General features: G+C 40.2%; 2 protein-coding genes across 2 annotated transcripts in view; one reads left to right on the plus strand and one right to left on the minus strand.

Annotated features, from left to right (window-relative positions):
• Nucleotides 1-79849: 79849 nt before the first annotated feature.
• LOC122792270 (prolyl endopeptidase-like) lies at nt 79850-395374 on the plus strand. Its single transcript, XM_044060028.1, has 8 exons — nt 79850-80040; nt 81093-81299; nt 120208-120386; nt 258232-258448; nt 277183-277332; nt 364488-364614; nt 364830-364915; nt 395133-395374. Exons 1-8 carry the CDS (start codon nt 79855-79857, stop codon nt 395226-395228), a joined length of 1248 nt encoding a protein of 415 aa, XP_043915963.1. The 5' UTR covers nt 79850-79854; the 3' UTR covers nt 395229-395374.
• A 75216-nt stretch (nt 395375-470590) lies between these two features.
• The window catches only part of SLC3A1 (solute carrier family 3 member 1), a 253009-nt gene continuing 236099 nt past the window's right edge, over nt 470591-487500 (minus strand). Inside the window, exons 10-11 of the mRNA XM_044060042.1 lie at nt 479023-479142; nt 470591-471666 (exon numbers count right to left, since the gene is read on the minus strand). Coding sequence (XP_043915977.1) covers nt 471226-471666; nt 479023-479142 — 561 coding nt within the window. The 3' untranslated portion in view covers nt 470591-471225. The remainder of the gene's footprint in view (nt 471667-479022; nt 479143-487500) is intronic.

The following is a 487500-nucleotide window of genomic DNA, read 5'->3' on the forward strand; positions in this document are numbered from 1 at the left end:
AGGAAGGAGTAATGTTAAAATTTTGTATTTGAAAGAGGGGTTGAATTTTTGTTACCTTAATTATTCAAGTTGCTGAAGGGTTGGGGGACGTTTTTTCCCTGTTGAAAGGGGGGGCTTTTAACGAGGGAAAAAATTTAGGTTGAAGCTTTTGTTATCTTCTATATATATATATATATATATATATATATATATATATATATATATATATATATATGTATGTGTGTGTGTATGTATATATATATGTGTGTGTGTGTGTATATATATATATATATATATATATGTGTATGTATATATATATATATATATATATATATATATATATATATATATGTGTGTGTATGTGTGTATGTATATATATGTATATATGTGTGTATATATATATATATATATATATATATATGTGTAGTGTATGTGTATATATATATATATATATATATATGTATAGTGTTTATGTGTATATATATATATATATATATATATATTTATATGTTTTGTGTGTGTATCTGTGTGTGTGTGTGTATATATATATATATATATATATATATATGTATATATTTATATATATGTATGTGTATATATATATATATATATATATATATATAAATAAATATATAAATAAATAAATATATGTGCATACACGTACATACATGCACATATATGTATTCATGTAAACACACATGCAGATAACATAATGGTGTAGTTAGTGAGAGCTATGGAACTTGTACATTTAAGCACTAAGCACAAGATAAGCAAGCATGAAGAGCCGAAAGAAAGCAAGACAGAGCAGGGTAGACGCAGTAAACAAAAGGTTTAGTGCTGTTAAACATTGTGGATTCCTAATGGAGAGAAATAGAGTAAGTCTCCAGGTCTGGTATAAGACTGTGTTGTTTTCTTAACATTTCTTCTGGTTTAATTTCTCTAAGTATTTTGGGTTTCTAGTACCATGACAGGATTTGACCCCAGTCCTATGTCAAAGTATGATTAAAGTTCATGAAATTAGTATTTTTTCACTCTTTGATGTCAGCCGAAAGTGATGTAACATCAAAGAGTTTCTTCCTTTTTAATTTCTCCAAATCTTTTGGGGTTCTTATACCATGATGGGGAATGGACCCCATTCCTAAGTCAAAGTATGATTAAAGTTCATGAAATTAGTATTGTTTCAGTCTTTGATGTCAGCCAGAAATGCTGCTCTTAGCACACACAATGTGCCCAGTAGTGACACCTTCTGCAATTCGTATGGAGTTATATATATTGGTACTATATCTAAATATGATTGTAGATTCTTTTTTATAAGACCCCTTGCTCCTACTGCTATTGGAACTGTCTGGGTATCTTTCTTCTACATTTCTCTCGTTTCTGCCTGCAAATCCTGATATCTTATGACTTTGTGTCTCTCTTGTACGCAAGACACTATAGTCCCTGGGTGTAGATATTTCAATGATCAATGCTACTTTTCTCTTCTTTTCATGGCCACTATATCTGGTTTTCTCTTATCTATCTTTTGAAGTGTTGGTAATGGTTGATCCCATGTGATATAAACATCATCCTTTTTTAAAATGCTTTATGGGTCATGTAAAAAGTGTTTTTCAGCTGCTTCAGTATTATTCAATATTATAATGTTTGAACAATCCCCAATGCAAGAGTCTTGCCACATTATTATACCTTTCACTATACAGTCCTTCTCCAATTAGTATGTCATAAGCAGCAACAAGGTGTGCAACTGTTTCCAATTCTGTTTTACAAAACCTACATTTGTCTGTTTCTCCCACATGTTTAATGGACTTTGTAAACCAGTGTGTATGTAGTCCACTGTCCTGGGCCGCCAGTCTTAACCTTTCATGTTTTGGTTTGAATTTGCCTCTTCATAACCATTCCTGCATCAGATCCTGATCAACATGAGGTTGTTCCAGGAGTTTTCTATACTTGCAACTATATTTATGCATTTTCCACATTTCTTGCCTTCTTATCTGATACCTCACCTTATAGGTTCATAGGTGTTTACTAGGCTAACGACCAGAAGGGCCTTTTTAAGCTTAGCTGTGCATCCCAAAATATTCTTTTTTTTTTTGTTTTTTGGCACGTTCAGTTGTTGCCTGATTTTTATCTACTTCTGTTTTGATTTCCATTCCCGTTTGACGTCTATATGCTTCTGCTAGACTAAGAAGGGAAGTCATCTTAGATTTATTCTCCTCATGTTTCAAAACTTCCACAATGTTTGGGTCTTGTGAGGTCAGCAGATATGTATGCAATCCCAGGATTGCAGATCTATACATGTAATCCATTTCAGGGAGGCCCATGCCTCCTTCAGAACGGGGAATATGTAATCTTGATATGCACTGATTTTTATAGATCATTTAATGAGCATGAAGTATCCTACTTGTTTTCCTGTCTAATCTGTCCAATACCTTATGTCAACACTGTTTTCAGGATTAATTTAAGTCTTCTAAAATATTTCTTACTGAGTTTTTTACACATTTGTTCATGTTTTTTGTTGATCCTTCATTAATTCCAAAGTATTTGTACACTCCCTCTCACTCAAGTTCTTTTGTATCACATTCTTGTCCCAAACTGATGTTTTCTTGGTGCTGCAGCTTTCCTGCTTTAAAGGTTGCTTTTGCACATTTGTAAAGACCAAATGACATTCTTATATCATCTGAACAAGTTTTGATTACTTGCAGTTGTGCTTTCAGTTCTCCATTTGTTGAGCTATACAGTTTTAAATCATCGACGAAGAGAAGATAAGTCTTTACATTTTGCTGCTTTCTGGGAGCCAAATTATAGCCATGGCCTAATCTGTTAAGCAGACTGCTTAATGGGATAAGGGCAAGGCAAAAGAGCAGTGGTGACAGAGAGTCACCCTGGAATATCCCCCTTTGGATTTTTATCATTGGAATAATAATTTGTCCTTTATCATGGCTTAACTGCAAAGTAGTTTGCCACTGTTTCATGGTCATTGTGATGTAGTTTATCAGTGTAGATTGCATCTTATACATTTTTAAGCACTCTCTTATCCATGAATGTGGGATACTATCAATTTTATTTGTAATCTATCCATGTCATACTTAGATTCTTCCCCTTTTTTATAGTTCTCCACTATGACTTTATTTAACAACAAATAATCCTTTGTTCCATACGACTTTCTTGTATTACCTTTTTGTTTTATTGCCATAATTGAGTTTTCTTCTAAATGACTATAAACTCTTTTGGCAATAATTCCAGTGTATAATCTATATGTCAGAAGGCAAGTTATTGGTCTTTAATTTTGAGGGTAGCTTGCAGGTTTACTCTTAAATAGGAGCAACATTTTGTCTGTTGTTAGCCAGTCTGGTGTCTGTTCGGGGTGTGTATATAAATAGCTCTTACTCATGGCTAAATCTTCATGCAACGCTGTTAATACTTTTAGCCAGAAATTAGGTACTTTATCTGGGGCTGGGGGGTTCCAATTAGAGGCTTTTCGTAAGTTTATTTCAATCTCTCTGGCCTTTTCTTCATCCCATTTCATATCCTGTACCTTTAAACTTCTTATTCATTCTTTTACTTCTTCTATCCATTTAACATCTTTGTTATGTTCCACAGAATCTTCGTAAATACTTCAAATTGTATGTATTATTCTTCTTTGTTTGGTAGTCTTTCATTTCCTTTTACATCGTTTCCCAGTTCTCTATAAAACTTTTTTGGGTCATCAGTTGTTGTATCTTTCGGCTTTTCCCAGTTAGGAGTCACCACAGCAGAACTCCGGTCCGCTAATGATTGGCAGTAGATTTTTATGTACCGACTTGCCAGGCCTGACGCACAACCTTCAACAAAGGTACGCCCATTCACGCATGTCTCCACACAGAAGACGCTTTAGCTGAGAATGTAAATTGCTTATTTTGTACTTTTCCTTTATATTTATTTGTGTATCTTCTAAATCTTTCTGCCTGTGCTGATATTTTTAGTTTATTCCACAGTTTTCTGGGCAAGAACCATGACTAGACCTCTTAACAATACCGAATTCCTTGGTATTTACCATTTTTGAGGGCAACATATTGGGGTGCCACGAATTCCCGAGTGGCCCCCTTAATTTCCAAATTTCCCAGTCTTTTTGTATTGTTGGTTACCACCACTTAAATTTTTAGCTGATGTTACTGTGCATCACCAGCCTATAGGGACGTGTGTGATGACATCAGCTACTGCCTGTTGTACGTGGAAGGAATAGAGAATAACAGTGATGGCAGCAGGCGGCATAATCAAAGAGTCCCCAGGTAAGAACAAGATACTGTGTACAAGTTCATTCGTTGTTGTATGCATTGTAAACTCCACTAGCCAGACACTCTATAAAAGTTTGTTTTTTCAGTTTGGAGGGAATAGAGAATAACAGTGATGGCAGGCTGCGGGCAGCATAATTTAAGTTTTTGCAGAGTCCCCACTCCCCAGGTAATAACAAGATACTGTGTACAAGTTCATTAGTTGTATGCAGTATAAACTCCACCAGCCAGCCACTCTTTACAAGTTTGTTCTTTCACTGCCTTTAGATTTAGTGTGTGTGTGCATTCAACCATTGCTCTTTACTGTGTGCAGAAATGTGTATTCAACCCAGTCAGCCACTCTAATTCAACTGCAAATTTGTAGTTTTCCTGCATTTAGATATAGGTGGTGTGTGCTTGCTTTCAACCATTACTTTACTGTTAGAACCATTGCTGCATTTAAATCATTCTTTCAGTTTATTGCTGCTGCTTTCTTTCTTGTGCATTTTGTAATTTAATTCATACCAGCATTGCGTATGTGTTATACTGTGTATTGGGGGGGGGGGGGAGCCTTCAACCATTGCCTCTATCCTGTGTGCAGAACTGTTGATCATTCTTTCAGTGTATCATTGCTGCTTTCTTGTGCATAAGTCCACTGAGATACCAGCGTTGATTAAGCTGCATTTAGGGTTGCTTGCTTTACAACTAAATGAGAACACAGATCCCTGTAGTACTACCTGCAGGGGCTGAAAACATTAATTTTACAGTGAGGCATCTCCCCCCATAAATCCCCAGGCCTCCTATAGCCACTTTACTTATTTATGTGTGTACTAAATCCATCTTCACGTTTCACACAAAAATGGAGAAAGGGCAAAGTGCCCCAAAACAGAGCACAGCAGTCTGGCAGACACAATAGTGCTGTGTTGTATGGATAACAATAGAACAAAATAAGCTTCAAGGAACAACAACATCAAGAAAATTCTACTGGGAAATTAAAAAAAATAAATAAACAAATGTTTCTCAAAGACTCCCTGAACAGTCACAATAAACAATACATATAAAAGTAGATCAACAAAATCAAATATCAATACATATGAACTGTCCACAAAAATGGGTGCGAGCCAGTAATAATATTGAATATAAGGAGTCATTTTATATACATGAACTTTTAATGAAGCAACTGAAATTCAGTATTAATAGAGACTATGCATGTCATTAGTTAATATCACAAAAAGTAGTCATGCGAACTGTGAAGGTCAAGACGTGTGATGTATAGGTGACATGGGTGAGTGCAAGTTGCTGTTCCTTTAAGAAGGAGTAAAAGTGCAGTCCCAAACTCTAGTTTTGTATCAACTTTGCTGGTCTTATTGTAGTAAAAGTTCTCCATTTGAATAACATCTGAGTGACCAGGTTACCTGTGGGTATATCTTTAATGAAGGCTGGGGTAAGCCATCACATTTTGGTATTTTCTATACTCATATAAGGAAAAGATCAGATTGTCTCTTCATGTGGAGTCATTTAGTTTGAGAGAGTGGCATGCCTGAATTTGTGAGAGACAGAAAGAGAGAGAGAGTGAGAGAAGAGAGACAGAAGAATCATCACATTATGTCTGAAAGGAAGTTTGATGTCATGTAGAAATGTCTTGGTGGCATTAACAGTGAGGTGAAGCTCTTATTTTCTGCTCTTGCTTCTGGACTGAGAATATGGATAGATTATGCCACCTCAAAAAGCTTCAGCTAATGTTGATGTTTAGGTGATATATGTTAGATAAGGTTTTGGGTGAGGAAGAGACCCACATATTTCAAGGTGGAAGTAAGTTCAATGGCTTTGTCTGGCAGAAGGACAAGGCATGGAGGAGGATACAAATGTCAGTCTGGTCCAGCTGCCAAAAAACATCTTTTTGCTTTTTTTTTTTTTTTTTTTTTTTTTTTTGAGAATAAAATACTTATTACCAAATCAAGAAATGATTTTGTGGGGCACTGATAAAGTTCTTTAATAGTAAGGTAGGAAGAAAAGTTGATCTGATGGGGTGAAGCTCATCAGTGTGCAGACTGAAGTTGGAGAGAGAAAGATCAGATGGGTGGCAGTTGATAAACTTCAACTTGTTCGGCTCATTTTGCTGATGCTAAATTCCGAATTCTTGTGCATTTTGTAATTCATATCCACTGAGAGGTGTGTGTGTATAATGCCCCTGGTAGGTATACCTGGTGGTTAGGGTAACCCAAGCTCGAACCCTATACCTTGGCTACAAGAAGCAAGAGCCTGAGTTCTCTTCCCATTACACCACTCTTCTGATTGAAGGAGTTCTAGCTCTCAACTGTACAAAATTTCACAGAATGTTTGGCTCAATTGTACAAATTTAATGTTTGGCTCATACTTTTTGGTCTGTTCCACTTAATTTGGACAGTGCCATGGTAGTCTTGTTGCCTCACAGCAAGAGGTTCTCTTGTTCAATTCTCAGCTGAAATGCCTTCTGTGTAGAGTCTGCATGTCCCTGTGTTTGTGTGGGTTTCCTCTGGGTGCTCTGGTTTCCTCCCGCAATACAAAGGTATGCATTTGGAGCATTTCTCCTCAGGCCTCTGCTGAAAATTGGTTTCGTTCCAAGTCGGACTTTTCCCAATAAACAAATGTTAAATTAAAATAAAATGTATGGTTTTCTGGCAGATCAGTGAGAACTGAATTCTCTAAACAATGATAGCCATTTAAGTTTGTCTTCCTATCCTTCAGGAAACACATGGTAACACAGAATTTTACTCTAGCAACTTTCTAAGATTATAAAAGCAATGTTTAAAATGTGTCCCCGGTTTTGGGCCTTTGCCCCCCCCCCCAATAAACTTTGGCCTTTTCCTGATTTCTTGTGCTGCACAGTTCTTCAGGGAAAGAGAAGTTTAGTGCTGCTTATGCAAAGTCTACTAAATTGTTAGTAGCACAACAGGTAGTATTCTTGCATTTGCTGCAGAAAGTGTGGGTTCTCTTCCCACAGTATGCAGATGGATTGCTGATACTGTACTGTGTTGTACTTTTAAAGGGGGTGGATGCTGCGGTCCTGAGAATGTCCTCTTTTGGCAGTGATACCTAGTAACTATGAACCTGTTATCGGTTTGCAATCCGTTCCTTATTGAAATATTACTAGCTTATCATTTTTTTAATGTGACATGGGCAATTTATTCTTCAAGGGCAACAGGCACTTTACTTGTAGATGAAACAATGAAATATAAAGTTGTTTGCTAGCAGCAACCTCTTCATTAATTACAGATCTCTTTAATGTGGAATTATTTAGATGACTTTTACTTCTGAAAAGATTGTGCATATTTACTGATATTGGTAGATTGTAGACATTTGAGTAACTTTTATGATGGAAATGTTCTGAATTGGGCAGTTTTGTCATTATTGATTCATGCATTTTGTTTCATTGCTTACTGGAAAAATGTTCAAAATAATAAATTTAAAACATGCTCTAACAAGTGTGCTGTATTATACAAGGAATATAATTTAATACAGTCAGGAAGGTGCATCAAAGAACACGTGTGTTTTGTGTGCAGGGGGCCTATGATTTGAAAACAGCCTTAAGGTAATCCTTATCCCCTACTGGCCAGATGCATTTTCTTTGGATGTGGGTTTCAATGCTGTTTCAATGAATGTGAGTTTCAAGGGCAGAGACGTTTTAATGCAAAGTTTATTTTCATTGTGAGACTGTATTGCTTTTTTTAGTACATGTCATTTAGTGTTTGTTCTATAAAATGTATAATAAAATCCAAATAATCATTGTAGAAGTAAAGCAGTATGCACATTACAGTGTTTATAGTAAATGGAGCAGCATAGACAAGTAATGGGACATTGAAATGGCTGCAGGGGACCTCTGGAGCCCTATTTTGGTTCTGTTCTTCAGCTTGTGTTTGAAAGTTGGTATCCCACTATTCCATTGGAGTAGGCAGGGTTACATAAATATGTAAGCAAATATTATATTAATCAATGTGCAGATTTGTACTTATTTTCATGAGCCTTTGTCCAGATTTTTGATGTTTCCAGGTTGAGAGGTATGGCCATGACCTCTGAGTTGGAGGTGCTGATTTTCATGTCATGCTGAGCAGCAAATCACTTAAGGCTAAGAGGTCAACATTACCTGCAAACAACTAATATAAAGTTCTCAAAATGGATACAGTCCAACCCTTTGCTGTGCCTTGCTATCCTGTCCGTTAAAGTCACAAACAGTAAGAGAGCTGTAACCTTAGCAGTGTCCAATGTCAGCCCTGAATGTGTTTGACTTAACACCCAGAATAAAGACACAACTCACCCCACAAGCTTTGGGACTGAATGATGTGCAGCAGTGGCCCTTTCACACTGCACTGTTGCAGTACTTCCCACACAGTGTTCCAAGACACATGATCACATGCCTTCTCCAAGTCTAGAAGAACTTCACATTGTTGTAGTACTTGCTACAAGGCATTTCAGGGCACGTCTTCTCCAAGTCCACAAGGAACCCCATATTGTTCTTGCACATTATCAGGTTATGTGGTCATATGCCTTGTACAAGCCCACAAACAGTTACAAACAGGAGTGGCAAATGGACAAGACTTCTCCAATATCTGTAAACGGATGAAGAGTTAAACCATTGTTCTGTGAGCAGGATAGAATCATCATTGCAACTTTTGTTTAAGAAGAGACTTTTGGAAGAATTCTCCTTTCCAGCTCTCTCGCATTTTCATTCCCTGGGAAAAAAAGGAGCGTGATCCCTCTATAACTGGAACACAGCATCCTGTCCCCTTTTTTGAAAATGGGCACTGCTACCTCCTTTGTTATTTCAGAGACATTGTCCCAACCTTCCATGCAGTGCTGCAAAGACATGTTAACAGCAATACTTAAGTAGTGCTTTCATCACTAATGGCTGGACCCCATCCATTTCTACAATCTTACCAGAACAAAACTGTAAAATTATTACAATGGCCTCTTTTACCCAACTGGATACATTTCCACCATCTGCTTCTGGCAGTTCTTCCTCAGAATGGAGGACATGTTCATCATATTCAGGTGTTTCTTGCAATCTTCCTTTTACTTCTCAACAGTGACCCTATTAAAGTCAGCATATCTCTGCTCATGCTGAGAACAGCTGAGCAACAAGCACCTTCCCATCCTGAGTCAAATAGTGGTTTGTCAGAGTCTCTTTGAGTCTATCAAGATGCCATTTTTTTATGATCTCACCAGACTCCTCTCGCACTTGGACTTTGGCTTCATCAGATGCAGCAGCTGTTGCCTTTCTGGCATGTCAGCACCTGTCAGAAATTACCCTGCTAACATTGCATGGAAGTTCTCTTTCTGTAATGTGACACGGGAGCTTCCCTCAGCATTGGAATTTATCAATTGGTCCTTGAGTTACCAGCATTACAAATGTCGGATAGTTCTTGGCCACATTTTTTTGCTGCTGCCTCAGCTATAGAGATATGTATGATGCACTTCCATGCCCTAAGTATCATCTTCTGAATTTCACTGCTATTGTTTTTAATTTCACTAGTAATCATAGTTAAATCCAAACCCCAGTCATGAACCAAAGTAAGACAAACTAGCGAAAAACAAAAAGACAGCTTGGAAACACCAAAGCAAATTCTCTCTCAGTTTAATTCTCTTTCAGTTTAATGAAGCGCTTTTCATCTTGCACATGTGGCAAGACTTCATCAAAAAACTTTGAAGTCTTGCCACATGTGCAAACCCCAGTCATGCCTGAGGTTGAAATGTTCAAGGTGAACTAGACAGAATCCTACATACAGAGCAGTCAAATATCTTGAATTAATGTCTTGTGTTGTCATTACGTAGGTTCGTATGTGATTACTAGGCTAATGGCACAAGAGCCCTTACAAATTTAGCCAATAACACCCAGGATATGAAAATATAATATCTTAATACCCCAGACATGGGATGGGATAGTATCAGGGTAGTGGATTTCTGTGTTTTGTAGCCCTGAGTCATTTTACAGGCTGCCTCTGTCCATAAAGGACATGTGCAATACCCCAGGAGTGAATTTACTGTTTCCCATACATTTATCCAAATTTTTTTTGAAGAGAGTGAGGGACAGACTTTGTTTTACGAAGATGAGAAGTTTATTTTTGTCTAAGTAAACAAAGATTTCAGCACGTGACAAACTTTTCTTTTCAGCAGTGCTTCTTTATGCCTTCGGACTACAGAAGTCCAAGTAACTTGCAAGACATGAGGCCTGTTGCAGTTATTAGACTGATTTTGCTGCTAATAATTAAAATCAGTGTTCTGAATAATACTTTTGGAGGCTTAAACACCAGTCCAAGGTTATAATCACATGATTCAAAGTTAGACAAAATCCCCAGAAGCTGGAAAACTTTTTGCCTTACTGTTTTTTTTTTTTCATAGGGTCACTGTAGTTTAAACACTTGGGAGTTTCAATGAGAATTGTATTTATTATACTGTATTAACTTGGCAGATTCCTGTGAGATGGCAGCATTTTTACAGGAAGATCCCCAGACCAAAGTTAACAAATGATTGTATCATTGTTGGAAAATAATAACAAGTAAGACTGACAAATGTTAAAATATGTACGGAGAGGAAATTAAAGCACATACCTCTCAACTGTACAGATTTTCTCAGAATGTCCAGATTTTTGCCTCATATTTTTGGTGTGTTCCTCCCAAAATCTGTACTTTTCTGGCCAATAGCTGAGGATTGAAGTCATTAAATAATGACAAACATTTGAATTTGAGTCCACATACTTCAGAAAATTCATGGTAATGCAAAATCTATTATTCTATCAACCTTCTAGGTTTGTAAGAGCAGTATTTAAAATCTGTCCCCTCCCCCCCATCATTGTATGCTTTGTCCAAATTTTCTGCTCTAAGCGGTTGAGCGGTATGAAGCAGTAGCACACAAAAAATCTGAGCATGGAAACAGTAAATGTGACTTTACACAGTTGAATGCATTAATCATCTTCCTTAAGTATGAATGTATCACCTGTTTGTGGGTGTAGATATAGACAGTTTGATAACGCAGTAAGAAAAGTGGCTGGCATTGTACTCTGTCAGTAGTCACAGCCATGCCTCTCAACTGCCCAGATTTGTCCGAATGTCCAGATGTTTTGTCTGCTTCTCATAAAATTTGTGGTTTTATGGCAAACTATCGAGGATTGAAGTCACTGAATAATAAAATATATTTGAGTTCCAGTCTTCATTTCCTTTAGAAAATGCATAGCGATGCAAAATCTGTTGTTCTGGCAATTTTCTAAGTTTATAAGAGAAATAACTAAAATCTGTCCCTGATTTTAGAACTTTGTCCCCCCCATTAATTTTGGCTTTGACCAGATTTCTCATGCTAAGAACCTGAGAGGTATCCTGATATCAAGGAGCTGTAAATGAATTAGCGATGAGCTAATAACTACATGGTAAATATAAATCTGTGGTAGTGTAGAGGTAAGACTATAGAGAATAACATGAATGTTCAAATATGAGAATGTAGGAGAAAATATTGCAGTATTATGTTGCTTCATATTTAGCTAGCTATGTTAGTGAAAATCCTGTGTTCTAGGACACAATGAGCTTGTCTTTACTTTCATTGAGCCAGCTCTTTGGTGTAGAGGGACAATGCCCCGACTTTGTCACAGGTGATGTGACTGTGAATAGTAGCTTGGGTGCCTATAGGATCTGCCAGGAGAGGATGGGAGTGAACTGCCATTATCACCTCTCCCATTCTAGGGAGAGCGAGGCAGCCCTGGCTTGCCACATGCGTGACACCTAGAAGGAGCATTAGGTGTTCACCCCATGAGTCTCCAGCCAAGTGAGTCTGCACTGCCAAGTACAAGTCGTGCAGAAAGTCAAGGAGAATTCAGACTACAGAGTCACAGCTGCCCTTGGAGGGCACTTATAGTGAAGCTCAGGAGAGGGGAGTGCTGTGCATGAGAAGAGGATAGGCCAACCCTGAAGGACCAGCATGTTAGCCCCTTTCCTGCCACTGGACTCTTGCCACAGAGTGGATGAGCTAATAGTGTATTCCCAGGCAGGAATGAATGGGCAATAGGGCTCTTGCCTCACCCAGGAACTCATGGCTCCCACTACTGTAGAATGAATGGGCTGATTGGGTGTAAGTAGAGGAGCCATCGGGGTTAGTTCTGCAAGGTAGTGGAATAAAGCTTATTTCACATGCTGAGCAGTTATTTATAATGTGCACATGAAGGAAGTATAGCAATGATGAAGAGCAGCAGTTACACTTCGCACACTGCTACCTTAAACTTCAGACTAGGTGAGCATTGTCATTTGTTGAAGTTAAGGCTGTCATGTTCTAACTTACAGAAAGTGAGCTTGAAGTTATAACTTGAAAGAACCAGAGTTTTCTACTTGTTAGCAAGTATAACAACAGCTGAGCCACTTTGGGGTTTGGGATAATGTAGAAACAGCAAATGGTGTTACTGCTATAATTCAACTAAACCACGATACCACACCAAGAACTATATAAAAAATATCTATTAAAAGGAAGAAGAAATCCTACTTTACATAAAACTCTTCCATTTAGAATAAAAAATATAGAAATTTTAATAGATATTTTTTATATAGACTTCCATGAGCTATATATTACTTTTAGGCTTGATTTTTAATTAGGATGTGGGATGGGCTGAAGCATGTGATTTTATATTCTCCTATTTAAATGCTGATTTATTGTAATGATTCATACTGATGAAGGGTGTAGACCTGAAAGCTTTATCTAATAATGTTCTTGGTGTGGTATCGTGGTTTGGGATAATGTGACAGGTGGGCAAGAGATGCAGTCTGTCAGGTGAAAAGTTACAACTGTGCCCCATCTGCCTGAGTTGGTGGTAGATGAGGTGGAAGTAAAAGAACGTTTTGAAAAGAGTAGGGGGAGTTTCCCCTAGTTAATATGAGTACAACCTTGGGTCTTCTCTGAAAGACCACATTGTCCTTTTGGGACTAACCCAGTCAAAGTATAAATAAAAAATAAAAATAAAATATCCAGTTCTATCTTTCTGCTTATGTTCTTCGTGTTTCACTGTTGCAGTCATTACATTTGGGTTATCTGCTTGCAGTAGCTCTCAGTCGGCCTTGTTAACAAAGTCTTGGGTCTTGCGTCGGTTGCTGTCCCTTCTTCCATGACGCCAGGTCGTCAAGGGTATAAAACATGCAGCCAACACCATTACATCAGTCTTTCTTGCCGTGCGGTTCCCGAAGCAGAAGCAGTTCACAAGTGCCTGTCGGCCAGCTCCTGAAATTTTCGTTTTCGAGTTTCAGAACCGAAGACTTCAAATAAAGCTAAGTACCCCGTTGGGGAAACTTTTTCTTGCTCCTTACCGATGTTAGTAAAAGTTAATAATTGCATTACTTGTGGAAAGCAAATACCTCACAAAGATTTTCATTCATACTGTATTCCTTGCCTAGGCCCTGACCACGATGTACCTTGCTGTCGGTTTTGTGCTTTATTTAATCAGTGCACTATCTGTCGTCGGTATATTTTCGCTTCTAAATATTTCAGTTCTCGGTTTAATTATCCAGAAATATCGTCTGTTAGCCATCCGACTATCGGGATTCCGAAAAAATGCAAGGATAAAGACAGAGACAGGCCGCCGAGGTCCAAAGCTGCCGACGACGCTTCTCCTAAGCCAGTCGCCAGTTCGCCGGTACTCAGTGAGGCGCTTTCGCAGCCCCTGATACCCGCTACTTCTGACTCGCAGCCCTCTACTGAGATCCATTCGGAGTCCGGTATGCCGCAAGATGCTTCAACTGTGGAACCTGCAGATGTCTCTACCTTGGATGGGTCCGGAGCCGCTGTGCAGGCACCAGCTTCTGAGGGTGCATTCAGGCCTATGGACTTGCATATTAAATCGACGCCTCCTTTATTTAGGCCAAAACCTCGAACCATGCCTAAGAAACCGACGCCCAGGCCGCATGATCAGGCTTCTATTGCCTAAAAAACAAATTATAAGAATGACTGAAGATCTTATAACTCTAATCAGGGGAAGCCAACCTCCCCCTTCTAAGAGACCTAGGACTGAAGTTGTTTATGAATCTTCTGAACAGGATTCTGATTCTTCTGATGATCTGGATTTGCCCTTATCTACTTATGAGGATTCTGATGCAGAGGACTCTATTCCCTCTGCTTCCCCTCCATAGAATTTTTCTTTTGGTGAGACCTTACATACTCTAAGGGAGCATTTCCACTGGGAAAGCCAGGATTTTTCTGATTCAAAAAAGAGGCTTAGGGATTTCTTACTCCTGCCTCAGCATAGGCCTTTAGCTATTCCTCCTGTACTAGACATTGTTGAGGATGCCTTTTCAGAATCTAGTTTGGCCCCTGATTCTTGCCTTCTGCTCCCAGAAAACCTGACCGATATTACAGGGTTCCTGATTCTCACAAGTTCTTTTTTAAAAATCCTGTTGCTGATCCAGAAACTATTTCACAAGGACCCAAGGACATTAAGGCTTCTACTGCTAAAAATCCTACCCCCGCTGATAGAGACTCCAGGGCGCTGGATAGATGGGGTAAGAAAGTTTACACTACTGCAACCTTGGCCATTAGGGCTTTAAACTGCAAGTTTCATATGTTAAAGTATCAACAACATGTTATTGGATTGCTTAAACAGAAAATTATGCTCATTCCTGACTGTGCTGAAAATAAAGAATTACAGGATTTCATGCATTCTGCTGAACAGGTTGGAAAACATACTTTGCAATGTGGATTTGATTCATCAGAGGCCTTCTGCAGGGCTGCTGTTACGGGGTCTGTGCTCAGAAGGCATGCTTGGCTTAAGGAGCAAGGTTTGCCTGATCATGTTAAAGCTAAATTATTGGATGCTCCCTTAAATCAGGACCACCTGTTTGGCAACAAGGCTGAGGAAGTTCTTAAAAAGATGGAAGATAAAGCTAAATCTATGCAAACTGATAAAGATTTCTTACAAGTTCAGCCTCCTAGATTTAGTAGGCACTGGCCCTCTAAAAATTGGTCCTTTCCAGCCCCTTCCAGGTCTTCTCAATCCAAACCCAGATACAGCAGAAACCCCAGGTTTCAGTCCCAAGTGACACACAAGACTAGGCAGTGGGGTATTTCCACACCCAAACCTGGGAGCAGTAAGACCCCCCCCCCTATGGAAAACTGTCTCAATGACTTGCTTTTAAAACTTCCAAGCACTTTCCAACTGAATGCTCCTTTAGACGGAAAGATTGGCCTGCAGGCCAAAAACTGGAAACTCTTTACCCAGGACAAATGGGTTTTAAATATAGTGTCCCAAGGATACAGATTTCATTTCCACATGTTACCAACACCAAGCGGGTGGCTAGATCTACCCCCAAATCAGTGTGCAGAGGCCCAAAATCAAGTACTCTCTCTCTTAAACATGGGAGCTATTCAGTCGGTACCAGAAGAGGAAAAGGAACAAGGTTTCTGTTCGAGACTTTTCCTGGTACCCAGAAAAGGCAATACATGGCGTCCTATCCTGGACCTTTCTATTCTAAACACCTTTCTGGTGATTTCAAAATTCAAAATGCTGACTCTTCACCAGCTGCTTCCTATGCAAGGCAAGGATGCATGGTTGGCAACACCAGACTTAAAAGAAGCATACCTGCACATCCCTATCAGGGAGTCTTGCAGAAGATACCTATGCTTCAAAGCAGGCTACATGCACTATCAGTTCTCTGCACTGCCCTTTGTCTTATCTACTGCACCCAGGGTATTCACAAAGTGCCTATCTCCAGTCATTGCATTTTGCAGGCAAAGAAATATTCAAACATACCCATACCTGGACGATTGTCTAATTCAGGCAGAAAGCAAGGACATTCTTTTGAATCATCTAACCTTTGTTCAAAGGGGTACTGACTTGTCTGGGGTTCACCAAAAATGAAAAGAAATCCCACCTGGTACCCTGCCAACAAATTATATTCCTGGGTGCAAGCTTGAATACAACTTCCCAGATGGCTTTCCTCATGCCAGAGAAACGGATTCATTTGACAACTTACTTCAAACAAGTGGCCACAAAAACCCAGCTATCTGCAAGGCAAATACTGCAAGCCTTGGAGTTCATGGCCCCCTGCATTCTTCTAATTCCATATGCAAGGATGCATATGAGGAAACTACAATGGTATCTCAAAAGCCTATGCTGTCAACATTCACAGGATCTAGAAGCAAGGATTCCTATCATACCTTGCCTACGCCTAGAGTTCTGTGGTGGGCAGAGGCCTGCCACCAAAACAGGGGACTATCATTCACATTACCCCCTGCCGCCCAAATCCTAACAACAGATGCATCAGACTATGCATGGGGGGTTCACCTGGCAGGGAAGTGCATTCAGGGCAAATGGAACCCAAGTCAAATGCACCTGCACATAAATCAAAAGGAAATGTTAGCTGTACAGAATGCTCTGACAGCCTTCAAGGACCACATTCTTCCAGGACAACTAATGGTAAAGACGGACAACACCACTGTCATGTGGTACATAAACAAGCAAGGGGGTACACATTCTTACCCCCTCTGCAGACTAGCCATGGCATTGTGGAACACAGCCTTGAGCTACCAAGTGACTCTACAAGCACAGTTCCTGCCAGGAAAACTAAATACACTGGCAGATGGACTAAGCAGAAACCTCATGGACCCACACGAGTGGAAACTGGAACCAAGGATTTTCAACATGTTGACAAGCAAATGGGGGAGCCTAGATATAGAACTGTTTGCCTCCCCCCAGAACCATCTACTGAACAAATGCACAAGGATTCCCCACAAGCTAGCTTGGAAAGTGGATGCTCTATCCTTCAGCTGGAAAAACCTATCGGTTTATGCCTTTCCTCCTCTGCCTCTGCTCTCCAAGGTACTACTAAAGATCAAACGGGCCAAGCCAAGGACGATTTTAATTGCACCAGACTGGCCTCGCCAACACTGGTACCCACTCTTGCGCAGTATGTCATGCTTTGCTCCATGGCACCTGCCTCAAATTCCTTCCCTGTTGTCTCAGCAGGAGAACCAGATTCTGCACCCTCAGCTGCAAACCCTGAACCTAGTAGCCTGGCTAATTACCTAATCTCTCCTTCACCATCCCTTAGTAAATCAGTGATGGATATCATTTTAGAGGCAAGGGGGGCTAGTACTAGAGAATCCTATGCTGCAATATGGAAAAGATTCTGTGCCTGGAACCAATCTCAAGGAATGAATGCAACAGTGCCCAATTTACCTCAGATTCTACAATACTTGACTGAGATGCTTCATAAGGGCTTGTCTTTTTCTTCCATCAAAATTCATGCCTCAGCCATTTCAGTTCATTATAGCACAGAGCCTCCCCTCTTCTCTCACCCACTGCTCAAGCAGTTCCTCAGAGAGGCCAAAAATTTAAGGCCACCCAGGAGAGCTACAGCTCCAGCCTGGGATCTTAACTTTGTCTTGGAGAAACTCAGTCTTCCTCCTTTCGAGCCAGCTGCTACTGCAGATTTAAAATTTCTTTCCTGGAAAACAGCTTTCCTTTTAGCAATCACTTCTGCAAGAAGGATATCTGAATTACAGGCCCTTATGGCAGTGGAACCTTTCATCATCTTTTATGCGGACAGGGTGTCCCTCAGAACCAATCCCTCCTTCATGCCCAAAGTGGTATCCAGTGTGGCTCTTAATCAGTCCATTCATTTGCCTACCTTCTTTCCTAACCCACAGAACAAAGGGGAACAGATACTGCACTCTTTAGATGTGCACAGACAGCTTAGACTCTACTTGGACTGGACTAAACCTCAAAGGAAATCTGAACAACTGCTAGTGGCATTTGCTGCAGGGACAGAGGGGAAAGCTATTTCAAAGGATAGGCCACTGCATTCATTTCTGCTATAAGCACCATGGAAAACCTATACCACAGGACATCAGACCTCATTCAACCAGGGCTGCATCTACCTCTACAGCCTTTCTCAGGGGCGTCCCTACTAGGGACATCCTAGAAGCTGCTACCTGGAGTTCTGTACATACTTTCACCAAGCATTATCATTTGCCAATTTTCTCTAAATCCAGAGCTGGTTTTGCCACTGCAGTTTTGCTGGTCCTAATTCTATTTAAAGTCTTCCTCCCAACCTTCGCTTTGGTAATCTACCCAAATGTAATGACTGCAATAGTGAAACACGAAGAACATAGTACAGTTGTGTACACTTACCATAAATGTAGATGTTCAAGTGTATTCACTGTTGCAGTCCTGGTTACCCTCCCTCCAGCCCCCTTACTTCTTTTGGCTATGCCTCTACTCTCACTTACTGTGCTCTAAAAGCTTTTTGATGTATTTGCTTTTTTGTTGGCGGTATATCCTTGTATTTATAGATTTAATTGCTTCCCATTAGGGATGCACCTGACATCTGGGGCAAGAAAAACTGATGTAATGGCGTCGGCTGCATGTTTTATACCCCTAACGACCTGACGCCATGGAAGAAGGGACAGCAACCGACGCAGGACCCAAGACTTTGTTAATCAGGCTAACTGAGGGCTACTGCAAGCAGATAACCCAAATGTAATGACTGCAACAGTGAATACACTCGAACATCTACATTTATGGTAAGCGTACACAACTGTACTTTCTTGCACTATCCTGGTAAAGATGGATTTCTCCAAGCTTGCACTAACAATGCAGACCAAGGAGACTGTTGGGAATCTCCAAAGAGGAGACCCATAAAGGCATGGTACAGGAATCAGCAAAGGAGAAGATAATTAATTTTTAGGAGGAGACAGGTAGGTTAGTTGCCACCCTGGTACAGAGTCTTTAAAGACAAAAAAGAATGCTTAGCAACAAACAGGGAAAATAACTGGATGTTATTGCCTTTGCGTTGATTAGTGACTGGGCTGGGGAGGTACCAAAGTTTACAAAACTGGGACTGTAGAGGTACCAAAGTTTACAAAACTGGGGAAGTGCCTTGTAAACTCATAGTAAAAGTCTCTGTAGTCCTATCTCTCCATGGCGTGGATGAGACAAGGGTGCTTTGCATCGTGGATTTAATTTGTGGTTAAGTAGCTGGTTACGTTAGAGCCCTGGATTGTCTGTGGATTGAGATTCACCAGAAAGGGTACAGGTTTACACTTGTATTTGTTTGTGGCAGATTTGTGTGTTTCATGAGCAAGAAGTTAAGCTAGCAGAGAGGAGGAGCTTGCAAAAGCAATAGTATAATCCTGGCCTTGTCTGTAATAAGAATACTAAAGATGTGGGTGGCATATACCCTGCTGTTGAGTTTGACTTAAGGAAATAAGTGGTACACAGGGGAAAAAAGCATACTCTGTAACAGCATGAATAAGGGCTGGACAGCAATGTAGAAGAAAAGTGGAAGGTAAGAATTACAAGCACCAGCATTGTAGGTGAAGAGCTGTTTGATACAGGAATAATGCTAGAATATTGTGGCAGTGTCAGACATGGTACACAGAAGACAGTAATGGAGAATCAATTATAACAGAATAGAAAATATATGAGAGAGACAGGAGAAAGAGGAGGAAGTGTGACCATCTACATAAGTGAAGCAAAGCAAAATAACAAACAAGGAGCAGAAGAGTTATTGTGGGTCACTATAAAAACTGGAATGGGCAGCATAACCACAATGGAGTTGTATACTAAAATCCTCCACTTTAAGTGAAAAAATAAAAAAGTATAGAGTATAAAAATAAACCGGCACAGGGTGTGGGTAAATTATATTTTAACTGTGGTGGAACATGTTAGTTGACCATGGGGATACAGCCCAAATAATCAGAGCCTACTCACAGCTCTGCCACTATGTAGTGGTATTGTACAGTGGTGTTATTTAAAATAGGAACTTGCCACATTTTTTAATGTTGTTGTGGACTAGAAAATGTTTGCTTATTATTTCTGTTGGCTAAGCAGTGTCTGTTTTCATTGAACGTTATTATGTATTTTCAGCTGTCTGTATGTCTCTTTTCATTACATAACACTGCATTTGCATATAAATATTCAATACTCTAATGAGTTGAAGTCTGTCTATGATGAAAACACTTGTAAAGAAATAAACTGGATGATTTAAACCTACATAAGGTTCTCTATGAACGTTTATTTTTGTTACTTTTTTTACTGTACTAATACTGGTCAAGAATACCTTTGTATTTAAGTTGAAGCTAGAAGCATAGTTTACAGATCACTAAGATTACAATTGCATAACACTATTGGTATCACCAAACATCACAGAACCTTAAAGGCTGACCTTTCTCTGCTTTTTGTTAGTCCTGACAAGGACACGCTCCTTGTACAGGTTTTGATAGCCTAACAAGAACACCACTCCACTACAGGTGACCTATTTGCATTTTTTATTTCCTGAAAGAGACTAGGGAAACCATGTCCCATGCTTCAGAATTGGGTGTGGGGTTTGAAGGATGATCATTGTAGTTAGCCCATTGCACATCTATGTTTCTCTGGTAGGTGGATGTGAGTGGGAGGAAGGTCTGTAAAATTCAAATCAACTCTAATGGCTGTTTACATGATGGCCCCTCCTGATCAGTCGTTGTCTTGGTAATGGAGAACAAATGGGCTGATTGGTTGGAAGGGTGATAATGATCAACAGAAAAATGACAAACAAAAATGAACTTCTACAGTAAAGAAAATCATGCGAAACAAGTGATTGAAAGGATGCAATTTTATTCATTTCACAAGTCCAATAATTCAGTTGCATCATACTAAAATATGCAAGTATATTTTTTCTTTCTTTGTGTCTCCTGCATTTGCTTATCTGTAGTCCCTGGTTCCTCTCTTCATTTGTTGGGTCTGCCTATCCCTTCTGGCCTCCCCAGATGTACTCAGATAAAAGTCAGGGCCAGCGAGGCACTCAAGGTGTCCCAAGTCTGCATCATACTGCTGGCAGAAGTGTTTTCCTGTTTTCTCCCCACACTGTGTGTGCCCTGGTAATGCCCTTTCAGTGGAGAGTAAAAGGGACTGACTGAGACAATCCACTTCTCATTTTTCCAAGGAGCTGATGTTGGCAAGCTTCTTTGTCCACCCTCAAGGTGCACTATGGAATTGCTTCCCCAGCCTCCATCAAGGAAATCTAACCAGATTGTGTGCCCGTGCATGTGCCCCTCTCTACTCCCATCCCAAGATGGGCACACCTGCCCTCTTTCAGACTGTCAGATAATCAAGCCGCTAATCAAACCTAGGTTGACTACATCATAATTAGGGCTTTATCCTAGTAAACCATAGAACTGACATAAAATAAGCAGTTCTATAGTTAGTCATCCTTTCCTGTGGAAATTGAAGGTACAGATCACTGTATCCTGTTTACAAAGGCTGCCAGCAGTTAGTATCAAAGAGAAGGTCCATCATTTTTTTTTTCATTTTAGTAGCAAAATATTTTCTGGTAGTACTATGCTTTTATTCCATCTCCTATGTAGCAACAATCTACAGAACATTTGTCTCTCCTACTCAAATCATTCACAGCTCTTTAAATTTAAGTGCTGTTGAATTGCTTACAGAAAATATACATTTTTGCAGAAGGTCCCAACCACTTTTTTTTTACTCATTTATTAATTTATTCATATTTCTCACTATTTCCAACCAAATATACTCATCTTGCTCTCATTCAAGTTGCTGCCAGTCTCTACTTGCAAATGTACTTATCACATTCATGTATATGCATGACTTTTTGGCTTCCTTTTTCATTTCAGTTGTATGTACTACTGTTTGTATATGAAGGGAAGCCAGGTTAACACTGCTCAAGCAACATTCACTTTGGTTATGGCATTTTAAGTGCAGAAAATGCCTCAGGTAAAAAGTGTTTGCGCGTGTGTGTGTGTGTGTTTGTGTCTGTCTGTCTGTGTGTTTTAAAATGTTAAAAATGTACCTGAAGTGGGTCTACTTTGTTTCTCTCATTTCACTAAATTTTATTTCACCCCAACCACATCGCTAATCACAAATTACTGAAAACTCATTTCACTGAATCTTATTTCACTGGACTGAACTTAGTACATGTGGCACTGTGTAGAATACTGTAAGGCAAGTAAAAGGTATATGCCCTTTTCCCCACTGTAGTGCGATCCTGGAGTTAGTATATATAGTTAGAGGTGGTATAGGCTGTGGCTGGCATAGCCCTCGCAGCTTGTTTGTTTTATATTCTATTTTACCAAAAACTTCAAAACAATACATTTTACACAATAGACATGCATAGTTACAACACCAATGGCGAACTCTCTCCAGCAGACAATATCTACTTAAACTAAGTGGGGGGCTGTGCCCCCCACCCCCCAACTATATATACTAACTCCAGGAGGGCATATATATACCTTTTACTTGCCTTACAGTACTCTACACAGTGCCATAAATACTAACTGCAGTTCAGTGAAATGAGTTTTCAGCGAAGTGGTCGGGGTGAAATGAAATTCAGTGAAATAAAATTCAACGAAACAAAGTAGACCCACCTGAAGCATATGTCTTAACCTAATACCGTCATCATCAACCCCCTTTTTCTACATGGGGTTGGGGTGTAATGCCATCTGTTTCTGTTCAGTGCCACTCCTTCTTTGACAGTCATTCCTTGTCTCAGGTCTTCTCTCACACAATCTGTCCACCTCTGCAGGATGTCCTCATTTCCTCTTGCCCTCTTCCTGTCTATCCCAAGTTGTCTTCACCAGGTTGTCTTCTGCTTTTCTGCACATGTGGCCAAACCATCTTAATCTGTTCTTTTTGACCTCTTCTGCAGTAGGAACTACTCTGGCCTCTGCTCTGATGTCCTTATTTCTTCATCTGTCCCACAGTGTGAATCCTACCACCCTTCTTCGGCACTTCATCTCCATCACCTCTAGCTTCCTCAGCTGCTCTACCTTTACTGTCCAGGTTTCAGTACCATGCAGTAGTACTGGTCACACCACTATTAACTTAATAACAGACAGACTACAAATTTATGCAAATCATTGCATACAGGGAGAGTGTGATGAAATATAGAAACACATTTTGAGTTATTTAAACATTGAATTGCATTGTTGTATAGTCAATATCACCATAACTCCTCAGAAAAATCACTAGTACCTACTGGTAATGCAGAGTTATGAGGCTTAGTCATTTGTGTTACTGATCCATATATAGGTGCAATCACTGGTCAAACATACATGGCAAAAGCTCCTTTATGCAAGCAAAATAGTACAGACCTTCACTCAGAAGAGGCCAGCCAACAGTGACCTGGCAAAGATGATTTGTTATCCTGGCCATACTTTGTTCCATCTAAGGGCCAAAGTCAACAGTAGTAGCCGAGAGCACTGATGTGATGATACTTTCCAGAAGCGATGGGAAGTTTAGCTTTTTAATGACAGAAATGCTGTACTGTTCAAACCAGAGTCCTATTTTAATGTAACTTATGGGATATTTCTCTCCTTGCCCAAAAGTTTCTACTCCATCCTTAGCAAGATGGAAGTAGCTGCAGTCAGTATCTATTTCACATTGTACTTGCAACAAGCCACACCCCCTTGTTATCTGCAGAAAACGGTCATTTGAAAATTGTGGCTGCTCTTTCATTGAAAGTCATGTAGCCCTTTATGGGCAGATGTGGAAGTAAAAGGATGAGTGAGTGACGTATCAAAACTGATGTATGTGATCCTCCCATTTCTTCATACAAGTCATACCGCATGAAATAACATTTAAAGGAATAATACTTAACTTCCTGTAACAGTCTCTGCATACTCACATTTATAAATACCTACCCCCTTAAATGAGAGTAACTGCCAAATGAAACAATTAACGTTCAGTCTGCTTCTGGGAACATTACTGTTAACTTTAAATCATAACATATACTTTATATGCCTAAAATGAAACTAGTACTGCGCACACCCAACTTTCTCTCTCTCTCCTCCCAAAAAACTATCTTTAATGTACTGTCTTCCAATGTGACCAGTATAGAACTGATATCCCTCGTCTATATTACAAGATCGAAGCTTTAGTTAATCGAATAACTAAAGTTCGATCTTGTAATATTGACAGCTGAAATTGTCGAACAGCCGATTAAACCAAGGGAAACACTTCCCTTGGCCGAATAAAAAAAAAAAAAACTGCATGCATCCATGAGGGACTAGTATATAGCCATTGCTGCTAGAAACCTTCTTTTCCTCTTACCAGTTTCTGTGATTTGCATCTTGCATCAACATTTCAGCTGCATAGTGGTTCATACTTATTTAACTTTTATTGTTTCTCTTCGGAGATCTTCAGTCAGGCTTAAAATAAGTACTTTTTTGTGACTGCACTAGGCTGTTGTGTTTGCAAACGTTTATAGGTTCATAGGTGCTTACTAGGCTAAGGGACACAAGGACTTTTTTAAGCCTAGCCATGCATCTCAAATCTCTGACAAGTTCTGGTACCCTTGAAAAGTATAAACAAGGGCTTGGGAAGTGAAGCATTTACAAGCAGGCACATGGGAGATGAACCATTTACAGGCTGCCTGTGTCCATTAGAGACAGCTACCAAACCAGGGATGAAGTCCATGTTCCCCATCCAGTTGTCCAAGTTACACTTGAATTGAGTTAGGGAGTAACTCTGCTTCACATGAATAAGGAGCCTGTTACAGAGAAGGGGTAATCTCTGAGATACATAACTGTCTCTCCAGAAGGTCCTATTTATATCACAGGCAAGGTTTAAGTCTTTAGAGTGGATAATTCTGGTGTTTGTTTTGCAGATATGCAGGAGGTCCTTCAGAGTGGGGTCTGGCGATGCCTTGCACTTCAGACATAGATCTCCCCTTAACAGCTTGTAGGAGATACTCCAGGTATTGCTCTATTCTCTTTAAAGATACAAAACAGGGAGTCAGAAGAATGAAAAATAATGGTTAAGTTGCTGATCCCAGCAGAAGTGAATCATCAGAATAGGCTGATAAAGAGCTCAGTAAACAAAAATGCTGCACTGAGGATGATACCATTAATCAAATGAATTCTACATGCAGTCATTTTTTGAAGTACTAAAAGATCTCCACATCAACCTCCATGCTGTCAGAGACCAATATCATAATTGCACCTTTGTGAGTACCTATGTTAAAATCGCCCAAGACCGTGTTGGGTCCTGAGGTTTGACTGATTGAGTTTCACTAGTTCTTAATCACTCCAGGCCCTCCATACCCTCACCTGATTCAGCATCTGTATTGATAAACCCACATCCTTTGACAACATAATCCTTGTCAGAGAGTCTTAAATAGAATTATCATTAAAACAGCAGGACCTAAGTCAATGCTTTTGCAAGACCAATGTTAGTTTATGGATAGAACATAGAGATGTAGATATTTACATCCATATGTGAGATTCAAGAGGGGAAAAAAAACTCCTCTTGACTCATCAGTTGATGACTGAGACTTTATCTTGAGATAGTAGGTCCATTCTCCTCCTTTTGAGAATTCTGATAGGGAATATTCTTCCTTTCAATCCTTCAGGTTTCCATGAGAAGACATTCTTTTCATGCATAAGTTGATGTATTTGGTCAGACTTTCGAACTGGCCTATTGGGAATTTGAATTCTTCATCGGGGAATAGATTGTGAGAGTTGATTAGGCTCCCTGATGCAAAGTGGACAGTGCTTCCGCTTTATTATACTTTTAAAGGAATTGGAAAATATAATAGTCACTTGAGGCACAATCTTTACTTCTGGGAAGAGCTGGATCATGGTCAAATGGGGCCCTAGGCAGGGTAATGAACCAGCCCCCCCACACAGTCATTCCAGTGCCCCATTTCTTGCCACCCCCACCCCATTCCAGTTACCATAAACACAGTTCAAAACAGTCAGTGTGCATACTGTTTTCTTCTGTACTTTTGAAATTAGATTTAATGTAAAAATTTTAATTTATTTATCCTTTGTTGACCAGCTTAGTCTCGCTGCACTAGTAACCCCCTTTCAGGGGAGACCTGGGATGATAACTATGCTACTTGAGGAAATTTGGCCATGGCATTGGAGAACTTCACCTTCTCTTTTCAGTAGATGCCATGGGAGCTTCTATATCTACCTGAGCAACCACCAACTCAGGCAGATGAGGCCTTGGTTTAATGTATTATCCAAAGGATGACACATTCAGTAGTGTAGCACGCCCCTTATGCCGCACTGCCAATAATACTTGTACCTGCCATGAGGATAGAACCCTCGACATTCTGCACCAAAGGCAAGCATGCTACCAGTTGCATCGCTGACACTGCTTTCAAATTTTAAAGTGAAAAACCGATGGCCATTTGCTAAACACAACAAAACAAAACAGTTGCACATCAAAAACAAGCTTAGCATGAAGAGCAATAAACTTCTCTTCCCTTGAAGCTCATGTTCATTGAAAGCACATTGAAAATGCACCTGTCCAGTGGCAGATTAAGTGCACCATAGTCCCTGGGCTGTTTTCAAATCACTGTCCCCCCTGCATATATTCTTAGGACCATGCGTAATGCATGCATTCTATGATTCACCTTCCTTGTTTAATACAGCAACATTTTGCTAGAGTTGTTTTAAATTTGTAGTTTTGAACATTTTTCCAGTAGGCAGTGAAACAAAGTATATATCAGTAATGACAAAAGTACCCTATTCAGAACATTTCAACAATTATGGCCACTAAGTTGACTGAAGTACACATCACATGTCTGACTGTAGAAAAAAAAATGACCAGAGTAAAGTATTCCAATTTGCTTTACATAAACACATAGTAGCCCTGCAAAGATAGACAAATGGCTATTTAACTTATCAGCTTAGCAGGATCAGTCATTTTTATCTACATTCATCCCACATATTTCAAAGATGTCTTTGTCAAAAAAATTAATACTAACAATGATCAAAGGCACATATTTAAAATGTGTTTCACAGTAGCCAAAGTATTCCTGCTTAATTCACATAAACACATACACACACACACACACACACACACACACACACACACACACACACACACACACACACACACACACACACACACACACACACACACACACACTCCTGCCAAGCCAGATCAAAGACTGCTTAAATGTGACTTGATAATAGCTTAAGGTACTTCATTTTCAGAGAGTCTACCCCCCACCCCCAACAGCAGTTATATCCACTTTATTGATAGTGTGCACCCCCTTATTGTTATTAAGTAATGCATTGGATTTATTGCATGCATTTTGTTTGTAGCTTTGGATGCACCACATTAAACTTTCTAAAGATCACTAGCATCATAACATATGATCCAGACAGGTGTAGCATTAGAGTATTTATGGGAGCATAAGAAGTATTAACCACCTGATATCATATGCTAAGTCAATATGCACAATCTGTACAAAAGTAAATGTCATTTAAATAGTTCTACATTAAAGAAAATTATTACTAATGCAGAAGCTGCTGCTGGCAAACAACTTTGCACGTCAGTGCTTCACCTACAAAAACAGTGCCTGCTGCCCTTGAGGAATAAATTACCTATGTTGTATTAAAAATGGTGTACTGGTTATGATATTTCCATAATATTTCCTGAACTTGATGTCGGGTAAACAGCAACAACAGGTTCACAGTTACTAGGCTTGCAGTGCAGGAGACCATTAAGAAGCTTATCCTAAATTACAAAGCACTGCCTGGTTAAGTGACTTGCTCGATGTCACACAGAAGGTAAATGAAGGTGGAAAGATTCAAACCCTGTACCCTTGCCAGAGAAAGCAGCTCAATAACAAGTCGCATCTTTAGTCCTCTGTGATAACTACCAGAGTAACTGTTTTTAACTAAATGCAAAAATCTTTCACAGTCTGATCTTGTAGAGAAGACTATATCACAGTATTATGGAACAATGACCACATAATGGATGTTGAAGATCAAACAGTCCAAATAATGCAGACTATATAACCTGATAAATCAATCCCTTTTGTATTTGATGGAAGCTGGCAGATTCCCTACAAAGACCTTCCATGCTCAACTGTCTTTTCTACCTAGACACAGAGCATGACCACAAAACTTGTTCCATTTGCCAGTCCTTTGGTATCCAAGACATTGTGTTCATTGTATGCTTTCCTGGACACCCAAAGAATTAAGCATTTGGCCCACTCAGATGAAGGACCACTCCACACTGGATGTACATCCAGCTCATAAGATAAAAACTCGAGAAACCTAGGCCTGATATTCAGACTACCCAGTTTGATTCCAACATAACCCACAGAAGTTATAGAAACAATGGTATGTCAAACACTTCCTCATACGCCCTCTATTGTGACCCTGCTGGCAGCTGGTATGGCACCAGAGGACTGCACATTTGAAGAGACTGTTACTGCAGCTGAAAAGGAGTATCTCAGAGGAATCAAAAGGCATCCTGCAGATGTCAGTAAGGGAAGAGATTCCCACCAAACTGATTGAGTTATGTCAGGGGTTGGAGCCTCTGCACTTGGTTCAGATGGACATCACCCCAAAGAAAAAGCAACAGAAAACAAAGCATATTTACTCACCTCCTCCTCCTAGGGAGAAGTGAATGGGCTTCTCTCAGGGATTGTCAAGATCATTATGGCTCTAAAACCACCTTCATATATAGCTCCTCCACCAAATTCATTGAAGGTTACTGTGGAATCTCCTTCCTCTGATATTCTCTCAGATTCTGATGACCATTCATTATTTTACTCCTTTCAAATTCACTCCCATGGTCGGGTTCCCTTTTTCTTGACACCCCTTTGGAGGAGGTATCCTTTGAGGAGACCATTTTAAATATGATGAAAATGTTTGAGTGGGAGTCTAGGCAAATCTCTGATGTCTAAAAGAGATAGTATAACCATTTAACGATGGACACTTCAGTCCCCTCCCCTGTCCTTCCAGTTCTGGACACCTTTTTGGATGCTTTCCCATCTGCATCTTCAGTTCCTGACCCACAGTCTCCTCCTCCCAAAAGGCCATAGCAATACTACATGGTCCCAATATACCTTAAGTTTCTTTTTTAGAATCTTGCAGCTGACCCCTCAGTTGTTTCTCCATCCTCTGACATACCTTCACACCTACTACATAATGCTAATGCCCTACCATTAGAGGATAACTTGGCTATGGATAGGTGTGAAAAAAGGTTTATACTACTACAAAATCAGCCTTTAGAAGAACAGTTTATCAGACCCAGATGACTAAATACCTTTTATGTATCCTTGACAATTTAAATAAGGCAATGGTGGACATGCCAGGTAGAGAATCTAAACAAATTTTGTCCATGGTAAATCAAGCCACTCAAGTGGCTAGACATAGTGTAAAATACAGCTATGATGCTATTGAGACCTCTACCAGAGCAGCTGCTACTGGTACAGCCATTTGCAGATGCTCCTGGCTACGAAACTAACCTGTGCCGAAATCTATCAAAATTAAGCTCCTTGACTTCCCCCTTGACAAAGTCTTTTGTGTGGACTACAAACAGCTAGCTTATTCAAAACCTTGCAGGAACAAGATAAAGCTATGAAAAACTGCAGACAAATCCTACTTGTGCCCAAATACCAGAGGAATTATCTTGCCAAGGCTGATTCTTATGTTAGAAGGGAACATAAGCCTTCTCAAAACACAAGAACACACCCAGGAAAAGATTTCCAGAAAAACTTGAAAGGGACCCCAGATCGGGAATGCCTCCATTCCCCGATAAGTCACTGTGACTAGCTTTCCAACCCTCCCCCTCCTCCTGGGTTCTACTGTATCCTTCTCAAAAAGACTAATGCAGTCTATCTCAAACTGAGATAAGATCACCCACAGACAAGTGGATACCATCCAACATGAATAAAGGTTATACTGTGTCCCTGAAAGAACTCCCTCTCTTCAAAGTCATCCAACCTCCACCCTACAATCAGTTAAACCTTCTTCTTCCCATCCTGTGGAAACTACAGTCCCAAGGCATGATAGAACCAGTTTCACTTTGTGGGATGAAGATTCTACTGTAGGTTGTTTCTGGTTCCAAGAAAAGAAGGGCAGTAGAGCCTCATACTGGATCTCTCTCTACTCAACACTTTCCTTCAAGTTCTCACTTTCACAGTGCTTTCCCTTCAGACTGTGCTTCCCTTTATTATCCCACAGGCATTTCTAGTCTCCTTGGAACTGAAAGATGCCTACCTGTATATCCTCATGTACCCTTCCTACAGGAAATTCCTCAGGTTCTGTACTGGCTCATCTCACTTTCAGTTTACTTATTTGCCTTCTCAGCTATCCACAGCCCCAGGAGTCCTCAGAAAGTGCCTAGCACCAGTGATAACTTTATGCAGGACTCGGGAAGTACAAATATTTCCCTCCCTAGATGATCTGCTTATCCTGGCCTCTTCACCTCAGATCTTACAGCAACATCGGTACATCACTATCAACCTTCACCTGCAACTGGGATTCACTTTCAAACTTCAAAAAGAAAAATCTTCCCTCCAGCTTGCTCGAGGCCAAGATTTTTGGGTTGCAGACTACATGCAAAAAATGCAGGTCTTCATGCCTCAGGAAAAGGTGCAGAATCTCACAATTTGTTTCCAGACTCTAACCTCCCTCAAGGCTTGTTGAGCCAGGGAGATTCTAAGAACAGTATGATTCATGGCAGCAACCGTACCAAGGCTTCCTTTAGGCAGGTTGCATATGAGGAAAATTTAGTAGCATTTAAAAAAATGTATAGTCCCAGCAGTCTCACCCGTCAGACATGCTGATCTCTCTCGTGCCTTGTCTAAAAAAGGAGATCCTATGGTGGGTGACAAAGATAAACATCAATCCAGGATTTCCTTTCAAGGCGCAGAACCCAAGTTTAGAAATGTTCACTGGATGACGAGTGCACTGACGTAATGTGCACTCTGGATCGAGCTTTTACATTATGTCAGTGCACTCCTTGTCTAGATGTAATTTGGGTTTTCATTCACATATTCAGAATGTTTACATCATGCAAGTCTGCAGCAAATATTTTCATTGTGCACTTCAAAAATATGCATGCAGTGCAGAGTGAGGTTATCAATCCATTCATCAGCCACAGTAAGTCTTAACACATTATCATTTTGAAATCACTTCACAGCTGCATGCATTTTTACAGCAGTAATGTGGCCTTGCAAACATTCTATTCTTAAGCGATGACATTGGCTTTAAGGCTACAGCTGGCAGAGTGTTGTACACAGTTACTCTTGTCAAGTAAAGCTGCCATGCTGGTTGATACCAGCACAGTTGTGGGCACAATGTGTACTCAATCCTTCTGTTATCTGATGGAAGGATCACAGTGATGTTGAAGAAAGTTGCCATTCTGAATACATGTCTCTGACCAGCAGCTCATTTCTGAGGATTTTGATTGTTACACGTTGGTCAGCATGGTTGGGGAACAGACAAGAACTAGTGCTGGACAGATGTTTTTGAGTAGGATACTGAGGAACTCTACACCTGACTTCTTGGTAAATCACTGTTTTTGTCTTGCACATGAGCAGCAAGCCAACATATAAATTAGTAAGTACTTTTGGCACTGCAAGGATATTAGTGTTGCATGAAATAGTAAGGTAAGATTTAAATACATACACACAAAGTTTGTGACTAGAGTGGTCCATTAAATAATCTAACTTCATAGTTTTGTAAATGAAAACATGCTGACAGGAGACCTTTAGTTTGTCGGATTTCCCCAGGTGTTGCAGCCAGCACTGCACAGCTGTTACCCTGACATTCTGTTTTATTTCTGCTCTGTGCACTTGTGGCCCATCTTTAACTCCACCCCACAGTCATCATCATTGACACTTCTGTGCAAGCGTCTGATTCTTCTCTCTCAGGTGTTTTGGAATTTTTTCTAACTTTCAGTACAATCTTGCTTAAAAATGTTGTTAACTAAATAAACGTGGATTACTTTAGCTACATGTCCTAGGCTAGACAGTTTCATCCTGTAACAATTCCTGTTATTTAAGCAATACTGGATCAGGTTTAATGCAGCATTTCCTGATTATCAGAGTTTCATTGCAAACAGTAACACAATCAATTCCTGCTTCCTTATTTGACTTGGATGTAGCATACAGCTTTTGGGTCACAGGTGTGCCACACTGCTAAAACAGCAGGGGTGTTTTCAGCTATATCATCTAACAGACAAAATTAGCCATGGCATCAGCTGTTTTACAATGTGCAGACGAGAGAGGAGTGCTTTTGAACATGGGACTAAATGTTCTGTGTTGTGATTTATATACTTTACAAGAGAATCATGTACTGCTAATCTGTTGGGGATGCATTCCATATTGCTGTAGTCATAAGACTTTCTGATGTTAACAATTCTCTTAAAGCTACATTGCAGCTAAACACAGAATGAATGCATGTCAATACTTCTGTAAGGTACTTTAATGGACGCATATATTTTTTGGGGTAAGGATATATAAATCTCTCTCTTGGCACAGAAATTCTTTAACATTCTGGCAAAACTTGCACCTTTGTGTAATTGACTAGTCCTTTCTGTTTAAGTTCATCTCTAAACACGTCAACTAGAATAACAGTTTGTGTGAACTAATTTGGGGAGTATATTGGATTTTAGTGCCTCTCAAATGAAAAATAAAAAGGCTGTTAGTGTCTGATGTTATTTCCTTGTTTATGTGTTTACTTGTCTGTTATAAGGGGCAATCCAGGGGGATTGCCTGGTAAAGTGACCTGCTCATGCTGACCATTTCCAAATGGATAACCCTGAACTCTGTGAGCTAAAACTAGCACTCAGAACACATTACATTTGAGAATATTTCCTTGTATTTCTGTAATTTCTTAACCCTGCTTCAGATCCTACTCTTTATTTTTGTCTGTAGTTGGACATTGTTTACACTTTTGTGTGTAGTTTGGACAGTAAGCAGCTAAAATACAAACGGTTAACTATGTCTGACCTCACTAAGTATCTTGTATTATACTGTCAGATTGTAAACATGCCCAAACCGCCATCCACCACTGTTTCATTTCTGAGGCACAAAGCTGAGGTGTTCTGTTCTCTTCAAATTCATTTTTTATGCTTAGAATTCTGGTAGATTCAAGACAATCTACATCAGTCCTGTGGTAGCCTTTAAGTACCAGCCAAGAAGATGATTCTGAGATATAGATAGCTTTGATTAGGGTGACGGTGAGTAACTCTTGGCAGTAATAATTTCTTGGACTTCCTTCCATAAATAAAACATTTATGTACTCTGTATAAAATGCATATTCCACTTTTGTTTCCTATTTTGTATTTTTAACATCTTTATGATAAATGAATTTTTAAAAATGAATGTATTACGGGCAGGTTTTATTTAATTGTAAAGTAGTATTTGTTTTTATTTATCCTCCAACAGCCAATCCCTGGAAATGTAATTCACATCCATCTTCTACATGCATGCGTCCACCACACTTCCCTTTTATAGTTTATATCTGAGAGCACAGAGGACTAAAATTCTGACTTTCTAATCAGTCCAACCATGCAGGGTTTGAATCTTTCCAACTTCATTTGCCTGCTGTGTGATCTTGAATAATTCACTTAACCAGGCAGTGCTTTGGAGCAATTAGGAAGTTGGGATAGGTTCCTTAATGGTCTCCTGGACTGCGCATCTAGTAACTACCTATGAAACTATATCTCATGATATTTGTATCACAACAGCTTTCATCACTGGCCTCAGTCTCCTGTTATCAGCAAACAGCAACAAAAGTGTAACACATCCTTGCAAGTTTAAATGTATACCTATACTGTACTTTACTTTTCTAAAAAGCAATGTAAAATCTAATCTTGGTCCACCACTCCCACCTTCTTGGCCTTCCCAGCAAGAATGACATTACTGCAATAGGTTCGTAGGTTCATAGGTGTTTACTAGGCTAATGACCACAAGGGCCTTTTTAACCCTAGCCATGCATCTCAAATCTGTAGTGAGTTCTGGTACCCTTGGCAAATGTAAACAGTGGCCTGGGAGATGAACTGTTTACAGGTTGCCAGTGCCCATTAGAGACATAGATGCCAAGCCAGGGATGAGTTTCCTGTTCCCCATCCAGTTGTCCAAGTTATACATGAATTGGGCTAGGGAGGAACTCTACTTCAATGGAAGTGACAACACCAGCTCTCCAGTCACTCAGGAATGCCCTACTAAATGTAAGCAACATAAAAAAGAAACTGGTGCCATTGGGGGATAAAGACTTGACTGCATTCAGCTCAGATGTTTCCTGGCTCAGGCAGAAAGGATGGGTTTGTTTATGCTGGAGTAAGGGGCACTAGTTCTAACACAGCGTGTGCCTCCACTGTAATGTGAGGGCATAATCTGGAGAGTGGAGATCTGTCATGATGTGATTAGCTGGAACCAGGGCAGGTGTGAAAGCCTAAGCTGGTGATGGTAGCACTTGTTAGCTAAATTACAGGAACATGCATTAGTGGACATAGTGACATTAGGTGATCCTTGCAATGATGCAAGTTCTGATGTCACCAGTGGCATAGGAATAGACTATAAAAAATTGGTGGGATGCTGGTGATAGCACCAAACACCCTTATGTTTGCCTAGATGATAGCCTCCCTCAGATGCCATAACGCGTGATTGAAGGGATGTTTGATGGTCAGCAGGCACAGGGGCAAAAATCTTACACAAAACACTAAGCTAGAACACTACCTCCTATTTGATACTTACGTACTTAACACCCAGACATTCAAGGTATCACCAAATCATGGATAAACAATGGTACTACTGATTGTAGACAACATTTCCCTCATTACAAATATATATTCAGTGTGCAATGTGCTAGGAGAACTGGAGAATGGCACCTGACTTACTCACAAAATCTTTTTACAACTATGCATCGTAGTTCAAGCAACTTTTGCCAATAATCAGTACCCAAATATGCTTTGCCATTTATAGTTCATCAACCATCATGCAACCTGCTTATTTGGCCATTGTATACGTTTCTGCAGCAGCCATCTCTGACAGATATAAGATATTAATTCTGCATTTACTACAGTATTTCCATCCATATAAAAATATTTTTATTGTAGGAGATTTTAATGTAAAACTCTTAGGTACCCACAGAGATGAAATCAGTGACTTTCTTGCTGACTAAAATCCAAATATGTTACCTAGCGATCCCAAACTTCAGAACAACTAACCCTTGACTGCTTGATCTCAGAACTACAAACTTTCCGAACCACTTTTTAGGCATTAATATTATTCCTACCTACCCTAGTCATCAATCCTCTATAACTTTCTGATACTATAGGCTAAAGAAAAAAAAAACTCCTAACAGTTTTGACCAGAATATAGCTGCAGTGACAGCAGAGCTAAGCTCAGCTGACTAGTCCCTTTCCCTTAGCATCAAGAGCCAAGCTGTATCTGCAGAAATGCTGACTGCATAGCTGATGTACCAGCAGAAGTAGTACTTTTCTGTCATCTCTAGACTACATATCCAAGCATAAACTTTGGATTGCTAAAGAATTAAAAGCCCTGATTAAACCCAGGAATATTGCCTGGCGGAAATGGAAAATTTCCTCAAGCAGCAGCAGTTGTAGAGAGAAATGTATTAACCCAGGAAACATGAAAAGCAAGGCTTCTAGAAGAAATAAAGGTTTCCATCGCCATTTTAATGAAACTCCCCAAAAGGTCATCCTAGGCTCTTATGGAAAATAATAAACTAAATAGCCAGATAGACCTCAGGCAAAGAACACTTAGAGAAAGGCAGCACTAAATGTTCCAAAGACACTTTTTCACCAATGGACTTTCATAAATGAATTCTCTAACTGTCCAGCACAATTTCTCTCATGTATGTTCACCCTCCAGTTCTATTTTTCAGCCATAATTGAAAAGTCTTAGACCAAATGTCTGGTGAGTCATCACCTGGCTGAGCTGGGTTCCACCCCTGTTACACTACGATAGTCTATTCTACCCCTGGTGTTAAAATAATCTGTGCCTATGCAATAATATTGTGCCTCTTATGTAAAAGCAAGCCATAGCCTGTCTCACAGTTTTGAAACCCTTCTCCACCATTGATTTCAGACCTTTTCCATTCTCCCAAGTTTTGTAAAACTTCTGTAAAAATTAGTTTACACCCAGCTGTCTGTCTTTATTCAGAAATGTGGCATACTACCTCCCCCCACTACCATCTTGGTTTTGGTTGAGCAGATGTACAGTAACAGTGCTGTATACCTTAACTTGATATTCCTCTGAATGCTGACAGAGGCAGTCTAACTGCTTTAGTCTTTATTGACCTTATAAAAGCTTTCAGTCTGGTTGTTCATAATGTATTATGTCAGTGCTTTAGGGATAAGCTCAAAAGCCCATGACTGATTCAAGGATTTTCTGTCTAACAGAACCTTCTCTGTGAAGTTCGGTACATGTCTGTCTCCTAGTGCTCCTGCCTAAAAAGCTGTACCCCATGGATTCATCTTATCTCCATTTCTCTTCTGGTCTCTGCCTTTGTTACTAAACTTCCCACCCATTCCTCCTGTATGCAGATGATATACCCATTATGCAGATCCAGCTATTCCTATGCTACAGTTAAAAAGTAATACAAAAATACCCCTCCCTACTTTCTAAATGGGTACATAAAATACACCTGCTCTTAAACACATCACATGCACACACACAAAAGTTCTGATGTTCATAACATATCAAAAGTTCACATCAGCACCCATCAGCTAACATATTCTATGTAAAAACCACAATGAACTAGGGACTAAGAGTCATTTCAGACATCTAGGTATGTGGCTTGTGCAGTGTTTAGACTTTCAGTATAACAATGGAAAAAAAATAACAGACTACTTGTCACATCCAGATATTATCCCACCAAACTGCCAACATTAATGTGACATCCCTTACTATCCTGGGTCAATAACTAAGGAGCTCCAGTCCTCCCTAGTGACTCAAGTAGGAGACAGACACTTAACAGGAGTGATATTTCACAATTTTCCCCTATGAGTGAGGGGAAACTGTCATAACCAGTGTGTACAGGAATTTACTGCAACACAGTTTGAATTTGACATTGTCTTTGTTCTTCTTAATCTTAACAGATTTGGCATCTTTCCTCCGGGAAGTTTTTGATCTCTTCACAGACACACACACACACACACACACACACACACACAAAATAACCTGGGACTGGACTGTATCCTTCTGTCCATCCATAATGTAACTCTTTATTATATACTTTAGAGTAATGTGTCTGATTTTAAGACCTCTAATACACTCACACTTAAATAAATTAAATATCACACATCCAAACACTTCTGGGAAAGCGTGACACAGAATTCCAGCTGTGCCCCTTCCCCAAAATAATACGGTAACACTCTGCCACCAATCAAGACAGCTTACATGCCCTTTTAAAGGGGTGTCCAATTATGAAAATTAGATATTAAAACAAATGATAGCAAATGATCTAAAGCAACCAAGCTTTCAGAGTGGCCTGGTAAGTTATCAAAACAGGTATAAGCACTCTCAGATCACAAAAGAAAACACTAATTGACCAGTCAGAATGTAAGTTAATAAACATATTTAGTAATGAGCAAAATGATTAAAGATATAAAACAGTAATTTCCAATAAACAAACAGAACTTAGTCACCAGTAAAATACACTCCATACAGAGGGGATAGAAATCCAACATTTAGAAAAACTCTGATTAGTTAAAATTGTCTTGTCTGACTAAAGAACACTGTCCCTGATCTACACTGAAGTATTACAACAGAGCAAAGGCAGGCTTACAGTTCTTGGTGAGTCATTTTGGGTATCCACTGCACAATATAACTGTGAACAATTGACAACTGCAACTGGCTGTTAACTGGCTAACTGACTTCACCTGTCTTCAGCAGGCTTTTTGATAAACTAGCTTAACTGTCACAACTGTTCCAGTTCTAATTTACATTTCATATTTTAAAAATCAACCAACAGCTGTTTACTAAAGTTCCTTCCTTTCTTTCAGCCTTTGACAGTAACACATAACAACTGTCAGCATTCTGATGACATCATCTGCAGAACAGCTGATTCTGAAACCATCTGCATTTAGAATCTTCTTCACAAATATGCACAGCTAGAAATGTAAAGGAATACTGTTCTAGTCTTTAAAACTTTCTGTACAAACAGATTACAAATCAACATCTAAGAACTTATTTACAATATCATAGCTAGTCATGCTGGCATATAATACACAGGTTAATCTGAAATTATGTACAAAACCTCAGCCAGACATGCTAGCACAAGTGGCAGTGTCTAATTTCTTCACACTACTGTTCTGGTCAACAAAGATTTCTCAGTGGAAATCAGATGTGTAGTTGGAAAAGGGATGCCCGAAACCTTAGTACATGATACAGAAGAATGGAACCCTAACTACAACCCAGGTAACTGGGGTTCAGTTAGCAACTACTACACTAGAGGGGCAGGCAGGATGGGGAAGAGGTGAATGGGTATGGCCAGCTTGCCTCGCCTAATGAAGGTTTGAGTTCCTTGTCCTTGGGGCGCACAATGGTTTCTCTGGAGTAGATTGGGGAGAACACAATAAGGCTGGAGTGGGGCCGCTTGCCAATAGTGTCTCTTGCTGGAATGAGGGCCAACCATTGCATTCAGCCCAGTGTGAATCCCCCTTCAACTGCTTAGCAGGGTGTGCCCAAAGAGTTAAGGCTGTAAAAAAAGTGATAGCTCTTGAACAGCACCTAATGATAGCCTGTCTTGGCTGACTCTTTCTCTCAGTGATAACAGAATGAATGGTTTGATTGGCTGTGAGGAGGCTGATGACCATTGGGCAAGGGAACAAGAAGAGAAGAAAAGATCCTCCAAGTAAAGTTAGAATGTGCCCTATCATTGCTGCAACATCAGAGAAAAACTTTTCATCATTACATACAGTTAGCAACCATATTTACAAGTTTATTACCTTATTGCTCAAAAGAGAAAACAATTTCCTTACTCCAGACAAAGCAACATAACTACCTGTAAACACAGATCCCATCTACTTTTGCCTCTTTTGTTTTCAAAATGTTAAATCAAGAGTTGTATACCTTCCTGATGGGATGCCTAGCATTCTGATCTTATCAGCATAGATCTATCCTTCCACTCGAGGACAATCACTTCAAACTCTGCACATTCTGATCTTGTTATCAGTATAGCTGAGTCCTTCCACCGTAGGGCAATCATTTCAAACTCTGCAGACAAGTCTTCATGTTGCCAATCATAGCTTCTCTTACATTGTCACCAAAACTGTGCCATTCTTTTCCTCCACTCTTAAAATAATTCAGTCATACAAATATTTCAGATCAGAATTTAATATACTTTTATATATGTATGTATATATATATATATATATATATATATATATACACACACGCACACACACACGCATTTAAAAATAAAAATTTATACCTGCTTCTATTCCCCAAATATTACTTGACCATTGCTTTCCCAAAACATGTCCAAATTCTGTAGTTTCTTTAATAAGTATTAAAGTAACAGTCCAACAGCTGATCCATGGTGTTCTTTCCTTCATGTCCACTTTTTTCTAAATCTTTTTCCTCCCTCTTTTTTGTACCTACTGTAAATGATATAATCTGCCCAGAGTTGTGTTTCTACAACTCTTTGATTATATTACACTTGTCAGTGGAACTTCTTTATATAATTGTTAATCCTCTGTTGTTAACATTTAAAAGTTTAATAATGTACATCTTCATAGTATGGATGGAATTCCCATTGTATTTCTTAAGTGTTCAGATGTTTTGTACTCATTGGACTAGCCTGAAAATGGTCCTTTTAGTTCAGTTCTGTACCCCACAAAGAACACATTTAATTAAAGTAGTGCTTAATCTCTATAACATAGGAGCTTTGACATGTTATCAACAGCATTAAGAGAAGCAATATAATCAAATAAACTGAATTTGCCTGATCTGCAAGGCCATGGAACGTATTATCATGGAACTTATAAACAAAGACATTGGCAACTTTAAAACACTGGACCCCACCCAGTTTGGGTTCGTGAAGGGCCGATGTCTCCTGAACCTTATTGACTTCTTTGAATCAGTCTCCAGAGCCATAGACGAGGGTAAGGCAGTCCACACAGCCTATCTAGACCTCGCCAAGGCCTTTGACACCATCCCCCACTCTGGAATCATAGATAAATTAAGCTGGGCATTAATCCCTACGTCACTCGATGGGTTGCCAACTGGCTTACTGACAGAACCCACACTGTAAAAGTAGCTGACTCCAAGTCCAGCTCCAGACAAGTGGAGTACCTCAGGGTTCAGTCCTGGGACCTCTCTTGTTTGGCATCTACTTCTCTGAAGTACAGGCCAACACTAAGGGACTCTGGCTAACAAAGTTCGCAGATGACTGCAAACTAGGTGCCATTATTGAATCCCCAAATGATGTGGATACTCTACAAAAGGGCCTTACAGAAACAGATGTTTGGTGTCAGAGCCATGGGCTGAAGCTCAGCTCCAAGAAATGTATAGTTTTTCCCTTTGGGAAAAAACATGTACCCATGAATTATCACATAGGTGGCAGTACACTAACCACCGAAAGTGTGATAAGAGACTCAGGGACACAGGTGGACAGTGACCTCACCTTCATTAACCACATCATCCCAACAATCAGGAAAACCTTCTATGTGGCACACCTCATCACTATGTGCTTTTCATCCAGAAAAAAGGAGGTCATTGTCCCAATGTACTCATCCCTCATTAGACCCATTATAGAATACAACGCCCCATTTGGTATGTACCTCTCAAGACATCTGCAACAACTGGAAAGGCCGCAGAAATACCTCACTAAAAGAATCACAGGCCTAAAGCAGATGCCCTGTGCTGACCGCCTTAAAAAACTCCAGCTATATTCTGTTGCATATTGTCTACTCCGAGGCGATCTCTGCTTAACATACAAGGCCATGTCAAACCCAGAGCTGTTGGACATGCTATACTTAAAGAAATCCCAAGCCCTCAGAGCCACACGCTCCAGGGATCTAAATCTTGTCATCACAATAAACAAAACATGCTGGAGGGATAGGTTTCTGACCCAGAGACTCCCCAGACTCTGGAATAGACTGCCCATACATGTCAAGCAGAACGCCTCTTTGGCCGTCTTCAAAAGGAACCTTGATGATTGGATGGGAGAAAGGAAATTCACCCCTGGGATCATGTCAGTCTCCCTGCTAGACAGAGATCCAGGGAAGTAAATAGTGTGGGAAGAAATAGCCTGGGAATTATTATGGCTAGGCTTGTATAGGCCCTCGGGCCGATAGCCTAGTGCCAACGTATGAACCTATTCTTACTGCTGCAAGATTATGTGCAGGCTATATATTCTGTTTAGCTCCAAATTCCATGTCTGGAGAAGTAATAAATGGAAGGAGAGTTGTATGTACTCTGAGACCCACAATAATTAAACTGAGTTGTGTTGTCCATTTATTTAAATCTTTACCAGAATTGGTAATTTTTCTGTCTGTAATAGGATCATATCCCTGCATAGGACAATTAAAATCACCAGCCTGGATTAGTCCTCATTTCCTAAAGTTAAACATTAGTTTAGCTACTCAACTCCCATACCTTGATGCAGCATGTCTGCTCATCACTAACATGCTGATTTTTGCTGTACTTCCTTAATACATTGGTAAATCACAAATATCTTGTATAAGAAATATATGTGTAAAAAATAAAATAAATAAGAAAACAAGAACAAATGTATTTGTGACACTAAAGTGTGCAGGTCCTTAAATTATCAGGTAGCATTTGTGCCCTGCAAAACTAATAGTACCTTAGTCACTTTAACAGACTCCATTTAGTTACTTTGGCATATTTACAGATTCCCAGGTGCTTTTGGCATAAGGTCAGATACCCAGGTAGAATCCCCTGTTAGTGCCTTCAAGTTACTTAGTTGTTAGTGGTATCTAATGCTACCACCCATGTCACATGTATCTGGATGCATGTTCATGTCAGTCTGGATGATACTTTTGTACCATTTGAGAAGCAGTCAGTGAATTCTCTGACTCTGCACATTTCTTTATTTATTGTGTGAAAGTATTTATTCTTTTTTTTTTAAAAACAAGTTTATTAGTTTTAACATGCAAAATAAATATTATAACAATCTTATACAAGCAGTTAACATATAAACAATTATAACATTTGATAAAACAACTAAGGTATTTACAAAGACATCCACTGTAAATCAAATCAATTAATTAAACTGTAACATCTTACTAATGAAACTAAGACTGTTTTAACAAGTTTTGTAAGGTATCCCATATATTATAGTAAGATGTTTTCCTAATGGTTCTTGACTTTATTGTCATTAGTTCCATATGACACACTTCAATCATAACATTTTTAAATTCAGTAAATGAAGGAGGAGTATCTGAAATCCAGTTTCTGGTTATTCTCTTTCTAGCCACAGCTAGAATTGACCATAATAAAGGAAGTTTAACTTTTTTAACACATTTAGGAACAGGGGTGTTAAATAATATAAGTGATTTAGAGACTATGAAATTATCTGTAAAAAGAGCCTGCAAAAAATCATTGATTAACATCCAATATTCCTTCAGTTTTATACAATCGTAAAACATATGTGCCCGATCAGCATTTATTTCTACAGTACATCTCTTACATATGTTGTCTTTATTGTTTATTTTATTCATCATTAAGGGTGTATAGAAAGATCTATGTAAAAATTTCCAGGTAAAAAGTCTCCAATTAATAGAAGAAGTAGTTTTATAAGCAGATTCCAATATATATTGTTTATCTTGTTGTTTTGGAGCTTCTCCATTAATGGAAATGAAATAATTCCAGTAATTATTTGAACTATAATAGGTTTCATCTCTAATAATTTTATGTATGTGTGAGAGCTTACCTTTATCAGAAACCCTATGTTGTAAATTTAATATCAAGTAGTCAATCAGAATTGGGACAGATTCTTTAACTGTTAAAGACATTAAATCAAGTTTATTAATAAGATGTTGTCTAAGAGTCTGAATCTCTAACCAACATGTTTCTCTCAAATCAAATTCTTGCTTTAAGAAGTCTAAATTTTTAACTTTATTGTCAGACAGCATTTGATACCAATACTTTAAATTATTCTCTGTGACCAGAAGAGTTCTTTCAGAGGTGGATGATAAAAGAATACCTTGTGTATACATTATAGGAAATAAGGTAAAATTCCATTCCTTATACTTAGGATGTATATATATAAAATTACGATATCTAATAATAATATTTAATGGGTAACTAGCTATATATTTTGGTGTAATAGATGAGGTACAAAACTCTTTTAGTAACCATAACATGGGATTGTTTATAATAGTATTTTTGTGAGTTAACGATATTTTTGTGAAGTGCATGCTAATTAATTCCCAGTATTCCTTCCATTTTGCAACATATGACTGATCTATTAGCAATGTTATAACTTTTATAATAGAAGAGATAGCATATAAATTAAAGTCTGGAAATGATATGCCCCCTTGAGACCAACTATTAGTATGTTTCTTTAATGCAATCCTAGGTCTATTAGGTGCCCATAAGAAATTTAACATTTGTGAATTTAATTTCTTAATTATTATTTTTGTAGGTGGGAGTATTATTGATTGTATTATGTATAATATCTTCAGGAATATTATCATTTTAATAATTGTGAGTCTTTCTTCCATGGTAAAAAACATATTGTTCCAGCTATTGAAATGATTTTGTATATTATGAAGACAATTACTATAATTATTATTTATAATAGATTTAATATCTTTAGTTAACATTATGCCTAAATAAGTTATTTGACCTGAATTGGGTATATATTTGAGAAAATCATTAGTGAGAACATTTTTCCCTGAGTATATTGGTAATATTTTAGTTTTTTCTTCATTAAATATCAAACCAGAAATATTCTTGAAATCTGTCATCTTGTCAAATAATGACCGCATAGAAGAATTTGTTCCTGCTGATGTAATTAGAACATCATCTGCAAAAAGTTGGATTTTAGATATTGTATTTTCATCTGTATCAAATCCTTCTATATCATTGCTGTTTCTAATCAAATTAGCCCAAAGCTCCATTATTAAAGTAAATAATAATGGTGAAAGTGGACACCCTTGTTTTTGTACCTTTTAATATGGGTATTTTTTTTGAGACATATGTTCCTATTTTAATGTAAGCCAATGCTCCTTTATATAGATGTTCAGTTAAATTCACAAATGTATCAGAGAAATTTGTACACTTCAATAAGATAAACAAATAGTCCCAACTTACTGAGTCAAATGCTGAACTTATATCAAGGCTGATGAGTGTCAAATCTTTCTTTTTTCTGTTTGCATAATCAATCAGAGTTAAAGTTCTCCTTATATTATCAAAAGTATTTCTATTTATAATAAAGCCAGTCAATCTATATCTATTATACTTGGTATGATTGTCTTTAATCTGTCAGCAAATATATTCATGAGCATTTTATAGTCAACATTAAGTAATGAAATAGGTCTATATGAAGTGCATCTAGTTGGATCTTTATTGGGTTTCAAAATTGGCGAAATAAATGTGTATTGCCAGGATGGGGGAATTGATAACTCATTTTGAGCTGAAATGAAAACCTTATGTATTAATGAGTAGGTGCTCTTAGGAAGGATTTTATAAATCTCAGGAATAATACCATCATTACCTGGTGCTTTGTTTGATTTAAGTTTATTTATTTGTGTGATAACCTCTGTATATGAAATCTTTTTATCTATTAATTTAGTCTGTTGTTTATTAAGTTTTTTGTTCATGTTTGTAATTATAAAGTTCTTTATTTTATCTTTAGAATCCATATTAATGTTATTATGGTTAATGTTATGAAAGTGATTTCTAAATTCATCTAATATTTCTGGTAAACTAGAGACATTCTTCTTTTTCTTTGGAGAGAAAATTTCTTTGATGTGATTTTGTTTATTCAGCCTTTTTGTTTTATTTTTAAGTCTATGTAGGTATTTGGGACTTATTGAGTAAGACAAAAATTTATATTTCTCTAATGTTATTTTGACTTTGTGACTTAAAATGTCTTTGTATTTCTCATTTAATTTATTTATTTCCTCAATTACTTTTTTGTCCATAATATTTTCCTTATTATTATGTTTATATGAGTCTAATTTGTTTTGAATGTCTAATAATTCCTTGTCCCAAGAGTTCCTTTTATTATTATACCATCTGATACTTTGTCCATATAAATAAGATTTTAGAGCATCCCAAATGTAAATAATGGAGACATCAGGTGTAGTGTTTAAGTCTAAGAAATGTTGCACCTCTGTAAGCAAATAATCTTTATAATCTTTTAGTTGAGTTAGGTATGCTGGTATTCTTTTGATCTGAACATTATAAGTAATATTTACCATGAATTCAAAGACAATTGAATTATGATCTGATATAGGGCATGAAATGATCTTAGAATTAATTAGGTCTGTTACCAGTTGGTTAGAAATAAAGACTCTATCTATTCTTGAATAAGTTTTATGTCTATTAGAAAAAAAAGTATATGGTAATGATTTAGAATCTGTCTGATTATTAATATCATTCAAGTGATATAAATTAATGAAATCCTTTAAATGTTTTGCATTGGAGGAGATTTTCCTTTTCCCTATAGTAGTAGTATCTTTTTCATGCAGGATACAGTTAAAATCTCCTGCTAAAATAATATCTCCTTTAGAAAATGATATAATCTTATTGAGATGATATTTCACTGTATTAGTGCCAATTCCTGGTATCCAGTATACATTAATCAATGTATATATTTTCCCATTAATCTGTATTGTAACCAGGCAGAACATTCCTTTATCATCTTTATATGACTTAATAGTTTTAGGTATGGGCATATTTTTGTTCCATAAGATAGCCACTCCTCTTTTTTTCTGTGTGTGTTCTGAGCTAACCAAGACTGTATATTTATTAGTGGCTAATTTGTCTATATCTTTTTTCAGGAGATGTGTTTCCTGAAGGAATATTAAGTTAGCTTTATGCAGATTAATATATTTTATTAAACTTGCCCTTTTACATGGGTTATTCAAACCATTAATGTTTAAAGAAATTCCTTTTAAAGTTACCATTTAACTTTTATAGACATATAGAACTTATAATTAGAATAACATTTACTAAAGTAAGTATTATTATGTCTCCTCCTTTAGGTGTTCTATTAATTATAGCTGTATTTAATGAAAATCTTATAGAATTTTGTGAAATTTGTACTTTTATTTGTAGTGACAATGAGTTTATAAAATGTGATGTGGATGTCAAAACTATATACACATAACAATAATCAGGTGAAAATATTGTTTGGATTAAACAATGCATCCAGCCTGGAGTTAAAAACTCCAACTTCGAGTAGCAAATACCACTCAAGTTATCCCCCTATCCTAAGCAGCAGTACTCCAGCCGCCACCAAATTAATTAAATACTAACTATTATTAACTAAAGTTAACCTCATTTAATTTAATTATCTATTATAACAAGGCTTAAGCAATTTATATAACAGCTTCGTATAATCATATAAAACTTTTATAATCAACTTAATAATGCTATGTACATCTATTCTATATAATGAATTCATTATCATAATAGCATTCTAACAATCTTGAAAGTGGGAGCAGAGAAGAGAGGGAAAGAGAGAAAAAAAAAGGGATACCCATTTGACAGTTTAATAAAATTTGTAATGATAGGTTCTTATTATATGTTTATGCTCATTTGAATTCAATAACATTTGTTATCTCAGGCTATTATGACTCAAACATTACTTACATTAGAGTATTCCCTTTTTCTGCCATAACAGTACTGTTAGTAGCTTTAAAACTTTAGACTACATACACTAGAGGCTTCCTTCTCTTACTTATTCTCACCATTTAAATAAAAATGAATATTCTCAGTATATAAGTTAAAAGAACATACTACAAAGCAATAATGATCCCTAGTTATGCATAAATCATTGTGATGAAAGCCAGCTATATCTTGTATATCTGCACTGCAGCTTTAAAATATATCATATGACATTTTCTTCTGTAATAGAATCATAGTAATGCACATACTTGTTTATGTTTGTTATAATAAATGCATTATAATATTGTATATGATTAAATTATAAGCATCCATATACATTAAAGTGCAGCAACTATACAAGCTTTCAGAGTCATATATGCTTGAGTTTTAGCTTCTATGCATTCTAAATTATCTCATTTGTTTACTGTGGCATATTAAGCCATTTAAAATCATTATAACTTTTACATTTTATAAGTTACATCTTAAATAAGTGAATTATTATAAAAAAAACTCACATTTTGTTGTCATAAAGTTCGTTTTTCATCACAATACCGCATTTACAGCAGTTCTACTTCCTGAAACAGTTTACTTCTTGAATTTGCGATGAGTCTGTGTGAAATCAGGGGTCAAAGTTCAAAATGGCTGCTTTCAGCTTCTCTGCGTGTTTTCTGGATATTGAAGCTTTTAAAACGGCTCGAGGACACTATTCACGAGGATACCTATAACTTAAATTGTCTCTTATAACATTCTGGTGGGAATTTTAATAAAAGTAAGTGACAAAAATTCATTTTGAGTGTAAATGGATATTATACAGTGTAAAACCTTCTCGAAGCACTTCACAAGTCATTGCAGTCTCTATGGCAGTGAAACCAAGCCTTCAATTATTTAACATAAACATTACTTATATTTATATATCCCATTTCATTTTCTCATTCAGAGTATGTTACAAACACATATCAGTATTATCAGAAACTTGTTATCTTGTAAGAGAGAGAAAAAAAAAAAAAGTACATACATAGATATTTACTTGCTGTTTGTTTAAATAAAGTAAAACCTGAGACATATTACTTACAACTGCTATAGTTCTAGTCAACTGCAGTTATATCATGACATCTTATTTAATATCATGTATTTAAGTAATATAGTCATAGTATAATATATAGCAGTAATACTTAAACAGCATAAATAATTTTAAAGAGATAATAGATTATTTTTCCCCTTTTTTCCCTTCTTTTCATCTTTCCCCCCTCCCCGCCCTCCCTCTCCCTCCTCTATATGTTTAGTTTAAAGAGAATGCAATTATTTGAAATAAGAAAATAAAGGAAATATATCATATTACTAACCTTAGGTCTCTTTGTCGCAAAAGAGAAACAAGTTGATTTATATCAGGTTATTTGTTCCTCATGAAAGTTTGATTATTCATAAAATACACTTCAGTTCTTGCACATTAAAATAACTTTGTACAAATCATTAAGATATTTGTGGTTTTCTTGTAAATGCAGAAACTGTAATTAAAGAGTTCAAAGAAATATAAAACATGTCATTTATTTTTTAGTCTTTTTTGTTTCTCTGATGTCTTCCAAGAAGTTCCTGTTGCCATTCTCTTTAACGAAGGACTTGCCCATTCCATATCCTCTATTTTATCTAATATTTATTTTTTTTTAATATACAACAAAGCAGAGTCCAAGTCTTCAAAAATTTTAGGGCCATCAGGTAAAAAGATTTTTAGTTTGGAAGGAAATAAAAGATGAGTTTTGAACTGTGCTTTCTTAAGCTCTCTTATTAATGGTAAAAAAACCTTTCTTTTTGATATTACCAAAGAAGAATAGTCATTGTCAAAGCGCATAGTTGCGTCATTAATTTTTATAGGTGATTTAGCCCATGCAGATTTTAGTACCATTTCCTTGTCATAAGATGATAACAATCTTACAATAACTGATCTAGGATACTTTTTATTTGTATTAGAAATGGATAAAGACCTATGGGCTCTTTCAATGCCAAAAGAAAATGCCTCTGACAGATCTAAAGTTTTGGGAAGCCTAATATTTAAAAAAGATGTAATGTTATTACCTTCTATATTTTCTGGCAGTCCAAAAATCCTTATATTGTTGCGTCTGGATCTGTTTTCCAAGTCATCTAGTTTGGATTGAAGGTGCGTGTTTTGTTTCAATAAGAATTCAGTGTTTATTTCTTCTTCCTTAATTCTGTTGTCCATATCATTAAGTGTCTCTTCTATACCTGTTATCTGAGCTTTCTGATGTTGTAGATCTTGGTGTAGCACATCCATTTGTTTTGTGGTTTTCTCTATAAAGTTATCAATTTTAACATCCAGTCTGTCCATTTTAGTTGTTAGTTGCTGTATAGTTGATAATAATGCCTGAAGCTCTTTCTTAATGCTGGAATCCTGACTGTTAGCCTTGCTGGAACTCATTCTGAACAGAAGTGATGAGAGAGAAATTTCCAAAAAGATTTCTGACAGGAAAATTAGTTAAATTTCCTTTCTTTTTTAGATATTATTCAAGGTACTGATATTCCAAACGTTTTTAGAAAGAAAATTATTCCATTAGTTGAATTTTGAAGTAATAATTTCCTCTTAATGTAGTTATGTTGGTGGAGCTGAAGAAATCTGCTGCTATCCTGTGTTCATCCTTGGCCACGCCCCCGAAAGTATTTATTCTGAATGCCAGTGATGAGACTGGTTCATCTGTGCAAGAATTTTTTTAGAGTTGCAAGGTGCAAATTTCCTAACATGAGAAGTTGAATAAAAAATGCTGTAGTGGGTGACATGAAAGTGTCATATGTACTTCAATTTAGAATGTGGTGGTGTGAATTTATAATAGAGGAATTTTCCTTTTGTGGGCATATGTAGTAAGCAGGGATGGACTATGCAAGTCAACAAACAAGATAAAACACAACATGGTGGGATTAGGCGCCTCCTGGTATGTTAATATTCATTGCTCTTATCCAGCAGGAGCAGCAGAGATGATTTCCTGTGAAATTAATATGATTATATGTCAATTACAGGTTGTCACAAATATAGAATATAGTGCAGTGATATCATAAAATGTAGGAAGCACAAGTTGTTTTGATGTTTCTGTTTGTATCTGGTCACCTATAGCGAAGGAGTTGAAGTTTTTTAAGTTAATATAATTGATTATGTAAAGAAGGGCTTATTTCTGCTTAGTATGAGGATCTTCAAAACATGTAGACTGTTAAGCACTTTATCAGTATCTAGTAATCCTCAGTCAAAACCATTCAAGGACATTGTAGTGACACTGGAAAACTATTTGACCTCAAGATCAGTAGTGATTGCTGACTGATTTAGATTCTATGAGGTAAATCAACTATGAAATGAAAATGTAGAACAGTATGTTGCTGAACTGCAAAGGATAACAAAACACAGAGAATGGCAAGTATTCTGAACGCAGAGAAAAAGATGGTTACCTGAAAAAAAAAAGTAATGTTAGACCAGATCCATAACACTGCAATATGAAAGGAAATTGCTACCAGGAATACAGCTGAATTCTAACAAAAAGCGTCTGAGGGAGGGCACAATTGATAATCTATATTTCAGACATATTAAAAATATAGCCATTTTTTTTCTTGTGGCAGGTATCACATGATTCTTGTAAATGGTGGTATAAAGAAAAGCAGTAGTCGGTACTGTCATAGCCAGCCATACTGAATGTGTTTGCAAATAGAGGGATGGCAGAAGGGTGCCACTGGTAGGCACAGGCTGCATGAAAACAAACACCAAGCCTCAGATATACATAAAGTGGCTAGTATCAGATCATATTACTTACTTGGGTGCAAAGTAATGTGGCAGAGATGACTTAATACTTCTGAAATGATACAGAGTGACTGAAGAGGATTGCAAGGTCACATAGGTCAGCCAGGAGTTAGCATTTATAATGTTAAGAATGAAACTAGATATGTGGGCACCATTGTTCATACTTTGTGTTACTGATTAGAACATAGAAAGTGACCAGTAAAAAACAGCAATTAAAGACGTATATAGTAAACAAAGTGATGCGGGAATGCAAAATCATTGTGTCAGTTATTTTTAATGGTAAAATACAAATGTGAGACTTTTATATGCTAAACAGAGGAAGACCAGTAATATGTAGTAGACGGTTGTCTACACATTTAATTAAATGAGTATTTGTTTAAGATATTACACTTACCACAAAATGACAATGCCATCAGTGCTGAAAAGCTGTCACAGCTGATGGGTAACACTGCAATTTTTTTTGGCAAAGAAATAGAAATTAATATTAAAGAATGCAAAAAGCCAGACTGAGGAACAGCAAAAGGCCATCCCAAAGTTTTACTCTAGTCGTACAGTGCCGTAAAGAGAATAGGATTCACTGTACACTGCAGAATGGTTAGAAATTATTAGCTGTCTCTGTGCTAGGGTGGACCCTGAATGCTTATCCCAAACAAACTATGTGAGAGAATGTTATGCTTTGTCCCTGAAGAGCATTTGAGGACCGTACAAATGAAGCCCTGTGCTTTTGCTTTGTAGCTGAAGTTTAGGCAATAATTTGTATCAGATGATAGTTCAGAATGTGCCACCATAAGCATCATTGTGCTGTTGTGATAGTCATGTGCACTATAGCAGTGCATTTACATAGATTTCAGAGAGCTGTTCATGAGAGTGGTGGTTCTAGTTTTATTTGATATGTATGAAAATGGCCGGTTTATTTGGACTACATCCACTAACACTGCGAATACCATTGCACTGTTACAGATAGTGTCTGGATGAAATGACATGCCCGCACAGCTAATATTATAGTAATGATGGTCTGTTGTTCACATCTGAATGTTTCAAAATGCACTTAAATAGTTGCCATGTGCTTAGCATAATCTGGTTAAAAATGTTAAGCAGAAAGGTTTTTGGATGCATTGAAAAAAGGCATTAAAACCATTAACCTTTTACATACGTCATTTCAGCACAGTAGATGCTTTTCTTTTTGTTTATCTAGATGCAGTGCATGCAGCAACTTACACATTGTCAATAGACCTGTCCCCGAGTCATAACCTGAAGTTCCTCCTAAACATAAAACTGGATGTGTGGAGGCCAGTACAAAACAGGCAGCTTCAGAACATGAATGACAAAACAAATATTTTACTATCGCCAGCATGTGCTAAGCACGTAACTGCAGAATTAACACATATGACAAATGATTTTAAGATCGGGCTCTGTGATGGGGGAGATGGTATAAAGCTGTCAGATGCCCTGTGTAATGCCCCCCTTTTGGCACCACCTCTCAAGAACCACAGTTTAGGAGCAAAAAAAAATAAAAAGCTCACGTCAGCTCCAGTGGAAGAGAAAAAATTCCTAGAAGAAACACTTCAGCTGAGTACCCCAATCTCACACAACTTGTTCAGACTGTTATTTCAGCAGTTACCTTGAAATTACAGCTCCATACTGAACTTATGAAGTATCTTCTCCTCTACAATTTTCAGCATGCCTAGCAATGGCACACTGTCCTTCTGTGTGTATTATAACCATGATGTTTACATAATCACTGTTTGCTACAACTTTACTCTGAACTGTCTCTAACACCAGCAATAGCACTTTCCTGCAGTTTTTTTCACCAACTGTCATTTATTCAGCCACTATTGAAATGATTGCTGGTCTGACTTTCAGGAAACAATTGCTGTGTTGTCTGCAGTGATATTCATACCCATAGCAGAATGCGCCTGTTGCAACCCCTCTCCTTTGTCCTACACTAACTATGTGTCTGAAATGACACGTAACAGGTACACAGATTAGATTAAGAATACCTGGCTGAATAAATATTCAGTGCCAGTTGTAAGGCGTTTGAGTTTGGAAAGAACTCCAGGTGACCAGTGCTGTACCAGAAGTATAATGGATGGCCTTTAGCATACCCTGTGTAAAATGGATGACAGAGACCACATCGAAACCGTGTGGATGACCAAAGGCATTCCAAGAAGTGTAGTTAACTAATGATGCACCTGAAGAAGGATTCATGCCCTGAACCATATCCCAAAAAGGATCACTGACCAAGGTTATGACCCATGAAGGATGGATGACCCAGGCTTATAGATGATTCACCATGCACCTTAAGATAGACAGTAGGCTCATGTGACACACCATGAGGGAGATATGACCAGTTTCATTCCCTACAGTCAGATGCAAAGATACCCTAGAACCTGAAATGAAAGAAGATAATTTGTAAGCAATGTGATCTGATGCACTGTTATAAGCCTTTGTCTAAAGATAAAATGAGTCCCTGAGACAGTATCCAGAGCACTTAAGGAAATACCATAAAAACTTAGCTTGTGAAGGGGAGAATTATATTGTGAACCAAAAAGAAAAGCTTTTACTGTATTAACAAGTTAACACAGAACAAAAGTGGTGCTTCCTGTGCTCTAAGAAGTTCAGTTTGCCAAGAAAGTGGAGAAATTTGTCTTTAGTTTGAAAGCTGCTGTTTCTGGAGATACATTAACTGAGCATTGATGTTTCTTAGTGCTATAACTGTCATATTACTGACTTCCAGTGTGATTCACCTAGTTGCAACTTGGCAATAACCAAACTCTTTAAATGCAACTGACTGGGAAATCAACCCTAACATAAAAGTAAATGCACTTTGCAGTGAGTGCAAGTTCCCTTGGACCTTCAGTATAGGAAGTTAAGCCCCCATACCACTGAACTTGTATGTGCCAACTCTGTAGTTGCACAAACATGAAGGAAGAAACCTCCCTAAAGAAAGGAATGACTGCTGGCACACATTTGGACTCCATGACCAAAGTGATTGCTATGGAAGGCCAAGCTCTGGGAGTTCAGGTTTGCACAGTTGTGCTTGGTGAGTTATTTCCCCCCATACATTTTGTACTCAGTGAACAGTAGAGCAACCAAATTACTTAGCATTCATAAAATAATCATAATGCACTATCTATATCATCATATTATTGTTCAAAATTTATTTTTTCTCAGATTGCATGCTTTTTGCAGTTCAGGGTCACAGGGAAGTTGGAGCCTATTCCTGTACTCATTGGGTACAAAGCAAAGAACATACTCCTTAACACAATACCAGCACTTTGTTGCAGGTTATACATACACACGCACCTATAAACAAGTTGTGTGACCAACAGTACACCTGTGGCATGTCTTGTGGCTGTTATTGCATTGTTAACTGATAATAACATCTTACCTGTATATACAACTGTATTACATGTTTAGTGTAAATATAACCAACTGGTAATACTTAAACTTGTTATATAATTTGCCTTTTGTAACTGAAATAGGAGGCAGTGTATGTTTTTAATGCTACCATGTATGCGTTTGTGTGTACAAGTATCCCCAGCCTGTTGCTCCTTTTGTAATGTTAGAGCAACATGTAAATGGCAAAAGTAACTTGCTTTTCTGGCTCTATATATGTCTTTATTAGTGTGTGAGTGTAGTCAGATCAGATGCAACAATATGAAATGAAGTTGGACATTTTTAAGAGCCACTGTGTATAAAGTTAGTGTATTCTATGCTTAAAAGGGACCCTGACTTGGAAGTTTAACTGTATGCTTTAAAGTAAAACTGATTTGCTAATGGTGCTCCTGGTTGCTCAAGGAGTACAAGGAAGTGATTATTACTTTTTGTATTTTGAAAGACAGGGAGCTGTCTGCTGTCCATAAATTAATTAATCAGGAGTAATAAGTAAAAAGTACTGGAAACTAAAAATAGATGTATTAGGTTACACACCGATGTAGTACTATTACTCACCTAATGCAGTGTCAGCGATTCCACCACTTCAAACGTTGTCATGGTAACTGGATAGCGTAATCATAGCATATAGCCAGGTATAAATCAGCCTTATCTAACTTCTACCACACATTACAAGTGCCTTCCTAGTCAATTTAAATCTTTTATCAGGCATGTTCCTTTAAGGACCTCTCGCAACATTTTTGTAGATGTCTGAAAACAGTTTTAATTTGCATCTGTGGGAGGTCTGTCACAGATGCAGAAGACCTGGTGGGGGGGGGGCAAATAATACAGGGAGTGTCAACCTATGCTAGGATAGCAGGCATGAATTATTCATTGCTAGGTATGTCCAGCTAGGCAGACAAAAATCCAAAGGCTGAAGACAGTCGTCTTTCAAAGCACAGCACAGAGGGACAATAATAAAGACTAGTTATTCCATGTGTTCAAGCAAAGCCTTGAAAAGGGGTGCAAAATACTTGAGTGCTTGACTGGTAAACACCATAACTTAATCATGTCTACATATGTTTTTCCTGGGCAGCTCTTATATCTACACCAAATCATAAATACTGACCAGTGTCACCATCTGTGTTTTAGGTTTCACAACCAGATCCTTTATACCATTTCTAATGTTACTTCATCTAGTGAACTGCATAAGAAGTTTGCATCACTCAGTTATGTTAACACTGTACAAAATGACATGATGTGCACTTTTCCCTGTCCAGCATGTGTGCAAATGATCTAATTAACATTTGTTCCTCATTCCTGATAACTTTTCTAGGCAGACCCTCAAGTCCTCTGGATCCCATACAGAAATACTTCAGCCTCGAAGACAGAGGAGCTCAGCCAATCTCAACACCAAACTGTATCCAAAATCCTGTCTGTCCCTTTCATGAGCTCAGCCTCAGTCTCCCATAGCCACACGTCTCTTAGGGGGGCATAAACTGTGGGAGGTAGACAGTTGTGCCATCTAATGAGTTAATGAAAGGATGGAAGCAGCCATAGCTATGCCCTTGCTTATCCTGTCATTTAACTACTACCATGTATGGGCTATTTGTTTAGAAGGCCATAGGATATACACAGACCACCTTACCCATTGGCAAAACTGATGAGCTCATCTTAAGAAGTAACATGGCAAAATGTTGGCTGCATGCCAAATAACAATCCCAGTTCTTCTGTGCAGGCAGTTTTTTACTAAAATCGGACAAGCAGGAATGGCGAAGTGCCTTCGGCTTATTCAGCTACACTTTGCTTCCTTAGGATACTGATAGGGAGGTCATGCAATAGTACAGTTTTGTACCTACCATAAATGTAGATGTTCGAGGATCTCCATTGCTGCAGTCCTGACATAAGGGTATTCCGCTGCCCACCATCGGCCCGAATACCAAAGGGCTATAACCGGCGTCGGTCATCGGCGCTCGAGACTGACATCAGTACGTGCCAGTACAAATGCGCATGACCGACGCCATAACCTCAGTCTTTCTTGCCTCAGACGTCAGAATGCAAAAAACACCACCCAAACCTCAACCTAAAAAGAAAAAGGGGGAAGGAGGGAGGGAAAATTGGACTGCAGCAATGGAGATCCTCGAACATCTACATTTATGGTAGGTACAAAACTGTACTATGTTCTTCGTCTCCCATTGCTGCAGTCCTGACATAAGGGTAGAATCCCAGAGCAACGGAAAAAAAGGGAGGCTGGTCAACTAAATAGCAGTAGGAGCTGCTGACATGCCCTGTAAGATTGCAGTGGCAAACCCAGCCCTAGACCTAGAATAAAGAGGTAAATGATAATGCTTTGTAAAGGTATGTACAGAACTCCAAGTAGCTGCTTCTAGAATGTCTTTAGTAGCTACCCCTCTCAAAAAAGCAGTAGAAGTGGCCGTAGCCCTAGTAGAATGAGGCCTGATCCCAGCTGGAACATCCTCACCATGATGAGAGTAACAAAAAGCAATACAATGGCTAATCCACTTGGAAATAGTTTGTTTCGAGACAGCTTTCCCTCATGAAGTCAAAGCAAAAGAAACAAATAATTGTTGAGAACTCCTGAACTCTTTGGTTCTGCTCAAATAATACCTCAACTGCCTATGTACATCCAAAGAAAGCAAAACTTTTTCCCCGTCATTTTGGGGGTTAGCATAAAAAGTAGGCAAATGTATAGACTGGTTCAATGCCACATTAGAAATCACTTTAGGCAGAAAAGTAGGATTAGTACGTAAGGAAACCCTGTCATTGTGAAAAATCAGAAAAGGTTCCACTGCCATGAGGGCCTGTAATTCAGATACCCTTCTAGCAGAAGTAATAGCCAACAAAAAAGCAGTCTTCCAAGACAAGAACTGCAATTCAGCTGTAGCTGCAGGTTCAAAAGGAGGCAGAGTCAGCTTTTCCAAAACAAAATTAAGATCCCAGGTAGGAGTAGGAGCTCTCCGTGGGGGTCTGATATTCTTTGCCCCTCTAAGAAACTGTTTAACCAATGGATGTGAAAATAAAGGAGGGTCACAATCATAGTGAGCAGAAATAGCTGCAGCATGCACTTTTACAGAAGAGAAGGACAAACCCTTGTCCAATAAAACAGTCAAATATTGCAATGTACAACTCAAATTAGGCAATTCGACATCAAAGCCTTTAGCTGAACTCCAAAGAAAAATCTCTTCCATTTACCAGCATAAACTTTTCGAGTACTAGGACGCCTGGCTTCCAAAATAACATCCAAAACTTGTTGAGGGAGCTGAAGGTCCCCCTTCTCTAAAACAGAATGCGCCAGGCTGTCAGGCGCAGGGAGTGCACCCTGACATTGAGAAAATTATTGTTCTCCTGAGACAATAAATGAGGAATCTGTGGCAATGGCCAAGGTGGTACATGAATCAAGCTCCTCAACAGAGGGTACCAATGCTGGCGAGGCCAATCCGGTGCTATAAGGATCATGCAAGGCTTGTCCCTCCTGACTTTCAACAGCACCTGTGGAAGAAGAGGCAAAGGAGGAAAAGCATACACGTGAAGGTTGCTCCAACTGAAGGATAGTGCATCTATTTTCCAGGCTTTCGGATGAAATAGCCTTGTGCAAAACAGTGGCAGTTGGAAATTCAGAGGAGAAGCAGACAGATCTATGTCCGGAGTTCCCCAAGCCATTGTCAATTGAAGAAATACCTGAGGGTCCAATTTCCATTCGTGAGGATCCACAATCTGTCTGCTCAGAACATCTGCTAAAGAATTTTGTGCTCCTGGCAGAAACTGTGCTCGAAGAGTGATGTGCAGACTCAAAGCAGTTTCCCACAACAGCATTGCTTGTCTGCAAAGAGGGTAAGAATGAGTTCCCCCTTGCTTGTTGATGTACCACATGACCGTCGTGTTGTCTTTTCGAATCAACACCAGTCCTGGTTGAAGTAGGCTTTTGAATCCCTCCAAAGCAAATTGAACTGCCAGCATCTCTTTCATGTTGATATGCAAGTGAAGTAGCTCTGGGGCCCAAAGGTCTTGAATCCATTTTCCTCTGAAATGAGCTCCCCAGGCTGACTCGGCGTCTGTCGTTAATATCTGACTTGCCTCTGGTTGGGTCACAGAGAGCCCCTTGTTTAGGTGACATTCCTGAGCCCACCACAGAAATTCTCTCTGAATGCAAGGTAGGATCCGAATGACAGTGTCCAAATCGTGGCAGTGTTGAGTCCAAACATTCTTAAGATACCATTGTAGCTTCCTCATATGCAGTTTGGCATTGGGAAGTACTAGAATGCAAGATGCCATGAACCCCAAGGCTTGAAGGACTGTCCTTGCAGTCAGCCTGGACATTACTGATAGCTGTTGGAAGTATAGGTGAAGATTCCTTTGTTTGTCCGGGGTAAGAAATGCCATCTGAGCAGCTGTATTCAGTTTCACACCCAGAAAACACATCTCTTGTGAGGGTACTAGAATACCCTAGGCATCTGAAAACTGTCATTACATACTGCAGATGTTGAAGAAGTTCGTGCTTGCCTTGAGCCAGAATCAAACAGTCGTCCAGATAAGGATAAATTTGAATTCCTGCTAGCCTGAGAAAAGCTATTACTGGAGCCAGGACTTTCGTGAATACCCTGGGAGCAGTAGACCAGCCAAAGGGCAATGCAGAGAACTGATAATGCAAATTCCCATTCCGAAACCTCAGGAATTTCCTGCAACTGGGCCTGATAGGAATGTGAAGATAGGCCTCTTTGAGATCCAGAGTCACCATCCAGTGATCTTTGCCCAGCATAGGTAACAGCTGTTGCAGCGTTAACATCTTGAATTTTGGAATTTCCAGAAAGGTATTTAGAATGGACAAGTTCAGAATTGGTCTCCAAGTATTTCCTTTCTTTGGCACTAAGAAATGACGGGAATAAAACCCCGTGCCTCTTTCTGCAGAAGGTACTTCCTGTATTGCTTCCAACTGAAGCAGAGAAGAAATTTGAGTCTGCGCTTCCAGATGTTCTTCATCCCACATTGCTGCAGTCCTAACACTTGGGTAGTCCGCTGTCCCAGTCGGCCCAAATACCAAAGTATATGGCTGACGTCGGTCAAGGCACATTAATCTGACGTCAGGGTACAAATGCGCATGACCGACGTCATATCCTCAGTCTTTTTTGCCGCGTGGTCCGATGCAGAAGCAGTTTTGCGAGTGCAGGTTGGCGTTCTGAAATTTTCTGAAGTCGGAGTTTCAGACCGAATCAAAGTTGGCTAAGTACCCCGTTGGGGAATATTTTGGTTTTTTTCTTGCCTCAGTATTTAACCGGATGTCAGAAAAAGTGAATAACTGTATTTCTTGTGGGAAACAGATACCTCATAGGGATTACCATACCTTGTGTATACCTTGCTTAGGGCCTGAGCACGACGTTGTTGGATGTCGCTCTTGTGCTAGATTTAACAAACGCACTATAAAGAGAATATTAGACTGTGCCAGGTTAGTTTTTGGGAAGCGTTGTAATTATAAAATGCCGTCGGATGCTCCGGCGCCCGCTTCGTCCAAAAAGCGCAAGGACAAAGCAGCAAAGCCTAGGTTGGAAGAACCGTCAGTCCCGGACGTCGGTTCTTTAGAAGGCTCGGTGGAGCCGGAGGTTCTGCAAGAAGTTTCTTTGGAGTCTCAGGGGGAGACTTTACTGTTACAGGATGTGTCCTCTCAGGAGGTAGGCCAGGCTGAAGGGGCTTCTCAGGTGGCTGTTCTCCCCTCCCTTCCTAAGGTGGTTAGGCCCTCCCCTTCTGTTTCCAAGGCTTCTTTGAGAGGCAGGCCAGGTTTAGCTTCAGTGGGTGTCTCTCCTAGTTCTTCAGGATCTTTGCCTAAGAAACATGCTTAAAATGGCAGAAGATTTGATTACTATGATTAGGGGTTCTATGCCCCCTCCGGATAAGAGGCCTAGGGTGGAACCTGAGCTTGAGAGTTTTGAGCAGTGTTCGGAGGCTTCTGAGTCTTCGGCTGAAGACTTACAGGAGTATCCCCCTTATTCTGATTCTGATGTGGATGATTCTACTCCTTCGGCTTCTCCTCCTGAGGATTTTTCTTTTTCAGAGACTCTTCATTCCATGAGGGAACATTTTAAATGGGAAGGACAAGATTTCTCTGATTCCAGGAAGAGGCTTAGGGAATTTTGTTTTACCCCAGCATAGGCCTTTAGCTATACCTCCTGTTCTGGATGTGGTGGAAGATGTTTTTGCAGAGGCTTCCCTGAACCCTGATTCTTTGCCTCCTGCCCCAGTTAAACCGGACAGGTATTATAGGGTGCCTGAAGCTCATAAGTATCTTTTAAGAGTCCTAGGGCAGACCCAGAAACTGTTTCTCAGGGGCCTAAAGGTGTTAAGGCTTCTGTTGTTAAAAATCCTGTTCCTCCTGATAAAGAGGCAAGGGCTTTGGATAGATGGGGAAAGAAAGTGTATACTTCTTCCACTTTAGCCATGAGGGCTTTGAATTGCCAGTTCCACATGTTAAAATATTAAAATTATCTCCTTTCACAATTGCAGTCTAAGGTGGATGCTCTGGCGGAAGGTATTGAGTGTAAAGAGTTGCAGGATTTAGTTCATGTGTCTGAACAGGTGGGTAAGCATTCCTTGCAATGTGGTTTTGATGCTGTGCAGGCCTCTTCGAGGGTGGCTGCCACTGGTTCTGTTCTTCGCAGGCACACCTGGCTGAGGGATCAGAATTTAGCTGAGCATGTTAAGACAAGGATTTTGGATGCTCTGTTACAGTCTGATGTGTTGTTTGGTTCGCCTGTGGAAGCAGTTTTAAAGAAAATGGAGGACAAGGCTAAGTCTATGCAGACTGTTAAAGATTTTTTGCAGGTTCAGCCCCCGAAGTTTAGTAGAAATTGGCCTACTAAGGGATGGACATATCCTTCTTATGATTCCCAGTCTAGGGGTAGGTCTAGACGTGGTAGGGGCAGAGCTCAAGGTTCTTTTAGGCCTAGAACAGGGAGTTCACCTGCTCAATCTTCTGGTGAGGGCAGGGGTCAGTCCTTTCGTAAACAGACCCAATGACCTGCCTTTTCAGCTGCCAGTGCTTTCTCGTCTGGCAGCACCTTTGGGAGGAAGGCTGGCACTTTTCAAAGAAAATTGGAGTTTAATTACCCAGGACAGATGGGTATTGGATATCATTCACCACGGTTACAGGTTTTATTTCCATACCTTGCCTCCTTTCAAAGGCATGCCAGACATTCCTCCTCTACAAAGAAAAGAGGCTCACAAGCAAATTTCTCTGTTACTCCAAATAGGGGCCATTCAGCGGTTCCTGTGCCAGAAAGGGGCCTAGGATTTTATTCTCGCCTGTTCCTAGTACCAAAGAAGGGGAACACGTGGAGACCAATTTTGGATTTATCTATCCTCAACACTTATCTGGACATTCCCAAGTTCAAAATGTTGACGTTACAACAGCTTTTACCTCTACTGGGCAAAGATCACTGGATGGTAACTTTAGATCTCAAGGAGGCTTACCTTCATGTGCCTATCAGACTAAGTGGCAGGAAGTATCTGCGTTTTCGAGCTGGGAATTCCCATTATCAGTTCTCTGCATTGCCCTTTGGCTTATCTACTGCGCCCAGAGTATTCACAAAAGTTCTGGCTCCAGTGATAGCTTACTTCAGGCTAAAAGGAATACAAATCTATCCTTACTTGGACGACTGCCTGATTCTGGCTCAAGAAAAGGAAGACCTTTTACAGCATTTGGAATATGTGATAGCAGTGCTAAGATGCCTGGGGTATTCTGTGAACGAAATAAAGTCCAGTCTAGTACCCTCTCAAGACATGTGCTTTCTGGGTGTGAGACTGAATACAGCAACCCAGATGGCCTTTTAACCCCGGACAAACAAAAGAATCTTTCCCTGTACTTCCATCAACTATCTCTTCAGTCCGGGCTGACTGCAAGGACAGTCCTTCAAGCCTTAGGGTTCATGGCATCTTGTATTCTGGTGCTTCCCAATGCCAAACTGCATATGAGGAAGCTGCAATGGTACCTCAAAAATGTATGGACACAGCACTGCCAGGATTTGGACACTGTCATTCAAATAATACCTTGCATTCAAAAGGAATTTTTGTGGTGGGCTCAGGAATGTCACCTAAACAAGGGACTCTCTGTGACCCGGCCAGAGGCGAGTCAGATTCTAACGACAGATGCCTCAGACATAGCTTGGGGAGCTCATCTGAATGGAAAGTGGATACAAGACAAGTGGCCTGCCAGACTACAGCATCTACATATCAACATGAAGGAGATGTTAGCAGTCCAGTTTGCATTAATGGCTTTCAAGGAGTTACTTCTTCCAGGGCAGGTGTTGATTCTAACAGACAACACAACTGTCATGTGGTACATCAACAAACAAGGGGAACACTTTCTTATCCTCTATGCAGGCAAGCAATGATTTTATGGGAGACTGCGCTCAGCTTGCAACTAACTCTTCAGGCAAGGTTTCTGCTGGGAGCACAGAACTCCTTAGCAGATGTGTTAAGCAGGCAAATCATGGATCCCCACAGTGGAAACTGGATCTTCATGTATTTGAAATTGACAGTGTCATGGGGAACTCCAGACATAGATCTGTTCGCTTCTCCACTAAACCACCAGCTGCCAAAGTTTTGCACAAAAGGTTTCATCACACAGCTTGGAAAGTGGATGCTCTTTCTTTCAGTTGGAAAAATCTTCATGTGTATGCCTTTCCACCTCTGCCTCTTCTCCCAAAGGTACTCCTAAAGGTCAGACAAGACAAGCCAAGGATGATTTTAATAGCTCCAGATTGGCCTCGGCAACACTGGTACCCATTACTAAGGAGTCTGGTAAGGAAGCCTCCATGGCCTTTACCTTTGATTCCACACCTATTGTCTCAGAGGGACGGTCATCTACTCAATGTCAAGCTTCACACTCTTCATCTGACAGCCTGGCATATTCTGTTTTGAAACACAGCAGGTCTCAACTTCCTCAACAAGTTTTGAATGTGATTATGGAAGCCAGAAGACCTAGTACAAGGAAAGTGTACTCAGAAAAATGGAAGAGATTTTTGTTTTGGAGTGCAGCAAAGGATTTGGAGATTTCTGAGCCTAATTTGAGTGTGGTTCTTCAATATCTTACTGAGTTATTGGACAAAGGGTTGTCTTTCTCTTCCATTAAGATTCATGCTGCAGCAATTTCAGCTCACTATGATTGTGACCCACCATTGTTTTCTCATCCTTTGTTCAAGCAATTTCTTAGAGGGGCAAAGAATATAAGACCCCCACGTAGAGCTCCTACTCCTGCTTGGGATCTCAATTTTGTGTTGGAGAAACTTACTCTACAACCTTTTGAGCCTCTGGCTACTGCTGAATTGAAATACTTGTCATGGAAGACTGCTTTTTGTTGGCCATTACTTCTGCAAGAAGGGTTTCTGAATTGCAGGCCCTTATGGCGGTTGAGCCTTTTTTGATTTTCCATAAGGACAGGGTATCATTACGTACTAATCCTTCCTTTATGCCTAAGGTGGTTTCTAGTGTGGCTTTAAACCAAACTATTCATTTGCCTACTTTTTATGCAGATCCCCAAAATAAGGGGGAAAAGATTTTGCACACTTTAGATGTACACAGGCAGTTGCGTTATTATTTAAGCAGGACTAAGACTTTTAGGCAGTCTCAGCAGTTGTTTGTTTCTTTTGCTTTGAGTTCTCAGGGCAAGCCTGTGTCAAAACAAACTATTTCTAAGTGGATTGGGTTTTGCATTACATTTTGTTATTCCCATCATGGCAAGGAGATTCCAGCTGGGATTAGGCCTCATTCCACTAGGGCTACTGCCACTTCAACAGCATTTCTAAGGGGGGTGGCAACTAAGGATATTTTGGAGGCAGCTACTTGGAGTTCAGTGCATACTTTCTCTAAGCACTACCACCTTCCTCTCTACTCTAAATCCAGGGCTGGTTTTGCCACGGCTATTTTGCAGGGCATGTTGACAGCCCCTGCTTCCTTATGATTTGCCTGCCTCCCTTACCTCTGCTTTGGGATTCTACCCAAGTGTTAGGACTGCAGCAATGTGGGATGAAGAACATAGTACAGTTTTGTACCTACCACAAATGTAGATGTTCGAAGATCCACATTGCTGCAGTCCAATTTACCCTCCCTCCTTCCCCTCTGTGTTTAGGGGTGGTTGTGTGGGTGGGGTTGTACCTTTGTAAATTTGTATATATTGTATATATATTGGGTACAAGAGTGTTTGGTGTTTTTTGGTTTTGGCCTTATCTTTTTAGGGTCTTCTGACATCTGGGGCAAGAAAAGACTGAGGATATGACATCGGTCATGCGCATTTGTACCCTGACGTCCTGACGTCAGATTAATGTGCCTTGACCGACGTCAGCCATATACTTTGGTATTCGGGCCGACTGGGACAGCGGACTACCCAAGTGTTAGGACTGCAGCAATGTGGATCTTCGAACATCTACATTTATGGTAGGTACAAAACTGTACTTTTTTGCTGACGAGGCACATCCGGCATACCTTTGAAAGGAGGGAATGTGTGAAAATAAAATTTGTAGCCTCGATTTATTATGTCCAATACCCATTTGTCTTGGGTAACCAAATGCCAATTCCTTTTGAAAAATCTCAGTCTTCCTCCCAGAGGGGCTGCCAGCAAGGCAGAGTCCGGCAGCTGAAGACACGGGTCATTGGGTCTGTTTCCGAAAGGACTGACCCCTGCCCTCCCCAGCAGAAGGGGTAGAAGAACTCAAAGACCTAGAAGTAACAGGGCCCTGAGAGGAAGCCCTACCCCTACCTCGCCTCGACCTGCCCCTAGATTGATAATCCGAAGAGGGGAAAGACCAACCCTTAGCAGGCCAATTCCTACTGAACTTAGGGGGCTGAACCTGTAAAAACTCCTTAACTGTCTGCATAGACTTAGCTTTTTCCTCCATTTTTTCAAAACTGACTCTACTGGAGGACCAAAAGAACATCAGATTGTAGAGGAGCATCCATAATTCGAGCCTTAACATGCTCTGACAAGGTCTGATCTTTAAGCCAAGCATGCCTACGAATGACTGAACTAGTAGCAGCCACCCTGGAAGAAGCCTGTAAAGCATCAAAACCACACTGCAAAGAATGCTTACCAACTTGGTCTGAAGCATGCACTAAATCCTGAAGCTCCTTACATTCAATACCTTCAGCTAAAGCATCTACTTTACATTTCAATTGGCCCAGCAAATAATTTTGATACCGAAGCATATGAAACTGAAAATTTAAAGCTCTCATAGCCAAAGTAGAAGAGGTATACAGTTTTTTACCCCACCTATCCAGGGCCCTAGCATCCTTGTCCAGAGGAACTGGATTCTTAACCACAGAAGCCCTAACCCCTTTGGGGCCTTGAGTAATAGTTTCTGGATCAGCCCTAGGACTCTTATATAAGTACTTGTGAGCTTCCGGAACCCTGTAGTATCTGTCTGGTTTAACCGGGGCAGGAGGCAGAGAATCTGGGTTAAGGGCAGCCTCAGAAAACACATCCTGAACAACATCCAGTACAGGGGGAATAGCCAAGGGCCTATGCTGAGGCAAAAACAAGAATTCTCTCAGTCTTTTAGGGGAATCAGAATAATCCTGGCCCTCCGATTTGAAATGTTCCCTCATAGAATGCAAAGTCTCAGAGAAAGAAAAATCTTCTGGAGGGGACACAGAGGGAGTAGAGTCCTCAGCCTCCGAATCAGAATAGGGAGGGAAATCCTGAAGTTCTTCTACAGAGGAATCTGACTCATTGGAAGACTGAACCAAACCCTCCAACTCTGGCTCTACCCTGGGCCTCTTCGCAGGGGGGGGGCATAGAACCCCTAATTAAAGTAATCAAATCTTCAGCCATCTTTAACATGTGCTTCCTAGGAGCTGGACCCTGGGGACACGCACCAACAGGGGCAGACTTAGACTTAGAATGGGCTTTGCTAAGAGAAGGAGGAGGCCTAACTACCCTATGAGGGGAGGGAACCACTGACATCAGAGAAGCACCCTCAGCCTGGCCTAACACAGGAGAAGCCACTTCCTGCAGTAACAAAGGCTCCCCTTGAGACTCAGGTAAACTTTCAGAAGGAGCCGCTGAAGTAGCCAGTGGCACTACAGAACCGGCATCCGGAGTGGCCGCCTCATCCTGCTTGGACCGCAAAGACTTTTCTTTGCGTTTCTTAGAAGAACCAGTCGTCGGAGAATCCGACGGCATGTTATAATTACAACGTTTACCAAACACTAGCCTAGCACAGTCTAACCGACGTTTAATAGTACGCTTGTTAAAAGTAGCACAAAAGTGACACCCAACAACGTCGTGCTCAGGCCCTAAACAAGGAATGCAGAGTGAATGGTAATCCCTATGAGGAATCTGTTTCCCACAAGAAATACAGTTATTAACTTTTTCTGACATCCGTCAATACTGAGGCAAGAAAAAGACAAAAATGTCCCCAAAGGGGTACTTAGCCCAACTTGGTCTCCGGTCTGAAACTCGAAAACCGACAATTCCAGAACGCCGAACGGCACTTGCAAATGCTGCTTCTGCTTAGGGACCATGCGGCAAGAAAGACAGAGGTTATGGCGTCGGTCATGCGCATTTGTACTGGCATGTACTGATGTCAGTCTCGAGCGCCGATGACCGACGCCGGTTATAGCCCTTTGGTATTCGGGCCGATGGTGGGCAGCGGAATACCCTTATGTCAGGACTGCAGCAATGGGAGACGAAGAACATCCTATGTTTAACAGTTAGAGCTCAAACCTGTTATTGTTAACAGTATTTTGTGTCTGCACTATTTAACAGGTCAGCAAAGTGCTTAAGGGTTCTTTCTATCTTCACCATTTTGGGAAAGTTTTTTTCAGAGAACTTGTAGTAGAGTAGGAAATAATGGGGTTAAAGGGGAAAGAATAAGAGAAGTAATACAATCCTGTCGTTAACTTCTGGTTTCTTATTTTGCTATTTTGACAAACCTGTTTACCGCCATTTTGTTATACACTAACACAACTCAATCAGTGATTTAAATATGTATCAGTCCACTGGTTCTGTGTCTGTAATTATGTTTCTGTTTTTTTTCCTAGATGTTGAACTCCGGAGTCAGATGTGTTATGATCTGCTTTACTTCAGGGACACAAATATTTAATGTTTACTGGATATAGTATCTGTGCTTAAATTTCAACTCTGAGAGCTTATATCAAAGACCAACATTTTTTGTTAATAAGTACGGAATATTTATTGTCACATCTGAGGGCATTAGTCTGCACATTTCTCAGCACAAATTTCTTATCTTAGAAAAACAGAAAAGTAATGGTTTTAGATCTTCAGTTGAGTGATAATTATGGTTTAAGTATTAAGGTTCAGTGTCTTCTTTTAGAAGTCTTTATTTTTTTTTCCTGATCTTCATTTCTGTCTTGTAGGCTTTGATTTTTGATGAAGAAGTTTAACTTCTTTTAACTAGAATCTTCATACATAACAGTGGTCTTAGTGTCTGAGATTTTTGTTTGATTTTTCTTTTGCCACAATAGCCATTAATACTTCACCCTGACTGGTAGTAAACTGAGTGTCCGTAAGAACTTAATTCCTGTATAGCTTTGTAAATCTGCTGTACTTACTTTTTTTAAGAAACCAAGCCAAGGAATTCTATTGCAGCAGATTCTATCACTAACAAGTGTTAAGTAACTCAAAGGTTTTCTTTGTAAGCATGAATAATCATTTTTCCTTTTAGAAGATGAAATTTAAAAGGAACGGCAAATTCTGTTTTTAGTTGAAGAGTAGATACAGTGCTCTAGCACTAAGATTTGCTGTTTTGAATAGTTCCATTGATGAGTTTAAATTTTAAATGGTGCTGGTTCCCAAAGTACAGGTCTTTTTGCTGAATTACCTGTGTAGATCCCCAGAGTTTCTGTGCCCTTTCTCATCAGAGTTGATCTCTGTACCACAGCAAGATACCCTCCCTGATTAGCTTAAGTGCCTTACTAGTCTCATTTCTTGGCAGCAGCATCCCCATATCCCCTGCCTTTTTGGAGGCATGTTTCTCTAAGTTCCCTTCCAAGGAGGTCTACATTAAGGTCTCCTTTCTAGTTTTCTTTCTATCTAAGAAAAGATTCCACCGTGAGAAACAGTGTCGTTGTCCTCTTTGTTAAAGGTTGCACATGACCAAGGCTCCGTAGGTGGGAGAAGGGAACAAACTCTGAGATTTCCACTGCTCCTTAAATAAGAGTAGCTTTGTTGAAATCCTCAGGGACGTACAGTAGAGTGATGGTTCAGCCAGATTCAGTTCACATTTTATAAAAATCCAAATGGTTATTAGCTTGTTTGATGGACCTTTTTCAGCCACAGCCTTCATGAGACAGTAAAAAGCACTGTGGTGCCACATTTATTACAACAAAATTGGAATATGCAGAAATATCATACTGTAAGGGCAGTATATCTGTGATGTAAAATGGTGAAACACCTGTATTTCACAAGGCTAATATAAGCCACAAAAGACCAAGATTCAGTGTAGCAAATCTGACAACATGTAAAGCAACATCATCATCATCATAATCGCTTCCTTTTTTCCCATTTCCTACATGGGGTCAGGGTGTCATGTCAGCAGTTGCCATCTCTCTCAATTCAGTGTCAGTCTTCTACCCTCATCAGCAGTCATTCAAAACTGTTGCTGGGCTTCTTTCACACAGTCCATTTGCTGGAAGTCTTAATTTCCTTTTACCTTCTTCCTGTCTCCCAAATTTTCACCAGACTGTCTTCTGCTTCCTTGTACATGGCCTCAGAGTTAAACCCTGATGCATACCCACTCCTACTGGGAACCTGTGTGCTCAAACGTATGTCATTGGGTCCTTGAACATAGATTGCAGTAATTCTATCAACATTGCTGTGACTGAACCATCACAGGACTGCCCAAATCAACTTTCTTGGGGCCTTGTCATATGCTTTCTCCAAGTCTAGGGATGTCTAGTTAGACTCTTTCCTCCTCTCTAAGCTTCTTCTCTACTGTCTGTCTCATTGTAAACAGTGAATCATTTGCTCTGCATCCTGCTGTGAATCTAAACTGCTAATGCCCCATCTTACGTTCTGCTACTCTACATATTTGTTTACCAGTTCTCCTCTGCAGCACTTTAATGCAGTGTGACAGGAGTTTTGATATCATTGTACTGCCTGTTCTTGTACTCTGGCAGTAGAATGCTTATTCCTCACTTATCTGGGATGCACCTTTCTTTCCACACTGCTATTAGCACCGTCTGGAACCATTTCTCCCCTAACTCGCAGAATGTCTTGATCATGTCTGCCATGACCTTATCTGATCATACTGCTTTCCCTGACTTCATTGTCCTTGTAGTGTGGGCTTTTCCTCTTCTTTCATTGTAGGCTGTGTCTGGGGCACTACAGTGTCTGTAGGGTTTTCTTCATTTAGAAGCTGCTGGAAGTAATCCTTCCATCTTTCTTTGATGACTGGTGATCATATGGTTGCTGGCATCCCTTATGAAGGTTGTCTGTTTTCTTTATCCTTTTGTCTTTGCCTTGTATCCCAGTTAAGTTTCTTTGTATAATAGATTGCTAGGTGTGTACTAAGCTAATGACATTTGGGACCTTTTTAAGCATTACCTTGCATCCCAAATCTATACAAGTTCTGCTGTCATTGGTAGTGTAAGCAAGGGCTTGGGAGATGAAACGTTTACGGGCTGTCTAATTTCATGAGAGACACAGGTGCCAGACCAGGGGTGAATTTCTTGTTCTCCATCCAGTTGTACAAATTACATTTTAATTCAGTTAGGGAAGAACTCTGCTTCACATAGATTGGAAGTCTGTTCCAGGGAAGGGGTAGTCTCAGAGATAGATACCTGTCTCTCTAGCATGTCCTGTTTATATTACAGTCAAGGTTTAAGTCTTTTGAATGGGTAATTCTAGTTATGTTTGTTTTGCAGATATGCAAGAGGTCCATCACAGTGGTGTCTAAAGATGCCTTGCATGCCAGGCATAGATCTCCACTCAACAGCCTGTAGAAGACAGAATACAGGGATAGAGGTTTGAGGTAGGCTGTATAGCACATTATTTACACAATTTATTCTTTTAATGAAGAACTACCGTGGAAGTTCCAATTGTTGGATGTGCCTGATTAGGTATGTTTGAAAATGGGCATTATACTCAATGATAGGTCAGATGAGTGTTGAATTTGGTGGAACAATGGCCTTCTTTATCTAGATGCCATACCTTTGTTTATAAGTTGAGTGACATATAATGATTTCCTCACTACTGTAGTCACATAATAGTCAAAGGCTGAATTACTGTCCAGGTGTACCCCCAAATCCCTGACTACTGGGTTGATTCATAGGGGTGTGTGTTCAATATGATAATTTCGTGAAGAATATTATGTATTTCTTGGCATTTAGTTTTCATCTATGGCTCTGACACCACTTATTTGTCTGTATCAGCCCTTCTTGGAGAACATTAGTGGGATTTTGTGACTGCTGCTAATTTGCAGTTGTCAGCCAGATGCCCTTGATGTTGGGCTTGATTTCAGCAAAATTGATGCCAAAAAGGATCAGTCCTAGGACTGATGTCTGAGGGACTCCGCTGGTGACTGCAATCTTTGTAGAAGTGGATTCCCTGTTCTAATTTCTTAGGTTCTGTCTGTGACTTAGCTGGCTATCCAGTGGGCGACATAAGGGTTTATACCTAACCTCCTGAGTTTGTCAACAATGCCTAAGTGGGAAATTGTGTCAAATGCCAAATGCCTTGGCCAGATCAAGGTAGGCAGTTTGAATCATTTTCTTTTCATCCATTGCTTTGGTAACCTTCTCGAAGAAATCCACCAGGTTGAGTAGGCATGACCTACCTTTAACTAAACAAAACTTGGCTGGGACCAGCATCTGAATGTTTCATCTGTCATTAATGATCATTCCCATGCTGATTCTTTCCATGGCTTTGCATATAAAACTAGTGAGACCTATGAGTTCTATAGTTTCCAGGGTTCATAGATGGCCCACCATTATGTAGAGGGCTGATAGTTGTCATTCTCTATTTTTGATGCATAAAGCCTGTTTGGAGGCTATAGTCAAATAGTAATTCCAGAGAACCTTATAGGTCATGTTTCATGCTATTTAGAAGTCAGTCTGGGATATTGTTGAGGCCTATCAGTGCAATTTTCTTGGCTTTAGAGAAACCATTGAGGATCTGTTCCCTAGTGATAGTTGGAGGAGATACATTTTATTCTTTTATATCTTGTCCAAGGGTTTGTGTTTACAAAGCACAGGAATCCCTGTGCCTGCATGTTTGGTGTCATATATGATTCACAGTTAACAGAGGGGTAATTAGAGTACCCATGAATATGGTATTGGGTTGGATGCTGAGTGTCTGCAGTAAGCATAAATATGTGCCATGGGTTTCCTGGGTAGTGTAGGGGGACCTATAGTGTTGTAACTATTATTTATCTTATTATCATGTATTATGGATGTCTGATTCTAATTATATTCTTTATCAAATTACATTTCATCTTAGAAGCATCAGCTAAACAGTGTTCCTCTCTGTAAAATATATAAATTAAAATGTCACTAGATATATTTAAATTACCTGTAGTGTATACCTTCATTACATTTTAGTTACAATTATTTTTGTATGTCAAATTTTTGTTTGTTTACATATTATCACCTCTAATACTCACTAGCTGGACATCTTTATTATTTTTTACATTGAAAATAATTTTTATACACATTATTTTATCTTTGCTAAGGGAAGCTCACACATTATGCAAACTTGCTTCATATATTCTCTATGCATTTAAGAAGTTGCGATGACCCAAACCGGGGAGAATTAATTATTAATCTTACATCTCTCATCAGTTCCTAACATAGCACAGTAAACTGAAAGTGTATGTCTTTACTCTTCAATGCTAATAGCAAGGGTTCATTTTTAGTAAGTTAGTCCCTTTCTCTGACATAGGAATGCAGTGACAGCTGACCTGCTTGAATATATCACTCATGTAGATAGTCCTCCTCTCTGGCCAGTACATAGTTCCTAATAAATATACATTCTTCCTTTCTAAAGTGCTGTTTTTTCCCACTCATCTCGAACTTTCACAGAGTTAGAGGAAGCCATTGATTTAGAAGAGTTAAGCTGCCCAATTTGTTTTACCTCATTATCAAGTACTTACTACAGTTCATTCAGCTTAGTCAACACTGACTTTTTCCTGGTAGACATCTGCATGCCTTCTAGGAAAAACACAATCGGTATCACTGCAAAAGTTTTCTGTATTTAATTTTACTTAGCCATTCTCCTACTGTCTCATTGCCATCTCTGTTTAAAATGATCTTAGAAGAATTATGATCTATAGTCTAATTTTCTCCCCAGACCTCCACTGAAAAAGGATTCCTGACCCATTTGGACTTTCCCAGTTAACTAATGTCAGGTAAATAAAAATAAATAAATAACAAGTGTCCATCTTTCCAAAGTACATTGTCATAAAATGCGGTCCTTTTCTTAGAGTCCCAAACTGAACCAGTATGTATAATTTTGTTCATTTGACGGTAATGGCACCTGGTAAGGTTTTGCAATTGCAAGAGTATTTTTTTTTAATAAAAAAAATGGTACTTACGTATAATCGCAACCACATTACAAATCAGTTATACTCATTGAAATTATGGAAAACTCAGTCATTTTCTGTAATGTCATGAGTTTTGACCGATTGGTAACCTGGATGCGATATTTGACTGTTCTGTTATTCATTGCTGAAACAAGCTGAGCGCCATGTGAACAAAATGCACTGGCTTGTTGGGATAGTTGGCTGCGAAGAAACAGAAATGCTGTTTTTGAGCTTTCTGTTTGCATCCTTCACTTTACACGACCTTCGTTAATTCTGAAGCTGTATATTGTAAATTATGACATGTGCACTACTATGAGCAGCTTTAAATGAGGTCGTTAACAGTAAAAAGAGGGAAGCTTCTTGTTTGGATATGTGAATCTGTTATAGTAGTGTAGTATAATGCAAACTTCACTGACTCCAGAGTACAATGAAACGTACATGTTTCCAAGTACGCCTAAATATTACGGTACATAAAAGTTTGTGGACATGCATAAAATAAGTAATAGACATATATATTCATACCTAATACAACTGTGTTGTACAATGTAAAAGTAAAATGACAGCTTTAACTATAGGAAAGCACACGTTAAACACCAGCCAATTTTCCAGCACTGCGGATGTAATAGAGATGATTCACATATAATCTAGCAATACAGAAACATATGGGTCACAAATCTTCAATATTTACTTAACTTAGGTTTCAGGGTTCATCACTGCACTGTATAGAAAATGCTGATTCTGCTTCAAGACTGTGTTGAGAATGTGGTTGCGATAGTACGCAAGTACCAAAAAAAATCAGGAGTATATTTTATGTGTAACAAAATCCCTGCATCACCTTCCAGTACCCAGGGCAACCTCAATATTATTCTTGTTACTTTGTCTTCCAGTATAACCAGCTGTTGAAGAATATTTTATTTATTTATCTTTGTTTACTGGGAAAGCCCAACTGAGATTGATCCTGTTTTCAGTGGAGGACTGAGGAGAAAAGCTACATAGTTATTATAGACAGAAGTACAGGGAAAACTAAAAAAATATATAGATAAAGTAAAATAATATAATATTTTCATTGTACAAGGAGAAAAAAAAAGCTGGACAGTTTTTACGATTACAAAATGCAGAAGACAATCACTTTACATCATATATTAAAACACTGTGGCATTTTTTGTTGTGAACCACATATGCAACATTGTATGTACACTTTAGGATCTGTAGTTGAAATGTCAAACATAGTAAACATCGTATGTATTGAAATTGAATATATATAAATAATAGAGATATATATGTTTAGAGGGGTCCACTTTGTAATTTCAAAATCCTGAAATCCTGAATTTCAGTATTTTGAACTTACAAAGTCGAACACTCACATTTCCGAAACCGGCAGAAGCACGAAATTCAAAATACCGAAGTACAGATATTTCGAATTTCGGCTTCTGGTGGTACGGAATGTGGATGTTTAGGTTTTATTTTGCTAAGTTTGTGCGTGTTAGTATGTTGGTTAGGAGTTTAGTGTGTGTAAGTGTGTATTGCGACTGTTGTGTGTGTTTGAGGGACTGTAAGATGTGTGTGTGGGTTTCGTTTGTGTTACTGTTTGTGTGATCTCGGAGTTAGAATATATAAGTAGTGGGGTGTGGAGGGTGAAGCCCCCCACATGGAGGGTGCAGGGGGGGCTTGCCCCCTGTTTATATGTAGTTTAGATTAGTTTGTTTGATTGTGGGGGAGAGTTTTGTGTATGTTTATGTGTGTGCTGTATGTGTGCGGATTTTGAATTTCACGGTTGTGTGTTTTCGAGTTTGTGAGTTTTGGTTGGGTTTTCGGCTTTGTGGTTTCAGAATACTGAAATTCGGGATTTCAGTATTCCGAAATTACAAAGTGGACCCTTTAGAGATATGTTAGACATGTTTTAGGATGTTATGTCATTTAACTATTGTAAAAATTGAGTTTTCATGAGTAAAGTAAGTAGGTTAGTGTTTTAGAGGAATTTACAGTTTTGGATGTTAGTATGTTTGTTTTATAAAAAATATTAGTATTCGGTGAAACATGAGACAGAGATAGAGATGATAGGTAAGGTAGGGACGGGCGAAAGGATGGACATATCTAGGTTAGAAAAAGGTTATCTCTATATGAGAGGGGGAAGAGTATTTATAAGTAATATTTTTATACTGTCCTGGAGCTGTGCAGGAGCATAGCCAGTTGTCTAATAATTGTTTTTTCAGTGAATGTTTAAATACATTTAGTTTGTCTAGTTGTCTTAGTTCTAAAGGGATGGAGTTGTAGCTTTCTGTAACATGATAAGACTAAAGTGAGTAACCATCAGAATTATTTCATTTGTGACAGCTAGTAGTGTTTTTTTTTTGCTGGATCTGAGGGTTCTGGGTGTACTTGTAAGGCTGAATTGTATGTTGTAGAGATGGACATTTTTCAGGGCAGTGTATTAGTTTATGGACTGCAGTGAGTTGGGAGTAGTTAAATAGGAAGTTCAAGCCATTAAGATATTTTAGGAAAATGCGGTGGTAAGTATTTTGTGGGATGTTTACATTAAGTTGGCAGTTCTGTTTAGGACATTTCTTGTTTGCTTCTTAGTGTAGAGTTGAGATTAATAAAGGTAGGTGATGTATAAGGTAGGGATGTGAGTAGGTATGTTTTTGCCATTGGTTTTCTTTTGCTTTGCTGAAAACATGACATATTGCTGCTGCAAAAACTTGTCTGTACTTTCACATAGCTGTATATTTAAAATGTCCACTTAATGCTGCTGATAAATGTCTTCAGTCATGTAGGATCCCATGTTTTGTGCTGAGCCTTATATCACCTTCTGGTCATTAATGCCATTTTCAGACCATGCCACTGCTTCTCACTCGGTATTGCTCTGCATTTCCCAGGTACCACCACTTCTGTTTTATGTTTTCTGCCATTATGAGATGCAGCACACTTTGGAAAAACATTGTCATCAAATACATTTGTACTTAACTTTAACGGGTAAAAAAAAATACTATTTTAATTATGTTAAACAGAGTGACCAGAGGAGGCATCCAGCCATATGAAGCAGATACTGAACAACCTGCAAAATTGAAAATAAGTACAAAGGCCCTTGAAAAGCAGGTACAGACGGCCAAAAATGTGGACATCTAATTAGCATAAAATGTGAGCACCAGATAGAATATAACTCTTCCAGCTTCCAGTAAGCACGTGAGATACTCTTCAGAAACAAATGTTTAAAAAAAAAAAAACAGTGTGACAAACATAATGGAAAAATATTGTGGATGGATGGATGGATAAGCACATTATGATAAAGACTGTGTAAAATCTGTAGACTTTAATGAACTGCATTGCAAAATTCTTCCGTACAAGGTTATTCATTTTCACTAAGAAAAAGAGATATGTAAGATGAGTGGCCTTGTCTTTAAATTACTGGTGCCACTTGTATGTTGATCATGTAATATGATTTTCTGTGTATTAGACAGCTTCAGAAATCATGTGTGATGAGGAGAGACTGAGAAAAGTTGTGTGAAGATAAATCAACCCTGAACATAGGTACATCGTGTGCAGGGGTAAATCAGGCTTGAAAATATGAATGTTTCTTCGAAATAGGGATAGTTGAGAGGTAAGATGAAACACAATGAGGTCTTCCAGTTTCAAAGCTATACTTTGAGTTTATTTTTTAGAAAACGCGGTGAAAATACCAGTGCAGGACATGCTAGATTTCTAAAAATGAAGTATTATCTTGGTTAATGCTATAAAAAAAACAGTGAAAGATAAGCTGACCCCAGAGTGGCAAAAAGATGGTGTTAGCAGGACCATGCTACAAACAGTGTACAAAACAGAAAAAAAGCTGATATCATCACAATATGAAGCTTGTCTAATAGATGAGACAGTATTTTTTCTTGCCTATCTGCTGAAAAAAGATGGCAACCTATTGAAAGTCTCAGACTCAACAGTGAGAGCCATAAAATTCTAATTAATTAAATAGGATCCTGTAGGTAAAATTGCAAAGCAGAAAACTTGTTACCCATTAAAGGTGTTTTTTTTTTTTTTTTTTGCAGGATGGCAGACCCCCTGCAACCCACAATATGGCATACTATACCCCCATACCCCCTATTAGGTATATTAACTCTGAGGTTGCTGTACTTCAGAGGGGGGGGGGTTCATATATATTTTACCCAGTCACACTTAATTCCTAATAGTTCCAGGACTTGAAGTGTCAGGTTTCTGAAATATGATGGAAACCCCAAAAAAAGGGTACAGTGCTCTGGTGTCTTGTAACCATACTGCCACATAAGAAGTATCGTTTAACACAATCAATGAGTGAAAATGTTTCAAGCTTCCTCATTTATGAGATAGTCAGAAAGAACATACAAATATACACACTGGGTAATAATGATTCATGTCTCAAAATCAGGTATGTAATCTTGTACAATGAACTGTAATGCAGTTAGACATAATGTTGCACAATCTTAAGATTACCAAATTTGCAAGCAAGAAGACAGTGTGATATATTTAACTTCCTTTGGAAGTGTGGTCATGTGACGTAAGTGGTTCAAATGTTAGTTTATTTATATTTTTGCTTGCTTGTTTATCAGTTACAGTGGTCCAAAAAGTCCCATTCTAATCCATGACAGATAAACTTTCACACCTAACAAGTAAAGACTACAGAAATTACTTAAGAGCTTAATATAAACAAAAAGTCAATACTATAAAAGCAGGAGTTGATAAAGGAGGATGCAATAAATGAAACTAGATAATTATCTATTATATTGTGCTGTATGAATTTTTGATGGGTGTTTTCGGCAGATTTCCTCTTTATCTTTTCATAGATTTTTGACTTGATTAAGTTGAGTTTTTTATTTACAAAGAGATGGCCGTACCCTTGAAAAATCCAAAAAGGTTCTTCTGTTTTGAAATCATAAAAATTACTGTCCCTTGGCACAGCATTGCTATCATCACAGTCTTACAGTCCTCGGGAGTGATGCTTTATTATGCAGTTTATATCTCCCAAATCTCATATGCATAGTTTTTAATCCAGACTGCTGAAGGGCAATCTGGAAAAAGCAGGACAAAAAGAGTTGGTGTTGATAATGGGGGACCTAAATGCTCACATCAGGACGGATGGAATATATGAGGACTTTTTGTCTCACGTGGGTGGAGCAACAGGAATAAAGAAGGACAAGCCATTCTAAATTTCTGTCTAGCAACTGACTTGACAGGAGCCAACACATGGTTCAGCAAAAGAGAGAGTTACAAGTTCACATACAAGACTAACCAACATGCAACTCAGGTTGTCTTGCAAAAGGCCCTGTAATCGAATCAGTCAGTGAAAATCAGCCCCAACATAAACCACTGGTGGCCACAATCAGATGCAAGTAGTGGTCACAGAGGGCTGTAAGATGAACAGAGACTAGGCTGAGGATCTTGAAGCTGACTGGAGTGAAAGCTCAAATGTGCAAGGGAATGCTCAGGGCACTAGCACTTCAGGAAGAGAAGGAAATAGGTGGAGTCAAAGACAAATGTCAGTATCTCAAAATAGCATATGTGAGGACTACAGAACATACGTGGAGCTAAGCCAGGTATGGAAATATGGTACATGAGGAAAGCAGGTGGTGGAATGCTGAAATCCAGGAAGTCAACGAAAGAAAGGAGTGCAGGAAAAAGTGGGAGAGAGAAAAGTTGGACCAAGCTAAGAATCGATACTGGTTGGTTAACTAAGAGACTAAAAGAGCAATCACAATAGCAAAGAACAATGCATTAAAGGTACTCTACAAGTTTCAGGAAAGTGACTCAGCAGATGGCTGAGCTATAATTCTGATGTTGGAGAAAGGCAAAAACAGATGAATTACTTGTGCTTTGACATGAGGATAACATGCTGTCATATTGTATCGTACTGAACTGTAACCCTATAAGACAGCGTACAGTGAAGTCAGTGGATCTGTACATTTATTTGACAGAGATTCCAGTATTGAAACTGCATGAATTTCATCGATAATAATTTTTATTTCTGAGACTCACTAGTACATGTCCTAGAATAGTGAGACTGAATGAATTAAAACAAAAATCTATGTATACTGATTCTGAGATTTAGCAGTGTCAGAGTTAGTATATATAAATACAAGGGTGTGGGACGTGCAGTCTCCCACATTGAGGGGGTAGAGATGGGCTTGCTCCTTACAAAAACAACTTTAAATGAGTATAGTGAATCTCAGCATTCACTGTTCTCATTTATTTCAATTTTATTTTTGTAATTCTGAGATTTGCAATTACGAGTCTTGTAACATCATTAGGGAGCCTAATTTTCAATATGTTTCAAACATAATTAAAGTGTGATAATCAGTATTAAGACTATTTCACTACTTGCAGAAGAGTTAATGTGCACATTTAACAGCATATATTTCCCCCATTATCAACACCAACTCCTTTTGTCCTGCTTTTTCGAGAAGGTTCTTTAGCTGCGTGAATTAAAAACTAAGCATATGAGATTTGGGAGTCATAAATTGAAAGGTGAATATGTAATACAGCAGTCAGTGATTTAAACTGTAAATTCATTTAAGAACCTTGGCATATGGGTAGATCCTGCTTTAGGTTTTTCTAATCATATCAACCAGTTGGTTAATGATGGTTATAGAACTATAGGTTGTATAACACAAGATTTATAAAGTCTAGGGAATCAAAATGATGAAATCATTGTCTGTTAAGTTACATTAGACTCAAACTTGAGTATGACATAATAATATAGAAACCTTATAAGAAGACAAGCATGAGTAAACTGGAAAGAGTACAGTGGAAATATACCAAGGGCATCAATGAGTGTGAAAATTTAAGCCCTCACTGAACTGTACTTTCTGCCTAAACACAGGCTGTTTTACTGTTTCTGATGCTACCCTGTTGTTAAGTCCATTGTGGTAGCATTTTGAAGTAAGATACTACTGTTGTGGGAGGCATGCACTTTAACAATGGATCTTTAAGATTTTCCTTTTGCATCAAAATAGCCCCCTCCCCGATTTCCTACACCACGTTTGAAAGAGATCTTTGTATAGTGAACCCCAGTATTTCTCAATTTATCTTTCTCTGGATAGACTATCTGGTCTAGCAAGTGTTTGCCAAATGTTACTGTTTGCAAAGGCCAATAGATTTTCAATCAGACAAGAACTTAAAGAAATAGAGGGACGATATTTTGTATCAATAATAACAATGAATGGTTGAGCTTGCCACGAGGAAAGCTAGAATAAAAAATACTAAGGTATCCTACTGTTTGACATCACAAATCCTTTTAGTAAGCTTCTGTTGCAAGACAATAGTCTTGAAGATCCACTGTTATGGTGAATGCCATGTGTAACTGTAGCTCGTTTAATTTTATAGCTGTATTCTTCAGTTCTGTGTTGTATCCTTTCCTATAGCTAATGAAGACTACAGTCGATTGTTGCAGCATGGAGAACTGGGAGCTCATTTACAGCCTGGATGCAAACAGTAAGCTGATTGACATGGAGCAGTTTCAGAGCCACTGTCTCCTGCTTTGGAAGAACTGGGGCCATCTTTACTTAACTGCCATTCCAGTTGAGTCCCCAGCAGCAGTTAAAGTGGTCAAGGTAAAGCTGGATTTGTTTTACTTTATGGTATTGCACATGTTCTCTGCTGGTGGTTGCTGAACTGTGACCGAGATTTATTGTAATACATTTTTTTTTGTTTATGGACTGTGCTTATAAAAAATATACAGGGATCACTTTAAATATGCTCCCTATTGAAATGTTGGCAAACGTAACTCTGAGTGCCAACACACACCCACACCAAAAAACAAAAAGTCCAAAAATGCAGAAGATTGAACATCGGACATCGCTGTTCTCCTTTAAACCTGTTTTTTACCAAGGAGGCTGTGGGTAAACTCCCCCACACACTCTGGAACTTCTATATTCCAGCTCCAAGATCACTGTATCTTGAAGAAAAGGGAATATTCTGAGAAATGGCCATCTTGGACTTGGTGTATGTAAGTCTGCTTTTTTCAGCCATTCCATATTTCAGAGGTCAGTGAAGCGAGTCTTGACATTTTAAATAGTTACCCTTTAAGTATAACTGCAGTGTGGCACATGTGTGAATGTAATGGGCTAGGGTTCTTTCTTGGGCTTAAGCTCTCTTTTCCGTTGTTCACAGTGGATCTACCCAGAGCTTAGCTCAGTACCAGGAACATCTATTTGTGTAATGTTTCTTTTTGGTTGTTACAGCACCTTGCTAGAAATGAGAAGTTAACATCTTTAGTATGAAGCGACTCAAAATCCATAAAAAATAATAATAATTTGCTTATTCTGTGGATTAGATTATTGCTAGCAGTTGAACTGGTTTTCTCCTGTGTGCTTTGCACCTTTTTTCCTCAGTTGGTCCTTCCATCTTTGTCAATGCTTTTTCCACCATGCCAGGTGCAATAACATTGATTCTATTTTGAAAGAGAGAAACCTTTAATATGTTAGGTGTGAATACTTACAAATAAATTAGCTAGAAAAATCTCATGTTGTAAATTAATGAACTTTATTCTTCTTCAGCTATTTAAGTGATGTGAACAGCCGTAGTATTAATGATTTTGTTCATACTGCTGCTGGAAAATTTTTAAAATTAGTTATGATGAGTGTATTTCCTATTTTTTTTTTAGCTGCCATCATGGGCACGTGCTTTTGAACCACAACCCAATCCTGTCTTTAGTGCCAGCAGTTTCTCATTTCAGCTCTCTTCTCCTGTCCAACCTGCTTCAAGATTTGTATATTCTTTGCAAGAAAATGAGATCTGTGAGCTGAAAGAAGATATGAAAGCTTGTGAATCTTGGGATTATTGTAGTATCTGTTTGCAAGCTACAAGTTTGGTAAGATTTTCTGGAATGGAACAATTTGCTGTTATTTGAACAGTTTGGATGATGATGTTATTACCTAGTTTAAAATAACTTACATTATATGTACTTTTAGAAAAACGTTAATTTAAATCGTCTTATGACAGGATATAATTAGTAACATGCAATATAGAATAATAAAATATAATATTGATATAGTAGTACCAATAATATATGGTAATATAACATTATTATTATTAATAATAATAACAATAATATGACTAACGTGGATCTGTGGGTCGTGCGTAAATGTCTATTTAGTGGCTGTTGCTGCTGACCAGTCTGTTACTAAGTACTGACTGATGCTCTGTATCATCAGAAGATGAACAGATGCAGTTCTGCACAATTAACATTAACATGATTTTCACAACTACTGAAGACTCTTTTACCCTGCATGTTTATTCTGCCATAGACTTGAACCCAACTCCTAGCCTTCCTCATCAGCTGACTGCTTTGGCCACCTTCTTGTTTATTCACGTTCGGAGTGTGTCCCTGTTGACATTAGGTGTTGGGTCATTTGAAGGCCAACTACTGGAAAGTAGCTATTGTTTTGATCTTTGCTCCACTGTAGGACATTGTATTCAGTACCATAAAGAGGAGTCAAGCTATTTAAGCTATTGAATACATGTAATCCAGAGCAGCTGCTGTAACTTGTAGAATGTAGTACCCATGTGCAACCACTTGGCAGCAGCACTGCAAAGACAGAAGGCCACACCTTGCTGTGCAGCCACACCCTCTCTAGACTTCATTTGTAGATAGATTGTCAAGTGTCCTCTCTCCTTTGGCTAACCATTTAGTAACGTAAAGCAGTTAAGAGTTTTTGGGATATGAACAGACCTTAGTCTGGGCCTTGCTGATGATATTCTGCTAAAGAATTAAAAGGAAGGAATAACACTACAGATTTACAGAAACCTAAGGAAGTCAGAGTTAAAGGTTTGCCAGTTTTAATTTTAAAATGTGGATGTAGATTCCTGTTAGTATTTTGATTTGTACATGGAACTGTTTACTGAAATGTGAAGGTATTGTCATTAGAATGTGAGTAAAGACTTCCTGTATTATTGCAGATATACTCATAGAGATTGCTAACATCATCCAGAGAGTGTGAATTTTGAGAAGATAGTAATGAAATTGTCTTCCATAATTTTATTATGGTTATCTTCGCACTTTCCAGGTTCATTCTGTTTTCACTTTTGATATATAGTTAAGGTGCATCCATGTTAGGTTCAAATTTTGCTGCTTTGAATTAGGTGCCCAAACTGGGGAGAGGAAATCTGCTTTCATGCTTGGTACTTACTAGTTTATTTGTGGGCATCTTAATGTTTTCAGGCAATACTGACTTGTTTAACTTGTGATGTGAAGTTGTTCAATCTCGCCGTTCATTCTTTATTGATGGGTTTGGAGCCCGATCCCTCTGCTCCGATACGGCCAATTGCAAAGCTCGAGGTCTTCAAATAGCTCTAGGCCAAGTCCCTATCCCATGATGCACCTGGAATTACCCCAGGTTTAGTTTGCCTCTGCAACAGATCGGAGGTTCTGATTTAGCTCGGGCCAGTTAAGCTGTTTTTTCATTACTTACTTATTGAACATTTTTACTAGTTAAATAGAATAGTTTAGGATAGTTGATAAAGCTCTTATAGCTTTTCAGTGTGTTTTCCCTTCCCATTTAGTGTGCTTTAACAAATTTCTAGTGGCCTCTTTTTTAGGCCTAGTTTAATAGTTTTTTTTTCTCAAATTACAGTGTGCTATTCAGCGACCTTTTGTCACAATTTCTACTGTTTTCTTAGATAGTTATAGTCATTTTCTGTATGGTCTGTCTAGCCTTCTGAATTTTTATAGGTAAGGCTTAGTACTTTATTATTGTTGAAGTTGTCGATAATTTTAGATACTGACTTAGATGAGTCAGAAGGGTCCCCACGGTCTTCCCCTGAGGATATCTCATTTGCTGAGATAGTTGAGATCCTAAGGCAGAGGGGTGACTGCCAGTCCAAAAGCCCTACTGAGGATGAATCAGTTCTCCTGAAGACTTTCAGGTCTCAGCCTTCCACCTCTTGGGTGTCTCAGCCCTTCAATGAGCTGATGCAGCTGGTCTCACGAAGGGCGTGAAAGTCTCCAGATACTATGCAGCCTATCCCTAGAAAACCTAATAAATTCATTTCTGCCCCCTTGTCAAAACATTTTTAACAAAAGGTGTTCTGGTTGATGCCATGGTGGTGGCGGCAGCCACCAAAAAGGAAATGTCTGAGACTTCCTCATCTATCCATCCTCCTAACAGAGACTCCAGGATTATGGATAGATATGGGAAGCACATGTTTGGTTCAGCGACCTTTGCTCTCCGTTCACTAAACTATTTAACCCATTTTACTAGGTTACAAAGAGATCTCCTTAAGGAGTTAGGAGATACTCTCAGGGTACAGTAGCTGCAGGAGCTTCCGTCAAACTTGCTGCCCAGCTTGCTATCTTCAATTCTGTTGTCAACTCATCCATGCGCCTCATCTCTTATGCAGCTGATGGAACGAGTAGGCCAGCTGGTACAGAAATTGGTCTTAGGAGACATTCCTGGATGCGCTTGTGTTCCTTCGCGTAGCCCTTCAAGTCATCCTTCGTGAACACTCCCTTTGCTGGCTCGTCCCTTTTTGGGCCTAAAGTGAAGGAAACCTTAACCAGGTGTGAACAGGACGGAAAGACTCTGTCTGCTTTCAGGTCTGTTTTTCCACCCCTACCCGATCCTACCCTAAAGGCCAAAGGGGAGGAAAAATATAGTTCTGAAAAGCCCAAGGAACCTTTCAGGACAGACGTGGTGAACCCCGCTCCAGGGGCAGAGGAGGGGGCAATAATGGAAGATGCTTCCCTCGCGGCAGAGGGGGTCCGCAACACCAGGGTGACAAAGATCACGTCTCTGGGAAGCCCTACCAACGCCCCTGTGAGGAGGCCCAACTGTCCTGCTCTGGAAGAAGTCAGGGGTCACTTATCTTTGTACCCAGATGCCTGGCTCAAAATAAGAAAAGACAGCTAGGTATAAAGTATCATTTCCAGGCGATACTTCATTCCATTTGCCACACTCCCTCCCAGACGTTCCACCCAGTTACAGGGAACAGGCAACAATAGTGGTCCAAACTTTGCTAAGAAAGAGTCATCCAGCCAGTCCCAGTAGACCAGACAGGATCTGGAATTTACTCAAGATTCTTTTTGATTCCAAAGAAGATGGGGGACTGGAGACCCATATTGGACCTCAGCAGACTGAACCAATGCATAAAGAAAGAGAAGTTTCGGTGGTCACGCTTCTATCTATACTTCCTGTGAAGACTGGTAGAGATGTGTGAAGGGTGCCAGCCTAGCCAGATAGGATTTTATACATAATTCTGTCATTTGTAAATATGAATGTTGAATTACAGGCTTGTTTTCTTAAATGAAACAATATGCTGTGAAATGCTGAACTCAAAATAATGTAGCAACATTGCCCTCTACTGTAAGAAAGCGAAGTCAAGCATTTCATGACTGTCTTTGATGTTTACAATTCGGCTCTGGACGGGCTAGATACATGCTTCCTGCCTATTGTTTTAAGGCTAAAGGTAATGACCAGAATTTGCATGCATACATGACCTTTACTGCTCTGGTTTCTGCCTAGGTATAAAAGAATGTAAATGCAGTTTCTTTCAGCCTGGGAACACCAGGAAAGTGTAAACAAATGATGTAATGGGAATCAGGACTGCAATAGCAATTTAAACAGAGAGAATCAGAAGGCATTAAGCATTTTTGTCTTGATCATCCAACTCACAGCACTGTCTTGCTCATATGTAAGTTATCTTAGACTTGTGTTTTCTTTTAGAAATAGCTAGGAACTAGAAAGATTAGACTGTTTTTCTGTGATGTCAGAACTTTACTACTGTGTTATTTTAAGTATTTCTCTGTGATTTCTAAACTCTTGGCTAGCACTATGTAGTAGAAAGTATGGTCTTGTGTTTTTAATTATTTATTATTAAATATTTTTAAACCCTTTTAACTGTGGCTGTTTTGTGTAGAGATAAATTAAGCTCTAAGAGTACATTCCATGCTTATATTGATCCTGTACCGAGTCGCTCTAAGAAGCCTTGACTGTTTAGTCACAACTACCATTTGGATAATAATATTGCACAGTAATAATTGGGCACCCTTTTAAGGGCCTTTGAGTAGCTGATAAATATTAGTGGGTGGTGGCAGCTGGTACTACTGTATAGTCTGGGAGAAAGGGGTACGGCTGGAGAACCTTTGCCAGCCTTCCCCAGGAGTGTCTGTGTGGTTGTATAAAGTCTTATCTCAAAGTGCATATATATATATATATATATATATATATATATGTGTGTGTGTGTGTGTGTCAGCTACTTGGGCAGGGACACGCACTGGTTGGACAGAGAGGGTGCTAGAGGTTTTGGCTTGCCCACTAGGCTGAGATCTGGACCCTATAGTTGTGCCAGTGGGGAGTCTTATTGGGGACCTGGAGAGCAAGGGAGCAACCAGCCCCAGACTGACTGTGATCTCTGTGTGCTGTTAAGGGAAGTTGCACTTTACTGTGTTTATTTGTTATCCTTTCCTCATATATGAGATGCCCACTCTGGTGTTAGTGGTGAGGATTGAGGCTCCTTTATTGCTGGGCCAGGGCACGGGCGTCACACTTCCCTTCTTAGTTAAAGACAATTGGATGTGCTCGATAGATCTCAAGGATGCATACTACCACATAAAATGGCCAGACCATCCAGGGATCACCTGCGCTTCCAGCTGGGAGCCAATCGCTATCAGTTTCGAGGGCTGCCCTTTGGTCTCACTACAGCCCTCAGAGTGTTCACTAAATGCATGGCAGTGGGCACGGCTCACCTGAGATGTGCAGGATTCCAGGTGCTTCTGTACCTAGACGATTGGCTCTTTACCGCCGCTACCAGGCATCAACTCATTCAGACCAGGGAGTCCACTCCGTCACTCTGCAATCATCTGGGCATTACAATCAACTCAGAAAAATCTGCCTTGTCACCATCGCAGCATATCATTTTTATCAGGGCAGAGTTGGACACCACCACCACACTAAGGCTTCCAATAGAAAGAGTCATTCTTCTTCGTCAGCATGTCAGTATTCTGATATAAAAAGACAGAGCACCAGCATCAGAAGTTCTGAAATTATTAGGCATGATGGCAGCAGCAATTCTAGCCATACCACTAGCTTGTATGCACATGTGGGTACTTCAGTGGCTGTTGTTCACTCAATGGTTTTACCAAGAGCTCCCCATGACTCACACTATAATGATCACAAATTCTTGCAAAAAGGACCTTCAGTGGTGGTTGATCTCACTTCATGTCACAATAGGACGCCCTCTCCAGCAGCCGCAGTGACCACAGACGCTTCCCTGATAGGGTGGGGGGGGAGCATTTTCAGGGAAAGACTGCCCAAGGCACATGGACTGATCAAGAGAAGCATCTGCATATCAGTGTGCTGGAGATGAGAGCAGTACTTTTGGCATTGCAGTATTTTCAGGACTCTCTTTCTCTGGGTACGATTGCGATTCAGACGGACAACATGTTGGTGGTCTGGTATTTGAACAAATAAGGAGGAACCAGGTCTTACCCCCTTTGTCGCAAGGCTCTCAGAATTTGGAAGTGGGCTGTTTCCACCCAGTGCTTTCTGTTGGCAATGCACATCCCGGGTAAATCCAATGTGATAGCAGACAAAGTGAGCAGGGCAGTTTTATTGCCCCATGAGTGGTCCCCCAAGAAAGAAATAGTGGACAGGATATTCCGCAGGTGGGGCCAGCCGTGCTGCAACCTTTTTGTCAGTCACATGAACATGAAATGCAGAAGCTACTTTGCCTTGATTCCTCCTTCGGGAGAAGCCCCAAGGGAAGCACTCATACATGATTGGCCTCCTGGTCTCCTATATGCATTTCCACCAATCCCGTTGATACCCAAGGTTCTAAAGAAACCAAAAACACTGGGTAGGACCATTATTCTAATAGCCCCTCATTGGCCTCGTCAGATTTGGTTCCCCTTCTTCGACTTCATCTTTTGGAGGATCCTTGGATTCTGGACCCAGTTCCAGACCTTCTGACGTACCCGTCGGGGGATCTTCATCCCTCTCTGCAGTCCCTGAAGCTGACAGGTTGGCTGCTCCAGTTCGCATCACAGCCAGGTTCCATAACCTGTCCAATGAGACTAAACAGATCCTTTTGTCTTCTTATAAATCTTCTACTAGGAAGCTATAACTTACCAAATGGAAATAATGTTCTATATGGGCCTCTAAAAATAATATTGATCCTTACCAAGCCCCTGTGGCTTCCATCTTCAAGTTCTTGACTGTGATTTTTAACAAAGGGGCTGCAGCAGCAACAGTTCGGGTTCAGTTGGCTGCTATTTCTGATTTTCATCTTGGATTTGAAGGATTGAATATCATGTCTCACAAGTTATCCAAAGCCTTTCTTAAAGGGACTGTTCATATTAGACCACCTGTGAAATCTCCCTATTCTCCATGGAATCTAAATTTTATGTGTTCCCGCATAATTCTTCTGCCATTTGAACCAGCTTCATCTTGTGATCTCAAATTTTTGTCTTGGAAGACCATCTTTTTGGTAGCTATTACTTCTGCCCACAGAGTGTCAGAGCTTCAGGCTTTATCCATCAAGCCTCCCTATTTAATATTCCATGCTGACAGTCTCTCACTTAGAACAAATCCCTCATTCTTTCCCGAAGTTTGCACTGAAACCAATCTCAACCAAGTTATTGATTTTTCAGTCTTCTTCCCCAACCATTCGACCAATTTAGAGTATATGCTGCACAGACCTGATGTTCACAAACAGCTCAGATTTTATTTGGATATAACAAAAGATTTCAGAAAATCAGACCAGCTTTTTGTTTCATTTTCAGATGCCCGGAAGGGAAGACCAGTGGCTAAAACAACTCTGTCTAAATGGTTATCTGATTGTATTACCTTTATCTGTTCAACTGCCTTTGCAACATAAGATTAAAGCTCACTCAACCAGAGCAGTTTCTACATCATCAGCCTTTTCTGCCAGGCTTCCCATTGATAACATTTGTGCAGCAGCCACTTGGTCAAAACCTTATACCTTTATCACTTATTACAAAGTTGACAAGGCCTCCAGGGACAGGGCTTCCTTTGGCTCCATGGTCCTGAGAAATATACTCCCGTGAGCCACCCGAGATTGATGGTACTTGGGATGCTACCCATCAGTAAAGAATGAACGGTGAGATTGAACAGCTTCACATAAATAATTTATGTACTTACCATAACGTTCCATGTGAGTTGTTCATCTTGCCTTAATTCTTACTTCCCTCCCTCCTACTCCCTCCTGGGCTGATAGGTGACTGAGATGCTGGATCCATCCTGGTTACTCAATCCTTCTATACCTTTCTCTTGGGAGTGAAAGAATGACATATAGTATTGTTATATGCAGCAAACAAGATCTGAGGTAATTCCTGGTGCGTCATGGGATAGGGACGTGGCCTCAAGCTATTTGAAGACCTCGAGCTTTGCACTTGGCCGTATCAGAACCGAGGGATCGGCTCCGAACCCATGAGTAAAGAAAAGTAAAGAATGAAGGCGAGATCAACAACTCACATGGAACGTTATGGTAAGTACATAACTTCTTTTTATGATTGATGGAGAGAGAGCGAGACAGAGGCAGAGAAAGTTTGATCTGATGGCATTATGAAAATTTGTGTTCTCTCTGTAATATGTAGAGTGAAAGTTTTCATTTGGTCCCTATACTGTTGCTTAATTATTTCAGAAACATGCTTAAAAATTAGGGTGAATGATTATGGCTTTGTGATGCAGAGTGATGAAGACTTGATGGCGATCTAAGAGATGATAGTTCAGTTAGTCCTAGCAATGAAGGAACTGGGCAGAGAGGTAAGGGAGTGTTGGTTTTTGGTCTGATCACCTATGTCATAGAGAAGGGGTTGCAGGTGCTCAGTTTCTCCAGTGGAGATCGGAGGAACCACCTTACATGCCTTGGGGTTGGCGGCTGGGTGGTTTGCTTGCCGGAAACATCCTTTGTGGAACTGAGGAAACATCCAACTCTGGCAGCCCATTGCACAATCTCTTTTCTTATTTAACTGAGCATGCACAGGAATGTAGGGTTACAAAACGAAAACACCTGGAACGATCCCTAAATGCTTCCTAAATGCAACTCTCATCCTTTTGATGAGGGAGTAAATGGGCCAGTTGACCAAAAAGGGGCTATGATCGGCAGGAAGTGAGGGCAAAGAGAGCTTTAAAATAGCTGAATAAGAATACCTGAATATTTAATGTGTTTGTTTTGACTCCTGACATTTGACCATCAGCTGCCACTAGCTGTTAGCCTTGTTAACCAGGTCAAACAGACCCACCTTAGCCTCCTTTGAGCTGTACTGGATTCATATCCAAAGCTGGTGAGGAGCTCAAAGATTTTGGTGAACTGCTACACTGCTGCTACTCTGTGTTTTCATTATGCCATAGCCCACCCCAATGGCAGCCTTATGACCACCACTGTAGCTGCCTTTGGGCATTTCCACACTTATACAACAACCCGACCAAGCAGCACACCAGTTGTAGTGTGGGACTTGCTTGGCTCTTCGTGTTGCAGTTGCAGTGAGCCAGGTTGCTTCCCTCTCTCCAGGACAGACAAGCCTGTGTGGGCTGCTTAGTGCTGTCCTCCCTTGCTTGGTCACTCCAGCACCCATGTAACTAAGCAATTGTGAGTCATCAGATGAGGCCAGTGCTTTATCTGTCTGCACCACAGGGACAGGGTATCACCATTATCACACTTAAATGAATATTGTTTGCAGGTTTGTTCCATGTGAGAGAGAATATTAAATGTTAATGACCATCTTTGTATCTTATTGTTGCCATGTGCCAAGGTCTTACCTGAAAGGAGGAGGAGACTAACCAACATGATTACTTGATCCTGAGCTTCAAACAGATACTGCTAAATTTTGTTAAACACTGGACAGTGGTATACAGGATAATGCAGCTGAAAACAGGGAGAACAGCATGAAACAGTCAACAAAACTAACTACCACAAATGACCTTGGAAAAATATGTAGAATCCTGGGACTAGTTGTAGATGCATCATATACTTGAAGGTAACCCTAGATAAATAACAAAACTTCTTAAGCTCTGTCCAGGCTGTAAACAGGGAACATAAACAGAGAATGTTGAAAAAGAGTAGCATTTAGCACAGTGCCTAGAAAAGATGCCCCTGGCAGAGCAGGAATTGTGTAGGAAGAAAGAAGATTTGGATTCCAGGAGAATAGTCAGAGAGCGGGAATATAAGGATCACTGAAATCTGTGAAAAGGTCAGAGACGACAAATTCCTTAATTAAAAAAACATTCTGCAGACCCTAACCCCTCCCCACAAAGCATGTGGACAGAACTTTAGATAGGATTCACAAAAGGGTAAAGATACAGAAATAGAATAGGGACCCGAGGCAAAATATAGAGATATAGTACTGCCCCAATGCATGTCCCTTGCAGGATGCACTTCATAACAAAACAATGTCTGTTGGGCACATTGTAAAGAAAAAAAAGATCAAAAAGACTAGGCTGTAGGCAAGCAAAGCTAATCCAGGATTACTGACTCAGTTGTTAGGGCAGATGAAAGCATATTACCCAGTGTATGGGCAAGTTCAGAAAAAGGGATATGCAGTCACAAAAATAATCTGTTAAGCAAAACTCACAGTTTCTGTGAAAGGCAAGATTATCCAGGTGATGCATGAGTTTCCTGCTTACAGAAGATGAATAAGCGGGTCCCCTTTACATTACCGAAACGACACTTCACCGACACGCAGAAGACCGAGACAAAACGACCGACAAGCAAGTTGATCGAAAAGGTGATTTGCCGACAGCCGAAAGACCGACAAGGGTAACCTGTGAGCGCGACTCGGTAAGTGTGCAATAGTGACGGAGTTAGGAGCGGTCAGGTAAGTGTGCGATATTGTGGGATTTTGGGTTAGGATGTGGGAAAGGTGAGTGTGTGGTAGTGTCGGAGTTAGGTTTCGGGTAAGGTAAGTGTGTGATAGTGACGGACTGTAGTTTAGGGACGGGTTACGTGAGTTAGGTTTAGAGTGCGGGTAGGGTGAGTGTGCGATAGTGACGGGCTTTATGTTTTAGGGTGGGTTAAGTGAGTTAGGGCTAGGGTGCAGGTAGGTTAAGTGTGCGATAGTGACAGTCTTTAGGTGTAGAGGTGGGTTAAGTGAGTTAGGGTTAGGGTGCGGGTAGGGTAACTGTGCGGTAGTGTCGGACCTTAGGGTTAGGGTTTGGGTTAGGGTTAGTGGATATGTCATTGTGTGTCATGTGTAGTTTACGTTGTTTGTGTCGGTGTAATTGTGTTCGGTTTTGTGAGTTGTCGGTGTTGTGTGTTTTCGGTTATTTGGGGTCGGTGTTTTGTGTGTCGGTGAAGTGTCGTTTCGGTAATGTAAAGTACACCCGAATAAGCATATAGGACCAGTAAGCAAAGTAGCTGGGCACAAGAAAAGGAGGTGGAACATGTCTCAATGAAGAAGTAAACTCAATTGGTACCCTGAAAGTAAGGGAACAGGACGAAATAGTAGAGCACTGCTGTATGAAGGTAAGAAAAATACATGCAAGGCACAGTGACCGGCAGTAGTGTGTCACCATGAGAATGAGTGAAACTGTGAAATGTAGTGTCCAAGCACAAGGAGAAAGGTCAAGCACATAAACAGCTCTACAGCAAGAGGCTATGGGGAAAGGAGATCTAATGAACTAATAGCAGATGGGAGCTTCAGAGATAAAATGTAACTTGAGAGAAAAACAGCAAGCAGTAGGAGAATAAGAGGAAACCAAATTAGAATGGAGCAAAGCCACAGCAGAAAAAGGTAACTGAGATAGCCAGAGAAAGAGGAAGAGATCCACAAGAACAGCTGAGGGAACAGAAGCACATATGTTTAAACAGACTGTAGTGGAAAAGTGCAAGGGCAGAAGAATGAACTGGATTCTAGAAAAGTAGGTTTATAAGCCCAGGTAAAGTAGGGCAAGAGATTAGAGCAGTTGTGGTGCAGCAAGGTAAGCAAAGAGCACTAAAGCTCATTAACCACTGTAGGCACGAAACTTGTCCTCTATTGGTAGCACCTCAAAAAAGGAATCCAGAAAGGAGGATCAGAACTGTGACTGTGATCAAAAAGTACAGCACAGCATTTTTATTTTCTTATTAATTCTGTTGCATATGCTTTCTAATCACAAAGACGATACCCAATACTCTGAGTATAGTTGAATTACATGCAGGGCAGTCCTCAGAACACAGCTCTTTGAGAAGAAGTCAGCACAAGTCCAATACCAAGTCTTACTGCAAAGAATGTAGAGTTTAGTAGAGTTGGGGGACTATGGGACCAATGGCATACCATAACACAAGTCCAAAATTAAAGGCAAAACTTTCAGACCCAGGTGAGAAACATCAGCAGTTGTTGGATACAGAAATGGTCTTGGGGAAGCGAGAAACCAAAGGCAAGAAGAATATGCCTGGCTAAAGACACTCAGAACAAGAGAATAAAAAGAAGACATCCTAATGGATGTATATGTGAGGTAGGCATCATCGAAACAAGGATGCAAAGAGGCACCAACAGAGAAAGCAGGCGGACATTAAGTAAGGACAAAGCAGGAGGAAGGCAATGAAGGAAAGTGAGAACTAGGATTTTAATAAGTCAAGACAAGGAAGTGAACAACTGAGAATACGGGGTGGGAGATTATACAAGACAAACATCAAAGGATAGAGGGAGTGTTTGCAGTCTGCAAGCCAAATAAGCAAAGTACTGTGCTAGAAGAGAGCATAGCAAACCGTAGTATGAACATAAGCAGTCTGACACAGCAAAGGAAAAAGAACAGAGAAGGAATTGTGAAGACCCTCCAAAAATAGGAGACAGATGGGAGGAAGCTGAAAGTGGGAGGTGATGAAGATGACAATTACAGTGGATGGAGTATTGGACAAAGGAACATGAAAGAGAAGATGCACAGACAAATGAAATAGCACAGTGAAGTGAGACTATAGGAGAATAAAAGAAAAGGTCAGAGGAAAAAAAGAGAAGGGAACCTGATGAACTAGAAAAGGGGTAAATCAGAGAAGAGAAGCCATAGGGGAAAAGGCAGCTAAATACAGGATCTGAGAGAGCAGATAGCAAACAAGTAGCCAAAACTGACATGCAGGATGTAGGTGTAGTCAACACCCAAGGATGGGAAGAGTCATCACCATCTGGTTAGGGTGAAAAAAAATAGGAAACAAAAAAGGGGGAACAGAGGTTCAAGGATCATGACCTGGAACCTTGGGTGTAGCCAATCTCAATAAAAGGAGCAGAAGTATCAAATGTAGCATTAAGGAGTATAAATATTAGAGTAGTACAGAGAACTAAGCTGAAAATTAGAGGCGCAAAGTAGCTACAAGGAAGGAAATGCCTCACAGTGGTGGTAGACGTAAAATGTGAAGTGTAGGGTGGCATTAATATTCAGAATAGTTCTGTACATGTGATAGTTCAGGATAGAGAGAAGTAACAAAGGACATTGGGTGATGTGGTATGGGGAAATAGAGGCTAGAAAGTGGAAAAATAGGGAATATCTGTGATCTCACTTTTCCGAGAAAGGTTCTTTCAGAAATTCTTAAAGAAATGCAAAACCACTGGATACAACCAAGAAAGAGAAGTAATGAGTAATAGTAGATGGGTGGGGAGTACAGAACACTAGCAGGAGAAAGTGCATTTTCCTCCACCAAATATGAGAAGAATTACAGATGCAGACTGGCTTACTTACTGGTTTGAAGAAAGACTTAAATGAAAGTGGAGAGCATAAGTGTGCATTTTAGTCATCATGAAGTGAGGCCAGCATCATATAGGTAGGGCAAGAGGGGGTTAGAGGGGGACTTCCAACCTGGCTGTGCAATGATCAGCAGTTTAATTTCAGGTCTTCCAGTGTGAAAAAAAGAAATCAAGAAATAAGAGCCTGTGATATTGTTGGCTTGAGTAAAATTCAGTTACTCGCTAGTAAGTACTCTGATCAGATGCTAGCAAAGACGACATTTAGAAAACCTGAAAGAAAGTCAACCATAAAAGGTGAAGAGAGTATACTGGCTGGGAAGAATTCTGAAGCTGTTCAACAAAAGACAGTTCAAGCTTCAGCTTTGGTGCAAGAGATGATTCCAGTAATTTAGAGCAAAGATAAATCAAATGTACTCACAGGAGATTAAAATGAATGAAACACTGAAGAAGTAGATCAACTCAAAACAACAAAATCCTGGAAAAATAGAAGAAGCTTTAATTGGCTATTCAGTCAAATTGATAAAACAGTACAAATCAGAGGATGAAATGAAGACAAGGCTGGATGAGTATGAGGCTTCTCAAGAAGAGCTGTTTCAAAAAAAATGATAATTGGTGGAGGACAGAGTACACACAGAAATCCTGAAATTTTCTGCTGTACCAGAGGGAAATGAAAGGAACAGGATGTATACATTTTATGGAATCACAGATAAGCAACTGGCCTGGTATTCAACATCAGGATTTTTAATTGAAATGCCACATTGAGTGTATGCTGCAAACCTGACTATGAGAAACTAGCCAAGACCTCTATTAGTAAAGTTGCAATCAAACCAGCAGAAAGAGTTGATCTAACAAAATTGTGGCAGAAGGGAAAAGTATTCAAAGTTGACAGCAGCGTACATGTGAAAATGATAATTTACTGTACACCAGACAGAGGAGAAACAAATTTATCTCAACAATCAGGGAATGTCAGGAGCAGGTATGTGACTCAAGCTGTTATATCCAGCTGCCTTCAGAATGTTTTTCCTGGAGGATCAAAGACATTTTAAGGTAGAAATAAAAATGTTTATCCAAAAAAGTGAGACAGTAAAAAGAAAGATATTTGCTTCTCATTCTTCTTACAGTAAAGTGAATAGAGAGACTTTGCCAGTGAAAGCTTTTCTAATTTTCCAAAGGAAAACGGTTGAGAAACAGAAAAAAAATAATTTACTAGAAGAATTAGGAATACCTTATACTTTGATCAAGTGACTGGTGTTGGAAGATAGAGATGAACAGGAAAAAGACCAGGAACACTGAAATTAGTAAATAAATAAGAGATTGTAAAGCATCAGTCATATTTGCAAAATATGGCTTTGCAAGAAAAAGTGGCTGAGAAAGACTGAACTGTATTGACTTTGTTAAACTTGTGGGTGGACTGTAAAGCATATACCCCACTTTATGTCATTAATAATATTTAGAAGGACACTAAAAGGGGGAACTAACTGTAATTAAAACAATTTTTGTTTTTCTTAGTATTTGTATAAAACATGTCATGAAATAAACTGCATGTTAGACATAGTAAAGCAGTTTTGTGTAGTGTGCAGTCAGGGGTATTTTAAATGTGGGGAGAATATTTTCAGTTACTTTTGTATGTGTTAAAGATATTAAAGTAAATGTACTTTTTAGTTGTAAGAAGTATTGATATATAGTATACCAAAATAAGAAAGGCTGGACAAAAGCAGGATTAATGTTAATACACTGTGATCTTGGGTTACAGGGGTGGGGGTGCTGTATAAAAGTGCACTGGTTTTATTTTATCTAAAATTTAGATATTTTTTCTCATTTTACAATGGTGAATGTCTCTATTAATGTCCTAAGCTTAAGCTAGAAACAAGTGTTTTTGTAAACAAGTAGGTTTGAAAAGTAAGCCAGAATTATGAAAGGCATGGCAAATGCTAATTTTCTTAAATCTGCAAAGATAATAGTTTTTTTTCATTAATACATGTTTAGCTTTAACCTAGAAGTCTGCAGCTGAAGGCTTTTATACATTCTGTTCTTAATGAAATTTACAAAGATTCATTGCTGATTACTTTTACATGGAGATGAGCTGTCTGTAGATGCAAGCAATTAATACTGAGATTTCTGTGCATTCTTTGATGATGAAATGCAAAATGTAAAGGTACAATGGCAACCAGTTTAGTGAAAAATAAAGTCTGAAATTACAGGAAGTGATTAAGAGATAGCAGCTTCATTATCAGCCTTAATACTTTAATGCATTTACTATAATACTGTGCAATTTAGATTTCTTTAAAAATAGCCATTGTGTTTTTTCTTATGGCTAAACGTTCTTGTTTTCTGAAAACATGCAAGCTGTTTTTCATATCTCTGACTGGAACAGAGATGAGAAAAAACAGACAGCAGTCATTGTTAGTGGGAACAGCAGCTGTAACATGAGCTTTAGCAAGAGTAATCTTAATTTTAGGTTAAGTAATGCCTATGGGTGCAGTTGTCAAGTTTGGGTAGTTCCTATCTGGAGGATTAAACTTAATTTTTTGAAGCTGTACATAGTTTTCTGTGTTCTCAGTTAATAGGGGATGGTGGTGTTCTGAAAATGCATTTAATTTGTTTTGTATGTAAGGGCTTTCATTAAAACAAAAAGTCTTGAACAATATGATATAGGTTGAAAAATTGTATAAAAAATCAGCCTGCCAGACATTAGTATGTGCATGTAACACAAAATTTGAAAATACGCATTCAAAAAAACTTATGTATAATAGGTGGGAACAACAGCTTTTTATTATAATACATATGCTATACATATTATGGCCTTACAGGTATAGAAAAAATTAGAGTATTGAGTTATATTGTTACCCTGAATGCACATAGCAGTGCTGCCAGAGACAAATTTGGAAAGAAATGAGCATGTGAATTTGACACAGAAGGGATTTCAGGGTGGATATTCAGCAGAATATCAGGGACAAGAAAAAGGGGAGTTATATTAATTGCTACAGGGGCTCCAACAGTGGCATACAGTATTAGTATATTTGTGATAGTAAGAGATTATTGGCTAGGGAGGAGAATTACAGTGTCATGTATTTATATTTCACCAAAAACTGCTATTATGGAGCTTAAGAAACTGCTGGGAGAAAAATCATTTTTCAGCAAGGAATATTACTTATAGAAGGGAAATAGAATTTGATTTGCAATAGTGAAGATATATCAGGGGATATAGGTGGAAAAATATAACAAAAGACGGTAGATTTCTCAAGGGATTTATGAAAATATTTGATACTGAAGATGTGAATTCAGTAGTAGGAACTCGGACAGAATTTACATACTGTTCCCCAAGGTACAATACCCGGACTGGAATAAATAAATATTATATTTCATTGGAACATGTGCATTTAATTGAAAGCATTGGCACACATCTAATAACTGTTTCAGATCATGCACTAATAAAAATTGAGATACAAATGCAGGATAATGAAGTAAAACTGTGGCACTGCTGCTTTCCCACCTACCTGTTAAAAAGAGAGAATGAGTAGTGGAAATTATTTAAGAGTTATTAGGGAAGATAGAAATTTCTGTAGAAATTGTAGTTAATGAGTGGAATACAATGAAAACTGAGCTATTAGGATAGAAATAAAAGAGAAAGACATATGGTTAAGAAGTAATAGGAGTTACTCAGAGGGATTGACAAAGGTTAAAGTATTGCACAATAATGGGAATCTCGCAGAACAAGAAGAGACACAAATACAGCATGCTAAAGAGAAAATAAGGGAGTACCTGGATAATATGCATGAGTTTAGAAAATTGCCGTTAAGCAATTATTTTTGATGATAGCTTCATTGCACAGTAAATTTTAGCACACTGACCTAGGCAACAGAAAGTAAAAAAGTTTGCTGCCAAACATAAGGAGAGAAAAGTAAGTAAGTAAGAGGAAAATAGCAGACATCCTATAGAGGTATTATAGATATTTCAGAAATTTTATGAAAATTTGTGTAAAGCAGACTAATATGGAAATCAAGAAAGAGCACAAATGGAAATATTTATGGAAGACTTAATTATGCCAAGGTTATAGGTAGATGAGGCTCAACAACTAACAATTTAAATAGGAGGAGATGCAATAAAAATAATGATGTATAATCAATCTTCAGGAAAGTCTTCAGGAACAGAAGGTATTCCTTTGGAAGTCTGGAAGTTAGGAGGGAAGAAAGGAGAAGAAATCTGGAAGATTTTATTTAACACTATTTCAAAAGGAGGGGAAGCTCCAGCATTTTGGATGAAAGTTGGGTGGCAGTTTTAAACCATGATTATCAAGTGTTTGTCTATACTAGCTAAAAGAATGGCAAAGATTGATAAATTTGGGTTAGTGTAGTTTTTTGGAGAGGAGGCAAGCATTTGACAATATTAATAGAACAGTGATGATAAAGTGAAATAAATAAAATAAATAAATGAGATAGCGTGCCTTGAAATAAAAAGAAGTGGATGTTTAGGAAGATAGAATTATGATGGGAGGAGTGGGATAAAATAGGGAGGGCCCTGGCATGGAAACTAAAGTTTAAAAAGTAAAAGCTACAAATAACATGTCAAAAAGCTGGACAATGAATTGGGAGATCAAAGAAGGGACAGCAGATTTTTTCATAAAGGTACAAAGCAGAAGGAGGGGGTTGAGAGAGGGAGTCAGGACTGAGGTGGAGTTAGGAGAATGTAGAAGAGAGAAAGATAATTTTTAGTTAAACCAATATGTAGGAAAAAGAAAGATAATTTTTAGTTAAACCAAACGCAGAGCAGGAAGTACAGTAAGAAAACCATAGCATTAAAGGAAGGAAAGCATGTGGCCCAGATTGCTACTTCATTCTTTTGTATAAAGTCTCACAAGAAGCAATTAATGAAGATATACTAAGTATGTGCACAGAGGAGAGGAGAATGTTGTCTAGTGTGAGGAAAGCCAGATTAATACTGTTACCAGAGAGCAACAGCAAACCAGTAGCATTATGGCAAATGCTGTCAACTTACCTTGGCCACTGAAACAGTTAAAGTCCTGATAAGTAGACTTGAGGAAGTGCTTCTGCAGTGCATTCAAAAGGGACAAATTGGATATATCTAAGGAAGAATATTTATAAGAAACTGGTTATAGGTCCTAGGTTAGAGGGAAGGGTGCAAGAAGAAGAAGACCAAAAGGGAGGTATAGTGCCTTTTGATATCAAAAAGGTCTATGACCTCCTGAAATGGAAGTTCCTGCCAACAAGCCTATATTTGATAAAAAAATTGGTCCTAGGCACAGAAACTGGGCATAAACCTTATATTTGGAGCCCATAGTGGACCTCATAGGGAGTGGGAGAATACCAAGAAAAAGGCATTAAAAAAGGAACCAGGCAAGGATGCCCCTCTAGCTGGTCTGATAATGTAAATAGTGGAGTCACTGGCCATAAAGGCAAGGATAAGCAAGAAGGAGGGGCCTTGTACTTTGCTTTTTGCTGTTATCTGAATAATTTTATCACATGACCTAGTAAGCACAGCAGTGTGACACTATAGTGCTTCATAAGTAGTAGGCTTGGAGTAGAATCTGAAGAATACAGTGCAGATACAACTAGGTTGATCCAGCTGAGCCCCAACATAAAGAATGGTTGGGGATCCCATGCAAAATAGTTTAAATTAGAGGTGTTGGAGACTGTGCCGGGATTATGCAAGAAAATTATGAAAAGCTGTGAGCAGTAGTCAGGAAACTACTAAACAAAGAGAAAGAGAAGGCCACCACACTATCAGGATGCATTCCCATAGTTACAGTAATGATCAGCCCCAAGGTTTCTCACCTATAGAAATTCATACTTACCACTTCTCAGGAAAGGAGAAATATTTAAATAGCATTAAAACATGAGACAGATTTCTTTGGGTAGGTAAGGCCTCAAGAATAGAGTTGGTCAAAAATGGGTAGGGATCACCTAATACTGATTGGTACTTAGAAACATGCAACATTAACCAGTGGCTGAGATGGCTGAAACCTTTACCAGTGGCCGAGATGGCTGCAACATTTACCAGTGGCCGAGATGGCTGCAACATTTACCAGTGGCTGAGATGGCTGAAACGTTTACCAGTGGCCAAGATGCCTGCAACATTTACCATTGGCTGAGATATCAGGAGTGGGAGTCCGTGACCAAAGGATCCCAAAGGGGGAAGATGCTAAGTAATTGCAAAACAATGCCAAGCTAGCCTACAGCACACAGTGAGATACAGCATAAATAAGTCAGGAGACTGCAAAGCTAGGGGATGGACAGAGACTAGAAAATGGTGGGAAATCCTGGATCAGTTATTAATAGCATCAAGAAAGGGAAAGATAGAACTAGTCCAGGAGGGATCCTTTGGAAGACCAAGAAGCATGGAGCTGGTGGGGATCAATCAAAATAGAATCCAAGTTAAAAGAAACGCTATCAAGAATATAGTGAGAAGAAACAGCCAAGATCAAGAAATGAACAGGCTGGAAAGGAAAATAAAGAAGGGGACTGATTTATGGTGAAAAAGGAAGAACAGAAAGAAGAGAAATAAATTAGATCCAGTGGTATTGGAGAAGGGGGTGGACAGGCAGTAAGGAGGAGGAGGAGTGTGAATAAGTCTGGAACAAGGTAGGGAAGGCTAGGCTGCTGATTATGGTATGGGACCTCTTCTTGGACAGAATACGTATGTGGTATATCTCACCAACAAGGCAAAAAAGGTAAAAGTGAGTGCATAGTAACAAGTGCTGGAGGTAAGAGAAGAAGAGGCAAGTATTCTACACATATTCTGGCATTGATAGTGGCCAGGAAAACGTGAGACACAGCAGTGAAAGAATGGGAGAAAATCCAGAGGGTCAAGCTAAACAGTACTTGGCAGCTGTGCTTATTGGCATAGAACAAGGGGTTAAAAAGTATACCACTCAGGGTAAAAGAGGAGATCCTAACTGTGGATGAGTGAATTAAAACCACATACTGGTACAATGGAAGAAACAGAACTGAATATGGAGATGAAGATGAAGATGGAGTTAGCATATCCAATGTAGCCAGTATGAGAACGAACAGAGAATATAAACTTGTGGGGGGGGGGGTATAGATACTATTATGTGCTTCAAACAGATTTACTCTGAGGGATTACAGAGCCAGTAGTGCTGGAAGGAGTCAAACCTGGTGGCTGGGCAGAAGATAAGAACATACTCAAAGGAGGGGAGTGGAGGGTAAGAAGTTAGCTCACTTGGCATTGACCAAGCAAGAAGAAAGGAGTACACAAAAGAAGGGTAAAAAGAGTAACAAACTGTAAACCACAAAACACCAGTGGAGACGAGAACAAGCAACAGATAAGAGAAACAAGACTGGAGGAAGACAAGGAGAGGATGCAATAGAGAATAAATACTTTTAAAAGACATGGACAGCTCAAATTTAATAATCTGTAGTGGCATAATCCAGTGTCAGATCTGCTTGGAACTGCATCATGTATTGTATTAGAACACTTTGTTAGCCATCATTAGTGCATCTGTGGGACTGCAAGTATATCTACGTTTAAAATACACAAAGTGATAAAGAAAAATATACTTAAGACTATGACAGTTGTAGTTGTTTTTTCTTCACTTAGTTTTTAATTTTTTATTGTGCCAAGTTCTAGCCAGAGTGGGATCTGGATTTACTAAATAGGTTCAGTATCATCAGTGAGTAATGTGTTTGCTGTGCAGCACCTGAAGGGGGTGCCTCCATTTCTTGACTACCTGTTTACCTTTAATACTTACGTGGTGTGGAATGTCACACCTCAAGAAGTCTGCACACATCCTTACATTCCAGACCATTTTCTAAAAAAATTAGCTTAAAAAGCGTAAGATAAATTAATGAGAATAATTGGTAGGCAATAGGTTTTAAATTTGTACAAACAATGTAGTTAGTAAGAATTATTCTGTACTGTAGTAATAACCAGTACATTCACAGTCTTTCCATAAATATTGTAGTATATTAATAATTCACACAAAACCAGAATTATATTTTTGCTAAACTTTAAAAAAACAAATAATATTTAAAAAAATGTACAGCCTATATGTATATTGTTGGAACACTTTGATTAAGCAGATGTAAACTTTCACGTCACAGCAAGCACTTCACCTCTGAGTCAGTGTATATTGACATATTTAGAGGAATATGAAAACATATGTTTAAGTATATAATTAGCAATATAGATAACACTGAATATCTCTTAAGATGTGCAACTTAAAGTAAAATATCAGACAGTTGTCTTCAACAACATGTAAGGTTTCACCTGGTAATGTGCAGTAGTTTAAGTCATTTATTTTTTAAAGTTTTAAGTACATATGGAAATATTGCTTATTTTCATAAGTACTAACAAACAGACATTACATACATACATACATACAAATATTTCAAGCAAGGGCTTTAATGCCCTTCCAGCCTGCCAATATACCAAAACAGTTGTTCCCATAATAAGTGTCCAGGCTATTCTTAAAAAATATCTAAACTAGTACTTGCTTCAATGTAATTTGGTAGTCTGCTCCATGCATCAACTACTCTGTCAGAGAACCAATTAGTACATTTGTCATTCCTATGGAATTTTCTACATAGGTTATCTGATGATTCTCTAGTACTTTTTGATAACCCCAAACATTCCCTGAGGTAGTTGTCTCTAAATGTGTTATATACCTGAATAAGGCCTGCTCTTAAATATCTATATGAGACACTGTAGAAGTTCAGATATTTTGGTCTTTCATAATAACTTCAGTTTTCACATTCATGGATGCCCTTGGCATATTTCCTCTGTTCTCTTTTCACTTCGGTCATGCTTTTTTTCTTATAAGGTTTCCATATTGGTATTCCATTCTTAAGTTTGGGTCTAATGTAACTAACAAATAAGACTTCATCATTTCTGATTTCCTAGGTTTTATAAATCTTTTTTACAGCCTATAGTTCTATAAATCTTTTTATACAGCATATAGTTCTATAAATATCATTAACCAATTGGTTGATATAATTAGAAAAAAAAAATCAAAGCTGGATCTACCCATATATCCAGGTCCTCAAATGAATCTACAATTTTGATCACTGTGTGCTGTTTTCAGTATTCACTTTCAGTTTCTGTCTCCTTAATCTCATATGCTTAATTTTTTATGTATTTATTAGCGTAGTATTTCCTTGTGCCCAAATTGTCAATTTAGTCAAGTTCTTTTGCAGACGTGCCCTTTCTGTAACACGTGATCAGTTTACCCAATTTCAAGTCATCTGAGTACAGACTGTAGACCACCTCAAATGGAAAAGATACATCTTAAAGATACAATCTAAACAAGTAAGAGCCTAGGACAGAGCCGTGGGGACACCCTGACTGCAACCAAGAATTTTACCTGTCCATTTGTTGTATGATAGTTGCCATTTCCTATTTGCAAGCCATGCAGCTATACATTTTATCAAGAGTATATCAATACCTAGCTGTTCTAATTTATAGATCAGTGTTTTGTGTATGACCCTTTCAAATGTTGAAGTTAAATCTATATAAATTACATCACAGCACAATTTTTTCATTCATAGCTGTTATATTGCAATAGAACATCATGTTACAGGTGGTTGTAGATCTATTTTCAACATATGCATGCTGATATATGGTTTCTAGTCCCCAACCTATCCATTTCTGACAATAACTTATCCAATATTACCTTTGTCATTATTTTTCCACAACATGAAAGTAGACTTAAGGTTCTGTATGACTCTGGGATTCATTGCCAATGAGTTTTACTGTCTCCCACCTTGGTATTTCACACCATACCTCTCAATAGCATGTAGGTTTGTCATACATAAAGATATGAACATGTGAATAATAAGTGAGAGAGATTAATTTCTCCAGTGTAGGATATTGTAGATTAACAATCCTACTGACATTGTGTTAATAAATCCTTGAATTTTCTAATGCTGCCTATTATTAGCTGGTATGTCACTCAAAGAAGCTAGACCCAAAAAAGATCTGGACTCCGTAAGGAACTGTATGTATTAAGTGTAAAGTGCTATATAGCCTTGTGTGACTTAAGCAGGGGGTAAAAGCACAGAACAAATATAAGTGGGAAATATAGCTCTGCTTCTAAATAAATAAAAATAAAACAAAATCTGCTTCACATTTCAAGTTAAGTTCAAAAAACTGATAGCTCACTGATTCTTTGTAGTTATTAAATAATGTTGGAAAAATGTACGACTAACATTCTAAGGTTCTTCAGCATCCAAGCCGTGTGCCATTAAACGTATATCTCTCTTGTGTCATCTAGTGAAAGAGTATCATCTTGGCTGTACCTGAGAAAAATTAATCTACGTTTGTCATGTAAAATTAGTGTTTTTTCAAAAATTTACATTTTATGGGAAGAAAACTAGCATATAGCTTATAATGTATATTTTATATCATTGATTTGAAACTTCTCTTAAATGTAAAACCCAGTAAGGAAGTTCAGCTTTCAGATATCAGTAATTAAATTAAAGTCCGTCTTCAAAGTTTAGCTGCAGCATGTAATTGTGGCTGAGACATTTCATACTTTTTGGGTACTAATGGTCACAAAACAGGTGCAGGAAACAAGTATGCTACCAGCTTTCACATATAGGAGACCATCTGGTGCCCTAACGTTTGCATTAACACTTAGTACAAGTTGACATGAGTCCAGTTTTACCAATTTTTTTCTTTAGATGCACCTTTTTGGCAAAAGGTATTGCAGGGAAATACTAATAGTAACTGCTTTAATCTGGTACCTCTTTGCTGTACAGTCGTTATTGGCATGCACTTTCTTTTAAGGAATGTACAGAGGTAAGAGGGAAATTTAGAGTGTTGCAGAATGTAAATATTTGATGCCTTTTTCACTGTTTATAGTTTCAATCTGTTTGACATCATTTACTGCAGATGCCATATTGGGAGATTTTTAACTTGTCTGTGTGCAACGTGTAATGGGAGGGAAGATGTTATTGTAGCTTTAATGAGCAGTCGCAGAATTTTAATGGCTCCCTTTTCATTGTTTGCCTCAGTGGTTCGGTTTGCTGTGGGTTATTCACTGCAAATGCCATAGAGGAAGTCTTTTGACTGATTAATGCACAGAATGTGAGATATTGTTCTAGCCTTAAAACTATCTGTATGTGATTTGTTTGATTCATGTTTAAGGCACATTTATAGAAAAAACTGGGAACTATAGACTTGTTGTTTTCATTCTAGTTACAATAATTATTTGTAAGCCAACCCTTGATTGGAAGATGTACATGAGAGCTGTTGATTGTAAAATAATCTACAACTTGTAGATAAAGATATTTGGTATTTAGAAATTAAACAAAGCTAATGGTGTTGGGTATGGGACTTTTTCACCTTTATATATGACAGAAGTGTGTGCCTGTTTGCAGGAGATTGGAGACAGTGGACAAGTTTGTGGTTCGTTCACCATTTCCGTAAGCAAAGTTGCATGTTGTTTTGAAAAAAGAAAATTATTTGTGACTACTTTGATTTTAAACCTGTTCCAGCAGTCTTTTTAATTTCTGAGATTAGTTTTACAATACTTCTCTAAAATGTATAAGAAAGCTTGCAGAGAGTAAAGTCTTTCACAAAAGCATTTTGGTCATTGGTGTGATTTAAGGAGCTGTTTAAAGGTGTGTATAAAGCAACTAATCATATGAATTTGTTGTCTGGAGGTTAGTCATGTGTGAAGGGCACTTTAATTCAGGAATAAGTACTGCTCCACATTGCGAATTAGCCCAAAAATGCTGAAGAGTTTATTACCTCCTGTTTTAACTTCAAATATTTTTGTTTTGAAACACTGCAGAGCAAAGTCACTCTTTCATCTTAAATGTAGTTTACTTTATTCTGGGCATATTGTATTAAATGATAGGCTTCCTGCTCATTCTTTGTGTTTGTTTACTAATGACTCCTGACTCACATTTAATGCTTTTTTTAATTTGTCCATACAGTCACTAATGCTGTATTATCTCTCTTAACATATGAGTTTCAGAGCTGAATTTATAAAGGTTATAAAGAGAAGTACACCTCGCGGTAGCCTTTTTAAATTCAAATACAGTCCTACCATGGTGCTTTTGCCCCACATTTGTGCAGCACGACTGTGGGCTGTCTCTGCTACCCATTAATAAGGCAGTTCATGCTAATTTAGACATGTGCTGTCACCCTGGACCTGCCTGCAGTAAGGGATTTATGCTGAATTTCATGGTTGCTTGGATCAGCATGGTAAACATGACCAAAAGACAGTGTTCTTCCATCATGGTAGAGGTAAGTCCTTGTGAGTTTAGTGGTAAGGTAGTGTTATGGTGTGTGTGCATGGGTATATGCAGGGAGATGCATATGTGTTTGAGTCTACCTGGGAGGTAGCGGGAGGGGAGTTATTGAAGGGGAAAGTTAGGTACAGATAATTGCTGGGAAGTTTAGTGGTAAGGTAGTGTTAGGGGGTGTGTGGATGGTGTATGCAAGAGGTTGTATGTATGAGTCTGTGTCTGCCAGAGAGATGGTGGTGGTGGTGAGGTTAGTGAAAAGGGTACGTTAGGAATAGGTAAATGCTAGGAAGTTTAATGGTAAGGTAGTGTTGGGAGGGGTGTGAATGTATGCATGCAAGTGGCTGCAGGTGTGTGTGTGTGTGTGTGTGTGTGTGTGTGTGTGTGTGTGTGTGTGTGTGTGTTGTCTGTGAGAGTGTTCGGGTGGGGAAGGGCCTGTTTTTTTTTTGTTTTTTTTTTTTGTGTGTGTGTTGGGGTAGCTGTCATACTTCCACACACCCTTAGACTAATGAACAGTGCCCACATCATTGGGTGGGGGCAACCACTAGCCACCAAGTATGCCTTTTAAACGTGTGCCTGAATGGTGCTTAAATATAATGGGAATTGGGGTTTGGGTGAACAGTTGATTAGCAGGGATACTTCTTTAAACTCTTGCCTCAGCAGCAATTAAATAGAACAGGGATGAGGGGTGGGGGAACCACTAGCCACTAGGGATAATTCTTAAGCTACATGCATTAATGGTAAGCAGTGTCAGGGTAATACTACTCACAAGAGATTATTCTGCATAATGTTAAATACAATGTGCGTTGGAATGAAGGGACACTAGACACCAGGGACACTGTACGAAAACCCAGGATTTTATTTACTTCTATTGAAGATCACAGGCATTATGCAATGCCTGCAACCAATTAACGACTTGCGAGGGAGAAGGAAAGGGAACATTAAGCATACCTTGTAACCTCATAGTGAAAGATGACATAACACGACCAAAATTAATGATGAGGCAAAAATCCAGTGAGGGATTGTAAGTATTCCTCCTATAAATGTAGAAAGTTGCTAGGATAGCAGCTTTTGTACAAGTGTGCATTTAATAAAGGATAAGTACAAGTGTGAAACTTGAATGTTTGGCAGGACAGACAGTAATAGTACATGTATTACTACGTCAAGGAGAAAGAAGACATCATGGACTTTTTGACAGAAAGGACAGGTATTGGATATGTGGTGGAGTGTGTGCACCTGTGTGTGTTTTACTGTGTGTTTGTGCATGGGAGAGTGACTGGGGTGGGGTGTCTGTGCTAACACGATGTGGCAACCACTGATAACTGCCCCAGGATGGTGTGATCTTCAGTAGCGGTTAAGTAGCGTTAAAGGCAATTCAGAGACATGCAGATTAGCTAATAGTGAGGCCTTTCTACATTGCAGCTAATGTGTCTCAGAATCAGAGATCTATCTCTACATCATGGAAAAAGGGCCTTTTTACCACAGCCCTTTTTGTGAGAGCTAGGGTTCTTTATGAATCCTGAAATCAGTGTAATCCATTATAAGAATGGCTTATCGGCTGCTTTTTGCATTTTTCTGGAGAATGTCTGGTTTTCACATGTTCATAGATCTGAGGCAAATTTTAATCTTTTGTTGATTTGTATAGGGTAATTTTGTGGCATTTTATAAGTACAGTGAAAAGTTAGTAGTATAGTTTAGTTATTTTTTTAATTTTATTAATTTAGTTTAATCTTATTTAGTGGAGATTTTTAGATTCTTGTTTGTTTGGCCAGCAATTCTGTTTTCAGATGCCTGGTTGAAGTTCATAGGTAGGTACTAGGCTATCAGCCCTGGGGCCTATACAAGCCCAGCCAAAAAGGTACCCTGGCTTTTGCCACCCAAGAAAATTATTTTCCTGTGCCACTGTTGAGCAGAGCCACAGAGGTGATCCTCGGGGTGAATTTTCTATTTTCCATCCAATCATCAAGATTTTTCTTGAAGAGTGCTAATGAGGAGCTTTGTTTGATATAGATAGGTAGTTTATTCCAGAGTATGGGAAGTCTCCGGGACAGGAACCTATCCCTCCGGCATGTTCTGTTTGTTGTGGTGACAAGGTTTAGGTCCCTAGAGCGTGTAGCTCAGAGGGATTGGGATTCTTTAAGTGGAGCATATCCAACAGCTATGGGTTTGACATAGCTTTGTATGTTAGGCAGAGATCGCCTCTGAGTAGGCAATACGTGATGGAGTAAAGCTGGAGTTTTTTGAGACGGTCTGCGTAGGGCATCTGTTTGAGGCCAGTAATCCTCTTTGTGAGGTATTTCTGCGGCCTTTCCAGTTGTTGTAGATGTCTTGTGAGGTACATACCAAAAGGGGCGTTGTGCTCTATAATGGGTCTAATATGTATAAGAGTAGTGATAAGCTGTGATTTTCTTTTAATTTTCAATACTTTATTTTTTTAGCTTTCTGATTTTTGTAATTTCATTTCATTACTTTATTTTTTTAGCTTTCTGATTTTTGTAATTTCATTTCTAGGGTTTGAGCTATGCCAATATAATTTGGTCGAGTATGTATTTTGTGTACGTAAGCCGTGTCTGAACTTTCATTTTTTTCTGCTTTGGTGTGAATGTTGATGACTTTTATATTGCTAGACTGTTAAGGAATCTTTGATAATATGTTTAAGAGTAGTGATGCGTACAGAATATATGAGGGAGTTGGATGTAATAAATGAGATATCTGTGATGCTGATTTTGGGAATGATTTTGGTAATGAGCGGTGCAGCCAAAAGTCACATACACAACCTTACACCCCATCCCCCTGTATTCCCATGTTTTCATTATTTATCTATCAGTTTTTGTTTACAGTACTTTTTTTTTTTTTTCCTACCATTAATTTAATTGTTTTAGTTTTGGACTATTTTTTTATGTAGCCATGAAGTTGTAGTGGTGTTTTTTGGTTTTCTGAAAAGGCCTTGGTGCAGTAATACCATGTTACCTTTGTAGTTGCATAAGACTGTGTTTGTTCTGGGTAACATTTCTGAATGCTTGGTGTAGTTTCATATTTAGGTTCATAGGTTTATACTAGGCTATCTGCCCTAAGGCATTTATAAGCCTAGCCCAAATTTTTGTGGCTTACGCCACCCCTTATATGAAAAAATACTGTGCCCATTAGTTTGGTGTGCCTCTGTCCAGCAGTGACACAGAGATGATTCCCGGGGTAAACCTATGATCTCCCATCCACAGGTCAAGATTTCTCTTGAACAGAGTCAGCGAGGTGCTCTGCCTCACATGGACCGGGATTTTATTCCACAGCATAGGGAGTCTCTGAGTGATAAATCTATCCCTCCAGCACGTCCTATTTATATCCATGCTAAGGTTTAAGTCGCTTGCTCTAGTGGTTTTGGTGGATTTGGATTTTTTGAGGCGGAGCATGTCCATTAATTCCGGGTTGGACATGGCCTTGTATGTCAGGCACATGTCACCTCTGAGCAGACGGTATGCGACTGAATAGAGCTGGAGTTTCTTCAATCTGGCAGCATATGACAGATTTTGGAGTCCCTTTATCCTTTTGGTGAGGAACTTTTGGGGTCTCTCCAATTGCTGCAGATGTCGGGTGAGATACATCCCGAATGGGGCATTGTACTCGATCATTGGTCTGATAAGTGAAGAGTACAGGGGAACAATGACCTCACTAGATCTGGATGTGAATCCCTTCATGATCAGGTGGGCAATGTAGAAGGTCTTTCTAACCACTTTAGCAACGTGAGTGTCAAAGGAAAGGCCACTGTCAACCTGGGTCCCCAGGTCCTTGATAACTTCTTCTGTGCTGGTATGTTTATTGTTGCACTGCATTTTTATCTCTCTGTTATGTGGTAAATGTATTTTATTTGACCTTGATGTGTTTTTATCTATGTTCCTGCATTTTGATTCATAGATTTATAAACATTATTTTTTTTATCTTTTCTTAGAGTTTTAGTATTTTTTGTTGACACAGATATGTTTTGAGAGAATTAAACTCCCCACGAGGAATAAACTGTGTCCGGAGTAAACAAAGAAATGAAGAACTACATATTTTTATTTATTTATTTATTTATTTTATTTTACATTTGTTAACCGGGCTGGTCCAAACTCCATATTTACATATAACTCCAGCACAGAAACACAGCAGTGGTAAAATCGCAAAAAACAACGTTTATTGAAAAAGGTAGCACTTTCACACACTAAGTTGCTTCTTCAGACCATAATACAAAGATATTTAAACAACTCTATTAATAAATCAAAATACAAAGCGTCCAATCGGGTGGCACTCTCCATAAAACATGTTAATGTGGAAGGGTCCCTAGACTTCAAGAGAGGCTTTAAAGAAACTCTGCCATTTAAACCATGAGGTCTGTTAGGCTGCAACCTAACTATCCATAATAATTCACTGATTTCAGTGTAGTTCCTAAAATCACCTAGATGCTTACTTCCTTTTACAACTTCAGTGACCATAGTTCTTCATATATGTGTTTTGAGTTTGATTTATGCATGGGAAACTGTGTTGGTTTATCCGTAGTTTATACTTTCGGTTCTTGTATGTTTAGTTTATTTTTCCCAATTTTAATGAATAGAAGAGAGTGTCTGGTTTTTTTTTTTTTTTTTTATATCATACGTTTGTAATTCTATGTTGTGCCTGGATTTAGTTTTCTGGGATGTTGTGTGGTTGAATTATATTTTTGAGGATGTTTTATATGTAGGTATTTTTTTTTTTATTGCATTTTCTCATTACATTGTATGGGGAGGTAAAATCCAACTATGTTTGTTTACTTTTGTTTTGATAGTATTCACACTTCTAAGGTTAGGATAAACCAAAGTATAATATTTTCTACGTCATGAGACTTTTCCTCCCAGTGGTTATCATTGTAATAAGTTAATGTCTGGGTGTGCATCTGTGAGTGACACACTATCATGTGACAAATTCTTCGGGAGCCAATGCATCAAAAAATATACCTGGACTCGTCACCTGATCCATCAAAATAAATGTTTTGCAAGGGACAAACCCTCTGCATCCCACATTCTCACAACTTTAAGTTGACTAACTCTGAGATTACACAGCAGTTTCACACTGAACAGAATGGAACCTGCCACAAAAGTAACCTCCTTGGAACACAACATAAATCCTATTTTCAATAGCCATGAACTCCTCCAGACCCATAACAGAGCAGTTACAGCTCAGCTTCACTGTTATCTTAAAATTAAAAAAGACACTTAGATGAAACAGTACGTCAACACAATGTGATGGTCACCATTTCATTCGGTTAAATTGTCAGTAGACAAAGTACTTCTAAAACACACACATACACACAGATATATATATATATATATATATATATATATATATATATAGAATACATGGGGTGTAGTGATTATGCTCAGAGACTGGCAAAAGATATCCTTGTTGTGCTCTTTCAGGATGTTAGAGAAGAATTAAAAAACTTGTGGTTCAGAGACCACCATGGCTGTACTCCACAACTGGGGAAAATTCAGACATGTTAAGCACGATTCTGACATGAGAAAGTTGCTTAACAAGCTCATGGTAAGCACCATTCACCATTGTTAAGCTCTAGTGTCATGCTAGAGAGTTACCAGTGGACAGAGGCCACCACAGAACAGAGTGGCAGAAAGTACAAAGAGCCTTATAACATGTTTTAATACTTCATTTAGCAAATGAGAAGTTTTTAAATATTTTAAAGCGGTTTGTGCTTCCCCGCTTCTCTTCTTTGGTGGTTGCTGTTTGTGTGGTAGTGGCAAGTATGTTAATGGTTTTCAAAACTGTAAAACACTTAGTGCTTCATCATTTTATTCTTTTGGTCTAACTGGCGTAGTATGTGGGAGCAGGTCAAGTTCCATGCACTGCAAAGAACTACAGTCTGGTCTCTTGCATCATAACCTTACATGTTACGTGTTCTGACATGGGTGTCAGGATTCACCTCAAGGACGGTGAATTTCTTGACTTGCAAGATCAGAGATGCTGTCATAATCCCCCATGTTATGCACTTTTTTAGGTTATTATTGAGGCTTGTTATCTGTGAAAATTGTGACATACTATTCACTGCCCAAAAAGGTGTGTCAGAAGGAAGTCTGTAACAGCTTTTAAAGCTGAGTCACACGTCTTCTGACCATTGTTTGAGCAGTAGCACTAAGTGTGTCACAGCTTTCAAGCGTGTAAAACACTGCAGGCTTATACTTTTTTCTTTGCTGCTGGTAATACATCAGGGCTGCCAAAGTTCCCTGCATTACAAAGAATTATGACCATCTTTTTTGAACATAAATGTGTTCTTGAAATGCTTATCAGTATTAATCTAGAAAGCTGAATTTCTTGACATCAGTTTCTTGAACGATTAATAAAGTAGTTCTGACTGGAGCATGAATCATAGTCCTGAATGCAGTACATTGAACACAATGCTTACTCTCCAAAATATGGAAAAAAATAACCCAGTTATAGTGAAGTTTATTTGTAGGCATTAGAAGATCCATATGTATGTGCCTTGTTATTGATAAGTCATGCACTCACTATCATGAGACGGATAGTATAGCACTGTGCCAGAAAACAACTGACAGATTTAGAAGCTATTAACACATTTTGCACTGCCACACCAACAGTAAATAAGGGTGTAACAGCTTAAAAGCATATAGAATGTCTTAAAGATGTTAGTTGATTACAGATGCACTTTGCTTCTAGTCATTGTTTATGTGCCAGACCTAGGAGTGTTCCAGCTGTTACACAGTTTTTCTGCCACATTTCCTTTTAAACTGTGGTACATTGGGGCACTTATTGTAAAGAATTTTGATTGGGTGTCTGATCATAATCAGTTTGTAAATAGTTCTTGCAATGAAAAAAGTTAGAAAAAGGATGAGAAAGGAAGTGAAACACAGAAAGCCAAGATGGAAGTGAGATCCCAGTCATACATGCATTTTAAAATAATAGTTTCAGAGTATAACATAAAGTAGAAAGTATAGATCAGCTGCATACCTTTCCTGAATAAACGACATAGGTTAAATGGTTCAAACTAACAGAATTTTATAGTTAATTCAACATCTAAAATTTTTCTTAGAAAAAAAACTTACGACAATAAGATATTGGAGGCATTTAAATTAACATTAAAGTCCGTATCCCTTCAGAAATTGGTATTTACGCAGCTGATGATATTTAACAATGCATACTATACTCGTCTCACTTTGCACAAATTTGATGTGAAGAATTCACCCATATGCCCACATTGCTTTGATCAGACAGCAGATTTGCTTCACATGTTCTGGAGTTGTAAGTGCATTTATAAATTGTGGAATTCATTAAAATTGCAGTTACAAAAAATGGGTTACCAAAATTCAACACTCTCTTGGGATTTTATGATTCTTCATATTCCCCCGGAGAATCTAAATAAATCAAAAACGATTGTAATTATGAATATTTGCCTATTAATGAAATTATATATAGCCACAAATTGGTTGAACCCAGCCCAGACATCGTGGGAAAATTTCAGATTGTTGGCAATAAAACACATCTTGGCGCATAAACTGTTAATTAGTGATCACAAGAAAAATATCAACAACATAAAAATCTGGGAGCAAATTTTTAATATTATTTTGGCTTAAGAGGTTACTATCCACTTTTTCTCGGGAACCAGAATATAGTCTAAATCAACCTTAGATTAGATAGAAAATGTACAGAAAAGACAGATTGTTGGCTTGGATTTGTTAATGTTGGATTTTTTTTTTTTTTTTTATTATTTTCCTTTTGATTGTTAGTGCTGTACCTTTGATCAATACATGAGGTTGATATATATGTGAAATTAACCAATGGAAGCATTTTGTATATATTGTATATAAGGTGTGAATTTGTAATATGGTTGTGAAAAATAATAAAAAATGATTATTGAAAAAAAAAAGAAAAAAAACTTGTACATCATTCGTCTGTACAAGCATAAATATATAGGAGATGGCCTATTCCATCAGTTTTTGATGCACTTTTATGTGGCTTTTAACAGAATTCAAAACAGTGCTCTATGTAGAATAATTACCATATCATAAGTTAATTGACATATCAAGCGTGATATCATCAGATTCCAACCTCTTGACAATTCATGTTACTAGAATGCCACCATTTTGAAAAATAAGGAGCCAAAAACATTTTCTGCAATCACAAAACAAAGTGCTTTTTCCCCCCGCAGGTGGCAAGCCTTTTTCATCTCCAGTTTTCATATACCAACTTCAAGATTGCAGAATAGTGAGGAAAATGCATAGTCAAATATTGACAAAAGTTATTTTTGGCCTTATTATTTTATACCAGACAGCATTCAAACAGAAGCCTTTCAGCAGCTTGGTTTTTTTTTTTTTTTTTTTTTACGTATTTGTTGCTCAGGTAATCCCACTGACAAATTGTCCCTTTTCAGAGGCCACGCGGGAACAGTGTCTTGTTAAGTGACTTGCTTAGAGCCAGCCAGTAGCCAAATGAAGGTGGAAGTAAATAAAAGTCTGTACCCTGAAACAGCTCATGTATATCTCAGGACTTTAGTTTTATGTGCTGTGAGATGCTTTGGATACCTTTTCCCCTGTAATCTGCTAGTCTGGAACATTCTGAAATAATATGTTGCCAGTTTTTATCAGAACTATCTATACATTTCTGACCATTATGCCGAGATTCTCAAAGACCCGCGGTGGTGGTGCTGCGGTAGCGTTGTCGCCTAACAATAAGACGTCCGGTTCGATTCTCAGCTAGAGCGTCTTCTGCGTGGAGACATGCGTGAATGGGCGTACCTTCGTTGAAGGTTGTGCGTCAGGGCTGGTAACTCGGCACATAAAAATCAACTACCAATCATTAGCAGACCGGAGTTCCGCTGTGGTGACCCCTAACCGGGAAAAGCTGAAAGACACAAACAAACAATGACAAGGTTCTCAAACAGTCTCTGTCAACCTAGAGAACGTATGTAAGTATTCATGGAAAAATTAAATGGCACACAAATAACCTCCTATATACATGGAAGTAAACTGTTTAGGGGCTCATAACTAAAGCTTGCTATACCTCAGTAGGTCTTCAGCCTGACATTAATAAACTAATTCCCCAAAAGACAAGAGAGAACATGAAATTCATCTCTGATACTTTGCTGATTTTTTTACAGTAAACCTCTTTCATAAACATATTTAAGTAATAATTTATGCCAAATGGTTGCTTATGAGATGCACAATGTATTCCACTTTTTATCACATTAATGCAGCTCACACATGTAGCCCAAAACCATAACTATTACATTTTCAGAGAAAAGAAAAACTGAGCATATGCATTATTAACATGCAAATGCTTAAAAGTGAAAACTGCACACACCCTGTCTTTTCTTAATATTATGGTGTTATACTGAAGTCTAGGTCAAGATTCCAGAAAAAAAGGATCATCTGACTTTGCCACTTACATACTCTGATTGGTAGTCATTTCAGATATCTAGACTCACAATACCAAGTCTCAGATGTGAAGATGACCAGAAATCCAGACTTACATATATTAAGTCCAAGATTGCCATGTTTGGAACACTGCCTTTTCTCCAAGGTATGGCAATCTTACACCATAAGTGGTGGGCTTGCTGGGGTGCAGAGGTGCTTGCCTAGGCCATGCAAAAAAAAAAAAATAATAATAATACTTAAAGGAGAAGGGCAATATTCAATATTCTCTCTTTTTCTGTATTTCTTTTGTCTTTTTTTTTTTCAATGTTTCAAGACACTGCATTGTCAGTCCATGCATTTTAAGATGGAGTCCTTTACACTATGTGGGATGAATCACAGTAATTCAGTAAGGTTAAAGTGCTTGTGGAATTGAAACTAAGTTCTACATTACAATCATGTAGTTATGTATTTGTATCCATGTACATTTATTCCTGAAATGCTTGTACCCTTACACAGGTACACTGTTGTTTTCACTGGATTTTCATGCTTTCTCTGAGTGCTGTTTAACTGAATTTGAAATTTGCTGCCTATGTTCTTGTGATTACTGCCAATGTTCTGGTATCATACTACAGTCATAATTTAGATTAAAAGACAACCTAATTGCCCCCTCCTCCTCTCTTGCACTCACTCTCACTGCAATCTATAACATCAACCTCTAATTCCTGTCTCTCCACTTAACATTGTTGATACGCTACCTTTTGATTATAACTGTTACTTATCCCTTTTCTTTCAGTTTGTCCTGCAGCGTGTAAATAGGGTTGCCACCTTTTCAAATGCTCAAAGTGGGACATTTTTAGTACAAATGTCAGATTTTGCAGGGTGAAACATACCCCCGACCAGTACAAAGGACAGAACTTCACTTTTTTGCCTAAATAAAAACATATTCTTGTAGCATTTTAGTTGCTTATTCTGTTTCTTATAACATTTAGGTGTTTCAGATACAGAATAACTGTTTTATGCAACTATTACATAAAATATAGGAAATAATTTTGTCCTAAAAATCTCAGGACATTTGCCATTTTTTCAGTTTTTTTGCAGGACACAACTGCCCAAAGAAGGACGGTCTCTCACAAAGTGGGACAGGTGGTAACCCTACGTGTAAACCTTCCTAGGTGTCTTCTGCCACCCTATGAGGTACCCTGACTTCCTGTCTGTGAACTGAGCTTCCTAAAGAGAATTTATAGAACTTTCTGTGTCTCTACTGACTTTCCCAAGTACTACCTAAACTAAAAGTGTATGTACCCTCTGGAAGTAACTTGTATTTTTTCTATAGCTGTATTGAATCCTTGCGTGTGAACACTAGCAGCCTATCGTGGACCCCACTCATCCTGCTCCCTTCAGTCCATCCCCCAAGTGCCTGTAGCCCTTCATTGCAGTTACAGATTTGTCCACTAGGTGGCAGCATTTGCTTAACGCTATCCAAGTCTTCCTATTCTAATTGCTCTTTAACACTTTATCTATGCTGTTATAGTCCTACTGTCCCCTCTAAACCTCTGTGCACCTCTCTGCTTTCCTCCTTGTCTCCCTTAGCAATTTAGTGCCTCACTCCAGTACCTTTCTTACCTCTGTGCTTGCTATCCACTTCTCTGAGTGTTCCTTGCTCATCCTCCTCCTCCTTGGCTCTTTCCTAGAAACTGTCAACAAGGCCCATGGCTCCAGTCATATCGTGTCAACCCTCCTCTTAGACCTCTCCAAGGCTTTCAACACCATCTCTCACAACCTTCTCCTCACTAAACTTGCTGAACTACATTTATCCCACTCCTCTTATCAACTGGTTCACCAGCTATCGGTCAAAAAGGCAACAAGCACGTAGAAAAAAGCTATTTCACCTTTCCTGAATACTCCCACAGGTGTGCCCCTAGGTTCATTTCTAGGTCCCCTTCTATTCAATATTTTCATAAACGACTTCCACCATGCCATCTCAAATGCCAACCTTATCCAATACGCCGACAACCATAATCTGCTCTGCCACCTCCATTTCCTCATTAGCAAAACTAACCCAGAATGCTGTCTATTCCACTGAACAATGGATGCTAGATAATCATCTTGCACTCAATGCAACCAAGACTAAACTCATGTTATTTACCCCTTCTAAAACTACTATCCTAGATAAAAAACTCTTTCTGTATCACCAGCCAAAACAATACTCTTCTTGAAATAGTCTCCACTGCAAAACTATTAGGAGTCCTCCTCGATGATCAGCTAAAATTTGATAGGCATCTACTAGTGAATATAAAAAAAAAACACAAGAAACTGGGCATGCTTTATCGCCAAAACCGTTATATCTCTTCTTCCACCAGGCTCATTCTCACTACCACTTACTTTATCCCTTCCCTACTATACAGCGCCTCCATCCTTACTAATCTGCAATCTTCCCTCAAGTCAAAACTCTCCTCCTGTTACTATAAAATTTCTAAATTTGCAACTGGCCACAGATCCACTACCCATCACTGCAGTTCCTTACACCAATTGAACTGGCTTAAGCTACCCTATTACCTTACCTATATTCAACTTATCCAAGCACACAAACTTATTTTCAGCCCCTCTCTCCGCCCCTCCCTTGCCTCTACCTTCCAGATGCATCTACCTGTTAGACATCTATGATCCAGCTTCTAAAACTTAATAGAAGTACATAAACCTGCACGCCCACCAGGTAAACATCTTCTATTCTTCTTCCTAGCACATCATTGGAATTCTCTCCCACTTCTCATCCGGACCACCATTAGTCTCGCTGCTTTAAAAACCTTGCTCCACTCCCACCTAACTTCACAATGGGAATGTTCTTGCTCCCATCCTACGTAACTTCCCTGACTTTAACTACTCTCTACTACTTTAGCTTATCTGTGGACAACCAGCTATAGTCTTATAATGCCTAACAATAAATTATAGGAACTAGCATAGTATATTGAACTTTAATTTGTCTGAAATTAATTCTTTTTTAATGCATTGTACTAATTTGCTCTTGCAAATACCAATTTTTTTTGTAACTTTGTAACTGTGCATTTTATAATTCTCATGTATTTGCAATTTGTGTAACCTTGCATACTTTAATATTTGTACTGTTTGGAGCTTTTCTCCCCAGGACTCCATTGAAAACGGGCTCCTTTGGGGAACAATTAACCATCCTGGCAAACAAACTGCAAATAAATAAATCAGCAGTAAACCACAACTTGGCCCAGTAATCTTAAAAATGTAGGTTCCTCCATACATCTTGCCCCAAAGAAGTTATCCCATCCCATGAAATGCTCACTCCTATATGTATTGTTAATGGACTGTAACAAAGTTTCTACTTCTGTATTGTGATCTGTGGCAGTGTAATAGTTGTTAGGTTTCTGCAGCTGTTACACAGAACATGAGCTTGTTTTTTTATCATATAAATAGTAAGCTTGCTTGTGTAAGATCATTTCCCAGTTCAGTAACATCTGGGCTGTTAGCACTATCAAGAATGACAGTTGTCTGCACAGAAGGTTACAGAGGAAGAGTACCATAGTAAAGCACTGATGAAGATGGGGAAGAAAGGGGAACTGAGTGGAGATCCCTGACAAGCACCAAATCTGTCTGGCCTTCATGTTGATAGACCTTTTGCTGGTATTTTGGACAAAAATAAACAGATAACAATTCATTTAGTAAGCAGTTTAGGTCACTGGCTGCATATACTTTGCAAAGGTCTAAGAGTATGCCAGTAAATATTTCAAAATCTAGATTATGATTCATTCTTTCATTAGAGAAGTATAATACTGTTGTGAGGTGGTACAATTCTTCTAAGACTGTATTATTCCTGGGGAAATAAACCACAAGTGTTCAGGAAATTACTTCTGCACCAATGTTTCATATTTGTTAGCAAGTGAGAGTAGAGTAGAGATGGGGTAGTAACTGATGGGAAGAATGCCATACCCTGTTTTAGGCACCGGTGTAACCCATGCATCCTGGTGACTAGCCATAGCCGGAGAGATAGCTGCTGAACATAAAATTACAAATGGGAGGGAAGTCTATTCTTACCAAAGGAAGCCCCTGCCTCCTAATTTCTCATGCAGTTTAACCACTTGCCCTAGATTTGGTATTGAATGAAAGTTAGGAATGGACACCGTATCAGTGGCAGTTTGATTAGATGTGTCTTAAATAATGGATTTGGATAAAGTATAGAGGAAGATTTAACATATGTACTAACAGTTGTCGAGTAGCTGTGATGTTTGATTTCTTGCCATTTATTTTATCTGTGTAACTGCATTGTTTTTATATCGTGTAATGCTGTTGATATGGTTTCAGAAATCTCTTGATCTAAAGACTTGCTTTGTCAACATGACTGATTCTCACTGCTTTCATTTCCTTTTTACATGTAATACACCACAGAAATGGTAAAATGTAACATAGCCATTCAGCTTGCTAGACTTGAGCAGCTCCTCACTCACGATACATTTGTTAATATTTTAGGATGGAACGTTGGTACCAATTACAGTATTCCATAAAACATTACCAAAAGAAATGCTGACTGAGACACCAGTATTAGTTCACGTGTATGGAGCTTATGGAATGGATCTGAATATGGGCTTTAAGCCAGAAAATATGTTATTACTAGAAGAAAACTGGATTTTAGCCTACTGCCATGTCAGGTAAGAGATTTACATGACATCACTTGCAAAATTAAATGTACCTGTACCTGTCAGCTGTAAAGTAGATCCATCTGGCCCTGTGGTTTATCCTGCAGCATTAATGAACTCAGCTGACTTGTCACCGCTGTAACATAACTATTGTCCAAAACCTTGGTGAAATGTACTTTCCGCATCACTGGCCTGAAGAAATAATATGAACACATATGCACATCAAATGAAGACCTTTGGTTCATCAGGTCTGTTACATCTAGCTCTAGGTAACTGCTTTCCCTTACACTACTTTCCCCCAGTTATTCCATACAACTTTAAAAACGATCCACAGCTTCCAGAATAATCCAACAGTGTATACTAGGGATTCACCATCATCCCAAGGAATAAAGATTTCCTGATGTAAGTCTTAGATATTTTTATTTTTCCATTTGACACCCTGGCACTCATCTTCTACTGCCAATCATTCATATTGTTTATTTGATGTTTATGAGATTGTGATTGGTGTGAAAGTGAACCCTTAGGAACTAAAAATTGATGCACTGCCAGACCTGCTTAAGACCACTCTTGCCTGCGCACCTTGTTTGGCATATAGGTTCATAGGTTCATAGGTTGGTACTAGGCTATCAGCCCTAGGGCCTATACAAGCCTAGCCATAACAATTCCCTGGCTATTTCTTCCCACATTATTTACTTTCCTGGACACCGTATGCAGTCCATGTACCAGTTTCCTCTCACCGGACACATTACACATATCTGTCACATGCTTAATCCTGCATTACAGCATGTAAAACAACACCTGTGTAATTAGTGGGTAGCAGGATGCCCCCTCCCACTTAGGCTTCTAGAAGGAATCACAGGATCTGGATATTGTCTATGAAATAGAAATGGAGAATGATTCTTCCTCTTCCTGCAACTTGCCCTCCCTGGCCGACTGACTTCTGCTTTAGAGAAACATTCAGGCTAATGGGTTCCTCTATGGACTGACCTCTGGCCCCATTCCTGCCATGGAAATGCATAAATCCAGATGTGGGGAAGAAAGATAATGAGGAGTCCTTGGGCTTCCCTGTATGGAGCTAGTTGTTAAGGGGGTTGTTACTACAGCCTGCAGGTGCCCATTCTGTACTCCTTTGCCCTTCCCTCACTTCTCAAGAAATCACAGACACTTTACAATACATTATCAGCTGAATAAATTGAGCACCTCTTCAAGCATCCTTGAGTTGATTTCTTTGTGATCTCTTACGTCCAGCCTAATCTCCGGAGACCACAATGCATATCTGCCCTGCACAGATATGACAAGAAAGTGTACTTCTCTACCACAATGGGACTCAGAGCCTTAGCTTATGTTCTTACCTCTCCAGATTCCAGTCCAGTCCTTCCTGATGTACTGAGTTTTGGAAAAGCTTGCTTAATTCCCTGAGTATGCACTGAAGAAATAAGTTGTCAGGACTCTGTGTTGTGTGGTCTCTGGAGTGAGCTACCATGTGGCCTGCTGTATTTTGATTATGGTAAGGTCCAAGGCACAGGAATATGTCTAGAAATACAATATCACTGAAAAATTGCATGACTGAGCCTGGTCTCCATTATGGAAGAGCACATGAACATTTTGTTCCTTTGAACAGGACTTTCAAGACCTGGCAAATGATTGCTTGATAAGGAAGCAAGCTCTAAGTGGAAGATCGTTATAATCCTTGAGAGCCCTTCTTCCTCTATTAGAACAAGCCATTGTGATAAATCCTCCTCAGGCATAGCAGAAGGCACTTAAGCATCACATGGTCCTCTTTCCACCAGTGCTGTATAAGTCACTCAAGGCAGTGACTCTGTAAGTCTTGCCCAGTATCCTGATAATGGTCTGGCACTCCTCATCGAGATGTGGTTTTGTGCATTCCCCTAACTTGGAGAGCCATCACCAGGATCCATTAGATTCTGGTTGTGTTCACACCTGCCCTGTTCTTACAGGTCTTTTGTTCTTCCCCTGAAAAGGCAACAGTAAGAGACAATCATCCTGAGTTCTTGTAGCAAACCCAGACTCTGCTTCTGAAAAGGGCAACAAAGGCTGTCTCACATTAATATTAGGAATGAGCCTTCTTTGCCAGCCTGTTTGTGGTTGTGAAGAGGATGGACAGCTTCTTTTCAGTGCTGGATCTCCAGAGCTTCCACTAGCACATCAGTTATGTCCTAATGTAGAATTGACTTTTCAGGCAGTCATTTGCATGGTGCCTTGATAGATTCCTGGACATGGTCCACTTTTTCTAACATATTTTCTGTGGTTCACATAGGAAATTTTTCCAGTTTGCTGTGGATGAGCATAGTATAATGTACACAGTGTTGCCATCTGGACATTCTTCAATACCCAGTGTTTATCAGGGTATTGGTCAAGGTAGTCATAGCCTTGCAAAAGAAAGATCTCTTTGTATTCTCCTACCTGGACAACTCTCTCTTGGTTTCTCCATTAAGGGACTTTCTTGTAGCACCCCTTCAGTGGGCATTCCAATGGCTGTAGTCCATGCAGGTGGACAGACACTGGGAGGTGTTCTAGGTAATCCTAGCTCAGATTATTGTGTTCATAGGCACAGAGCTGATACTGTGCAATGCTTGCAATTTCTACCCTGGAGTCCAGGACCAGACATTTCAGCAACTTCTGGACTTGATCACTGCTACAGTCTTCATTCTGCCATTGGCACACCTGATGATTTGGGATTTACATTGGAATGCGATATGTTAGTGGCTGCCAAACCACCAAGCACTTAGAAATCTCCTGGTGCCATAGCCGTGCCACTGTGTCTAGGTGTGATAGACAATTTCTATCAATTTTTCTGGTGGGTCTCCTATTCCTGCTGCCATTCCTGTTGTATGGCCTTGTGATGGACTGCTTTGCTGGTGAATGAGGATCTCTTATTGGTTCCCCCATTGTCTAAGGGATACAAAAGAAGCTGAAAATTAATCCATTTGAAGCTCTGCTTAGTACGTAAGATCCTGAATGCACTAGAAGAGAAGCTACTTCTGGGACCACTCCCCATTTGTTTGTACACCCACTCCATTGTGTTATTTGGACACGCAAGGGGGCTTGTTTTTATACCCCTACAAGGACAGGTATTGTGCATCTAGCAGTTGGTCATAAACAGAAGCGTAGCTGTCTCCTCTAGTGTTCTGATAGAGCTGCAGATAGAGCTTGGTGCTGATCTTCCAGAAATGAGGCTATCTAGAGAATGACCTGTTTGTCGATCGAGACTGTGTTACTCCTCCTCTTCTGCCCAATGTAGCAGGATAGGGTCTGTCATTGGACACACGTTCTCCATCCCATGTGAGATTAGTTTAAGCCTTCCCACTAATCCCATATCACATTGGAGAATTCTGGGTAGAAAGACCAAAGCTAATTCTCATCCCCTTGTGGTGGCTGAGGATGGTGTGGTTTCAGGCTCTGAGGTCCGTGGCTGTGCTGGAAGTTGTACTGGTCCTAGTCAAAAATATCCTTAAAGATGTAATTAATGGGTTGGTCAAAATTTTGTTACATTTTAAGCTCTGACATCTGATATAAACCCTTTGCACTGGATCTCCTTGGCTAGCATCTCAGAAGTGATTTTTTTCCACCAGAAATATATTCAGCAAAGACGACAATACACCCAAGTGAAAGAAGTTCTTTCATCTTAGCAGAGCTGTTCCCTATGTCACCTCAGCTATTCAGCTTATAGGATAGTCCTGATCTGCCACAGGCATTTTTAAGTCTCAGGCCTCAGCTGGTCTGTGGTGAACATGCATGTGTCTTCTGTGTCTGCACATCACAACCTTGTGCAGAGTGTAGTTTGGCCATTGGCCCCACACTGACAAATCAAGTGATTCCTTAAATGAATTATACCTGTTCACATTCTGTTAAAGCACCATCCCTTTTGCAAGAGCTAGTTTAAGTATCATGGTAATGCAGTGCATCCTCCATTGTGTGTGTGTGTGTGTGGGGGGGGGGGGGTGAAGTCCCTCTTTTGGAATTAGAAATTAGATTTCAAACCATCAGGACTTGCAGAATTAGTTCTCACACTTTTCATATAGAGCCAACAGAGTGCCTTAGAACCTTTTATACCATGGATGTGTACTGTCATCTCAGGATTTATTTGAAGCAAGTGCTTGAACTTAGGAGACTGAACAGCTATTCCATATTCTTTGATCCAGGGAGGGAAGGGCTGGCAGTCATCAAGCACACCCCTTCTTTCTTTATTTCTTTTTTTATAACACCTTTATTAAAATACTGCTTAAGATATAACCAAACATATATTAATATAAAAGAAAAAACATATTAACACATTTCCAGTTACATACATATTTATTTATGTATTCTGTGTTGACTGGGTTTGTCCCACCAGGTTAGTGGCCTCTTTTCAGAGGACATCCAAGTTAGCATTTAAGCTACTGGAGGAATTTTGTCCAGGGCATCAGGGAACTTCCCCTATTCATCATTTTGTGAGTGGAACCCATTTTGAAGGAACACTTCCTCGTTCCTTTCCAGGCTCGGAGGTGACCTGGAGAAACAGGGAGGCAGATAGAGAGAGAAGGAGATGATGGAGTAATGAAAGAAATGAAGGAGAAAAGCGAATATCAAGGCTGGAGAATGTGTGTAGGATTCTGAGGAAATGTTTAAAAAAAACTTTGATGGAGATGAGTCAGTAAATGATGGATGTATAGTTACAACCCTCCAATCGTAAGTGTTGCAGGATACTTTACTTAAAGAAATAGTGGTGCAGGGTGAGCCAGAAAATGAAGAAGCTGTTTCCTGGTGGGGACATTATGGAGAAAATAAAAAAGGTGGATGCAGAGACAATCCTGAAGAGTAATGGTGAGACAGAAAAGAAAACATATGTAGAGAAAGTAGAAGGCAAAAGTGGAGTAGCAAAGAATAAGGCAGAAGAAAATGAAAACTGGAAGTACTAGGTAAGGATTCAAAGTAAAGTAGACAAAGAAATGGACAGGGAAGAAGTGTGGAACAATTTAATTTCTCCTTTGGGTGTAAAAGTACATGAGGTAAGAGCATTTATTCTTATTAACAGAGATACATTTTGTGACATTATATTCGAGACTGTTTTTTCAATGGAAATTTTTCTTACAGAATATGAAAAAAGAAAGCCTGAAACCCATGGAACATTATGTGATAATAGCATTTAAAATGTAAACAAAAAATGTGATTCATGTGCAGATGTTCTTCGTGTTTCACTGTTGCAGTTATCACATTTGGGTTATCCCTGCCAGGGTCGCCCTCGGCTGGCTCGAATACCAGAGACTTAGTATTTCTGCATCAGTTGCTGTCACTTGAGGACTGACGTCAGGTCGTCAGTGGTGTAAAGTAAAGCAGCCGACGCCATTACATCAGTCTTTCTTGCTGTGGAGCCCAAAGCAGAAGCAGTTCGCATGAGTGCCAATTGACCGCTACCTGAGTTTTTGTTTCCGAATTGAACTTGAAGTCTTCTAAAGCTAAGTACCCCTTTGGGGATCGTTTTTTCTTGCACTAACTGATTTCAGCAAAAGTTAATAATTGTCTCGCCTGTGGAAAGCAAATACCGCACCGAAACTTCCACTCTTACTACGTCACTTGCCTAGGCCCAAACCATGACGTCCCCCGTTGTTGCTTCTGTGCTTTGTTTAATGTCAGAACTACCTGTCGTCAGGCCCTTATTACAGCCAGATATTTTCATTTACAGTCCTCGAATTCAGATATGGCTTCGGTAAGCCATCCAACAGCAGATCTTCCAAAAAAGTAAAGATAAAGACAGAGACAGACTTTACAGGTCCAAACCTTCCGATGACGCTTCTGTTAAGCTAGTTGTCAGTCCTCCGGTACTCAGTGAGATGCTTTTGCAGCCCCTGATGCCCGCTTCAGTTGATTCGCAGGCCACTATTGAGACCCTTTCGGAGTCCGGTATGCCACAAAACTCTTCTTTGTCTTAGGATCCTACGGTAGTTTCTACCTTGGATGAGTCCGGAGCCGCTGAGCAGGCACTGGCTTTCGAGGAAGTCCTTCACACCTCCGAATCTCGACACAAACCATCTTCTTTTGTGACTACCGTTCTTTCGGAAACAACCAGGTTCCTTAGGCCCAGGGTTCGAACCACACCCAAGAAACCGACTACCCACTCTCAAGCTCCTGCTACCTTGTCTCACTCTCAAATGCTTAAAATGGCAGAAGACCCTATCATGCTGATCAGGTGAAGCCAAGCTACCCCTTCAAAAAGGAAAAGATATCTGTCCCCAGTAGTTTTGTCTGAACTAGAGTCAGATGAGTCTGATGCATCTGACTATGAAGACATGCAGCCCCTCTCCACTTATGAGGATTCTGATGCAGAGGAATCCATTCCTTCAGCCTCTCCCCCAGAGGATTTTTCCTTTGTGGAAATCCTGCATACTTTAAGGGAGCATTTCCAGTGGGAGAGTCAGGACTACCCTCAGTCTAAAAGGAGACTCAGGGGAATTCCTAGATCTTCTGCAACACAGACCCTTGGCCATCCCCCCAGTCCTGGATGTGGTGGATGATGTTTTCTTTGAATCCAGCTTGACTCCTGATGTCCTACCTCCTGCTCCCAGAAAACCAGACAGGTACTATAGAGTTCCTGACTCACACAAATATCTTTTTAAAAATCCAACAGCTGACCCTGAGGTAATTTCTCAAGGGCCAAAAGGGCTTAAAGCAACCTCTGCTAAGAATCCTACCCCCTCAGACAGGGATTCCCGAGCATTGGACAGATGGGGTAAAAAAAGTATACACCTCAGCTACTCTTGCTATCTTGGCACTAAATTGTCAGCTCCATATGCTTAAATATCAGCAACATACCTTGGAACTCCTTAAACAAAGACTGTCCTTTCCTGCTTGGGCAGAATCTAAGACTTAATGCATTCTGCAAGTCAGGTAACTAAACACACCTTGCACTGTGGTTTTTATGCCCTAGAAGCTTCTTGCAGTATGTGAAGAAGTACTGGATATTGCAAAAGCTTATGAGAAAAGAAGTTTATGGACTGGTAGCTGGGATTGTAATATTGTGTTAAAAATGTACAAAAAATATGCATATATTAAGCTTAATAAATGTGGATGGGAATAGGGGTGTTGCAAAACACTAGTGACAACCCAAAACATGTTTTTTTTTTTGGTGGAAAAGAAGGACATTTGAAAAGTAACTGTGATAAAAGATGTTATATTTGTGGGGAAATGGGACCTGATGCAAAACTGTGAATTGAAATGTTATAAATGTAACAAAATTGGACATTTATGGATGGATTGCAAAAATGAAAATAACAGGAAAAAGAATGAGAAGAAAATTAATAAAAGAAAAATAGATGAGAAATAATAATAACGAGGACATAGACGAAGGTTCTGGAATAAATGATGAAGAAGACATTAAGCTGGTAGGTAGTAAAAGGAAAAAAAAGAAGTCTATTGGTAAAAGGATAAAAGACAGAACAAGAAAATTTAAAGGGATAAGTACAAAAAAAAGAGCAGGAATGAATAAAAAATAATATATACAACTAAAGATTGGGACTTGGTGTAATGGTACAGTGTTTGAGTCTCAGCTTTAGGAAGAAAATTAGTTAGGCTTAGAATGGCCTGTTAAGAAAGCTTGCCTAGCAGTTAGCTATGAACTTATGAAACCATGAGTCTAAAGAAAATTTTAGAGTGCTTTGTGTAAATGTGAATATTATGAAGAATAGGAATTTTGGAGTGATATAGATGTAATTATATTAAAAGGCACAAGATGTTTAACAAATGAAAGATTACAGAGAGAGAAACTGTAAAGAAAATTATATAGAATTATAATGTGCTTATACTAACTATAAAGAAATGGAAAGCTTATTTCAACATATTTTAGACTATGTAGTGATAAATGTGTTGTTATTATAACAGGAGACTTTAATTGTGATTTAAGAGGCAAGAGTAAAAAAGAAAGGAAGTGGTATACGAAAAATGTTAGAAGTTATAAGATGTGGTAAGTTAAAACTTTAAGACAAAAAAATCATTGCCTTACAAAATGTGTATGTATAGAACTGAAATTGATTATTTTGTAGTATCAGAAGGTTCAGTTATAGGAGAAAAAGAGGTAGTTGAAACAGGATTTTCTGATCATCTTGCAGTATGGCTAGAGATAAAAGAAAACAAAGCATATATAACAATAGGCAAAGGAATAAACAGAATAAATGAGAAAGCATAGAATGAAGAAGGAAAGAGATTAGTAATACAACATATTTTTGAGAGTATTTTATAAAAATTGGTCTTCATGGTAAATATTTAAGGAAAAATATAAAAAAAGTTTTTACACTGGCAATATGATATGGGGAAAAGTAGAGAGAAAAATATAAAAGAATGTATAACAATGCATTGGAATATGTTCTAGTTTCTAATGATAGAAAGTAAGTTGACAAAGGAAAGAAATATGTGAAGGAAATCAAGAAAAAGTATAATAATTGTTATACAAGCAGATATATTTTTACAAGGAAAAAGAGACGTATTGAGTTACTTAAGCAGATTAATAAAGGAAGATGGTAGTGTAATTAAAGAAATAGAAAGAACTCAGGAAGAGATTATGAATAGTGTAGTACAATATGTACAAACATATTTAAAGAAGATGTAGTGAAAAAACATGGAAAGTAAAAACTTTAACAGAAAAAAGGAGTAAAGAGTTAGAAAAGCAGATTTCTTTAAATGAATTAGATAAAGTATTAGGACAAGTAAATATAGATTTGGCTGCAGGCCTAGATGGAATAGAGTATGAAATGTATAAAAATGTAAGGGATTGATAAAAAAAAAAAAATATATATATATATATATATATATATATATATATATATTTTTTTTTTAACATTTTGAATGCGTGTTTAAATGAAGGTTTTGGGCATCACAGTGGTACAGTGATCAGTGTTGTCACCTCACAGCAAGAGGTTCTCCAGTTTGATTCTGAAGTCTGCATGTCCTCCTCGTGTTTGTGTGGGTTTCCTCCAGGTGCTCTGGATGTTCTTCGTTCCACATTGCTGCAGTCCTTACTATTGGGTAGTCCGCTGTCCAGTCGGCCCGAATACCAGAGTATAAGGCTGATGTCGGTCAGGGCGCATTAGACTGACGTCAGTACGTCAGGGTACTAATGCGCATGACCGACGTCATATCCTCAGTCTTTTTTGCCGCATGGTCCGATGCAGAAGCAGTTTTGCGAGTGCAGGTTGGCGTTCTGAAATATTTCCGAAGCCGGAGTTTCAGACCGAATCAGAGTTGGCTAAGTACCCCGTTGGGGAACATTTTGTTTTTTTCTTGCCTCAGTATTTAACCGGATGTCAGAAAAAGTGAATAACTGTATTTCTTGTGGGAAACAGATACCTCATAGGGATTACCATACCTTGTGTATACCTTGTTTAGGGCCTGAGCACGACGTTGTTGGATGCCGCTCTTGTGCTAGGTTTAACAAGCGCACTATTAAGAGATGGTTAGACTGTGCCAGGTTAGTGTTTGGGAAGCGTTGCAATTATAAAATGCCGTCGGATGCTCCGACGCCCGCTTCGTCCAAGAAGCGCAAGGACAAAACAGTGAAGCCTAGGGTTGATGAACCGGCAGTCCCGGACGTCGGTTCTTTAGAAGGCTCAGTGGAGCCAGAGGTTTTGCCAGGAGTTTCTTTGGAGTCTCAGGCAGAGACTTTACTGTTACAGGATGTGCCTTCTCAGGAGGTAGGCCAGGCTGAGGGGCTTCTCAGGTAACTGTTCTTCCCTCTCTTCCCAAGGTAGTTAGAGCCTCTCCTTCTGTTGCCAAAACTTCTTTGAGAGGTAGGCCAAGTTCAGCTTCTGTGGGGGCTTCTCCTAGCATTTCAGGTTCTGTGCCTAAGAAACATATGCTTAAAATGGCAGAAGATTTGATTACTATGATTAGAGGTTCTATGCCCTCCTGATAAGAGGCCTAGGGTGGAACCGAGTTTGATAGTTTTGAACAGTGTTCAGAGGCTTCTGAGTCTTCTGCGGAAGATTTGCAGGAGTATCCTCCTTATTCTGATTCGGATGTGGATGATTCCACTCCTACAGCTTCTCCTCCTGAGGATTTCTCATTTTCAGAGACTCTGCATTCCATGAGGGAGCACTTTAAATGGGAAGGTCAGGATTACTCTGATTCAGGAAAAGGCTTAGGGAATTCTTGTTTTGCCCCAGCATAGGCCCTTAGCTATACCTCCTGTGTTGAATGTGGTGGAAGATGTTTTGCAGAGGCTTCCCTGAACCCTGATTCTTTGCCTCCTGCTCCTGTTAAACCTGATAGGTACTATAGGGTGCCTGAAGCTCATAAGTATCTTTTAAGAGTCCTAGGGCAGACCCGAAACTGTTTCTCAGGGACCTAAAGGTGTTAAGGCCTCTGTGGTTAAAAACCCTGTTCCCACTGATAAAGAGGCAAGGGCTTTGGATAGATGGGGAAAGAAAGTGTATACTTCTTCCACTTTAGCCATGAGGCGTTGAATTGTCAGTTTCACATGCTTAAATATCAAAATTATCTCCTTTCACAACTGAAATCTAAGGTGGATGCTTTGGCGGAAGGTATTGAGTGTAAAGAGTTGCTGGATTTAGTTCATGTGTCTGAACAAGTGGGTAAGCATTCCTTGCAATGTGGTTTTGATGCTGTACAGGCCTCCTCGAGGGTGGCTGCCACTAGTTCTGTTCTTCGCAGGCATGCCTGGTTGAGGGATCAGAATTTAGCTGAGCATGTTAAGACAAGGATTTTGGATACTCCTTTACAGTCGGATGTGTTGTTTGGTTCGCCTGTGGAAGCAGTTTTAAAGAAAATGGAGGACAAAGCTAAGTCTATGCAAACTGTTAAAGATTTTTGCAGGTGCAGCCACCGAAGTTTAGTAGAAATTGGCCTACTAAGGGATGGACATATCCTGCTTATGATTCCCAGTCTAGGGGTAGGTCTAGACGTGGTAGGGGCAGAGCTCAAGGTTCTTTTAGGCCTAGGACAGGAGGTTCACCTGCTCAGACTTCTGGTGAGGGCAGGGGTCAGTCCTTTCGTAAACAGACCCAATGACCTGCCTTTTCAGCTGCCAGTAGATTCTCGTCTGGCAGCTCCTTTGGGAGGAAGACTGTCTCTTTTCAAGGAAAATTGGGATTTAATTACTCAAGACAGATGGGTGTTGGATATCATTCACCACGGTTACAGGTTTTATTTCCATACATTGCCCCCTTTCAAAGGCATGCCAGACGTTCCTCCTCCACAAAGGAAAGAGGCTCACAAGCAAATTTCTCAGTTACTCCAAATAGGGGCCATTCAGCCAGTCCCTGTATCAGAAAGGGGCCTAGGATTTTATTCTCGCCTGTTCCTAGTACCAAAGAAGGGGAACACGTGGAGACCAATTTTGGATTTGTCTATCCTCAACACTTATCTGGACATTCCCAAGTTCAAGATGTTGACGTTACAACAGCTTTTACCTCTGCTGGGCAAAGATCACTGGATGGTAACTTTAGATCTCAAGGAAGCTTACCTTCATGTGCCTATAAGACTAAGTTGCAGGAAGTATCTGCGTTTCGAGCTGGAAATTCTCATTATCAGTTCTCTGCATTGCCCTTTGGCTTATCTACTGCGCCCAGAGTATTCACAAAGGTTCTGGCTCCAGTGATAGCTTACTTCAGGCTAAAAGGAATTCAAATCTATCCTTACTTGGACGACTGCCTGATTCTGGCTCAAGAAAAGGAAGACCTTCTACAACATCTGGAATATGTTATAGCAGTGCTAAGATGCCTAGGGTATTCTGTGAACGAAATAAAGTCCAGTCTAGTACCCTCTCAAGACATGTGCTTTCTGGGTGTGAGACTGAATACAGCAGCCCAGATGGCCTTTTAACCCCGGACAAACAAAAGAGTCTATCACTTTACTTCCATCAACTATCTCATCAGTCCGTGCTGACTGCAAGGACAGTCCTTCAAGCATTAGGGTTCATGGCATCTTGTATTCTGGTGCTTCCCAATGCCAAACTGCATATGAGGAAGCTACAATGGTATCTCAAAAATGTATGGACACAGCACTGCCAGGATTTGGACACTGTCATTCAAATAATGCCTTGCCTTCAAAAAGAATTTTTGTGGTGGGCTCAGGAATGTCACCTAAACAAGGGACTCTCTGTGACCCGGCCAGAGGCGAGTCAGATTTTGACGACAGATGCCTCGGACATTGCTTGGGGAGCTCATCTGAATGGAAAGTGGATACAAGACAAGTGGCCTGCCAGACTACAGCATCTACATATCAACATGAAGGAGATGTTAGCAGTCCAGTTTGCATTAATGGCTTTCAAGGAGTTACTTCTTCCAGGGCAGGTGTTGATTCTAACAGACAACACAACTGTCATGTGGTACATCAACAAGCAAGGGGGAACACATTCTTATCCTCTATGCAGGCAAGCAATGATTTTATGGGAGACTGCGCTAAGCTTGCAACTAACTCTTCAGGCAAGGTTTCTGCCGGGAGCACAGAACTCCTTAGCAGATGTGTTAAGCAGACAAATCATGGATCCCCACGAGTGGAAACTGGATCTTCATGTATTTCAGAAATTGACAGTGTCATGGGGAACTCCAGACATAGATCTGTTCGCTTCTCCACTAAACCACCAGCTGCCAAAGTATTGCACAAAGGGGTTTCATCACACAGCTTGGAAAGTGGATGCTCTGTCTTTCAGTTGGAAAAACCTTCATGTGTATGCCTTTCCACCTCTGCCTCTTCTTCCAAAGGTACTATTAAAAGTCAGACAAGACAGGCCAAGGATGATTTTGATAGCTCCAGATTGGCCTCGGCAACACTGGTACCCACTACTAAGGAGTCTGGTAAGGAAGCCTCCATGGCCTTTACCTCTGATTCCTCATCTGTTATCTCAGAAGGACGGTCATCTGCTCAATGTCAAGCTTCACTCTCTTCATCTAACAGCCTGGCATATTCTGTGTTGAAACACAGCAGGTCTCAACTTCCTCAACAAGTTTTAAATGTGATTATGGAAGCTAGAAGACCTAGTACAAGGAAAGTGTACGCAGAAAAATGGAAGAGATTTTTATTTTGGAGTACAGCAAAGAATTTGGAGATTTCTGAGCCTAATTTGAGTGTGGCTCTTCAATATCTTACTGAGTTATTGGACAAAGGTTTGTCCTTCTCTTCCATTAAGATTCATGCTGCAGCAATTTCAGCTCACTATGATTGTGACCCACCATTGTTTTCGCATCCTTTGTTCAAGCAGTTTCTTAGAGGGGCAAAGAATATAAGACCCCCACGTAGAGCTCCTACTCCTGCTTGGGATCTCAATTTTGTGTTGGAAAAACTTACTCTACAACCTTTTGAGCCTGCGGCTACTGCTGAATTGAAATACTTGTCATGGAAGACTGCTTTTCTGTTGGCTATTACTTCTGCAAGAAGGGTGTCTGAGTTGCAGGCCCTTATGGCAGTAGAGCCCTTTTGATTTTCCATAAGGATAGGGTATCATTACGTACTAATCCTTCCTTTATGCCTAAAGTGGTTTCTAGTGTGGCTTTAAACCAAACTATTCATTTGCCTACTTTTTATGCAGATCCCCAAAATAAAGGGGAAAAGATTTTGCACACTTTAGATGTACACAGGCAATTGCGTTATTATTTAAGCAGGACTAAGGATTTTAGGCAGTCTCAGCAGTTGTTTGTTTCTTTTGCTTTGAGTTCGCAGGGCAAGCCTGTGTCAAAACAAACTATTTCTAGGTGGATTGGGTTTTGCATTGCATTTTGTTATTCCCATCATGGCAAGGAGATTCCAGCTGGGATTAGGTCTCATTCCACTAGGGCTACTGCCACTTCAACAGCATTTCTAAGGGGGGTGGCAACTAAGGATATTTTGGAGGCAGCTACTTGGAGTTCAGTGCATACTTTCTCTAAGCATTATCACCTTCCTATCTACTCTAAGCCTAGGGCTGGTTTTGCCACAGCTGTTTTGCAAGGCATGTTGTCAGCTCCTACTTCTTTATGATTTGCCAGCCTCCCTTACCTCTGCTTTGGGATTCTACCCAATAGTAAGGACTGCAGCAATGTGGAACGAAGAACATAGTACAGTTTTGTACCTACCATAAATGTAGATGTTCGAGGATCCACATTGCTGCAGTCCAATTTACCCTCCCTCCTTCCCCTCTGTGTTTAGGGGTGGTTGTGTAGGTGAGGTTATATGCTGGTATTTTTGTATATATCTTTTTGTATATATTGTACATATGTTTGGTGCAGGTATTTTGGGCCTTGTCTTTTTAGGGTCTTCTGACATCTGGGGCAAGAAAAGACTGAGGATATGACGTCGGTCATGCGCATTAGTACCCTGACGTACTGACGTCAGTCTAATGCGCCCTGACCGACGTCAGCCTTATACTCTGGTATTCGGGCCGACTGGACAGCGGACTACCCAATAGTAAGGACTGCAGCAATGTGGATCCTCGAACATCTACATTTATGGTAGGTACAAAACTGTACTTTTCTTCCCACATTCCCAAGACATGCTAAAGGTGGACTGGACATTATAAATTGGCCCTACGTGTGAGTGGGATGCATGTGTTTGCCTTCTGAGGAAGGTTGGGTGCTAGGCTGACAACTCAACACCATAAAACTCTACTGCCTCTCATTCTGCAGACCACTGATCTACTGTTGCTACCCCTACAGACAAAATTAAATGAAGGTTTTATGTATAAAGAATTATGGAATGGAATGCATACATTCTTATGGAGGAAAGAAGATAGAAGAGAATAAAAAAAATGGAAACCAATAGTATAGAATAATAATGAACATAAGAACTTAATGAAAATAATATGAAATATAATAATACAAAAGAGATTTGAAACTAAAATGGAAATTACTGTGGAATATAGCATATATAGTATAAAGGGGAAGGGTCACCAAGAATTATTAATGATAGAGAAATTGTGTATGATATTATGAACAGAAAAGAAGAAGCAAAAATCATGATAGGAGACCTTAATAACACAATTGGACACAAAATCTTTTGGGTAATAATGAAAGAATGTAATATAAGTGAGAAAGTTAGGAAATTGTGTATGTCAGTGTGTAGTAATAATGAAGTAAAAATACTTGTAAATAGCTGGTTAAGTTGAGTGGCACATATGAAGAGTAGTGTAACACTTGGATAGCCAGTGAGTTGTATACTCTTTGCATTTGTTATGAATGTTATGCTATGTGAAATAAATTACAAAAATGAAGGAGGCAGGGTATATAACACCTGAAGGGCTAAGAATTCCAGTTCTGTTAAAATATACAGATAACATTATAATGATTGCAAAACAACAAAAGTTTGATAAAACAAATAATAATTTGCACAAATGAGTGTCAAGAGATTATAGAAATGGCTTTAAATAAAGAGAAATTATCAGGCTTAGTTGATGTAGTAAACATTGGGTGTATATATTTTACAATGAATGAAATGTCTGTGTTCGGTTTAAAAATTGGAAGTAAAGGTGTAAGTAGAATTCAATGATAAAAGACAATAGAAAAAATAAAGCAAATGTTTCTTTTCTGGAGAACATATAAATTATTATTCAGAAAAAAAGGCTTATTTGATAAATTCAGACGTGATGGGGAAAAGAACAAACTTGTCAAGTGTATTTGTGTTGCCAACAGTATTTGAAAAGTAATTTCACACACTTTTTTCATGTATATGGGGTTCTACATTAAACCCAGTAAAAATAGGAGTTTTGTATGGAAATAAAGGAGATTTAGTGTTAATTAACCCAGTGGTATACACTGCTTCATTGCATTTTTGCAGAGTGTTGGAGGATAAATGAAAAGGATAAGAGATTAGTAGTAAAACTGTGTAAATGAGTATGATAAATTTTGTGGCATGGTAAAAGAGTAATATTGAAAAAGAGTGTATAAATGAAGAAATCAAATGTTACCAAGAAAACAATTGTGGAAAATAAAAATTGATGATATAGACACAAATAGGAAAGTATGGTTTAATAATGTAATGATAAGACATTACTATGTAAAACCATGGGAAAATCTAAAGGATTGAAAAACTATAGCTATAAAAATTAGAAGCAAATAATGTTATCAGAAAGATTTTTTTGTGGAGACTGGTAGTAGATAAATTTACAGTAAAAGGAAATATGACATATAAAAATAAAAGTGATAAAATATGTTTACATTGTCAAGAAGAAGAAGAAACCATGGAACGTGTTTTTGAAATGTAAAAGAGTAAACAAAAATTTATGGGCAAAACTATGCAAAGAAGATTTTTTGCAGATATAAAAGAAGTGGATAAAATAAACATGGATATGATTAAATATGGATATCATAAGAATAGAAGTAAATAAAATGTTAAAAGATAAAAAGTTATTTTATGTTATATGGAATGAAATAAATGAAATTATGTTTAATGATAAATGGATTTTATCAACAATATTAAGTAAAAATCAGATAGCATTTATGTAAATAGGAGTGGGGGTCTAATAGGGATGAAAATTTAGCATGATTGTAAAGGAAATTACAAATATGTATAAACATAGGAAGGAAATAGTTATTAAAACAGAGCATTTGATCAAGGATTCCTGGGAATTCCTGAGTAAACTTACCTATGAGGTATGGGAGAAAGGGCTTAGTTTTCTGACTATTGATGTTACTGATTTGTTTACCACCATACCTAGAACTGAGGGACAAAAATATTTCAGTGAGAGTGTATATAAATTTTCCACTTTGTCGCAGGACAACATTAAACTTGTCTTAGAACTTATGGAAGTAGTGTTGGATAATAATTATATACACTTTCAAGGAGAATTTTATCAAAAAATAAGTGGTGTGGCAATGGGGGCAAATTGTGCCCCCGTTTACGCAAATTTAGTTATGTTAGAGTGGGAAAACAGATTTGTTTTTCCTAGTAGGTATTCGGGGAACATCCGCCTTTATGTCAGATTTCTGGATGATATTTTTATTTTATGGAAAGGTGAAGAAGATAGTGTTAAAGATTGTGTTGAGTATATTAATCATAGCACCCCCTTCTTTAGATTTACACATACATGGGACAAAAAGGTTATCAACTATTTGGACATAACAATTTTACAAACAGATACTGGTTTTAAGTCTAAAATTTATAGAAAGCCTACTTGGTGTAATAGTTATTTACATTTTTTCAGTAACCATCCCATGTTTATGAAAAAAAGTTTAATTAAAAGGCAAGGAGTCCGTATCGCTCGTATGACATCGGAGTTTGTAGATTTAGAGCAGGAGTTTAGAAAATTAAAATTTATGTTTATAGAGAGGGGATACCCAGAAGATTTTATTGACACAGTATTGGGGGAGGTTTATAGAGGTTGGGGTCACAAATATACACCACTTTTAGGTAGGCCTTTGAATGACAAGTATAATATGATCTATAATAATAACAACATGGTGATGGAAAACACTAATAAATATCATAGGGCCTGTGTAATTGAACACAATGACTTCTCTGAAACGTTTATGAAAATATTGAGGGACAATTGGAGTTTGCTAAAAACACACAGGGGATTGTTTGAATCTGTTGGGCCAACACCTTCATTTTCTTTTAGGACAGGGTGTAGTCTTAAAAAATCTTTTGAGGTAAATATGCCCCGGAATAAATATGATGGTAAGGGCACAGTTCCCTGTGGTGGTTGCAAACAGTGTTCCAATATTTTGAAAGAAGGTAGTATTAAATTAGAAAATGGCATGGGTAGTGTTGTTAGATTCTACAGAGGTAACTGCTGTACAAAGATGTTAGTATATTTGGCTGTATGTAATGAATGCCCTGCATACTATGTGGGTAAAACTGAAAGGGCATTCAAGGACAGAATTTATGAACACTATTTACTGCAGTACTTTCAGTGGATATAAATTTGGAATTATTGATGTTATTAGAAATTACATTGGGGGTGGTGACTACAAAAATATGTTACTAAACAACGAACTGGTATGGCAACTTAGGTTAAGGTCTAATGCACCACCTGGTTTAAATGAATATATTTCTGTTAAACCAGTTTTGGTACAAAAAGCTTCTACAGTATAATTACACTACATGTTCCATAAGTTTGCATAGTTGCAGATTTGATTAAGTATTTGCAACATAATACAAATAAACATACAAAAAATGTTTTTATCAATTTTGATTTGATGTTTTTTAGATCTAATATTCAGAAATATTTAAGAATATTTAGGTAATATTCTTAGTAGGTGGCTATATACATACATATATACAATTTTTGAGGTTTTACATTTCAATATAGTATAAAATATTGTTTTATAATGATATTTTAATATTTTTGGTGATGTTGCTTTAAATAGTTAATTGTGAATGTTAATTAATTGGTGTTTGTATAAAAGACTAGTAAAATAATGATGGAGTATCTGATGAAGTCTTGTGCCTAAGACGAAAGTGCTTATGGTAGTTGCTCCTGCGTTCGTTTTTCAATAAAGTGGATTATTGATGGACTATTGGTCGTTTTACTGGTATTTGGACAGCTTTTTTCTGCATTCTTGGTTGGATCAGAAAGTAGAATGTCGAGATTTTTTGTGGAGACTGGTAGTAGATAAATTTACAGTAAAAGGAAATATGACATATAAAAATAAAAGTGATAAAATATGTTTACATTGTCAAGAAGAAGAAGAAACCATGGAACGTGTTTTTGAAATGTAAAAGAGTAAACAAAAATTTATGGGCAAAACTATGCAAAGAAGATTTTTTGCAGATATAAAAGAAGTGGATAAAATAAACATGGATATGATTAAATATGGATATCATAAGAATAGAAGTAAATAAAATGTTAAAAGATAAAAAGTTATTTTATGTTATATGGAATGAAATAAATGAAATTATGTTTAATGATAAATGGATTTTATCAACAATATTAAGTAAAATCAGATAGCGTTTATGTAAATAGGAGTCGGAGTCTAATAGGGATGAAAATTTAGCATGATTGTAAAGAAAATTACAAATATGTATAAACAGATTTGTATGTTTGTATATTTGTACATACGTAAGCATTTTGTAAACAAGAGTTATTTTTTAAAAATATAAATAAAGGGCTGCTAATGTTTTCGATAGGTACCATCATTTGAGTTACCACAAACACAAGCAGATGGGCCCTCAGTTTAACATCTAATCTGAAGAACAACTCATTCAGGAGTGTAGCACCCCCCCCCTTTACAATGCACTGCAATGTCAGCTTTCAGTCTGCCTGGTGCAGGAATAGAACCCACAGTCTTCTGCACCAAAGGCAAGTGTGCTACCTGTTGTGTCACTGACACTGGTTATATGGTTGCACCAAAGGCAAGTGTGCTACCTGTTGTGTCACTGACACTGGTTATATGGTATATATGTTCTTTTTTATAACTATCATCAGTCCAACATTACATAAATTGCTCAATTCTTGCTGCCCCTTAAACCTTGCTCCTCCTGCAGAACATTATTCTGCATATATTGTACCTGGAATTTCCATTTATTTCTATGTAATCTACTCCTCCCCCTTTAAAAGATCTGTTACAATATTCAACACTTTAGATACAGTTGATTTAAACTTTGATTTCCATTTTCTAGTAATTGTGGGGGTTTTTGGCAGCCACTAGAATTAAACTTAATTTATTAAGGATACCCACACCTCCAGGCTAGTTGCTCAGCATAATGCATCCAAGATTATCCAAGTGCAACTAACTCTGGGCAAGACTGCAATCCAAATTGTAGCTTGCTACAGATCCTCCACCATGCCCCAGAATTCTCACTCCTCATTTCTTGATACACTGGAAAATATTAGGGTACAACCTAACACCCTAATAATGGGCGATTTCAACTACTCCACCATTAAATGGGAAAACTACTCATGTACCAACACTTTAGTCAGCATTTTCTGGAATTCATAAATTCCAATGCCTTGGATTAACTTATCCACACCCCCATTAGGGGCAGGAATATCCTAGACCTGGTCATTACCAACATGGGCAATCGGTGTTCCACATCAGAGGTCAATTCCTCATTAGTCAGATCCGACCACAAGCTAATCACCCTGGACATCCACCCCCCCCCCCCCGTTAGGGAAACCACCGTTAAAAAATTTCTCCAAAGCCCAACTTCACGCTTCTTAAGACAGAAGTGGCAAACTTCACAACACCCATGCAGTTGGACAATAGAGGTGCGACTGCTGAATCCTACACAAATGCACTTTGTAAGCACTTACACGAGTGCATGGATCATGCAATCCCTAACAGAACCAAGATGCTATCCTCCAAAAAAAGGAATCCAATCTGGTGGTCCCCTGCCATAAACAAACTCTACAACAGAAGAAAGAAACTGCTGCAAAAAAAGAGTAAAATCCCATGATTGGAGGAACTCCCTGGTCAGCCTTGGTAAAAAGCTGAGATCCCTCACAAAATCCTTCAAAGCTAGTTACGAAAACAAAATTGCCACTGATTCTAAAGGCAACCACAAAACATTCTATAGCTATGTCAAGAATCTCAATGGCAACACACAGATCTGCTCTGAGTTACAGCACAATGGCACTAAATATACAGAACCAACTGGTATTGCTAATATCCTGGCAGATAGGCTCATTGCTAACTTTACCCCCCTCTCACCCCCTAAAGGGCCCATCTCTATACCAGAAGAATGCAAAGTTCCTGTAATCACGGCTGCACAGGTAAAAACCACACTCTCCAAAGTCAAAAACACAGCATCCATGGGACCTGACAACATCCCAGGCTGCATTCTACACGAACTGCAGAATGAACTGCCCCCCCCCCCCCACCCAAGTACCATGTTCAATCATAGCCTCACCTCAGGCTTTGTGCCCACTGAATGGCGCAAAGCAACGGATATCCCACTCCACACAGGGGGAGCCACCATGGACCCCGGGAACTAATGCTCCATTAGCTTGATGAGCCTGGCCTGCAAGGCTATGGAACGTTTCATCATGGAACTTATAAACAATGACATTGGTAATCTCCAAACTCTGGACCCCACCCACTTCGGGTTTGTAAAAGGCAGATCATGTCTCCTAAACCTGATAGACTTCTTTGAAGCGGTCACGCCATAGATGAGGGTAAGGTGGTTCACACAGCCTATCTAGATCTCGCCAAGGCTTTTGACACCATCCCCCACTCTGGAGTTATAGATAAACTCACTAAACTAGATATAAATCCCTATGTCACAAGATGGGTTGCCAACTGGCTTACTGACAGAACCCACACTGTGAAAGTAGCAGACTCCAAATCTGACTTCAGACCAGTGACAAGTGGAGTATCACAAGGTTCAGTCCTGGGTCCTCTCCTGTTTGGTATCTACTTCTCAGAAGTACAGGCTAACACAGAAGGTATTTGGCTAACAAAGTTTGCAGATGACTGCAAACTGGGAGCCATAATCGAAACTCCTAATGATGTGGACATCCTACAAAATGGCCTCACTGAGACAGATGCTTGGTGCCAAAGCCATGGCCTCGAGCTCAATGCCAAAAAGTGCTTTGTCATCCCTTTTGGTAAAAACACTGTACCCATGAACTACCACATAGGTGGTAGTCTACTTAACACCGAAAGTGTGATAAGAGACCTTGGGACACACGTGGACAGTAGTCTCTCCTTGGATAATCACATTGCCACAGTAGTCAGGAAATACTTCTGCGTGGCACACCTCATCACAAAACGTTTCCCATCCAGGAAAAAAAGAGGTCATTGTTCCCCTCTACTCATCACTAATTAGACCCATTGTAGAGTACAACGTCCCTTTTGGTATGTACCTCACAAGACATCTACAACAACTAGAAAGGCTGCAGAAATACCACACAAAGAGGATTACCAGCCTCAATCAGATGCCCTACGCAGACAGTCTCAAAAAACTCCAGCTTTACTCCATCGCATATCGCCTCCTCAGAGACGATCTCTGCCTAACATACAAAGTTATGTCAAACTCAGGGCTGTTGGACATGCTGCACTTGAAATCCCAATGCCTCCAAGCTACACGCTCTAGGGACCTAAAGCTTGTCACCACAATAAACAGAACATGCTGGAGGGATAGATTCTTGTCCCAGAGACTTCCCATACTCTGGAACAAACTACCCGTTTCTATCAAACAAAGCTCCTCATTAGCACTGTTCAAGAAAAATCTTGATGATTGGATGGGAGATAGGAAAGTCACCCTGGGGATCACTTCTGTGGCTCTGCTCAACAGGGGCACAGGAAAATAATTTTCTTGAGTGGCGAAAGCCAGGGTACCTTTTTGGCTAGGCTTATATAGGCCCTAGGGCCAATAGCCTAGTTACCTGCCTATGAACCTATAAAAAGGCCTTACTATGTCTAGGCAATTCAGATCCTGTATCACAACTCAAAAGAATAATTTTATTAGTTATACCCCTTTGCTCACCCAATATTTCTAACAGAATGCTCTGTAGGGAATTTTTAAAATCTGCCAACTCATTGCACTCCCAAAACTTTCCAGTTACCTCTTTCTTCAGAATCCCACTGCCAACGTCTGCCGTTTACCTGTGGAAAAGTTCATTGGAGTCTGCTTGGGTATAAAATACTAATGCAAACATTTCAAAGCAAAAATCCTAAACCTTCTAGACTTTATGGCATGTTTGGGTGCCATATATATCCTCCCATTGTTCCCTTGTAAATTCCTCATTTTATCTCTATTCCCAATCTTTTATAACTTCCTGTGAGTGTTTCTTATAGTGATAGTACAATGTTTTATATGCCCTACTAATTGTCCTTTTTTAATAACGGCGTCTGTTCTAGATTAAAATAAAAACACTACCAGAGCAGGTCTTTCACTTAAGATTCCCTTATCCTTTTCACTGTGTTTACACTGTAATATCAATCATTGGTAGGGGATGCAGTCTGTAGCCTGCAGTCCAAATATCTCCTTATCCTAATCAAAGTCTATCATCCATCTCTCTGTAGTTATTTGCTCCCAATACCTTGGTTTCTTGCCAGTTTTCTCCAGTAAATGCCAACCCTTCTTCTCTGTTCTCTGTACCCTTACTTGCAGTCATTGCTATCGGCAAAATCTCTTTTCTCCATTCTTGTGTTGGCTTAGTTTTTAGAATACTTTCTGCTACTTCATGAATATAATATTATGTATGACTATTGTTATTCTTTTTAAGGATCTACGTCCAAAATCTCACTCTCTCCTTATTTCTTGAACCCCCCCCCCCCACTTCATCATCCCTTTCCACTTTGAATTATAACTTTTGGTTGTGTTATGTGTTAATCCTAAACCACCTTGTTCTGTTGGAAGAAACAACTTATCCCACTTAACCCTTGTCCTATTCCCCTCCCAGATAGTCTTTCATCTCTTTATTAGTCATTGTCCACAACTTCTCCTCTGGTTGATAAAAATATGCCTGACCTCTATTTAAAATTAAAGGGATCAAAAATATTTTCACTGCTTGTATCTTACTATCTGTACCATAAACAAGAGCTTCCAGTTTCTCACTTTTATCTTTTGTGTAGTGTCTTCCCACAGCTGCCATAACAGAAGCCTTTATAATCCATACTCCTAAGTACTTCATGTCGCAGTACGTACGTGTATTGCTGAGCCAGTTCATGTGTGGGTACATAATTTACAGCTGTAGCCTTTGTTTTATCTTCATTAACTTTATACACCAAAAAGACTTGAAACTGTCTGAAATGTGCCACACCACTGAAATGTCCTTTTCTAAGTGTATATTGTGCAAATAATATTGTCAGCAAGTAAAGACAACTTTTTTGATTGCCATATTAATTATATCCTTGAATTTCTGAACCCTTTATTTTGTTTGCCAGTAGCACTAAATATGAAACAAATAAAAGAGAAAGAGGACATTCCTATCTGGTTCAGGCACAATCTATCAGAGGGGAACCCTACCACTTTAATTCTTTCTCATATATCCACCTAATTAACATTATTGTATCAGGGAATGCAAATGCTTCCATTGACTGTTGCAACAGTTTGGAGAACCAGCTAGATATTCCAAACAAGGAACAACGAAACCACTAGCTGAAAAACAGATCCAAAGATAGGCACTTTGTTGAAGGTTGATACCACAAATTTATTTAAGCTTATGTAATGTACAATACAGCTTTTCGTCTGTATACAACAGACTTCATCAGACTCTAAAATACTCAAGTCATGTGCTGCTTTTAAATAAATCTCCTCCTAATGTAAAAAGCCTGCAATCAGGCAAAAAGCCTCCAATCTTAAAGGTATGAAAAACCTGTAAAATGTTTTAAATCAGCCATAAACATATAAAGTTCAACTTTAAATATCCTTTTGATCTTGCCATTGGACAGGAATCAAACCCATGTCTCCCACATAGTAGGCGAGAATTTTACCACTGAACCACATTTTTTTATGTAAACACAACATATGAATAGATATATATATATATATATATATATATATATATATATATATATATATAGGCATCTCTGCGTTTCCTAAAAAATCTACTGCCAATCATTAGCGGACCAGAGTTCCGCTATGGCGACCCCATATGTGTATGCATCTCTGTGTGTGTGTGTATATATATATATATATATATATATATATATATATATATATATATATGTATGTGTGTGTATAATTTTTTGAAAAACACCAAAGCACAAATAGCAACAAGAACAAATGCTATTATTTATTATTTCTTGTTTTTAACACTGGAAAAAGGGACAAGTTGTCATTAATTCCTGGATAATGTGTGGCATCCAGCTTTACTTGCCACCATGCCTCCTTTGCCTCCAAATGATCTTTCCATGCCCTCCCCTCTTCTTGGTTGTGTTGTCACATTTTCTAATATACAAAACAAAATCCCTTTATAGATACAACATTTAATGGAATGTCTATATATGGCATTGTTAATATTTTTAGCCCCTATTTCTGGCCAATGACCAATAGTGGTTTTGTTGTTACTTAAATGCTTCCATTGCCCTGCTCATAAAATCCCAGCTGACTCTTAATTGTTTCAGTGCCTCAAGACTTCCTAATAACAGCAATATTTTCTTACATTCTGCTTCCTTCTGGATCATCATTGTTCTAGCAATGTTGTCAAATGTTTGCCTCCCCATCCACAAAACCACACTGATTCATATCTATCAAATTGACAACACCTTTGCCATTCTTTTAGCTAGTATAGACATAAATACGTTTTAATCATGGTTAAAAATTGAAATGGGTCTATATGAAGCTGGATCTGAAGGGTCTTTACCATCTTTAGGTATTACAGCCTCAGCAGCTTTCTTCCAAGATGTTGGAACTTCTCCTCCTTTTAAAATACTGTTAAAACATTCTTGATGTTTATCACTTTCTTCTGTCCTAAATTTCATATTTCCACAGGAGTACCATCTGTTCCTGGAGACTTTCCTGCAGATCAATTATACATAACCATTTTTATCTTAACGGTTAATTGTTGAGTTTCATCTGCCTCTACCTTTGGCGCACTTAAGTTTTCCTTAAATGTTTCCATTTGTGCTGTTTCTCAATTTCCAAGTTTCTCTGCTTTAAACAAATTTTTATAAAATTCCTGAAGTAGCTCTAAAACCTCTACAGGATCTCTGGTTATTTTTCTTGTTATAGGCTGCCTAAGTTTGACAGCAACCCTTTCTACTTTCTGTTGCCTAAGTCATTGTGCTAAAACATTTTGTGCTCTGGAGTTATTATCAAAAAACGATTGTGTAACAGTAATCTTTCCAAACTTATTCGTATTATCCAGATGCTCCTTTATTTGTCTCTTTAGCACTCTGCAGTTATGCCTCTTCTGTTTCTGTGAGATTCCCCTTATTCTGCAATAATTTAATCTTTGTCAGTTTCTCTAAATAATTCTTATTCCTTCTTAACCATATCTCCTTTTCTTTTATTTCTACCCTATTTTTAAACTCCATGTGTCTCATTTTTACTTCATTACCCTGCATTTTGTCTTTTTTCATTTGTGCATGATATGAATTAGTTGTTCAGTGTATGTTGAAGCTTTCAGTTAATTGCACGTGTTTCAGTGAATTTCTGTCTAGATTAGCCCAGTTATTTTAAATTCTAAAGTCTATTCTAAAGACATGCTTCTGGAGCATTTCTCCCCGGGCCTCTGCTGAAAACAGGATCTGTGGAACCTAGTCGAACTTTCCCAGTCAACAAATATAAAATAAAATAAATAAAAATAAATAAATAAATTGTACTTTTGGGATTAATATGTAAATTCTGTCCATATTCCTACTACCAAATTCACATTTTCCATACCAAATCCTGCCATAATTTTTTTTCAGAAATCTCTTTTGTTATATTTTCCCTTCTAGGTCCCCCATATACACCCCCACTGTTGCAAATCAAGTTCAGGTCTCCACCAACAAGTAACATTCCATGCTGAAAGTTGATTTCTCCAAAAATTTTCTTAAGCTTCATAAGATCTGATTTTGGTGAAATATAAATAAGCACCAGCGTAATCTTCCTCCCTCACTGTTAGCCCCTTACTACCACAAATCTACCATTATTATATTTCTTTCCTCTTTTTTCACTATTGGGGCTCCTCTAGTAATTTGTATAAGTACTCCTATTTTTCTTTTTCTTTGATATTTTGCTGAATAGCCATGTTCACGTCCTTTGTTTATCAAATTCACATTATTTTTTCCCAAATGTGTCCTTTCCAGCATTGCATTTCTTAATATATTTCAATATTCTTACCTTTTTGTCTATACCTGTAAGACCATTTATATTCTAAAATAATATGGTTAGTTAGCCATTGTGGTAACAAGTTATTGTTCCCACCTGTTATACATGATAGCTTTTTTGAATGTGTGTTTCCAACTTTTGTGTCACATTCACACACTAATGTTTGGCAGGTTGTTCTTTTATGCAGTTGATTCTTGTCATCTCAATTTGAACCTATGCCACATTTTTCAGGACTTTTTGTTTTAATGAAAACCCTCAAACAAAAAAAAAACTAAATACATTTTCAGAACATCCCGATAACATATTAACTTAGAACAGACACAAAAAAATATGTATATCTTCAAAAAATTAAGTTTAACACGTGTAGGAACATTCATCCCCAATCAACAGCTGCATCTACAGGCATTACCTAACCTAAAATTAAGGTTACCCATGCTAAAGCCTGGCTCCTCTTTTGATGATATACTGTTTGGGTTCATCTCAGTCACAGGACCTATCAAGGAGGGTCTTTGATTTTAGATATTAAATTATATTTAGAGATTAAAGATATGCCATTACCACAAAGGTCGATCTGTGAGTGGATTCTGTGTTATTGTTTTGTTCCCTCCTACTTGGATGGTAGTAGTGATGAAATAAGAAGGGCAGGACCATTACATCGTACTACACAAAAAGATCATCTAACCATGTACAGACAGAAAAAAATCCAATAGCATAATAAAAATAAATAAATAAAATTAACATATTTGCAGACAGGCTCACCCTGATAGTTCACAGTTGCACAACCATGGAGAAAGGGCAAACACCACCACACCAAAAATAGTATTCTTTTTCTCTGCCTTCAGCAGAAAACACTAAATTTAACTTCAGTTTAGAACAGTACATGTGAAGTACAAGTAAAGCCAAGTAACCCACTTCCTCTTTCCTGATGCAAACCAGACTCCACAGTAAGAACAGCTGCACATGCTGGTAAAGCTGTTTATTTCTTCTGGCACGGTCCAAACAGGCTCATTTATATGTTTTTGATAAAACGATAGACTTCCACTTAGAAGACATCACCACCCAATCTCAGCTAAATGTAGTTCTTTGTAAGTCAAGGCAAGTATAGACTTGTATATGTGTTGTTAGCTGTCTAAATGACATATTGTTATGTCCTGATTTGCAGGAAGCATGCTTGTTAGCAGTTAGGAAAGAGCTGTCAATCTTAGGCTAGAACCAGTTATACAACTATCACTTGCATATCAACTTTTGTCTCCAGATTGAGGAACACTACCTCTTATCTCATATAACAAATGGACAAAATGTGGAATAGTTATGGCCAGTGGTGGCTCCAGAATCCTTTTCTTGCTGGGACACAGTAGTTAACTGGAGGCGAAAGTAGGACATGTGGGGGTGGGGGGGCACAGAAACACAATGCCAGTAAAGTATAGAATACATGGTAATGTTAACTCACCCATAATCCACAGTTAAAAATGAAAGACCATTTCCCAGTGAAAAAGCAGTGAATGCCATAATCATACCAATCCTGGTAATGTTCGTAGCACAGAAAAACTACTTATTTGTCATGCTCAATGATAATGGCTTGGGTGAAGTGTTATTTTACGTGTGAAGGGTGTAGCTACCCAGACAAAAGAGGTGAGGAAAATGTTATGCACAAGACATTTGTGCTTCATTGAAAGAGAAAAACTCTCATTAACCAAAATTCATGAACAAAAATTCTGACTTATTCGTTTTGTGTCACATTGTGAGGAAAATATTTTTAAACAAATATAACGCCTATGTTCAAGATAAAATACACGCTCCCACTACAGACACTGGTGAATAGCAAAGTAATTTAAATGTCTGTTAATAGGTTCTTTGAATTTGAAGCAATAGTGGTGAGTTATCAGCTCATGGATTACAGTGATAGATCTGGCACATCAGGAAGAATGTGCACTTGGGCTGAAAATAGGAAGCCTATATATAGTTCAGCTAATTAATTTTGTTGAGCATTTACAGCTAGTGTTAAAGAGGTAAGATTTGCTCTGAAAACACAAATTAGAGTAATTCAAGCAGTCTAGTAAAAATGAAAATAAGTTCCTGAAGCTGTGCAACATGCCTGTGACTCACACTACTGCCATTCTGTGTACATGGAAGTTAAAAAGAATGATTTTGTTATGTCTGTCAAGACTCGTATAAAGATTGTTTTAAGTAGATTCTTAGAAATAAACTCCAAGATCACTTTACAGTGGGAGGTCCATTGAGATATTTTAACCATATACACCTAAATATTCTGATGCATTAAAATAGTCAGAGTACGAATGTAATAATACTTTTTTGACTGGGTTAGTGCTAGAGGTGGGCTTGAGCTCAGCTCGGGCCTGAGGATAAGCTTGGCTCTGTCTTAATATCAAGCAAGCTAAAGAGCAGAGAACAAACTGAGCTATAATTTCAGTTTTTTGAGTAACTGCTGAGTTTTGATTTAGTCCAGACCTGCAGGCTGGGAGTATTTTCTGCTACTTTGCAGCCTGTGTATCTAAGCATTGTGGTTGGTTGGAATTCCAGAGAGCATGGTGCTACAGTTGTGAAAAGGAAGAGATTTAAAATATTTTGCATAGAAGAGGACTATTGCTAGAAGTTATAGTTGGGGAATTCTTTTATGAAAAGATTTACAGCTCATTTTAGGATGAGGGATGCATCATTTATTTTACTCCAGATTGCTTGCATGCTTCCATGGAGGAGAGGAGCCTGTTTCGCCAAGAGAGAGACAGATCCGGAGAAGCACCAACAATGCTAAGCAGCATGGACAGAATTATTGTGTTTTTTTTTGTTTGTTTTCTTTTTATTAAGCCCAGCCCAATCTGTCAGTTGTCCCTAACTTTACCCCAGTGCAGTGAGTGAATCTTCGAGAGGTGCTTAGCATATGTTTAGGGGTGAATATATGTGTTTAAGAGCAACATCTTGAAATTACTATGTTATTGTAGTAGTTTATTTTTTCTTTAACTTTCATCACTATTAAGCAACAGAGATGTGCACAGAAATAGGCTGCCTTTTTAGGAATGGGGTGTGGAGACATCTTGTAAATGAAAGCACAAGGTTATCATATGATTACTGCTGGCAGGTAAGTGTGATGACTTGCTGGAGGCAGTATATGTGTTTACCAACAATAATCTAAAACAGAAAAATGTTATTGTATTTATTTCATTTTATTCTTTTTTTCAGTGAGAAATTAGTGTACAGAAAGGGGCTGTTATTTGGGGGGTATACAATGCATGAGAGCAAAGGACAGTTATGATTGACATAGTTTGTTGGAGGGGCAGTATCTATCAAAAAACAAACTTTGCAGTTATTATTATATTTTGCAGCAACTTCACAGTCAGAGGTGATGTACTGCCACTGGGGCAATGTGTATATTTTGTATCCAAGTAGGTTATTAAGAATATTGATTTTTTTTTTACTGTATGCTGCCCTTAAGGGCACTGAAATATTGTTTCTTACATAAACAATCCAGCATTTCACAAGGCTTTTGTTGTTCCATTTAGGCAGTATGTCTAGTTTTTACTGTGGGGCTGTTTCCTACAAAGTGTGGTGGTAAATCATCATTAGACCAGAAGGGGAAATTGAAAATTTTCCACTGAACAGGGCAACATTTCTTTTACTGCAGACAGAGTGATGTAGTTGTATGTTGTGCTTTTTATATTTTTGTCTATTTCAGACCTTCAGCTTGGGCACAATGAAGGGGATGATTGGGTGCAAGCTTTAGGAAGTGTAATGAATGTACTGTCAGCATTCATTCATTATTGGGGGGTTAACATAATGGTTAAGGTATTTACCTTACAGACATAAGGTACAAGGTTTGATCCTCAACTTTGAAGGGAAATTGGTTAAACTTGAAATGGCTTACAAGGGCAGCTAACCTAGTACTTATCTATTAACCTATTTGAGTGAATACTGGCAATATCTATGTATGTTTGGCTATAACTGTATTTTTTCACAAAATTCTATCACAGAAGGTCATTATCTCTTGCTACAGAAAAGGGGACTGGTAAGATGTGTGTCCGTTTTATTTAAATTATTGTTGCCTCTAGTATGTTTATCATGTGTGTTTTTTGTCTACAAGACAGCTTCAAAAATCATATTTCATGAGGGGGATTCAGAACATTTTGGGAAAGGGTAAATCAAGACAGAAAATAAGAATGTTCCTCCAAAATAGGGAAGATTGAAAGGAGTGAGACTGCAAACAAAAATGTTAGTTTTCTAGCCTTCTCCAAAAAACACTGACAGACAAAAACTTTACCAAGCAATTTTTTTTATTTTTATTTTATTTTATTTTACATTTGTTGACCGGGCTAGTCCAACTGGATACATGTCCATTTTCAGTGGAGGCCCGGGGAGAAAAGCTCCACATTCCAGAAAAAAGATAACAGTAACATAAGTACATTACTAAGATTTAACAAATTTAACTAGTAAATACATTTTAGCTAAGAGAATACTAGTAAGTACATTTTAGCTTAAGAGTAAGGAAAAAGTATTCTAAGCTAACAAATCATGTATGGATATACATACAACCAAAAACAGTAGGTAAGTAACATTGAGCACTGTTTGAACTTTCAGATGGTTTTACACACAAAGATGTCAATAGAAAAGGAATAGCTAGTTTTGTGTGCGTGAGAAGAATAGGGTCAAGAGACAGTGAAGGAAGTTAGTCTGGGTTTGCACAGGGGCATAGCCAGTGTGATTTAAGGTATGGTTTGAGCTTGGATTTAAATAGCTTGGATTTAAATGCAACAACATTAACCATGTAGTTCTCTGTTTCTGGTTAGCTGAAATAACACCAATACAAATAATTTAGAACTAAATGTTTTGGAGTGGGATCTTACCTCTCAACTTGTTTGGTCAAGAATTTTGGATAAAGCTAAGGAGCTCAATGCAGCAGAGAAAATGAGCAGCACAGTTTTATTTCTTTATTTATCCATTGTTGACTGAGTAACTCCCACTCTTGTAGTATTTCTACTACAAAGGAAAATTTGCACAGGACGTCAGGGAATTTCCCCTTCCCTTTTCAGTAGGTGCTGTGGGATCTTTTACCTCCAGCCAAGATACCACCAAGTCAAGCAGATGGGACCTTAGATTAATGTCTTACCCAAAGGATGGCACACCCAGGAGTACAGTACCCCCAGGAACAGAACTCATAGTCTTGATGTTCTTCGTTCCACATTGCTGCAGTCCTTACTATTGGGGTAGTCCGCTGTCCAGTCGGCCCGAATACCAGAGTATAAGGCTGACGTCGGTCAGGGCGCATTAGACTGACGTCAGTACGTCAGGGTACTAATGCGCATGACCGACGTCATATCCTCAGTCTTTTTTGCCGCATGGTCCGATGCAGAAGCAGTTTTGCGAGTGCAGGTTGGCGTTCTGAAATATTTCCGAAGCCGGAGTTTCAGACCGAATCAGAGTTGGCTAAGTACCCCGTTGGGGAACATTTTGGTTTTTTCTTGCCTCGGTATTTAACCGGATGTCAGAAAAAGTGAATAACTGTATTTCTTGTGGGAAACAGATACCTCATAGGGATTACCATACCTTGTGTATACCTTGTTTAGGGCCTGAGCACGACGTTGTTGGATGCCGCTCTTGTGCTAGGTTTAACAAGCGCACTATTAAGAGACGGTTAGACTGTGCCAGGTTAGTGTTTGGGAAGCGTTGCAATTATAAAATGCCGTCGGATGCTCCGACGCCCGCTTCGTCCAAGAAGCGCAAGGACAAAACAGCGAAGCCTAGGGTTGATGAACCGGCAGTCCCGGACGTCGGTTCTTTAGATGGCTCAGTGGAGCCAGAGGTTTTGCCAGGAGTTTCTTTGGAGTCTCAGGCAGAGACTTTACTGTTACAGGATGTGCCTTCTCAGGACGTAGGCCAGGCTGAGGGGGCTTCTCAGGTAACTGTTCTTCCCTCTCTTCCCAAGGTAGTTAGAGCCTCTCCTTCTGTTGCCAAAACTTCTTTGAGAGGTAGGCCAAGTTCAGCTTTTGTGGGGGCTTCTCCTAGCATTTCAGGTTCTGTGCCTAAGAAACATATGCTTAAAATGGCAGAAGATTTGATTACTATGATTAGAGGTTCTATGCCCCCTCCTGATAAGAGGCCTAGGGTGGAACCGGAGTTTGATAGTTTTGAACAGTGTTCAGAGGCTTCTGAGTCTTCTGCGGAAGATTTGCAGGAGTATCCTCCTTATTCTGATTCGGATGTGGATGATTCCACTCCTACAGCTTCTCCTCCTGAGGATTTCTCATTTTCAGAGACTCTGCATTCCATGAGGGAGCACTTTAAATGGGAAGGTCAGGATTACTCTGATTCCAGGAAAAGGCTTAGGGAATTCTTGTTTTTGCCCCAGCATAGGCCCTTAGCTATACCTCCTGTGTTGAATGTGGTGGAAGATGTTTTTGCAGAGGCTTCCCTGAACCCTGATTCTTTGCCTCCTGCTCCTGTTAAACCTGATAGGTACTATAGGGTGCCTGAAGCTCATAAGTATCTTTTTAAGAGTCCTAGGGCAGACCCGAAACTGTTTCTCAGGGACCTAAAGGTGTTAAGGCCTCTGTGGTTAAAAACCCTGTTCCCACTGATAAAGAGGCAAGGGCTTTGGATAGATGGGGAAAGAAAGTGTATACTTCTTCCACTTTAGCCATGAGGGCGTTGAATTGTCAGTTTCACATGCTTAAATATCAAAATTATCTCCTTTCACAACTGAAATCTAAGGTGGATGCTTTGGCGGAAGGTATTGAGTGTAAAGAGTTGCTGGATTTAGTTCATGTGTCTGAACAAGTGGGTAAGCATTCCTTGCAATGTGGTTTTGATGCTGTACAGGCCTCCTCGAGGGTGGCTGCCACTAGTTCTGTTCTTCGCAGGCATGCCTGGTTGAGGGATCAGAATTTAGCTGAGCATGTTAAGACAAGGATTTTGGATGCTCCTTTACAGTCGGATGTGTTGTTTGGTTCGCCTGTGGAAGCAGTTTTAAAGAAAATGGAGGACAAAGCTAAGTCTATGCAAACTGTTAAAGATTTTTTGCAGGTGCAGCCACCGAAGTTTAGTAGAAATTGGCCTACTAAGGGATGGACATATCCTGCTTATGATTCCCAGTCTAGGGGTAGGTCTAGACGTGGTAGGGGCAGAGCTCAAGGTTCTTTTAGGCCTAGGACAGGGAGTTCACCTGCTCAGCCTTCTGGTGAGGGCAGGGGTCAGTCCTTTCGTAAACAGACCCAATGACCTGCCTTTTCAGCTGCCAGTAGATTCTCGTCTGGCAGCTCCTTTGGGAGGAAGACTGTCTCTTTTCAAGGAACATTGGGATTTAATTACTCAAGACAGATGGGTGTTGGATATCATTCACCACGGTTACAGGTTTTATTTCCATACATTGCCCCCTGTCAAAGGCATGCCAGACGTTCCTCCTCCACAAAGGGAAGAGGCTCACAAGCAAATTTCTCAGTTACTCCAAATAGGGGCCATTCAGCCAGTCCCTGTATCAGAAAGGGGCCTAGGATTTTATTCTCGCCTGTTCCTAGTACCAAAGAAGGGGAACACGTGGAGACCAATTTTGGATTTGTATATCCTCAACACTTATCTGGACATTCCCAAGTTCAAGATGTTGACGTTACAACAGCTTTTACCTCTGCTGGGCAAAGATCACTGGATGGTAACTTTAGATCTCAAGGAAGCTTACCTTCATGTGCCTATAAGACTAAGTTGCAGGAAGTATCTGCGTTTTCGAGCTGGAAATTCTCATTATCAGTTCTCTGCATTGCCCTTTGGCTTATCTACTGCGCCCAGAGTATTCACAAAGGTTCTGGCTCCAGTGATAGCTTACTTCAGGCTAAAAGGAATTCAAATCTATCCTTACTTGGACGACTGCCTGATTCTGGCTCAAGAAAAGGAAGACCTTCTACAGCATCTGGAATATGTTATAGCAGTGCTAAGATGCCTAGGGTATTCTGTGAACGAAATAAAGTCCAGTCTAGTACCCTCTCAAGACATGTGTTTTCTGGGTGTGAGACTGAATACAGCAGCCCAGATGGCCTTTTTAACCCCGGACAAACAAAAGAGTCTATCACTTTACTTCCATCAACTATCTCATCAGTCCGTGCTGACTGCAAGGACAGTCCTTCAAGCATTAGGGTTCATGGCATCTTGTATTCTGGTGCTTCCCAATGCCAAACTGCATATGAGGAAGCTACAATGGTATCTCAAAAATGTATGGACACAGCACTGCCAGGATTTGGACACTGTCATTCAAATAATACCTTGCCTTCAAAAAGAATTTTTGTGGTGGGCTCAGGAATGTCACCTAAACAAGGGACTCTCTGTGACCCGGCCAGAGGCGAGTCAGATTTTAACGACAGATGCCTCGGACATTGCTTGGGGGAGCTCATCTGAATGGAAAGTGGATACAAGACAAGTGGCCTGCCAGACTACAGCATCTACATATCAACATGAAGGAGATGTTAGCAGTCCAGTTTGCATTAATGGCTTTCAAGGAGTTACTTCTTCCAGGGCAGGTGTTGATTCTAACAGACAACACAACTGTCATGTGGTACATCAACAAGCAAGGGGAACACATTCTTATCCTCTATGCAGGCAAGCAATGATTTTATGGGAGACTGCGCTAAGCTTGCAACTAACTCTTCAGGCAAGGTTTCTGCCGCGAGCACAGAACTCCTTAGCAGATGTGTTAAGCAGACAAATCATGGATCCCCACGAGTGGAAACTGGATCTTCATGTATTTCAGAAATTGACAGTGTCATGGGGAACTCCAGACATAGATCTGTTCGCTTCTCCACTAAACCACCAGCTGCCAAAGTATTGCACAAAGGGGTTTCATCACACAGCTTGGAAAGTGGATGCTCTGTCTTTCAGTTGGAAAAACCTTCATGTGTATGCCTTTCCACCTCTGCCTCTTCTTCCAAAGGTACTATTAAAAGTCAGACAAGACAGGCCAAGGATGATTTTGATAGCTCCAGATTGGCCTCGGCAACACTGGTACCCACTACTAAGGAGTCTGGTAAGGAAGCCTCCATGGCCTTTACCTCTGATTCCTCATCTGTTATCTCAGAAGGACGGTCATCTGCTCAATGTCAAGCTTCACTCTCTTCATCTAACAGCCTGGCATATTCTGTGTTGAAACACAGCAGGTCTCAACTTCCTCAACAAGTTTTAAATGTGATTATGGAAGCTAGAAGACCTAGTACAAGGAAAGTGTACACAGAAAAATGGAAGAGATTTTTATTTTGGAGTACAGCAAAGAATTTGGAGATTTCTGAGCCTAATTTGAGTGTGGCTCTTCAATATCTTACTGAGTTATTGGACAAAGGTTTGTCCTTCTCTTCCATTAAGATTCATGCTGCAGCAATTTCAGCTCACTATGATTGTGACCCACCATTGTTTTCGCATCCTTTGTTCAAGCAGTTTCTTAGAGGGCAAAGAATATAAGACCCCCGTAGAGCTCCTACTCCTGCTTGGGATCTCAATTTTGTGTTGGAAAAACTTACTCTACAACCTTTTGAGCCTGCGGCTACTGCTGAATTGAAATACTTGTCATGGAAGACTGCTTTTCTGTTGGCTATTACTTCTGCAAGAAGGGTGTCTGAGTTGCAGGCCCTTATGGCAGTCGAGCCCTTTTTGATTTTCCATAAGGATAGGGTATCATTACGTACTAATCCTTCCTTTATGCCTAAGGTGGTTTCTAGTGTGGCTTTAAACCAAACTATTCATTTGCCTACTTTTTATGCAGACCCCCAAAATAAAGGGGAAAAGATTTTGCACACTTTAGATGTACACAGGCAATTGCGTTATTATTTAAGCAGGACTAAGGATTTTAGGCAGTCTCAGCAGTTGTTTGTTTCTTTTGCTTTGAGTTAGAGGGCAAGCCTGTGTCAAAACAAACTATTTCTAGGTGGATTGGGTTTTGCATTGCATTTTGTTATTCCCATCATGGCAAGGAGATTCCAGCTGGGATTAGGCCTCATTCCACTAGGGCTACTGCCACTTCAACAGCATTTCTAAGGGGGGTGGCAACTAAGGATATTTTGGAGGCAGCTACTTGGAGTTCAGTGCATACTTTCTCTAAGCATTATCACCTTCCTATCTACTCTAAGTCTAGGGCTGGTTTTGCCACAGCTGTTTTGCAAGGCTTGTTGTCAGCTCCTACTTCTTTATGATTTGCCAGCCTCCCTTACCTCTGCTTTGGGATTCTACCCAATAGTAAGGACTGCAGCAATGTGGAGCGAAGAACATAGTACAGTTTTGTACCTACCATAAATGTAGATGTTCGAGGATCCACATTGCTGCAGTCCAATTTACCCTCCCTCCTTCCCCTCTGTGTTTAGGGGTGGTTGTGTAGGTGAGGTTATATGCTGGTATTTTTGTATATATCTTTTGTATATATTGTACATATGTTTGGTGCAGGTATTTTGGGCCTTGTCTTTTTAGGGTCTTCTGACATCTGGGGCAAGAAAAGACTGAGGATATGACGTCGGTCATGCGCATTAGTACCCTGACGTACTGACGTCAGTCTAATGCGCCCTGACCGACGTCAGCCTTATACTCTGGTATTCGGGCCGACTGGACAGCGGACTACCCCAATAGTAAGGACTGCAGCAATGTGGATCCTCGAACATCTACATTTATGGTAGGTACAAAACTGTACTTTATCTTCCAGAACCATAGGCAGATATGCTACCTGTTGCACCACTGACACTGCTAGCTGTTGCTCGGTGTCCCATTCATTTCACATTATGGCATATTCAACACACACAATGATGGCCACATGACTCTGTTTAGGAGTCTTGCATATGTTGGTGGTGCAGATGCCCTCCATGCTGCAGCTGCTGTAGATTGCAGAGGGCATGTCTGAATCTGCTTTCCCAGCTCTTCCTAATGGCTTGCTACATTTTCTGTTTTACTCATGTATACAATCTTTAGTAGTAATAGTAATAGTAGTAGTGACAGTAGTAGTCCTCCAACACGTTTTCTAAGCACGTCATGGGGCGAAGTAGCACAAGCAAAATATGCACTATTATACAATGACTGTTTCAAGCTGTGGTAGTGCAGTGGTAGCGTTGTCGCCCAACAGCAAGAGGTTGTCCCGTTCGATTCTCGGCTGGAGCGCCTTCTGTGTGGCGTCTGCATGTCCTCCCCACGGTCGAGTGGCCTTCGAAAGACATGGGTGAATGGGCGTGCCTTCGTTGAAGGTTGGGCGTTGAGCTGGCACCTCGGCACCATAAAAAATCTACTGCCAATCATTAGTGGACCGGAGTTCCGCTGTGGCGACCCCTAGCCAGGAAAAGTCAAAAGAAGAACAACAAGCAATGACTGTTTTGCTGCCATGGGCGACCAAAGTCGACCCGCTGGCTCCACTGTAGGTGCATTCAAGCAGTAAATGTAATAATGAATGCCTAATAGTTGCCTTAAAATTCTAATTCTCTAACATCTTCGTTACTATTTTTTTTTTCAGATAACTCTATATGGAACCCTTCCATTTTTAAGAGATCATACCTCTCGACTTTGCTGGTTTCTTAAAGATATTCATGCCTTCTAATATGTCATTAATTTCTTTGTCTTTCCAGAATACATGTCCAAGTAGCCATATTTTTTTAATTATGATTTATGTTAAGCCATTAATAAACCCAAAAATGATGACTGATCAAATGCATGTATGTGACCTGTTGTGCTACTAACACTGCTTTAAAATTCTATATCACAATAGAGATACCATTTGTTAAACAAAACAGCTGCACATTGTAAACAGACTTATCATAAGGAGCAGTAAACTTCTTTTCCTTTGAAGCACACATTTCTTTGAAAATACACTTGAGACTCAGTTCCGTGAAAAATTCAGCTTAGTAGTTGGGGTAGGATTCAACCTCTTGTTTCCTGTATCTAAGGTTCAGGGTTTGATCCTAAGCAAATCTCTCTGTCTCTCACACACACACACACACACACACACACACACACACACACACACACACACACACACACACACACACACACACATCTCAACCCCTTAGTGCAAGAAATCTGGACAAATCCTAATGTAAGTAGGGACAGACATAAACTTAGAAATGCTAGAATAACAGGATTTGTGTTAGTATGCAATTTTCTAATGTAAAGGATGTGAAGTCTAAAACTCAAATGTCTGTCATTATTTAGCAACTTCAATCCTTTTCATGAGGAACTGACAAAAATATGAGGCAAAAATCTGGTCATTATGCAAAAACTTGAATAGTTGAGTATTATGCTATAACTACCTCTTACACACACCACACACACACACACACACACACACGCACATACACACACCCACACACACACACACCACACACACACACACACACACGCACACACACACACACGCACACACACACACACACACCACACACACGCACACGCACACATCCACACATACACACGCACACACCCACACACACACACACACACACACACACACACACACACACACACACGCACACACAAACACATACATAATACCTCTCAACCTTTTAGTGCAAGAAATCTGGACAAAGGATGTCATAATGGGTAGAGAGGGACAAAAGCCCAAAACTAGTGACACATTTTAAATATTGCTGCTATAAACTTAGAAAGTTGCTAGAACGATGGGATGCGTCAAAATGCATTTTTTCTGAAGGATATGAAGTCCGAAACTCAAATGCATATCATTATTTAGTAACTTTAATCCTTACATCATCCCAGTGATTTGTTAAAAACAAAGACAATTTTTATGAGGAACAGGTCAAAAATATAAGGCAAAAATGTGCGCATTCTACAAAAATCTGTACCTCTTTTTATTCAAGCCTTGCTTAAGAAATAAAATACATTCAGGGTCTTTGAACAGTGTCTTCTGTTCTCACTCCTGAATTGCTGGAACAAGATAATCAGGATCAGCTCTGCAGTACTGTTTTTTTTTTTCTGCTAGTAAATGTTTACTATTAATAGTTGGCAAAAGGGAAAGATGCGCTCCCCTGCAACCAGCATAAAGCCACCACTGTAACTGTCTTACTGGGAGGGAACAGAACAGTTCATTTAAATTTCTGTCCAAGTTCCAACTGCCAGGTGGAAAACACAGGGCACGCAAGCAGCTACATAACCTCAGCTGCAATTCCGGACGTTATAGTTATTACTACTTCTTTTTCTTCTAAAAACTCAGGGCAAGTAGCTGCTTCACCGCAAACGTGGAAATTAAGCTGCTAAGCCGCAGCCACGGAAGTCTGTTTGTTTTCTTTTTTTTTTTTAATTGAGGGTGAGCTGCGCAGTAGAAAATTATTTTTTTCTTTTTTTTTTAAAACACAGGCAAGGTCAGTCGCTGCAGAAGTGCGAATTCCAGGCAGATGCAAGCCCTGAACTCACGGACACCTAGAATTTATCAGTTTTGGAATCAGTGCTCAAGTTGAACACTGTGCAATCGGGTCATATCATATATCAATGTTAAAAGGTTGCAATCTTGTGGGGCCACATTACTAGCTGTCCAAGGCCACATGTGGCACGTTGGCCACGGGTTAGACATCCTTGATTTTCAGTGATCTCAACTTTCACCTCATTATGGAACATAGCCTGGAAGTTCCGTTTTATTTATGTATGTATTTATTTGCCTTTGTTTAGTGGGAAAGTCTGACTGGGTAATACCCATTTTCAGTGGAGGCCCGGGGAGAAAAGCTCCATTTGCTTACATTGCATTATACTAAGTTCCAGTCAAACACAAAGTAGTTAATTTCTATTTACATTTATATACAAACAGTAGTAACGTTTATGTATACACATTCTAATTAATTGTTAATTTTTAATTGTTCAGTCTGTTAATTGCAGTTTTATCCAAAACAATCTAAATAGTACTGCTTTTAATTAATAGATCCTGAAGAAGGAAAAGAAAAATTATCTTGGGTTCCAGTGACATTGCATTTCTTTAACTTCACCCATACTGAGTAGTGTGCTATACTTTTTATTTTTCTAACTTTACTTTTAACAGCTTTTTACAACTAGCTGTTTAGTTCAACATTCCATCCCATAGTGTTTCTACTTTTGAACAAACAAAATTTATCTGCAGTGTCACATGGTCTAGTGTTCTCTGGGCCAATTTTGGTAGTGTTCCTGAAATAGTAACTAACAGAAGCCTGTTACTGGCAGCTGCATTTATAAGTGTATATACAGGATAAATTCTTTCCAAAAACTGTCTGGTACTACTACCAGCTGTGTTTCTGTCAGTAAGTCTTAAAGGGGCAAAATATTTTTCTTTGAAACATCAGACTGATTTGGAATTACAAACTTGGTCTGATTCCATTGTTCTGTTGTCCTTACCTAAGCCAGCATTTTTATTTACAGGAACTTGTACCAGCTTTAAAGTGAAAAGAAAATATAATTAGCTGCTAGATGGTCTTTATTCCAAGAAGCTGTAGTTGCTATAAAATTGATATTGCTGGAATGAAGACCATTTAAACACTTTAAAATTTTACTAACTGATGTTGCAGTAGTATGCATTACCATTCCTGATCATTGATTTTGTGTTGTGTACAACTGACAAAAGAATTTCTGTCAGTTTATAAAAGAAGTCTGCCACACGAGTCAGATAGTAAGAACCGCATGTGTGCTCTAAGTGTAACATGTATTGTTGCAGGGTAATTGCTCTAATTTCATGGAGTACTTTTATGGCCATTAATAATTCTGGGCCATGAGCCAGGACAAACTGATTCCTCCCTCAGCTTTCAGCTAGCAGCTATTTATTTATTTGATAAAAGAATTAGAGGACTGGTCCAGAGACCAACTTTTAGCCACAGCACAGATGAATATTTATACATTAAATGATTACTAGCAGTGAGAAAAGTGTGAAGACCAGACTAGTTTAAAATGTTTGCAGCAGTTACAAAATAAATCCAGTGGAGTAACTGCATACAATTCTGTGTTAATAAAATGAAGAAAAGCAGAGAAACTGAGTGGTTTACTCCGACACCCTCCCCAGTTTATACTCAGTAGTATGCAGGTGTGCACAGGACGTGTTAGTTGGACTGGCTGGTGATCCCCTAGTTGTGTTCTGAGCTCATTATTTTGAGGGGTGAAATACTAACGGCAGTACGGAGCAGCCCTGATCCTGTTTATATTCAGTAGCTTAAAACAGGAATGCTTTTACTCCATTTATTGCATATCAGCGTGATCTCTGGCCTTAGCTAATGATCACTCCAATATCTCAGCATAATTGTTCCCATCCCCTTACCACAGTGCTTGTACATCATCAGTGACACTGAAGTGTGCCTAGGCTGCCAGAATCAAGACCAAGCAAAAAACATTAAAAAAAATCCCTCATGCAAGTGTGATTAATATTGGCTAGAAAGTGTGACTCCCTGTGGATTCTCCTGTTTCATTTTCCTGCACCCACTAGCTAACAGCAATGCTGGAGTCTGAATACAGTTATTGAAACATCTGCGTTGCCTGGACCGTGGCAGATTTATGGTACTGTGTGATGTCTGAAATACATAATGTTATCTTTGCAAATTTTAAGTGCAGTTTCATGAAATGTATTTAGTTTATTTTTCTGTCTACCTACTGCTTATCCCCACAAAATATCCATGATTTATCTTGTATTAATTAGTACTGGGGGAGCTGAAGAGAAGTCATCCTCGCTGTTATAATCTCAGTTTTATTTTAGTACGTATTTAGTGAATATGTCTCCCCATCTATTAGTCCTTTGTTTTCAGCTAACACCAATACCCTTTAGTCATGACCCTCTTCACCTGAAAACACTGGAGACTGGTCAGTCCACAAGATCTGTGTAATAAACAAAGGGTTCCTTCCCATTGTTGTCCTCTGCACACACACACACACTCAACCCTCGTGGTTAGTCTTGTAGACTTGTCATGTCCTTCCACCTGAAGCTGCGGAATTTCTTTTCCCCTAAACCAGAGACACTGAGCATACTACAATAGTAAGTACCAGGGGGCTTAATTTAAATTTTTTATTTCTTTTTTGGCTATGGACTTAGTTTGGGCATTTCATGATATTTTAGCCCAATTTTTTTCCATGTAACATTTCTGGTGAAACTATGTAAAATCACATTCTTCTAAAAACTTCAACTTAAGTGCTACTGTGACGACATAATAGTAATGTATCGAAAATCTGAGCCAGAAATAAAAAAAAAAAAAAAAAAAAAAGCATGAAGTCATGAAACCACATGTGTAGCAGCAACTGAAAGGAGCTCTGCAGTTGGTTAGATTTTCCCAGCTTCACTGCCCAGGTGTACAGCCGGCCTGATCATAGTAAAATGTTTGTTGTTTTGACTCAGGACTGATTTCATGTTGGGATTTGCTTCACGGGGATTTAATTTGGAGGTTGTTGCAGACCTGGAACCTGGAATGGTCATGTCTGAGATCTGAGATCTTAGATAGGAAACTTGAAAAACTGGAACCAAATCCAAAATAAAAAGAAACGGGGGACTTGAAAACGAAATGAGAAAGTCATGAATCGTGAGAGATAGAAGAATCTGCTTTCTTCTCCGGTGACCCAGTCAATCAGCTTGACAGTTCTTTGTTTTCAGTGTTATCAGTTCACCTTTTGTGTGTCTGTCTTTAACAGTGTTGGGTCCCAGTTGCAGGTGTTCATTGGAGCTTACATTCGTGTAAAGTTTATCCATTTGAAGAAGATAACACACAATAAAGTAAATTATAATACTCAAGTTTCTACAGATTTACATGAAAAATGCTAAAATTAAGACCCTTTACAGATGCACTCAGGTCAGATCACGCTGCCTATGTGGCCAAACATTCGTTAGTGTTCATGTTCATGCTGTGAAAGTTAATTCTTGCTGTATTTATTTTGGACACTTGGAATCTTGAAGAGGAAACCGGGTTCAGAGCTACATGCAGCATCGAACTCTGTGCCTGGTGGTAGCTTCTGATTTTTGTGGTCTGGATTTCTTTTTTTCGGGGACTGCTTTTCACTTTTGGGGACTTGTAGACATCTGAGTTGATGGGAAATTTTTTTTTTCCGGTGAGGCTTTGTGTGGATTTTTTTTACACTACTTGTGGTGTTTTTTATTTGTTTTACTTGCTTGGACATAAATGTAAACACAAACTGACAGTTGACTAATGGCAGTTGCTTTTTAACATTCGAACAAGCCTGTCAGCCCCATTCTGTGAAGTTACTGCCTTATTAACTAGCATGAATTTTTTTCATGATAGAAAGCCTCTGATCACTGAGGTCCGATTGCCAGCTCTCTAATTTGTGAGGTTGGTGTTAGCCTGGACTTAAAACTTTTAGACAAACAGGAGGTGAAACGTTTCTTTTTACCCTTTATAGTGCCTCCCTCTGCAACATACTGTTCACATCTGCTAAGTGTTCTGTATAAAATAAAAAATAAATAAAACAAATTAAGGATATAAATAGAAGACTCACTGCATTTCCAAGTACAGAATGGCTACAGAAAAGGTACAGTTCATTTTGTAAATGATGACAAAAACAATTTAGAAGTTAAAAGCTCTTGACAAGTCTGACTGAATTTATAATTTTCCTTTTAGTTTTGTTAGACTTTTTATAAGGCTAGCAACCAACTATAATGTATTGTGGATTTTAAGTAAGCTATTGCATCTTTAACTGTACTTACCAGTAGCCATTGTGTGTATATATATATATATATATATATATATGTATATATATATATATATATATATATATGCTGTAACATTTGCCTTTATTTGTAGTCTGCAATCACAGTGAATTCTCTGGGGGACCTTGTAATTTTTATCTTACAAACAGCCCAAAACAAAATTCACCCCATTATTTAAAATGTTTGTCTTCAACATTTCTCTCTTTTTATCCTGACCTCTATTGTTCCATCTTACTTTCACCACCTTTTCCTACACTGCCCCTCCCCCTACAAACTCAAATCCCTCACCACTCCATGCTAAAGTTATACACTTTCATATAGCACCAAACCTTTTTAACTCCACCAAAGTAGCATTTTTTACATGTAGATATACACACCAGTACACCATACCTCCACTCCATAAATATACTAAACTTGCATTCAAGCATCCAGTTCACACTTTCATATAGCACCAAACCTTTTTAACTCCACCAAAGTAGCATTCTTTACATATAGATATACACACCAGTACACCATATCTCCACTCCATAAATATACTAAACTTGCATTCAAGCATCCAGTCCAAGTTACTCAGGTTAGATTAAACCCCAAACTTAGTGGCAACAGCCACTCAAATCCAGGCCCCAAGACTCATCCACTACAGCTAACACACCACCCCTTCCACATACTCACATTACTACTAACCCTACCCATAGAAAATCAGACCTCTTACTTCTAAACATGAATCTCAGGAGCATAGTGAACAAAACACACGAATTTCATGCATCTGTCTCACTGTACTCCTCTGATATATCTCTAAACTCTTAGAAATAACCCTTTTCTTCACAGCAGTAGAATTTTGGATCTCTGAGACTGTTAATTTTGAATCCCAACAAAACCAAAGTTATGATTTTTTCAAGTAATAAAATTTCAGCTTTGCATTCCCCTTTTCAGATATATACTTCTAACAATTCCAAGATTGAACCTGTGTCACACACTAAGATACTCAGGGTTACAGTTGATAATAACATGAGATTTGACAAACACTTGCCTCTTACCATAATAAAAGTTCATAGGTTCACTTTACAGAATTAAACCTTACCTCACCGACCCCACAAGACGATCTACTGCCAGGACTCGCCTATTCTTTACTCTTCTTTATGCTTCTATCTTCATCAGTCTGAATAAAACTGATGTAATAAAACTAGATACTTGTTACAATAAGATTGCCAGATTTGCTACCAACTTACCATATAGATTCCATCACTGCACTGCTTTATGCCAACTAAATTGGCTTGCGTTACCTAATTACCTAACTCTCACCCAATTTACAACGGCCCATGGCATAATTTACCAACCTGATAAGTGTCCAGCACTCCGTAACGTACTTCAGGCTCAGTCTAACAGAAGATACCTGAGATCTCCTGACAAACTCCTATTACAAGTCACCAAAGCTAACAATCACTATAGAGATGCTCTCTGCTCTAATCAATTGTCCATGACTTGGAACTTAACCCCCCAGCACATCCTAACCACTGCCAGTCCCTCACAGTTCACAATACTTCAAAAGTCCCATCTATTTAATTCTCATCTCTGCTGTTGTCTAACTCCTGGCTGGCATCCAGTTTATGTATAACTTTGTATATGTATTATGTATAAATTCTATGTATAAATTCTGTTCTTTTGTTTATGTTACTACAGAATAAGATTGCAACCTATGTCTTTTTGTTACTTGTATCTACTGGGGCTTTTCCCCACAGACCTCTCCTGAAAATGGGCCTGTGCCCAGTCGGACTATCCCAGTAAACACATGTCAAATAAATAAATAGTTTGGTGAACACAGTTTTTTCAGTTTGGCAATTTACAGCTGCAAAAATGCTATTGTTATTTTCCATTAAGAATTAGAAAAATAATTTTTGCAATTCGTGACACTCTGCCTGCAAGTTGTCTTGATCATGTATCTTGAGAAATAGTGGGAGAGATTCAGTGTGTAAGGGAGGTGTTCAGTGAAAATTATGCTTAATAAAACATTTTAAATGTGTATGCAGATTAGTAACTTGCACTGCATGCCAAAGTATAAAATCACGTACACAGTTCACAAATGATGTGATATGTTCAGAGATTTTGCAGGCTAGGAAACAAGCAATGTTTACAACACTAACACTGATACATACAAACCAGTGTAGTGGATTGCAGTCATTTAAGCACTACCCAGCCAATGGCACAAGATCTTCACCAGAGGTGCTTTTGGATGCAGGTGCTGTACAACAGCCCACCTAGGAAGGGGCAGCAGCACTGATTGCAGATGGATGGCTGCAGCCTCAGCCTCTTTGTGACCTGTGTTAAGGGATGGAAGTTCCAGCAGGCAGCATTTACCTCTACAGACATGCTCATCGTGCTTTAACCCTTCTACTCGCATACAATTCTCATTAGAGATTGTTTTACTCATCCAAGGTCATCTTATTGAGATGCAACTCATAAAGATTGAGCTCGCAAATAAAGTATTTTAAAGGGGACTTCACTCCCCTTACCTCCCTGTGTGTGTGTTAGGCTTTGCCCCCACTCTCTCTTTTAGTTAACCTCTGAGGTCTTTGTTATGTTGAGAAATGGGTCAAAATGCTGTTGGATATCTTGAGAAGTTGAGCATGCTCTGAGCCAGTGGTTTTATCGATGAGCCCTCTGGAGATATGACCTCAGCCAATCATATTTTCACAGGGTCTATTTCAGATAGCTGAACTATCAAAACTTTGAACCTCATATGGCGGAGGACCAGATGATTGAAGTTTTGAAACTTTGAACATCCAATTTAAAAAAAAAACACAAAAAAGTTTTATTTTATGTTTTTTTTTGCAGAGGGGCAAGCCCTCCTGCACCCCCCCACACACCCCTGCTACTTAAATATGCCAAGTCCAAGATAGCATTACAGCAAAGAAAATGGTAAGTATACCATTCTGCATTGTATGGCGATCTCCATTCAGAATGTTCAAAGGTTTAAAACTTCGATGATCTGGTCCTCGCCTTATGATGTTCAAAATTTTGAAACTTCAGTCATCTGAAGGGGACCCATTTTCACACATTTGATGAGGTTTCTGATGCCCAATCAAACACATGCTTAAGGATGCGCCAAACCCCTGTAGAATGCACTACAGTAATGTGTAATTTCCCTGTGGTATCTGGAATGCCAGTCATCACTAGTGCCATGAATGCCACATACGTAAATAATCATACTGCTGTATAGGTTGACACTTATGGTTATGAGTGGGTATCATTTCATAAAGCTTTGGCTGGTATGTGACCAGTGTAGCAACCACTGCAACAGAATGATAGGCATCATTACCAGGGATCTTTGGGGTAGCCATGCTAACCCACATCTGAGGACCTCAAACAAAAGCAAGTTCATGACTTTGGCTGCTTATAACAGTGTCCGCATGTGCCAAAGTAACATAACTGAACGTACATTTGTACATTTAAAAGTGCAGCTCCAGTGTTTGCATGATTCATGTAATGCACTGCAGTACATACCAGGCAAGGCCTGTAGAATATTTGTAGCATAAAGTTTTTTTCGCAGCAAGTTGATAGCAGCACCTGCTTTGCTGTGAACACCAAGGACTGTAGACTTGAGATGCCACCCCCAACCAGCCAAGACAGCAGTAAAGTCAGATGAGTCCATCAGATGAGAAACAGATTACTACAGTAAGTCTTTGGATGAAGTTAGTGACGCAAGAAAAAAATGCAGGTATTGTTTTTTTTTTAAAGTGTCAGTTACAGTGTGTATAATTCACAACTCAACTTCATATAAACTGCAGGGGATCTAATAAGGCATACAGTCATTTTGTTCATAGGAAAGGAGCAGGCACCCAGTATGGCAGTGTTACAGCATGGCAGGCATACAGCAGCACATGGCCTTGACATGCATCAGTAGTGGTGTTTTGTTTGACACAGAACATCTGTGGGTCCATCAAAATTCTCTGCTGACATCTGCATCCTTGAGATGTCCCAGACCGTGCTAGGGAGGAATTTGCATGTCAGCCCTGATATGAACTGGCAGTAGGAACTCTGTCCCCAGGAGTAACTTGCTGAATTTCTGAGGATAGTTTCTGTACAGCAGGTGAACATTTTCAAGACCATGGTTAGGGTTTGCTGATAACACACATACTCACCCTTGTGATTCCATTGTGCGAGCAGGCCCAGTGGTGTGCAGAACAGTGGCTACTGGTTTAGTACTTTTGTTGTCTACATTTTCACTGGCTCACAGTCAGTCCACGTATCTTACTGCATTCATGTGATATATTGTTGTGCCTGTGAAGCTGCATGGCTAAAGCAAACTGGTGCTGCCCCATGTGGGCATCATGCTTCTGAGACCACATGTGGTACTCATACAGTAGTCGACCTGTAATGCAGTCAGTGTCGTGCAGTGCCATAGCTGTCCAGACGTGTGCCAAGTACTCTGTCAGTCTTTGAGGAAGGAATGATGGAACATCACCAGAAACAGTGGCCACAAATCCAGCTGCAGAGACACAGTGATGATGCAGCCCTTGGTGGGATGTCACATCCGGTCTTCATAAGTACAAAAGTCATCCTCATGCATGTCATTATCCAGTGTAGCTGACTTTTTAAGTGCTAGAAGCTTGGCTGGACTGTAAATCACCATCCCTGCAGCTAATGCTGATGCACTGTTTGTGGACCCCACACCAAATTGTGTTACAGTTGTACTGGTTGTAGTTGCTTTTTGGCCCCTGATAACATTCTCCATACCATTATCATTCAAAAATTAGTCTTGTACCTGGGCAGGCTGCATAGCTACAGATGCTGCCAGATACTCACCAGTTACAGTGGCATTGTCAGTCCTGTGGCAAGGAAATGCATTTCATTTTACACATGCTGTATGCAGACCCATGTAGGCTGTGAGCCATCTGATGTGTGGCTGTACCCAATGTGATATCCTACTTATAATCAATGTTGCTGCCCCCTTAAAAAGGAAAAGTTAGAATTTTTAGTGCACCCCCAAGTAAATGTTACATTTTTCATCAGTAGTTCTTGATACAACTGCCACTTAGGACACCTGGCTGTGTTGGTTGATGCCTGGTCAGGTTTAGAGCAGGAGATGGTGATGTCACAGCAGATACTATTGGCACCCAAAAACAATTCATCCTGACTTGTAAGCTGCCGACACATTTGTGCTTCTAGGACCATTGGTGATGTCCACTTTTGAAACAAGGTGGAGCGGCCCCTCCGGTGTAAGTAACATTTCCCCTGAGGCCACAGTCTGTCCACTGTCTTCTTGGAACTTTATGCCTTGAACCTTCATTTTGCTTTGCCTTTCCATATTGTTTACCTTCCACCTGTGTTCAGATGTCTTCCATCCAAGGCCACCAGCAGCATTAACACCAAAGACTACCTCTTCCTCCACCCATCTACTGTCAAATAGCTTGTTATTCCTCCTAATGTGCATTAGTAGAGTGCCATCCTTCAGGGAGCGTTTAGAAGAACCCCCATTGTCCTCTTCAATGATCTCTATATTTTTTTTCCATCCTGGCATCCCTGCATAAAAAGTACGTCTTTATTGTCAATAAAGTAATTTGTCTGTAACATTTTCCAGTTTGACTCTACTAAAGTATGCTTTCAAATACAACAATTTTGACCAACAGTAAACAAATTACTACGAAGCCTGTGCTGTCGTTTCAATACTGTGTTATTGTTGTGATGCTCTAATGGTGTAAATGAAGTATATTTTTCAGCATAAGTAGACAATGACACAGATCTCTTTCATTTTCATGAATAGTACTGTTTCTGAGCTGTGTAACACTTGTGCATTTGAGTAGTCAGTGTGTTGTACTGTCCACTTACAGTAGTAGTTCACTGTGGAATGTGTATGTATGGATGTGTATAGGATGCAAATTGTGCACATTTTTAACAATGTCCTATCTTATAGCCTACATGCAGTAGCATTTTCCAGGAACAACAACCCAGTGTAGTGGAATAAATGCTTCTGTGAATACAGTACAAATGTGTAAATAAACATAAAGTGCAATAATTTCTATATATATATATATATATATATATATATATATATATATATATATATATATATATAAAATATATATGTGTGTGTGTGTATATATATACGTATTGTTTTTTTTTTGTTTACACTGATGCATGCAGCATCTCAAGAATGATTGCTGTGGCCACACATCCTTCTCCCATGTGCCTTTCCAACATCTGTCATCTTGCTTTTTCAGTTGAAAAAACAGTTAGCAAAGAACTGCAGAGACCAATCAGGTGGCCCCAGATACCTACATGTGAAAAGTGGAAAACAGGATTTTTCTTGTCTTACGTCTTCAGAAAATATGAACTGTTGTTTGGGCAAGAACTTTTTCCTGAAAGATGGATGAGGGTAGATACATGAGTCAGGATGCATTGTTGCCTGACATTGGATACTGGTATATCCAAGAATGGGGACCAGTGTTGGAGTAATTGGTCTGAGCTGTCCCAACACTAACCCGCGTAGCTGGAATGTTTATGGATGGCGGAGAAGTAGCACCAGTTAGCTATGTTATGTGTATGAAATGACCATGAACGACTTCTGCACATTAATATAGTATGTACTGTAAAATATAATGTTATCATAAGTACTAAAAATATATGATTCATTTTAGAGGGTAGTCTTGAAAATCTGCAGGCTTTCTGGTTAAAGAAGGAACATCTCAAAAGATTGTACAGAGCAAATAAGACAGCAGCATGTAGAGAAATCCATACTGATATGCAGCATAGCATTATGATGTTTTGCTTCCCAAAATATGAGTCATGCATATCTACTCCTTACTGCCTTCCTGTGCAGTTACCACAGTTTCCTCATGATAACCGTGCTTAATTAGTGCACTAGGTATTCAGAGAAGATCGTCGACTGCATTCTTTCACCTCTTTCACTGTGATCTGGGGGTACCTGTGCATAAAGTGCATCCTAGGTATTCATCATAGCACAGCTCTTGCTGCATTCTTATGCTCCTACCACTGTGGCCTGGAGACATTTGCTTGTAAAGTGCATCTTAGTGCCCATAGCAGATGAGATCCCACTGCTGTTAATGGACTGCATACATGTGTGTGCGTGAGTGTGTGCTTCATTTTATATTAAAATTTAGCAAAGATTTTTCAGAAAAAGATCATGATGCCTGCAAAGAGAAGTGAACAGATCAAGAGAAAAGGGAGAAAAGAAGCAAAGACCAATAAAAGAATTGCAAATCACTGAAAAGGTTAGCAAGGGTCCGGATGGCATTCTACTTTTGTGAGACAGCAAAAAGAGGGATAAGGGGAAGTTTCAAAGAGAGGGGAAGAAATGGATACGAGGCTAACTGTACAGAAAGTGGGATGGGGATTACTAACACAGCATGAAAAAGATGAATTCAAGTTCTGTATTGTTGCCGATTTGGAGATGATTGACTTGAGATGGGAAGTAGAAGAAGACATTCAAAGAAAAGACATGCATGCATAACATATCTAGAAGGATAGGCTGTTTGTTAGCATACAGGGATGTCTTGCAAGTATGCCTCACTATTAAAATAAGAAAAGCAGGGAAGAACTAAGTAGCTGAGTATGCTTTAGACTGGGAAGAGGGAAAACCTGTGGGAGAATCAGGAGGTATATGCTGCAGACTGTTTGGCTCTTGATAATTTCTTTTATTTACATATTGGTAACAAGATTGACCCTACTACACAGAGCCCATTTTTAAAGAGGACCCATATAGAAAGCATCAGTAACTTATTTAGGTTAGTAAAGTCTACAATCACAGTAGTAGTCAAAGTAATTTACAGTTTAGAATGTTTAAAATCGCTAGTCAGCAAAACTGCACATTGACCATGTAACATAAACATTTTGATATAAGGCACAACAATATGTATGTAGAACTGGAAAAAAAGACACACAGATCATGATCTTGGGGGAAAAAACAGCAAATAGAAATTACCTATAGTAGTACCTAAATTATAAAGGACAATAGTGAAGTCATCAGCTGAGATGAAGTTGATAAGAAAGAACTTGAGCATCAGCTGTGTTAATCAGGTGAGGATTATCCTACATCACAGATGGTACGAGGCAGTATATTTGGCAAATAACATTTTCATCCAAGTTGAAACTGAGGTAGAGATTTAGCTTGCTCATATTTGATGAACATTGTTCTGGATGTTAGACAAGAAGTTGCTTGAAGCTTTGTCACTATTTTAGAAAAGGAACATCCTTTGCTTAGTTGCTTTTGGTTTGTTAGCCTTAGTTCTCTATATGTCTAGTGTAACAAAGGGGGATACTGCCAGCACAGCTATCTGAAATTTTGTAAATAATTATATGTCATTTGTGAATATCAACATGATTTATATAAGATGCTTGTGTTACAAATGTATTAGAACTGTATGCCACCTGTATATCAAACTGCTGGTACAGAAGTGTGTGTTGAAAAGGTTTTTGCAAAGTGCTGTTTGAAATTTAACCACAGTGTGCCCTTCTGGAATAGAACAGAAATGTATATGCACTATTGTAACTATTTAAGTGTATATATTTTAACAGTGGAAACTGGAATACAGGTGGTTAACGTTAGTATATTAGCTGAAATTAAATTACTTGATACACAATAAAAGATGGTATCTTTCAGTTTTCAATGAGCTAGAGACAGAGTCTGTGCTGAGACATTTTCTGTATTGTCTTTAAGGTGAAATAATTACTAGTCTTGAAATGTGGAGGAATGTAGTTGTTTTATGATTTCCGGCATCTGCCAAATATCTGAGGTCTATGTATTTTCACAGGTAGATGCTAAATACTGCTAAGCAGCCCCTGTTGCACCCCATTATCTATCTGTTTTGAAAAAGTTTGTGAAAGGGAGATTCGGGTTTTATTGAACAGTAAACGTAAAAAAAGCCTATTACAGTCTTACGGCCGATGACGGATGTATTTTATCTTCTCTTATGATGGACAAGGAGATTAGATGTATGAAACCCAATAAGGGGGTGGCCTTGTTATTATGTATAATTTGGATTATAAGGGTCACATGTAGAATCTTCTGGGTGACACTGAGATCTGTGGCCCAGTATCCCTCAGTGAAATCAGTATAACATACAGAAGCATCAGAGTTGCCCTGGGTGATCACATTACTCTGGAACTCTAAGTTTTTGAAAGTGACCGATCCTGTTGTGCCTATGATATTTGGGATTCCAAAGCTCCATTCAGGTGTATCAGATTCACCACTGCACCTCATTGTGGCTTCTGCAGGTTCAATTACAGAACCCCTCGCCAAATTTATTGACTTCAAACTTAAGAACTTGTGTGGTAACTTCAAGCACATTGTCCATGATTCATGGGACTTGTTAGATAAGTTGCGCAATGTTGACATGAGTCAAGATTGTTTCTTCACCACCTGTGATATACAGAGTTTTTTCTCTGTTATACCCCATGGGGATGGTTTATTGTGGTTTGATGGGATGGTTCACAAATTTGGTAATTTATCAGAACAAAAAAAGTCCTTTATTCATGACTTTATTGACATTATGCTCACTAACAATTTTATTACATTTTGTGGCAAATTTTATAAGCAACTTTCTGTTGTAGCTATGTGTGGCCCCCATAGTCCGTAACTGTATTTTACTTAAATGGGAATTAGATATTATTTTTCAACTTCCATTATTTAAATATTGTGTTGGTTACTATCAGTACCTAGACAAAATACTATTCATTTGGCAAGGAGACCAGAAACAATTTGTTGAACAACTTCATTATATGGAGAGGAGTACCAATTTTTTTTATATTTACTCATTACATTGGTACTTGTGAGATACCTTATCTGGATATTACTATGCAATGGTTGGTAAACAGGAGAATAGAGACTAGGGTGTATAGAAAATCCACTTTTTGTAACGGCTTCCTTTATTTTTCCAGTTGCCATCCCCTTCATCAAAAAAGGGAATTGAAAGGAGTCACTACATTAGTGTGTGAAGACTCACTTCTGACGACATGATTTGCCAGGAAGAATTTGTTATACTTAGGAACATGTTCATTGAGCTTGGTTACCCTGTCTCTGTGCTCAATACTATCGAATCTGATGTTTGGGCTGAGAGACATGGTAGATATGGCTCTGTCATCAAGTATTGTTTGGTTGCAAACTAAGGTCCCAAAATTGTGGAGAGGGCCGTATTAAACACTCAGAACAATATGGGATTGCACTGTTCACTGAATGTTAAGGATGTTGAAAACATCATATGTAAGAATTGGGCTTTATTTCACTGTGATGACTACTAAATCTTTAACCACACCTAGCCCTGTTTTCACCTACAAGAGCAAACATAACATCAAGGATTTTTCAGAAAGGCCACTCCCCGACACTTATGCCATGTTCCCTGTGACCCAAAGATGTGGCAGATGCCACTAGTGCAGTTACATAGAAAGTAATTATTTGGGATGGCTTTATGATAAGATTATAAGAAGGATGAGGGGTGGCAAGTTTTATTGTCACTCTGAGAGAGTGATCTACCTTGCTTTTTGCACCCAGTGTCCAGCTTTTTATGTAGGGAGGACCATCAATGCTCTCACCCACAGAATCTACCAATATCTGTACAATGTACAACGACCTGACAACAAAAGTGCCGTCATTAGACATTCCTTAGTTTGCGAGGGTTTTGTTAAGTTTATGTTTTTGGTTCTTGAACAGGTGTCAGTTAATTCTGTTGACTGGAAGAACACTCTACTGCAACACAAGATGTTTTGACAGCTGAGTATTGATGCCACCACTGCACCTGGTATTAATGATGGTATATCTACTACCAATTAATTGAAAAGGAGAGCTAACAAGTTTTAAAAAGTTATATATTTTTGTATATGTTTTAGTGTTGCTTTGGTTTATTTGTTATAAGTTTGGTTCATTGTTTTACTTGATTAATAGCTTTTTAAGAACTTCATGGGGCTTGATATTTACTTTAATTTTGATTGATTTGTAGATGGAGGTGTGTTAAGTACATCAGGCATATTTAAATGTATTTTCCAGCTTTTATATGGTTCTGATGGTGTGTTTAAAATATTAAGACGAAAGCTCTTAACCATATCTTAGCTTTTATAACAGTTTTTATTAAAGTTTGCGGGTTATTTGAGCATGGCTTACTATTTTTTTTATTTTTAAGTTACTAGAGAATAGTATACTTGTCTTAGATGTAGTCAAGAATATAGGAAAGCTTAGTTTAGATACTTTTCTTTATTTATATGAGACTGTACTGCAATGCTGTTTGAAATATTTCCTGTGATTTTGATCTCTGATGTCACTGTGAAAAAAATATATATATATATGAGTATTTTTTTGTTTATTTATTATTAAATATATTTAAACCTTTCATTGTGGCTGATCTGTGTAGAGATATTTACATTTTGAGAGTACTTGCATATTTATTTGGTGACACTCCTAATAGCCTTGCTCTTGGTCAAACTACCATTTGTATTAATATTAATATTACACAGTAAGATTGGACACCCATTGTTAAGGGCCTTAAAGTAGATGATAAGGAGTTGGCTGGTGGCAGTGATAACTACCTTATAGTCTAGCAAAAGGGGGCATAGCTAGTAAACCTGTGCCAGCCTTTCCCAGGTGTGTGTGTGTGAGTGTGTGTGTGTGTGTGTGTGTGTGTGTGTGTGTGTGTGTGTGTGTGTGTGTGTGTGTGTGTGTGTGTGTGTAAATCAAACCTCAAAGAATATGTGTGTCAGCTACTTGGGCAGGGATGGGTGCTGAAGGTCTTGGCTTGGCCACTCAGCTGAGGTCTCAACTCTATAGCTGTGCCAGTAGGGAGTCTTACTGGGGATCTGAAGAAAGAAGGAGAAACCAACCCTGGACTGACTGTGATCTCTGTGTGCTCTTAAGGGAAATTGCACTTGATGCAGAGAGCTACATCTGGAAATACTGCATGTGTACCTGTTATCCTCCTAGTGTACATCCCCCACTGTTGCCAGTGATGAAGACTGAGGCTCCTTGATTACTGGTCCAGTAGTGGGTCATCACATCTAGTACTAGGTGATGATATTTCTTAAAGGGCAGTGCCCGACATGTGTAGCAGTTTATATAAAAATAAGATTTATTTGATTTTTGAAATCAATAGTTGGCCAAAACAGCAGTTTCCGTACTGTCCACTAAGTCAGTGTGTAGACCAGCCACAAATGCACCTATTTTGTTGGTTGTGGGGTTTAGTTTTATGGAGTGTATACTTGCTTAGTGATCCCATAGCCAGTATGCCGCACAGTACTTTCAGCTTTAGTATTGATTATTGTAATGTCTTCCTCCTGTCAGAAAAAGAGTTGGCCTATCATAGTAAGGTATCCCTACTTTTTATTGATAACCTCAGCACTGGCATTTGCATTGTCATTAAAGTTTAGACTGTTGTCAATTATTGCTTGTATTCATGCAGCTCTTCAGTTTTGCCAAGAATGAAATGTCTTGAGTTCTGATAGTTATATAATTTTTTTCTTTTTCTTATTCATAACCAATTTATTTTATTGTAGACAGTTATTTAGAGAGATTACTCATGTTTCAGGTCATTCAGCAGTGTTTTGGGATCGTCAAAGCATTGGCCAGCTGTAGTATTTGAAGTCCATTTCTACATTTGTGTGTCTTTAGAGCCCTAAGATATTCCAAGTCGTTAAGTCATACATGGAAAATAGAGAATAATTGGCAGGCAGTGCCTTGATCTTTTACACAGGTAGCTATTGAACAAGTGTATAACAGGGTGGTGACATCCTGTTGCCTTAATTTTCTGTTGTAGAGGTTCACAATCAACATGGCTGAAGACTTTGAAAAATGAAAAAGGTGGATGCTTTTGAAATACATTTATTGCATGTAAGAACAGCAGAATGCAGTTGTGCTGTCTGTGTTCTTTGGCAACCTCAAAAGTCACATTGTTTGTTAAAAGCTTGTTTATCGCTATGTAGTCTACTAATTGCATGTGAAGGGTATATTGGCCAGATGACTTAATATAGTTAAAAATGTATTTTTTTTACTCTCTTGAACTTTTATTTTCTGAGGTATCTGTTGAAGATTACGTTAAATGACACAAACTGAAAGATGCAACCTTTCTGTTAAGAGACCAAATTTCACAAGTCCCAAACTGAGATTCACACAAAAAGAAGAAACTGGTCTCACCACGATGTGCTTTGAAATAAAACTCCTTAGTCCTTGATGCAAAAATAGAATTAAAACTTTATATCTTTATTCCATGTGACAAGAAAGTTGATAAGCGCTTTCGCATAGATACAACTATGCTTCATCAGATAACTTTTAAAAACAAAAACTCTCTATTTTAAACCAAAATAGGCGGGAACTTAACTCATTAAGTCTTCAATTTATCACTTAATTAATCGAATATGTAAATTCTGTTCTCAAGACCCTGCAAACCTTATTCATTCACAAGTGCAGGGAAAACAAAATAAGCATTTGACATTCCTTGTTACTTTCTTACTGATAACCAAAAAATATATATATAACAAATGTAGCTATCACCCACTTATGCACATCTCTTTTTAGAGCTATTCTTATAAAGAGTTATTTTAAGACGAACCTTGCTGTTTTGTCGGAAACTCTTGTAAACACTTTTAAACATTTTTAGGCAACCCATATATCTTAAGTTTTAATGCATAGTCTTTAAAACATAGATTTCATATGAACTCCATACTTATATGTGCTAGCTAATAAAATAAATAAGTAATTAAATAACACACAAATATACAAATTTATAAAAAGAAATATATATATATATATATATATATATATATATATATATATGCATCTATAAAAACTATAGCTTATTTACATATAAATAGCATATAAATTAATGGATAAAATTACTATAAAATATATGCGTTCATTTGATGTAAAAGACCTTAAAATGTTAAAACTGCACTAAAATGAAACATTATCACCTTAATAAAAATTTTTTGCTGCATAGAAATCTAACCATGACATACACTTGGTTATATGCCCAATATTTTAAGGTAAAAAAGCTGACATTCCATCTGAACAGGTTTAAATTAACGAATGCACATTCTTTAGCAATATTAAATCACCATCTGTTATTTAATATAGGTTTGATAGAAACAAATTTATTTATGCCTGGAGGGAGGTGAGCCCCCAGTCTCAAAATCCACTTCAGGGTGGTGACATCCTGTTGCTTTAATTTTCTGTTGTAGAGGTTCACAATCAACATGGCTGAAGACTTTGAAAAATGAAAAAGGTGGATGCTTTTGAAATACATTTATTGCATGTAAGAACAGCAGAATGCAGTTGTGCTGTCTGTGTTCTTTGGCAACCTCAAAAGTCACATTGTTTGTTAAAAGCTTGTTTATCGCTATGCAGTCTACTAATTGCATGTGAAGGGTATATTGGCCAGATGACTTAATATAGTTAAAATGTATTTTTTTTACTCTCTTGAACTTTTATTTTCTGAGGTATCTGTTGAAGATTACGTTAAATGACGTGGTAGTTTATGGTTCAGACATTTTGATGAATGTGTGTAGCAGATTGTCAGAGTGATCCATGTGCCTTTGCTTTGATACAAGTTTTCGGACCTGTATTTTTGATGCTCATGAGAAATGAAATTGGTAGTGGATTCAATAAATTCTTTCCATGTTATGGTAGGGAAGTATTCTTTTTTTAAACATAATCATTAAAATATCACTTAAGACATAGGCACACATACATTAATTAAAAAAAAGAGCATTAACATTTTTTCCATTTACACACATTATACATTATATGTATTCTTCTTTATAACAACTGTCTTTCAATCCTACATTACATAAATCACTCCGTTCCTGTCCTGCCTTCCCTTAAACCTCACTTTTCATGCTGAATATTATTCTGCATGTATTATTCCCACAAATTCCATTTATTTCTATGTACTTTGCTCCTTCCATTTTCGAAAGATCCCGCTCCTGATTTTTTTATCTCTTTTACAATACTGAATACTTCAAATGCAGTTGGTTTAGATTTTAATTTCTATTTTCTAGTAATTGCTTTTTCTGGCTGCAAAAAGAATTAAACTTATTTAGGCCTTACTTTGCATAGGCAGTTCAGATCATGTGCCCCCAACTCAAAAGAATAATTTCTTTACTTACAGCCATTTAATCCTCCAATATTTCTGACAGTATTCTGAAGGCTATTTTTGAAATCTGATAACTCACTACGCTCCCAAAAAACACATCCCCAGTTATTTATTTCTTCCGTATCACACCAGCACCATTTTCTGTCTACCTTAGCAAAATGTGTTTGATGTCTCCTTGGGGTATGAAAATACCTGTGCAAACATCTTCAAGCACAAATCTTAAACCTTCTGAACCTTTTTGCATATGTGGGAATCATACATGGGTTCTCCCATTGTTTCTTTGTAAATTGCTATTTCAGTCTCTTTTCCCAATCTTTTCTAACCTACTCTGATTTATTCTTATACTTATCATGCAATATTTTAAATACCCTACTAATTATCCAATTTTTAACAGCAGATTGTGTTCTAGACTTGACTAAAAACTCTACTAGAGCAGGCCTTTCAATTAGGACTCCAATTCCCTTTCTATTTGCCTACTCAATATCAGTGTCTGATAGTGAAATCATTCTCTGACCTACATTTCAGACTTCGTCTTGGCATCATCCCAGTCTATTACCTTTCCCTCTCTAGCTGTTTGCTCCCAGTACCGTGATTCTTTTGTAAATTTTCTCCAGTAAATTCCAGTCCCCTCTTGCTTTTCTCTGTATCCCTATTTGCATTCATTCCTTTTGGCAAAATCTCCTTTCTCAAGTCTTGTGTTAGCTTAGTTCTTAAAATACTTTGTGCTACTTTATGAATATAATATTGTGTATAGTTGCTATTATTCTTGTTAAGGACCTGTATCCAAAATCCTACTCTCTCCTTATTTCTTGAACTTCCCCTGCTTCATCATTATCCCTTTCCACTTTAAATTACAACCTTCTGCTTGAGTTATAAATATAAATGTATATATTTTTGAGCCACAACTATGTAGAAATATGTCTTTAAATCAATTCTAAGCAACCTTGTCCTTTTGTAAGGATCACTTATCCCTCTTCACTCTTGCCCTCTTCCCTGCTAGATAAATTCCTTCAACTCTTCATTAATTATTCTGCATAACTTCTCCTCTTGTTGATAAAAATATGCCAGACCTGTAGATAAAACTAAAGGGACTAAAAACATGTTCACTGCTTGTAACTTACTATCCATATAAATAAACAAGAGCTTCTGGGTTCTCATTCTTTGTATTATGTTTTGTTAAGCGTCTTCCCACATATCCTTAGCTGTCATAACAGAAGCCTTTAAATCAGACTCCTAACTATTTATTTTTATTGTGTCCCCATAAATGTGGATATTGCTGAACCTGTGTGTGTGTGTGTGTGTGTGTGTGTGTGTGTGTGTGTGTGTGTGTGTGTGTGTGTGTGTGTGTGTGTGTGTGTGTGTGTGTGCGTGTGATGTATGGTTCATAGGTGTGTACTAGGCTATAGCCCTGGAGGCTTTACAAGCCTAGTCCATAGGATTACCCTGGGATCGTGCCACCTGACCTTAGTTCCCAGTGTCTCTGTCGAGTAGAGCCACTGGAATGATCCCTGAAGTGAATTTCCTATTTCCCGTCCACTCATCAAGATTCCTCTTGAAGAGGCCAGTGAGGTGCTCTGCTTGACATGTATGGGCAGTCTGTGGGTTATGAACCTGTCCCTCCAGCATGTTCTGTTGATTGTGGTAATGAGGTTGAGGCCTCTGGAGCATGTGGTGCGGAGGGATTGGGATTTCTTTAGATGTAGCATTTCTAGCAGAGCTGGGTCAGATATGGCTTTGTAAGTAAAGCAGAGATTGCCTCTAAGCAGGTGATATGAGAGAGAGAATAGTTGGAGTTTTTTGAGTCTGTCCATATAGGACAAGTAACGATAATAAACAAAAGCCACAGGTACCAGAGCAACACAAAGCTGATAGATGCAAAAAATATCCAGTCCACGATAAAACAATTTATTCAGGAAACACACTAAAAATTGTAAAGGTAAGCGCTTTCACCCAACAGGGCTTCATCAGACCATAAACACACACAAAACAAATATTCCCTTATATATCTACAAAAAAGGTGCAAAACAAGAATAGTAATGGATGTTTGTTACTTGAAAACATTAAGACCACTCATTACTATTCATGTTTTGTGCCTTTTTTGTAGATATATATAAGGGAATATTTGTTCTGTGTGTGTTTATAGTCTGATGAAGCCCTATTGGATGAAAACGCTTACCTCTACAGTTACTGGACTGTGTGGGGTGCTTGGAGCATTTACTCCCTGGGAGTTCCTGTTTTTTGGTCATATAGGCCAAGTGTTTAAGGCCTAGGTTCCTCTTTGTGAGGTATTTTTGCAGCCTCTCTAGTTGTTGCAGGTGCCTGGTGAGGTACATGCCAAATGGGACATTGTACTCTATGATTGGTCTAATGAGGGCAGAGTAGAGGGAGACAATGACCTTTTTCTTCCTGGATGCAAAACGCTTAGTAATGAGATGTGCCACATAGAAGGACTTTCTGACCACAGTGACAATGTGGTGGTCAAAACAGAGGTTGCTGTCAACCTGTGTTCCCAGATCTCTTATAACGCCTTCTGTGTTCAGTGGACTAACAACAGTGTGGTAATTCATGGGAACCGGGATTTTCCTAAGGGGGATGATGACACGTTTTTTGGCATTGAGCTTAAGGCCATGGTTCTGACACCAGTCATTGGTCTCAGTGAGGCCTTTCTGTAGGATGTCACTATCACTTGGGGAGTTAATAATAGCTCCCAGCTTGCAGTCGTCTGGGAAGTCCCTTCATGTTTTACTGGACTTCAGAGAAGTAGATACCAAACAGGAGAGGACCCAAGATTGAACCCTGTGGGACACTGGGTTCTATCTGTGAGCCAGTTTGCAACCCACCTAGTGATATAGGGGTTGATGCCTAGCTTAGTGAGTTTTTCTATGATTCCTGCATGGGGAATGGTATCAAAGGCCTTGGGCAGATCAAGGTAGGCTGTATGAACCACCTTGCCTTCATCCACAGCTCTGGTGACTGACATCAGAGACCAAGTTGAGCAGGCATTATCTACCCTTCACAAAACCAAACTGTGTAGGAGCCAGAGTATGGAGATTCCCTATATCCTTGTTTATTGGGTCCATGATGATGCATTCTATAGCTTTGCATATCAGACTGGATAATGGAGCGATAGTTCCAGGGTCTGTAGTCATTCCTCCTTTGTGGAGAGAGATGACTGTAGCAGTGCGCCATTCTGTAGGGACTAAGCCTGAGGTGAGGCTGTGATTGAACAGGGAACACAGGTGAGGTGCCAGTTCACTATGTAGTTCATGTAGAACACAGCCAGAGATATTCTCAGGTCCCATAGAAGCTGTATTCTTGGCCTTGGACAGTGCTGTTTTAACCTGTGCAGCAGTAATACTGGGTGCCTGGCAATCTACTGGCATTGTGATTAGTCCTGTTGGGGGAGGAAGAGAGGAGTAATGTTGGCACTGAATTTGTTGGCGAGTATATCGGCAATATCTGTTGACTCGATGTAGGAGGTACCATTGTGCAGTAGCTCAGAGCAAATCTGGGCATTGCCGGGGAGATTCTTTGCATAACTATAGAAGGACTTATGGTTGTCTTTACTATCTGCTGCAGTTCTGTTTTCATAGCTAGATTTAGAGGATTTGATGAAGGATCTCAGCTTTTTGTTGAGGCTGATAAGGGAGTTTTTCCAGTTTTGGGACTTCACATTATTCCACATCAGTTTCCTCCTTCTGTTGTAGAGCTTGTTTATGGCAGGGGTCCACCAGATTGGCTTCCTTTTTTTGGAGGAAAGTGTCTTGGTTCTATTGGGTATGGCGAGATCCATGCATTTGTGTACGTGTTCGTACAGTGCATTGGTGTATGATTCGGTGGTCATGCAACTATTCTCCATTTGCATGGGTGCCATGAAGTTAGCCACCTCTGTTTTTAGGAGCCCACAGTTAGCTTTGGAGAAGTTTTTCATGGTGGTTACCTTTGCAGAGTGGGTGGGTGGGAAGGGATGTGGATTTCCAAAGTGATTAGTTTGTGGTCAGATCTAACCAGGGAGGAGTTGAGTATTGGTGTAGAGCAGTGGTCACCCATGTTAGTAATGACGAGGTCAAGGATGTTGCTACCTCTAGTGAGGGTATGAACGAGCTGGTCCAGGGCATTGGAATTAATGAATTCCAGGAAACGTTGGGCAAGTGTATTGGTACAGGAGTAGTTTTCCCAGTTAATGGAGGGGTAGTTGAATTTACACAGTATGAGAATGTTAGATTGGACCCTGATATTCTCCAGGGTTGTTAGGAACGTGGAGTGCGAGTCTTGGGACATGGTTGAGGACCTGTAGCAGGCTACGACCTGAATTGTTCTCTTATCCAATGTTAGCTGCACCTGAAGTATCTCAGATGCGTTATGTTGGGCTACCAGTCTGGAGGTGTGCGCATCCTTTATGAATATGGATACACCACCACCTTTGGAGCTTCCGTCCAAGTTCTGGGGCCGAAAGGTGTGGAATGAGTTATAGCTATTAACTGTCCCAAAATGTTCCACAGTGGTGAGATGTCCTTTTCTGAATTCATCAGGTACAAAATAATATCATCTGCGAACATAACCAACTTTTCTTGATTACCATGCCAGTTATGTCCTTGAATTTCTAAGTCCCTTATTTTCTTTGCCATTGGCTCTGAATGTAAAGCAAACAGCAAAGGCGAAAGAGTGTACCCCTGCCTGGTTCCTCTGTTCAAACACAACTTATCACAGAGGGACCCTTCTGCTTTATTTTTTGCCTCTTATCCTTTCTATATCCCCTTAATTAACCTTATTATTATTGTTACTGTATCAGGGAGTGTGAATGCTCCATTGTCCTACTCATAAAATCCCACCTTACTCTGTTGAATGTTTTCTATGCATCAAGACCTGCCAACAGCAGCACTAGTTTCTCGCATTCTGCTTTTCACTGTTCCACTAATGCTGTCAAATATTTGCCCCCCCCCCCTACAAAACCACAAAGATCCATATAAGTGTTGATAACACCTTTGCCATTATTTTAGTTGTTATAAACATAAACACTTTATAGTCATGGATTAAAATTAAAATGGGTCTATATGAAGCTGGGCCTGATGGGTCTTTACCATCTCTTTGGGTAATACAGCCACCACAGCTTTATTCCAAGATATTAGTACTTCCCTTTATTTTAAAATATTGTTAAACAAAATCTTGCAGATCTTATCAGTTTCTTCCCTCCTATCTTCCATACTTCCAGAAGAATGCCATCTTTTCATGGAGACTTTCCTGTAGCTTGATTATAAGTCACTGTTTTTATCTCATCTTCTCCGATCTTAAGTATTAATATTTGAGCCCCATCTTCTTCTAGCCATGGCATAATTAAGTCTTCCATAAATATTTCCATTTGTGATCTTTCTTGATGTTCACATTTCTCTGCTGTATACAAATTTTCAAAATATTTTTAATACCTGTATAGGATCTCTGGTTATTTTTCTTGTTATAAATTACCTAAGATTGGCAATTACCCTTTCAGTTTTCTGTTGCATAAATTGTTGTGCTAAAAGTTTTTGTCCTCTGGAGTTGTTATAAAAAAAACAAACAAACAGCTGCTTCACAGCAATCTTTCTAAACTTATGCATATTATCCAGATACTCCCTTATTTTCTCTTTACCACTCTGCAATTGCACATTCTCTTGTTCTTTGAGATTCCCCTTATTCTGTAAAACTTTACTTTTTTGTCAGCCCCTCTAAATAAGTCCTATTATTTCTTAACCATATCTCTTTCTCTTTTATTTCTCACCTGTTTTTAAACTCATTTTCATTTTATCCCATTCACTAGCTATCACTTCTGAAGCAATCTAATTAATTAACTCTCAAATCATTTCCAATTACCCATTCCTTAAATGCCTGTGTTTTTAACGGGTAGGTGGGAAAGCTCTATTATCTCATATTTACTTTATTACCCTGCATTTTTATTTCGGTTTTTATCAGTGCATGATCTGATATAGTTAATGGATGAGTATCAAAGCTTTCAATCAAATGCATACGTTCCCATGAAATATAGATTCTGTCCAGTCTAGCCCAATTTTTGTACCTTGGGAAATAATATTCCAAGTTCCTATTACTGAATTCACATCTTCCATACCAAATATTGTTATACATTTCTTCAGAAATCTACTCTGTTTTGTTATATTCAAAATTATATTTTATTATATTGTATTATTATATTGTTATATTTTCCCTTCTGGGTTCCCCAGGACATCCTGACTATTGTAAATCAAGTTCTAGCCCCCCCTCCCCCTATAGGTTCATAGGTAGGTGCTAGGCTATCGGCCCAAGGGCCTTATTAAGCCTAGCCAAAAAGGTTCCCTGGCTTTCGCCACCCAAGACATTTATTTTCCTGTGCCCCTGTCGAGCAGAGCTACTGAAGTGATCCCCTGGGGTGAATTTCCTATTTCCCATTCACTCATCAAGATTTTTCCTGAAGAGTGCTAATGAGGAGCTAGGTTTGATATAGATGGGTAGCTTGTTCCAGAGTATGGGAAGACTCTGGGACAGGAATCTATCCCTCCAGCATGTTCTGTTTATTGTAGTGACCAGGTTTAAGTCCGTAGAGCATGTAGCCAGGACGGATTGAGATTTCTTTAGGTGGAGCATGTCCAGCAGCTCTGGGTTGGACATAGCTTTGTATGTTAGACAGAGATAACCTCAGAGTAGGCGATATGCAACAGAGTAAAGCTGGAGTTTTTAAAAACTCTCAGTGTAAGGCAACTGTTTGAGGCTGGTAATCCTCTTTGTGAGGTATTTCTGCAGCCTTTCCAGCTGTTGCAGATGTCTTGTGAGGTACATACCAAAAGGGTTGTTGTACTCTCTAATGGGTCTAGTGAGTGATGAGTAGAGGGGAACAATGACCTCTTTTTTCCTGGATGAGAACCCTTTTGTGATGAGGTGTGCCATGTAGAAAGATTTCCTGACCACTGTGGCAATGTGATTATCAAAGGAGAGACTACTGTCCACCTGTGTCCCAATGTCTCTTATCACACTTTCAGTGTTAAGTAGACTCCTGCCAATGTGGTAGTTCATGGGCACAGAGTTTTTATCAAAGGAGATGACAATGCATTTTTTGGCATTGAGCCTTGAGGCCATGGCTCTGACATCAGGCATCTGTTTCAGTGAGGCCCTTTTGTAGGATGTCCACATCGTTTGGGGATTCAATTATGGCTCCTAGTTTGCAGTCATCTGCGACCTTCATTAGCCAGAGACCTTCTGTGTTAGCCTGTACTTCAGAGAAGCAGATACCAAACAGGAGAGGACCCAAGACTGAACCCTGTGGTACTCCACTTGTCACTGGATTGAGGTCGGATTTGGAGTCTGCAACTTTCCCGGTATGGGTTCTGTCAGTGAGCCAATTGGCATCCATTTTGTGACGTAAGGATTTATACCCAGTTTAGTGAGTTTATCTATAATTCCAGAGTGGGGGGATGGTGTCAAAAGCCTTGGTGAGGTCAAGATAGGCTGTGTGAACCTCCTTACCCTCATCTACTGCTTTGGTAACTGCTTCAAAGAAATCTATCAGGTTTAGGAGACATGATTTGCCTTTTATAAACCCGAACTGGGTGGGGTCCAGAGTTTGGAGGTTACCAATGTCTTTGTTTATAAGTTCCATGATTATAAGTTCCATGATGATACGTTCCATGGCCTTGCAGACCAGGCTTGTCAGACTTATAGGGCGATAGTTCCCGGGGTTCATGGTGGCTCCCCCTTTGTGGAGTGGGATAACTGTTGCTGTGTGCCATTCAGTGGGCACAAAGCCTGAGGTGAGGCTGTGACTAAACATGGTACTTAGGTGGGGAGGCAGTTCGTTCTGGAGTTTATGTAAAATGCAGCCTGGGATGTTGTCCGGTCCCATGGATGCTGTGTTCTTGGCTTTAGAGAGTGCGTTTTTTACCTGCGTAGTTGTGATAACAGGTACTCTGCATTCTTCCAGTATAGATATGGGCCCATTAGGGGTGAGAGGGGGGTAAAATTAGCACTGAACCTATCTGCCAGGATGTTGGCAATATCAGTTGGTTCTGTAAATTTCATGCCATTGTGCTGTAACTCAGAGCAGATCTGGGTGTTGCCATTGAGATTCTTGAAATAACTATAGAATGCTTTGTGGTTGTCCTTAGACTTAGTGATGATTTTGTTTTCGTAACTAGCTTTGGAGGATTTTATGCGGGATCTCAGCTTCTTGCTGAGGCTGACTAGGGAGCTCCTCCAATCATGGGATTTTACTCTCTTTTGCAACAGCTTCTTTCTTCTATTGTAGAGTTTGTTATTGGCAGGACACCACCAGATTGTTTTCCTTTTTTTGGAGGATAGCATCTTGGTTCGGTTACGGATAACTCGATCCATGCACTCGTGTAAGTTCTTATAGAGTGCATTTGTGTAGGATTCGGCAGTCATGAATGTATTGTCCACCTGCATGGGTGTCAAGAAGTTTGCCACTTCTGTCTTAAGAATCATGAAGTTGGCTTTGGAGTAATTTTTTATGGTGGTTTCTTTAATGTGGGGTGGGGGGGATGTGGATATCTAGGGTGATTAGCTTATGGTCAGATCTGATCAATGAGGAGTTGACCTCAGGTTTGGAACACTGGTCGCTCATGTTGGTAATGACTAGGTCTAGGATATTGTTGCCCCTGGTGGTGGTGTGGATAAGTTGATCCAGGGCACTGAAATTTACGAATTCCAGAAAACACTGAGCAAAGGAGTTGGTACATGAGTAGTTTTCCCAGTTAATGGTGGAGTAGTTGAAATCACCCATTATTAGAGTGTTTGGTTGGACCGTAATATTTTCCAGTATATCAAGAAAGGAGAAGTGGGAATCCTGGGGCATGGTGGGGGATCTGTAGCAGGCTGCAATTTGGATTGCAGTTTTGCCCAGAGGTAGTTGCACTTGGATAATCTCGAATGCATTATGCTGATTAACTAGCCTGGAGGTGTGGATATCCTTAATGAATATGGACACACCTCCGCCTTTAGGGTTTTGGTCCAGGTTAGATGGCCAAAAGGTGTGGTATGAATTATAGCCTGGTAATGCAGCGGTGCTCTCTAGAGCCTTGAACCAGGTCTCAGTCACTGCACAGATATCGATGTTCTCCATTTTAAGGAGTTCCTTGAGTGAGTGCATTTTGAGGTTTAGACTTCTAGCATTGAGTAGCATTGCCCTCAGTTTTTTCTTGCCTGTACTTATTACGGTGGTGAATTTGTGATTTGAACCTTGCCTAAAAAAGGCACTACAGGGGCGGCAACAGCCTTGACCAGTATCCAGAATCCCAGGGGCGACAGGTGCAGGCCATCTCTGGCAAAGCATCGTGGTCTGTCGACCATGTCATCCCAGGCAGACAGATACTGGATCCCCTTAGAATGACACCAGAAGCTTAGCCAATTGTTGAAGTCAATCATTTTGTCCTTATACTGTGGTATCATTCTGGGCGATGGCAGGATGCTACTCAGGGCTAGGGTCATACCTGCCTGGGCTAAAAGATCAGAGAGCTCTTCCATGTCTCTTTTCATGTAGTCTAGAGAGGTACATCTCAGGTCATTCACACCAACATAGGCAATGACAGAGTCATATTTGTACTTGTTGTGGAGTGACCTGAGTGCATGCATTATGTGGTGGATCCTGGCACCCGACAGGCAGCTGACAGTAACCTTCTCCTTGTTTAGTCTGGTGAAAGGGACATCTGCGTGCCTGACTATAGAGTCCACTGGTCACTAGTGTGTCGAGTACTTTATTTTGCCTTATGGGCAGTGGTTGAGTGGCACACTGAGTTTGTGGGCTATGTGTCCTGTGGATTGTTTTGTAGGGTGGAGGTTGCTTGCGTTTCTGCTTTGGAGGTCTCTGTTTCTTGGGCATATTATTATTGAGAGCCACTGCGAATGTTTTTGTGTTTCTATGTGTGGGTTTTGGTGGTATAGGATTAATGGGACTATGTGCTGAGTGTGGTGTGGTGCAAGTTTTTACCTTCTCCTCTTGACTGTCTAGTCCAGTCATGGTTGGAGAGAGCTTTGCCTCCAGTTTGGCTATATAAGTGCATCTGTCCCAGGTTGTAGTGTTGGATGGTAGGAGGAGAGGGCTGTCTGTGTACATGAGGCAATTGCTACATTGCCCCAAGATGCCCAGATTCATCAGGTAGACAGGCGAAAACACCGGGAGCTGACCCTTGGACATGCCTGAGTAGGTACTAAAAAACTGTTTTCCTCTAGAAGTACAAAAAACTGTTTTCCTCTAAGCTAATGAGGAAGGTTGAGTGCAGTAGTAATTTGTAGCTTAATTTAGTGCTACAACAAGTTCTGAACAAGTCCTGAGCTCGAAGGAGCAGGTTTGAGTACTAAAAACTAAAAGCTGGCTAGTATTATTCCCTGCTGAAAGCTGATTATTTCTCCCAATATTTTCTTAAGTTCCATAAATAGCAGTTTTTGGTGGAAGATAAATGCATATCAGCATAATCCTCATCCCTTGCCAATAGCCCCTTACTACTACAAATACACCATTGTTGTCTTTTTTCCTGTTCTGTCACTGTTGGAGTTCCTCTTGCAATTAATATAATTAATCCCGTTTTCCTTTGTCCAGATATTCTGTTTAATATCCAATCTGAACTCCTTCCTTTGTCAAATCTCTTTCCAAATGCATTTCCTGCAGCATTGCTTTGTGTACACTGCATTTGTTAATATAATTCAATACTCGTGCCTTTTTGCCTGTACCTGTAAGGTGTAAGGGAGTATTCTTTGTTACAGTTTGCTGTGTTGGTGTGGGAATAAAGACTGTGCAGACTGTCAGGTGAGATGATAATTTTATCCAAGAGGTTATTTATTTCAGCCCAGAGCACTGATTGGTTGCATATGTTTTTGTCTTTCAGAATAGAAAAATGTTTTGCATAGCCTGACTTGTAATGCACAGCTGCCTGTATATGTTATTTTTCTGTTGCTGTCTACATTGTTCTACTCTGTCGTTGCTGTTTCTTTGTGATCGCATTCTTCTTTTGTACTTTTCCATGTTTGTTAGGTACGTTGAGCAGAGTTTTATTGTTGTGGCCTAATAGTGTTTTTATATTAGGTTTAGGTAGGCTGCAGAGAAGTGCCCAGTTCACCTGGTTCATTTCTGATTGAAGCTTATCTTTTTTGTAGATTTCAGACTTCATATCAATATATTTTATGTCTGATGATGGTGAGAATTTTTTTCTTCCAGACGGTATGGGTTAGTTGGCAATCCCTTAGATAGTTACAAAGGGTGCTTTGATTTCTGGAGTTATTGAGGTGCTTTGCTGGGATCCAGTCCTGTGTGTTTTGTACTTATTTTTTACTGTCTGCTCTTGCTGGGGCCTTAAGTTGTGAAAATCCCGGGGCCAAGTATTCATTTATGAGCCCATTGTAAATATAGTCTTGCCTTAGGATGTTAAAATCACCTAGCAGCAGATGCATTGCTGGACTGTTTCTCTTGAACCAGGATGCCACTTTAGGTATTACTGTTTTGGACCTGGCATAGTTTTCTTTTATACATGCATGCAATATGTAAGCATTGTTGCATGTTTATCTGTACTGCTATAAGAAGACTTTCACTTTTTGAACTACAGATTGGCTCATTCTAGTGCAGTTTATAGAAAATTGTATCTGTTACTAGTATTTGTATACTCCCAGCTCATTTAGCTTTTCTGTCTTTCCTGAAAGCATTTTACCTGGAGTTAAGCTTCGCGTGTCCATGTTCAAAAATCTTGTATACATATGCCGTAGAAGAGTGCTCATGCGCTTGTCTGTTTCACAAATCACACCACCAAAATGATGCAGGATTGTGCAGGACCCCTTGCATGATCCTACTGCATGGCTCCCCAACCGTCCCACCCCTGTTGGAATGAGCCCACCTCTGATTGTGTGCTACTCATATAAATTACAGCAGTGCTGTATGCACTGGGTTACATAGCATAAACTATAAGACTCCAGCAGTGTACCAACAGCTGTTAAAACTGCTGTGGTTGCAGCTACAACAAATGAACCCCCCTCTTCTGGAAGTGTGCTGGTCTGAAGACAGTACTGAGGAACATGCTAGCATTGTCACACTATAGCCCCCCATCCAAAATCGCACTGCACAGCAGAAAATTTTCTTCCAACAGTTGGAGTTGCCTATGGTGCTCCTAGACCTGCCAGCTCAGACTACTTTGGACCCCCACACCTATGATATTGGAAGGTCCCTACCAATAATAGCTCACACTACACCAGCTTCCCATATTGCCATAACCCAATAATGATGCCAGTGTCACCTGCATGCGGAACATGTGTGATTATTTCCTGTATCACAATCAGTTGTGATGGCGACCTTCAGTGCTACTGAGTAAATCAGCTTACTGCTATACAGCATGATGTAACTAGTCATTCCTGTAGCTACTTGGTTGTGTAAAGCAGCTTAGTGCTGCGCAGCATGCCATAGCTAGTAGTTCCTGTAGCTAATTGGTTGTGTAGGGCAGCTTACTGCTGTACAGTGTGCCGTAACTAGTTTTTCCTGTAGGCTACTTAGTTGTGAAAGGCAGCTTGCAACTATACAGCATGCTGTAACTAGTCATTCCTGTAGCCACTTTGTTGCGTAAGGCAGCTTACTGCTGTACAGCATGCCGTAACTAGCTGTTCCTGTAGCTACTTGGTGAGTCAAGTGATGTAGTAAGCAGATGCCTCACACAATAAAAAGTGCACAGTACTGTCAGGCTACATAGATCTACTTCTGGTCCCAAACACAAGGGTGCCTGGTACCCATTAGCATACCAGGTACTGTTGTATGCCATTCAAGAAAACCGGAGTGAGTCTGTACTTTAAGAGAGTACTGCAGTTCATTTCTTTAAAGTACAGTAGTCCAGAGCAACCACCCAAACATTATGACAGACAGTATTTAAACCTCAACTTACCCTTTTTGTGAATACTAAGTTAGACAGCCTTTAATATTAGGTTTGAAACAGGATATGGATACAGTTGATGATTGAGACTTGGTTTACTATAATTTCATTGAACACTATTTGACTGAAAAATCAAATGTTTGAAAGAATTTGACTGAAAACCCTTTTCAGTGAATCACAAATAATTGAAAATATTCAACATAAGAACATACAACATAAAATAGTGTTTTTGCAGGGGAGCAAGCCCCTTCCCTTAACTGTAAATAATCAAATCTTAACCGAGACGGCAACACTGAAACCTTACTTTAACAAACGTTCACATCACCGGAATTTTAATTTGGGAATGGAGGCAGTTGACCAACATTAAAAAACAAACACACCAAGACATGTCAAACCCACCCAAGTGGGGGCTGCTCCCCACACACACACCCCTAACTGACAATAGTGGGGAAAAGTGCAAATTTCCCTATGTTGGCCAACTGCCTCCTTTCCTGGATTAAAGTTCTGGTGATGTGAATGTTTGTTGAAGTAAGGTTTCAGTGTTGTTGTCTCGGGAAAGTAATATTTCATTAAATGGATTTTTGGTCTACTCAAGTAGATCCTTATAGATATACTAACTCCACAGCTGCACAACCACTTGAGAAAAAAAAATCATGCACAGTGAATCAGTGTTGGTGCATGGTATAATTGTGAGATTTAGGCTTACCTGGGGTACTTTGTGTTTTATTTGTAAGCAGTTTGAGGTTCAAGGTTGGTTTACTTCTTCATCACCTGCCATTAGTTATTTTGATGAGATTAGTTTGTGAACAGGCTTTAGGAATGGGGCCCTAATAGTTATTTGTCCTAACAGGACTGAAGGCATGCTTACCAAAACCTGATTAAGTGATTTACTGACTGTACCTTATAGCTGTTGTTATTGACAGCACCACCAATAAGAAAATAAAAAAATGTGTGACAACATTTTCACCCAATAAGAGGGCTCTGCACCCACACACCTGCTCTCCAAGGTCACACCAAACTGGAGAAAAGAGATGCGTCATAATGACTTTTGTCTTTACATTAGTGAGACCTCAGTGATGGTGGGTGTGGAAACAGAGCTTCAATTCATACCTCTCAACCTGCAGACACTGAAAATAGGAACAAACACCCTTGAAAAGTATGAACATCCAGTTAAAAATCTGGACAGCACAAAATCTGAGTACTAAATACCACATAACTCTTCTTGCTTCTAGTAGTATCCAGAAACATGCATTTAAAAAACAGAGAGTGAAAAAGTGATAAGATGGAGAAATATAAACACATTTTCAAAGAGTTTATAAAATATGTAGACTTTTGTTAACTGTATTGCAAAATTAACCCACATTGTCATTTATTTTTGCTTCAGAAAAAAAATAAGATAATGTGTATCCTCTTTGTGTCTTTTAATTATTGTTGCCACTAGTATGTTGGAAATATATTGTGGTTTTCAGTGTACTAGAAAGCTCCAAAAATCACATGTGAGGAGGGGGATTCAGAAGATAATATGAAAGGGTAAATCAAGTCCGAAAATAAGGACATCCTGTGCAGGGATAAATCAGGCCTGAAAACAGTAACATTATTCCAAAGCAGAGACAGTTGAAAATCTGCTTCAGTGTCAGGAAGTGTGTTTCACTCCATGGAAACATTAAAACCGAATTTTCCAGTTGTTAATTATAGTATCTTAATCTACCATGTTTCTATCTCAAACTCACCAATGAATGGAGCTGTGGGCAGCTGCACAGACTCTACATAGTGCCCTATAAGGAAAAGAGTCAAGATAGGAGAACATTGATCACAGACTGTGCGCCATGGCAGGGCTAGCCACTCAACAATATAAAGTGTGGCTCTAAGTGACTCATTTATGTTGACTAATGTCACCAAAATGGGTATTTGCTGGTGATAAGTGGGTTGAGGACCCGGCCTACTGTGACCTGCGTCAGGAAACCATGCTAATGGTGGGAGGGGTGTATGTGCCCCTGTTTGCCAGTGTGTGCCCACAATAAAGCTGAGCAGCCCTGGGTCAGTAAGTTACTGACCGGCCCGTGTCCAGTTGCCCAGCTTGGGTTACCTGGGATAACTCTGCTGAGAGAAAGCTGAATGTGAAACCTGTCAACCTGCCAAACACGAACTAAAAATTGCTGCACTTTAATGCAGGTTCAGTGACAGGACAGAGCTTGGTAGTGGATAACATGATGGTACAGAGGAGGTTGGACATGCTAGCTGTCCAAAAGACAAGATGAAAGGGCAGTGCAGCAAAGTAACTTGGCTTGGGTTCCAGAGTCTCTTACTCCGGAGGAGGACAAACTAGAAATAGTGTTGGAATTTTGGTGATAGAGGCAGTGAGGGATGTCATCAGAATTACTGACAGACTCATGGCAAGGTGACTCCAGCCTAATCACAAGGCAGTATTCATAATGTCAGCCTATGTCCCACAGAAAGGTTATGGTAGTGAACAGATGAGTACATTCAGACAGCAGTTGCAAGACCTACTAGATAAAGCAGGACAACTTGAATTGATGTTGATAATGGGTGACTTGAATGCATATATCGAGACAGACAGAACAGGATATGAGCACTGCCTGGGTCCACATGGGAGGGTCAGCAGGAATAAAGAAGGAGAGGCCATTCTAGACTTTTGACAAACGGCTTGATGGTAGCCAACACATGGTTCAGAAAGAGAGAGAGTCACAAGATCATTTACAAAAGTGGCCAACATACAACACGGGTATAAAAGGAAAGGGCACTGAAGTAGTCAGTGATTACAAAGGCACCCCTAGTGAAAGAGGTGGCCCACAGTATAAAACATTGGTTGCCACTATCAACTGCAAGCAGTGGTCAGAAAAGGCTCTAAGGTCAATAGAGACCAGGCTGAAGACCTGAATGTTGACTGGAGAGAAGATGCACCATTTCAAGGAATTACTCAGGGGTCTAGCATCCCAAGAACAGGATGAAAGAGGTGGAATTTAAGAAGAATGGCAACCCCTCAAAACAGCATGTGGGAGGACTGCAGAACAGATATTTTGGCAAGTCAGGTATGGAAATAAGGCACATAAGGAAAGCTGGTGGTGGAATGCAGATGTCCAGAAAGTCATCAAAAGAAAGTTGTTCAGGAAAAAGTGGGATTTAGAAAAGACGGACCAGGCTAGGAAGGAATACTGGTTGGCTAACAAAGTGGCTAAGAAAGGAGTTGCAGTAGCAAAGAATAGAGCATCGGGAGAACTCTACCATCTTCTGGAAAGTGACTTATTAGGTGGCACAAAGAAACTGTATCAGGTTGCAAGGCAAAGACAGAAATATAAAGAAGATAGACACCTTTCATAAGGGATGCCAGCAGCAACCTGATTACCTGTTCACAGGGCATCAAAGGTAGATGCAAAGAGTACTTTCATCAGCTTCTGAATGACGAAAACTACACAGAACCTGTACTGCCCCAGATACAGCCTATGATGAGAGAAGAGGAAGAGCCCACCCTAGAGGAAGTAAGAATAACACTAAGGAGAAGGAAGTCAGGGAAAGCAGCAGGCGCAGATGAGGTCACAGCAAATATGGGAAAGATGCTGGGTGATGTAGGGTAGAAATGGCTCCCAAAGGTACTCATAGTAGTATAGAGAGAAAGGCGTATCCCAGATAACTGGAGAATAAGCATACTCAGGCCAGTATACAAGAACAAATGGGGTATCCACAACTGTGGGCAGTACAGAGGTATCAAACTCCTGTCACATTACATGAAAGGTCTAGAGAGGGTACATGATAAGTGGATGTGCGGAGTAGTAGAAAGTAAGATGGGAGATGAGCAGTTCGGATTTAGATCAGGATGCAGCACAAGTGACCCAATGTTTGCAGTGAAACAGATAGTTGAGAAGAAGGTAAAGATGAGGAAAGAGTCCAATTTGACATTCCTAGACTTGGAGAAAGCATATGACAAGGTCCCAAGAAAGCTGATTTGGGCAGTTCTGCAGTAGTTTGAAGTCCCAGAAACATTGGTAGAATTAATGTAGGCTATTTAGAAAGATCCAATGACTCAAGTATGAACAGTGTTCTGTCTCACAGAAGGGTTCCCAGTGTGACTCGGTGTGCATCAGGGTTCAGCTGTGAGAGGTGACAGATCAACAAAGCTGCTGTATACAGGCAATGTGGCATTACAGGCCGACTCTGAGCAAGAACTTCAGCAAAGGATAGGGAAATGGAATGCAAAACTGAAGGCACATGGTGTGAAACGAAGTACAGATAAGACACTGGTAATGGCAGCAAATTGGGGAAATCAGTAGAAGCTGAGAATTGAGATAGAAGGGAGGATAGTGAAATGGATTAACAGCTTCAAGCAACTGGGAGAGGTGGGTGAGGAGAAGAGAATTCTGAATAAAGAGGTCAAAGCTGGAATCAGAGGGGCTGCAGCTAACTGGCAATGAGGGTCATTTGTGCTCTATGACACAATGACAAAGAAGCTCTAAAGTAAGATGTACAAAGCAGTGGTGCCACCAGTGCTGCTGTCTGGTACAGAAACCTGGGCACTAAATGCAGAGCAGATGAGGACGTTAGAGGTGATGGAAAAGAAGTGCCTGAGAAGGGTGGTAGGATGCACATTGTGGGACAGGCAAAGAAATGAGAACATAGCAGAATCCAAAGAAGCTGCAACTGCAGAAAAAGATCAAAGAGAACAGATTATGGTGGTTTGGGCCCATGTGCAGAAAAAGAGAAGACAGTGTGGTGAAGATGATTTGGGACAGACGGGAATTAGGTAAGAGGAAACGAGGGTATCCAGAAAAGAAGTGTATGGATTGTGTCAGAGAAGATCTGTGACAGTCAGGCATGCATGTCAAAGAAGACAGGAGCGTGATATTGAATCAAGAGAGATGGTGACAGTTAATATGACACCCCAACCCCATGTCGAAAATGGGAAAAGGGGGTTGATTATGATGATGATCTACCATGTGGCAGTACAGTTATCCACTGCAGAGTCTGAGCAGTGCCTGTAACAGTGATAGGTCATAGTAGACCCTAACAGTGGCCTAAAGATATAAGGACTGTTTGTAAGAGTCAGGTATACTAACTAAGATGGCATTCCCTCTCTGCAGAAGAAGTGCTGGTTACCTTGGTCAGTGTGTTAACTAAAGTAGAAGTAGTTAGTACTGAGACCGCTAGTATTAATGCAACAAATAATGTGCCATATATAAGCAGAATTAGTTGAACTGTAAGTGACGATTGCCATTTCGCAATCATCAGTTATTGTAGAATAGAGTTAAATTGGTAATTTTAAATTAGTAGTGTCTGTTGCTTAAGTACATGGTGTGAGATATATATCAGTATAGTTTAATAAAGTGGAACAGATAATGGTTAGAAAATGGATAAACTACATATTCCAAAAGGTAGATAGGGAATGGGCGTGGGAAATTATGTCCAACTACTGCATTACACGCAGAACAGTTTGTTTGTAGCTACATGCAAGTGTTATAGACAGTCCTTCAGGGTACCTAATGAAGACTGGTAAGCACATAGCTGCTTTAGTGTTTGACTTCTGTTTGCATTTTACTTAGTCTGGGGACCTTAGTTTTGTGGTGTCCCTCACAACAGTGAGAGAACTGTGAATTGCTGCAGGATCTGAGCCTTATACATATGTACTTATACTGCAGTTTTACTGTTTACTGATTGGTTCCTCACTAGCTCATCTCCCATAACCTGTGCAGAGCTGTGCAGCAGTGGTTCGCAGAGCCCTGTTTAAAAGCAGACACCTAGAGTTGTAATTGTCCATATACAACGTCCTCTGCTATTTTCTCAAGTATCTATATCTAAACCTTGATTGCACCACCTCTCCTAGATCACAAAAAAAGAAGACCCACACCCATGGATGTGCACTTTCCTACTGTCTGAATAGCCAGCTTGGTGGAAATGAGCATCTTGAGTCAATGTAGCAGTTGTCTCATGTTTACTGACAACCACCTTATTCTTAAGCAGACTAACACAATATGCAAGAGATGTAATTATGCCATGTCTTTGGAGTCAAAGCTTTTGCTTGCAGACATTGATCTCTCCAAACAGGTTGCCAGTCACACACACACACACACACACACACACACACACACACACACACACACACACACATACTACACCTACTATGGATCAGACAGATAAGCTCACATATGCTGAAGCTGTTGAATACAATCTACCCAAACTTCAACTGCCCTTAGCAACTTCCCAAACACTCTACAAAGACAACACTGCCCTGGACACATACAGCCACATCTCCCATTCTCTCAACCTTTAAGCCCTTAAGGCAAACTGCAACACAACCCAATATATTGGTCATCGGAGACTCTATTGTGAGACACACTGAAGCTCCCCTCACCAGGATGAACAAGGAGACAGTCATGGTCAGTTGCCTGTCAGGGGCAAGGATCCACCAGATTGCATATGCACTCAGAAGATTGAACCACAAGTGCCTATGACTCTTTCGTAGTCCATGTGGGTGTTAATGACCTGAGACATACCTTCCTGGACTGTTTGAAGAGAGACATGGTAGAGTTTTCAGATTGTGTGTCCGTAGCAGGTATGAGCATAGCATTGAGCAGCATTCTACCTTCTCCAAGCATGATACCACAGTATAAAGAGATGTTTAACTTTAACAAGTGGCTTAGTTACTGATGTCATTCTGAGGGAGTCCAATATTTGTCAGATTGGGAGGACATGATCAACAGTTCCCACTGCTTTGCCAAGGATGGCTTGCATCATTCCCCAATAGGTGCTGAACTATTGGCCAACTCCTGCAATGCATTTTTAGGCGATGCCAATCTGATAAATCTTCCAACGTAGTAAATTGTATGCAAGCTAATCTAAAGGTCTTACTGCTCAGTGTTAGGAGTCTCAACAAGAAGCTCCAGTCCCTGGAAGCACTCATCACCCTGGAGAGTTTTGACAGCTGTACAGTTACTGAGACATGGTTTAAAGCTGTGGAAGGCACCCCGACAATAGAAGTCTGTAATGCCTTCCACACATTTAGACCAGCTACTGCAAAAGAAAAGTTCAAGAGGTTGAGGTGTATCAATCCACATAAAAAGTAAGCATACTTCAAGATTGGTCAAACAGTATGACATGTTTGAGCTATTCCGTGTCCAGCTAACCATAGGTAAAGTCCAGTACCATATCCATCCTAGCTGTAAGTCCCCATCTTTGACCTAGGATAACCTTACCACATACTTGAATGTACTGGAGTCACTTACAGTTGTTCAGCCCAACACTGTATTGATCGGTTATTTTAACTGTCCTACCATAAACTGGAATACATACACAACCTCTAACGTGCAGGCCAAAGATTGCTGGATTTTGTCAGTGTAATCACCCTGCAACAGCTAGCCTTCACACCCACTGGGGGTGCCAGTATCCTGGATCTTATACTCACAAGTATGAGTGAACTTTGCATCCCCTCCCTTGTGTAATGTCCTCACTGATCAGATCAGATCACAAAGCGATAACCCCTGAAATAGGTATAAAGATTGACTTACCAGCAAACTCCAGAACCTTTAAGAAATTTTCTAAGTCTAACTACTTCCAAGTAAGCTATGATATAGCTAAATTACAAGCCCCCTAATTTCAGAGAACATGGTGGCCTTTGCGGAAGTGTTTACAAAAACCCTTTACAGGCATGCAAATAACTGCATATAAACAGCATTTCCAGACCAAAATAAACTTAGGGCAAACTTCAAAAGCAGCCCCCCTTGGTGGACATTCATTATAAATAGGATGTACAACAAAAGAAAGAAATCCCAAACAAAAACAAGAAGAGCGATGCCCAAACGGCAAAAAACACCTTCATCAGTCTCAGCAAGCAACTCAGGGGACTAATCAAGTCCACTAAAGCCAACTTCAAGGCAAAAATAGCCTCCCAGGCTAGGGATAACCATAAAACATTTTCCAGTTATGTACGCACCCTTAAAGAGAGCACCAATAGTGTGCTGAACTAATAGTAAATGGAACTTACTATACCGAACCTGGGGATGAAGCAAATTTACTAGCCAATAAATTTAGCTCCAATTTTATGACTATTACCCCAGTTTCTCACCAGAAAATACCCTCTACACTTTCTTCCCCACCTATCACTATAGAACAGATCCTCACTGCACTCTCCAGAGCTTAAAACACTGCATCAGTAGGTCCTTATAATATCCAAGGATGCCTCCTAAATAGCTTGAAACATGACCTGTCAGGATCACTAGAATCGCTTTTCAACTACTGCCTCCAGGCATGTGTCATCTCTAGGAAATAGAAGACTGCATCCAACATCCCGCTACACAAAAGCTGATAATTAACAGATCCAGGGAAGTACAGACCCATAAGTTTGACTATTCTTATATGCAAGGCCATGGAAAGAATTATTGTGGACCTGATAAAGACAAAGGAAATTTTCAAACACTGGACCCATCCCAGTTCAGTTTTGTCAGGAGCAGATCATAACTAATACACTTGGTGGTCGTCTTCGAGAAGGTCACTGGAGCCATGGACAAGGGCCAGATGATACTTACCTACCTTGACCTGACAAAGGCATTCAACACAATACCACACTTGGGTATTATGGACAAACCCACATATTTAGGCATAAATCCCTGTCACCTGATGGATAGCCAAATGGATCATAGGTAGGACACATGAAGTTAGGGTGGGGGAATCCACCACCACCAAGAGGGCTGTTACTAGTGGTGTCCCACAAGTCTCAGTATTGAGACCTGTCCTGTTTGTTATATTCTTCTCTGAAGTCATGGCAAATGTAGAGGGCCTTTGGCTGACCAAGTTTGCTGATGACTGGAAGTTGGGTGCAGTCATTAAATCCCCAAAGATGTAGATATTCTCCAGGAAGTTCTGACACAGACAAACAACTGGTACCAGAGTCATGGCCTAAAACTCAGTGCAAAAAAAATGCATAATTATACCCTTTGGGAAGATGACCACCCCTGGAAATTACAGCATGGATAACACTCCCCTAAGAGTATACCCAGCAGTAAGGAACTTGGGAATTCAGGTTGACAGCAACTTGAATTTTGATCACCACATGTCCATGGTTGTGAGAAAATACTTCTACATAGCGCAACATATAAGTAACGGCATGGCATCCAGATCTAAGGAGACAATAGTCCCACTGTACTTCACCATCATTAGACCAATAATCAAGTTCAATGTTCCCTTTGGCATGTACCTGACCAGACATTTGCAACAACTGGAGCGCCCACAAAGGTTCCTCACTAAAAGAATACAGGGTGTAAATATGTCTTTTAAGGCCTGCCCTTGTACTCAATCTCCTACAGACTAGTGAGGGGCGATCTATGCCTAACCTACAAGGCATTCTCGGATCCAGCCCTAATGGATGTTACACATTCGCAAACAGCACTAGAATTATATGATCTAAGGATTTAAATCTCATCTGTGACGTAAGCAAAATATGTTGGAGGGTTAAGTTATGTGTCTCGGAAGTTACCCCTTATCTGGAACACACACTCCCCATTCATGTGAAACAGACCTCCTCCCTATGCCTATTCAAATGTAATTTGGACCAGTGGATGGGAAATTGCAAATTCACCCCTGGCTTGTCACCTTATGGCAGTTTGCAGATGCCTTAAGTCACATGCATATACCAAAGCCATTCTAGCCCATGAGCATTGATGATTGGGAAAATTAGGACATGAATGACTAGGCTGAAAAAGGCTGTAGGGCTATTAGTCTAGTAACCTCCTATGATCCTATGAAATCAGCCCTGTGTACTTTCATGTATAGCACTGTCATACTAGTAACTTTGAAACTGGGAATTTATTGTTGCAAAAAAATGGCAAACCCATACTGAAGCAAGACTTGAGAATTATTTTAAATGGACACTTTAAATGACACCCAAGAGTAGGTTTATTGTTAAAAAGACAAGTAAGGGTAGGGTAACTGAGTGTGCACCAGTAGAACATGGCATGAAGAGGATTACTGGTCTTGGGTATGGGACTGTAGTACAGTGATAGTACAGAGCAAAGATAATGTGCAACAATAAGAGCGGACATTGTTGGAGGAAGATGAAGTCAAATGTCCTTTAAAAGGTGATGAAATTACCTTTAAAAGACCAGTGAGAGCACATGTTAGTGTGGAAGGGGATTAGGCAAGGGTTTTACGTGTATAAAAAAACTATGAGGAGCTTAAGGGAAAAAATGCAGCTGTAGTTTTACAGAAGGCAAAACTGTTTCATAGCAAGACAATTTGACTAGAGATTACAGAGAATTGGCCACTGGAAGTAAGTGAGAAGTGCAGGGAAGCAAATGAACAGGCAAAGCCATTGAAAATATTCTGCACGTCCATTCTTACAAATTAATGAAAGAGCAGAATACAAATGTAGGAGGCTCAAGAGTAAGCAGGAATGGGATGAATCGGACAGAGCAGTGATCAGATAATAGCTGAAACAGTAACTCCATTTTCTAAATGCATGTTACTACCCTGTGTACAAATGGTACAGAAGTTGAAATTTCTGCCTCACAGTGTTAGAGTTTAGGGTTCAATACTAACCTCCAGCCACTATCTGAGTATAATTTTAATGTTATCTCTGTCTCTCAGTGGGTGTATTCCAGGTGCTTCAGTTTCATCCTACCTCCCAGAATACAATTATGATCTTGGCCATGGCTAAAAATAGGTCTGAGGTCCAGTTCACTCACTGGGTTAACAAATGAATAGTAAAAGAAATTCTGCCTGTGGCAAAGTTGCATAGTTTTTCTTGTCCTCTGGAATGGCAAATAATGATTGTAGAGTGACTGTAGTTGTGCCTTCATGCAAGACTGGGTGACTGACTCTGGAAGTTCCATCACTTGGTCATCATTTAGGTCCCCAGGAAAGTGGTGAGAAATGATTCTACAGAATAGACAAATCAGATTCTTGAATGTGACTGCTGAGAATCAAATTGGATATAGTTCTGTAACTGAGTTATAGCTGAAGTAGGTAAGAAGAACCCTGTGTGTATGTTATAGTTTGACTTGAAATAATGCCACGTGAGAAGAAATGGAAATGGACAGGCATGGGTGTATAACTGAGACTGGTAACATAAGGAGACGGTTTAGACAAGAAACAGAATAGTAATTAACTGAGACTTGCTTAGTGACACACCACCCTCCATTACTGCTTTACAGCAATCTTCTTTGAGACTGGCCTTCTTAACCGATTTGTATCATAATAAACAGAAAAGTGGAGTACAAGCTCAATCAATCTGTTTGAGACCAAAATTAGTTTGGCAGACCTGACCTTATGGTTTAAGGGTGGGGTGTCCACCAGTGCCACTGATGACCCCAGTTTGGCTAGCATGCCAGGTGAAAGGGAGATATTCAGTGAAAAAAAGGAAAAGGAGAAGCTGAGGCCATCTTGATTTTTCTCTGTAAGAAAGCTGAGGAATTGTTCATGGAGAGGGAGATCCGTAATCATACCTGCACATGGCTCTTAACCTTCCGTCTCCAAAATGTGGAACACCACATTTTCGTATGTGCAAAAAAAAAATGGGAAAAAATGGGCAACACTAACAGCTTTCTTCCAATTTCAGCTAGGAAACTCGCAAGATGATTGCATTGTGTTATTTTATACTTACAAAAAGGTTTTGCTGAATTAATTTGATTCAGTATTATTTGCCGTGTATACCAGTTAAAGGACAACAACAGGATTATGTTATTAAATGCTCAACTTCTATGTCCTTTTTCTCCCTATTTATTGTCTCTGCTATGAATAAACAACAGTGCAGCATTTAAAATATTTTAAATTGTTTCTCTCCACTAGAACAGTACCTTACCGTACTGTGGTGGTTTCACTTTCAAAAAAACTTCTATTCTGCCCTGGAAAAGCTTGCTGCAGTCTACAATTCATTGATATCATCAAGGCCAGTGAATACAGGTAGTTTTCCGGCCAATTCCCTCCCCAAACTGACATCACTATGACAGTCCTAAAAACCAAGCCATGCTGTAATGTCACAGCTCCCTGGTCCTTTCCCTACCCATACAGAAAGTAAAGGCTAGAACACGAAAACGGTACATGAGTCAAGTCTCATGCTGTCAGCTGTCAGTCACAGCACGTAGCAGCTCAAATTACCCTTAGCACTTTGACAGCTAAGGAAGTTAGCTGTAAGGGGTATAGGATGAGGGGGATGAGACAAAGTAGTACAATTCAGGCTTCACAAAAGACTGCAATTTAGGCATTCTGAAAAGAAGCAGCAGTAAAAAGCACTTTGAAAGTCTGTTCTGTGGCATTTGCACTGTTTGTGTTTTAAGTAGTCACTGAATGGGACAAAATGATTGACTTCAACAATTGGCTAAGCTTCTGGTGTCATTCTAAGGGGATCCAGTATCTGTCTGCCTGTGACGACATGGTCGACAGACCACGATGCTTTGCCAGAGATGGCCTGCACCTGTCGCCCCTCGGATTCCTGATACTGGCAAAGGGTCTTGCTGCCCCTATAGTGCCTTTTTTAGGCAAGGTTCAAATGACAAATTCACCACCGTAACAGGGACAGGTAAGCAAAAACTGAAGGTAATGCTACTCAATGCTAGAAGTCTAAATCTCAAAATGCACTCACTCGAGGCACTCCTTAAATTGCAGAACTTCAATATCTGTGCAGTGACTGAGACCTGGTTCAAGGCTCTAGAGAGCACCACTGCATTACCAGGCTATAACTCACACCACAATTTTCGGCCATCTAACCTGGACAAGAACACCAAAGGCGGAGGTGTGTCTATATTCATTAAGAATATCCACACCACCAGGCTAGTTGCGCAGCATAATGCATCCGAAGTTATCCAAGTGCAGCTAACTCTGGGCAAAACTGCAATCCAAATTGTAGCTTGCTACAGATCCCCCACTATGCCCCAGGATTCCCACTCCTCTTTTCTTGATATACTGGAAAATATTAGGGGTCAACCAAACACCCTAATAATGGGCAATTTCAACTACCCACCATTAACTGGGAAAACTACTCTTGTACCAACTCCTTCGCTCAACGCTTTCTGGAATTCAAATTATCCACACCCCCACCAGGGGCAACAATATCCTAGACCTAGTCATTACCAGCATGAGTGACCGGTGTTCCACACCTGAAGCCAACTCCTTGTTGGTCAGATCCGACCATAAGCTAATCACCCAAGATATCCGCATCCCGCCCCCACCCACCATTAAGAAAACCACGGTAAAAATTTTCTCCAAAGCCAACTTCATGCTTCTTAAGACAGAAGTGGCAAACTTCATGGCACCCATGCAGATGAACAATACAGTTACGACTGCTGAATCCTACACAAATGCACTCTATAAGCACTTACAAGAGTGCATGGATCGTGCTATCCCAAGCAGAACAAAGACGCTATCCTCCAAAAAAGGAAGCCAATCTGGTGGTCCCCTGCCATAAACAAACTCTACAATAGAAAGAAGAAACTGTTGCAAAAGAGAGTAAAATCCCATGAGTGGAGGAGCTCCCTGGTCAACCTCAGTAAGAAGCTGAGATCCCTTATACGATCCTCCAAAGCTAGCTACGAAAACAAAATTGCCACTGATTCTAAGAGCAACCACAAAGCATTCTATAGCTATGTCAAGAATCTCAATGACAACACCCAGATCTGCTCTGAATTACAGCACAACAGCACAAAAATTACAAAACCAACTGATATTGCCAACATCCTGGCAGATAGGTTCAGTGCTAACTTTACCCCACTCTCACCCCCTAAAGGACCCATATCTATAGAGGAAGAATGCAGAGTCTCTGTAATCACATCTATGCAGGTAAAAGCTGCACTCTGTAAAACCAAAAACACAGCATCCATGGGACTGGACAACATCCCAGGCTGCATTTTACACGAACTTCAGAATGAACTGGTTCCCCACCTAAGCACCATGTTCAGTCATAGTCTCATGTCAGGCTTTGTGCCCACTGAATGGCGCACAGAAACAGTTATCCCACTCCACAAAGGGGGAGCCACCACTAATCCTGGGAACTATCGCCCTATTAGCCTGACGAGCCTGGTCTGCAAGGCCATGGAACGTATCTTCATGGAACTCATAAACAAAGACATTGGTAACCTCCAAACTCTGGACCCCACCCAGTTCGGGTTTGTGAAAGGCAGATTATGGCTTCTGAACATTATCAACTTCTTTGAGGCAGTCACCAAGGCCGTAGACGAGGGTAAGGTGGTTCACACAGCCTATCTTGACCTCGCTAAGGCTTTCGACACCATCCCTCATTCTGAAAGTATAGCTAAGCTCACTAAACTAGGTATAAATCCCTACGTCACAAGATGGTTTGCCAACTGCCTCACTGACAGAACCCTCACTGTAAAAGTTGCAGACTCCAAATCTGACTTCAAACCAGTGACAAGTGGAGTACCACAGGGTTCAGTCTTGGGACTTCTCCTGTTTGGTATCTACTTAAGTACAGGCTAACACAGAAGGCCTCTGGCTAATGAAGTTCGCAGTTGACTGCAATCTAGGAGTCATAATAGAGTCCCCAAATGATGTGGACATCCTACAGAAAGGCCTCACTGAGACAGATGCCTGGTGTCAGAGGCATGGCCTCAAGCTCAATGCCAAAAAGTGCATCATCATCCCCTTTGGTAAAAACTCTGTACCCATGAGCTACCACATAGGTGGTAGTCTACTTAACACCGAAAGTGTGATAAGAGACCTTGGGACCCAGGTGGACAGTAGTCTCTCCTTTGATAATCACATCTCCACAGTAGTCAGGAAATCCTTCTATGTGGCACACCTCATCACAAAAGGGTTCTCATCCAGGAAAAAAGAGGCCATTGTTCCCCTCTACTCATCACTCATTAGTCCCATAAGAGTACAATGCCCCTTTTGAAATGTCCCTCACAAGACATCTGCAGCAGCTGGAAAGGCCACAGACGTACCTTACAAAGAGGATTACTGGCCTCAAACAGATGCCCTACACTGACTGTCTCAAAAAACTCCTACCACCTACTCCGAGGAGATCTCTGCCTAACATATAAAGCTATGCTAAACCCAGAGCTGTTGGACATGCTACACCTAATGAAATCCTAATCCCTCCATGCTACATGCTCTAGGGACCTAAACCTTGTCACCATAATAAACAGGACATGCTAGAGGTATAGATTTCTGTCCCAGAGACTTCCTATATTCTGGAACAAGCTACCCATCTATGTCAAGCAAAGTTCCTCATTAGCACTCTTCAAGAAAAGTCTTGATGAGTGGATGGGAAATAGGAAATACACCCCGGGGATCACTTCTGTGGCTCTGCTCGACAGGGGCAAAGGAAATTAACTTTCTTGGGTGGCGTAAAACAGGGAACCTTGTTGGCTAGGTTTACTTAGGCCCTTGGGCCGATAGCCTAGTACCTACCTATGAACCTATGAAATGTTACTTAAAACTAACTGAATGAAAGGCAGCAGTATATGCATGTAAAATCAATGCAGTGACAGGAACTTTAGGAAGAAAGAGGTTTGCATGATGTAATATTTTTACAAACACTGCATTGTGGAATACCTAGAGGCAGACTAAACAATCAGAATTACTTCAAAATGCCAGACCCCCATGTGGTCAGACTCAGAAGTTATGTAGAAAAATATTTAAAAACCTGTACATAGTCCCAGATTGGTGTTAAAATGTAGGCAACACCAAACCATGATGAAATAAACATGTTTTTGAGTCTGTGGGTGCGGTTCTCCTTTAAGCAAATTCTTGACACTGAATGTGTGACAGACCATTTAGTGTGACACAGTACTTAAAGTGTGGAATATTCCTCATAACGAGTTACACTTGAGCAGCATTTGCCTGGAGGACCTGTTGGGAAATGGGTTGCCAGTCTTACCTCAGTACAGTGGCATAAAGGAGGAAATTGCACACTTGTGACTAGTCTGAAGATATGTGCTTGTGGGGGATGGGTCAAATATCTAGGGCAAGAAAAAAAAAATCAATCTGACCCTGCTGTGTGACTCACCAGGGAGAACATCACATAGCTGTCATCCCCTGGACAGAACATGGGGGCAACTATGGCATTTGGTGGGTTACTAGATATTTGAAGTCATTGCAGAGGTGTGTGTGTAACAAAATGTCATGTGGTGGTCAGGAATAAGAACAAACCTTCAACAGCATATGGTAATGCTAGTAAGGAAGTTGACTAAAGGGCAGGTAGGATTTAATATAAAGATGTACAAGCTCTTGAGACCCGCGGTAGTGGTGCTGTGTAGCGTTGTTGCCTCACAGCAAGACGTTGTCCCGTTCGATTCTCAGCTAGAGCGTCTTCTGTGTGGAGGCATACATGAATGGGCGTGCCTTCGTTGAAGATTGTGCGTCATGGCTGGTAACTCGGCACGTAAAAATCCACTACCAGACATTAGCGGACCGGAGTTCCGCTGTGGCGACCCCTAACCGGGATAAGCCGAAAGACACAACAACAACAAGTTCTTGAGAGAGGAGGGGGAATCTAGAAGCAAAGCAGTTAGGGAGACTGGATCTAGAAATGCCTGAGCAGGAAGATACCTAGAATTTCCCATAGCCCCTTATACTCAGTTATGAAATGCAATGTAAGAAGGCTATTGTATAGAGTGCCTGTCAAAAATGCAAGAGCATATTCTGCAAAGTTCAGCTCTTTGAAAAACTGTGATTCTTGCAAAAAGGAAGAAACAATGAATTCCAAAACTCTCTGCTATACTTTTTAAGCATTTTTTTGCAGGAGCGCATCGCCCTTCTGTACCTCCACCCCACCCATGTCACCAAGTTCACTATACATCAGACTAAGCAGTAATGCTGTGAGATGCCACATCCTCAGACTTTGCATGTTCAGATTTAAAGTTTTGCTGTTCTGAGGATCACTGTTAAAGTATTTGGAATTTTGACAGTCCCCTGTGGCAAAAGCCGTTAGGCTACATGTTTTATAAAAGGAAGAGTATGCTTTCCATGGAGACAAATGTCATAGTTTATATCCATTCCTGGAAATGCTGCTTACAGTTCTGGAAGGTTAGTAGCAAAAGGATCATCAGGCTGGTGGACATTTTGCAGAGGATGGCTTCTAAGGCAGTTGAGGGTGGGAACATTAGTATGCAGAAAGGTTAAATGCAATGAGAATGTAAGCAGAGGAAAGAAGGAAGTAGGGATTTGACACTGACAGTCTATATTATCAACAGACCTATGAGCGAAGATTAAGAAGCAAAGACATATGGAAGTCTGATTTAAGGAAGCAGTTTTTACAGTGCGTGTCACAGGATGTTCTAATGCCTACCAGGAAAATGGACTTATCTGTGCTGAAAGAATTTGAGGGAGTTTGGAATGGATTCAAAATGATGAGGGAAGGGAACAGTAAGCTATGTGGGGGCTGATTGTATGCACCAATAGTGTCTTCTTCCATCATCTTGTATGTTCATATCTATGTCTAAACAGTTGTGAGTTATGACCATCTCACTAGATTTTTTACAAGTTGCATCCCGCTCCTGAAATGACCTCACGGACAGTCAGCTGTACCTGTGGAGTTTGCAAGCAAAGGGGGATCCATCTTCTATTAATTGTTTTTTATTTTATTTTTTTTTTTACTTAAAAAGAATGTACATTGATGGAAAACCTCGTATCTAGGTAGTGGTTCTGCCAGCACTTCATTCATCAATCCCATGGGTACAGCAAGAGAAAGTTTGTTCAGACAGACTAGAGTTAATGAAATGTCAATGTCTTCAGTAAAAAGCGTAGCAGATAATCAGTGAAAGACTTTGTCCAGGTATGAGCGGAGTAAAGCAGATGCTGCTTTCAGCATAATAAATGGTACAGTGATGGAACATTATGGTGGGGTAACAATGTGTGTGCTGGCCTGTCTTTTGTAGGAGGTAGAAATGAAATGGAAAGGTTACATCACCCAAGACAGTTTCCCTACAAGAAGTACAAAACAAAAATCTGTCTTTGTAGGCGCTTGTTCAAGCATGAAGAAATAAGTAGGGTGTCATTTCCAAAGTGCACATCCAAGAATAAGAAACAAAAGTAACGTGATCAGGGCTGCTCATTTAAAACGAAAACAAAGAAACATCTTACAAGTCGCAGTGGCACAGTAAGGTGCAGAAACTAAACAACTTTAGATGTGCTCATTCGAGCATAAAAAATAAATAACTACCACCTCTGATGCAGCTATTGAAGCATAAAAATGTATAACATGCACAGCTTCAAAAGTACATACTTGGTGAAGCATAAAATAACTAATGTGTGCAACTTCAAGTCAAACTTAATTAGAAAAAATAATATGTTGTGTAGAATCAGTGTTTATTTCAGCATTTCATATGTTCACAATTTCAGAACTGTACAGATTTGCCTAAAAAGTGATGTAAACACCTTGAGAGATGCACGTTTAAGTAAAGTGGCCTTGTTTGTGCTGCATTTATCGTATGTTAGTTTCTATGACACTGGTCTTGAACACTTTGTCCACTGCCTCTTAACCAGTGCATCTTTGCTGGACTTTGTATCTTAACTGATTGCTTATTTTCCTGTGTTCTTTGTTTCCCAGATCTGTTTTGTGTACCAAGGTTAAGCTGATATACCTCAGACCAGTTCTTCTAGTAATAACACATCTGACCTTCAACTTTCTGCTGTACTTGGTATATCAGCTCAGGTACATGAAGGTAACAGAAGACAAGCTGACCTGACGAAATAATAATGATCCAAAACACGTCTGTCTGAATTTAGTACAAAGTATTGTAACTAAAATCAAATTATGAAGGAAGAGATTACTCTGATGTAGAACAAGTGGTGTGGGGTCGTATTTTAAGCAGTAAAATTAATGAAGCCGTATGACTTAAATAAAGGAAGACTGATGTAATACTAGGATGTTAATTTATTTTGTGTGAGGAGTGGGGATTTATAAGTAAGTGCAGAGGCATGAAACAGTATGTCTGTATATATAGGACTACATGTCCATAATACCAGTTTGTAGTGTGTGCACCTTCTCACTGCCTACATATTGAAGTGTCATACTGCCGCCATCTGACCCTGTGCAGACACGTTGCCCTTACTGCGCTTGTTTAGTTGCGTGTGTCTAGTGCCTAGCAATCCTCCCACTTGTAGGCAGAAGTGTAGCTCCCATTGGTAAAACTCACTGTGATGTCATGTTCAGTAGGTAACAATAGTGTGTGGTTGTCACACTTTGTTGCTGTGCAGTACACATTTAAGTTCACTTTGTGTATGTGTATGTATACACAAACTGTGATACTCATTCAGAAGAGTCCACTTTTGTCAAAATTCAGGTTTGCATCATTACGTCAGAGTTTGTTTCTTTGGCTGCTGTACTTGATTAGAGAAGTGAGGCTCATTAAGTGTAGCAGTGTAAGTGAATGGGTATGTTCCACTGACTTAAACTGCTAATTTGTGGCAGTTCTTGTGCCAGTAGCTACGCCAACATGTTTATAGCACAATGGGAGGAAGAGAAACTTTTTGTCAAGGATGAGTTTCAACAGTGTATTCCCTTTTATTGTTGTTTTGTGGACGACATCCTCCTTTTGTGGGTAGGTGACGCAGAGAGTTCGCAAGTTTTTATTTCTGAAATGAATATCATGACGTATTCCTTAAGCAAGGTGGAATATCCTGACATTTATGTTGAGAGATTGGATGATGGTCTCATTAGTACAGGTGTTTTCAGGAAGGAGTGCCATAGGGACACATTACTCCATAGAAGGAGTATGCATCCCCATTATACCTTCAGGAACATCATTAGAGGACAGGGAATGTGAGCTTCACGCCTCATTATATCAGATACACGGGCTACCTCAATGAGCTTACCACGTTGCAAGAAAGGTTGATGAAACGGGGGTATGGTGATGTGGAGGTTAATGAAAGGTTGTGTATGATCCATGAGTTGAGACAAGGTAGAGCCAACCCATACTTTTCACATTTGAAAGAGCAATCAGTAGTTAGATCTGGTGCAGTTTCATCCGCAGTGGTTAAGGTACGAATGTATTTTACCACAGGCAATGGCTTGGTATTTGAGGCCATCAACAAACATTGGGGTATTCTTACCACAGATCCAGATATCCATGAAATAGTAGGAGATAGACCCAAATTCAGGTTCAAGAATAAACCTAACCTGAAGAGGATGCTGTGTCATCCTAAAGAAAGGAATTCTATATGTGATGAACAAGTGAGGGGCACGTTCCCCTGGGGACAGTGCAACTATTGTGATTGTATAGACTCTAGTGGCATATTCTCTCATCCGGACACCGGGAAAGAGTTTAGGTTCCCTGTTTATGCCATCTGTGTTACATCGCATGTGGTATATTTAGCTATCTGCAATTCATGTGGATCATTTAATGTTGGCAAAACAAATACATTTTTTAAAAACAGGATAAGGGAACATGAGTATGCCATTAGAGTGAAATTAAACACTAATGTATTAGCGAAGCATGTTATGGCTATTGGGTTGAACATCACTTTAGATTCATGGTCATTGATGTTACACTACCTACTGCACGTGAGGGGAGACATTATAAATGGCACTGAGAGAAAAGAAACGTTGGATTTTGAGGCTGAGAGCAGATAGAGGTAGAGGTCTCAACGAGAGGACTTCTCTGAGAGACATCTAGAAGTCAAGAAGGGTGGTAACCAGATAGGAATGTATATACATATATTTTTTTGCTTATTTACTATGAATTCCCAATTTAATGTGTTTTTATTGGTACCTTTTGGTATTGCCAGGATTTTATATTTGATCAATGTTTGGTAGAAGCACATTTACATGAAATGCATTATGATTTTTTTTTATACAGTTGTGTTTTTTATGTTATATATTTAATGCATTAAGGCATTGTCTTTATCACTGTGGCTTTAAGGAGTGAGTGTATGATTAACTCATAGGTAGGTTCTAGGTTATGTGCCCTGGAGCCTATACAAGCCCAGCCAAAAAGGTACCCTGGCTTTTGCCACCCAAGAAAATTATTTTCCTGTGCCACTATCGAGCAGAGCCACAGAAGTGATCCCAGGGGTGAATTTCCTATTTCCCATCCAGTCATCAAGATTTTTCTTGAAGAGTGCTAATGAGGAGCTTTGTTTGATATAGATAGGTAGTTTATTCCAGAGTATGGGAAGTCTCTGGGACAGGAATCTATCCCGCCGGCATATTCTGTTTATTGTAGTGACAAGGTTTAGGTCCCTAGAACGTGTAGCTCGGAGGGATTGGGATTTCTTTAAGTGGAGCATATCCAACAGCTATGGGTTTGACATAGCTTTGTATGTTAGGCAGAGATTACCTCTGAGTAGGCGATATGCAACGGAGTAAAGCTGGAGTTTTTTTAGATGGTCTGCGTAGGGCATCTGTTTGAGGCCGGTAAACCTCTTTGTGAGGTATTTCTGCGGCCTTTCCAGTTGTTGTAGATGTCTTGTGAGGTGCATACCAAAAGGGGCGTTGTACTCTATAATGGGTTTAATGAGTAATGAGTAGAGGGGAACAATGACCTCTTTTTTTTCTGGATGAGAAACCTTTTGTGATGAGGTGTGCCACGTAGAAAGATTTCCTGACTACTGTGACAATGTGATTATCAAAGGAGAGACTACTGTCCACCTGTGTCCCAAGGTCTCTTATCACACTTTCGGTGTTAAGTATACTACCGCCTATGTTGTGGTTCATGGGTACAGAGTTTTTACCAAAGAGGATGACAATGCACTTTTTGGCATTGAGCTTCAGGCCATGGCTTTGACACCAGGCATCTGTCTCAGTGAGGCCCTTTTGTAGGATGTCCACATCGTTAGAAGTTTCAATTATGGCTTCTAGTTTGCAGTCATCTGTGAACTTCGTTAGCCAAAGACCTTCTGTGTTAGCCTGTACTTCATAGAAGTAGTTACCAAACAGTTGAGGTCCCAGGACTGAACCCTGTGGTACTCCACTTGTCACTGGTCTGAAGTTGGATTTGGAGTCTGCTACTTTCACAGTGTGGGTTCTGTCCATGAGCCAATTGGCAACCCATCGTGTGACATAGGGATTTATACCTAGTTTAGTGAGTTTATTTATAATTCCTGAGTGGGGGATGGTATCGAAAGCCTTGACAAGATCTAGATAGGCTGTGTGAACCATCTTACCCTTGTCTACGGCTTTGGTGACTGCTTCAAAGAAGTCTATCAGGTTTAGGAGACATGATCTGCCTTTTACAAACCTGAACTGGGTGGGGTCCAGAGTTTGAAGATTACCAATGTATTTGTTTACAAGTTCCATGATGATACGTTCCATGGCCTTACAGACCAGGCTCATCAGGCTAATGGGGCGGTAGTTCCTGGGGTCTGTGGTGGCTCCCCCCTTGTGGAGTGGGATAACCGTCACTGTGCGCCATTCAGCAGGCACAAAGCCTGAGGTGAGCTTATGATTGAACATGGTACTTGGGTAGGGTGCCAGTTCGTTCTGTAGTTCATGTAGAACGCAGCCTGGGATGTTGTCTGGTCCCATGGATGCTGTGTTCTTGGCTTTGGAGTGTGTGGTTTTTACCTGTGCAGCCGTGATTACAGGAACTTTGCATTCTTCCGGTATGGAGATGGGCTCTTTAGGGGGTGAGAGGGGGGTAAAGTTAGCACTGAACCTATCCGCCAGGATGTTGGCAATATCAGTTGGGTCTGTATATTTAGTGCCATTGTGCTGTAACTCAGAGCAGATCTGAGTGTTGCCATTGAGATTCTTGACATAGCTAAGAATGCTTTGTGGTTGTCTTTAGAATCAGTGACGATTTTGTTTTCATAACTAGCTTTGGAGGATTTTATCAGGGATCTCAGCTTCTTACTGAGGCTGACCAGGGAGCTCCTCCACTCATGGGATTTTACTCTCTTTTGCAGCAGTTTCTTCCTTCTGTTGTACAGTTTGTTTATGGCAAGGGACCACCAGATTGGCTTCCTTTTTTTTGGAGGATAGCATCTTGGTTCTGGCACAATCCATTCACTCGTGCAAGTGCTTATAAAGTGCAATTGTGTAGGATTCAGTAGTCGTAACTGTATTGTCCATCTGCATGGCTGTCATGAAGTTCACCACTTCTGTCTTAAGATGCATGAAGTTGGCTTTGGAGAAATCTTTTACCATGGCTTCCTTAATGGAGGGTGGGGGCAGGATGTGGATATCTAGGGTAATTAGCTTATGGTTGAATCGGACCAATGAGGCGTTGACTTCAGGTGTGGAACAGATTGAGTGCAGTGATTGGATATTTCATATTTTATAGGTAGGCTATGTGATTCTTTGTGGGTTTATGGTCTGAAGAAGCGAATTGTGAAAGCACTAACCAATGTGCACAATAAATATATCTTTTGTTTCATAAATAGTGGATACTGGCATCTTTTGGAACCCGTGGTTGCCTCTGCTGTCTGTTTTTATAATTTAAATGTTGTTTAAGATAAGATCTCTAACAAAATTGGGATTTCTCTGAAAAAAAAAGCAATTTGCCAGAGACAGAAAAATTAAGAACTCAGTACTTTCACTGGAAGTTTGTAGAAAGATATTACAGCAGAAATTATTCTTCACCTTATGCACATTGAGTCCGCATAAGATTGCATCAAGGAGATGAACACCCTGACAAATTAAATCATGTACCTTGATAGCTCCATACCTCATTGAGCCAGGTTGGTGTATAGCAAATTATACAGTAAAAGGTCATTAATATTCCAAAGTATACACAATAAATGGACACTTAGTCAGCGTGCCTGTTGGTAAAGTAAGCATATCCCAATAGAATGAAATCCAACCACATAAGCCTTCTTAAGCAGCCAGTTTTCTATTGGAATATGCTTCTTAATGCTATCCAAAAGATGTTTTAAGAGAGATGCAGTATTAAACATCAGAAAAAACAGGGACGTTCTGCAAAACTATAAATAGTTGAGAAGTATGGTTACCAATAGTACGATCAACTTCACCCTCGCGATCAAACACCATCATCTGTGGGTAAATCCTGGTATACCCATACCCAGTCATGGATTATTGTTTAATTAGACAATAGCAGCAACTTAGAATTTTAAGAAGGACAATAGTCCCATAAAGCACAGATTGTGAAAATAAGTACCCCTACCACTTGTTGTCAGACTAGACTTCCATTCACTTAGAGTGGAACACCTGAAAAAAACTACCAAGTTTGAGAGTCTGGGGCTCATGTGTCATTGACTGGTCTGCATTGAGTTTTACAATTGTTGTTCCCACTGATGTACTACACATTCTCTGAAAGAAGCTTACAAAAGGGTCAACAAATTACTGAGATAAAAAAATAATTTTTATAAGGAGCAGTTTTGCAAGTTTCAATTCCTGGCCAAGTTGCTCCTTCCATCTCCCTCCTTCAGTGGGCTAGAATTTCACATTTCTACCTTGGCTAATTAGTCAACATTGCATGACAGTAGACATTAAACGGGTTCCGGCGTGTAGATCATGAGACAAATGCCCGCGAGCTACATCGCCAAAACTAGAAGGCCGCAGCACCGCTAGACCGTAGAGCGGTGCTGCCGAACGAAAGACCCGCTGTGGTAACCTACGGCATTAGGAAAACTGACAAACGCAGACGGCCTCTAAAGTGTAAACGCAGGCTGTCAAGTGACAGTGTACAAAGCCGGCAACGGGAAACTGATCGAAAAGACAAACGGCACATCGGTAGTGCTACACAAGTGAAGCAAACACATACTCAACAGTATCACTTACCTTCACAGCCCCTGTTGAACACAAACACAGCAAACGGTCCCAAAGACACAGGAAGTAAAATCCACATTACGAAACATACAACACAGCACAGCACAGCTAACCCTGAGAACTGGTGCATACAACACTAAGTCATGTGTCAGGCTAAGACCTTAAAGGGATATACACTTTAGTTGCAGACTCAATACCCCACACACAGTACAGCCTAATGAAACACCAGTCTGTGCACTTGGAGGAATCATGTCACAGCAGGAGGGCTTTAGCATAGGACCAACTCACATGAGAGGCATGCCTGCAACAAACAGTACCTGTCCTGGTAGAGCCCCTGGGTGCAGTGTTAGGTGGGAACATGCCAACCTGGTCAAGCATGGACTGCTAACCCAGTAGCAGGACATACAGTAGCATTAACCCGCCACCCACACCATGGTAGTGTATGTCCTGCAAGTGTAACCAAACCCATCCATTTGTCCCTGTAATGGGGGTGTACACAAGTACGCAGTCCCATGTAGGCAGACAAGGGTGCAACACACAGGTACCTCCCTATGTAACTTCTGCCACTAAAACTGAGACTGAGCCCAACACCCTGATTGGCCAGCAGCAACAACTGGGAGTTAAAGGGGGCTGGTACAGTACAGTGAGAATCTGTGCTGCAACTAGGCTTTGTAGACACCTACCAGAGTACAAGCATATGGCAACACCAGGGTTGTGTTAACTGCAAACAGTGACACTATAGCGGAGAGGCAGTGAGAGACGGGTGGAGTGCACACAGCTGTACAGGGCCACTGTGACAGACAGTGCTACGACACACGGTACAAGACAAGGTATTGTACAGCGAGTAACCCACAGTCTCGAAGGGACCTGCTCCAAGGCTGGTTGTATATCCCATTTCCAGCTAGCCTGGCTGAAATGGGTACTGAGAGGCCATCAACAAGTGCTGCTACCATGCTGGAATCTATGTATCTGTATAGCCCCGGTCTGCTTGGCAACAGATACACCACAGTGCCCAGCCAATGTGGTAAACCAATGCTGGTGGTTGAGGGGTACCTCTACCATTTGGAACGTGAAGCACCACCGAAACGGTACTGGGCATGTATCGAGCGGAGAGTAAAGGCGTGCAGAGGACGTGCCATCACTGTACGCCAGGAAGAGGGGGAAGAACTGCTGAAATCACTGCCACACCAGCATGGCCCAGATGCAACAATGGCCCATGTGGCTACACTGCGAGAAGAACTGCGGCAGAGGGTGGTAACCGGTAATGAATTGCCAAGCTTGGTAATGCAGATTGTCCTAGGCACAGCAGATGACAATGTACTACAGGAGATGCCTTGTCGTGCAACACTTCGGAGAAGCATAACCAGGGTATGGCAGCGGGCACGGGCATCCATGGCTACACCTCCAGCAACACTTGCGGATATTGATGTCAGCCAGTATCCACTCCGTAGTGGCAGCTTCATCCTCCGTAGAAGGTCGGATATGGATGGGACAGATTCCTTGGTTCTACATACTACTACACAGAATGTGACAGATTTGTGCAAGTCTGACATCATTCTTGGAGATGACACCTTCCCCACACGGGCTGATATATGTCGCCAGCTATATACATTACATGGATGTATTGGCACCCCCACCTCAACAAGGATTGTACCCCTGGTGTACTGTCTCATGACACGGAAGTCGGAGTCTGCATACACCGCTTTGTGGGAAGTACTGAAGGGTATGGCTGCTGATCAGGGATGCACTTTGTCTCCACAGTATATTATGACCAATTTTGAGAAGGCAGCAATACGTGTTAGCCAGAAGGCATTCCCTAGGAGTATTCTGAAGGGATGCCTATTCCATTTTGCACAGATCATCTGGCTTCAGATCCAGCATCATCACCTTGTCGCCCTCTATGGCACGGACACTGCATTCTCAATTGCCATCCACAAGCTAATAGCGTTGGCATTTCTACCATTGGATGATGTTGTCCCTGCATTTCTGGACATTGTGGCTTCCTTACTGGAATGTGCTCAGCCAATTGGTGTTTTTCTAGACTATCATTATGTACGAGGCCGACCACGCAAGTATGCATCCCGCTGTTCAGCATAGACACGAATGCCATCGTCATACCCTTTGCGGTTTTGGAATGTGTCTGATGTCTCAGAAATGGACTTCCCACAGACTAACAACCAGGTGGAGGCGTGGCATCGTCGGCTGAAGGTATTACTGGGACGCCCTACTGTACAGCTAGCCGACCTTCTGTGTGTTCTGCAGCAGGAGCAGAACCTGACTGATACCCGACGTGAATCTCTTCTGAGGAGGATGCCTGTAACACCGCATAGGAAGGCTATTGTAGTAAGGGAGCGTCGCCTAAAGCACATCTTACAACATAAGTGTGACTACAGTGATGTGCAGGATTTCCTCCATGCTGTGGCACATTTCTACAAGTTGTGATACTGTTTGAGTTTAGTACGCACCAAGCATTACACACATCACATTGCATATTCAGTTAATAAAGGCTTTTCCCACAGCACACAGGTTCCATGGCACCACTTTCATGCCCACATGGCATGCTATGCCAGCCACATGTTCCACTGACAGTTGCACATGGTGGCTTCTAAGGGGGTGCACAGTGTATCAATGTGGGGGTTTGTATGTTCCACCTGTGGTTAGGGTGTAGGGGTTTCCTCAATTCTGACAGGGAATTGTCCAGAGTCATTTGTCACTGCAGCTAATTTGTCATCCTGCCATGTGTCCACATCCAGCTGTCTCACAGGTGGATGTCGCACCGCCTAGGTGCCTGAATCCACATTAAGCAAATCACAACCTGGTGTGCCACTAAAACTGTTCCGTTCTATGTCTCTTCACGTCTGAATAGCATTTCCCAGGAATTATTTCTAAAAAAGCACACACATCAATCCAGAGTTTAGGCCAATCTGTCCATTTCTTAAAATGTGTACAGTAAAATATTGTATTTGAATTGCATTCTAGCTGCTCATGTGGTTATCTTTGCAGGGTTATGTTGTTATAGCATAAACTGAACTATGGTATTTCATCTTTCATGCCAAGCTTTACATAACAATGAAGCAGTTCTCGGTTTCTTCTTAACAATGACCTCCCAAGCCTCTAATGCATGTGACCCAGTAATTTCTGTTACTGTAGCTTTATGTAGTTTGTTTTAGTTGTATACTTGTAGCAGGTCTCTCATCCTCTCATCAACAGACTTCTGTAGAAAACTTGCAAATCAGATACATGTAAAAACAGCAGTACTGCTGATTTAGTACGCTGACAAAATAAGACTGCATGAATTAGCATTCATTTTCTGTAGAAAAAAAACATAGTCTTTAATTGCAGTGAATGTCATTATTTGTTCATGCGAATCTAACAACTTTATCAAAAAGCTTTATGGATTGTAGTATTTCAGAGCAAAAGTATAAGCCAAAATTACTGACACTTGTGGACACGCTGATAAGTGATCCAACACTCCTGCTCCTCTGTTCTCCATTGTAGCTACCCCAAATCAGACAGACATGTACATACTTCATGACACACATGTATTGAAACAATACTAGCAGCTGTAGTAGTGATACCATACTCCAAACAGGCCACTCAAACAACATACTGACAAGCACAGCACAGTGCAGTGCTTAAGCTAGGTTTGAAAACAGAATTGCAGCAGATAGCAAGGACAACTACAAGGTCTTCTTTAGTTATGTAAAGAATCTCCACGGCAATACCCAGATTTGCTCTGAGCTACTGCACAATGGTACCTCCTATACTGAGCCAACAGATAGTGCCAGTGTACTGGCCGGCAGATTCAGTGCCAGCTTTACCCCCCCCCCAAAGGACCAATCACAATACCAGTAAATTGCCAGGTACCCAGTATTACTGCTGTACAGGTTAAAACAGCACTGTCCAAGGCCATGAATACAGCTTCTATGAGACCTGACAATATCCCTGGTTGTGTTCTACATGAACTACAGAGTGAACTGGCACCTCACCTGTGTGCTCTGTTCAGTCATAGCCTTAACTCAAGCTTTGCCCTGCCAAATGGCACACTGCTACAGTTATCCCTCTCCACAAAGGAGGAGCGACTACAGACCCTGGGAACTATCACCCCATTAGCCTAACTAGTCTGATATGTGAAGCTATGGAACGCATCATCATGGACCTAATAAACAAGGATATAGGGAATCTCCAAACTCTGGATCCTACACAGTTTGGTTTTGTGAAGGGTAGATCATGCCTGCTCAACTTGGTCGACTTCTTTGAATCAGTCACTAGAGCTGTGGATGAAGGCAAGGTGGTTCATACAGCCTACCTTGATCTCGCCAAGGCTTTTGATACTATTCTCCACTCAGGAATCATAGAAAAACTCACTAAGCTTGGCATCAACCCCTGTTGGGTTGCAAACTGGCTCACAGAACCCACAGTGTGAAAGTAGCTGACTCCAAGTCAGGCTGCTGATTAGTCACAAGTGTAATCCCACTGGGTTCGGTCCTGGGTCCTCTCCTGTTTGGTATCTAATTCTCTGAAGTCTGGGCCAACATGAAGGGACTCTGGCTGACAAAGTTCACGGACAATTGCAAGTTGGGAACTATTAACTCCCCAAGTGATGTTGACATCCTACAGAATGGCTTCACTGTGACCAATGACTGGTGTCAGAACCATGGTCTTAAGCACAATGCCAAAAACTGTGTTGTCATCCCCTTTGGGAAAAAGCCAGTTCCCATGAATTACCACATTGATGGTAGTCCACTGAACACAGAAGGCGTTATGAGAGATCTGGGAACACAGGTTGACAGCAACCTCTCTTTTTATCACCACATTGCCACTGTGGTCAGAAACTCCTTCTGTGTGGCACATCTCATTATTAAGGGTTTTGCATCCAGGAAGAAAGAGTTTATTGTCTCCCTCTACTCTTCCCTCAGTAGGCCAGTCATCGAGTACAATGCCCCATTTGGCATGTACCTCACTAGACACCAGCAACAACTGGAGAGGTTGGAAAAGTACCTCACAAAGAGGATCCTAGGCCTTAAACACTTGTCCTATATGGACAGACTCAAAAAACTCCAACTATTCTCTGTCTCATATCGCCTACTTAGAGGCAATCTCTGCTTGACTTACAAAGCCATGTCTGACCCAGCTCTGTTAGAAATGCTACATCTAAAGAAATCCTAATCCCTCCACACCACACATTCCGGAGACCTCAACCTCATTACCACAATTAAGAGAACATGCTGGAGAGACTGCTGGAGAGACAGGTTCATAACCTAAAGACTGCCCATGCTATGGAACAGACTTCCCATACATGTCAAACAGAGCACCTTGCTGACCCTCTTCAAGAGAAATCTTGATGAGTGGATGGGAAACAGAAAATTTACCCTGGGGATAACACCAGTGGCTCTACTCTACAGAGACACTGGGAACTAAGGCCGGGTGGCACTATGCCAGGGTAATCCTTTGGCTAGGCTTGTAAAGGCCCCAGGGCTATTAGCCTAGTGCACACCTATGAACCTATATATGTCTTAATCAAGCAATAATGAAATTACTGTGGATCACAATGAGCACAATTTTATTCTTAATCTCTACATTTCACAAAGCTTAACATTCACCCCACACTTACAAAGACACACCACCACTCCCCACAAACACACAGCTACCTATACCCACACAACATACCAGTCAGCTTTGAGGCTTTTCCCACCTCTCTTCAAAACACTGGTGTAATGGCTTTGGCAAACAAAAACGAATGATGGATGTCAGCTCAGGACTTCCATCCCTACCTGTTGTAGACTGTCCACTGCACATACACAAGTGTTCCCCTCAGCAGGCAGCAAACAGGTGTCAGTACAGATTTGCTCCACAGTTCTCACATTCTGTGCATTATGGTATAGATTTGGCTGTCTAAACAAGGATAATAAAAAATAAAATTAGGAATGAGTACTTATTTTCTCATCACTCCACCCACCTCACTAGCCCTACCCTTCACTGCTCCACCAATCCTCTTCTGATCCTAATGACTCAACATTCCTCCCACAGCTTGCCTCCCTTAACCCACACAACTCCACTTACCCATATTTCGCAGAAACCTCCTCCAACTATGCTCCATTACCACTCTATTTTCTACTGCTCCATTCTGTTATGCCTAGTCTTCCTAGTGTGTGACGCCACTGACCTCCACAATTATAGCATCAAGCACTATCAGTCCCCTACACAAATATACACCTCCACTTAACCTTCAACCAAACCATATAGTCACATCAGCCCACAACTATACTCTTTATCCAGCTATTTTCTTTACCATCTCAAACATATAAATTCCTCATACCCTTCAGTGCCCACTCTCAGGTTCCATCTCATACAAACTAAACTAACAAACCTACTGCTGCACTCCCTAACATATATTAAATTGCAAGCTCCATCCCACCCCATGCTCAAGCTATGACTTACCTAAAGTTCAGCAACATCTCCCCAACCCTGATCTTAATACTACAAACCACAATACCTTTGGGGACGAATATACATACCTCCCTACCAGTCACTTCCAAATCTGATCTACTTATTACCAACTTCAGTGTCAGAAGCCTTTTAAATAAAATTACAGAATTTCATGCTATCTTGACCACCTATTCTACTGACTTAGCTATTTTAACTTAAACCTGGTTAAAACTACATATCGAAGACACTGAAATTACTCAGAAAACAGTTATAATAAGACAAGATAGACAAAGCAAAAGAGGTGTTGGTGTAGCTGTTATGTTCAAAGACTCCCTAAAAGTGGAAAAACTAAATGCTATTCCACCAGCCATCCCCAGTGCAGAATTACTCATCACATGCTACAAATTAATCCTCCCAAAACCATGATTATCATAGCCATTTACCTGCCCCCAGGAAACAATCTTCCCAACATTGAACTTCTCTCTCTTGGTCTGCCTCCACTTTCAGTGAAGAAACTATCATTTTAGGTGACTTTAATCTGGATTGGATCTCCTGCTTCTCTAACTGTCCCACTAGCTTTATCAATCTTTGCAACTATACTCAAATTATTAACTGTCCGACTCGTCCCAACAAACACTCTCAAAAAGAGTCTTTACTTGATTGGATGTTAACTAAACCTTAGTTTCCAAGCCAGCTGCCTTCCAGTCAGCCTTAGTGATCATACCCCTACTTTTCTACTTAGAAAAAGAATTCACACCCAATCATTTACTCCCTACAAATCCACCCACAGTAAGAAACACTTCTCTCCCTATACTTTCAGTCTCTTGCTACAGCATTCAGATTGGTCACCGTTAAAAAGCCTAAAATTGGACCTTGCAAAAGAATTCTGTAATAACAGATTTCTTGACATACTAAATAGTCTGGCCCCCACAAGAAAAATATGTACCAAATCCAAACAGTTTCCTTGGCTTTCTAATAACACTAAACTTCCTATTAAACAAACGGACAGAGCAAAGGCCCCTATACCAATCCACCAAGAACAAAGACAATCTCATCTCGTATCAGCAATTAATAAACAAAACAAAGAAATGTATAAATAATGACAAAAAATACTACTTCCAAACCTATCAACAAAAGTTAATACATAACCCACACAAACTCTAGCAAGCCATAAACTACCTCCTGAACCCTGATAAAACCTCTACCCCCTCCCCTTCCACATCCAATACCTCTGAATCCTTAGCATCTCAATTCAGCTCTCATTTTATGAACTCTATCACCTCCCTCCTACATAACCATCAAAACCTACCTCTCACAGTCCCCTCCCCTTCCATTAGCACCACTAACTCTTTCTCCTTTAAACCTGTCCAAACTTCATAAATGAAAAAGCTCCTCAGCAAACTCAAACCCTGCTGCCTTGCTGCCGACCAACTCCCCAGTGAATTCTTAAAAATAGCTCTATTGCCTACCCTGTCTTTATCCTAATCAATCATTCTATCACTGAACAATATGTACCTCACTTCTGGAAAACTCACACATCATTCCCCTCCACAAGGGCAGCCCCTCTAGAGATATTTCTAATTACAGACCCATTGCTACCCTCCCACCCACAGCTAGAATCCTAGAGAAATATGTTCACCAACAACTCCAAAATCACCTTACCATGAACAACCTACTATCCCACTCCCAGCATAGCTTTAGACCTAAACATAGTACTAACACAGCCTTAATATCATTTACTGACACTATTCACCACCTTAAGAACAATGGTCTTCTAATCTCAGCAATTTTCCTTGACATGTCAAAAGTGTTTGCCACCGTCTCCCACCAACTTCTTCTAAACAAACTTGCAACTTACAGTCTCAGCTCATCACCACTTACATGGTTTCATAGCTACCTATCTAACCGTAAACAGGCCACATACACACAGAACAATCTCTCTTCTCTACTGCCAGTATCCACTGGAGTACCCCAAGGGTCCATACTCGGACCCCCTTCTCTTTATTCTTTTTACCAACAGTCTAAATTCAGCAACCCAACTTGCTACAATCATGCAATATGCAGACGATACATCCCTCATCTGCTCTGCCCCTTCCTACCAAGAACTTCAAGATAAGACTCTCCACCAGCTCATTCTAAATCCTAATAAGACCACGCTAAAGATTTTCACAAACAAACCCACCAAACACCACTCTCCACCACTCTTTATTCACTCCGTCAATGGAACCAAAATTGAGCCTACAAATCACACCAAACTCCTAGTGTAACAATAGATGACAGGCTGAAATTTGACATACACATTTCGCTAGCAATCAAAAAAGTCCATGCCAAACTCTGATCTCTCTACCGAGCGAGACCTTTCCTAACACACCAAGCCAGAATAGCCACTGCTAGATCTCAACTTCTATCTACCCTTCTCTACTGCTCACACATCTTTACAAACTTGCACAAGGCCAACCTTAATAACCGAGAATCCTGCTATAAAAAAATAGCAAAGTTTGCCAGCAACCATCCCCATAATTCTCATTATTGTTCTGCTCTCCAACAACTGAACTGGCTTGAGCTCCCCAGCCTGTTAACATTAAACCAACTGACTTTCACACCAAATCATTCGCAACCCCAGTCACTGCCCTGCACTTTTCACCCTGGTCCAACCACATGTCAATACCAAGTCCCTTAGATCTTCAGACAGGCTACTGCTAAAAATTACCTAGTCTCACAACTACCATGGTGACTCCCTCTATTCTAATAAAATAGCCAAGACCTGGAATGATCTCCCTCAACAGATAAAAACTCTCCAAACTATTCTTCTTTTAAAACAAAAACAAAAGAGTATCTCAAATCCACCTGGCTCTGCCCCTGTAGCTCTCCTGGATAATTTTTTAATCCCTCCCAATACTTTCAGAACATCCTCTCCATATGTGTTTAAACTTTGGCACAAGCCCTGTTAGACTTTTAACTCCTGCAATGATCGATGTATTTCTGCATTGTGCTATGACTTATGCCACTATGTAATATTTCTTTGTCAGTCAATTTTGTTAATTATATGATCTGAAGTAGTTTACTTCATTTGCTCTTCAACGTGTGGGTCCTCAGAACCATATCAGATCCGACTCGGCCGCATTTTCCAGCTACAGCTCTGAGCTCTATGCTCCTCCCCTTATCCGTAATGCCACTATCTCCCTTCTCCCCCCCAGATCTCGTTTGCCACCTGAGAGGAAGCAGCATGGTCCAAGCTCCATTGTGGTAATGTTGTGGTTTAAAAAGTAAACTTTGACTTTTTTTGGACTTTTCTACCTGTTTCACTCCTAACCTTTCTATACCTTCTCGGGGTTCTTCTTAGCTTGTTTTCTTGTAGGCTTTTTTACCCCCCCCCCCTTTTTCTTTCCTCGTAGTAGCGTGTGTGTGTTTCTTTTGGGCCGGCTGAGGCATGGCGGATGCCCCGAAGCCTGGTTTCAAAAAGTGCACAGAGTGTGGCCATAAGCTTTCCCAGGTGGATGGCCACACTCTGTGCATGGTTTGTTTGGGGGTGACTCACCTCCAATCCCCCTGTGCTATTTGCACTGGGTTTAACTCCAGAGCACTTAAGGACAGATGGGACAAACTGATCGTCAAGGGCCTGTTGCCCTCCACTGCTGGGATGGACATCCTCCTTCCCCAACTAAGAAACCAGCGGCTGCTGCTTCATCTTCCCCTTCCTCAGCCTCTGGGACTCACCCTCCTACCAAGAGACCCGGGGAAGAGGATAAGGTCAAGAAGGACCGGCCTTGCAAGCGCTCCTCTGACCCTTTGTCGGAGGCCAGCCCCCCCCCACCAAAGGTTAAGCCTGTTTTCAGACCTTTTACACCTCTGCTCAGGTCCCCAAGGTTCTAGTTAGCTGGTCACCCTCTAGGCCTTCTCCCCACCGGCTCTCCTGGCCCACTTCGGTGGCATCCTCTCACTCTACATGGAGTCTATCTGAAGCAGAGATGAACAAGATGATGCTGAGATTTATCCACACTCAGATCCAGATGGAGGTCTTGCCAGGGCCTTCTCCCACTGGAGCGGGCACCTTCCAGCTAGTATTTAGACCTATCACTCCTTCTCAGATCCAACCCGCGGTTTCAGAGCTGTTGGATCCGAGCACGGATGGAGTCGAGGGGTCGGCACCGATGGTACCCTGTACCTGGATACATGCCAGTGTCTTGAGTTTGTCGGATCTGACTAGATCAGATCCGAGCTCTCGGAGCCGTAGCCTCGGGGTAGAATCCGAGGGAGTGCTTTCTGCCTCGAGTTTGTCGAAGAGAAGCATTCCCCTCGGCGTCTCGACTCCTAGAGGCTCGACTCCTACAACCTGGTTGGATCAGGGGGGAGCAGTTTCCGCTAGTTCAGCCCATGAGGTCCGTTCCCCCTCGGCATTCCATATGGTGGAGAGGGTTCTGACAGGGTCGAGGCCTCTGACTATTTCATCTTCAGAGTCCGTCCAGACTCCCCTGGCCTTGAGTGCAGGTCTAACCATCTTGCCGTCTCAGGGACAGCCTGTAGCCCTAGTGCCCCAGGACGTTCCAGCCTTGGAACAACCCGCTTGTGAGACCTCCCCAGATAGTCGCACCTGAGGAGCCCACCCCCACAAACATACGTGTAAAAGGAGGCACTTGGACTCTTCCCCCAGAGTCCCTCACAGAAGACACAGACCTGGATGAAGGGGAAGGTTCTCCAACAGCACCCCTGCCAAAGAGGGGGTGATCTGCCCCAAAACCAACCTCTAACGAGTCAGTGTTTCTGGAGGCATTCGGCTCAGGCCCACCTACCTCTTGGGTGTCTCCTCCTGCTGATCCACTTGTGGATTTGATAACATCTAGGGCATGGAAGGAGCCAGACACCATAGAGCCAATACAAAAGTGCCCGGACAAGGTCTTAAGCCCTCCCGCAGACAAATTACACTGGCACAAGGGGTCCCCTGTAGATGTTATGCTGGTGGTGGCGGCAACAAGAAGGAACTCACCCTGGAGAGTTCAACAGTCCATCCGTATGACTGAGAGTCGAGAACATTGGATCATTTTGGAAAGCAAGTTTATGCTTTAGCGACCTTCTGTGTGAGGGCGCTGAACTACATGGTGCACGTTATTCGACTCCAGAGAGATCTGGTCAAGGAAGTCATGGAGTGGACCTCAGGGTCCATGTCGGCAGAGGAGAGGAAAATGTTCGATGCATGAATGGCCACCCTAAAATCTGTAGCCAACACATCTATGCGTTTGCTCTCCCATGCCATGGATTGAACTGCATGGGTGGCGGGGTCAGGCGTTGCCATCTGGTGCCACGCCTGGCTCTGCTTATGTCAGTTCTTGGAGTCCTTCAAGGTGTCTTTCACCAACGACCGTTATAATGGTTCTTACCTTTTTGGGAAGACAGTCAGAGAGACTTTAGTCCAGAGCTAGAAGGACGGGAAGACACTGTCTGCTGTCAGGGTCCGCTTTTCACCTCCTCAAAGGTCCTTTTCCAGGAACCAGTTTGGCCAGAAGAAGATGTGGTTCCGCAAGTCTCAGGCATTTTCCCCTGGATGCTCAGGACTCACCTTCCCCCAGCGGCAGAGGGGGATATGATAGATACCACCCTAGAGGCAGAGGGGTTCCTAGGAATTTCGAGTCCTGAGAACCTTTCTCAGATAAATCCAGAGTTGCCCACCTATCTCTGGAGGCAGTTGGGGGTCATCTGTCACTTCACCCACTAGCATGGGAATCCATCACTACAGATCAGTGGGCGCTGCATGTCATATCCAGAGGATATTTCTCCCCCTTCAAGGATCTTCCCCATCCAACAAAGCCCTCCTGGACGTCCCACCCACACAGCGGGAGGAAGCAGCAGTTCAGGTAGACTCACTGCTAAGAAAATGAGTCATCCATCTGGTCCCCCCAGACCAGTCTGGATCCGGGGTTTATTCCAGGTTTTTTTAGTGCTCACTGCTTGGCTGCTTCGGTTCTTATGATTCTTAGGACTCCCGGTCTTTTAACTCCTGTTAAGTCCATTCTGGTGGCAGCTCATAAATCGTCCACCAGAAAAGTTTATCACATTATCACAGTAAATGGAAACATTTTTCTATATGGGCCTTTCAGAGGTCTTCGGACCCTTTCACTGCACTGCTTTCAGCAGTTTTAGATTTTACAGCTAGCATTTTTCATCAAGGCACTAGTTCCTCAACGGTGAAAGACAGGAGACCTCAGACCAGTATTGGATCTGTCCCAGTTGTACCTGTCTGTAACCAAGACAAAATTCCGGATGGTCAGGATTCAGTCTGTTCTGCCTTATCAGCTGGACAGAGGCTGGATGTACTCAATCAACCTCCAGGATGCATACTATCACATCAAGATGCACAGGCACTCCCAGAGGTTCCTTCACTTCTGGCTGGGAACCAATCATTACCAATTTCGAGCCCTCCCCTTCAGTCTCACCGCAGCTCCCAGGTGTTTACCAAGATAATGGCAGTAGTAACAGCTCACCTGAGGCTTTAGGGCATTCAGGTATTTCATTACCTGTACGACTGGCTCTTTACCGCCCCCTCAAAGCATCTACTATGTCCGGCCAGGGACTCCTTCCTTCAGTTAGCCAAAAAGTTGGGCATGAATATGAACAAGTCTGCTCTTCACCCGGTTCAGATTCTAGATTTCATTGAGGAATGGTGGGATACAATGCAATCGAAGGTGTTCCTCACCTCAGACAGGTTACGCAGCTTGAGGTTACACATATTACACATTCTTCAGACCCATTTACCAACAGCCAAAGCAGTGTTAAGAGCTTTAGGTTCTATGGAAACCACGGTAAATCTTCTCCCTATGGCATGCCTTCATATGAGGGTACTGCAGTGGACACTAGTGGTTCAGTGGTCACTGTTAAACTTCCCTTTGTCTTTTCCAGTGAGAATTTCAAAAGCGTGCAGGGGACTCCCTTTGGTAGTGGCTTCAGTCTCTGGATCTCCTCAAGAGACGTCCTTTTTAACATATTTTACCCCAAACCACGGTGACCACGGATGCCTCCCTACTTGGATGGGGCGGCATTGCTCAGGAAGGACAGTCCAAGGCACATGGTCCCCTTCTGAGACCGATCTGCACATCAGTGTTCTAGAGATAAGAGCGGTTCTTCTTGCGTTGCAGGCCCTCCATGCTCATCTTCCTTTGGGAACGATTGCAGTTCAGATGGACAACATGTCATTGGCCTGGTATATCAACAAATGGAGGAACCAGATATTATCCCTTATGTCGAGAGGCCATGAGAGTGTGGGAATCGGGGAACTCCACCGGCCGTTTCCTTGTGGCCATGCATATCCCAGGATGGTCCAATATCTTAGCAGACAGACTCAGCAGATCTATCCTGATGCCTTATGAGTGGTCTCTGAAGCCTTCAGTAGCAGAACAGATCTTTCTAGAGTGAGGTCGTCCTTGCTGCGATCCCTTCGCATCTCCTTCCAACTCAAAATGCAGTGATTTTTTCGCTCTGAACCCCCCACCGGGGGAAGCCCCCAGAGACGCTCTGATTTATGCTTGGCCTCCTGGGCTTCTTTATGCATATCCTCCTCTTCCCCTCATGTTGAAGTTTCTACAGAAAGCCCAAAGGCTGGGGAGCACTGTGATCCTCATCGCCCCATTCTGGCCTCGACAGGTTTGGTTTCCCTTACTCAGGTCTCATCTAGTTGTTCCACCATGGACCTTGGATCCGGTCCCGGATCTGCTTTCACATCCCTCAGGGATTCCTCATCCAGATCTGGACAGTCTGAAGCTCACTGCTTGGCTGCTCCTATTCCCATGATTCTTAGGACTCCCAGTCTGTTATCTCCTGCTAAGTCCATTCTGGTGGCGGCTCATAAATCGTCCACCAGAAAAGTTTATCACAGTAAATGGAAACATTTTTCTATATGGGCCATTCAGAGGTCTTCGGACCCTTTCACTGCACGGCTTTCGGCAGTTTTAGATTTTATAGTTAGCATTTTTCATCAAGGCACTAGTTCGTTAACAGTGAAAGTCCAACTAGCCACCATTTCTAATTTTCATGTTGGGGTAGACATGTCTTCATTGACTTCTAAACTTTGTAAAACCTTTCTCAAAGGTGCCTTTCTTCTCAGACCCCTGTTTAAGGACCCCATTCCTCTGTGGGACCTCACTTTGTTGTTGCAGGTATTGGTTTCTCCCCCTTTGAGCCTGCGGCATCTGTGGATCTACAATTTTTGACCTGGAAAACTGCCTTCTTGTTTGCCACCACATCTGCTAGAAGGGTGTCGAAGGTTCAAGCTCTTTCTATCAAAGTCCGTTGCATGATCTTTCACCAGGATAGAGTGTTGCTAAGCACTAACCCGTCCTTCCTTCCCAAGGTAGCTTCAGAGGCCAGTATTAATCAGATTATTAATTTACCAGTATTTTTTCCAAACTACCAGAGCAAAGGGGAATACAAATTACATTTACTGGACAAACAGAGGCAGTTGAGGTTTTATCTGCACAGGACTAAACCTTTCCGCAAGTCTGATCAGCTTTTTGTGTCCTATGCCAAGCCCTTCTTAGGTAAACCTGTTTCAAAAGTAACTGTTTGCTGGATTTCACAATGTATTAGCCGGGCTTATTCAGATAGAGGTTTGTCTCTTCCGGGAAGAGTGAAGGCTCATTCGACCCGATCTATGGCTACATCAGCAGCCTTTTGGTCTAGGGTTTCTTTGAATGAGATTTGTTCATCTGCTACTTGGGCCTCATCTCACACCTTTATTTCACATTATAAACTGGATTTAGTCACTAGGAGTAGGGCATCCTTTGGTTCTGCGGTGCTGTGGAATATCCTTCCATGAGGGCCTCCCAAGAGGTAGGTAGCTGAGGACTCTGTCCCACAGGCTGAAAAGCAAATTAACTAAACTACTTCAGATAAAGAAGTTATGTACTCACCATAATGTTCCATCTGAGTAGTTCTACTTCATTTGTCTTCAACCGTTCCCCCCCCCTCCTCCCCCCTAACCTTATCCTTTGGGATATGACACGTCCTTTGTACCGGACAGTTATTGCTGGGATCTTTGGTTCTGTCAGGGCTAAAGTTCATTTGTAATGTTTGTGTTGGATAAGGTGCTATTTGGTTGGGTATCTGATACCTGTTAGGCAGCAAACTCGATCTGAAGGGAGAAGGGAGACAAGGGCATTATGGGTAAGAGGAGGAGCATGGAGCTCGGAGCCATAGCTGGAAAATGCGGCCATATCAGATGCGATATGGATCAGAGGACCCACAGGTTGAAGACAAATGAAGTAGAACTGCTCAGATGGAACGTTATGGTGAGTACATAACTTCTTTTTTCTTGATTTTGTTTTTATTCTGTGTTAGTATTCAAATACTCAGTTATCTTCAATTCTGTACATGATATGCTTTATAATTACCTTAGTATACTTAATACTACTAATGTATAAATTTTAGATCTTACTAATTTGTGTTATCATTACTATTGTTTGTGGAGCTTTTCTCCCTGGGTCTTCACTGAAAATTGGCTCCATGGCCCAGTTGGACATTACCCGGTTAACAAATGTAAATAAATAAGTAAAAAATTAATATTGTTGCAGTAAATCATGGTAAGATAAAAAAATGCATTATTTTTTCAACATTTGCCTTTAGTGGTCCTTTCAGTGTAGTATTTTCACTTAGTCACTGCCCACAGTTTTTCATCCTCTGGCTTTGACTTGCTATGGACCCTGAAGTGCTGTAAAGCACACAAAACAGCTAAAGTGAAACGTTTCCAACTTTTCCAGAAAGTTAATTGTTGGAGGGTTCATTATGCAAAAAACATGGTTGACTTGTATTGCATTATATCATGAACAAACTAATTTGTTCATTTTTAATCAGTGAAGTGTTGTCTTTATTATGTTCTTGTTGTGAAGACAGGATAGTATGAAATACTGAGTAATTTTTTTATCTGCCTTACTAGCTCTTTGAAGTGAAAGTTGTTAGTCACATATAATTGAGGGGAGCAGCATTTGTATATACAACTTTAGTTTAGGGTCTTGGGTGAGACAGGTGGTTACTTTAATATCAGCACCATATCAGTACGAAATTCAGTTTGCTCAAAATCTGCAGCAACAAAAGATATTTACTGTTACACCACATTCTGAGAAAGAGTGATATGTAATTCAACCAACAAAAATAGGGAGGAATGATGCATATTTTCAATTTACTAATAATAACTTTCATGCATGTTGTAATGCCAGTGCACTGGCCGAGCAATCAAGAAGCCTCAATCCACACAACTATCACCTGTGAGGGGCGTCTGTGTAGGGAAAGGATAATAAATACACACACAGTAAAGTACAATTTCCCTTAAGAGCACACAGATCACAGTCAGTCTGGGTCTGGTTTCTCCCTTTCTCTACAGGTCCCTAATAAGACTCCCCACTGGCACAGCTATAGGGTCCAGATCTCAGCCTAGTGGGCAAGGTAAAACCTCCAGCACCCTCTCTGTCCAACCAGTGCTTCATGTCCCTGCCCAAGTAGCATACACACACACACTTTGAGATAAGAGTTATATATAACCACACAGACACTCCTGGGGAAGGCTGGTACAGGTTCTCCAACTGTGCCCCTTTTCTACCCAGTCTAAAAGGTAGTACCAGCTGCCACCACACACTAATATCAGCTACTCAAAGGCCCTTCTGAAAGTGTGTCCAATTATTAATATACAATATTATTATCCAAATGGTAAGTGTGACTGAACAGTCAAGGCTTATTAGAGTGACTTGGTACAGTATCACTATATACATGTAATGTACTCTTAGAGCTTATATTATCTCTACAGAAAACAGCCACAGTTGAAAGGTTTAAAAATATTTAATAATAAATAATAAAAACGCAAGACAATACTTACTGCACAGTGTCAATCAAGAGTTAAGAGATCACAGAGAAATACATAAAATACTACTGCAGAAAAGTTCTGACATCAACACAGAAAAACACTTAGTCTAATCTTCCTAATTCCTAGCTATTTCTAAGAGAAAACACAGTTCTAATATCCTACTTACATCTAGATACAGGCAGTGCTGAATTGGATGTTCTCAAGGCAAATGCTCAGAGCTCTCTGAATCTCTCTCTCTCTAAATTGATAACACAGAGCTGCTTCACATGGCATCATTCTTCACACTTCTCTGGTGTTCCCAGGCTTAGAGAAACTACATTTACATTCTTTACGTCTGGTCAGAAACCAGAGCAATAAAGGACATTTATACATGCAAATTCTAGCTATTAACTCTGGTCTTAAAACAATAGGCAAGATGCCTCCCTCTAGACATATCGGCTTCGAATTTTGACATCAAAGAATTGACTTATCACCTTTGTTACAGTAGAGTGTACTGTTGTTACATTTTTGCAGTTCAGTATCCAATGCAGTCTTTTCACATTTAAGAGAATAAGCCTGTGGCTTACATTAATATTTGCAAATGACAGAATTATCTACAAAATTCTATCTGGATAGGCTGGCAGCCTTTACCTATCTTCGCACATCTACCCCCTGGAGAACTCAAGCTAGTTTTTCAAGTGACCCTTGAGAAACATTGCTTGAGAGGGTTAGGTCTATCTGAGTATACATTACCCCATTCCCTATCTTGAGAGCCCATCTGCGTTGGCATTGCTAAACCCACTGCAGTACTGCACTGACATATCATATGCTTGCAACCCTAGGCTCCATTTTAGCAACTTGTCATTTTGCTGGCTGGCTCTGTGTAACCATGTTAGAGGGTTGTGATCTGTCACTACAGCAAATTTTCTTCCATACAGATAAGGCTGAAGTTTCTGTAGTGCCCACACTATGGCTAGACATTGCTTTTCTACAGCTGCATAACATTCCTCCCAGGGTTGGAGCCTACGACTGAGATAAACCACTGGGTGATCTTCTTCCTCTGAAGAAATCTGGCTAAGTACAGCCCCCACCCCATGGTTTGAAGCATCCACCTACACAAGAAATTCTTTACTGTAATCTGTACTGTCTAACACAGGGGCTCCTCCCAAAGCTTCCTTAATCTTCTGGAATGCCTGCTTACATGCTGGCGTCCATAATACCTTATCTGACCTGTTCTTCCCTTGCCAGGTCTGTGAGGGCAGCAGCTTTGGTACTATAACTGGGGATGAACTTTCTGTAGTACCCTGCTGTTCCTAAGAATGCCCTCTCCTTCGTTTTGGTAACAGGTGCAGGCCATGCCTGAATGGCTTCTAGTTTGGCAGGTTCTGGCCTAATCTTGCCACTCCCCACTCTATGTCCCAGGTAGGAGACCTCTGCTATACCCACCTGACATTTGCTCAGCTTAATGGTCAACCCTGCCCTCTGTAGTCTGCCCAGCACCTCCCTGACATGTTGACGGTGCTCTTGCCAGTAATGGCTTTAGATAGCAATATCATCTAGGTAAGCAAGGGCAACCCCTCCTGCTAAGATATGATCTACCAGACTCTGGAAAGTTGCTGGGGTATTTTTCATCCCAAATGGCATCTTTGTGAACTCATACAAGCCAGAAGAAGTCACAAAGGCTGACCTCTCTTGAGTACTGGGAGTCAAGGGAACTTGCCAGTAACCCTTGGTAAAATCAATGGTTGTAAGATACTTAGCCCCACCCAGCTGCCGTAGGGCCTCATCTGTCCTAGGCATATAGGGTAAGCATCTGACTCTGTGTGACTATTTAATTTCCTGTAGTCCACACACAACCTGGTGCTGCCATCCTTCTTTGGCACCAGCACCACTGGGGAGGCCCAGGGACTGTTGGACTCTTGAATCACCCCTAGTTCCAACATCTCCGGTATCTCCTCCCTCAGAGTCTGTTTGACTGTCTCAGGCACCCTATACCGAATTTGCCAAATAGGCCTTTGGGGTCCTGTATCCACCTGGTGCTGCACCAGGTGGGTGCACCCTGATTTCCCAGTGAACATGTCCCCAAACTCCTGTAACATTGCTCGGATTTCTCGAACCTGGGTAGGAGATAGCTGCTGGGACATTGCTACCCCTTCCATTGAGGTGTCAGTCCGAGCTCACTAAGGAGATCAAGCACCAAATCTCCCTCAGACTCCTCCTGCAATCCACTGCAAATGCTCAGCACAAGGGCTTCCCTATCATGGTAAGGTTTCATCATGTTAACATGGTACAATTTGTGCCCCTGCCTCCTGCCTAGCAGTTCCACTATGTAGTTAACATCACTTGCCTTTCTTGCCACCTTGTAGGGTCCCTCCCAAGCTGCTTGCAATTTGTTGTGTCTGACAGGAATGAGAACCATTACCTGCTACCCTACAGTGTACTCTCTAGCTTGAGCACTCCTGCCATACCATACCTTTTTCTGTTGTTGGGCTTCTGCCAGGTTCTCTCCTGGGCCAAGCCCATGAGTTCCCTGAGCCTTGTCCTGAGGTTTAGGACATATGCCACAACAGACTCCTTGTGAGGTTCTCACACACCTTCCCACTCATCTCGAATTAAATCTAGATATCCCCTCACCCTATGCCGATACAGCAACTCAAAGGGTGAAAAACCTGTGGATTCCTGGGGAACCTCTTGGTAAGAAAACAACAGATGGGTCAAATATTTGTCCCACCCCCTCTTAAACTGGTCTGCAAATGCCCGTAGCATGGACTTGATTGTAGAGTTTACCTCTCAACAAGGCCATTAGTCTGGAGATGGTCTTCATGTGCTTCACCCCACAGTACTTCCACAGACAAGCCAGCAGGTCTGACATGAAATTGGCACCTCTGTCAGTCAGTATTTCTTTTGCGAAACCTACCCTGCTGAAAATCTCTAACAAAGCATTTGCGACCTTTTCTGCATCAGTGGAGGACAGAGCCACTGCCTTAGGGTATTGTGTAGCATAATCCACTAACACTAGGATATACTTTTTCCCTGTGAAACTTGGGGTACTCAGAGGCCCCACAATATCCATAGCTACACTCTGAAATGGCTCCTCAATCACAGGCAAAGACATCAAAGGAGCTCCCACCTTGTCTCCCTTTTGGCACTGCTCACAGGTCCTGCAGTACCCTGTTACATCTCTGGAAATTCCAGGCCAATAGAAGTTCCGCATAATACGTCTCTTTGTACGTTTTATGCCCATATGACCTGCAAAGAGAATATCATGGGTATGGCTAAAAGCGCCAGATGGTACGTTGTAAGCACTACCAACTGCTATACCCTCTCACCCTCTAGCTCTCCCTCAGGGGTCCACTCTCTATACATTAACCCTTTGTCCCAGTATACAGGTTCTTCCTTCCTTTGAGAATCAGGCCCCTTACTAGCTACCTGCCTCATCCTTACAATGTAGGGTCTCAGAGCTGAGCCTGTCTCAACTCTCTCTTTGTAACCCTTCCCAGCTCCCTTTCCACAGGAAGTCTAGCATCCCCTGACAGTGGTGCCTCACCGTCAGCCTGGGTACTACTGCTCACCTCTACCTTTGCATTCACTCTGTCCAAGGGAACATTAGTACCCACAAGCAGCTGTGGCTCACCTTCAATCTCACTGCTACAGTGTAGCTTCCTCCCTGAAGTAACCACCTCACCACTACTGGCTGCAAGTATGCTGTCTGTCTGGGTCTCCCCCAGGCTACCAGACCCACATGCTTGTCTCGAAGTCTGACTGTCTGTAACTGCATAGCACATGGTACTGCCTCATCCAAATCCTTTCATGTTAGGACATCTGCAGGATGGTAATTCAGTATCCTTGTTGTCTCAAGACAACCTACTATTGTCATTTTGTCTTTCCCACTTACTGACTCTCTCACGTTTTGTTCCCCACCTTTCCTCCATGGACATCTGTATGGCACATGGCCCTACTGGTTACATTCAAAACATTTAACCCTAGGTCCTGGACGTGTACCTGGACTAGTGGCTTCCCCTGCTACTGGCAGATTCTGTTGGGGCAGTCTGTGCTGCCCACCATGGACCCGTGAGCTGTACACAGGGTCCCTTTTCTGTGCAGGGATGCCCTACTTGGTAGGTATAGGTCTCCCTTCTTCCTCACCTCCTGTGAAGTAGCACATTGTCTATCAGCTAATCAGATCCTCATCTCCTCAGACAAAGTGCTACGGGCTTGTTCCCTCCCCAAAACATCTGCCAGCCCTTCAAAAGTGGTGACCTGGCATCCACTCACCCACCTATGAAAATAAGTGCTCAGTTCAGCAACATATTCACACACACTTTCATCTGCCTTGCATCTATGCTCACAAAACTTTTTCCTATAAGTTTCGGGTGTTAGCTTAAAACATTCTAACAAGTGATTTTTAACAGCAGTATAATCAAAGTATTCACAATCAGCAAGTTTAGACAACACAGTTACAGCTTTACCATGGAGTAAGGGGATCAGGAACCGTCCCCAGAGCCTTTGATCAACATCGTACTGTTTACATACACTCTCAAACATATGAATGAAACTATCAAAATTATCCCCCTGTTTAAACTGCGGAAGAAATTTACTAACCTTTTGTGCTTCTGGGGTCCAGTTACTCCCTTCCCCATTACTTCCATGACTCTGGCAAAGAGTCAGCATCTCCCTCTCATTCTGCCTCTGCCTCTCCTTTTCCTCAGCTTGCAGGCGTAGCAGTTTCTCATTCTCCTCAGCCTGCAGACATCTCAGTCTCTCAGCTGCTTCTATTTCCAAACGCCTGGCCTCCAACTGAAATCTCTTTAGCTCCAGATGGATTTTAAGTCCTCTGCAAAAAGGTTGAGCTGTCCATTCTCCGAGGGTGGTACATCTCCACTGCCACTCTGATTGTCCTCCTGGTTGTTGTTTTCTGATGCAGCTGTGACCAAAGCTGCAATCATGTCTGCCTTAGTCAGGTTTCCATGCGCCAGTCCCCTTGCCTGGCACATCTCAGCCAGCTGGCTCCTTGTCAGCTTTCCATACTCCTCTGCTGACATGCTGCCTGCTCTCCCTGACTAACTAAGCTAACAAAAGAAATAAAGCAATTGTGATCTGAACTCTTAGTATTCACTACATGGCTGACTTAGAGTACAAAACACCTTCAGTGATCACTGCACACAGGTGACCGGAAATCACTCTACCCACACCACTACAAGCCAATTAGTTTTTACCAACCAATTAATATGTGGTGTGGATATCCCACCACTGCCAAACAATTAATATGTGACACCTGTGCACTGGCCCAACAATCAAGGAGCCTCAATCCTCACCGCTAACACCAGTGAGGGGCGTCCATATAGGGAAAGGATAATAAATGAACACACAGTAAAGTACAATTTCCCTTAAGAGCACACAGAGATCACAGTCATTCTTGGGCTAGTTTCTACCTTTCTCTCCAGGTCTCTAAATAAGACTCCCCACTGGCACAGCTATAGAGTCCATATCTCAGCCTAGTGGGCAAGCTAAAACCTCCAGCACCTTCTCTGTCCAACCAGTGCTTCATGTCCCTGCCCAAGTAGCTCACACACACACACACACACACACACACACACACACACACACACACACACACACACACACACACTTTGAGATAAGAGTTATATACAACCACACAGACAATCCCGGGGAAGGCTGGCATAGGTTCTCCAGCTGTGCCCCTTTTCTGCCCAGTATCAAAGGTAGTACCAGCTGCTACCACCCACTAATATCAACTACTCAAAGGCCCTTCTGAAAGATTGTCCAATTATTACTGCTCAATAATATTAGTCAAATGGTAAGTGTGACTGAACAGTCAAGGCTTATTAGAGTGACTTGGTACAGTGTCACTACATACATGCAATGTACTCTTAGAGCTTAAATTATTTCTACATAAAACAGCCACAGTTGAAAGATTTAAAAATATTTAATAATAAATAAAAACACAAGACAATACTTCTTACTACACAGTGCCAGTCAAGAGTTCAGAGATCACAGAGAAATACTTAAAATAATACCGTAGAAAAGTTCTGACATCAACACATAAAAACACTTAGTCTAATCTTCTTAATGCCTAGCTATTTCTAAGAAAAAAACACAGTTCTAAAATCCTACTTACATCTAGACACAGGCAGTGCTGAGTTGGATGTTCTCGAGACAAATGCTCAGAGCTCTCTGATTCTCTATCTCTCTCTCTTTAAATTGATAACACAGAGCTGCTTCACATGACATCATTCTTCACATTTCTCTGGTGTTCCCAAGCTAACAGAAACTACATTTACATTCTTTACACCTGGTCAAAAAACAGAGCAATAAAGGGCATTTATACATGCAAATTCTATCCATTAACTCTGGACTTATAACAATAGGCAGGATGCCTCCCTCTAAATATATCGGCTTCGAATTTTGACTTCAAAGACAGTCATAAAATGCATGACTTAGCTTTCTTACAGCAGAGTGCACTGTTGTTACATTTTTGCAGTTCAATATCCAATGCAGTCTTTTCAAATTTAAGAGAACAAGCCTGTGGCTTACATTAATATTTACAAATGACAGAATTATCTACAAAAATTCTGTCTGGCTAGGCTGACAGCCTTTACCTATCTTTACACAAGTACTATGTCTATATTGCAAAGAAAATTAAAATACAGATTCAAAAATTAAAAATTATTTTAGACAAAATAATGCTTCCTGAAATCAGATATTAATCAAGCCAAAGTTAAATCTGTAGCTTGCTAGCAGACAGATAATCTTCAACTGCAGTTATCTTTAGAATGAGAGACAAACAATTCTATACGGATGGATATAAAAGATGGAATCAATGACACTTCAGCAACAGAATGTCTAAATGGCAGTGCTCACAAACTGCAACTCCTCTAAGCTTTGGAAAACTGTTTCAGTGCTGATCTAGTAAAGTTTTGCCCATCCCCTTTTTCAGCGATACTTTCTGTTCTCAGTAACAAATTTGTGCGTACACATATCCACTAGAATGTATTTCAAGTTACTTCTGGCTGCCATTTTATTTCTTTCCAAACATGCCTATAACGGAAAACCATCAAGATACTTTTATTCATTTCCTACAAGAACTAGTGAGTGAATATGCATTTCTTACTAAAAGTTCAGAGCCCTTAAATCTAAAGTTCATTAAACACAGACACACACACACACACACACACACACACACACACACACACACACACACACACACAGACATGAGATGTCCAACCAAACAAAATAAGTATTTCTCAGAAAACAAGTTAATTATCCTTATTAATACTTGAAAGTTAACCGCTTATTTATTTTACTCAGAAATTTTCTTGAACAGCATAGTCTTTAATTTCTAATTGCCCAATTGAATATCAAGCAGTTATTTGCCACTGAGGTAAAGCACCAAGATAAAACCATCCCTTGATACAAAATGCTTAATATGGAGGATTGTGTATATATTTTTCTTCCTTCCTGGAAGCATTTACCATGAGTAGTAGATGTGCACCTGTGAAAAATACTCCCAAAACAAATTTGGGCTCTGGGTGCAGGATTGGTGTGCCAGCAATCTAGTATGACAGATGAAAGCTGTTTTCTCCCCTTTTTGTTTAACAGTATTTGTGGCCAAAGTGTGTTATTTCATTACAGAGCTGTGTTGCCTTTTCCCAAAACTCTCAGCTAGCACCTAGCTTGGGAACAAGAACGATTTCTGCATCTTTTTATTGTGTTTTTGCCATGGTAACATATCCGTCTGAGTGTAGAATTACACATCTCAAATTATCTTGCATAGATGTCAGATATCCCTTATATTCTGTAATTCCTGCCTGAAGACCTCTAACAGTAAAAGTACAGTTCTTAAGTCTGGTTATCCACTGCACTCTGGAATGTCTCATTTAGGGCATAGATTAAATGACCTTATCTTCCAATATGTAGTCAAGGTTTATATGTTTTTTTCAGTCATTGAGCCAAAGGTAGCATTTGGTCAATTATGTGGCCTGTTCACTGCATTTGGATGCCAAAGGTCTTGCCACTGTTTGCATGTACCTTGGATTTATTATCTGAGATGGCATCCAAAACTGACTACTTTATGGTAGCTCTTCTTAACACGTGTTAATGATGTTTGAGTCACTTCACCTTACTTTCTTAAACCACAGTCTCATGCCCGTCTGATAATGGGCGACTGGTTGCCATCAGTTCTGCTTCACATGTTTTACCTCTCAGAATCCAGCAAGTCTAATAAATAGTTATGAGCTGCTGCTTCTGTTTTCTGTCATTTGTGTTATTTATTTATTTGTTTGGCTCAGACACTGAATAGGGATTTACTTTTCCTATTTCCTCTGCTACAGACTTTAGGATGCCTCTCATAAAATTGCTGAAGTAAAGACATTCTATCAGAAAGAAAGCCTCCCTTCTATTCTGCATCCCACACATATTTATTTTTTTCCACTTTCATCATTCACTGGCTGCAGTATATAGCACAACTAAAATAGTATATAGTAGCCAGTCATTCTGATAAATATTTGGACTCCCAATTTTTCCATATCCAATTCAGATGTAATTGCATTCTGAGCTCCTTGTCTTTCAGGATAATAATGCATTGTTATCAGGAACTTCACTTCTTTAGCATGCCTTCTCAGGGTCATTTGCCCAGCCTCATTAGCTTTAACAGCACACAGCAAAAAGTCCAGCCTTCCATCAGGAGTCAGACTAACAGTATAGGCAATATTTAAATTGTGTGCTGTTTGTCATTTTATTTTACATACAGACTTATCTTGAACTTTCTAAACAAATTCATATCAACAAAATAATTTGACAAACCAGTTAAAGCTTCTGACTAAACCTACCTTTCCTTCTGTTTCCATTCTCTCTTTCAGTCACCCTGACTCTTCAACCTATCTTATCACTGTCTCTTTCTCCTTCATCCCCATTACTGCTTTTCCAACTAACCCACACCCTTAATCCTCTCCTAGTAATAACCCGTCCTTAACCATTTCATCATCATACCTGTCTACTGTTATCTCACCCTCTCCGCTATCAGAACTTTTTCTACTTATGTCTTTCTTGATTATTTCTGCTTATAACTTTGCTACACACCTATTTTTATGCTCCTGCTGTAGTGACATCCTGTCTAATTAATATCAGTATACATATACTGAACATATGTGTATTATCATTGCTGTTTTATCTCCAGCTATTACATGTTAAAATGTCTTTGCCTTATGTGAAATAATGTAACTTCTAAAGTATATGAGAAATGTCTTTACTGTTTGTCTTAATACTGTTTGCAAAGTAATGCTTAACATGTTTAATTTTTATTGTTGTTTATTGTAAATATATATTTTATGTGGAGCTTTTCTCCCCAGGCCTCTGCTGAAATTTGGACTTGTGCCCAGCTAGACTTCCCTGTAAACAATAGACCATCATTAATCGATAAATAAATAAATCAATAGGCCAGTGATTGAGTACAATGCCCCATTTGGGATGTATCTCACCCGACACCTGCAGCAGTTGGAAAGACCCCAAAAGTTCCTCCCCAAGAGGATAAAGGGTCTTAAACATATGTCATATGCTGCCCGACTGAAAAAACTCCAGCTCTATTCAGTCGCATACCGCCTACTCAGAGGTGATCTGTGCCTGACGTACAAGGCCATGTCCAATCCGGAATTAATGGACATGCTCCACCTCAGAAAATCCAAATCCATCAGAGCCATGAGAGCAAGAGACTTAAACCTCAACACAGAAATAAATAGGACGTGCTGGAGAGACAGATTCATAACCCAGAGGCTCCCTACACTCTGGAACATAATCCCAGTCCATGTTAGGCAGAGCCCCTCACTGACTCTATTCAAGAGAAATCTTGACGAGTGGATGGGAGATCGTAGGTTTACCCCGGGGTCATCTCTGTGTCACTTCTAGACAGAGGCACAGTAAACTAAACCCTAAAAGGGCGTAGTATTCTCATCCTAAGGGGTGGTGAAAGCCACACACACTCTGGCTAGGCTTATAAATGCCCTAGGGCAGATAGCCTAGTATGAACCTATGAACCTAATAGAAAGAAAGAAAACTCTAGCCACCACCTTCTTATTCTTATATGCCGCTCGTATCCTAACAAACTTAAAGGATACTTAAAGAAAGAAAGTTACCTCCTGCTAGAATAAAATAGCTACATTTACCACCAGTCTCCCTCATGGGACCCACTGTTGTCATAGCTTAAAGCAATTAAACTGGCTTGAACTACAACTACATAACATATTCACAACCAGCTACAGCACACAAACTCATTCATCATACAGAAAAATGCCCTGTGCTACATAAGCTATTACTGACCTACTGTCCAGCAAGGGACCTCCACTCTAGTAACAAATTCTTATTACTTACAAATAAATCAAATAATGTTGCAGGAGACTTGCTCTACTCCTAATAGATTGCTAAGCTCTGGAATAGTATCTCCACACAAGTAAAACTCTCTGACAAACTCAGTAGTTTTAAACCACTGCTTAAGCAGCATCTCAACCAATCCTGGTCCTACACATGCTCATCTTAGGGATGAGACTTTGTGTTCACTGTATGATAGTCATCTTAAACAGAATATAATCAAACTCTCACTGAAATGACAAAACAGTTTTTATATATAATTGCTAACTGTACAGTCCACCAAGTTGCAAGTGGGCTTCCTCTTTAGTAACTTCCACCACTGTAAAATCTTAGAATGTATAAATGTAACTACTGTTTGTGTATAAATGTAAATAAAAATGTAACTACTTACTATTTGTGTATAAATGTAAATAGAAATGTTAACTACTCTGTGTTTAAATGGAACCTAGTATAATGCAGTGTAAGCAAATGGAGCTTTTCTCCCCGGCCCTCCACTGAAAATGAGTATTACCCAGTCAGACTTTCCCAATAAACAAAGACAAATAAACTATGACTAAATTAAGTAAAATAAATAAAGCAGTTACTGCATGACAGTCTCATTTTTGCTACAACAAACATTATAATAGTAGACGCCATGGTAACCACATTAAGTAACTGTGGATTTAGCATTTGATGATCCACAGTTATTTCCCAAAGCCTTTCTATTCTAAGAGTTATGAGTGTTTTGAATGGATTAGCTGCAGATTCCTAAGCTTTCGCCTAAAAACTCTTCAGAAGTATCATTAATTTCTTTATAACATTCAAGCAATTCTGCAATGTTTCTTGGTTATATCTTTAAGTTGAGGTTAATTTGCAGGGGGCCATTTCAGTTTTTTTTTTTTGACAAGTGTTACTGCCATCTTTTGTTACAAACAAATGTATAAATGTGCCCTTGTCAAGACTAATAGCAACATATAGTGTCTGCAAACAAATAAGTTTATATACTTATCTAAAATATAAATATTTTGCAGTCTAATTCTGTTCTTTAAATGAATAACATTATGTCATGAGGCCTGTATATTTCTGTTGAAAACTGTAATCTTAAATACAGGGCCCTACCACATACATGTTTCAAAGCTGGTTCTTTTACAGGAAACTGTTTACACTCTCATTATTATATTTATAAAATGATCATCACAGAAAGGCCAGAATTAACTTGCATGATTGCTGCTTCTTTCCTGTAATTTATTCTGTTACATTTAAAGATTTTTTTTACCCCTTCCTTGACAGACTGTATGTTGTTTGGTGTGTGTGTTGAGAGGGGGCATATAAATCTTCTATTTCCTTGTCCCCTAATAAAAGTGTCCCACTTTAAAAGTACTATTATTGTACATAAAACATTTCCAATTCTGAACAAGTCAAATAGAGCACTTTTCTTTCAGTTTTAACAGTATCCCAGCAGAGAATGTAGCGTACCTGTCAACCTCTTGGACAAAGCCGTACATAAAAGTGGGGCAAAGGCCCAAAAATAGGGAGAATTTTTAAATATTGCTCTTGCAAATGTAGAAAGTTAATAAAATAAACGGTTTTGCACTAGCATGAATTTTCTGAAGGGTATGAATTCTGAAACTCAAATGTCTGTCATTATTTTCTAACTTCAGTTTTTAATAATTTGCCACTAATTTGCCAGAAAACCACAATTTTTCTGAAAAACTGCCAAAAAATATGAGACAAAAATCTGTACAATTGAGAGGTATGAATTTTATGTATGTAGTCCTTGTATTTTTTTTTCAAACAAATGAAACTACTTTTTTCTTTACTTCAACAGCAATAAGAAACATTTCATTCCTGTTTTCAAACGATTAATCTACATTTCAGAAGAAACACTTAAAAGCTTAGATGTATCATTTTGTTTTATACAGTGAGGAAAATGTTTCAGAATATCAGGTTTTCACCTCCTGGATCCAAACCTGTTTAACATACGTTTTATGCTTGCCATTGACAGAACGCCTACAGATTTTGCATTCATTTTCTTTTGACATGTAGCATTTTCATAAAGTAAACTGTATGTTGACTGTTCTGCTAAGCTACCTAAACTACAGCAGATTTTTAATAACTTAAATCGGTGTTTTGCTTGCTTAAGTACCCTTAAACTTGCATGGAGTATCTGGATTCAGTCTGTGCTGCCATTAGCTTCAATTGGTGTTTAATTCCAGACTGGGAGTCTATCACAGCAGGTTGCTGAATAGAGGGTTTGGGCCCCGGCTGCTGGCCAGACCGTGCAATCAGTGTAATCCCCAGATTAACATGTTTAGTCATTTGTACCCACTAAGTGATGTAGTGTGATTAAGTGGTATAGATGCCACCCTTGTTCTTCTCATATCTGTCATAAATTTTAAACCAGGGCATTTTGTCTAACAACACCTTTTTGAGCTCTTGTCTAGTTGTATGCCATTTTATTTGTGCCACTATTTTAGGATCTAGGGTGTGACATTTAATTAGTTTAATTGTACTACCACATTCTGTGCAAAGTTAATTTCATTCAAAACCAGCAGTTTATAACTTAATTGTTGTCACATCACTGTCTCAGAGAAACAGTGATACATAATGTAACCAAGAAGACACGCAAAGGACAAGAATGCAACTTTTTATTTTATTTTTTTATATTATTAGAATAATATGCATAATTTTCTGTATATTTGTGTCTGCACGTGTCTCTGTGTGTATGTACATATATACATACATTTGTGTGTGTGTGTATATATATATATATATATATATATATATATATATATATATTTATGTATATATGGGTCTAGGACTATTCACTGAAAGCACATTTCACTGAAACACATTTGACTGTGCACAATTCACTGAAAATGCAATTCACTGAAACACATCTCACTGAAAGTTATATATGGCCTTTTCCCCACTGTAGTGCAGCCCTGGAGTTAGAATATATACTAAGGGGGTGTGGGGGGCACAGCCCCCACATTGGGGGGGGGTGGTGGGCATAGCCCCCCACCTATTTTAAATATTTTGAACTGTACATATGAATACTTGCAATTTCAATAAATTACTCTTTTCTAAACTTAGTATGTACCCAAACTATGCGGGGGGCTGTGCCCCCACACCCTCCTTATTATATATTCTAATCCAGGGTCGCACTACAGTGAGGAAAATGCCATATATAACTTTCAGTGAAATGTGTTTCATTGAATTGAGTTTTCAGTGAATTGTGCTTTCAGTGATTTGTGCACAGTCATTTGAGTTTCAGTGAAATGTGTTTTCAGTGAATAGTCCTAGACCCATATATATATATATATATATATATATATATATGTATACACACACACACACACACACACACACACACACACACACACACACACACACACACACACACATATGCATTTTTAACAGTAGTACTACTTTGCTACTGCAAAGGGAAAAACAGATATGAAGTTCTAGCAGTTATTTTAGACAAACTAATACCCTGCAGATCAAATATTACTAAAAGAAAACTAAAACTGCACTTAATCAAGTAAATAAGTATTGTTTGACCCTCAATCTGTAAATAGAAGAGACAAAATGTTCTACCAGAGGATATTATCCATACCATTGTCGAAACGTGTCCATGATATTTCTCCAAAATTGTATCTTCTCCCCCAAAAAAGTGTCTTCTCAATTTAACTGTTGTTTCATTGCTTAGCTGGAAAATTTTTGTCCATTCTTTTTCAGAAATGCTTTTTTTCTCTGTGGTGTGTGTATGTGTGTTCATTCAGTGAAATGCCTAGTTAGAGTCAAACTAGTTCAAGCCGGTACATTATTACTCCTCAAAGAGAAAAACATTAAAAATGTTTTTCTTCCTGGGAGAGCAAGTGAGTTAATGTGCATTTCTAACTGAATGTTTTAGACCATAATCCAAACAGTCATGATGCTTTTAGATACTAGGTGCCCAGGCTGACAAAGAAGTAATTCTGCCGGCAATCAAAAAATGGGCAGTGTTCTTACTGGTAACTGAAAGCCATCTACTTATATTTTTGCTTAGAAACCTTCTCATCCTGAACAGTTTTAAGTGCTATTTATACAGTGCCATTTTGAGTACTTTTTATTGCTGAATTTTAGCACTATGTCATAGTAACTGGCTTGCACAAGTGTAGGGAAGAGTCTGGAAATCTTTTGATTGCAAAGCTAAATGCTTAAAAACCACTCTTGGTTTTCTTACATTTGTAGAGATGAAATTTAAGTGGGTCATAAAAAATTTTCAACAACTTACAGTTGGAAACATTGACACTGCTTCAGAGGTTGTCTGTGAAGGCAGTGGCTCATGTCGTCATTATAACTAAATATGGAAAAGAACATCTCATTTTTGTCACGTCTGTGCTACAGACTGCATTGTGGGGACAGGATGAAGACATTAAAAAAAACAAAATCACATCAGTATGGCAATTCCCTTGAGAGATATTTTGATGAGTAAAAAATTTAAATCTAATAAACAGGATGATTTAGTTGCCTTAATGTAGTACAGAAATGTAGTACAGAAAGTATATATTTGATGATTTGTTTATTTTATTTTTCATTTCAGGGCAGGATTGTCCTTGGTGTTTCACAGTTTGCTAAACATCTAGAAATGACTGCAGTTTGCTGAGGGAAGCACATAAAATGTACAGAAAATGTCTTACATATTCCTTTTAGTTAGTAGGTTGTAAAGTCCAGTGTCAAAAAGGCACACAATTTGTGCAATTGTGCAATGCAACCTATCCATGAAATAAGAAAGTATAATAGCCTGACACTGGTGTATTGAATTGCTGTTCCTTTGCTATAGCTTTTAGAGCAAGCTTAAGAACTGAAAAGGATTACCAGAAAATATGTGTTCCAGTTAAAGTGCAAACATTACCATGTTTTTGGACAGACATTACACCTGCAAAGAAGCTTAGATTTTATTTTATTTTATTTTTTGATGAATTCTTATGTGTAGGGCCACAGTGGCATAGTACAAAACAGTAGTGGAGCAGAGTGGGATACAAAGGTTGTAGCAAATACAGTACTGAACTATTCGGAAAGATGCCAGCACTGATTTGTGAATCCTGTCTTAGGAATATAACAGAAGGGATCATTACAGGACAACTGAGTAGCTATAAACTGCGCAATGCTTCTATTCATGTGGTCACTCATTACACGGTTCTTTATTTTTAACTAATTGCTGACTTTTTTTTTTTGGGAGGGGGGCAGGGGAAGAATTGGGTTTGGGGGTTTCATAATTGCAAACTTGCTTTCCCTATTGCCATACTTTTCTTTAAGTATGTGGTGATTGTATCCCTAACATCTCAAAGAGATGCCTTTTACTTTTTTGACGTGATCGTTTAATTTTTAAGCATGCTGCAGTTGTAACAGTATTATATATTCATATCTTGAAACAGACAGTCACATGTTAATAACAATTACCTTGCATACATTTACATGCATAATAAAATCATTCTGTCTTATTTTAAGAGAGGCAAGATATACCTTAAAAAACTTCCTTCATCATGCCCAGCATGCACTTATTACTACTTGAGTTTTAGTGACTAAACAGTAAAAGGAAGTAAAGAACCATAACAAAGCCTACACCTTTCCTTGCCCTCTCCCTCCCAACTGGTGTGTTCAGGGGGAGTCCTGATGGAAGATTTTTTCAGCCCTTTATCAACTCTTTAGTAAAGAAGCAGTTTTTTATTTATTCCATGTCCATTAAATAAGGAATTTATTTTCAAGTTCTTACTAGGGAATCCCTCTAACTGTTTATTCTAACAAAACCACTTCCACGTTTGAGATGATTCCTCCCTGAAAATTAATTAACAAAATATTTTGTACATCAGACAATCATATTTTAATCTGTGGCAGTCCAACCAACATTGCCAGCCCTGACGGGCATAGTGAAGCTTGTAATTGCCTCTCAGTAAATCGTATACAGAAAAGCTGCATTAAACTGAGTGGAATGCAATTTTACCATTAAAAAGTAGTTATAGCTTTCAATAAATCTTGCAATGTGTAAACTTGCAAAGAATTTAAAAGATATGAACTGTACAAAATATGTATATGTTTTCAGTATAAGTGCAGCAGATCTGTTAAAAAGTGAACCTGTCTTCTCAAAAGTACAGATATTCGCAGTGCCTAAAGTTCTTGTTAATCCATGTCAGTGGCTGTATTATCTTATATGGGCTAGCTCCATAATATTGTATGTGGGTATGTGACTGCTGAAACAGAAAACTTTATGTTCAGAATTAAAGCCAAACAGAAAATATAGAACCTCAAACTCTTAAGAATAGAGAAAAAGAGAGAACAACTAAGTGACAACCTTTTTTCTATATTTTTTTCTCTGCTACTCCTGACAACCATCAGATTTCTTCTTAGCAGCCATGCCCATTCATTCTCCAGTAGCAGGTATTCCTCAGTGAGGGTGAGAGCTGGCTATCATACAGGATGCCACTATGGTGATTTGTGCCCTCACAGGAATCCTGACAATTAAGGTGCATTTATTCAGAACTAACGCCCCTTCCCTTGGGTGGATAGTCTAACGACTGTACCACTGTAGGGATCTCAGTGTCCTCCTGATGTGGATGCATGCTGCACTGCACTCTTGACAAGGGCATAGTTCAGTGAATCAGGGGCAGATCTCAACGCAATCAGGGACACATCTCAACAGAATCAGGGACAGATTCAGAAATAATCATTGAAACTTAAAATATTAACACTATTAACTTGAGATACTGACAGAATAAGTTGAATTAATATACATTTGTCAAAGTGGGCGGCCACGGTGGTGCAGCGGTTAGTGTTGCCACCTCACATCAGGAGGTTCTCCAGTTCGATTCTCGACTGGGGTGCCTTCTGTGTGGAGTCTACATGTCCTCCCTGTGGTTGCGTGGGTTTCCTCCGGGTGCTCCGGTTTCCTCCCACATCCCAAAGACATGCTGTAGGTGGATTGGACACTCTAAACTGGCCCTAGGTGTGAGTGTGTGTGTGTGCCTTCTGTGGAAGATTGGATGCCGGGCTGGCAACTCAACACCGTAAAACTCCACTGCCAATCATGAGCAGACAGGTGATCTGCTGTGGCAAACCCTAACCGGGAAAAAGCAGAAAGAAGAAGAATATACATTTTCCAAAGTAAAAGAAGTCTAAAACTCTAATTATTGTCATTATATGTTAAATGTAATTCAGCACCTTTTCTCCAAATGTCACCAGCTTTAGAAGGGGTTAAATGGGACAGAGCTAAAATTTGAGTCAAAATCAGGGATGTCCCTTTAAAAAAAGGGCCAGTTGAGAGGTATGGATGAGAGCTACTGATGAAGTAGCTTAGTGGATGAATGCCTGCCTCCATAGGGCTGCCTGTTGCAGTGCTGTCCCTTCTTCAACAGATTGTGACATTAGATGGCCATGGATTTCCCCATCCCTCCTAGAATGGCTACAGCCATTCCAGCTGCATTAAACACTCGAGATGTTAAATAATTTCAGGTTGCCTAGGCCATAGTCAAGGCTTTATCCCTGTATGCCACTGGAACGTGTAAGTGCCAGATTTTGCCTTGCTTTTGAAGTATGCGGAGTGAATTGCTGCTCTGGGACAGAAGCTGAAGTTGTTACATGTGAGACTGTGCAACTTCTGTTTAGATTTTATTATCACAGGTAGATAAAATTTAGTAATTTATTAGCTGCTGGTAGTGGTAGGACCAGATAAGCTAAAAGAGATTTCCTGTTTGCCATATGTCTGTTAAAACCCATTAATTTGGATTTCTTGTCCAGTTGAATAGCTTGTGTGTTTAGTTTTACAAAGAACATAACTTTCCTTTATTTCAAGGAAAAAGTTTAGGAAAATTCCAACTTAAGTTTGAGTTTAATTCAATCGCAAGGTTTCTTTTCTCCCTGTATTATGGTTCCAGTACAGTTTAGTTATCAGGAACCTTTCTGAATTTTAAAAAACTTTAATTTCCTTTCTTTGGAATAAAAGGAGGGGAAGGCCATCCCACTTTATAAGCCTGATTTGTCATGTGCTTTGGCAAAGGAATTTCTCTACCTGCATGACATACCACAGACACAGGGAAAGTTGTAATTGTTTTCTGTTGGGTACTATGGACTGGCAAGATTTATGTAATCCTACTACTTACCCTCAGTCAGTTTTTAGTCTGAAGGTTCAGCTTTCACTAGCTGTAGGGGAGGGTCACCTGTGCTGTAAGAAATCCTCTCTTAGTGCTTCTTTTATTTGCATGCCTTTGCCAATGGGGAAATTGTATAACTTTTACATGGAGTAAAGTAGTGGTTACATGGTATACTGTATTTTTTTACCCAAATGGGTCATTATTTTATTTAACAAGCCAATGCAATCATGTATATTTTATATAACAATTGTCCTGATTTACTGCTGATACAGCTTCACCCCGGGGGTTCCACCTGCATCCCTTTTGGACAGGGGCAATAGGTGTTGATCGTGGAAGTAAGAGTAAAACGTGGCTAAGCTTGTAAGGGCCCTAGGGTCATTAGCCTAGTAACCTCCTATGATCCTATGCAAGCAGATGCAATATATAGCTTATAGATGGTCTACATGAGTGATGTTTATTTAGCTGCTAAATGATGTGCTTTTGACATAATGTCCTTTTCATGGTTGCTGTGGTCAGTGCCACTGCTGCATTTGTTGCAAGAATAACCAGAACATAACAAAAAAAAAAAAACAGTACACAAAATGAAAAAGAAAATGGTGGCTAAATATTGATGCAATGACAACAGTTAAAGTTAAATAACATTTCCAGGTAATAAAGTGCATTTTAATTCTACAACTTTCAGTAGAAACATCATAGTTTTTCCCACTGCTGGTAGTGAGGAGTAGCAGGATTATTTTTTCCTTTCCAACAACTGCTGTCAATTTATGACTCAGAAAGGCTCGTTCACTGTAGTGATAGTTTTGTCACCTCAGGAAGATTGTGGGAGAGGATCTTTCAATAGCTAAAGGAATACATATTTTAGTATATCCACGGTGGTGCAGCGGTAGCGTTGTTGCCTCACAGCAAGAGGTTCTCCCGTTCGATTCTCGGCTGGAGTGCGGGGTGTGCCTTCTGTGTGGAGTCTGCATGTCCTCCCTGTGGTCGAGTGGCGTTCCAAAAGACGTGTGAATGGGCGTGCCTTCGTTGAAGGTTGGGCATCGAGCTGGCAACTCCGCACTGTAAAAATCTACTGCCAATCTTTAGCGGACCGGAGTTTCACTGTGCCGACTCCTAATGAGGAAAAGTCAAAAGACAAACAACAACAGTCTTAACAAAAGCCTTTGATTTAGCTACTTTCTTTGACTGGAGCTGTATAAGTTGAGGGAATAGCACAAAACAGCCTGTGAGAAAAACATAAATGAGGACCAGTCAAGGAAAAATAGAACCAGTCCTGTTATAGCAGATGTGTAAGATGAGTGGGGTTCACAGAGCGCCATTGTATTTCATTGCAATGACAATGTATCACAATTTCAACGTATCTAAAGTATGACACACATAAACTGAACTTGAGCTAGATTTTGGGAAGGAGAAACAAAAGCAAGAAAACAGGATCACATTAATATGGCAGACCCTCTGGATACCATTTTGTGGTAAACATATTAAAATTTCATAAGAAACAGAGTAAATATCTTGCATTAAATAGCTCTAAAAGCAAATATACCATTAAGAAAAAGTTTTGAGTTTTAAGTTGGAGTTTCCCCCTAATTTACTTTCAAAAGTTTGTGGCTAGTGATTTCATTTACTAGTATAAGGGTATGTGTGTAAACCTGATGACATCTCAGTTCTTGGCATCCTCTTTGAAGATTAACTGTTTAAAGATATTTGTGCCATACAGATATTTGACAGATGAATTGTTTTATTGGTAAACAGTGATTGATCTTCTTGGTATGTTAGATTGATCTGGCTGGTGACACTGTGTTGTCATGAATCAGGAAAGGGGCTGTTGGAACTGGGTAGTCATCATTAAGCCTTCCTACAAACCATTTTGTGTGTGTGTGTGTGTGTGTGTGTGTGTGTGTGTGTGTGTGTGTGTGTGTATGCACTCTCACATGTGCAAGTACACGCACATGAATGGACATTAAAATGGACAATTTTTGTTACTGCTGGTAAGATAGCACTGGAAGGTATTAGAGTGCAAAGAATATTGATAAGATCATAGATAGCCAATGGTTGTAATTCTGTTTTGCAGTGGTCAGTGTAAAGCTTTTTTTGGGTGTGGCACATATTGGCTATTACCCAACACAGCAGTGCACATCTACCATACACTGTTAAGGCTACCTGTACTTGCATTTTATTTAGTAGCTGGTGATACCGATCATGAGACCTTTTTCCAAAACTGTCACATGTAAATTGATGCCTGTAGGTTTGGTTTTCTATGGCTTTCCTTCATGCCACTGTCTTGAAATTATCCCAGATCCATTCCAACAAATAGGTGACTAAGAAAAGTTGCTTCTGTACAGTTTAACTAGGTCTCAATATGCTCATCAGTATGCATCATTTTGTGTCAAATATTAGTTTCATGTTTTACATCTTTGACACCATTTATTTTTGAGAGCATGGTTTGCAGAATCTTCCTTCTAAGCCCTGTTTATGTTTGGGATCCTGTTTTCAACGCATTCTGAAATATTCATGAAATTTCTTGGTAATAAATTTTTATGTCCCTTCTTTTGTAGTTCTTTCTGACTTGAGAATTACAATCCCCACTTGTCTTGCATCTGTGAGTAAATTAATGAAAATCTGTCATTGAAGTGAAGCCAGTGCTTATTGCTTTCCTTTCATCTAACTGACTCTTTTGAATATGTAAACTTTGATGTTTGTCAAGCATTTTGCAATAAATACTGTTTTCAGCTTTCCACTATTATAGGTAAATAGTGAGCTCTGTGCTTTTGTAGGCCACGGTGGTGCAGCGGTTAGCGTTGTCGCCTCACAGCAAGAGGTTCTCCGGTTTGATTCTCGGATGGAGCGCCTTCTGTGTGGAGTCTGCATATTCTCCCCGCGGTCGAGTGACATTTAAAGACATGCAGGTAAGTGAATGCGTGAATCGGTGTACCTTCTTTGAAGGTTGGGTGCTGGGCTGGCACATCGGCACCGTAAAAATCCACTGCCAATCATTAGCGGACCGGAGTTCTGCTGTGGCGACCCCTAACCAGGAAAAGCCGAAAGACATTAGTTTTAGTGAGCTCTGTGCTTTTATGCATATACAGCTGTTCAATTCTAAAGTTCAGATTATTTACATTTACCTCTAAGCTTTTATGCATATACAGCTGTTCAATTCTAATGTTCAGATTATTTACATTTACCTCTAAGCTTTTATGCATATACAGCTGTTGAATTCTAAAGTTCAGATAATTTACATTTACCTTTGATTATAACTAACAGCTGAGTTTTGCTGTCATCATACCTGAGGTTGAGTTGAGTATAACAACAGTTAAACTACTTACATATTAATAAAATATATTGTTGTATCCATCTTTTAATAGCAATTAAAATACATTCACTTCTGTGTAAAATATATATTTTTTATTTCATATACAACTACATTAGTCAAGACTATATGCTATATGCTTTTAGATGTATTCACTGCCATCAGATAAATTATACAAAATACCTTCATCTTATCCTCTATGTCCTGAGTAGAGGTGAAGGAGAGCCTGGAGTCCTTACAAGCAGCAACCAGTTTATTGAGTGAATGAAAAAGGACTGAATTGTGCCATCCACAGTGTTCTACTTGGACATTAACTTCTTTGTTTGCATGACTTCAGTCAGGGTGTATTGACAGATTCCGGTGCTGTGGCCTTTGGTACTCTTCTTTTGCCAATATGCAGTCCTGACCTTATTTCTGTCTATAGTTTTCTGAAGCCCTTGAACTTCTTTGCTCCTGATTTTGCCTGGCTTCCTTGGGAACAGTATTCAGATCGATCGTAGCTTGAAAGTGTTCATAATGTTTGCCAGAATCTCATGTCTTCACTAAAAGCAAACAAGGTACTCTACTGTTGCCTGTTTCAGCTACTCCCCAAATCTGCAGGTTGCATGTCCCAAGGCTTCATTTCATGTCAGTGCATGTCTCATTTAAAGTTCTGTTTTCATCTTGTAAACTACTGATTTTTTAATGTAAATCCTTTTGCTGAAATTCAGTGTAGGCTGTCCTTTCTTCATTTTGCTGAATAACTTGTGCTGGGTTTTCCAGACTAATGATTGTGGCCCCACTGTTCTCAACAGTATGCTGGACGTTTACTATTACTAAATTCATTTTGCATTGTTATCTGGGATCACTTAGTTGTATTACCATTTTTTTTGCTGCTCTTAGAGATTAGACATTTTATGACAGAAGTGAACTTTCCAAGTTCTCAGCTACTGGCTAGGCCAGTGAACTGCATCCTTCTTTTACAGGCTGCTGCCTTCTCCATTGGACTTTTCATAGGGCTGTTTCCCTGAGAAAACAATAAGATACTCCTTAATGTTATTCTTTGTGTTTTTGGGCAGTAATGTCAGCCAAAGGCCTGACAGTCTCTCTGGTTTGCCTCTTACATTTTATTTGTTTAAGGCTGGGAAAGGTCCAGTTTCTCACATTTTTAATTTACAGTACCTTAGAACTATAGTGAAAGATCTGCATAGTGCATCTCAGAGTTCTCCCTGACATTTAGTAGGTCATTGATAAGTGTCTATCTGACAGCACTTCCACCCTCCTCATGGTCCGCATAGTTGTCATTCTTGCTTTTTAATGACGGATACCCATATTATATATTCTGACCGCACTCCCTGCCACTGGTGGCGTGCTTTCCTTTTGACCTTCTTTGGGGATGTCATGCAAAGTGAGTTGGTTTTATTTTGCTGGTTGTTGGGAGGTACCAAACAGAAAAGAGATCCGAGTTGGAACTTAAAATCATTATCAGGGAAGAAAGAGCAGCAAAAGAAAGAGAGTAAGAGTATGATAGATATTAAGGTGAGCTCATGCTGAAGGCTTCCAGACAAGCAATTTGGCTGTAGTAAAGACAAAACGTTAATATCTAGATTCACAATTCTAAACTCTAACCCATGTATTTCACCATCACCCTAAAGTTGTTGTTGGGTCTTTCGGCTTTTTCCCGGTTAGGGGTCGTACAGCGGAACTCCGGTCCGCTAATGATTGGCAGTAGATTTTTACGTGCCAAGTTGCCAGCCCTGATGCACAGCCTTCAATGAAGGTAAGCCCATTCACGCATGACTTCACACAGAAGACACTCTAGCTGAGAATCGAACAGGACAACATCCTACTGTGAGGTGACAACGCTACCGCAGCACCACCAAAGCTTTGTAAATATTTCTTTACGATTGTCAGATGTACTGGGTATGTTCCTTAAGCAGTGTATTTGTTATTGATTACCAAGTATATATGAAGAGTAATGCTACATTCTAACATTTTATTTTTTTTCAGGGGTGGTGGAGAGTTAGGCCTCATTTGGCATGAAGATGGAAAACTAGACAAAAAACACAATGGGCTCAATGACCTTATAGCATGTATAACCCAACTACATAGCAGAGGGTATTCAAATCCTGGTCTTACAGCACTCACAGCTAACAGTGCTGGTGGAGTTCTGGCAGGTGCTTTATGTAACACTGCTCCTCACCTTGTAAGAGCAGTTGTGTTAAAGGTAAGAAATATTCTTCTTCATACATTGGCAAGGACTGCATTTAACTTTTCAAAAATTCCTGTAAATGGATAAGGTGACCCTTTTCTCCAATTAAGTGCTGTGATGTCATAGAAAACTTTATGTCCAGCTGGTATTAATAGCTTTAAGTTCCAAAATGCTTGAGTGCAAATCTTAGTATGGCAATACTGAATGTGCAAAAGTGTGGACGACATGTACTAAACCTGAGACTGGTGTGTCGTTGAATATTACCTCTTATCCAAGGTAGGTAGGCAGGCATTGAATTAGCTTATATAAGTAGTAGGAGTTTGGGGATGCAGCTCCCCCCACAACAAAATCAATTTTAAAGGTGAGTAGTTATTGTCAGGGCTTGTAGTTCATGTCTCAGAATTACAATAGGAAGCCCAGCTGCAGACAGTTCCAGTATACAGAAGGCTAACAAGCTTGCAGCCGAGCAGTTCATTTCCTTTTATCAGTCTTCCTACCTCAAAATCCAAAGAAAGCGCCAGCATTGTCATTCATCTGCCAGATCCTCATCCTTTAGTTGGTTTGTCTTACTGGTAACAAACCACATTTTGTGCTTCTTGTCCCCACGGCTGTTCCATGTTTGAGGCCACACGACTGGTGTGGCAGGGAAATATCATGGCTTTTTTCTGATGTCGTTTCAGGGATCCGTGATAAGCAGTTCTTTGGTAGTCACCATGAATTGTCCAGATTGTATCTCTTCTTCAGTTGCTTTCATTTGTGGAGTGAATATTAATGTGCTCATGCCTGCCCATTCTACTTGTGTTTTCCATACGTATGCATAATGTCCTTCCATTTGTTCTTCAGAGCAGTACATCTCCAAAATAACCTGTACACAAGAAAGCAGTCATCTCTTAAGGAGCTTAACCCAACCTGCTGTAGTCTACCAGTACTTGTCAGCTGATGCTGCATGAATGTTTTCTGGTGGTAAAATTATGACTCATTAGCATTTTCACCATATAAAACATTTTGTAAAATTTCCACCAAACTCTTTGGCATTTTCACATGGTTAACCATTGCACATAAACAATAAACATGTTTGTTGTAATTATACAAATGGTTGTAAATTTCATTGTTTTTTGGATACATAGTGTTAGTTTTTCTCAGGTTAAAAAAAATTCTGAAACTTTGAAAAATGTCATGAAACACTTCAGAAAGATATTTTCCACTCTGGAGTTGCATTAAAAAAATTCTGTGGTTGGACTTGTAAAAGGCAATTTCCACTGCTTTGTTACATCTGGCAGCATGCTGCAGAATGCTCTGAGGGCCTGCAACAAGATATTTGTGATCTGAATCATGCAAGTGCTATGACAGCAGCTGCAATGTGGGGGACACCATCGCACTGCCATACATACCTGTGGCAGTAATGGAGGAGGAATTAGGTGAAGAGTCCTGTGAGGAAGCAGCTGCAATGGTACTTAGTGTGAGGCAGACTTGGATGTAGCCTGTCATAGCAGTGGCAAAGAGGTGGTACCTGGTAGACAAATATGGGCTATTAAAGCTGCAGCACAGAGTAAAAGTGATGCATGCAGTAACATAGCCAGGCTATGCAGCAGAATGAAGTGAATGCCCATATTGTGTATCAGACATGATCATGCCCACATAGGTCACAAAGGTGGGCAGGGCACAGTTGTCATCATTTGTAAATGTGTACACAAAAAAATCTTAGAGGTGTGCAACATGCGCTGTAAGGATAAATCCAGTTGGAAGGTTCAGGTAAACAAGTAGAATAAGTCACAGTCCATAGAGTTCATTAGAATCAGGTTTAATGACAAAACAGAATATGACATTGGGATGGAACATGTTAGAGCTTTTTTTGTAAAACAGATGCTTCCTACTCACAATATCTCTAGATGGATGTCACTTTTGGAACTTGTCCTTGAATATAATGTTTTATTTTATGACAACAAGTATTACCTTCAGACTAAAGGTGTAGCGATGGGCACGCCATGTGCCAATGCATATGCAAACTTAGTATTGGCACAATGAGAGGACATTTATGTCCATGGCAACGATAACAGCTTTTTAACGCATCTCAAATATTATAATAGATTTGTAGATGACGTTTTTATTATATGGGGTGGCACACTAGAACAGCTACTTGAATTCGTGTCCTATTTAAATCACACCACAGAATTTCTTAGTTTTGAATGTAATCACTCAGACAAGGAGATGGCATTTTTAGATGTGAAGGTCGTTAAGACTGACAATGGTTTTGACACTGAATTGTATAGGAAAGAGTGCTGGAGGAACAACTTATTACATCGCAATAGCATGCATCCCAGGCATGTATATGAGAATATTGTAACCAATCAAGTTACGAGGATGTCGAGACTAACAACTCTCGACTCCACTTATGATGACCACAAGTTACAACTAGCCAGCAATTTTATACATAGAGGATATGATAGTCAAAAAGTATACAAAACATACGGGATGGTGATCATTTTAGAACTGGGAAAGGGACTCCACTCCTAAAGAGGACAAAGATGGACCCCCACGTGTTAGGAATAGTTCTACCACAAATAGAATAGTTATTCCTTACACTAATAAAACAGTCATGTCCTACAAGTTCTCAACAACAACTGGAGAATGTTGTTGTTAGATGATAACATCAAAAGTTAGTTGATAATAGACCACAAGTAGCCTACAAGAACATGTATTCTCTAAACAGACTTCTTTGTTATGATAGGAAGCCTTCAGTTAGCAGGAGTTTGAAGAAGAAGGGCACATATCCTTGTTTTTCTTGCAATCAGTGCAAGTTCATAGCTACTTCAGATTGTTTTATTCACCCAATCACAGGACATAGGTATACATCCATGTTTTATGCTGATTGCACTTCCACCAACCTGGTATATGTAGCTGAGTGTCAGGCATGTAAATTATTCTATGTTGGGATGACTACCAGGACCCTTCGTGAGCGAATACGTGAACATATTTATGCCATCGAGAAAGCCAATACTACCAATGCCTTGGCCAAACATGTCTTAGATAGCGATGCCTCACACTGTTTCAAATTCAAGGTCTTGGAACTTGTTCACAAAGGAGGAAGACTAGGCAATATTAGGAACAACACTGAGGAGAGGGAAGGGAAATGGATCTTGAAATTACAAGCCCATAGGCTTGGACTTAATGACAGATTCACACTCAGACCATTCCTAATAAACAGACCTTTGCAACATTGATTTTTTATATATACATGCACACACAACAATGCTTGTTCTTAATTTTACATTGCCCTTTTAATGATACACTACCTTAAATCATGTTCAGCATGTGATTTGTTAATTGCTGACACTTGTTATGTATTTAAATGATTTGCTCTTTGCTGCATTTTATGTCTGATGAAGCGTTGGATACAACGCGAAAGCGCTTACTCCTGCAGTTTTTATTCTGTTTTGTCATTAAACCTGGATTTTAATGAACTCTATGGACTGTGACTTATTCTACTTGTTTACCTGAACCTTCCAACTGGATTTATCCTTACAGCGCATGTTGCACAGCTCTAAGATTTTTTTGTGTTCATGATTTGTTCTTAACAGAGGGTGCTTTACCTGGCAATATATTGGTTTTTAATTCTACATTTGTAAATGTGTGATGAGGCACTAACAAGGAGCAGCAGTGTTGCCATAGTTAGAAGAGTCATGGATGGTGGATGCTGTAGCGGCATGCATGATTAATGTTTAAATGTAGTCAGGGATCACATAAACCAGTGATGGCATAGAGTTTCCTTGAATAGAATGATGGCTGTGTACATCATGTGACCATGCAGTTTCAGGACTAGAGGCATCTTGTCCAGGGAATGATGTACCATGTCAGAAGCACACATGAGAAAACCCCACTCTTTAGCCTACATGTTGTGTACCAAAAGACTTTTGGTATCCATGACCCCATGAGTAGGTGTATATAGATTTTGTTTTGTGTATGGCACGGTTACAGAGCAGTGTAAATGCATTGAACTGAAGGCCCCTGAGTGGCTTCCCTGGTCAAATGTAACTGTAGTGGAGACAGAAAAGCACTGGTTATGACTGTGGGAGTGTCTATAAAGGCAGCCATGGACAGTATGACAGTTAAGTTTTCTCCAGAATGGTATGTGTCATTTGTGTAAGTCTGGCAAGGAATCATGCAGTTTAAATCCATCCACTCGCATGGCTGCAATGGCTTGTTGCCTGAGTGCTCATGACAGTACCACTGCCTTCAACAGGCATGTGTGCTTCAGATCCCTATATGCCTTGTCATCCTGCTGCATTACAGGATGTTTCTCAGTCCCTAAAGTGAGTTGCACTTACTCATGTAGGCCATGTAGCACACTCACCTTCTCTGACATGGTGTGAGTATTGGCACTTTTTGTCTAGATTACTGACATCTGCTGATTCATGCTAAAGGTAACATTGAGGTCTGTGAATGCCATGGAGTCCTGGTGGTGATGGCCACCTACATTTCTTTCCTGTATGCTGGGTGTGAGCACCTTGGAGGCAGTTTGCGCTTTGATGTTATCTGTAGTGGTGACACCACTGTAGCCTGCGTGGGGCTTACATGAATGGAATGTCAAGCACTGAACACGGGATGCTGGATTTCACCATCAACTCAGCTGTGGGTGATGTGAATGTGATCTTCACTGTGAGTGCTGCTGACAGTGCTGCTGTGTCATACAACTGTGCTATGTGCATGGCATCATCGTCATCGGCCACCAGTGACCCACTGACATCAGTCTTGATCCAACCTGTTGTGCTGCCAACTCTTAGCAGTGAAACCTCTAAAGGCATATAAATAACATACCAGTGGCATTGCTGGATTATATTTGTGACTCCCACAAATGTGTGGCACACAGACTGGTGCATGACAGCTGTATACATAGCTTATGAACACATATATACCTTGTGGTACATGTTGATGCTGTTGTAGCACCAGTGTCTCTGGATGACAGATAGGTATATGTGTTTCCATGACTAAACCATTCATGGTTACAACCAGTGTCCTGTAATACTAACACCAGCTACTAATAATGTATGCATCCCGTAAGACACTCAGGCAGTCTTCTCCAGCCCATGTCTCACTCCCAAGCCACTGCCAGAAGTGACTGTTTTTCCACCTTCCCCAATGAGGAATACCAGGAGTTCCCACACCACCAAGAGATGCCTCTGTATTGGTGGTCCCCCTCAGTAGTCATCCTGTCTCTGGCAGTTTCCTGTGCCTTGCTGTTGGCATGCATTCATATATCAGATGCACCTGTATTATTGTGCTACACCTGTTCCTGATGCACCTAGCTACAGAAGGCCTTTCCTCCTTTACAGTTCTGAGAGAGAAGTGAGAGTGTGTTTGTGTGAGTGATTGTGTGTATTGTAGTGCCTGTAGCAGCACCTCCATTTCTAGTGCAGTTTCCTTTTCAAATCATCGTTGCTCCTTCTGTCCTATGACAATACATGTACACCTGTGGGTTATACATGTGAATCACAGTGTGTGTATGCATGACTGTCCATCCTGTTGACAGTTCTCATTACTGTTCCTGACCAAATTTCAGTGGCCAAAGTTTTGTGTGTTACTGTTGTGTCACAAGTCCAAAATTGTGTCATAGTGTGGTAGCAATGGGCATGTTAATAATACTTGCTGTTCATCAGACCTCTGCTGACGGAAAAAAACATCCCCATGTGCTGAAGGCGTCATGTCAAGCATTATGTGTACATATGGTAAGCTGTTATGAGCCATACATGTCAATACAGTAAACCATCTTGACCATGTTCCATGTCAAGTTGAACCCCATCTCCTCAGCATGACTGCAACCTATTCTGCCTTTTCCCCTGTGCCCTGCCAGGATTAGCCCCCACAACTAGCATGTGTATTCCCCCTCAGCCTTCTGCTGTGCAATCCCATGCATACCAGTGCTCACTTACTGTCCTGTTGCCTTCATGCATTCTTGTGTGCTCACTGCAGTCCTGAGGTCCAGTACCAATAGTCCTGTCTCCTAGCAGATTATCTGTAAAGCATTACACTCTGTTTTTCACTATATTGTTATTCTGTAGGTTGCTGCGTGAAGCACACTGTCCTCCAAAATATGTATCTCACTAAAATGAGCCTTGTAGCATAGTAATTGTACTAATGAGATAATTTAGTGCAGTTGTCTCTGAATTGCAGCTGTAACATGCATTATCAGCTATAGTCAGTGCTAGATGCTTGTGGATGCCTAGTCACAAGTTGGATAGTAAAGTGTAGTGTGCACACGTGCATGACCATTGTAAAGCTTGTATTTCTGCCTGGTCACTTTAGTGATACTTTGCATTGCACTACCATGCTGCTTGGTGATGTGAATTATGTATTGTGCAGTTTATAAGTATGTTCATAGGTTCATAGGTAGGGACTAGGCTATCGGCCCTGGGGCCTATACAAGCCCAGCCAAAAAGGTACCTTGGCTTTTGCCACCCAAGAAAATTATTTTCCTGTGCCACTGTTGAGCAGAGCCACAGAGGTGATCCTCGGGGTGAATTTCCTATTTCCCATCCAATCATCAAGATTTTTCTTGAAGAATGCTAATGAGGAGCTTTGTTTGATATAGATAGGTAGTTTATTCCAGAGTATGGGAAGTCTCTGGGACAGGAATCTATCCCTCCAGCATGTTCTGTTTATTGTGGTGACAAGGTTTAGGTCCCTAGAGCGTGTAGCTTGGAGGGATTGGAATTTCTTTAAGTGGAGCATGTCCAACAGCTCTGGGTTTGACATAGCTTTGTATGTTAGGCAGAGATCACCTCTGAGTAGGCGATGTGCGATGGAGTAAAGCTGGAATTTTTTGAGGCGGTCTGCGTAGGGCATCTGTTTGAGGCCGGTAATCCTCTTTGTGAGGTATTTCTGTGGCCTTTCCAGATGTTGTAGATGTCTTGTGAGGTACATACCAAAAGGGGCGTTGTACTCTATAATGGGTCTAATGAGTGATGTGTAGAGGGGAACAATGACCTCTTTTTTTCTGGATGAGAAACCTTTTGTGATGAGGTGTGCCACGTAGAAGGATTTCCTGACTACTGTGGCGATGTGATTATCAAAGGAGAGACTACTTTCCAACTGTGTCCCAAGGTCTCTTATCACACTTTCGGTGTTAAGTATACTACCGCCTATGTTGCAGTTCATGGGTACAGAGATTTTACCAAAGGGGATAACAGTGAACTTTTTGGCATTGAGCTTGAGGCCATGGCTTTGACACCAGGCATCTGTCTCAGTGAGGCCCTTTTGTGGGATGTCCACATCGTTAGGAGTTTCGATTATGGCTCCCAGTTTGCAGTCATCTGCGAACTTCGTTAGACAAAGACCTTCTGTGTTAGCCTGTACTTCAGAGAAGTAGATACCAAACAGGAGAGGACCCAGGACTGAACCCTGTGGTACTCTACTTGTCACTGGTCTGAAGTCGGATTTGGAGTCTGCTACTTTCACAGTGTGGGTTCTGTCAGTGAGCCAGTTGGTCAACCCATCTTGTGACACAGGGATTTATACCTAGTTTAGTGAGTTTATCTATAATTCCAGAGTGGGGGATGGTGTTGAAAGCCTTGGCAAGATCTAGACAGGCTGTGTGAACCACCTTACCCTTGTCTACGGCTTTGGTGACTGCTTTAAAGAAGTCTATCAGGTTTAGGAGACATGATCTGCCTTTTACAAACCCGAACTGGGTGGGATCCAGAGTTTGGAGATTACCAATGTCTTTGTTTATAAGTTCCATGATGATACGTTCCATGGCCTTGCAGACCAGGCACGTCACGCTAATGGGGCGGTAGATCCCGGGGTCCGTGGTGGCTCCCCCCTTGTGGAGTGGGTAACTGTTGCTGTGCACCATTCAGCAGGCACAAAGCCTGAGGTGAGGCTATGACTGAACATGGTACTTAGGTGGGGTGCCAGTTCGTTCTGTAGTTCGTGTAGAATGCAGCCTGGGATGTTGTCTGGTCCCATGGATGCTGTGTTCTTGGCTTTGGAGAGTGTGGTTTTTACCTGTGCAGCCGTGATTACAGGAACTTTGCATTCTTCCGGTATAGAGATGGGCTCTTTAGGGGGTGAGAGGGGGGTAAAGTTAGCACTGAACCTATCTGCCAGAATGTTGGCAATATCAGTTGGGTCTGTATATTTAGTGCCATTGTGCTGTAACTCAGAGCAGATCTGAGTGTTGCCATTGAGATTCTTGACATAGCTATAGAATGGTTTGTGGTTGTCTTTAGAATCAGTGGCAATTTTGTTTTCGTAACTAGCTTTGAAGGATTTTATCAGGGATCTCAGCTTCTTACTGAGGCTGACCAGGGAGCTCCTCCACTTGTGGGATTTTACTCTCTTTTGCAAAAGTTTCTTCCTTCTGTTGTACAGTTTATTTATGGCAGGGGACCACCAGATTGGCTTCCTTTTTTTGGAGGATAGTGTCTTGGTTCTGTTTGGGATAGCACGATCCATGCACTCATGTACATGCCTATAAAGTGCAGTTGTGTAGGATTCAGTAGTCATAACTGTATTGTCCATCTGCATGGGTGTCATGAAGTTCACCACTTCTGTCTTAAGAAGCATGAAGTTGGCTTTGGAGAAATTTTTTACCATGGATGTGGATATCTAGGGTAATTAGCTTATGGTCGGATCGGACCAATGAGGCGTTGACATCAGGTGTGGAACACTCATATTGGTAATGACTAGATCTAGGATATTGTTGCCATTGATGGGGGTGTGGATAAGTTGATCCAGAGCATTGGAGTTTATGAATTCCAGAAAGCGTTGAGCGAAGGAGTTGGTACATGAGTAGTTTTCCCAGTTAATGGTGGGGGTAGTTGAAATCGCCCATTATTAGGGTGTTTGGTTGAACCCTAATATTTTCCAGTACATCAAGAAAAGAGGAGTGGGAATCCTGGGGCATGGTGGGTGATCTTTAGCAAGCTACAATTTGGATTGCAGTTTTGCCCAGAGTTAGTTGCACTTGGATAACCTCGGTTGCATTATGCTGAGCAACTAGCCTGGAGGTGTGGATATCCTTAATGAATATGGACACACCTCCGTGTGCACACACTTTTCTCCTTGTTTAGACCTGCAGAATGGAAATGGTCTCTGCAGATACTGAATCCAGCAGAGCTACTGAATGGAGCAGCAAGGAAAGCAAGATCTTCTTGCTGCAATGGACCACCGGCAGGCCCTGTTTGGTGAGTATGAGGGTCCCTTTATAAATGTAATACTTGGTACCAGCTTGCTAGGGCACTGAGTGATGCCACTGGTATCACCTGCTCTGATGAGCAATGCAGGTGCAATTGTAGTGAGCTTTAAAGGTGCCACCCAATCCTGATGTGCCAGTGGGAGCCAGAGGTTAGGTAGGTGGAGCTATCTTATTCCTTTAATCATTCTGCTCCTGGTTTAGCACTGTACATTAGGCCTGTCACCTGTAGCTGTAATTGTCTTCTGTTTTCAGGGATATGTTGTACTGACTACTTTTTGTTTTGTGTTTCCAGCAGTAGAGATGATACAAGTGAACAGATTCTCCAGGTGGCATATGTAAAGTCTATTGCTACCAGTAGTGTACTAGTTTAATGAAAAGTAATAACATATGTACTGATCTGTTTTTTAATTTTATTTTTCTAAAGGATTGCTGTAGTGCAGGTTGGGGTAAGGCAGCACTTTGTGTTCTGCTGGCTACCCAGTAGTCACAACTCCTGCCACTCTACATGGTGATGAAGTTCACTTGGTAGGTGACCAAGAGGGCTCACTGGTGGAGTCTGTAACTAACTCAGATGAGGGGGACAATTGTTGCTTGTCTGCATGTGGTCCAGAGGGGTACTTCTAGGTATGCTGCTGGAAAGTGCACTGGCTGGTGAGGACCAAGGTGCACCAGTGTCTGGATGCCTGAAGTGGTACCCTTCAATGCTTGCTTGTGCAGCTGATTGAGTTACATGGTGGGCTGACACCATCATTCAGGGCATGAGACGCAGTGCCTGCCCATGATATCAGCCATGGAGGTGACTGGTATCTGGGTATATTCCCTCTGGACCAGTAAGGAAGGCCCTCATTACCTGGCCCTATCCACAGCAATTGAATTCAATACTTGTGTACCATTCTCTGTCCCTGTTAGTAGTCTAGTCCTATCCATTACTAGTTATCCACCCTTTGTTAATTTGTATCTCCTGGCTGCTGTCCCTCAGTTGTGTCAGTGCTTCCCTGTCAGTCTTTGCATTGTATGCTTGTCTACCCTACTTCCTTGGCTATACCCTCCTTTCACCTGCACTTTCCCTTCTATTCTTTTTGTGGAATGGAAGAATGGTTTCAACTGTACCCCCCATAAAATGTATGCCCTTCTTAGCCTCCATATTTGTATTCCCTTCCTGCAAACGTGTGTGTGTGTGTGTGTGTGTGTGTGTGTGTGTGTGTGTGTGTGTGTGTGTGTGTGTGTGTGTGTGTGTGTGTGTGCGTGTGCGTGTGTGTGTGCGTGTGCGTGTGTGTGTGTGTGTGTGTGTGTGTGCGTGTGTGTGTGTGTGCTTGCATGTGCATGCTTGTGTGTCTGTGTGTGTATGTGTCTGTTCGTTCCATTGCTTGCTGTTCCCCATTTCTGCCTGTACTTCCCCCATTTATATAATAAAATGACTTGATACTTTGGGCATCACAGTATATAGCATTGTCGCTTGGGGTACCTTCTGTGTGTTGTCTGCATATCCTCCTTGTGTTCACGTGGGTTTCCTCTGGGTGCTTTGATTTCCTCCCACATCCCAAAGGCATGTAGTAGGTGGAATGGACACGCTAAATTGGCTGTAGGTGTGAGTGAGCATGCGAGTGTTTGGTGTGGAAGAACTACTGAGGCAGAGCTAGCCACCTGGTGTTATGAATCTTGGCAGTAGATGATTGTCACTATTTAAGTAATACCCCAACCCCATATGTAAAAATGAAGAAAAGGGGTGATGGATGGAGGGTAAAAAAGACTTGGTACTTTGTTGTGGGTGCCCTTATATAGACTGCCCTCAGTGCTTCTGTTGTAGCTTTGGGGAATGTAGCTATGCTTATGAACACAAGTAGTATCAGAAACACAACCTGTCTGATGCTTTCCCTTGGGTCATATAACTGCACATATATTGGTCATTCCAGCAGCATGGTTTATGCTGTTATCATGGCTGTAAAATGTAATTATGTAGCCCTGTGCCTGACATGAGGATATTGTGCTGGCACACATACATACCTTGTTGGCATCAGGCAACATCACTTTGAATTCTTCAGACTGCTTACCACAGTCCAATACTGCCGTACTTCCTTGTGAATATCTCTGTTTAAGATGTAGCTAAGAGTTATGGGTAAACTGTGAAAAGATAATGGATGTAAACAGCTAAAAAATAATGACCAAGAAGGTATGCAAAATGTTAATGGGCAGATGGCACATGAAATAGAAAGTTAATGTTCTGTTACTGAAACTGTGGAAAAAGATACAAATAAAGATGAGAGTGTGGACAAAATAAAGCAAATAAATACAGAGGTGGAAAAAGCAGAGTTAAAAATAGCTATATAGTGTTTGAAGTTGAAAAGGCAAAGAAGGAATAACAAACAAAGAGGGAAAAAGGAAAATGTGCCACTGGTAGAGTTATTAGGAGGAGGAGGATGTTAAAAAGGGAAAACATGAAGGAACATAAGAATACAAAGAAGGGAAAAGGGAAATATTAATACATAACAGTGAATGCTGATGGTGTAAAAGGTGAGTTAATGAGAACGGTGGTACTGAACTGGTGCAGAAGGGTAGAAGCTAATATTATATGCTTGCTGAATAATAGACACTTGATGATGCAAATAAATCAGTTTCATAAATTATAGGCAAATTACATGAAATGGTCTTTTGGATGTGAAGAATACTTGTGTGTTACTGTTTTAATAAAAGGCAAAGAAACTAAAGTTTTGGATGCTGTTGTTGGAAAAGTGGGAAGTATAATTTTGTTAGATGTTAGGAAGAAGAGAAGAGAGGAGAATATTGTTAAGGATTTTAGTAATCCATGCATCTACAAAGTTAACAGAAAAAGTGCAGTTATTTGAAGGCTTAATGATATTTGTGATTATAAAGCTAGGTATAGTACTAACTGGAGGTTTTAACAAGAATCTGAAAAATGTAAAAAAAAAAAAAAAGAGTTACAAGATGTTTATGTCATATGGCAGTTTAGTGTTAAGTAAAGAGGAGGTATATTTATGTAAGAGGAAAATTAGAGGCAGAAATAGGTTATTTTTGTATTCAAAAAGAATGAAAGTGAACCAAAGAAGAAAAGTGGCAGGATTTACAGACTATATGGCAAATGGAGGAAACAACAACAAGAAAGGTTGAAGACAGAGTTGCAGAAGTGAGGACCAGAGAACAGTGGTAAAACAATTATGGAAATATCATTATGGTCATTATTGGAAGAATGGTGGGTGATATTAGAACAAGAAAAAAAAACAAGTTAATAATTGTAAAATGAAACATAAAAAAGAAAATAAAAGGAAAATATGTATTAATGGTAGCTGAATAAAGTCTTTTAGCACAGACTGAAATACAATGTCTGCAAAAGAAAAGGCAAATATATGAAATGAGTAAGTGTGGAACACACAGCAAGAGGTTCTCCCGTTCGATTCTCGGCTGGAGCGCCTTGTGTGTGGAGTCTGCGTGGTCCTCCCCGCGGTCAAGTGACGTTAAAGACATGCAGGTAGGTGCGAGCATGAATGGGTGTGCCTTTTTTGAAGGTTGGGCGTCAGGCTGGCAACTTGGCACCGTACAAATCTACTGCCAATCATGAGCGGACTGGAGTTCCGCTGTGGTGACCTCTAGCCGGGAAAAGCCGAAAGTCTAGAGAGAGAATAAGTGTGGAACAAAATAATTATTGAAAAAGCAGTGCTGTTGTTTAAGAGGAAAAAAGAAAAATGTGACACTTTTTTGAGGAAGGTATTTTCAAAACAGGGAATAACACACAAGATGTTATTAAGAATTTGATGGGAGAAATATGCAATGATCTAGACAGAATTTAGAAGCTGTTCAAAAATTCATGGAGCAGATATGAAAAGGGAAAAAGTGAAAGTTTTGCAATGAGAAGTTAAAAGGAGAGTGGAAGCAGAGCAAAACACAGCTTGTAAACGTAAGTAAAGAGGAACTGGAAAAAAGCATTAAAGAAAGTGAATGTGGAGAGTTTGCCTGTGGTAGATGGAAACTGGTATACGAGTTTTACAAGGAAACGAGAGATAAAAGGGGTGAGATGCTTAGAAGCACTTAATAGTTGCAAAAGTTAATTACAGAAGAAGAGGTATATCTAGAAGTAGTACAATTTGTATGAAAGAGAGTTAAGAAAGGTAATTAAAAAAATGGAGTCAAATTACTTTGTGTAATTGTGAGTGGAAGTTTTTAATGATGATTGTACAAGTAAAATTAGATAAGGTGGTTGAAGAAGTGATAGGTGATTGTGTGTTTTGAATAAAAGGTAAACAAGTTCAATGAATATTGATTTTAGTTAAATTAGTGGATAAGCATTATTGGGGGAAAGCAGAGGAAGACAGTAAAATTGCGATGTACATGATAATGTAGATTGTATACAGTTTAAAAGCCTATTGGATAGGAGAAATGATAATTAGTGAGGCCAAATTATGAGAAAACAGAAGTCATGCTATTTGGAAAACAGATGCTTAGAGAACAAGATGAGAGTAATAAAAGGATGTTCTATTAGAAAGGCATTATTTATTTCAGTAACAAATGCTATGATATAGAAAAGCCAAACGAAGTTGGTGGAGACAAGATGTGAAATAGAAAAGGGGTGGTGAAAGGCCCAGTAGAAATGTCACATACAATTGACTTGATATTGATACTGAAAAATACAAATTAGATAAAAGAAGTAATTACAGAAGTTGAGAAATGCATGGGGAGGGAAGCTGGATTGAAGTTGAACAGAACAAAAAGTAAGCATTTGTGATGATGTAATTAGTGTATGGGAACATATATTTTTTGCAGATAGAGGTAAATGTATTAAGAATAGCCTTTGGACAAATAGAATGTAAAAATGTGATGGAAAAAGAAATTAGAGATTGTCTGTTTTGGAAGATATTTAAGCCAAGTTTCATGAAAAAAGTGTATCTGATTAATTCAGGTATTATGGGAAAATAAGCATATTCATGGAGTACATCTGCTTCCTGCAGAAAAAAATAGAGTTGTTAGCTGTCATTTTTTGCATAATATGAAGTTCTTAAATGAATCCAGTAAAAACAGGAATTATGTATAATGGAAAAAAAAGGAGTTTAGGTTTGCTGAGTACTGTTGTTTACTTTAGTTCATTATGTGTGAAATGAATGTTAAAGGTCAGCAAATATGACAGTGAGTTGTTAAGCAGATCATTGTAGAAGAAGTGTGAAAGGTCATAGAAGAATGTAAAGGAAGATAAAGGAAAAGGCTTTTGAGGAAAATTATTTTCAGAAGTATTATAAAATATGGACATGGGAGATGCCTGCAGAACTGACAGAGCAAGAAAGAAAAATGTGGTACAAGAATGTTTTGGGAAGTTACTACTTACTGAATCAATTCAATTGAATTGGGTAAGGAAAGAAATGAAGTTTGGGATTGACATGTAAGATTCAGATATGTTTGGAAATGGTCAGCTTTTCAATGAGATCATTACTGGATAGAGTTCCAGTGGAAATATTTATGTAATATAAGAAAAAAGAGGAAAGGATGTGTAGTATATGTGGGACTGAAGAAGTAATGAAACACGTCTTTTTTAATGTAAAAAGTGTAAAAACATTCTGGAGTGCTCCAGGTAAAGAATTTAAGACAGATTGGTTTGAAAAGCAGATGATGTGGCAGTTCAGATTAAATGCCACTAACTGCACAGGTTTAAGTGAACAGATTTCTATGCTCCCAGCATTTAACATGAAAGCAGAGTGTTTATGACATTATTTTTAGCACCTACTAGAACTTTCAAATGTGCATGTTTTACACTTTTAAACACATTTACAAGAATTGCCCTGACGTTTTATTTTGAAATAAATATTGTTTATTTTAAAATATTGCTTAAAACATTGTTTATAATATTTGTATATTTTTTTCAGAGGGTCTGTATTGTTTTCCATTGATTTAGTACTGTATGTCTGTCTTTTTAAATGAAAAGTTTTTAATATTAACGTGACTCTGGTAAGCTTAACAGCCATCTCTCAGCCATTAACTGGTCCTTCCTTAGACACCTACCCCTATGTGATCCCATACTAAAATTCAATTTCATTTTCCTTCATATACTCAACTCCTTTGTCCCCTTGTTTACTTTTAGAGTTAAATGTATCATACCCCCTGGCTTACACTCTCCATTCACTCCTTAATGTAAAAAAGAGACAAGGCTTGGATTTTTGGTCCAGAATCAAACTCCCCTCCAACCTCCAACAATGTAAAGACCTTTGCAGCCTTACCAAGAAATCCATCTGTAATGACAGGAAGATCTTCTATAACAACCCTCCAACTGCACACTTTACTAACCCAAAGAAATTCTGGCACGCCATCAACCAAATTCTACATCCAAGTAACCACTTTTCCCCCCAGCCATGCTCCAGTAGCACACCCCTTGAAACTGCTACAAATTTCAATTCATATTTCATTGAGATTATCAGCAAATTAACACTCCACATCCATCTCCAACCCAAATGCTAACAACCCCCTGAATCTCCAACATCCTCCAACCCCTCTCCGGCCTTTTCTTTGAAAACTGTGTATCTACCAACTACATTAAATCCTTGCATAAACCCTGATCCCCCTCCAGTCATAATTTGCCTTCACTCTTTCTACAAAAAGCTGCTAACTCTCTTGCCCTCCCCATCTCCATACTGATCAACCATTCCATAACTGAATCTAAAGTACCCACAATTTGGAAACAGTTCTACACCTTACCCATTCACAAGGGAAGTAACTCCTCAGAACTTGCCAACTTCAGGCCTATTATAATCCTATCCCCTCTTTCTAAATTCTAGAGAAATGTGTACACAAACAAATCCTTCACTTCCTCTTACACCCATCCAACATGGCTTTTGCCCTAAACATAGCACCTCCACTGCCCTCATTTCCTTCGTAAACACCATATCTCAATCAAGAGACCAAAACAAACTTGACTCATGTCTATTTCTCGATTTCTGAAAGGTGTTTGACACCATCTCCTGCCTCCTCCTGAACAAACTCTCAGAACTAAACCTATCCACCTCCGCTATTTCCTGGTTCACTAGTTACCTCAGTGACCAATTTCAAACTGTTAAATGTCTTTCTGCCATCTCTTCTGCTCTACCTGTCAAAATGGGTGTCCCTCCAGGATTAATCATTGGCCCAGTATTGTTTAATATCTTTACCAACCTGTTGTCCACACTCATCACTCATTCAATATGCTGATAGACTCCACAGTTATCACCATAGCTGATTCCCTCTCTGACTTAAATACAAGGACACCGAAATCCTTCTTATCCATCAAAAATTGGCTCCCCAAGAACCAACTAATTCTAAAGCCAAAAAAGACTAAACTCCTGCTTTTCATTCCCAAAACTATGAACCATCCTAAATCTTTCTTAGTCTCATCCCTCAGTAACACAGTGGGATCACACACTAAACTACTAGGGATCATCATCGACAACCATCTCAAATTTGATATGCACAGTGTCAACAATATAAAGAAAACCCATCCAAAAATTGGGACTACTTTACAGGAATAAAAATTCTTATCCAATAAAGCCAAAATCTCCCTAGTCCATGCCTACCTTCTCCCAGCCTATATTGTGGCTCACAAATCTTCATTAACTTTCAAAGTACTCTCTTAAGAAAACTAGAATCCACCTACAATAAAGTTGCTAGATTCACTGCTGATCATTCCTACCACACGCACCACTGCCTTGCTCTTAAAAGGTTAAAGTGGCTAGAATTTCCCCATCATCTGCTTCTCTCTCAGCTTCAAATGATTTGTTCTGTTTTGTATCTACCCTCCTTCCGTTTGAACATTGCCTCAGTTGTCTCTCTCTTCTCCACACCAAGGTCCCTACAAAGTGCTGAACAAAACCTTCTTCAAGTATAGAAGCCTAAAACTGGAATAGGTCAGGACCTTTACAGCTACTCCCCAGCCCAATCTTGGAATAAACTTCCTTTGAATGTCAGAAATATCAATCACCCACATAGTTTCAAAACTGCTATTAAAAACTATCTAAACAGTACATGGATCTGTTGCTGTAACAATCTTACTTGACTGTCCCCCCCTTGCTGTTTACCCCCTCTCACCCAATTCCCTTTCTCTCCTCCATCCCTACTCATAAGTTGTACATGGACTTAGTGTAATCTGATCTCAAGCTTAATAGTCTACCGATGTAACTTGGTACTTACTCTCTGAACTGTCCTTGCATATTATTGGTGTTAGAATGTATTTACTCTCTGGGTTTGTTAATCATGTGCTCATGTTATGTTAAAGAGTTTTTATAATTTACTATATCTGAGTTTTGTTTCTACATTCATTATGTAACTGTGGAACTTTTTTCTCCGGGCCTCCATTGAAAACGGTCTTTGGCTCAATCGGACTAACCTGGTCAACAAATGTCAAACAAGTAAATAATGTAATTAAACTAAATTGGTATGGGCCAGTAAATAATTGCACCTATGTGTATATAAGGCATGTTCTGTTGTGGGTAATGGTTCTGATGAAGTCCTTTACACAGCTAAATAAGGATGAAACCACTTAACATATGTACCTGACTTTTGTTTGTTATATTAAAATCATTTTTGTAACAGCAGCATTAGTTATTTAAATTTCATCTTCATTTTGGAGCTGACTACAGAGGTATTTGCACTGAGGGAGCACTACATGAGCTGTTTTCTGGTTATTTATGGGAATAAAACCCACAGCCTTCTGATCTTCCAGTGTTAATGGTAAGTGTTCTGCCAGTTGTGCCAGAGACACACCAGAATGTAGGATACACACCCATTTGGCTTTACAAATGCTGGGATTATTGACGAAGTTTACCAACTTAACATTAATCAGTATATAGTTCAATGTACAGCTAACTGGACAGTAGTCCAGCTTCATGCTGCTTCCCCTGTTAAGCCAGTCATTGATTATAATACTCCCTCCAGGAAGTACCTTGTTAAGTATCTGAACCAGCTTGAAACATCTCAGCATTTCCTCACCGAAATAGGCCAAAAGCCATGTCCTACTAATCAGTCTTATGTAGGTATCTGAGGGGCAATATCTGCTTATCCTTCCATGCTATACTCTTTGAACTTCTTTAGCGAAATAAGAACCGTGGTAAAGCAAACACTCACTCTAGAAACCAAAATCTGTACTACCTCATTAAAAATGCAAGGTTGGGCGAGAGGTACTGAGGTCAATGTATCACCTTTTTCTGAAACAGTTTCTCCCTAAATATCAAGCAGAGAATTTCCCTAACATCCTTTAAAATCAGTGTGGATAACTTGGTGAATAATCACAAATTTTCACCTTGGGTATCACCCCAGTACTGAGTAATATGGTTAACCTTGTGGTTGGTCTACTTGACGGTAAGCTAAGTAAGACCTTGTGATAAGTTTGACCGTATTATTCTAACTGGTACCTGATTATTTTCTAAATTTAGTAAAATATTACAATGCATATGCAAATAGTGAAACAAAACAGCCTAATATTACTGTAGGAATGCAGCGATTTGAAATAAATAAATGTGATAATAGTGAGCGACATAAATGAATTATGTAGATGCTTTGCTTTGGTTTAGACTTGTTCTTGTTTCTGTTGCAGGCCCCTTTTCTGGATGTGTTAAATGTCATGCTGGACCCTTGTCTGCCGCTTACAGTTGAGGAACGTGAAGAGTGGGGTGATCCATTAGCTGACAGGATGGTTTTGGAGTACATAAGGAGTTACTGCCCTTACCAAAACATTAAGTGTCAAGTAAGTTGAAGTCTACATTAAGTAGAACCTCTTTATAATTGTAGCTTGTTTCTGTCCTCCTAGAATTTAATTGAGATTCCCTGATGTACATATTCTGACAGAAGAGGGTTTCTGTAGCATCCTGAGTTGTGTTTGTTTCAATAGTGAAAAAATGTCTTCACTATGCAAGAAAATATGGATATTTGAATCTTTTTTACTGAATGAGTACCAAGAGAAGGCATACTGAGGTTTAAATGTATTTGCAGAGTGTACAAAGAGACATTTTGCACAAAGCAGCATTGCCCAAGACAGATCATCTGAAAGAAAAACTACACAAACAGACCAGTGTCAGTTTGCATAGCATGCAGTGGAAGTGGTACGTGTTTATAAATGTAACAGCAGCAGTTCTCTGTTATTGTTTCAAATTAATTTTAATCAGTGTCGTACACATGTTGTTCCAAAGTATAAATGGCTAAATATATTAATCTTATGCTAATAGCATGCTTTTGTTTGGTTCCTCATTGGATTGCAGTTTATCATAGCTCAGAGTTGTCCAGGTTGAACCAGTTGTCCATCTTTAGCTTTGTCTAACAACACCAGTTGACTTCTTTAATTAGGTGACAAAAATAGTAACCAGAGAGAAATTGCAAATGTGACTTGTGTCTTATTTTGCAGCACATATCACACTCAGTCTCACAGAGAATTGGTACAAAAGTTGCCAATAACAGGCTGTTCTAGGGGGGGCAATGTGGAAAGTGCATTTGCAAGTAGTAAGATATACAACAGAGTAGACTTGCAGTAGATGTCGATGACAGGACCTGGCAAATGCCAGGAATCTAGTTTATATAGCTGTAATTACTGATTTTTCACAATTAAAACTCAGTCTATTAGACGAACGTTGGATGTTCTTCGTGTTTCATTGTTGCAGTCATTACATTTGGGGTTATCTGCTTGCAGTAGCCCTCAGTCGGCCTGATTAACAAGGTCTTGGGTCCTGCGTCGGTTGCTGTCTCTTCTTCAGTGACATCAGGTCGTCAGGGGTATAAAACATGCAGCCGACTCCATTACATCAGTCTTTCTTGCCGTGCAGTGCCCGAAGCAGAAGCAATTTGCAAGTGCCGGTCGACCGACTCCTGAAATTTACATTTTCGAGTTTCAGAACCAAAGTCTTCAACTAAAAGCTAAGTACCCCATTGAGGAAACTTTTTCTTGCTCTAAACCGATGTCAGTAAAAGTAAATAATTGCATTTCTTGTGGAAAGCAAATACCTCATAAAGATTTTAATTCGTACTGTATTCCTTGCCTAAGCCCTGACCATGACGTACCTAGCTGTTGGTTTTGTGCCTTATTTAAACCTTGAACTATCTGTCATAGGTATATTTTCGTTTCTAAATATTTTGGTGCTCGGTTCAATTATCCTGATATGTCTTCGGTAAGCCATCCATCCGACTGCCGACATTCCGAAAAAACAAAGATAAAGACAGAGACAGGCTGCCTAGGTCCAAAGCTGCCGACAACGCTTTTCCTAAGCCAGTCACCATTTCACCAGTACTCAGTGAGGTGCTTTCGCAGCCCCTGCTGCCCCTGGCTCTACTGAGACCCATTTGGAGTCCGGTATGCCGCGAGAAGCTTCAACTGTGGAACCTGCAGATGTCTCTACCTTGGTTGGGTCAGGAGCCGCTGTGCAGGCACTGGCTTCTGAGGGTGTATTCAGGCCTACTGACTTGCATATTAAACCGATGCCATCTTCTTCAAGGCCTAAAACTCGAGCCATGCCTAGAAAACTGATGCCCAGACCGCATGGTCAGGCCTCTATGCCTAAAAAACAAATGATAAGAATGGCTGAAGACCTTGTTACTTTAATCAGGGGAAGTCAACCTTCCCCTTCTAAGAGACCTAGAACTGAGTTTGCTTATGATACTTCTGACCAGAATTCTGACATTTCTGTTTCCTCTGATGACCAGGATTTACCCTTATCTATGAGGATTCTGATGCTGAGGACTCAATTCCCTCTGCTTCCCCCCCAGAGGATTTCTCTTTTGGTGAAACCTTGCATACTCTCAGGGAGCATTTTCGTTGGGAAAGTCAGGATTTCTCTTATTCTAAAAAGAGGCTTAGGGATTTCTTACTCCTGCCCCAGCACAGGCCTTTAGCCATTCCTCCTGTACTAGAAATTGTGGATGATGCTTTTTCGGAGTCCAGCTTGGCCCCTGACTCTTTACCTCCTGCTCCCAGAAAACCCGATAGATATTACAGGGTTCCTGACTCTCACAAGTTCCTTTTCAAAAATCCTACTGTGGATATTGAGACCATTTCACAGGGACCCAAGGGCATTAAAGCTACTACTGCCAAAAATCCAACTCCCCTGATAGAGACTCCAGGGCACTGGATAGATGGGGTAAGAAAGTATACACTTCTGCAACTTTGGCCATCAGTGCCTTAAACTGATAGTTTCATATGTTAAAGTATCAGCAGCATGTTATTGGATTGCTTAAACAGAAAATTACGTTGATTCCTGATTGTGCTGAAAATAAGGATTTACAGGATTTAATGCATTCTGCTGAATAAGTTGGAAAACATATTTTGCAATGTGGTTTTGATTCACTAGAGGCATCTTGCAGGGCTGCTGTAACTAGGTCTGTACTTAGAAGGCATGCTTGGCTTAAGGAGCAATCCTTGCCAGATCATGTTAAAGCTAAATTACTGGATGCTCCCTTAAATCAGGACCACCTGTTTGACAACAAAGCAGAAGAAGTTCTTAAAAAGATGGAGGAAAAAGCTAAATCTATGCAAACTGTTAAAGATTTTTTACAAGTACAACCTCCAAGATTTAGTAGATATTGGCCTTCTAAGAATTGGTCCTTTCCTGCCTCTTCCAGACCTTCTCAGTCTAAAACCCAGATCTAGCAGAGCACCCAGGATTCAGTCCCAGGGTACACACAAGACTAAGCAGTGGGGGGGGGGGGGGGCCTTTACTTCCAAATCTGGGAGTAATAAAACTCCCCCTATGGTATACTGTCTCAATGACTTCTTTTTAAAATTTCCAAGCACTTTTCAACTGCCTGCCCCTTTGGGGGGAAAGATTGCTCTTCATGCAAAGAACTGGGAACTCATTACCCAGGACAAATGGGTTTTAAACATAGTTTCCCAGGGATACAGATTTCACTTCCACACGTTACCAACCCCAAGCGGTTGGCCAGATCTACCCCCAAATCAGTGAGCAGAGGCCCAAAAGCAAGTACTCTCTCTTAAGCATAGGGGCTATTCAGTTGGTACCAGAACAGGAAAAGGGACAAGGTTTCTACTCGTTTCTTTTACTGGTACCCAGAAAAGACAATTCATGGCGTCCCATCCTGGAACTGTCCACTCTAAACACCTTTTTGGTGATTCCAAAATTCAAGATGCTGACTCTTCACCAGTTGCTTCCTATGCTAGGCAAAGATGCCTGGTTGGCAACACTAGATTTAAAAGAAGCATACCTGCACATCCCAATCAGGGAATCTTGCAGAAGATACCTACGCTTCAAAGCAGGCTACATGCACTATCAGTTCTCTGCACTGCCCTTTGGCTTATCTACTGTGCCCAGGGTATTCACAAAGTGGCTAGCTCCAGTCATTGCATTTTGCAGGCAAATAAATATTCAAATATACCCATACCTGGACGATTGTCTAATTCAGGCAGAAAGCCAGGACATACTTTTGAATCTTCTGGCCTTTATACAAAGGGTGCTAACTTGTCTGGGGTACACCATAAATGAAAAGAAATCACACCTGGTACCCTGTCAACAAATTATATTCCTGGGAGCAAGCTTGAATACATCTTCCCAGATGGCTTTCCTCACGCCAGAGAAACAAATTCATTTGACAACCTACTTCAAACAAGTGGCCACAAAAACCTTGCTGTCTGCAAGGCAAATACTGCAAGCCTTGGGGTTCATGGCCTCCTGCATTCTTCTAATTCCATATGCAAGACTGCATATGAGGAAACTACAATGGTATCTAAAAAGCCTATGGTTTCAACATTCTCAGGATCTAGAAGCAATGATTCCTATCATACCTTGCCTACGCCTAGAGTTCCTTTTGTGGGCAGAGGCCTGCCACCAAAACAAGGGACTACCATTCACACTACCCCCTGCCACCCAAACACTAACAACAGACGCATCAGACTGTGCATTGGGGGCTCACCTGGCAGGGAAGTGCATTCAGGGCAAATGGAACCCAAGTCAAATACACCTGCATATCAATCAAAAAGAAATGTTAGCTGTACAGAATGCTCTGACAGCCTTCAAGGACCACATTCTTTCAGGACAATTAATGCTAAAGACTGACAACACCACTGTTACATGGTATGTAAACAAGCAGGGGGGGGTACACATTCTTACCCCCTCTGCAGACTAGCCATGGCATTGTGCAACACAGCCTTGAGCTACGAAGTGCATCTACAAGCTCAATTCCTGCCAGGAAAACTAAATACACTGGCAGACAGACTAAGCAGAAACCTCATGGAACCACACGAGTGGAAACTGGAACCAAGGATTTTCAACATGTTGACAAACAAATGGGGGAGCCCAGATATAGACTTGTTTGTCTCCCCCCAGAACTATCAATTGGACAAATTTTGCACAAGGACTTCCCACAAACAAGCTTGGAAAGTGGATGCTCTGTCCTTCAGCTGGAAAAGCCTATCAGTTTATGCCTTTCCTCCTCTGCCTCTGCTCTCCAAAGTACTACTAAAGATCAAACAGGAGAAACCAAGGACGATTTTGATTGCACCAGACTGGCCACGCCAACACTGGTACCCCCTCTTGCGCAGTGTGTCACTGTTGCCCTATGGCCCCTACCTCAGACCCCTTCCCTGTTGTCTCAGCAGGAGAACCAGATTCTGCACCCTCATCTTCAAACACTGAACCTAGCAGCTTGGCTAATTACCTAATCTCTCCTTTACCATCCCTCAGTAAACCAGTGATGGATATCATTTTAGAGGCAAGGAGGCCTAGTACTAGAAAATCTTATGCTGAAAAATGGAAAAGATTCTGTGCCTGGAACCAGTCTCAAGGGATAAGCACAGCAGCGCCCAATGTACCTCAGATTTTACAATACTTAATTGAAATGCTTCACAAGGGCCTGTCTTTTTCCTCTATCAAAATTCACACCTCGGCCATTTCAGCTCATTATAACACAGAACCTCCCCTCTTCTCTCATCCACTGCTCAAGCAGTTCCTCAGAGGGGCCAAAATTTTAAGACCACCCAGGAGCGCTCCAACTCCAACCTGGGACCTTAACTTTGTCTTGGAGAAACTCACTCTTCCCCCTTTCGAGCCAGCTGCTACTGCAGATTTAAAATTTCTTTCTTGGAAAACAGCTTTCCTTTTAGCAATCACTTCAGCAAGAAGGGCATCTGAATTACAGGCCCTTATGGCAGTGGAGCCTTTCATCATCTTTTATGCAGACAGGGTGTCCCTCAGAACCAATCCCTCCTTCATGCCCAAGGTGGTATCCAGTGTGGCCCTTAATCAGTCCATTCATTTGCCAACCTTCTTTGCTAATCCACAGAACAAAGGGGAACGGATGCTGCACTCCTTAAATGTGCAAAGACAACCTAGATTCTACTTGGACAGGACTAAACCTCAAAGAAAATCTGAACAACTGCTGGTGGCATTTGTTGCAGGGACAGAGGGGAAGGCTATTTCAAAGCAAATAATTTCTAAATGGATAGGCCATTGCATTAATTTCTGCTATAATCACCATGGAAAACCTATCCCACAGGGGATCAGACCCCACTCAACCAGGGCTGCATCTACCTCTACAGCCTTTCTCAGAGGCATCCCTACCAGAGACATCCTAGAAGCTGCTACCTGGAGTTCTGTACATACTTTCACCAGGCATTACCATTTGCCAATCTTCTCTAAATCCAGAGCTGGCTTTGCCACTGCAGTCTTGCAGGGCCTTATAGCTGGTCCTAATGCTATCTAAATTCCTCCTCCCATCCTTAGCTTTGGGAATCTACCCAAATGTGATGACTGCAACAGTGAAACATGAAGAACATAGTACAGTTGTGTACACTTACCATAAATGTAGATGTTCAAGTGTACTCACTGTTGCAGTCCTGCGTACCCTCCCTCCAGCCCCCTGACTTCTTTTGGCTATACCTCTACTCTCCTTTACTATGCTTAAAAGCTTTTTGGGGTATTTGCTTTTTTGGTTGGAGGTATAACCTTTTATATTTATATATTTAATTGCTTCCCATTAGGGGGCACCTGACATCTGGGGCAAGAAAAACTGATGTAATGGCATCGGCTGCATGTTTTATACCCATGACGACCTGACATCACGGAAGAAGAAACAGCAACCGACACAGGACCCAAGACTTTGTTAATCAGACTGACTGAGGTCTATTGCAAGCAGATAACCCCAAATGTGATGACTGCAACAGTGAATACACTCGAACATCTACATTTATGGTAAGTGTACACAACTGTACTTTTTCTGTCCTAAAGTTAAATAAATGTATCATTTTTCATGCACCCCCCCCCAAACAAAAGACACAACTACCAAAATCAGGACTGTCCTGGAAAAAAGATGGTAAATCTAAATTTAGTGCAGCTAAATGCGAAGTAGTGAATCTTGAAAGAATAAACCCAAGGCAAAACTATGCGTGGTAGTTGTTATGGGGAGTACAGCCTCCATTAGTCGTGGAAAGGAATCCTATGTTAATATTTTTCAAATGTTTTGTATGTGGAAATTCATTGTGAGAATATTAGCTGCATCATCAGTGGTCAAAGAAAACGCAGTAATAATTTACAGAGGGATATTACAACACATCTCTACAAATGATTTACCTTTTTTTGTCCCCCCAATCCTAAGCTGTACATCTTTCTTGGGAACAAGACAGAAGATTGCTGCATTGGTGCAAGACTCAAAAGTGCAAACACGATAGTATAACGAAATGTTTTCTATATTAATTATGTGATTGCAGTACATTGGAGAATTTGCCTTACTTAGGAGTGCAGTTATTCTTAATGTTATATTATATTACGTAATGGGGTGTGGTGGTACATGGGGTGAAGCGTCTCCTGAAAAAAAAAAAACACTAGAAATTTTGATTCATGTTTCAGTTTTCACTACCGAAGGTTCAAAATTTCACTTACTTGTTCACACTTGTAGTTGCACAGCCTTCTTTCCTGCACTCTTTTCTGAGAAAATTTGTAACATTCATCAGTAAAGAAAGACAAGTATTGTTTTTTTCTTGTTATGCACCATCCTTGTTTCCATACCATGTGTCCTGAGAATGTCCAAGAAATGTGCATGCAGTTAGCTTTGCTCATGGATGCTGCTCACTTCAAAAGCAATATATTACCACATAAGCTATGTCCACTTGTAAAATGGGCTGTTCCACATTGTATGTCTCCACAGGAGAACATTTTACAGGATGTGCATTCCTGTCTACCCCCGTGGGAGACGTAAGCAAGTAAAATCTTCATAATTGTGCTGTTTTCTCAACTGCCCTCCAAAACTTGGGCTTCTACTCGAACCTGATCTCAAATGGTAGGTAGGCACCCTGTCTCTATGCTACTGGGCATCATGAGATCCATTCCTGTGTATGGTTGAGATGACACTAGACACTCAGTTCTGTCCATCCTGGCTGGCTTCCTCAGGACCTGATCCACTAACTGAATTCTCTTTGGACAAGATTGTATCTATCCATATATGTGTGTGTGTGTGTGTGTGTGTGTGTGTGTGTGTGTGTGTGTGTGTGTGTGTATGTATATATATATATATATATATATATATATATATATATATATATATATATATATATATAAAATTGCATATATACATCTGTGATAAATAGTTAACAAGTGAACCCAGTAGATGTAGAAAATAGTTATAAAAATACTAGGTAATAAAGCAAGTAGCTGTGAAAAGTTAACATGGTGATCAAACACGAAATGGAAAATGATTTAATTCTTGAGTTGTTTAGTTTGAGATACTAATTCTGAGGTGATGTTATTTGAGGTAATGTGGAATGAGTGCTTTAACAGAGTGTTTTGGAGTAAAAAAAGTATTAATTTCATTTTCCTAGGATTGGGAAGGAGGTAAGAGTTTTGTAATCAGGTCATGATAGCTGAAAAGGATGCTTGAGTGATTTTCTGGAGTTTGGTGAGTTTTGGGGGACAACAGATAAGGGAGACATCATCTGCATATTGTAGTACTTTTATTAGCCTTTTTTTTTAAACACCTTTATTGAATTACCAATTGTGACAGAGGCAAATTTGCATTTATGTAAAAGTAATCAAACCATATTAACAAGTTTACATTTATACACATTATACATAACATAAAGTGTTATATATCATACAGTCTAAGCAACATTACATAAACTGTTTAGTTCCGGTCTTCTTTTAAACCTTATTCCTCCTCCAAAACATTTTTCTGCATATATTGTTCCCATAATTTCTATTTCTTTCTATGTAATTTACTCCTACCCTTTTTCTAAATATCCCACTTTCTGATGTTTTATCTCTGTTACAGTGTCCACTACTTCAGGTATAGTTGGTTTAGATTTTGATTTCCATTTTATAGAAACTGCTTTTTTTTGGCAACCACTAGAATTAAACTTAATAAGACTTTATTATGCCTAGGCAATTCAAATCCTGTGTTCCAGCTAAAAAAAAAAGAGAAAAATCTTTTCCTTAGTAACATTCATTTGCTTACCCAGTATTCCTGACAAAATACTCTAGGGAATTTTTAAAATCTGCCAGTTCATTACACTCCGAGGACATGTGTTCCCTAGTACCTCCTTCTTCCCCTATTACACCTTCAACATTTGCCATATACCCAAAGAAAAATTCTTCTGAGTCAGCTTGTAGTATAAAAGTATCTATGCAAACATTTATAAGCAGAAATCCTAAGTCTCCTAGGTTTTGTTGCATATTTGAGAGTCAGACATATGTTCTCCTATTGTTTCTTTGTGAATTGCATATCTATTCTCTCTTCCCAGTCTTTTCTGACCTCTTCTGATTGATTCCTATAATTATGATGCCATATGTTCTATGCTGTTCTAATACCTTTTTAACAACAGATTCTGTGCTAGATTCAGTTAAAAACTCAACCGGTGCAGGTCTTAGATTTCCCTGTTCCTTTCTGTTTGTCTGTATTCTGATACAGTCCCTGATAGGGAAAGTAATCACTATTTCTGTCTCTAATAATTTGTTTCCAATACCTTGGTTCTTTTGCCAGCTTCCTCCAGTAAATTCCAGCCCCCTTTTCCTATTCTGTGTACCCAGTTGCAGTCATCCTTCTCAGTAGAATCTCCTTTCCCATGCTGGCATAGTTCTTAGTATGAACAAAACCAAAATTTGCCACCAAGTCCAGAGCAAATCCAGATACTCTCACGAATAAAGGTTAAACAATAAAAACTTATATAAGAGTATTAGGAACACACGACAGGCAGAGAAATCTGATATAAGTATTTAATACAATACACAGGAATAAGCGCTTTCACGGTAAATCCAACATCCACTTCATCAGATAACAAATGAGGCAAATTCAACAGTTTAAATACAGTTTTGCACCAATCAGAGACAAAACATCATTAAAAACTCCACCCATTCTACTATAGATAGACATTAGCACTTTATAATCATAGTTTAAAATTGAAATGGGCTTATAAGAAGCTAGATCAGATGGGTCTGTAGTGTGGTATTACAGCCACCACAGCATTTTCTCAGGATGTTGGTGCCCCCCCCCCCTTTAAAATAATGTTAAATAAAACCTTCCAGATCTTTATCACCTTCTTCCCTCCTAGCTTCAAAACTTCCAGAGGAATACCATCTATTCCTGGAGACTTTCCTGCAAATTGGTTATACATCACCACTTTTATCTGATTTCTTCCTATCTTAACTGTTAGTTGTTGAGCCTCATCAACTCTAACCTCGGCATATTTAAATCTTCCATAAATGTTTCCCTTTCTGCCTTTTCTTGGTTTTCTTAATTCTCTGCTTTATATAAATTTTCATAAAATTTCCAAAATATCTGTAATACCTCTAAAGGATCTTTTATTTCCTTGTTATGGGCTCCCTAAATTTGGCAACAACCCTCTTTACTTTCTATTGCCTAATTCATTGTGCCAAAAGTTTTTGTGGTCTGGAGTTATCATCAAAAAGCAGTTGCTTAACAGCAATCATTCTAAACTCAAGCATGTTGTCCAGGTAGTCCCTTATTTTCTCTTTAGTGCTGTGCAATTGCACCTCTTCTTTTTCTGTGAGATCCCCCTTATTTTGTAATACTTTAACCTTGTTCACTCTACTGGTGATCACCTTACAGCAAGAGGAGGTTTTGTGGGGTGCTCTATGTGTGGAATGTGCACGGCCTCCCTGTGTTATCATGGATTTTCTCCAGATGCATCAGTTTCCTCCCACATCCCCAAGGCATACAGTAGGTGGATTGGGAATGTCAAGTTGTAGGTGTGAGTGATATGGAAAAAAGACCTGGCAACCTGCTTACATTTTTAAACCACACAGGGCAATGTGGTCCTGGAAAACAATCTGTTGGTGTCAGAAGTAAGTATATTTAGAAGGGTTTTGTATAAAACATTAGTAGAAATATGGAGAACAGAATCGATAAGAAGAATTCACAATGAAACTCGTTATGACAATTAGATGGGGTATAGTACTCAGTCACCCTCCAGCCATTAACTACACATTAGACAGTTTCTTGTTTTCTTTTTAAGAACAACACTGCCAAGATAGCGGCTGTAATCTACACAGCAGTGCCGTTTCACAACTGAAGTTGAAGACACTTTAAAGTCTGCCAGTTGTCTGCACAGATTGAGGATCATACACACACTGAAGGGATGCAAGGTCTTGCAAGGAGACATTTGAGTTAGTAGTTGTTACTAATTAAGTTGCGTTACAAAAAGGAAAAGGAGAAAAATGAGACCAAGTTAAAGTGCGCTTTGTTGAGGGATGGAAGACAGATGTAGACTGTAATACTGAATGATAGTGTAGAAAAAGTAAGAAGCACTTTAGGCATAAAAAAGAAACACTTTATGCACATTCACTCCTGTGCTACAGACTGTCTTCTGCATCCTTAAAGAAATATTTGCCAGTAGACGATGGTGACACAAAACCTTTATTGGTGTGCGAAGGTGTAGCAAAAACAAGTTATGCTTTAAGCAATATCACTTCGGCAAGAAAGCATATCAATCCATATTTCAAACTTATTCTTCAAGAATAGCTTATATGCAGAACCAATATCAAACCCTGAAGCACAAACTTTCTTTTCAAGAAAAGGTTATATTCAAAAAACTTTAAACACTTGAGTTCATGTTGGATACCTACACCTTAGTATTTTAAGCATGACTGATGTAGATGGCATCTAACTGAGCCTGAATAGCATATAAATAGCAACTTAACATAACGCTGTCAGAGTTTTATCAGTAATTATTATAATACTGCCTATCTGGAACCAGTAATGCCAGGTTGTACCACAGTGGAGGATATAATATAGGTTCATAGGTGTATACTAGGCCTATGACCACCAAGGACTTTATAAGCCTAGCCACACTACTCAACCCAGTGGCATCCTCTTCTACCATTTGCATCTTAATAAGGGTATTTTTTAAGAGGAGTATATTAGTTAGGAGGTTGCTAAAAAGTTATGTCTGGGGGTATGTTAGTTGGGGAATGTTTACTGTTGGCCTCTGTCTATAAGAGACATTGGAGTCAGCCCAGGGATGAATCTATGATTACCCGCCCAATGTTAGTAAATATTTACTGTCAGCTTCTGTCTATTAGAGACATGAGGGACAGCCCAGGGATGAATTTATGATTTCCTATCTAATGGTCAAGGTTACATTTGAATAGGGTTAGGGATGTACTCAGTTTTACATGGATGGGGAACCTTTGAATCACATATCTGTCTCACCAGCGTGTTCTGTTTATGTTGCAAGCAAAGTTCATATCCCTGGATTTAGTGTTTCTGGTGCTGCTCATTTTACAAATATGCAAAAGCTGCATCTAAGAATGCTTCATATGCCAAGCACAGATTGCCTCTCAACAACTTCCTGTTGGAAACTGAATACAGAGACAGGGCTCTAAGGCAGTCTGTATAGGACAGTGTGTTAATACCCTGGATTCTCTTGGTGATGAACCTCTATCGGCATTCTAACTGTTGCATATGCCTAGTTAGGCACATGCTGAAGGGAATTTATATTCAGTGATGGGCCTGATGAACAGAGTGGTACTATAACTTCCTTGGACCTTGATGCCATGCCCTTACTTATAAGCTGGGCTACATAGAATGATTATCTGTCTACATTGGCTATGTGTTAGTCAAAGACCAGATTACTGTTTTCATATGTTCCCAAAACTCTAACTATTGAGACAACTCTTAGGAGTGTCTTCTAGTGGAGTAATCTGCCTGGGTAGACATTTTCCCAGAAGGCACTATAATGCACTTGTTTGGTACTAGTCACTTGTCTGTGTTTCACCCTCTTGGAGGATGTTAGTGACATGGGGAATTGATGATGTCTCCTTATTTGTAGTCTTCTGCAGACTTAGTGAGCCAGAGGCCCTTGACATTAGCCTTAACCTCTGTGAAGTGGATACTTAGCAGGAGTGGGCCCAGCATAGATCCCTGTGGTACTCCACTACTGACCTGCCTTTTGGTGGAGATGGTCTCACCAGTATTGACCTCCTGGGTCCTATCTGTCAGCAGGCTAGCAATCATTCAAGTTGTGTAGGGATTTATTCCTAATTCAGTGAGTTTGTCCACAGTATCTTAGCGGGGTATTGTGTCAAACTCCTTAACTAGGTCAAGGTAAGTGGTATGCACCATTTTCCCTTCATCCATTGACTTGGTTACCTTATCAAAGAGATCCACCAGGTTTGGTAGACATGACCTTCCTTTGACAAAACCAAGCTGGGATGGGTCCATTGTCTGTATGCTGTCAGTGTCTTTGTTGATCATTGCCATCAAAATTAATTCCATGGCTTTGCATATGTAATTGTTGCCATCCTCATTTCACTTGATATGTAGCCTGTTTTGAGGCTGTAGTTAAAGTGAATAGGTCATGTTTCAAGCTATATAGGAGGCAATTTGGGATATCATTGTGCCACATTAAGGCTGTGTTTTTAGCCTTGGCCACTGCTATGACCTGCTCCCTGCTAATAATTGGGAGGTTATGCTGGTAGGGATTTCACAAGGAGTGGGGTAAAGTTTGAGCCGAATTTGTCAGCCAACAGATTTGTTATGTCACTCTGCTCAGTGAAAGTGAAACCATTTATTACCAGTTCAACACACTGTTGTATATTACATTTGAGGTTTCAGACATAGCTGTAGAAGGCCTTGTGGTTGTCGTTAGCCTGAGAAGCCATCTTGACCTCATAATTGACCTTGTTGGATTTAATTAGTAGTCTTAGTTTCCTGTTTAATTTTATGAGTGAGTTCTTGTCATTATGAGAGTAACTCTTTCTGATTTTGGCCATGACTTTTTTCCATTTGTGATATACCTGTTAAGATTAGGATTCCACCATTGTGGTTTGTTTTTGAGTTTGTTTTGGGCTTACTTCTGATAGGTACAGAAGCCTCTATGTAGTCATATCCATGTTTGTACAGTGTTTCTGTGAATAATTCCGCATAGGCTGTTATGAACTCTGGGTTGGGCGGGGCGTTGAATTTTGACAGACCGTCATTTAATAGGGTGTAATTTGCTTTAGAATAGTTTCTGACTGTAACAGGTTTTGCTGGCTTTCCAAGTTGATTTTTATTTTGAATGACCAGCAGAAATGTGGAAGTGAAGCGTGCTATGCACAAATGGGGGCTGAAGCTTGAGCATGACAAAAATGCTTTATTGATAAAACTTATAAACTGTTCATATTAAGCACTTTTATCCCATTCTTATAGGTTAATAAGTAGGTACTAGGCTATCGGCCCTGGGGCCTATCTAAGCCTAGCCAAAAAAGCTCCCTGACTTTCGCCAGCCAAGAAAGTTATTTTCCTGCACCCCTGTCTAACGAAGCCACAGAAGTGATCCCCGGGGTGAATTTCCTATTTCCCATCCAATTGTTGAGATTTTTTTTTTTAAAGAGCGCTACTGAGGAGCTTTGCTTGACATGAATGGGTAGTCTGTTCCAGAGCATGGGAAGTCTCTGGGACAGGAATCTATCCCTCCAGCATGTTCTGTTTATTGTGATGGCAAAGTTTAGGTCCCTAGAGTGTGTGGCTTGGAGGGATAGTTTTTTTTTTTTTTTTGTAAGTGTAGCATGTCCAACAGAAATGGGTTTGACATGGCTTTGCATGTTAGGCAGAGGACACCTCTGTGTAGGCAATAAGCAACAAACTAGAGCTGAAGTTTTTTGAGACAGTCTGCATATGGTGAGGCTGGTAATCCTTTTAGTGAAGTGTTTCTGTGGCCTTTTTAGTTGTTGTAGATGTCTTGCAAAGTGCATGCCAAATGGGTCGTTGTACTCTATAATGGGTCTGATGAGGGATGAGTAGAGAGGAACAATGACCTTGTTTTTTCTGGAAGTGAACCCCTTTGTGATGAGGTGTGCCAGGTAGAAGGATTTCCTGACTACTGCGACAATGTGATTATCAAAGGAGAGACTACTGTCCACCTGTGTCCCAAGGTCTCTTATCATACTTTCAGTGTTTAGTAGGCTACTGCCTATGTGGTAGTTCATGGGTACAGTGTTTTTCCCAAAGGGGATGACAGTGCACATCTTGGCAATGAGCTTGAGGCCATGACTTTGATACCAAGCATCAGTCTCAGTGAGGCTCCTTTGTACAATGTCCACATCATTAGGTGATTCTATTATGGCACCTAGTTTGCAGTCGTCTGCGAACTTCATTAGCCAAAGATCTGCTGTAGTAGCCTGGACTTCTGAGAAGTAGATGCCTGTGGTACTCCACTTGTTACTGGTCTGAAGTTGGATTTTGCGTTGGCTCCTTTCACTGTGTGGGTTCTGTCAGTGAGCCAGTTGGCCACCCATCTTGTGACATAGGGATTTATGCCCAGTCTAATGAGTCTATCTATAATTCCAGAGTGGGAGATGGTGTTGAAAGCCTTGACGAGGTCAAGATAGGCTGTGTGCGCACCACCTTACCCTTGTTCACAGCTCTGGTGACTACTTCAAAGAAGTCAGTCAGGTTTAGGAGACACGACTTGACTTTTAGAAACCCAAACTTAGTGGGGTCCAGAGTTTGGAGGTTACCCACGTCCTTGTTTATAAGCTCCAAGATGATGCATTCCATGGCCTTGCAGACCATGCTCGTCAAGCTAACGGGGTGGTAGTACCCGGGGTCCTTAGTGGCACCCCCTTTGTGAAGTGGGATAACAATTGCTGGGCACCATTCAGTAGGCACAAAGCCTGAAGTGAGGCTATGATTGAACATGGTACTTAGGTGGGGTGCCAGTTCATTCTGTAGTTCATGCAGAACATAGCCTGGGATTTTATCAGGTCCCATGGATGCTGTGTTCTTGGCTTTGGAGAGTGCGGTCTTTACTTGTGCAACCATGATTACACGAGCTTTGCATTCTTCTGGTATAGTGATGGGCCCTTTGGGGGGGTGAGGGAGGGTGAAGTTTGCACTGAGTCTATCTGCCAGGATGTTGGCTATATCAGTTGGTTCTGTATATCTAGTGCCATTGTGCTGTAGCTCAGAGCAGATCTGTGTGTCGCCATTGAGATTCTTGACATAGCTGTAGAATGCTTTGTGGTTGTCTTTAGAATCAGTGGCGATTTTATTTTCGTAACTAGCTTTGAAAGATTTTTTGAGGGATCTCAGCTTCTTACTGAGGTTGACCAGGGAGTTCCTGCAATCAGGGGATTTTACTCTTTTTTGCAACAGCTTCTTCCTTCTGTTGTAGAGTTTGTTTATGGCAGGGGACCACCAGATTGGCTTCCTTTTTTTGGAGGATAGCATCTTGGTTCTTTTGGGGATGGCACAATCCATGCACTCGTGTATGTGCTTATACAGCGCATTTGTATAGGATTCAGCAGTTGTACCTCTATTTTCCATCTGTATGGGTGTCGTGAAGCTTGCCACTTCTGTCTTAAGAAGCATGAAGTTGGCTTTGGGGAAGTTTTTTTTACAGTGGTTTCCTTAAAAGGGGGTGGGATATTGATGTCTAGGGTGATTAGCTTGTGGTCAGCTCTAACCACTGAGGAGTTGACCTCTGGCATGGAACATCGGTTGCCGATATTGGTAATGACTATGTCCAGCATATTGCTGCCCCTGGTGTGGGTATGGACAAGCTGATCCAGGGTGTTGGAATTTATGAATTCCAGAAAGCGTTGAGCAAATGAGTTAGTACATAAGTTGTTTTCCCAGTTGATGGTGGGATAGTTGAAATTGCCCATTATTAGGGTATTGGGCTGTACCTTAATATTACCCAGTATATCAAGAAACGTGGAGTAGGCATCCTGGGGCATGGTGGGAGATCTGTAACAAGCTACAACCTGGATTGCAGTCTTGCCCAGTGTTAGTTGCACTTGGATAATTTCGGATGCATTATGTTGAGCAACTAGCCTGGCTACAGCGCACTCCACACATTTAATGTAATTTAATTATGTAGTACTTTTTTTAGGTAAAGCTTCTTAAGAAAGCATGTCTCTTTAAATCCTTAAATATGTAGTCATTTGGATTAATTGCTGGATATTGGTTATCCCATTTTTTGTTGTATTTTGAATAAAACAGCTTTGTGTTCCAAGGATGTGACACGATGGGGGTGCAGCACCCTCCCATATTGGTGAGAACATGTTCCAGTATGTTTGAACCTCTGGTTGAAGTGTGCACTAGCTGATCAAGGGCATTTGTGTTGTTAATAGTCCAGGAAATGTGCCTGCAAGTTGGAGGCAGTGTGTGTTTTCCCCAGTCTACAGAGGGATATTTAAAGTCTGTCATGAATAGAATGTCTGGCTGGATGGAATGTGCCTCCTGTAGGTCTAGATGAGAGTTGTGTTATTTTTGACATAGATGGTGACCTATAGATTGCTAAGATATGGTAAGGGACTGTATCTAAGGTGATTTGCAAGTGAGGCATAATTTTTGCTAATGTAGAACGAGACACCTCCATCTTTAATCCCTCCCTGTGTGGCTGATGGCCTAAATGTGTGGAGTGCACTGTAGCCTTGCACTGCTGGAGTACTTTTTGAAACTTGAAACCTCAATAATGGCACATATGTCTATAATGTTCATCGTGTTTCACTGTTGCAGTCATGACTGTAGGGTTCTCCCCTGCCGGCAGGCAGCCCTCGGTCGGCCAGAATCCCAAAGTCTGGGTCCGGCGTCGGCTGTTCAACCATGCTCCCTGACGTCAGAGCGCCAGGAGTATAAAGCTGACAGCCGACGCCATCTTCTCCAGTCTTTCTTGCCGTGCGGTGATAGCAGTTCGCAAGTGCTGGTCGGCTGACTCCTGACGATTTTTTCTGATATACTTCTGTCCGAAGATTTTCTTCTCCACACAAAGCTAAGTACCCCGTTGGGGAAACTTTTTTCTTGCTCCACTCCGATGTCAGAAAAAGTTAAGGATGCATGGATGGTAACTGGATTTAAAGGAAGCATATTTACACATTCCCATCAGGCAGGATCGCAGAAAATACCTCAGGTTCAAGGCCGGATCGAGGCACTTTCAATTCTCTGCGCTGCCCTTTGGATTGTCTACTGCGCCCAGGGTCTTCACCAAATGCCTGGCTCCAGTAGTAGCTTACTGCAGACTCAAGGGAATTCAAATTTACCCTTATCTGGACGATTGTCTAATTCAGGCAGACAGCAAGGATGTCTTACTCCAGCATCTAGAATTTGTACAGAACCTCCTCAAGTTCCTGGGATTCTCTGTAAACATAAAAAAGTCAAATTTGACACCATCACAACAGATAACTTTTCTGGGTGCACTTCTAAACACCACAACCCAGATGGCATTTCTGACATCCGAAAAACAATTACAGCTGGCTTCAACTTTCAGAATCTTGGCAACTTTAACTCAACTATCTGCAAGGAAATTCCTGCAGGCTTTGGGTTACATGACCTCCTGCATCCTTCTCGTACCATATGCAAGACTACACATGAGGAAAATACAGTGGTACCTAAAAAGTGTATGGTCTCAGCATTGCCACAGTTTAGACATACTGATCTCCGTCCTTCCTTGCCTTCAAAAGGAATTTCTTTGGTGGTCCAGAGCATGTCCTCTAAACAAAGGGAAACCCTTCCGAATGCCTCCTGCCACTCAGATTCTAACTACAGACGCCTCGGATTATGCTTGGGGAGCCCATTTTCAGGGCAATTGTCTGCAGGGCCTTTGGACAAAGGATCAGAAGCACCTGCATATCAACTTAAAGGAAATGTTAGCCGTTCAAAAAGCTCTATTGGCCTTCAGGAATCTCTTACAACCAGGACAACTACTAATACGGACGGACAACACCACAGTTATGTGGTACATAAACAAGCAAGGGGGATCTCATTCCTACCCCCTTTGCAGACTAGCCATGGATCTATGGAACACAGCTCTAGCTTGCAATCTGGATCTTCAAGCTCAGTTTCTACCAGGGAAACAAAACTTCCTGGCAGACAGTTTGAGCAGAAACCTTTCGGATCCACACGAGTGGATGCTGGACACCAAAATATTCAGGATGATAACAGCAGTCTGGGGACATCCTCACATAGACCTCTATGCATCCCATCTCAATCATCAACTACAGAATTTTTGCACCAGGACTTTCCACAGAAAAGCTTGGAAAGTGGATGCCCTGTCATTCAGTTGGAGGAACCTCTCGGGATATGCCTTTCCACCTCTTCCTCTTCTTCCGTGGGTTTTATTGAAGATAAAACAGGACAAGCCCAAGATGATAATCTTGCTGGCTCCAAATTGGCCTCGGCAGTTTTGGTATCCAACTCTAAAAAACCTGTGCCTGGAGCCCCCTTGGGTTTTACCTCAGTCTCCGAACCTTCTGTCCCAACATCAGGGTCAGGTTCTACACTCTCATGTCAGAACTCTCAGCCTGGCGGCCTGGTTAATCCAGGGCCTTTGATTTCTTCTTTCCTACCCAAGCAGGTTATGGATGTCATTTTAGAAGCCAGACGTCCTAGCACTAGAAAATCTTATGCAGGAAAATGGAAAAGATTTTGTTCCTGGATGCAGGCTCAGGATTCTGATCCTCTTCTTCCTAACATTACTTTAATTTTACTTTACCTGACAGACATCTTACATAAGGGTCTCTCTTTCTCTTCCATTAAGATACATGCCTCTGCTATTTCTGCTCATTATAATACAGACCCTCACATCTTTTCCCACCAGCTCATGAGACAGTTTCTCAGAGGAGCTAAGAACTTAAGACCTCCTAGATCTCCACCCATTCCTGCTTGGGATCTTAACTATGTTTTGGAAAAACTAACCTTGCCTCCTTTTGAGCCTGCTGCCTCTTCTGACATCAAGTTTTTATCTTGGAAGACCGCTATCCTGTTAGCACTATTCTCTGCCAGGAGAGTTTCAGAGTTACAAGCTCTTATGGCTGTGGAACCTTATATTATTTTTTATCAAGACCGGGTATCTTTGAGGACTAATCCTACCTTCATGCCTAAGGTGGTTTCCAAAGTGGCTTTAAATCAAACTATCCACTTGCCAACCTTTTTCCCCACTCCTCAAAATAAAGGGGAAAGGATCTTGCATTCCTTGGATGTACACAGACAATTACGTTTTTACCTGAACAGAACCAAGGACATCAGAAAATCAGAACAATTGTTTGTTTCTTATGCTTCAAGTTCCCAAGGTAAAGCCATTTCAAAACAGACCATTTCTAAATGGATTGCTCATGGAATCAGATTTTGTTATTCACACCATGGAAAGCAAATCCCAGGGAGTATACAGAATCATTCCACTAGAGCTGCTGCCACTTCTGCGGCCTTCCTCAGGGGAGTTCCTACCAAAGACATTTTGGAAGCTGCAACTTGGAGTTCAGTGCATACTTTTTCTAAGCACTACAATTTACCTCTCTACTCTAAGTCTAGGGCAGGCTTTGCCTTTGCAGTCTTGCAGGGCCTTTTAGCCACCCCTTCTTCTTTATGACCACCTCCCTTTCTTTCAGTTTTGGGATTCTACCCTACAGTCATGACTGCAACAGTGAAACACGATGAACATAGTACAGTTGTGTACACCTACCATAAATGTAGATGTTAGAGTGTCTTCACTGTTGCAGTCTGGGTTTCCCTCCCTCCTGTCCCCTCTTATTTTTACCTTTGTGTATTTTCTTTTTTCACCATTCTTCTGAGGTGTATTTGCAAAGGTTATGGGACCTTTTTCATTTTGGGACTCCTGACATCTGGGGCAAGAAAAACTGGAGAAGATGGCGTCGGCTGTCAGCTTTATACTCCTGGCACTCTGACGTCAGGGAGCATGGTTGAACAGCTGACGCCGGACCCAGACTTTGGGATTCTGGCCGACTGAGGGCTGCCTGCTGGCAGGGGAGAACCCTACAGTCATGACTGCAACAGTGAAGACACTCGAACATCTACATTTATGGTAGGTGTACACAACTGTACTTTCTCCAGAGTGAGGAGAGCTTGTAACACCTCTAGGTTCCTTTGGGTTTTATTTGCTATGTCAGTGGTTTGTCACTTTGGCATTACCTAAAAAAGGCTCTAAATGGGTGGTGGATAAAATTTTAACCAAAATCTGGAAGCCCAAGTGGGGGGGGGATCACCCTATTAACCTGACAAGCCTGGTCTGTAAGGCCATGGAATGTATCATCATAGAACTCATAAACAAAGGTATTGGTAACCTTCAAACTCTGGACCCCACCCAGTTTGGGATTGTGAAAGGCAGATCATACCTCCTGAACCTGATCGACTTCTTTGAGGCAGTCACCAAAGCCGTAGACGAGGATAAGGTGGTTCACACAGCCTATCTTGACCTCGCCAAGGCTTTCGACACCATTCCCCATTCTGGAATTATAGTTAAACTCACTAAACTAGGTACAAATCCCTACGTCACCAGATGAGTTACCAACAGGCTCACTGACCGAACCCACAGTGTAAAAGTTGCAGACTCCAAATCTGACTTCAAACCAGTGACAAGTGGAGTACCACAGGGTTCAGTCCTGGGTCCTCTCCTGTTTGTTATCTACTTCTCTGAAGTACAGGCTAACACAGAAGGCCTTTGGCTAATGAAGTTCGCAGATAACTGCAAACTAGGAGCCATAGTCAAGTCCCCAAATGATGTGGACATCCTACAGAAGGGCCTCACTGAGACAGATGCCTGGTGTCAGAGCCACGGTCTGAAGCTCAATACCAAAAAGTGCATTGTCATCCCCTTTGGTAAAAACTCTGTACCCATGAACTACCACATAGGCGGCAGTCTACTTAATGCCAAATGTGTGATAAGAGACCTTGGGACCCAGGTGGACAGTAGTCTCTCCTTTGATAATCACATTGCCACAGTAGTCAGGAAATCCTTCTCCGTGGCACACCTCATCACAAAAGGGTTTTCATCCAGGAAAAAAAAGGTCATTGTTCCCTTCTACTCGACACTCATTAGACCCATTATAGAGTACAACGCCCCTTTTGGAATGTACCTCACAAGACATCTGCAGCAGCTGGAAAGGCCACAGAAGTACCTCACAAAGAGAATTACTGGCCTCAAACAGATGCCCTACACTGACTGTCTCAAAAAACTCCAGCTTTACTCCATAGCATTTCACCTACTCCGAGGTGAACTCTGCCTAACATATAAAGCTGTATCAAACCTAGAGCTGTTGGACATGCTACACCTAAAGAAATCCCAATCCCTCTGAGCTACACTCTCTAGGGACCTAAACCTTGTCACCACAATAAACAGGACATGCTGGAGGGATAGATTCCTATCCCAGAGACTTCCCATACTCTGGAACAAGCTACTCATCTATGTCAAGCAAAGTTCCTCATTAGCACTCTTCAAGAAAAATCTTGATGAGTGGATGGGGAATAGGAAATACACCCCAGGGATCACTTCTATGGCTCTGCTTGATAGGGGCACAGGTCAATAACTTTCTTGGGTGGCATAAGCCAGGGAACCTTGTTGACTAGGCTTCCTTAGGCCCTTGAGCCAATAACCTAGTACCTACCTATGAGAAGTGCAGGCCATCTCTGGCAAAGCAATGGTTTGTTGACCATGTCCTCTCAGGCTAACAGATATTGACTTCCCATGGATTGACACTAGAAACTAAGCTAGTTGTTATAGTCCATCAATTATTGTTCATACTGTGGCATCATCCTTGGTGAAGGTAGAACACTGCCAAATGTAAGGCACATACTGATCTGAGACACATGTTCAGAGAGGTCCATGATGTTTTTCTTCATATAGAGGTATGTCTCGGCTCTAAGACATAACGTTCTGGAGGTGTACTTCTTAGACCTGAGTATATGCATTTAAGTCAAGTATTAGCAAAAGCTAAAACCACAAAATAGGATCGAGGGCAGGTTACATATCAATGTGCAGTCAGTGTAGACCTTATTAGATGCATTATCATGAAATATTTTTGGTTACATGAAGTGCTATGATTTGACCTACAGTGTGCAAATAGTAACTAGGAAGCAGTTGGTTATTTTTTGTATACTTCCATAAGAATCTATTTAAATATCGGTGATACAGTAGATTGTTTCATTTACAAATACAACATCTGAGGAGGGTTAAAAAACTGTCCAGACACAAGAATATGAAAGCAGTAATAAATACTCACTTTGACTGCTTTAATCAGTGCATTTTGAGCATCTGCCTGGCATCTGCCAGCCCCTGCTTTCCTTAGGCAAAATAAATGAACAGCTTGTCTGTGTATCTTAATCATGAATCTCGTACTTTCTCTTCAAGTTATGACCTATCTGGCCATTGCATTTCCAGAGTATTGCATGCCCTTTTTCTCTAGATTACTACCCAAACATAAAACCTGTAGACCTGTGAACTGATCAGCAAACTAATCTGACACAAGTTTTGATGAAAAAAAATGCATAGTCCGTAGGAAAGTCCAGTCTGTACAAAACAACAAGGCAAATAAGGACCGGTAACTCTCAAATGCACCCAGGACAAATAATGGCCTCCAAGAATGCCATCTACAAAGAGCCAAACTTCAAATATACAGAACCATCTGACTCAAAAGATGGATGTTTGTTAGCCTGTACCATGAAGTTAAAGTCCTTTGGTGGAAAGGTTGTTCCGTCAGAAGCAGCCATTGGTGGAGTACTCCTTTAGGAACTGCCACAAAAGCAGCCATTGGTGGAGTACTCCTTCAGGAACTGCCTCAAAAGCAGCCATTGGTGGAGTACTCATTCAATAACTGCCTCAGAAGCCTTTGCCAAGACCAGGTTCTGCCATTCATTTGTCACAGTTGAGATGGAGGAAATGTGTACCTCAAACTCGAAATAATGTAGACGAAAATCAGACAGGTGTCTGAGACTAACCAAAGACCTACAAGTTTTGTGATTATGATGTCAAACAGTACTTTTCCACTTGAGTGGAGAACTGTTTTTCTTTGCTACGATATGTCTGCTTAGTAGGTTATCTGCCATCCATGAACGTTACAGATCTGAGCTGGAATGTTTATCAGAATCAGTGTACTAGAGCATCCATGCTTTCAGATGTAGACCATCAAACCCCTTATTCTGAGATGTTTTCAGAGGTTTTCTTCTCTAGGCTTGTTTTACAGGTGCATAATCATGTGGAACATTGGAAAGGTGGAGAGAAACGATGACTCCTCACTAGGGAGCATGCACCTACTTCCCTCTGCTCTTCTGCTTTGAAGTTGATAAGATCACATTTTATCTTGTGGCTGACAAAATTCTAGGGTATCAGACTTGTGGAAAACCTCAGTATAGGTGTACCTGGTTCTCAGCTTTAGGAGAAAGGATTGGATTCAGGGATTCTGCAGCTGTATTTCCCTGCATTGGAATGTAATCTGCTGTCAGAAAAAATGTTGTAACTGGTGGCCCACTGCTTGACTTGTATAACTTCCCTGCACAGAGGTTATGAGACTGTCACTATTGTTTAAGTACCATGCTATTGCATACATGTCTGATCTAACCAGTCATGATTCATATTTTATCATCCTCCCAAGCCTGAAGAGCAAGCTGCATTACTCTTACCTTAAATACCTTTATGTATAGTGCTTACTTGTGAGGGCTTTGTTTGTCTTGCACAGGAGAAGACACCACACAAGCATTTCAACCTGCCAATACTGCATTGGCCATCAGAACTTTCAGAGAGTTTGGTACCAGAAAGGAAAACTCTCTTTAAGATAAGATTTTTTGGAATGATTTCACACTATGGGGCATGCTTTTACATGGTGCCATGCACTGACTCCTAAAATAAAGCAGCCACCCTTCTGGTATTAACTCATTCATACCTATATCTGATTTTGATGTTTGCCGCTTCACTCCTGCATTGCTGTGTGTATGTGTGTGTGTGTGTGTGGGGGCTGGCTTGCCTAATTCAGGCAGACATCATTTGAAAGGTAGAACATACACAATGCTTTTTTTTTTTTACAATATAATTTTATTGCAGTACTAAATTTCTGTATTCATTGACATGGTTCATAGGTAAGTACTAGGCTTGCTGCCATTGCAGGCCATTTTTTTAAACCTAGCCAATTTCCCTTCAAAGGTCAGAATCAAACCCTGTACTTTGTGTCTGTAAAGTAAACTTAACCAGTATGCCATCCCTTAACCTTTAGGTAGTGTAAATGTAAGAAAATTATTTTAACTGAAAAGTTAAGGCAGAAAGCTGCTTTACTTTTTCATTTCAAAATATTTTTCAAACATTCAAATGTTCTTTGACTGTGAGCTCAGGCAATACTGTCCAGATTGCCAGAAGTCAGGAATGTGAAACCTCATTAACTGACTCAGCAGGCCTTAACGCATCCAAACCAGTAGTACCTTTTTGGCTTGTTGTTCAGCATATTCATTTCATTACAATTGTATATCATAACAAATAACAATATAAGCAGCGTTTCAAATTATCGTTGAATTCTTGGGTTGTATAATCCAATCAATATTGATCTAAATGTTTTTTCTATGTAAATGACTCCTGTTGCTATTACTATAAGCTTGTTGCATTCATTGTACCATTTTTGTCTTTCTGTTGACAGGTGGCCCAGGTCATGTCATAAAAGGGTCTTTTTACCAGCATATCTACCTAGTTAATAAATGTTTAAACAGATTGGTAACAGCTGTAGCTCCTTTTTTGGGCTGGTTTCCTTAACTGCTAAGTGACCTATCAATTAATAATAAGCAGCTTGAAAAAGGGCAGGGTATACATAAATGACACTAAATTTGTTATTCTAAGATACTTTGCAGTAACAATGTTGATATGTCATTGACACTTGTTATTCATATTTTTATAATTAAGAGGACTACGTGTTATTGAGAGATATGGTGTAAGGTGCCATGGTATGATGCAGAGTACATTATCACTGCCTATATATACTACACTATACGGAAAATATTGATTGTTGTTTGGTAGCACTTATAAAAATATGCAGTATTTATGTTTGTACATCAGTATTTCCAAAACGTAGTGACTTTCAAGCTTTTGCATGACTTCCAGCAAAACCTTAGGTCATAGTGAAGAAAACAATAATTGATATTTGTATTGTAGCATGTATTTCTTGAGAAATATTCAGTGTTATTTATTTATACCGCTACTTATACAATATGCATAATTTTTTCATATTTCTGTAAATACCTAAATGAACAAGTCCCCACAAAAGGAATTGCTTGCTGTCATTTGAAAGTTCAGGCTTGGTTGAATACAAGTTATGTAACACATATGCCTAGGTTATACAGTTTTCAATATGTGAAGAGTGGTTTTCCAAGATATGAAGAGTTGTTTGTGAAACTTCAAAGAAAATATAATTCTGGGTTTGTATACATTATGATATGGGCAAAAAGAGAGTGAATGCACCATTATCAGTGTAAAGACAATTTTTTACTGATAACAAAAGGGTTAGCTTGTTATGTGTTTGAGATATGGATGTCAAGAAATTCATCTTGGAAGAGAACAAGGCGAAGTTCAAATGTTTGCTATTAGCACCCATGTCAAGAACTCAAGAACGCACAATAAGAGCTATGATCAGAGACATTTGATAATTCTTTGTAGTGAATTTAGAGTCATCTGCTCCATGACCACCACTTACAGGAAAAGTGGAACTGTGAAATGTTTTACAGTTTTGTATGCCATAAAGCACTTAATGCTGCCACACAGGCAGTGGGCAGAAGTTAAGTGTTGCTCTGGCACGCTTTTTTTTCTGTGAAAGAAATGTATCTAGTCACTCTTAAAGCTGTTTCACCTTTCACTACACTTGTGCAATGGCTGCTGTTATGCTGTAGCATATGAGACTAGAGCTTCACAGAGCTGAGATACAACAATCATGTACTTCCTCATCTGCTTTTGCTAGCAATAAAAGAGGTGTCATTTTCCTGTCAAAGAAGATTCAGCGAAGATCGAAGACATTCATCTTGTACTAATCCTCTGAGGCACTGTACTCAGGATTAATGATATTTTATTTTATTTATTTATTTGCAGTTTGTTAACTGGGAAAGTCCATTGGGCCAAAATGAGCCCGTTTTCAATGGAGGCCCAGGGAGAAAAGCTCCATATACAATTATTACAAAGCTAATATCAACAAAGTTAAGTACAATACAATTTTCAAAACTACTAAAAACACAGTAATATAGAAGACAGAATAATAACATTTGAGCAAGGTGTAACAAAGCATTGAATGAAATTAAAACATAAGTATTTTGGAATACATAAGTATAATTTGTGGCGCAGGCACTTATGCACTCAAAGCTTCATGAGGTGAGAGGTAAGAAGAATTAGAGCAAGAGAGTAGAACAGTGAAAGGTGAATAGGCTGAGTTATGAGAAAGGAAATTAAATGAAGGGAGTCGCTAGGTTGAGTTTTGAGAAAGGAGAAAAAAAAGGATGGGGGAGCAGAAATGATATAAAGGGAGTCAGGTGGGGTGAGAGCATGAGCATTCCCAGTGAGAAGAGAGATGGGAATGGAGCATGGTCTTGAAGGTGGAGTGGTTTTGGGTGATTCAAATGTGGGGGGGAAGCGAATTCCATTGGCGAGCGAGGGAGAAAGACAGGAGAAATTGCACGTAAGGGATGTGTGTAGATGACAGCAAATGGTTCCTTTTTGGGGGATTATTTATGGAGGTATCCATAGAAATATGAAAATTATACTTATTTTATAAGTAGCAATATAAAATAACACTGAATAGCTCTCAAGAAGTACAAGTTACAGTGCAAATATCAATGATTATTCTCTTCATCATGATCTAACAGCATTTATTGCTCACAAGATGTTTATGTACCTTTTAACTTGATTTTTCAAACAGTGCACTGGAAAGTAAGGATGTATGTGTCTAGGCTGCTACAGTGTGATATTCCATAGCTTAGAGATGTTAATCGGTTAACAAAGGCCTGTAATTTTTCCCTTTCACCTGTGTTTAGTAGCTAAGTAGAAACTGCAGCACATTAGACAATTCTGCATAGTTTGCTTTTTCCTCGGGCAGTAGAGGTAGTTCCTGTTTGGCTTCAACTTGTGATGTTCTGAATGCATGCATAGTTGGAAGGTGAAGAATATTTTTCTGGCACTGAACTAAAATATCATTCATATGATGATATGAAATAGTTTTTGACTGAGAGGTGAACTGTGTAAGTAACAGGACAGAACTGGGGAATGTTGGGCCAGATCACAGTGGTGCTGCAGTGTTCACTGGCAGAGGTTGCACATGCCCTTAGCATAGGAGCTAGATATGTTTAAAGAGTGTGCTGAGAGAAAGTTCTCAGGAATACGTCAGCTGTCACCTGCTGTAGATGAACTTCAAAGTAAGATCAAGATATGTATTTATCATTAATTTATAAGGTGGTGTGCTTGTTTTGGCTTAACAATAATTATGGTATATTTTTTGAATAATAATTATGTAAAAAAAACAGTGAAAGAGTAAGGAAAAGCATTAAGAGAAATCCATTGGCCTGTAATCATTTATACGAGAAACTGCATAAGGCTTTGTAAAGTCTAAAGTGGGAGTCATACATGTGGTAGTCAGTGTAAAAGGCCAGAGCATAGAGAAACTAATGGTGAAAGGTAATATACAATTTAACTACACGCCTGTAATTTACAGTACAAGTTACCAAAGCTGAGTCTGGAATTTGGAACATATGCAAATTAAGGATACCTTTTAAATAGGCTTTTACAGTGTGAGTCACAGGAATATGGAGCACCCTCCATGACTGCAGACTACAGGGTTACATACCACAGACAACTGCCTCACATAGCTGTGTAGTAGCCCAAAACCTGTTTGTAGTGCAGTACTTAGTGTCCACAGTTCCAGAACAATCTTTCATCACATAAGGCTATTCAGAATTTAATGATCCAGGCAACACATTGCATGTTTTAAGATTAGTCATACATGTATGTCTCAGGAAATCTGTGTATATGTATGCTACAATGTGCTATGATCCCTACAGTGATTATAGGTGATGGGATGAAGCTTGTTACCTGTTGGTTTTCAAGACGCTGGTCAACCATCCCTCATGTCGATATTTTCTGTCCTTCTGTTTAGATATCAGGCCACCTTTTAAAATACATGAGAGTGAGATGTGAGAGAGGTGTTATGGTGCAATGTCAAGGGAAGATTGCTCCAGGGGCATGTCATTCTGTAGATGGTGTCGTGTCCCTTTTTGACATATTATTTAATTTGATTTTAAGTGTAAGATTCTCAGAATAAGTACTGCCCCCCCCACCCCCCACCCCCACCCTTAGGGCCACTAAAAGTAAGCAGTGGTCCCCACTGAGTAGTCTGTATGCATTTCTTTGTCAACCTGGGAAGTCAAGGTCACTGAGATGATAACTACAGAAACTTTCTTTTTTGAGTTGCAGAGAATGTTTGATCAGCAGGCTGCAGAAAGCAGTATTATATTCAGTAAGTGAACATATTAAGGAGATGAGGAGGGGGAACAGTCACTTCCTTAGTTTAACTGGACATGCTCTTTAATATTATGAGGATGTCTACTAGTCCGTTTGATAGATTAAAAGAGTAGTCCAATAGCCCTCGCTTATGGTGTCCTGCATTTCAGTCAGCCTTCTTTTTACCTGATTGCAGTCCCATTGGTACTAAGATCTTTGAGTCCAAGGTTGGGTTTCTGGAGGAGGATGGTGCCATAGGCCATTGCAAAAGGAGTGCTGCATGAATGGTGAAGCTTTTACTTATGGCAGCTGTGAAGTCTTCAGTGAAGGCCACCTTATTTAAGAGGCATGACCACCCTTGTCAAAAACATATTGATCCAGATCAAAGAGATGAAAGAGATCATCTGTATTGCCAGAAACCATTCGAGGGAGTACATATTCCATTACCTTGCATATGATGAATATCATCCTGAGCAGTCTTTAGATATGTGGACTCCATGCACTATTCGTCATGTATATAAGCAGCATTACTGACTGCTGCCAGAGTTAAGGTATGTAACTTGATGTTGAGTTTCCTGTGTTTCTGGCAGCCATTTTCTGCTGATAGTGTGTTGTCTTCATTATTATTGAGAGTAACAGGGTTTCCTGACTTTCTGTAACACGAGTGATTGGGTAACAGCAGGGGCTAGTAGGACTGAGTAGTAATTCGAGCTTATTGATTCGGTATATAAACCCTGTGTCTGTAAAGGGCTGTGCTTGTATTTACCAGCCTGTGGATGTTGATTCATTACTGGGACTAAGCAGAAATTCCTTAAGATTCCAAGAGCAGAATAAGTATTTCTTACACTTATTTCATTGAATTGTACTTCTATAACGCTTATAATTGTGCTATACAGTTAATCTACTATATTTTGCACTGTTATAAAGCCTTTTTACTGTTTCAGTTCATTTATGTACTGTTTTATACTGTTTTAACTGTATTTTTCATTGCTAGATACTGTTTCATTACTCTAATTGCATGTTTGCTGAATTACTTAACTGTAAACTGCTTTTTCATACTGAGAGTTGTATTTTCTGTTTATGAGTGCTCTATCCATGGTTTTCTGCGCATTTTTTCGTGAGGTTTCTGTGTTCTAGTCAGGTAAAATATAACTGATTTGATTGCAGTTAAAAGCATTCTCTGGAGTCTCCTTGCTCCTTTATCTGTTTAAAACTTTTATTTAGTGGCTACAGCTAGTAGCTGTAATAGTGTGCATTACTATAATTGCATTTTTATTGAATTACTAAACTGCTTTTCATACTGAGACTTGAATTTTCTGTTTGTGAGTGCTCTTTCTGTGCATTTGGTGGCTTTGCAGTTGCCCGCCTATACTGTATATTTGATCTGAGACACTCCTCCCAGTCTAGTGTCATTAGTTCATTCTACCTAATACTGAGAGAACATTTGAGAAGGCCAACCCACTTAGATTCTTAACCTTGAATTATCTTCTGTTCCAGCTTTCTCCTTTCCCACTTTACCAAAAAAAAAATATAAGCTTGTTTCCCCCCTTTCCTGTAACTAGTCTAATCCAGATACAGATTTGCTGTATCCTGGACTGTTTGTAAACTCCTGAGCCCCCCAAGCCTGTGTCGGAGGGAAGCCTGCTAACTTATCAGTGGGAATGGTAAGCACTAGGTAACCTATCTACCACATAAAGAGTGGTTTCTGGCCTAGAAATTGTAGTTATTGGCTGATTGGGCAGTTTTTGCATCTCTCTCAACTTCCTGATTTAAAACCCACATTTGCACTTGTTTCCCCCTTTCCTGTAACTAGTCTAGTCCAGATACAGATTTGCTGTATCCGGGACTGTTGGTAAGCTCCTGAGCCCCCCCCCCAAGCCTTTCTGTGTTGGAGGGAAGCCTTCTGGCTTATCAATGGAAGTGGTAAGCACTAAGTAGCCTGTCTACCACATAAGGAGTGGTTTCTGACCAAGAAATTGTATTTCTTGGTCGTTTGGGCAGTTTTTCCATCTCTCTCAACTTTCTGATTTAAAAGTCCGCATTTGCACTTGTTCATAGGTGGGTACTAGGCTATCCGCCCTAGGGCCTATACAAGCCCAGCCAAAAAGGTACCCTAGCTTTTGCCACCCAAAAATTTTATTTTCCTGTGCCACTGTCAAGCAGAGCCACAGAAGTGATCCCCGGGGTGAATTTCCTATTTTCCCATCCAGTCATCAAGATTTGCTGTTTCCATGACTGCTTGTAAGCTACTTGTAAGCTTCTGAGCCCCCCAACCCTTTCTGTGTTGGAGGGAAGCCTTCTAGCTTATCAGTGGGAGTGGTAAGCACTAGGTAGCCTATCTACCACAAGAGGAGTGGTTTCTGGCCCAGATATTGTGGTTTATTGGTCTTTTGGGCAGTTTCTTCCATCTCTTTCAACTTTCTGGCTTAAAAGCCTGTGTTTACGCTTGTTTCCCCCCTCCTGTAACTAGTCTAGTCCAGATACAGATTTGCTGTATCCTGGACTGTTTGTAAACTCCTGAGCCCCCCAAGCCTGTGTCGGAGGGAAGCCTGCTAACTTATCAGTGGGAATGGTAAGCACTAGGTAACCTATCTACCACATAAAGAGTGGTTTCTGGCCTAGAAATTGTAGTTATTGGCTGATTGGGCAGTTTTTGCATCTCTCTCAACTTCCTGATTTAAAACCCACATTTGCACTTGTTTCCCCCTTTCCTGTAACTAGTCTAGTCCAGATACAGATTTGCTGTATCCAGGACTGTTGGTAAGCTCCTGAGCCCCCCCCCCCCCACAAGCCTTTCTGTGTTGAAGGGAAGCCTTCTGGCTTATCAATGGAAGTGGTAAGCACTAAGTAGCCTATCTACCACATAAGGAGTGGTTTCTGACCAAGAAATTGTATTTCTTGGTCGTTTGGGCAGTTTTTCCATCTCTCTCAACTTTCTGATTTAAAAGTCCGCATTTGCACTTGTTCATAGGTGGGTACTAGGCTATCCGCCCTAGGGCCTATACAAGCCCAGCCAAAAAGGTACCCTAGCTTTTGCCACCCAAAAATTTTATTTTCCTGTGCCACTGTCAAGCAGAGCCACAGAAGTGATCCCCGGGGTGAATTTCCTATTTTCCCATCCAGTCATCAAGATTTGCTGTTTCCATGACTGCTTGTAAGCTACTTGTAAGCTTCTGAGCCCCCCAACCCTTTCTGTGTTGGAGGGAAGCCTTCTAGCTTATCAGTGGGAGTGGTAAGCACTAGGTAGCCTATCTACCACAAGAGGAGTGGTTTCTGGCCCAGATATTGTGGTTTATTGGTCTTTTGGGCAGTTTCTTCCATCTCTTTCAACTTTCTGGCTTAAAAGCCTGTGTTTACGCTTGTTTCCCCCCTCCTGTAACTAGTCTAGTCCAGATACAGATTTGCTGTATCCTGGACTGTTTGTAAACTCCTGAGCCCCCCAAGCCTGTGTCGGAGGGAAGCCTGCTAACTTATCAGTGGGAATGGTAAGCACTAGGTAACCTATCTACCACATAAAGAGTGGTTTCTGGCCTAGAAATTGTAGTTATTGGCTGATTGGGCAGTTTTTGCATCTCTCTCAACTTCCTGATTTAAAACCCACATTTGCACTTGTTTCCCCCTTTCCTGTAACTAGTCTAGTCCAGATACAGATTTGCTGTATCCGGGACTGTTGGTAAGCTCCTGAGCCCCCCCCCCCCCACAAGCCTTTCTGTGTTGGAGGGAAGCCTTCTGGCTTATCAATGGAAGTGGTAAGCACTAAGTAGCCTATCTACCACATAAGGAGTGGTTTCTGACCAAGAAATTGTATTTCTTGGTCGTTTGGGCAGTTTTTCCATCTCTCTCAACTTTCTGATTTAAAAGTCCGCATTTGCACTTGTTCATAGGTGGGTACTAGGCTATCCGCCCTAGGGCCTATACAAGCCCAGCCAAAAAGGTACCCTAGCTTTTGCCACCCAAAAATTTTATTTTCCTGTGCCACTGTCAAGCAGAGCCACAGAAGTGATCCCCGGGGTGAATTTCCTATTTTCCCATCCAGTCATCAAGATTTGCTGTTTCCATGACTGCTTGTAAGCTACTTGTAAGCTTCTGAGCCCCCCAACCCTTTCTGTGTTGGAGGGAAGCCTTCTAGCTTATCAGTGGGAGTGGTAAGCACTAGGTAGCCTATCTACCCCAAGAGGAGTGGTTTCTGGCCCAGATATTGTGGTTTATTGGTCTTTTGGGCAGTTTCTTCCATCTCTTTCAACTTTCTGGCTTAAAAGCCTGTGTTTACGCTTGTTTCCCCCCTCCTGTAACTAGTCTAGTCCAGATACAGATTTGCTGTGTCCAAGACTGTTTGTAAGCTTCTGAGCCCCCCCAAGCCTTTCTGTGTTGTAGGGAAGCCTTGTAGCTTATCAATGGGAGTGATAAGCACTAGGTAGCCTTTCTACTACAAGGAGCTGTTGCTGGCCCAGAAATTGTAGTTTATTGGTCGTTTGGACAGTTTTTCCATCTCTCTCAACTTTCCGGTTTAAAAGTCCATGCTTGCGCTTCTTTCATGCCTTTCCTGTAACTAGTCTAGTCCAGATACAGACTTGCTGTATCCAGGACTGTTTGTAAGCTTCTGAGCGGTGCCAGAGTCTGCGTTTCAATTTTTCTCTTAGATATACCAGTTCTCTCCTCTCCTGCACTTATACTAGCTTATTAGTCTAGCACTTTACCAGACTTCTTGTAGCAATTATTGTAGCACAAACAAGTGCTACCAGCACTAAATGTTCTACAAGGAAACAGATCCAGTACTTATTATCATTGCCCACCCTTTCAGGCATGTCAAAAGGTCAGTTCCCTCTGCTTTCTTCTATTAACCTGGTGAACTTGGGCTTCCTGAGGCAGTGTAGCAACTGCGTCATGTACACCCACAACCCTTCCAACACTCAGACTTGTGAAAGATGCACTTATATATCCAAATTGGAAACCACACACTCTCCAGCCAGGACCAGAATAGCTGGTCAAAAGGCAAAGGTCAACACTTGCACCACGGCACATGGAACACATAACCCTCCAGAACACACACCAGCACTGCCTTCACATAAAAACACAAACCAAATACCCACCTTCACAGAGGCTCTCAATAAAAATCTACCCAAGCAGCACAGACCTCCAAGGCAGAAACGCACTCGACCACCACAACACAGCACTAATCATGAGACACATAACTCTCCTAAATAGTGTGCCACTCAACCAAAGCCCCTTAGTATGCCCAACACACTAGTCATAGATGACTCGATAATGAGGCACACTGATGTCCCACTCACTAGGTTGAATAAGGAGAAAGTAACAGTCAGCTGCCTGTCAGGTGCCAGGATCCAACACATAACCCACTCACTCAGGTCCCTCAACAACAAGTACAAATATGGCTCTGTCATTGTACATGTAGGTGGGAATGACCTGAGACTTACCTCCCTGGACTAAATTAAAAGAGACATGGAGAAACTGACGGGTTATGTAGCCCAGGTGGGTATTACCCTAGCCCTGAGCAGCATCCTACCATCACCCAGAATGATACCACAGTGCAAGCAGAAAATGACTGATTAAGTTTTAGGTGTCATTCTAAGGGGATCCAGTATCTGTCTGCCTGGGATGACATGATTGACAGACCTCGATGCTTTGCCAGAGATGGCCTCCATCTGTCACCCCTAAGCTTCCGGATACTGGCCAAGGCCCTTACAACCCCTATAGTGCCTTTTTTAGGTGGTGTTCCAAAGACCAAATTACCACCATAACAGCTACAAACAAATGCAATCTGAGAGTCATGCTGCTCAATGCTAGAAGTCTAAAATCTCAAAATGCACTCGTTCAAAGCAATCCTTAAAATGGAGAACTCGACATTTGTGCTGTAACAGAGACCTGGTTCAAGGCAATAGAAAGCACCCCTGCACTACTTGGACCAAAGCTCCAAAGGTGGTGGTGTTTCCATTTTTATAAAGGAAGTGCACACCTCCAGACTGGGAGCCCAACATAACACATCAGAGATACTTCAGGTGCAGCTAACATTGGGTAAGACAGTGATTCAGGTCGTAGCCTGCTATAGGGCCCCCAACCATGTCCCAAGACTTGCACTCCACGTTCCTAAGCACCCTGGAGAATATTAGGGTCCAAACTAACATTCTCTTACTAGGCAACTTCAACTACCCCTCCATTAACTGGGTAAACTACTCATGTACCAGTATACTTGCCCAACATATCCTTGAGTTCATTAATTCCAATGCCCTGGACCAGCTCATTCTTACCCCCAATAGAGGTAGCCACATCCTTGACCTGGTCATTACTGACATGGGCAACTGTTGCTCTACACCAATAGTCAGTTCCTCCCTGGTTAGATCTGACCACAAACTAATCACCTTGAAAATCCACATCCCTCCCACCCCTCACCCCACCCCCACAAAGGTAACCACCATGAAAACCTTCTCCAAAGCTAACTTTGGGCTCCTAAAAACAGAGGTGGCTAACTTCACGGCACCCATGCAAATTGCGTGACTGCAGAATCATACACCAGTGCACTGTATGAACACGTACACAAATGCATGGATCTCTCCATACCTAACAGAACCAAGATGCTCTCCTCCAAAAAAAAGGAAGCCAATCTGGTGGTCTTCTGCCATAAACAAACTCTACAACAGAAGGAGGAAAGTAATGCGGAATAAGGTGAAGTCCCAAGACTGGTAAAACTCTCTTATCAGCCTCAACAAAAAGTTGAGATCCCTCATCAAATCCTCTAAAGCTAGCTATGAAAAATGAATTGCAGCAGATAGTAAAGACAACCACAAGGCCTTTTATAGTTACGTAATGAATCTCCACGGCAATACCCAGATTTGCTCTGAGCTACTACACAATGGTACCTCATATACCAAGCCAACAGATATTGCCAGTATACTGGCCGACAGATTCAGTGCCAACTTTACCCCCCCCCAAAGGACCAATCACAATACCAGTAGATTGCCAGGCACCCAGTATTACTACTGCATAGGTTAAAACAGCACTCTCCAAGGCCAAGAATACAGCTTCTATGGGACCTGACAATATCCCTGGTTGTGTTTTACATGAACTACAGAGTGAACTGACACCTCACCTGTGTGCCCTGTTCAATCACAGCCTCACCTCAGGCTTTGTCCCTACCAAATGGCGCACTGCTACAGTCATCCCTCTCCACAAAGGAGGAGCAACTACAGACCCTGGGAACTATTGCCCCATTAGCTTGACGAATCTGGTATGCACACCTATGGAACGCATCATCATGGACCTAATAAACAAGGATATAGGGGAATCTCCAAACTCTGGATCCCACACAGTTTGGTTTTGTGAAGGGTAGATCATGCTTGCACAACTTGGTCGACTTCTTTGAGTCAGTCACCAGAGCTGTGGATAAAGGCAAGGTGGTTCATACAGCCTACCTTGATCTGGCCAAGGCCTTTGATACCATTCCCCACTCAGGAATCATAGAAAAACTCGCTAAGCTTGGCATCAACCCCTACATCACTAGGTGCGTTGCAAACTGGCTCACAGTGTGAAAGTAGCTGACTCCAAGTCAGACTGCTGACTAGTCATGCGTGGAGTCCCACAGGGTTCAGTTCTGGGTCCTCTCCTGTTTGGTATCTACTTCTCTGAAGTCCAGGCCAACACGAAGGGACTCTGGCTGACAAAGTTCACAGACAGTTGCAAGTTGGGAGCTATTATTAACTCCCCAAGTGATGTTGACATCCTACAGAATGGCCTCACTGAGACCAATGACCGGTGTCAGAACCATGTCCTTAAGCTCCGTGCCAAAAAATGTCGTCTTCCCCTTTGGGAAAAACCTGGTTCCCATGAATTACCAAATTGATGGTAGTCCACTGAACACAGAAGGCGTTATAAGAGATCTGTGAGCACATGTTGGCAACAACCTCTCTTTTGATCACCACATTGCCACTGTGGTCAGAAAGACCTTCTATGTGACACATCTCATTACTAAGGGTTTTGCATCCAGGAAGAAAGAGGTCATTATCTCCCTCTACTCTTCCCTCATTAGGCGAATCATCGAGTACAATGCCCCATCTGGCATGTACCTCACTAGACACCTGGAACAACTGGAGAGGCCGCAAAAGTACCTCACAAAGAGTATCCTAGGCCTTAAACACTTGTCTTATATGGATAGACTCAAAAAAATGCAACTATTCTTTGTATCATATCGCTTACTTAGAGGCGATCTCTACTTGACTTAAAAAGCCATGTCTGACCCAGCTCTGTTAGAAATGCTACATCTAAAGAAATCCCAATCCCTCCACACCACATGCTCCAGAGACCTCAACTTCATTACTACAATTAACATAGCATGCTGGAGGGACAGGTTTATAACCCAGAGACTGCCCATGCTATGGAACAGACTTCCCATACATGTCAAGCAGAGCATCTCACTGACCCTCTTCAAGAAAAATCTTGATGAGTGGAGGGGAAACAGAAAATTCACCCCGGGGATAACTCCAGTGGCTCTAATTGACAGAGGCACTGGGAACTAAGGTCGGGTGGCACTATGCCAGGGTAATCCTATGGCTAGGCTTGTAAAGGCCCCAGGGCCATTAGCCTAGTACACACCTATGAACCTATATAGGGTATCTGTTTAATAGACTATGAACCAGTCATTCTGTGTTGTTTCAGATATGCTTGGTATCTCATCAGGGTCTAAGGAATTAGTTTTCTTTTTTTTCCTTTTTTTTTTCATCAGTAACTATGTTAGTTGTGATCTGTAGGTCTCACTCTTGGGGAGGTTATGACCACTTGATACAAGTTCAACATGAGTGCTGAATTTCCTTACAAGAATGTTGGAGATCTCAAGTAGATCCAAAGTAATGTAGGGGTGAGCGTTCCTACTGCTCACTTCTGTGTTTCCTAATGTGATTATAGAATGTTCTGATGTTAACCTTTGCCTTTGACAATAGTCTCTGCCTTTAGGACAGTTTTGAAATGTTATTTTTGTTACGATTTTTGTACAGTTTATTTGGTCAACTCTTATTATGATGAAAGGAGGTTGGTTTTCAAGTCTATCAGGAACTTTTTTCTGATTATAACTTCTTATTTTATAATTCCTCCATATTGACTTGCCTTTAAATTTACTTGTGTATTTGCACTGCACTGTACTAGAATATGCATGAGGATGCAGTTATGAAGTCTGTTTCATGGATTATCCACTGCTTACTATATGGATACAGTGTCAGAAGCGTATCCTAATCTGTGGCCACAAAAATATTGATCTGAAGTAGGGACTTCATTTGTCAGCAACCTGTGGGTCTTGGATCCGATATCGGATCCGAGCCAGCAACTTCTTTCATAGCTAATGGATCCGAGCTCCTAGCTCCTCCCCTCACCCATAATCCCCTGCCAACCCTCCATGACCTCGGATCTAGTTTGTCGTGCTTGTGGATGGCTGGATTCCTTTGAGCTCTTAGCGAAATTGTCAGTTAAGTGTGATTTAGTTCACTTTTCTCTACAGTTAAATTTAAAAAGTGTGTAAGAGTCAGGTTCCCTGTATTTTTTTTTTTTACATAGTTTTTTTCCCTCCCTTCACTGGTCGTTAGTGTGTGTGTGTGTGTGTGTGTGTGTGTGTGTGTGTGTGTGTTTGTGTTTTGGGGCCTGTGTGTTTGTGTAGCACTCTTTTTTTTCTCAAGTATGGCTGAGGCCCCAAAGGCCATTTTTTCAAAATGTACCGAGTGTGGCCATAAGCTCTCCTCGGCTGATGGCCACACTCGGTGCTTTCGGTGCCTTGGGGTTGAACACCTCACCTCAGGCTGTACCATTTGTGCAGCGTTCAACCCCAGGGCGCTGAAAGAGCGGAGGTCGAAGCTGGTCCTGGCGGGACTTTTGCCCCCGGACTCGGCTCCGGCCTCCGCTGCTCCCGTGGCACTAACACAGGCTGTGGTCATTGCCACTCCTGCCCCCCCTTCCTCCGGCCGGGACTCAAACTCCCACTAAAGCGCCGGAGGATAGGGAGGCTAGGAGGGAGAAACGGAGGGAGAAGCACCACAAGCGGCGGGCCGAGGCCTCCGCTTCGGCCCCGCCAGCTAAGCGGGCTTCTCCCTCCACTGCTTCTAGGTCTCCTCCTCCTCGGCTCCGATCTCCTTGCTTCTCCCCAGGGCCCGATGAGGAGGAGGCCCGATCTCCATCAAGGTCATCGAGGCGGCATTCCAGGCCTGCCTCGGTGGCCTCGTCGAGATCAACTTTCAGCATGTCAGATGCAGACTTGGACCAGATGATGCGAAGATTCATCCAGGCCCAGCTGCAGATGGGAGTGCTCTTGCCTCCCCCCCCCTTCGGGGGGGGAGCTCAACACCCATTTTCGCTCCAATTGCTCCTTCCCCGACCCGCTACCCGGGTTCGGAGCCGAGCAGAGTCGGAGCCGGGGGTGGGTCAGCGCCGACAGTACTTGGTACTTCAGATCCGACCCTGCCCTCGAGTCTGTCGGATCCGACCTCTCGGAGCCGTGGGCCGAGCTTTGGATCTGAGGGATTCAGTGTGCCTTTGGCTCTGTCCAGGTCGGAGTGCACTGGTCCTTCGGATCCGATGGTCTCGGCGCCGGCTTCGATCCCTTCATCGGATCCGAGTGGGAGCCGGCTCTCGGAGCTCAGGGAGAGCGGTTCCCCCTCGGCCTTCGATGTAGTGGAGAGGGCTCTGTCGAGAGCATCCGGACCCCCGGCCCTTGTCTCGGCTCCACCCTGCACTCCCTCTCTGCTGGGCCAGGCTTCCATCATCCGGCCTTAGGGACAGCCTGCTTCAATGTCCCAGGTTGTTCCATTGGAACAGGATGTTGCTGGCGAGACCTCCTCGGACAGCCCCCCCCGAGGAAGTGCCTCGCAAGCACAAGTGCAAGAGGAGGCACGTGGATTCCCCTGAGTCCTTAACTGAGGACACGGACTTGGATGAAGGGGAAGGTTCCCCAAGATCACCCCCTGAGGATGTCTCCTTTGGAGACATCATGGAGATGCTGAAGATCAGAGGTGGGTGGTCTGCCCCCAAGGCTTCCTCTGAGGAGTCCGTGTTTCTGGAGGCATTCGAAGCAGGCCCGTCTACCTCTTGGGTGTCCCCTCCGGCCGACCCCCTGGTGGACCTTATTACCACCAGGGCGTGGAAGGACCCGGACACCGTGGAACCAGTCCCCAAACGCCCGGACAGGATACTAAGCCCCGCCCGCAGACCGGTCACACTGAAGCAAGGGTCCCCCCGTAGATGCCATGTTGACGGTGGCAGCCACGAAGAGGGAACTAGCTCAGGAGAGCCCCTCAGTCCATCCACCGAGCAAGGAGTCCCGCTCGATGGATCGCTTAGGGAAGCGGGTTTTTAGTTCAGCGACCTTTTCGGTAAGGTCTCTGAACTATATGGCACATGTCATCAGGATGCAGCGGGATCTTATCAAAGAATACGCTGCCTCCCCCCCTGAGTCCATGTCGACGGAGGACAAACAATTGTACTCCACCCGAATGGCCACTCTGAGATCTATTTCAAATACTTCTATGCGGCTATTGTCCCACGCCACCGAGGGAGACGCTAGTGCTAGCGGAGCGGGCCTAGTTATGAGACGTCAGGCCTGGCTCCGTCATTGTGACTTTGCGGAGCCCTTTAAAGCGTCCTTTGTGAACGCTCGATGGTTCTGCCCTGTTTGGCAAAACGGTTCGCGAGACACTTGTCCAGAGCGAGAAGGACGGGAAGATGTTGTCTGCCATCGGAGTCCACTTCTCTGCTCCCCAGCGGTCCTTTTCAAAGAACCAAAAGGGTCAGAAGAAGATGTGGTTCCGGAAATCGCAACATTCCCAACCCGTTCCGGACAACCAGTCCTTCCATGGCAGAGGAGGACAGGGAGGACGCCGCCCCAGGGGCAGAGGGGCTCCGAGGAACTTTGGGTCCAGAGAACTTTTCTCTGACCAGCCCACGCAGCAGCTCTGAAGGGTTGCCCGACTGCTCCACTCTGGAGGCAGTCGGGGGGCGCTTCTCGGAGCACCTAGCAGCAATGGGAGTCCATCACGACAGACCGCTGGGTGCTTCGAATTATATCCAGAGGATACAAAATCCCATTACTTCATGTCCCCAAATTCAAGAACCTCCCCGATGTACCACCCGATGAGAGGGAGGCTGCAGCCGCAGAGATTCAGCAGCTGCTAAGAAAAAGAGCCATCCAGCACGTACCCCAAGACCAGCTCGGATTAGGGTTCTACTCCAGGTTCTTTTTGGTGCCAAAAAAGACGGGGGACTCGAGACCGATTCTAGACCTGTCCCATTTGAACCTGTCTGTAACCAAGGAAAAATTCCGAATGGTCACTCTTCAATCTATTCTTCCCCTTCTAAGTGAGAACGATTGGATGTGCTCTATAGACCTCAAGGATGCGTATTACCACATTCTAATGGACAGACGATCCAGGAGGTTCCTCCGCTTCCGGCTGGGAGCCAGTCACTACCAGTTCAGGGTCCTTCCCTTTGGCCTCACCACAGACCCCAGGGTGTTCACCAAGGTATTAGGAGTGATAGCGGCCCACCTGAGACTCCAGGGAATGCAGGTCTTTCCGTACCTGGACGACTGGCTCCTGACCGCCCCAACAAGGTATCTACTTTGCTCAGCCAGAGATTTCTTTCTCTGCCTAGCCCCCCAGTTAGGCATCACCATCAATGCCGACAAATCCTTTCTGGCCCCAACACAAGTCATAGAATTCATAGGAGCCAGAATAGACACCAGAGATCTACGTGCCTTCCTGACATCAGAACGACTACGGAATTTGCAACTTCATGTGCGGGCCATCCTCCAGTCAGAAACTCCACCGGCGGAATTGGTCCTGAGGGCGCTGGGCTCCATGGCGGCAGTGATAACGCTCCTTCCATGCGCCCATCTGAACATGCGGGTACTGCAGTGGACCCTTCTAGTACAATGGTCCTTTCTGTCCTTTCCTCTCCATCACCCCATCGCTATCAGCAAGGCTTGCAGGAGGGCTCTATTATGGTGGCTCCATGCTCCGGATCTCCATACGGGCCGACCCTTCTGCACCTCTCCCCCTCTCGCCACGGTGACCACGGACGCCTCCCGCCTCGGGTGGGGGGGGGGCATTATTCAGGCAGGACCGTCCATGGCACGTGGAACGATACAGAGACCTCCCTGCATATCAACATTCCGGAGATGAGAGCGGTGCTGTACGTGTTGCAAGCACTTCAGAATCTCCTCCCCGTAGGAATGATTATAATTCAGTCGGACAACATGTCGGTTGTCTGGTACATCAACAAACAGGGGGGAACCAGGTCTTACCCTCTATGCTGCGAAGCCATGAGAGTGTGGGAATGGGCGATTTCCACCAACTGCTTTCTGATTGCAACGCACATTCCGGGGCGGGCCAACATCCTAGCGGACAAACTCAGCCGCACCCTTCTTACCCCTTACAAGTGGTCTCTCAACCCACTAGTAGCGAAGCAGATATTCGCAATATGGGGGCAACCCTGCTGCAATCTTTTTGCCTCTCCCTCAAACACCAAATGCGGCAATTTCTTCGCTTTGATCCCCCCTCCAGGGGAAACCCCAAGAGATGCTCTGGTGCATGCTTGGCCACCCATTCTACTTTATGCCTATCCTCCTCTACCCCTGATGCTGCAGCTCTTACAGAAAGCCTCGCAGTTGGGGAGCAGGATGATCTTCATTGCCCCATTCTGGTCTCGGCAAATTTGGTTCCCTTACCTGTGGTCTCACCTAGTGAATCCCCCTTGGATTCTGGATCCCAGTCCGGATCTAATCTCCCATCCATCAGGTCTACCGACCCTAAATCTGGACAGTCTGAAGCTGACAGCTTGGTTGCTCCAGTTCCACTCCTAGTTAGGACTCCCGGTATCTCTTCACCAGTCAAAGCCATCCTTGTGGCAGCGCATAAACCTTCCACCAGGAAAGTGTACCGCAGTAAATGGAAACGTTTCTCCATCTGGGCGGAGCCTCATAATCTGGATCCCTTTACTAGACTTCCTAACCGAACTTTTTCAGGAAGGCGCTAGTTGCTCAACTGTCAAAGTACAATTGGCTGCCATCTCCCATTACCATGTGGGACATGACACAGGGCCCATGATGTCGGCCAAATTGTGTAAAACCTTTCTCAAGGGCACCTTTTTGCTTAGACCCCCTATAAAAGAAGCCGTACCCCCTTGGGATCTTTCACTAGTTCTTCAAGCCCTGACTGCTCCACCATTTGAACCTGCTGCTTCAGTGGATCTCAAATACTTGTCCTGGAAAATAGCATTCCTTGTAGCCATTACTTCAGCGAAAAGAGTTTCGGAGCTTCAAGCTCTTTCTGTGAAACCTCCTTACTTGATCTTTCATCCGGACAGAGTGTACCCCAGGACCAGTCCCTCCTTCCTTCCCAAAATAGCATCAGAAACCAATATAAATCAATCCATAAATCTACCGGTCTTCTTTCCTAAATATCAGAATAAAGGAGAGTACAAGCTGCATTCATTAGATGTTCATAGGCAGCTGCGTTTTTATACTCATAGAACAGCTGGTCACAGGCAATCCGACCAGCTGTTCATTTCCTTTGCCAAATTTAATTTGGGGAAAGCAGTATCAAAAATCTCCCTGTCACGCTGGATTTCCCAATGTATTCTGTTAGCGTACCAAGCTTCTGGGAGACCCGCAACTGAAGGAGTTTGCGCACATTCCACTCGTTCCATCTGTACTTCTGCGGCCTTCAAATCTAGAGTTCCATTGGATGATATTTGTTCGGCAGCCACTTGGGCCTCATCTCATACCTTTATTAACCACTACAAACTGGACGTAATTTCTAGAGGGAGAGCATCCTTTTGCTCTGCGGTGCTCCACAATATCCTTCCATGATGGCCACCCAAGATTCAGGTAGCTGGGGACTCTGTCCCACAGGTTGCTGACAAATGAAGTCCCTACTTCAGATTAAGAAGTTATGTACTCACCATAACGTTCCATCTGAGTAGGTGGCTTCATTTGTCTGCAACCACCCCCCCCTCCTTCCCCCTGGCCTTCAGTGTATCTATGTGAGTTGTTTTATTGCAATACCCTTTTTGGGTACATATAGAGGGGCAAACTTGATCTGAGGTCATGGAGGGTTGGCAGGGGATTATGGGTGAGGGGAGGAGCTAGGAGCTCGGATCCATTAGCTATGAAACAAGTTGCCGGCTCGGATCCGATATCGGATCCAAGACCCACAGGTTGCAGACAAATGAAGCCACCTACTCAGATGGAACGTTATGGTGAGTACATAACTTCTTATTCACTGCTATACACTCCCTTGGTCAGACAAGTGGATGATATAAGGAGGAGAAAAGATTTGTTACCTCCTCTGAGTTGCTTTGCTTTTCTTAAAGCTGTATGTGCTTTTGTATTTGTATCTAACTTGTATTTGCCTCCCTGACCAGGTCATGGCTGAAAGGGATTCTTGGACCGGCTCACTTACCTGGTTAGCAAATGTTTAAATAAATAAATAAATAAAAGATGTAGACTTGGTGAGCACTGCAGGTTTTTCCTACAGCTTGTGAGGTGGGGTTTACCAGCTACTTTATTGGTTTTCATTAGCAGTGTCCAAAAGGAGCTTGCAAAGTGTATTCTTTGAGCTGTAATGGCTGTAAGCTTCACTGTCAATATGTGTATGTGGTTATAACCTCAGAGTATGATAGTATTTTCCCTGCACTCCAGGTCTGGCAGTGTAATAAGGATTTCTTTTTTTATGACACAGATTAGTTTACAGTCCACTGTATGCAGCCCCGGTCCTTACTAACCTTCAGTCTTCTCTTCTCAGCAAACTAGAACAAACCTATAATAAAATAGCTAAATTTGCCGCTAACCTCTCCTATAAATTCCACCACTGCCTTCCCTTTAAATATTCGCAATGGCCTGAATTTCCAATGGCCTGAATTCCCAAAACAACTTCTCCTTCCACAACTGCATGTAATACACTCAATTCTTTATAACCCCACTTCCTGCCCCTCTATCTCTAAAATTGTATCACAATATAATCCCCGACGTCAGCTCTGATCATCAGACAAACATCTTCTGGACATCTACAAACCATCAAAAAAATATTTGCAGGTCATTATATAAATGCTCAGTAGTTCACTCCTGGAATTCTCTTCACATAATATAAGAAGTATCCCCCATAAGTCCCAAAATACCTGGTTCTGTCCCTGTCTAGCTCCAACCTGGTCCTACCTACCTTCTTTCTAACACCACTTCCTTATACTTCTCTTCTTTCTCTTTCTTCTGTACTTGCCACTCTTCCTAGCAAAACATGCCAACTCCCAATAATCTTTTTTTTTTCTTTTTTGCATCGACACCATCATGTTGGTACTGTATGTACAGTGGATATAAAAAGTGTACACACCCCTGTTAAAGTGCCAGGTTTTTGTAATATAAAAAATGAGACCACAGTAAATCATTTCAAAATTTTTTCCCACCTTTAATGTGACCTATAACCTATACAATTCAATTGAAAAACAAACAAAGCTGTTAGGCAAAAAAATATAAAAAGTAAAAAACGTACAATAAGCTGCTTGCATAAGCGTGCACACCCTTAACCTAATACTTTGTTGAAGCATCTTTTGATTTAATTACAGCATTCAGTCTTGAGTACACACCTTCCATCAATTAGAGAGACTCTGATTAACCCCAAATAAAGTTCAGCTGTCCGAGTAGGATTTTCCTGACATTTACTCAGTTGCCTGCTACAGCCAAAGCCATGGTTTGCAGAGAGCTTACAAAGCATCCAAGGGATCTAATTGTTGAAAGGTATCAGTCAGGAGATGGGTGCAAAAATATCCACTTCATTGGATATACCATGGAACTCAGTGGAGACAGTCATCAAAAAGTGGAGAAAATATGGGACAACAGTGAAGTTTCAAAGAACTGGACATCCCTCCAAAATTGATGAAAGGACAAGACAAAAACTGGTCAGGGAGGCTGCCAAGAGACCTACAGTAACACTGAAGGAGTTGCAGGAATTTCTGGCAAGTAATGGTTGTGTGGCAACAATCTCCCATATTCTCCATATGTCTGGACTATGGAGTAGGGTTGCAAGACGGAAGCCTTTTCTTACAGTGAAGAACATCCAGGCCTGGCTAAAATTTGCAAAACAATACATCAAGTCTCCCAAAAGCATGTGGGAAAATGTGTTATGGTCTAATGAGACCAAGGTTGAACTTTTTGGCCACAAATCCAAAAGGTACATTTGGTGCAAAAACAACACTTTGCATCACCAAAAGAACACCATCCCCATGGTGAAGCATGGTGGTAGCAGTATCATGCTTTGAGGTTGCTTTTCTTCAGCTGGAACTGGGACTTTAGTCAAGGTGGAGGGAATTATGAACAGTTCCAAATACCAGTCATTTTTGGCCCAAAACCATCAGGCGCCTGCTAGAAAGCTGAAGATGAAGAGGAATTTCACCTTTCAACACAACAATGACCCCAAGCATACATCCAAATCGACAAAAGAATGGCTTCACCAGAAGAAAATTAAAGTTTTGGAATGGCCCAGTCAGAGCCCAAATCTAAATCCAATAGAAAATCTGTGGGATGACTTGAAGAGGGCTGTGCACAAGAGAAGCCCTCGCAATCTGACAGATTTGGAGTGTTTTGCAAGGAAGAGTGGGCAAATATTGCCAAGTGAAGATGTGCCATGCTGATAGACTCCTACCCAAAAAGACTGAATGCTGTAATTAAATCAAAAGGTGCTTCAACAAAGTATTAGTTTAAGGGTGTGCACACTTATGCAACCAGCTTATTGTACGTTTTTTATTTTTTATATTTTTCCCCCTAACAGATTGTTTGTTTTTCAATTGAATTGTGCAGGTTATAGGTCAAATTAAAGGTGGGAAAAGTTTTGAAATGATTTATTGTGGTCTCATTTTTTATATCACAAAAGCCTGGCATTTTAGCAGGGGTGTGTATACTTTTTATTTCAACTGTATAAACATTTACACAAAAATTTGTGCAAAACTGTTTGTGTTAACATCTTTTGTTGTATAAATTCTTATAGTGATGTATTTCTTTCTTGAATGATTGTAATTGTAATTGGAGCTTTTCTCCTCTGTTCTCCACTGAAAATGGGCCATTGGCTCAGTTGGACCAACCTGGTTAACAAATGACAATAAATAAATAAATAAAACAAATAGCTGTGGTAGTACCCTGCATTTTTGATATCAGCATTATTGTTACAGTCATGCTTACAATGTCTCCCCTTATTTATTCATCTGCTTCCCTAGTTTTAGCATTTCTGTGCTGGTTCTACATGATCAGAAAAGGTGACAGGCTTTGAACCTTGGGATTTGAGGAAGAGATGACATTTGTCAGAACCATGTTTGAATAACCACATATGATTCCCATGTTCTTTAGATGCATGAGAACATGTAGGTTTTCTGAATAGTTCATCAGATTACAAATGCTAAAAACCACTACCATCACTATGCGTTTGCATTTACTGTCAGTTTTAAGACTTGTCTAATTTTGTATTAACTAAAAAAGGCATTTTGGAGGCAGAAGAGTTCCTACTGTATAAATATGCACCATAAGGGATGGATCAAATGTGAGTTGAATACAAAGCATGCTATTGACAAGTACATCTCCTTCCATGCTATCAGGCACTGAATACCTTGGGAACCATTCCAGTGTCATAGGTGGTCATTGTGGGACATCACGTTGTCTCTATAATGTGATGTCATTCTAAGTGAAGGGAGAATCTCACTGCTGGTCATGAGGGGGTGGATATGGTATTATCTAGGCACTGGCTGTTCAGAAATAACAGAGAAGGGTGTGTTGTGGGTATTTATCTCCACAAAGTAGAAAATCAAAGGTCAGAGAGGAACACTGAATAAGAAACGAGGCAGTGGTACAGCCCAGGTCAGAAAATAAGTTCAGTGCACAACAGTTAAGGTGGAAGATTTAAGGAGAGCTGATAGGTTGATACAGTGGCTCAGGCACAACATGAGAGGAGAATGAGAGATTGGAGGAGAGAGTAAAGGGCGAGTACGAAGAAGGGGGCTAATACCCAAGGAGGATCAGTGTCTACTAGGAGCAGGCTGAGAGATTCTAAACTCTGTAGCAGAGAGAGAGAGAGCAGGAGCTGATTTCAGATCTTAGGCCCTGAGGAGGTTGATCCAGATGGTACAGAACTGCAGCAGAAAGGATAGACCTCTGGTATTAGCCAGTGCAAAGGGTATCATGGATGTCAAGGTTAGGGAACTCCTAGCAAATCAGAGTATATCCTGTTCCTGGTTGGTTTAGAGAAGGAAGAAGGCTTAAAGTAAAAAGACAAGGACTAATGTGTGAGATTTTAGAGGAGTGGATTATGCTGTGTTGGGGGTAGTCAGTGATGAGTTAGGAGATGGAGAACAAAACCAGGGAGTAAACAAGCTATGAGACTGTGTCAAGGATACGATAGTTAAGTCTGGAGGTTAAGGCTGTGAGGAAGAGGCATAAAAGAGAAGGCTTATGTGGCTTTATAGGAATGTGAAACTAGCAACTGGAACAAAAGACAAGGGCCTCTGTGTGATGGAAGGGAAGAAATGGTGAAGTGGAAGAGAGACAGTACAAGGAGGGCAGCAGACAGATGATAGAGATGTTATGGACAGCAAAGGCTGACGGTGACAAATGCCAGAATGAAAAAAGGAAGCAAAAATTTTTTAGGTACACTGTGGAAGGAAGCGAGGCAGAGGCAGAACTGGTCAGACTGAGCAAAGATGGGAGGAGATCATAGAAGACTAGAATAAAGCAGAGTACTAAATTAGCACATTACATCATTCCTAACAAAGGAAAGGAAGGTGGGGGTGCCATGGTGGAAAGGAGGCAAGATAGCAGTGGGACAACAGTGGAATGATATCTGGAGAGTGAGAGAGACAGGAAGGTCAGAGGGAGCTGGCTGTCCATAGGGAAGATGAAGTGCAAGGGCCAGATGGGCTCCTTCTCTGAATCCTCAGAATTCTGGCCAGTGTTTATGCTGGCATATCCCATGACCATACATCTTCAGCAGATCATTGGCTAGTGCAGAAGTTCCAGAGGACGGGAAGACAGCAAGTGTAGTACCTTTGCACAACATAGTAACAGAAAAAAATCTGGAAGGGTGAAGACCTGTTAGTTTAATAAATGTGTCAGGGAAATTCAGAGAGAGAATCACAGGGAGAAGGCTGCTAGCTTGTCTAGAAGGTTGGACAATCTTCATGATAGCAATCAACACAGATTCATAGCCAGAAGGAGATGTAATTCAAATCTGATCCAGTTTAATCATTTGAACTTGACTGGGAAGTATCAGCAGATGTGGTCCACCTGGACATCTGCAGGGTCTATATTCTACATCCCACACAAATAGCCAGTAGGAAGACTAGAGGAGTTGAATGGTAGAATGAGACTAAGGAACTGGGTAGCTCCATGGTTAAAGGGTAGGACACAGGGTTGTGGTGAGGGAGACGATGCCTGGAATTAGGAAAGTGCAGTATTGACGGCATCTCTCCTGAGTATCATTCATTCTGTTTGCATTAGACTTAAGTGAGGGGGCAGAAGACCAGCCTCTTTGTTGTTGACTGAGAGATAGGTGCAGCAGTTGGGGACAGGGAGAAGAGTCTAGCAAAGGATTTTGAAAGCCTGAACAAATGGGCAGAAAGGTGATAGCTGAGGTTCTTTGCAAACAAATTCAAAGTACTGAAGTTAGTGAGCAAAACCCGTGTGACATATCAGCTGAGGGGCATGAAACTAATGGCAACAGGAAAAAGATCACACTTGGATTGGACCACCAGGAGTAGAAGTAGAAAGCAGTGGTAATAGCAAACAGAATAGTGGGTATATCATCAGAGGGAGAGTTTCCAGATATGCGTCGTAATCCTAGGATTATTTCAGTATGTCTGTAGTCATGTTATCTAGCTCCCTTTTCCTGTCTTAATTTTACTCAGCTCCTTCACTATCTTTATTTTAATCACTCATTAGTTTAAGCCCACCACTACAGCAGCAGCAGCCAACCTATCAATAGTCCACTGATACACCTGATCCAGTCTAAGTGATTAACCATCTGTTACTGCCACTGTATCTAGCAGTACCTATCTAGCCACCAACTAGGGAGCCACAGACTGTTAATTCTGTTCCCCTAGCATCTAGAAATAGTGTAACAGCTTCCCCTTATTTACATACAATCTACTGTTATTATCCAACACCAAATACGGTCTGTAAGAGATGCATTTGTGTGCATAAACTTGAGGCAGACGTCTCAGGTGTTGTAGGTAAATATAAATTCATATATTCTGAGGTAGCTGACAGAGACCTACTGAGGTCTTCCAAACAAAGTGACGGGACTTCAACTACAAAAAAACAAACAAAAAAAATTCTCATATAAGCTTACTTCTCATACAGGTCCCTAACATGCATAACTTTATATTTTTAAACACCTTTACTGAATTATTACTTGTGACATAGACACATTTACATTTATATAAAAGTAGTCAAACTGTATTAAAAAAATTCATGTTTACAAACAAAGTACTTTTTATATAGTGCTATATATCATATAAGCTAAGCAACATTACATAAATTATTCAATTCCTGACCCTTTTTTTTTTTTTTTTTAACAAGAAACATCTTTATTAAACCATCACTTATGACATAGGCAATCATACATTTATATTTATATTTTATTTTACATTTGTTTACCGGGGATGTCCGACATGAAAACAAACCACACCGACACAATCCTAGTTGCGAGCATTTTATATCACAAACCATACTGACACACTCCTAGTTGCAAACATTATACATCACTTATAATCTACCCAGTCATAGATCATTTAAGTCCTCCCTTCTTTTAAACCTCATTCCTCCCCTGTATGTATTGTTCCTACAATTCCAGGTTTTTCCTATATAGTTTGCTCCTACCCTTTAATAAAGATCTCAGTTCCAGTTGTTTTATATCTGTTGCTGCATTCATTACTTCTAGTGCAGTTGGTTCAGATTTTGATTTCCATTTTCGAGTAACTGCTATTTTAGCTGCTGCCATAAATAGGCACTGCAAGGCCTTACCATTATCTTGGCAGTTCTGATTCTATGTCATAGTTCAGAAAAATAATCTCCCTCATTACACCAATGTGCACAGCCCACATCTACAACAGTACATCCCACAAGGAATCCTTAAAGTTCGCCAACTCACCACACTCCCAGAAAATATGTTCTCAGTTGCCTCTTTCTTACCTGTCACACCTTCAACATTTGCTGTCTACCTGAGGAAAAATTCTCTGGAGTCTACTTGGGGTATAAAAATATCTATGTAAACATTTCTAAGCAAAAATCCTAAATATTCTAGATTTTGTCACATATTTGGGAGACATACATATATCCTCCCATTGTCTCTTTGTAAAATGTTTATCCAATCTCTTTTCCCAATCCTTTCTAACCTCCTCTATTTGATTCTTATAGTTATCTTGCAATATTTTATATGCTCTACTAATTATTCCTTTTTTAATGGCAGCTTCTGTTCTATATTCTACTATAAACTCTACCAGTGCTGGTCTTTTGTTTAGGACCCCTAATTTATTTCTCTTTGCGTATACTCTGATATCAGTCCTTGATAGGGAAGACCATCTCTAACCTGCAGTCCAAATAAATTATTAGCGTCTTCCATTCTATCTTCTTTCCCTCTCTAGTTATTTGCTCCCAATACGTTGGTTCTTTTGCCAGTTTTCTCCAATAAATTTCAGCCCCGTTTCCTGTTGTCTAGATCCCTAATTGCAGTCATCCCTAGCGGCAGAATTTCCTTTCTGCATTCCCTTGTTGGATTAGTTCTTAGGATACTTTCTGCTACTTTATAGATATAATATTCTGTGCAATTATTTTTATTATCCTTAAAGGCCTGCATCCAAAAATCCTAGTCTCTCCTTGTTTCTTGAGCTTCTCTCCATTTCATCATCATCCATTTCCACTTTTCTGCTTGTGCTTTGTATAGGAGCCTTAATGGTGTAGCTCTAAAATACCCCATTCAAATCAGGTAATCCCAATCCACCCTGTTCTACTGGGAGAATCAGCTGATCACACTTGACGCTTCCCATCTTCCCCTCCTAGATAAATTCCTTTAGCTCTTTATTAATTGATATCCACAACTTCTCTGGTTAATAAAAATATGCCTGACCTGTGTATAAGACTAATGGGATAAAAAAACATTTTAACCGCTTGTATCTTACTATCCATATAACAAAGTTTCCATTTTTCTCAGTTTTTGTATTATCTTTTGTTTAGTTTCTTCTCACATATCCTTAGCTGCCACACCAGAATTATTTTTAATCCATACTCCTAAATACTTCATTTTAGCATGTCCCCATAAATATTGATATTGCTGAGCCAGTTCATGTGTGGCTACATAATTTACCGGTATTGCTTTTGTTTTAGCTTCATTAATTTTGTATCCTAAAACAATATGAAACTGTCTCAAAATGTTCCATAACATTGTAGTGTCTCTTTCTGGTTTTGTCAGGTATAAAATAATATCATCTGCTAATACAGCCAGCTTTTCTTGACTACCATACCAATGATATCTTTGAATTTCTGAGTCCCTTATTTTCTTTGCCAGTGGTTCTAAATATAATGCAAATAACAAAGGGGAAAGAGGACACCCCTGCCTAGTTCGTCTGTTCATAGGTTCATAGATTAGGTTCATAGGTTAGTACTAAGCTAACTGCCCTTTTGAGCTTAGCCAATTATCCCTTGTGAGACTCAAACCCTGCACCTTGTGTTTGTAAGGAAAACACCTTAACCATTAGGCCACCCTCCCTACCCTGTCTCAAAATGTTCAAGCAGAAATTATCAGAGAAGACCCCACCCACTTTAATTTTCACCTCCGAACTCTCATATATCTCCTAATCAACCTTGTATTTTTTTTTCATGAAATGAAAATGCTTCCATTGCCCTGCTCATAAAGACTCAGTTTACTCTGTCAAATACTTTCTCTATAGACCCACCAACAACAATCATATTTTCTTACATTCTGCTTTCCTCTGGATCATCGGTGTTCTGTTAATGATGTCAAATGTTTGTCTCCCCTCCACAAAACCACATTGATTCATATCTATCAATTTTGGCATCACTTTTTCCATTCTTTTAGCCATTAAAGACATAAACACTTTATAATCATTGTTTAGTATTGAAATGGGCCTGTATGAAGCTGGATCTGATGGATGTTTACCCTATTTAGGCATTTACAGCTACATATGCCTTCTTCCAGGATGTTGGTACTTCTCCTCTCAAAATATTGTTAAACAAAACCTTCCAGATCTTTATCAACTTTTTCCCCCTAGCTTCCAAACTTCCACAAGAATACCATCTATTCCTGGGCACTTTCCTGTAGATTGGTGATGCATCACAATTTTTATCTCATCTCCTCCTATCATAAACGTTCGTAATTGAGCTTCATCTGTCTCTACCCTTGGCATATTTAATTCCTCCATAAACATTTCCATTTGTATCTTTTCTTGAATTCCATATTTCTCTGCTTTGTACAGACTTTCAAAGAATTTTCGAAATATTTCTAATACCTCTACACAGTCTCTTGTTACCTTCCTTGTTAGGCACCCTAAGTTTGGCGACAGCCCTTTCTACTTTCTGTTGCCTGAGTCATTTTGCTAAAACTTTTTGTGCTCTAGTGTTATTATCAAAATACAGTTGCTTAACAGCAATCTTTCTAAACTTGTGTATAATATCAAGGTAATCCCTTATTTTCTGCTTAGCATTCTGCAGTTGACCCTCTTCCTGTTGTGTGAGATTCCACCTATTCTGCAATACTTTAACATTTGTCAGTCCCTCTAAATAATTCTTGTTACTTCTTAACCATTGCTCTCTTTCTTTTATTTCCACCCTGTTTTTAAACTCCACCTTAATTTTATCCCTAGCTATATTTTCAGAAGTAATTTATATCCTCACGAATAGCTCCTGAATAATCTCAACTAGCCATTCCTTAAATTCCTCTCTTTTCAACAGATAGGTGGGAAAGAGCCAGTGTCTCATTTTTATTTCATTACCCGTGTTTTTATTTTATGATGATCTGAAATAGTTATTGTGTATGTATCAAGACCTTCAATTAAATGCACATGTTCCTGTGAGATGTAAATTCTGTTTAGCCTAGCCCAGGTTTTTATCTTGAGGAATAATATGTAAATTCACTCTGAACTCCTATTTTCTGAATTCACATCTGCCAAGCCAAATATCTCATTAAATTTCTTCAAAAATCTACCCTCCTTTGTTATACTTTCCCTTCCGGGCCCGCCAGACACATCTTCATTTCTGCAAATCAAATTCCAGTCCCCATCTGTAAGCAGTATTCTTTGCTGAAAACTGATTATTTCTCCCAGAATTTTCTTAAGCTCCATTATAGCATTTTCAGGTGGAATTTAAATATATGCCAGGGAAATCCTCCTCCCTTGCCAGCAGCCCTTTAGCACTACAAATCTGCCATTATTATCTTTTTATCCTGTTCTATCATTATTGGAGCTCTTCTTGCAATTAATATAAAGTACTCCTCTTTTCCTTTGTCCCAGATATTCCACTGAATAACTGTCCTGAAAACGTTTCTTTTATCAAATTCACATGTTCAGTTCTTTCCAAGCATGTATGCTGCAACAAAGCTATTTGCACTCTACATTTTCAATATAGTTCACTATTCTTTCTTTTTTGTATTTATCTGTGAGACCATTGACATTTAAAGACTTTGCAGAAAGCATTATTGTATTAAAAAGTTATTATTCCCACCTTTATGTATAACGCCTTTTTTTGTTAAATATCTAGTTCCAGCTTTTGTGTTACTTGCATACACTGTTTGGTAGGTTAAACTTTTATATAGTTGTTTCTTATCATATCCATTTGAGTCTGTGTCACATCTTACAAAACATTTTGTTTTATTGAAAGTCCTCAAACAAACAAACCCCACATCAGACATATTAATTTAGTACTAACACTCAAAACTATGTACATCCTCAAATATTAAAGTTTTACCTTCCTAATGGGAACAGATGTCCCAAATTGACAGCCACAGACATCCACGCTCACATACTTGAGTTAACCTAAAAGAAAGGTTATCCATGGTAAGATGCATGGTGCAGCCCATGCTTCTACTAAGTGCTAACTGGTTTTGTCTTATATTTATAGCTCTTCCAGCTGGGAAAACCAATAAATGCTTTCAGAGTACATTATCTCCTAGCCAGTTGTTTTTTTCTGCAGCCAGTCACACTCCAGCAGACTGTAGCTAGTTTCTGTTTATCAGATTGTCTCCACGGATATATAAGAACCAGACAGTTAATTTCTCTTTATCATACTGTTTCCATGGAGATATGAGGGCCAGATACATAATTGCTACTAAGCATACATTTATTTGCTAGGAAAAAGACTCGTAATATTCAATATTCCTTTTTATTTACTTGCTCTGTCTCAAAACGTATTACTAAATCAACCTAAGGTTCTTAATCCATTCATTCTCCCATGCAAAAATGAGAAAAAGCACATTATTTTTTTCTTTTGTCATGTTCTTTTAACCAGGCTTTTTTAACATTGCAGTGCTTACATTTCTTAAAACTGAACAAGAAGAAAAAGTGAAGGGAGAAAGAAAGGAAAAAGAAGAGAGGCACCTATTTACAGTCCCCATTACACTTAAACATAACTGAGAAATATTTACTTTATAGCATGCAAAGAAAACCATACACCACAAAAATTGTACTATTAAGAAAAAAAAATGTTTTCTTTACTTACAGTTAATGTTCTCCTCCTCTTTCCCTCCACAAAGCATTTTTCTGAAAATTAATGGCATGAGGTAGGGCATATACTTTAGACTCCCCACAAATCCAACAGATTCTGAAAAAGTTCAATATTTACAGATTTTCTTGTTCTGTCCTGTTTCACAAATATAATTATTTTATTGTAATCCACATTGTTACTGGGTTTATTAGTGTTCAACTCCATCGCCTAAATCGTGTCTCTGCTTTCTTCCCAAAGTACTCTCGATTCTTCTAATCAACTCTCGTGCTCCCTTCCTTCTTTAAGGTTTCACAGGTGCAGTCTCTCTGTGATCTTTATTGCCAGAAAAAAAAAGAAGCAGAATTTCCTTCTGTTTCACAGCTCACTTTTTCTTGGACAACATTTTGTATTTCCTCCTTAGCATGTACTTTATCAAAAAATTATTTTGTCCTTCCAGGGAAGAATGCCTTGAAGACAGCTGGATACAGCAGTTTGAATCTCACATCTGCCTCTCGAAATTCCCTGAATAGTGGAATGAATTTACTGCTCTTCTGCTTGGTGTACAATGAGTAATCATTCTCCACAAGCACTCTGCTGTCTCCCACTTTTAGTACTTTGTCCTTCTGCCACAATTTAGCATAATCAGTTCCTTCTGCTGGTAGTATTGCATCTTTACCATTAAAGGCCTAGGTTGCTTTCTCATAGCCAGGTTTGGAGCATGCACACAATGTGCCCATTCAACTAACAACTCCTGCTGTGGAATACCCGTCCAGTTGCTTATTTGTGCTTTCATAAACTTAATGCAGCCTGTTCCTTATAGTTTCTCTGGTATAGTTGAAAATCCTCAGGTTTTCCATACATGCTCTGTCCCCTAATTCTATTATTTTTTGAAACATCTCTTCCTGAGGAACATATATTAGTACAAGTATACATAGAAAATTTGAAGCAGTAAATGAGTTTTTAATGGGCACTAGTTACCATCCAAAACATACTATTGAATCATTGCCTTTTGGAGAATTTTTGAGAATTTCCAGACTTTGTAATGAAGAACAGGTGTTTATGAATGAATTAGAACAAACAAAGGTAATGTTTAAGAATAGAAAATTTAATGCCAAAATAATTGATAATGATGTTCAAAAAGTATTACATATTTGATATGATATAAATAAGAAAGCAAATATTGCTAGAAGTAAAATTAATAATGGTGCTAATATGGATAATTTATTTGTAGTTTCTACATACAATGTGTTAAGTGATAGTATCAAACAATATATTCTTCACTTTTGGGAATTCCTTAAGAGTTTTATTGAACTTGATGGTTTAACAAATAGAAAATTATTTTTTTCATATAAGAGGGGGAGAAATATTAAAGACATGATAGTACATATTAAATTTCAGAGACCTGAGATTAAATGAAGTCAGCAAATTTCTATTAAAGGAACCAAGCCTTGTGGTAGATGTAGTGGGTGTTCTTATATAGTTAATTCCTTTTTATATATTAACAATATTTGTTTTAGAACTAGTGGAGCCTATGACTGTAGGATGGAGGGGGTTGTTTATGCTATTAAATGTAATTGTAATAAGTTTTACATTGTACAAACAAAAAGAATGTTTAAGACACAATTGTTAGAACATCTAACAGATATTAGAGTGAATAGAATGGAGAGCCCTTTGGCTCTTCATTTTAATAAATGTCATGATGGATATCCAGTGGGTTTGAAAGCCACTATTTTGGAACAAATTAAAATGGAATGTTTTGATAAAGAAGCATATAAGTTTATGCTTCTAAGAAAGGAAACGGTGTTTATTTTAAAATATAATACATTGATGCCTATAGGCTTGAACACAGAATGTTGTTGGAAAAGTATTATATGAATTGCTGTGTGTTATTTTAAAGTTGTATTTATTTATATAATTGTTTAATTGTTTATTTAATTGGAGCTGGGACTATATAAACTGTTTTTAAATTCTGTATGTTACTGCTTGAAGGCTAATTGTGGCCGAGGCGCTAGAGGAATAAAATCTCTTCCTGAGCAGTCTGATATTCAGCCAGCCTTTTCTTCATTTCATCCTCTGGTTTTTGCAGCTTTATCATGACATTTGAATATCAGTTTAAAGCTTCTTCCATTTTTTCCAGCATTTGTTGTTTGCATTGGTATACTCCATCAGTGTTTCATTTATTTTAGCTAGGTCTGTGTGCAGTTGTGCTATATCTTCCTGTAGGTTACTGGAAGCCTTGCCTGGAGATTGCATTGCTTTTTGCTAAATAGCTACATAACTTTCATTAGTCAGTGTTTCTTCCTCACTTTTTGTAGCTGAATTTTTTCCAGGTGCTTTGTATTTCTTTTTTCCTGGCATCTAGGCAGTGCACTTACTAGCCAGTTACTGAAATTTACCCATAAACACAAAAGTCTTCCGGTCTTCCCTCTTGAGTTTCTGTTTTCACACTGGGCGAGCCAGAGTCAAGCTGTTACTTAGTGTGCAGCCATCTTGGAAGTCCTAACATCCATACCTTCAACCATCACAGTGGCATATATTTTTACAGTGAATCAGGCTAGGTAGGACATGCCCTTAAAGCACACCAAGCCTATAGTGCAGTAGATAATATCAGAAATGTTCTTGTTATTGGCGACTCTGTTTTCAGGCATACAGATTGTCCTCCAGGACTTGAAACATCCAAACTGTAAGCATGACCTTGTTGGTTATCCTGTTATCTTGAACAGTCTCAGGTAGTCCACCATGGAGGAGATACCGAGAAATATGGCAGATGTGCCCTTGTATGTTCACAAGAATGGGAAGTTTCTTTTGTTAAGTAATATTCTGCCCTCACCTAGAATGATGCCTGAATAAAACTCCGCCATCAGTGGTCATTTTAGTGAATCTAGTTTGTGATGGCCTGGGAGAACATGGTAGACAGACTTTCCAGAGGTTCACCAGGGATGGACTGCCTGTCCTTTAGCATAGTATACTGAAAAAAAAACTTTCCACATCCCCCGCTTGGTGCCATTTTTGGTCAAATGGAAATTACACTGATTACAGCCTTTCATGTTCCAATCTAATAAGCATCAAGGTGGCTTTCATCCATACAAGTAGGATCAGAGACAAAATATTTAACTTGGAAACTTTCTTTCCCTTGGGGAACACACATTTCTAGCTGCTGAAAACCTGGATATTCATCATGTCGATCACTGCTGTAGTAGCCTTAGCTGTAAATGTTTTTAGTCCCTTTAGTCATATACACAGATCAGGCATATTTTTATCAACCAGAAGAGAAGCTGTGGATAGCCATTAAAAAAAAGTTGAAGGGTTTTATCTGGGAAGGGAAGACAGCAAGTCTCAACTGGGATAAGCTCATTCTTCCAATAGAACAAAGTGGACTAGGATTACCCAATTTGAGGGGGTATTTTAGAGCAACACAGTTAAGCCTCTTATACATAGCACAAGCAGAAAACTATAATTCAAAGTTTAAAGGAATGATGATGATACAGGGGGGAAAGCTCAAGAAATAACGCGAGAGTGGGATTTTGGATGCAGACTCTTAAGGAGAGCAACAAAAATCATGCATAGTATTATATTCATAAAGTAGCAGGGAGTATTCTAAGAACTAAACCAGCATGAGAATGGAAAAAAGAGATTATGCCAATAAGGATGACTGGCATTAGGGATACAGATAATAGGAAAGGAGGGGGTTGGAATTTATTGGAAAAAATGGCAAAAGAACCTAGGTACTGGGAGCAAATAACTAGAAAGGGAAAGGTAATATAATGGGACGAGGCCAGGAATTTATTTGGACTGCAGGTTAGAGATTGCCTTCCCTATCAAGGATTGATATCAGAGTATAGGCAAAGAGAAAGAAATAGGTGGCTCCTAAATGAAAGACCAGCGCTAGTAGACTTTTTAATAGAATCTATAACAGAAGCTGCCTTTAAAAAGTGAATAATTAGTAGCGCATATTAAATATTGCATGATAACTATAAAAATCAATCAGAAGAGCTTAGAAAGGATTGGGAAGAGAGACTGGATAAGCAATTCACAAAGAGACAATGGGGGACATATGTATATCTCCCAAATATGCAACAAAGTCTAGAAGAGTTAGGATCTTTGCCTGAAAGTATTTAGACAGGTATTGTTATACCCCATGTAGATGCCAAAGAATTTTTCCTCAGGTGGATACCAAATGTTGGAGGTGTGACGGGCAAGAAAGAGGTGGCTAGGAACAGACTGGGGCAGACTTTAGGGATTCCCTGTGGACCGCTATGTCTGAGATGCTGGGTGAGTGGATTGGATTGACTGGGGAAATTATTTTTTTTTTTGACCTGTGATGCAGAATCAGAATTGCCTAAATATATTAAAGCCTGTGTCTAATTATGGTGGCTGCCAAAAAAAAAGCAATTACTAGAAAATGTAAATCAAAGTCTAGACCAACTTTACTAGAAGTTGTGAATATAGTAACAGAGAGAAAACAATTGGAATTGGGATCTTTAGAAAAAGGACGGAGCAAACTACATAGAAAAAAACGGGAATTGTGAGAACAATATATGCAGAGAAGGAACGAGGTTTAAGAGGAAGGATTTGAATGAGCTGTATAGTGCTTAACTGACAATGACTGGATAGATTATAAGGGATGTATAACGTTTGCAACTACAGTTGTTTCAATGGTGTTTGTGATGTATAATGTTTGCAACTAAAGTGGTACCAATATTGTTTGTTTTTCATTTATATAAATGTAAGATTGTCTATGTCATACGTGATAATTTAATAAAGATGTTTATTGAAAAAAAAAGAAAGGATATAATGGCTGACCAGCTTCCAGAGCTTCAGGGCACCTTCCACACACCCAAACTGTCAAGCACGTCAAGCTGAGTTGACTAAAAGACAAGTCTGGAAATTAAGCCCTTCAGAGCTCTACTGCTACTCAAGAGTAATCTTCTCTGAGGCTTTTGAGGATCGATGGTTGGCTTGTGCTTTCCTTTGCTGGGCAGATAATTTCCCTTTTGGGGAGAAAAAAATTCCATTTCTTAAATGTATTGATGTTTTATTACTTTCATTTCAAGAACATTATTTTAAAGCTAGGAGTGCTAGCTGGACTGTCTTGAGACTTCAAAATACCTTTAAATGGACTTCTTGTTTTTTCTGTCAGTTTAAAAGTAAGGTTAACTAACTGAAAACATATTTTATGTGGACAAATTGAGTTTATTTTTACTTAGTGAGGTTGGCATACTGTTTGAAAGTGCTTTTTACTGTGTTTTTTTCCTGTCAAAAGAAATTTTGTGGACTGGTAGTTTTATGGCATTTGCCGCTTGTCTTCCTCAGGAAAGAGGTGCCATTTTCAGGGTGACCATGAAACAGACTACAGGTCCCACTGTCCATTCTTCTTCCAGCCATAGATTTGGTCCCTTTTTTCAAAAATATGAATGAACTTGAAAATGATTTCTTAACCAGAGGATATGAATGAAATATTTTACATATGGTCTTGGATCCCATGAGAGATTCTAAAACTAACAATGACGTACTGTGGAATAGGCCTTTTGGTAGAATTCTGCAGCAAGGGCACCCTAACCCAGAAGAAGAGAAAAGTAAGGACAGATGCATTCTAACATACTCCTGGGATTTCAATACAATTAAAGCTGTTATTAAGGTGAACTGGGCCATCCTCACTGACACTCCGCAGCTTGTTAGGGTTTTAAGAGATCACCCTACATTTGTATATAATAAGAGCAGAAGCATGCACAGCTATGTGGATAAGAAAAATGAGGAACCCCAGCATGACATGAGCACTAAAATCTGTGGGCCACCTAACTGCACTTGATGGAGTGTGACTCATTTGAGGAAAAGTATCTTAAAAAGATGGTGAAATCTTCTTCAGGTGGTAACTGTAATACTGAAAAATCTGTATATAGGGGCCATGTGCAATGACTGCCAGACATTTTATGTGAGTAAGATTGTGAATAAACTGAAAAAGAGAATTTCAGGTCATCTTGTGACATCAGATGTAAATACCAGAGGAACGCCTTATCCAAATACTTATTAGAACACCCAAGACATCATGGTTTTAAATTTATCATTCTGGACTGTGTGGAGATGGATGAACTTGAAGGGATGTTAGTGGTGTTTTGGAGCAAAAATAATTATCCTGGCAGTTGAAATTAAATGCATTCAGAAAAACAGGATTTAATTCTTATTGCTCTGTTAAGAGTGTATTGATTTTACGTAAGCTGCCACACAGTCTGTAAATGTTTTTTTAGGGAATTTTTTGAGGAAATATTTTTAGTACTAAAAATATACTAAATAATAATAAAAATTATGTGTAGAATGTGTATAAATGTATATACGTTTAGTTAATTTAACCTCAATTCTGTTTTGATTAGATTTATTGCATCACACCAGAGATTTAAACAGTAAATTAAATTTTTTTTTCGTGCTGCTATTGCCATGTAGTATTTGTATAATTCCCCCATTTACCATGCTGGTGGACGTTCATGCACACTGAGGCACACACCTGCACACTTTTATACATTACTAGTTTACTTCATCACTGTTTTCTGTATTTTTATATGTTTTTTTCTAATAGTTTTCATTGTATAAACATGTTATGGGGCTGTAAACATGAAAACTGTCATGACAGGTTTTTTTGATATTATTAGACAGATGTGTTTTTACATTTATAGTGTTCTAGTTAGATTATGTTTATGGTTAGATAACTATATGTTTTTTCTTGATTTTAGTTCTTGTCACAGACCTGATGAAGGCTTTATTGCATTACATAGCTGAAAGCAATCTTAGTTAAAAGTCTTTTTGGCTTTGTTGAAGTGTATTAATCCACCAGATGCGCAGTAGAAAGCGCCACCCAAACCCCGCCCAACACCCAGCAGCGTGACATTACAGTGCAGTCATGAATAAACATTTTCCTGGGTTTGTCATCTGCATGAATATTCATCAGGATCAGCAAGCACATACCACGGACATGTTAGCTCACTGTAAATGCAAAGAAATTCACAAAAAAAAGGTCTTTGCAAAAGTTAATAAAAATGTACATGGCAATTTAACAAAGCTAGCATTCTTGTTATTTACGCGATGCAGCCGTGTCAAGTCATTACTCAAAAAACAAATACAACTGCTACTGAGAACTCAGGAATCGCACTGTGACACTGCACTCCCTACATTAACTAATAGCGAAAACTGTAACTGTGTAGTCAAAACACATACGTCAGCACTCCCTTACATTATTTGCCGTTCAAACTTTCACTGTGCACTGAGTTAGTTATCAGCAGTTTACTTACATAATGCAACAAGTCATTCACAAGAAATGAGCAAAGATGAAGCATTGGAGAAATATTTATTTATCAATCTCCCCATCAGTGTGTCTTTAGCAAACTTATATCAGTAGGAGAAGTCATCACAACATAAATGCTCCTGCTATTCGGCTATTTTATTACACACACACACACACACACACACACACACACACACACACACACACACACACACACACACACACACACACACACACACACACATAAATTTGCCCCCCCCCCCCATTTAACTATACCAACTCTGAGATCGTACTACATTGAGGAAGAGTGTAAACTACACTTATGCTATGAATATTCATGATATCTCTGGCAAATCTGCATGGCATGTCAATCATGTATCATTTGCATTACACATCACAGCTGTTCCGCATGTCTGTCAGTCTGGCTATGCCCATTCTTGCGCGAAATGGCCTCTGGGTTAATACACTTCAACAAAGTTGTCTTTTTATGTGTATTTTATGCTTTTCTTAATACCTGATTTTGGAATGTGGGTTGCAAATAGATAGGTAGTGTTTTCCTTAACTAGGATTTAGTTTGACCTAATCAGTTCTAACATGCATTTTATGGCCCTGTTTATACTGTTTGCCTTGAATAGGTTGGTTTAAAATTAAACAGTACATACATTTTCCATACCTACCTTTAAGTATGTAAAAGTTGATATGTTTAACATTGTTAAAATATTTTTTGTTACTGAGGATCGCTTGTCTGTGACGAGTAAAGGCTTGTTGCTTTGCAACACTACCTGGGTTTCATGATTTTTGAAAATTATTGTGACTGAGCTCATCAACAAATTTTTAAGACCACTAGTTTCTTTGTTTTGTATTTTTTTAGTGTTTTCAGTGGGAGAACACTGAGGTGTCTAAGTTCCTCAAAAAATACTGTGAGTTGTTACAGAAGTATTTTCCAGAAATTACACTTACTCCTCCTCTTCTGTCAGCTTTAAAGAAGGTGTGTGCTGCTGCCTGCAATCTCCCTGTAAGTCAGCCAGCTACCTGTAAAAAGTTAGATAAGGATGTATAAAATTCATGAATGTTTTACATTTGTATACACTATTCCCAAAGTTGACCCAGCAGCTGTAGACTTATTTGCACCTGCTCTGCTAAACACTTTGTTCTTTCTTATAACGATGGGAAAATTATTAATACTTATGGGAAAAAGTGTATTCTTCTGCAACTTTGGTTTTCAGAATTTTGAGTTGTTAGGTTCATATGTTAAAGTTTGTTCTGACAAATTCTGAAAGTATGAGAAATGTATCTGTAGTTTTGTCTTATGAGGGCAAATCTGCTTTAAATAACATGTCTTATTTTGCACAATTCACAGTTCATTGTTTGCAGTGTGTGTATGACTCTTGATAATTCTTCCAGGGCTGTGGCCACTGGTACCGATTTAAGGAGGTTTGCATGGCTGCATCCTCAGAATCTTACAGATGATGTTAAAATGAGATTTTAAATTCTCCCTTGGATAGAAATTTAGTGTTTTGCCACTCTGCTGCAGAGGTCATAAAAATGTGTGATGAAAGGGACAAGCTGATCCAGTGAATCTCTAAGATTTTTCACCTCTCCTTTTCCAAATTGTTCAAAAGATTTTCTATCATCTTTCATTTTTGGCATAAAATCAGAATAAACAGTCTCAGCAGAATTTAAAGTAAGCAGACATTTAAGAGTGAATGGCAAGTGAGTTCCAAAAAGAAAACTCTACCCTCCCAAATCTTAGTCTTAACCTCCATATTTCTTTTTGGCAATAGATTACTTCAGATAAAAGGATTCTGAATTTCATTCATCAAGGTTACAGGTGGCAGTCAGAGGAAATTCCTCCTTTCCAGGTGGTCATTCCTCATCCTCCAGATCAGACTCTTTTGTTTCAACCTGTTCTTCATCACATGCTGTCCCAAGGACTGATAGAATCAGTTCCTCCTTCCTAACTGGGGGAAGGGTTTTTATTCAAGGTTGTTCCTAGTGCCAAAGAAAGAAAATGCTTGGAGATAAGTTCTGGATTTTTCTATGCTAAACCTGTTTGTGGTAGTGCCCTAATTCAAAATGATGTCACTTCACAACCTCTTTCAAGTTTCCTGGTAGCACTGCATTTATAAAATGCTTATCACATCCATATTCATCCAGACTTCAGATGTTTCTTAAGGTTTTGTATGTCTGAATCACCTTATCAATTCTCTACCTGAACCTTTGAACTACTCACTGCACCCAAGAGTGTTCACAAAGTATCTATTTCCACGTATAGCTCATTGCAGGCTACAGGGTATCCATATTTGTACATATTTATATGACTTGCTTATCTTTGCAGTATTTTTCAAATTGTGAAGAATCTCTGTCTTGGGTGAGAGATCTCCTACACAAGCAGGGATTCCAAGAGAGCAGTCAAAATTCTTTTTTGACTCCCTTACACAGGGCACAGGATTGTAGCCCTGGGATGTCAGCTAGACACCTCAGTTCAAAGAGCCTTTCTTTCACGGGAAAAAGTAGATCCTTATTTAGATCTTTTTCTAAGGTTTTCCACTCAGACTTGGGTCACTACAAAGGAATGCCTCAGGATTGTAGGTCTCATGACATCTATAATTCTCATGATAGCCCTGGAAACCTTCCACATGATTAAGATACAGTGGTATCTGAAATCTCTTTGGTCCCAGCATCATCAGTATTCTTTGTCTTGTCAAGTCCCATTGCTGGGTTTTGTCAGAAGAGAAATCTTTTGGTGAAACAACAGATATCCTTACACCCATTTCTCTCCTTCTGCCTCCCTGCTCCAAAACACTAAATCACCACAGACTCTTCAGATTTTGCATTGGGGAACAGTTTCAGGAAGGATAGCAGGGGTGTGAGACACTACACTCCCATAATGTTGTCCTTTGCTTGATTTGAACAGCTGCTTATGTAAATCCATAATCTAGAGAACTGTGTATTAACAGCACACACCACAAGTGCTGTGTGCTTTTGCCTTATGAGTGCATATGAAGCCCCCGGTATGTTTCAGATTACCACTTTTCAGTCTCTGTTTAGTCCCTTCTCTTCTCTTTGGTATTACCCTCCCCTGCCATTTCCTTCAATAAGCTGGACTTTGCATACTTCACCCATAGCCAGTACTCAACCCCCCCCCCTCCCCAATGGAGTTGGATTCATCGCCTTTCCATCTGTGATTTCAGTGCCTTTGGAACTGGGTCATTTGTCTCGTCTCTTTTTCCCCAGTTCTCTTATCACCCTGTGCTTCCTGCATTCTCACTCCCCACTGATTGTGTCTTCTTTGCTGCTCTCTTTTTCTCCCCTTTACTATAGTTTCTGCTTGTTTATATTTACATTTGGTCTTACTTCTGGAACAACCACTTGCATGTCATTTCACTCTGCTCTACTATATTGCATTTGAACCTAAAACTGGTGTTTTCATAATTTCTTTCTTTCTCAAATTTCTGGTTGGAGAGTGTCTGTGCTTAACGTACCTGATTGGTCTGGTTGCTATTCGAGGCATCTACCAGAAAAAGGCTACAAGCCTGCAGACCCTTGCATCATCTGAAACAAGACTGTGGATCACCAAACAGGCCATGGCCTGCTTCTCTTCTTGGGATTGATGCTAACATTTTGCTTGTGGTGAGAGAAGAAGCAAAGGAGTATTGTATCTCAACAGAGCGAAGCTGTGCTGAGACCAGCATTAGTAGTAGCCAGGCAGTAGCCATTCATGTGACTCCCCTCTTTTCATCATTCTCGACAAGCTAATTCTTTATTTTTCAGTAAGTACTGCTTGATTTCTTTCTGACTTCAGATTATTTGCCTAAATACTTCATCCTTAAATTTTCAGGGTCTACATATTAGTTACCCCTTAAGTGCTTGGCAGTGCTCTGTACAGACTCAAAACACCGTGAGTCACATTTTCCTGTAAAAGGACTATATAAGGAAACAGCTCCAGTACTTAGTGACCATCCCTCCTGGCATGTCTAAAATCAGTTTTCTGTGCTTTTTCCTATTAACCTGGTGAGCCTGGGCATTCTGAGGCAGTGTAGCAACTGCCTCAAGTACACACAGAACCCACTCCTCTTACCTCCCAACACTCAGACTTGTGAGAGTTGCACTTAAATATCTAAATTGGAAGCCATGCACTCTCAAGGTAAGACTGGAATAGCTGGTCAAGAGGAAAAGGTCAACACCTGCACCACACCACATGCAAAACATAGAGCAACAGAACACCCACCATCACAGCTTTCACATAAAAACACAAACCACACACCCACCTTTGTGGAGTCTGTCAGTAGAAATCTACCCAAACAGCAGAGAACTCCAAGGCAGAAATGCACTCGACCACCAAAACACAGCACAAACCATAAGACACATAGCTCACCTACACAGTTTGCCTCTCAACTTAAGCCCTTAAGGCAAAACAGTTTGCCCAATACACTAATCCTAGGTGACTCAATAGTGAGGCACACTGATGTCCCACTCATTAGGTTGAATAAGGAGAAGGTAACAGTCAGCTGTCTGTCAGGTGCCAGAATCCAACACATAACACAAACACACTCAGGTCACTCCACAACAAGTAAAAGTATGACTCTGTCACTGTCCGTGTGGGTGTGAATGACCTGAGCTACACCTCCCTGGACTACATGAAAAGAGACATGGTGGCCCAGGCAGGTATGTCCCTGAGCAGCATCCTGCCATTGCCCATAATGATACAGCAGTACAAACAGAAAATAACTGACTTCAACAATTGGCTAAGTTGGTGTCCTTCTAAGGGGATCCAGTACCTCTCTGCTTGAGATGGTATGATTGACAGATCTCAATGCTTTGCCAGAGATGGCCTGCATCTGTCATCCCTGGGTTTCTGGATGCTGGCTAAGACTGTTGCCACCCCTATAGTGCCTTTTTTAGGTGATGTTCCAAAGATCAGATTACAACTGTAACAGCTATAAATAAATGCAATCTGAGGGTCATGCTGCTCAATGCTAGAAGTCTAAATCTCAAGATGCACTTGCTTGAAGCATTTGTGCTGCAGTGGAGACCTGGTTTAAAGCAGCAGAAAGCACCCGTGCACTACCAGGCTATAACTCATTCCACACCTTTTGGCCCCAGAACATGGACCAAAGCTCCAAAGCTGGTGATGTCTCCATATTCATAAAGGATATGCACACCTCCAGACTAGTAGCCCAGCATAACGCATCTGAGATACTTCAGGTACAGCTAACATTGGGTAAGATGGCGATTCAGGTCGTAGCCTGCTATAGGTCCCCAACCATGTCCCAACACTCTCACTCCACATTCCTAAGCACCCTGGAAACTATTAGGGTCCAATCCAACACTCTTATACTAGGTGACTTCAACTGCAGCTCCTTCAACTGGAAAAACTACTCATGCACCAATACAGTGGTCCAACGCTTCCTGGAATTCATTAATTCCATTTCCCTGGACCAGCTCATTCTTACCCCCACTAAAGGAAGCAACATCCTTGACCTGGCTATTACAAACGTGGTCAACCGTTGTCTACACCAATAGTCAGTTTCTCCCTGGTTAGATCCGACCACAAACTAATCACCATCGAAATCCACATCTAACCCCCCCCCCCCCTGCAAAGGTAACCACCATGAAAAACTTCTCCAAAGCTGCCTTTGGGCTCCTAAAAACATAGGTGGCTAACTTCACAACACCCATGTCAATGGAAAATAGATACATGACTGCTGAATCATACACCAATGCACTGTACGAACATATACATAAATGCATGGAACTAGCCATACCCAACAGAACCAAGATGCTCTCCTCCAAAAAAGAAAGCCAATCTGGTGGTCCTCTGCCATTAATAAACTTTACAACAGAAGGAAGAAACTGTTGCAGAAAAAGGTGAAGTCCCAAGACTGGAAAAACTCCCTTATTAGCCTCAACAAAATGTTGAGATCCCTCATCAAAACCTCTAAAGCCAGCTAGGAAGGCAGAATTGCAGCAGACACTAAAAACCATCACAAAGCCTTCTATAGTTATATCAAGAATCTCCATGGCAATACCCAGGTTTGCTTTGAGTTACTGCACATTGGTACCACCTATACTGAGCCAACAGATATTGCCAACATACTTGCTGACAGATTACTACTAGATGCCAACTTTACCCCTCTCCCCCCCCCAAAGGACCAATCACAATACTGGAGGAATGCCAGGCACCCAGCATTACTGCAGCACAGGATAAAGCTGCATTGTCCAAGGCCAAGAATACCACTTCCATGGGACCTAACAATATCCCTGGATGTGTTCTACCTGAATTACAAAGCGAACTTGCACCACATCTGTGTGCCTGTTCAGTCAGAGTCTCACCTCAGGGTTTGGTCCTACCAAATGGCGCACTGCTACAGTCATCCCTCTCCATAAAGGACCCTGGGAATTATAGCCCCATTAGCCTGACGAGTCTGATATGTAAGGCAATGGAGCGCATCATCATAGACCTAATTAACAAGGATATAGGGAATCTCCAAACTCTAGATCCCACGCAGTTTGGTTTTGTAAAAGGTAGATCATGCCTGCTCAACCTGGTTGACTTCTTTGAGTTAGTCACCAGAACTGTGGATGAGGGCAAGGCAGTTCATACAGCCTACCTCGATCTGACCAAAGCCTTTAATACCATTCCCCACTCAGGAATTATTGATAAACTCACCAAACTAGGCATCAACCCCTATATCACTAGGTGGGTTGCCAGTTAGCTCACAGATAGAGCCCACAGTGTGAAAGTAGCAGACTCCAAGTCAGACTGCCAACCAGTCACTAGTGGAGTCCCACAGGGATTGGTCCGGTGTCCTCTCCTGTTTGGCATCTACTTCTCAGACATCCAAGCCAACACAGAGGGACTCTGGCTGACCAAGATCGCAGACAACTGCAAGCTGAGAGCCATTATTAACTCCCCAAGTGATGTAGACGTCCTACAGAAAGGCCTCACTGAGACCAATGACTGGTGTCAAAACCATGGCCTTAAGCTTAATGCCAAAAAATGCGTTTTCATCCCCTTTGGGAAAAACTAATTTCCCACTAATTACCACATCGATGGGAGCCCACAACACTGAAGGCGTTATAAGAGATCTGGGGACACAGGTTGACAGCAACCTCTCCTTCGACCACCACATTGCCACTGTGGCCAGAAAGTCCTTCTATGTGGCACATCTCATTACCAAGGGTTTTGCATCCGGGAAGAAAGAGGTCATCGTCTCTCTGTACTCTTCTCTCATTAGGCCAATCATCGAGTATAATGCCCCATTTGGCATGTACCTCACTAGACACATGCAACAGCTGGAAAGGCTACAAATTTACCTCATGGAGAGGATCCTAGGCCTTAAACATATGTCCTACATGGGACAGACTCAAAACACTCCAGCTATTCTCTGTCTCATATTATCTACTAAGAGGTTATCTGTGCTTGACTTACAAAGCCATGTCTGACCCAGCTCTGTTAGAAATGCTACATCTAAAGAAATCACAATCACTCCACACCACATGCTCCAGAGACCTCAACCTCATTACCACAATCAACAGAACATGCTGGAGGGACAGCTTCATAACCCAGAGACTGCCCATGCTCTGGAATAGACCTCCCATACATGTCAAGCAGAGCACCTCACTGGCCCTCTTCAAGAGAAATCTTGATGAGTGGATGGGAAATAGAAAGTTCACCCCAGGGATCACTCCAGTGGCTGTACTTGATAAAGGCACTAGGAACTAACGTCGGGTGGCATGATACCAGGGCACTTCTATGGGCTATGCTTGTAAAGGCTCCAGGGCCATTAGCCTAGTACACACCTATGTACCTATGAACTTTACCCCTTCTTATGCTTTCCTGATTTTTTTTATTCAAGTTCCGCAATATTTTTGCCCACTGCTTAAATTATAGGGCTTGCATTTATATGGAAAAAAAAATCTAATATTATAGAAGATGATGTATTGTAAGAAAGACCATCTAGTAGTTATCTGCCTTCTTATGGACCCCACCCCCTTTATACCACACCTTTCTGTCTTGACCTTTGTCAGGAAGTTACAACTTGTAAACATTTTGCCTCTTTTATATCCTTATCCGTACTGGTGGAATACCATGCATTTGTTAATGCGTCTTACTTTTAATTAGTACCCCATGTTCATAGATCCCATTAGTCCTTTTCAGTCTCAATTGCCCCTTTCTGTCTGTCTCTTCTTTTGGCATGTAGCCATGACTTTGTGCTTGCATATCATGGATTTCATGTATTTGTTGTGCACACGTCACTCATTTCTCCCTTACATTATCTCTTGTTTCTTGCCTTATCACTTCCTGTATAACCAGGCTATATAGTTCTTGATGGTTTCCATACTTTTGGCTTTCTCTTGTGGTCTGATATTTTTTGTTGTTGCTACACGTCACCCCCCCCCCCTTTTCCTATGACCAGACAGCCTGCTCAGGCCCTCTGGGGAACAGCACAAGATGTCTCTATCTACTTGGGCTTCAATTGCAGTGTCTCATCCTTACTGATATGTCATGCTCCTCATATTTCTCTCTTCCTACTTCTGTTGCAGTCACTGTTGAACTCCCCTATTCTTCTGGATTTCTACTTTGAGCAGCTTTTTGTTCTTCTCAGTGTGTCTTTTTTTTGTGCAGTCCTCTCATATTTTGTCTATCTTCCATGTTCTTTCCTCCATTTTTGTAGTCTCCCATGCAGCTTGCCTGCCCTGCCTGTCTAGTCAATGTTAATATGTGCACTTTCTTTTTTTTAACTGTTTATCCCTTTCTCTCTCAGCTACATCTCCATCCATTGATGTCCTTCCATATCACTGTTTCAGTATTCTTCACTGAAGGGGAGTTCCTGCCAATATCCGCCCAGTATACCAAAGCCTTTGGATTTTATAGATGTCATTCATCACACAGCTGTCTGCATAGGGATTGAGGCATAAAGGTGATGTATGGACACAAATACTGAGAACTTCTTTGCCGCCAGTCTGAATGTCATTAACAAACACTGGTCTGAATGCCCGTCTGCTGTGCTGGTTACCAAGGTGGTATATCAACAAACAGGAGGTTCCGAGGTCTTATCTCCTTTGCAGGATAACTCTTCAGGCCTGGGATCTGGCTATCAGTTATCAGGTGACGCTTCAGGCAATTTACATTCCTTCAGAGAACAGTCTAGTGGCAGACTCTCTGGGCAGGTCCAAAACGCAGGCTCATGAATGGTTGTTTCACAGAGATATCTTTCTGGACATAATTCATTAGTGGGTATTCCTCAGATGGATCTTTTTGCCTCCTCTCTGATCAGACAACTTCTTCTATTCTGTTGGAGAGTACCAGGTCCTCTGGCGTAGAAAGTAGATGTCATGTCATTTCTGTGGAAGGGAATGTTTCTGTATGCCTTTCTTCCTGTAGAGCATTTAAATGGCTCGTTTGGGTGGGGTTTTCTTTTTTTATTTTCCATTTGACATTGTGGTGGTTCAATTATTACGTGTCGCAGGGCCAGTGCTAGCATTTTGGGGGCCCCCAGCAAGTTTCAAGTTGGGGGCCCTACCCAGGAGAATACAAAAAGTGTGACCATATTGCCGTCATGCCCCCTTCCCTATAAAGTGCATGCAGCACCACTTAACAATCACTGTGTAGTGTTACTACATTCAGACCATTAAAAAGACTTGAAATGTCAGGGTACACACTGACTGGTATTTAGTACCAGTGTTGTATTATGGCAAGCCCCTCTACCACAGCAAGGTAGCCACTCATAATGGTACACACACGGACTGGGACTGCGCAGTGGTGCAGCTGTTAACACTGTCGCCCCTTAGCAAGAGGTTCTCTGCTTTGATTCTCAGCTGGGGTGCATTCTGTGTAGAGTTTACATGTCCTCCCTGCACTCACATGGGTTTCCTCCCACATTCCAAAGACATGCTTCTGCAACATTTTTCCCTGGGCCTCGGCTGAAAAATTGGCTCTGTCCTAGTCAGACTTTCCCAGAAAACAAATGTTAAATAAATAAAATTTAGTACCAATAAATTATGACAAGCCCTTGTACCACAGCAAGGTAGCTACACACAGAGGTTCACACACTGACTGACATTTAGTACCAATGTTACATTACAAGCCCCTGTACCACTGCAAGGTAGCCATTCACAGATGTATACAAACACACACACACACACACACACATACACACACACTGACTGGCATTTAGAATTAATGTTGTTACATTATGGCAAGCCTCTGTACTGCATCAAGGTAGCCAGTCCCTCAGAGGTACACAAAAACACCCACACAGGCTCTCTAACACAGAACAGAGACACAAGACACAGTGAATACAACACCGAACCGCAAGCGTCCAACAAAGGACAAAAAATAACATCAACATACATTCCACAGCACAGGTTCCAAAAATAACAGCAGGCAGGGTAAATTTTCGACCATTTATTCTTCTTTGGTACCTCGGCTTTTCGCCTTCAGAGGAATAAATTAACTCCACAAAAACCTCACCTTATATACCATTCAAACAGACTTAATTAAACAATAAATTCATTATCCAATAAATATATTTTTTCCATAAATTCTGCAGTACTGAGTACTCAGAATTATTTTGTTTAAAGCATCATTTTAAAACATTCAAATTTAGAGACCCATAGAAATAATTTTAAACAATTAATTAAATATAAACAACATTTACCTTATTAAATGTTTTTAACATTTAAGCATTTACATGATCTTATACTTTAAACAATTTTAACACTAAATGCATAATGCCTATCTAACCCAAGTGAGTTATTTTATAAGATTAAATTACTATCAATATTTATACCACGTGGTTGAAGTGTTCTATTGTTAATAACGAATCTGCATTTCAACTTATCCAACTCATTTTTAAAAGTGCCTCCATATTCCATAAATGGATGTGCTAGAACACTAAAAAATAAACTCTTAGAACAACCCCCATGTGCAGATGCAAAATGATCACCTGCTGGACAGACAGCTGCACAGACTTGCACACATGATGAAGACAGCACTACAGTAAGACTGACCATTAAGAATTTAAAATACTGGGATTATGAACTAATGATGATGCTAGAATAAGCATGCACTGTGTGACCCCACATTTTTGATGAACAGACCAAAACTAACAAACATCTGGACATTGTGTAACATTATCACAGCCCCTACCAACCTCCTAACCTCTCAGCATAATTCCAAAGCCGAAAATAACTGTATAACAAAGGTGTAACATCAAGGATAGTTGCAAACATTGCTATGATAAACTTAGAAAGATATTAGAATAACGGGATTGTCGTCTTCTTTTTCTTTGGGCTGGTCCCATTAGGGGTCGCCACAGCGGATCATCTGTTTCCATTTCTTCCTGTCCTCTGCATCTTGCTCCGTCAAACCAACCACTTGTATGTTCTCTCTCACCACATCCATAAACCTCATCTTAGGCCTTCCTCTTTTCGTGTTACCTGGCAGAGCCATCTTTAGCATCCTTTTCCCAATATACCCAGCATCCCTCCTCAGCACATGTCCAAACCAATGTAATCTCACCTCTCTGGCTTTGTCTCCAAACTGTCCAACCTGGGCTGACCATCTAATATACTTAGTCCTAATCCTGTCTACCCTCATCACACCCAGTGCAAATCTTAACATCTGTAACTCTGCCACGTCCAGCTCTGACTCCTGCCTTTTTGTCAATGCTACCGTCTCCAACCCATATAACATAGCTGGTCTCACTGCCATCTTGTAGACCTTCCCTTTCACTCTGACTGGTACCAGTCTGTCACAAATCACTCCTTTCACTCTTCTCCACCCACTCCACCCTGCCTGTACTCTCTGCTTCACCTCTCTTCCACAACCACCATTACTCTGAACTGTTGATCCCAAGTATGAACAGTCATCCACCTTTGCCAACTCTACTCCCTGCATCCTCGCCATTCCTCTATCCTCCCTCTCATTCACACACATATATTCTGTCTTAGTCCTGCTGACCTTCATTCCTCTACTCTCTAGAGCATATCTCCACCTCTCCAGGGTCTCCTCCACCTGGTCCCTACTGTCACTACAGATCCGAATATCATCTGCAAATATGTGGACAAGGGATTGTATTAGCATTCATTAAAATAATCACTACATTATGCAGAACTCTAATAGTTCCCCCCCCCCCCAAAAAAAAGTCTCAGCACAGTTCTAGAGCAGGTAAAAACAAAATAAAACAAATTAAAAAAAGACAAGGGCATAGCATTAGGGATTTAAAACACTGGGCTTATGAACTAATAAAGAATAACTTTTTCCAGTAGCATGCATTGTGTGAATCCACATTTTTGATGAGTAAAAACACAGATCAAACGTCTAAACATTGTGCAACATTCTCACAGCCCCTACCCCTCTCCTAACCTCTCAGTGTAACAATTACAGACAAAGCCTCCCCCAAAAAAATGGCAGAACAAAGATGTAACATAAGGGATAGCTTGAAACTTTGCTATGATCAACTTCAGCAGTATAACAGGGTTTGCATTGGCACACAATAAGACATCAGTACATTCTGCAGAATTCTCACAGCCCCTACTCCCCAGTGTCTCAGCACAATAAATCTGGATGAAGTGAAAGCAAAATAAAAGCACAAAGGCATAACATTAAAAAACAATGTTTATGAGTAAACAAAGCTGGAATAACAGATTTTGCAGTAAAATGCATTGTGTAACCCCACATGTTTTAATGAAAAGAGGCAAATACCAGGCAAACATCTGAATATTGCACAACATTCTCACAGCCCATAACCCCCCCACCAGCTTGTCAGCACAATAACTCCAGACAAAACAAAAAACGATCATAGATCAAAGACGTACCATCAGGGATAGTTGTAAACATTGCCGGTATACACAATATTGGTATAACAAGGTTTGCATTAGTATATATTAAAACAACAGCTGTACATTCTGCAACATTCTCACAGCTGCTAACTCCCCTCCCAACCTCTCAGCACAATAATTGTGGACAGAGCAAAAAATTGTCATAGAACAAAAGTGTAGCATCAGGCATAGTTGTAAACATTGCCAGTATGCATAAAACATACTAGTAGGACAGGGATTGCATTGGTATACATTAAAACATCTGTGCATTCTGCAGCATTCTCACAGCCACTACCCCCCCCCCCCACTATCAATATTTCAGCACCATTGTACACAAAACAAAAATGCATTAATGAATATTCTTATGTAAGACTAGCTAAAAAAAACTACTTCAGATCTGAACATTAATTACAGACAAGACTTCCTTCCTCAATCTCTTAGCAGAAGAATTGTGGCCATAGGTAAAATAAAACTGTTGAAACCACAAGTCTACCCCCCCCAAAAAAAAAAAATCATCAGCATAAGAACTCTGCAGAAAAAAGCTATGCAATCTTCTCCATAGGTTTCCTTACCATCCCCCAGCAAAAAATAAAGTTAAAAATAAACCCAGTAACTTACCTTTTCTGCAGTTGATACAAGGCTGGTATTAATCCTCTTCTTACTTCTCCTACACACAGACCAGACCAGTTCAGCCCCTTTAAAATTTCCCTCAAAAGGACAGTTTCTCAGATCTTTTAGAAATTGCCCTTACAAGGGCAGTTAAAAATAAGCTGCTTTGCTGGTCCCATAGTCTTTCCAGAAAAACTTGCATTCCCCATCCAACCTCACACCACACCTCTCAACCTCTTGGTGTGAAAAATCTGGACAAAGCCAAAAATAGTGGGGGTACAAAGGCTTAAAAATAGGGACACTTTTTAAATATTGCTCATATAAAGTTGCAAACTTGCTTTCAGGCTTTACTTTAGCCTGCATTTTCTGAAGGATGTAAAGTCTGAAACGTAAATGTCTGCCATTATTTAGTGAAGAAAAACACAAATTTTATGAAGAACAAACCAAACATATGAAGCAAATATGTGGACATTATTAAAAAACTGGGCAGTTCAGAGGTATGCCTAGCACTGATAATCCATAGAACTGACCCAACAGACCACAGATTACAGCAAAGCCGATCAGAAAACTGGAATTTGCATCTTTGATTGCTGCATCCAGTCAGGTCCCTAGCTTCACTGAAGCGGACCTGATTGAGTGCAGCTTTCAAGTGAAGCAAGGGACCTGATTGGCTGCAGCAGTCAAGGAAGCAAGTTCTTTAAAAAAAAAAAAAAAAAACGGAATTGCGCTACGACGCTAAATGAAAGAGGCAAGAAGCAGAAAAGATGGAGAAACACGCAGCTGCTTAATGTGGGGGCCCTAACATGTGGAGAGATAATCGGGGGCACCCCGCGACTGCAGGTTTGGCGGGTGCCTAACACCGGCTATGACGTATCGACTATTACGTGTTCGACTATTTGGCCATTCAATCATGTAATATAGACCCGAAGCTGCTGCTTTTTCCTCTGTTCATACTTTTACTAAGCATTACAGATTGGATGTTGTTCCAGGCCCATGCCGGTTTTACTGAGGCTGTCCTGCATGGGTTTGTAGAGGGCTGTTCTGTGCCTTCCTCCTGTCTTCTTATTAGCTCTTTTACTGTCCCTTCACTGAAGAATACTGCAACAGTGATATGGAATGACATAGTACAGTTGTGTAAAGTGTTGTGTTGCCTTTTCTTCACTGTTGCAGCATTCAATCCCTCCCTCCTTCCCCCCTCTGTTATGGTTCTTGACCCTGTTTTTAGTAGCACTCCTGGCCGAGGGGCTGTTGCTTCCTTTCATAGGTTCATAGGTTGGTACTAGGCAATCGGCCCAAGGGCCTATACAAGCCTAGCCATAATTCCCTGCCTATTTCTTCCCACACTATTTACTTCCCTTTTGAAGTTTTTATTTTCAGGATGTAGATGTTCTACATTGTCCTTGGCGGAATTGTGTTCCTCCTGGGGCAATTCAGTTCTGAGCATTTGCATCCGTATGTCACCTTTATGTCCTACACTCTATGAGAGGAGCTGCATGTGTTGTAGGGTGCCTGTAAAATCAAAGGCTTTGGTATTCTGGTTGGATGTTGAGCTGTCCTTGGCAGGAGATCCCTTAGGTGAAGAATACTGCGACAGTGAAGAGAAGGAGATCTACTGTTATAAGATTTTGCACAACTGTACTTTCTCCATAGCCCTTGTATTCTACCTCCTGTATGGCTCTTTGCATGCTTGCATGCCATTTTCTTTTCAGTAGGATATTTAAATATGTTTCTTTTGCTGCTTTAGCTTCCACTCTGTACAATTTCTGTAACAAAAGCTTGTACTCCTCCCTGTTTGTGGAACCTGTGTCCATTCCCTTCCATGCTGCAGTTAAGACAACAGGATAGTCAATCCACACAGGAATTCCCTGGGATTTAAGTGGCTCCAACAAGTGAGATATCCCTTTTCTCAGTAAGTGCAGTGAATCAGAATAATTTTTACAATAACGTTTTGAGTGTTGTGTCTTTATTAGTTGTACATGCATGCTAATGTGTGTCCTGGCCTTCCTCTTGCGTCTTCCATTCTACCAACTCCATGGAGTCTGTGTTATTGGTTCTTGTAATCTCAGTACGTTAAATCCTGATTCTAGCAATTCCAGCAAAATTCCTTCTAGCTGTGCCTGTGGAACGTCTTATAATACCCTTGTTATCTGTTTGTTTCTTTTAGATCATCTTTCCAGGCCATTCAGTTTTCTTGTTTGCCATCAGAGCTTTTTCTATTTATGAGCCTTCTATTATGTTCCAGCACCTACAGTCTTAATGCCACACTGACCTCTTCCAAGTCCTGGGATATTTCTGTCAGCTTGTCCACTTTTGTTGATTATCTGTTGTTTCCTTCATTAGATCCACATTATCAGTGACTGATGTCCTTCTCTTGTCATGTTGCAGTATTCCAAACCCTTGGGTTTTCCTTTCTTGCTACCTGAATGCCCGGCCAGTGTACAAAAGCTTCTAGTCACTGCAGGGTATGTGGGATGTCTGACATTGGCTAAGGGAACATGGGCCGTAAAAGTGACATCTGCAAGTACCAGACCTCAGAACTTCTCTGCCGCCAGTCAAACATCAGCTCTTCCTGCCATACCGGCCGTCAGATCATCTTTTCAAAGATAAATACCCCATTGGGGACATTTTGTTCATTTGGGTCACTGCATGCTTGTTTAGGTTCATGTCATCCAGGAAGGGAAAGTGTAGATGCGATCGTCAGATAGCACATAAGGGCATCCATGAGCTTTGTCTTTTCTGTTTAGGGCCTACGCATGACCATAAGTCCTGCTCCTTCTGTCAGGCCTTCGTCCCAAAAACCTTAGGCAGTCATCTGCATGTCTTGAACATTTATTTAGAAAATCAGCGCCTTAAGCCCTTAGCTTTAGCTGTGGAGGGGCTGTCCAGTCAGCCCGTCAAGCCAGCTAAGAAAAAGGCCAAAGTTGCTAGGCCTGAATCCATTGCTACACCTCCTTCACCCGACATCCCTCCTGTGGCTAACATTAACCTGGAGAAACGTTTGGTCGCCGGCGATATGGGTACAGCAGGTATCATTGGGAAAGCCGCAAAACCCAGACCAGACGGCATATCCTCGGAGGTAATCCAGGGGTCTACTTCACTGGCCTCCCAGACAGGTCCTCCCACTACTGAAGATGTTAGCAAACCTAAGCCTATTGCCTGTCAGCCAATTAAGCCACTTAGATTGCAGACTGCAGATTAATCGAATAGACCAGTTTAACCAAGCAAAAATCCAGTGATTTCTTAAAAATGGTTAACAAGTTATTTTACATTATTTCTAGTGGTAACCTATTGCAAAGCCTAACAATGGATGTGGTAAATGTTGTTGTAAAAAGGTTTTACAACTGTCCATTAAATATATATAACTACTATACCAAAATGTATAGTTACTGTTCAAGATTTCAACATTCAACAATATTTTTAGTACCTCATCATGAAGTGCTTTGTAAGTCACACTTAACTTCCGTTGCAGATATCTGTATGTTACTGAATAAAATTTGTGAGTTCAAACAAAGCATAATATGGACAGTATAAGATTCATAGATTCATAGGTTAGTACTAGGCTAACTGCTCTTGTGAGCCATTTTAAGCCTAGCCAGTTATCCCCTGTAAGATTCAAACCCTGTATCTTGTGTTTGTAAGGCAAACACCTTAACCATTAGGCCACCTCGATAAAATATATTTTTTAACATTCATTTAATGGAAATATGTTCATAGATTAGTATTAGGCTAACTGCCCTTGTGAGCCATTTTAAGCCTAGCTAATTATCCCTCATAAGACTCAAACCCTGCACCTTGTGAGTGTAAGGCAAACACCTTAACCATTAGGCCACCCTCCCAAATAGTAAAGTATGTCATAATCATTTTTTAGTAAATTTCCTCTGCATAATGCCTAATAGTAGTATATCACTTTTTGTATAAATGTAAAATAAAGAATTATACTCCAAAATATTTCTTACATAAGCTACAAAGAACCTTGAGAGGACAATGTGATCCTGAGTGGAGAATTTTTGTAACAGCTATCCAGAGATTTTCATAGCTTTACCTTTCACAAATTGGACATTTACCTTAAATCTAAAGTTGTTACTAATTCTGATGCTGAGATCCTTGTATTCAAAAAAATGGTGGAATTGAACACAACCCAAACTAATTTTAAACACAGGATCACATTGGCCAAAGAATATTATTCCACTTTTTGACTCTGTTAATATTTAGGTCTTTAGATCTGCTTTAAACTCTTAACAGCCATTCCTCCCCTTCTCCTCCATTTTGTGACTTTTCATTTTTTCCTCCATGTGGAACTGATTAGTTGATTACTTTTTTTTCACTCCATTGTTCAGAGCTCTAAGCATAAGCAGCTTTCTTGCTTAAGCTCTTAGGAGGTCCTCCCTTTCCTAAAAAAAACAATGGTTTTCATCATCTTCCAAACAGTCAAATCTGTGCCTGCAGTTTCTCTATAGTGATTCCTGCATATGAAACAGGGGAAGGCTAGGAACCAGAAGAGGAGGAAAGTAGTTGCTGGATGTTGCCTTAACCAGTAAATACCTAACAGGTGTCTCTCTCCCAGCATAGCAACTAAGGAGGCAAGCCCATGGTGATGTAGCTAGGGCTCGGTTCCTGAAAAGCAAACATTCTGAAGAAACTTAGGGGTATCTGAGCAGCATGAAGGGAAAGGTTGGTAGATGACATTTGGCCTTGCATCTTGATACCTACAGGGTTTGCTTCTTCTCTCAGACAAGAATAAACAGACTCTCAAAGGAGAAGGAAAGGCCTGCCTTCCACCTTGGATGTCATTGAGCAAGAATAACAATCCTAATGTGTTGAAAGGAGTATCTAACAAAAGACACCCAGCCTATACCCAGAGGGAAAAGCCACAGCTATGCTATCCTTTGCAGGCATAAAGCAAGACATGTGAGACCAATATACCCACGACATCCAAAAAACAGTGGGCCAAGGGGGGTCTACTTGCATAGCCATAAGCAAGGTTAAGAAGATGCTCTCCAGTTCCTTATTCAGAGAGGGATTGAGCACTTCCAGTAACAACTTCAGCAACAGGGACTGCAACCTTGACAAGTGAGATGTACACTTTGAGAGCCCTGAGCACCAACATGACAGAGGAGCAAACACCGATGTTCTTCATTTAGATCAGTGTTGCAGTAGTCTGACTGCTGCGATTTAAGCTAAAGAAGACTTTATATCTAGCCTGACTTGCAGAGCTCAACATCCCTTCAGCCTAGATCTTTCTTGCTGTAGTTTGCAGTGAATGCATTGATCTCATTGCATCTTTAGTCTAGTGTAGATCATTCTGCTTCAGAGCCCAGAAAAGAGAAGAACCATTTTTGGGGGGTTCCTTTCTTAAATTAATTGTATTTTGTGATTTTTGGGTAACCTTGTAATGTTCATTTAGTCCTACATCCAGCTTTACATTAGAGTATGTCTGAACTTAAGAAAGGTAAATGTTATTGTGATAGATTTCACACAAATACATGCAATACCCATTGCTTGTTTTGCTTAGGCCTAGAACACGTCATGAAGGACTGTAGAGCCTTTCAAGGATATGCATCTAAACTTCTGAGAAGTAGGCAGTGTTCCCTGCAAAACTACTTGTATACGAAGGAGCTTGAAATGAACACCCGGTCTGCTGTGGTTTTCTCAAGGTTTTCGTTACTTTCTGACCCCCACCCTCACACCACAGTTAGTGAAAATGATCTAAGGAGACAACAGAGGAGAACATGGGTGATATGACTTTGGCCATTGAACCAATGAGGATTGAGGATGTAGGCCATTTTGTGTGTCTTTTGCTCCCCTTGGACTGTACATCTCAGATTCCCAAGGCCTCTGATAAAGCCCCCATTGGAGGCTGGCATGCCAAGGGAAGCAGGCACTTACCACCAAGCCAGCAACCATAGTTCAACATTTGGAATGTATGTCCCATGGTAGACATCCCTTGCCAAAACCTGTTTCATAATTTCAGAGGAGGAGGATGGGGCAACTCACCAGCCTAGTAAAGGAAGATGCAGTTGGCAGAGAGGTGGAAGTGCAAGAAATGTGCACCCATGTTTGCACCTGCAATGTGAATGTTTTGGCTAAGAGGACTCAGAAGGTGAGACACAAATCACTAGGCCCAGTTTGTATGCATTTATCTCAAACATCCTCTGATTCCTTACCATCTGCCTGCCACATGCTGTTCCAAAACAATGTATCTCTTTGGCTCATGTTTTTCGCCAAGCTATACACAGCCTACAGCCAAGCTCTTGGGATGTGATATTGAGGAAAAATACACCATTTCCTCCACCTTACTAAGAGAAAAATTCATTTGAAGACATTTTTTATTGTTTATAGGATCAGATCCCCAAACGAGGTATTTTGAATTAACAGGCTTGAATGCCTCCAAATCCGTGTCCATTCCTGCTGTTTTTTTAAGTCTTAAACTACAGTTCATAAAGAAATCCAAGTTGTCAAATATCTCCCATGCCAAAAGACCAAGTGCATTTAATTCCCCTATTCCCTCAATTCAGCCAGCTCAGTGATGTAGAGGGATAAAGACCTGACTATGACCCAGTCAACGCAGGTACAAGTAGCAGAGGTGATTGATGATGCTGGCAGAAGGAATGGGTAATGCCTATCCTGGAGGGGAAGGGAGGTTGTATTCTGGCTGACTTTGCTTTCCAGTCTAGTGGTATGAACTGAGGGTCTCACAACCATCAAAAGCAGGTGCCAGTCTGGGATGAATGAGCGTTGTGGCTGCACAAGCTGATGACAGCAGCTTCTATCCCTGCCTGTGAGGTAGTGCATGTGCGTAGACATGGTGGGGCATTAGCCAGTCCCTGCAATGATGCAGGTGTGTTTGTCACTACCTGGGAGATTGATTAGGTTTGTAACTAAAAATAGGCTCTTGAGTGACTGGATGCTGGCATGAGCACAAGTGACCCATCAATGTCTGACCAGATGATGACCTGATGGTCAGCAGACAGAGTGGAGAAATAGATACAGACAAAAGTAATTCCCCATTCTCAAGGAACTCCTACTATTAGGGGTAATATAATCAGTTCTTGGAGAAGAATAAACCAAGAAGTTCTACTCGGGTCTAAGAAGAAACTATCTCCTTCGAAATAAAAATCAACTCGTTAACCCCAGTAAACCCTGAAACAGTTAGGAACTATTCCAAAGCAAACTACATCCTATTAAGTAATACTGTCAAAATTCAATTCCACTTCCAACCCTAAGTACACAGCAATCTGTGCAGAATTCTTCACAGAAACCTTGTACAACTATGTAAATGGCTGTATATAGGCTGCTATACATACTAAAAGTAAGCCCAAAACAAATTCTAAAAACAAACCACACTGGTGGAATCCTTAACTTAATAGGGTATGTAACAAAAGGAAAAAAAAGTTATGAACCGTGGTAGTTGTTGGAGGGGTATATGTGCCCATGTTGGTCAGTGTGTGCCTTCCATAAAGCCCAGCAGCCCTAGGTCAGTAAGCTGCTGGCTGGTGGAATCTTAACCTTATTAGAGTATAAAACAAAAGGAAAAAAGTCATGGGTCATGGCTAAAATCAGGAAGAGCAACTCCTGTAATGATAGGATCTCTCTAATTAAACGTATTAGGAAACAAGGTGAATTACGAGGTCAAGTTAGCCTCAGAGGCTAAAGTCAACCACAAGGCCTTCAATAGGTATGTGTAAAACCTCAAAGGCAGCATACATCAGTGTGCTGAACTGGTGGTCAGTGGTGCCGTCTTCCCTGAGCAGATCAACATAGTGAATTTGCAGGCTGACAAATTCAGCTGAAACGTCATCACCACTACCCTTGCCTCCCCCACGAAATACCTACTGGCATCAACCCCCCCCCCAACTATTAACAGCAGTTCCTGGAGGCACTCACTAAGGCCAAAAACACACTGTCAGTGGGCCCTGAAAATATCCCAGGATGCCTCCTAAACAGTTTGAAGCATGACCTTTCAGGACCACTTGAGTCACTTTTCAAATATAGCCTCAAAACACTCTATACCACGAGAATGGTGGACTGCAACAGTAATCCCACTTCACAAAGGTAGACATTCAACCAACCCCCAAAACTACAGACCTGTTAGTCTGACTAGTCTAATATGTAAAGTCATGGAACAAATTATCATGGAAATGATCAGCAAAGACACAGGAAACCTTCAGACACTTGACCTAACTCAGTTTGATTTTGACAAGGGATGGTCATGCCTACTAAACCTGGTGGATATCTTTAAGAAAGTCACCAAAACAATGGATGAGGGAAAAACAGTGCATAGTAGCAGATATTTAATTACGTCATTGTTACAGTATCATTACCATCATAGACTGGGGTACACAGTCCTTATGCTACATCCCCTTCCCTTGTGGAGGGCCTCAGGCCTGCTTAAGTCTAAATTGAATTGGGAAGACCTGTTTTTGTATCCACTCCCCTCAGCCTAGAATTGAGGGTCTTTCTGTCTCACTTCCCCTAAAGGTAATTCTTGGGCCTAGCTTTCAGGTTAGATGCCTTTAATTTTTCTGGCCAAGAAAACTTAAAATGGCATGGGTAAATATCCTGACTTCCCATACAGATGGACATCTGCCACACCTAGAGGGGGAAGGGTGCTTAACTCTGGAAGTTAGATTGGATGCCATGCCTTCTGAGGCCGAGGTTCCAGTAGCCCGGCCTATTGCAACAGTGACCTTCCCAAACGTCTGCTATTGTGGTAAGTTCTTACACAATTGTACTGTGCCAGATGTATCCCACAATGGTGCCATTCTCTCCACCAGCCTTTTAGCTAGCAGGAAATTGGGTGGGTGGTATTAAGAGGCAGGAGAAGACTTCCTATAATAGCCAGTGATATCCTGATTTTTCAAGGCAGACAGTGTAATGATTGTGTTGTAGTCACATGACTATTACATGTGATAGCACTGAATCCACAGCTTTTCTTGAAGAGCCTACTCAGTGAAGCGGCATGTTCAGGTAGCATTTAATAACACTAATAACACTGGGAAGACATCATGAATAGGCTAGTTGAGAGGAAATCAGGATTGAAGATCTGCAACAGTTAAGTACCAGAAAGATTCCCAGAAGTGGGATAACATACTGACTGACCTGTAGTTCCTTGATCTGTGGTTCCTTGGAAATAACTTGCTCACTCTTATGGGAGAAAAACAGTGATTGAAGAAGAGCACAGTGCACTGTTTTGTGGAATTTGTTCTTTTGTCTGTGCTGTGTACTACTGTGAAGTTGGTATAAATAAGTTTAAGGGTAGGGTTGGCAGAAGAGTTTGCCCCCCAGCAAAAAAGAGCTGTTTTTGATATGTGCCATTGCAATAAATAGCGCAGCCATATTTCGATTAGTTATGTTCACTGAAGTGATTTTTGAGTGATTGCATTCTGATCCTTTGTAGTGGAAGCCTTTTTACTCATTGAAGCAGTGACCCTGGGGCTTAGTTATACAAAGTGAGGACTGGAGAAGGGTGTCATCCCAAGGCGAAACATTCAAGGGTCTTTGCTGTCAAAAATTATTTTTATTTTTGGAATAAGTGTAGTAATGAATCAGTGTCTGTGTAATTATCAGAGAAAGGTGGAAATAAACCATCTTATAGCAATTTTGAGTAACATGATAATGAATAATAATAGAAGTACACTGACATCTGATAACACTGAGTATAACCTAACAGAGAACTGACAGGAGTAACTTGACCTAACACATTAAGGAGATTAGGGTTATTTATTTGTCAGGGAATAGAATAACCTGGTATTGGCATAATTATGAAAGTTTACTAATCTTTTTGACAATGAAAAAGGAAAGACTTCAAGCATCTTAATTCTAGGAACAACTTCAGCAACAGTGACTGGATGAGGTTAAGGTAAAATAAAAACCTTGCCACCAACACTCAATTTAATATAAAAATGTATGCTGAAAAAATGTATTTTCACGTGCTGGCATGCTTGCTAAATGCCCATAAGTATGAGAACAGTTACCAATGTTGACAGTGTCAGAAAAATGAAGCAGTTTGTTCTTAATTTTACTGCTGTTTCTGAATCAAGTTTTTAAGAAAAGTAATGTCTTTCGGCATTTCCCAGTTAGGGGTCGCCACAGCGGAACTCCGGTCCGCTAATGATTGGCAGTGGATTTTTACGGTGCCGAGTTGCCAGCCTGACACCCAACCTTCAAAGAAGGCACACTCATTCACGTACACACCTACCTGCATGTCTTTAAATGTCACTCGACTGCTGGGAGGACATGCAGACTCCGCACAGAAGGCACACCAGCTGAGAATCCAATGGGAGAACCTCTTGCTGTGATGTGACAACGTTAACCGCTACACCACCATCAGGTTTCTAAGTATAGACATGAAAGAAGCATGAAACTCAGCTTTTCTGCCCTTCCTTTATGCAATCACGACATTTAACAGTACACTAAAATAAACACTTCATATCTCATCACCTACATTTGTAAAGACATGCAGTGATAATAAAAAAATTTTTTTTTTTAACTTTTCTTATTGCCACTGGGTGATACTTCTGCTTGGGAAGTAACTCAAATGAGATCCAATATCACCTTTGCTGTTCTAATTTTCAGACTCAAGGATGTCGACCAAGTACTAGTAAATAAGGGAGATGACATAAGAAGTGATATGTGCAATAGTGGAGTTGGAGGTATGAAAGAGAAGAGGAAGAGTGCTATAATTACAGCCATCTTGTACATTCAGGCAAGAAATATTGATGTATAACTTCTGCAGTACAAAACGAAATAAATAAAAATTACTTTTCACTTTTTTTTTTTTTTTTTTTTTTAAAGGAATATCCTTCTGTCATTATTACATCATATGAGAATGATCAACGTGTACACAAGGAAGGGCTGTTAAAGTACATCAGTAAACTTAGGAAAGCCACAGCATATCATGCTGAAAGTCATAGCAAACAAGGTAATCGTGATTTACAGTTGGCTACTCAAGTTTAGGTAAACAACTTTTTTTATAACCATTCAGTTTACATTTGTAGGGTAACTTGATATATAAAATTACTTTTATTTATGTATTAGATAATCATTTACAATATGCACTTTGGGTTATCTTACAATACCTTTTTACAGTTAAAGTATTAAGCAGAATTTGCAGCATTTGTTTTTATTTTATTTTAGAAAGCTGTTCATCAAACATAATCTTAGATATGCAGCCAGAGGGTGACCATTTTGGACCCACAGCTTGGGATGATTGCCTGAATGAGGTATTCTGTTTCCATTTTATTACCATTACTTTTTGAATAATTGTTTTGTGACATTTGCTTAAGAAATGTGGTGTTGTTTTCAAAGGCCATCTGTCTGTTGACTTAAGATGTGATTTGATTACGCATACTTGTCAGTTTTATTGTAAAAATGTGACTGGTTGCAAAATCTTGAAATTAAACTCTCTACAGGTTACCTGTGACACTGACATCCTCTGATTCAGTCCATGTACATTAGATCCCTTTTTTCTTATGCAACATTTCAGTGTCTTCACATATCTAGCTGTGGTTTCTCGTCTAATTATCAAATACATTATTTCAAACTTTTCTGTGTGTTTGACTAAGTTTCACAACTCCTGTGGCTTAGTTTCTAGGATAGATGTTACTCACAAATATACAGTGTGCAATATTTCTCTTGTGTATTCCAAAACTGGTCAATGGAAGCTTCAGTTGAATAAAAAACAATAAATTGCAGAAGCCTCAATTCATCTGAACATCTGGAAAAAGCATATTGTGCAGGGGAGCGATCCCCCCTGCGCCTGTGTCTTTTATATGTAGTAATCACAAGGTTGCACGACTGTGAAGAAAAAAGAAAAATGGCACACTGCGAATCACTGTCCGCTTGCAGATGGAAACAGCACTGGCAGGGGTTTTCAGTGACAAACTATTGATGAGTTGGGCACAGGCAACTGAAAAATCAGCAAGTTGAAACCTGCATGGCTGACCAACTGATGCAGTATTTGTGTGGTGTAGGTTTGCATTATAACATTTGTAAGGTGTAGTGTGAGGTGGTGCAGTGGTTAGCATTGTCACCTCACAGCAAGAGGTTCTCCAGTTCGATCCTTGGATGGGGTGCCTTCTGTGCGGAGTCTGCATGTCCTCCCTGTGGCCGCGTGGGTTTCCTCCAGGTGCTCCAGTTTCCTCCCACATCCCAAAGACATGCTGTAGGTGGATTGGACACTTTAAACTGGCCCTAGGTGTGAGTGCATGCGTGCATTTGTGTGTCTTCTGTGGAAGGTTGGGCGCCGGGCTGGCAACTCGACACTGTAAAACTCCACTGCCAATCATAAGCGGACAGGTGATCCCCTGTGGTGACCCCTAACCAGGAAAAGACGAAAGAAGAACTGTGAATAAAATCATGATTCTTTTAAAGGTGGATGAAACCTGTCAAAATGAAGTTTTGCCTGCATTTATAGTTTCTGATGTGTAGCTGAAGCAGTGGATGCCATGACAAGCACTCCCACTGACTCTGTATTGTTTATCAATCTTCCTGGAGTCTTTCAGAGAACAATCCTGTTGCATTTGTTGCCTTTGAAAATCTTGGGTAGACTAGGATATTACGAATATTTTCTTTCATCATCTCCTCACTTATTTGTCTCTAAGACCAATGTGCCCTACTTAGTAATAATTCTACATCTCAGGGGTGAACCCTGACCTTTATAATTCAGATACTGCTAGAGCAGGCTATCATACTAGGAGTGATGGTGTATCTCAGTGACTGCTGCAGATGTCACTCCTGTAGGCACAGTGGATAGCCTTAATAAAATCTAACTGCTTGTGTCTTCTTTAATGGTAGTATGCAGTAACAAATCTACCACTTCCCTGCATATTGGGAATGTAAAGAGCATACATGGTTATTGTTCTTTTCTGATTTGTGTCGTAAAATTGGCTGAGTGTTTGAACTGCTGCTTTTAAATTCCTGATTATCAGCAGTGAATAATTTAATTTTGTGTATTTGTTAATAATCAAGAACTAATGTTCTTGTCACTGATGTATGATTTGCCTCCTTGTAATTGCTGTTTTATCTGCATATATTGGCTTTCATCTGCTTGTGTTTTCTCTGTGCACAATGACATTTTATTTTACTGATGACATTTCTAGTACTGGTGAGATGTTATCATATCATGTTCTTTGTGCCTTTGGGCCCAGTGCATGACTGAAAAGGGTCCATGGATAGACCAGGTCATTTACTGTTATCAAACAAAAACATAAGACTCTTCCAGTCCTTCAACTAACCTACAAAGTGTCAGGCTGCTGTAGTAAAATGCTCTAAGACAGTTTGATGAAAACTTTATAGTCAATTTTTTTGATTAATTATAAGAAAAGTGATCACAGCTTCAGCTGGCAATTTAAAGTCATATTTTTTCACTGTACAAAGCCCCCCCTCACCCCAACACTGACACAAAAGGCTTCACTTCCTGCACTCTCACGCTTGTTATAGTAAACATAAGGGCATTGCACTTTAGTGGTAGAGAAAATATTCCCTCTTGTTAACCCTCCCACACAAAGTTCCTTTTATGGCTTTGAAAAATTAGTTGAAAGCCATGATTCAGCAGTGGGATTTTTGACCAGTTCTGCAAGTACCACCATTAATAAAAGCTATGATTCAACCACATTATTTTTGACTACTACCACCACTAATAAAGTGGTAGTTGATATGTAACATTTAGTTATGTTACCAAGCTGTACAAGTGTAAGTATGCTGGCATAGGCTGTCAGAATTCTTAACCCCAGTGGCCAATGTTCATTACATTCATTTCTGAATTACTTTTATTTGTTGCTTTCTTGGTTGGTTGGTAAGTAAGTGATTGAGTGAAATGGATCCTAGATTGAGCTGTTTTTGTCTATGACCTTGACTAAACGCAGCCGTTATGATACATGGTAAAAGTAAGGGCCAGAAATATACACATAGTTATGCAGTGGTATAATATGCACAGGGAGAGAATATAACTTTTGTGCCTGAATTGTGCATAACCGAAAATGTTAGAAAAAAAAGAAATGTGATTATGCAGCGGTATGTAAGTAGGTGGGAGGTTGGCATGTTGGTTAAGGTGCTTAGCTTACAAGCACAAGGTGCGGGGTTTGATTCTCACATGGGACAATTAGCTTTGCTTAAAATGGCCCATAAGGGCAGTTAGGTTAGTAGTAATCTGTGAACCTGTAAACCTAGAGAATATCAGCAATAACGTAACATTTAGACTAAGAATTTCAGTCCTGAGAGAATGTATATACATGTGATTAACTTCATTGCTCTCTGAAAAAGGTTCAGAAAGCAACTTAAAAATTTCAGAAGCCATGAGCTAGTAAATCAAAACTACAACTGTTAAAGATTCTAAATAAAATTGCTGGAGCTTAGCAGACAGTAAGTTAATGTAACTTATTAGACATGATAATGAGATTAATTATCAAAATTATTTTTTCTGTGTCTATCTCTCTGTACCATGCTGACCAGCATGCTTGTCCCTGCTAGACTTGAGCCCAGTCATTCCACAGAGGTGGGTCAGTCACCATGAGAGGGTGAGAGCTCACTGGAGGGGTCATCATCCTAACAGATGCGGGACATTTTGTATCCTTACCAGCATCCCAACAACTAAGGGCATTTTATATGTCTTAACTTCCTTCTGTTAGTTTTGATGGGGACATGTGGACCACCTATGCCCTGCAATATGTGTGTGTGTGTCTACCACTCAATGCACATAGGCAAGGGCTATTATCACTGGCTTGGGTGACCCCCCCCACCCCCATCAGTAGAACCCCCCCATCAACCCAACCCTCTACTATGAAGTCTCTCTACTGATGCTATGAGCAGGGTTGGCGAGAGCTGCTGACTGTCCCCCTCCAGAATAAGCATGCCCATTTCTCCCTGTCTGTTCAGTCAATCACCTAAGCCACTAATCAAATTCTGGATGCTTGGACCATAGTTAGGGGTTTTATCAATCTATGCCACCAAGGCAGGCTTTTAATAATAGAGCCTTTGTATTATTAATGCACCTAGTGCAACATAATATGGTGTAGAAAATCCTAAGTAATTAGGGCTGCTAAAACAATGTACGGTCCCAACACTGCATTTCAGTACATGCAACTCTGTAACATAAGCTGTAAATTTAAACATTGAGTTCTCTAAACTAATAATCCTCAAGTTTTTAGGTCCTGTCCTCTAAACCACAAAACCACTAATTTGTTGTGCACCCTGTTAAATATGACTAACTTACTGTAAGTCATAACTGCTAATGCAGATGTCCTTCATGGTTCACTGTTGCAGTCATGACTGTAGGGTTCTTCCTGCCAGCAGCAGACCTCGATCGGCCAGAATCCCAAAGTCTGGATTGGGCATCAGCTGAGGTCGCTTTTAGCCTGACGTCAGTGTGCCAGGAAGTATAAAGACCTCAGCCGACACCATTACCCCAGTCTTTCTTGCCGCGCGGTGCCCTGAACAGTTCACTGATGCCGGTCGGCCTACTCCTGTCTGTTTTTGGATTTACTTCCAGGATTTTTCGTTTTTTAAGATAAGTACCCCATTGGGGCGGTCTTTTTCTTGCTCCAGTCAGATGTCAAAAAAAGTTAATAATTGTATTTCTTGTGGGAAACAAATACCTCATAGGGATTTTCACTCTTATTGTATTCCCTGCCTGGGGCCTGGCCACGACGTTGCTAATTGTGGGTTTGTGCTAAATTTAATCAGCGTGCGTACAACTTTGCCTTCTACTATTTTGGTAAAAGGTTTAATTATAATATGTCTTCGGATTCTTTTCCGGCTTCTGGTGTGTGTAAGAGGCGCAAAGATAAAGACAGGCCTCTGAGGTCCAAAGCAGAGGGTATTACTCAGTTATTGCCAGTTGCTGGTTCGTCGGTCGTCAGTGAGCCCCTGTCATCCACCTCTTTTGAACCAACTGCCTGTACCAACTCCGGTGTGGAGCTGATGGGGCCTTCAGAATTGCCAGGGAATGGACCTTCGGATACTACTCCCTCAGTTGGGTACAGAGCCGGTAGGCAGGTACCGGCTTCTGAGGGAGTTTTCAGGCCTTCACAGCTTCATGTAAAAATGGATTCAGTTTTGCATTCTAAGACGATGACTAAGGCTCCAGCTAAAAAGAAATGGCAAGCACAGACACCTTTTGATCAGGGTCCTAGGCCTCAAAGGCAGCTGCTTAGGATGGCTGAAGATTTGTTATCTACTATCAGGGGTTCTCATCCCCCTCCTGACAAAAAGCCTAGATTACAGTCCGATTATGATTCTTCAGACCAAATTTCTGTTTCTTCTGCTTCTTCCCTTGCTTGTTCCTTTCCTCCTTATGAAGATTCTGATGCTGAAGATTCCTTTCCTTCAGCCTCTCCTCCTGAGGATTATTCTTTTGGTGAAACTTTGCATGATATGAGGGAGCATTTTCACTGGGAAGGGCGGGAATTCTCTGAAACCAAGAAAAGGCTTAGGGATTTTCTTCTTCTCTCTCAGCATAAGCCTGTTGCTATTCCCCCTGTATTGGACATTGTAGATGATGTTTTTTCAGAAGCTTCCCTCTCTCCTGATTCTTTTCCTCCTGCTCCAGTCAAACCAGATAGGTATTATAGGATTCCAGATTCTCACAAGTTTCTTTTTAAGAATCTTTCACCTGATCCGGAAACAATTTCTCAGGGCCCTAAGGGTATTAAGGTGGCCTCTGCTAAACATCCTATTCCCTCTGACCGAGAGTCCAGTGCTTTGGAAAGATGGGGTAAAAAAGTTAGCTTTGAACTGTCAATTTCATATGCTAAAGTATCAGCAATATCTTTTGTCTGTATTTAAACAAAAGATGTCAGCTGTTTCTATTGGTGCAGATGACAAGGAGTTACATGATTTATTGCATGCTATTGAACAAGTGGATAAACATACCCTGCATTGTGGTTTTGATTCTTTGGAAGCTTCTTGTAGGGCTGCAACAACTGGTGCAGTTATTAGAAGACATGCTTGGTTAAAGGAACAAAGCTTGCCGGATCAGGTTAAAGCCAAACTTTTGGATGCCCCTTTGCAGCACGATGTTTTGCTTGGGGCCAAAGCTGAAGAGGTATTAAAGAAAATGGAGGACAAAGCCAAATCTATCCAGATGGTTAAGGATTTTCTACAGGTGCAACTTCCTAGATTTAGCAGGCACTGGCCAGCTAAACCTTGGTCCTTTCCGGGCTCGGACAGGCCTCAGAGAAGCAGATTCAGGTGTTCCAGAGGTAGGGGACAGGCACAAACCCTTTTTAGGAATAGGCAGTGGCCTGCCCCCTCTCCCTAAGGTGGTGAAGATAAGTCTCAACCCTACCGGAAACGGTCTTTATGACTCTCGCTTTCTGGTTCCAGGGGCTCCTCTCCTGGAAGCACCTTTGGGAGGAAAGATTTCTCTTTTTTATCAAAATTGGGGCCGCATAACCCAGGACAAATGGGTTCTGGACATAGTCTCAAGACGTTACAGATTTCATTTCCACACCTTACCAAGACCGAACGGTTGGCCAGATCTGCCGAATCATCAATGGGCAGAGGCACAACTGCAGGTTCAGTCCCTCTTAGCTATGAGGGCCAATGAATTGGTACCAAATTTAGAAAATAGGGCAAGGTTTTTATTCAAGACTTTTCCTGGTTCCCAGGAAGGAAAATTCGTGGAGACCAATCCTGGACCTTTCCGTAATGAACACCTTCCTAGATGTACCAAAATTCAAGATGCTCACTCTGCAGCAGCTGCTGCCTATGTTGGGCAAGAACGCTTGGATGGTGACTCTGGACTTAAAGGAAGCTTACCTGCATATTCCTATAAGGTGAGAGTGCAGAAGGTATCGGAGATTCAAAGTGGGCTCGAAGCATTACCAGTTCTCTGTGCTGCCCTTTGTCTTATCTACTGTGCCCAGGGTCTTTACAAAGTGCCTGGCACCAGTAATGGTGTTTTGCAGACAGAAGGGGATTCAAATATACCCTTAACTGGACGACTATCTTATTCAAGCGAACAACAAACACACTCTACTTCAGCATCTAGCTTTTGTGCAGCATCTTCTACAGTACCTTGGATTCACAGTGAATCTAAAGAAGTCAAATCTGGTGCCCACACAACAAATTACTTTCCTGGGTGCTCTTCTGAGTACTACAACCCAGATGGCTTCCTTGACACCAGACAAAAAAACGCAACTGGCTTCTTCTTTCCAACACCTGGCTTCAATGAAACATCTGACTGCAAGAAAGGTTCTGCAGGCTTTAGGTTACATGGCTTCCTGCATTCTCCTAATACCATTTGCAAGACTGCATATGAGGAAACTACAGTGGTACCTCAAGAGTGTGTGGTCTCAGCATTACCACAGTTTGGAAACAGTGATCACGATTTTGCCTTGTCTACTGCAAGAGTTTCTTTGGTGGGCCAAAGCCTGTCTCCAGAACAAGGGGAGGCCTTTTTGTCCTCCACCAACCAACCAAGTTCTGACAACGGATGCTTCAGATTATGCCTGGGGAGCCCACATGCACGGGAGATGTCTTCAGGGTGTTTGGACAAAGGAGCAAATTCACCTGCACATAAATTTGAAGGAGATGCTCGCTGTACAGAATGCTCTGATAGCCTTCAGGGACTTTCTTCTACCAGGGCAATTGTTGATAAAGACAGACAACACTACAGTGATGTGGTACATAAACAAGCAGGGGGGCTCTCGCTCTTACCCCCTGTGCAGGTTAGCCATGGCTCTGTGGTACACTGCACTGACCTGCAGAGTCCACTTACAGGCACAATTCCTGCCAGGAAAAGACAACACTCTGGCAGACACATTGAGCAGGACACTTTCGGATCCATACGAATGGATGTTTGATGTTCGGATATTCAGGATGATAGTACAGGCATGGGGATGTCCGGACATAGATCTTTTTGCATCCCCTCAGAATCATCAACTTCCAGCATTCTGCACCAGGACCTACCACAAACTAGCATGGCAAGTGGATGCCCTCTCATTCAGTTGGAAACACCTCTCAGTATATGCTTTTCCTCCTTTTCCTCTTCTACCTCAGGTACTTCTGAAGATAAAACAGGACAGACTGCAAATGATTTTACTGGCTCCCAATTGGCCTCGACAATTCTGGTATTACACTCTGATGAACCTAGTTCAGGAGCCTCCCTGGATTCTGCCTCAAATCCCTCATCTACTGTCTCAACAAGACGACCGGATCCTGCACAGTCATATCAAAACTCTGAATCTAGCTGCCTGGCAGATCCAGGGTCTGTAAACACCTCTACTCTTTCCAAACAGGTACTGGATGTAATCCTTGAAGCTAGACGGCCCAGCACTAGGAAATCTTATGCAGGTAAATGGAAAAGATTTTGCTCCTGGAATCAGGTCCAAGGTGGCGATTCTGCTGTTCTGAACATTCCTCTGATTTTAAAGTATCTGGCAGAGTTGTTACATTATATAAATTATATCTTTTTCTTCTATCAAGCTTCATGCTTCTGCTATTTCTGCACTTTACAGTACGGATCCTCTGATTTTTTCTCATCCATTACTTAAACAATTTCTTAGAGGGGCTAAGAATGTTCGGCCCCCTGTAAGAGCACCTGTTCCCACTTGGGATCTTAACTATGTTTTGGAAAAATTAACCTTGTCTCCTTTTGAACCTGCAGCTTCCACAGATTTAAAATTTTTGTCATGGAAAACTGCTTTTCTTTTAGCTATAACTTCTGATAGAAGGATTTCGGAATTGCAAGCACTCATGGCTGTGGAACCCTTCATTATTTTTCATCAGGACAGGGTATCCCTAAGGACTAATCCCACCTTTATGCCCAAGGTGGTTTCGGCAGTGGCCTTGAATCAGACTATTCATTTGCCTACCTTTTATCCTAATCCTCAAAGTGAGGAAGAAAGTCTTTTGCACTCTTTGGACGTGCACAGGCAGCTTCGTTTTTACCTGGACAGGACCAAGATATTCAGGAAATCTGACCAATTGTTTTTCGCTTATGCTCCTACTGTTCTAGGGAAAGCAATCACGAAGCAAACTATTTCTAAGTGGATTGCCCACTGCATCAAGTTCTGTTACTCTTTTCATGGCAATCCAGTTCCTGTTAATATTAGGACTCATTCTACCCAGGCTACTACTACTTCAGCAGCCTTTCTTTGTGGGGTTCCTGCCAAGAATATTTTAGAGGCTGCTACTTGGAGTTCTGTGCATACTTTTTCTAAGCATTATAACCTCCCTCTCTATTCCAAATCTAGGGCCGGTTTTGCTTCTGCGGTTTTGCAAAGTTTTGTGGCTGCTCCTTCTGTTTCTGCTCCAGCCACCCTTTCTTAGCTTTGGGACTCAACCCTGCAGTGAACCACGAAGGACATAGTACAGTTGTGTACTCTTACCATAAATGTAGATGTTCGAGTGTGTTCACTGTTGCAGTCTGAGTTACCCTCTTTCCTACCCCCTCTTTTGTTTTTTCTTTGAGTATTGTCTGTTATGAGGTATTTTGGCTGCTGAGGTTTTGGGCACCTGACATCTGGGGCAAGAAAAACTGGGGTAATGGCGTCGGCTGAGGTCTTTATACTTCCTGGCGCATTGACGTCAGGATAAAAGTGACCTCAGCTGACGCCCAATCCAGACTTCGGGATTCTGGCCGATCGAGGGCTGCTGCTGGCAGGAAGAACCCTACAGTCATGACTGCAACAGTGAACATACTCGAACATCTACATTTATGGTAAGAGTACACAACTGTATTTTTATACTAGTTAGACCCAGATGAATCTTCAGAACAACTGTTATGGCATTGAACAGAGCAGTTGGGATCATCAGGTAACTATGCAAAGAAGCACAATTATTATATAAAATGAACAGAAACAGGATTACAACCATAGACAGGAAGGTGCATAGCAAATATACTGTATGGACTATCTGCTGGAAGTGTGAGACTTAATAATGCAAGTTCTGATGCTTTAAAATTTAAAGTATGATTTTTGTATAAAAAATGATGAATTCTGAGACTCACTGATGCATGTTTAAATTTTTTTTTTTTTTTTTTTTTTCAGGAGAGCTCCTCCCCATTGCACACTAATGCTGCATTTGTATACTAAACCTAAGATTGCTGTACTTCAGAGTAGAGAGAATACCAGGAAGTATTTAATGTCAGTATTAATATACATTCTTCCTATTCATATTTACATTCCCGCTGTTCCACGGATCACACTTACAGTCCTTGGACTTTCAGCAAAGCCCCCACTACTTGCACAGTGCAGGGAGCTGGCTTTATGGTTTAGGGCATGTGGAAACAGTTATATTTGTCTGGCAGTTGGCTTAGAGGATTAAAGAGCTGTTAATGAGCTGTTTCCTGTGGTTCAGTGGTGCAAGGTTTGATTCTCTCAGCCTCCATTGCTTAACTGTATGACTCTGACAAAGTCATTTAACCAGACACCGCTCCTGGGCTGAGTCTGAAAAAGGTCCATGGAGATCAGTACTCTATCCTGTGAAACAAATACAAATAAAATAAATGGATTACCATGAAGTGGAATAACATCCAAGATGGTAATAGTTTTAAAGATCATTTTCATGTACATGCTTAATTAATATGCACAGGTGCAAAAAATAAGCAAAGACAGTTAAACAGTAAATAGGAATAAATGGATTAATGAAATATATACACAAATTAAATGAGCACAAAAAAGTGGCAGTCTGCAGCTAAACTGAATATTAATACAGTAGTAGTAATAGACAAGACTGATGTCCGCTATAGGTTAGTTCAAATAAACGAGTCTGCTGATAAGTCTTAAAACCAATAACCATATAGGAGTCTCTTGTGCAACTTGGTAATGTATTCCAGACGTAATCTTGATAAGCAAAAGCATGTTTGCCAGAATATTTGTGCCATGCCTAAAGAAGCGCTAGCAATCCCTGGGTGGCCAGGCACAGAAAGTGTGACAGCTGATAATATGCCTAAAGATTTTCACAGGTAATAAGAACCATGGTCATACAGAACCAAGTATACCATGAGTAGAACTTTAAAAATGATTCCATGATAAGTCGGCGGCTAGCGTAACTCATGCAGAACTCATGTAATATATTGGTGTAAGTAGCCATATCATGGAGTTGTGATCTCATTGAAGGTAGTTAAGTTCACAGTCAGGGAAACCTAGATCCAAGATGGAACAAGGAAGATGTGACCATAGCTGAAACCTGGTCCTCCAGTATTAATTTGTTACCAAAGTCAATGCCAAAGTTGCACAACTTCTAGATGGAGTCCAGCTTATTACCTTAATTAATATTGGGAGACAAGACTGGAACTGTTATATCCCTCAAGGCGACATGTATAGCCATAGCAGTTGTCACTGACATATTGCTATTGATATTAGACCCATTTGCCTGTGGAAAGGAGAGGAAGATCTGCATATCATAGTTTCATAGTTTCATAGTTTAGTACTAGGCTATCTGCCCTGGGGCATTTGTAAGCCTAGCCATAGTGATGTGGCTTTCGCCACCCCATGAAATGGTACAAAAATGCACAGAATAGATTTAAGAATACTGTGCCTCTGTCTAGTAGTGACACAATGAAGGTCCCCTTATATAATAGAATTAGTTTACTGTGCCCCTGTCTAGTAGTGACACAGATGTGACGCCTGGGGTAAACTTACGATCTCCCATCCACTCATCAAGATTTCTCTTGAAGAGAGTCAGTGAGGGGCTCTGCCTAATATGAACTGGGATCTTCTTCCAAAGCATGGGAAGTCTCTGGGTTATGAATCTATCCCTCCAGCATGTCCTATTCATACTTGTGCCGAGGTTTAAGTCTTTAGCTCTCGTGGTCCTGATGGATTTGGATTTTTTGAGGTGGAGCATGTCTATCAGTTCCTGATTGGACATGGCCTTGTACGTCAGGCAGAGATCACCTCTGAGCAGGCGGTATGCTACTGAATAGAGCTGGAGTTTCTTTAGTCTGGCAGAATAAGACATATGTTGGAGACCCTTGATCCTCTTGGTGAGGTACTTTTGTGGTCTCTCCAGCTGTTGCAAATGCCGGGTGAGGTACATACCAAATGGGGCATTGTACTCAACCATGGGTCTGATGAGGGAGAAGTATAGGGGTATAATGACATCCTTGGATCTGGATGTGAATCCCTTCCTGATAAGGTGTGCAAGGTAGAATGTTTTTCTAACCACTTTGGCAACGTGGGTGTCAAATGAGAGGTCACTGTCGACTTGGGTCCCTAGGTCTCTGATTACTTTTTCTGTACTCAGTGGGTTGCTGTCTTTGTGATAATTTGTGGGTATTTTTTTTTTTTTTCCCCAAAGGGGATGACTATACATTTTTTGGCATTTAGTTTAAGGCCATGACTCTGGCACCAGTTGTCCGTTTCTGTGAGGCCTTTTTGTAGGATGTATGTGTCCGCTGGTGTATCGACTATGGCGCCTAGTTTGCAGTCATCTGCGAACTTTGTCAGCCACAACCCTCCCATGTTTGCTTTAACATCTGAGAAATAAATGCCGAACAAGAGGGGTCCCAGGACAGATCCCTGTGGGACACCACTTGTGACTGGCTTTGAGTCTGACATTGCTCCAGCGATTTTAACTTTATGGGTTCTGTCCTTTAGCCAGTTTGCAGACCATCTAGTGACATAAGGGTTTACATTTAAGCTGTTGAGCTTACCTATGATGCCTGAGTGGGGTATTGTGTCGAAGGCCTTAGCCAAGTCCAGGTAGGCTGTATGGACTGCTTTGCCCTCATCAATGGCTCTAGTGACTGTTTCGAAAAAGTCATCTAGGTTCAAAAGGCAGGATCTGCTCTTTACAAAGCCGAACTGGGTGGGGTCAGGTGTCTGTAGGTCCCCTATGTCTCTGTTTATGAGTTCCATAATGATTCTTTCCATAGCTTTGCAGACCAGGCTGGTTAAGCTTATGGGGCGGTAGTTCCCAGGGTCTGTAGAGGTACCCCCTTTGTGGAGTGGGACCACTGTTGCTGTACGCCAGTGTTCAGGTACATAACCTTTAGTAAGGCTAAGGTTAAATAGCATTTTTATGTGCGGGTTTAGCTCCTCTTGGAGTTCACGTAGCATGCAACCCGGGATACCGTCAGGTCCCATTGATGCTGTGTTTTTAGCTTTGTTGAGGGCAGTTCTCACTTGGACATCTGAGATGACAGGGAGATTACATTTAGCTGGGATAAGTATTTCTTCTTTTGGGGGTGAGGGAGGGGAGAAATTTGCAATGAACGTGTTAGCCAGAATGTTGGCAATATCTGTGGGTTCAGTGTATTTTTGTTGTTGTGAACTAACTCTGAGCATATCTGAGGGTTTCCGCTCAGGTTTCTAACATAGCTGAAGAAGGCTTTGTGGTTATCTTTAGTGTCCTTAGCGATTTTTCTCTCAAAGTTGGCCTTGGATGTTTTTATGAGAGAATGTAGTTTTCTGCTAATGTTGATCAGAGATGTCTTCCCTTTATGGGATTTTGCTCTGTTGTGCAGTAGCTTCCTTCTTGTGTTATACAATTTGTTAATGGCTGTGGTCCACCAGACAGGACGCTTGCCTTTGGTGGAGAGGGACTTGGATTTATTTGGGATTGCATGATCCATGCATTCTTGGAGATGTCCATAGAAAGCGTTTGTGAAGGATTCAGCATTGTGGGATGTGGTATCCACTGGCCCAGTGGGCTTAAAGGGTACCATCTCAGTCTTAAGAAGAGTGAAGTCTGCTTTTGAGAAGTTTTTCACTGTGGTATTTTGTGCTGGGGGTGGAGGTGGGATATGTATATCCAGGGTGATTAGTTTGTGGTCAGATCTCACTAGTGAGGGGTATACCTCCGGTGTGGAGCATTTTGTCCCCATGTTTGCGATGATCAGGTCTAGTATATTATCTCCCCTAGTGGGAGAGGTGACTAGTTGTTCCAGTGCATTTGAATTTATGAATTCCAGGAACCTTTGGGCTAGGGTGTTAGGGCTAGAATAATGTACCAAATCTATGTTTGGGTAGTTTAAGTCTCCCAGTGTGATGGTATTCTGTGATATATTCATATCCTCCAATGTCTTCAGGAAGGCTGAGTGGGGTTCCTGAGATTGGGAGGGTGGTCTGTAACATGCTACCAGTTGTATAGCATTTTTGCCTATGGTTAGTTGCACCTGTATGGTCTCTGATGCTTCATGTGTTGCTACTAACCTGGAGGTATGGGTGTCCTTGATGAATATGGACACTCCCCCTCCCTTTGTGGTTCGGCCCGGGTTTTGGGGCCGAAAAGCATGATACAAGGTATAGTCTGGTAGTGCTGGGGTGCTCTCAGGAGCCTTGAACCAGGTTTCAGTTACTGCACAGACGTCGATGTTCTCCATACTGAGGAGTGCATTGAGTGTCTGCATCTTGAGATTTAGACTTCTGTCGTTGAGCAGCATTACCCTTAATTTTTTTCCATTTTTGTTTTCTAAGGAGGTGGGTTTGTCTTTTGAGCCTTGCCTAAAAAGGCACTATGGGGGTGGCAAGAGCCTTAGCCAATATCCGGAAGCCCAGTGGTGACAGGTGCAAGCCGTCCCTTGCGAAGCAGCGTGGCTTGTCCAACATGTCATCCCAGGCAGACAGACATTGGATCCCCTTAGAATGACACCAGTACTTGAGCCAATTATTAAAGCTGATCATCTTGTCTTTGTATTGTGGCATCATTCTTGGTGAGGGCAAGATGCTGGTCATGGTCATACCAGCCTGGGCTACATAATCAGAGAGCTCCTCTATGTCTCTTTTCATGTAGTCCAGGGAGGTACGTCTCAGGTCATTCACGCCAGCATGGACAATGACGGAGTCATATTTGTACTTGCTTTGGAGTGACCTGAGTGCATGTGTTATATGGCGGATCCTAGCTCCCGATAGGCAGCTCACAGTCACCCTCTCCTTGTTCAGCTTGGTAAGCGGGACATCAGTGTGTCTGACTGTAGAGTCACCTATTACTAGTGTATCAGGCATGGTGTTTGGCCTTAAGGGATGTGATTGATTGACACACTGATTTATTGAAGTATGTGTTGCATGTGTTTTGTTTTGAGGTGGTGGATTTTTGGATGTCTGCTTTGGGAGCCTCTGTTGTTTTGGTAAGTTTTTTATTAGAGCCTCCGAGTATGTCTTTGCGTTTTTATGTGTTTGGTTTGCAGTTGTGGTAGGTCTATGTGGGACTGGGTTTGTTGTGTGTGTGGTTACCATCTCCTCCTGTCTGGTCATGCCAGCCCTGAGTTGAGAGAGTTCAGCCTCCAGTTTGGCTATATAGTTGCATCTCTCACATGTATTTGTGTTTGTTGGGAGGAGGAGAGGGTTGTCTGTGTACATGAGACAATTGTAGCATTGTCTCAAGATACCCAGTTTAACCAGCTGAACTGGAGAGGACGCCAGTAATCTACCACTCGACATGCTAGAACAGTATAAGGGATTGCTGTGCCTTTAAGGGAAGTGGATATTCACAAGGGTGGTAGGTGGATGTAGTGCTTACTTAGTACGGGAGTGCTTACTTAGTAGAGAAGTTTTGAGAACAAGTGCTAGGCTTATAATATAATGAGTAGTCTGATTATACTAAGAGTAGAGCTTCCTTAAGGGAAAATTTGAAGAGCAGACTTGGCGCAGCCAGAAGAAGTTTAACCTTGTTTAACCGGCGCTGCGCTATGCGCACAACCGCTGATTTTAAACAGGGAACTTTAAAAGAGCTAGAAATGGTCCAGAACAACCAATTACTACAGCTCTTGTGCTGAGGTCACTTCCTACAGGGACAGGTAGGCTGCTCAAGGTTCCCCACTCCCACTGGTGAGCAAAGAAACTTCCTTCTATCCAAGTAAGGTAATGGACAACACAGAAACTACACCACAGCTCAGAATACAGCAATGCCTGTAAACTGGTCTAAACTAGTCGAGGAGAGGTGGGAAAACAAGGATTATTTTTTTTTGTTTTTAGATAGAAACACACAGAAAATGCAGAAACAGTGATAAATCAGTTACACAGGCTAGCACACTTTAGTGGGCAGCCTCAACAGTTAAATAAAACAAACAAACAAACAAAGTTTCGATCAAATTTGACTAAAATGTAACTTTAAGTCCAGATTTTAAAATAATGCAGCAAACAGCTAAAAAAAAAACAGTTTAAGCTTGTTTAGGGTAAGCTAGAGAAGCTATTCCAAGTAAAAAAAAAACAGCAAAAATACTTAAATCCAGAAAGTAGTCGCTTTTCTAAGTTCTCTGTAGCTAGGACCACTCTGCAGGACCACAAGGAGCTTGTCTGAGTAGTATAGCCAGAAAAAAACACCCAGAGGCGGATTTTAAACAGGGAACTTCAAAAGAGCTAGAAATGGTCCAAAACAATCAATTACTACAGCTCTTGTGCTGAGGTCACTTCCTACAGGGACAGGTAGGCTGCTCAAGGCTCCCCACTCCCACTGGTGAGCAAAGAAACTTCCTTCTATCCAGGTAAGGTAGTGGACAACACAGGAACTACACCACAGCCCAGAATACAGCAATGCCTGTAAACTGGTCTAAACTAGTCGAGGAGAGGCGGGAAAACAAGGATTATTTTTTTTTGTTTTTTTTTTGTTTTGTTTTTAGATAGAAACACATAGATAAGCTTAACTATGGTAGTATAAATCATCAGTCACCTCTGTATCTCCACCATGTCAGCCTCTTATCAAGGTTTTTCAGTTCAGTGATTAATCACAACCCCCTCCAGTCATCGGATCTATAGTACTGTATAACAGAAAAATACTTAGGGCATTAAAGTTGATGACTGGGCCAGAGTTTCTGTCTTGCATGATCTATGTTACAAATTCCAAGTTAGCCACCTGTAACACATCAGATATGATATCCAGCTTGTTGCGCACTGACCTGGTGGACCATAACTTGAGCTACAGTTAGGGTCCCATCTAACTGTCCAGATGACTTAAGGAGGCAATGGGTACCTCATGTCATTCTCAACTTTATCTCTGTCATTGACATTTTGACCACATGGCAGGCACAGTTTTGCATTTCTTAGATAGGGCGGCCATGGTAGTGCAGCAGTTAGCGTAGCCACCTCACAGCAAGAGGTTCTCCAGTTCGATTCTCGGCTAGGGTGCCTTCTGTGCGGAGTCTGCATGTCCTCCCTGTGGTCGTGTGGGTTTTCTCTGGGTGCTCCAGTTTCCTCCCACATCCCAAAGACATGCTGCAGGTGGATTGGACACTCTAAATTGGCCCTAGGCGTGAGTGTGTGCATGTTTGTGCCTTCTGTGGAAGGTTGGGCACCAGGCTGGCAACACAACATCCTAAAAAACTCCACTACCAATCATGAGCAGACAGGTGATCTGCTGTGGTGACCCCTAACCGGGAAAAGCAGAAAGAAGAAGATAAGTTGTTTCTCAGATCCTACAGTTCCTCACCTGTGATAAGAATGTAAACCAACTCTGTGTTTCTTCATATACCAAGTGTTCTGCATAACCTAAAATATAATTATGTAGTCTGCAGGGAACAGAAGTATGGAGAGCCAACATCAGTGGTCGAATAGAGTTGTAAAGCAGCAGGAGACAGACACAGTGTCATTACACATTGTATGCACTGACCTGAGCAGCCCCACTTGTAGATCTCTCTGAGCAGCTGTATGCAAATGTTAAAAATATAAAAAGATAAATTCCCTGTCTACATGACTAATCCAGCTGAGTTTAAGTCAGAGATGTAGTTTAAAGTTAATATCCAATAGTGAGGAGAAGGAAAAAAGGTTGAATTATGAAAAGTGCGACTGCCTGTAAATTTACACAAATGACTTGTATGTGAACATTCTGAAGCAGGCCATTCTTGAAGACATGCAGATTAGTATTGCATGTGATGTTATGAGCAATGGATCATCTAATGGGGAATGTCTGATGCATGGTGAACTACATGTGGCCATGGTGTCCTAACTGCACTTCTCACCTTTGTTAATACTGTATGTTAAAAGTTTTGTTTATGTCAGTATTTCCCTATTACCTGCCAGTCATCAGGTTCTCATATTTTCTTGTTTGCAAGAGGGTGACCAGTTATTTAGGCAGCCATTGGGGATTTTCTCTCTTGGTCATTAACTGTTATCCCACAGTTGCCCTGCTGCACACTTTTGTTGAGGTAAGGGATTGCAGTCATGGGTCCCTTTGGCATGTGTTTGTTTCCACTCATGGATCACCCTGACATACCTCTCAACTGTGCAAATTTCTGCAGAATGTCCAGATTTTTTGCCTTATATTTTTGGTCCATTTTTCATAAATTTGTTGTTTTCTGGCAAATTAGTGGCAAATCATTAAAGATTAAAGTTAGAAAATAATGACATAGTTTCAGACTTTATACCCTTCAGAAAATTCAGGCTAATGCAAAACCTGTTATTCTATCAACTTTCTAAGTTTGTAAGAGGAATATTTAAAAACTGTCCCTATTTTTGGGCCTTTATCCCACTTTTCCTTATGGCTTTGTCCAGATTTCTTGCTCTAACAGGTTGAGAGGTATGCACCCTGACTACAATGACATACATTGCTTGACGGTCCTTTTATACAGCTGACCCTAATGTTCCTGGTGAGATTTCCTAGTGTCTGCTAGGAGTCTCCAGCACAAGCAGATTAGATAACCTCTCTCCCCTAGGAAGGACAAGTCATCATCAGATGCTCACGTGTGTCCTTCTTGGCCAGGTCCTCTAGTGTCTGAGTTTTCTTTTAAGCCACCACTAAGTGATGGTCTGTGGACAGCTGAGCAGTTCATATGACTTTAGGTTTGACACACTTACAGTCAGTCATTCATGGACTTTTGTCTAGTATGCTGTTACCAAGTACGCTTATGAGCAGGTCTCTGTTGAACCATGTTTTTTGCATTGATCATTCCATGATTAGCACAAGCATACAACAGTTGTTAATTGTTTTGACTTTAGACAAGCTTTTTCTTGCAGTCACACTTCCAAAGATGTCTCCATCGTTCTCAATTTGAATGTTTAGCACCCCCCCAAGAGCTGTGGAGTCAATAAATGGCGCCCTGTCTACTACCACTCACATGGTCTCTATAAAGGCTGAATCATCTGACAAGTTTTTAGGCTCAGATGCCATGACAATGGATACATTTTCCGTTCCTTTCCTTTTCTGCATTTCACAGTTGTTTTATGTGACCCTCATATCTATTGGCCCAAATTCCAACTGTATAGCACCAACGTCAAGGCTTGTGAGGGTCCCTGCAACCACCTGGGACTCCTCCTAAGGGGTTAGGTGAAAGGTTCAGAGAAACTTCACCCATATTTGAGAGGTCTGGTTGCATAACTTGTACATTGTGGAGAGGTAAATGGTACAGTTCAACCTCCTGTGCAAGCTGTTACACCTTTCCCAGCACTGAGTTGGCATTCCAGCTCTCATGAGTATCTCCATTGTCTTAGTCTGTTGTAATCTATCCTGCCACTGGCTGCCTATTGAGTGATATTGAACCATGCCTCACACTTTCCTTTTTAAATTGTGAGCACCAAAATGAGCTCTAACCAAATTTTTCAGACTGTGCCTGGTCAAGTTTTGCAGGTTTCCCACAATTAGGCGCTTGCTTACAAGTAACATCTGTAGATCTGGCTGTCTGTCATGAGAATCATCATGTATGGATCTTTTTTTTCTGGCTTCTACTCTTAAATTAGTTTGCTGAAAGAAACAATACCAGGAGTACATAGTTTTGGACAGTCGAGTTATACGGATTACAGGTTCACACAAATCACACCATCACTAATTAACCAGCAAAAGAGCACTCCCAAGGAAAAACAAACTAAAAGCCAAAAGAACTCTGGATAACCTGGTACCTGCAAGGATAGTAACTAAAAACCAAAACACCTTCACTGTATGGTCATGGGCTAGGAGGGTAGTAATTTAAAATGTTGGGACTCAAAATTCTGAATCCCAAAATGTGGAGAATGAATGACCAAAATTCTGGACTGACATATGCTAAGTCCAAGATTGCTATTTCTCAGAATAGTTCTGTATCCTTGAGGTGTGACAATCTTGGAGTTGGTGTGTGTGTGTTAGGAAGGTGTTTAAAGAAGAACAATGTTTGATATTCACTCTACTCTTCTATTTTTGTTTTTTTTGTCAGTGTCTCAGGACTCAGCAATGCGAGTCCCAACATTTCAGTAGTGCATAAAATGCACCACGCTGGCAGAAAACGAGATAAATAATCCATTCACTCTACGGTAAAGTATTTAGTCTTGCATACTTTTATCACAATAAGAGCAGTGTCCACAGAAAAAAAACAGATCATCAGGGATGTTGAATTAACTTAGAATATTGGATCTAAACTGGCCTTTCTTGTGTTTCCAGTAGATAAACTGTTAACTCGTAATAACTTCTAGGCCTGAGTCATCTGTAAATTGTTATGAAAACACATGCGTCAAGTATTTATTTCCAGCTTAAATTTTTGTTTTTTGTTTTAAAGTGGTCAGTCTGTCTAATTTGAAGAAATAAAGACAATTGTTTAAATATTTGGTCCTGGTTTCATCTTTTGAGCTTATGTGTATATATATATATATATATATATATATGTGTATGTATGTATATTCCACCCCCCCCCCCCACTACTTTGCACATCATCAGTAGATGAAGCTCATCAGACCAGCACAATGGCCTAAGGGACACAGTGGACAAAGTAAAATCCAAAAAGCATTTTTTTTTAGCTTCGTAATGTATGTTCCCGGTAATGCCAAAAAATTATACTTAATCATGGTATACGACAGGCATTTTCACAAACATGGAATTCCAAGGTATAAGGGCGGTACACTGCAGAACATTGTATCAAAATCCTACATCACTCATAGACAATAGGGGCATGACATTGTGTGTAATCCTACCTCATTATTTACATGAAGATGACCCCCACTCTAGTCATCCTTAATGTACAAACACAGTATAATGTGTGTACAGAGCATGTCCCAAAGTGGTATCCAATAGGACTCCTGCCATGTACAGTAAGATGGTGGTGTGCTTGTGAGTAGAATGATCCCCCTTGTCTGCTGATGCATTGCACAGTACACAGAGCTAAGCAGCATGTTGACCCTATGCTTAAAAAAAGGAAGAAAAAAAGCTTTGCATGATATGAAGAGCTCTACCTGCATTGGAGTGTTCTGTGGTGTAGACAACCTTGCTATCTCAAGCACATTTCCCCCTCACCCTCTCACAGTGATGCTGCATAGCTTCCACGAGTGGTCAACTGCTCCAGGTCTTGCATCCTAATAAGTGTAGAGTTAAACATTTGTAAATCACTGATGGGCATAATGTCAGAGCACAGCCCAACCAGAAACAACTTAGGTCAAACATGCCTTTCTAAAGTGGTCTTTTCATATGTGCTGTGCACTGCTGTCAGTAGATATGGAGCTTTGTTCCCCAGTGGAGTACCTCATGGTTCAGTCCTGGGACCGCTGTTGTTTGGTATCTACTTCTCTGAAGTACAGGCCAACATTAAGGGATTCTGGCTAACAAAGTTTGCAGATGACTGCAAACTGGGAGCCATTATTGAATTCCCAAATGATGTGGATATTCTACAAAAGGGCCTTACAGAAACAGATGCATGGTGCCAGAGCCATGGGCTCAAGCTCAATGCCAAGAAATACGTAGTTATCCCCTTTGGGAAAAAATATGTACTCGTGAATTACCACATAGGTGGCAGTACACTAAACACCAAAAGTGTGATAAGAGACTTAGGGACACAGGTGGACAGTGGTCTCACCTTCGATAAGCACATCGCCACAACAGTCAGGAAATCCTTCTATGTGGCACACCTCATCACCAAGGGCTTTTCATCCAGAAAAAAGGAGGTCATTGTCCCACTGTACTCATCACTCATTAGACCCATTATAGAATACAATGCCCCGTTTGGTATGTACCTCTCAAGACATTTGCACCAACTGGAAAGGCTGCCGGAATAGCTCACTAAAATAATCACAGGCCTAAAGCAGATGCCTTATGCTGTCCATCTAAAAAAACTCCACCTATACTCTGTCACATATCATCTACTCAGAGGCAATCGCTGCTTAACATACAAGGCCATGTCAAACCCAGAGCTGTTGGACATGCTACACTTAAAGAAGTCCCAATCCCTCAGAGACACACGCTCCAGGGATCTAAACCTTGTCATCACAATGAACAAAACATACTGGAGGAATAGGTTCCTGACCCAGAGACTCCCCAGACTCTGGAATAGACTGCCCACACATGTCAAGCAGAGAACCTCTTTGTCCCACTTCAAAAGGAGCCTTGATGATTGGATGGGAGATAGGAAATTCACCCCGAGGATCACGTCAGTCGCCCTGCTAGACAGGGGTCCAGGAAAGTAAATACAGTGGGAAGAAATAGCCAGGGAATTCCTTATGGCTAGGCTTGTATAGGCCCTAGGGCTGATAGCCTAGTACCAACCTATGAACCCAGTCAGGATACAGATGTGTACTACTGTGTGTTATTCACACCTGAATGCCAGTCATAGAAGCTGACTGGCTGCTGTACATTGCTTTTCATTCCTGTGATCCCTATCTATGAATGGCATCATAATAATGTGCAGACTATTTTTATGAATGCCAGGGAAACTAAGCAGTGAGCAGTTAAATAGAAACATGCTGTAAATCCGCTGGTTTTCTGTTTAGAATTGCTATTAGAAAAAAGAATGCTCATTTAAACCTGGCAGGACATTCACAGATATGGTATCTTGTCATCTGGCCTCCATATAAAGCAATTCATTCCACTTGCCTCTCCTCAGCCATCATTTTCAGAATAGTAATAGACATGAATTTTGTCTTGGTTGGCTGCACAGTTATACGCCCAATTTTTGGGTACATGAATTTAAAACAATGATCTGAACCATGAACCTGTTTGTCTTGGTAAAGAACAATATTATTCTTGCTTTTCTATCAAAATCCATTTTCTAAAACGTTCAGCTAGATGCTTTTGCCAAATACCATACTTGCATTGCTTCTTCTACAAGATCTAGGGTAAGTGGAGCAAACAGTTGGTTTGACCTTTCATTACTAAATGTTGAGAAGATATAAAAATGTTTTCATATTGCCAGTAAATATTGAAGTGGGCTTACAGTTGATTCCTAGAGTGAGAAGGAAATGTTGTGGGAGAGGCCATTCATATGTTAAAGAAGAGTGCCAACAGTGAAGAATGACTGCAAAAAAAGAAGTGTATCATGTTCACATGCAGGAATCTTTCGAGCTGTCAGTATGCGGCAAATACAAGTAATAATTTTAGGCATATGAATTCTGATCTGTTAATATTAATTGTCGATGTCCTTCCTTATCACTTTTGCAGTATTTTCTACTCTTGGGATACCCTGCTGGGATAGCTAAACATCCAACCAGCATACCAATGCCTTTACATCTTCCAGGTATTGTACGTCAGATGTATGTCCTGTGTGTAAAGTGTAAGGTACATATGTGACGTATGGATACCTAATCCTTAGACCTTCTTTGCCACCTGTCTGAAGTCTACCTCTGAATTTTGTCTGTTTGCCATTCACTGAGTTGGTTCATCTACAGAACCTTCTAAAAATAAGTGACCCAATGAGGTTCCTTCCTTTCTTTTTCCTCCTTGTAGTTTGTTTTCATGTCATCCAGGAGGAAAAAATATGAGTGTGGTATGCTGATTCCCCATAAAGATAGACACGAGCAGGGCCTTTTTGTTTGGTTACTACATGCGATCATATACAGTGTGAAATTTGTCAGGCATTTATCCTTAGGACATATTGCAGTTGTCTGTTGTCCTTCTCTGTGTATTTAGAAAACCACAGTCTGAAGCTTTTGGCTGAAAGTACCATGACTGAATCCGCCCACCCCAACGTTTAGACACCACTTGTTAAAAATTCAAAAAACGCATATACTAATCTTGCTGCTGGTTCACCCTTCAACAGATGCCACCATCAGGTTGGATGAAGAACCCAAAAACCATCCAGTGCCAGCATCAGTTCACTCTGCTGTGAACTAGTTGGAGTCGCACATGGAGCAATCTACCCACACATCCGCTGAGGCTGTGCATCTAGTGCAGATGTAGAAGGGAAGACATGGCGGATTGTATCTGAAGGGCCTAGGGGGATTCCCCAAATATTAGTTAAGAAAGAAGTGCCTGGTACCTTCATTGAATCTTGGCAGGGGGGCTTAACATCTTAGATTTGTTAAAGTAGATATTCCTTTAAAAAAGAAATAAAAAACAAACATGCAGCTAAGGATTCTCACAGAGCGTGGCAGAACGTTACAATGCCCTTATGGCTCTGAAATCCCCACATGATTTGTGTGTCCCTGCTTCTGCTTCCTGGTCTTCCACTCCTTGTAAAAGGCCTAGGGATTGTGATTCTTTTGATGAAGAGATGAGTTCTGGAGTCATTGATATATTCCTCCCAGATCCCCTCCTCTTACTTTGGCGTCTGATGAAGATTCACTGTCCCGGTTCTCCTTTTGTTCAATGACCTTTTGGGGATACAGTGGTCTGCATGATGGAACACTTTAGGTGGGACTGTTCCTAGGTTTCTGATGTTCAAAAGATATATTATGAACTCTTGGAAATGGACTCGTGCAGACCTTTTGCACTCCATCCTGCTTTAGCTACCCTTTTGGATACATTTTCAGCAGCTTCTCAGGCTGCTGACTGTCAACTTCCTACCCCTAGGAAGCCATACAGATTTTATAAAGTCCCTGAGGATCATAAGTGTTTGTACAAATCCTTTGTCTGATCCTGCTGCTGTTTCTGTGTCCACAGATAAGTTATCCAAACCACCATCCTCTTTCAGGCTTTAACCTTCTAACAAGGACAGCCATGCTATGGAGGAAAAGTGTATACTTCTACTACTTTGGCCTTTAGGACCATTCATTATCAGACACAAATGAATAGATATGTCCTAGCTCTTCTCTCCCAATTTAGGCAGAATTTGACTGATGTGCCTTATTCAGGCAGTAAGACTTCTGTCCTTTCTCTTTCAAGCTCTGCCTCTCAGGTGGCTCGCCATTCCATTAAATGAGTTGTGATGCTGCTAATGCCTCTTCTAGGGCAGCTGCATCTGGTTCTGTCATGAGGATATTCTCTTGGTTGTACCTTCAAGCTTTACCTGAAGACATTTAGGACAACCTTTTAGATTTACCCTTAGATAACCAGAATCTCTTTGGTATCGTTGCTGCAAACTTGTTTAATACTCTGCAAGGTAAGGGTAAGATTATGCAGGACCTGAATCAAATCTTTGTTTCTCCTGTCCCTAAATTCCAGAGGAATTATCCATCTAAGCCTTCTTTTGCCTGTAGGCAGCCTAGATAGACTTCTAGGAGCAAGAGTGAATTTTCCAAAACAAGCAAACTCAGTTCAAAAATGTTATTTTCCTAATATATCTGCCTCCCTCACTTCCAACCTCCCCTCCTCTTTGGCCAGATTCTTTGACTTTCAGGCTGAAACTGTCTTTTCCTGTTTAACAACAGATAACCAGAGATGCCTGGGTACTCTTCATTATCCTTAAAGGTTATTTTATGGCTTGGAAATCCCTTCATCTATTCTCAGCCACCTCCCTCATTTTCCTCTGGTTCTATGGAATCTTGTGGAACATGGAACCATCCAACTTGTCCCCTTGTCTCAGCAGGGAACAAGATTTGTTTCTGGTCCCCAGGAAGGAGAGATCATGGAGGTCCATTCTAAACCTGTCTTTTCTCTACACCTTTCTCAAGGTCCCTTCTTTCAGAATATTGTCTCTTCAGATATTTTTCCTTCTGTTGCTTCCTCAAGCTTTTCTGGCATCTCTGGATTTGAAGCACAATTACCTCCATACACCTGTTCACTCTGTCTTCAGAAAGTGTTTACATTTCTTTGTTTTTTCCTCTCATTATCAGTTCTCTGCATTGCCTTTTAGTCTTTCTACAGCTCCAATGTTTTTTGTCAAATGTCTTGTTCCTGTAGTAACCTTCTGCAGACTTCAGGGAATTCAGATATTTTCTTATTTGGATGACCTTTGTATCCAAGACCCCGCTTAACAGCTCCTGCTTTAGAATCACTTCACTATGAGTCTTCTGCAGTGTGGAGTTCATCCTCTGTTCAAAATTTCTGTGATGATCCTTTCAGGATCAGGTGTTTTTGGGTTGCAGGATTCAGACTATTCCAGTGTTGGCTTGACTCCTGCCTCCTATGGTCCTCTCTTTAATTGCTTAGTTCTAGTCTCTTCTTTTTCTTCCAGTACTTCCTGCAATGGAATTTTCTCTGATCTCTGGGGTACATGGCATCCACCATTCCCATGGTTCCTTTCGCCAAACTCCACATGCGTAAATTTCAGTGGTATCTCATGACTGTTTGGCTCCAGCACTGACACCCACTGGGGTACCCAGTCCCTCTCTTACCTTGTATGAAATTTGAGCGCTCCGACAGTGGATTCACCAGATTTCCCTAAATCCAGGTCTGCCTTTTCAGGTTCCTCTCCTTACTCAGGAACTGTACATAGTTGGGAAACCTCATCCAACATTCTAAAAGTCCAGGATCTTTGGTCCCTTCAACAACTGACAGAGCATATGAACATCAAGGAGAAGAGGGCTTTACTTCTAGCTCTATAAGCTTTTCATTCCCTTTGGGTTCCAGGTTTTTACAGACGATACCACAGTCATGTGGTACATCAACAGACAAGGGGCGCACATGCAGGCTGGCTATTCAAGGTTGGGATTTTGCTGCCTGCCATCATTTAGTTCTTCAGGCAGTTGACATTCCTTCAGAGCACAGTCTGGTGGTAGACTCTCTGAGCACGTCTAGGACAAAACCTCACAAATAGATGTTTCACAGGGGGGTATTTCTGGAAGTTGTACATCAGTGTAGTATTCCTCAGGGTGATCTATTTGCCTTCCCTTTGATAAGGCAACTTCCCCAGTTCTGTTCCAGAGTGCCAAGTCTTCTGACTTGAAAAGTGGACACCATACCTTTTTCTTGGAAGGAGATGTTTCAGTATGCCTGTCGCCCTCTTCCTCTAATACCAAAGATCCTGCACAATATCATGTGGGGCACACCCAAAATCTTGTTGATGATTCTGTTTTGGCCCGGACAGCACTGGTTCCCCCTTCTGTTTATTCTGGCCGGGTGCAGTCATCACAAGTTACCTCACAAGATGGATCTCCTCATATAAGACAGGGGATCTGTCATTAACTCTCACTTTTCCAATATTCATTTGACACTTTAGGTGATAGGGTTTTGATCCTTTCGGGCACCAATTTTCTGAGGACCTGCTTCAGGTTTTGCAGGAAGCCAGAAAACCCAATACTAGAAAATTATATGTGACTAAATGGAAGAGATTTTCTGTTTTGTGTTTTAACCATGACCTGGCTAATTTTTCAGTGGGGGTCCCTACAGTCCTTTCTTATTTTTGTGAGTTGCTCTATTTTGGTTTGGTATATTCATCTGCCAAAGTTCATTTGTCAGCCATTTCAACTTGTCTGCCTCTGAATCCACCTCTTGTATCTAATTTTGAAGTCAAACACTTTTTTTAAAGGTTATCTTTCATATCCAGTCTCCAAGAAAGCCTATTTCTCCATCTTGGGACCTTAATTTTGTACTTAAGAAATTGACTCAGTTCACTTCTGAGCCTTCAGTTTGCTTTTTCTACAATTGTACTTAGAAGATTGTATTATTGGCATCTCTTACTTTTTCCAAGAAGGTCTCTGAACTTCAAGCTGTTATAGCATTTCCTTCTTTTTTGTTTTTTCAGAAGGATAGAGTGCCTCTTCATGCCAATCCTTATTTTATGCCCAAGATGATTAATGATTTGCTCTTGAACCAGTCCATTCAACTACCTTCTTTCTTCCCTTCCCAACAGAATAATAGTGAAAGGGTTCTTCTCACCTTGGACTTAAATAGCAACTCAGATATTACCTGGACAAAGACCAAGCTTATCAGGAAACTGGAGCAACTTTTTGTTTCCTTTCATGCCAGGAAATTGAGTTTGGTGGTGCCTAAGCAAACCATCTTCTCCTGGATTTCTAAGGACATTTCTTTTTGCTATTCTTTTCATGGCAAGCAGCTTTTCTCTTCTGTTTATGCTCATTCTACCAGGGCAGTGGCTTCTTCTGGTGCTTTTTTTCCAGAGTCTGAATACTAGATCCATCTGGGAAGCTGTTACTTGGTCTTCTGTTCACACATTTACCAAACATTAAAAGTTGGATGCAATTTGCCAGGGCTATTCTTCATAGGTTTGTGGAGGGTTCTATGCCTTCTTCCTCCCATACTTTCCAGTAGCTTTTGTAGTCTCCCAAGAGTAAAGAATACTACAGCAGTGTTAACTAGCAGTAATTCACACACTTGTGTGTTAATATTTGTGCATACATCTATATCTCTATCTGAAATTATAAACATACACACACACACACACACACACGTGTGTGTGTGTGTGTGTGTGTGTGTGTGTGTGTGTGTGTGTGTGTGTGTATATATATATATATATATATATATATATATATATATATATATATATATATATATATATATATATATATATATATATATATATATATATATATATATATATATATATATATATATATATATATATATATATATATATATATATATATATATATATATATATGTGTGTGTGTGTGTATGTGTGTGTGTGTGTATATATATATATATATATATATATATATATATATATATATATATATATACATATTTTTTTTTTTTTTTTACACACACACACAGAATTGCACACTGACATACTACAGTGTTTCTTAGATGCGCAAATTTCTAGGCAGTGTATGTGGTCTATTAAGAGCAAACATTTTTTTCTGTATGTTTCAGGTATTTATACCAGAAGGTTGTGCATCTCTTGCATCTTACAGCTGAGGGACAGATTCTGATTACTAAAGGCCAGTGTTGCACAGGGCTTCTACCAGTAAGGGAATGCTATTGCAATACCAGCTGAACTAGGTAACTCCAAAAGAGACAGTGAAGATGAAGCATACTCAAGTACCAGGGCCTACTTCTTCTGACAAAAGGTAGTGACATGTCCCAGTACTGCTTGGACTTCGCTGTGTTACAGAATTGTCTCATAATGTGTTTATTTAATATGTTGTGTTACTAAATCACATTATATATGCAGTGTGTAACACAGCAGTTTCAAGTAACAATGTAATGGGACATCCATACACTGTATAGGTCACCCTAAATAGTAAATGTGGCAGGAGTGGATGAACTGTAGACCTAGAGCAGAGAGAAAAACATTTAGGCAGATACTATTTTGGGGAACCTGTATATTTTGCAGAAACAGTGGAGACAATTTGAGACAAGGGTGGACTAAAGTGAAAGAAATCAGAAGGGTTAAAGAAAGAATAGAGCAAGTGCATTTTTCTTTGACAATGAAAGTATAGCAGACTAGAATCACTCGGCAATAGTGGATTATCTAGGAGGCCTTCCTGTAGGTTTTCATATGTAACAATCTGATTGCCAAAAGCTCATGCCTCAGCACAGGTCTTAACATTCTGTCCCTGTCTCCTTCACTTCTGTACTCCTCTCATTTCACATAATTACTGAAGGTTGACACACATTGGAAACTAACATAACTATTGTTCATTACACTCTGTTATTTGTAATGTACAGAGAAAGCTTTTCTGTGTAACTTCTCTGTTATTGTGTACGTTTCTGCCTTTTTTGTTTGTGAAATGTTATGCATTTAATCCAATGTGAGCCGGAAATTGGTCAGTATTGATCACTTCATTACCCAGGAAAACAAATATATGTATAAATAAAGCCAACTTATTATACTAACTGCACGCTTTTCCTTTTGTTGTTTTCAGACTGGTCAGTTCTCCATAGTGTCTGCGATCAAAGAATACCATAATTTCAGTGTGCCCCACCATTTTGTGTGTGTGTGTGTGTGTGTGCATGAGCGGGTATGTACACTGATTCTTTTAGAATCACTTATGGGAAAGAAGGCAGTGCAAGCCTGAGGAAGTGCCTTACCCCAAGTGTCAGCTGTCCTAGAATGTTTGTGGATATTGCATGGTTAAATGTTGGGGTTTTTTTTCTGACCATATGGGCTAAAGCTTTTATTTTTTCATTAAGAATTGGTGGATGTGAGGGAACAAACCAGTGAAGATATTTTCAGCTTTACTTAAACACAACAGACATATCAGTTTCCTAAAGGTTTTCTTACTTATTTCACTGACTTTGCTTCCCTTCAAGAAGCTGTTTGAGCACATTTATACAGTTCTGGTTTTCCAGGCTTATCCTAGATCCCTAACCTAAGATAAGACTTTGGTTCTTCGGTGCAGAGAAACAGATTATTCAGTCCTCCAGTCTCTGCTGTCAACTAGTTACTTTAATGGCTGTTGCATGTCTGCTTCTGTGTACTGGACAAGGAAAGCATTTCATAAGGAAATTAAATGTGAAGATTCAAACACTATGCGCAGTGACTTTTTTTACTGCAAATGTATTATTATAAGTTTGATTATTATTCTTATTATTAAAAGCAAGAGTAGGAAGGCGCTCCTTTCTCTGAAGTCAGTCTCATGTCATCTAATATGACCTGTTCTCTTCATACAGGTTGCCATACAGCTTGCATTCCTGTATAAAGAACTTGGGATAGAAGACAGGATTCTTAAGAAGAAGAAGAAGAAAGAAGAGAAAAAGAAGAGATGACAGCTCTTCAGATGCTTATAGAAGAACTTCTATTATATGCATATTGCTTATACCTCAGGGCAGTCTTTAAATATCAAATGCAAAATTTTTTGATGTTCTTCATCTCACATTGCTGCAGTCCTTACACTTGGGTAGTCCGCTGTCCTCGATCGGCCCGAATATCAAAGTATAAGGCTGACGTCGGTCAAGGCGCATTTGACTGACATCAGGACGTCAGGGTACAAATGCACATGACCGACGTCATATCCTCAGTCTTTTTTGCCGCATGGTCCGATGCAGAAGCAGCGTTGCAAGTGCCGTTCGGCGTTCTGAAATTTTTCGAATTCGGAGTTTCAGACTGAGTCAAAGTTGGCTAAGTACCCCGTTGGGGAATATTTTAGTTTTTTCTTGCCTCAGTGGTTTACCGGATGTCAGAAAAAGTGAATAACTGTATTTCTTGTGGGAAACAGATACCGCATAGAGATTATCATACTTTGTGTATTCCTTGTTTTGGGCCTGAGCACGCCGTTGTTGGGTGCCGCTCTTGTGCTAGATTCAATAAGCACACTATAAAGAGAAGGTTAGATTGTGCCAGGTTAGTCTTCGGGAAGCGGTGCAATTATAAAATGCCGTTGGATGCTCCGACGCCCGCTTCTTCGAAGAAGCGCAAGGACAAAGCAGCTAAGCCTAGGCTAGAAGAACCGTCCGTACCGGACGCCGGTTCTTTAGAGGTGTTGGTGGAGCCGGTGGTTCCGCCGGAGGTTTCTTTGGAGTCCCAGGGAGTGACTTTGTTAGTGCAGGATGTGGCCTCTCAGGAGGCAGGTCAGGCTGAAGGGGCTTCTCAGGTTACTGTACTCCCCTCCCTTCCTAGGGTGGTTAGGCCCTTTCCTTCTGTTTCCAAGGCTTCCCCCAGAGGCAGGCCAGGTTTAGCTTCAGTTGGTGTCACCCCTAGTTCTTCAGGAACTGTGCCCAAGAAGCATATGCTTAAAATGGCAGAAGATTTGATTACTTTGATTAGAGGTTCTTTGCCCCCTCCTGATAAGAGACCTAGGGTGGAACCTGAGCTAGGGAGTTTTGAGCAGGCTTCGGATGTTTCAGAGTCTTCGGCTGAAGACTTGCAGGAGTATTCTCCTTATTCTGATTCTGATGTGGATGATTCTACTCCTTCTGCTTCTCCTCCTGAGGATTTTTCTTTTTCAGAGACTCTTCATTCCATGAGGGAGCATTTTAAGTGGGAAGGTCAGGACTTCTCTGATTCCAGGAAAAGGCTTAGGGAATTTTGTTTTACCCCAGCATAGGCCTTTGGCTATACCTCCTGTTCTGGATGTGGAGGAAGATGTTTTTGCAGAGGCTTCTCTTAATCCTGATTCTTTGCCTCCTGCCCCTGTTAAACCGGATAGGTATTACAGGGTGCCTGAAGCTCATAAGTATCTTTTTAAGAGTCCTAGGGCAGACCCAGAAACTGTTAGTCAGGGGCCTAAAGGTGTTAAGGCTTCTGTTGTCAAAAATCCGGTTCCTCCAGATAAAGAGGCCAGGGCTTTGGATAGATGGGGAAAGAAAGTTTATACTTCTTCCACCCTAGCTATGAGGGCTTTGAATTGCCAGTTTCACATGTTGAAATACCAAAACTATCTCCTTTCACAATTGAAGTCTAAGGTAGATGCTCTGGCGGAAGGTATTGAGTGTAAAGAGTTACAAGATTTAGTACATGTTTCTGAACAGGTGGGTAAGCATTCTTTGCAATGTGGTTTTGATGCTGTACAGGCCTCGTCTAGGGTGGCTGCCACTGGGTCAGTTCTTCGCAGGCACGCCTGGCTGAGGGATCAGAATTTATCTGACCATGTTAAGACAAGGATTTTAGATGCTCCTTTACAATCTGATGTGTTGTTTGGTTCTCCTGTTGAGGCAGTCTTAAAGAAAATGGAAGACAAGGCTAAGTCTATGCAGACTGTTAAAGATTTTTTGCAGGTTCAGCCTCCAAGTTTAGTAGAAATTGGCCTACCAAGGGGTGGACGTATCCTTCTTATGATTCCCAGTCTAGGGGTAGGTCTAGACGTGGTAGGGGCAGAGCTCAGAGCTCTTTCAGGCCTAGAACAGGAGTTCACCTGCACAGTCTTCGGTGAGGGCAGGGGTCAGTCCTTTCGTAAACAGACCCAATGACTTACCTTTTCAGCTGCCAGAGCCTTCTCGTCTGGCAGCACCTTTGGGAGGAAGGTTGGCACTTTTCAAGGAAAATTGGAGCTTAATCACCCAAGACAGATGGGTTTTGGATATCATACACCACGGTTACAGGTTTTATTTCCATACCTTGCCTCCTTTCAAAGGCATGCCAGACGTTCCTCCTCAGCAAAGAATAGAGGCTCACAAACAAATTTCTCTGTTACTTCAAATAGGGGCCATACAGCCGGTCCCTATGCCAGAAGTGGGCCTAGGATTTTATTCTCGCCTGTTCCTAGTACCAAAGAAAGGGAACACGTGGAGACCAATTTTGGATTTATCTACCCTCAACACTTATCTGGACATTCCCAAGTTCAAAATGTTGACGTTACAACAGCTTTTACCTCTGCTGGGCAAAGATCATTGGATGGTAACTTTGGATCTCAAGGAGGCTTACCTTCATGTTCCTATCAGACTGAGTTGCAGGAAGTATCTGCGTTTTCGGGCTGGGACTTCTCATTATCAGTTCTCTGCATTGCCCTTTGGCTTATCTACTGCCCAGAGTGTTCACGAAAGTTCTGGCTCCAGTGATAGCTTTCCTCAGGCTAAAAGGAATACAGATCTATCCTTATTTGGACGATTGCCTGATTCTGGCTCAAGGAAGGGACGAGCTTCTTCATCATTTGGAATATGTGATAGCAGTGCTAAGATGCCTGGGGTATTCTGTGAACGAAATAAAGTCCAGTCTAGTACCCTCTCAGGACATGTGCTTTCTGGGTGTAAGACTGAATACAGCATCCCAGATGCCCTTTTTGACCCCGGACAAACAAAAGAATCTTTCCCTTTACTTTCATCAATTGTCTCATCAGTCCAGGCTGACTGCAAGGACAGTCCTTCAAGCCTTGGGGTTCATGGCATCTTGTATTCTGGTGCTTCCCAATGCCAAACTGCATATGAGGAAGTTACAATGGTATCTCAAAAATGTATGGACACAGCACTGCCAGGATCTGGACACTGTCATTCAAATAATACCTTGCATTCAAAAGGAATTGTTGTGGTGGGCTCAGGAATGTCACCTAAACAAGGGACTCTCTGTGACCTGGCCAGAGGCGAGTCAGATTCTAACGACAGATGCCTCAGACAAAGCTTGGGGAATTCATCTGAATGGAAAGTGGATACAAGACAAGTGGCCTGCCAGACTACAACATCTACATATCAACCTGAAGGAGATGTTAGCAGTCCAGTTTGCATTAATAGCTTTCAAGGATTTACTTCTTCCAGGGCAGGTGTTGATTCTAACAGACAACACAACTGTCATGTGGTACATCAACAAGCAAGGGGGAACACATTCTTATCCTCTATGCAGGCAAGCAATGATTTTGTGGGAGACTGCTCTCAGTTTTACAGCTAAATCTTCAGGCAAGGTTTCTGCCGGGAGCACAGAACTCCTTAGCAGATGTGTTGAGCAGACGAATTATGGATCCCCACGAGTGGAAATTGGATCCTCATGTATTTCAGAAATTGACAGTGTCATGGGGAACTCCAGACATAGATCTGTTCGCTTCTCCACTAAACCACCAGCTGCCAAAGTTTTGCACTAAAGGTTTCATCCCACAGCTTGGAAAGTGGATGCTCTTTCTTTCAATTGGAGCAATCTTCATGTGTATGCCTTTCCACCTCTGCCTCTCCTCCCTAAGGTACTACTAAAGGCCAGACAGGACAAGCCAAGGATGATTTTGATAGCTCCAGATTGGCCTCGACAGCATTGGTACCCATTACTGAGAAGCCTGGTACGGGAGCCTCCATGGCCTTTGCCTTGATTCCACACCTGTTGTCTCAGGAGGACAGTCATTTGCTCAATGTCAAGCTTCACTCTCTTCACCTAACAGCCTGGCATATTCTGTTTTGAACCATAGTGGGTCTCAACTTCCACAGCAAGTTTTGAATGTTATTTTGGAAGCTAGAAGGCCTAGTACAAGGAAAGTGTACGCAGATAAATGGAAGAGATTTTTATTTTGGAGTGCAGCAAAGGATTTTGATGTTTCTGAGCCTAATTTAAGTGTGGCTCTTCAATATCTTACTGAGTTACTGGACAAAGGTTTGTCCTTCTCTTCTATTAAGGTTCATGCTGCAGCAATTTCGGCTCACTATGATTGTGACCCACTTTTGTTTTCTCATCCTTTGTTCAAGCAATTTCTTAGAGGGGCAAAGAATATAAGACCCCCACGTAGAGCTCCTACTCCTGCTTGGGATCTCAATTTTGTGTTGGAGAAACTTACTCTACAACCTTTTGAGCCTGCAGCTACTACCGAGTTGAAATATTTATCATGGAAGACTGCTTTTTTGTTGGCCATTACCTCTGCAAGAAGGGTTTCTGAGTTGCAGGCCCTTATGGCAGTTGAGCCTTTCTTAATTTTCCATAAGGATAGGGTATCTTTACGTACTAATCCTTCCTTTATGCCTAAAGTGGTTTCTAGTGTGGCTTTAAACCAAACTATTCATTTGCCTACTTTTTATGCAAACCCCCAAAATAAAGGGGAAAAGATTTTGCACACTTTAGATGTACACAGGCAGTTGCGATATTATTTGGACAGAACTAAAGGGTTCAGGCAGTCTCAGCAGTTATTTGTTTCTTTTGCTTTGAGTTCTCAGGGCAAGCCTGTGTCAGAACAAACTATTTCTAAGTGGATTGGGTTTTGCATTGCTTTCTGTTATTCCCATCATGGCAAGGAGATTCCAGCTGGGATTAGGCCTCATTCTACTAGAGCTACTGCCACTTCGACAGCTTTATTAAGGGGGGTGGCAACTAAAGATATTTTGGAGGCAGCTACTTGGAGTTCAGTGCACACTTTCTCTAGGCATTATCACCTTCCACTTTATTCTAAATCTAGGGCTGGTTTTGCCACTGCTATTTTGCAGGGCATTTTGGCAGCTCCTGCTTCCTTATAGTTTTGCCATCCTCCCTTACCTCTGCTTTGGGATTCTACCCAAGTGTAAGGACTGCAGCAATGTGAGATGAAGAACATAGTACAGTTTTGTACCTACCATAAATGTAGATGTTCGAAGATCCACATTGCTGCAGTCCAATGTACCCTCCCTCCTTCCCCTCTGTAGTTAGAGGCGGTTGTGTGGGTTGGGTTGTCAATATGGTGTATATTGTATATATTGTACATATTTTTAGTGCAAGGGTGGTTGGTTGGTTGTTTGCTGTCTTTTGGTTTTGACCTTTCTTTTTAGGGTCTTCTGACATCTGGGGCAAGAAAAGACTGAGGATATGACGTCGGTCATGCGCATTTGTACCCTGACGTCCTGATGTCAGTCAAATGCGCCTTGACCGACGTCAGCCTTATACTTTGATATTCGGGCCGATCGAGGACAGCGGACTACCCAAGTGTAAGGACTGCAGCGATGTGGATCTTCGAACATCTACATTTATGGTAGGTACAAAACTGTACTTTTTATTTTTTATACCATTTCTTTTTTGTTATAATTATGCCTTCATTCTGTAAATTGGTGTTTCTTAGTCTAAAATGAAGGGTTTTTACTTTAGTTATCTCAGTTGACTTGTATCCATTAAGTTTATTAAAGTGGTGATTCTGTTTACTGTACTCTCAGCAAATGTCCAATTACTTCCTGATTCCATATCATCCAGCCCCACCTTCTGATGATGCTTTAGTGGGAGACAAAGTTCTGTAGTGTGATGGCATGATGTTCTTCATGTTTCACTGTTGCAGTCATCACCTGTGGGTTATCCCTGCTGTGGAAGCCCTCGGTTGGCCCGAATACCAGAGTCAATGTTTTTCTGCGTTGGCTGCTATTGCCTGTAGTCTGACGTCAGGTTGTCAGTGCTATAAAGCAAGGCAGCTGACGCCATTACATCAGTTTTTTTTTGCCCTAACCCGTCAGAAGCACAAGGAAATATGGTAAATTGGTTCTGGCGGCTCGAACATCTAAATTTATGGTAAGTGTACACAACTGTACGTTTTCTGTAGTCTGCAGACAAAGTAACCAAGCCAAACAATAAATCAGTATATAAACCCAACCATGCTGAAGTGAAAGGTAAAAGCTGGAACAGGACAAGACTTTTAGTAAAGGTATATAGTGCCTGGCAAACAGTGTAATAAAACAGATGAAAAATTAATAAATTGTTGTCTACCAGTGGACCGATTGATTGTACACTTTTCGGGAGAGAACTACAGGTGTGTGAATCATCTCAATGACAGACCTACTGTACAGTGAGTTTGTGTGTTATACCATGAGGAATTAGTGCTAAAAAGAAATTTGGAGTAATTTGCACATCTTTGAAAATGGAGATATAGTAAAGTGTTCATTCCGTAGTAAACAACTATTTACTGCAGTGTGACTTAGTGTTATACTGAAGTATCTAATAACTTTTAAACTTGTTAATTCCACAGAGGAGCCTTTCATTTTGCCTTCTGTCCTTACCTCTCAGCTATCCCTGATTTTGCCTCAGGTTTGCCCTGTCCCTCATAAAAGTTTTAAATTTCTGGTAAATCACTGAGAATTGCAGCCAGTCCATAATGCCAGGCAGAGTTTCATGTTTCCTTTTGTTCAGAAAATGCATGTTGAAGTGAAACCTGTTCTGTTAACTTTTTAAGTGAATTAGAGACATATTTAAAAGCTGTCCGTAATTTGCTCCTTTGTCCTCCCATTATTTTTGGATTTGTCCATAATTCTTAATCAAAGAAGTTAAGAGGTATGCTGATGTCTGTTCAGCAGTGGTAAGTGTTTTTACCTACTTTCAGATCTGGTAAAATACTTCACTCTCCCATGGTTTCACTTTTTTCTTTCTTTCTTTTTTCTCTAACTGGCATTTTGTGGATATTCCATATAAAGATTTGCATACTATGTCTTTCCTGCTTAGAAGTGGAATACAGTTTCAAGGTCTGTTCCTTTTACCAATTGTTTTACCTTAGACATTGTGATCCTGTTTGTCCTCATCCAAGGTCTTCCTAGAGAACCAGAGCTTTAAACACTTGACCCATTCCAAGATGGCAGATTCCACTTCATCAGATGTAACACTACTACTTAAGAAGAAACTTAAAAGACATAGTCCACAAACTCAGTCAACTCTTTCTTACTCCAGTGTACCTGCTGAGGTTTCAGAGCACATAGTGTAATTGGCTTTTTCTCAGATGCCATCCTTAAACAAGGTAGTGGTGGGCACACAAAGGACTGATTCTAGACTACAAATATTGTCTTTACGTAATCGGGGTTCATAAGTAGCCAGACACAGCATTAAGTGTAGTTATGATGCTGTAGAGGCCTTGTCCTGAGCAGCTGCCACTGGTTCCATCCTCCACAGGTATGCATGGTAGCACAATCAACCAATACCTGAAGACTTGAAAGCTAAAATTATAGATTCCCCTTTAGACAAAGACATCCTGTTTGGAATTCAGTCAGCCAGTCTTTTCAAGAACTTTCAAGAACAGGGAAAAAACATGAATAACTGCAGACAGCTTCTATTGACCTCTCTACCTAGATACCATAGGAATTACCCAACAAAGCCCAACTCTTTTGTTAGAAGAGAGCCTAGGCCCCAGCTACAAGCACAGGAAGACCACCAGAAAGAGATTTCCAGAGAAACCACAGAGAGATTCCTTATCTGGGAGACCTGTCACTGGAGATAAGTCTGTGTGACTCTCTACAAAATGTCATCCCCCCCAGCCTTTCTACTCTCAAAAAGGCTCACCCAGTCATTTTCCACCTGGGGAAAGATTACCACAGACAACTGGGTGCTTTTAATTATAAAAATAAAGGGGGGCAACATGTCCTGAATGCAAATCCCTCCTCTAAATTGCATGCTGCCCCTGCCCCACAACCAGAAATACCTACTTCTTCCCATCCTACAAGATCTGCAGGCACAAGGCACAATAGAACCAGTACCCCAGAAATTTGTGGGAAAAGGCTTATACTGCAGACAATTCCTAATTCCAAGAAAAGAAGGACAATGGACAGTCATACTAGATCTCTTTCTGCTGAAATCTTTTCTGAAAGTGCAGGCTTTCATAATGTTTTCCCTATGTATTCTGCTTCCATTTGTTCTCCCTCAGATACTCCTGCAGCACCTCCAAGTAACCCTCAACCTCTTCTCACAGTTGGGGTTCACCATCAATTACAAGAAGTCCTCCCTGCAGCCAACTCAGAGATTAGTTTTCCTGGGCTGCAGACTGAACACCACAAAGATGCAGGTCTACCTGCCTCAGGAAAAAGGCCATAACCTTGCAGATTACTTTCATAACCTGACCTGCTATAGCTAATGCTCTGCAAGAGAAATACTAAGGGTCTTTAGGATTCACATAAGTAACCATTCCAATGCTCCCTGTATTCACATTGCATATACCTAAAAACAATTTGGTCTCAGCACACTCACCCTTTAGACACAGTAATCCCTCTATTACCATGTATCAGGAGAGACTTCTCTTGGTGGAGGGACCAGGTAATATGCAGCCCAGGACTTCTCTTCACCATACCACTTCCAGTTCCAGAAATGCACACAGATGCCTCAGACTGTATAGGGGGACATAGGGTTCAAGGTAGATAGTTACAAATCTATTAAAAGAGCACATCAACATGAAGGAGATGAGGGTCTTCATCCAAGCTCTTAAGTCTTTTCCCATGTCTGTAGGCCAGGTCTTCTAAAAGTGTTCAAAGACAATACCTCAGTCATGTGGTACATATAAAAGCAAGAAGGAACCAGGTCTTACCAGCTGTGCCAGATTAGCACAGATTGCAACCCTGAAAAACAGGAGTTTAGTGGCCACATACATTCCATCACAGGATAATGCATTTGCAGATGCACTAAGTAGAACCTAGGGAGGATCCTCATGAATAAAACCGCAATAGACAGGTCTTCCTGGATGTCCTCCACCATCAGTGGGAACAATGTGTAGACAAACAGCTGCCCCTCTTTTGCACCATGGCATCTTACCCCCTCAGCCTGGAGGACAGATGCTTTCAGTGGACTGGTTGATTCCTCTTTCTCTCATTCCAAGGGTTTTTCTGATGGTTCAAAAAGAAAAGAAAAACTCTTGCTACTGATCCCGTTTTGGCAAAGACAAAATTGGTCTCCTCTTCTCTTTCACCTCACAGGGGCAACTACTATAAAACTGCATAAACAACAAACAAGTGGATCTCCTCACACAGCATAAGGGGTCACTACTACACCCCAACCTGTCATTCTTGAATCCAACTCTGTGGATGATAGGGTTTTAATTCCATACAGCACAACCTTAAAGAGGACATAATTAAAGTTCTTCAAGAAGCCAGGAGACCCACCAGTTAAAAATCCAACATAGTCAAATGAATGGGCAAGAGCCAACAAGTCAGAGATACCTTCCATACTAAAATATCTGTGTGAGCTCATGCATATAGGTCTGCCTACTCATCCATCAAAGCCCATCTCTACATATCTACCCCTCAGCCCTCCTCTTATGTCCACAACTGAGGTGAAGTTATTCCTTAAAGGGATGCTGCATCTTAGAACACCAATGAAACCCTTGGAATCTCAACAGTGGGCTAGAAAAAAATACTTTTACTCCTTTTTAACCAGCAGTCTCAGCAAACCTCAAATTCTGCACTTAGAAAACTATCCTACTTCTGGCTCTTACATCAGCTAGGAGAGTCATGGACATCCCACCCTTTCTTATTTTTCACAAAGACAAGGTGACCCTCAAGGCTAACCCTTCATTCGTACCTAAAGTAGGTAATGAATTGTCACCTAACCAGGTTATAAATCTCCTTACCTTATTTCCTAACCCACAAAACAGGTGGAAAGATTGCTGCACTCTGTAGACATTCACAGATGGTTTTCTCAGAAGAAATCTTAACAAAATCCATTAGAAAGTCTGACCAACTGCTTGTCTCCTTTAGGCACTCAAAATTGCGCCAAACAATGTGTAAAGTAAATATCGTGAACTGGCTCTCTAAAGCCATCCCCTCTTACTATTCACTTCAATGCAAGTCCTTGCCGTCCCACCCCAAAGCTCATTCTACCAGTGCAGTGGCATAATCTGGGGCCTTCCATCAATGGTAGATGCCAGGACCATATAGAAGCTGTCATCTGGTCTTCTGTACACACTTTCACTAAACACTACAGGATTGATGCACTCTTAAAGTCTAGAGCTGCCTTCTCTTGGTCATTCCTTTAGGCCTCTTGGATAGTTCTACAGCTCAGTAACCAGCCTCCCTTACATCTCCTTTAGCTGTTGGTATCGCCCATACTGCAATAGTGATTTCAGTAAGGAGATATTACAGTTGTGTAAGTGTGATGATGTGAGGTATTGCCAGCTATGTCTGGAGAAGTAGGGCAGTGGGTGTATAATGTATGTCAGCACAGCTAACTGGAAGTTTTTTAAATAATATGTCATTTATATATCAAACGGATTTGTACAGATGCTTGTGTTGAAAAATGTATTTTGTAAAGTTGCTTCTCTTAAAAAATGTATCAGCAGTGTGTCCTGACTGTATTGTAACTGATTAAATGTATATGTTTTAAAAGAGGATACTGGAAGAGAAGAGGTTAAGATCAGCTCCAACTAACATTTAGAAAAATATCCTGAAATTAAATTACCTGGTTTAGGCCATAAAGATTGTATCTTACAGTTCTGATTGCAGCCAGAGACTAAATGTCTGTGCCAGAGAATGGTTTATTAGCTCCTGTAGAAAGAGTCGAAGTGCTTTATGGTTTTATAGCTTCCAGATGCTGTAACACATCTCAGCAAAGCTCTGTCTGTGTGAAAGGTAACACATATGTGCTAAATCCAGGTTCATTTTCTAACAATGGGGGTAGCATGAGAACCATAAGTCAGATAACCAGATGTGTGTGATGTCATTCTGTAATCTTGGGCAAAAATGATGTTTTAATACCAGATGAGAGAGATGTCTCAGAGCACTCTGTTTTTGAAACCTGACAAAGAAGGAAGACCACTCACCTACTTAATCTTACCTTGCTTTAGTAAGTGACCAGGAATAGTAATTCTTTAGATCAGTCAGGAAAATGTAGTGAGATTAGTTAAGTACTGTTTTTCTGTATCTGTGTGAATCTGTTCATCTGTGTTATGTGATTGAAACTCAGGTGTTTAATGTAAATAGATATTCCGTATTTTCATGTTATTTTATTATTTATTAAATCTATTTAAACTTTTCATTGTGGCTGCTCCTTTAGATGATATTTTAATCTTTGAGAGTACTCATATCTATTTTGTGACTCTGAGGCCACTCCTGAAAGCCTTACTGCATTGGTAAAAACACTATAATTTCTACTAATTTTAATTTCACTCAGTATAATTAGGTACCCTTGTAAGACCCTTCGAGGAGCTGGCCTTGGAGTGTCTAGTGGCAGTAACTGCCATAGGGTCTGGGCAGAAGTGGGGTACAGGTAATAAATCTCTTCCAGCCTTTCCAAGGTGTGGGCATGTGAAAATTAAATATCAAATAGTGTGTGTATCAGCTGTTTATAGCAGGTACACGAAGCACTAGTTTCACTGAGAGGGTGCTGGAGGACTTGGCATGGGCATTCGACTGAGGACTCAACTCTGTAGCTGTGCCAGTGGGGAGTCTTACTGGGGACCTGGAGGGATACAGATAGAGAAATCCAGACTCTGGACTGAGTGTGTTCCCTGTGTGCTGTTTAGGGAAATTGTGATTGATGCAGAGAGCTGCATCTGGAAATACTGGGTGTATTTTTGCTCGAATTGAGCATCCCTCTTCAGTGTCAGTGTTAAGGATTCAGCCTCCTTGATTACTGGCCCAGAGAGGAGACATCAAATATTGTTGAGCAGTAGTCTGGATATTAATTGAACTTCTGTAGTCTGTAGACAGTTGTCACTGAAGGTGATTGTATCCTCAGCAGCCAAAGGTAAACAGTCAGAGTTTCATTATCACAACAGTTTTTGTTGTTAGTTTAGTTTAGTCAGGGAAAGCAGAAAAAGATGTCAGCAGATGGTTATGGCAAGCTGACAAAGAACCAGTTGGCCAAGGTGTGTGAAGCCAAAGGACTGGTGCATGCCAACTTGACTAAAGAGGAAATGATTTCAGCCTTAGTTGCAGCTCAGACCAGCAACTAGGAGGATAACCAGTCTGATGATGGGGATTTGCAGCCCTCAGAAACAGAACAGTTTCAACTTTTTCTGAGAGGACCTGAAAAGCCATATGAAGTTAAAGACTTGAACTGGAGGCCAAACATTTGGAACTGGAATCAGCAGAGAGACTGCAGCATTTGGAGGCTGAAGAAAATGAGAAGCAAAGTCAACATGAGGGGGAGATGCTGCCTCTTCACCAGGATCATGGAAATAATGAGGAAGGGAATAACTGAACCCCAAAAACAAGGTCAGTAAACTTCTTCCACAGTTTACAGATGGTGATAATTTTGATAGTTTTATTCATATATTTGAAATTATTTTATTTATATATTTGAAAGAGTATGTAAACAGTACTATGTTGACCAAGGGCTGTGGGTACTGTTCTGTCCCCCTTACTCCATGGTAAAGCTGTAATCACTGTTTCTGAATTGTCTGATATGGATTGTTTAAACGATGATAGAGTAAAGCAATGTTTACTTGAAGCTTACAGAAAAAAATATTTGTGAGCATTGACACAAGACAGATGAGTCTGTAATTATATTGCTGAGTTAAGCACTTATTTTCATAGGTGGATGAGTGGGTGTCAGGTCACCATAGTTGAAGGGGTGGCATACCTTTTGGTGAGGGCACAAGGCCTTAGCACTTTGTCTGAGGACATGAGAATCTGGTTGGCAGACCGAGAGTGTAACTCTGCAGATGAGCTGGGGAAAAGTGAATCTCTACTCAACAAGCAGGACATCACTGCACAGCAAGGGGATACCCAGTGCTGCACATGGATCTAAGGGAACCCATGGTGGTTAGCCAAAACCACCCCAACAGAGTCCAACAGTAACAAGGGGAATTCACTTGTTCAGGTACACAGCCAGGATCAAGGATTAAATGTTTTAAATGTAGCCAGCGGGGCCATGCATCATATAGATGGCCACAGAAGCAAGGTGAGGAACAAAAGGTGGGGGAGCCAGCAAGTGGAAATAACAGTATGCCAGTGGTAAGCTGTTTGGAGACAGCAGGGGTACCAAACTATCACCAGAGTTTATATCCAATCTTAGTGGATGGAAAACAGGCCACTGTTAAGAGAGAGACAGCCTCTGACTTAACCATTGTGAAGCCTGCAGTGGTTGAAGAGGAGCAGTACTTGCTTGGGCAGTCCACTGGAGTCAGAGCTTTAGGAGGGATCCCATTCCAGATGCCTTTGACCAGGGTTAACCTTGACTGGAATGGTGGAAAAGGAAGCAAGCAAGTAGGTGTGATTGAGGATATCCCTGCAGATTTCTTGATAGGGAATGATTTTGATATTGCCTTACCTTGTGTGCATACAGTTACATGCAGTCAGGCTTGGAGATAGTCATGTGAGTCTGGTAGCCTGGTGGAGACCCAGACATTCCCCACACCTGAAGCCAGGGCTGGTGAGGTGTCTATTTCAGACAGGGAGTTCCCTGTAACAGTGAGCCTAAAGGTGAGCCACAGTTGCTGGTAGGTACTGATGTTCTGTTGGACAGAGTGACTGCAAGGGCAGAGGTGAGTGGTAGTACCCAGGCTGACAGTGAAATACTGCTGTCAGAGGATACCAGACTTTCTGTGGAAAGGGAGCTGGGAACGGTCACAAAGATAGAGTTGAGACAGGCTTAACGCTCAGACCCTACACTATGAGGCTTAACGGACACATCTAGGGAAGCACCTGATTCTCAAGGAAAAGGGGAGTTTGTATACTGGAACAAAGGGTTACTGTATAGGGAGTGGACCCCTGAGTGAGGGCTAGAGGATGAGGTAATACAGCAGTTGGTAATGCCTAACAGCTACCATCTGGCACTTCTAGCCATAGCCCATGACATTCCTTTTGCAGGTCATATAGGCATAAAGCATACCAAGAGACATGTTATGCAGAACTTTTGCTGGCCTAGGATTGCAAGGGATGTAACAGGTTACTGCAGGACCTGTGAACAGTGCCAAAATGTAGGCAAGGCAGGAGACAAAGTCAAGGCTCCTTTGATGCCTTTGCCTGTGAATGAGGCATAATAGATAAACTCTCTCAACTAGGCATCAATCTGTATGTTAACAGATGGGTAGCAAACTGGTTCACTGATAGAACCCACCTGGTCAAAATAGGGAAAGCCACCAGAAGTAGTATGCCTGTTATGAGTGCCATACTCCAGGGATCAGTCTTGGGGCCTCTGTTATTTGGATTATATTTTTCTGAAGTGCAGGCCAAAACCAAAGGACTATGGCTGACCAGGTTTGCAGATTATTGCAAACTGGGCTCTGTCATCAATTCCCCTAGTGATGTGGACATCCTCCAAGAGTGTCTCACCCAAACAAATGACTGGTGACAGAAACATGGCCTCAAGCTGAATACAAAAAAATGCATCATCACCCCCTTTGGGTAGAGTGACGCCCCCACAATTTATCACATTAGTAACAACATCCTAAGCTTGCAATCAAGTCATGAGGGATTTCAGCATCCAGGTTGATTGCCTGACTTTTGACCACCATGTTGCTTCCACTATATGGAAAGCTTTCTGTATGGTCAACCTTATAAGTAAGGGTATCTCATCCAGAGACAAAGAAGTCATATAATGTCCTTGTATTCTTCCCTTATAAGGCCCATTATTGAGTACAATGGCCCCTACTGGCATGTACCTCGCAAAGCACATGCAGCAGCTAGAGAGACCACAGAGGTTCCTCACCAGGATAATTCAGGGCCTCAAACATCTATCCTACACTGATAGGCTAAAAGCCCTGTCCCTCTACTCAGTTTCATACAGTCTCCTCAGGGTGACCTCTGTCTGGCATACAAAGCAATCTCTGACCCCGCCTTGATGGGACTGCTGCATATCCTCAAGTCAAGCTCTACTCGAGTTACCCACACTTGCGACCTCCACCTGGTCTGTGACATTAATAGGACTGGTTGGCAGGACAGATTTGTGTCCCAGAGACTCCCCATCTGTGGAATAGGCTCCCTGTCCACTTCAAGCAGAGTACCTCATTATCCCTTTTTTATGCACAAGCTGGATAACTGGATGGGAAACAGAAAATACACCCATGGGATTCCACCTGTGTCAAACATGAGCTAAACCCTTGGCTAGGCTTATAAGGGCCTCTGGGCCAACCTAACCTAGTAACTTCCTATGGTCCTATGAATAGCTTTTTCAGAGGGTAGCTGTGGATATTGTGGGGCCTCTGAGTACCCCAAGTTCCACAGGGAAGAAGTATATCCTGGTGGTAGTAGATTATGCTAATAATAAACTCAATCCAAAGAAAACAGGTGCAAAACAGCAAAACCAAGACTAAGAACCAGTAAAAAGTACATGACCTTCACCACAGGATACACCAGGACAAATAATGTATTGAAAGTAAGAAATAGTTAAGCACTTTCCTCCACACTTGGACTTCATCAGAACTCAAAGTGTTTAAGCCAAGCCACTCATTTTAAACCATTAAAAATGCAAATTAACGAACCAACAGCTACATTTCTGATTCCCATTTTAAAGAGACCACTTTAAAACATGCAATTATAAAACATATTAAGAACATCTTTAACTATTTTGTAAGATTTCCAAAGGTAATGCAAAATCACAATAAACACTTAATATATGTACATTTTGTGTTGTACGTTTATAATTTAGCTGCTCTCAGTTTTAATACTGGATTGATTGAAACAAAATCATTGAGACCTGGCCTAAATGTAGCATCCAGTCTCAGTTTCCAAAAAAGCTCTCTGTATTTCATATTGTTCTGCCATGCTCTCCCCCTAGCATCTCAGTGAACCACTTTTAATATCCCAAAGACAAACTTTGTAAAACCCTCACATACACATGCATGTCTAAATAATGCATTCTTATGATTGGCCTTCTTTATGTCATATAAATGCTCATAAATCTGTCTGGAGAATCTTCTCTCCATTCTCCCCACATAAAATGAGAAACAGTGATCACATAAGGTTAGATAAACTAATCCTACTTAATTAGTATACTGGATTGATTGAAACAAAATCATTGAGACCTGGCCTAAATGTAGCATCCAGTCTCAGTTTCCAAAAAAGCTCTCTGTATTTCATATTGTTCTGCCATGCTCTCCCCCTAGCATCTCAGTGAACCACTTTTAATATCCCAAAGACATTTTTTAAATACAGCAGTTGTTCCCAAGGTGTTTTAGTGTCACTGTCTCCCTTTTGGTGATGTACCTACAAAAATTACACCTTCCACATTATTTGGTTCATTTTTTTGGCACCGAGCTCCCTCTTTCCAACACCTCTTTAATATTCATGTGAACTTTATTTATAAAAGTTGGCTTTTCACCCAAGTATTTAAACAATTCCATATCTGTCTTTATGATAGCCCAGTTTTGATATATGATATTTTTTACCTTGTGGCTCAACCCATCATACTTAATTGCCATTGATTTTTGAAAATTCACAATTTTCCTATCCATACTTTGCCCTTTTCCTTTTAACAGGTCAAGTTTCCCCAAAATCCACACATATTTTGAGTCCCTGCTTTTATCAAGTGCATTGGGTTCCCCATCTCTAGGAACATTGAAATCATGGTGTTTATTTCCTTCATAAACAATTCATTATCAGAACTCATCCTGGTAGCTCTGATAAACTGACCTTTGATCAGATATTTCTTACAATACATAGGGTGACAACTATTCAAGTGTAGGTAACTATTCGAGAATTTTTCTTTCCTGTAGATACTAGTTTTCAAAATTCCTCCATCCCACCTCATTTGGGCATCTAAATAGTGCACTACCTTTTCATGGTAGTTGTGGATGAATCTCAAAAAATCAGTGGTACTACGCAAATACTCCAAAAATTCTTTAATTTCAGAGAGACCACCCTTCCATACAAAAAAGATATCATCCAAATGTCTGCCATAAAAGGACCACTGTGTAGCATATTTTGAATTTAATGCAAACTTTTTTTCCCAATACAACATAATCAGGTTTGCAAAAATTGGGGTGCAAGGTGCCCCCTATTGCTACTCCACTAACCTGCCTATAGTACTCCCCTTCGAAATATAAAAAGTTATTTAATATCAACTCCATTAAATCTACTAATAAACTGGTTTCTCTCTCACTAAATTGTTGGCTTTCTACTAGTAGGTCCTCCAAAAATTCTAAACCAACTTCATGTGGGATTCAGGAAAAAAGGTCAGTCACATCAACTGTCAAAAAACATGTCTGATCCTTCAACATCTCATTATTAATTTTCGCTAATCCCAGGAATACCTCAAAATGTGTGGGTACTGATTTATCAATCCCTTCAATTTACTATCTATATACACTGCTAGGGGATAAGTTTTGGATCCCTGACCTGCAACAATTAACCTATACGGAGGGTCCAACACATTTTTGTGAACCTTAGGAATACCAAATGTTGCAGGAACTAAAGGGCTCTTATTCAACAAAAAGTCATCCATGCCTAAAGGGATTGTATCCTGTAAGAGGGGATCCTCCAAATAGAAGTCAATTTTCTATAGGCCTACTGCTGTGTAACAGTTGTTGTTCACAAGCATATCAAAATTTTGTTTACTTAATCTATCTGTATAGCCAGCATTACCACCCTCCTTTGTCTGGCCTCATAACTCTAATGTGACTATCTCCTGCTAGTTCCCTTAATAAGGAGATTTCCTCAGCAGTTAAATTTTGTGGACTAAAGTTCTTCCTCCTTGTAGTGTGTACAAATCCCTTTCACGTTCTCTTTCAAAAACCTGTAACACTTTGTGTAATGGCGGGTTTAAAAAAGACAAATTCAATTTCCTAGTAAACTATTTTAATTCCAAAATAATTTCAGCAATGTTCCCCCTATGTACTAGGACAAACAAATCCTTTTTCAAACAATTTGAAATGAGGAACACAGATTTCCCTGTCAGTATAATTAAAAATGTGGAAGCCTTTGTGAACTAACATTCTCCCTTCAAACTTAACTTCTATAGTATCATCTAAACTTACTACAGCAGAATAGTGTCCAGAATTCATATTTGTGTCCGATCCCTCCCTCTGAGATGAATCATCCCTCCTCGTATTCCATTCTGTGTCTTCTATTGATTTTGTCCCCTCCCCCTCTGATTTCTTATCCTTTCAGATCTCCTCAAGTCAGGGTAGGAGTGACTGCCCTCCTGTCATACCCCTAAAGGGGGTACCCCAACTTCATTATCTTCGTCATAACCCCTACCTGTAAATGGTGACCATTCACTCCTTCACCACTGTTACCCACCCTCTGTTCAAAACCTTGAATACCTAAGGGGTATGCCTTACCTTCCCTATAGTCTTTGTTATCCCTAGTCAATTTTTTCTCTTTCCTTTGAATAATTTGAGCAGCATGTATATTTACAAACACAAAAACTTTATCAAAGTAATTTTCATATTCAGAAAATAATAAATCTTGAGTAATGGCTTGCTCCAAAAAAGTGACATCCTTCATTAAAATTTTCAATGTGCTCATTATTAAATTTAATGATAAATTCTAAAAACTCTAAAACATGTCTGTTAAACATGTCAATAAGCCCAAAGTACTCCTTAGTACCTCTTAAGATTCTAAAGGGGAATTTGAACATTCTTAACCCCTTTGGTACCTGTTCACAAAGCAAACACTCTTTTAAATAAGCATTTTCAATTTGCAAAGTTCTACGTTTTTTCAGTTTGCTTTCAAAATCTCTTAAACACTGCTTCAAACTAACCTGTTGATCAGTAGAAGCATTCAACTGAGCTTCAAAAGAAAAGTCTTGAATGAACCATCCATCAAATCCATTCCAGCCTTGAATTAGTCCTTGCTGTCTATTGTTCAAATAACTACCCATAGTGTTGTTAGTTTGAGAAAACAGTAAGTTCCCTTGCCAAGAACTGCTTTCTCTCCCTGTTCCTCTCATGCCGTCTTCCCAGTCTACTCTGGATGTCTGAAGAACAGATTCATTCACAGGTACCCTTGTATTAACTTCATCTCCAAAAATGCTACTAGATACCCTGAGGCAGTGGCTGTGTCCTCCATTGAGGCAGAGAAGGTGGCAAATGCTTTGTTAGAGATTTTCAGCATGGTAGGTTTCCCAAGAGAAATACTGACTGAGGTGGCAATTTCATGTCAGACTTGCTGGCTTGTCTGTGGAAGCACTTTGGGGTGAAGCATCTAAAGACCACCCCCTACCATCCTCAGACTGATGGTCTTGTGGAGAAATTAAACTCTACACTAAAGACCATTCTATGGGCATTTGCAGACTAGTTTAAGAGACAGTGAGATAAATATTTTCCCCATCTGCTCTTTGCATACAGAGATGTACCCCAGGAATCTACAGGTTCTTGACCCTTTGAGTTGCTGTGTGGTCATAGAGTGAGAGGGCCTTTAGATTTGTTTCTTGATGAGTGGGAGGGTGAATGTGAATCCCACAAAGTGTCTGTTGTGGCATATGTCCTAAACCTCAGGACAAGGCTTAGGGAGCTCATGGGCTTGGCCCAGGAGAACCTGGTAGGAGTCCAATTGCAGAAAAAGTTCTGGTGTGACATGAATGCTTGAGCTCGAGAGTATGCTGTGAGACAGCAGGTTATGTTTCTTATTCCTGTCATACACAATAAGCTGCAGGCAGCTTGGAAGGGACCTTTCAAAGTGGTAAAGAAGGCCAGTGAAGCTAACTACATGGTAGAACTGCTAGGCAGGAGACAGGGGCACAAATTGTACCATGTTAACATGATGAAACCTTACCATGATAGGGAGGTTGTTATGCTAAGTATTTTCAGTAGGAGGCAAAAGAAGTTTGAGGAAGATCTACGGCTACATCGAGCCAGCCAACAAAAATGCCAAGTTACTAAGGTGGAGCCTATGGTTGCAGACAAATGACATGACAGTGCAACACTGTAGTGGGGTCAGCAATGCTAGTGCAGATGTGTTCTGAAGACAGGGTATTGGGTAATGTATTCCCAGACAGGTTTATTCCTCTCAAGCAACGTTTCTAAAGGGGCACTTGAAAAACTAGCTTGAGCCTTCAAAGGGGGAAGAGATGTGACAATGTGAGCCTATTGCCAGTTATGCCAGGAGAAGTAGAGCAGTGAATGTTTAACATATGCTAGCACAACTAGCTGGAATTTTGTAAATAATTATATGTCATTTGCATATCAAGCTGATTTCTACAGATGCGCATGCTGAAAAATGTATTTGTAAAGTTGCTTGTGTTAAAAAAAATGTACCAATAGTGGGTCCTGACTATATTGTAACTGATTAAATGTATATATTTTAACAGAGAATACTGGAAGATAAGAGATTAAGTTCAGCATCAGATAACTCTTAGAAAAATATCCTGAAAGTGGCTCTGCTCGACAGGGGCACAGAAAAATAATAATCTTGGGTGGTGAAAGCCAGGGTACCTTTTTGTCTAGGCTTATATAGGCCCTAGGGCCAATAGCCTAGTACCTACCTATGAAATTAAATTACCTGGTTTAGGCCACAAAGAGTGTATCTTACACTTCTTATTGCAACAAGAGACTAAATGTCTGTACCAGAGAATGGTTTATTAACTCATGTAGGAAAAATGGAAGTGTTTATGGTTTTATAGCTTCCAGATGCTATAACACATCTCAGCAAAGCTCTGTCTGTCTATGGTAGCACATATGTGCTAATTTCTAGTTCATTTTCTAGCAATAGGGATAGCATGGGAACCAGAAGTCAGATGACCAGATGTATGTGATGTCATTATGTAATCTTGGACAAAAATTATGTTTTAATATCAGATGAGAGACAAGTCTCAGAGCACTCTGCTTTTGGAACCTGACAAAGACAGAAGACCACTCACCTGCTTCATCTTGCCTTGCTCAAGTAAGTGACCAGGGAATAGTAATTCTTTAGATCAGTCAGGAAAATGTAGTGAGATTAGTTAAATATTGTTTTTCTATGTCTGTGTGAATCTATTCATCTTCTTCTTCTTTCGGCTTTTCCCGGTTAAGGATCACCACAGCGGATCACCTGTCCGCTCATGATTGACAATGGAGTTTTATGGTGTCAAGTTGCCAGCCCTGCACCCACCCTTCCACAGAAGGCACACACACGCACACACTAACACCTAGGGCCATTTTAGAGTGTCCTATCCGCCTACAGCATGTCTTTGGGATGTGGCAGGAAACCAGAGCACCCAGAAGAAACCCACGCGACCACAGTGAGGACGTGCAGACTCCGCACAGAAGGCACCTCAGCCGAGGATCGAACCGGAGAACCTCTTGCTGTGAGGCAGCAACACTAACTGCTGCACACCACCGTGGCCGCCCTTGTGAATCTATTCATCTGTGTTATGTTAATATTTTCTGTGATTGAAACTCTGGTGCATATTATAAATATATATTCTGTATTTTCATGTTCTTTTATTAGTATTTATTATTATTAAATATATTTACACTTTTCATTGTGGCTGGTCCTTTGGAGAATATTTTAACCTTTGAGAGTACTCATATCTATTTGGTGACTCTGTGGCCACTCCTGAAAGCCTTACTGCATTGGTCTAAACATTACCATTTGTACTAATATTAATTTCACTCAGTATAATTGGGTACCCTTGTAAGAGCCTTAGAGTAGCTGGCTTTGGAGTGTCTGGTGGCAATAACTACATAGTCTGGGCAGAAGGGGGCATTGCTGATAAATCTGTGCCAGCCTTTCCCAGGTGTGTGTGTGTGTGTGTGTGTGTGTGTGTAAATCAAATCTCAAAGAGTGTGTGTGTGTGGGGGGGATCATCTGTTTGGAGCAGGGACACAAAACACTGGTTTCACAGAGAGGGTGCTGGAGGACTTAGCTTGGACACTTGGCTGAGGTCTCAACTCTACAGTTGTGCCAGTGGGGAGTCTTACTGGGGAACTGAAGGGAGACAGAGAGAGAAATCCAGACCCTGGACTGTGTTCCCTGTGTGCTCTTAAGGGAAATTGTGCCTGATGCAGAGACCTGCATCTAGAAATATTGTGTGTATCTATTTTTGTTCCAAGTGAACCTCCCTCTCCAGTGTCAGTGGTAAGGATTCAGGCTTCTTGATTATTGACCCAGACTGGGGACCTCACAGTAAGAACTTACCATAACAGTAAATGTCCTACTGACCACTGTTGATGTATTCCTGTCCACCCTCCTGCCCCTCTACATTCTTTTTCCATAATTTCACAGCCACTTTCTATTTCTCCTCCTTCCTCCCAATACCTTGGACAGTATCTTAGAACAAAGGAGCTTTCATATCACTTCATACTTTGCCCATCCTAGCTGACCAGTCCCCCCCCCCAGGTCTTCGGGCCACTGGCTTGGAGATAGTCTGTGGAATAATGCTCGTATACCTGCCTACATACCCTGTGCTTATGAGTTGAGGTCACATATCTGACATATGATCCAGGAAAGGTAAAGGTTTGGTACCATGGCTGGACATCAGTAATGATAGCCCATTACATTTGAATACTGCAACAGTGATTAGTATGACATCTACTGTTATGGTAACTTACACAATTGTACTTTTTCTCCCTAAAAGTGATCAACTAAAACATTGGTAGACAATCATTTATTAGTTTTGCAGCTGTTTTATTACACCGCATGCCATGCACTATATACCTTACTAAGAATCTTATGCTGTGCCATCTTACTTTTTTGTTACATTTCATTTGAATATATCTGTGTGTATTTATTGATTTACTCTTTGATTAACTGTGCTGTATTCCGGTTGCTTTGTAATAAATTATGCTGCAGACTAGAGAAAACATGCTAACCCACTATCACACCTTTCCACTGTTCAGATGTTTGCAGAATGTCCAGATTTTTGCCTCATATTTTTGTTTTGTTCTTCATAAAATTTGTTTTCTGGCAAATCATTGAGGATTGAAGTAAATAAGTATTGCTAAATAATTACATACTTTTGAGTTTCAGACTTCAAAGCCTTCAGAAAATATAGAATATTTCAAGACCTTTTATTCTAGCAACATTCTAACTTTATAGGAGCAATATTTAAAATTTGTCCCCCCATTATTTCTGTCTTTATCCAGATTTCTTGCACTGAGAGTTTGAGAGGTATGCCCACTACAAAAGTGTTTATCCCAACTAAAACATCATCTGAAGGCAGGACTGGATGACATGGAATCAGGAAGTAAATTGGACAGCTTCTCAGCATACAGTAAACAGAAACACCAGTTTATTAAACTTATTACATACAGGTCAACTAAAATAACTACAGTAAAAACTACACATTTTAAAGTAAGAAAATCCACTTTACAAGATTAAGGCATAATAAATTAGACAAAAAGATGTGGTAAAAGAAATACTGGGCTTGATCTTTAAATGCTGATGTGACCACAATCCAAAACAGCATTCAACTAGTGTCTGTGTAGTTCTGAAAACATTCCATAGTCATAAAATATATGACCAATCAAATAAAATCGGCAGTGAAGGATTTAAAAACATTTTGGGAGTCTGCTGTAATTATGCATGCAGTTTTATCACCAAAGTCGATGCACTTGTTTAACATTTGCATTTATTGTAGGCACATTGTGATTTAAAATTTGTATTGAATTGATTTGTTACTTGAAGAAATGCACTTATATTGTAGCATTTCCATTGAAATTCAGAATAAAAAGTATACATACCAAATCTCACACACTGTAATTCTAAACAAACTTTTGTACTACAAGAAGCCAGATCTACACACCCCCAATGACCTTTTAATAAACTATATATTTGTAATTATTGGTGAGTGTTTTGTGGTCCACATTATACACACTGCTGCACTTGATTGTACTGCTTTCAGCACATCCTACAACAAAACACAGGCTGATTGCACTTACGTGAATCTGTGCCATATAAAAAGGCAAATGTCCCATTTAAGGTTATAATTTTCTATATCTTGAGCACTGAATTATGTTTTTATTTTGTGCTGAAGTGCAGTTTTCAGCAGTCATTCTTCAGTTATTATGACCAAGCCATCAGAAGGGCTTTTGTAAGTGCATTGGAGTCCATTGTAACCAGGATTTTAAGGAGCAATGCTTTTATGCAATGTTTAATAAATACCTTCTCCCTGTATTTGTTTATTTTATTTGTGTAACTTAATGCAATACATACTATATTTTTATGTAGCATTTAATCATCTGCTCACCCTACTTGATTTGTAATGTTGGCTATTACTTTTGTGCAACTTTAGTGCTATATTTATAATAAAACTAAATATACACACTGTCAGTTTCTTTGTGGAAGGGTTTACCCAGTATTCATGTCCCATAAGTTTATTATTGGAATTATGCACTGTATATGTCATGATTATTTTCATTGTGAAATATTTCTGTTTATTCTGACATATTTTTTAGAATGCTCAGTTCCTAAAATATTGCACCATTTACTTGTAGTTTGCATGCACATTTAAAAGTTTTGTTTCTCATTATGAAGTCTTGCTTTTGTTTAATTTATGTGCCTAACATTAACATACACATCATGCAGCAGCATTGGTTACCTCCAATGTTTTAGTTGGAAATACAAATATGTGAAAGTGGCAGCACATCATCCTGTTTTGTGTACTGTGACAGCTTTTAATTCCTTCTTTCTTTCTTCTTCTCATCCCTAAATTATTTCCATTCTGTCCAGTAAAAGACCTCACCCTTTACCCTACTGTGTTTCACCTTTGCTTATACCTCATCAACTAAGATCATATTTATAAAGTTTTTAGACTGTATATTTCATGGCATAACCACACATTCCTTATTCATGTATTCACGTTATTATAACTCTTTGTATAGTGGTCTATCTCTTAACACTTCCTCCCTGTCTCGTTGGGATTGGAAGTTTGTCATTTCTTTCACCATATTGTGTTTTATTGCTCTGGTGTATTTTTAAATGCTTACTTGAACTGTTTTGCTTGTCAGATTGCACATGTAGTTTTTAAAGTGTAACTTGCATTGTCCATACTATTTATACCGCCAAACTGTTGTAGAATTCTTGGTCAAAAGTCTACATTGCTGAGTTACCAAATTTGGTTTCCTGTGGAGAGTCAAATCACCACCCAACACACATCCATGCATACCCTACAAGCAGTGGACTGTATTTTCTACTTTATCTATCTATCTTTGTTTACCAGGAAATTCTGACTGGATAATACCCATTTTCAGAAGGGAAAAAAGCTCCATTTGCTTACATTGCACTATATTAAGTTGCAGTTAAACACAGAGTAGTAACATTTATACACATACAGAAGTTAACATTTATACATTCTAAGATTTTACAGAGGTAGAAGTTACTAATGAGAAAGCCCACATGCAACTTAGCGGATTGTACAGGCAGCAGTTATGCATAAAAATAGTTTTTTTTTTTATTTCATTTGAAGGTTGAGAGTATTCTGTTTAAGGAGAATATTGTATTATGAGCACAATGTCTTAACCTTGTGATGAGCATGTCCAGGATCAGGATTGGTGAAGATGTTGGGGGGAATTTAATAAAGCCTACACAGTCTTTTTTACCATGTAGACATCATGGCACTCTTGTGATCCGGTAAGCAGTGCTGAGTGGTGCTAATGAACGCGCCAACATGGAAAGTTCTGTGGCATGCAAATCACCTCATAAAGAGGTGAATCCCATGCAAATGAGACAAGTAGAGCAATCCAGCAAGCAGATAGGCAGCCCTGCAGACCTCGTGTCAGTATCCATAGTGTACAAGGAAAAATTCCGTGTACAGGATTTCAGACAACAGAGGCTATAAAAATGCAAGTAGATGAACAGAAATGGCATAGCACATTACAGATATGACCAAAACTATTCACTGTGTCCAAAATCGTAAGGGAAATAATGTAAAATAATTTTATTTTTTTAATGATCTGGGTATGTTTGCACAATGCACCACAGTATGCAAACATGCTTTTATGAAAAAAAATAAAATAAAACAAGAGTGAAAAAAACAATTAATAGTATGTGACAGAAATGTATTATAGGGCCCTGTATGGAGTATCTGCAATGGTGGAATAGTGCTGTTGCTAATGAGTCAGAGCCTGGAACCATGTAGTTTGCAGGTTGTGTGCATAGATCCCTACCCAAAAGAGGTGGGGTTACTGAATGGCACAAATGGATATTCCTGTCTGCATATCCCTTCCGTGTAGGCAAAGAACTGTGTTGGTGTTCACAGAAGAGGTAGCTGACATCAAGAGGGGGTGTTTCTGAAGATATGTAAGTTAATTGGAGCTCAGCTGCACCTGTTTGTGTGGCATGCCACTGTGCTCAGCGGGGGGGGGGGGTGTACACTGGCTGCTAAGCGTTATTTACCTTAGGGGCGTATGTTTCCATGCCCCGTGCTGAGTGTGCCCTTTCATGGGGGGTGTGCAATGACCACTAAGCTTTGTTTACCTTTGTGGTGCTTGTTTCCATGTGTTTGTGCAGCACAGCACTGTGCTGAGTGTATCTAAAAGCCAATGTAATATTAATTACTGATGACCCCTGTTTCACTTAAACTAGGGCCATTAAATCTACTTAATGATGTACTTGGCAGGTGGAATGCATCATAGGTAGCCAATCACACAGTCTGCACCTACAGTAAAGCACTATAAAGTATGCATACACCCTACATTCTGATTTTTTCACCTATACTCTGCATCAGTAAAGTACAGACTTGGGAATTTTAAATGAAAGAATTCTAGGGACTGCTGCAGGTTTGCTACATCTATATGTGCTAGATGCTGAAGTCAGTGCTGCTGCTGACAATAGGCCTAGGCAGAGAAGTAGAAGAGTGTTTAAGCCCAGGGTAACCTTCCAGAAGCTACATGAACTGGAGATTGTAGAGAGCTACAGGGTGGACAGAGACATACTACAAGAACTCACTGAGGTCTGCTGCCCTCAACTCAGGCCCACAGCCAACAGAGTAGAACCCATCCTAGTAGAAACAAAGGTATATGTAACCCTTAGGATAATAGCCACAGGTACATTCAAAGACCAACTGGGGACATGATAGGGGTCTCAAACATACTCCATTGGTTCCTGGATGCTATGCTACCACATGCCAGTGAGTACATTAATTTTCCCCTCCCAACGAGGCAAGGGCCACCAATATTTAACACTTCTACCATGTAACACACTACCCTGAGGTACTGGGTGCCATAGATTGCACTCATGTACACATCAAGGCACCACCCGGTGAGAAGAGTACAATCTACATCATCCGCAAGGGGTACCACTACAATTGCCAGGTCATGTGCAGTGCCCAGGGCATTATCATGAGTGTGTGTGTATGTGCTGGCAGCCCTGGCAGTTATCATGACTCCCATATCTGGCATGCATCACAGCTGTACCAGATGTTTTCTAGGGGGGACATCCCACATGGCAATTTACTGGGGATGCTGGCTATGCCCTGGAACCATGGATGATGACACCCATCAGAAATTCACACACACACACACACACACACACAAGAATGCCATAATGACCCACAAACACAAACTAGGAACATCATAGAGCATGTGTTTGGGCTTCTGAAGTCATGCTTCCGATGCCTTGATATATCTGGTGGAGCTCTGCAGCAGTGCACATATGCTCACAGTATGTGCCATACTACACAATATGATCCTGGAGAAACTGCTTCAGCAAGATCAGCAAAGTAAAGGGATACACAGCCCCCCAAAAGTGCCTAGATCACCACAGCCACACTCACAAGAGGACTCTGAGAAGCCCCCTGATGATGTCCCTATAGGCAGACCTAGGTATGACCAGTACACCCTGGCATTGGCTAAGAGACAACATATAGCACATTCACTGACAAACTAGGGCCCTAGAGACTGACACCTTACTCCTACTCATATACATATATTAAAATAGCTGATGCCAGGCAACCCACACAACTTGTACCTATCCATGTATTGGTTGTGTACTGCTTGGATCACACAGAGTCAGCCCTGAACACTACAGATCTCCCAGCTGCTGCACTCACAAGGTAAGTCTCTAAGCTACACACCAATTGTAAGGATTGCTATAATATAGTATATAAATATATATATATATATATATATATATATATATATATATATATAGATCTGCTGCTGTTATGCAAGGAAATATGGGGGGCTAATTGGACAGTTGTAATATCTACATGGGACTTAGAGATACACAGTCCAATATTTTTATTTATTTTTATTTTATTTATTTTACATTTGTTGACCGGGCTAGTCTAACTGGATACATGTCCATTTTCAGTAGAGGCCCGGGGAGAAAAGCTCCGAGCAGCAACAATGACAAGGAAATACAATAAAGTATAATTAAAATAAAATAAAATTTGTTACAAAATTAACATTAAAAGGTAGAGTTATACAGAGTTATTTAGTAAATTTAGGCTAGAATCAAATACTATGAGTAAAAACAAAAATTAAAACAGAAGATAGATAAAGTAAAAAAAATTTTTTTTTTTTTTTTTTTTGAGAAAGAGCAGGAGGGGACAAGAGATATTAGTCAGGGTTGGAGCAGGGACAAAGCCAGTGGGATTTAAGATATTCTTTAAGATTCTTCTTAAAAAGTAGAGTAGAAGTAAGGTTGGAAAGTTCAGAAGGAAGATGATTCCAGCTCTTTCCTATGGTGTTTGAGAAGAGTGAGTCCCCAGCTTTGTTGTTGGATTTAATGGAAGAGATTTGAAGTTTATTTGCTGAGCGTAGAGTTGCAAGATTTTTGTAAGGGGAGATGAGATTAGTGAGGATTGGGGTATTTTTAGGGTAGTGGAGGATCTTTTGGGTGATAACAAGTTGTTGAAAAAGTAATTGGTTCTGTAGTTCTAACCATCCCAGCTGTTTGAGGTTGTGACAATGATGTGTTCTAAATGGGGTACCAGAAGCAAATCTGGTTATGTTATTATAACAGGTGGAGAGTTTGGTAAGGTTGGTTTTAGACAGATTAGTATAGATAGCAGAAGCATAGAACAGGGTGGAGATTAGGTGGGTTTGGGCTATAGTGTTTTTGGCTGCAGAGGTAAGGAAGGATTTGATTCTGTATAAGGTCCCTAGTTTTTTGTTTACCGTCTTTATAGTGGAATTAATATGGTCATTGTAGCTAAGGCTGTTGTCTATTGTAACACCTAGAAGACTGGTTGTAGTACCAGGGGATATGATGGTTCCATTGTTAGAGGTTACTGTGAGGTGCAGTTGAGGTGTCTTGTGAGTAGGAGAAAAGCAATAATTTAGTTTTCTTGGGGTTGAGAAGAAGGCAGTGTTTTGTGAACCAGTTTTCAACACTGTTAAATACTGTTTGGGTGAGGCACTGGAGAGAGGTTATGGACTTGGCTGATCAAATTAAGGTGGAGTCATCTGCATACTGTATGCAGGTGGCTTGAGAAATACTAGTATGAAGGTCATTAATAAATAAGGAAAATAGAAGTCGCCCTAAGATAGAACTTTGTGGTACTCCAATGTTTACAGGGAGGGATGAAGAAATATTCTTATTCCAGAGAACTGCTTGCTGTCTATTTTCTAAATAGGATTTAAACCATTGTAATGCTTGTGGGTCTAGTGAATGGGATTTTAGAGTGTCAATAAGTATGGGATGGTTCACCATATCAAAAGCTTTAGAAAGATCAATAAATAGAGCAGAGGAAAAGGTGTTATTGTTACGTTTTTTGTTTATAGAATCAGAGAAGGATAGCAGGGCAGTTGTTGTGCTATGGTAAGGCCTAAAGCCATGTTGGCAATCTGCAAGTAGATTATTTTGTAGTAGGTGGTCAAGCAGTTGTCTGTGTATACATTTCTCCATTATTTTAGCTACTGGAGAGAGTAAGGCAGTAGGCCGATAGTTGGAGAGCTCAGTTGATGAGCCACCTTTGTGTAAAGGGATTATATGGGAGATCTTCCATAGAGAGGGGATTTTGCTTTCTGAAATTGTTCTATTTATAAGTATGGAGATAGGGTAGGCAATGGCTTTAGCTGCAATTTGCAGGTATTCAGCTGGAAGACAGTCAGCAGAAGGGGTGCATGGCTTGAGCTTTTGAAGGAGGTTGCAAATGAGGGATGTAGGTACAGGATGTATATGGAAGGTAGGTGAGAGGGTATTAGGTGTTATTAATGGGAGAGTGGAAGTGGATGGTAATGTGTTAGATAGGGATAGAATAGCTTCAGTAAAATAGTTGTTAAAGGCATCAGGAATCTGGTTAGAGTTATTATGGTTGAAACCTATAGGGTCAGGAGTTTTAGAGTGTCCAGGTTGAAGAAGTTTGTTAATGCCAGACCAGGATTTTTGAGGATGTTGTTGGTGAGTTTGTTGTAGGTGGAGGTAATAGTCTTTTTTGTCTTTAAGAATGTCCTCCTTTGTGGCATTTCTTAATTGTTTAAAGTACAGGTGATCTGTTGGATTTCTGGAGGTTCACCATTTAGCCCAAATTTTATTTCTGAGAAGGATCTTTAGCCTAGTTGCCTTTGTGAGCCAGGGGGCAGTTTTGGTTCTTATGCAGGAAGAGCGATAGGGGGCATGGTAGTCTAGTATTTGGAGAAATCTAGTATTAAAGTAAATTACTGCTTCATCAAGTTCAAGATGAAGCATAGGTGACCAGTCACATGCTTTCAGTTCGTTTTGGAAGCTCTCTGGGTTAAAGTATTTTTTGGAGCGGGAAGTTTTAAAAGTATTTATGTTGGGGCTATAAGTTTTTTGTTTGATTATATAAGTTAGCATGTGGTCACTAATATCATTTGGGAAAGTTCCTGGTTTATAAGAATCAATATGACTGTGTAGAAGGACCCAGTCTAGGATGGTTTCTTTGTTGTTTGGTTTATGGATTCTAGTAGGAGTGGTCATTATTTGTGTGAATCCATATAGATTTATATGGTTGGTAGGATTGGGAGAATTACAGGTTGTCCAGTCTATGTTAAAGTCACCTAAGACAATAGTTTATTGGGGTAGGTGTGAAGAGAGGTAACTAAGTATGTTTTCAAGAGTATTGATGTTATTTCCAGGGGGGAGATAAGTGCAAATTAGATAGATTTGGAGTTATTGATTTGTAGTTTTGCAGTGAGGGTTTCTGAGTTGGGAGCTGAGGGAAGTAGCAAATTGAAGGGTGAAAGTTGGAGTTCAGATTTATACAAAATGGCTACTCCACCACCCTTTTTGGCTTTGCGGTCACATCTCAGGATGTTATATCCTGGAGGGGTAATTTCCAATAGTATGTGTTCCTTAATAGTCACTAGGCCTCATGGTTGGAATATTCATTACATCAGTCAAGGGAGATGTTAAACAGTGGGCTCACATATTTGGACTTCTGTTTATCCCAGCAAATCATGTGCCATTGTTCCCCCATCCCCAACACAGCAGTGTACCCATACAACTGCTTTAACAGAAAATCACCTATGGTATATCAGTGGACCAGGCATTCTCAGGGCTGTAACATAGATATTGCTCACATCACTGTATGTCTCTCCTCACACAGGATAACAATGTACATATTTATGCTGTTGATTGTGTGATGAATAACTTGTCTCTGTCTGGTGACCAGAGTGTCTCAGTGGACTAGGGAAGCTAGCATGAGTGATGGTGTTGATAGTTCTAATCTGGAATTACTCACATCTTTTGCATGTGAGGTAGTACTATGTTGGTATTTTTATAGACTGCCATATCTCTTACTGCAAGAAATCTGGACAAAGCCAATAAGATTGGGGGGGGGGGGGCAAAGGCCCAAACATATGGTTAGATTTCAAATATTGTCCCCATAAATCTAGAAAGATGCTGGAAGTAAAGGTGTTGCATTATTACATATGTTCTGAAGGGTATAACGTCTGAAACACAAATGTTTTTAAGTATTATAATGTAGTGATGTCAATAGTCAGTACTTCACCAGAAGACCACAAATATATGAGGAACAGACCAGACATATGAGGCAAAACTCTGGACAGTCTGTGGAAATCAGGACAGTTGAGAGGTATGCAGATTGTCAGTCTGTTGGTGGTGTAACATTATCAACCACAGTCACAGATTAAGTACAGCACACAGCTGAGGAATGCTGTAGACAGTTTGAGTGAAGTGCAGTACTGCAGAAACAGGGGTGGATGTTAATGTCTGTAACATACAAAATCCTGGACAGGAGTCACCTTATTAGTACTGACAGATCCACTGGGCATGACCATACACTTAATTAAAATGAGCACAATCCTACATATCCATCTATCACTATTTCACTCTCCCATGCATAGTGCAGCTATCGCTATGTAGTGACAAATGGATATGTACTGATATATATATATATATATATATATATATATATCTGAATATATTAAAATGATATATACACCCCCCCATATCTACATAACGCATATACATATCATACACACACATGCAGCTAGTTATACATACATCCCTGTTCTATACAGAACTGTGTTTGGATGTCTGTACTGTCCAACATGTCTTGATAATGGTGAATAAATCTCCACTGTCACACAGCCATACTGTTGCTCAAAGGATCCAATCTAAGGGTGCACAGTACAAATTCCACTTACCCACAGACCCTGTGCTACTGGATGTCAACATGTAGACAGACACAGGTGAGCTGGTGCTGTAATGTATAATGTTGTCAATGCATGTATTGACAGGGCAACTTGTCCCTGCCCACAGGTATGCCTATGTAACTGCAAGCAGCCACATATGGCCATACTGCTAACTGTACACACATAGCTAGGATAATTCCAGTTATCCCACTGCTAGGATACTAGATGCAGATAACAGAATGAAGCAATATCACACTGCAGACTTAAGTTGTGGCATGTGTGATAAGTACCGTGATCTATAGTGTATAAAACTAGATAGGTAGGGGTTCTAATTTCACTCTAGCCCACTTGGTGTGTGACTGTGTCAGAGTGTGTGTGTGTGCATATCTCCCTGCAAATGAATGGACATGCCACCATGGACTATCCATTTGCAATGGTTATACACTTTTTAGCCCTGTAACTTGCTGCTAGCTTCCACACTGCCGCCTTCTACAAGGCCTGATGATGTCAGCCACCTTGAGACTACCAGCTGACAGTGTAAAATCAGATGAAAGCTGTGGCACATGAGAGAAGTACCATGATCTATAATGTATAAGGCTAGATAGGTGAGGGTTCTAATCTCGCTCCAGCCTACTTGGTGCTTGACTGTGTGTGTCTGCGTGTGTCTGTGTGTGTATGTATCTCCCTGCAAATGAATGGATGCCTTCATGACCTATCCATCTGCAATGGTTATACACTTTTTGGCCGTGTAACTTGCTGCTAGCACCCACACTGCCCTCTTCTACAAGGCCTGATGATGTTAGCCACCTTAAGACTACCAGCTGACAGAGTAATTTCAAATGTGAGCTGTGGCACATGCGATAAGTATCGTGTTCTATAGTGAATAAGACTAAATAGGTGGGGGTTCTAATCTCACTCCAGCCCACTTGGTGCATGTGTATATATCCATATGGCATGACCTTGGTAGCCCAGACATATTATTTGTAGCGGGTGATGTGGCCCTCCAAAGGACTGACCACAACAAAGCCTGCATATGTCATCAAGCATAATATGTCCAAAATGGTAGTACTAGCAGACCTGATGTGTGTTGCTTGCACCACATACTGTGATCTGTAGTATGTACCATTATATAGGTACGTGTGCACGCCTACATACAGCCAACCTGTACTATGTGTGTGTCTTTGCATGTCTTGTATGCACTGATTGGAAGTGGTGCTAGCCTCAATGTAGCCATGTGTTTGTGTGAGCCTGTTAGAGTATTTTACAACATGTTATGGAACCATGGGACATATGGATTGAACACAGAGTGTGCTGTAGCCTTTGACTGTCACTGGTCAGAAAGATGTGGATGCATTCATTGTTGTGCAACCAATACTGACAGGTGTGGGACATACATCCCAGACTGGCACTGGTATACTGAATGTGACAGTCATCACAGCTATCATTGTGTGCAATGGCACCCTTGCCATGTCACTACACAGGCATATCATACAACTGTAAAAGCCACACAAGTTCCAAGGTACACCAATGCACATTGTAGGGAACATGTCCTATGGAGTCCATGTCAGGACCATAAATGTGTAGTCTATCTCTAAAATGCTTTGGAGGGGATTTGCATGGCTCCATACAGAGAGGTGTCAGTTCCCACTGTGTACCTCCCGTGTATCCATGACAGGCCTAACACGTGTCACTTCTGCTACACACCAACATTAGTGTGGTATGCATAGTACATGCTGGTGAGACAGGTATGTAACACAGACAGTATATCCTACATGAAACCGCCTCCGATGCATGTCATGCACACATCATGTGCAGGTTACACATTGGGATGCAGAATAAAACAATCATAACTGTTGCCAGGCAACTGCTGGTACTGGACACAGGATATATGTAGATGCGTCATCTCCATCAGAACCTTGGTGGCACTTATGAAGGATAGCAGACTTCACACAGATTAGGGATGCATGAGTATGCTGAATGCCAACATTGTCCTTGTTAGCCTGTTATACACATATGAACCTATGGAGCCATGCAGTTATAGTGCTGTACCTTGCTGATGACATATGTCCACTTTGCTGACATGCCATCCTGTGCTGCTTTATTTCCACTGGGTATCCATGGGATATTCCAAAAGACTCCTGTAACAATAACATAAACAGGCCCATGACACACCTGTCATTGTGTAAATATACAGCCAATTCAACAACATAAGGACCACATAAGGTACACAAATGAATGTGGTTTACACATGACAAATGCCAGCATACCGTATTTCTCATTAACCACTACAGGTGGCATGGTGAACCACACTGTACTAGACAAGTACACGTTAACTGATGTAGTCACCCTGTGCATCAGACACACAGTGCATTTCCCTGCATCGATGGCAAGGATAACAGAGATGTGGCACAGGTATCACTTGCACAAGGTGTTGTGTGGGGATGCAGGAGGCCTTGGCTGGCCCAAACTGTAGACAGCATGTCTGTGAATCAGGGAGGAGTATGTAAGATGGGCCATGGAGAGATGCTGTGTGCTTCAGTAGGTGACCTGCATATGACAGTGGTGTGTGAGTGTGTGCATGTACACAGTCAAGCTCAGTACCAGCCTTACACATGTGTAGGTTGGACAGCTGTGGACCGTACATGGTAGAGTTGACATTGGCACCTCCATGCCCAAGGTCATAAGTGGTGCTAGTACCTGACAGTGACTGCTGTCTGCTGTGACATTAACCACCCAGGACCATGGGCCCATGATCTGCCACATCGTGATGTGGACAGCAAACTCCCCTCTGTAGTGCTGGATGTACTGCCACTACAAGAGCATGAGTGCGCACGGCCATGTGTACTCTCAATAGATGGTGTTACTGTCCCACATCCACGGATCCAATGCTCAACTCCAACCACATGTTCCAGTACAGACAATGTGTAGTCCAAGGTAGACCCTGCCTCAGCCCACAATCTCTCCACTGCATCAGTCAACCAGTCCAGGGTGTCCCCAGTGCAGTGGAGGCTGTCACAGATGTCAGACTGTGAAGCATCCATAACCCTAAGCATACACCTGATGTTCCATTCAGAATGTGCCTGTGCCTCCATGATGGCTCAAAACATGCACTGGCTGACCTGTGATGTGACACCTGCAACAGGTGGTGGACAGACAGCAGGCCTCCTACAAGCAGACCTGTCAATCCACATGTGTGAGACCTTGCCAGCTGTCTGACTGTGGCCACTGTCTACACTCACTGGAACCATAGTTGCCACATTTTCCTGTTCAATGTCCCCACCCTCTGACTGTCCAGTATCTGTGGCCTCAGCAGATGGGATATGTGTGGGCATACAGACTATTTGCAGTGACAATGGGAGCAGAAGAGTGATGTCTACCTCTGGGACAGATTCATCCCCCAACACCCCCACCAGTGCCTCACTGTGGCCACCATCATCATCAGTGTCCGAGGAAACACTGACATCAGGTTGTGTAGGGGACAGACTTCAACCCCCATGGTCACCTGCAATAAGAATGAAAAAAGGAGTACATTAATACCTGCACTGTTGTGTACAAAAAGCATTCAAGACTCCAAACAATGAAGACCCACAACTGCATTAGTGGTCAAACAACTGCCTTCTCCACTTTCATCCACAAAGCACTACCTCAGAACACAATTCAAATTCAACTCGGGACCTTTATAACCATCACTTGAAGTAAATAAAGTCAAACATGACCAACAATATTTTCCTTTTACTTATTCAGTATGACACTATAATTGAAAAAACAACACATAAAACCCAGTACAACTCTCTTCACAATTATATGGAAATACACGTTTCACTGCCTAATGTATTTGCCTTCAACCTGTTGTATTTTAAAGGCATTTTAGATTCCTTGCCTCATTTAAACCAGGAGCCTTATATGCTTTTACTTGTAACTGCCAAAGTATATCTGTTTGTTGAAATACACTCCTGTGACTACCCACTCTCGAAACCTTTGGTACCTCTTCCAGACTGGCATTTAAAAACATCCTACACTGTCTACACACATAATCACGTGTATTTAAGGCATTATTCTGGCCCTTAACCATACTAGACTATAATTGTTCCTTAACATAAACAAGTGTCACTTACCAGGGGCAGGACCACAGCCTTGGGCAATACCTGACGGACCTGTGAAAAGTTGAGGGTGGGGTTATGTCAGTACCACTATATGTTGCAGCACAACAAGGTAATATATCCATATATCTCACATTTATAGTAGCTAATCTGTTACTTGTTGTATTGGTCCCAATCTGCATATGAGTGTATACCTGAGGTTAAACCTCCTCCCAAGAAGAAAGACCTGACCCCCACATAAATGTATCTACAGCCTGACACACTGACTACAGTAGTATTACAGTGCTGATCACAGTAAGCTTACCTGTATGCTCCTCAGCTGTGGAAACTGTGGCACCCACCTCCACGATGTACAGTGTGATGGATGCCTGGGAGCTGTCGCGTGTGCCTAGGTACACCAGGAATTCTTCAGTGGCCGAGAGTTGTTCCACTGCAGGCCCTCCACTAGGGACAGCACGATCACTGACTATATCCGCTGCCCATTGACATGCAGCATTAATCATATCAGTTGCTCAGTGTCAAACCTGCTCATATGTCCTGCCCTGCTGGCCTTTGGCATTAATGGCACAGATAAGGTCTGACCACAGTGCAGCCCACTGTTCCCTATTATGTCTCCTCCTGAATAACAGGATGTCATGATGCTGACTTAGTCCTTGCAGGATTATCTCATTCTCTGCATACGAGAAGGGTGGGTGTCATCTGTGGTACATTATTCCTGAAAGACAACACAAGGGGAACACATTACAGGAGCAGTTACATGGACATCCACTATGTACAGATAGAGCAAGGGCAAAATGGCCGGCAGTATCCACTGCTTGCTCACACATGACATAACCCACACTCTGACAATGTACTACATGTGTGGCTACAACTGAGATAGTACCATTACCGTGGTATTCCTTGTGTGCCATGGCAGCTTCTGCTGTATGATCATACATCCAACACTCCAGTCCCATTACCGTGGTATTCCTTGTGTGCCATGGCAGCTTCTGCTGTACGATCATACATCCAACACTCCAGTCCACTGTAGTGTGTTCCTGATGGCCAACCACACAATATGTCATAGACACAGTGCGAGACAAATAGCAGTGTGCTATAACAACCACTATATAGGGACAGTCCTACAACATCAGTGTGCCACACTGACAAAAGACAATGCCACCCTGATATATTATCACAGACATGTCATTACCACAGGTCTGTGATTGGCTTACTGCTGTAATCCCTATTCCCCATACCTCTATCCTCCCATTTGAATCCTGTTATACACAAAAAAGTTACATACCTGCTAGACTGCGGTACTCTTCTGTTGAACTGTGTGTGTCTAGTAAAGTTTCACAAAGACGTGCTCTGTGTGAGTAAGGTCTCATACAGAATGGTTCCCCATAGACAGCTGCCTGCGTTTTATACATGCTCCCCATCAGCAGGCGTTTACCTCTAAACCAGTCTCTGGTTCTAAAATGCTAATTGCAGCCAAAACAGCTGAATTGCACTATCATTATCCAATGTCATACAAGCACTGTGCAATATATAAGGCCTTCATGTAGACCTGGGCCCCTTTCTTACCTGTTGAGGTGGACACTAATGGGGTGAGGAGAATACATCATCACAGAGGGTAGGTCTGTAGCAGAAACCTTTACATAGAGCTGTGTGTACCACAGACTGCTGCTGCTGCAGGTAGTAGACATAGGCAGAGAGTGTGGGCACTATGGAAGACATCAAGCTGTAGGTGTATCTGTGTCAGCTGTGTCAACCCTGTTGTAGAGGCAGTGCCACAGTGAGGGTACCCTTTACACTCCAATTAAGGCATGTGTTTAAAGTACAGATGTTAGGTAACTGTGTCAATAACAGAGTACTAGGCAACATATTGTACTCCTATACAGATGTGTGAAGTGTGTCCCTACCTGCAGGCCTCTGACTTCATGCACCGAAAAGTGGCTGTTTAATTTGCAATGCTTTGTGTGGATAAAGAGTATATTTGTGATCCATTAATTGCTGTCTTCACAATAATGTAATTGAAATGCAGCACAACACTGGATATGAACCCAGGACTGTCTGTGGCAAAATGTACTGTATGCAAGTCATTTTGCAGATTGAGCTACTGAGCCATTGCTACAGCAGGTCTACTTGCAAGATATATGTGAACACATACAGGCTGTGACAAACATTGTCTACATCTATCAGTATGTGCATGGCTTTATATGGATGTATTTCTGCACCAGAGTCCCAGTTGGACATGTATTTTGCCATGAATTCGTTAGCATGTGACTTTCTACATGTTGTTGATAAAAGGGCACATTTACCTCCTATCACAGGCCTCGGTTACATCCATTATCATGTGACTGGCTGTCTAGTGGTGTACTATTGCATCAGAATCCAAAGTACACTCCCATTTTTTCCATTACTGTTTGTTCCAGTTTGCTCAGTGTGATGTGCCGCACAGCTCTACTGCGACACGCCTAATGACTGTAAGTGGCAATTACTATGTTTTGCTTAAACCAGCTGTTTTAATTAAGAGTTGTGTGACATGGTGGGTTTATGCAGTATGCTGCAGGTGTGATGGGCTTGGGTTTGAAACACGACAGAGGTGTTTATTTTGTACATGTGACTTAACACCTCATCATGAAAGGTTTCTCATCCAGGAAAAAAGAGGTCATTGTTCCCCTGTACTCATCACTCATTAGACCCATTATAGAGTACAACATCCCTTTTGGTATGTACCTCACAAGACATCTTCAACAATTGAAAAGGCCACAGAAATACCTCACAAATAGGACTACTGGCCTCAAACAGATGCCCTACGCAGACCATCCAAAAAAAACTCCAGCTTTATTCCATCACATATCACCTACTCAGAGGTGATCTCTGCCTAACATACAAAGCTATGTCAAACCCAGAACTGATGAACCAAAAAAGGTTGCGAGTCCTCAGAAGTTCGTTTATTACAGATAAACAGATAAACATTAAGCGCTTTCGTCAATGCCAGTTGACTTCATCAGAATCAAAAACAGTCACAAGTACTGTGTTTAAATAGTACAACCTTAGCAATAATTATAATTGGTTCATCCTTTCTTCAATGGTTTAACTAGTACATGTTAGATTCATTCATAAATATTAAACACATGCTGGTTAAAAAGCTATAAAAACATCACATTGATACTAGTACATTATTATTCAACAACTGTCACAAAAAATAAATAAATTCAATATTGCACATGCATTTAAAAACAACCCCAAGAAAGGTTTATATGCAAGAAAATGCAGAATAGTGAGACATTTAAACCTGTCCTGCCTTTTCTCTCAGTATTGGCAGGATGGTTAATTGGTCATTTAACCCAGGAGGGAAGTTAGCAGCTAATCTTAGTTGCCATAAAAACGTTAAATGTCCTGCACACCAGGACTGGTAGCTCATCATGAGTGACCACTCTCCCTCTGCCACCAGTCTCAGAGGTGGACTGGGCCCTGTCCCCTGGGGCAGTACTACCCGACGCTGCAGGTAGTGCAGAGGCAGCAGAACCGGCCTACCTTGACATGCTGTGGGACATGAGGTAAAGCAATATGTTACAGTTGGTAACAACAAAACCATTGTTAGTATTAACAGAATGGATCATATTTATTAATCCAAATACATATTAATGTATATTATGTACAACACAACGTAATGTAACATAACAGTCAGTATGGTAACAGCATGCCAGTGTGAAATAAACCATAAGGCCAACAAAACAGTTTAACAAAATATGTTAATATTGAATCATAATAAAACATAATGATCAACCACATTTTCCAAAATATAGTTAAAATATGTTAATATTAAGTCATGATAATACATTACAATAATGAATAAATTAAGATAAGGGGTGGGGAGAGAGAGAAAAACATTCCATTAGTGAGACTGCAGATGATATCCCAGCATTGGTCATATATACTTCTACAGGTGTGAACTAACAGCTGTGATTATTACAGTGACTACAATTTTCCCAAAGCTGTTGTAGCATGTACATACCTCTCAACCTGATACCATGAGACAATAAGGGGCAAGCACTAACAAGTGCAGGTACAGAACAACTCAGAACAGTTTCACATAATGTGGACTTAAATAACTACCAGGGTGTTCTGTAAATGGATTTGGTAATACATTGCATTCCAGGTAATAATTTACCAGGTAAACATGTGACAGACAGATTAGTAAGTTCTAACTACATTACAAAAAATTGTGACACTTGATGGGCATGTTTGTGTGCAGTAATTAAACTAGACAGCCATCATGGCTTAGTTGGCAGGCATGGAAGTAGAGCTCAATATCTTTGACTGCAGGGGACATCTGCAAATACTTTAATAATTGACTGCAGCAGCATAGTACGGACAAGCAAGAGATACAGTCATACTGGGATTACGCAGTTTTATTTCTGAATCAACAGTGCTGATGCACACATTCTTGCTATTGAGTGTAACATTCTGGAAGATTTAAACACAATATCTGCACATAATGTGAACAAACTCACCCATCACATGTTTGTGTTCTTGGGGAGAGAGAACGTGAGTGATACTGAAAATATAATGCTACATAGCACTGGATTCAAACTCAGGACTGTATGTGGCAAAATGTACAGTGTACAAGGAATTTAACAGAGGCACTGCTGACTACAGGGTGACTGATACTTGCCTGGAGATCACCTGGAAACATATTATGAACTGTGCAATACAAGTTACAGGACCTTCCTCTAACATTCTAGTACTGTTACAGTGTTTTACTAGACTGCAGTGCCAATAGAACACACATGCATAGTGTGCAACCATACAGCATATATTACTACAGCTTTATTTCAATTTCAACAGTACAGGTGAACACATATTACTGTTATTGGTTTGCAATATCTGTGAAGTCCACACACATAATCTCTGGCCATGGAGTGGGCTACCTCATCCATATACCTTTATTACCTGATATCTGTGGAAAGCAGAGCATTATGTGACCGGTATTGGCCTAGAGAAACCCTTCAACAGTACTATGAGTTAAGCAATACCTTTTGCAGCCAATAGATTAGCATTCTAAAGCTATTAAAGTATTATACTTGACTGCAGCAACCTTACCTTACAGACTCAATGCATGCAGCTCTACTGCAATGGTTATGGCAAGACAGTTCTGATGTAGACCATTTTTCTTGCTATTATTGGTATTGTTTCTTGTTTTTATTGAACTACAGTTATTATTATTCATTTATTGCACTACAGCTGTAATTCCAACTATATTGCACTACATACTTTATTGTGTATACTTTATTGAAGTCAATGCTTTACTTTTTCTTGCTTATTGCAATACAGTTGGCATAATACTTCCATACTCACCATGCTCATGATGTAACCTGGCCAGGCACCCAGCATGAGACTTGACATTGTGAGCCCTCTTAGCTGCAGCTGTTGGGAGAGAAGCACACCATTATGCATACCAGTTTTGCAGACATTCAGATTACATATTGGCAAAACAGAGGAAAAAGTACTTACATACTTGTGAGGCATTCCCTGCCCTCGCTTCTTGGACCCATGTGTCCAAGTTTCCCTCTTTCATGTTCTCAGGTCATCATGGTGGTGACAACAATGCTCACCTGTGCGGGGGATACCAGTAACACTGGGGAGTTCTCTGGCCACCCAGTCCCATGCCTCGGCCTTACACTCTGAGCTCTGGAAACCACCCTACAGCAGCCTAGCCTCATGTTTTATTACAAGGAGCCCAGCCATGACCCTGGACTCCTGAATGCCCCACCACTGCTCCTGAAAGCACACATCTTCTCCAACACCGCCAGCCATAGTGACAGATGATAGACTTCAATGGTTTCTGCAGAATTCCAGCCTAGTGCACTTTCTATAGACTGTTTTCCTGCCTCTACACGTCATCACCCAACATTCAAAAAAGCACTGTGTTGCTTAGCAGTGCACAAACCAGCCAAGCAGAGTGGAGCAGCAGGCAAACACACACAATCGTGGTTTTAGTGAAGCTGAGCACCACGCAAACATTGGCAGCCATTTACATGTTTACGCGGTGCTTAGCTTGAATGAGTAGTGCTCAGCAGAGGGCAGCAGAGCCATATTTTAAACGTTTGTCCATAACATGTGCAACAAAAATACAGATAACTTCTGACTTCCATGTATTCGAACTCTGGACCTATTACACATACAGCCGTAACTCTACACATTAAGCTATGTGGATATTAAGAAATCCGGTATACCTTCACATATACCACTGAGCTACTGTTAGCAGTGCTGAGCACCTCGCCGCACAAACATGCTTAAGCACATCAATAAATAATAAATTACATGCAGTTTCTATTTTTAGATGTCTGGCTGGTGTCTGCCATGTGTGCACTGCACCGCACCATGCAAACATCCCAAAAATAAATAAATAAAACACATAAAATGTCATCATGCTTATTAATTACATCTGGTTTCTATTTTTAAATGTCTGGCAGGTGTCTACATGTGAGCACAGTTTGGCATTGCTGCACTCCACACTGCACCACTCAAACATGCATTTTTAATAAAATAAAAATTCAGACAACACTGATTCAATATCCATGTTCCTCAGCTCTCCCTTGGCAGTGCACCTTCATTAATATGCCTGGTGTGCTGCTGAGGGAGGACTGTGGCCATGTACATGGATACATTCCATGTAGGCTCTACACGGTGCCTAGATGGAGTTTATTAAATCCTGAGGGTTGTTTAAGCAGTGGTTTAAAACTACTGAGTTTGTTCAGAGAGTTTTTTTTTATTTGTGTGGGGATACTTTTCCACAGTTTAGCAATGTACTGTGAGTAGAGTGAGTCTCCTGCAACATTATGTCACTTACTTGTGAGTATTAAGAATTTGTTACTAGAAAGGGGGTCCCTTGCTAGACAGTAGGGCAGTAATAAGTTTTGTAGTGCAGGGCATGCAGGGCATTTGTCTGGATAATGAATGTGATTCTTTGCTATAGTTAGTTGTAAATATGTTAGGTAGTTGTGTAGTTCAAGCCAGTTTAATTGCTTTAAGCTATGACAATGTTGGGTCTTATTAGGGACATTGGTGGCAAATATAGTTATTTTATTGTAGCAGTAGGAAAGTTTCTTTCTTTGAATATTGCTTAAGTTTGTTAGGATAGGAGCAGCATATAAGAGCATTGGCAATAAGAAGGTGGTGGCTAGAGTTTTTTCTTGCAGTATCTGTAAGAAATCCGTTGATCCTAGAAAGGGAACCTAGCTTCTGGTGCATAGATTTTAATGGTGTACAGTATATGCTGGTCATATTTGAGATTGCCATCTATTATAACTCCTAGAAGTTTACTGTGAGTTACAGTTTCAGTGACAGTATTATTTGCTGACTTTATAGTAAATTATTGATTTTGATTTTGGCAACTTTTTCAGGTAATCAGTATTAATTTAGTTTTCTTGGGATTGAGTAGGAGGTTTGATTCTTTGAGCCACATTTCTACAGAGGAGAAAGATTTTTGAGTAATGTCTATGAGCTTATTTATTGTTGAGGATACATATATTAATGTTGAGTCATTTGCATACTGAACCAAATTAGCATGGTGAGTGGAGGTGTGGACGTTATTAATAAATATATTAAATAGGAGAGGACCCAGGATAGAGCCCTGTGGGATACCTGTAGTAACTGGTTGAAAGGATGAGTGGGTTTGTTGCCATTTAATAGCTTGTTGCCTTCCAGACAGGTTAGTAAGAAAGCAAAATAAGGAGTATTGCAAAAGTCCTATTGAGGAGAGTCGAATGAGGAGCTGGTGGTGCAAGACCGTATCAGATGCCTTTGACAAGTCTAAGAACATGGTGGACACAAGCAGACCATTGTTCCTGTGTTGGTTTAATATACTGGTAAAATGTAGTAGAGCAGTAGAGGTGCTGTGCTGGGACCTAAAGCCATGTTGTGTTTCTGAGAGCAGGTCATTTGAGGTTAGGTATTGCATCAGCTGCATATGGATGCATATCTTTAATATTTTGGAGAAGGAGGAGACAATCGCTATTGGTCTGTAGTTATTAAACTCTGTAGATGTGCCATCTTTCTGCAGTCGTATAATGTAAGATTTTTTCCACCGTCATGGGATGTATCTTTCTGCTATGGACCTATTAATTAGTATGGACACAGGGAGGATTATGACTTCTGCAGCCATTTTTAGGTAGTCTGATGGTAGTTGGTCTATAGCTATGGAAGTAGTTTTTAGTTTAAGGAGCAACTTCATTATGATCGAAGTGGGTACTGGACTAAAATTGAAGAGCTGTAGGTGGTGGTTGGACATTGGTAGAAAGAGGGGGAAGATGTATTAGTGTCTAAGAGAGATGAAATTGATTGTATAAATTGGGAATTAAACTGTGTGTGATAGAGTCTATCAGATTGCCTGTTTTTGGAGGGGGAGTAATGGTCTTGCCAGGGTGGAGTAGTTTGTTTAGTGATGACCAAAAATGTTTTGGGTTGTTTTTATGTTTGTCTTGAGGTTGGTATAATATGTTTGCTTGTACTATTTGACATGGAGTTTAGCATTACTGGAAGGCATTTTGAGTTCTGTTTTTATACCTTTTTTCCAGGCTTTATCTCTTTTTAATATGAGTTTTTTTTTTTGTTTCTTTTGTCAGCCATGGTGTGGGTTTAGAATTTACTCTTTTATTATGTACTTATGCTAGATTATTTAAGGTCCATAAGAATATGTTATTAAAGTGTTCTACAGCAGTATCTAGTGGCATTGTTTGAAGTACACTCCAGTTATGTTGTTTTAGAGTTTCTTTGAAAATATCTTTACTGAAATTGGTTGTATTTTGTATTTGATTATAGATAATATGTTTATCTAGGTTACGATGAGTTCTAATGGCATATCTTGGTATGTTGTCATTTATGCTACCTGAGAGGCAGTCTTCTTTTGTCATTTTGTCTGGTTTGTTTGCAAGAATCCAATCTAATGTTCAGTGTCTCAGAGAAGTTTTATTGATTCTAGTGGGTATGGTTATTAATTGTTTGAAGTTTATGGATTCATTGGGGGTAGTGGAATTTGTGAGTTGCCAGTCTGTATTTAAGTCTTCAAGTATTATAGTTTTATGGTTATTTTTGTTGGGATATCCAATACAGGATGTTTTCAGCAATATCAATGTTATTACCTGGTGGTATATGCATTGCTTTTAAACATATAGTTTTCTTATTGTTGATTTTAGGAGTGTTATAAGAAGTTCAGCATTGTAAATTTGGGTATTTCCTGTGGAAGTAAGGTAATGGTTAGGGAATTTTTATAGATGATTGCTACACTACCTGCACACTTGTTTCGTCTGTCATGTCCGAGTATATTGTATCCTGGGGGGGGGGGGTTATCACATTATGCTTTATTTCTTTTTTTAACCTGGTGTTGGTAGCTATGACTACATCAGGAGTGTATGAGGCAAGGTAGGCATGTATGTCATGGATTTTATTGCACATAATTCTTAGGCTCATATTTAGTAAGCTGAGCTTATGTTGTCTTTTTTGTTGAGAGATATTATGTGACTGGTTTATTTTAGGGTTGGAAGTGATGGTTTTAAGAACAGTGGGACCTGGGTTGGGGTGAATATCTCCGATAATTTTTTGAATTGATATTTTACAGAGGGAAGCGTGTGGCTAGTTATGTTTTGGTCTTGGTTTGCTATTTGATTGTAAATGCAGATACTTACTTTTGAGATATTGCTAGATAAATAAATCAGATGTGGTTTGTTTGTAGAGATAAGGCATCATGGAGAAACGGCTAAGTAGATGTTGATATTCTTTGGAAGAATTGGTTGAAGTCCTAATTTTTTGAAGGAGATGGATTTGATAATTGGTGATGAAGGCTAGTAGAGCGAGAAGGAATAATAAAATAATCCAAGTTACGGGCATCTTATTTAACTTGGGTTTTATCTTTGTAAATTAGGATTAAAAAATGTTAGGAGGGTAGTGGGTTGGTTGTAGAGCTGTATTATGATAGTTACAGAGAGCAAGGATTAGGGCAGTTTGAAAGAGAGAGAGTCATCATCATCATCATCATCATCATCTTCTTTCGGCTGTTCCCGTTAGGGGTCGCCACAGCGGATCATCTGTTTCCATTTCTTCCTGTCCTCTGCATCATGCTCTTTCACACCAACCGCCTGCATGTCCTCTCTCACCACATCCATAAACCTTATCTTAGGCCTTCCTCTTTTCCTCTTACCTGGTAGCTTCATCCTTAGCATCTTTTTCCCCAATATACTCAGCATCCCTCCTCAGCACATGTCCAAACCAACGTAATCATGCCTCTCTGGCTTTGTCTCCAAACCTTCCAACCTGGGCTGACCCTCTATACTTATTCCTAATCCTGTCCACCCTCGTCACACCCAGTGCAAATCTTAGCAAGCTCCTGCCTGGTGTCCTGCAGATTTCTACAGCAGCAGAGAGACAAAAGAAAGACTTTGGAGTGATTAAGTATCATTTTTCTCATTTTCTTGCTGCCTTTAGCTAATTCTGCCTAAAACGCCAATTTTCTACAATTTCTGTGATTTAAAAAGCTTGTTTCGGCTACATATTGTACTTATTTTACTGCCTGCACTTTAACAAAGTTGTTTTTGTGTTTAAATTACCTGTTTAACTGTTGTAGGCTACACACTCAAGTGTGATAGCCACTTTTATGCATTTAAAGTATCTGCTTTATTTTCTGAAACAAAAACAAAAAAATATACTTGTTTTCCCACCTTTTTAAGCTAGTTTAGTCCAGTTTTCAGGTTAGTGCTGAATTAAGGGCTATGTTACAAGTTTCTGTGTTTGCCCATACCTTACTTGGATAGAAGGAAGTTTCTCTGTTCACTGTGAGAGATGGAGCTTTGAGCAGCCTATCTGTCCCTGGAGGAGTGGTTTCAGCCCAGAAATTAGTAGTTTATTGGCCATTTTGGTCTGATTTCTATCTCTTTCATTTCCCTGCTATAAAACCAGAATTTGCAAGGTTTTTGTGCTAGTATACAGCTCAGCAAGCTCCTGCCTGGTGCCCTGCAGAGTTCTACAGCAGAAGAGAGACAAAAGAGAGACTTTGGAGTGATTACATATCATTTTTCTGCATTTTCTTGCTGCCTTTAGCTAATTCTGCCTAAAATGACAATTTGCTAGTGTTTCTGTGATTTAAAAAGCTTGTTTCAGCTACATATTGTACTTATTTTACTGCCTGCACTTTAACAAAGTCATTTTTTGTGTTTAAATTACCTGTTTAACTGTTATAGGCTACACACTCAAGTGTGATAGCCATTTCTGTGCATTTAAAGTGTTTCTTTGATTGTATCTGCTTTATTTTCTGAAAAAAAAAACAAAAAAAAAATACTTGTTTTCCCACCTTTCTAAGCTAGTTTAGTCCAGTTTTCAGGTTAGTGCTGAATTCAGGGCTGTGTTACAAGTTTCTGTGTTTGCCCATACCTTACTTGGATAGAAGGAAGTTTCTCTGTTCACTGTGAGAGAGGGAGCTTTGAGCAGCCTATCTGTCCCTGAAGGAGTGGTTTCAGCCCAGTAATTAGTAGTTTATTGGCCATTTTGGACTAATTTCTATCACTTTCATTTCCCTGCTATAAAACCCACATTTGCGTGGTTTTGCATGCCGGGCAGTGCTGGTTAGCTAGGGTATAACTATTCCCAGCTCCACAAAGTCTACTCTTCAATTTTTCCCTTGGAACAACTTAAGCACTCGAATCATTCACTTCTCATCCCTGCACTTGCCCAAAACTCATAGCAGGCACTAATAAACCTTAGCACTAGACGCCCTATACTGTAGAGAAGGACAAGGCTCTCTATTCAACCTTACCAGCCAATCAGTAAAACAGTTCACTGTACCTATCCAGGCATGTCCAAAGGGCAGTTTCAGGTGTACTCTCCAGTCCAACTGGTGAATCTGGGCATTTTGAGGCAATGTTACAATTGCCTCATATACACAGATAACCCTCTCCTCCTTCCACCAAACACTAATACATGCGAGAGATGCAATTATACAGCCAAACTGGACGCTAAGTTCTCTCAACCCAAGACTGGACCAGGCTGTCAAGAGGAGAAGGGAATTACTTGCATCACACCACCAGTCTCACATAGACCTATGAAACTAGCACTGGCAAATATCACACATAAATACACAAAAACATACTCGGAGGCTCTAAATAAAAATCTGCAAAAGCAACAGAGACCTCCAAAGCAGACATCCAAGCAACCTCCACCCCCCAACTCAAACCATGAAACACATACTTCACAAAACCAGTGTGCCACACAATCACAGCCCTTAAGGCAAAATAACATACCCAACACACTAGTAATAGGTGACTCTACAGTCAGGCACACTGATGTCCCACTCACTATGCTGAACAAGGAGAAGGTTACTTTTAGTTGCCTGTCAGGTGCCAGGATCCGCCACATAACACAAGCACTCAGGTCACTCCAGAACAAGTACAAATATGACTCTGTCATTGTCCATGTTGGTGTGAATGACCTGAGCCGTACCTCCCTGGACTACATGAAAATAGACGTGGAGGAGCACTCTGATCACATAGCCCAGGCTGGTATGACCCTGACCCTGAGTAGCATCCTGCCTCACCAAGAATGATAGCACGGTATAGAGAAAAAATTATCAATTTCAGCAATTGGCTAAGCTTCTGGTGTCATTCAAAGGGGATCCAGTGTCTGTCAGCCTGGGATGACATGCTCGACAAGCCACACTGCTTTGCTAGAGATGGCTTGCACCTGTCACCCTTAGGCTTTGGAATACTGGCCAAGGCTCTTGCAACCCCCATAGTGTCTTTTTTAGGGAAGGCTCAAAAGACAAACCCACCGCCGTAAATAGCACAAGTAACAAAAAACTGAGGGTAATGCTGCTCAATGCCAGAAGTCTAAACCTCAAAATGCACGCACTCGAGGCACTCCTCAGTATGGAGAAAATCGATATATGTGCAGTAACAGAAACCTGGTTTAAGGCTCCAGAGAGTACCCCAGCACTGCCAGGCTACAACTCATACCATACATTTCGGCCATAAAACCCGGACCAAAATACAAAAGGTGGGGGAATATCCATATTCATCAAGGATACCCAAACCTCCAGGTTAGTGGCACAGCACGATGCTTCAGAGATCATCCACATGCAACTAACAATGGGCAAAACTGCTATTCAAATTATAGCTTGCTACAGATCACCCACCATGTCCCAGGACTCCCACTCCACATTCCTGGAAACATTGGGAAATATAAAGGTCCTACCAAACACCCTGATATTTGGTGATTTCAATTATCCAAACATTAACTGGGAGAACTACTCAAGTACGAATGCCCTGGCCCAACATTTCCTAGAATTTATAAACTCAAACACCCTGGATCAACTGGTTAACACCCCCACCAGAGGTGACAACATATTGGACCTGGTCATCACCAACATTGGCGACTGGTGTTCCACACCGGAGGTCAACATCTCACTGGTTAGATCTGACCATAAACTAATCACTCTTGATATCCACATTCTGCCACCACCCACGGTCAAAGAAACCACCGTGAAAAACTTTTCAAAAGCAAACTTCACAAGTAAGACCGAGGTGGGACGTTTCAAAGCCCCCATGATAAAGGATAATGCTGTCCAAGCTGCAAAATCCTTTGCTAATGCACTCTACGGGCACCTACAAGAATGCATGGATCATGCTATCCCAAACAAAACCAAGACTCACTCCTCCAAGAAAAGGAAACCAGTCTGGTGGACCCCTGCCATAAACAAGCTATACAATAGAAGGAGGAAACTAGGTACAGAAAAGAGTAAAATCCTGAGAAGGGAAGACATCCCTGATCAGTATCAGCAAGAAACTATGTTCCCTCATAAAATCATCCAAGGCTAGCTTTGAAAGAAAAATTGCCATGGACTCCAAAGATAACCACAAGGCATTCTTTAGCTATGTCAAGAATCTAAGTGGCAATTCTCAGATCTGCTCAGGGTTAGTGCAGAATGGCACAAAATACACTGAGCCGACTGATATATCCAACATCCTGGCAGACAGGTTCAGTGCAAACTTCACCCCTATCTCACTCCCAAAAGGGCCCATAACTATACCAGAAGAATGTAGTGCCCCTGAAATCACAGAATCACAGACACTCAGGTTAAAACAGACCTCTCCAAAGCCAAAAACACAGCATCAATGGGACCGGACGGTGTCCCAGGCTGCATCCTACACAAGCTCAAAGATGAACTAACCCCTCACCTAAACACACTGTTTAAACTCAGCCTCTCCACAGGCTACATGCCCACAGAGTGGCACACAGCAACGGTTATTCCGCCAGAATGGACCCCGGGACCTATTGCTCTATAAGCCTGACTAGCTTGGTCTGCAAAGCTATGGAGCGCATCATCATGGATTTCATTGACAAAGACATTGGAAACCTCCAAACACTTTGTTAAGGGCAGATCATGCCTCCTAAACCTGGTGGACTTCTTTGAGACAGTTACCAAAGGCTATAGACGAGGGAAAGTTGGTCCACACAGCCTACCTAGACCTTGCAAAGGCCTTCGACACCATTCCCCACTCAGGTATTCTAGACAAGCTCACCAGCCTGAACATAAACCCCTAAGTCACGAGATGGGTTGCCAACTGGCTCACGGACAGAACCCACATGGTAAGAGTTGCAGGAGCTAGGTTTGACTCTAAACCGGTTACAAGTGGCATTCCCTCAGATCTCAGTCCTAGGACCCCTCCTGTTTGGCATATACTTTTCAGAGGTACAGGCAAGCACAGGAGGACTATGGCTCACCAAGTTCGCAGACGACTGCAAACTAGGGGCTATAATTGACTCTCCGGCTGACACAGACATCCTCCAAAAGGGTCTCACTGAGACAGATACCTGGTGTCAGAACCATGGTCTCAAGCTAAATGCCAAAAAGTGCATAGTTATCCCCTTTGGAAAAAAACAAAGTACCCACAAACTACCACATAGGTGGTAGCCCCCTAAATACGGAAGATGTAATAAGGGATCTGGGGACCCAAGTAGATAGTAACCTCTCCTTTGATAATCACATTGCCAAAGTGGTTAGAAAATCCTTCTATGTGGCCCACCTAATCACAAAAGGGTTTGCATCCAGATCGAAAGAGGTCATTGGGCCCCTCTAAGCATCACTCATCAGACCCATCATAGAGTACAATGCCCCATTTGGGATGTACCTTACAAGACACCTGCAACAACTGGAAAGACCACAGAAGTTCCTCACCAAGAGGCTCACTGGCCTCAAGCAGATGCCCTATGCAGCTCGACTGAAGAAACTCCAGCTGTACTCGATTGCATACCGCCTACTCAGAGGTGATCTCTGCCTGACATACAAGGCCATGTCCAACCCAGAATTGATGGACATGGTCCACCTAAAGAAAACCTTATCCCCTCGAGCCACATGCTCTAGGGATCTAAACCTCACCACAACAATAAATAGGACGTGCTGGAGGGATAGATTCCTGTCCCAGAGACTTCCCATGCTCTGGAACAAGATTCCAATCTACATTAGGCAGAGCTCCTCGCTAACCCTCTTCAAGAGAAACCTTGACGAGTGGATGGGAAACAGAAAGTTTATCCCAGGGATCACTTGAATGGCTCTGCTGGACAGAGGCACAGGGAACTAATCTAAGGGGGTGGCGAAAGCCAACACATTTCAGCTAGGCTTATAAATGCCTTTGGGCAGATAGCCTAGTACCTACCTATGAACCTAACTCTGCCACAACCAGAAAGTCCTGGGTGGTAAACTAGAGTGGATGTTACTATTGGGAGTAATTTTATTGATTATTTTTCTTCTGGAGGGAACTGATGGTATTGGTGTGAGGAATATGTGGGTGGCTCTATGGAAGTATAAATGTAGCGTAAGAAGGGGTGGGGTAGCGGAGCAGACTGAGCCCAAGCGTTAGCGAGGGCGAGTGAAGCAGGTTGAAAACTTGACAAAGTTACAGAGAAAAACAGTCAGTGACTGAACTTAAACAGCCACAAATCTGCTGAGAGAGCTAAGTAAAAGGAACAATGCAGTTTAAAAGACCTCTGTGCTAGTAGATGAAAGTCTTGATTTTGTTGCTCTAGGACACAGTTTTTGTAGGAGAGTTAGTCCAATATCATCTTGATCTGACTTACAGTGATAACAGTAAAAAAAAATGCACTTGATTGTTTGAACAAATGTGTAATGGTAAGGAGGTTTCTATGGACCTTGAAATGCAAAGTCCAAATGATACCCCTTACCCCCACAGATCAGCAAAACAATGAGAACAAGTAAGCCAGAATTCAGGACTGCAGCTCTGGAATAATACTGGCTCGGAACTGAAAGTGGTTACACAAGCTTCTGGGGCAAAAGAGAAATAAACCGAAGGAAAGGAGACAGTGTCTGCTAAAAACAATCAATGGAGTGCAGTTGAAGGAAAAACTTCCAATCGGACTGCTGTGGTCTAAGAAAATGGAATTGTTATAGTGGACAAGGTTTGTTGTTTTAGGCTGCTATAATATTTATAATTTACATAAAAATATAGTCACAGACTGGTGTTCAAACTGCAGACTTCATTGTTACATACTTTTCAGTTTGCTTGCAGGGACGCTTCTGTAGAAAAAAAAAACACACTAAAGAGACAGTTGCGTGCACTGAGTCAGTGTTGACTGTACACAATTATTAGCTCAGAGCCAAAAGTCATTTCCTATTAACTGACGAAAGCGCTAAATAAATTATTTTCCAGTTTCAAGTGCAATTTATACCTTTTTGGTTATTCAACTTACTTAATATAGTCAACTGCAAGGTGACCCAAGGTCACCAAGTTTTAGGACTGGCATTGTGTATTTGCTGTTAGAGCAGTTCTGCAAGATGGTATGCAACTGAATGTTCTATAACTAAACAAACTATAGAAACTTTCTACACTGTTCATAGTAAAACACATAACTGAATAAATAAATGGTATGCCTTCTCAATGTTCTGTGAACTTTTTCCATGAGGCAGTGTGTCTGTTTTAATAAGTTGTTTATGTATCTCTGTCTGAACATGCTAACCTTAAACTGCATGTAAGGTTATGTGATCCTTATGCTATGGGATGTATAGAGCATTTTGTTTCCTTAAGTACTACTGTTGCCATTGAGGACTTAATGTGCTACTTTCTGATCTATAGAATTTATCACATTATGTCATAAGCCAAATTACCTAGCAGCCACTTTCCTGTATAATTATTCTGGTTTATATTCTTGTAAACAGGCTGCTGTAATAACTTAAAGTGAGTATTATAGCTTTGGGGTCCAGATAAGACCTTTAGGCCTGGTAAATGATGGACAGTGCAGACTGATATGACAAAATGTTATTATTTTGGATGTTGACTGTGTCCTACACACCTTATTGCCAGTTACCTTTGTATGCTGCTTTCTCGACTTACTGTTGCTTTATTCCACTTTTTTTTTTTTTGTCAGTGGCTGGTGGTGAAATGCACATGAACAGGAGGGTCTGGCTATTTCTTCTTAACCTCCACCAGTTTATATTTCCTAAACAGTCTGTTTTTTTGCATGTCCCCTTTTCATTTTATTTGTCAGGTTGCAACAGGTTGCCAAGATTATCTTCATTTTGCTGAAGTGACAGTTTTATTTTGCTTTATTATATGATAATATACGAATGCACTATATTCTCAGCAGTTTGTGTTAAATAGTATTTTGTATTAAGTGATTAATTACTTGTAAACAGTAGTACTTTGTCCTATTTTGTTGCTGCTTGACTTATTATTCATAGTGTATCGTGCCATGTGGTCAATGGATCATGACTGAATTTACATTTAACTTTTGGAATGACTCACTTACACTGAAGTATCCCTAAACATGTTCCTGTTTCACAAACACAGGCACACACACACACACGCACACACGCACACACACACACACACACACACACACACACACACACACACACACACACACACACACTGGACTAATGAATTTAGACCTACTTCAGATACAGCCCAAACAGTGCCAAGTTAAAGTAACACAATTTTGTGGTACAAACACTGAGTGAATATATTACAATGTAGTGGTACAAACATCACTGAATACTGTGTGTAATTCACATACATTTGTTAATAGATTTACTCAAATAAATATGCAAAAAAACAAATTAAAATAAAAATAGGAAGGGCATGTATAATTGAGAAAGTACAGAATCTCGGTATATCTTTATATAAGTTGTTGGTGGAGCCCCTAGAACAACACATATTAACTAATTGGGTAGAGTTTTTTAAGTTATTGTGTGGAATCAAGAGAAATGTGTATATGTGGGTGTAGATTTAAGATGAATGGATAACTGAGATTTTAAAGAGTTTGTGGCCATTATATTGTCTTACTGCAGCTAGAAGATCATTCCAACATTTTGAACAGAGAGTGGAAAGTAAAGTGAGTGGTGTCATGATGCACACGTCTACTTACCAAGTGTCAGGACACAACATCAGTAACAATGAAAATGTTAAGTTTTATACCGTGCAAAATGGAAGCTCAGTAAAAATTATGTTAACAGTTTACTCATCATGAATACACTGGCAACTGGCACTAGACTCAGTGAATTATGGTCACAGTACTTGTTAAAATATCAATGCTGTACATTTATCTTAAAGTGACAGTACCATATTAAATTCATAGTATCTCTTTACTCTAAGGAGAGATTAACCTACCTCTGAAATTACACATATGAGCACAACTGATGTATACATTCAGCAATCTGTAATGTTCCTGTACGTGCACATATTTAACACTGATGAATGCTGTTGTATATGCAACATGACATTTATAAATGTGTTATATTTTACAATTATTCATAAAATAACACTAGAGGTAGGCATTAGTTTAGATAAACGTTTTATCAACAAGAAAAATTCGAAAGGATCGCTTATCTTTCCAGGTCATTCAGTTACAGTCTGTATAACAAATTAGTATTATGACTTCTCTTCCACTGTTTATCACACAAAGCAAATTAAAACTATAATCTGTGGAAGGAAAACTGTTAGACAATTGGTTATAGCAAACAGTGTTATATTTAGATTACCTTGGCAAAGCAGTATTTACAAGATCTGGAACAGTCGCATTTGGCTGGTCAGCACATGGTCTGTCATCACTCATGGATTTTAAGCTTCCACCCTTAAGTACTCAGTTGTGGTAATGCTTTCAAGAAAACAGAAGCACTATTATTTGATATAAACCTGGTTATTCTTGGGCTAGACAGATGACATTTACTCTTGGGAACATGACATCCAGCTTGAGGCTCATCAGGAACTATTTTCTGCTTCTGATTACATTTACTGTGGCACCATCCCCTTCGCCATGGCTAATCATTTTCTCTACTAAAAACATCTGTTGTGTCCCACTTTCTCTTCCCATCTAACTTTAGGCATTCTGGTTGGCCTGGTTGAAATACAGGTATTGGTTGTGCAGAATAATGTCTGTCGTAATTTTTTTTAAAAAAAGTCTTAGCTCTTTGGTCAGTTTGTTTACCGAGTCATAATGAGTAGTTTTTGGATTAGGTTTAGAGTTCATCAATGGCATGTTAGTCTTTATTTGTCTTTTAGCTGAGATGGGCTTACTCATGTGGCACTGTCTGTGTGTGTGTGTGTGTGTGTGTGTGTGTGTGTGTGTGTGTGTGTGTGTGTGTGTGTGTGTGTGTGTATGGAGTAGCTCAATATGACATGAGAGATCTGAAAGTATCAGGTTATCGCAAGATCTTCTCATCTCTTTGGACTGCTCTCTTTGGAGCTTTATTTGATTGAGGATGGTGAAGACTTCCCTTAGTATGAGTAAAACCATAAACATCAGCAAACTGTTGAAATTCAGTCGACAGAAACTGCATACCATTATCTGTAACCAGTTCAGAGGGTATTCCATATCTTGTGAATGTAGTCTTGAACCTAGCCACTTTTTAATAGCTAGTTGTAGTCTGTGCACGTAACATCTCATTATGTGGAGTAATAGTCCAGTACATACATCTCAACCTGAAAACATCAAAAATCTGGACAAGGCCCATGAAAAATAGGTACAAATCTGTACGCTGATTAACATAAGATTTGCATACATAATTATGTAACTCTACCCACTCCAGTGGAATTGTGGGATACCAACTTTCAAACACAGACTGAAGAACAGATAACCAAAATATGGCACCAGAGTCCCCCTGCAGCCATTCCAATGTCCCATTACCTGGCTATTTCACCCTATTTACCATAAATACTAATGTGCATACTGCTTTACTTCTACAATGATTATGTGGATTTTATTTTTACATTTTATAGCAAAATGCACAAACACTAATAGATATCTGTTAAACAAAGCAATACTGTCTCACAATGAAAGCAGACTTAGCATTAAAACTTCTCTGTCCTTGAAACTCACATTCATTGAAACAGCATTAAAACCCACACCACATCCAAAGAAAATGCAGTTGACCAGTGATGGATAAAGATTTCCTTTGGGCTGTTTTCAAATCATAGGCCCCTCGCACACAAAACAAGAAAAATACATGTGTTCTTCGATACACCTTCCTGACTTTATTATATTCCTTGTATAATACAGCACACTTGTTAGACTTAGACTGCATTTTAAATTTATTGTTTGAACATTTTTCCAGTAGGCAATGAAACAAAATGTATGAACCAATAATGACAAAACTGCCCAATTCAGAACATTTCCATCATAAAAGTCTACTTCTACACACACACACACACACACACACATATATATATATATATATATATATATATATATATAAATAGAACGACAGTAGTGTAAGTCATGGGCATCTTGCATAGCTTCTTGAACTTATTTTCAATTTCAGCTTTTTGCTTGACTTACTCTGATTTATTTCCACAGAAAAGCACAAACGTTTTAACCACACACAAGGCAAGGTTGGAGCTGTAGTTCACCAACAGTTTATTGCACCACAAAATAAAAGAAACATAAGCTCTTTTGTTATATAAAATACATAACTTCATCAGATAAAAGCCAACATTCAAATGGGCACATATATATGACTTGCATTATCACATGACAAACACCAATTAATGAATTAAAGCAACAATGTATAAAATGTATAAAAACAGTTAAAAACACATATAACCATTAGTAGATTCCCCAGAAAAAATATATATATGTATATATATATATATATATATATATATATATATATATATTTATGAAAATAATGCATAAATATGAATGTGAAAAAGCACATATTTTAAAAACCAACTAAAAATACAAATATATAAATATGTGTATATAAGTCCATGAACACATATTTATGTGTATAAATCTATGCTATCTCAGTTCTGCCTTCATTTTTAACACACATCCTATAGATGCAATTTCATTTAAACCTGGGAACCCCACTGCATCCAGGCTCAAAATCCAGCACAGCTCACGGTTCTCCAAGAACAATTGCCAGGGACCAACTCTTGTATTCTTTTGCACTTGTTCAATTATAATGAACTTGAAGTGGTGTTAAGGGAATTCCAGAATGTGTCTATATGTGGCATTGGTAGTTTTTCTCCCCCTTATATCGTAATTGTGCTCATAAATACATTGCTTCAACATCCGCTCCATCTTGCCAATATAAAAAGCAGGACAGGCCTGGCACAATGCCTCATATACAACTCCAGAACTATAATGCCCCTTCACTCTAAAATTAAACCCATTGATAGCAAAAAGCTCACCCACATTGATGTATTTACAGTGATGGCATCTCCCACATGGATACATGTACCTATGTTTTAAATCATCATGTTGTTTACCAACTTCTTCTACCAAGTTTTTGATGTTCAAACCTCTTTTCCATACTATGACTGGTTTGTTACTTGTTGAATAGCCCTATTAGTGTTATTGAATACATTGTTAAGGTTCATTTTTCTGGTAAACAACTTGAGATCTAAAATCAATTGTGGAAGATTAGAATGAACAGCAGGAACAAAAGTAAGTCCCCCTGCAAATAAATTTGCTATCTCAACAGAATAGTCCAGAGAGCTATAATTAAAGACCTTAAAGTCACCTGTATTGTTAATGAGTATACAGGGTCCACCATCATCACCCACTGTTGCTCTCAAGCTCATCAGTTCGCTGTTGGTTCTGATTCCAACCCCTCCGTTGGTTTGACAAATTCCTCTGCTGGTATCCACACTGGTTCCAAAATTACTGAGGTTCCCGGCCATTCTGTTGATTCTGATTGTTGTGCTCCCTCTCCCTGATCTGCAATGAGCGTCTCAGGCCTCCTTGGTCTAAAGGGACGTCACTTCTGGTATTAGCGTCCTCATAAATATTTGAGGATTCACCATCCTCATTGGTTGTATACGTTCTCCGACGTTGACCCCATTCTTGTGAGTTTGGTGGCTGAGGGTACACCCTCCTATTTGCATAGTCATCAGCGTCTCATTGTAATCTATTGATTTTATGCAGTTTAATGTTCTGAATGATGTTATCAATGTTGTTAAACACATGTTGATATTCAAGTTGGTTTTGTGCAAACAACAAATCACGAGTAATAACCACATCAAGATCTTTGGTTTCTTTGGTTAATTCATCAATAGTGCGGGTATTGAATTTAACCAGGACTTCCAGATACTCACATCCATGCCGGTCAAACAGTAACAACAATTCTTGATGCAACGGAGAGTTTTTTACAAGTCCGGTTGGAAATTTCCACTGCCTAAGCCCTTTGGGCACTTGTTTGCTTTTAATACACTCACACAGATATGCATTTTCAGTCTGTAACTTACGAATTTTGAGAAGCTGGTAGTGAAATAAGTCCAGACTATCTTTAAATGTTCTATTATTATTACTGGCTGTATTTTGAGAAAATGTAATGCCACGTTGCAGTCAATTACTCAAATCCATACTCTCCAATGGTTCTAACAACCCGGTACGTGGAGTTTGATTACCATGTTCTTGTCCTTGCTCCACAATAATATCCCTGTTGTTTTGTACACCACTGCTGCCAGCCAAAACATGAGAATCCAGGGAAGACAGAGGATTATTAGGAAGGTTATTCCTAAAACTCTGTACTTCCAAAGCCAAGGAATCCACTTTCTGAGAAAGTTGTTGAATAAGGGCTGTAAGAGCTCCATCATTCCCATTTGTTTCATCATTTGAAAACAATATTTGTGAGGCAAGCCCACAGCCAGAAGCCATCCTTGCCTAAAAAACAGACTAGATTCCACAGAAAAGCACAAACGTTTTAACCATACACAAGGCAAGATTGGAGCTGTAGTTCACCAATAGTTTATTGCACCACAAAATAAAAGAAACATAAGCGCTTTTGTTATATAAAATACATCAAACCAATGGAGGGGTTGGAATCAGAACCAACAGCGGAACTGATGAGCTTGAGAGCAACAGTGGGTGATGATGGTGGACCCCGTATACTCATTAACAATACAGGTGACTTTAAGGTCTTTAATTATAGCTCTCTGGACTATTCTGTTGAGATTGCAAATTTATTTGCAAGGGGGCTTACTTTTGTTCCTGCTGTTCATTCTAATCTTCCATAATTGATTTTAGATCTCAAGTTGTTTACCAAGAAAATGAACCTTAACATTGTATTCAACAACAGTAATAGGGCTATTCAAAATGAACTGAGACCTTCCGGTGTGTGTAACCCGCCCATGCATTTCATCCTCCACTTCTTTGAGCAAATGTGTAAACTGGATTTCAAGCATTTATTTAAATCTCCAGTCGTATACCATAAGAATTTAAAACCAGCTGAACTTGACATTTTAACTATGGTGCGACAACAAAAGGTTAGAATTGTTCAACCTGACAAAGGTGGGGGGGTTGTAATAATGGACATGGAGAACTATATCCAATGTATGTATAACATTCTTTTCAGTACCACTTACTGCCAAGTGTCTAGGAATGAGGTTAAAAATGCCTATCATAGGATTAACACACAATTAAGTGACACGGTTATGGAAGGTCGCATCTCACTTGTTGAATTTAAATATTTAGAAATGAATGCCCCAGTTATTCCAACTATATTTGGGCTCCCTAAACTGCACAAACAAATTATAGATCCACCATTCTGCCCCTTTGTAGACACCCGTAATTCTATTATCTCCCCTATTGCTAAATTCCTAGATACCAAACTTAATTTGTTATTAAGAACTGAGAAACATCTGTATGTTGACTCTTGGGACTTTCTTGCTAAATGTAATGAGGTACAGTTCAACAAACAGTTTTTCTTTTTTACTGTGGATGTAAAAGATTTACTTACTGTAATACCTCATGAGGTCCGCTTAGACTGGTTTGGTGAATTTTTATTTAGAAAAGGGATTGACCAAAATTCCATTAACACATATGTTGAAATGATGGAAATGATCTTAAGGAATAATTATATTTATTTTGATGAGCAGTATTTTTGTCAGCAGATCGGGGTTGCAATGGGAGTGGCTTGTGGACCTCTTTGTGTGAACATGGTTATGTGTGAGTGGGAGCGGAGATTTCTCTTTGATCACTCAGGATTGACAAATTGTATTCTATACTTGAGATACCTGGATGAACTGTTTTTTATTTGGAATGGGAACAGAGAGAGTATTGGCATTTTCTATTAATAATACAACCGACTTTCTACATTTCTCTCATAACATTGGTGAGCAGAGTATTAGCTATCTTGATGTCAAACTTGAGAAGGATGTGATAAAAGGGAGATTTCTTTCTATCATATATAGGAAGCCTACCTATTCTAATGCCTTCCTTCATTTTGATATAGCCACCCATTGTCCCAAAAGAAAGCAGTTGTTAAGGGACAATTTGTCAGGGTTGCAAGGAAGGTGTAGAATTTTGATTTATTTTCATCTGAGTGTGCCATTTTAGAGAGTATGTTTATTAAGAGGGACTACCCCATGGGCTTTGTGCAAGATATTAAAAGAGAAGTAATGAACTAGAGAAGATCTGGGTTCTATTCCCCCATTCTTGATGAACATGGTCATGACTATAATGTAAGTACATGTAATTCAACTATTCTAGTAAATAGGGGGAGTACAGTTACTATTACTGATACCAGTTTCAAATTGTCCTTTATAACCAGATTCTCTGTGGAGTTTAAATCGATCCAGGAGATTCTAGCAAAAAATTGGAAGGTTTTGTTGGGAGATGTGGAGATTAGATATATAGAATTAGTAACAAACCAGTCATAGTATGGAAAAGAGGTTTGAACATCAAAAACTTGGTAGAAAAAGTTGGTAAACAACATGATGATTTAAAACATACGTATATGTATCCATGTGGGAGATGCCATCACTGTAAATACATCAATGTGGGTGAGCTTTTTGCTATCAATGGGTTTAATTTTAGAGTGAAGGGGCATTACAATTGTAATAGTTCTGGAGTTGTATATGGGGCATTGTGCCAGGCCTGTCCTGCTTTTTATATTGGCAAGATGGAACAGATGATGAAGCAACGTATTTATGAACAAATTACTATATACGGGGGGAAAAAAACTACCAATGCCCTATATAGACACATTCTGGAATTCCCTGAACACCACTTCAAGTTCACTATAATTGAACAAGTGCAAAAGAATACAAGAGTTGGTCCCTGGCAATTGTTCTTGGAGAACCGTGAGCTGTATTGGATTTTGCACCTGGATGCAGTGGGGTTCCCAGGTTTAAATGAAATTGCATCTATAGGTTGTGTGTTAAAAATGAAGGCAGAACTGAGATAGCATAGATTTATACACATAAATATGTGTTAATGGACTTATACACACATATTTACATATTTATATTTTAGTTGGTTTTTAAAATATGTGCTTTTTTACATTCATATTTATGCATTATTTTCAGAAATAAATATATATATATATATATATATATATATATATATATATATATATATATATATATTTGGGGGGGAATCTACTAATGATTATATGTGTTTTTAACTGTTTTTATACATTTTTATACATTGTTGCTTTAATTCATTAATTGGTGTTTGTCATGTGATAATGCAAGTCATATATATGTGCCCATTTGAATGTTGGCTTTTATCTGATGAAGTTATGTATTTTATATAACAAAAGCGCTTATGTTTCTTTTATTTTGTGGTGCAATAAACTGTTGGTGAACTACAGCTCCAACCTTGCTTTGTGTGTGGTTACTCTGATTTGTGTTATCAGACCAACTCAATAGCTGTAAATGTACAACAAAATAAACTAGGTGAACTGCATGTTTTAAGACTTCCAATTTTTAGTCCAAGTACTGACAGACCCTCTCCTACACTCATCCTGAAGCATCAAAACTATCATTGTAATCCTGGTGCTGTTAACTGGCCACTCTTGCTTCTCTACTGTCTGCAGTGAAAAAATATGCATTTTATCTTGAATGCTGGAAAATGTACTGTACTTGTTCAAATATATTTCTCTTATAATGCAGCACAGAACATAATAATTATGATTTTCTGTTCCTGAATTTGGGTTAATGATATTTTTTGTTCTTTCCACTGACACACAAATGTTCTTGTACATGACAATTTCTCACTTCTATTATATCTGTAGCTACACCCTTGACTTGTTACACCCACCCCTTTAAAAAGTACAACAGCACAGTACAGTATCAGCAATGCATCTACATACTGTGGGAGTAGAACCCACAGCCGCCTGCATCAAAAGCAAGTATTTAACCTGTTATGCCATCAACAATGCAAGCAGATTCAGCATAAGCAACACTAAACTTCTCTTCCCCTGGAGCTCTTAGCTCAGTGTAAATTTATAAAATCTATTTCACACTCAACTGTATCTCTCAACTTTACAGAACAAGAAATCTGGAAAAAGCTAAAATTTATTGTGGGGGGGGGGGGGGGGCAAAAGCCTAAAAACCAGGGACACATTTCAAACATTGCTTTGTAGAATAAGATGTTGTGTTACCACCATGCATTTCACTACCAAGTCTTGAACCCAGGACCCTATGCACTACAGAGAAACATACCATTATGCCAAATCAGCATTTTCCTGGACCATAGAAAGACTGAAACTTAAATGGCTATCATTTAGTGAATTCAGTTCTCACTTCTCACCATAGCTCTCAACCTCTTGACAAAAAAAACTGGACAAAGCCAATAATGGGGGACAGCCCCAAAAATAGGGACAGATTTCAAATACTCTTCTTATAAACTTAAAAAAATGCTAGAATAAAATCTTTTGTGTTACCATTTATTTTCTGAAGAATATGAAGTCTGAAATTCAAATACCTGTCATTATTTAGTGAATTCAATCCTTCACTGAAATTCAGACCAGAAAACCACAGATTTTATGAGGAACAGAAGAAAAATAGGCATAAATCTGTAAATTTCTGTAAAGTTTTCAAAAGGGGTGGTGGGTAGGGACTTTAGGTTCTTGTTACCTGTGCACAAGGTACAAGGTTTGAGCCTAAGTACCTCCTCTAGCCACCAGGTATATTTACCTGGGGCATTACGCACACACACACACACACACACACACACACACACACACACACACACACACACACACACACACCTCTTCCTACCTTCTCATGACATAGAGGCCCAGCCTTGTAACTCTTCCATAGTGAAAACAGCAGCAGCTTCTTCCAGCAGCATATCTTCAAGCAGCAAAAACAGCCCTCACATCTCATCTCTAGTGAAAACGGCTTCTTCCAGCAGCAAAAACGTCCCTACAGCATGTTCAATTAATTCAAATGAAAACACAGCTTCTCAGCTAACACATTCAATTAATTCAAATGAAAACATGGCTTCTTCTGTATTCCCAGCCGAAAATGAATGCATGTTGAACTGAAGCTCAATTTTGACAGGCTGGCAGGCCATTTCACGAAGCTGATGTCATTGTGCATGTGATAACATCAGCTCGAAAAAAAAACAGGAAATATTTTTTTTTTAAAATAAGCGCTGGGAATTCGGAAATTAGGGGTGCCCCTCAGGAATCATGGCACCCCATTATTTGGACCCTAAAACTTGGTAAAAACTGAGTAATTCAGTACGGTTGGAAGGTATGGTCCAATACTATTAAACAGCTTTTGCCCTCATACTCACACAAGTCAGCTATAGTCTTTTGCCAAAGGCCTCATGGCAGGGATGTTGGAACTAATGGCTCTTCTCTGAGATGGTTTATGGACTGTATAGAGTTGTCACTTTGAGGCAAGCTTTGCAATGTCTAGGCTAGTGCTAGGCCACGACACTGACATTTTGGCTCTTCTACGACAAGTGAGGCCTTACTGTAATTCCTCTACTTGCCTTTGCACTTCAGTACATTGTAAATTTTCTAACTGAATAGCAGTTTGAGTCCTAGTTCAGGGAGGTTGGTGATGCTCTCTCTCTCTCCTTCCCCCCTCTTTGTCTGACTATGTATATATTTGTGGCTGTGTGTGTGTGTGTGTGTGTGTGTGCATATGTATACATTTATTCATACATATATATGTTTTATGACTACAGGTGTAGGTATCACTGTACTATATCTGTACAACAATAAGCCATCATTTTCTGATACAGTAAACTCTCAGTTAACCGGCAACCATGGGGATTGGTAGATGCCAGATAACTGTAGTTTCTGGTTGCTTGAAAGTTACTATTAAAATTAGGCCTGACTAATGCTGTACCCTATACTATTTGTTTGGTTTGACTTGTTCTCAGGTTGGGAAGAGAGGGACTTTATTTCTATCTTCCTTTTTAAAACTCTAAAACTCTAAAAACATAAGGTATGTTACTGCGGGGGGGGGGGGGACAGAAAGTGCAACACATGAAAATTGTACTGTATTTCTTCAATTTTTTTTTGCTGGTTAATTGAGAGTGCTGATTGCTTTAGTTCCTGTTAACTGAGAGTTTACTGTATTTATGCTCTGAGCAGCACTTGTGCAAGGAGATGTCTTATCTGTAAACAGAGGTTCAGACACCTATCTCAGGCATATTATATAGCAGCGTGTAACTTGTGGTCACTTTTGGTAGCTTGCTTTAACCCTTCTGCTCTTTTGGTAATCACTGGTCTGATTGTCATTATTCGCATAAGTTGGCAGTATCTTCAGTATCTATCAGCTGGTGGCTACATATAGGAGTTCTGTTTTAATATGTCTGCTATTATTAATTGTTTTACAGGCACACACATTGTTCCGGAATTGAAACTTCTTAGTTTCATTAACAGTCCTTGACACTGAGGTGGTACATTGGGAATTAAATATTAGAACCAATGGTTTGTAGTCAGTCTGGTGTTGAATGTTTCTAACCACTACGGGTACTTGGAGACTCTCTCTTATGCCAACACACATACACACACACACACATGCACACATTCAACGTACTTTTTTTGATTTGTAAATATCTCTGTTCAGCATTAGTTAGCACTCTGAAGCAACAGGCAAAGGACGCGACACTTGTTCATCCATTTGGAGTAATGCTATACCTGGGTCATAGCTATTTGGATTTGCACTGGCTATTTTAAGTTTGGTAAATTCATAGTATGCTAGCACTGATGATTTTATAAATATTTCATTGACTCTGCTGAAAGCTTGAGTTTGAACATTTCCCAGTGATTTGGGTATATTAACTTTTATTGACTAGATGTTCTATTCAACAGTTCACATACTCTTTGACAGTCCTCATGCATGGTACCCATCTTTAACCCATTGGCGGCTAGTTTCACCTCTTAGCCCTATAATGTTATCAACCTTTTAACTTGCATTAGAACTCAGCTTAAGGCCAGTGGTCACAATTACAGTATTTGCTTACACTTATTATTCATGTCAGTCATACCCAACTTATCATAGAATGTTTCCACATTACTGAATCTTTTTCACATTATTATTTGGCACTCAAATTCTTTTTATTTTGACCTTTGCCACACAGGTCATTTGAGCCCTACTTACAAGCTTGTCTTAAAATGAAAACATTTGCAACTTTTCAGTTAGTATCAGTGTCTTGATTAGAATACTTACCCATAAAATGTCCTCTCGTCTTCTATCAATGAACCCGTAGGACTGCAGTTATAAATCCCACAAGAAACAGTTTATAAATTCCAAAGCTTGTTTCAGTCTATACTCTTTTATCAAGATAACTTATGTAACTGACTTCCCCCGCCAAAAAACATCAAGCATCTGTATACATGTGGTTTAACCTAGTTGCAATGGTTTCTTGTTTATTAGGACAGGCACAGCTATCCCTTCAGTCTCATTCCTTTGAGCATCTCCTCTACTCCTCCACGCCATGAAGGTTTCTTCAGAGGATTCTGCCATTGTGTAACCCCTTTCTATTGCTCTTCTCTTTCCCTTAGATCTGCCCTATCCTGTGTTGCTCCCATGGCCCCCATTTAGTCTTATACTATCTTACTTGACCTGACATGTTTTTTTTTTCTTTGTTTGATAGCTACTTTACAAAGCATTGAAGGTGTGTCATTGGAAGTAAGACAGTAAAGAGATCTGGCATGGGCTTGTTATGCGTAGGGCTTATCTTAATTCAGTCCCGCAAGATGGTTTCTGTAACTCGGCTATTGCTCTGACCTTGCATCTAATCTGATTCCACTAGCACTTATTCTGTAACCAAAATACTGAAGCTCAGTCTTTGGGAAGGAGTATTGGTTTTGGCTTAATTTTCCTCCTGAGTTTTTAATAGTTTGAAGCACTGCTTCTAATCTTGAATTATGCGGCTGTTTATCTGGACCAAATATCAGTATGTTACCCACAACAACAACACTACAATCATGTCTTTTACCAAATTACTCATTGTACATGACAATTTCAGATGCTGAGGTTATACCAAATGGCATCCTCTTGAAACAGAGCCTTCCCATAGGTGTAATAAAGGTTGTCGGATAGCTTTTGGCTATTTCCATATAGGCTTCTATGCCAAAATTCACTGGAAGCATTTACTGTGGAAAAGAATTTCTTTGACTAGCTTGGTTGCTGTGTCTTCTAGTGTAAGTGGAAAGAACCTTTCCTACGTAATTGTATCACTAAAGATTTTTGAAATCAACACTTTAATAGACTGCCATTTTTATTTATCACTAGGACTATTGGAACAAACCACTCATTCAGTTCAGTTACATTTTCTATTACACCATGTTGCATTTTTTTTAACCTTTACCTCTGTTTTTAGACAACATAGGAAACAGTACACGTCTGGGTATGGTCATGAAAAGTGGAACAGCATTTGGCTTTAATTTTATCTTTACTGGTTCACACTTAAGGAAACCAGCTTCATTGAGCACATCTACACTAACTTTATTTAACCTGGCTATCAGAACAATTTCGCCTGCCCCAGTTCTGCTTATCAGGTTATATATGTATGGACCCAATGAAATATAGACCCAGAACTTAAACTTGTGCCTGTTCCACTCACCAGTACACTTTCAAATGTTTACAGGGCTATACATTTTTGTCACTACTTCATGCATTTGCAAAAATTTTGGAAAATATTATAAATGGAACATGATATCACAGTAATGTTAACCCTTCTATCAAGTCTAAAAGTGACATGAGTTCCATGAATAGAGGGTTTTACTTGCCCGTCTGACTTGGTGTTAGACACAGTAGTTACTGAACCCCAAGAAAATACTTTGAGCACTATTTCCAGTTATTATCCTCAGAATCAACTTGTTTAATACATTTTTCCATACAAAAGGCAGTAAAATGTCCCATCTGTTTACAGCACTTACACCTTTTGCCTTGTACTGCACACCGTTCTGACAGTGCATGATAATGGCTACATCTAGCGCATTCGATAAGCTTACACTTACTGTGGTGACATGCATTTATTTGATGAGTATTCTCTCTCTCACTCTCTCTCTTTAGACTTGCCATTTTTCTTTCTTTTACCTCGCAAGTATAACTTGATAAATTTATGCTGGCATTTTGTTTCTTTTCTAATTCTTCCTCTGAAGCAATTTTTACCATTTTTTCTGAAATGTACTTTGGGTCATAACACTTGACAGCATTCTACATCAGCCAGTCCATTCATAATTTTGTCTCTGATTTGTTCACCTTTTTTCAGTAATACCACGATTTTTAGATTGTGCATACATGTGCTTCAAGACATTCTACTTCAGCTTGTACACATCTGTGGAAACATGCCCTTTCCTGTATAATATTTATTTCTGGCAAAGAATGCTCATTTAGCTTACTAATTACTAACTCATATGCAACACTGTGGCCCATTGAGAATTAAAAAGAACAGTTTATTGCTGATACCTGCTTGCCCATGGAGTTAGGGTTACCACCTGTCCCTCTTTGCGAGGGACAGCCCCTCTTTGGGCAGTTGTGTCCTGCAAAAAAAACCTAAAAAACGTTAAATCTCCTGAGATTTTAGGACAAAAATAATTCATAAGTTTTCTGTAATAGTTGCATAAAACAGTTATTTTGTATCTGAAACACCTACATACTGTATGAAATAACATTAGCAACTCAACTGCTACAAGAATAAGCTTTTATTTTGGCAAAGAAGTGAAGTTGTGTCCTTTGCACTGGTCGTGGGTATGTTTTATCCTTCAAAATTTCCCTTATCTACAAATAATATCCCACTTTGGGCATTTGAAAAGGTGGCAAACCTACATGGAGTACAAGAAAGTGTTTTCTTAAATCTCTTCTGTTTTTTGTCTAGCTTAGATGCTAATATAAAGTGTGTAAACCTTTGCCTCCATGTTAATCAGCCAAATAGTTTTAGGAAGTGAAATGGCTATTGTGAGTCAAATTTTGTCAGTTTTCTCAAAAGGGCTAAATGGCTTAAAACTGTTTAAATACTCCCTTCGTAAGATGCAACTATCCATAGTCAATATCACTCAAACATTTGGCATTTGTTTGACTGGAACTAACTTTTTTCTTAATTTTGTGAAGATCCCAGTCATGATATTGTCATGTTGTGCAGCTCTGGCTACCTAGTCATGTCAAATGGCAATGTCAGTAACATCATGATACACCAGCGTTTCAATGAAACTGGTAACGTATTCTGTAAAAAATGGTAGTGTATTAAGAATGAGGTTCAGTCATCATGAATACACTGGCATCTATCACTAGACATGGTGCATTATGGGTACATAACTTCATAAAATGGCAGTGCTGTGCAATTGTCTTAAAGTGGCAGTACCAGAATAAAGGTTAACAGTATATGCACAGACTCCTAGTAGCTATAAATGCTTGTCATCACAAGTGTTCTCTTCTCTGATTTTAGGATAGTTTATATTCTTTTCTGCACTAGTGCCTCATTAGACTGTGACCTGAATGAGTAACATAGAGCTCTTGTACTAAGTTTCTTTGCCAGGGTAGATAGTAATTAAGATGCGTCAAGTTAAATAAGAGGATAGGAGAAGGACATCAGTCTGTCTTTGATGGCTAGGTAGTTGGCTGTTTTAGGGGGGGGTCACAGTGATGTTCTCACCTTGAAGAGAGTAGCATGAATCTGCAGATTCTGGTTGAGAGAGAACCTGGGTCAGTACAGCAGAGAAATCGAGTTCTTACTGTGACCCATATAACTGGGATTTGATTAGTGTCCATGTCCCTGGAGGAGGCAGAGAGGGAGATGAGAGGTGTGAAGAGGCATGGTCTTGTCCATGTCTATTGGGGGTGGGAAGGGTTGACATAATCGAGAGCCCACTAAGTCAATGTGATTTCCCAGCTGCAGACGTGAGAAACCACTGCTCCTGCTTCCTGGGGTAGAGGCAAAGCTGCTTTGAGGTAATGCCCCTTATAGAAATGAGGGAACAACCTCCCAATTCAATCCATTTCATGTTCCTCCCTGGCACTTTACCAAGTGTATGTGGGGGGGAATAGGGTGCCAGCAAAAAAGCCAAGCCACCCCAGTGACTGCCTAAATAATGGACTATCCCTGTCAACTCTCACTGCAGTGATGGAAAACAAAGTGGGCCATTATTCAGGAGTGGGGATGACAACTGCAGAAAGTGAGGAGCAAAAACAACTGAAAAAAATCTGTTTGAGAGAGTGTGCAGATCATGAAGGCTTTTGGCTGAAGAAATATCTGTGAGAAGAAGGATATATTCACATCTCAGTAATTTTCCATCAGCATTGTAACTTGTTATTCACTTTAATTCTTCAAATGAGCTAGATATGATGCAAATGAGTGAGGTCTAGCTACACTCTTAGGTATCTGAATGAAGATGTCATCTCAGTAATTACCCTAGATATCCAGCATTTTGACACCTGTTTTAGCATCTGAACTATACCTTTTAGGTAAAAGTGTAGTTTGGTTCTAAATCATTTTGACTGCAGATCCAGGGCTTGTCTGTAGGAGCTTGAAAGGAGTTTGCTAAGATGACCATGACCCATAAACTGCTAGCCTGTCTACATATAAATTAGGTGGATCTGAGTGAAGACAGCTTTTATACATGGACAAAAGTAGCATACCCACAGTGATTTCTGAAAGTAAGAAGGAAAGAAACCTAGCTTTGTTTTGAGCATGCTGTGCTTTAAATGGATTTCAGAGAACTTTGCAACACCAGTACTACAACTGAGGACGAACATGAAGTTAAGAAATTGTGTACGGCCTACCATTTCAAAGGCTTTGTTCAGATCTGTGGAGAGACCACTAGTTAAAAGCCCATTGTCTATGTCATTCAGAACTTCATCAGTTAACATTCAAATGGCTGTAATAATACCTTCTACTGGGGTAAAGCCATGTTGTCTATAATAATATACACTTGTTAATAAAATATAACATTTGTTTGTAATCGAGTCTTTTTAGAATTTTTGAGAGCAAAAAGAGGGAAGGCTACAGCTTTTTACCAAATTGATGGGAAAGTGCTCTGACCGATGCAGGTGTTAATGGCATGCGATAGTAGTTTACAAATGAAGTCCACTTACAGTTTTAGACTCCGTTATTATAGGTCTTTGTTTTCTGAACTTCCATACTCAGGTAGGTAATTAAGAAGTTTATAAACTTCGCCTAAATAGACCTTTTTTTTTTAGGAAAGAGATGAATAAGTGAGGATAAAAGTCTAAAGAGAGTTTTCAAATTGGCAGAAGGATTACAGACAATTTTTATACCAGAAGATGATTTATAACTTCTGCTCTGAAATGTTCAGCAGGAGTGGCATTTCCATCCCTATTTAAAATAATACAAGTGGCTGCGCATGAGTGGGGTTGATCCCTTCCAGCTATGTTATTCACATATTTCCCAAGGATTATGACACAGTTTGTGTTGCCTTTTTTAATACGTGCAATCTTTTAATTTTTAATGACTTTCCTGCATACATTTAAGAATGTGTACTGCATTCCAAAACCTAAAAATGTATATAACTTTTTTGACCGCGAATTCCACTATGATAAAATGGCAGTGGAATTCTGAATGCAATTTTGATTTCTTTTAGACAAAATAATACCAACAAATCATCACTTTTGTCTGTCAACATAGACTTCATCAGATCTAGATTAAAATTTTTTAATTTATGTTGAATGTAAATGTTTAACAGGCTAACTCTTGACACAGTGGGATTGGGAGCAGTGGATGTCTTGGGCAGGAGGAAGTGTACTTAAAGTCTCTGTTTAATGAGTTTACATAGAAAGACGTAATGGTCAAACCAATCAACATCTTTAGTAAATCTGGTAATGGACCACAGTTGGTACCCCTCCATCTCCACACTTGTTTATTGGTGTGTGCTGAGTAGGTTCACTTGAACCTGTATAAACCAATGGGAGCCAGAGCAGAGCCCCCCCCCCCCCCAAGGCAGAAAATGAGTGATATTAGCTAGTCAGTGGTATCTTGGCATTAATGCTAACATCAGCTGTGGAAGTCATTATAGTGGTCAGTCCCATAATTTACATTTTAAAAATTAAAAGCACCCAGTTGGTGAATTTCATTATGTTTGTGGTGGCTCTTAAATAGTGATTAACATTTAGCAAGTGCAAAAACAAGTTAAGTTCTTTCGATACTTACGTATTATCACAACCACATTTCCAACCTGTGATAATTGGTTATGTTTACATGAATGTATGTATGTTAACCTGAAAAGGGTTGTTTAACTGTTAAGTACTATTCTGTGACATTGTTTATGGGTTTGGAAGAGGAATAACGGCCACATTCCTCTTCGTGGCTAGCGTCCTGTGCCAACCTAAGTTCATGAGTAATGAATGCAATAAAGGTGCTTGCTGGTTGTCAGTGCTGTGAAGAAGGACAGGTTTACTTTTTACATATTTTGTAAATCGTTACTATATAATCTTGGAACCTAAACTTTGCAGACAAAAAGAAGTATGCAGAAAAGTAAGAACATAAAAGTCACCATACAAACTGCTATTTTCTACATTAACACTGTAAGCCAAATAGACAACATTCAGAGTGGTACACTGCATCACCAATATGTGTGATTACAATCTTACTAAGGGAAGTTTACTGAGAAATATCAGTTGTTTAGTCCCAGCTACAACTTACAATACTAACAAGAAGTGCTGTAAATGGTGAATGATTCACTGAAATATGTACACATTTAACAGTCTCAGATTATAGTGTGGCCACGGAAAGAGGTTTGAAATGGGCCACGTGTCTTTTTCTGAACATGGTGAGTTTCATGAACTGTAATAGTAATGATGACTGGCAAGCATCAGTCATGTATATAGGTCAGCCATGGACACTGCCTGGGAAGTGGAATTTTAATGTTATTCCTCTTCCTATGTGAAAAATAATCTCACAGAATAGTACTTAACAGTTTACACTCCCCTTCTTACATTAACAGACATTGTTTCGTGGAAAACATTACAACCTATGCCACTTCAGAAATGTGGTTACAGTAATACGTAAGTACCATTCTTTCTTTAGCAATCACCATTACCTCTACATTAAACAAAGGAAGCTCACAGTCTGTCCCTAAAAATATTAATAGCGCTTTCCCTAAAATGACTTCCTCAGATCTCTATTAAAATAAAATAAAACATTTACCACAACATAAAAAGTTGCAATATGAGAAAATATGAATAATATCGACTGAAAATACCTTGAAGTTCAGAAAAATGTCAGAGAATATGAGATTGCATATTACTTTGTGGAGGGTTATACTTAAAGCTGCCAGCAATAGCTTTCTTGATATATAGCCATGTTTTTTCCAGCTGTCACTGAAGATCTGAGTATCCTGTCTGTAGGACCATAAGCCCTGGAACTGTACTGAATTTTTTTTGGCAGTGTCCATATCCCTTGCATTTTCAACATCTCAAAAAGGAGACTAAAGACTGTGAAATAAACAATACTTTTAAGAAAAAAACAGGATGTGTATAGTTACTGTTTCAGTAAGATACCAGAAGGCTCCTTTCATAAATTTTGAGAATGGATATCTGCATATCTCCATAATGAAGTTTCAATCATCGGCCTACAGAAGAAGAAATTATACTTCCAACCTGGCAATCAGCATTGAGAACAACAATAAGACCTTCTCCCCATATGCACCATTGTATCCTTTAATGCATTATTTTTTATTATTCTTTCATAAATTTGTTGCTTAATTTTCAAAAAAATAGGTTAATTAAGCTGATAAACAAAAGCTTTTCAAAAAAGGTCATTAAATAAATGTGATTTAATAATGATTTCCAAGTAAAACATTTATAATAAAGCAATTTGTTTAATGCTCATTTAACATGTTTAATGGAAAAAGAGATAAATAAGCGGTTGTTTTCCTTTTTACTTCAGCGAAGAAAAAAACTTTGCATCTGTTTAAACCTAGTGTGTAAGCTTTTCCAAGGTATTATAAAAAGACAGCAGCACAATAATTTTCTAAAAATGAAGAACCATCTTTTTTTGTTCTGTTTCTGACAGCAGCTCTAAACTCCAACCATCAAGTTGGTTGGACAATCAGCCACACCAGCAAGGTGATTGAAAAGAGACCATTTGATAGAGCCCTCATTTAAGTAGCCTTTTTTCAACTTGGGGAAAGAAGTCAGACCCAGAATACCCTTAAATGAGCTGTTACAGAATCGCTGGAAAAAATAAAAATAAAATAAAGTAGATTTTGTTTGTTCTGCTAATGGCAACATTCCTGATCTCTCAAATACCAAACTGTTCAAAGAGCTACACCATTAAGGTGGAAGAGAGACTGTTTGACAGACCTCTCAATTAATTAAACCTGTTTCACCACACCAGTCTGACTCAGAAATATTACCAGTGAGCTGTTGCAGAATGGTAGGTAGAAAATAAAATCAACTGATTGTTTTTTTTTTCTGCTTCTGGCAACACTTCTCCACTCTAAAACACAAAGCTGATCAAATAGCCACACTAACAAGGCAAAGAAAACTAGATCACTTGCTGGAGTCCTGAGTTATAGCTCTTTTTCACCTAGAGAGAACTGATCAGACCCATAAGACCACCATAAAAGTTTGCTGTTTAAAAGATGGTACACAAAACAGGAAAAGGGCATTGTTTAAATTTAATGTGCAGAAACCACATAATGGATAATAAATATGGCAGCTGCTTATCATTTTACTTTTAACAGCGGTTCTCATTTCCCAGACATCAAGTTTGTTAAACAGCTACACCAGGAAGGTAAAGAGAAAATGCAAGTTCACAAACACACACACACACACACACACACACACACACACACACACACACACACACACACACACACACACACACACACACACACACAATGTATGACTGGCTCACTTGCTGCAAAACAGATGGCAGGTTTGAAATCCCTTGACAGCTTGTACCACAGAAGACTGTGTATACTCAGTTTTTGCACTGATCTGAGGCTTTAGTTTAGCTTTGTATAATTTGAATATATACATCATAAAACTGTCTGTGGCAAAAGGTGTAAGTACACTGACTTTAAAGACGGAATACAGGTGATCCAGGGTTCAAATCCAGAGAGGAGTTTTTTAGAGTGGGATGTTGGCATAATGTTTAAGATGTTTACTTTACAGACAGAAGGTACAGGGTTTGATTCTCACATGGGGTAATTGGCTAGACTTAAAGTGGCCCACAAGCGTAGTTGGCCTAGTACAAATCTATGAACCTATAATATTGCTGGCTTATTTTCTTTCATTATGTATCCTGAATCTTCTTGTCGGTATGAGCAAAATTTGAAGTGAGTCAAGTTTTTTATAAGAAAATAATGGCATGCCATAAACATTTCATTCTACTTTATTTACATCAATAAAAGTTTTCTGTTTAAAAGATGGTACACAAAACAGAAAAAATGCATTGTTTAAATTTAATGTGCAGAAACCACAGTGTACAATTTTTGCTTTTACTTTTATCAATAATAAACTGGTGAAAACTTATTTTTTTTACCTAGTACAGTTGAACAGAAAAGCTAATTTTACTTCCTGTATGCTGAGAACACGTTGGCTAGCACTAACAGTTCTTGTACAGTATATCTAGCACATTTAAATAACAAGCTTTTTCAGAGACATAGCAGTTATTTTTAAACTTTTCATTGTTATGGACTCTTTTGTTAGTATTGTATTCTAAAACAAGGCCCTCACCTTTTTCAGTTTTGATTAGCTTGGTGCTGATTTTTTGACCATTGTTGGTGAACTTTGTGCTCACCCGTATTTTTACTTCACTTGGAATGTCAGCATAAATTTCTGAGAGTGATAATTCAGCAGCATTACCAAAATTGAGTACCATCATAAATGCTTTGTTCAAACCATCAAGCTCTCGTATGTACACAAACAGATCAGTACTGTTCCATATATAGCACAGCCATCCTCTTTGAAAAGGAAGCTCTTTTTGACGCAAAATATTTAATTCTCGATAAAGATTCAGAGAAGAGTTGGGCTGATTCTTCTGTACCTAGAGCAAAGTAATACATTTGTTAGATTCTTGTCAGAATAATGCTGTTCAAAATGAACTGCTAAGTTTTTAAACTATATTTTTACTCATGGACTAGTGAAATACAAACTACAATATTATCTCTTTCACATCAATGGTTTGTTCAGGCTCTCTAGAGATACCATAAATCCATGCTGACTGATTTGGGAAACAGAATAAGACATCTCCATTTTGATACAGTTAAAATACTTACCATTATCTCAGAGCTTGAAAGCAATAATAAGTTAGTAATTAGTTGAGAGTAACAAATCCCATATTAAAAACTGGTTTTGATACTTACTGGTCCCAGGGAAAGTCCCATAGTTGAAACTGAACTATAAGAAGTTCTTCATTGTTTTACACAGTAATGCTTGGGCTCGTATACTGAGTCCAGCCTTAAACTTAGTCTCATTAGACAATGTCTTATCCTACAGACATGGTGATCCTCTTGTCTTTTTTTTTTTTTTTTTTGAGTGTGCAGTTTTCTTTTGGATGTTTTGAATTTAGCCTTGTCTGAGAAGCTGTTTTTGCTATGATTCCTAATTGTTCTATCAATTGTACTATAAGTATGCATCTATAGCCTCAGAGGAGCTTGCATACCCATAGATATTTGCACTAGTCTCAGACTTTAGTATAGCTTTATATACTTTAAAAAGATATGCAAAACAGACTGCCAGAAGTATTGATGCTTTACTGCCCAGTTAGGGCATAAAAAATGCCACTGGCATAAAGAACAACATCTGTTGCTGAGTACTCCATTCCACATTTCCCCTTCCCCTTCCCAACAAGATGACAGCCATGGCAGGACACATAGAAAGACAGCATTTTATCTTAAATATACAGGCCCTGTTCCTTTTCCGTTGATCACAACACTACATCAAGTATCCATGTGCTACAAAAGCACGGCTAAAACATTTCTAAGAGGTGGCCAGACCAAAACAACTTATAAATCCTTTCTAGCAGAGACTCACCCTTTCTATTCCTTTGAATAAAAATGACCACTCACACACGCACACACACATACATTATATATGCAGTTATTATGATGTTTGCCTTTACCTCACCATGTAGACAGTCACTGAAACTTCAGTATATGCCTGCTTTATTTGGCTGTAAACATGTATATGGATAAATATTTCTTTACAGAAGCAGGACACTTGAATTTCAGTATATTAACAGTCAGTGTGGATGTTATGAATTAGATAGCCTTTCTGAAACTGATTCAGGAAAGTAGAGACTAAAATACTGTACTTTGCAACAGTCCATCCAACAAATTCTCACCTACATCTAAGGACTTTATCCAGCTACTGCCTTTTTAGAACTAAAGGAAGAATTCCCACAGCATCCAACTGATTATACTTGAAAGTTTATTTGATCAATGTTTCACCTGTATATAACTGGAATTATGAGCTGCATTAGAAAAATATTAAACTAACAGTCCTCTATATACACCACATGTAGAGCGCAGATACACAGACAATGCATTTTTGTTTCCTCACTTTTTTTTTTGCAGTCTTTGCCCCGACTGCTTGCCAACTGTTAGCCTCTTTCATTGGCTAAGAACCCATTTGTTCCCTTTACTGGACGAGAACCAACTGTGAGGGGAGCATTATCAAGGCAGCTATTAGGGGGTTCATGGCTTTTACTGCTTTTCTCTGTGGCCCTGACCTGCATGCACCTGGCAAGGTACTGGAGAGAACTGAACAATAAGCAGTCTCCACGCTCCTCATTTGAAAGGCAAATGGCCAATTACCCATCATGCCTGCTCACTCTTCTCCCTCCCTGCCTGGCACCTCCACTAATCAGTCCCCAGTTGTCTGGATTAAAGTGAGGAATCCATCCCTTTGTGACACAAGGTACTATCAATGCATTTTTACCAGTACCAGCTTAAACAATTAATATAAATATATAGGTCCTCTGAGTTTTGTCAAATTCCATTTCTCAGTAAACACAGGGGGTGTGGCTTAATATCAAGGATATGGATAGCCAAGTGGTGGAAATGTTGACAATGTGCAATGTTGAGACAAGCAAGTGGGGCTGCATGGATGAGAGTGTTTGTGCATGTGTAGTTTGGTTAGGGTTAGGATCAGGGATGGGTAAAGGACTGGTGTTATATGACTGTGTGCCAGTTTGTGTAGCTTAGTGATAGGGTCAGGGTAAGTTTAAGGGATATATATATTGTTGCTTGTGAGTGTTTGTGAATGTTTGTGTGTCCGAGGGTGTCTTGTGTAGTGATAGTGTTATGGGCAGGTTTTTATGAAGGTAAGATGTAGAGTTAGGATTGAGGGAAGGTACAGCATTAGGGTTAGGGGTAACACCCATTGCTGAGGTGGTGCAAGGGGGTGGTGGTGAGGACTGTCTGTGCCTGCATGGGTGTTGCAACACAAATTAAGAAGAAGAGGCCAACAAAAGTTTTGTCTGGCAAACCAATGGCTTGATGGTGGCCAACACCTGGCCCAGCAAGAGTGACTGTCACAAGATCATATACAAGTGTGGCTAATGTGCAACTCATGTATAATTCTTCATAGTAAGGAAATGGCATAGTGGTAGAATCTGGATTGCAAAGTCATTCCCAATGAAACAATTCACCATGGCATCAACTACAAGTGACCATAGTCAACAACAAGCTGTGGACAAAGACGGCTCTACAGGGGCTAGGCTGAAGACTTGGAAGTTGTGGAGAAAGTTCAAGAACTCAAAGAAATACTCATGGTTCTAGTACTTCATAGAGAAGAAGAAATGGCGATTTCTCAGAACAGCATTTGTAAAGACCACAGAACAGATATGTGGCTGAGCCAACTACAGAAAGAAGGTACAGAAGTAAATCTGGCAGTGGAATGTAGAAGTCCAGGAAGTTAAAAAAAGATGGATTTCAGGAAAAAGTGGGGGACGTTCACAACTGTAGGCAGAATAGAGGTATCAGATTGCTGTCACACTGCATGAAAATGAGGGAAGGAAATTGATTAATGAATATGCAGAGCAGTACAAAGTAAGATGGAAGATACACAGTTTAGATTCAGATCAGGGTGCAGCACAATCAACCCATTATTTGTAGTGAATCAGATAGTGGAGAAAAGCTGGGGATGTGGAAACAGTCCAACTAGGCATTCCTAGACTTGTAGAAAGCATATGAAAAGGTCCAGAGAAAGCTGGTTTGGGAAGCTCAGTTTGACATCCCAAAAACATTGTTACAATTAGTGCAGGCTGTGTACAAAGACCCAGCAACACAAGTACAAACAGTGTTTGGACTCCCACAGGGGTTCTCAGTGGGAATGAGGGTGTGCCAGGGTTCAGCTCCAAACTCACTGCTCTTGATACTAATGACGGTCTACATTAGGAAACAGACTGGTGGGGACAGCTCAAAAAGGTACTGTATGTAGATAATATGGTATTACAAGCAGACTGCTAAACAGGGACTTCAGCAAATAATAAGGGAATGTAATGCAAAACTGAAGGCACATGAGATATGTGATGATAGGAGGTACTACCAGCTATGCTAGGAGAAGTAGGGCAGTGGATGTGTAACATATGCCTGCACAGCTAGCTGGAATTTAGTAAATAATTATATGCCATTTGTATGTCAAACTGATTTCTAGAGTTGCTTGTGCTGAAAATGTATCTGTGAGGTTTGATTGTGTTAAAATATATCAACAATAGTGCGCCCTGCTGGAAAGAAAAAATGTACATGAATTATTGTAACTGTTTAAATGTATACTTTGTAACAGCATATACTGGGAGAGAAGAGGTTAATCCAACTGGCTTTGGAAAAATATTCTTAAATGAAATTACTTTATAAGTTAAGCCATAAAGATATTATCCCAGACTTTTGAATGGAGCCAGAGACGCAATGTCTGTGCTAGAGAATAGATTGTAGCTCCTGTAGAAAGAGTGGAATGGTTTTATGACTTCCAGCAGCTGCACCACATCTGAGCAATGCTCTATATGTGTGTATTGTAGCACAGAGGTGCAAAACTCTGGTAGCTTCTAGTGTTGGTGATAGTATGGGAAACAGAGTCAGATGACCAGATGTATGTGATGTCATTCTGTGCAGAAATATTTTTTTTAATATTAGAGGAGACTGAAGTCTCAGCAGCATTCTGTATTCTGTCTTGGATCTGTCAACAAGGACCACTCACCCATTTTGCCTTGCTCTATTCAGTAAGTATGAACAGTAATTATTTTAGACAATCAGGAATAGATAGTGAGACTAGATAAGTACTGTTTTTCTATAACTGTGTGAAACTTTCCATTGGTGTTATTTTCAATATTCCTTATGAATGAAACTCTGGTGTTTATAGTAAATAGATATTTAGCATTTTCATGTTCTTTTATTATGTATTATTATATTTAAACTTCTCATTGTGGCTGGTCCTTTTTAGAAAATATATAAGCTTTGAGAGTATTTGCATATATTTATTTGGTGATAAGTCTGGCCACTCCTGAAAGCCTTGCTGTTTGGTCAATATTAGCACTGTATTAATATTAATTTTACTCACTATAATTGGGTACCCTTGTAAGAACCTTAAAGTAGCTGGCAGGGGTTCTGGTGGCAGTGATAACCACCTTATAGTCTGGGCAGAATGGGGCACAGCAGGTGTGTGTGTGTGTCTGTGTGTGTGTGTGTGTGTGTGTGTGTGTGTGTGTGTGTGTGTGTGTGTGTGTGTGTGTGTGTGTGTGTGTGTGTGAGAGCAAATCAAATTTCAAAGAGTCTGTGTGTCAGCTGCTTGCAGCAGGGACACAAAGCACTGGTTTCATAGAGTGGGTGTGGGAGGACTTAGCTTGGAACTCCAGCTAAGGACTCAGCTCCAAAGCTATGCAAGTGGGGAGTCTTTTTGTGGGTCTGGACAGATATAGTGAGGAACCAGCCCCCAGACTGAGCATGTTCCCTATGTGCTCTTAAGGGAAATTGTACTTGATGCAGAGAGGTCTGCATCTGGAAATACTGAGTGTATCCATTTGTATTCCAAGTGAACATCCCTCTCCAGTGTCAGTGGTGAGGATTCAGGCTCATTGATTACTGGCCCAGAGTGGGGATGTCACAAGATGAAACAGACAAGGCACTTGTCATGGCAGCAAATGAAGGAATCAGAAAAAGCTAAAAATGGAGATAGAAGGGAGAGAATTTAACAGATTCAGCTGCCTGAGAGGGGTAGCTGAGAAGTAGGGAAGTCTGAATGAAAAGGTAAAAGCTAGAATCAGAAACTGGAACAGAGTATGACATGAAAATGCCAAAGAAGATGAAAAGTAAGGTATGCAAAACCATTGTGTGACCTGTACAGAATGTATGGTATAGACACCTGGCCAGTGAAGGCAGAGCAGTTGAGGAAACTTGAAGTCATGGAGATAAAGTGCCTGAGACAGGTAGTAGGATTAACTCTGTGGGACTGATGAAGAAATAATGTAATTAAAGCAGAAGCCAAGGTAGCGCCAATTGCAGAGAAGGTCAAGGAGTACAGATTGTGGTTCTGCCACATGTAGGAAAGCAGGAGATGATTTCATAAAGATGATATGGAAGAGACAGAAGAAGGCAGGAAGAAATGAGGACATCCAGCCAAAATGTGGATAGACCGTGCGAGATACTATCTGCGACAATAAGATGTGACTGCTGAAGAAGGAAGAAGAGCATTACTGAATTAGGAGAGGTGGTAACAGTTTATGTAACACCCCAAACCTATGAACAAAATAGGAAAAATAGGACTTGAGGCTGCTGATAGTTTTGTCACTTTTAAACGAATGGTAGTTTCCCAAGATGCATGCAGTGTAACCCATTTGAAAGTACGGTCACTGTTTTTTTCTTTTTCGTTATCTGTAGCCACTTAGTCAGAAATAATTTTCCTGGAAGTAATATAGTCATCCATGGTTTTCATATACTCTCTTTCACTGTCAGAGCTCATGCACCCATCTTGGTTTAATTTCAGCTGAAGGTGGAATGCCCAGTAATTGAAATGTAGGATCCTGTTCAATTAACTTATTTCTTGTATGATTTGCTAGCCTGAACACTTCTAACCAATGAGGGTCTAAACAGAATTATGCAGGGCTGCCTAATGTAGCACCTAGAAATTCTTAGCAGCTTTATGCTTCTGGTTATGGTTACTACTTGGTTATTACTGGGTAATTTTACATAAATGTATTTGTGTTAGACTTGCCTGTTTTTCCATGTATCATTAAGGCTAATTTCCCTGAAGATTCAGCAGGATGAAGCACATTGGTTGAAGATTCACATTTATGAAATGTGCAAACAGTTTTTTACAGGGGCAAGCCCCCCCCCAACTTATTTATATTAACTGCACTGTTACACAGGTATAGAGAAGGGGAGAAAAGCCCACACAAACTGAGTAATTGTCAGTGCAGTTGCTATATGCACAGTGGCAGTGATTATCTATGGGGAGCAGTTACCAGGAAATTCACCACTGAGCAACTGAACTCAGTTTAACATTTTGTCTATTTTTTCACTTAGCCAGAAGCAGAAAAAGTAGATTTGAGCTCATACAGCTCAACCTGTTAGTGCAAGAATTCTGGACAACCCCCCCCCCCCAAAAAAAAAATGGGGGAACAAAGGTCCAAATTCAAGGACAAATTTTACATATTTCTTTTATAGTCTTAGAAAGTTGAGAGAATAACAGATTTTGCATTAGCATGCATTTTCTGAAGGATATGAAGTCTAAGATTCAAATGTCTGGAATTATTTAATGACTTCAGTCCATACCTCTTAACTGTCAAGATTTTCACAGAATATCCAGACTTTTGCCTCATATTTTTGGTCTGTCATAAAAGTTGCAGTTTTTCTGGCAAATCACTGAGGACTGAAGTCATTAAATAATGACATGCATTTGAGTTTCAGCCTTCATATCCTTCAGAAAATGTATGCTAACACAATCCTGTTATTGTAGCAACTTTCTTAGTTTTTAAGAGCTTTAGAATATGTCCCTTTTGGGCCTTTGTCTCCCCATTATTTTATACTTTGTCCAGATGTCTTGTCCTAAGAGGTTGAGAGGTATGCTTCAGTCTTCAATAATTTGCCATAAAAACACAAATTTTCTGATGGACAGACCAAAATATGAGGCAAGAATCTAGACATTCTGCAAAATTCTGGACAGTTGAGAGGCTTGTTTGGGGCATCTGGTTAATACTTGTAGTAGGGCTAAACTCTTATTTTACTGCATTCCATCTTTTAAAGGCAGTAAAAATGTGTCTTTACAACCCTAACAGGTACTACCAGCTAATTCAACTAGATATGAATTTCAAGGCTCCCACTGTACAATGCGTCGCCTGTATTCCTCTTTAATTGCACATCTTTTAACTGCACTAATAGTTGGTAATTTGTACTGCAATACTTACGTCAACATTTATTGTCTCATACTCTGGATGAACAGGCAACCATGTTTTATTTTTACTGAAGCCAGCATAAGGGCTGGAATCCCACTGCATTGGCGATCTCTCTGGGTCTCTGTTTTCGGTCTGCAAAGTAATGGTTTACAGATGTTTATCAAGATCATTATAACATAGATCTTAAATAACAATAACAATGTGCTTCAAGATTAAAATGAACTTTTACAGGGAATAAAATGTATTACAATTACTGTGCCAGCGTACTATAGAATCTGTAGATCTAAACAGAGATGGCTTAATACTTGCTTGAACAAATAAATCCAGAGCAGACATCTTGAACCATCAGCTGAAAACAGTGAAATAGTAACTCAACTTGGTGCAAGTGATGGTTTGTAAGAGGAGGTGAATTCTTCTTTTGGATATTGAATTCAGGTCATGGTACATAATGAGGTTTGCTTCATTCTTCTGCAGTTAATGTAACTATAATAGTCCCTAAACAAAACCTTTCATATTTGGGAGTATTACTTATCACTCAAATGCTAAAACAACAATTTCATTAGGCTCTTTAATGAAAATGCAGACATATGAAGAAACCTTGTGCCATGTTCTAAGTTTAAGTATTTGCCAGTGTGCTGGATGAGCCCCGTGGTGAGAGATAAGTGTGAGCACCAAGACTGCCTCATATATCCCAGGATGCAGAAGTAAGATCTATCCCCTGGTTCAGATCTTCAATAGATCACTTACTAGTGCAGAAGTGTCAGAAGACTGGAGAGGCAGAAGTTGGGGTACCACTGTACAATGGAGGAGCAGAAAAAACCCACGGCACTGCAGGCCTCTTAGTTTAACACCACTGAAAGGAAAAGCCATGGAAAATCCTGAGAGAAGGCCGGAGGCATTTCTAGGGGAATAACACTCTGTAGAGTGGCAACCAACATGGTTTACAGCCAGGAGGAAATGTCAGCCAAATCTCATCCTATTGCATGACTAGATTACAGGAGAACTTGACAGGAAAATGCCAGAATACCCATAACCTATCTGAGTTTCAGCAAGGCAGTGTAAGGTCTGTTATACAGGAAACAGGAACAGAACTGGATGGCTTGTGGGGTGAACAAGAGTGAGTAACTGGACAGCTGCTTAGCTGAAGGTAGGACACAGAGGGTTGTGTTGAGAGGGAGAGTGTAAGGAATTAGGGGGGTGACTAGTGGAGTATCGCAGGAGTCTGTTCTGGGTACAGTACTATTCAGTGTGTTTGTCTCAGAGATAGCTGTGGCACGACAGAACCAGATCTGCCTGTTTGCTGATGATACTAAGAGAGATGCTACAATGGAAGATGGGGAGAAGTGTCTGGAGAATAATTTGGAAAAGCTGAACAAATAGGCAGAAGAGTCACAGCTGAGGTTCAGTGCAAACAAATGCAAAGTTCTGCACTTGGGACCAATAACCATGGTTTGAACTGTTACCTGGGGGGAGTAGGCAATGCATATTTGAGTGTTAATCATATGGGATGTGATCACTGGGAGCAGACTAAGACGGTACTAACTGCAGTCAAGAGAATGCTAGGGCGCATACTTCTCATCTTCTGTGCTCAGGAATTAGGGACAAACCAAACATACTGGGAGGTCAATGGCCCAAAACCCCAAAATTTGGGACCATTTTTAAATATTATTCTAATGCATTTAAGAAATTAATAAAATAACAGGTTTTGTGTCAACCTGCATTTTCTAAACAGTAAGAAATTTGAAACTGTAATGTCTGGCATTATTGACTGACTTTAATCCCAGTGATTTACCAGGAGGTCAAACATTTTATGAGGGACACTGCAAAAATATGAGGCAAAATCAGGGACAGTTGAAGGGTATGCGTGTATTCTCTGGGGGCATATTAAAGAAGCAAAGAAGTCATGTTTCGACTCTACAGAGCCTTTGTCAGACCATACCTTGAATACTGAGGGCAGTTCTCGAAGCCATAAAAGAAGAAGACATCAGTGTATTAAGGCTTTGAGCTGCTAATGAATTGCTTCCTATGGTTAAGAGTACAGGGTTTGATTCCTTTCACTGATGTTTGCCTACTGTGAGACTCTGAAAAAGTTAATCATCCAGACAGTGCTTCTGGGTCACTCCTGCAAATGGACATTTTGTCCAGCGGCCTCACCATTTTAACAGATAAAATAGAAATAAAGAAATTCAGAGGAAAACTGCCAGAAAGATTGACAGGATGAAGGGGACCAAACATTACCAGAGAGTAGAACAGCTATAGCCCTTCTCCCCTGAAACCAGAATAGACAGTGTGTGTGTGTGGGGGGGTCATGATACTGGTACACAAGATCATTTTTACAAAGTGGGCTGTGCATCCATCCAATGGGCTATCTGGAAGGGCAGTTGTGAGAAAATTCACAAAAGCATTCAAGAGGGCATGAGATAAGTGGAAATAGGCTAAGTGGGAGGTAAGGAGGGAGAGGAGGTAGAATGCATAAGTGCTTTAAGAGCTAATGTTTTCTCTTTCTGCTGTCAAGCAAAAATGATGTAATACAGCAGAGGAAAAATCATATCCTAAATATCTAAATTTATGATAACTGCAATGAAAATTGATTACTCTATAATGGGTTGTACTTTTCTGACTGCCGCAGGCAGTGTCAAATAAGGACTTAATGGGGTTCAGGTACACAACTCTGGTGACCTCCAAAAATACGTAAGATTTCATATGTAGACAGCTTAACTGGAAAATGTAACTAGAATTACTTATCATATCATAAAAATACACATTTCTGATTCAGTAATAAACTTATACTGGTATACAATACTGGATATATAAAATGTCTTAGAACAAGACATATATGATGGGTATATAAAAATAGCCTGTTTAATATCTAGATAATTTGTGTCACTGACAAAGCAAGCTACAACCTTCACTGAAAAGATACATGTGAGCTGGGACTCCATGTTGCATTAGATTATCTAGTTATCATCCTGGATTAGGCTACAAAATCATGACACTCCAGTAAGTAATCTGCTTTAACAGTTCAGTTAATGTTTAATCTTGTTAAATCACAGATTTTACTGTGCAGTTTGTTATACTCAGACAGCAATAGCTATAAGCAGAATTATGACTGCATGTCAGAGAGTAAAGGGGCTTGTGCTTTAGCATGCAAAGTGTGCAATGTATTTCAAAGGTAATTTTTGGCATAAATCATTTTTAAAGCAGACCAAAAATCATAAATGTAAGTTCCTGCACAACTTCTGTTATACTCGGACAGCAATAGCTATAAGCAGAATTATGACTCTGCATGACAGAGAATAAAGGGACTTATTTCAGAGGTAATTCTGTCTTAAATCATTTTTTAAAGAAGACCAGAAATCATAAATGTAAGTTTCTGCACAACGTCTCTTTTCCGGTTTGTACAGTAGTATTGGAAGCTTATTTTACTTTGCAAACTAAGGGAATTGTATAGAAACTTGTGTTTCTGCTGTATTCTAAATAAACAACAATCATTATGCATAGCAGAGTTGAATCATCTGTGATAATTTTGAATGAAAGCTGTACGGTCTACACATTTACATTAATTCAGCAACAGAAACTGACTAAGTCAGGATGGCTAATTTCAGTCTGAGGGTCACATTATACAGTGCAGACTTAGTAACTGATGCTAATTATCTGAATATCAAACACTGCGTCTCTGCAGCATCTGACAACCACAGTATTTGCAGTATACAGGAACGTAAACATTGAAGGTGTGTAACACCACTTTACCCACCTAGTCTGCTGTTTTCACTGCCTTCTTGATAGTGTCTTAGTCAACAACTGTAATTACACGACTCATAAGAATTACCTCGTGTTTGTAGTACTACGTAGAATTAGGCCAAGGTTCAAACTAGACTCAGTCAGGCATACACATGACTCAGTTGCTTCCATTTCTTAAACATCTAGATGTAACCTATGGAGCATAAGTACCTCTAACCAAAGGAAAAGCACCTGATATTATTCCATGCATCACTTTACTAATCTGGCTGCCTTTGCAAATCTTTGATGTTAATAAAATGTATTTAGCTTTTTGCTGGGCACCGTCTCCAACTACACAGTAACACCTGCTTATCTCAGCTTCCCTTTTGTTTTGGTACTTTGACTAAAAGGCAGTGTGATCTGTCACTGATAGAAATAACCAAGGTAGGCAGAAAGTGGGAACAAAGTAGAAGACAACCAAGGACAGACCCAACCCATATGAGTGTCCATGGATACAACAGCAAGCTTTGCTCAGGTTTTCTAGCCCACTAAAATCTCCAATTCAGCAAAATATTTAACCATATAAAATGTCAGTAAGGGCTGGCCTCTTCTCAGAGTGCGGTTTACCATTTTTGTCTTGCTGTAGTAATTCACCCCCCCCAAAAAAAAAAAACATTTCTGGCTTTTTTCTAAACTGTAGCCTGCATGGTGATTGATCACTGACGCACAGTTGAAGTGGTATGTTTCTTTTAATAATGTGCTAATATCTTACTGATCTGAACGTCATTCCTGCTGGATAACTTTGCTTTTTGTTACCTCGTGGTTTGCTGTTTAAAAAAAGGAGCAGCTCACTATCACAGATGTTCAGCTGAATGACTTTGTGTCTTTCCAACTTGTGAATAACTGCACCTTCCTGCACTGGTTTGGTGTCGCACGTCAGTATCATTACAAATACATTTCATGTGCTGAGTCTAGCGTGCTCTTGTTTAAAATTACTGTAGCTAACAGTAACACTTAGAAAATCTCTACAATAGTTGAATCAAGATAAAGAGGTGAGGTGCTTTGGGATTTAAGACAGAAGTCAGAAGAAACTCTTTACTGTCATTTTTAGTGAGGCTGTGACCTAACATTTTTTTGACAATTCAGCACCTATGACTGCCCAGTATATTTTCCAGCATACAAAGCAAAATGATGTTTTCAAGAACTGGAAAGATGCCAACACCCGACCTTCCCCTATTAAGTACGGCAATATAACTGAGCCAAAGTCTACACGAAGCTGCATTTAAAGCTCTAATTTTGGAATAACAATTTCAGGTGCATTATTTGCTTCAGCCTGTTAAATCTGTCAGAATTTAACAACCTGAAAATATCCATCGGGTCTGGTTCACAGCAGACTTGTACATATTTCTTTTTTCATGGGGTCAGCTGTTTCATTAGCTTTGTAAATTATAGTACAACCTAAGTACAATACATAAATGAATATCCAAATATGTTAAAAAATGCTAGCAGAAAATGAAAAGACGTGAAGCTGTTTCAGAGATACAGCTCCCCGAATAGCGTAGAACCCCCGCAGACCCTAAATGCTATAAGGAACACAAATTGTTAGACTGCATAATATTTGGTTACTGTGAAAATGCCTTTGCCATAATCTCTTCTGACAAGGGGAAATGGTCAAGGCAGCTTCGATGCTGATCTGCATGTAACTCCTAAAGGGTAGAACAACATTTTAAAGTAAAGCTTGTATCTCAGTATTTATGCATTATTCCTAAGAACTGTCAAACAGTGTTTGAGATATTACATCTACATGACATCATGTAGGATCTAAATTATAACTTGTACAATCGTTGTCGCCTCACAGTAAGACACTGACCGGTTCAACTCTCAGCTAGAGCGTCTTCTGCGTGGAGACATGCATGAATGGGCGTACCTTCGTTGAAGGTTGTGCATTAGGGCTGGCAACTCAGCACGTAAAAATCAACTGCCAATCATTAGTGGACCGGAGTTCCGGTGTGGCGACCCCTAACCGGGAAAAGCCGAAAGACACAATAACAATCATTTTACCATCACAGCCTACCATATTGCAGTACACTTGATTTCCATTAGTGGTCAGTATGTCATTTTTTTCAAATGGGGACTGCAATGCATTTTCAGAATATATATGCGCTGAATTAGCATTACATAAGAAGTAAACATCACAAATATTTCTTCACAAATGTGATCTCTTTAAAACTAAAAATTTGGCAGCTCCACCAAAAATCTCCGTATTTACAACTGTAAAATGTTCCAAATGAACTTTAACACTAAATTATAGGTAAATCCAAAAGGTAGGACTGTCAGTGTTAAGTGCAGTGTGTACCTATCTATCTAGTTATAGTTCCTATAACATTTACAATGAACTTTCAAAGGGTAACTGACATGTTAACCTTCATACAAAGATGATCAGAGGCATTTCATTGTGATAGCTCTCAAATTGCAATATATGCCAGTTGGTGAATATGACTTCTCTGGAAGTGGGATGTAATGAATGTCCAGATTGTTTCTGCAGTGAGTATATTTTATTTATTTTATTTGCTTTTATTTACTGGTAAAGTCTATCTGGGAGCTGAAATCTCCATTTTCTTTGGAGGCCCAGCAAGAAAAGCTTCAAAACAAGGATAGAAATACATTTTTGAAAATTCAAAAGAAAAACAGGCAACAAGCATTATTTACAAAGTATTTCAATGCAAACGGTCAATGAACATTATTTGCAAAGTATATCAGGTTAAAAAAATACATATTTTCAAGATATTGTGAGTAAAATCAAAAATACTATATTAACACGTGCAGTACCCATAGTTGATAGAGTTAGGATTGCATGCATCAAACTTAGGTGTGGTAGTATTATATAAGAATCAAAAGCTTATATATTTCAGTAGAAAAGTAACATTTACTAAAACTGGAAATATGCTTTCACTCCTGTACTGACAAATGAAACAAAGCCCTAACAAAATCAGATAAGTTTATCCATAAATGTGACCTTTCTTTTATTGGAAATATTCTACTACCACTCAGACTTCCCTGTACAAACAAAGCAAAGTGGCCTAGTGAACTTTAGGTTTGAATTCCAAAAGTTTTGCACTACACCGTTTCAATTTTTGGAGTAGTTAAAGATGTAACTGTCTTCATTTTCAGTGCATCCAATGAGTTGTCAGGTTCATGTGTGATATGCATATGAATGGTAACATTGACAATGCAGTCTATGTTATTGACTTTGCATACATTATGGTTATATATAACGGGTTCCTATCAGAATGATGAAAAATCAAAATTGTGAATGCTTGAATGAGCGAAAACGCAGGTAATTCAAATCAATATTGTGAGATCGCGGTACAGTGAAGATCAGAAAATTTGCCCTTTCCTCACTGTAGTGCAATCCCGGAGTTAGAATATATTTTTAGGGGGGTGGGGGGTGCAGCCCCTCACAATAGCGATTTCGATTACCTGCGTTTTCGCTCATCCGAGCATTCGAGATTTTGATTTTTCATCTATGTAATATAGACCCTATATAACATACACATATATACATGCATACTATATAAATCCCCCTTGTCTGTATGTTGTTCAACATACTGTGCAGAACAACATCCTAGCATATTAATGTAAAACAAAATAAATAAGTAAAATACCAACTCTGTTATATGGCAGGAAAATCTGTATTGACAACACAGTTCCCTACAGTACATGTAAATCTGTTACCATATTATACATTGTCTTGCCCATCATACATGGGTGCTTGTGAGGTATCACCAATGGGAGTGTTCACACAGTACCACAGCACCAGCTCTCCATGTGATCTCTGGGCATCCTAATGCTTACTGACCATGACTTGCTTCATTATGAATGACAACAGCATGGTACAGCAAGAAGACTGCTTACAGTACAACATGATTTATCAAGGAACCACACATAGCTACTTTGGTATGGCAGACTGTACTGTGCCTAAATGCTTTATATTGCCACATTACGTGGTGCTGTCAGGCAGCCCCAGTGCTAGCCTATCTAGTATGTGGTGGGATACCTGGGACTAAGCATTCCTGTGTGTGCCATTGTGTAAAACAGAAAGCCTGTTGTACACTGCTGGGGACTAGACATGAATCATGGCATGTTATTAACTCAGCTTCCCTTTAGTTTTGCCTGCTATGAAAGATCTCCAGGCTTAACTCTACCTGCTATAACTTACTTCCAAATGCCATTAAACAAACTGATAATCTTGCTTCTTTCAAAAAAGCCCTCTGTACTCACTGACTTTAGGAAAAGAAAAGTAACTGATTCAGAGATACTGACTGAAACATCGGATAAACTTGTTTCTCTTTTCCTGACTTTGCTACTCTTTTATCACAAGACCTAGTAATATCTATTCTCCTCCCGCCTTTTTATTTTCCCTCCACATCATAACTTTCTGAATTATTTGTTAGATGGTCCAAGCAGGCTAATCAAGTGTATATGGTTATATGCTTGACATCTCTATACTGTCAAACAGTTTAATCAAATGACTCAAGTCAAATTATGCTTTTTTTTCTGTATTACACTTTCTTTCTGCTTTTATTTACATGGTTTGATTCCATGGCACATGTTGACTTGTTTACTCTAGTGTATACAGTCACATAATGCTTTGTTTTTTTCTGTACTACATGTTCTTGCTGTTTTATTGTATTTTTGTGGTCTGATTCCATGTAACTTGTTTAATTTCCTCTGGTGTATATTGCCTCATTGTGCTTTGTGATTTCTGCA

Source organism: Protopterus annectens, chromosome 1.part0 (assembly GCF_019279795.1).
Source record: "Protopterus annectens isolate FY-2018-M chromosome 1.part0, PAN1.0, whole genome shotgun sequence".
Taxonomy (NCBI): domain Eukaryota; kingdom Metazoa; phylum Chordata; order Ceratodontiformes; family Protopteridae; genus Protopterus; species Protopterus annectens.

Excerpts from the sequence above, each read along its gene's own strand:
- LOC122792270 (XM_044060028.1), top strand. The coding sequence starts at position 79,855 with ATGAAGACTACAGTCGATTGTTGCAGCATGGAGAACTGGGAGCTCATT. Across the intron at positions 81,300-120,207 it reads GTTTGCAAGCTACAAGTTTG|GATGGAACGTTGGTACCAAT; the intron begins GTAAGATTTTCT and ends TTAATATTTTAG. Across the intron at positions 277,333-364,487 it reads ACCAAAACATTAAGTGTCAA|GAATATCCTTCTGTCATTAT; the intron begins GTAAGTTGAAGT and ends TTTTTTTTAAAG.